The sequence below is a fragment of the Canis aureus genome, chromosome 30 (genome assembly GCF_053574225.1).
Source record: "Canis aureus isolate CA01 chromosome 30, VMU_Caureus_v.1.0, whole genome shotgun sequence".
Classification (NCBI taxonomy): Eukaryota; Metazoa; Chordata; class Mammalia; order Carnivora; family Canidae; genus Canis; species Canis aureus.
In genome coordinates this window covers 16,079,675-16,569,170 of record NC_135640.1, presented here as the reverse complement: position 1 = coordinate 16,569,170, position 489,496 = coordinate 16,079,675, and the positions used below count along the sequence as shown (strand labels likewise).

Sequence of the window (489,496 nt, the reverse complement as noted above, 5' to 3'; positions counted from 1 at the left end):
CCGGGATCGAATCCCACATCAGGCTCCCGGTGCATGGAGCCTGCTTCTCCCTCTGCCTGTGTCTCTGCCTCTCTCTCTCTCTCTCTCTCTCTCTGTGACTATCATAAATAAATAAAAATTAAAAAAAAATAATATATTTATAATGAATAATTGTGCTATGATCTTTGTTATTATTTCAAAAAGAAAATGGACAACCAACTAAAATTTGGTTTGGATATTGCCATGTATGCACTAGGACAGTACAGAGTTAGTCAACTGCCAATGTGAGGGTTTATTTCTGGACTCTCAATTCTGTTTCTATTGATGTATATGATTATGTTATGCAGTACCACACTTTCTTGATTACTGTAGCTTTGTAGTCATTTTTCAAACCAGGAAGTGTGAGCTCTCCAAATTTGTTCTTCTTTTTCAAGATCATTCTGGCTATTGTTGGTTTTGTAAATTTACATATCTGAATTTTAGGATAAGATTGCCAATTTCTGCAAAAATGATAGGTGGGATTTGAATGATAGTGAATTTATAGATTAGTTTGGGGAATATTGTGATCTTAACAAGATTAATTCATTTAGTCCACTGAACATGGGCTGTGTTTTCATGTATTGTGGTCTTTAATATCTTTTAACACTGGCACCCTAGGATGATAGCTTGAGCTGGACTCTCTTTGACTGTCTCTTTCCCTGATCTGGTAAGCTGTCTGCTTCTTTTGGTGTCACACCCAGCTGTTAGGCTCCACTAATTGCCTGATCCTTGCTCTATTGTTTTTGACAATGCCCTGGGGCCTTAATAGCTCCATTGTCTGATCTAATTAAATTTGGGTCCTTTTGCAAGAGTGGTTTTTGAGGCCAGTCTTTGAGATTTGTTCTGTTCCCAGGCGGGCTTCATAGCAGTCTCTTTCCCTGGTTCTGTCTGGTAAACAGCTGGCCTATGGCTTAGCTTCTTGTTCTCATGGAGCTACCAGCCTCCAATCAATTGCTTACCACCAAGATTCTCATTAGGCTTGAACTTTCTCAACTCTGTTCTAAATGAAAGGAGACTTTCAGAAGCCTCTGTCCTTATGGCTTGCCACTTCATTGCTGGGGCGGAGATAGTGGCCTGCTTCTCTCAGTTAACACCCTGCTTTAGAAGCAGGGTGGTAAGTGGAGAGGATAGCCCCTGGTGTTGTCAGGTCACCATTTCTGGTGGGAAACCTCTACTCTATGAGTGAGCTGGGGTTAGGGCAACCAAAGCCAACCATTCCAAATCTGACACACTGAGGGTAGACTGTCCGCCCTTACAGTGGAAGCAGTGAGGGAGAAGACAGCCCTTGACTTTTGGCACTTGCCTGAAATTTTGCCTCTGAAACACAGAGCATTGCAGGAGATGAGAAATGTAGGTGACTTGGCCCTTCCAAGGAGATACACTTTTAACTAGGAGCTGGGGAGAGGATCTTCCTCTTCTCAGCCACACCAAACTTGAGTGGAGTTTCTGAGACATTAGACTGTGGCAGAGGAAAAGGAGAAGGTCAAGGCTCAAATGCCATAGACTCTCATCGTTCTTACCAAGATTTAACAGACATTTTCTTGCATACATATCTTCTTCATTTGCTCACTGCCTTTGGGAAAATTTTTGGAGTGTTTAAAAAAAAAACACACAAAATTCATCAGTTATGTTATTTTGCTGGGGAGTTGGTTTGTAGAGCTCTTTGTGCTTCCATTTTCAAAGGGAATTGTCTTATTTCTACCTATCTTATTTCTAATCACAAAATTATTCAAAACTGCATTCCTCCAGAGTCACCTGCTTAAGCAACATTCTGCTACAGCATTATTTCTATCCATAAGATGGCACATTTCTGTCACATGCTGTTTGGAAAGAACCTTTTCTTCATTCTCATTAACCATAATTTACCCAAATCTATTCTCTTTTCTCCAAGAATTTTTTTATCTTGACAGGACAATATTCAGATTCATAACTTTTCTTGCCCATCAAATGTTCCACAGTCAAGTCCACCAGACCAACCTCAATGCAACAATCTGCCAACACTTACATTTACATTACAACTTAAAATAATTTAAATGGCTCTTTGAAATTTAGCTCAGTAAATGTATTCTTAATTGTTCTTTCTTTTTTTTAACTTAATTTTTTTTAATAGTTGCAGGTTTACAGAACTGAGCAGAAAGTACAAATTTTCCCCTTACTAACATACTACCACTCCCTCACTCAGTTTCCTTTATTATTAGTATGCATTAGTGTGGTATATTTTTATAACTGATGAACTAATATTGATATATTATTAATTACAGTTTATAGTTTGCATTGGTGTTCACTCTTTTTATTACACCTTCTATGGATTTTGATAAATGTATAATGACATGTACCCAATATAATAGTAACATACAGAATAGTTTCACTGTCTTAAAAATTCACTATGCTCCACCTATTCACCCCTCTCATCCACCTTTGCTTCTATCCCATCTCCTCCCCAGCCCCTAGAAACCACTGATTACTTTCTGTCTTCATAGTTTTGCCTTTTCCAGAATGTTGTAAATTGAAATTATCCAATATATAGCCTTTTTGGATTGGCTTCTTTCACTTAGCCATATGCATTTAAGTTTCTGTTATGTTTTTTGCAACTTGATAGCTCATTTCTTTTTATCACTGAATGATATTCTGTTATATGTATGTATCACCAGTTGTTTATCCATTCACCTACCGAAGAGCATCTTGAGTGCCTCCAAAGTCTTAACAATTATGAATAAAGCTACTATAAACATCAATGCATAGGTTTTGTGTGCGTGTAAGTTCTCTCTTTTGTTTTTGGTATGTGTTTTCAGAGGTAGAGCTCATCTTCTGATAATTCAAATTTCCCACCATTCCTGTGCTCTAAAAGTGCTTAACCATCAATGCCAATCCCATCAGTTTCATTGGATGTATCAATTGGACAGGCTGAGTCTTGCTGTAGTATCATACAACTTAAACTCTCAGTGACTAAAACCCACAGAAGTTTATTTCATATTCTTGATACATGTCTGACTTGAGTTGGCACAAGGCTTTGTTTGTGGTGATGCTTACTCTGGGGCCCAAGGTGGTGGAGTCTCCACTATCTGGAAAGGTCACTGGTTGCCATGGCAGAGGGTAAAGAACACGGTGAACTGAGCACTGACACCTCACGTTATATGAAACAAAGCTTTGGTCAGCTTAACTTTAGCGGTGTAGGAAATATAGTTGCATCCTGAACCTAGAAGAAGAATCAGAAATATTGATGAGCATTCAACAATATCAACTTTTATTTTTTAATTTGTGTGAGCATAGCACAATAATCTTCTGATCACAAAAAAAAAAAAAAATCTTCTGATCACTAAATTTAATTCGATTTTATTTTAATATTTACTTTCCAGGACGCCTGGGTGGCTCAGCAGTTGAGCGTCTGCTTTCAGCCCAGGACATGATCCCGGGATCTAGAATTGAGTCTCACATCAGGCTCCCTGCATGGAGCCTGCTTCTCCCTCTGCCTGTGTCACACACACACTCTCTCTCTCTCTCTCTCTCTCTCTCTCATGAATAAGTAAATAAAATCTTAAAGAAAAAAAAGAAAAATGTTTACTTTCCCTCTCCAGACTATAGGCAATAGGCTAGAAGCTAAAATTAACTAGCCTTAAGGGCTCAAATAATATTTATTAATCCAAAGAAAAGCACTCACTTTATAACACAAAATTCTATAGGCTAACTGTAAGGAAGGCAGCAGGAGCCTGAGCATGACTGATAGAGTTGGCACTGCCCACATGCTAGGACTCAACATGAATGAGGATGAGTTCTGTTCACCTAGGCTTAGTGTAGCAATAGAGAGCTGTTCACTTGTGGTATCACATAACTGTCTACTCATATACATTGATATATCTTATTATTTCAGTTTATATGATTTTTTAATTTATTTTTTTAAGTAGGCTCCATGCCCAGTGTGGAGCCCAATGCAAGGTGTGAACTCACAACTCTAATAGCCACGTAGGTGCCCCTTTTTAAAAATTTTTAATTTTACTTTTCAATTTGTTTGTATGATGAGAGCTTTTTTCTCTTTCCAAAATGGAATATTTCTTTTGAACCTAAACACATCTGGAAGTAAATTTCAACTCAAAAAAAGTTTTGGTTTAGGTCATTGCAAGTTCATGTGATTGCTCTTGAATCCCTAAGTGAAATAGATACCTTTTTTGTTTGCTTTCAGGATTTGCTGACAATTTTGGACTTACCAGCACCCACTTTATGAAAATCCTTTAGTTATGAAAGCTCCTGGAACTGGGTACTCCTTTACCTGTCCATCCCCAGAAGTTTCTCTTCTTCCTTACAGAAACTCCTTATGATTAAGTTAAGGATTTAGAAATGAGAAGATTATTGCAGATTATCCAGACGGGTATGGAATACAATCATAAGAGTTCTTACGGGTGAGAAGCAGAGGAGACATTTGACACAAACAGAAGAAAAGAAGGCAGTATGAACCATGGAGTCAGAAACGCGTGACGTAGCCACAAACCAAGGCATGCCAGCAGCCGCCGGGAGCTGGAAGAAGCGAGGAACAGATTGTTCACTAGAACCTCTGAAGGGATTGTGGCCCCACTAACACTTTAATTTTGGCTCAGTGAGTGAAGCTGATTTCGAACTTCCAGTCTCCAGAACAGTGAGGGAATAAGTTACAGTTGTTTGGAGTCACCACGTCTGTGGGGATCTTTCACAGCAGCCCTGGGAAATTTAGATATCACCCACCCCTGCATAAGAAATGAATGAAATACAAAGGAATCCAGTTTCATGTTCCGCAAATATCTTCCCAGGTTCCAGCAAACATGCACAAACTACATTAGAGATCTTTGTCTTTTTTATGTGTGTGTGTGTGAAAATTTGTTAAGTATCAAGTGTTTACTGTCCTGTGGAGAGTAATAAAGCAAAGATAAGATTCTCGTGCTTGAGGTATTTATATTCTAAATCACACACACACACACACACATACACACACACACACACACCTGGAGCAGAGTACAGAGCCCTGTGTTTTCTCAAAGTCCACCTTGAGGTACACACTTTGAAATATGTCAGAATTCAGAGCACATAAACATGAAAGTGTAGTTTGAATCCTCCCCCTTTGGAGATATAATTGCAGTCGTGGAAAGGAAAATAACAAGGAGTCACAGATAATAGGACCCCAAAGATCTCAAAGAAATAGGTTAATCTCACTGTGGATCCTAGCATGTCATAAAACATCAATGTGCACTAGCTTCTCTTTCCCTTCCTTGGTTAAAAATGTCCCTTTATTGTCAAGGTCTAAAAAAAGGCAAGACATAACAAATGAATCCGCAGTGATGTTTGAAAAATATGCCCTGACACATTTGGAACATACCCACTGTTCAAAATCTGCCGGCTAAGAGAAGCTGATTAGAACCCCTGATGGCCCGTGGGGAGCCCTGTCCAGGTGCCTGGTACCTGCTGCTGCCAGCTCAGCCTTGGGCCAGCATGGAGCCAGAGTATCCAGGGGCCTCTCATCTTTATGTAAACACCAGACCAGGAGGCAGCCACTGCTGTTGATATAAACGTGAAGGGAAGGTTGTGCTGGCTAGGGAATAGGATGAGGCCCCTCTCTTCTTCCTTGGCATTAGACTTCAGTTGAGCCTCCACAGTGATGAAAGCATCATCTTTTTTCTTTATGAAGTGCCTTGACTTTGGTAGTTTTTTGTATATCTCTTCATTTGAAGTCAGAAAAGATTCTCTCTACACATTCTCCCTTGAAGCTAGCAACCAAGAGAGGCTTAATATGATCATCTCTGTTGGTACGTGAATTTAAAATTGAAAGGACAATTCTAAAATTGGCCAGGAGCCTTGTATTCCATCCCCACATGGTGGATTTTAAATGTATTTATCATCCACATTTCCTTCCTGAGGGTGAAAAAAAAACTTGCCAGAATTCATTTAGCATGTATCATTTTTTATACTACAATATATTCTGAAATAAATCATTAATGTGATTATAAATAATAAAGCATAGGAAAAGTTTTCTAGGAATGAAATAAGTCAAAATGGAACAATTGGTGCTGTAAGCCGTAGACAAAGCAGCCATGATCCATGATATAGAGAAATTCTTGTTAGGGGAAAAATGGTTCATACATAAATTTATTCATTTAACAAAACATTTATTAGTGCCCATTCTAACATCATTGTGTAAGCTCTAGAAACACAATGAGGAATAAGATTGATCTTGTGTCTGCTCTTAAGGAATTTAAAGTCTAATTATTTCAAAAACTAACAGGAGAGACAAACTGCAGTCACCACTTGGATCCCTAATAGGGAACAGAAGGAACACATCTAACTCTTACTTGACTGGTCCTAAGGCTTTGCAGAGGAAATAGTATTTTCCATGGAACTTAGAGGATGGAAATACCATGAGCAGTGGCTTGGACATAGGAGATAACTTGAAATGTTTTAAAATACTTAAATAGGATCACAGCAGCTGGGAGATGAAGCTCTGAAGGGGCAATGAGACCCCACAGGGACCCTGTAAATAAAGACAGTGGAGGTTATTAAAGTATGTTAACCAGGTTACTGACGTGATCCAATTTACCCGTAAGTAAAAGCCCTGTGTCTACAATGTACAAGATAAGATGGCTGCCAGAGCTATTTCAGGGAGAAGTGATGGTGCCCTAGGTGAGGAAACAGATACGTGGATGATCAAGAGATACTTGAGAGAGATATTTGTCAACCTCGGTGATTGAATAGGCATGAGGTGAAACAGGAGAAGGCTAAATCAAGGACAATTCCCAGTTTTCCAGACTTCATCAAGCAGCAGGTGAAGTTAATGGGCTCAGTTTCAGACGAATGTTTTGGAGATTTCTAGGCTATATTCAAGGAAAGATGTTTAGCAGAGAGTTGGATAAACGAATTATTTCAGGAGAGAGATTCTGGCCAAAGGTATGGATTTTGGAGTTGTTAGCATGCAGCAGGTAACTGAAATACTGGTGCCAATGAGTGCCAAGGAACCTTATAGGTTAAGAAGTGATGAACACCTGGGGCAGAACCTGAGAAATATGTTTTAAGGGATGAGAAGATGAAATCCTACAAAAGAAACTATTAGGTAGGAGAAGAACTGGGAAAGTATCATGGAGGCCAAATAAAAACTCTTTAATTTTTTTTTTATTATTTATTTATGATAGTCACACAGAGAGAGAGAGAGAGGCAGAGACACAAGCAGGCTCCATGCACCGGGAGCCCAACGTGGGATTCGATCCCGGGTCTCCAGGATCGCGCCCTGGGCCAAAGGCAGGCACCAAACCGCTGCGCCACCCAGGGATCCCTAAAAACTCTTTAAAGAAGCATACCACGGTCACACATGCTGAATGTTGCTTTGATCAGTACACAGTGTATTTAATACTAGCAGAGTCCCTGTTTCCTATGGTGAAATTATTTTTAGTCATCATTATGTAAGATCATAATCATCTTTATTTTCTTGATTTGTGCTTTAAGTTTAAAATGGGCACAATTTTAGAAGAAAAAATTTTAACTTTAAAGGTACTCAAACTGAGAAACAAAAGTAAAAGTAAAATTAAAATAATAAATGAATAAATAAAATTAAAAGCTAAAAAAAAAAACCTTCAGGTAACTATTTCATATATGGATTAAAATTTGTATTTATCAAGCAAGTAACACTTCAAAGCTCACACACTATTTTGATGTTTTCAATTTTATTTATTTATTTAAAGATTTTATTTTTTTAAAAGTAATCTCTATACCCAATGTGGGCCTCAAAGTCATAAGACTGAGATCCAGAGTTGCTTATTGTACCAACTGAGCCAGCCAAGTGCCCTCCAATTTTAAATACAAATAAACTCCTAACATGTGGTAACATAAAATGACAGAATTAAAATAACTCAATTTCTTTTTCTCTGTCTTTACAATTCCTGTGTTGTCATGGCTTATTTTGAAGCTACTGATTAAACATGGGAATATGTATACCGTATGGCTAGAGACACAAACCATGCCCGAAGCAAGCCTGGACGATTCTGGATCATTATGGATTTACTCTTGAAATAAATATATGTAGCCGAGTCCATATGTGTCTGAGGTGAACTGTATAACTGCTTCAGACTCCTGAATATGATATTTGTTAAAGGATAATTAATCAAAGTGTGCTTATTTTAATTTTGCACATATACACATTTATAGTCTACATGTACTATATTATAATATCCATGTATGATAATAATATATATTATTAAAATGAACCAGCAACCACAGCAGTTGCATAGAACTTAGATCAACAAAAGAGTTTTGGGAAGGAGTATCCTACAAAACATTGTTTGGAATTGCTGGTGCATTGTGATAATCAAAAATGACAAACTTTTAAGTTTTTACTATTTCTGCTTATTGCCTATACCCAAGATGATCTCTATTCTCACTGCCCAATTACTGGCCTAGATGATAAGAAAAATGAGACCTGAAAATTACACGTGTTCAGTCATTAGATGGTCATTGATGACCTTGGCCAACAGTGTCAGAGGTGTGGTAGGGGTGAGCCATTTTACGTTGGACTGAGAAACCACTAAGCAGAGAAGCAGTTTGGACAGTGACCTACTTTACTGGTTATCATCATACTTAAATAAGACCAGTCAGTATGTGGTACTACGTCAGGCCTTGCCTCTCTGGGTTCTTCCCCTCTACTAGGATTTCTCTTGCCCTGAAACCAACAGGGACATTTTAATTCTCTTAGGTGAAAGGAAGCAAGGGAGGTTTCTGCAAGAGCAGTTTGGTCAGTTCAATCTTAAAGATCAGTTGAGCAAAGCAGGAGTTATTGTTGCCCTAATACGTCCCACTTGTACAAGAAAGGCTCTGTTGAGTTTTCAAAATGAATGATTCAAATGCATCTAAATATTTACATTTGTTTGAGAAAGATTGAGATTTCAGAATGTAATTGGATATGTGCCTTTCCCCCAATACATTAGCCTTTCTTTTCCTGTGCTTTGTTAGGTGTTCAGTGACACGAAACCAGGTGGCACTTGACACTCTAAATAACTAGAAGCAGGTCATTGTCGCTTCCAAAGTCAACCATGTGTCTGAGGTCAGGAAGGAAAACTGGGTTGTTCCTAATACTTCAGATTTAAGGTTTTCCCCTGCCCACCGCCACCCCCCACCAGCTTCTTTGCACTTTTTCTTGTAGTTGTTAAGTTTAAAATGAGACTTTTCCATGTTTTGAATTCACAAACAATGAGCACTTAGACTTGTTGATAATGGAACTGCTTGAGGCTGATGTCCTGTATGTAAAACTGGGCTCTGTATTCTGAATATTTGTTTTCAGTCTGTGCCAGTGGATCTCCCCAGCCTATTGGGATTGATACACTCTGTCTCTAACAAAAGCCATTTAAATATTTGCAGTACAGTTCTCCTCAGTGAGTTCAACTGAACGAGTAGTTGAATAAATAGTAAGAGGATCAATTTCTGTGAAGGAACAGTAACATTCAAAAATATCTTTTTAAGTATGGTAACCTTTATGATTTTTGAATATTAGAAAATCTTAACCATGTGTAGCTGGTGAGTGAATGCCCTTTTGATAATTGAATATTTTTCTGGGATACAAAGCTTTAGATTTAACAGATGTCCAGTCAACAGTGAAAGCTACACTCAGTTGTGTAAACACTGACCTTTTCTTATCCAATTTTCCCCCTGAGTTTGTTGATACATGTCTCAGCACTCTTCTTTACAATGGCCTATCCAAATCTTGAACAAATTTTTGTTATTTACTAGCAACTCAGCCAGAGCTGGCCACAGTCAGACTAGGATGAGAATAATAGGATCTTGTTATTTGTTGATGATAAATTGCTATTTGGTGATGTTTTTCAAGGGAGGATATTCATGCTAAAATGAAATTTGGGAAATGTAATGATGTAATGGAAGATCTTGTTGCAGTCCTGTCTTGGTCATTAAAGCTACCATGTGACCTTAGAGAAATCAGTGAACATCTCTGGGCCTCAGTTTCTTTGTGATTATAATGAAATCATTGAATTAGATCATTGGTGTTCAACCATATTACTAAAAGCCCCAAAGTCTTTCAGGAGATGTTAAGCACCATATGGTTTGTTTTCTCTGTGTTTTTTTTTTTTTGCCACACGTTTCTATAAAAACTGGCATAAAACTTTGCCATAATTTTACTTTAACACACACACACACACACACACATGTAAATATATATAACTGATAGTTTGAATTTTGTCACTGTTTATGATGGAGTTGATGTTTTGACTTTCTTGCCCCAACTTTATTCCCACTATCAAATTCATGTCTTTCTGACATGGCTTCTCCTATCCAAGGACAAACTCCCAAGAATTCCCTCTCTATGATATCTTTATTGATTTACCAACTCAGGTAAATTGTTTGATTCCCCTGAACATCAATGAAATAAACATTTTGTGTCTTCTTTTTTATGGTGTCACTCCTTCTCTGTGCTAACTCTAGACTTAGCAAATAGATTGCAGATTTCATGTGAGCTTGACTGTGGCAAATTCTTAGTTGCCTCTCTAGTATCCCTTCCCCTTAGACACAACTGAATGGATCATGTGGTTCTTATCAGAAGCTGGAGATTCATGATTGGTCTAAAACAATTATGGAAACCCTGTTCTCCTTTCTCAGGTTCTCTACTGCTGTACTTGAGCTTATGACCTAGTTCTGATCAGTGAGATATAAGCTAGTAGAAGTCCACAGGGGAGGGCAGCCCTGGTGGCTCAGCAGTTTAGTGCCGCCTTTGGCCTAGGGCGTGATCTTGGAGACCCAGGATCGAGTCCCATGTCAGGCTCCCTGCATGGAGTCTGCTTCTCTCTCTGCCTCTCTCTCTCTCTCTGTGTCTCTCATGAATGAATAGATAAAATCTTAAAAAAAAAAAAAAAAAAAGTCCACAGGGGAGATAAGGGAAAGAAAGTTTTTGTTCTCTAGAGGAGAAATACTCTTTTTTACTGTCTCATTCTTCATGCCTTGACCACAGATAAGATGCCCGGAATAGCAACGGCCATATGACAACTATGAGACAATCAAGATGAGGGAAAGACCAAGGAAACTTCAGAGACATAGGGCCCTGACCTTGTTAAATGACAAAACCAGACATCAATGTACTCTGGAGTTTTGTTTTTTGAGAAAAATTTAATTAATGGTGAGAATTTTAAATTCATTCATTCATTCAACAAATATTTATGATAATATTAACATATCCCAAACATGGTGCATGAAACAAATGTGTCACAAAATGTGCTACAAATGTGTAAATAAAATATAAAAGTGCCCCCTCAGAGTTTATGTTCTAGGAGGGGAGGGGAGACAAAAGGCTAGCAATAGCTATAATAAATACGCTTGTGTCTTTCTGGTTTGAACATGGCCTCACATTTTTCCATATATACAAGTTGGAAAGTGCTATGTGTCATGGAGGAAAGAAAGAGCAGGATATGTGGACTAGGAAGTCCACATTGAGGGATCAGATGGGGTTTCAAATAGGGTAGTGGGAACTTAAGAAAGTGATATTTGAGCACAGACTTGCAGGAAGTGAGAGATTTAATCATATGGTTTGGGGGAATAACAATTCAGACATTGAGTATAATCAGTACGAAGACTGGAAGGCAAGAGCAAGCCTAATCTGACCAAAAAGCTGCAAGAGACCAGTGTGGCTGGTGTGAAGTGAGCAAGGTAGACGGTTGCACCTGTGCGTGTGTGTACACGGTGGATCTTATGGAATCATGTGATTATGGTAAAGACTTTGCCTTTTTGTTTGAGTGGAACAAGTAGCTATCAGAGGGTTTGAGCAGAATTATAACACCGCCTGGCTTACATTTAACAAGATTACCTGATCTGCTCTGGTGAAAATAAATAAATAAATCATCAAGGGTGGGAGTAGGGAAAAGGGATAGGAGGTTATTACAGCAATCCAGAAGACAGATGGGTTTTGCTTGGATTAGGAAAGTAGCAACAGAAGTGCAAGTGGAAGAAATTTTCTTCTTCTAAATATATTTTAAAATCAGGAACAAGATTTCCAAATGAATTTAAGTGAAAGTGATCAAGTTCTGTCGTTTTAGGATAATACATACACATTAACAGTAAAATAAACATCACTAAATACAAAATTCTAGTTTTTAATCCAAGTCAATTGACTGGAACTTTAACAACCAGTTATGGGAAAGATTTCATCTAACATGAAACTGTAACATAGCAGAAAACATCTTATCACTAAACAGTGTTTATTCATTTTTAAGATTTTTATCCCATTCTTCTCATTTAATCCTATCAAAAGTACCTCATCAATAGGTAGAGGAACTTCACATACCTAAGACTTCATTTATTAAGGAATAATTCATAAATTCAATGGCATGAAACAAACCCCCTGAGCCCTTTTGCTATTTTCCTGAAACTAATTTGACTGAACCTAAGTCAGCTCTCAATGGCAATCGCAATTTTTTTAGACAAAATGTGGAAAGAAGTAGAAGAACTCAAATTCATAATTTCAGGCGGAAAATACCCACCAAAAAGTAGGTGGTAGTTGTTCAGATTTGACCTAGAAACTTTGCAGAGCAACTTTGAAGATTTCTTAGCATCCAATCATCGGTCATTCTGGATCTTCAAGGTAATAATGTTAAAGTGTGTGTGTGTGGGGGGGTGTGTGGGTGTGTCCAAGTTTAATGTTGACAAATCAACTTGAGTGAGCTGTCTACAAAGTGTAAGTACCGGTGAGACATGGGTGCTTGTTGAAAAGACAATGCATATATCTAGACAGCCTTCTAGTTGTCCATTGTATTGTGTAAACTTTGGCTTTAAGAGGAAGGACAGTGATGTAATAGCACTTTTCTTATGCATATAGGATGTATTTATTGGCAACTCTCAGGCTATAATGAATTTAATAAAAACTGTAGGAGAAGCAAAGACATTTGCAAGCTCTTGAGTTAAATCTCTGAGAAGAAGGACTCATTATTAGATCTGTAGGAAGAAAAAGTTTTTTCTTGACTGTCTCAAGAGTCCCTGACTGGGTCTGAAAATTAAGCTGACAGAGACAGCTTAACAAGAAAAGCATGCGGATTTTATTAAATGTGTATATGTATATGGGAATCTTCATAGAAGAATGAAAAGCTGAAGGAGCGACTGGAGCAGAAAACTTTTATATATTTTAGATAAAGAAACACTAAATTTGTGAACAGAGAGGGGCTTGTGCTAGGAGTAGTAAATGGCAAAGAAGTAACTAGGAAGAAAAAGGTTAGATTAACAAGTTTGTACAGATTTCTTGGCCCCAATTCCCTTTTTCTGGTGATAAAAATGTCTTCCCTCTCCTGGTACAGGGACATTACCTTTCACATGGGAGTTTTATGACCTATTTTAGGCAAGAAGGGTGACAGGGGCATGTCAGAGTGATCTTCTTCCTTCTGCCATTTTCTCAAACTCCTTCAGCTTAAGATATTCGATAGAGCAATGTGCCATATTTGGGCATAGTGTGTCCTGAACCCTATCAGATCTTTCTCAGAATATGTGTAAATTATAAATTAAATACTTCTGGCTTTTCCCTAGTGTTCTCAATACAGAGTTTCTTTCTGAAACCCTTGGTTTTTATTTTTGTTTATTATGTATGTGAAATATTTTTATGTTTCCAAACATCCAACACATATTTAAAGACTACCTACTGAGTGCCAAGTCCTACATATGTGATGGTGACTAAGATGAACATGATCTCTCTTTTCAAGAAATCTGTATTCTATTTGAATGCTTGTGGAATTGATGGAAATGCCTACACAGGATGTAGTGAGCTAGACTATCAGAATTTTAGATCTGGAAGAAATCCTTACAACTTATACATGATGCAGGCGAGTCACAAAATGGTTAAAACACTTGGCATCCATCACACAGTAGCAGAACCAAGAAGATTCAGGTTTTTCAAACTTCTGTGCTCCACATGCCACCATAGACTTATAGTTGGTTGGGAACAGCAGATCATAGGGGAAGATAGGAGACATCTTTTAAATTAATTAGTTAATTTTCCAGCAGGAGAAGTACAATTTTAAGGATTAAGTCCAAGACATATATAAACATTTAAATGGATCTTGGAACTGACCCACCTTATGTTGAAGACCTGTTTTAATGGTGCAATCTAGCATAAATAATGTGGATCCCATCTGGACATATTTCTGTATTGTAAAGCTTGTGGTCTGTCCTTACTCTAAGACACAAGGTAAAAATCCACATTATGGCTGCTTTTGTGGTGCTGAACTGGCTCCCATTGTGGGAAAATACAAGTCTTCATTCTCGTCTACTGCTTAAGGACTAAATCATGGAATATGTGTTCCTCAGTCTTACTGAGAGGCTACTTAGCACAGGGAGAGATAGTAGAATATAGTGGCAAGATTACAGACTGGTTTTCTGAGTTTAAAGTTTGGCTTTCCATTTACTAGTTATATGGACTTGAATAAGTGTCTTAACCTCTCTGAGCCTTTGTTTTTTGTTTTGTTTTAAAATATTTATTTATTTATTTGAGAGAGAGAGAGAGAAAGCAGGGGAGGGGCAGAGAGAGAATCTCAAGCAGACTCCCTGCTGAGCACCAAGCAAGACTCAGGGCTCAATCTCATGATCCTGAGATCAACACCTGAGCTGAAACCAAAGGTCAGACCCTCGACAGACTGTGCCACCCAGATGCCTCTGAGCCTTAGTTTTATCGCATAAAAAATAGGGATCATAATACAGCTGTTCTAAAGACTGAGTTAATAAGATGAAATCACTTAGAATAGTATCTGGGACATAGGAAGATCTAAATAATTGCTATTTTTGGTGTAACCACCAGCATTTGTACAATATGGATTGGGGCTACCAAAGATACCAGGGAGGCAACGTCATATTGTGTGTGTCCGTGTGTGTACGTGTGTATGTGTGTGTGCACATGGCAGATCCAGTGCTTGAGACAAAGCAAACCCCTCCAAAATAAAGACTCCCAAAAATATCTGTTTTTTTCTCAATTTAAATTGCTCACTGTGCCATCAGAGAAATATTAAAAAGCAATGTTTACTGTATGCTCTTGGCCTACTTTTGCAAGTTAGTGGGCCTTACGTAATTCTTCAGCTTTATTAAAAATCCAAAACCAAATCCAAACCAACACATCCCCAAGAGCCCAAAGTTACAAAGTGTTTCAAGCATTGTATGTGGTGCTATTAAATCTAGAATTTCTGTTCTTCTTCCCTGCACAGCAAGAGATCTCAAAGTTGGGTACTGTGTAAAATCTCATGCTGGCTCCTCCGGTCTCTGGCATTCTCACATGGGAAGTGAACACCCAGGTCCCACGTCACCCCATTCAATTAGTCATTACCACCTACTTATGCGCTCTTGCTCTCTGATGAAATTGTTTGTGGTTGCTGTAGTGGAGTTTGGGTTTATGAAGAAGGCCTTGGTGAAGTGTCAACTGGGTTTCTAGTCCTACCTCTTCTTTTCCAGGACTGGATTCAATATCTGAAGAAGCTTCTCTGATAAAGTGTTCTATGTGCTGTTTGACTAAGCTGAGTATGGACTCATTCTTGCAAACTCTGTATTGTCTGTTTTATTTAAGTAATTTCAGGTCCTTGTGGGACAATAGCTAGAACTAAATGCTAAGTGAATTTCATCAACATGTGTCTAGTAAATGAAACACAACTGAATCCTTAGATTTACTAGATTAGATCCACTGGGGAGCTTTTGTATTTTGTTCTTTGTGGATTTCATTAAAAATGATCCAAATTACAGAGAAACTGGGACATATAATTTTGCCACTCACAGGGTATGCATGAAGGGTATTAGCTCATTAACAGCTAAGTTTACTAAACTATCAAATAATGGTCTCATGATAACTTCAAAAGTATACATTTGTGAAATAGGAACCATCTCGGGGATCCTGGGATTGAGCCCGGAGTTGGGCTCCATGCTCACTGCAGAATCTGCTTGAGGATTTCTCTCCCTCTGCCCCTCCCCTTACTTGCTCTCTCTCTCAAATAAATATATAAATCTTAAAAAATAAAAAATAAAAAAAAAGCATTACCTTGAAGTGTGTCACTGAGCCAAAAAAGCCCCCAGGTATGATGTACTTAAATGAATAGTATCTCTGGGTACCGTTGGTTTTTCTTTCCACATTTGCCCCCACCTTCCTTGGGACCCATCGCTGGACCAAGCATGGACAGACACACTAGTTTTGTAAATAGCTGCATTTTATTATGTGAGGCTACTGAAACTCAGAGATTTTCTGTTTCTGAATTTCTTTTTCTTGTATCTAAATGAACTTGAGGGAAGACTAATTCCTATATGCCAGAATCACACGCTTCATCTATGAAAAGCATGAGATATTTTTCCAGATGGGAGTTTCTACCAGCGTGTGTTAACCGGACCTTTGCAAAATCAAGAAGACGTGCTAGAGCCCAAGCCTCCACTAATGGCTGGAATAGGAGGTTTTCTTAGACATTTCTCAAGTGCATCCAGTAGAGCCACTCATGACATGAGTCAGTTTGAAGAAAGTTGAAAACACATGGCAGGCTGTACTGGTTAGATTTGATAATCCCCGTTAGTTTCAGAGAATTGTTACTTGTCAGGGAATTCTTGGCATCATGACATGATGTAGCATATACTATAAAATAATATACTAATAGGCAAATAGCTAGAAAACATTTCAGCAAAGGTAACACATTCTTGGCAGAAATGACTACATTTGGCATTACCCTCAAAGGTACAAGAGGAAGATTGAAAGCATATTTTCAAATTAATATTTTTTCTTTTTTTTTTTTAAAGACTTTTATTTATTTATTCATGAGACACAGAGAGAGAGAGAGAGAGAGAGAGAGAGAGAGGCAGAGACACAGGCAGAGGGAGAAGCAGGCGCCATGCAGGGAGCCTGATGCAGGACTTGATTCTGGGACTCTAGGATCACGCCCTGGGCTGAAGGCAGGTGCTAAACCTCTGAGCCACCCAGGGATCCCTAAATTAGTATTTTTTCTAAGATCGACTTATTCTTACACTATGAGTTAGAAGCTATAAATCCTATTCATCCAATACTCTCTTACAATTTTAGTACATTTTTAAAGGTTACTTTTTCTATTTGCTATTTAGAATTAAAACTACCGTATCTGCTCCCTCAAAAGGATGAGAATCTTACTTAATTTTCATTTTCTTCTTCACTAACTCTAGCATCTCTCATATTCAATTGAACTGAAATGTTTACTCTAAGTGTTTATATTATGCTTTGGGTTTTGTATTGCACATCAACAGTTATTTAGGTATTACTAGGGATGTACTACTACTCTTTATATGAGTATACATATGTGGGACTACAGCCTGCCCTTTTGGGGGATTTGTTGCTTATTTGTTGCTCTGTGTCCTCAACTAATTTTTTCAGAGATTGCTTAGCTTGGTAAACACTCTGAGGTTTTGATTTTCGGAATATTTATTTATATTATTTTTTACTTTAATTCTAGCTTGGCTGAGTATAGGATTATAGTTTTGAAATAATTCTCTTTAACTTGGAAGATAGTAATATCTGTCTTCTAGTATTGAATTATGCTCATGAGAAGTTATGCTTATGTCGGGCCAATTTTTCAGTTTTGTTTTGTTTTCTTAGATTGCCTATGATTCTCTTTTTTTTCTTTAGAAAGCCTTAGGATTTTATTAATCCTCACAATTCTGAAATTTCACAATGATACATGTGGCTTTGGCTTTTTTTAAAAATCTAACTAAGCACTTTTGTTTGAAGGTCCATCCTTTCTTCAGACCTGAGGATTTTTTGCTTTGTATTGATTTGGTCATATTCTCTACATTTTCTCTCTCTTTTTTTTTTCTTATTCTGCAATTTCTATAATGTAGATTTGGGGATTTCTAGATGTACTCTTCATATTACAGAACTCTACACTTACATTTTCCCTCTTTTTATCCACATATTCTGCTCCATGCAAGAATGTCTCAGCTCAGTTCTTCATCCCAGTCTTTCACTATGGAGTACATATCACCACTACTGATGCTTTGATGCTTACGTCTTGAGATTTTCATTTCATTTCATTTCATTTCATTTCATTTCATTTCATTTCATTTCATTTTCGTTTTCATTCTAAGAGCTCTAGGAAATATATTTCATAGATGCAATGTTCTTTCAAACATTTCTAAGTATTTTAATATTTATTCTAAGTCTTTCTGTTAGCTTAATAACTATTTCCTGGGGGTGTATTCTTTTTGTTGTTGTTGCTTAGCTTCTATATTATTGATTTTCTTAAAATGTTTAGTGTTTCTTGGCTGCCTATAGCTTTGAATCTGAGACTCAGCCCTCATGTGCCCTTAGTATTTCTATAACCTTTCTCAGTGTATGGGGAGGAAGCATTTAGAATGGAAGCTTGTCTTTCAAATGTGAGTTTCCATCACTCCTGGAAGTCAGTAACTACCTGAGCACTGTAAAACTCCTCCAACCCCAATACCCTTCTGTAACCAGTTGTTAAAGCCAATATAGCACAAAAGAAGGAGAAAGGAAGACACTGACTAGCCTGCTGCTCCAAATTAAGTCTCTCGGATTAAGTCTCCTTTTAAATGCTCAGTGTTTTCCCTTAATTCTTATAAAGGCTTAGAGACTTTGAAACCTCTTACCTCCATAGCAGTCTTCTCCTACATACGTTAGAAGCCTGTGGTTTCCTCCAGTTCTGTTTTGCTGGAGTTCTGCTTATGTATGCTTTCTAAATCTCAGAAATTCCGAAAGAATCTATGGTTCTTTGATTCTATTTTTAATGCTTTAAAAAATATTTTCTATACTTTTACATTGTTATTTTGTGTATTTTGGAGTGAAGGGGGGTGGATAATAAAGGTGTGCTAAGTCTATTCTATATAAAAAAATCATTCTTACGAGAAGAACTTACAGAAGTAAAATTATTTTCCTCAAGTTCAAAGGAACTAGTTCAATTGAAGAGTTTATTTGCTCTTCAGTACAGGGCTTTACAAATATGGGCTTGGTAAATTATATACCACACGCAATCTTGGATCAAAAATATTTTCTTAGGTCTTATTGTGAGGCAATAAGGTGAAGAGAAGGTTCCTTCAATTATTTTTTTGACCTCATACCCTGCTATTTGGGGATATTTTTTCCTAGCAATGTTCTCATTACAATAAAGTTTCACCACAATAAATGTGAAATCTCCTTACAGTTTATTGTAATTGGTGGAGATATTAATTTTTAATGGAGTTCTCATGAGGACAAGGAGACATCCTTTGGGATCATGTGGTGGTTTTATCCTTAGAGAAGATGAAGTCATTTTGAATATAGAGCATCCTTTAACTTGCTTAATGGGATCATTGACCAATAACTTTCTATCAGTGACCTGACTTGACTTCAGAGCTGAGTTGTCTAAAATATATGCAAGACTGTGACATTTAATTACAACACAGTTTTCAGAAATAGTATCATTACATGTTAGACACTAGATCATGTACTTTTGGCAGTGGATATGGGCTAATTTCAACAACGCAAACTTCTTATTTTAAATTGCAGTTACAGATAGCACAGAAACTCGCTATGCTACCCTAATGTGTCTATAATCCTAGGACGATGCATGAGAAGGGATTGCAGATGGTTGATAAAATAATGCCGGATATTAACTCTAGGGTAGTCGCCCTTCTTTCTCTTTTTATTTACTTCTTTCTTGCAGCAGATCGTGAATATCCATATTGTCTTTCAGTATGTTTCTGCATTAGTATATCATATTTCCTAAAGTCTGGGAGATCACTAGAAAATTACTACAAATAAAAAAGGTTTCAGGAGTCCAGATAGGCTTTAGTTTGATTAGGTGCTCCCACCATCTCTTCTAGTAACCAAACTGACTTAATTCTTCCTTATTTGTGAGGACATGGGGCTATAGTAGAAGAATGCGCATACTTGCTGATTTAGCAATTGATTTGAGACTACTGGATTCAAAATGTTAATGATAGAGATCAATCTAAAAAGAATATTTTTGTTTTCCTATAGCAAAATTAACTTTGACTTTCACATTCAGTTCAACTAGAACACGTTGGCCTTTTTTTATATGCATGTTAGCTCTTTAATTTAGTTAAGTCACTCCTTAATATACAGGGTAATAATGATTCTTATTCTATTTAAGCAATGAGATGGAAAAGTTCAGGAGGTTCACCCAAGTCATACAATCAGTCATGGGTAGGTCCAAGGCTAAAATTCAGGAATTCTGGCAGAAATGCAAAGAGAATTTTCTAATGACTCAAAAATCTAGTTAACAAGGCTATAAATCAAAGAAGAAATGGCCGATGGTTCAGAAAGCTGGAAGCTGGATGAAAATTACAAATATTCTCCAGAGTATCATTGGGGCTGAGATCCCCAAGCACAACTAAAGGGAAATTCCTGATCCCATTCACAAGTAATCTGAAGCCAGTGGTAAACTGAGTCCAAACATAACTAGATTATAGATTAGATTGACCCAGCACACTGAAGTTACACTTTCACAGAAGGAAGAGTATGATTTTTCTGTGGGAAAATAATGTTTTACTTTAGTCTTTACTGTTCTTTTATGCACTGTGTTCAGAATACAATTAAAAAAAAAAAAAAGATGAGATGAGCAGTGAAAGGAGGCACAATCCATGTTAAAGAGAGGACACAGTCAATAGTACTAAAATGTTTTGGGTATTGAAATTACCAGACAGGAACTTTAGGGAAACCATGATCAGTATGGGTAAAGGACGGATGAATGGGAGAACAGATAGGAATTTTATTTGATATGTGAACATTTTTACAAAGGCAAATGGAAATGCTAGAAGTGAAATATACAGAAAATTAAGAATTCATTCAGTGGGTTTATTGACAACTGGACTGGGCACCAAAAAGAACTGGTGAATTTAGAAATGAATTAGTAGAAATTGTCCAAAATGAAGTGGATAGAAAAGAAACCCAACAATAGAAGTAATGAGATAGAGTACCTGAGATCTGTAGTTTAATGATTTAACATAGGTGCAACTGGTGTTCCAGGAGAGGAGAAAAAGAATGAGGCAAGAAGAAATATTTGAGGGAATAATGGGAATTTTCCAAAGTTAGTGAAGGACATGAAAGAAGTACAAAAAATCATAAGTGAAGTGTGTACAAAGAAATCTCCAACTAAGTCCTGTTTTTAAATATTTTTAAAATAGAAAAATAAAAAAGACAACAACAAACGGGGATAATGATAAGAATAATGGCTGCCTTTTTATTACAAACAGTGCAAAGCTAGAAGAGAAATTAATCACATTTAATGCTAAAATATAAAAGCTATTCACCTGTAATTCATACCTTGTAAAGATAGCCTTCAAAAATGAAGATGAAATTAAGACAGTTTCAGAGAGAAAAAAGGTTGAATTCATCTGCACCAGATCTGTGTCACGACACATGTTTAAAGACGTTTGTGGAATGAAGAGAAATTATGCCATGTGAAAACTAGCATATGCAGGAAAGAAGTAAGAGCCCCAGAAAGAGAAATACGTGGATAAATATTGGAATGGCTGTCACTATTTCTATTCCACATTTTATCCAAAGTCCTACTTACTTCAATAAAGCCAGTAAAGAAAGAGAGACATAAAAATTAAAAAGGAACAGGTGAAACTGTCATATTTCACAGATGACATAATTGTATGTGTATAAACTCCATAGAACCCACACATACATAATAACTACTGAAACTAATAATTGAATTTAGCAAAGTCTCAGACATAGTTTCAATATTCAAAAATCAATTGTATTATATTATTATATTGTATCATTAAAAGTTATAAAATGAAATTTTAAAATACTATTTAAATACCTCAAAAGCCTTAAATACATAGAAATAAATCTAACAAGAGATGAGAAAATTTCAAAACATTACTAAAAAAAATTTTAATGAACCTAAATAAATATCATATTCATTAATTGGAAGGCTCAGTAGTGTTAAGCTGTCCATCTTCCCCCAAATAGTTTATGAATATGATACATTTTCAATAAAAATATCAACAGGACTTTTTGAAGATATTACAAGTTATTCTAAAAAGGCAAAGGACCTGAAGTAGCAAAACACTATTGATAAAGAAGAGCAAAGATAATGCGTTTATACAACTTTTTTCAGGACTTAGTACAATGTCACAGTAATTGAGTCAGTGTGGTATTGGAATAATAACAGAAAAATGGATTGATAAAACAGAATTTAAAAATCCCCAAATAGGCACATATACAAATATGTGATATGTACACATTATGGGACATGCATACACACATATATGATATATATGCACATAAATACTTGGTATCTGACCAAAGTGGCAAATCAAATCAATGATGAGGAAGAGAAAATTCTTAAGCATGATACAGAAACAACTGGATATCCATTTTTAAAAATTTTATTGACTCGGCCTCATTCAATACACAAAAATGTTATGTGGAGGTGTTTCATAAATGAGGGGTGGCATATTATGCCACCCCAAAATATGTCATCTTGGCATAGAATTATTTTGAGTTAAAGACACTTGAAAAACAGCAGGTGCAAGAAGAACACTCTAACCTCACTTTTTCTTTCTAAAAGTAAGAGGTGAAATTTCTATGTGAAAGATGCTCTTCTACACCAGGAAGAAAGAAATATTCTTATAACCAGAGACAAGGGCTTGAGGCCAAGAGAAATATGTACAAACAGACCTTGTTAAAATAACTCTTATCTTCCTTTATTCTCCATATACATTTACTTTTCTACAATTGTCTCTCTTTGTTCAACCCTGTATATAAACACTTAGGCCTAACCACTTCTCTAGGTCTTCATTTTCCTATGGGGCTGCTTTTCTCCTGTAAATGTATCTTAAGCCAATTTAATTCTCAGAATTAGCCAGAGATCCTAAGAGGGTAGAGGTAAAGTTTTGCTTCTCCTACAAGAACTTAAACATAAAAACTATAATAAAAAATCTTCTAGGGCAGCCTCGGTGGCTCAGCGGTTTAGTGTCACCGTCAGTCCAGGGCATGATCCTGGAGACCCACGTCAAGTTCCCTGCATGGAGCCTGCTTCTCCCTCCGCCTGTGTCTCTGCGTCTCTCTCTCTGTGTCTCTTGTGAATAAATACAAATGTTTAAAAGATCTTCTAGAAGAAAACAAGTAATAATATCTTTGCCTTCCTGGGACGTGCAGAGATTTAATAGAGTTTAAAAGATACCACCTATAAGAGAATATTTGGGTTTCATCAAAATCAAAAATTTCTGCTTATAAAACAAAAGTAAGCAAGCGACAGACTGGGAAAAATGTTCTTATCATTTCTATTTTGTGAAATAGAATTTAATATCCAGAATATGTAAAAAGCTTTTACAAGTCAACAATAAAAAGTGAAACAGCCTAATAAAAAATGGAAAGAGAACTGAACATATACTTCATGAAAGAAATTGTAAGAATGAGCCATCTCATGTAGGAATGAGGCCAATGAGCACACGAAAAGATACGCAACATCAAGTCATCAGGAAGGTGCAACTTAAACATAATGAGACAGCATTTCATACTCATGGGAATGGCTAAAACACTGACATCACCAAATATTAGCAAGAATGTAGAGCAACTTGAATAGTCACACAATGTTGTTAGTAGCATAAAGTGTTACAACTGCTTTGGAGAATAGCTTGCCATTCTCAGTAAGGTGTATTACTTCAAGGACAGGCAAAAATGACCTATGACGATAGAAACCAGTCAACTGGGAGGTGTGCCTGGAAAGGGGCAGGAGGAAAATTTCTGGAGTAACTGAAATGTTTTGTATCTTGTTTTTGGTGGTGTCACCTTGGCATATACACCAATTATCAAAACTCACAGAAATGAACACTTAAAGTACACTCATTTTTAGTTTCAAAATTATGTAATTATGTAATTCATAAAAGTGTAAAAGACAAAAGGGAAAAAAGCAACAGCAATTTCAGGCATCGTGACTTCCTAGTAACTGTCATTTTTTTAAACACTTGGTTTTCAAATAAATGTTTTAAAGCAAGACTATGATGACCAGGGCAGGATTTGCTAAGAGTATTTGCTAAGGTGGAAGGAAAAGGTTAGGTCGGCACCACCTGTTTCTGGCACTCTTCTGACGAGACAGCAGATTGCCTACTGGCTTATTCCAGCTTTTCTGAACACTGGGAGAGTCACAATAATACCAGGAAGCCTTATGCTTGCAAGATGGACACCATATGTTTTCACTATCCTCTCAGAGCCTCTCTCCTCTATCTCTTTCCTCTGCCCTTTTAGCATCAAGATCTGATGACCTCAAGAAATTTAATATAAGAAGACACCATGAATGAAATGTAAATATTCTTTTAATCAAACACAAAGGGAAGGCTTATATGTGTTTATTCTCTTCAGTTATCCAATAGCTGTTACTTATCAAATTATCACCCAAACTTTCAAGCTGTGTCTTAAAATGAATATACATGCTTCAACCGGATAGTTGCGAAAACTTATTAAGAAACCCTGCACAGGTTATTTAAAGATACCACTTACCCAGGATAGGAATTTAACTGAAATATATTAAATGGCAGAGAAATAGCAACATGTGGCAGAATTTTCAGAAAAAGAAATTAGTACCTGAAGATAGGTAAAGATACTACATTTTTAAGGTGGGATTGTGATGGGGTATTGAGCTGGGTCTCTGTTTTTTTTTTATTTTTTTTTTATTTTTTTTTAAATGACCAGATTAGGATTTAATCACAAAAAGAGTTTATTCATAACTGCGAGTTGAAAGACTGTAGCTGTTAAATATAAAGTAAACATTTCTGCCTCTCCTTTGTTCCACTTGTGTGAGTGCAGACACATTTATCCGTAAAACTTTGTGCTTCTGGCCACAGGCATCTGTTTACAGTTTCTTGTCCTGGAGATATTTGAAGTGCCTGGGGGAGGAGGGGGAAAAAGTTGTGTGTTATGGGTGCTATTGGTAAGAATGGACAGAAGGAGTGCAAAATTTGCAGACTGGTTCTGCGAGCTTAGGCATATTTTAGGATTTAATTCTACATGGAAGCCCAGAGAAACATAATCCTGTTGGCTCTATTATGATCCTAAATTTTTCACACTGCCCCTTATTTGTGGAGCTAATGTCTTCCCAGACACTGAAAATAACGACTTGCCTCTTGAGCCACATATTGTAGTAATAAAACAATGCAATTTACTTCGGAGGAAAAGATTTTGTACGTGGTCTTAATGCTATGTTTAATGCCTACAGTTTGAGAATCTCTATGGAAGAGTGAGAACAGTCTGCACAGGTTTGTCAATCTACTGTCATCTTTAGTGAGGGAAACCTGCCTCCCCCAAGGCCTTAGGAAGTAGCTTCTCTCTCCTATTTGATCCACAGAAATCACTTCCTTTCTCATTATTGTATCACTTTATCTGATCTCTTCTATCTCCCTCCTCCTCCCTCCCTCCCTCTCCAACCCCTGCATGTTTCTCAGCTTACTCTTACTTCCAACCTTTTGATGTGTAGGATTATAACTTTTATAATGATCAGTTCTGGATCAAAGTGTTACAAAATATGCTGCACCCAAAGATAATTGGTAGGAAGGAGTAATGCCACAGGAAAATGAATATTATTCCGAAAAGAAATATAGGCCATTGAGAAAGATTTCCAGGTCTCCGTTGCAAATAAGATGTGATCGTGATTCGGATGGAAGAGAGCAAACAACCTATGTGGTGATCAAAACAGCTCAGGTTTTTCCTTGCTTCTCCAGCTCCGTGTGTGCGACCTGCCTCTCCCAGCTGAGGCTGTGGGGACAGCTGGAATGTGAAAGCAACACGTGTCACATAGCTTGCATTCACACGCACTGCGTTCCCATATTTCTGACCTCTGGTAAAGCCGTCTTCGGTGCCGCCTTCTCAGGAGCTTGGAGTTTGTCAGGGGTCACGATTCCGATGACTCTGGTCTTGGGCCAGTTTCCCCCTCCCCAGGCACTGCAAACTTTCACACAGTTCACTGTGGCCTTTATTATACATGGGAAGTGCTTCTTATTAAAACATCAAGAGTAGAATAACTGGTTTTGCACTTGCAAAGCCGGAGAGAGTTTATTTATACTTTGTCACTCAGTAGGATTATCATCATTATTATTCAGCTGTTTGTGTACATCAAGTGTGCATGTGTGTGCATTTTACTGATTGATGGATTGATATTTTCTTAGCTTTTATTACTCCATTTTATTAGTAAGACGACCTCATACATTTCTATCGTTCAAAGTTACTTTGATCTCTATATTTTTGATTTATGAAAAAACTCTCCAAGTTGTCTTCAATGTCTTTCATCAATGTTTTACAGTTTTCAGACTACAGGTCTTTCATCTCTTTGGTTAAGGTTATTCCTCGGTATTTTATTCTCTCCAGTCCAATTGTAAGTGGGATTGTTTTCTTAATTTCTCTTTCCACTAAGTCGTTGCTGAGAGTTTTTATCACAAGTGGATGTTGTACTTCCTCAAATGCTTTTTCTGCATTAATTGAGATAGTCATATGGAATCTATCCTTTCTTTTGGTTATTGTTTTTTTTTAGTTTTTATTTAAATTCCAGTTAGTTGACATACAGCGTAATCGTTTCAGGTGTAGCATACCTGCGTCTTAAAACTCATTGATGCTTTCTGCTCACTTATCTGGTTGCCAAGGAAATTGGAAGGCCACTCCGGGCTCCTTCATTCACTTGCTATCACAGTCTGCACATTATTCAAGTGCTTACTTTGCTCCTGAGTTAGTTTTATGTTCCATAAAGCCTGATCCTTCTTTGGACTGAAATTTGAAGTTCGTCCTTTTTTTGTCACTTGCCTACTAAACTCCTGGGGCTGGGTAAGAATAGACCTGAAGCTTCTGCTAGCATAACATACAGAATCAGGCTTGTTCTCAGAGTATTTGAAACCTTACCAGGTGCTCACTTGTTTAACTCAGCCCTGTGTTTCCTGCAAATGCTATCTGACTGGGGATGTTTTAACTGCCTCCAAGGGCGCCTCTTGAGTCTAATAAGCCTTGCTTGCTTTGGCCTGGACTATAATAATCCAAAGGTATTTCGGGTACTACTCCGATGGTAATTCTGACCCACTTACTCCATAGCAACTTCTGTTGCCGTGACATGCTGCAAATATTTGAGAAACATTTTATAATGCCAGTATATGCTATCTTTGGCCATATACAATTTTTTATTGTCTATAAGCTTTTCTTCTTACATGAGAACATTTGGGGTGAATGCAGGAACATAGGCTTAAATGCAGGTTCACAGGCTAAAAAGACCTTATGAACTTGGGAACATAGTTGATGAAAATTTATATTACATGGGTCAGGATGTATTTTCTTTTTTTTTTAAATATTTTATTTATATATTCATGACACACACACACACACACACACACACACACACAGAGGCAGAGACAAAGGAAGAAGAAGAAGCAGGCTCCACATAGGGAGCCCAATGTGGGACTTGATCCCAGGTCTCCAGGATCACGACCTGAGCCAAAGGCAAGTCGCTGAGCCACCCAGGCATCCCCAGGATGTATTTTCTTGACCCTAAGTTATGTGAGGCAAAACACTAAACTAACATGAATTTAAAAGGACACAATGTAAGTAAGACTTCTGTAACTTCCTATCAGAACCGTCTTCTAAATATCACAATGGTTGCTCTGAAGCAGTGGTTCTAAACTTAGAATGAAAAGGGGTGCCTGTGTCACTGAGTCGATTAAGTGCCTTTGGTTCAGGTCATGATCCCAGGATCCTGGGATTGAGCCCCACATCGGGCTCCCCTCTGTGGGGAACCTGCTTCTCCCTCTGACCCCTGCTCATGCTCTTTCACTAGCTTTCTCTCTCTCAAATAAATAAATACAAATATTTAAAATAAATAAATAAACTTAGGAGGAGTGGCAGGGAAAGAGGATTTTGTCCCCCAGGGACACTCAACTACATCTTGAATCATTTCTGGCTATCATTTTGGGGAAAGGGGATGTTAATGGTATCTAGTGGACAAAGGCTGGGGATATTGCTAAACATCTTACAATGTGCAGCACAGAATCCACTTCACCCTCGGTAAAGCATTATTCAGCCCCAAATGCTGATAGTGCTGAAGTAAAGCAACCATGCTCTCGAGACCACATCTCAGAGGCATGATATCCTTTTATGTCTTTTGGCCAAAATAACTAGATTAAATTTCATTCAATTATGAAAGAAAGGGAACTTAGCCTGCAAGTCCACCACCTTATGGTAGCCATGTCTATTTTGGGACAAGCCTTTGACCCCTTACTCTGCTGCATATTTTCACAATATTGCAGTTGTAGAATTCCTTCCACTTTTGACTTTGGTATGATTGGACTTTTGAAACATATATTCTATATTTTAGAAAACAAATTAAATAGGTAGGAAAGACATAAGATTCAAGTGTGGGCGTGGTGAAGTCGAAAGACAGTGGAGTGTACCTTCTAGGGCCTCTCTAGGCTTCAGGGATTTGTGACTCACATTCTATAACCTAATATCATATTGAATAATTATTTTAGAAGCTACAAAACACCCAACTCAGCAGTATTTGCCAATGAGCACAGTGGTAGGGAGAAACACTTTGCATAAATAAGTTTGGTTGAGTTGATAGAATTTAAAGGCTAGTAGGATGATTCTATATTGAATTCAAGTTCTGGAATTTATAGCACAACGTCATTTTACTGTATTTGGTACCAAAAATTGCCCATATCGCTCACAGGAAAAAAATGTACAAATAATAGTTCTAACTGAGGAGCATAAGAAAAGTTATTTAAAAAATTTGCAAGACGAGAAAAATCTTTAATAAAATATGATACTATAAATTGTATTAAAATTCCTGTCAAAGCATCTTGCAGAGTAGACCTTTACATAGATAATGGAAAGAATTAGCTAAAAGTAATCTCATAAAGAAGTGTATTTTTGATTTAGTTGCAAGCATTTTGCTTAGTTATCAATGGTGGATTTAAACTATATCTGGAACATTTTTTTTTTCCTGCTAAATGTAAATGAACTCTGCATTCTTTGCTTTCACTACGTGATGAAACAAACATACACACGTGTAACCTATTCTCTTTGTCAGAAGCAGAATTTAGGATGTTACTAATTATGAAAGCAAAAGGAACAAAGTTATCTCAAAACAGATTTGAAAGTGTGAGATGTAACAAAATTAATAGCTCACAGAAGGAAAATACCCCTAGAAGGATACATCCAGAGTTTTTGCAAAGTTCACCTTACCTTTTTATGATATTGCCCAATTTAATTATCTTTCTTGTTCTTAAGATTTACTCCTGACTGACTTTTGGTTATTTATAAATCAATTTACACCCAAAAGATGAAAATACGTTACCATCAAGACTTCCAAAAAAATATGGCACAGAAAACGAAGGCCATCTTCAAAAAAAAAAAAAAAAAAAAAAAAAAACTGTAAAAAAAATTTAGAGTCCTAGCAGCTATATTAGAATAACTATGCACCTCCCAAATGGATACTTTTAAAAGCAACAACACACACTTGGATGTGTGAATTCTGATTTTTTTTTTTTTTTAAGTTGTGCTAGTTTGTGCCTTACAATTTTGCTAGTGATACATTTCTGTCTTGGGAATGTTTATAGAGCAAAGGCTGCCTGTTACCCCACCAGTGAGCATGCTTGCACGCACACACACACACACACACGTGTGGAATTTAGAAAGGATACTTTCTCTGTTGTAACTAGGCCAACATAATATTGTGATGCCTTGGAAACATCTTTAAGTATTGACTCCGAAGAGGGGATGGCACTGATTCAGACTCTATGAAAGTGACGGAACCTGATGATCCAGTTTGTTTAAGATATCAATCATTCTTTATTCAATTGAGCAGAACTTTGCATCTGAAAATAGTATGTAAGTCTCACAACTCTAGAATGATGAAAAACAGAATGGACTCGGAAGATTTTGTATTTAGAGTACAGATTTGTCTCTATTTTGGCAGTAGTGATCTAAATATTTTCTAATAACCTAGTTTAAAAACAACTTTCCTCCTTGCCTTGGTAATTGAGAATTTATAGAGCATACATATTATGGCCTAAATCAAGTTTTTCTTTCTAGCAAGCAAGTCATTGTTTTTCAATACATAATCTTCCTTTTGGGCCCTTGTGACCTTTCTTCATTCGAGCATCTATATCCCTTTCTTTTCTTTTTTAGTTCCCACCTTGTAAGTCGTCTGTTGGGTCACTCCTCCTCCGTCCGGGTCAGTCCCAGGTCATCTCGATATTTGGTAGCATACCTGAATCAATTCCAGCCCTTCTGTTGGAAACAAATTTTTTCCACTTCCAAGCTGCTTGTACTGTATAAACCATGCGTGATACCGGCTGACATAAAATTATACTGGTAAAATAGATTCTATCTTGATGCAGTTATAAACCACTTCAGGCCATCTCTTCCATGTATAACACCTATTAATTCTGTCACTGGAGCTCCCAACTTGTGTTTACTCTACCGTTTCTCTCTTTTCTTTCTATCCATGCCTATTCCATCTGTTTGACACGATGCAAAAATCTTTCTGTTTGCCATTATTTCCTGTGAACAATAGCACATGTCATTTCACCTTGCCAGCACAAAGTTTTGCTGCTACTTCAGCGCATTTCCATTCAAATTTTTTGGCAAGCTACGAAGAACCATGATGTTCATCCTACTGAAAATACAAAAGACTAAGGTATAAAGGTGACTCTGCATCTCATCTTTATTAACTATTGGAGTCTGGTGTTTGAAAGGAGCAAATGTAGATGTAGATGGAGGTCTTTTCTTAGCTTAAACTGAGAACAGCTTTTTGGATTCAGCAATCCAGGCATATATTTGTATGTCTGATTTGCATTTGGAGAAGGGAGGATAGAGAGAGGAGGAAGTTTTGTGTCTGAAGCCCTGGGAAGGCTTTGGAAATGAGAACAAAGGAAATATATAGGATAATGTGGCATCTTATTCCTGGATGGGGTGGTCATGAGTAGTTTGAGTCCTGAATTCAGGAATTAAAAATATTTTCCCCATTTCTGCCTCTCAGGGTAGACTGAAGAAAAGCCAGGGCCCCGATGGCACTACAGTGTAGCACAGCACTGAGGACACCAGACAGGCAAATACACTGATGCCCCATAGACTGTGGCAAAAAGCCAGGAGAGTCTGAACCAGCACAACCTGCTAGTTTTCAACACTCAAAACACAAAATGGCCAGAATTTCTTGGTAGGTACTCTTTGGAGCCTAAGATTCCTAATAAGCAGGGAGCAGAGAGAAGCCCATAACATGGTGTCTTCATTTTAGTTGCAGACTGAGGCCTGAAGATGTTTGAGTTTTCATAAATAAAGAGGAAGAGAATGTTGGGTAGTATTACATGGGGAGAAAAGAAACAAAGTAGAAATCTGTCAATAAGCAAATATTTAAGAGAACTTACTTTTTAAAAATCTCCTTTCTTCATTTCCTGTGATGTCTGATTTGAAATCAGAATCATTAGATACAACTGCTAGTTTCAATTTGGAATTAGATTTGAATTTTGAGATCCAGTACTTTCCTATAGTCCCAAAAGTTTTCACTTTTTCCTCTGTGACTTTTATAAATTTACTTCATTTTGGGGGGATACCTGGTCGCTCAGTGGTTGAGCATCTATCTTTGGCTCAGGTCATGATCCTAGGGTCCTGGGATTGAGTCCCACATCAGGCTCCCTGCATGGAGCCTGCTTCTTCCTCTGCCTGTGTCTCTGCCTCTCTCTCTGTGTCTCCCATGAATAAATAAATAAATAAATCTTAAAAATATTACTTCATTTTTCTGGGTCAAATATGATATGCTGTATGGAAATTAAAGACACGATTTGGGCTATTTCTATGCATATAATTGTTGACCAAGGCATTGATACTCCTTTTGACTATAGCATGGACACTTCAATCTACCTTACCTTTGGAGAGTTTTCGGTCTTATGGCTTGAGTTCCAGCAGGAAACCTTATGTTAACCTACTTATCAAGCAATTTTGCTAAATCTTAATGGAAGTATTCCAAGAACAAGACTATCAAACTTCTATCTTCTATAAGTGATGAGGTCACCCAAAGATCACTTACAATCTTCCTTCCTCTAGCATGTGCCTCTCTTAAGTGTAACTGGTTTTAAGCCACATGCTCTTAGAGGTTTTTGGCTTTTATCCGAACACCTGAGATAGAAGTCAGAACTCTAGGATCTATCTCCTTGAGCATGTATTCCGGTACCTTTTTTAAGTGAGGCCCTCCAGGTGTGAAGAACAGTAAGCCATAGGTGGCAGAGTTATGGTGGCTTCTACAACTGCTTCATTCTACTAGGTCTAGTTCTAAGTACCTCAGGGATGAAGGTTTGTGTGTTTCACAGCAAACAGTTTCAGATTACCAAGATCATCCAGATGATTGAGATGTACAAATTAAACATGGTACCCAGGGGCAAACAAGACAAAACAAAACAACACCCAACAGCTAAACACGTACCAGGAGTTAACTTTTTTTTTTTTTTTAGATTTTATTTATTTATTCATGAGAGACACACAGAGAGAGAGAGAGAGAGAGAGGCAGAGACATAGGCAGAGAGAGAAGCAGGCTCCACACAGGGAGCCTGATGTGGGACTCAATCCTAGGATTCCAGGACCATGCCCTGGGCCAAAGGCAGGCACTAAACCGCTGAGCCACCCAGGGATCCCCAGGAGTTAACTTTTAAACAGTGAACCATCGCCCGCCCCCCCCCCCAAGCTGTTTTAGCAAAGCATTAAAAAAAAAAAAATCACTGGGAAGTTTTTCAACTTTGTGGAGAAAAATCCTGTTTCACCTTTTTCTTGTGTTGTGAACATGACCAGCTAAATAATTAATTCATTTTAGAACTTTTCCAGTGGTGCTTGGACTTTGTATAAATGCTACATTTGCTAAATTCCCACAAAAGCCCCATAAAACTGATGAAATATTTTGTTTCAATAAATGTTTCCAAATACTAGTCCAAGACATTCTCTTCAAAGTTATAGATGGCATCTTTGCATGCTTAGTTTGATTTACAACAATTTAAAGTGTTTGATTTTTAAAATTTGACTGGAATAGAAATTCACAGGAACAATAAATTTGTCTTTTCTCTCAGAATTGCTATAAAATTATATGAAAATATAGGAACTCTCTTGGCATAATGAAATAGTTAAAATGGCTTTAAGAACTAACTTCCAGGATGCCTGGGTGGCTCATTGGTTGAGTGTCTGCCTTTGGTTCAGCTCGTGATCCTGGGGTCCTGGGATTGAGTCCTCCATCCGGCTTCCCACAAGGAGCCTGCCTCTCCCTCTGCCTGTGTCTCTGCCTCTCGCTCTGTGTCTCTCATGAATAAATAGATAAATCTTTAAAATAAAATAAAAACTAACTTCCAAGCCAATGTTTATATTATGTAAAACTAGGTAAAGACAATATTAACAAATTACAGTGGGAAAAATAATAAAAGAATAAAAAACTTTTGCTGAAAGTTTGAATTGGGCTTTTTAGACATAAGAAGAAGAAACTAGCCCAAAGTAATTTGATTTAAGTGAGAGAAGGAGGTCTCGCTGGAATCCAGATAAAACTGAATCTTGAAGTGACAGGACTGGTTAGCCCCTTCTCTCCAAATAGTTTCTTCCTCTTTCAGGTTGTCTCTCTTTCAAGGACCATGGTTTTTTTCTGGGCTTTGCTTCTTAATTTGCTTTTATTCAAGTTTTCCCAGCTGGCTTCTTCTGCCATTTTTTTCACTGGGCTTCAGATGACTGCCCAGCCTTTGATCTTGCATGGCCCCAGGCTCAATTGCAAATAGTTAATTGGTCAATTGGCCACAACCCTCTGAGTCTCCTAGAATTAATTCCTAAGTGGGAGAATCTGCCAGGCCAGGCCAGGTGCATTAGACAATTTGTGTCTCCAAGACCACCTGATATAATTAAGAGAATGATGTGTTTTCTACCTCTCCACTTTTTCTATACAGTGTTGACACAGCTTCTATCATGTGTGTGAAGATGGAAAGGGAGGGAAAATTGAAATTTTATTCATGGGAGACACCAACCAAATGATGGCTATCATCCTCCAGGATCCTAAATGAGATTAACTTCTAAAAGCGTGCATTCATTCATCCATTCATCCATTCATTCATGCATCCATTCATCCCAGCATTCAGTTACCTATCAAATATTTATTGCATGTCTAATATGCCTTGGACATTGTGTGAGGTGGGGAATTACCTCTCATCTCTAGGCCATTTGGAATTTGTTCTATACGATTTAGAACTTAAGAGCTATAAGGAAGTGTATAATTGTTTCCTGATTGTTAGTCTTGTACCTATAACTGGGCTTTTTGTTTCTCATGGGCATGGGCTATCATAATTTGTATTCTAACACAAGCTGAGTGTACATCTTTTTTTCAATACTTTATTTATTATTTGAGAGAGAGCGAGAATGAGCACAAGCAGGGGGAGGGGGAAAGGGAGAAGTGGGCAACCTGCCAAGCAGGGAGCCCAATGCAGGGCTCCATCCCAGGGACCCTGAGACCAGGACTTGAGCCGAAGGTGGATGCTTAACAGATTGAGCCACCCAGGTGCGCCAAGCTGGGTGTACATCGAATAAATAGGTAGCACTCTTGTACTGGCTCTTTATCATCTTTGCCACCTTGCTTTCAAAATTAAAACCTTGGGAAAAATAGGGTTTAAATATTGCTGAAAATAAAGTCTGACTACAGTTCCTTAAAGTAATAAGTCTCTTTACTTTCTCTTTTTTCTCTTCACTTTCTAGAATAATTGTCTAAAAAAAAATTGCCTTTCCCTTGTTTGGAAGCCTGAAATGAAGAATACTACTTTAGTAGAGATAATATACTATTCTATCTTGACTTTGACTCTAAAAATTACATTAAGTTTTCTTGGGATCCCTGGGTGGCGCAGCGGTTTGGAGCTTGCCCTGGGCCCAGGGCGCGACCCTGGAGACCGGGATCGAATCCCACATCGGGCTCCCGGTGCATGGAGCCTGCTTCTCCCTCTGCCTGTGTCTCTGCCTCTCTCTCTCTGTGTGACTATCATAAATAAATAAATAAATAATTTTTTTAAAAAAGTTTTCTTTAACTTTGGAAGAATTTATTCTGGTCTTAGGAAAAATATCATAATTTTTTGCACCATTCTATAGAAAATGATATTTGGGGAGTTTTTTGCACATAATATTCATCTAAAGCCACTACAATTCTTCATGGATATTTTTTTCTCTTCATCATGAGGAGACACCTCTGTGGATCTTATGCTGGGTATAAAGGAGGTATGGAGTGACATAGGTAGGGGGCCACCTACAGGGTGTAAAGTTCTGAGGCTGATTGTTAAATTTATAAATCACAAGTATATCCATGTTATGGTTCCATCCATGGCTGAAGTTGTTTATTCATCAAATACATATTGAGCATCTACTGTGTCCTAAGCACACTTCTGGGGTTAGAGTAGTGATTGAGATAGAGAAAAGTTCTTTTCCTTATGGAACTTATCTTCTAGAAGATGAAATTCCCAAGCTTTTCAGAATTATGATGTATTTTAATGGCTAGTCCAAAAAAACAAGACTTAGTTTTTTTAAAAACTGCATAGTTATTCTCACATGGATGTTTAACATCTGATCTGTTTTTTAAAAATTATGTCCATGATTTTTTTAATGTACAGTTCACATCAATGGGCAGCTAATATTTTATTTATGAAGTACTATGTGCTCCTTTAAGAAATGCAGCTTTAGCATGGTCCAAAGAAAATATGCATCCAATTATATTGTTAGAATTTTCTTCAAAGCTATCCGTGCTGGTTTTTAATATATGTTCACACACTTAACTAAAACTTGGGAGATGGGGATGGGGGTTCAGGAAGTTAAGTTTCTTTAAAATTAGAAACCTTATTTCCTTTAGGTATACATTTATTTACTTATTTATTTATTTATTTATTTATTTATTTATTTATTTATTTGATCTTGGATTTAGGCTTAATTCTGAAACAAATGGAATGTACTCAGAATCTATAGATGGAAAAAGTTTCAGGGCTGCTGGTACCAAATGTTCTCTGTTATCTAGATTTCTAAAAAACTTTACCAGGACACCTGGGTGGCTCAGTGGTTGAGCATCTGCCTTCTGCTCAGGGCAGGATCCCGGGATCCTGGGATGGAGTCCCGCATCAGGCTCCCCGCAGGGACCCTGCTTCTCCCTCTGCCTGTGTCTCTACCGCTCTCTGTGTGTCTCTCATGAATAAATAAATAAAATCTTAAAAAAATAATAATAATAAAATAAAAAATAAAAAACTTTACCTTTGCATCATTGGGTGATGCTAAGTTTCCTGTTCAATTCACTGTATCCAGTGACCTTTTGTGGCCTCTGTTCTTGCAAAGCTTTTGAGATGGGAACACAGAGCATGTTGTGTTCCATGGCATGTCAGTCACTCTCTTTGACTTTACTTGTGTTCTCAAGTCAATATGTTCCAGATTAATGAGGCATTTGTTCTTAATCAAGAAACGATTTAAGAATACACTTTTAATTTTAACGACTTGTTTATGATTAATTGTTTCTACATGTCCTTCTCATACTTGAGGACACTTCAAACCTGTTGCCTTTTTTGGACAGTTCCCAAATGTCTGAACAGTGGTAGTTGCTATGACCCAGTGATCTCAAGGGACTGAACAACAGGGTTACTGGTTTCCTCCAGAAAATCATTCAAATATATCTCTTAACTAAAAATTATTTTGAAAAATAATAATTTTAAAGGAGTTGTTAAGCAAACTGTGTGGTTATACATCATTTGTTTTTAATGTTTTCTTTAAACATCTATATCTGATGAAGTCCTGTTTTATGAGGAACCATGTTAGAAATAATTTGTGAAGTAAACTCATTTTCCCAACTAATCTATATTATGCCATTAGCTGATTTAAAGTGTACTATACTGATTTATGTCTTATCTTTTATTTCAATAACTAACAAGTGTGTGTGCACATGCTTTATTTGATGCTACAAAAACCAAGTGTTCATGTCCTTTTAATAATAACAACTAACATCTATTGAGTATTTATTATCTGCCAGATTTTGTTCCCAGTGTGTTGAATCCATTAACACATTTACTATTCTCTACTGCCAATTTTGGAATCCTGTTTTATTCCTGTGTTACAGATCAAGAGATTGAGGTCCCAAGATGATAGTAATTTGCCCAAGGTCACATAGAAGTTACATGGTAGTTTAGAGATTAGAACCTAGGAGTCTGGCCTCTAAGACTCAAGTTCCTAAACATAAGGCTATACCACTCTATAGACAAAAATGCTCCTGGTATTGCCAATCCCTTCTTCGGAAACTTATTATTGTGGCCATTGTGCCAGCTACTTCGTCCTTTGGTCCTTCTCTTACAGGTGCTGAAAACGAGACAGATGAATTACACCCTTTCAAAATTTATATATTTGTTTCTTTACTATATTTATGCCTCTTTTAAACAGTTATACTGACATTTATAGAGATTATAGAAAAATCAGATGAGAAATGGAAACTTGGATTGGCAGGATTCCTCTGTATCCCTATGATGCCTTTGAGCATGAGAAAGAATAGTACTAGTTGTTTTGTGATAATACAAATCATGTTTTGCTTGCTTAAGTAACTTTCTTTTGGGTTGCACGATGAGCTCATTCCATTTCAAAGAGTTGTAGGAGAAATATGGCTCACTTAGCTTTTAAAATGAGGATTCAATATAATTATGTCCCACCTTGTTCCACTCAGGATTCTATATTTTAGAATTATTTAAGATTCATTGTCGTTCCCAATGTAAAGCCTAATGGGAATGATGGGTTGAAACTTTCCTACTACTGAAGACAATATCATAGAAACAGAAAATTAGTCAGATTCATTGTTAAGAAATGAATAAGCATGGCTTGAATTTTTCTTTTATAAGAAACTTTCTACATGTTCCTGACAAGTCCAATGATCTCTTTGAGGCTCAGCTTTCCATTTGGTAAGTTCAGATGGTGGGAATTTTATTTATCAGGACTCTTTGGCTTCCATGTTACAGAATCCAACTAAAACCGATTTGAGCAAAAGGGAGAATTTAGAAGACCCAACAGTAGAAATCCTGCTGGACTTGAGGTAGAACTGGAAATGGAGACCTGAGCACCATTAGGACTCTGTGTACTTCTTGCCTCTTTGACTTTTTGGGGTATGAGCTTGCTTTCTTTCTTTCTTTCTTTCTTTCTTTCTTTCTTTCTTTCTTTTCTTTCTTTCTTTTTCTTTCTTTCTTTCTTTTTCTTTCTTTCTTTCTTTCTTTCTTTCTTTCTTTCTTTCTTTCTTCTTTCTTTCTTATTTCTTTCTTTCTTATTTCTTCTTTCTTATTTTCTCCCTTATTTTGTTCCACATGACTGGAAATATAGTTACCAATAGTTGACCTAGTTTTACATAGCATACTTCTGGTACCCAAAGAATGATAGTTCTGGATAAAATATTCTCAGGGATGGATTCCAATATTTTCCATTTGTGTCAGGTGCCTGACTAAAACTTAAAAGCTTTGGCTAAGACTATGAGGTCTATGACAGGGAGTATGATAAAGTCATTTCAAGTCTAATTTTTACTCCAGGGCCAATAAACTGTTGCCCTATAACAGCGTCTATGATATACTCACGAACAGGATGAGGAAAACAGGCATTTCCCAAATGAGGGAGCTGGACATATAACCCATGTGTGTCTGCTGTAGTTAACACGTGCTTATATATAATAATAGGCCTTTTCTCCCTTTGATCACAAATAAATGATACGAGAAGTCTACTTTGATGGAATAAAATATTTATCCCCACACCCATTGTACATATATAGATTCTTATATAAAGCATCTTTGTCTATGATTTCCCTGTAAATGAGTATGTGTGTATTTATTAACTGGTTAAAACTGAACTTTGAGATTCATGGATAGTAATTGTTTAATTGATTAAAACTGAGTTTGGGGGTTCAGGGAGAACTTGGAATACAAGATAGAGATTGTAGAGAGAATGTTAAATTCTGGATTATTGCAAGCATAACAAAATAATACATAAGACTTGGGACCAGGAAAAATAATAGTATTGAAGAAAAAAATGGAAGATTAGTTGAATATGGTAATTAGCAGGTCAGAAGTGAGATTAAAGAGAATCTTTTATGAAAGCTGGAAACCAGTCTGAATTTGGAGTTTGAGTCTTAGAAGAACCAGGCTCTGATGGATATTTTCTGTTTGACAGACATACTAGGAAGGAACCAGACTTGGGTGATGAAAAAGACACACTGTATAATTTATACATACGATGCAACATGCAGAAAGCTGCTTTTTCAAGTAAGTATCTGTCCAGGTGTGATGTGGACATGGTAGTTTCATACTTTCCCCAGTGAGGCCTTGTAGTACTCAAGACTGTGGGTAGTGCTTTGCCTGGGAGGAAGTCTCACATGAAAGTTTAATTCCCACAAGTTCCTGGTTGCAGGAGGAGTGATGGGGAAGGTGGACACCATGCACTTGACACTTCATTGTATCCTGTTCTCAATATGCTTAAAATTTTGTGAAGGAGACCAATCATAGTTCACAAAGGATCAGACAGCAAGGCTGTGTGTGTATACTACTATTTCTGTTTAGTGCATTTTTCTCTCATGGGTCTTGTGTCACCTGGCATCTGTCCAAGGTTGTTTTATTTTTTTGCTCTTTCTTGCCATAGAGGTCATGTGTTGTAATTTGGACTCTGGTCTGCAGTTCATGTTACTGCATGCACTGTAAATTCAGTCAGCAAGCCTTTACTGAACAGAAAGTACTTGAAGCACTGTGTGGAGAACCCTGAACAAAGTATTTTAATTCGGAAGGCTCACTGACTAACAGAATAGTTCTAATCATTATGGGCTCCAGATCGTTCTGTCTGTTAGCACTGGTTTGGGTAGCAGGCGGTTGTGGACCAAAGGCTGGGAGAATTTCAGACAAAGCTTGAGGGAAGTTTAAACCTACATGGGTCTGAGATCCCAGGCAGGCAACACAGATGAAAGCCATGGGAAAAGCGATGAAGCCAGAGGAATCAGGAAACAAACACAAAACAGTTATAAATAGCAAGGGACAGAAGTTAGGTAAGGAAATGAGTTTAAGGACCAGGAAATTAAAACAAAACAAAACAAAACAAAAAAACCCAAAAAACACATACACAAACAAAGAAACAGTAAGAACTTGCTAGTCTCAGGGCACCTGGGTGGCTCAGTGGTTGAGCATCTACCTTTGGCTCAGATCATGATCCCGGGGTCCTGGGATAGGGTTCTGCATTGGGCTCCCTGCAGGGAGCCTGCTTCTCCCTGTGCCTGTGTCTCTGCCTCTCTCTCTCTCTCTCTCTCTCTCTCTGTCTCTCATGAATATAAAATAAAATAAATAAAATAAAATAAAATAAAATAAAATAAAATAAAATAAAATAAAATAGAACTTGCTAGTCTCGGGGCTGGCCATTCAGGTGGAATCTGGAACCAATGTCAGCCTGACTCTCTGGAGATTCAGAAGATACGAGCAACTGGCCCATAGACTGAAGGGCAGAAAACAGATTCCATCTTTGACTTCCTTTCCAACCTTGTGGGCCTCATTCAGTTTTAAATGAAGACCATGTTTTATCCAGAATAGTTTAGATGAGCTTTGTTTGGAACTCTTCTGAACTTTGACTGCAGATGATACTGTCCTACCCCTTAGGACATTTTTCTTTCTGAAATAGCAGATGTTTCTGCATAGGTTATACTGTCGCTCACAGATGGAGAATAATTGACATAATGGATGTCAGACACTAAGCCATGTGCTTGCCACGTAGTAAACACTCAATAAATGTTAGTGATGATGATCATATGATCATGTGATTGCCATTTCTTTTCTTACTGCTTACCCTCGTAAATGGTGCCACACACAGTGTAAGTCATGTGGGAGTCAGTTGCCTGTGGTTCACACAGGCCTCATAATTATTTTGAAAATGCATCTGAAATTTCAATTCATCCCAACAAGAGATTCCAGGCACATTGTATCATATCTCTCTTCTTTGACCTAAGCGTACACTATAAATGGTTCTAGTTTCTTTAGCTAGTTTTAGATACAAAAACAAACAACAACAACAAAAAAAAACCCTGTTTCTTCGTCTCAAACCTTTTGAAAAGCGAAGAGCGTCATGTGGCTCTAGAGTAATCACTATCAATGTTAAGATTGGAAAGTGAACATTCCCGTTACTGCAGAGACAATGGGAGGTTTCAATCCCCAGATTTCATTTGGTACTGTCCTCAGATGTTTTTTGTTTTTTTTCCCCAAACATTTATCCTAGCACCAAAACAAAGTTCACTTGTCTGAATTCCTGGTATTTCTTTCAGTTTCCCTTTTTTTTAAAAAATGGATACTGTGTTAGAAACTGGACAATCTTCAACAACAGTTGCTATTTTTAGGAACATGGTATCTGTCCTCATCAATCTCTGCTGTTTCACACCTTATTTGCTTCAGAACACTCAGATAAATGCCATCTGGCCTGAGTGCTTTATTGAACTTTGCTTTCTTCGATTGCAGCATCTCTTCATTGGAAACTCTAATCTCAGCCTTTCTTGTGAAAAGCGTTCTCAGAAATTAGAATTTCCCCATCATTTCCTAGTTTCAAATATTGCCAAAGAACCAAACAAAAACCCTCTCTGGGCTTGTGTTCCCCTAACCTTATTCTTCCCTTCTGACTACCTACGACATCATCCGGTGGTTTAAATGCCAGTGAGTCTATTATCTAGCCAAGCTAGATTTCTACTTTAGAAGATTGCCTTTCATTCACAAATGTTTTACCTTTTTCTTCTTTTAGAAGTGATTCTGTTCAGTCTTCTGCTTGTCTTTTTTGACTATCTTCTCTGATGTATTCAGGTCTCTTTTCTCCTTGGTGTCAGCTTTTGATGGACAACCAGTTAATTTCCTGGACTGATATTTTGGGCAAGAAGACCTAGCAGACATTTGAGCTCCCTTTGACCCCAGATTCTATAGTTTTGTAACTTTTCAATTCACAAACTTTCATAACTTCTGCCCACATAGTCTTTGTTAAATGGGAATAACACCCCTGGTAAATTTTGTATCATGGTGCCAGATCATCTGAGTTTGGATTTTGTCCCTGATACTTTTTAGTGGTATGCTGCTGGCTGAATTGTTTAACTTAAGTTTTCTTATTTATAAAATGGGAATAATAAAACTATCCAGTCTTCACGGTTGTTATGATAATTAATGTATCGTGTACATTAGGAGTTAATAAACATAACATGCCTAGAAGGTGCCTGACACATTATAAATGTGTAACAACTGTTAGTAGTCTGTTATTCCCCTTGATTCAGTGGATGTTAGATTAGCCACAATATCAAATACCACCTGTCACAAAGCTGACACCTTAAGTGGAGGATAGAACAATGTCATAGTGAGAAAGGAAAGTCATTTTATACGAATGTGAAAAGGAAATAAGATATACCTCACAATATTAGTGAACACAGGACATGATCAAGAAAATTTGGCAGAAGTTTTTAAACTTAGAAGACATGAAAACAAAAGTAATGCATGGGAAGGCATAATTTACAGTATTAATAGGTAGTAAGTTTTTCTAAGACAGCTTACTTATCTCATATAACATCTTGATTTCATTACTAAAATCACGAGTGAGAAGATAGGCTTAAATTATTATTTGGGTGATATGAGGACAGTTCTCCTTTGCCCCATGCTGACCATGTATTCCTGGACAAGTCATTTGACTTAGTATTTCTTTCTGATAAGGCAAATATATCATTTTGGCATCAAATCAGGACTTTTGCCCTTTGGAGGCCCTAGTAGCTCATAGAAAGGAACTACCTGTGTCTATTTTTAACCTACTCTTTGTAGGCATGGAATCTTGGTTACATGGAGTCTAGTGTCCTTGGTCTTGAGGGATGGTCTTAGTCCAGCATGATTAGCATGATAGAACAGGGTTTTGAGAATCTGTGACTGTTCACATGGATGTATTTGAGTTCTAAAACTCATTCTCTGGAAAGTTCCATAATCCATGGACTCTGATTTATAAATTATATACATCAGTCAAATAGATAAATTGAATGTATATAATATAAAAATATATAATATGAAAATATTAAAAAATCAAGGCTGTCAGTCCGGGCTACTGGCCTGGGCTAATCCCACAAATGGTTTAAATGTTTGAATAAGCTAAGGCTGCTAGTCTTGCTCCAAAACTGATCAAGTGAACTCTCTTCCCTGTGGTTGCGACTATGAGACCAATAGCTCATGGGATGATCTCCTTAATGGTTTCTGTATAGAGCTTCCCTGAGTGATAATCAAAGGACTCCTAATTTGCTTAAAGGGTGAAACACACTGTATCTATTTGTAATTAAAAAGTAACTTGAATGGTTGTTCATGAAAGTTGTCTCTATAAAGAACATCATTTCCCTGCCTTGACTTTGTTTTTTCTACTTTAGTTAATAATAAGAAGGTGACCACACATGTTTAATGCTTGGCTGGGTAGGCGATCTTGAAACCTTTGGCAATACCAACTTTTAAGCTCCTATACCAGGATTGGGAAGATGTTTGTTCCCCCAACCCCTTTGTGAGCATATAACCAATATTAATATTTTAACAAAACATTATTTTGGGGGCTGCCTTAATGTCTGAACATCATGGTAGTAGACTTTCTTTTTTTTAATATTTTATTTATTTATTCATGAGAGACACAGAGAGAAAGAGAGAGAGGCAGAGACACAGGCAGAGGGAGAAGCAGGCTCTATGCACGAAGCCCAACATGGGACTCCATCCCAGGACCCCGGGATCACACCTCGAGACAAAGGCAGACACTCAACCACTGAGCCACCCAGGCGTCCTAGTAGACTTTCTTTTTGCAATGCTTAGAAACAATACTACTTGGTATGTCATGCTATAAGGAAAGCAGAACTGTCTCAATATAGTGGATCATCCAGGCATCTCAGGGTTACTGGATGGGTAAACACAGAGTTACTCAAGGCCTCCATCTTCCTGCTCTGCTCGCTTTCAGGATGTTCTTCTCATCTGCATGGTTGAATGTGTGAAATATTATCTCCAGGCAACCATGTGTCTAGCTAGAGCTTTATTACTATAGAGGAGAATGCTGCTCTGGGGAAAATCTGGCACCAAAACATGTACTTTTTTTTTCCTCTAGTGAAAACTGGCAACTGCAACTTCCATTATTTTAGAAGTGCAGATTGGCTTTGCTAGTGAAACCACTGAGATGTCCTAGCTGATGCTCTAATAAGATTAAAATTTGGTTTTGTGAGGAACTGTTTGTACCAATTGGGAACCAAACTGTCTGAGGTAGGGAAAATGAGAAAAAAGAAGTTTTGTGTACAGGTGCCAAGAAGAGGGTAAAGAGGGGAATGAAGAAGCTGGGGAGACTTTGCATCCTCCCAGCTGGCCTCAGTGCCTGCCATTATGGAAAGAGAGATTAAGAGGGGTTCCTGGCTACCTCAGTCAGTGGAGTGTGTGACTCTCGATCTCAGGGTCGTGATTTCAAGTCCTAAATTGGGTATGGAGACTACTTAAAAAAAAAAGATTTAGAAAGAGGCGTTAGGAGCAGAAGCAGAAGAAGCTATTTCAATGAAAAACTACAGAAGCAGGTAGTGATAGAATGACAAAGATAAAAATAGTGATATCTACACCATTTGTTCAGTGCTTACCAACTTCTGGCACTATGCTAAGCACCTAATATATTAATATATATATAAAGTATTCTGTTTAATACTCAAAAAATTATGTGAGGAAAGAATTATTATTCGTACCATATTAAGAAGGAAAAAGTAGTTCTGAAAGTTCTGAAAGTTTTCATATCTTGCTGAAGGACACAGACATAATAGGCAGCAGGGACAGGTTTGGAATCCAGATGTGATTTTAGAACCAAATTCCAGAGCACCAGGTTAGTGTTCCAGTCCAGCTATAGCAAAGTATGGCTCAGAAGCTGAGGGAGAGTTCACTCTTATGATTTTCAACACCTTCCCCCACTCCCATCCCTTCCTCTCATTCCTTTCATTCCCTAAATCCTCTACCTACCCATCCACCCCCCAAAAAAAGTCTCTTGCACAGCAGCCTTGGAGTTCTTCTACAGAAAATGGAAGTATAGCAGAAGGATCTTCTTAGGGAGGGGCCCAAAGCAGGGACCTGGTGAGAAGGAGCTTGGAAGAAGGGGCCCCAGGACAAAGAACATTAACTGACTTGTTTCTGAGCATACATAGGCTCCCCACAGGACTTTTTGGAAATAGAGGAGAACTTGCAAGGGAACTTAAGCTCCTAGATAATTTGAGTGTTAAGGTTGCAGCTTCCTCATTGGTCCTCCTGTGCTAATGAGGCTCAGAACCATCTAGTTATAAGAGTACTGCCAAAGACTCTCCATTCCCCAAACTTTTCCCAAATGCTTCTTGGTCTGCCAAAATGGAGGTATTGGATGAGATGATCCCTGAAATTCTTTTTGGCTCTAACAAACTATGAATTCAATTAACTTCCAGCTGGAACCCAAATTGGGAGAGGAGGAGCAAATGCTTTTTTACTGATTATGATTCAATGAAGAAGAACCCAAGGCCAGTGAGAAGAAAAAATGGAAAGTGATGTAGCTAAGGGCTAAGGAATCATCTAGAAAGTTAGGATTTTTGAAACACAACATGACTAGAATGTTTTGTTTCTATTTCTTTAACAAGAAAATTCTAGTATAACCAAGGAAATCATGGTTGTAATCCTTCCTCCTGGGGCCATCTGCCCTGGTGTGGAGTCTCTAATGTCACCACTGGTTCAGGCTACTGGGCCTCCCACTTCTGGAGATGAATATGAAATAAATATTATGGGAAGTTATTATTCCCTTTCCTCAATGATGAGTACCTTAAGAGTCCTCCTAGATTAAATAGATGGAGGAATTAATTTATATAATCATCTCTGTTTGTCCATCTCCATATGTATCCTTCCATTCCATTTATTCGATAACTATTCAGTGAGCACCCTCCATATGTCAAACACTGTGCTGGATGTTGGGAAAAGTGGGTCCAGAAAAAAAGACACAGTTGCTGCCATTGGGAATCTAAAACAATTCAGTGTAAGTCACAGTCAGAGAGGGAGTTTCAGCCAAAGTGTTCATTGCTACAAATGAGTGGCGAACCAAGTTGTGCAGTTGTGCACATTATAAGAGAGAAGCACTTTATAAAATGAATGGGACTGGGAAAGGCATTTAAAGAAGGATCAGCCTGAGTTGGGTCTTGAAGTATGAGCATGAATTACCTGTAGGAATAAGAAGAAAGGCATTCGTGGAAGCAGATACATAAGAAGATATGGGAAGAGTTTTATATGGCACATTTAAGCAATAGCAAGCAGTTTAGTATGACAGTTTTACATGACTTTGCACACATGATATTAATATGGAAGAAGAAAAAGATGGGATTATTTCATGAAAGGCTGGAGTAACATGCTGGCTGGCCAAGGTGTTTGATTTTATCATGAGGATAATAGAAAGTTGCCAAAGCAGTTCAGATGGGAGAGTAACTTATTCCTCAAAAGAATGAAAAATAAGGTATCCTTAAACTGAGAGCCCATTTGTGCTCCCACTGCTGACAGTGACTTCTAGAAGTGATTCCCATTTAACACCATCTTACTGGCAGTTGTCCTCATCCTTAAGTTCTCATCGTCACAGTCATCACTTGAGAGTATTTCAAAACCTTAATGGCCTAGCTCTACCCTAGTCCAATTAAATCAAAATTTCTAGGGCTGTGACCTAGGCATCAAGGATATATTAAAGCTCCCAGGTGATATCAAAGCACAGCCAAAGTTGAAAACTGCTGTGCTAGTAGTATTCCAGAAACCTGTCAGGACTGTTTGAGTTCACTCTGTTGTATACTCTGTTGAGTTTCAGCTCACTTTTGCCATCCATTAAGGATCTACTGAATTCTGTTCCTGTCAAGTTTTCATTCTATATTTCTGAAGAAGGGCTTTCCAGGGAATTAAATGGGACTTTTCTCCCTCAATTTGATCATAATTTATTGTCAGAGGCAGAAAAATTAACCAAACATTATAATGTGGTCAGATAGTTACTCTGATGTTACTCCTTGCACAGGTGGCTGTGGAAGGGACACTAATGTCCAGAAAGGGAAAGGGAGGTGAGGTGTGAAGGAAGAGCAGTACTGAGGTGGAGTAGAAGTTTTCAGGGATCAAGGACGAGAGGATTATTCCAGGAAGAGAGATCAGAATGTGTAAGGCAAGGAGGCATTAAAAAAAAAAAAAAAAAAACATGGCAAAGACCCAGGGTTCTCATGGCACTTGTTCATACTTACTGTGTGTACACTTCTCATATTGTTGTGTGTGGTTGATTTTATATGGATCTAGTCTTTCTATCCTATGAGGACATTCAGGGTAGGTATGCCCAGAACAGTCTTATTATATCATATAATAGCCTCTTAAAACCTGAAGGGGTTTCCAGAAAAAGAAAAAAAGCTAATCAAGAATTTAATCAGACAGCAGGTTGAAAACAGCTAACTCAAATACAATGAGGCAACTTAAAAATAAAAAAGAAGAAACAGATATTCATGGGAATCTATTCATAAGATGAACTGAAACCAGAAGTTATTCTCATGAACGTAATACCAGACTAAGTGTCTCAGTAGTGTCCAAATGCTCTTCACCTCCTAATCTGACTTAATACCTGATTTTTCCCTGTACACTCTCCTAAATGAAGTGACTTCCTTTGGTCAACATCCTAATCAATAGGATCACGTCTCTCAAATTTTATCCCTCACTTTGAAGTCACACTTTGACTCATAAGGAATTTCCACCCTTCCTTACAGCTGTTGAGAGGAGAGTCCTAACAAGAGGAAGTTGCCTCGTTATGCTCTCCCCACTTCCTTCCTGTGGCTGTGTCATTCCTGAGTCTGGGTCATCCAGCTGCATCCAGGAGTCTCAAAGGATGCCGTGGAAGTGAGTCGAGGTCATGACCTCTTCAAAGCCATAGCTTTTAGTTTTGATTTGTATTTAAATTAATCAGAAAGTCTAAGAACTGACATTATCAAAGCTGACATCTCAGGGAAAAGTATTTATGATGAATGTATTTATTGTATAACTTTATTTCAAAGTTCTCACCATTTTGTGTTGTTTTCTCACTAAGTTTTACAAAAATTATTTTTTTAAAGATTTATTTATTTATTTATTTATTTATTTATTTATTTATTTATTTATGATAGACATAATGAGAGAGAGAGGCAGAGACACTGGAGGAGGGAGAAGCAGGCTCCATGCCGGGAGCCCAATGCGGGACTTGATCCTCGGACTCCAGGATCGCGCCCTGGGCCAAAGGCAGGCGCCAAACCGCCAAGCCACCCAGGGATCCCCTACAAAAATTATTAAGGGAGAAAAAAGCAGGTGGTATTACCTTCATTTGGACTGGTAAATTGTGACAAAGTTGCTTTCTTAAAAATTGTTTGGAACAAATGTTGGTAGGACTTTTTTTTTTTTTTTTTTTTAAGCAAGTAGAAGTATTCCCAATAGGTATGTGTTGAAAAAAAAAAAAAAAGGACACATATATTGTTTATTTTATTAGAAAAGGACACTTGGGGGTTGCATGCAATAAAAGCTTCATTTGATGGTGGTTCAGGGAGTTGTTCTAAGTAAGAGGATTGGATTGAGTTAATATTTAGTTAATATTCTTACTTCTTAAATTTGCACTATCATTTCAAGAAAACTAGTCTTGCCTTTATTAAATACGTACATAGAGCTCTATAGCCATCCTCTTGGCTTTATGTTTGAGCTTTATCATTTTGAATATCTTAAATATATTCCATTTCTTATTTCTGTGAGGTTCATTGGGTTCATTCATCTATTTCTTTATTCTCTCCACAGCCCCCGCCCTGTTTAGCAAATATCTCTTAATTCCACAGTTCTTTAAATTGCTCTGATTTAAGCCACATTTTGTGGTTCTTGAACTCCTGTTTGAGCAAAACAAATAAATAAACATAAATGGTGCAGAATTAGTTGCAGAAAATTCCTTAGGATAAGGCTGTAAACACAGCTATTTAAAAATGTCTTAGGTTTATCTTTTCCAGATATGCCAATCTCAGGGCAGAGGTAGGTAAGGAAGGAGCTTTTGTGACTGCTCTCTCCGAGTTTCAAAACATAAGAAAATATATTCTGATGTTCAATTCCAAGGCAAGTGATAAAGATCAAACACTCATTTCATTACAGTATTTTCATTTTTATTGAACAGATTCACTTTGGATCTTGCTTGCATTTGGAATGTTTACTTTTTAATAAGTGATCTGTTTAAATGTGGATCAGAGAACAAGAGTTTCTGTTTTACAGTTCAACTTTTGACCTTGGGGGATGAATGGGTGGAGGCTAAGACGAAAAGTCCACTGTGTTTCTACTGAACTTTTTACCCTTAAAAAAAAAAAGAGAGAGAGAGAGCAAGTTTAAAGTTCACGCAGTGCACAAGAGGTCTCCACTGGGGATTTCTGGTATTATTAACTTCCTGACCTCAGATAATTAAAAAGAAAGAGCAGAGCCACCTCAGACTATGACTCAACTTTGAACTTTTAACCTTCCAAGTAAAGTATTTAAATTGTAAATGGTAGACCCTGGAAGCTTTCTTATTGCTATTAACTTCCTTCATCTCTGGTCACAAAGTTATAATTTAGGCCAAAAGCATAGCCCGAACTTTCCTTTTTATTTATTTAACCTCTTTTAGCAGAAAGAATTGAGAACTCTATTTACCTAGAAATGACAGGTATTCGGGAGAAATGAGTGAAGCCTGAAGGGTCATCGAGTCTTGGAGTGAGAAGCAACCCAAGACAATCTTTCTGGCCTGCTCATTTGTGAAGGAGAATACTGAGAACTAGGGAGGTGAGTGATTTCCTTAAGGTCCAATGAGTAATAGGAGAACAAAAGAGCATCCCTGATTCATTAGCTGTACTTGTTTCAGTAGTGGAGGGATTCAAACATGACTGGGGGTAAGGAATATTTCTGGATGTAACATAGGGGTTGAGATTTTTACATTAAAATTAATAAAAGGGAAAAAAAATCACTGGATAGGGAGTCAAGAGGCCTGGGTCCTAGTGACCCCTTTAACCCATTGATGGTACAATCTTAGGAAATTGTTTAACTTTTCCAAGCCATAATTTGCGTGGTTGTAAAATGGAACATAGTTGAGAGGAGGTGATAAGCATCTAAGACTGTTCTAACATTTTTGATTCAAGAATACTTGCTACCATGCATGTTTAAACACTGTATACATATACAATTTTCAGCAACAGCTGGGTTTTCTCAACACGGAGGATAGGGCTAGATGGCATGATTTTAGGGTAATTGGCTATATCACAATGGGCTTGACACTGCTGATGAGGCTCTCCTTTCTGTAAGAAAAGACAAAAATCCCAAAGGAAAAGGGGGAATATCATGTAAAGAAGCATAAGAGACAGGGAAGAAAAAAGCAGAAGACCTGGGACAAAAAAAGGACAGGGAGGGGTGGGGGGAAGGCATTAGACACCAGGGTGACAAAGAGCCAGTAGTCCCTTCAGTTGGATAGGACCCAGCCAATGCTTTGTGATACTGAGAAAGTCAATGAGTACCATGTGAATCTGCCGAAGCCACATGCTGTTAATACCCAAGCTTAGAGAGGCAGCTCTCACTGGCACTTGTACAACACGCAGCATGCTGAAGAGACAGTCTTCGGCGGGCCCACTCTTCCCTCCTGCTGTTTGCTAACACCTTTATTGCCTCCAGTTAGTTACTCACACCACTCTCATTCCCATCTGTCAAGGAGAGTTCCCTTCCAACATTCTGTCCTCTTTTCTTATACAAGAGACCCTCCCAGTGTGGCTGCCCAGCACGGGAGCTGGTACTGAGCTGGATGTCGCAAATCTGGAGTGGGGTGAGCAATGATTTTCTTGTTTCCTGGTCCCAAAAAGCAAGGGAGATGGGACTATCTGATCCTGCGTGAGACCCTCCTGCAGAGCCAGCTGGAGGGGAGGGAGAGCATGGTGGTTGTCCAGCTGGAGGCTGTCTGCTTGGCCTGGAAGCAGAGGGTCCAGGGTCACTGCCTGGTCAAAGTGCTAACAGCTGTATTTGACTCCCATCTCATCACAGATGTTTACCCACCCAACTCCGCTCTCAGCTGCTTTAAACGAATTTACTTCTCCTTTATAACATCCTCTGTTCCTTCTAGCCTCTACCCGCCCCAGGCCAGCCAGGGCAGGTAATTAATATTTGAGCAAGGGACTGTACTGATGTATGTCTGAATAAGTGATTAAAGGTGCAGACCTATGGGCTACAAATAGCTATTAATCCCAGTTTTGGGTGGGTAAAATTACCCAGTTTTTCCTCTGTTCAGTAAGCCCTATTTATTCACTAAATTTCTCCCGCATTTTCTAGTCTTGAATGCATTCCTTCCTGTGTAGATGTCCAGAGTACAGTCATATGAACCTCAAAATCCCCAGAGGAAGGAGGTCACAGGTCACCATACAAAGCATGACTGTCATCATGAAATAAGTAATATTGCCTCATTGACACGTACCTTCATCAACATCTAGAAAGGAAATAAATAAAGGACTAGGTCTTGTCTGCCAGCTACCCCTGCAATGGAAAATATCACAATGAAAATAAGATATATTGTGCTTGTGAAACTTAAAAAAAAAAAAGGTTTATGCCATTATTCTCAGTGATGGGCTATTGCAAATTCTAGGTAGCTGGATTCAGGCAGTGATAATAATTCTATTTTTAAAAATTAATTCTTTCTTTCTTTCTTTCTTTCTTTCTTTCTTTCTTTCTTTCTTTCTTTCTTTCTTCTTTTCTTACCTTAAGGTGATGGGAGAAGAACAGAAAGTTAAGCACAACCCAGAGAGCCAATGATAAATAATTCGGTATGTGAATTATCTGCAGTGAAGACTCTCCTAAGCCAGGCCAAATCAACTCCCCTACAGGTAGGAGAGTCTGAATGCTTCCAAGGGTAGCCAAGCCCCTCACCGCAATTCCCAGCTGTCCTGGCCCCACCGTAGGTATGTGCAAGTGCAGTGTGCGATAAGTAGCTTTTGCTGATTCTAACTACACCCCCACAATCCCAACTCAGCTGAGAAGCTAAGACCTTGCCTCTGGAAGCAGCCAAAGGCTGATGGATTCTCTGCAGTTTTCTATTGTCCCTGGCAATACTGCCTCTTTTGGCGTAAATATTTGAATTGGCGATGAAACTGAAAAAAAGATTGGAAAATCACACCAGCAGAAAGGCGCTCTTGTTTGCTTCCTCCATGCATTTAGATAAAATAGATCCCTGTATATTTCTCTGATATTATTTCTTTGGTTTGATGTACCCAGCTGGCCAGAATAAGTCATCTTTTGGTGATTAAATTTAGTAGAGTATCCATACAAGTGCCAGGAGCTCCAGAACCCTTAATGGAATTTTGGCAGGCAAGACAGCAATAATTGTACAGCAGGTACAATGAAAGTGGGAAGCTGGGAATACAAGGAGCCACAATCTTCTCCCTTCTTTTTGCCAGCAGCTCCGAAAGTGAACTAGTATCTAAATTAGGTGTTATTTTAGATTACACTATGTCATACCTAATGGAAGTAACACCTCAAGCAGACAGATGCCAGGTGGAAATTGGTTGGTATCTAGGGATGGCAATTATTGGCTCATTTCTTTATTCAATTCATCAGTCTAATAACATGTATCATGGCCATCAAAAAGATATGTCAGTTGCTGGACACTGGATTCTTCCAGTGATCTCTGAAATATAAAAGAGCAAGTTAAGGATTATAGCTGCTCCATGCCTATTTATCTAGGACTGTAAGGCAGGGGGCATGCCCCCACGTGAGCTCCCACATTTTGTGGAGTATAAAAAAACTAGACTTGAGTCTTCTTGTAGAGGGCCAGAGAGACCAATCCACTTATTCCTGAGAGGAAAATTAAGAGGCTCCCTCTAACTTTACGATAGCCATATGAATAGGCCTCCCTTCTATATCCTACCACCTTGAATTGAAGGAGATACAGTTGGGCCAAAATTTTACTAATTGTTGTACTGAATGTCTACTAAATGTAAGACATTATATTGGATAAAGGCTAAATTAAACATGGGCCATGCTTGATCTCAAAGGAGAAAAACCTTTTCACACATAATTGTACTTAAGGATGATTCTGATAAAGGCTATATAAGAAAACTTACCAGTCTGTGGTAAGTTGCTTATGAGAATACCAGAGAGAAAAGTTATTCCTTGGATATAAAAAAATATATATAAATGCAATTAAAAATAATAATAATATAGTATTTTTAAAATCAGAGTCATTGCTTTATAAATACTGGTAACCAATTAGGGCAAGAATGTTAAGATGAATTAAGCTCATGTAGTAAATAATTCTTTAGATTCTTGAAAATGGTAGTGTTTGAATTTTTTTTTTTTTTTTTTAATGAAAGATTCCAGGAAGCCAGAGACTTCTGGGTAATGTTTAAATCATTGGGAATTGATCTGACATTTAATGGCAAAATGTTGACTCTCTAATGCCGTAACAAGGTCAATGGGTCAAGGGACCTCCATTACCTAACCTTAGCTGTTCTCTTTACATGACATATCAGAGTATTGATCAGGGCTGTTATGCAGGATTGGGCATAGAGTTCTATATCCTTATTATAATGCTCTTAAAAACTGGGTCTAGCCAATATATTATATTCTGCTATGATCTGCATTTTTTGTGTGGCCCCAGTGAACGGGACTTGCTCTGTTTCCTGTTTATCCTCCTACTTTGATTGGTCTGTACTCCTTGGACAAAACTTAAGTCTTCTCTGAATGTTCTGCGTCCAGGGTTCATTCACTGATGGTCTTAACATTCTCAAAGATTCCACATTATATTTTGCCTTCAAACTTCATTGATCTTCCAAACTCAATGATGTTACCAAAATGGTAGTCAGTTTTGATGTTCTTAGAGCTATGACATTGGATGACTGAAGTCGCATTCATACTGGCTAGTCATTATATTTCGATTATAGAAATGTTGGGCACTGACTGGTTTCATAGGCTCAAACTAACTCCTTAGATTTGAACAATGAAGGAATAATTTGATTTAATTTAGTACACTGTAGAACTATAATACTTAGCTTTTCCAAACAGGTTTTATATATTCTCTCATTTTATTCTCATACCACTTATGTATATAATAATTCATGATAGGACCCTAACATTCCATCAAGAAAATACATTTCCATCACAGATGACTAACGTAAGCCATAGGAATCATTTGTTCTACAAAGGATTCAGGACAATTGATCCTTAAACCTTTATTGTATCCTCATGATTCTTAAAACCATAAAAAGATTTAGAGGGTATGGTGGAGATTGCAAGTTGTCCACCAAATTCTGTGTTCCACTGCTTCCAAGGTAAGACAGAGTTGTAACTGAGACAAAGCTACCCAGGCATGAACTATATTTTCCCACCCCCCTGGCAGCTAGTTGTGGCCATAAGACTAAGGTCTCTCCAGTGAAGTATGAGCAAAAGTGATGGATGTCATTCAAGCCCTGCCTTGAAAATTTGTGTGCTCACTCCTATAGCTCATTCTTCTTTCTCAGAGCTGAAATAGTGATGACAAGACAAACCTTAGAAGTCGTGTGTTAACTGTGGAAGGACCACCTTCATTTTGGGTTGATTCCTAAATGACTCAGTGGAGCAGAACCCGTCTTCACTGGCCCTCTCTCCCATCTCCTGCACAGATTATTACTTGAGAGACAAATCCACTTCTATTTTATTTCAGCCATTATATTTTCAGGATACTTAGATTAGGTTAGCCTGCCTAATTGATATGGATGGTTACTTGCTTTTACTAGGAAAAACTTCAAGAGTGTTCAAGCCTGGGTTGGTGATGAGACTGAAAATTACCAAGCCCTGACTTTATTCCTTCTCTCAGTCAGATATTTGTTTGGGGGGGGTGGGGGGTTGGAGGTTAGGAGAATAGGAGAGAAAAATAAAACAGAGGTAGGTCAAGGCTGGAGGAGGCAGTTGTGGAGGTAAAGTTCTACTACAGAGATGTCTACACCTGCTCAGAAATGAGAATGGAATAAAAACATTAAGAAAATAGAACCAGAAAAATCCCCCTTCCCATTTTTTCTTTTTTAATTAAATAAGCCTTTACTGAGTATGCAGAACTCATTGGATATCAACAGCTACTGAATTCTCAGTTCTTTGTGTTTGATTTGCTAATCATTACAGTGAATTAAACACTAAGAATTCAGCAAGGGTTCTAAAAGAAGCACTGCTGAACAGTCATCATGGACACATATTGCAGAAAGTAACCTCTGTGTTTTCTTCTTAAGTCTTTTCCAATCAAATTGTGTCTTTTCTCTTTAACACTTGTCACTTAGATCTTTATCTTAGTAGGTCATCTCAAAAGTCTTGCATGCTAGAATCCAGAGAAATAGATAAGCATCGCCAACATTTATCGATGATACAACTACTTAATATCCTCCAGAGGTGTTCCCACACACACATTCACATGAAAATAGAACCCGATAGAAACTTTAAAGGGATCTCAAAGGAGAAGCCATGGTGGTAATGTGTGCAATAACCCACAGTCATCACTGCCCTAATAGTATCTGATCTGAACCTGGCAGAGCTTCAGAAAAAGCCATGTGTTCAGGCTAAAACAAGAATGAGAAAAAAGGAGAACGTTGCTTTCTTCTAATGTGGTAAATAGGGCATGAAGTTTTTATAGTTTGCTGGTAGAACCAGTTTTACAAGTTTTCTACTTACCCATAGGGCTTAGCCTTAAGGGAGAAAAAAATACTTTTATTCAGGAAATATCTTAAGACTTTTGGTAGAGGGTTTAAAGTTGGTATACAAAATAAAGATCTGTATTAACGTTGTTGTGTCTACATTTATTGGGACGAAGCTTGAAATTGAAACTATTACAGATTAAAATTTTTTCATGGGTGCCATACTTTCCACTTCTGTTTTTGGCATGAGGAAGTGCTAAAAGAAAGCTTCCTACTTTTGCATCCTCCTTATGTGACCCCTTATTACTAAGTTTTGGTAGATTCCTCATATTCGTTTAAACTGCTCTCCCAGATTGTTTATTCTAAATGTGAGGAAATGATCATTTAATGGGTCCAGTTCTTCATTCTTCTCAGTTTGGAGAAGAAATGGCTTTAAGAAAGAAATCCCCACAAGGAATCAACATGTGTGCCCCTTTGAGTGGGCATGTGTGAGAGAGAGCCAGGCCTATGGCTAGTGGCAGAGAATGTGACACAGGGAAAGGAGACAAAGAAAGCTTAAGGCAATAAAATGAAATCTTAAGGCAATACAATGTTGAACATGTTATATTTGCACATTTCAAATTTCCTTTCCTTTCAAGTTTCAGTATCTGTTGATAGACTTAAGGTGCTTTCTCAGTATGGCTGCTTCTGCAGATGGTACTGGGGGAGAGCAGAGCAAGGAATAGATGAGGAGAAAAGGAAAACGTGTGTGTTTGTATGTCAAGTTCATCTCATTCATTCTTCTCTCCTAGTTCAGTTAGTGGAAAGTATTCCTATACTGATTCTTTCATTTAACAACTTGTCTGCTTTGACGAAGACAGATCAACTTCAGCATTTGGTGACCCCGAGGGAAATATTCTATATCTAGTGGTGAAACTGATTGATTTTATTAAAGCCACTGTGAAATCTCTGCTTCCTCAGGAAGAAAATTATATTTTTCTTCACTGGAGATTGAATAAGAGAAAATAATCTGAATAAATATTATATGTCATATTCAATTTACAAAGTTATAAATAGAGAAGGTGCAGAGATTGCCTTCAGACTTCAAGTTTGGAACTGAAAGATATGTATGTATGCACATAGCTTACATATTCTTAGTGGAGAATACTTACAAAATTAGAGAGGCTTAATAACTGAGTGTTTTATCCACTCACAAATTAGTTTTTATTAAACAACCTTTTCTGAATAAGGAGCAAAGTGCTTTTGTTCCTTTTTTCATTTGAGGAGTTAAAATTTAATCTTGAAAGTTTGGCTATGCAGCTGATAGCTGGCTTAACAAAATATCCCTCACTTCCTCTTCCACAAGGACCTCTTGGATACTTAAATTCAATCCTGCACAGCAGTTTTGAAATTCTAAAACAATTACAAAATTTTCTTGTCTTTAATGATTCTTGGAGACTGTGAGAACTCAGGTATGCCAGAAAGGCATTTGAAAGGAACAAGAAGTACAAGTATTGGCTTTGTTCCATTCAAATTAGGGTAGCTGCATTACTGCTGATTTTTTTTTTTTTTCCAGTAAAAGCTTTCTCTACATTTTTCTTATTCTCTAAACTTTACTATTCTGGATTACAAAAAAAAAAAAAAAATGTGACAACCTTATCAATGAGCAACCCATATTTTTGTTAAGTAAATGGAGGAAACTAGAACTGATGTCATGTTATCGAAAAGAAGCTGTTGCTGAAATAAGTGATGTGAACAAGAAGGGGAAATCCAACCTGTTGCTACCATCACTAAGGCCAGGGTTGTACTCAAAACTAAAGGTTGCCCAGCTGAAAATGAAAACTCTTTACATACTTCATTTTACTTAACTCTTTTTAAACTCTTTTTTATTCTCTCTTTGGAAGGAGAATGTGTTTTGTTTTGTTTTGTTTTTCTAAGCAAGGAGCATCAGGGGTTATCTTTTCTTGGACAAGCTAAAAGCTGTCACCTTGTCAGAGGAGACAGATGAGGTTGGAGAGGACGCCACCTCCTGAACCAGAGGTGCAGAGCTGTGATTCTAGTTCAAGACAAGAACAACAGGTACTTGGGGGAGCAGTCAAGCAAGTTGCCATATCTCTTACTCAACCAGAAATTAAAGCATTGATTTAAAAATTATACATATGGCTTTTTGACCCATGCCAAGGACCCTTTTCTCATTTTACTGTCATTAGTAGTTAGTTTGCTTGTTATGTGACATCATTTTTAAGAGTCATGAAACTATGCAAAGAATGAAAAGTCCATAATATGGTCCTGTGGGAATACCACTGCTTGAAAAGCAAAAATATGTGTTAAACATGTGTCAGCTGGGATTAGAAGGAGTAAACTATTCAAAGCAGAGGGCATGTGATTGGAAGTTTTTTTATATGTCTTTTCCCTCCAACTTCTTACTTTGAAAACTTAAAAACGTACAGAAAATTGCAAGTATAGTACAGTAAACATGCATTGGTCTTTTATGTTGATCTGAGCTAATAGGGTAGCCACTTTCCATATATGGCTATTGGCTACTTCAAAATTTGGCCAGCCCAAATTGCGGTGTGTTGTTCCACATGCCTTTTCAAAAATAAATACTTCCTAATGTTTTTTGAAAAGTAAATAGATATTTGGGCCCTAAACCAAGCAAACAAAAACCACACACACGCACACACACACACAATTTATATTACATGTACACACATGCACATATATGTAATATAAATCCATACTAATATTACAATAACACGTATATGTGTATCTCTGTGTGCATATGTTTAACTATGGATCTAGACTTCATTTTCAATAAATCACTGAAAAAAAAGTGACTGGAGAGGTGAGATGAGGGTTCCACCTTTGGTGAGAGAGGTGAGAGAGGCATCCACCTTTTGAAAAGTGCTTGATGTTTCTCCTAAGAAGTGAATAGGCTCAATAAGTTTATTTATTCTCACATGAAATAGAATATATGAGAAATAATAGAGTCTCTCTTTTTTTTGTAAAATAAAATAAAAATATAAGTTAAAAACAGAAATCCTAAACATTAAGATGTTTCTTCTTGGGCTTATGATTTTACAAGACAGCTTAAATCCAACACTTGCAGGGCACCTGGGTGGCTCAGTGGTTGAGGGTCTGCCTTTGGCTCAGGTCGTGATCCCGGGGTCCTGGGATCGAGTCCCACTGCCTCTGCCTCTGCCTATGTTTTTATCTCTCTCTGTATCTATCATGAATAGATAAATAAAATCTTAAAAAAAAAAAAAAAAACTAACACTTGCCTGGTTGAAATCATCTTCATTTCTCTACCTACTCCAGTGCAAGCTAAAACACAGGATTGTTAACATGTATTTGAGATCAATTCTAAATTTAATAATCAATATCCAAAGATTCATCACTGGCGAATCAGTGAAGCCATTAAAGAAAGGTTTAAAAACCAGCAGTCAGTGACTTTGAACCTCTTTTAATCTGTTCCCATATAAAATGGAACCAGACTGTTTAATAAGTAAATAGAACATATCCAAATGATGGATGGTGTTCCCTTCTGAGTAGTCTCTTCCTTTGTAAGATGATTCTCTCAAGAAAGTGGTCTTTCTTTCTTCTTTCTTTTTTAAATTTGTTTTGTTCCCTTAAGTAGGGTTCGCGCCCAGTTCAAAGCCCAATGCAGGGCTTGAATTCATGACCCTGAGATCAAGACCTGGACTGAAATCAAGAGTCAGCTACTTGACTGGCTGAGTCACCCAGGTGCCCCTGTAAGTCCTTTTTTTCAAAAAGCATATTTCTCTTATTATCCATCAAAGTGCTATACCATGCTCCTTGTTAAGTAGATTTGAATCTTACAAACTGACAGATGCGTTGAAAACCAAGTAGGATGATAAGATTGATAAAACTTCTTGTGTTAGCTCAGGCTGCCACAATAAAATAGCACAGGCTGGGTAGCTTAAACTACAGAGGCTTATTTCTCACTGATCTGAAAGCTGGGAAATCTAAGATCAAAGTGCTGGCAACACAGGTTTCATCCCAGGGTCCTGGGATCGAGTTCCACATTGGGCTCCCTGTAGGGAGCATGCTTCTTCTTCTGCCTGTGCCTCTGCCTTTTTCTGAGTGTCTCTCATGAATAAATAAATAAAATCTTAAAAAAAAAAAAAAAACAAAAACAAAAAACAAGTTTCATTCGAAGGCCTCTTCTTCAGCTTGTAGGAGACCACCTGGTTACCATGTTCACATGGTCCCTTGGTATGTAAACAGAGAAAGAGGACTCTCCCTCTTTTGACTCTCCCACGAGTCCTAGTGAATCAAGTCCCCTCTCTTATGACCCCAGTTAACTTTAATTTCCTCCTACAGGACTTATCTCCAAATACAGTTATATTGGGGGTTAGGATTTCAATATATTGATTTTTTTAGTTCAGTCCATAACACAATCTGAATTTTACTCCCCCAAAGGCAGTAATTATTTTTTCAGAAAGGCTATTTTTATGCATGTGTGTGCTTATGGCTTAAACAGTCCAGAATATACTTCTAAATGAAAGCTTAAAAATTTTTTTATGGCATGCTGGCATTGTTTGAAGAAATAGGTAAGCTACTTCTTTCTTGTTTTTTTTTTGTTTTGTTTTGTTTTGTTTGTTTGTTTGTTTTAGTCAACAAAATAATATATTTCCTTTGCAGAAAACTGGGAAAATGAAGAAAAGAATTAATAAAATGGAAACAATTGTATGCTATTAAAATTCCCTGAGAGTCACATTTTTCCTAATACCTTTTCATTTCTTTTTTAAAGATTTATTTGTTTATTTTTTAGGATTTATTTATTTGAAAGAGAGAGAGAGAAAGAGAAAGAGAGAGAGAACGCCAGCTGGAGGAGGGGAAGAGTGCAAGGGAAAGAGAGAATTCTCAAGCAGATTCCTGAGTGCAGAGCCTGATATTGGACTTGATCCCAAGGCCCTGAGATCATAACCTGAGCTGAAATAAAGAGTCACCCAACTGACTGAGCCACCCAGCCACCTTTTCAAAAAAAATATATATATACAAACTTGGAATCGGGGCACCTGGGTGGCTTAGTGGTTGAGTGTTGGATTCTTAATCTCAGCTTGGGTCTTGATCTCAGGGTCATGAGTTCAAGCCTTGTGTTGGGCTCCACACTGGGCATGGAGCCTACTTAAAAAAAAAAAAAATTAAAAACAAACAAAAACAAACCAAAAAACACCTTGGAATCATATAGCTGAGAAATATCATGTACCCTGATATTTTCCATCTAAAATTATATCATGAACATATCCAAATTAAATAATTTATGAAAAACTTCTCTTTGAGAGATTTTTGTTGTTTCATTTCTCATTGTTGTACATAAGAGTTCATTAAGCCTTGCTTTTATTTGTTCATCCTTGTACATAAATATTTGTTGCAAGTCTGTTTATTTCTTCAGGATAATTTTCAAAGAGAGAAATTACTAGGTCAGAAGATATTAATAATTGTTAGACACTTGATTCATTTTGCTGAATAGCTCTCCAGCAAAAAGGAATCACATGAAACTCTCACATGATATTTGAGAGGGACAAGTTCATTTGCCAACACTAGCCATTACACTTAAAAACATCTTTCTCAATTTGTAAAGGAATCTGCATCTGGTTTTATTTTGCAAGTGAGAATTGACTATTTTTTTTGTATCTGCATATTTATTCTTTTCTTCTATTTGTGAATTCCCTATTCCCATTCTTTACCCACTTTTCCTTTGAGAAAGTCTGTTTTTTTTCACTAATTTGTTTTTCTTTTGTTAATTTATTATTTTTCAACTCTTTGTTATGTATGTAAAACTGTAATTTGTTTTTGTTTTTGTTTTGTTTTGTTTTGTTTTGCCAGGTTTTCTTTTGACTCTTGATTTTATGTATTTTATAGAAATATATCTGTGAAAATATATAGAAATATATATATCTGTGTAGTAAATCTTTCTATACATCTTATTCTGCCTGGAAGTGGTTCTTGAATTTAACATGCATCAGAATGTCCCAGTGTGTTCATTAAAACACAGATTCCTGGGCCCTATGGGTCAGGGTATATTATTCATTAATTTTCTGGGGTAACCCTAGCAACTGTTTTTGCAAGTAACCCAGCTGATTCTAAATGAAGTGGTTAATAACCCCCACTGTGAAGCAGTGCTTTGCAGGTTCTTGCTTTGGATTAATACTTAGTTTCTTTAATCATGTTACATAAATAGCTGGGCATATTTTCTTCTATTTTCCCATGTTTTCATTTTTCTATATTGATCCATTTGATTCAGCTGGAATGTATATTACTATAAGTTTTACCACAAAATATTGAACCATTTTCATAGCACAATTTATTTAATAATAACCCAACATTTCCCCAATAATTTGCATTCCAAGTTTATACTATTTACTATAATTTTATAAATATTTGAATTTTTGTTGAGCTTTTTCCCTATATTGATTTGTCTATCCACTCCAGCACACTATTTTAATTATTCTATCCTTTAAGTATTTCTGAACAATGTCCTCTCCCCATTACTCTTATTTAAAAATATTTTGGCAATTCTCACCTGTATAATTAAAAAAATTAGCTTGTCAAATTAAAATAATTAGAACATTTTTGCTGGAGTTGTATTTAATCTATAAAATAATTTGAGAAAAAAAATTACATTTGTTTAACACTGTGGCTTCACTACAACATATATTTCTATCTATTTATAGCTTCTTTTATGATAGCTATGCTCTGAATATTTGTGTGTCCCCCTACCCCTCCAAAGTCATAGGTTGAAATCCTAACCCCCAAAGGTGATAGTATTAGGAAATGAGTCTTTGAGAGATGCTTAGGTCATGAGTGAGATTAGTGCCTTGTGAAGAAGCTCTAGACAGATCCCTAGCCCTTTTCATCATATGAGTACACATAGCCAGCTCTGAATCAGGAAGGGGGCCCACACCAGAAGGAATGGCATACTATACAATACTCAGATACATATCAAATGGGTAAAGATAGGTCTCATAACTTTAATGCAGTACAATTTTGGTATTCTAGTGATGATGAGAAGTATCAGTAACTAAAAATGTTTCAATAGTAGTTTAATGATCTGTTCTTTTCCTTTGTAAAATTCATATTTAGACCCTGGAGTTATCAATTATCCTGATGTGCATGACTCAAAAAGAACATTTCTGTTCTCACATAAAATGGTATTTTCTGGATACTACAATATAGAATTTTTTTTTTAATTTTAGCTGTTTTGGGAAGTTCTCATAATAGAGAGTTGGATTATATCCCAATATTCTAGTTTTTAAAAATTGTCATGATTGGCACTACCCAAATTGAAAATTGGTCATTGATTTCCCTCTATCCATTTGTGGAAAAAAGAGTTCACTTGAAAAATCAGAAATAAATAAATAAATACAATAAGATTTTTTTCTTGAAAGCTCAGAACTTTATTACATTGTTAAAGTTGTTCTAAGCAAGATAAAATTTAGCTTAAAACTGCAAAAGAAAGGAATTTGCGATGCTGAACAGAAGTGGATCCCTTCCTGGTGGGCTGCACAACAGATACTTCCTGCTTTGTTCTTGTTTCCTCATGGTAGTCTGATCTGTAGCCTTCCCATGGGCACCTTCGTCTAAGTGGTTTCCTGCCCTTCACCTGGGGCCAAAGAGAGAGGAAGAAAGGCTCATTCTCATACTGAGATCACTTAGGAAGTAATCCTGGGGTGGAAGAGATGTCATACTTGACTGCCAGGCAATGACAACAATGGAAGAAGGGAAGGGAAATCATGCCAAAATGAAGTATTCAAGACTTTTCCAACTTATCTTTAGGACAAGGATTTACTAAGATGTATTTCTTATTTTTAAGGATATTATAAAAACAAGAGTGGTACAAACCTCATTGCAGACGTCCCAGGGAATATTAATCTTAGGAACATGGATGAAAGAATGGTTAACTCTGAAATGATAGATGGGTAACTCTGAAAGGGTAGATAAAGCTTCTGAATATTATTGAGTTCGGTGTACTTCAGGGAAAGATGGCCATTAGGTTGGCCCATGGAGCTTTAGAGAGGTTCAAGTTGTATATATGAGCCAGAGAGACTCTAACAAGGAACATGAGAATGTGAGAAACAGTGAGATAGTCCTGGAAATTGTGTGTAGGGTCTCCTGAAATAATATGGTATGTTGAAAAGCTATGGGCAAGAGCATTTTAAGAAAATATGCTGAGCGAAAACTAAAGGTTTTCTCAACAGCATCTGTATTAGTTTCCTATGGCCAGCAAAACAAAGTGCCGTAAACTGAGTGACTTCAAACAACAAAAATGTATTATCTCAGGGGTCTGGAGGCTAGAAGTCTGAAAACAAGGTGTGGACAGGGCCATGCTCCTTCTGTGAACTGTAGTGGAATCCTTCCTTGCAGCTTCCTAGTTCCTGGTGGTTCACTGGCAATCTTTGGTGTTCCTTGGTATAATTTTAATCTCTGCCTTACTTATCACATGGTATTCTCTTTACTTATGTGTATGTGATATGTGTATGTATATAAGTTTTGCATTTATACCTATATGTAGATACAGATTTAGTAAACCAATATTGTTTTCTATTAATATACACTCCTGAGCTATTATAATCAGTATTAAAACACTGATATTGACACAAGTTTATTAGAGTCTCTATAGATTTACATATATATGTATATATGGAAATATAAAATTTTTCCCATGTTTTATGCCATTTCCTTTTAATATTACACAGTTACTAAGGCAGGCAATATTGTCATAAGATGAAGGTCTGAAATGAAGAAGGTATTTGCAGTTTATAGTTTACCTGTTTTTCCTTCAGAGTTTAAAAAATCATCTTATTTGCCCTTTTATGATTAAGTAAAGCTGTTTTATTAAAATCCTATTTCTCCCCCCAAACTTTCTAGCATAATAAAGACCTCTGAGAAGTTTACAATTTTCTCTGCCAAATATAATGCCTGTATTTAAATATTTGTAAGTATATACCGTCTACATACCCCCTCAAACACACATGGAATGTGTTTTACTATTTATTAAGGAATATTTCGATTAATTAAATAGATATTCAAATTGTGCATCACTTTAAGGTTGTTTGATTTAGAATAGTACTTGGTTTCAGTGATAACATGCATCATGAAAACACTTAAAAATGTGATCTTATTTCCTTCTCGTAATCTCTCCTCAGGAAAGTAAACAGGAACTTTAAAGACGTACCCAGTATGTCTCAGGGGCTACTTTACTGGCTCAGTTCAACTCTCAACTGTGCTGGCATTTTTCCTTTTAAGGACAGTGAAGTCATATCCATGAAGGCCATGGTGTCATGCACGGGGAAGCCACCGCCAGGAGGAAGAAAGCCATTCCCTGACCAGGTTCAATATTGCCCCCATCAGGAGCATCTCTGCAATGGAAGGTTGCACTTACCATCCAGCAGTTTAAAGAGCAGGGGTGCAGTCAGCCCAGAGACAGAACTTCTGTTTTCACAAACAAATGAACAAAACAACAGAAAGGATAGAAAAATCATTATTCTTTATCTAAACTGCAAACCCAAACAAATCCTCTCTGATTTGGCTTGCAGATTCTAGCTTGACTTTCACATTCTTCCTTGATGTCCTTTTCACACGTCCATGAGGCACTTTCTATAACAGTGTGAGCCAGCTGCAGGGACTTTTCTACCTGTCTCATGGCTCCTAGAGAACCTTACCTTTTCATTTTGCTTTAAGCTGGGCAGGCTATGGTTTCTTAGGTTTAGCTTTGGGAAGGTGCCCCCTACTGGGCTTTGGTTTTGGAGGGGAGAACTTGAGGACCCAGGAAGGGGAGCTGCAGAAAGTTGCCTGTGAATGTAATCTGGACTTTGGAACCTCCTGGATGACACAGTGGCTTATCATCTTGTTATCAACCTGGAAATCTAGTCAAGTGATACATTTCCAAACCCCTGACTGTCTCATGACTGACTTGTAGGTATTAGGCAAAGTTTCGTTTGGAAGGACTGCCATAAAGTTGTTGACTGGACCTTGTCTCAGGAAAAGTTTAGTGTGTCCTGGCAACCTGGGAGGTCAGGGGTATTATGTAGAATAGTAACGTTCCTAAAATTGACTCATGAACCTGCCTGTGAGTAACCGAATTGTCCCTGGTCTAACAGAGAGAGGATGTCAAATGGCCCAATATACACTTCCTAAGAGTCAGTGACAGCAGGGATAGGAAGGGGTCAGTCATGTAAGAGAAAGTCTGGACAAAGGCCAAGTCAATACCAAAGAAACCATCGGTCTTTCTGCACTTTTCATACTTGCTCAAATGTTCTACTCAGCAGATACTGGAGCAAAATGCAGATAAATGTTCTGTGTAGTTTATTCTAAAATCACTGACTGTCACTGTCACAGGGCACAAAGCTCTCTATGAGAATACTTCTGTTTCATTAATCATGCTTCCTTTGGAAAATATAACTAAATGTAAGTGATGTCATTTCTATTGCTGCTCTGAAAAATGGGCTTTGACTATTTAATTGTATATGATAGATGTTAATATTTTGGTGTTGGATGTAAGAGAGGTCATTATAGTATGCAATGTGGTAAAATATTTGTTTTATGTTAAGAGAGAAATACTCAATCATTTTTATTTACATTCTTTTGCTACTTGGGTCAGGCTGCCCTAAGTAGTTCTATTTTCTAAAGAATAAGACTATGGAATGATTTCATCATGGATTCCAGTTACAGAGTGAAACAAATATAGCCTTAGGACTTTTGCTATGCATACTATCCTTAATATTCTAGAAGACCAAAAAGAGCTATTATAAATAATTTTGAATAAAACTCTGATTTTTTTCTTTTATTTGTAAAGATCTCCATGAGTTTGAAATAAACAACAAAAACCTTTTGCTCTGATAAGATACAAATAACAAAAATAAATCTACTAGTGACATCATTTTAAATGCAACTTTAAAATGAGATATATATTTTTTAAAAGACTAATTTTTTTCTTACAATTAGAGAAAGATAAGTTATCAATTTGCCTTTAGGAATTTATTTTTGGTATGTGTGCATTTAATCCAATTAAAGGGAGATAAAATACATCAAAAATAATGATAGAAAGCTAAATTAAGTCTTAAATATAGGTAAGTAGAGAGATTTTTCTCCCTTTATTCTTTTTTTTTTTTTCTTTTAAGAGGCAAAAAGGGTAGAGAGCTAACAGGCTTTCAGATATGAAATGAATAAGTCACAGGAATGAAAGGCACAGCATAAGGAATATAGTCAATGGTACTATAATAGTGTTGCATGCTGACAGATGGTAGCCACATTTGTGATGAGCATGGCATAATGTGTATAGTTGTTGAATCACTGTGTTGTACACCTGAAACTAATGTCACATTGCATGTCAACTACTCTTCCATAAATTAAAACAAGAACAAAAAACAAATCCAAAGAGGGTAGAAATTAGAGTGGCCAGCAGGGGGCTTCTTTTAGGTTTCTTCTTTCCTTTAAATTAAGAGCTAAGCTGAAAATACATTTTACTCTTTAATTTTATAAATAAGGTATAAAGTCTAAACAAAAAAAATTTTTCTTCTCTTTAGTTTACTCCTCTCTTTTATTTCCTTTCCCACCACCAAGATCTGTAACATGTGATCCCTGCTGCCTGGCCACTGCTGCCTCTGACCCCACCAATTAACATTCAATCTTTGAAAACTGCACAGGGGAGGATTTGGATGATGGACTTCCCACCAGACATAAATTAAAATTAAATTAGGAGCAAAGAAGCATATTCTGGTTTGATGGCTTAAACGATAGTTATAGAAACCTGGTATCAGCCTGAACTATTTGGGAAGAACTTTCTGAAATGATGGGCTTATATAATAGTATAAAAGGTAATAAATGTCTATGTAACATGACATTTTAATAGTATTGTGTTGTCCCATGGATTTGAGAGTGTGTGAAAGACCTCCAGAACTAATAGGCAAATTCTGAATATAGCTGCAAATCATCTTCCCATTTTTTTTGATTTGTGTGAAAAGTTACCTGCTTTTTTACCTCCTTTTTTGGTCCTATTTCATAAATGTAGGCTCAATGAGTTTAACAATAGTGCAAAACAATTCACCAGATAGTGAATTGGAACGTAAAATTGTGTCACTTGTGCTATTCAGGTGAAATCTCAAGAGGAATTGAAACTAACCTCATGTAATTTTTCAAATAAGAATATTTTTTAAAAGATTTTATTTATTTATTTGGGGCGGGAGGGCAGAAGCAGACTCCCTGCTAAGTGGGAAGCCAATGCAGAACTCATCTCCAGGACCCTGAGATCATAGCCTGTGCAGAAGTCAGATGTTTAACCAACTGAGCCACCCAGGTGCCCAAGGACTGAGTTCTAACGGAGGAGGTAAGCAAGATAGTTATAATAACTTTGAAGTCAGTAATTCCTGGTTCATATGAAATTATGTTAGGATTTTATTTTAACTCAAAGAAAATGAAACTTTGACTGTAAAGATAACATAGAACGGAATGATTTAGTCATGTTTCTCAAACTGGGATACAAAGCAGTGGGACATGGGTTACTGAAACCACAGGAACAGCCTGCAGCTTCACATTATGCCAATTTACATGCGATTTGGAATGAAAGAAGGTGAGTGATTTAGCTGGCAAAACAATTTCAAATACTTTTATGCTACCTTAATAGGGCCATGTTATGAAAGAGAACATAAAATTCAAATGATTCATGTAAGATAAAATATAAATCTTCAAGAAATTTTAAACATGCAAAGGTCCACATTAGTATGACCCCCCCACTCCCAACCCCTACCTTAGATATATTAATTAACTAAATGTTTTGGAAGTCAAACTACCAGATTTCCCTTTTTTTCCCCCAGATTTCTCATCTTGGCATAGTCATTGATTGATGTCAGTTAACTTTTCATGCATCAGTACAATTGGTCCCAGCTATTAACACAATTGAAGAATTCTTAGAAAATTAGAATTATAAAGTTGAATATTGCCTTAAACCATTCATGTAGGTAAAGGTATAAACACCATTCTCAGTGTGTTTGTTCAAAGTCCTGGGATCTACTTGAGAGGAAAAGAGGGAGGGTTTGGAATCAGAGGTATTACACCTGTTATTAAAACATAACTGTGATTTATATGTGCTTGCATAGCTTTGTCTTCCACCGTACTTAGTTCTCAGGGTTATCCTTCAAAAAACGAAGAAATATATTTTTATTACTGGATGATTTAACCAGTGCCCAAGATTATGACTTATAACCTTGAATTTTAAGACTGTCCATGAGCATAATAAAGCCTAACTTTAAGAATTCCTTCTCTGGTCCTAAAAGAAGATATCAATAAGAAAAAAATTCTGTTACCTAGTTATGGTTTATAGAACAATTCCTGAGAATTATATCACAATACAACTTACTTGATCCAAATTACTCCTTGTATTCATCAGTACAACTATCTATAGGAAAAGATGCTCTTTGATATTATAAGGAGACTCTGATGAGCATTGAAGGAAATGTACAAAAATAAAGCCCCTTTTCTTTAAAAAATAGTAGATTGCTCTCCCCTTCTTTTTATTTTTTTTTCTTTGCTCTTTTTCTTTTTCTTCTGTGAATGGGAATAAAGAGTGAAAGTTAATGTATGTAATCATGCATTCACTGAACATGGCTATCTCTTTAATTTTTCTTACCTTGTTATTATATTGTTTTGGAAAACTTTGACAGAAAATATTAAGAGGTAACTGAATGAAAGATCAATTAGTTGCATGGCACCAACTTTGCATTAAAATACAGGTAATCTTTTTTTTCAGGTGTAGGCTATTCGTATCCAATTACACAGAGCCTTATTATCAATGAAGACATAGCTGGTTTTCTTCCTTCCATATTCCCTCTTCACCTTGGTATATTTCCCAGTAGTCTGTCCTGGAGGCCTCTTAAAAAGAAAAACAACTCTACACTGAACAAATTACATGCTGAAAAAGAGCCATAGGGATTATGATAAATTGATTGTATTAGTGGCTCCAATTTTCTATGGAAAATTATTTAATGACTTTTGGAAGCAACCTCCCACCCTGATCCTAACTTGGCTGGGTAACTTATTTTGGCCAATGGACTTATAGCTGACTTGATGAAAGCAGAGGCTTGAAACACACTTCTGCATTTCTGCCTCCATTTGTGGACCCCTGACACTGCCATTGGAATATGCCCTGGCTATCCTGCAGAAGTGATGTAAGAGGAATCAAACAAAGGAGAGCCATGTCATCAAGATCAGCTAAACACACTGACTGGTCAGGTGATAATAGATGCATGAGTGGGGCTAGCTGATATCAGCCAACCCACTAGTTTAAAGAAAGGAATAGGTGTTTTTTGTCTTCAGCCATTAAGTTTAGAGCAGTTTGTATGCAGCATCAGCAGATTCATACAGGATGTTTTGTTTCAGACTTCTATTTTAGATGTGAGAAAACTGAGGCTAGGGTTTATATTTTCTACAACTTTATAGAGCTACTAAACCCCCTATGTGTTAGAGTTGATGTGAACTCTATTCCCACATTATGTAAAAGCCCAAATACCTAATTATTGATAAACTATTCAATCCTTATCAGATAACTTCATATAATAGCATAGTAAACAATGTTGCCTAGAATTGTTTTGTTCAGTATTATATGTATGGTTAAAGATTTTGTCAAGACTAAGTTATTGAATTGCAAAAATTGTGATTTATGTGGAGTTATTCTCTTATGCAATGGAAAAGCTTGTTAGTGTGCTGAATTTGTAGTTGCATTTGATGCTTGAGATGAAAAAGAAAAACTTTGGAATAATAGCTATCTAATAAATACAATGTTACAATATGCACAAAATGTACAACAAATTACCCAAAACTTAATGGCTTTAAGCAATACATATTTAGTATTTTAGTTTCTGTGGGTCAGAAATCAGGAAAAACTTAACTAGGTCTTCTGCTCAGCATATCCCATAAGCTACTATTATGGTATCATCTGGAGACTGTGGTCTAATCTTGAGGCTCAACTGAGGAAGGATCAACTTCCAAGTATATTCATATGGTTGATAGCAGAGTTTAATTGCTTGCAAGGTCTTGGGAAGATGGCTTCATTTCCTCACTGACTGTTGGCCAGAGGTCAGCCTCAATTCCTCGACACATGGGCCTCTTCAACATGGGAGCTTAGTTTGTCAAAGAAGAGATAATCTGCAACTTAATCACTTAGGTGACATCTGACCACCTTTGCTATATTCTATTCATTAGAGCAGATGACTAGGTCCAGCCCATACTCAAAGAATTCACACAAGAGCATAAATTATATAAGAGGCAGGGATCATTGGGGAACTTCTTAGAAGTCTGCCTGGCACAGCTGGAGTAGTTCAATTGTCTTAATGTTGTCTCCCTTTCATATATACATCTTTAACCTTAATTTTTCTTACCTACAACATTTAATTACATATACAATAACATATGTAACAAATGAGATCATTGTAACATACACAAAAAAATTACATAAACTTTGCATAAAATGGTTAAGCATTTAGTTCTAGAGTACTCTAGTAGCATTAGTGAAAATGTAGGGTATTCAATAGTGTGTTGGGGCTCTGACTTCAGGTTTCATTTTACCTGTGAGCTGTTCTTCTCTAGTAAAAGAAAAAGTAGATTATATCTTTTGTTCTGCTCCAGTGTGGGTTGAATAAAATACAGATAACAATGCTGAAAAATAGAGAGATGCTAAACCAGCATGATTCGCACTTGCAGCTGCTATTTCACACAATATTGGAGAGATAATTTCTTAAATTCTGAATTTCGCATAGCTTTGCAAAAGCTAGAACTACAGAAAGAGTTAATATAGAGTTTTTTTTAATATGATATTTAGGTGTGAACAGTTTCAGATATTGAGAATTATCTGTAATTAACTGTATAGGTTCTGATAATATTAGGAGCTGGTCATCCCAACAAAAACTGTCACAGAAGAATGGAGCAAACTCTACATTATGAAAGAATAGAATCTAGACCAGGCCAGGTCAGAAATATTTCTCTTCACCTTACCTGATCAAGGTTTTTTTCATCAACCTCCTAATATAAGGTGGAGGCAGACATTACTAATCCTCATCAATATCTATCAATATCCAGTTATTTCCCTCTAAGCTCATGGAAGGGTAGGATTTATAGAAATTTTTCCATTTGCAAGATCATGTGACTCTCTGGCTGAAGGATCATTAATCTGAAGTGATATGTGTCATATTCTAAGTCAAAGTATAGAAGAGTGGGTCTGAAATCTTCATGTACCCTTTTCCTTCTGCTGCAGCAACCAGTGATTTTCAAATGGTGGAGTCTCTGTCAACTTGAGTCCTTGACTGACTATATAAAGGAAAGCCCTGGCATAGTGCAGTGATGGACATACACTATGTCTAAACGGGTAACTTTTTTTTTTCCATGTTAAAACCCTTTATCTTAATTTTCTATTGCTGTTGTAGCAGATTACTCATATTAAGGGGCTTAAAGCAATGCAATTTATTATCTTATACTTCTAGAGGTCAGAAGTCCTACAAATCAATGTTTTGTTAAGGTTGCATCCTTACTAGCTGATTTTGGGAAGGATCCATATCCTTCCCTTTTCCAGGATCTAGAGGATACTACACTCTTTGCTTTGTGGTCCCTTCCTCCATCTTCAAAGCTGTCAGCATAGCATCTTCAATCTCTGTCTCTGTCTCTTTTTTATTTTTCTCTTCCTTTGTTCTCTGCTTCCAGCCTCACATTTCCTTCTTTGACTCTGACCCTCCTACCTTCATTTTTTTAAAGATTTTATTTATTTATTCATGAGAGACAGAGAGAGAGACAGAGACAGAGACATAGGCCGAGGGAGAAGCAGGCTCCATACAGGGAGCCTGATGTGGGACTTGACCCTGGGACTCCAGGACCATGCGCTGAGCCAAAGGCAGGTTCTCAACCACTGAGCCACCCAGGCGTCCCTTTCCTACTTTCATATTATAAGAACTCTTATGATTACACTGGCGCATCCAGATAGTCCTGTGTCATTTTCCCATCACAAAATTCTTAATCTGCCAAGTCTATTTTGCATGTAAGGCAACATATGCATGGGTTCTGGGGATTAGGATATAGATATCATTGGAAACATTTAGCCTACCATATCTTTGAATTGAGGGGTTTATGTGTTACTGCAGCATAGCTTAGCATATGTTGAGTAATACAGAAGCCAGTGGAAGTTAATAACAGAACTTCGTGCATTAACTTTAGTATGAATATGCTTAAATTAGCTATTTAGTGGATTCAATTCGTCTCAATTTTTCTTTATCTTATGAGGTTACAAATTATAGAACTTGCTTGTAAAGATAAGTACAAAATACACAACACTGATAATTATGTATCATTTTCAGGTTTCTGGCTGAAACCTTTCAGGTTTCTGGCTGACACTCAGGTTTCTAGAGTTAGTAGAAAAGATAACCACCAAATAACAACGAAACAAACTTTATTCCTACATGTTATTTACTATATAACTATAACCAAAACTCCATCCTTCACCATCTTGCTTTTTAAAGATTCAAGTGTAGCATCACCTGTCTATGAATCTTTTCCTAATATATGTGGCTCAGAAGAGTAACCTATTCTTTCTCTCATGCTCCTGCTGTAACGAATAGATACCCCAAACACATAGTCTCTACCACTTTTTAAAACTTCTGTTTGTCTCTTCTCTCTACTAGATTGTAAATTTCACAATTTCATTGACTATGCTTTATTCATCATTATATTTTAAAGAATCAAAAAATTAAAAAAGAATAAATATTAAGTAATTATAATATTACTTGAATGAATGAATAAATTAATAGTGAAGCAATGGTAGGAGCTTAGGAGAAGCCTGAATTAGTTTACTAAGTTAAGAATTGTAGATTTTTCCTGATGAGTAACAGAGAGGCAAGCCAGGGAGGAGGATAAATTGAGGAGTGAAAGAATGACTTTTAAGGCATCATAATTGTTCAAGATAAAAGTTATGGGAAAATGTTGGAAATCGGGAGAAAGAGACATATTCAAGACATATTTATAACTTGCAATGACAAATCTTTGGAGTTGTTTGGTAATAGACATAATGTAAATTTCTGGCAGAGGAGAATATTTAGATAAATATTCCGTATGAAACATCTTGAGTTTGAAGTTTCTATGGAGCTCCTGTCAAGAAGTTGTAAATATTTTATAGTAGGTAGTTAAGAGAATGGTTAGTACTGGAGAGAAACATTGGGGAACATAGATGAAATCAAACTGTAAAGATGGTTGAGATCATCAAGGAAAGTACAAGGACTGAAAAGAGAAAGTAGTCAACCAAAGAACTATAAAGAACATCAAAGTATAGGTGGTTAAAGGAGAAAACAGAGCAAGAAGAGCAGACTGAGAAAGAAACATCAGAAAGAGAAGAAAACTTATAGGTTTTGTGTTACTGAAACTATGTGAGTTTCAGGAAAGTGGTCGTCATTAAATAAAAATTTAAAAAAAGAACATAATATTTTGAACAGCATCTAGGTAAAATTAATAACTAAGAAGTTAGTGGTGGTCTTTGTTGCCACATTTTCTTTTTTTATAGTTGTAAAGGTGAAGCCAAATTAAAATGTTTGAATAGAGTCTTTTTCAGAGAAGGATTCTGCATGCAGACTGTTCTTTAAAGAATACAATGATCTGGACTATAAAGATAGGATAGTTATTAAAAAGATGAGACAGGGCCAAATGTGGACCAGTTGAGTACGTGACAGACTTGACCATAATTTATGGCCTGAAAGAAAAAGCCAGTATAGAACAACAGATTAAAATACAAGATAAATATAGGATTATTGATGGATTAAGTTTTATGAGTCAATGAGGCAGGATAAGTGGAGTGAGAACACTCTGGACTTCTCTGTATGCCTAAAGAAGTGGAGAAGAGATTATACAGTCAACATTGGTTATGAAGCTGTCATAAAATGGTGACTTTGAAATACTGTTTTGGGCATTTATTTGGACATATGGGTCATTTTTTAATGACATTTCTTGAGGATGTACTATATGACTAACATTGAGATAGAGGTTTTCACATTTATACCATCATTTAATCTGAGGATAGATCTTTGATCCAAGAGAGTTTAAGAGAAAATTTGGAAAGCAAATGAGGGGATCAACTTTTGGAGGAAAAGTTCTTAGAATTTCTTCATATTGAACCATCCAGAGTTCCTTTTTGGCCTGCGCATAGACTGGCCTATCTTCCAGGTTGATAATTTTCCCCAAGAGGTCATATTCATCTTCATATGAAATTTAGTTTGAATATAAAATCAGAAAGTTTTAATTTGTATGGAGGATCATGTAAGAACGATAGGAATGCTGATGAATTTTCTCATTCTACTCTTTTGAAAGGAATTAAATACAAATTAATTAAATGATATATTTAATAGATGAGAATTCTATTTCCTCAATAGTGTTTGGGCTAAAATAAATTCTCATTCCAATGTTCTATGTAAGATAAATAATTTATTTTAGTTTACTGAGTCTTATCCTGCTGTATTTATTTATGTAATGGTTAATCTATAATCTTGTTTTGATATCAACCAGAATGCTCTGTTTCTATCAGCCTTTTGCCTTTTCTTCATTTCTTCTCTGTTCCTTTGTCCCTGTGTCCCTTTCAGCTGACATCCTCATTTATTTGCTATCTTTAAATCTGCTGGCCCTGAACTAAAGGCACTGTAGTTGTGGGGGATGTGGAGGTGGCAAGGTTTCCCTTTCTTCACTTTGGTAAATGGTTAAAGTTGAGGACTCATATACCTAACTTAAACAGGGAAAAGAGGGAGAAAATACTTCTATGGGAGGAACAAATTAATTTCTTTAGGAAACATAAATGGATTCTTAGAGAAAGAAATGGGAGATAAAAGTTTGTTGTAATAATGTTTGTTTATATAGGTGTGAGTGGTCTTTTTCTGTCTTCTTCATGGCCACAAAACTCCCTTAGGGAAGGGATTTATAACAGCTTAATTCTTTTGAGAGGCTCTGTCTATAAGCAGATAAGGGGAATTCAGGGAAAGATTCTTCACATTGCCATATTTTGGATCCCTTAATTTGTAACGTCTGAAATTTTTCTATAAGTTTCACAAATAAAAAGCTGTGTTGTTTGTCCCATATCCCACTGAACCAATCTCCCAGTCCTAAGTATAGTGCACTCTAGTTTAACGGTTTTGTTTCATTTCTGGAGGCAGTGGTGCAAGTGGTGATGGGATACTGCCAAAGCTGAGCCCTTATAAGGGGCAAACAGGCATTTGATGAATTATATTTCTCCGAAAACAAAAGAAAAATAAAGATTAATATGGAATACACTATAAAACAAGGTTGTTGGTTTTTTTTGTTTGTTTGTTTCTGTTTTTGTTTGCTTTTTCAGTCCACTTGAAGTGTCTTTCGATGGTGAAGTGAGGATGGTCATAGCAGTGTCATAGTCATGGCTATTTCCTAGAGCAAAATATGGGATATATAGGTGTTCCAATGAAGTTTCCGAGTGATCCACACTGTTACATGATAAATACTTTGTATTAAATCATCTAGCTTATTTCGAACTTATACAAATAACCATATTGCCAGAGTTTCTGTTTTCTGGAGTGATCAAGTAATGAGAAAAAAGATAAATGCTTTATTTTTATTTACAGAGGTATAATCTATTAAATGGCTGTGTATTTTCTCTTAAGAGAAAAAAGAAAGGGTTCCTTATGTGAAGTAAACAGAACATTAAAGGACCTGCAATAGTCCAAGAAAAAGTCTTAAAAGAAATTACAATAATTCCTCACCAATTCATGCAGTCCCACATAATTAATTCTTATTCTGCTTGATCTTGGGTTAGCGGTTTTATAAACTCATCAGCTTCTCCATTAGTCGTAGAAATCTTTACTCCATCCAGTGAATCATCTTAAAGCTATTTAGGCAATGTCATCAGAAGCTTATACTCAGACTACCTGTCATAGTCCTTTCCATAAGTCTCTGAGACAGTCTTTTTTGTTGAAGATGAAGTACTTTGACTGGAGCTGATTGTAAGAGCTTTCAGAAAAGCATCAGAGTAAAATAAGAACTATCTGTGAATGACAAAAGACTTAAAATGGCTGTGGTTAAAGATCTAATGAGAGTTCATTATGCAGTTGAAAAGGAAACTTAGTTGTCTGTCACATACAACATTTTACGATAATAACCTGAACCATGACTGATAAAATTATATCAAGACATATGATGGATAACAAAGACATTGTCAAATTTCTAGGAGCTTTACATATAATTTCTGAAATGCCTATATTAATAATGCGTACACATACAAATATAACCTAGGAAAGTTAAGAATCTCTACTTATTTGACAGTGCCTCTTATGCAATTTAGCATATCAAATTTAAACCTAATTAGTTTGACATCTTTCTTTCTACAAGGTGAGGAACAAATCCTTTGAGATTTTTTAGGGTCCCTCTGGGAAATCTCAAATTCATTTCAAGGTCAAAAAGACTTCATTTAAAATTTGATTTGGGGAAGTTGTCAAAAAGTCAAAAAGTTTGAACACTTGATTAAACAGGATCACTGTTCACTATGAAATGGTACTTAGTTATCTATTTAACCAAAGTGATAATAAAATATTTTAAAAGTGAATATAGGTAGTGACATAATTTTTAAAAATAGCTCTTTTAACATTGAGAGAGGTCAAAATGATTTGGTTGAAGACAACATGATAAAGATGATATAAAGCCCAGGAAATTATTCAACAAAACACAGAATCTTTGTTTCCTAGGTAGATTACTCAAAAGGTAAAGAAAAATCTTTTGCAATCTCTTCTTATGAGCAGACCAATAGTCCAAGAAAACTTTGTCCTTTTAACAGAAAAAAAAGAAGCCCAAACTCTAGTTTTGCACCGGCACACTGTTAATATTAAAGCTCATTTAAAAATGTTATAATAAATCCATTCAATCTTAGCCAGCTTGACTATATGAGATATTCTCTCCTGTTTTCTTTTCTCTCCTATTTCTTTTCTGCCAACCCTTTATAACTTTCTATATCCATTCAGGTTTTTGTCTTTCATTTTTCTCTTTCTCATTCTGGAACAAGCTTTTAAAAACCTCTAAATAATGATTTTAGGAGAATATTATCCTCTTTATTCCTAAATAAAAACATTCTACTTTCTTTGAATACTTTGTGTAGAGTCTTTTTATCCCCTTCAATCTTATTATTCCTAGTAGTTTCAGCTACACATAATCATTAAAATTTTTATATCTATGTAACTTTAATTTACAGGAAAAAAAGAGGAAGTAGACAATATGAACTGTCTAAATCAGCCTCCTGTAGTAGACTGAAAAATTTATGAACACATCATTTCATAATTTCATTACAGTAAAATTTTTTTAATGTAGCAAAAAGAACATGTTTATTAACAAACCCAAATATCTCTATTATCTCTGTAAAAAATAAGAAGGCAAAAGTAGATAAATTTAAACTTATGGTTAGTAATTAATCTTTTAAGTAAATTAATTAAATTAATTAATTAAAACTAATATTTTATCTTTTTTAGAAATGTAGATATTCAATAAATATAAATAAACTTAGTATAACTTTAAGGTTTCAATTTACCAAAAAGATTTTAGAAACTACTTCTAGGCAGCTATATTATAAAATGTAATTATTGTTGAAATAAAGTCAGAGAACACTGACTTAGTTTGATTAAAATCAAATTGATTAAGTTTTGTTTTCTTAAACATTTAATAAATATAACATAAGCTTACTTGATTAGTAAACTGGATAGAATAAGAGTTGTATTTCTGCAGATATATAGTGCTGACGATTCTGAAGGCAAGCAGTTTTTATTAAGTCAGTATTACCAAACTTAGTCTTATTTAAAATTTTTTCCAAACAATGTGACCTTGAAAAACATTTGGGATTAGTTTCCATATTTTTGAGAGTTTTATGAATGTTTAATTTATAAGCACTTTTTTTTTTTTAAATAGGCATAGAGGGGGTGGGAGAAGAAATCTTTTGTGTTGAGATTCTGCAATTTTTATAGGCCAAGATTGAGACCAAGCTGAGGAGAAGAGTCAGAGGAGCCTGACTGAAAAGGCTGAGGCCTAAGGTATTGCTATCCAAATTTTCCTTTCTCTTAAGTATTGGATAGTCCTTTTGTCAAGGTCCTAGCTTTTCACACTATCTATTGGTATCTTGAGATGAATGGGGAAGGCTTTCTGGTTGGTAAGAAAAATGAGTGGGCTTTGTTACTCCTAGAGTTATATATATTTCTGTTTCTGTAAAGACTCGATTTATATGGTAAAGTTATTGATTTTAATTCCTCATTTTTATTGCTTTCTTGCAAGCAATTTTCAAAGAATTGGTTGACAGTCTCAACAGTAACACAAAAGGGCTAACCTGCCCATCTAACATTATTTTGATTATTACTATATATATTTTTTTACATCAAGAAGATTTCCAACTAAGATAGAAATGAAAAGATTTCTACATTTTGGAGCTTCTGGGTTTAGAGTTGTGTGTCTTTGGAATGTTTGTATATGTTATCTAACAAAGGCTTTAGAATATATTTTCTTTTAAGTGCATAGTTCCACTTTCACCCAATTAACATTTGGAGGGAAGACTTGTAAAATAGTTGCTATCAAACCTTGAATATTGCTTATAACTAGGCCAACTGCTGATTTTACGGAAGGGTCTGGAAGAGAGTATTTATCTTGGTGAGATTTTTTGTCTGGCTTGTTGCATAACTATAGTAAAACTGTAGGTGGGAGGGTTATGGTGGGTTTGGATTTAAATTTTTGTTCTAAATATGATTAGTGCTCTTTAATTTTGTCAAGGGATTATTTTTTGGGCAGCCAGGGACTTTTGTCTTTCTTTCAATTTTATCTTTGCCTAGGTACCAGTAGGACATTTTTGTAAGATAAGCATTCTCTGCCCTTTAAAAATCCTTTTAAATATAAAAGTTTTGGGCCTCCTGAGTGGCTGTCAGTTAAGCGGCTGCCTTCAGCTCAGGTCTTTATCTCAGGGTCAAGCCCTGGATTGGCATCAGGCTTCCCACTGAGCAGGAGCCTCTCTACCAGTTTGTGCTCACGTGTGCTCTCTATCTCTCTCAAATAAATAAAAAAAAAAAAAATCTTTTAAAAAAAAAGTTTTTCTAAATTAAAGGATATGTTATCTGGCCATTGATGACTTAGAGTCTCCAAAGATATAACTGTTCCAAAATGTACCACAGACCAATAAGACATAAACTTAACTATGGACACAGGACACATCCCCCAAAATGATGCAGAAAGTGTACTCCCCATGATCCATAGTCACTCCCAAAGATAACCAAAGAGCAAGAAAGAGATTTTGATGAACTTGAGAGCTGTCAATGGTCTGTAGGACACCAACTGTAAATGGGATGCCCAGGCTACCCACATTTCTGTCCAGCCAACAGCAATTCTTAGGGCTTCCCCATGTCTCTGAGCATAGACTCAACATGCAGAATGTCATAGAGAGAATGCTGTCATGAGAGAATGCTCTCAAGAATCAAAGCCAAGCTACCAGGACACAAAATGAGACCCGGAGAACACAATAGCTATATCTGGGAGGAAAAGGATCAAAAAAAAAAAAAAAAAAAAGAAAAAAAAAAGAAAAGGATCTATAAGAGTACTCAAATCAAAAGTCAAAATACCCAAAAAACTAGATGCTTCATGAGTTTTCTCTTGCTAATCTAAATCCTGGAAAGAAAAGACAAGGAGAAGCTCTTATTGCCCTCGCCGAACTGGACTTTCAGCAGAGTTCCAGGAGTCTGACTATTAAGGAAATCTACCTTTTCTGACTAATTCAGAGATCCCAAGTTCTCAGCAGCAGCCTCCAGAGTGACTGATAAATCCAATTATCCCATCCTCATCACCAAACTGTCAGAGAGGAAAAACTTTTCCTCTATCTGCTTAGATTAAGGGACTGTGTGCCTGTAAATTAACCTGACAAAAGACAGATTAGCAAAAAATAATAATAATAATAATGTTTATTTGTATTGACATGAGGGTGCACACAAAAAGTGGCTCACTAAACGGCTAAAGTTAGTGGTCTATATGTCTAAAATAAAAGGTGAAGGAGGAGAGAGAAAAGGATTCTGGGATGAATAGATGAGGTTTTTTAGAAAAAATAAATGGTTCTTAGAAGAACAAACAGGAGATAAGAAAGCTTGTGATTGTGTTTGCTCATGAAGGTACAAGTGGTTTTTTTCCATCATTTCATGGTCATAAAGTACCCCTGGAGAAAGGACTTATGATAGTTAAATTATTTTGGGAGGCTCTGCCTTTGGGCAGATAAGAAGAGTTCAGAACAAGGTTCTTCACAGTGCTATATTCTGGATTTCTACCACAATCCCATTATAGCAACTACCCACCGTAACTTCCACGATTGTCCTGTTCTGTAATGCAAGACGTAATTCCCTAAAGTCTCATACTAATGACAGTGAGGACTAATGTATTAAATATAGCATATCTGTGTATATTTTAAATCTCTGGATAGTTGAGATAACTAGATTTTTCAGTTATAAATATGTATTTTAAAACCATTACGTGCTGTAGGAAACACATAAAAGATATCAGAAATCCTGACTTACTTTCCAATTCCTCACAAAGTTGTTCAGTCTGGATTTTCTTATTAAAATGTGTTTTTTTTTCTTTCTTATGTACAATGAGGATAATAATACCATTCTCATAGAATTGGTAAAAGATAATGAGGATTGCCTGGGTGGCTCAGTCGGTTAAGCATCTGCCTTCAGCTCAGGTCATGATCTCAGGGTCCTGGAATCGAGCTCCACATTAGGCTCTCTGCTCAGCAGAGAGCCAATTTCGCCTCTCCCTCTGCCTGCCGCTCCCCCTGCTTGTGCTCTCTCTCTCTCTCCTCTTTCTCTCTCTCTCTGTCAAATAAATAAATAAAATCTTTTTTAAAAAAGATAATGAGATAAAGAAGGATGAAACAACTTGGCATAGTGCTTGGTAGGCAGTAGGCATCCAATACATTTTCAGTTGAATCTAGATCTAGTTGAAACCAACTTCTCATCATGGCAACAAAATAATCTTTTATGCTTTGTCTTTGTTTCCATTTGTGCCCTGTCTTACTTTTAGCATAGGTTTAATTATAGCAGAGATAAAATAGTGTCTTCAGATTTTTTAGTTAACATTATTTGATATATATTTACGCTGCATCAGTGCCATGTTATCCCTTTTAAGGTCATTATGCTATGTTGTCACTAAAACTCAGTCAAGTGGAATAACACAGCCATTTGCAAGTGCTAGTTATTTGTTTGGCAAGGTGGAAGCTTATACTTTTATATTATGAATTAATGACTAAGTTAATCTCTCTTTTTTAATTAAGAAAAGTCAACTAAGCATAAATGTTGTTTAAACAGAGAATGGTACTGAAAGAAGCATATAGATAATATATGTAACACAAATTACTTAACCTGGTATCTTTCCATGAAGAATAAAAGAGGGAATCAAGGTGATTGTCTGAAATGTATAGGCATGAAGTCCAACAAAACAGCGTTTACATCAACAACGTTTATCTGTGAGTTTTTGCAGGAATTATCGGCTTAATTGCTTCAATATTCCACTCAGCTCCCTAACATTTTACTTAAACCCTCATTGTTCATTTACTAAAAAAACTGTTTGCCCTTTTCTATTTTATGCATATAAACAATAAGAAGATAAATAACAAAGAGCAACTACTAAGCTCTTTATAGGAGGTGCTGAGAATAAAGGTAAAATGCAAAAATAAAAGTTCAAATTGCTCACAATATTTTGGGGGGAATTCTTTTTATTGTTCTTGGTCAATATTTCTTAGGCTTGAAACAAACCTTAGGGAATCAGCATCCTAAGTTGTTTCTATAGGGCATAAATTCATCTGCTGTCCCTTCACATAAGTTATTTATTTTTAGAGAAAAGTCAATTTTGAAGTTGAGACTTTATCAGGCCAAAAGGCAGTTTCAATCCAGTGATGAAAGTGCTGGGTCTCATTCGAACTCTCCATCAGTTTGAATTTAGGTATCTATGAACCTTTAGAATCTCTGCTTTTTTCCTCACCTTCCAGCTGCTCTTATGGTCAAAGAGGAAAGGAGTATAATGTTTATTGTCTAAATGCCAAACATTAATAGAATCCCTTCATGGGTATAGATATTAAAGAAAAAGAATAAAAAGGAGATATTTCAATTCTCTCAAAGAATAAAGTAGCTTGTGCTCCATTCATTTGGTATTCAGCTACATTTGGTACATACTCTTTTCTTCTTTCTTTCACTGTTTGTGTTCTAACATCTAACTGCATTTATCAGATTGTCTTGGGAGACTGCCTGTGAGGACAGGGATCTGCAATCAGTTTCAAAGATCACAGCATCTTGTTATAGAAAACATTCACACTGTTATGAGAAGAAGTAGTTTATACTAAAAATATACAAATGTCACTTGAAATCTAAGCTTTTAAATAAGAAGGAGGATATTTGGTCATATTCCTGCTCCCTAGAAACTTGAAGACATTTTTCTTAGCAAGTAACCAAACAACTACACAGTGCAATGAAACCTTGCTAACTTACCTCTCATTGATTAAAAAAAAAAAATGTTTCTAGTTTCTAGTCATTGATTTTGTAATACAAACTTGTAAGAGTTTAGAGAGTATTAAGGATTAAGTGCAACAATATCCTTAGAGGACTTTTGCAAAATTTCTAAGAATATGAAATAGTACATAATATTTTAAAGGCTTTATACTCTGACCTGTTCATTACTTGGAATGGATGTCACTTCCACTCCAGTCTTCATCAGTTCATATCAAGAAGGATATCATTATACATTCTCTCTTCTGCCAAGAATGTTCTTTTCCCAGAGACTCATATGACTTCATTCTTTACTTTCCTTTAAGTCTTCACCCAAATATCACCTAGACAAATAGCATCCCTGCTGTCTCTAGGGCACATTCTAGCTCTCACCTTTTCTTATTATATTTTTTTTCTCCTTAGCTCTTATCACCTATTTGACATACTGTGTATTTGTCTATTGCCTCTCACCTTCCACTAAAATGCAAACTTATGAAAGCAAGGACTTTACTGGTCTTGTTCATTCTTTTTCTCAGCACCTATAGTAATTCCTGGCACATAGAAGGGGCACAATAAATATTTGTGGAATGAAGGAACAAATAGAATTTGCTTGACTCTGATGTAAAAAAAAAAAATGACCAAGGAAAAGACACCAATTGATAAATAACTGATAGAATATTAACACAGAGAAAAGACCCTCACTATTTGTGCCTGATGTTCTCAAATCTATTTGTTGTTGTTTTTTTTTTTTTTTTTTTTTCCTCCTGGGCTTGAAAGGTAGGCATCCAGCCACAAGCCTGCATGCTGACTAATGAGAAAGAGATACAGATCTAGCCCAGCAATATTCATACATTCCATATGCATTCATTTTTCTCTAGTGACATTTTAATATATTTTGGTGAAGATATTCCCAAGATAATGAAGATATGTCGAGTGAGCATTGAAAGTGATGAGTCTTTTTTTCCATTATCAAAGACAAATACAGGTGTGTAATATATGCGGAGCATTGAAAGTAGGGAAAGAAAATGAGAGAATCCCAAGTAATGAAAAGAAATTAAAGCTCTCCAGTAATGAAAAGGAAGGCCAAACTGAAAACATAAATCTCTAGACTCAGCAAGGATTTATGCTGATGTGGAGTGAGTGGACCAATGGCTTTCATGATGTGATTCATTTTGAAAAAATGTCATTTCTAGTGCCAAGTAGAGTTCATGGTTTAGTGAAAATTTCATCTTCAGTCTAATCATACGAGCCAAATTCTGGCTCCATTTATTCTGATATGAGAAATGAACTAATTCCTGAGCTTATTTGTGAGATTCTAGGAATAATATCAAGGAGGGGTGGTCACAGCTGAGGTGAGATCTTTGTATATTTGTATTAGGCCTTATGCTATACACTGGTACTTCTGTGTAATATGACATTAATGACATAAAAAACACTTAATTCAAGACTTTTACTCTTTTTCCAAGTGTCTAAGAAAAATATTAACTCATAACGCAGTACTGAAGGCTAGACCATAGGGTATATGATCATCCATTATTTTGAGCAGAGACTCAGAATAGCAAGGCAGGGGAGAATGTAGACAGGTCATTTTCAAGCAGGACAAAATCTGAATCAATTCAGAGAGATTTTTGCCTGCTTTGGGGTTGGGTTTTAAAGAATTTCCACCATTGATCAAAATTTTTAGAAATTGATCATTTGCAGTAAATTGAATTAGGACATATTCTCTAATACTGGTATAATAGCAAAATTAGGGCAAGTAGTTTACACAGTTTGTACCTCAGGGTATTGATGATTAAAATGAATCTAGCTATTTTATTGGGAGGATGGGAAATCTCTCTGGTTGGCAAATTAGGTAGTAGTAGTTAATACAAATAGTCACCTAGTGTAGGTTATCCTATATATTGCTATATATTGGGTGTCATGTACTGTGCAGTAAAATTTGACTTCAGTATTTTTCCAAAAATTAAGGATTGGCTATTTAATTCAGTTACTAATAAACTGATTTCTAATTCTTCTGGATGGAATAAGTAAATATTCATAGAAGTAGAGAAGAAAAAAATGCAAGCCAAAGAGAAGATAGGATTGCATAAAGTTGGTGGTGGTTGTTGTTGTTTTTTAAATATTGCCAAATACTATTTTTTTTTTTAAAGATTTTATTTATTTATTTATGATAGACACAGAGAGAGAGAGAGAGAGGCAGAGACACAGGCAGAGGGAGAAGCAGGCTCCATGCAGGGACCCTGATGTGGGACTTAATCCCGGGTCTCCAGGATCACACCCGGGCTGAAGGCGGCACCAAACCGCTGGGCCACTGGGGCTGCCCATGTTGGTTGTTGTTGAGGTGAGAGTTAGATCAGCAATGGGATTGCTTAGTACTGTTCCAAATAACAACAGCCACTTAAATGGTCTTCTCTTGAAAAATTGTCTATTCTATCATCTGTGGGAAAGGACTAAAAACCACAAAGATGACTCAGCAGGTTTTTCAAAACTCAGTAGATAAATTTGTCATGCTCAGGAACAAAATATTTTAACAACATTGTTATAAATCACAATGTCCTCTATACATATATCTGCCAATAAGTTTTTCAATTATTATTGTAGATTTACCCAAGCTTTGTTTGTTTACAAAAATGGTACACCTTGATTTAGGAAGATGTCACTTGTTTCAAGCTTTAGCCTGTATTTCCATTTGCTCTAGTTTGAATTCTCCCAAAGTGGTCAAATTCCAAAAGCAAATATAGAGCATGAAACTATAAATCAGGATCTAAAATACAATGTATATTTGAAAAGCATATTCTTCTATTGTGTCAAATGAGTATAACTTTTGCCAACATAAATAGAATCTTTTCCAATATGATATTTAATCAATATAATATTCTTTCCTCTTTAAAGCTAAAAATAATTTAGCCATATTGTTATTGGAATGAAATATGCAGAATAGAAAACAAAATATAATTAAGTCTCAATAAACTTCCAACATGGCTTTCTCTAACAGTTGCATATGAAAAAAAAAAAAAGCAATATAAAGGCTTGTTTTCCTGAAACACCATCTGTTATTTTTGTTTGAATTAAGCTCAATGCTCAAAAGGTTGTGGATACTGTGCAGTAATTAGCACCATTATGGGAAATGTTGTTACTTCTATGTATTGGACTTCCCCAATTATACAAATATAGAATTCCAAAATGATCTCTTTTATCAGAGGTGTGACTAAATATCTTGCTTGCTCTGTAATATCAGCAAAGTAATATTGGATTATCAATTTGTGTGCTCTGAAATGCAAATAAAATAGAAGCTTGTTTTGCATATTTTCCATCTAATTGTTGCTTTCTTTATGTCATAACTATATAGAGACTTCCAAGAAAGTGGTCATGAAAATGCTATCAAATATCTAGAAGTTATATTGATTTCTCTACCTTAGGGAAATTAGTTTTCTTATACCTAATAAGAAAATTAAATTCCTTTCCCCAGGGGGAGGCCAACAAATTTCAAGTACCTTTATATATTGCATAAATATCAGTAAATGTTTTGTACATCATCTCCCCCCTGTTTGTGGGAACAGTCGTCCAGAAGTATTTAATGCATGGCATGAGGTTATAGATATCTACATGAAGGTTGTATCTGTCCTTTGGCTTACAATTAAAATGACAAATTTAAGATTCCTATTTCTCAAACATTGCTCTTGTAATATTTTTTAAAAATTAATCTTGAATCAAACCAGGATAGAAAACTAAATGGTGTTTAAACACAAGCCAAAGGTACTCAAATTAGGGCTTTTACCCTATGAATTCTGAGAAAGTAAACATAATTGAAAAGTCATAAGTCTCTACAGAGTCCAGCAGTAGTGTGTCCACGTACTTCATCCAGATCTGTGCTATGTAGCTGCTTGCTCTGATCAGTGTCAGGGATTGCTATTTTGTCAGGGTTAAGTCATTTAATGATAATCATGATAACTAATGTAAGTATACACTTGGTATGTATTGAATGCTTTATATAAATTAACTCATTCAATTATGGTAACAGACTCCTTAAGATAAAGTACCATTGTTATCTCCATCTTGAAGGTGAGGAAAAGGAAATAACATATTCTGTGTTCCCAGGAAATAAGTGGCAGATCAGAACCAAGGCAACCTGGCCTCAGCCTCAAGGTAAGTCTGTGCTCCTAATACCTACCCAGAGAAGGCAGTCAGCAGCTAAGGTTTACCTTACAACCATCTTAATGGGCAAACATCATGAGGGAAGGCCAGTGTGTAAGTCTCTACAATAATAATAGTAAGCTTGTAGATGGTGCTTGCTCTATGCCAAGTACTTTACTTATATCAATTTCATCTTCAAACACCCCTCAAGAGTAAGGAACTCTTTTAATTTTTACTATATAGTTGTGGAAAGTAAGACACAAAGAGAGATTGAGGAGCTTGCCTATCGTTGCACTATAGTGGCAGAGGTAAGCTTTGAATTCAGACAGTCTGATTCTACAGTTTATATTCTTTGCTCTTATGGGATATTGTATCATGTCTTGGACATTTAAGACCTTCAATAAATAATGGGCAAAATTCAATGTATGGAAGCCAGATTTTGAAGAAAGAGGAGGAAACATATTAAGTATCTTTTAAAAATTAAAATTTAAGGGCCACCTGGATGGTTCAGTTGCTTAAGCATCTGCCTTTGACTCAAGTCAGTCATGATCTCAGGGTCCTGAGATCAAGCCCCACATTGCATCATCGGGGTCCTTATTCAGCAGAGAGTATGCTTCTCCTTCTCTCTCTGATCCTCAGCCCCCTACCTCCTCTCACCCCCCACCCCCCACACCAAGCTCCTGTGCTCTCACTCTCTCTCAAATAAATAAATAAAATCCTTAAAAATAAATAAAATAAAATTTAAATTTAAACGGAAGAAATATATCTTAAAAATCAATGACAGTAATACATGGGCACTCTACAGTTTAATCTACCTTTACCCTTGTTTTAGTACTTGTTATAGGTTGAATTGTGTCTCTTATAAATCCGTTCACTGGAAGCCTAACCCTGAGTACCTCAGAATGTGACCTTATTTGGAGATAGGGTCTTCACAGAGGTAATCAGGTTAAGGTGAGCTTTTTAGTGTGGGCGGTAATCCAATATGACTGTTGTACTTTTAAGAAGAGGAAATTTGGACACAGACACACACTAAGGGAAGACGATACAAAGAGCCCTAGAGAGAAGATAGCCATTTACAGTAGAAAGGAAGAAGTGTGGAACACAGCTTTCCATCGAGACCCACAGAAGGAATCAACCTTACTGACAATATTGTTTCAGACCCCTACTCCCCAGAACTGTGAGGCAATACATTTCCATTGCTTAAGCCATCCAGCTTGTGGTACTTTGTTATAGAAGCCTTAGCAAACTGGTGCAGTACTCTGGTGCAGATCAAAATTAGCAGAAAATCATTTCAAACAGATGAGCCAAAGGAAGAATTTCAGGAAGGCTACTAGGACATCTAGTGGACTCCAGGAAAGTCTGACAACCAGCCTTCAGCGTACAGAGCTCGGGCAGTATTTCTGAGTCCCATTCTCTCTGACTCACAGGCCACATCATCCCTAATTTTTCTTTTTCACTTGTCCACATACATGACTGCACCAAAGCCTACAAAGGTACAGGTTACAGGTACAGGTACAGGTACAAATTAACAAATATTTATTAATAAATCTAAATCTCAGTTCTGAACTCATAGGAGACAGACTCTGATAGGCCTGATATTAAGTGTCATTAATTAAGACATTAATTAATTGTCTATCACTACCTCAATCCACTACAGTCAGGTTGGCAGGGCTCTGTAGGGTAAACATGATTTTTGGGAGCAGGGCCACATTATGATTCTTATGGGGTCTTAGTTATTTTTGTCTTTATGGGCCCTATCATCCCTAAAAAAATTATTAAAATTTGTGTTTTATTACCATATTGACATAAAGATTACTATATATTAAAACATTTTCCTTGACACAAAACTTGTTTTTCTTTTCTTTTTGATTTTAAAGAATGAAGACATTTTGATGGCCCTCTAAAAGTGTTGTGGGCTCTAAGCACTGGCCCACTGTGCCTAATACTGCTTTCTTGATGAAGGAGACTTCTTAGACACCTAGGAAATCTATATGGATAGCTGCACATTCCTGTTTAGCTAGGCTTTTCCCATCACTTTTTCAATGGGGTACTTTTAACTTGTGTTGTTGATGGTGATAGAATCAATATTAATGCTGGTGAGGATATTTTCCTTCTATGTTCCTCTATGTAAATGCCTTTCAGATTTATAACTGAAAGTTTTTAACTTCCAACTCCTGAATCCCATATGATCTCAACAGTGTAAAATAATCTTGATGCTTATGAATGGAAAAGACTTGGGGTAAATTATTTAAGCTCTTGGACACAGCTGAGTATTTTCAAATCCCTTCTCCAATACACAGGGTTATATTTTATTAGCTATATTCATGATAACAATTCACTGAAGCATATGCCATTAGTCCATCTTTCATAAGTAAAATAAATCAAGAAGTCCATTTATTCACTAGGAAATACATATATCTTGCCTTTAAGATGACATTTAATTATGGGTCAAATTGAACAACTGTAGAGGTGTATTTTCTGTGCTAGAGGCATGAAGGGGCTTCTAAAACTTATTCAACTTCTCTAACTATTATGTGTCACTTTCAAGTCCTTTCATCTGTGCTAGCAATAATGATAGAAATGAAATAACAAAGACAGGATGATAAGTGTGCAATTATTTTCTGAGTTTCAAATCTAATGAGTTGGCCATGTGACTTGGTTGAGTATAAGCACTACACGTGAGTGACTATTTCCAGTGGGACTACCATCATATGACTTGAAATATCCAGTGAAGCACATCTTTTGGGAAAACAGTCACAGCTCTTACAGAGTTGTAGATTACAGGAGTAACAATAGTTTCACAGAAATTTGGTGGCTTATTTTGAGAAATCAAAATCAGTTTCTGCAAAATGCCACTAGAACTATACATTGGACCCATTGCATATGCTAGTAGGCATTGGTTACTCAGTGCCATTTTAGGCTGTATGCACAAATGTACATTGCATTCACCTTGAGAACTGCCATCTTTGAGGTCAAAGGATCACCCTCTACAATAATAAAGCAAGTATGAAAAGGTAGAGCAGAATTATCATTGGCGTGGGGGCTTATTCAATCTGGAAACATGATGAATTATGATGGTTAATTTTATATGTTAACTTGACTGGGTCACAGGTTGCCCAGATATGTGTTCAAATATTATTTTGGGTGTGTCTGTGAGGTTGTTTTTGAATGAGAGTAACATTTGAATTGACAGACTAAGTAGATTGCCGTCCTTAATGTGGATGGATTTCGTCCAATCAGTTGAAAGACAGAATCAAACAAAAAGGCTAACAGTCTCTCCCACCTGACTGTTTTGTGCTGAGACATCAGTCTTTTTTTGGCGTTCAACTTTAACTAAAACACTGGCCCTTCTTGGGTGGTGAGCCTGCCAGGTTTCATAGGGGAACTGAACCACCAACTATACCATCAGCTGTCCTGGGTCATCAGCTTGCCAACTGCGGATCTTGGGACTTCTCAACTTCTGTAATCACAAAAGCCACTTCTATATAATAAATCTCTTTATACATAGATAAGATATATGTCTCTCCATCGATTCTATCATCTATCTATCATCTATCTATCTATCTATCTATCTATCTATCTATCTATCATCTATCTATCATCTATCTCTACTATCGGTTGGGTTTCTCTGAAGACCCCTAGTATAAATGAGTACTTATTAAGGAAAGCTCAGTCTAAATTCCTGCCTTGTAACCTACCCAATATCTACTCTTCATAATTTGGCCAAAGTGAAACTAGCACATTGTAGACTATGAAAAGGATTTATCATAAGGGGAAGAAAGAAATAGTAGTCAGGACTCCCATGATCAGAAATCATTTCAGAGCAGAAGCTTTTGCGTCAGCCTAGTCACCCCCTTCCAAACTCAACTAGATCAAAGCTTTCAAGCTAGTGAGCTGTAGCACACCCGCATTGTTAACGGGGTACCACGAAAAGTTAAAACCTCAAGGGCAGCTGAGAGCAAGTGGAGAAAGCGGGCGGGGGATGGGGCACCTGCTCCGGAGACGTCCGCCGGAAGCAGCTGCTGCGCGCGCGCGTGCACCGGAAGTGAGCCTTCTGCGGCCAGGCGGGCGCCATCGCGGCGCCATCGCGGCGTGAGGTACCGGTTAACCGAGGCAAATAAAGCTGGTCAGCGGACTGAGTGAGTGGGGGGCCGAGCGTGCCCCCGCGTTTCAGGCGTCATGGCACTCCGTGTACAAAGACAGCGCCTGGATCTTCCTGGGAGTGCTTCGTCGTGAACCGACCGCAGGAGATCTCCTCTGTGCGAGGTGGCTAACGCGAATCTCACACGGGACCAGAAGGCAAGTTTGAAGTTCAGTTTTATCTGCCAGGAACACCAGCAGAGGACACTTCGGCCGTTGACAGTTTTAATGGACTCCAGTCCGCCACGAATCCCATGAAGAGCCCCCCTCTGGCCTCTGAGGGCCTGGGTGACACGACCAGAGAGCTCTGGGAGGAGGGCTGTGGGGCGCAGACCCCCTCACCGGGTCCATCTGAAATCTCCGGTGACGAAACACTCTCAGAACAGCACAAACTAGAAACACGGAAGCGGAAGAAGACCCCAGGAAGCTGCTGTACGAGTCACAGACGCGTGGGACTGACTGGACGGCCACCGTCGCTACCAGCCAGCGGCCGGAGGCCAGGTCAAAGTGGAGCAGAACGTCGCAGGTTCCTTCTGAAACATACCAAGGTGAAGTTAGGGCCTAGTGCAGATCGGAAGCTCCAGTCCGGACGCTCTGAGGCCGGGGACAGGCTGGCAGCCGTGCAGCCGTGTGCGGAGTGGGGCTGAGGAAGGAGAAGCCAGGCTGTGAGCCCAGCCCCTTGTCGGGGGCTGGAGGAGGAAGGGGGAAGAGAGCCCGGATAGGGAGAGATGGAAACTCAGGCATTTTAAGGCATTGGAGGCATAGCCGCAAACATTCTCCAGTTCTAGTGACCGCAGCCAGACGAAGGCTGTGGCCTGCACAGATCCTCATATTTTGAAATGAAATGTGATATTTGGAATACTGTGGGCTGGAAATTGTTATTAATTTGGTAATTGCTGTAAATAAAGTAACTGAGGCAGAATTTCCTTAAATTTTGAACGCCCTCCACCTTTTTTCCCCCCTGCAACCATTTAGAATTTTACAACAGTTGTGAAAATGCCTTACTGAATTTGTGTGGCTTCTTTTGTAAGCTCCTCGAGATTTTGATGCCCAAGATTTTTAAGAGTGGTGATCTATAGTTCACCATGCATATAACTCCCATGGTATCCTGTCTAAATACTACCATTTCTACAGAATAGGATTTGCAAAAGATTAGAAGCACCGAACCAGATAACCCCTATAGTCTGTTATAGTTCCGAGCTTCTCAGGCTACCATGAGAGGGGGACTTACTGCCATTGTGGTTTTTCTAGTGAGCAGTAAAAAAATGTTTAAAATATTTAGGGTCCTACTCCTTTATGATTTTGTTTTTAATAGTAATAAAAGTTGGTTTTTTTCTTCACTATAACTCTAGCTAATGATAAAGGGCAAAGGATATTCTTATGGAAAGGAGTATCAGTTGAGGTACATAACTAATCATGGAGGATTGAAAATAAGGTATCCCTGTGAGCACATTCTGGCTGTTCTCTACTTTGTATGTATATATACATGTATATACATATACATACCATCTATACATATATATAAAATTCAAGAAAGCATGATATTTTATTCTCTCTTATAGGAAGTTGTTTTATCTGCTAGAGAGCTGGGATATGTCAAGCGATATAGCATAATTGGAAATGCAGAATGTTTCCCGGAATCGGTTAGTATTTGATGTTTGATTGATGAGCATTTCATTCCCATTTGCAATTTCATATTCTGCATATGGACAGAACTGCGTGTGTGAACTTGCAGAGGTTGCTACTTAGGATGGAAACCTTAGGCTAACCTTTTGGAAATTGCCTGTTTTAAGTAAGAAAAAAAATCCCAAGATTCTAATATCTTGAATGATTTTGAGTATTGTGACTTTGGGCCAATCGTTCTTTATACAGGCATACCTAACTGCTCTTCATAGACACTATGTATTTTACAAATTGAAGGTTTGTGGCAACCTTGCCTCGAACAAGTCTTCAGTACCATTTTTACAATAGCATTTGCTCACTTTGTGTCTCTGTATCAAATTTGGAAATTCTCACAGTATTTTAAACTTTTTCATTATTATTATATTTGTTATGATCTGGACAGTGATTTCAACTCACTGATAGCTCAGATGACATTTTTAACAATGTATTTGTTGTTAACATTTTTAGCAATAAAGTACTTTTAACTAAAATTCATACTTCTTTTAGACATTGTGTTGTATGTTTAATAGACCATACTATAGGGTAAACTAACTTTTATATGCACTGGGCAACCAAAGAATTCAACTTGCTTTATTCCAATATTTGCTTTCTTTCAGTGGCTTGGAACCCCACCCACAATATCTCTGAATTACGTCTTAGAAGAAATATATTTGGCTTAAACATTTTTTTGAAAAAATTATTAATAATTTTTCATTACTATATGCAGAAGTTACCAGTACTATAAGCAATGATAGCATTGCTAATCCACATTTAGTCATCAATAGAAATTTCTATAGTAGGCATTTACTATGGATTTTAAAGATATTTCCTTTTTATTTTAATTTTTACTAAAAACAAAAAATTATTTTAATCGTTACCAGATTTGAACTGTTTTCATATTTCCACATTTACTTCTAGTCTTTGCCCACATATAGGGGTATTTTACATAGTTGAAGGTCCTTCATTTATTCATTTGTTCTTTCATTCATTCAAGAAATATTTAAGTTTCTGCTAAATGCCAGGGGCTATAATATAGTTGTGGATACAAAAATGAATGTGACATAGTGCCTGGCCAGAGGAGGTCATAATACAGAGAAAAAAAATGTGTGTGGAAGCAGTAAAATTAGAAGTACGTGAAGAATGTGCTAGAATTGTAAAAGGGGACACAGGTGAGTGAGTGGGGCAAATGAGGTGAGAAAAGACATTGTGGTCAGGGATTCCAATATGTGCAGAACCCAGGGAAGTTATAAGTAGTTCAGTGTAAGTAGGAGCATAGGATATTGCCCTAACAACAGTGAGAAGCAAGGGTGTCGGAAAAAGGTTACAAGAAAGTTCCTGCATGCTATACAAGCTATTTGGGCTTCTCTTACTTTGAAGAAATAAATTATTTTAAAGAGAAAGTAACATGATGAGAAAGATTTCTGAAAGACAAAACAACCCCATGGTGGGAAGGTAAGAGGATGAAGTAGGTCTGGGAGGACCTGAAAGCAGAAAGAGGAGTAGGAAGGCAATTGCTGTGGTTTAAGGAATAAATCATGAGGGCCTGAACTGAGAGGCAATATGGTACAGGAGAGAGAGGAACTCAAGACTTCCACAGATATTAGGAGAGAATTGTGAGAAGGAAGACACCCCCCCCCAATTTTTTATTAGAGAATATAAGAAGAGGAGCAGGGATCCCTGGGTGGTGCAGCGGTTTGGCGCCTGCCTTTGGCCCAGGGCGCGATCCTGGAGACCCGGGATCGAATCCTACGTCGGGCTCCCGGTGCATGGAGCCTGCTTCTCCCTCTGCCTGTGTCTCTGCCTCTCTCTCTCTCTCTCTGTGAGTGTGACTATCATAAACAAATAAAAATTTATAAAAAAAAAAAAGAAGAGGAGCAAAGTATATATGATATGTGAGCAAAGTATCTGCAATAGGGAGGAAGTGGAGGAATGCAAGGTGGTGACAGAAAGTGATGTGCATTGTGCTAATTGTTGAAGTCAGCCAAAATCACTAGTTGATAGTGGCACAGAATTAGGGATGCCTGGGTGGCTCAATCAGTTAAGCATCTGACTTTGGCTCAGGTCCTGTTCTCAGTGTCCTGGGATCTAGCCCTGTGTCAGGCTCCTCAGCAGGGTGTCTGCTTGCTCCTCCTTGCTCTTGTGCACTCTCTCCCTCTCTCCCAAATAAATAAGTAAAATCTCAAAAGAAAGTATGAAAGATGATGTAACACCAGGTAGCACTGAGAGGTAAGCAATATAAACAGCAACTTCAAATACTGTTTTTTGGTTGTTACAGGCTTCTATAATGGTATAGTACACCTTACCATAACTTTAGTAGCTCCATAATACATCATATAGTAAACAGAATAATTTAACAAAGATGTGAAAGTATTTTTCCCTAAAAGAGCAGTGTATTGAGTACATTTGTGCATATGGTTTTTTGGTGGTGTTATGCTATTTTTATAGGATAAAGTCTCTGTACCTGCATCATTGGGTCAAAGAATATGAATGGTTTGGGCCTTTTGGTTTTTCTAAGTCATTTATCATCATTTATATGATATTAGGGAGTGGGTTCAGAAATAAGAATTTGGCAGGTAAAATAAAATGACAATTCTGAACTGAAATTCATAACCTTGGTAAATATGCCTAGATATACTACATCATTTGGTTTGAGGCTAATCATTTTTCTCAAATATTATTCATTTGAAATAAAGGTGGTTCTAGAGTTAGACTCCCAGCAAAAGTCATTTTTTGACTTTATGATATCCCTACTTGGGTGATATACTTGTTTATCTTCTTAAAGTCCTAATAGAAGGAAGTGAAATATTGGTTTTATTAAATGTTGGAAAAACTAATTTTATTCTTAATTCTGTAGTTGAGAGTAAAATTGACTATCATTCGAATCTTCATTTGTGGGGTCTTTGGTAGCTATCTAGGCTACTAGATCACCTCATGTGGGAGCTGCCTCTGATTAGAAGAGCAATCAGAGGTTTTGTATTTGTACGGAGGAGTCCATTTACTGTTTAAAACATGTAATATTAAATAACCATAGATTCTAAATGGAAGATAATCCAGAAGTTATTTGTTATCAAAGATGATCACTTCATAGGAATACATAAATTGGGGCAAATCTATTGCATAAAATTCAATAATTTGTGCTGAAGTAATTAAGTTACCTTAACAGGCTTATTGTTGATTTTACTGTCTTTTTGCATCCAGTGTTTTTGCTTTTCATTTGTAAAAGATGAAGAAGGCACATGATATGAGCTTGGCTCATGTGCCCGAATATAGCTCCACAGGGAAGACTTGATAGAGCTGAAGCTATTGCTTTTTAGAGACCTTTTATTTTGAGCAACTGCCTTAACAGCCTTCATCTTGTTATATGAGCTATATCTCTTCAATAGGAAGAGAAAGATATGACTGAGCAATACTTTTTGGTTTAAACTTAAAATTGCAAAATCAAAAACAGAGATGGATACCCTGAAGTTATATTTTTATAATATATGACAGATACACAATTTTCTTACCCTGTTTTAAAGCATTCCCTTAATCCTTGGAGGTTTTGGTTTTGTCTCATTCACACAAATTCTTTGCCATAAACTATTGCATTTTGGTTTAGTAGTTTGCGTCCTTATCCAGAAGGCATCTCAAAGGGCTCATCTACAAAAATAGATTCTAGGGCCACTCATTCTGAAGGACAATTCAGTACTTCCTTCCCCACCCCTTGGTGCCCCTATAGGCACATGAAAAACAGTTCATCAGCTGTTAATGTAATATAAGGAATGAATTATGCTTGTTCATCTAATTGCGCTTAACCAAAGGACTAGGATGCAGTCAACCACAGCTTTATTTGTGAGATGTGGAAATAATGGGTTTTAGTTTGTATACCTAAGTCAGCTAGGAACCTCGCTGATGCAGTGTCAGTCAACATGTCTCAGGCATTCTTCATGCCTGTGAGTTTAGAAATTTATATGTTCTCTAAAAGTACCAGTAATATACTAGAATATCACATAACATTCTAAGCCACATTTACATAATTGCAGTGGATATGATTAATAACAATTACATTAATGTTTGTTTGACCCCTATGGCTGATTGACTCAATTTACTAGTCAAGAAATAATTCAAATTGCCTTTTTATTTCAGTTAAGGAACTAGTCAGAAAATTCACTTTGATTTGTTGGGAGGTAGAGGTTCTCTCTTAAGTGACTCCTTGGCCTTCTAAACTAAAGGCTGAATTGAACTGCGATATATATTTTTGTGATACTTTGCCTCATTTGATTCTTTTACTCTTTAATTGAAGTCCGTTTTTGACTACAGATACATAGAAGATAAAACTATATTGAGCTTGAGTGTGGTCTGCTGAATCGGAAAGGACTTCTGATTTTTCCCTTATAAACATAATATTTTGAAAGAATAGCATGCAATAGGTATTATAATAGAAGCTAATACAAGGGACATCTGGACTGCCACTGTGAATACATATTAATGATTCCCTGTCATCCAACATGAGGGCTAAGCAATATTTCGGGGATGCGAGCCTTTTTCTGGGGGCTTACTCATTCCAGTGAGATGGACTTAGAAGAGAGTAGGCCTAGAGAATTCTCCTCTGACAGGGCTTGTCTTAGGATCTGCTTGAAGCCAAGTTTGTTGGTAGGGAAAGCTTGAGTAACAGAATAAGTGTCAGAGTACTATTTCATTTTTAAACTCTGACAAGTTTAATATGTTTAAATAAGCTTGGACATAGATTGAACTTGTATAAGGAGCTGTGTTGGAAGAATAAAAGCACAGGGCAGAAACAGATTTAGATGTGATATTTTTTATATTTTAAATAGTTCTTAGGATTAGTATTCTATTTCATTTGATTTACTATGTAATAACTAATGCTAAGAATAAAGGTCTTATACTTTTGAAGTCCTTAACTGAATGTTTTTATAGGAATGGACATCATTTTTGTCCTTAGCAGTTTTAGTTAGTAAGTAATAATTAGACACTATGGTAATTGTTTGAAATACTGTGCAAGTGCCAATGACAAGCTTTCTCTTAAAATGCTAGGAATTTATTGTGTAAAGGGTTCCCACATTCTTTATTGTAGTTTTCTTTCCCATAGTATTTTTGAGACATTTCTGGCATGTTACTTCAGCTTCTTGTTTAATTTCTGCCAAACAGGATTTTTCAGTATTTGTGTCACGTGATAGGAAAAAACATCATTGTTAACATTAAAATGTTACTGAGATTTTAAAGGTGGAGAACATCATCTTTTCCTATTTTTCTTTACACTACAGTGTTTGCAATGTAGTGTTCCCAAAATAATAAGCAACTTTTGGGAAATTAGTGAATAGCCAACTAATTTCTCATATAAAACCAACAGGGAAAGGTAGTGCCATCAGATTAAGCTATTAAACTATATTTCCATACTCTGTATCTATAAACTATAAGCTACTAAGCCCTATCAGTACAACACTAACTATCCATTATTTCAATCAACCAGAATTTATCCATTTTTATTCATACCAATCTTGCTTTCAGGATAAAGAGGGATTTTCTTCCTTTTTCTGTTGGTTATGAATGGAAGTCATCAATTTTTTTTTTCTGACTTTCATCTTAATGGTTTGAAATAAAGAGTCAGATGCATGGCTTTTCAGTTTCTTTTACTACTTTATTTTATTACTCGGTTATTTTAAGGTCAAAAGATTTTCATTTCCAAAATACATAATAGAAATAATAAAGCACTAAAATTCAGACTTAGATAATATGGACATTTTTCTTAAAACTGTCAACATGATTTACAAATTATTTAAAAGGCAGTAAAATTTGAACTTACATAGCATAAACTTTCCCTTAAACTGTCAGATACATGATTTTAATGTTATTTTATTAATATATCACTAGTAATTATTTTTCTTATCAACAGAGAAAGTGAAGTAAAATCTAGTTAGCGAAGAAATCATAAGAATTGAAACACTGGATATTACTGTGTTAATTTGGTTTCATTTATCTGAAGTCTATATTTCTGCTGTGTTATCTGAGATCAACGCTATAAATTCAAATAACTGAAGGAAAGGTGAGGGTTTTGTGGTTGAATCAGGCTCCAAACATCATTTTTGTATAAGTTATCTGGAGAATTGACAAAAGTGGTTTCATTTAAAGGCTATCTGTAGGAGATAATTGCTTCAATTTTCCATTTAGCCAGAATGATCCTGGCCATAATGTCCTCTTCTGTTAAATTTCTCTCAAAACAGGATTCCAGAATCCCTACAAAATCTGTAATAGTGCTCCTCATTTGGGTAATTTAGCATCCTCACAGACATCCTGTCCTAATTCATTTGTAAAACAATACCTCTACGTATCTAAAATAGTTTTTCATAAGAAGAATGTTCCATAGGAAAAATAGTTCCAAGGGAAAAACAATTGTCCTGTCCCTTGGAGAAAATGCTATTAAATAGTGTGTTATGAGAACAGATAACGTTTTCTTTGGCTCTGTGATTTTTTTCAATGCAAATTTTGGTTAGAGAAATGACTTCAAAATAATCAGTCCATAGTGGTTCTTTTGAGGACTGTTAAGTGAAAAGTCACAAAATGAAGCCCTTCTCCATGTTTGCAAAACTATTTTCATTCCCCAGGAGACTTGCAGCATTTAGTATTTCTAGAAAGGTATAGCAGAAGTAGTGCTAGAATTGTGATTTTTGCCATCTAATGTTCCCTAATGACAATAGATTCTCTGGAAAACAATTGAAAATTAAAAACGATAATAGTATGTTCTATATATCATCAGTATATTCTCTAATATTTATTGTTAGGTATACATAAAGTATAGCCAATTGTGATAACTACTACTTTATTAACGCCTGTTGTCAAAGCTTTGAAAGCAAAGCTTGTAAGATTAGGGACATTTTAAGGAATGTGTTCCTTAAAATGATAGGATTATTTAAAAAATATACTCCACCTGGTGGGAGAGTATTTACATGGTATGGGTATGAGTATTTGGTCAAAGTGCTTGAAACATTAGGTCACACCAAAAATGGTTTTGAAATGTTTACTTGTTCAAAATGCATTTCTTGCCAGTACACTACTTGTTGATCATTTTATATCCTATGCCTAGAGTGTTTAAAACACTGTATCACAGGCTTCTGATTCCATGTTGGGCAACTTTTAAATCCATGTGTCAGTAGTGAATGAGCTGGTTAGTAGCGCAGATGACTTCTGGGATCTCCCCTTCCCTTTATTGACAGTTCCTTTGTAAAGCAAATGCCAACCCTGCAAGCTAGTAATGAAGACTGGAACTCCCTTATTCATTAGACATGCAGCAGTAAAATGGGTAGGATAGCTATGGAAATGTATTTGCAATGTTTTCTTTGCTCGATACTCATACAAATACCGCTATCCCTATTAACTCAAATTTGTAATATATTATAAAAATATTAAATATATTATAAAATACGTATAGTCTTTAGTAGGTTCCTATGACCTTGAATTGGTGTTTGTTTCAGACAGTAATTGCCATATTAGAAATTGCCACCGACACCTGGGTGTCTTAGTCAGTTAAGAGGCTGCCTTTGGCTCAGGCCATAATCACAGGGTCTTGGAATAGAGCCCTGCATGAGGCTCCCTGCTCCACGGGGAGCCTGCTTTTCCTTCTCCCTCTAATGTTCCCCCCAGTTGTGCTCTCTGGCTCTGGCTCTATCAAATAAATAAAATAGGCTTGGCCAGTAAAGAGGACCCTGAGGAATAATCCAGGGTGCCAGCCGTGCACTCCTCTGCTTCCTCCCGTAGCCATGCCTTGCAACGTGGAGGAAATCAAGGACTTTTTGCTCATGGCCTGGCGAAAGGATGCCAAATCCATTAAGATCAAGAAGAATAAGGATAATGTGAAGTTTAAAGTTCAATGCAGGGACTCCTGGGTGGCTCAGCGGTTGAGCGTCTGCCTTCAGCTCAGGGTGTAATCTTGGAGTCCTGGGATTGAGTCCCACATCGGGCTTCCTGCATGGAGCCTGCTTCTGTCTCTGCCTGTGTCTCTGCCTCTCCGTCTGTGTCTTTCATGAATAAATAAATAAAATATTAAAAAAAATAAAGTTCAATGCAGCAGATACCTTTATACCGGGGTCATCACAGACAAAGAGAAGGCAGAGAAACTCAAGCACTCCCTGCCTCCAGGGTTGGCAGTGAAGGAGCTGAAATGAACCTGGCCTACTGACTTGAACTGTATTAAACGTTTTTTTTTAATTATTTAAAAATAATAATAAAAATAAAAATAAATTGCCATCCTCATCTTTTGCAACTGTTTTAAATGTCAAAGCTACCATCCAAGTACTTTTAATATTTTGAGCTTTCTTTTTTTTAACTTCACTATTCAGTTGAATATCATTATTCACCCTTTGAGGACTCATCATGTTGGGGATATCCAGCCACTTGCCTAAAATGAATGCTTCACTGAACAGTTTTATCCTATTAGGAATATGGGAAAACAAGCAGCCACTTATCTCTTTTGGCTTAAACCAAAAGAACCTAAACGAAAGAAAGAAACACAAACTAATCTGGTGATACTTTTAAAAGTGCACTAAGGACATGAATGCTTGTGGGTCGTTGTCATTATCATCATCATCATCATCATCATCATCATCTGTAATACTTACTATGTGCTCAGCAGTGTTCTGAAAGCCTACCCATATAACCTAAAAAGAAGCCTTTAAGGCAGTTACTATTATTATCCTTTTGGGAGCTAAAGGAGGCAAGGAGAACAAGGAGGTAAGACTGGTTAGGAAACTTCCCCTAATCACCCAAGTAGAAGGTGCTAGAGCTAGAATTTGACCCCAGGTAGTCAGGTTTCAGAATCAACCCTCAGTCGTTATGGCTTAGCTTCATGTTATGATGTCTTATTATGTCCACGTTTTTTATTTTGTATAACTTTAGGTGGGAAGACACTCATTTGAACTTCCCTATTTTTAAATCCTCCATTGGGGTTTTGAAAATATTTTTTTTTAGTAATAAAAAGTTATAGTTGTTACAAAATTCCCAGAGCACCTAAATTTTGAGTTGTTCTAAGGCTTCATTTATTTCTGGCTCAACTTTTTCTGAATCATCATTCACAAATGAACAAGGCTGATCTTATAATATTGCCATGTTCAGCTCTCCAAAAATAACCATTGTGGCACATGACCTATCATTCCTATGGATTCTATTGAATGATGAGCTCAGCTACTTGTACAAATCGTTTTATTTTCCTTCTCTTTTAATACTGTCAATCAGCAAATCAGGAGGCAGTACTTCTTTTAATGGTGGTGCTCAAATATGAGGATTTTACACTTTAAATGTGCTTTCATGTCTTAGCCCACTGTCTGTCATAAACAAAGCCAATAAAAATGTGCCATGTTATAACTATTTTCTAAATCCAAATTATTTTCCAAATCAGTGAATGCCATGTTATCATTGTCATTTCCTTAAGATATTTTAAACAACTGAGTTAAGGGAGCTTGGGTGGATAGAATTTAGCAAGTGGTGAAAAGAAAAAAAAAAATATGACCTCTTGGTTGTTAGATAAAATGCAGTTGGATTTTGACCTGTGTGTGATGGCCTTGTCCACAGTTAATGACTAAATTGATCTATTCTTTGTGGATTTGTTTTTTTCTTGTCAGCTTTAAAGATCAATTTTTGCCTTATTGCTCAGGTTGTCACGGAGTTTGTTTGTTTTTGTCACTGAAAGATAAAGAATTCCCTACAAATCAGGGATATGTCTCAGGTAAAGATAGACAATAAGGAAGTCAGATTTTTGAGTTGAAGAAATCACTGATGTTGAGGAATATAATTTTTTTGTATTTTGTTTAACCAGATTGGCTACTTTTGTTTATCATATTTTGTAGATAATGAATGAGTTGCACATTACTTGTTAAATGTCTCTTCATATATGGTAATGATCTAGATTCTATACCAAATCAGGCAAAGAACAGGATAGCATTTGGTTTATAATCTAGGACAGAAAAAGCAAGCATAGTTTTTAAATGTAATGGATATTTAAATAATGGATATATTTATATGTGGAAAAGGAAAGATAAATGCATTTTGTGGTATCCAAGATTGGTTTAGAGAAGAGGATTTAGAGAAGGTCACTTTGCCTTATTGTTAGTCAAGAGATAATTCATCGATGGGGTATATTTTCAAGAGGAGTTGGAAACAGAGGGAAATGGATGTTAGTAGGCTTTATTTGGGATAATAAAGACATTCTAGGAATGGACTTTAACATGAAAAGATACAGATGTGGAATGATAGCACTGGAGGCAAGATAAAATAGATGTAAGTAAATAGAAGGTAGAACTAAGAATTGAAGACTCTCCTTAATTCTCTGAAAGGAGGTGGTGTTTTTATGAAGCCAGAGTGGTATAAAACCCTGTTCACACCTGGAAAAAAAAATGTACAGAATGTGTAACATTTAAATTAAAGTTTAAATGAAAGTTTCATTCTATAACAAATTAGTCATTAAGTATATTCTAGAACACTTTCTTAACTGGTGTCTGAAGTACCTGGAAAACAATCATTAAAACTTCATTTATATTTGGTGATAGGCAGATCATTCCCTAGAACATTGTCTAAATGCTGCTGAGAGATGTAATTTGACTAGCAAATTAATGGTTTCTGGTGATCTTAATGTTAACATAACATTTGGAGGCATTGCTCATCAGGGGTGCAATATCGTGTTTTACAAGATGCATGAGACAAAGGCATTTAATGAGTTTTGGCTGCACTGCACATATTGTGCACAACTCTGTTCAAACTGTTACAGGCTTCCTGCCAAGATATGTAGGAGAAATTGCCTAAAAGATTAGTAGAAGAAATAGTCCCATCCCCTGCTGTGTACCCTTGTGGTTGGTTTGTCAACAGTTGGAGAAAATTTTGGTATGGACGGTAAACAATTAATGTCAGTTCACTGAAATGCTGGACCCCTGCATAAGATTTTTGAAAAGAGAAATGGTGACTCTAGTGTAGTATTTTCTTCTTTGTGATAAGTGGTGGTTTTAATAGGTAATGGCTATTCCTGATATTCATTATTCATGTCTCTTCACATTTTTAATAAAAATTTTCTGTGATAAATTCCATTTGATATACTTCTAGAAAATGAATGGCTAGTAATATTGCAAGTTTAATATTTCTTTTTTGTATACATAGCAAAAATTTAAAATTATTCATATCCTTATTAAATTTTAAACATAAATAAATAACAATTAAAGTTGTTGCCCATTAATAGTCTACAAATGAAAAGTGGCAAAGGCTGTTTGTTATCCTACATGGTCTGCTGGTTAGAGAACACACATACATAAACATTATCCCTGTGTTGTAGAATAAATGTGCAATCGAAGAATAAATTATCTATAAAATTGGAAACATACACAATTGGAATAGTTTTATTTAAAAAAATTGGGGGGGGGGGAACCTCTGAGTAACTAGTGGTTAGGCATCTGCCTTCGCCCCAGGGCGTGATCCCTGATCCGGGGATTGAGTCCCACGTCAGGCTCCCTGGGAGGAGCCTGCTTCTCCCTCTGTCTGTGTCTCTGCCTCTCTCTGTGTTATGTCTCTCATGAATAAATAAATAAAATCTTAAAAAAATTTTCTTTGGAGGGGACGCCTGGGTGGCTTAGTGGTTGAGCATCTGCCTTTGACTCAGGGTGTGATCCCAAAGTCCTGGAATCGAGTCCCGCATTGGACTGTCTGCAGGGAGCCTGCTTCCCCTCCCTCTTCCTATGTCTCTGCCTTTCTCTCTGTGTCTCTCATGAATAAATAAATAAATTCTTAAAAAAAATTTTTTTTTGCAAAATATTTAGTGTATTCTCTTTGCTGGCTATCAACATTTTTTCTTGTATGTTATCTTAAAAATATCCATTCCTTATCAGCTTATAAATGTTTTACATGGTAACAAAGCTTAACTTTTTTGTTACACCATTACAAAACATATTGGTCAACATTTATTGAGTATTTTCTGTGTGCCAGGAACGGTTCAAAGTGCTTTATATGTATTAACTCATATTAACTCATGGTAATCCTAAGAGGTGTTTACTGTTACCAGCATCATTTTATAGAATAGTGAGGTACTGACTACTCAGGAAGTTTGTCCAACCTCACAGCTGGAAAGTGGTGAAGTGAGGACTCAGTCCAGGCAGTCTGATCTGACTGAGTCAGTCCTGTTGATCATTATGCGTATTACCTTTTTCAGATTACCTGGAAATGAATGTTTGTGGTGGGTAGAATTGAACTGTAGAGTGGTTTTAAATTAGAGGCTCTTTTTAGGACTGCATATGTTCTGCTTTTAAAAATATGATAGCCAAACTAAGGTTTGAAATGATTCAAATGGAATAGTACTGCATTCACTACTATTATTGTTATTTTTATCATATTACCTATTTTAAGTATATGGTTCAGTAACATTCGTACATTCATACTGTTGTGCAGTTATCGTCACTTAGCATCTGCAGAACTTTTTCGTCATCCCAGAATGAAACTCTACCCATTAAATAATACCTTCCCACTATCCCCTTTTCTCAGCCCTTGGCAAACACTATTCTACTTCCTGTCTCTGTATCTCACTTTTCCCTTCTATAAAGTGATGATGATAACAGTAATTACCTCTCTCTTAGGATTATTGTGAGTTAATAATAGGCTTAGCATAGCGTGATCTCTCTTCAGAGCTATGTCAGACTGCAAGGGGGGCACTTGGATGGTAGAGTTCTTCTGAGATGAACCCACCATCATTTGAATTGCCTGCTATTTCACCATTATTTTCTGCCTAAAGAGAACTACTTTCATGGTATGGGTGTGGGGTGGGGAGGTGGGGGCTGTGGGTGGGAAAGAGGCAAGATGGGAAGGAAGGAAGTTTGAAGAACCTATTAATAGGAATGAAATGGAACATCAATTTCTATTAGGAATTCCAGTGAGAGGTGTGTGTGTGTGTGTGTGCGTGCGTGTGTGTGTTTGCATGTGCATTGTGTTTGTATGTTGGTGGAGCTTGAGGAGTTAGGGATAGATATATCAGAATCAACTGTGAGTTGTTTTCAAATTATTCTTTGCTGTTTCACATCCCAATTCTTCAGGAATCAAGCTAGAGTCTCTGGGGTTGGAAGTCTGTGTCATTTGTGGAAGCCCTTTTGTTGGTGTTCGTATCCTCCCAGAGCCCATCCAAATACTATTTTACACACTACCACACAGGCACTCACACATCACTTAAGAACTCCATCTGAAAAGGAGAAAAAAAAGGAAAGGTTAATCCGCAGCTGGCTTATCCTTGGGTATTTTGCAACACATTTGGGAAGATGGAGGCAAGCATAACTGGAAATTTTAAGTATATTTGAGTCAACAATTTTGGATAGTAATGCCATTAACCAGAGACAGTGGTAGTAGCTATGAAACACAAAATGAGAGAAAAGTCAAAAAGATGGCAGATGCACAGAATTGGTCTAGGAAGAATCCATGGGCCCAGGACTGAGTCCATGAGCATAACCTGTGGATTTATCAATAAATATGTAGCTGGATACCATGGAAATAAGCAGAAAATCAATTTAACACATGTTTTAAGATGAACATTGAAATACTTTGTTTTTAGGGATATGATCATTTTACTTTTAAAATTGTCAAAATAGATTCCTATGGTTCACTTGAGATGTATGCCTAATTCACTTATTCTTTTTGATGTCTTAAAATTAAACATATCTCGGGTACAGTTCAAGTAGAATCACCAACTTGTCTTGGTTTCCACAACACTTTCCCATTTCAGCACTGAAAGTCTTATGTTTCTGAAATTCCTTCAGTCTCAGGCACTTGGTGATGATTGGTCACCCTAAGTTTCAGACACATTATTTATAACCATATCTCTATCATTTTATGATGTACATAGTAATTATATTTTCCTTCTGTTTTTTTTCTGTTTTCATTACCTCTATAAGAATAATGAATAGTATACAATAAAGTCAACTTTTCTTTGAATTACGAAACTGTAGTTTGGAAGCAGACATTTTTGCTTTCAAAGGAAGAAGGAGGTAAAATGTTATTGAAAGCAATTGCACTTAATGTTTAAAGTGATACTTCCTAAATTGGATACCTGGCTGGTAACCAGATGTTTTAGGAATGCATCTTAATTAATTATAATGTCTGGCTTCAAAATGCACATGCATATGTTTGGAAAATTTATCTGTTGGGCATACGTATCTTTCTTAAGATAATTCACTCCGATGGAAAGGAAGAGAGCACAGGTGGTAGGATTCTTGTTCTCAGATATTCTCTTGTTCTCAGATAATCATTTAAAACTGTTCATTTTTTCCTGATATAAGCATTCTCCACTATAAATTTCCCCACAAGCATTGCTTTAGTACCTTCCTGTACCTTTTTATACATTGTGTTTTTATTTTCATTAAGTACACGTGTTCTCATTTTCCTTTCAACTTGCTCATTGACTCATAGGCTACTTAGAAGTATGTGGTTTAATTTCCACATATTTGGGAGTTTTATAAATCTCTTTCTGTTGATAACTAATTTTTTTATGAACAGAGAAGACACTTTGTATGGTATCAGTTATTTTCATTTGGTTGTGGTTTGTTTGTGGCACAGATTAAGGGCCATCTTGCTGAATGTTCAATGTCCACTTGAAAAAAATGTTTAGTCTGCTGTTGTTAAGTTAAATCAATTGATCTTGAGGTCTTCTAGATCCTTAGTGATTTTTCTGTCTACTTATTCTATCAGTTACTGAGAGAACTCTGTTGAAATCCTCAGCAAGCTGGAGATTTATGCCAGATAATATTCCTTCTTCTGAAGTCTACTTTGATATTAATATAGCCACTTCAGCTTTAGTTGGATTTGTGTTTGCATAATGTGTTTTCCCCATCTTTTTTCTTGTAACCTCTTTGTGTCTTTATTTATATGTAAAATGGGTTTCTTAAACAGCATCTATTTGGATTCTGCTTCATCAATTTGACCTTCTCTGTATTTTAATTAGTATGTTTTGATCATTTACCTTTAACGTAACTATTTTATGTAGTTTAATTGAAAAAAGGCCCAACTTGCTAGTTGTTTTCTATCTGTTCCACTTGTTTTTCTATTCCACTTCTTTTTCTGCCAGCTTTTGAATTATTTACTATGATTCCATTTTTAACTTATTGGCTTATTATTTATACCTTTTACTATTTTTAGTGTTTCCTTTGAGTTTACAATATGCATCTTTGATTAATCACAATATACCTTTAAGTAACATTGTAACACTTCATGTATAATGTCAGAAACTTATAAAGGTATGCCTCCAATTCATCCCTCTCAATTTTTTGCTATTGTTGCCACAAATTTTTCAGGCCTTAGGAAAATACAGCCCTTAGGACAAAGCTAGTCATACACATTTATTTATGTATAATTTATGACTACTCTCAATGCTACAAGGGTATAGCTGAGTAATTGCAACAGAGACCTTATGGCCTACAAAGCTGAAGATATTTACTACCTGGTCTTTTAAAGAAAAAGTTTTGACAGCTACTGTTTAGACTGTTATTCTTTTTTTTTTTTTTTTAGTGTGATTTAGAAAAGAGTATGTTTTATATTTGCCTTTACCTTATCCATATTCAAACCATCTTCATTTTTTTCCAGGAGATCCAAGTTTTTGTTTTGTGTCATATTCCTTCTTGCTGAAGAACTTCTTCTTTAATATTGTAGTTCAGGTCTGTTGGAAATGAATTCTCTCAGTTTTATTTAATCTGAAAAAAATCCTCTATTTTAAATTTATTTTTGATGAACGTATTTTTTTGGCTTCACAGTTATTTTTTTTCCCTGTCACTCTATAGTCTGGCTTGCATAGTTTTTGTCAAAATTTTTGCTCCAACTCTCACTTTTATCTCTTTGTATATTATTTTTATTTCCTCTTCTCTGGCTGTGTTCAGTATTTTTTCTTTGTCCTTAATGTTCAACCATTTGAATTTGCTGTGCCTAGGGGTGGGTTTTTTTTACCCTCTGCCCCTCTTTCTCTCTGTTTTTCTGGGATTCCAGTTTTGCTTATACTAGATTACTTGATATTTTCCCACTGCTTTTCAATGCTTTCTTATTCTATTCTTTTTGTATTTCACTTTTTCTAGTTCTGTTCTTTTTCTATTTCACTCTTCCTTATGTTTGTGTTTTAGCTGGGCTATTTCTGTTGACCTATCTTCAGAATCATTGGTTCTTTTCTTGACTATGTCAAATCTAATGAGTCTCTCAAAGTCATGGCTATTACCATTGACTTTTATTTCTAGTATTTCTTTCAGCTCTCATATGATTTCCATTTTTTGCTGAAATTCCCAAACTGTTTTTTACCTTTTGCACTAGATATTCTGACATATTAATCATAGTTTTTAAAAAATGCCCTGTCAGATAGTACCAACAGTGCTTCTGTTTGGTTAGTTTCTAGTGCCCTACTTTTAAGTTTACTGATATTTTCTCTTTCAGTGTCTAATCTGCTAAGCCTGTCCTATAGAATAGTTTTTCCTCCTTGAGATTTCCTATTTTTTTCTCATTATGTGTATGTTTTGCTTGAAATCTTTCAATATATATATTTTAATTTTATTTTTTAATGTGTTTTTAATCTCTGCTTTACAGTCTGAAAATTCTCTTTTTTGGGGGAGGAACTATGCCTATTTACTGATTTTTGTTGTATTTTCTTCTTTACATATCTAGTAATTTCTCATCGGATTTTTGAGTATCTGGATTTTATGGTCTGTTAATAGAATGTTGAATTTTGTTCAAGTAGATAGTTAATTTTCTAGAGTATATGGTTAATTTCAAACCTTATTAGGAAAATTCTATGGTGGAATTTTTTTTGCTACTTTTCATGTATGGTTTTTCTTAATTCTGATGAATACCGAACTTAAGTTCGAAAAGGGTAATGTAGTAAATGTTAATCTATTATAAGGTTTGACTTTAGAAAGTTCTCTGTAAAACACCTATTTAGAAGAACAATGAAATCTTCATTCATTTGTTCATCTATCAATGATTATTCCTGTGAGGAATAGGAAGATATTAACAAGAGGCAGATTCATGGATTTTAGAGAAGGAAATGTACAAAGGATTGTATGAATTCTGAGGAAAGAGTACAGACTTCTGGTTTCTGGAGGTGCTAGGAGATCAGATTCGTGAAGGAAATGTCATTTTAATTGGATCTTGAAGGAAGAAAGGATTTACATTATGAGCTTTGATGGAGGAAAGACATTTCAGGCATAGCTAAAGCAGGAAACTGGTAAAAATCGGCATGTCAAAAGTATTAGATGGGGATATAATAGTACTTAACATGGTTACTATATATGTAAAATGAGATAATGCATGTAAAATGCCTACCAAAATATTTGGCATATGGCATATACTAAAATAGTTTATTTTGCACATATTTGGGAGGAAATATTTGAAATTTTTTAAACTGGAGATAATAAGTTTGTGTATATTCATCAAACATTCAAGTTTCACTCTCTTTTTAAGAGATATTTAAAACTTGTTATTTTTGCCTCTAAAATTATTAAATTTTTATTGTCATATTTTTAAGGTTAATCATTATTGTGGACTCTCTATAAAGATAGACATTTTTATCCTCATTCTTATTATTCAGTAATACATGTCATAGCAGGAGACAGAGAAACATGCTTTGAAGTTGACTTTGAAAGGCTTAGATCAATAATATCTGAACAATCATACAAAAATAATATTTTACTTCTTGAGTTATTTATGATTTACATTTGAAACTTATAATTGATCTTTGTCATGTTTGGTGACCTTGACTTTTTGACATCAATGCCACATATTCAATCACTATTATATAGATTCATGTTCTTGTCATATATCTAGTAATTGATCTGTTCTTTATTATGTTAAACCTATTTGGATTTAGAAGGATGGGCTTCTTCCTAATTAACCTTAGCTGTTATGATAAGATTATATTGCAGATTGACACTGGCAGTTTATTTTATGACATTGTTTATTTGGTGTTCAGGAAAGCACTTAATCATTTAGCTAATAAACTGTCAAATAGATCGTTTTGGATGCCAGAATTTGGCTTTGACAGTTTTTTAAAAAGCATATTTTGACACAAAATTAGAGAAATAATCATGAAAATTATTAAGTACCTAGGAGCCAAATCCCATTTAAATAGCATATTGACTTTTAATAGAAAATTACATAGATTTCTTGGACCTTAATATTATATAATAATAACAATAAAAATAGCAATAAATCAGTGAAGAAGATGAATTACTGTAGTGAAAGAAATATTGTTCATAGGAATCAAAATATCATAGGAGACATCCAGGTGTTCAAGAATATAAGGAAAAAAGACTTCTGTTGATATAAGCTTCTAATATGGAAGCTAACATTTTTTTGTTCCCTTTTATGGTAAATTTCAGAACTCTGTAGTTTGTTGAGCTGCTTCTACTTTTGTAGGTAATGAGAAAACAGATAAATTAAATACAACTCTAGATTTCAGGATGCTTTTAATTAGAGAAGATGTATTTGTATGAGCTAATACGATGAAAAAAATTATCTTATCAACCACCTTTATAAATAAGGAAATTTTATGTTATTTTAGCAATTCATAGATATGATGGGATTTTATGATAGAGTACAGGTCTCAATCACAGGTTTTTAAATCTTTTCTTTCTTTTTTTGTAAGATTTTGTTTATTTGAGGAGAGAGAGAGCACACAGGGAGAGGGAGAAGCAGACTCCCTGCTGAGCAGAGAGCAAGCACCACATGGTGCTTAATCCCAAGACCCCAAGACCATGACCTGAGCCAAAGGTAGACACTTAACTGGACTGAGCACCTAGGAGCTCCTAGATATTTTCTTTCTTTCTACACTAAACAATAAAATATGGTTTTGTCTCATTTTCTCCTTCTGTGAAATGGACATTATTGTCATGCCTTATGCATTTTATCATAATCATTGTGAAGATTAACTGAAAAATATTTGCAAAGCATACATTAAAAACATATTAAAGACTCAATATCTGAGGCTATTACCAGCAGCATTATTTTAAGTTTTGTGTTATCTGGCAAAGACTGTTTTTAATGCTGTAGGAGTTTAGACAAAAGCATAATTAATGGGGAATAGATAAGGAGATTCTCAGCCATGCAGTGGAAGACCACAAAGTACAGTGCAGTGGTTAAACTAGGGCTTCTAGCGCAAGACAAGTTGTGTATAAATCCTCTGTCGCTTAATAACAGTAGGACCATGTACGATTTAGTTATAATTTTAAAAGCTTCAGCTTCCTCCAGTTTATAATAATAAACCTGTATGTAAATGTGTCAGGTGCACACACTTGTTATATTGCAAATATACAGTATGTATCAGTTTTTATTTTTTTACTAACCAATTTGACAAAAGCTAGCAATTGATAATGAAGTCAGTAGAGCCAGAGGAAAAATATATTTAAATCAGCTTGTACTGTATATACAAAACTGAAGTCTCAAATTTTAGTAACATCAAGGTTAGATTTTGCCAAGGCTATAACTGAAATATTAGGAATTCTTAGTAACAACTAAAAGTATTCAATTTGACATTCCTATTTTCTTTTAACTTTTTCTTTTATATAAAAAAATCTCTAAAAAGTTACCAGTGTGACTAGTATTAAAATAATGTCAATAAGTAACATACAGTGTTATGTTACAAAAATTACACTAGTTTTTTCTCTAATTGTTAAAAAATTGGAAATATGTGGTGCCCATTGTGTTACTCTAACAGAAGCAATGGGAACTCAATTTTATCATTTCATATTATATTGCTCCTTGCCAGCAAAGTGAATTGTATATCACTAGAAATAGAATTAAAAAAAAAGAAATAGAATTTTAACCTCTCATAGTACAAAGGAAAAATTTATGTTTATAGATATTGACCATGATATTTTAATGTATGTATATATATGCGTGTGTGTATGTGTATATAAGATTTCTAATGCTTTTAGCAATTAAAACTGTAAATTATAAAATATCAATATTAATTTAACTCTAAGGAAAAATTAGAAATGAGTAAAGGAACAAAGTATAAAAGGTTTACTTTTTCCCCTTTGTCCCCTGAAGAATAAAATCTAATAGATACAACTTTGAACAGTGATAGTATATTAAATATCTAATGCTACATAACAAATTACCACTTAGCAGCTTAAAACACTGAGCATTTATTATTTTACAGATTTTGAGTTAGAATCTGGGAGAACTTTAGCTGAGTGGTTCTGCCTTAAAGTCTCTCATGTAGTTGCCATCAAACCGTTGGTTAGGGCTGCAGTCTCATCTGAAGGCTTGAGTAGGGGAAAAGTCTTCTTCTGATCTCATTCACATGGTTGTTGGCAGATCTCAATTCTTCATAGAATGTTACATTGAGGTTCTCATTGCCTTTGTGGCTGTTAGTCAGAGACCTGTCTCAGTTCCCTATCATATTCTCTGCTGCTCTATAGGGCAGGTCACAGCATAAAAACTGACTTTCCCTAGGGCAAGGGACCAGAGAGACACAGGGCCCAAGGAGAAGCCACAGGGTTTTATAACCTAATCTTGGAAATGACATACAGTCACTTCTGCTGTATCCTATTAGTTATACATACCAACTCTACTGTGAAGTGGGAAGGGACTTCACAGGAGTGTAAATAGCAGGAGCCAGGAATCATTGGCAGCCATTTCAAAGACTAGCTACCAAAAAAAAAAAAAAAAAAAAAAGACTAGCTACCACAGAGGAAAGTGGTTCTCCTTACTGACAAAGAAAGAGAAAGAAAAAGTTGCTACCCTACCTTATTTCTGAGGCTCTTGGGGCTGTGTTCTCTGCTTTGGATGGTGACTTCTGTGACACGAGCCTACAATTCATTAAAATTCTTATTTTACTGGTTACTTAGTACAAAAGACAGAGAAGAGAAGGTACTGGTCTGAGCAGACATTTGCTTATTTTTTTCTCATGGCTTTCTCCATGGAGCATTTAATCTGTTTGGCCAGCCCTTCAAGGTTCTGAATCTCTCTATACTGCAAATTGGAAGGAGGCCTTACTGATGATATTTACATAAGGCATTAGAATTCCTTTTGTGCCATTTCACCTGTAGAGTGCACCTTTACAGGACTATTCATCTGCATCCAAGGCTGGACTTTAAAACAGTTCTTTCGCAATTTAGGGCCCTTTAGCTCTCTTCTGTGAACAAAAGAGAAATTGGCTAAAACTGGGATCATTTCCATTAGACTGTTTAAGGAAGGTCACAGCTGAGTTATCTCTGTGACCAGTTGACATGTATAATAAGATTTGAAGACTTGGTGAAAATTATAAGTTTAACATATCAATCAGTAGCTTCTCAAAATGTTCACACTTTGCTGGCTGGAGGAATTTTGTTTCATTTAAATTGTGTATATTTTTCACTCAGAACAGATGAACGAAAGAGTATTTAGGCTTTCCTTCTGATTCGACCAGATTTTTTTTCTTTTTTTTTTTCTTTCTTTTCTTTTCTTTTTTTCTTTCTTTCTTTCTCTCTCTCTCTCTTTTTTTTTTTTTTTTTTTTTGTCATCCAGCCCCCAGTGCTTGCTGTGTAATTTGATCCTGGGTAACTGATGAATGGCAAGCAAGCGACAACCCCAAGGTCTCTTTCCAGAAACTGCCTTATTATCTCTTTCCATATGTATTTAGCCTGAATTTTGGAGTTGAATTTAAGTGCTTATGCAAATATATCAAGGGAATGATGATTGCTTTTTCTATTACCTTAAGCTATACTTGAGAAGAGTGGTGGGAGAGAGCATAGCTTGCCTGTAAAGGATGGGGCTACTCTTTCAGTTTATTTAACCACATGTGGTGAATTTTGTTATTGTTCCTATGTGTTCCCTCCCCAAGAGGTATACTTCCATTCCTTTTGCCATGTGACTGCCAATACCTTCCAATAGGCAGAATATATTTTCCAAGTCATTGTTAAGTTAGGCCATGTGACTTTATTTATGCAATAGCAGAAATAGCCCTCCATCATCAGCCTGGGTTCCAGAATGAGAAAAATACGGAGCAGAACTGAACAGTTGCAGCAACTTTCAGACCTATGAGTGAGAAATCCATGTTTATTGTTGCAAACTATTTTTAGATTTTAGCGTTGTTTGTTCCCATAACCAAAGCTGATTAATACACCATATATACTGTGAAATGATCATGTACTATAATGGACCATGTGGATATGTCATGGCTGCCAACCATAGAACAGCCTGTCTCCTATAAAGAAAGGACTGCTGGCACTATCCATCATTTCACACATTTGAAAGTAATAAGGAACAGCATTTTCAACTGTGAAGAATATTTATAAATGTACATGTTTTCTATCTCTATATAAAAGAGGATTCAACAGACTAGTTGGTGGTAAGCAGCTTAAGTTAAAAAAGAGAAGTGTGGTATATGTTAATTTACTATAAGGGTTTGACATTATAAAGTTTTCAGCAAAGTACCTATTTAGAAGAACTAAGGGATCTTCATTTTTTCATCTGTCTATTATTATTCCCATGAGAGCTAGGAAGATATTAACAGAAAGAGGAAGATTCATAGATTTTAGAGCAGGAAATACAAAGAGTTGGAGTTTAGAGCAGGAGTACAAAGAGTTGTGGGAATTCTGAGGAAAGAAAACAGACTTCTGGTTTCAGGAGGTGTTGGGAAGTCAGATTCATGGAGGAAATGATATTTTAATTGGACCTTGAAGGGAGGAAGGAAGCAAGGATGAAAGGACTGACTTCAATTATGAAGTTTGATGGAGGAAAAGATATTTAAGATTGGATCCATAAGCATAATGTCAGGGATGAAAATGGGATGTTTATGAGAAATAATTAGCATTTTAATTTTTTTTTTATAATTTTTTTTTTAAATTTATGATAGTCATACAGAGAGAGAGAGAGAGGCAGAGACATAGGCAGAGGGAGAAGCAGGCTCCATGCACCGGGAGCCCGACGTGGGATTCGATCCCAGGTCTCCAGGATCGCGCCCTGGGCCAAAGGCAGGCGCCAAACCGCTGCGCCACCCAGGGATCCCAGCATTTTAATTTTAATGCAGCATAAAGCACAGGGAGGAAAATAGGCCCAGGTGAGAGTATGAAAACTCTTGAATATCAAACACTTGAGTTGAGGATTTGATTTCTAGGAAATAGGTAAGCATTGAAGATTCTCAAGTAGGGGGTTTAATGACTCTTGTTATTTCACTGAAAGATATATATGGCAGCAATAAATAGTGTATTTGACTCTATCCATTTTTCCTCTGTCTTTCCCCTTTTCTAAGCAACAATATGAAAATTGTTATTTCAGAGCCTTATCAAGTTGAATGCTTCTTGGAGACTTCTGATGGCTTGCAAAGTAATCTTACCGAATTCAGCTATCATCACTTACCTATCTGTTTAGAAACATTGTCATTTCTTACTTCCTGTTTATCAATTCTAAATCTACCACCTGGTTGCAAGCCTCTCTGTCATATGATGTCAAGATTTATAGTTGACTTGCAGCATGAAGACATGAAATCCTGCAATGAATAAAAGAGTAGGTGATGACAGGAAGGACTTAATGGATAATCTGAACTTCTAGTAGCCATGAAAGATAATTTTGTTTTCCTCTGAGAAGGCAGCCCAGCCATTTTACATTTGAAGCTAATTGCCTGTTGGGTCATACACATAAGTGATAGAACTACTGTTTAATCTCAGGTATTTTTTACCCTGGAGTAATTTAAAAACCTTTACTATTTCCTGATATTGAAGGGAACAGGAATTTAACACACACATAACAGGACATACCATATATCTTAGAAAGACTAAAATTTTAGTAATTTGTTCTAACATCTCGGATACTCTAAGTTTTGTAGGTTGATTCCAAAGGCAAAATTTAGCATCTTGCTTGCTTAAATAATTTGAGATAAAGCTTAGAATGGATAGTATATTCTAGTCTTATGGGAAAAATTGCTAACTATGTAATTTTCTTCATTCTTGGTTATCATTATTTTCTTTTCCTGTAGTTAAGTCTAGTAAAAATGGGAAAACAAAGCAAATATGGGAAAACAAAAAGTATCTCTGAGTCTGTTTCAGAGTTAGTGAGGGAAAAATAGAAAAGTCTGTATCCTACTTTCCAAAAGAATCTGGAATCAGTAGTAGTGGTGGTAGTAAGAAGATCCCAGGTTGGAGGTAGGTAATGGCTTCTCAACAGAATAAGTTCAAAGGACAAATATCAAGGACATGTGAAGAAAAAGCAGGAGTCTTCTGGGAATTGAACTAAGAAGAGGGGATTAGATTATCACATAGGTTGGAGAAAAGGCTTCCAGGTTTGTTTTTTTTTCCCCCTTCAAATTTTATTAAAGTATAATTTACATATAAGATGTATCCATTTTAAGTATATAAGGACAGTGAGCTTTAAGAAATCTGTAACTCCTATACCACCAAAATTAAGCCTCAGAACACTTCTATTACCCCCAACACCAAGGTAACCATATATCCTTTCCTGTCAATTCCTTCTACTATGGGTCCAGGCAACCAATTGACTTTTAATTCACTGATGGCTTGCAACGTAATCTTACTGAATTCAGTAAGATTAACAGCTTTTAGACTTTGGTAGAAATGAGATTATAATATATGCAATCTTTTGTGTTTGTCTTTTGCTCACCATAATATTTTTAAGATTCATCTGTTACTGTGGCATCAATAGTTGTTTTTGTTTCTTAATTTTACTGTGGGCTTATATTCCATTGTATTGATATACCATATTGTTTATCTACCTCTGATTAGATATTTTGGTTGTCTCCAATTTTAGGAAACTCTGAGAATAAAGCTGCCTATCAACATTCAGGAACAAGTCTTGGTGGATATATTTTTTCATTTCTGCTAAATAAATACCTAAGAGTGGAATTTCTAGGTCACATGATAGGTATATCTTTAACTTTTCCTCTTTTTTTTTTTTTTTTAGATTTTATTTATTTATTCATGAGAGACACACAGAGGCAGAGGGAGAAACAGGCTTCCTGCAGAGAGCCTGTTACAAGACTTGATCCCAGGACCCTGAGATCATACTCTGAGCCAAAGGCAGACACTCAACTACTGAGCCACCAGGCGTTTCTATCTTTAACTTTTTAAGTTTTTTTTTTTAATTTTTTTTTATGTATTTATGATAGTCACACACACACAGAGAGAGAGAGAGAGAGGCAGAGACACAGGCAGAGGGAGAAGCAGGCTCCATGCACCGGGAGCCCGACGTGGGATTTGATCCCGGGTCTCCAAGATCGCGCCCTGGGCCAAGGCAGGCGCCAAACCGCTGCGCCACCCAGGGATCCCCTATCTTTAACTTTAAAGAAACTCTCAAACCATTTTCTAAAGAAGTTACACATTATGTTCCTACTAGCAGTGTGGAAGAATTCTAGTTGCTGCACAGCCTCTTCATTACTTGGTATTGTCTTTTTAATTTAGCCATTCTAGTTAGTCTATGTAGACTGACTTAACATTGAGCATCTTTTCATGGGAGTATTGGCCATTTGTATATTTTCTTTTGTAAAGTGTCCTTTCATACCTTTTGGGCATTAAAATTGTGGGTTTATGTATGTATTTTTAGTTTTAGTTTTAGTTTAAGAGCTCATTGTTTTACACATAAGTCCTTTGTCAGATACATGTATCACCTAATCTATAACTTGTCCTTTCATTTCTTTCTTTTTTTTTTTTAAAGATTTTTTATTTATTTATTCATAGAGACAGAGAGAGAGAGGCAGACACAGGCAGAGGGAGAAACAGGCATCATACAAAGGGAGAGCCTGATGTGGGACTCGATCCAGGGTCTCCAGGATCACGCCCTGGGCTGCAGGCGGTGCTAAACCGCTGCGCCACCGGGGCTGCCCTTCATTTCTTAACAGCTTTTATTGAAGAGCAGTTTTTATTTTTATGAAGTCAGTATATCCCTATATGTCAACATCTTATTGTAGTAGCTCATGTTTGTGTCCTATGATGAAATCTTTGTCTTCTCCAAGTTTTCAAAGATTTCTGTCTTTTTTTTTCCCTAGAAATTTCCTAGTTAGACTAATAAGCTATTTTGAGTTATTTGTGATGGTCAAGTTTCATTGTTCCCATATGGACATTTAGTTGTTTTCAGCATCATTTGTTGAAAAGAATTTCTTTTCCCCATTTATTACTTGTCATTTATATTGAAAATCAAGATCATGTACGTATGACTCTGTATCTGAGTTTTATATTCTATTCCATTGATTTTTATATTTCTTTTTATCCTGGTACACTCTCTTGATTACTATAGATTTAATCTTCTAATTTCCATCTTTGTTTGCCAAAATTAGCCATTCTAATTTCTTTCCATTTCCATAAAAATTTTCAGGTTATCTTGTCAATACCTACAAATTAGCCTTCTGGGATTTTGACTGCTATTTGTCAAGACTGTAGATCAGTTTGTGCAGAACTGACAATTTAACAATCTTGAGTATTCTATTTAACTCACAGAGTTTATATCTCCCTTTATTTGTTTTGTTTTTAATTCTCTGTTTTGTAGTTTTCAGTGTAAAGGTCGTATATATCTTTTGGCAGATTTTTCCTAAGTGCTTAATTTTTTTGATACTATACTGGTATAAATTTTTTAAATAATTTTTAAAATTTTTAAAATTTTCCAACCATTCATTTATATGAATTTATATATTATATATATAACATATATAACACATATATAACATATATGTTACAAATATAACATATGTTGGCCTTGCATCCTGAATTCTTGTTAAATTCATTTATTAGCTTTTTAGGTTATTCCTCAGAACTTTCTGCATAGAGATTATAGACATTGTTAATCTTCCCTTGTTTCAGTCTCATGGGGAAAACATTTAGTTTTTTCTAGTCAGTATGATGTTTGTTATAGGTTTTTCAAAGAGTCCATTTACTGGGTTCAATAAATTCCTTGCTGTTCCTAGTTTGCAGAGGCTTTTTTAAAAAAATCATGTATGAGTATTAGATTTTTTCAGATACTTTTTCTGCATCTATTCAGATGACTGCTTGCCTTTTCTCTTATTTTAATCAACCTTACATTCTTAGATAGATTATCTTTGGTTATTCTGTAGTGGCTTGATTTGATTTGCTTATATTTTTTCCAGGATTTTTCTGGGACTGGAATTTTCTTTGTGGGAAGATTTTATAAATTCTGTTTCTATAAATGACATAAGTGTACTCAATTTATTATTTCTTTTTAAGTCATTTTGGTAGTTTTTTTTCAAATAATTTTCTCACTTATGTTGTCAAATTTATTGGAGTAAGATTTTTTGTAATATTCCCTTACAATTCCCTTTTAACATCAGTAGCTTCTGCAGTGATATTCTTTTAATTGTAAAAAAATTGGTAATTTATATCTTTTCTCTATTTTTCTTATTATTGGCCTAGATGGATCAATTTTATTGATCTTTTCAAGATCCAGCATTTGTTTTTATTGATTTCCTCAATCATTGGTTCATTTTCCATGTTACTGATCTTCACTCTTTGTTTTATTTTTTCCTCTTTCCATGGCTTTACTCTACTAGCTTCTTAAGGCAGAAGCTTTGGTCATGGATATTAGAGCTTTCTTTTCTTTTTCTTTTTTTTTTTTTTTTTTAGATTTTTTTTTTTAAGATTTTTAAATTTATTCATGAGACACACAGAGAGAGAGAGAGAGAGGCAGAGACACAGGCAGAGGGAAAAGCAGGCTCCATGCAGGGAGCCTAATGTGGGACTCGATCCTGGGACTCAAAGATCACGCTCTGGCCAAAGGCAGGCGCTAAACTGCTGAGCCACTCAGGCGTCCCTCTTCTTTTCTTATAAAAGCATTTATAGCTATAGATTTCCCTCTAAGCACTGCCTTAGCTGCAACTGACGCTTTGATAAGTTGTACTTTCTTTTCTTAGTTCAAATATCTTCTAAATTAACTTTTCTTTAACCTAATTAACTTGTGAATTTTTCTTTAACCTTTAACTTTTCTTTAACCTTTCTTTAACCTTTTCTTTCATTCTAATATAGCTTATTTAGAAGTATTTTATTTATTTTCTCATATCAGGGGACTTTCTAAATATTATTTTATTGATGTCTTATTTAAATTCATTGCAGTCAGAGAACATATTTTGATTTATTTTAATATTTTAAAATTTCAACAATGTGAATGTACATTGAATTGTACACTTGAAAATTTTTATATGGCAAATTTCATGTTATGTATATTTACTACAAAAATTAGCTACAATTACTGAGTATAATAGTTTTTGAAATTGTGTATTAAGGAAATTATTGAGATTTGCTTTGTATCTCAGGTCCACTTGGTCTGTGATAAGTTTTCTAGTGTCAATGTATGTGCTGCTGTTGCTGGCTAAAATGTTTAATAACCCCTTAGTTAGGTCTAGTTTATGGAGAATGTATTATTCATCTTCTATATCTTTACTAATTTTCTGCATGAATTACTGAGAGAGGAATGAAATCTAAGTGCAGCCTTTTCTGTTTCTCCTTTCACCTCTTACTAAATTTTGCCTAGTGTTTTTGAGTTCTGTTCATAGGTGCATGTCCACTTGTTTTGTTCATCATTGACTCCTTTCCCATCATGAAAGGTTCTCTTTTTTTCCTAATGATATTTCTTGTTCTGAAGTCTACTTTGTCTGATATAATATAGCTACTACAACTCTCTTAGTGATTGTTTCTTTCTCTCCCTCCTTTTGTTTGAACCTATCTATGCTTTTACATTTCAAATGTGATTCTTATTAGGTCTTTTTTGGTGTGTTTTCTTTAGTCCCATCTGCCCATTTACCTTTATTGTAACTATTAATGTGATTGGGTTAATTTGTGATCTTGCTCTATGTTTTCCATTTGTTTTAGGGTTTTTTTTTCCGGGGTGGGGGTTTGGTTGCTGTTTTCTTTCTTATTTTCCTGTTATCTTTTGAGCTGAGTATTTTCGATATCACTTTATCTCCACTCAACTTATTCCCTACATCTCTATGTTCTTTTAGTGATTGCTTTATGTTTAAGGTTTATCCACGCATATTCTTTTTTTTTTTTTTTAATGACCTCATACTTGGCAGCTTTCTCTAGACAGTAGGTCAGATCCATAACCAACAAATCTAGGGGTGGGGACACAGAAAGCCATGCTAGTGAACTTCTCATTCAACTCAGGAATGATCTCGTCCACAACCTTGGCAGCTCTGGTAGATATAGATTTAGGGATGATGTTCTGGGTACCCCTAAATGGTCATGCCAGTTTCCCAGGCTGGCCATCCACAGCTGAGTGTCAGCAATGGTATAGACTGTCATCCCTCCACAATGTCAAAGTCATCCTGGATGACTTTTGTTCAGGAAGCAAAGCAGTTGGTGGTGCAGGGGGCATTGATGACAATCTTGAGGAAGTTGTCATAATTCTCATGGTTCTGATACGGAAACTGTGTTGAGGATGGGAGCATCACAAATATGGAGGCATAGTTAGAAGAGGTAGAGATAATGACCCTTCATGTTCTAGACTTCAAGTGAGCCCCAGGCCTAAAAGACTCCACAACATATTCAGTACCAGCACTATTCCATATAATGTTGGTGGCATCTTGCTTCTGAAAGATGGAGATTACCTTCCCAATGTTGACAAACCTCTTGTTCTCAGCCTTGATTGTGCCACTAAAGTTGCCTTGTGTGAAATCATACCGGATCATGTTAGATCATGTAGTTAATACACTAAAAGAGACAGTGATGGTGATAATTTCCTATTTGTTGAAGTTAAAAGAAGCCCTGGTGTCCAGGCACTTAATATGGACAAATTTGTTTACTCTGACCTTAACCATCGTGTCTCAGGAATATGACTTGACACTGTACAACAGCATGTGGCTGTTTGTGGAATAGGGAGAAGCAAAGAGCAAATTATCTTTTAAATAACTTTAAAAATGAGGACAATTTTCTTATATATTTACTCATACCATTTATGGTGCTGTTCATTCCAAATGGAGACTTGAAGCTACATGAGGTATAATTTTCCTGTTCCCAAAGGTTTTCCTTAACATTCCTTATAGTGCAGATCTGCTGATGGAAAATTTTTTAGACCACATGTTTATCTAGAATCCTATTTTGCCTTTGGAAAGTATTTATGCTGTGGCCCCAGGGTTTTAGCCAGTAGAGAGTGCTGTGCTTCTCTAGGGTTTGGGATGAGAATAGACACTGAGGTACATTAGCAGACCTCCAAGCTCTCAGTGAAGCTGGAGTCCTGATCATGGCACTAAATCAGCTGAGAATTGTTTCAGTTCAAGGCTTGACAAGAAAAGAGAACAGCTGTTCTCCACAGTCTACTAGATAAATAAAAATATTACTAGGAAGTGATAATAGTTTACTTAAAATAAGTCAGCAGGAATTTGTAGTGTCATTCAAATATTGAATTTTTTTCTAGAAAGAAGTTTACTAGTGTGAGTCATTGCTTGATTTTCATTCCTGGAGGAGAATTGGTCTACATCTGCTTTTCATGTAGGTCTTTCTGTCCTCTCCAAAGCAGTGCTTGAAGTTCAGGATTTTCCTTTTGAAAATGTCCATTTCTTTTTTAATGTTGTCTCAGAAGTAGGTAATCATAGCCATTATATTAATGATTTTGACCTGAGTACCAGAGTAGTTTGTCACTTATCTGAAGATTAGATTCTATTATTAATTTCATTTTAGATATATGAATGTAATGCTTTATTTATAGAGAATCTTATAATTTGTTATGAAAGAGAAAGGAGTTTCCCACCTATAAAAGCCCATGAAGTGTTCCACATGCAGAACCACCCAAACTTTATAATGACAGGTTGATGGCCAGAGCTTATGTTATATAGCAGTACAGTTGGTGAGTTATCTCTTGCCAATATATTTTTTCATTACATATGGGAACTCATGAGTGACGATGCCACTTTTCCTTATTCTGTAATAGAAGTTGTGCCTATTATATTTTGAAGCTAATCACCATCAGGGAGGCAGTTGGACAGACCCTGATAGACCCAGCTCTGTTACATACCGGTTGTATGACTTTTGGCAAGATATTGAATTGCTTAAACTTCAGCTCCCTTTTCTGACAATGGGATAACCATAGTATTTAGCTCATAGGGTTATTGTAAGTTTAATGAGATAACACATGTAAACCACTGAGTACAGTTAATGCTGCATTAAGGTAATAAATGTCAAGGATTATTTTAATTAGTGTTAATTTTCAGTGAAGGAAATACATGAAATTAAATAGAATTGCATTATTTCCATTGTATGAATACTTCGGGAAGCACGGGGAGAATGCAAGAGAGATCAACAGTTAAATGGACAAATGCTAATGGTTTTCTAATTTAATGGAACAACCTGGTAACTCTAACAAAAACAGAATGCATATGGTTTTTGAGAACATTTCGTCTATAAACCAGTACTAATGGTAAATGCAATAGGAAGGCTACTGGGCTTTATATCAGTAGATTTTGCCTTATCACAGCTCTGTCCCTTCCTGTACCTGATTTTTGCATATAAACCTATTATTTTCCTCTTTGGTCTTATATGGTAGATAAACCTCTTGTAAAACCCCTTGACAAAAGTGAGAAAATTTCTCATGCCTTGTCTGGAAGGACACTGATAGCCATGAATAGATGAGGCTAGACTCCAGAAATAAGTAACTGGATGCCACCTATTATGGACTGAATTGTGCCTTCCCAGAATTCATATATTAAAGTCCATCTCCATCCCTAGTACCACAGAATGTGACTATATTTGGAGATAAGGTCTTTAAAGAAGTAATTAAGTTTAAATGAGGTCATCAGGGTGGACTCTAATCCAATATGACTGATATGTCCTCATAAGAAATGAAGATTAGGGCACAGACACACACAGGGAAGACCATGTGAAGACACTAAAAGATGTGTATTTATAAGTCAAAGAGCAAGGCCTTCAAAAGATACCAACCCTGCTGATACATTGATCTTGGACTTCTAGCCTCTAGAACTGTGAGGATAATTTCTTGTTGTTTAAACCAACCAGTCTGTTGTACTTTGTAATAATAACCCTAGCAAATGAATATACCACCTGTTTGCTCTAAGTCTGCTTATTAGTGTGATTCTTCAAGGGCTTGGGAACTCTATGTGGTAGTGTCACAAACTTATGAGAAACTCATTTCATCCTTCCCTTAAATAAAAATAATTAGATGTCTGCAAACTGGAAGATGACCTAACTGAACTCACATTTTATAGGCTCTAAATTTTCCTTTGAGTTCAGAGGTCTGACAATATGTCACAGATTAAAGTCCATCAAGATCTGGCAATGTGGCTACCTTGTGGCTCTTCTCCAAATCTTGTAAACTAAGTTTCCTTTATATAGAAAGGTCCTTCTGAAGGAGGTGAACAAAGTAAAAACTGAGACACTTCTGTTTTTCAGAGACTGATATATGAATATTAGATGCTGCTGTCTAGCCAACAAAGAAAGTGAGTGTGCCCTCAAGACAAATGTACTAGTGAAGACTTCATGTTCTGAATGTTAAATTGCCAATTGGTTCTTCTGTTGTCAAAGCAACAGGTTCATTGCAAAATGTGGGTTGATTGTAATAGCATTTTAAGTTAACACCCAGTATTTGTTTGCAGTTGCTGCCATGAAAAATTACCACAGATTTTGCAACTTAAAACAACACTCATTCATTATCTCTTAGCCCACAAAGTCGGAATCTGGGTACAGCATGGCTCAGCTCAGCGAGGGTCGCAGCTCATCATCTTACAAAGGCTGAAATCAAGATATTGGCTGGCCTGGGAAAAGAATCTGCTTTCAAGCTCTCCGTGGTGTTTAGAATGCAGATTCTTGTAGTTGTAGGACTGAGGTCCCTGTTTCCTTGACACAGCCTCCTTCATTTTTAAGCTAACAATAGCAGTTCAAATTCTATTTTTGACTCTCCAACTTCCCCTTCTATTTATCAGATAAAGATCTCTAATTTTAAGAGTTCATGTGATTAGGTTAAGTCCAGCTGGAAAAATCTCCCCATTTTAAAGTTAGCTGATTAGTAACCTTAATACAACTTTAAAATATATATAACCTATCATGTTACATATATAATCTAATATATCACTGGGAATAATGAACAAGTGTTACAGAGGCCAAAATTCTATCACACATCCTTAAGCAATACTCTCTTAGTTTACCTAAATGAAATTTTATTTCATTTTGGAATAGTTATAAACACATGGATAATATTTAAATAATGACATCTGACTTCCAGGGATGTACTTGTCATTTGCATTTGCATTTTTTTACAATAGAATCATTTTTAGGCCCAATTCAATTTTTTTTGGTATTGATGGACAACTTCATGGTTATTTCTGGGCTATTTGCATAACAAATTTATTAATTTGGGCTTGATCATGAAATGCCACTCTTGAAGAATTCCAGATATGAACACAGGTAAAGATAATACAATAATCCTAATTAGAAAAACCTTTATGTCAGTGGTTCTCAGACTTTAGGATGAATCAGAATCAGCTGGAGAGCTTATTAAAACATGGATTCCTGGGCTGCACTCCTGAGTTTCTGATTTAGTATCTATGAGATGGAGCTATTTTTAACAAATTCCTAGTGATGTTATTACTACCAATCCAGGGTCTACCCTTTGGAAACCACTTCTTTAGCTTGTTTTATTTTTATGTATCTTACTTATGAAAATCACAAATTTGATGCCTCATGTCTTTGCGGATACCTGTAATATGCCTGTTACTGTAATTATTTACACTTACTCCATCAAATAATGTGCAAACAGTAGAAAGTTGAGAAAATATGTAATGTAGAAGGGAACCTGATCATGAACAATAATTAGGGCATTTTCCTTATATACACCATGTGATGATGAGTTTGTTTTTAATCCCCTATTTATTTTCTTGCTTTATCTAAACATGACCCTATAAATATCAAGCATAAAACAGTGAGAGGGTCTGATAACAAGGGACAGCCAAAGAAGAAAGTGAATTTTTAGCATTCAAATGTTTCCATGGGAAGTGTGTCCAGGAAAATTTTTGAAACCTGATTTAAATTTCATTCCTCATCTACTGAACCAAATACTAAAGGAAATATTTGCTAAAATGTTTAAAGTACTTTTGTCAGTGATGTGGTTGTCCACATTGGGTAGGATCATATTTGTCCTAAAAAGGTTTTATGGTGGAGGGTTTACCATAAGATGTTTTATGGTGAAGTTGGGGAATCTTCAGCAAATTAGGAGACTGCTTTTTGCAGATGACAGTTATTCTTTCACATCAAAAAATTCCAATGAATGGTAATTATCACTAATTCTGATGAAGATAATTTCAATAAAGTGGTTACCATAAAAGTGGTTCTCTTAAAATATAGTATACTGCCATATAAGAGTAAATGTCGAAACTTGAATCTGTAAATGGAGACATTTCAAAACTATACACTATCCAATTTTGTGAAGGAAAGGAATGTGGGAAGGCTATGTGATACACTAGACACAGGCTTTGGAGGATAGAGAGCACAGAAGCAACGGAAGTCTCGGGGGAGAAGGGAAGGATTCTGATAAAATGAGAGAAAAAGATGATAAAGTCAGTGAAAAGGTTTAATTTCTTTTTTCCCAATGATGTTACAGTGGATTTCTAATTCTCTTCTCTGACCTGTTTCTTTAATAGCGCTTCAGCCAATCTGCTTTAGCCTAGTTAGGAAAAGCAGGGATATATATTACTCAAAACCTCCAATATTCTACATGGAGTTCTTTGAAATACAGGATATCTAACTCTCAAATAATTCTCCCCCTACTTCCTCCTGAGCATGGCTGTTCAGAAGGAAGCAGCACCAAAGGCCATGAGAAAAGGCAAATGGGTTTTTACACATTGAGATTAAGGAATTTCTAGTGTCTACATGCACTTTTAATACTTAATTTTTTATATATGTATTTTTAGTTTTAATAAACTGAAAATGATTTATAATATGAGTTTGTGACAGGAGTAGACGTGGTAACAATGTCAGAAGTTAATATGCAGCCAAGCTATGGGCTGAGGCTCTAGTTACCTGAGACAATTCATGACAGACTAGGTAGGTAGATCTGTATCTTATGTAGGGTAGGTCATTTTTATATAACGGTGACAATGGATTAGAAGCGGATGAGCAAAACCTTGGGTTTACCTCAGATCCTAATGATTTGTAGTTTCTGGAATAACAACCACAAGAATGTTCCCTTACATCAGCAAATCTGTTGTTTTTATTTTTGTCAAGGATACTTCTTTCAGAACTTAGAAGCTTGAAGCAACTCCAAAAGTCAAAGAGAGTCTTGCCATACAGGAAGCCAGAGACAGATCCCTGCTAAGTGCTCCTGTTTATTTTCTTCAAGTTGAAAATTGCTACCTTGGATCTTGGAACCAGATAGCACTCATATGCCATATTTTACAATTAAGTGGCTGATCTTTCAATGGGAGCGAATTTACATGCAGAAACATCTTTCGAAGTGTAGCAAGAGCATGAATCTGTTAGATGAAATAGAAGGGTGCAGAGTAGGTATTAAAGTCCTGCCTGATTTATCTGGGATTTGTTTATTTGCTGTATATGATGTGGCACAGTTCCTAGTTATGTAAGAGGCCCATTCCAGTTTGAAGGTTGTTATGTTTAGGGAGAAGGGAGGACTCTTCTTAAACCGACTTAGCTTCTAAGAGATGTGGTAAGAGAAAGGGAAGAGTGAAAGGAAGAAACAAATATGCTATGGACTTGTGAAATATTCTGGAGAAGTACAGCAATGTTCTAATTCACCAGCTTCATGAAATGCAAAAACTAGTACTAACAAGGCAGAAATACTAGTTGAATATATGTGATATGCCAGATACGAGGCTAGATGTTTACATCTGATTCTAGTATCAAGCAGTTTGGGGAACCCGAAGCTCAGAGTGGCAGAAAGATTGTGAAAGGATTTTAAGTCTCTGGCTTCAAAACCCACTCTACATACTGAGGTCTGCTGAAATCTGATTGGAATGGCAACCAATGACCTGGATGACTTTTGCAGAAGTCATAGTGTTTTCATATGTAAAACAATAGATCATCTCTAAGGTTTATTCAAAAAGCTCTAAAAACATGTGTTCCCAGGAAATTAAAAGGATTTCACAAGGGCATTGGCAAACTTTCCCCCCACCATTTTCAGGCTTAGAAGTAATTTTCCCTAATTTTGTAAAAATAGTCATATCCATTTAACTTCAGTTTATGTGAAGTCCTTGGGTCTAATAAATGAGACATATTAAAAAGGTATTATTATTATTTTTAGAAAATAGCATAAAAATAACAGAAAGATTGGCAGCAATAATAACTTTCTTGATTCTACTCATCCCAGATTGACTTGTTTATTTTCACTTCCCAAGAGGTGTAGGAAGCATTGACCATGGTCCTAATGAAAGTCCTGTCACAGGTGCCAGTAATTTAGACCTACACTGAGGTCTCCATTCCAGTTTTAAATCTGTAACTGATCTGGTCCCTGCCCATCTCTCCAGTTCATCTCTTGCTTCTCAGATTGAGCCACACTGGCCCTCTTGCTTTGAACACTCCAGGCTCCACTGCCCCAGCACCTCCCTATTCTGTTTGTTTGTAATGCTGTTTCCATAGGTACTTTCATGGCTTATTCCTTCATTTTATCCAGATCTAAAAACAAAACAAAAACAAAACCAGATCTCATCATAGTGGAGTTGTTTGACCACACCAGCTAAAAGAATGCCCTCTATCCACCCCCACTGGTTCTCTCTATCCTTTTGCTCTGCTCTGTTTTTCTTCATAGCACTTATTTTCATACTGTATTACACAATTTTTTCCTCTTCCCTCCACTCCAAGGAACCCAAGACTATATGCTTCAAGAGGGCAAGAAACATACTTATCTTGTTTTATCAGTGCACTCCACATCCCAGAACAATCCTGACCAAGTCAGTGCCCAACAAATGTCATATTTGCTGAATGAATCAATTGAACAGTTGTAAGTAATTTCTGTTTAATAGTGTGTGATCTGAATAAAGCTTCTCCTGTGAATTAAAACCCAAGCAAAAGGCTAATCAGCTTAATTTTTCCCCTCTGTCTTTGCCTTAAGTAGCAGGCAGAAAAATTCCTGGGATAGAGCAACACAGAGAAACTGGCATCAATTTAATTTAAGAGGAGCCATTTTAAGTAGCAGAGTCATTTTGACCCAGTGTTAATGAGGGAAAACTGACATCGCAGCTGGGGCTCCTCTCCTGGTTGTGCTGCTGCTGCCCTGCAAATGTGGTGGGAACACGTTCCACTGCACCCTGGCTGCCACTGTGACAGCAGGTGGTGCCACTTGTTTGGGCATCTCCTGCGGGAAGGTCAGCCACACAGTACCATTATAAAATATGTAGGAGCCTTTTCTTCTATAACAGGTCTTTGGGAGGAGGAATGTGTGAGGATCTCAGAGTCAAGAATTAGGATAAGACCTGCTTCCTAGGATGTCAGTATATGAAGTCACCAAATTTATGAGTGATAAAAAGATTTAAGAGGAGAAAGGCAACAGAAAAGCTGGATAACATGCTCCTTCCCATTGCTTCCTTGTTTGTTCCTGCATGTTCACATACTTCAAGAGAGAGGGCTCCTGGGATGCTTCAGGGAACCTTAGATGCACTCCTAACATACAGGTTTACTATCAAACTTTAAGTGTGCTGTGAAAAAAAGTGTTCATTTATATTAATGACATTATAAAAAGATTTTATTTATTCATTTGAAAGAGAGGGAGCAAGCACAAGCAGGGGGAGCAGCAGGCAGAGGGAGGGTGAGAAGCAGGCTCCCCACTGAGCGGGGAGTGCATTATAGGGCCCAATTCAGGACCCTGAGATGATGACCTGAGCCAAAGGCAGATGCTTAACTGACTGAGCCACCCAGAAGCCCCTATATTAATGAAATTTTATTTCAAAATAGAGTATTTAGCATATGTTATTGAGTGCTTAATATATGAGAATCTGTGTACTAGGAACTAAGGCCACAAATCTTCATAAAGCATGATTCCTCTCAACAAGGTAAGGTCATGTAAATGATGTTGTAAATACCATGTAAGAGATAGGAACAGAATGGGGTGATCTCCCCAAGGAAAGTGTGTCAATACTGGGGGAATTGGGAAAGGCCTTAGTTAGAAGGTGATACTTGAATTTGAAAGATGAGCATGATTTTTTTCAGTCAGAAATGTCAGGGAAAGGGCATGCTATACAGAGGGCAGCATGTATCAAAACAATGAATTAGATTTGTATAATGGCAAGAATTTTAGTTTGGCTGGAGCATAGTGTGTGTGTGTATCCACTTGAGTGGGTTTATCTGTCAAGGTTTGTTCAAGAAAACTTCAGCACTCTTTATATTGCAAGTTTGAAATGTTTAATTTAGGGACTTAGAAGCTCATACTCATTGAAAGACTTTGGGGAGATAAAGACTACCCTAGTATTGGAACAATTTTCAAGAGCCCACTCAGAAGGTGCTTTAATCTTATGACCACCCAAGCATCTGCTTGCAACATGAGAAATAATGCTCTTTTTTCTTTACTTTCCAATTCTTGTATGGTGCCTATCAATAGTAAATTCTAACTCAGAACCACATGGGAGAAGGGTATTCCCAGCATCATCTTTGTTCTTAGCTTCTTTAGACCTTAATAAAAGTGATGATGAATTGATGGGAGAGAAGCTAGTTCAGTGAGAGACAGGTAAGATTGGCAGGAGCCTTACTAGAAGACTTTCATGATATAATATGTGCTTTTACTGTATCTTAGAATCATAGGGGAAATTGGTGAATGTCTTAACAGGGAATGAAATGATTAACTGCATTTTAGAAAAAAAAATCTATTACTTTTTTTACCAGAAAACTAAATTTATATTTAAAGAGAAAAAAGGGCAGCCTGGGTGGCTCAGCAGTTTAGTGCCACTTTCAGCCCAGGGCCTGATCCTGGGATGGAGCCCGGGATGCATGGAGCCTGCTTCTCCCTCTGCCTGTGTCTCTGCCTCTCTCTCTCTGTGTGTATTCTCATGAATAAATAAATAAAATCTAAAAAAGAAATAAAGAGAAAAAAATAAATGAAAGAGAAAAGCATATAACATTTTGGTAATTCTGTGAAATTTGGATTAAAGGAAATAGAGATAGGCAGAGAAGCCAGTTGTAAAGGAAATAGAGATAGGCAGAGAAGCCAGTTGCTTCTTAAGCTCTTACTTTTCCTTAAGAGCCAAGTTTTGGTTCTGGGAACCTATACATCACCGGTATGCTTACAAAAAGAGAAGCATCCTGATAGTTTCTGCTTTCATACTTTCTCAATCCTATTCACCTAACTAGAAACAGAAGTTTATCTCTGCAAAGATCACCCATGACTTCAGTTGCAGAGAATGCTAGGTGTCTACTAAAAATTTGTGTTGCCCTTGCATAGTGTGGAAGTTACTGTGAAGTAGCTGCTCAGCCATGGATTGTCCTTCCCAGCTCCTTCGCATTTACTTAGGACAATATAACTAAATTCTGTTCAATGGAATATGAGTAAAAGTGAAGTATACCACTTCCAGAATGGGTGCATAAAACCCTTCCACACCATCCAATGAACTCTTTTTTTCATCTGCTAGTTGAATGAAACCCTGCCCAGTGACCTTGGAAGCCATGTTATAAAAAAAGGTAGAATCTCCATGAATTTAGGTCCTAGAAGCACCTTTACCGTCATACCACAATGCTGCCACCACCACCACCAACTGAACCATATGAGAAGAACAATATTACTGTTTCATTAAACCACTGAAATTTTGGAGCTTTTCTGTTACCGTAATTGATAAGACTTTTCTCTATGCTACTCTATAGCAATAAGTACCATCCCTATAGTACTTGATGCTGGTATCCATTTAAATGAGAATGTGTTTGGGGTACTTACAAATGCAGACATGAAACTCAGGATGATCTGAATATACAGAATTTTGGCATCATTAGTACATAGGTAGGAGTTGCACTCATGGGCATGGGTAGGATATTTCAGGGAAAATGAGTAGAGTGAGAAAGAAAAGGCCAGGTGGGAATCTTGAGGAGAAAAGCAGGAAGGGTACAGGCAGAGAAAAATGGCAGCAAAAAGTGTGGTAAACTAGTGTTTTCTAGAATTTATGAGAATTCAAAGGAAAGGACAGTATGTCAAAACCTGAGTATAAACATTTCACTAGAGTACAGAGACCAAAGTAAAACTGCTGTGCCCTGAAGAGTGAAAAAAGGTAGTGAAGGTGGAAACAGAAATTGTAGCTGATTCTAGAATTGTAGCAGTAAAGGAGAGAGACATATGCTTTCAAGGTCAGCAAAATGAGCACATACTTTTTTTAATATGTGTTATTACATACTCTTAGTTTTTATTTTAAAAAATTTTTATAAAGAATTTATTTATTCATGAAAGACACACACACACACAGAGTGAGGCAGAGACACAGGCAGAGGGAGAAGCAGGCTCCAGGCAGGGAGCCCGACGTGGGACTTGATGCCGGGACTCCAGGATCAGGCTCTGGGCCAAAGGCAGGCGCCAAACCGCTGGGCCACCCTGGGCTGCTGTATTTTTAAAATTTTAATTTCAGTAAACATAGTGTTATATTAATTTCAAAGTGTATGATATAGTCATTCAACAATTCTATACATTACTCAGTGCTCAGCATGGTAAGTGTACTCATAGTCCCCTTCACCTGTATCACCCACACCCCTACCCACCTTTCCTCTGGTAACCATCAGTTCTCTCTAGTTAAGAGTCTGTTTCTTGGTTTCTCTCTCTCTCTCTCTTTTTACCCTTTGCTTGTTTCCTAAATTCCACATTTGAGTGAAATCCTATGGCATTTGTCTTTCTCTGACTGGCTTATTTCAGTTAGCATTATAATCTCTAGCTCTATTCCTATTGTTGCAAAGGGCAAGATTTCATTCTTTTTATGACTGAGTAATATTCCATTGTGTATCTATATCTGTATCTATCCTTCATCCACATATTCTTTTTTTTTTTAAGATTTTATTTATTTATTCATGAGAGATACAGAGAGAGGCAGAGACACAGGCAGAGGGAGAAGCAGGCTCCATGCAGGGAGCCGATGCGGGACTCAATCCTGGGTCTCCAGGATCACACCTGGGCTGAAGGTGGTGCTAAACCACTGAGCCACCCAGGGTGCCCCACATATTCTTTATTCATCAACTGAGGGAAACTTGGGCTTCCATATTTTTGTTATTATCAATAATGCTGCAATAAACATAGAGGTGTATATACTTTTTGAATTAGCATTTTCATATTCTTTCGGTAAATAATAGTGCAGTTATCAGAACATATGGTAGTTCTATTTTTAATTTTTTGAGAAACCACCATACTGTTTTCCAGTGGCCTTACAAAGTTTGCATTCCCACCAACAGTGCACAGGGATTCCCTTTTCCTACATCCTCACTAACACTTGTTTCTTGTGTTTTTTATTTTAGCCATTCTGACAGGTGTGAGGTGGTATCTCATTGTGGTTTTGATTTGCATTTCCCCAATGAAGAGTGATGTTGAACATCTTTTCATATGTCTCTTGGCCATCTGGATGTCTTCTTTGGAGAAATATCTGTTCGTGTCTTCTGCCCATTTTTTAACTGGATTATTTGTTTTTTTGGTGTTGAGTTGAATATTTATATATTTTGGATACTAATCCTTTATTGAATATATCACTTGCAAATATCTTCTCCCATTCAGTAGGTTGTCTTTTAGTTTTATTGATTATTTCTTTTGCTGTACAGAAGCCTTTTATTTTGATGTAGTCTGAATATTTTTCTTTTGTTTCCCTTGTCTCAGGAGACATCTCTAGAAAATGTTGCTATGGCCAATGTCAGAGAAATTACTGCCGGCTCTCTTTTCTAGAATTTTCATATCTCACATTTAGGTCTTTATTCAATTTTGAGTTTATTTTTTCATATGGTGTGAGAAAGTGGCCCAGTTTCATTCTTTTTTATGTGGCTGTCCAAGTTACTCAACACCATTTGTTGAAGAGGCCGTTTTTCCCCCCATTGCATATACTTGCCTCTTTTGCTGAAGATTAATTGACCATATAATCTTGGGTTTTCTATTCTGTTCTATTGATATCTGTCCATTTTTGTGTTAGTACCATACTGTTTTGATTACTACAGCTTTATAATATAATTTAAAATCTGGAATTGTTTTACCTCAGCTTTGTTCTTCTCTTTCAAAAATGCTTTGAGTTTTTGGGGTCTTTTGTGGTTCCATCCAAATTTTGGGAATGTTTGTTCCAGTTCTGTGAAAAATGCTGTTGGTATTTTGATAGGAATTGCATTAAATCTGTAGGTTATTTTGGGTTGTATGGGCATTTTAACAATATTGGTTCTTCTAATATATAAGCATGAAATATCTTTCCATTTATTTGTGTTTTCCTCAATTTCTCTTATCAACATTTTATAATTTTCAGAGTGTAAGTCTTTTATCTCTCTGGCTATGTTTCTTCTTTGGTATTTTATTATTTTTGGCCTAATTATAAATGGGATTGTTTTCCCAATTTCTCTTTCTTGAGCAGATGCATTTTAAATATGAGGATGAGTTAAACAAGTTTGTAAGTTGAAAAGGAAGGGCCAGCGAGAGGGGATTTATTGAAGATAAAAAGGGAGATAGATGTTTAAAAGGCCTTGGAGTATATAATAGTAAATCCATAAAGATAGAGGCTTTGTTTGTCTTGTTTAACACTGTATCCCCAGGCTTAGACTCTCCTGGCACTAGAAGGCAGTCAAAAAACATTTATTGAAGAAATGCATGAGGAGAGGAAGAAGGGAAGGGGGGAGATGAAATCAAGAATACAAATAAAGGTGTTATCTTTGGAAGAAAGGCAAAGCATCCTTTGGGACAGAAGGGAAGGAGGGAAATCTGGGAAACATGCAGATAATATAGGAGGTGGAGTTTGTGACTGATGGTTGCTATTTTCTCTGTGAGGTAGGAGGCTATGCCATCTGTTAAAACATGAGTGGGTGAGTCCATTTGAGTGATTTAAAGAAGAATGGTAAAGGTTTGTAATAGCTACTGGCTTGGATAAATACGGCTATTTACTTGAGTTGAAAATGCTGGACAATCCTAACAACATGCAAATTGTGAGAATTAATCAACTCATTTGAGATTGTTTAAGGGTATATTTATAGAATATAAACCACTGGACAACTGGATACATTTAATCTTTGATAAGATTTGACTTTAAGCTTAAAACCTGAATATAAATTTGTTTGCAGATTATTCATACCAAAGTTGTAAATTGCACAATCTCAGACGCTATGGTAGTCTTTTTTTTTCCTTTTCTTTTTTAAATATTTTGTTTATTTATTCATGAGAGACAGAGAGAGAGGTATGGTAGTCTTTATGAACGTTTAGGTTCTGTCTTAATATTGTATTAGTAGCTGTATTATTGTGCAATAAAACCATCGTTTGGGTAAAATTATGGAAAAAATAAATTATCCTTAATTCTCTGATTGAACAAAACAAGTCTTAAACAATGCCTTTTATGAAGTAAGCATAAGTAAATAAATTCTATGTGAATACTTAAATTTTATAGACTGACATTGGCTCTGAATATGTAGATTTCTTAATGTTGAACATCATAAAGACTTCTATGGCAATAAAGAGCTGTTAGTATTTTAATATCAAGGCATGTATTTTTTATTAATTACCCTTATATATATATACTACATCTATATAACCTTGAACATTTGTCACTCATTCATTTCAGGAATTTTTAGTAAACACTGGCAGAGCATTGGAGACAAAGTGAAGACCAGAATAACATAGTTTTCTTGAACTCATGGAGATCAGTATGTGAATATTTTCATTAGCCTCACCATGAGCTCTTCTCAAATTTTCCCCATGAACCACAGACTCCTACCCTTTCATAATTTTATTGAGTCCATGTTGAACTGGGCTTACTAGTTATTTTCTCATATCACATTTTGCCATGATCATATGAGAAAAGTAGAGATGTAAGTCCCAATTTTATTTGGTTGGAATATTCTACTAATGTCAAGATGAATGATTACATTTTGCATGAAAAACTGTGAGAGAAGTGGACAATGGAACCTATGTTTGATCGGCCAGAAGTAACATTTTAAAATATGAAGGGAACATAATTGACTATTTAAGTACAGTAATCTGCAGTGCATATCCGCTTTTGGGATGTTGTCCATTAGACTGGGGCAATTCAGAGGTAAGACAATTAATGTCATTATCTGTGGAAGTTCCTTTACTCTCATTGTATTATGATTTATATTGTGGTAGGTTCTCTTTTTGAGGACAGAAAGTCCTCCAGGGAGATAAAATATGAATCTTATCGTTAAGCAATATTTTTTCCTTCCCTAATATGGAATGGCTCTGGAATGTTATGCTTCAGATGGGAGTTGAAGGTTTGAATGTGTAACTTTACATTTTTTTAGACAGGAGTTGAGATTAGGAAATCTGTATTTTACAATTAGTGCAGGATGATCAATATTTCCTACTATAAACAGCCATGTTTACCAATATAATTTAATTTTACAATGATTACTTTTTGTCATTGAACTGTGAATATAAATAAAATACACATGATAGTTCAAAAGATTCTTTTATATCTACAATAAAGTAAAGAAATCCTTTTTTGGTGAGTGCTACAAATTACTATTTTTAAATAATAATGTGGCTAAAAAATACATGAGATCTACAATCTTTACAGAATTTTAAGTGCTATAGAGTGCTGTTCATATTGTATTATTAATGATAAGTAAAACTTTTCCATCCTGTGTGACTAAAACTCTAAACCCATTGAAGATCAATTTCCCATTTTCCCCTGCCATCAGCACCTGGCAGCCACCATTCTACTTCCTTTTCTGTGAATTTGACTATTTTAGATAATCATATATAGGTGACTCCATTACATATACATGGAAGCATGTATTATTTGCCTTTCTGTGACTGACTTCTTTCACTTAGCATAATGTCCTTAAGATTTATCCATGTTGTTTCATGTGACAAGATTTCGTTCTATTTTTGTGGCTGATTAGTATTACATTTTATATGTGTACCACATTTAAAAACTTAATATGTCAATGTATAGTTAGGTTATGTTTACCTCTTGACTATACTGAATACTGTTGCAATAAACAGAGTGGTGCAAATATCTCTTCAGATTCCTGATTTCAGTTATTTTGGATAAGTATTCAGAGGTGAGATTATTGAATCATATGGTAGTTCTATTCTTAAGTTTTTGAGGAGCCCCCATGCTATTTTTCATTGCAGCTTACCATTTTACATATTCCCACCAATAATGTACAAGGGTCCAAATTTCTCCATGTCTTCACCAACCCTGGTTAGTATGTGTGTATGTGTTTGTGCACGTGCGCACACACACGTGTGTGTTTATAATGGCCATCCAAATAGGTATAAAGTGATACCTTATTATGGTTTTCATTTTCATTTCCCTGATGATTGGTGAGGTTAAGCATCTTTTCATATACCTATTGGCCATTTATATAGCTTCTTTGGAGAAATGCCTATTCAAGTTCTCTGCTCAGATTATTTTATTGATTGACCAATTGCTGTTGAATTGTAGGGATTCTTCATGTACTTTGGATATTAATTCCTTATCAGACATATGGTCTGAAAATACATTCTTCCATTCTAAAGGTTATCTTTACTTTCTTGTTTCCTTTGCTGTGCGGAAGCTTTTTAGCTTGATATACTCCTATTTATTTTTGTTTTTGTTTTCTGTGCTTGAGTGTCATATTCATAAAATCATTGTCACTGAAAATCTCCACCTTTTTTCAAAGTTTTATTGTTTCACTATAGGTTTATGTTTAAGTTTTGAATCCATTCTGAGTTGATTTTTGTGTATAATGTAAGGTAAAATTCCATTGGTCTGTGTGTCTATTTTTTGCTGGTACAACTATTTTAATTACTATTGCTTTGTAGTGTAGTTTGAAATCAGAAGGGTGATGCCTCCAGCTTTCTTCTTTCTCAGGATTGCTTTAGGTATTCAAGGTCTTCTGTGATTTCATTAAAATTTTGGGATTTCTTTTTTTATTTCTATGGAAAATGCCATTGGAATTTTGATAAGGATTGCATTGAATCTATAGATGATTTTGGATAGTATGGGCATTCTAGCATTGTCTTTCAATCCATGAACACGAGATATCTTTCTATTTATTTGTATCTTTCAACAAAGTCTTGTAGCTTTCATTGCAGAGATCATTCATTTCTTTGGTTAAATTTGTTCCTACGTATTTACCTGTTTTGATGCTATCATGAATGGGATAGTTTTCTTTATTTCTTTTCAGATCTTTTATTGTTGGTGTATAGAAATGCCACTGATTTCTGCATAGTTGATTTTAATGACTTTTTTTTAAGACTTCATTATTTATTCATGAGAGACACACAGAAAGAGGCAGAGACATAGAGGAGAAGCAGCTCCCTGCAGGGACCCCGATGTGAGACTCAGTCCCAAGACCCCAGGATCACGACCTGAGCCAAAGGCAGATGCTCAACCACCGAGCCACCAGGTGCCCCAACTTCAATGGATTTCTTGATTAGTTCCAACCGTTTTTTTGCTTGTGTCTTTAGGATTTTCTCTATATAAGATGACATCTGCAAATAACAACAGTTTTACCCCTTCATTTCTTATTTGGGTATCTTTTATTTTTTTGTCTTGCCTAATTGTTATAGCTAGGACTTCCAGTATGATGTTGAGTATGAGTGGTGAGAGTGGACACCCTTCTATATTCAATTTTTCAGGTATTTTTTTTTAATAGTTGTCATTTAACCTGTATACAAGAGTTCAAAGTGATTTACATGCCACCATTGCAATATTACAGTATTCTCTATTTGTCCATGTATTTATACTTCCCAGAACTTTTTATACTTTTGTATTGCTGTTTAATGAATGCCCTTTTATTTCAATTTGGAAGACTCTCTTTAGTATTTCTCATAAGGCAGGTCTAATGGTGATAAACTTTCTCAGGTTTTATTTGTCTGAGAATGTCTTTATCTCTCCTTTACTTCTTAAGGATAGCTTTGCAATGTATAATATTCTTGATGGGTAGTTTTTTCTTTGAGATCTTTGTAGATTTCATGTAATTTTCCCCCTAGCTAACAAAATTTATGCTGGGAAATTCACTTATAGTCTTCTTTTGGTTCTGGTTGCAATTCTATTGTGCGTATGTGTTGGGTGGGAGGTTTCTGACACAACACCAAGTAATTCTCCAGACACCAGGAAGGTATCCAAGAATTCAACTCAGCTTTGACACTATCTACCTGAAGAGAACATCAGATACTACAAGTTAAAGGTCAGTCCTACTACACATCAACCTCAAATGCCAGTTACAAGTCCAGGTTATTATTTGTACTTTTGACCAACCAGCTATATATATGGGGGTTCCAATGAACCCCTTCTTGGGTTTCAAACACCAGTTGTAATCCAGGTTGTTACCTGTATTTCTGACTGTATTTCTGACTGACTGGCTATAAATTGCATGTTCCCCAATCTCCTCCTCAGGTTCAATTAGTTTGCTAGAGCAGCTCACAGAACTCAGAGAAACATTTAACTTATTAGATCACTGGATTATTATAGAAGGATAAAACTCAGGATCAACCAGATGGAAGAGATGAATAAAACAAGGTATGGGGAAAGGGACATAGAGTTTCTGTGCCCTCTTTAGGTGTGACACTCCTTAAATCTCCACACGTTTAACAATCTGGAAACTCTCCGAATTCCATTTTTGGGGGTTTTTGTGAAGGCTTCATAATAAAGCATGATTGATTAACATTGGCCATTGCTGATTGAGTCAACCTCTAGTTCCAGTTCCTCTCTTCTCCCTGGAGATTGGGGAGTAGGACTGAAAGTTCCAACCCTCTAATCACATGATCGACTCCACTGGCAACCAGCCCATCTTTAGGGATCCAAATTTGCATCATTAACACAACAAAAGATGCCTCTAGAATTTTCATCACTTAGGAAATTTCAAAAATTTTATGAACTCTGTGCCAGAAATGGGAATAAATATATTTCTTATTAATTACAATATCACAAGTCATATAGGGGTTCTCTTGTATATGATGAGTCTCTTTTTATTTGCTTTTTTGGAAATTCTTTCTTAGTCTTTGACTATTGACAGTTTGTTTAAAAAATATACCTTTGGTTGGATTTCTTTGGATTCCTTCTAATTGGAATTTCTTGGGCTGTTTGAATCTAGATGTCCTTTTCCTTCCTAGATTTAGGGTGTTTTGACCATTATTTGTTTAAATAGCTTTCTGCCATTTCTGTCTGCCTTCTTATTTTGGGACTCCCAAAATGGGTATATTAGTCTACTGGATTTCATAGATTTTATTTTTCATTCTTTTTTCCCCTTGTTCCTTTGATTGGATAATTTCAAATGACATATCTTCAAGTTTGCTTATCCTTTCATCTGATTGAGGAAATCTGATGTTGAACTCCTCTAGTAAACTTTTCAGTACAGTTATTCAGTTCTTCACCTCTACGTTTTCTGTTTTGTTCTTTTAATATTTTTTATCTTTGTTGATGCTCTTCACTCATTGTTTTCTTGAGCTCACTGACCATCTTTATGATGGTATTTTGAATTCTTATTCAGTTAATTCATATAACTCTGTTTCTAAAGGTTTGTTTTCTGGAGATTGCTTTTGTTCTTTTGATTGGGCCATGTTTCCTTTCTTCTTCATGTGTTTTGTAACTTTTTACTGAGATTTTTGCATTTGAAAAAGCAGCCACCTCTCCCAGGCTTTACAAGCTGGCTTTGGACTATGTAAGACATTCATCAGTCAGCCCAGCTAGAAATTCTGAGGACCTCTGAAACCTTTTTGGCAGATAGTACAATTTCTTTGGGCTCATGTGTGTAGTTTCTCCATTGCTGGTTTCTGTTTCAGGGGCTTATAATCTTTTGCTTCCTTTAACATCTGTCTGTGGAACTGCAGTTCTCTAGTTCTACAGAAGCAAGCTGCCCAGCTCTCATTTGTTCTCAATGGCTGGTAGGCATCCAGAGTATACCAGCTCCCTGGTAGCAACTCAGTTAGATGCCAGCCCCCCCACCCCCTGGCAGCCCACTGAAAATCCAGAACCCTGGACACTCTACTCTTTTCCTGCCCTCATGAGGGAGTAGCATCAAATTGTACACCTTTTCTTGATGATGCTGAACTATACTAACCATAGCAAGCCTCCTATCTCTTTCCTATCTTCTGAGCAATCCCCAGACATCCAAACTATATGTTCTATCAGTACTCCAAATGAAGTAAGACAGAAACCACTCCCTTGAGAAATCTTTTAAAGAACTGGAATGCTAGACACATGCTCCCCTCCTCTCCCTTCCTTCTAAGAATTTTCAGATTATGCTGCTTTTGTCGGTTGTGCTGAACTATGCTGGCTGCAACAAGCCACCAGGTGCTTTTCTATGTTTTCAGAAATCCCCAGGGATGCAAAGTATACTGGTTTTGTCAGTTCCCCAAGTGAGGTGAGACAGAAACCAGCTCACCAGGTAGCTCTCCAAAAAGATCATTGGACGGGTGCTCTACTTTTCACTTTCCCCTTAAGGGAGTGGTCACAGGCTCAGGTGTTCTCTCCTAGTATTGAGTTGTGCTGGCTTGGGAGAAAGGGTGATGTAGATAAAGTGAAATTACTCTTCTTACCCATTTCAGTGAGCTGTTCACAGACTTATTCTCACCTGGGGCCTTGTGACTTCGTGACTGGATTCTGGAATTCTCATAAATGTATATTGGTCTACATATCATTGTTAAATCAGTGTTTTGTGAGTAAAGAAGGGCTGGGTCATCTTGCTAATATCAGTCCTATTACATATTATTTTGAAATGTTTCAGTATGTTAAATGTGTCAGTACATTAACAATTAACTTTATTCAAATGGCTTGTGTCATCAAGAAAATATCCATCAGTGATACTTTCACTTGAAAGCATGTGGGTAGCCATTGGCATCAAAAGGTCAAGAACCTTCTCCTGGAAAAAAAATACACTTTATTACTGATTATCAGTTTCTAGCTGTGCAGTCTCTCACTTGATATTGAAATATAGTTCATAAATAGGATATTAGGAGGTGGTAAACACTCTGTGCTTTTCACTTAGAAGCTTTAATCCCACTAGTTTGGATTGACTATTCATTGTTCTGAAGCATCTCTTCCCAAAAAGAAGATGGTTGGAGATTGAGATAATGGAAGACATATTCTGGAGAGAGAAATTATACCTAAAGATGGTGTAGATAGGGACGCCTGGATGGCTCAGTGGTTGAGTGTCTGCCTTTGGCTTAGTTCATGATCCCAGGGTCCTGGGATCAAGTCCTGCATCAGGCTCCCTGCAGGGAGCCTGCTTCTCCATCTGCGTGTGTCTCTGCCTCTCTCTCTGTGTGTCTCTCATAAATAAATAAATAAAATCTTTCAAAAAACAAGGATGGTGTAGATCATATTTTGCGACATATTTCCAAACTCTCTTTAATGTGCAACATGGGATTTTTGTCATAATTTTAGTGGAAAAATTTTATTTAATATTCAGATTGTATAGGAGAGAATTTTAAAGGTAGTTTGTTTTTTCTTCTTTCGCCTTTTCTCTGCTTCCCCTGGTATTCTCTGTATTTTTTTCCTTCATACATATTAGTCTACTTGTTGCCATCTCTTCCTTTTGAATGTTTTTATGCTTTTTATATTGTCCCTTGTAGACTGTCATGCATGCTCACTAATTCTACTCATTAATTCTAGTTTATCTCACTTCTTCAATGACCAGTATGTGTTCTTTTTCTCCTTTATTTGACCCTCCCTTTCTTCTCTTTGGGATACTTAATGCTTACAAGGAATGTCTTGAATGCTAAGTCTATAATCCAGACACTGACTTTTAAACAGAATCCAAAGGTTGCATTTGAGGCTGGCTCAACTATGTATCAGCCATATGCCACTGAAATAATCTATTGTTTATCACTGTTTTATTGTGTTCTTATACAGTTTTATACTGCTTGTGTGTGATCTGGCACTGTTAGCTTATCCACTTCAAAATTAATCAAGCCAGCTGGAGGAGTGTAATTTAGAGGAGTAGCACATGGGTTTGTAAATGCTGACATCTTGAATGTGCTCTGAGGGTGTCTCTTATGTTTTTTTTCTATCCTAGTTTCACCCAAATAAAACTTGAAAATGAAAACACATATCCACACTCACTCATTTATATATGCACAAAAGTCGTTGTATTGTTCAGGTTTCACCGAAATATCAAGAAAATGAAAACAATAGCATATGCATTTCCTTTAAATCATAGCAAGTATGTGGCACTCACAAATCTTTAAGTATGGTGTGGTATGTAAATAATGTCTTGATGGTTATTTCCAATATACTTTTCCATATTTTTTCACTTTATTATCAAATATTTTATTTATTTAGTTTTCTCTCTTCCTTCCTTCCTCCCTTGTTTCATTTTTCCCTTTCTTCCCTTCTTTTCTTCCTTCTATCTTCTTTTCTACAAATACAGATGGAGCATTACCTAAGAGCCAGAGATTTCACTGATGAATAGGATTGTCATAGAGATGTTTTATAGGAGGGGCACAGAATATAAACAAACAGATAATGAAAAAGATATGATTTTCAATAGTGGTAAGTTTTATAAAGAAAAATAATAATTATATAATAGAGAGAAGTGGATGAGGGTGGGGTGACTATTTTCCTATAGAAAGTCAAATAAGACATCTTTGAGCTGACACCCAAATGACAAAGAATAGCCAATCACACAAGGACCTGGGCTCACTGTTGTAGACCAATAGAGAGAAAATATGAGCTTTTCAGAGTTTAAGGAATATAAAGCAGGCCAGAAACAGTGAATGAGGAAGACAGTGGAAAGATATTAGTTCAGAGAGATAAGCAGGATTCTGTTCATGTCAGCTTATGAAGGTTATGGGGAATGAGTTAGATTTTATTCCAGTTATAATGAGAAACTGTCAGAGAGTTTTAAGTAAGGAAATGATATGGCTTGATTTATGTTTTTCAAAGATCACTCTGGCTTCCATATAGCAAGTAAGGAAGGTAAAGAATGGAAACAAGAACTGGGAAACTCAAGCATAAATATATTAAAATGTTTGTTCTAGAATACAAAGAGAGCCATAGAACTAGAACCTTTGTCTCCTGACTCAAAGTATGATCTTTTTTGTTTGTTTGTTTAATTAAATTGAAAGTATACCTGTGAGTCATTACCTTTATTTATTTTTCTATCATTTTGTCCAGGCACAATCTTTCCTATCTTCTCAGATTATTCTGGGAATTATTCAATTATCTTTTAATTTATTCTTCTCATGACTTTACTTCTCTAGGTTATAGAAGTATACTTTACTATTTTTATTAAGATATGACCTTTAGTAAGGATATGCTTAGTGCATGTGCTGTATGTTTAATTAAATGTAAAAATATGGTTCTAGTATAAAACTGAACAGATTAATACCTTCCTTGTTGAAAGAAGACACTGGGAAATAGAACATAGTGGAAGAAAACCAATTCTTAGTGCTTATAAATGCTTTTCATAAATGGTTTCTATTGGCTCTATTTAATTTTCCAGGGGAAAAATGATTACTTTTGTAAAATAACTTTTGTCTAGAGAAATTCAGTGTATGTATGAGATAATTCATGCAGTTTAAAAAGGTAGAAGTCTTAGATGAAAAGTGGATACTATGTAGCCATCTTCATGTGAAGTTGATTAAAACAATAAAACTGTTGCAAATCTCATCATTTATTGTTTTTTCCACTAATTTGTTTATTCATTAATTTATTCATTCAGCAAATCTTTATGCAGAAATTTCTGTGTTAAGGGATGGATGCTCTCACATATCTTTGACTTCTGAAGTGCTAATCTTTCTCGATTCATCCATTTCTTACTCCTTGGATAATATGCTTCCTACACTTCTTTATGTGTTCTAGCAATTTAGTTATAGTGTCCTTGCATATTTCTGCCAGATTGAGCATTTCAATCATGTTTCTTCCCTGTTAATCCCTTCCTATGCTTCCTTGGCTCCTTATTTTTTTTTTTTTTCCCTTGGCTCCTTATATACACATTCTTCTTCCTTAGTTGCAGCCACTTGATCTCTCTTGCACATTCTAACTTAGCCCATTCTCTGGAACTTGACTTGTCCTGTTTGCTGGTATTTAAGGAATTTTTCTAATGACCAAGTCTTTACTTGAAATCTTGCTTTTTCCCCAAGTAAGAAAATTTTATTAGGCTGGAAAGCCTAGCCCTGAACCACAATTCTGTATCTGGACCAGTCTTCTCTGTCTAGTCTCTGCACATTGCTTACTTTGGACACTTCTGTGTCTGTTTTCTTTACCTCATAAGATATGACTTTAGGTGATGGGACATTGCCTCCTGCCTACATTAAACAAGAGAGATTCTAAGGTCTTTTCAGACATGGATCTCTTATTCAAAGGAACTCACTACAATCTATTTTCCTAGTCCCCCCCCCCGTACGTACACTGATATCTCTAAGGTCACAAATAGCTTTCTGTTTGGTGTATCCAGTGGGCATTCATTAGAGGTTACCATCTGTTTTGATCCTTGGTACATTTGTCTTCTCTAACCCAGTTTTTGTTGTTGTTGTTGTTGTTTTTTAATTTTTATTTATTTATGATAGTCACAGAGAGAGAGAGAGAGAGAGAGGGGCAGAGACACAGGCAGAAGGAGAAGCAGGCTCCATGCACCGGGAGCCCGACGTGGGATTCGATTCCGGGTCTCCAGGATCGCGCCCTGGGCCAAAGACAGGCACTAAACCGCTGCGCCACACAGGGATCCCTGTTGTTGTTCTTTTTTGCTGGTTCTCACATTGCTTCTCTGCTTCCTTCATGGTTTCTTTCACATGACTCATTCTTTAAATGTCGATTTTCCTCACTATTCTGTCCTTGGATCATTTGTCATTTTAAATACTCAGTAGGCAATCTTCTCCACTCTTATTTCAATAGCCATATGCCCCAGCTTTAATCCTTATTCTCTGGATTCATATATCCAATTTTCTGTCAACCAGTCATCATCCTCCATCCTAATATTTTGAAAACTGAATGTGTCATCTTCTCTTAAAATTGTCCCCCTTCCTACACTTTCTGTTTAATCATCTTTCTTTCCCACAGTTACGTATCTATCCAGCTATAAGTTCTAATAATTTTAGTGCCTATGCACTTCTTGACATTTTCTTCTTCCCCTTTTATCTTCACTATCTTAATTCTGGCTAGACAATCACAAAAGTGTCCTAATTGGTCTCTCTACCTCTAGTTTTGTCATCTTCAAGCCCATCCTTTATAGAACTGCCAGAGAGACCTATTTAAGATGTCAATAACACTAACTCGTGCTGCTACAGAACCTTTTTACAACTTCCCATTATCTACAGACTAAATTCAAACTCCTTTAACAATATATAAAATCATCCATGATCTTACCTACTCAGCTTCATCTCTTACCATCCACTGGCTAGAACTCTGGTTTATAACACTGAACTGCTTGTAGTTTTTTGCAAGTTTTGCAAATTTTGTATCTTTGATCCTGTGGTCCCATTTATCTGGAGCTTCAAACTTTCTCTTCTCTGGATGATCATCCCCTCTTACTTCCTCCCATGGCTAGTCATTTATTGTTCATCTTCTTCAGCTTAATATCATTTCTCTATTTCTTCTAGCATGCCTACTCTAACGCTGGTATTCCTGTCCAAACTTCCTCCACCATGGTGAGTTAGATGTCCTTCAGTTATACTCCAAGGTATATATGTGTGTATATATGTATGAATGTATGTGTGTCTATGTATCATAACTTCTTTTGCATTTCCAATGGTACTTGGACTACTACTAATCACAAATTCAATTCAGTAAATATTTGTGGGTTGTTTGACTTTCTAGTAAGTTTATTTCAGTAAGGAAGCAAGATGAATGCTGTTAGTCTCTTGGTACTTATTTTTCTCATTCTTAAGCATTTTACTAAATATTTTTGGGATAGTTATAGTGGGAGGTTTATTTTCTATGTGGAAGAGGCAGTTTAAAAATTTTAAGTAAAACTGAAATATTCCAAATAATATAAATCTTGTTTCTTTTTTAAGCCCATCTTCCACCTGCAGAGTGGAATTAAACCCATACAGGATAGCTTAAGAGCACATTCTCAGCTATTATACTGCCTTACAAAATTGCCTTGGCACTACAAGTTCAATTAAAGAAAGTTCATAGTGGTTACGTATAAATAAATTTCATTCTTATTCTCATATTTCTATTTCAAATGCATATTTTCTTTTCAATATTATTTAATGTTTCCAAAAAGCAATTTTGACTATTTACTACATTCTTAAAAAAAATCCATATCCTCTGTAAGAATGTTTATATCCTTTGATCTTACTTCTAATATTAAATACTTAATAAGTAATTAAAAAGTTTGAAGAAACTAACAGTGGGTATATATAGAAATATATAATAAGACAATAGAAATATAATAAGACAATACTATAAAAAATGATATCCTAACAAATTGGACAATCTAGAAGAAATGGATATACTCCTAGAAACATACAATCTTTCAAAATGGAATCAGCAAAAAATAGAAAATCTAAACAGACCAATTACTAGTAATAAAATTGAAGAAATAAAAATAAACAAACAAAAACTCCCAACCAACAAAAGTCTAGGACCAGATGGACTTAGATATGAATTATACCATGCATTTAAGAAAGAGATAATGCCTGTTCTTCTCAAACTTTTGCACAAAATAGAAGAAGAGGAAAAACTTCCAGAATTATTCTATAAGGCCATCATTGCCCTAATATCAAAATCAGGAAGATAATACCAAAAAAGAAAGTACAGGCCAGTATCTCTGATGAACATAGATGCAAAAATCACCAACAAAATTTTATCAAACCACATTCAACAATACATTAAAAGATATATGATTGAATGGGAATTATTCTGGGGATGCAAGGATGGTTCAATATTCAAAAATCAATCAACATGGTATACCACATCAACAAAACAAAGGATAAAAGTCATATGATCATTTCAAGAGATGCAGAAAATCATTTAACAAAATTCAATACCCATTCATGATAAAAACTTTCAGCAAACTGTATTTAGAGGGACTGAACATAATGAAGGCCATATATGCAAAGCTCACAGCTAACATCATACTCAATGGTGAAAAACTGAGAGCTTTTCCTCTAAGATCAGAAAGACAAGTATGTCCACTTGTGCCACTTTTAATCAACATAGTACTGGATGTCTTAGATACAACAATCAGACAAGAAAAAGAAATAAAAGGCATCCAAATTGGTAAGGAAGAAGTTAAACTGTCACTGTTCATAGATGACATACTATATATAGAAAACCCTAAAGGCTCCACCAAAAAACTATTAGAAGTAATAAATGAATTCAGTAATACACAGAAATCAGATGCATTTCTATACACTAATAACAAAGTAGCAGAAAGAGAAATTAAGAAAACAATTAAAAAGAATAAAATACCAAGGAATAAACTTAACCAGGGAAGTGAAAGACCTATACTCTGAAAACTATAAGACACTGATTAAAGAAATTGAAGATGACACAAACAAATAGATATTCCATGCTCATGGTTTGGAAAATTAATATTGTTAAAATGTCCATACTACTCAAAGCAATCTATAGATTCAATGCAATCCTTATCAAAATATCAATAACATTTTTCTTTTTTTTTTTCCAATAACATTTTTCACGGGACTGGAACAAATAATAATTAGATTTATATGAAACCACAAAAGTTCTTGAGTAGCCAGGGCAATCTTGAGAAAGAAGAACAAAGCTGGAGGTATCATAGTCCTAATTTTAAGATATACTACAGAGCTATAATAACCAAACCAGAATGGTACTGACACAAAAATAGACACATAGATCAATGGGAAAGAATTGGGAGCTAGAAATATACTCATGCAAATACAGTTAATTAATCTATGACAGAGGGGGCAAGAATATACAGTGGGGGAAAGGATAGACTCTTTAATAAATGATGCTAGGAAAACTGGACAGCTACTTGAAAAAAAAAGAAATTGGACCATTTTTTTACATCAAACACAAAAATAAACTCAAAATGGATTACAGACCTGTGAAACATAAAACTATAAAACTCCTACAGATAACATAGGCAGTAATTTCTTTGATGTCAGCCATAGCAACATTTTTCTAGATATGTCTTATTAGGGAAACAAATCAGTAATAAACTATTGGGACTTCACCAAAATAAAAGGCTTTTGCACAGCAAAGGAAACCATTAATAAAATGAAAAGGAGTCCCTACTGAATGGGAGAAGATATTTGCAAATGATATATCTGATAAGAGGTTAACATCCAAAGTATATAAAGAACTTATACCAAAGTCAACACCAAAAAAACCAAATAATCTAATTAAAAATGGGCAGAGGATCTGCATAGACATTTTTTCCAAAGAGGACATATAGATGGCTGACAGACACATGAAAAGATGCTCAACATCACTCATCATCAGGGAAATATGAATCAAAAGTATGAAATATCACTTTACCTGTCCAAATGGCTAGAATCAAAAAGACAAGAAATGACAAGTGTTGGTGAGGATGTGGAAGAAAAGAAACCCTTGTGCATGTCAGTGAGAATGCAAATTGGGATAGTCACTGCTCAAACATGGAAGTTCCTCAAAAAATTAAAAATAGAAGCATCATATGATCCAGTAATTTTACTACTGGATATTTAGCCAAAGAAAATACAAACATTAATTTGAAAAGACATATGCACCCCTATGTTTATTACAATCTTATTTCCAATAGACAAGACAAGGAAGTAACCTAAGTCTCTATTGATAGATGAATGGATAAAGAAGATGTGTATATATACCACAACATTAGAAATGTATTGTATAATATTATTATATACAATATACAATGTATGATAATATAACATATGCTATAACAATATATAATTATATATAATATAATATTACTCAGCCATATAAAAAAGGGTCAGATCTCGCCATTCATGACAACATGGATGGACCTAGAGGATAATATGCTAAGTGAAATAATTCAGACTTAGAAAGACAAATAACATATGAGTTCATTTATATGTAGAATCAAAACACAAAACAAATTAATAAACAAAAAGCAGAAACAGACACTTAAATATAGAGACCAAACTGATGGTTGCCAAAGGTGAGGGAGGGGTAATGGGGAAAAATGGGTAAAGGGGAATGGGAGATGCATGGTTACAGTTATGGAATGAATAAGTCATAGAGATGAAAAGTACAGCGTGGAGAATATAGTCAGTGGTTTTGTAATAGCATTGCATGGTGACAGATGGTAGCTACACTTGTGGTGAGCCTAGCACTACATATAAACTTGTCAAATCACTATATTGCACACCTGAAACTAATGTAACATTGTTTATCAACTATATTTCAATAAAAGAGTTTGAAAAATAATATTTAATTATCTAGTTAAGTTAATTGCTGTTCAATGAATACACTGTATTAAAAACCATTTTTGGAGATTGTTTTATGATATGAGAAATGCTTAGGCTTTTGTATTTAAAAGATTGCAATATTGTATATTTAGAGACATCCTAATTTGTTAAATTAGCCACGAATATATACATAGATATATAGCCACGAATATATACATGTACCTGTACATACTATGTATATACGTATGCATATCTCCATATATCCATACACAAATACATGGTAAGAAGAAAAAAATATATTAACAATTGTTATCTCTGATGGTGATTTATGGGTGAATTTCATTTTTCTTCTTTATATACATATATGTTTTTATATACTTTTGTATTTCTCATTGAATATAAAGTAGAATGCTTATGTTTTTTTTATTTTTTAAGTAGAAAAAAATCCTAAGTCATATTATTTGAAAAAAAATTATTAGCAAATTCTTTTCTGAGTAAATTTTGCATTCCTCCAATTAGACCACACAGTTTATTGTCAAACAGCATCAGGCTACTCTACATTCTTAAGTTCTGGAACACTGATAGTTCCTTATTATTTCCAGTCAATGTTGTTTTTATTTATTTTTATTTTTTATTAATATATATATTTTATTGAAGTTTGATTTGCCAACATATAGATAACACCCAGTGCTCATCCCGTCAAGTGCCCCCCCTCAGTGTCAATATTGTTTTTAAAACTAAACCCAAGGGGGTGCTTCTGTGTTATTTTCTTCTTCAAACTGTGCAGACTGCAGGTGGTAGAATCAGTGTTATCTACTTTGAAGGCCCCGTCTTACCTGGAATTCCTAACTGCCATGATGCTAAAGATGACCAAGAGTAACTTAAATGATGAATGCCTATGTAGGCCTATATTTCTTTGTTCTCTCTGAGTGTGATGGTATTAGCCACTTAATGTCTTAATAGGCTAGGGGTGCCTGGCCAGCTCAGTTGGAAGAGCATGGGACTCTTGATCTCAGGGATTTGAGTCTGAGCCCCACATGGGTTGTAGAGATTACTTAAATAAATAAATTTTAATAACAACTTAATAGGCTAATAATTATTTTAAATTTGAGTTAAATTTGGATATTTGGATAAAATATCTATGAAGAACAAATATATTGTATTTAAGAGTTTAGAATACTATTTTCATGGTTCTGAACCCTAGAAAACAAGTTCTATACAGCTTTATAAATGTATACTCTTTAAGAACAATATAAAAATGAATATCTCACTCCTTGCTTCTTCTGTATGGTATGTATATAAGCAAATATATAGTTTTTTAAAAAGTTTGTTCTATATGATATTACTTAAATAAATTTACCCTCTGCCTCTGTGCATCTCCAGGATCCTAAATTCACAAACTCAATGCTACTTTAATATTGTTTTTAAAAAATTCTAGAGCACTATAAAAAGAGAATATGAAAGCAAAAAATAAAAATAGAATAATATAAAGAAAAGGGGAAGGAAATTAAAACAGGTTGGAGAAAAAATAAGGTGTGGGTGTGGTATGTGTAAGAGTAATTTCTAAGAATCTAAAATTACATGATTCAGTGTAATATATGGGTGATTGGAAATGTCACATATTTTGCATTAACCAGAAAAATTTCAATATGGATATAGAATCAGTTTTTCTTTCTTTTGTTTTTGTAAAGATTTTATTTATTTATTTGACAGAGTGAAAGAAAGCACAAGCAGGAGGAGGGGCAGGCAGAAGGAGAGGGAAAAGCAGGCTCCCCGCTGAGCAGAGAGCCAGGTGCTGGGCTCCTGGCTCCATCCCAGGGCCCTGAGATCATGACCTGAGGCAAAGGCTGATGCTTAATTGACTGAGCCACCCAGGTGCCTGTGAATCAGTTTTCCTTTCTTCCTTTTCCTCCCAGTAGATGCATCTATCTGTAGAGTTTATATTGGAAGAGAAAGAAAAAAAAGAGAAAAACTTATCCACATTCTAATACTCTTTGTTTCTAAGTATTCTAATGATGTCTCTTATAATTAAGAAAAAAAATCAAGAGATATTCTAACCATTTCATAGCTCAGTTATAGAAATTAGTTTTCTTCCTAAATAACTAGACAGGACACATTCAAGAAACGCATAATGTGTCAAATCTCTTCATGACAACCTCAGGTTAACTGCATGTTTTGAGCTTTTTGGAAACTTGTCAAAATAAATATATTGCTACGTATCACATTATCACTTGGAAAAATCAACCTTTAAAGAGTTGCCTCTTTCAAGTGAATTTTCAGATAAAAACAAGTGATTAAAGTAGAAAGGGATAGGAGAGGGAAATGTTGAACCTGTTTGTACTCTATTTCTTCAAATTTCTTTCATTCAGTATATTTACTTGAGTGTTTATTAGTTATTAACACTTTTTATTCTATATTTTGTTTGGCTATATTCAATTCTAAAGTGGATTTTACTTCACTAACTTCAAATATTTGAAGTAGGATGTGCTACATGGGTTTAAGAGGATTTAAAAGGATTTAAGTTTGATAGCTGGATAAAGTACTTATTAACTTACCAAATACAGCTCACCCAGTATACAATGAAAACAGTATACAATAAAATATTTCAATCAATGAAAGTGACTTACATTAGAAGCAGTTGGAGAAAGAGCACACATGGGATTATTGTATAAAAATTATATTATCAAAAAAAACAATTATATTATCAAATCAAACATTTTTCCTATGGAATATCTGTTGAGACACAGGGATACTTTTGCTATGTTTCCACATAGCAAAATTATTTTTCCCATGGGAATTTTAAGCAGATTTTAACTGGAACAAAGAAGAAAGGTAGCAGAAACTTCCAGAAACTTGGAACAAATAAGAGTACCTTTTGTTTGCAAAATGAGTTCACACTCATGTTCTCAACAGTACTATGATATAGGCAATAAGAAAGTTAAATCAGAGATGTTAATTAGGGGGAGCAGCATGGGGTAACTCAGTGGTTTTTAAATTGTATTCTAGGTCAGTGCTTCTCAAGTATATTATGCACATATACCACCTGGGGATCTCCTCACATGGTAGATTCTATTCAGGTAGCCTGGTGTGGGGCATGAGATCCTGCACTGCTGCTGTGCTCCCAGGTGATGACCACTTTGAGGAGGGGCTTGGAAGTTCTAGGACTGACTTGTTACTGCTCTGAGGGTGGGAAGGAAGAAGTCCAGTGGAAGTCCTTTAGGCCCTGGCATCACTCTGATCATATATTGAAGTTGCACGTTGGATTTTATTTGAAGAACATTTTTGTTGCTAATTTTTTTCCTTGCCCATTGGTTTCAAAGTACTGAGAAAAAAAACCCTAAGTTTCCATCATAATTCCAGCAGTATGTATCTTTAGTCTTACAGGATGTGTTTAGTCTTCTGTAAAGTAAATGAAATCAAAGACATGAATCTCCAGGATAACTGTCAATCCTGTAGATTTGATATTGTTTTTACTGATATTGTTTTAACTGCTGGTAAGTGGTAGAATCAGAGGTTGGACCCAGATCTTCCAGGTTCAGCATTCTTCTCAACATACAACATGTTTATTCAAATATTTCTAGAGGTCGGAAAACAAATATGGCCTTTTTTGTTCATGGTGAGTAATGGATGAATCATTGGCTTTGCCAGAGGTTTCCATTAAAAAAATTAGAGAGCAGTAGCACATGTTAGAAATGAGAGTATGATGAGAGAGGAGAAAGAGCTCCTTGCTCCTTCTTTATAGGTGCTTCTTGAGTATCCTGGAAAATTCAGGGCCAGTGAATCATAGAATTTTGAACTAAAAGGGATTTGGAAGATTTTCTAATTTGAACATATTGTTGTAGTCATAGAAGTTAAGTAACTTGTCCCAGGGTCACTCAGATAGTTGTAAAGTTTGGACGAGGCTTCGGATCTTCCAATTGGTACATGAATATTTCTGCTTTTTTTTTTTTTTTTTTTTTTTTTTAGTCTGATAACAAACATCTTACCAGTACTGGTAATGTGAAGCCATTGTGAAAGGTTTCATACATTTGTTTCTTCCATCACCCCTTCCCAGCTCCAACTCTCTGCTAGTCCTATATTTGATGAAGATGGTATAAATAGAAGCAAATTAGCAGAGAGTGTCACCAACAGAAGCCAAAGAATACACATTGGGGAACTGAACATTGACCAGATTACAGAAGTTCTATTTCTTCTTCACACCAGAAGTGTGGTAGAAATCACCATCATCATGTGTGCTTTGGATTTTCTTGGGGTTAGTGTATTCTGATGCTAGAACCCCTCATAAGGATACTGAGTAGGGGGTAGAATTTTATTTAAGGTAATGTGAAGCCATAATTAAAATAAGATGGCATTGAAGGAGCCTTCATGAATGCAATCAATTTTTTTCCATCATCAAGATAAAAAGCTCTGCACAGCAAAGGAAACAATCAACAAAACTAAAAGACAACCTACAGAATGGGAGAAGATATTTGCAAACAACATATCAGATAAAAGGCTAGTATCCAGAGCTAGAAAGAACTTATCAAACTCGACACCCAAGAAGCAAACAATCCAGTCATGAAATGGGCAGAAGACATGAACAGACATTTCTCCAAAGAAGACTTACACATGTCCAACAAGCACACACACAAAAAATGCTCCACATTGCTTGTCATCAGGGAAATACAAATCAAAACTATAATGAGATACCACCTCACATCAGTGAGAATGCCTAAAATTAAGGCAAAGATGTGGAGAAAGGGAAACCTCTTGCATTGTTGGTGGGAATGAAAATTGGTACAGACACTCTGGAAAAGAGTGTGGAGGGTCCACAAGAAGTTAGAAATAGAGCTACCCTACGGCCCAGCAACTGCACTACTGAGGATTTACACCAAAGATACAGATATAGTGAAATGCTGGGACACCTGCACCCCAACGTTCATAGCAGCAATGTCCACAATAGCCAAACTGCAGAAAGAGCCATAATGTCCTTCAGCAGATGAATGGATAAAGAAGATAGGGGATCCCTGGGTGGCTCAGCAGTTTAGCGCCTGCCTTCAGCCCAGGGCATGATCCTGGAGTCCCGGGATCAAGTCCCACATCAGGCTCCCTGAGTGGAGCCTGCTTCTCCCTCTGCCTGTGTCTCTGCCTCTCTCTCTCTCTCTGTGTGTTTCTCATGAATAAATAATTAAATCTTTATATATATATATATATGTATATGTATATCTTTGCTTTGATGTGGATGGAGCTGGAGCTTTGATGTGATGTGCTTTATTATGCTGAGTGAAATAAGTCGGAAAAAGACAATCATCATATGGTTTCACTCATATATGGAATATAAGAAATAGTGAAAAGAAAAAAAAAGAAATAGTGAAAAGAACTATAAGGGAAAGGAAGGAAACTGAGTGGGGAAAAATTAGAGAGGAAGACAAACCATGAGACACTTCTAATTCTGGGAAACAAACAAAAGGTTGCAGAGGAGAGGAGGGTGGGGGGATGGGGTAACTGGGTGATGGGCACTAAGGAGGGCACTTGATGGAATGAGCACTGGGTGTTATACTATATGTTGGCAAATTGGATTTAAATAAAATATTTTTAAAATTTTTTTCCAAATCCAGTAACAAAAATAATTATTAATAATACTATTTTAGCAAAGTATTGAGTACTTATTGAGAACATAGTACATGGTAGTCAGTCCTGTTTTATACATCTTAAATCTTTTATTTCTCAAGTGCATGGAATTTCAGATCTGTGTGTTGGTAGAATGATAGTGAAAGGAGATGAAAAAGCCCACAAATAAGCTTATACCAGATTGATTTTTTATTGAATTTGTAGTTGTTTGACTTAATACTTCATACCATCTGGTTCCTTGGGCATCCTATGGACACAACTTGGCCAGGTCATTTTAGATCTCTCACTTTTTATTTGATCTTTTAATGCAGAGCCTGCAAATGATTCTGAGGCCTACTTTTTCTCCTTCAGACACATAGGACTTTTTAAAATATGTCAATATTTTCTGTTTGTGCTCTTTTTTTCCAACTCACTTCAAGAACAATGAGTATAAAGTAGGAAATCTTATTTTTGGCTTCCTAATTCTCAATTCAGTACTTTTGACATTAATGGTTGAAATGGTCCCGATTTTGTTATTGTCATTCCATTTTTTAAGTTTTTTTAAAAATTTTAATTCTAGTATAGTTAACATAGAGCATTATATTAGTTTCAGGTTTACAGAAATAATGTACAATTAATAGTGACTCACCAATTCTGTACATTACTCAGTATGAAGACTTCACAGATAGTTAAAAATAGAGGCACCTGGATGGCTCAGGCCATTAAGTCTGGACTTGTTGTTTCAGCTCAGCTCATGGTCTCAGGGTCATGGGATTAAACCCTGCATCTGGCTCCATGCTCAGCATAGAGTCTGTTTGTCCTTCTCCCTCTGTTCCTCCCCTTCTCTCATTCTCTCTCTCAAATAAATAAAATCTTTAAATAAGAAGTTAAAAATAGAACTGCTTTATGATCCATTAATCATGCTACTGGGTATTTACCCTCCAACATACAAAATCATTAATTCAAAGGGATGCATGCACCCCTATGTTTATTGCAACATTATTTACAATAGACAAATTATGAAAGCAGCTTTTGTGTCCATTGACAGATGAATAGATAAAGAAGATATGATATATATTGTCATTTAATTTTAATTTTTTTATAGGAGCATCAAATGTTACTTCAAGGTATCAAAATAATTGCCTTTTCAGATATACTCTTAAAAGATCCACCCTCCCTTTTTTTAAATTTGAGTATAGTTGACCCACAATATTACATTAGGTTCAGGTGTACAAATGAGTGATATGACAAGTTTACACATTATGCTATGTTCACTACAAGTATTGCTCCCATCTGTTCCAATACATCACTGTTATGATATTATTGACTCTATTTCTTATACTCTGCTTTTTATTTCCATAACTTACTCATTCCTTAACTGGAGGCCTATATCTCCCTCTCCCCTTCACCTATTTTGCCAAACTCCCCCTCTTTGGGAACCATCAATTTGTTCTCTGTATTTATAGCTCTGATTCTGCTTTGTGTTGGATTGTTTATTTTTTAAAGATTCCATTTATAAGTGGAATCATACGATATATGTCTTTCTCAGTCCGACTTATTACACTTTGCATAATACCCTTTAGGTCTATCTATGTTGTCTCACATGGTATGATTTCATCCTTTTTAATGGTTGTGTAATATTCCATCGTGTGTGTGTGTATGCCACATTTTCTTTATCCATTCATCTACTGGACACTCAGGTTACTTTCTTGTTTGGGCTATTATAAATAATGCTGCAATAAACATAGGGGTACATATATCTTTTTGAGATAGTGTTTTTGTTTTCCTTGGGTAAATATGCAACAGGATGCAGTTATTGGGTCATATGGTAATTCTATTTTTAATTTTTTGAGGACCCTCCATACTGTTTTCTACAGTGACTGTACCAGTTTGCATTCCCTGCAACAGTGCACAAGGATTTCCTTTTCCCACATTCTCACCAACACTTGCTGTTTCTCGTGTTTTTAATTTTAATCGTGCTGACAGGTATGAGGTGATATCTCATTGTGGTTTTGATTTGCATTTCTAGGATAATGAGTGATGTTGAACATCTTTTCATGTGTCTATTGGCCATATGTATGCCTTCTTTGGAAAAATGTCTGTTCAGGTCCTCCACCCATTTTGTAATTGGATTGTTTTGCTTTGTTTTGCTATTAAGTTGTATGAGTTCTTTATATATTTTGAATCTTAACCCTTTATCAGATGCATAATTTGAAAATATCTTCTCCCATTTAGTAGGTCTTTCTTCTTTCTTTCTTTCTTTCTTTCTTTCTTTCTTTCTTTCTTTCTTTTCTTTTCTTTCTTTCTTTTTTCTCTTTCTTTCTTTCTTCTTTCTTTCTTTCTTCTCTTTCTTTCTTTCTTTCTTTCTTTCTTTCTTTCTTTCTTCTTTCTCTCTCTCTTTCTTCCTTTCTTTTCTTTTCTTTTCTTTTCTTTTCTTTTCTTTTCTTTTTTTTCTTTTCTTTTCTTTCTCTTCTTTTTTGTAAATAGGCTCCATGCCCAATGTAGTTCAAACTCACAACCCTGAGATCAAGAGCATATGCTCTACCACCTGAGCCAGCCAGGCACCCTCTGTAGGTTGTCCTTTTGTTTTCTTGATCGTTTCTTTTGTTGTGCAAAAGCTTTTTATTTTGGTATAGTCCCGATAGTTTATTTTTGCTTTTGTTTCCTTTGCCTTAGAAGACATATCTAGAAAAAATGTTGCCATGGTCAATGTCAAAGAAATTACTGCTTGTGTTATCCTCTAGGATTTTTAAGGTTACACATCTCACATTTAGGTCTTTAATCCACTTTGAGTGTATTTTTGTGTATGGTGTTAGAAAGTAATCCAGTTTCATTATTTTACATTTAGCTGTCCAGTTTTCCCAGCACCACTGACTGAAAAGACTATCTTTTCCTTATTGTATATTCTTGCCTCCTTTGTCATTGATTGACTATATAAATGTGGGTTTTTTTCTGGTGTCTCTACTCTGTTCTTAATAAATAGAATTAAATTATCTTTCTAATCCATTATTGATCTATCAGCTACAAATGTTAAACCCAAAATATCTACTGTTTATGTCTTCTGGAGGAAAAAGTTCCATGAAGTTGATGAGCGTTGTGTAAAGTACATTACTAACCTGTCAATATGTCTATGTGCTCTCTATGTTTAGTATCCTGGAAGTTAGAGAATGCCAGTCTTCCTTCCATCAAAGTCATTCTATGTAGAGATTACTTGTGCCAGTGACTAAGGATTCAGTACTGAATACAACAGATGATCTTACCCTCATGGAGATGACATTTGAGCAGGAGGATAAACATTATGATTGAATGGACATAGATCACATTCTTAGTCCTCTCACTACTTTATCTTCCTCTTGATAATAAGATAATTTATCTTCTTCATGAAAAATTTCCCAGAGACCCCAGAAATATTATTAGTAAGATTCATTTGGAATATATACATTTGTAATTTTGTATTGTCATCTACTTTTTTAGGTGTGAATGCCTTTTCTTCTTAGCTAGACGTGATACTGTTTCTACTCACTAAACCTCTGACATCAAATGTGTGGATTTTTTCTTCTATTTGGCGATCAATTCTCCAATTTTCTGTATGTTACCTGAATATTCTACAATTCAACCCAATTCTGTCATTGACTACTCAGATTTGGCACTTACCTCACAGGTTAAAGGTTAAGTCCCCCAAGACTATTCCATTTCAAATGCCAGTGGCAAGTCTCAGATTTCCATCTGTACTTCTGAGCATCTAGTTAAAAATTCAACCCTTTCACAGTTTGATAATTTGCTAGAAGAGCTCACAAAATGCAGGGGAAAATACTATTATTAGTTTATTATAAGATAGAACTCAGTAACAGCCAAATGGGAGAGAAGGCAAAGTATAGGAGAAAAGGCACAAAACCTCCATGCCCTCTCCATGTATGTCACCCTCCTAGCACTTTTATGTGTTCAACCAACCTGGAAGTTCTTGAACCCCATTGTTTACAGGTTTTTAGAGGTTCTGTTATGTAGGTTTGGTTGACTAAATCAGTCTTCAAAGGCGATGAACCAAATCTCCACGTCCAAGGGTGGGGCTGAAAGCTTCAACTCTCTAATCACATGGTTGGAATCTCTGGCAACCAGTCCCTATCCTAAAGCTGTGTAAGGGCTCCAAGAGGAGCACCTGGGTGCCTTTGGCTCAGGTTATGATCCTGGAATCCTGGATCAAGTCCCACATCGGGTTCCCCACAGGGAGCCTACTTCTTCCTCTGCCTATGTCTCTGCCTCTCTCTCTCTCTCTCTCTCCTGAATAGATAAATAAAATCTTTTTTTTTTTTTAAAAAGGCATACCAAGAGTCACCTTCTTAGCATTAACTCTGGTTTGCTTGAAAGATTTTTATGATTTACAAAAGATACTCCTAATATCCCTATCACTAAGGAAATTACAAAGGTTTTAGAAAATCTGTATCAGGAACTGTGGACAAAGATCAAATATAAATATTTCTTATCACACTAGATTTTTATCTGTGTATTTGAAATCCTCTGTGTTTTCCTCTCTGATTATGGCCCACTTTCTTCTTTGCTTCCTTAGGGAGCCACTCGTGTTTACCTTCCCATGCACCTGCAACACATTAACTACATATATCCTTAAGCAACATGTAATCATACTCTCCTGTACGTTTTAAGAGCTTATATAACTAACCTCATAACTAACCTCATCAATGTGTTCTTTGTTAACTTGCCTTTTTTCCTTTAACATTTATGTTCATGAAAATCCTCCACATTGATAAGTGTAGCTGTATTTTATTCCTTTTCTCTGTTTTATAGTATTTTATTGTTTGAACATACCACAATTTATTCATTCCTTTATTTGTGGCTATTTTGTGTTTTTTTTTCTACTTTTCTACTTTTCTAAGTCTTTATACCCCATATTTATTATGGATGAAAAGTAAACAGTAAATACCCTATATGATTTTTATTCCAAAGTATAAGTTTTTATTATATCAACTTCTTATATGGAAACCAGTTCATTTCATTAAGTTAACTGTGTTTTTCAGTTTCAATATATTTTTCACAATGAGGTGTTATAATTCCAAACTCAGCAACTATCCCCTGTATTTTCCAATAGTCAAATTCCAAGCTGAGATCACAAACAGAAAGGATGAGAGCTAGTGTTGAGGTAACTTTTTCAGAGCATTATAGTAAATTAAAAAATAATTTGATTAGGAATTTAATGACAGTACCTAACTTGGGGTGAAACATGATTACTGAATGCGCTTTCTCAGCACACAAACGCTATTTTTTTAATCTGTCTACATTACCTCCTAGGTAGGATTTAACTCATATTTTTATTTGAGTTATTTACAAATGAATCAACTTTCATGGCTTGTTTTCTATAAGGAGAACTTCCAGAACTGCTTTAAATACAGCAATTGACTTGTGGTGTGATTACTCAGTGCTCCAGAAGACAGGCTCCCCATGGATATTGAAGGGCAAAGAAGACTGTTGCTGTATATGGGTATGTGTGTTTTGCTTTTCTGGCATTGCTTGATTTAACCTACTGGGCAATCTACCCAATTGGCTTAGATCTGTTAGAGTCTCAATATTGAGTACAGACTGTATGGAAAATACAAAAATGCCAATAAAAAAAGCTTCATCAATGACTAGTTTCCTCCCTTGCGTATATTTTTAAGTTGTGCTGCAAATCAAATAGACAAATGTAGAAATTCAAATGCTTGTGTGATTTTTGTTGTTTGGCATTTATCTCAGTAAATGAGGAGATGATGTCATATCACAAGAGAGGTGTGATGATAAGTGTGAGGACAAGTCATCCCTTAACAAGGGAAGATTAATGTGCTGTTCTAAAATGGAACTATTATATGTGCTGTTTACTCAAAAGGAGTATGAAAAGTGAACAAATGGAGCTGTCAGACAAAGTGCTGATGACATACAAAGTATTGAAATAAACAGCTGATGATGCATGAGCATTGAAAAACACATTGATACCCCTGTTGGCTCCATTGCTCATTTATTTCCATGTGATTGTCCTCTTCTGAATGTGTTATAGCTTTTGTTCTGTTAATAGTCTTCCAAATTGGGTCTTCAGAGTGACAAGGAGTCAAGGACTTGGGCAATTTTCCATTGACTAGAAATTATTAGCGATAAGAAATTAAAAGGATTCAAAAAAGAAATCAATTTTCATGGTTTACAAGGAACTGTTTTTGACTGAAAGTTAATTAAATCAGTGATCATGATTATGGAAGTGACTGGCTAGCTACTCAGAAATCTGTTTCTTTTTCTATACACACTTGATGAACACATTGTTTAGCATTCTTTGCAGTTGAGTTAGGGCCATGTGCCTAGTTTAAATAAAAATAATGTGAATGTAAGTGTTGAAAGTCAACTTTAGACTTAGTGCCTAAAACCTCCTATGAGAACCTTCATTTGCTTGCTCTGTGTGTCTGAAAGTGAAAAACTCCCAAATGGTAAAAAACACATAATGGAGGGAACTCAGATCTGTGAGTCAACACTTGAAGAGATAGCCATGAAAGCTGCCCAAAGCATCAGAATTTTCTATGCCCGAGAAATAAGATTTTATATTGTTAACACTGACATATGGATGTTTGTTCAAGCAGCTAGCATTTCCACCATAATATAGTAAATAAACAAGTTTCATTCAAATTAATATTTTTGTTTTAGACTATTTATATGAGCTACTAGTTTTTAGATATCTTTAGGTAATATAACTTTAATTGGATCTTCTTACAACTGAATGGAAATGATGCATTTTCAGAGGAACAGACAATGGATTTCACTTACAGAAAGGAGACTTTATCACTCACTTGAGATTTGATTTCTGTTTCTCAGAAATCTTATAATTTCTTGTGATGCCTGGGTGGCTCAGCAGTTAAGCATCTGCCTTCGGCTCAGGGTGTGATCCTGGAGTCGTGGGATCGAGTCCCACATCGGGCTCCCTGCATGGAGCCTGCTTCTCCCTCTGCCTGTGTCTCTGCCTCTCTCTGTGTCTCTCATGAATAAATAAATAAAATCTTTAAAAATAAATAAATAAATTTAAATTTTAAAAAAGTCTCTTAAAGGAGCTTTATTCTGATTAAATTATTAGCATACTAAAAATTGAGCATTGCTAAAATTCTTAGGAAAATAATACATTTTAAACTTCTAGTACTTTACGCATATATGACTTTAAAAATTCTATAGAAACTAACTTAAAAATACTTTAAGAATTCAAGTTTACATAATAAAGGTGAATCTTTTCTAAATGAGACTAGATCAATAATTTTGGCTTAATAAATAGAGGTATGCCTTCTTTGATTTATCAGTGTTAAGTAAAGTAAAACATAAGCATGTATTTTATTCTATTTAGGTTTGTATTTTCTATGCTTTTCCTTTTACTGATCACAAAATCCATATTACTATTACATAAGGTTTAAGATTATGAAAAAAGTAAATTTGCATTCACTTAATTTTTCTGACAATTTATTTTGACAGTAATTATGTTTTATAATATGACACTTGAAGACATTTTTTAATATCTGTAGCTAACTTAAATTTTGGATTGATACCAAATTGAGAGCATAATCATTGAAGGCCTAGAAAATGTCTAAGTAACATAGTTATTGGTTACTAAGCATATTTTAAGTTATATACTTTATTCTCATTTGTATATGTTATGGAGAAGCTGTATTTTTGGTGCCTGTTAATGGTTGTGTTCATTTTTGCCATTTTAAGAAAGTATCTAAGATAATTGTGTGATGTTAGAAAGTTGTATGTCCATGTGCTTTACTCATCTGCTAAAATGCTTACATATGACAGAGTTATTAATGAGCCAACCTCCATCCCAATTTTCTCTGTGATTATTTGTTAAACAGTTTAATTAATATGAGTGATTGAAACTACACTGGGAGCAATGATAACAGAGAAATGTAACTATGCATACTTTATAGAAAGAGTGTTTTTGTTTTAAAGTAACAGTTTTCAGGCTTTTTTTTCTTTTTTCTGTTTCCTGAACCCATTTCACTGAGACTCACTGAAGATCCCAGGAGCTTTAGCTTATGTGAGTTATAAATATCAATATTTACCATGTTAGCAATTAAAACAGAAATTTTAAAAATATATTTTTAAAGATTTTATTTATTTATTCATGAGAGACACAGAGAGAGGCAGAGACACAGGCAGAGGGAGAAGCAGGCTTCATGCAGGGAGCCTGGTGTGGGACTCAATTCCACGACTCCAGGATCACACCCTGAGCCGAAGGCAGATGCTTAACCACTGAGCAACACAGACATCCCAAAACAGAAATTTTAAAAATATTTATTTATCTATTTTAAGATCACAAAGATGAATGCATAATATAAAAACATAAATACTATCTACTATGAAATAAGTTATTACCTCACAAACTTTCTGAGATCTGTCCAAGGTAAAACATTAGTTTACTTCACAATATGAAAAAACATAAAGAAGACTGAAATTTGTAAAGTGGTTTTTTTTTTGGTCTTGGCTTAGGATATATAATACTTGCATCTGAATAGCTATGAACTATGTTACAGTTTTAGCAAATCTTACTCAGTGAGTTTGCTTCCTTGGCTTAGTGATTGTCTTCACCTACGATATGAAAGGTATTCTTTACCTCTGTGTAGTCCATATAAATCAGCAGAGATTCTGTATTTTATTAAAATAGTTTTCTGTTCTTTTCATTGACTTATTTCTCTATTATGTAAAATGAAAAAGAGGAGGAACAAAGGCTCCTCACTTGTGAAAGAGCTAAGGTTTCTACATGCATCTGACTTTCCATGTTTATTTTTAAATGTTTTGTTGTCACAGTACTTAAATAGGTAACTAAGTGAGTGCCCCAGATTTCCTCTTAACTATTTTGATTTTTGCCTCACAAATTCAGATCTTAAATGTAGAAAAAAATACAATAAAAATTTCAGCATATCTTTTACTCCCAAACTATCTTTGGGATTTCCCAGAGATTTGTTCTTTTGCTGATAAAAGATGCTAGAACTAATTAGTTCTTTTTGCTACCCTGTTATAAGAGTTGTGTGGGAAAAGCTGTCAAATTAGAAGAGACATTCAGTCTTCCCGAGGTTAAGTTTACAAAGGTAAAATGTTAATATAAATATTTCAGAAATTATAATGCTTTCTTTGAAGTCTCTAGGAATTTGTCAGTGTTTTGGTTTCCAAAATATATGAAGCACTGATCAAATTTCTTATGAAATAGTCTATCAGATTTTTTTAAACTCAAAAAACATTTTTTTTCATTTAAAAAGGTATCTAGAACACATAAAACAAGGCAACGTTTATTCTAGTCTATCAGATTTTCTATAATTATCAGAGTCCTAGGCTGCTTTATGTATAATGTGAAGCAACAACACTATTACAGCATTATTTGTCACATTGCAGTTTTTACTTAAAATGTTTACTTTACCACAGCCTTACTTCTTTTCATTTGAATATGTTGAAAAAGACTGTTGTCCAAGGGTTTCTCATGCCGTGTGTGCCTTTCTGGGAATGCAAAGATTTCATGGCCCTGAGTGCTCTTTCACTTCCACCAATTCTCAGGGCCATGTTCTCATGATTAACTTTGAGGGATGAAGTAATGTTTCTTTCTGAGACAAAAATTAGGACTTGCTTACTGCTTTCTATAGACGCAATGGATTTTCCGAAACTCAGTGTTCCTCAGACTGTAACGTAAGCTCTCTATGTGCACAGAATCCATCTGGGCTCTCTCTGTCACCCCAGTGGGATCTGTGGACTAGGGAAACTAAGGCAATTTTGAGTTTATGTGCTTGCTGTGATATGAGTAGTAAAGTCCTTTGCTTTTGACCAAGGAATCTTGTGTCTTCTGCCAGCATCCACAAGACAGTAGCAGGATATCTCAGTAGCTTATAAGTAGAGCAAAATCAAATCCCACACTCAATAAAAGCTAGCATCATCTAGGCCAGTGATCCTCAATTGAAGATGAACATCACACTTAGCAAAGACATTTTACACATATTTAGGCCCTACTCCAGACTTACTGAATCTCCTTACTTGACATTCTTGCTATATTCTCTGTATATTATACGTATATTATCTCTTGGATATGTTGTATGCTATATCACTGTTATATTTGTATAAACTAGGTATAACATTTAATGACATATTTGAAAACTCAGTTGTTATTTTTAAGGACTTATTTTTTGAAATGGCTTTATCATGTTTGTTTTTCATGTCACAGAAATAGTCATAGTGCTGTCAGTTGCATTATTCATATTAGAAACCTCATCACATTTTCACACTTGAAAATTGTGAGTAATAAATTAACCCAAGTCATTAATTCTCTGTCATCTACAGATCTTGCATGGAGGCTCAGCTGTAAATGATAGGGAAGAGTTTTGTGTCTTCAATAAAGGAGAGTTTCAGAGCCTCAAGGAAAAAGACTGTACTTCAAACTATTGCTATCAGAGCTGATCTTATATCGCTTAGAGCAACGTTCAGTAAACTATGGCCTGCTGGCCAAAAGTATCCATTTTCTGTTTCTATAAATAAAATTTTATTGAAATTCAGTCATACACAGTTATTTATGTTTTGTCTCTCGCTGATTTTTTGCTACCATGATGGAATTGAATACTTATAATAGAGAACACCTGGCTTGAAAAACCTTAAAACATTTACTATCTGAGATTTTACAGAAAAAGTTTGTTCTCAGACTATACCAGTGGATGGGGCTGGCTGGATTTTCATGACTGCTTTTTGTTGAAAGTAGTTGGCTTAATGAAACTAGTGATGTGGGATCCCTGGGTGGCGCAGCGGTTTGGCGCCTGCCTTTGGCCCAGGGCGCGATCCTGGAGACCCGGGATCGAATCCCACATCGGGCTCCCTGCATGGAGCCCGCTTCTCTCTGCCTGTGTCTCTGCCTCTCTCTCTCTCTCTCTCTGTGACTATCATGAATAAATAAATAAAAAATCTTTAAAAAAAAAAAAAAAGAAAAGAAACTAGTGATGTAAGATCAAGCAGATCAAAAATTAATTAAATAGCTCTAAATGAAATGATGGGATTATTATTGTAGTAAATTTTTCTAATATTGTTGTTTTATTTATCTATTTTCTGGATAGATGAGGAAGTCCTATCTTTTTAAAAGCTATTTGTGGCTCACAATAATTTAGTAAAATACTGCTTTTGTAAATTAAAATGAAAAATTTTAAATAATATTCTCACTGACTTCCTGGAATTCCAAAGCTCTTAGTCTTTATTTTTGATAGTGATATAGTTATGTGTACAGGTTCAATAAAAATCTGTCCCCTGTTTTACATAATTATAATTGGACAAATCAATTACACAACTAATGCCTTGCTTAAAATGTCATTTAAAATATGTTTTATTTATTTATTTATTTATTGATTTATTGTTTTATTTATTTATTGAGAGAGAGCACAAGTTGAGGGGAGGAGCAGAGGGAGAGGGGAAAGCAGACTCCCCACTGAATAGGGACATCCCCCCCACCCCCAATGTGGGGCTAGATCACAGGAGCCTGAGATCATGACCTGAGTTAAGGCAGCTGCTTAAACAACTGAGCCACCCAGGCACTGCTTGAAATGTCATTTTTGAAAATAATACACATTTAATCAAATATTACAAGTCACCTTTAAAGAACTAGAGTTAATTCTATATGTATAAGAGCCAATGACGATGAAGTCTTCTTAGGAATATTGACTTAACAGGGTTCCAGCCCTATAGGTGGTAAGATAGTCACTTCCTCGCAGGGTGTGGGCCTGAAAAGTTTCAGGATACTTAGAATAGAGGAATTCACTTAAATTTATAAGGTATTACACATGAATTTGGAGTAGATACTTTCTTGGATTCGGTCCTTTAGTCTTAGAAGAACAAATGAGATGTTTATAAATGTCAAATCACAGATTTCTTATGGAAACTCTCAGTGGTTGCTTGATATTATACGGCACTAGGTTGGTAAAACAAGCTCAAAGAGGTTTATTAAGACTCTTGCTGCATCTGTGTAAATAATCAGGCCAAAAATAATGGGACCAAATTATTTTTTGGGATCAAAGATAATCCTTCTCTTAGATAATTATGATCTTAAAGCGGAGAGTGATTAGAGACTATATTAATGTCTTTTGCTGCTATAAAAAAAGAAATACAAATTTAGTGGTTTAAAGCAAACAAATTTATTATCCTGTAGTTCTGAGGACAGAAGTCAGAAATGGGTCTCAATGGGCTCAGATGACAATGTTAATAGGCTTGCATTTTTGCTGAAGGGGATAATCTGTTTCCTTGTTTTCTCTATGGGCTGCCTGGGCTCCTTGGCTCATAGCCTCCTTCCTCCTTCCATATCTTATTCTAATTTTTTTTAAAGATTTTATTTATTTATTTGAGGGACAGACAGCAAGTAAGCAGAGAGAGGAATGGAGGGGAAGGGAGAGAGAGAGGGAAAGATTCTCAAACAGACTTCACACTGGGCAGGGAGCCTGACATGGGGCTCCATCTTAGGATCCTGAGATCAAAACCTAAGCCAAAACCAAGATTCAGATGCACAACACCTGAGCCACCCAGTCACCCCTCTTTTGTTCTTACAATTTATTTGTTTAAAATAATCAGGTTGTTTGCCTATAGAGTTTTCCAGAGCATGTATTAGGCTGATTGCTACCCCTTGGTACAGTTTAATACATTCCTTGGTCTTCTGCATATCATGTAAATTAGTACTTGTTGGTCAGTGTCTTGTTCCATTAGAGCTTGAAGAATTATGAAATTCTAATTTATTATTTATTTATTATTTATTAGCTAGACTATTTCTATACAGAGAAATGTCCTCTGATCTTTTATTTGATTATTTAGTGGTATAGTTCATGTAGGAGAGACAGATAAATACTTAATCCTTTTTCTTTATTTACTGGTATCCAAAACATATCAATAGATGCCAAAAATCTATCTGTTAAAATTTAATACTTAATTTAATTAATGAATTAAAAGTAAGTACTTAAAAATACAACAAAAATACCTTTAAAATATTAGAAATAGAAGTATGCTTCTAAGCTCAAAGAAAATGCATCTTAGAGAGCCAATAAAATACTTGAGGGTGCAAACATAGATGAATTTCCGTATTGCACATAATAGACAACTTTCTCCAAGTAAAAAGAAGAAAAGAAAGAGAAAAAAAAAAGAGCAAGCAAGCAAACAAGAATGTTCACAATTATTATTGTTTTGAAATTCCTATTCAATGCAGTAAGATGCAAAACTGAGAACATATCATCATTTACATAATGGTATAAATATAACTCTTCAAGATTAATTTTTAAAAAATATATTGTGAATAAGTTTAAGTGAAAAGTGTATAAAATCAATGACTGTTTTACTTATCAGCAATGAAATATATATGAAATATGTAGATTGAAACATATCTACATGAAAATAGATTCTGTTTACAGTGGCATGAAAAGCATTACATATCTACTAATAGTTTCAACAAAATACATAAAGAAAATTACAGGATTTACCAGGAAATATAAAAATAAGACTTAAATTGTTTTACATTGCAAAGATACAAACACTATATACGTTTAATATAATAGATATAAAAAGTTCATTTGCTTTTTTAAAAATAAATTTATTTATTTTTTAAGATTTTAATTTTGTTTATTCATGAGAGACACAGAGAGAGGCAGAGACACAGGCAGAGGGAGAAACAGTCTCCTCACAGGGAGCCTGATGTGGGGCCCTGAGCTGAAGGCAGATGCACAACCACCGAGCTACCCAGGATTCCCTCATTAGGCTTTTCTTAACAGGCTAAACCATTACAAAGTTATCTGGAAGAAATAACTTTAAAAGATGTAAGAAAGCAGCATAGAATTATGTACTACATATTGAAATTAATTATAATGGGGCATATGTTGTAATTGAAAGGTACTCCCATGAGAGTAGGTGGATAGATCAATAAGAACGCTAAATGGGGGATCCCTGGGTGGCTCAGCGGTTTAGCACCTGCCTTTGGCCCGGGGCGTGATCATGGAGTCCCGGGATCGAGTACTGCGTCTGGCTCCCGGCGTGGGGCCTGCTTCTCCCTCTGCCTGCGTCTCTGCCTCTCTCTCTGTGTGTCTCTTATAAATAAATAAAATCTTTAAAAAAACAAATAAAAAAATAAAAATGCAAAACCAGAATTTTACATATATAAAATTTAATATTTGATGAAGATGACATTGTACCTCAGGTTGAGAGGAGAGAGATTTTGAAAGAAATAGGGAGAAATTAACTAAATTTGGGGGGTGGAATACATTGTAAATCCTTTGCTCTTATTACAGGTCAAAGTAAGTTCAGATGGTTTAAATAATTAAACATAAAATGAAAACAAGAAAAGTTGGTAAAGGAATGGGAAAAAGATCCACAGATTTAATCATAAAAGATGTAGTACTTTTGAACATTAAACAACTTTATAATCATATATTTGCTACATATTAACAAAGAGTTATAGACTTAACTTATAAAATACTGATAAAAATTAATTAGAAAAATCCATTAGGAATTACAATGGACAAATGACAAAGTTTATGAACATTTTTCAAAGAAAGAAATACAAATTGTTAACTAGAATACTTAAAAACTTATCCAGTTAAGAACTATAAATTCAGAAAAAAAGGTTACCAAATTAAGAAAACTTTTAAAAATAATAACACTCCATGTTGCAAATAATATGATGAAATACTCATTCCTCAGTTTGTGAGTATATAAATTGGTACAGATTTTTTGGGGACATAATTTGACAATATTTATCAAGAGCCTTAGAAATGTTGACATACATCCTTTGACTCAGAAATTTCACTTCTGGGAATCTAAAGATTAATGAAGAAGAGCAAAAAAGAGAAACCAAATTTCCAGATTGACGAGTAATTACACAAAATATTACTGTGTTACATATAATTTTATCTTCTATCAGCTTGCAAGAATTGTATGCATCTCTTCCCAACTCTGCATTCAGTGATATCATATTGATAGCTTGAAATTTGCTACAAAGGGCGTCTTTACTTCCTGTAAATTAGAAAGTGCTAATAATAAGGGCTTTTTTCCCTCCCTCAGGGATCTAGTTGTTAACTACCAGCATGTTACTGATTACAACTGGCCTAGCCCTTTAGTATAATAGTCTAATTTTCTTGTTTTACTAATTGGTATACAATAGCCTGTCCAAATTTGCACAATGAATTAGTGGTAAATTAGCATCTTGTTGGGGTGCCTGAGTGGCTCAGTGGGTTAAGTGTCTAACTCTTGGTTTCAGCTCAGGTCATGATCTCAGGGTTGTGAGATCGGCTCCATGCTCAGTGTGGAGTCCACTTGAGATTCTCTCTCCTTCACCTTCTGTTCCTCCTCTCATTCATGGTCTCTCTCTCACTCTCTGTCTCTAAAATAAATAAATAAGTAAGTAAGTAAGTAAGTAAATAAATAAATAAATAAATAAATAAATAAATAAAATCTTTGGGGGAAAAAAGGATTAGCATCTTTTCCTCCAAATATTTAGGACAAGAACTTTTCAACTTTAACACATTGTCAAGGGAAAGTTCTAGATGAAGCTATAGGTGAAATGATGCCTATCTGATCAATTCTGTCAATAGTTACTGTCATATAAAGCAAAAATTGATCACAGATGTCTATTTATGCTTGGAAATCTTGCTTCAGATTGGTGCTGGCACAAAGCACTCATATTACTTGATGTATCTTCTATAGGTCTCCAGAAAAATGCTCTATAAGACAATCTGGCACATTACACTTGCAAGGGTTTTAACAGTAAATCACAGTTAGATTTGCAGAATATCTTTGTGATCAAAATAGAGTTCTATTTTCTTAGAATCTCTACTATTGTAGTTCTCAATCCACAGACACACTATAAAGGAGACCCAGACTTTCCATCCATCCACTCATCCCACAAAAAATTTGTTGAGGATCTATGTTGTACCTGCCTCAGGGCTTGTGTGATCCCTGTCAAAACTCCAAACATTAGCCCTTTTGCTCACTGATTTTCCCTAATGAATTCTCACGGTTGCTGACCATATTTTAAGGAGCCCCAGTTCCTCCTGAGCACTGCTGCATCTTAGTTCAAAAAAGAAAAAAAGAAAAAAAACTCCCTTCCTATCATGATTGTGATCCCCTGCAATCTCTCTAAATGCTACCAGGGATTTTTTTTTCTTTCGAATTCTTCTGTTATTCTGTCATAATCTTAGTCAACAGGAAAATTGAGTTTTTGGGCTTTACTTCAGGATTTCATGATTTGGAGACTTATCTTCTATTGTGTTTCCCTATTTAAAAAACTGAAATGTGCATTAAAATTAATTTTGTTAATTTTGTTGTTGTTAAAACTCACTTTCCCAAGCCTTCCCTCTGGTTCTGATCCAGTAGACCTGGCATGGGATATGTATTTCATAAATCCAAACTCTATAGGTGATTCTGATGAAAGTGATCAGAGACTCATTCCCCTAGAAACTCTACTTTATAGCGAATTTTCAGTGGATGGTTCCAAAATGGATCAGCAGAGAGCTCATATAAACACAGAGGTGTTACACAGAGGTGTAAGTCACCATTAGGTGACCAGATATTCATAAGCCCTTGTATCTCATTTTATACCCAGGCTCAGTCTAGATAAGATTAAGTGCATGCAAAAATGGAAGTTTGACAGTTTGATTGGTAATGTGAAATTTGAGATGTGCATGGTTTTCTAATTCCTAACTTAAATTAGAAACCAAAGGAAGACTTGAGAAAAATAAGTCTTTACAACTTTCAAAAATAACCTTTTACATTTTACTTGTTGTCTTTCATGTCAAGTTTAGTGTCATCTAGTGTTTTCATTATTTTCATTATTTTTAGTTACAATTTAAAGAATATAAATAGATATTTTTATCCATAGTGATTTAATATACTTTTACTATACTTTAACTTCATGATATCAGAATTTTTTTTCACTCTGACTCTAGTGAGTATTCGAAGTCTTTAAGCCCCTAGGATGACATTACTGATGATAGCAATACCAATAAATATTCAATTTTTCATGGCAATCCCTGGCCTACTTGGTAGACATATGTACAAAAAGAAATAATAAGGAAATAAGCCGTGGATTTTCATCAGTTATTCAAAACCTGTCAAACAATTGGTAAAGTTGAATATTATTTATTTGAAAACATGTGCATGTTAATGAAGAACCTGTTAATTCAAATATGGGAACATATAGATCCACAAAATGAAGTCATCTGGTAGGTGTAGCTCTCCTATTTATACAGCTTTTTTTTTTTTTTTTTTTACCTACTTCTATTCATCCTTCAGGTTTTAGTTTAGGTCATACATACTTCCTTCTTTCCATTCTTTACTTATCCCTTTTGGAGCACTTTTCATATGCAATTGTAACTGCCTCTTCCCCATCAGTGCTCCCTTAGATGGAACCATACCTTATTTCCTACTGTATCTGTATGCCTCTGACAGGCCCTGGTAATAATCGTTCTATAAATAATCATTGGACACCAATTAGTCAGCACTTTTCAGCATTTTTAACAGATAGTAAGCCTCCTGAGGATAGATATTCCATTCCTAGTACTTAGCTCCTCATAAAAGGCACTCCATAAATATTCTGGAACAAATGAAAAAGAATATAAGGAAAGCTAACTGTGACATCCCCCAGGGGGTGCTAAAGCCCCAAATCTTGTTCACTTAGGACTTCTGCCTCAGTATAATTGCTCCTTAGTTTCAGTTTTAATCCAGCATTTATTGAGTGTTGTGTGTTCCCTTAGAATTTCAAAGAAAACCAGGACTCAGTTCTTGTTCATAAGGCATGTAGAAGCTGGTGTGGCAACTACTGCAGTCGACAAGTTACATCAAGATTATCTACTAAAGGCAAAATAACTGGCCTTTTAGATCACAAAAATTTAAGGGATATTGCAGCACCCAAGATATTTAATTCTAGGCTATGCCAACTACTACTGCAGATCACCCTAGATCATTTGCAGCCATGCCTTAAGGTTCCCTGCTTGTTAGGAATTCCACTGAAGGTTGAGACAATTCCTCATTCAAGAATATCTAGGATTGATGAAAAATTCAAAAGCTCTCTAAAAGCAACTTTCTATTTCTCCCTAGAAGCAGGTTCAGGGTTGGCCAGACCTAATTAGCATAGAAACCTCACCCTTCTTGGTCTTTTAAGACAAATTATATATTTATTTTGGTCAGTAGATGCATTTGAATTAATGGTCACACACATTTGGCCATATGCCCAGAAATTTGGGCACCACCAGAGGTGCCTGTGGGGATAATAACCTCTTCCTGGCCATGGCTTCTAATTGCAAATGGCTATAATACCATAATCTGAACTGAGGTCAGAGGACTGCTGGGTGAAGTTTTCCATAGTGCAATCGCATTTTTGTTTTTCCTGGCAACGATCAAAGGCTTCCAGTTGTGCCTAATTAGAGTATGATTTTTGAGTGACCAAGGCTTTAAGTTTATTACCAACAAAACACATATCACCTGTGCCCTACACTGAGTTGGAACCTATAATTCTTCTAGCCAAGAAACTAGTTTGCAAACTTATTTTAAGTACTTAGAAACTTTACAACAGAATTTTTATTTTTTTTAATGTTAAATTGGGAATTAGAGTAGTAATTTTTAATAGGAATTGCTTGGCTAACTCCCTGTGTCTCCCTGAAAATTTATATCCTAATATTAGCTTTTGGCTAATGTATATTCAGTGAACAAGATATAACTGCTGTTTTAGTAAGGACCCCTGTTGAAGGGTAGAAATGGCCATGGAAGTGTCCCAATTCTTATCCACCCTTTAGGTACCATATGCAAACTGAAATATAACCTAAAGACATCAAATGATAAAGGATTAGGAAAGAGGGAGAAGTTAATGCATAATATTATCTGTGTGTCACAGTTGGCTTTTTCATCATGCAAAGAACCAACACAGGTGTTTCTAAATAATGGCTAGTTTGAAAAAGAATGTGTTCCTTTAACAGCAAGAACCATATTTTTGTGTTATGCTGGCTCACCACACATTTAAAATTGACATACATTGGAGTACTTCAAATTTATATCTTCATTTCAGCCATTCATTTAGTAGGTCAAATCATCATTATATTTCACCAGTATGGTAGATTTTAATTCATTTAACATTTTAATCTTTCATCAGTTTTTCATTTAAGAGGATTTCACAGCATATATGGGATTTGTATAAATTTGTGTGCAGTAAATTTATTCTTTTAACAGTTTTATTCTTTCATCAGAAATTCATTTAAATGGATTCCACTATATATCACTTCCACTTTCAGTGCAGCTTTAGGTCAGGCTGTAATTGATGCAAAAGCAATGAGGTATTAAAAGAGATAGGAAATATCTGAAATTGGAAAGAGTTCAAGAAGTAGGCCATTGTAAGGGCATTACACTCTTCAGATAAGGTAGGGAGGAGAGAATAATATGGCATTTTGATCTGAAGCCTTGCATGCTTTATAATTTCAATTCTCAACAAAGTCAAAAAGATCTATTTTATCTAAGCTTGTGTCTTTAAAACAAAATTAACTGCTTCAGTGCCCTAAAACAGCCCCCATATGGCCATGTGAGTGTGCACGCTTGTCTTTACCATCCATTTGAATTAATGGCACAGCTTCTTCCAGTGAACATTCTATCCCCTCCCTCCCCCCTGCCGACATTCATTAAATGACATCCAAGTGATAAACATTAATATAATAAATACAGTAGCTATGGAAATAACCCAGGGAAGAGGTGCATTCTATCATGTTTTCATATAGAAGTAGATGAAAATCACCAGTAGTGCATTATAGCTGGTGGAAGAAAACTGCAGTATGAGAGATGCCTCTACCAAAGAGCAGAGGTGCTGGTGCTTGCATTGTGTGCATCAGAAAAGTAAATGGTGACCTTGAAAAAGTCCTCCTCGCTCTTCAGGTCTCTGCAAAGGTGACTGCTTTTATGACATCTATTGTTAGGAGGGCACTGTTGTCTTTGGTGAGTGAAAGATGCTAGAGAAATGATAGGTGGAAATCAATATTTATATTTGTTAATATCTCTTTGGGAAGACAGTTCATCAGGAACGAGTGTCTCACCATAAGCAAAAAATGGTCATTTTGTGAGATGATGGATATGATAAATTAACCCTGTTGTAATAATCATTTCATGAATAAATGTGTATGTGTATCAAATACACAATCTACATATATCAAAACATCGTGTTATATGCCTTATCTTATATAATGTTATATACCAGTTAAATTTCAATGAAGCTGTGGGAAAAAAGAAAAGAAAAAGAAGGAAGGAAAGGGAAAAGGAAAAAAGGAAGGAAGGAGAGAGAGATTTACTTTGTGATGTTGTATTTAATATACTTCTTTATGAGACTGACAGCTGCTTCATCTTCCTCTGGTTTTATTGGCACTATAGGGTTCCTTTCACATCAAATGACTAATAACTGTTTATGAAATTGAACTGACTAGAATTGTACTGAATTGAAGGAAGAAAATTTTAAATGCTGGAAAGATGATCTAAGCCCATCATACTGTATACCCACCCCCACCCCACCCCACCGCCCCCCGCAAGGTCACAGTATAATCTGATGTTAGAAATATGAAATCAATTTACTTATCACTCTGTTCACAGAGCATGTCTCTTTCTACATCTGGCTAGGGAACAGAATGTGGCTGAGTGAAAAAAAAGTTGGAATCAGACTGAACATCTAAATGAGCATTTCTAACAAAAATGGTGATTGGTCATGAAACATTGCAGGAAGGCTGTAGGAGGAGAATCATACCTTATTTTCACTCTAATATTATGCTGATCTCTCTTGTGGCTCCTCTAATCAAGTTATGGGATGCCTAGTTCTGGGACAACCATCTGGCTGTTTTTATATGGGAGTTTACATGTGAGTTGGGGGCAGTCACTGGATTTCTCTATAGGTTCCGGGAAGCTCTCTTGGTTCTAAAACCCACAGGACTTCCTAGAATTGATTGAAATATAGAAAGTCTAGTATATCTTTATCTATGTTTAAAAACAACAACAACAACAACAACTTCACTTTTCTACAATGGTCTAAGGGAAAAAGTGAAGACAAGGGATAAATCCCCACCCCTCCCCACCCCCCCCACCCCGCCCCCGGCCGGGCTTCAAGCATTTCAGTGTACTTACTGCCTGCTGTCAGGGCTAGTCTAGAGGGTTTCTGGTCCATTTGGGTGAGGTCTCTGGTCCTCTAAAAGATACAATATGTGCCAGGAAGTTTATTATAGTAATGTGAAAGCGTCTTATTGAAGGCTAATTTTATTTGGATCTAACTTATCAACCTTGCTGTCAAACTACAACTGAGAAGGTGAATTTCACTGTGTGGACTATTTTATAACCTTTCAAATGATAATTGCCTGAATTTTTATGCAGGCATGTATTGATAGAGACTGACAGATGTTGAAAAGAACAGAGCCACAAGCCACACTATAAAACTGAGGATAAAAATCATCTTTTTAGTAGTTCCTCTTCTATTGCTGCTATTTTTGTAATGCATCAAAACTCTTTTAAATGCAAAACATGAGGCTGGGCCCTCATTAATCTAACTGATCTTGCATATGTGTTTCCTTTACCTTTGGCTGCTTTTCTGACCAGCAACCTCCTGCCAGCAATTTCAGATCAGTGTGCTTATCTAGATGATTTTCTAGTTATTACTGTTTTATAAAAAACATATTAGTAAGATCTTGACTTACTACCTCAGTAATTTGGTTCAGGAAGAGCTAAGAAACTCTGCAAATCAGTAGTCATCGATCAATATCACAAACACTGAGTCCCACCACATATTAGAGTATTTGAACATCATAAGTGCATAAATAAAGAATTGTCTCTGAATTTTTCTTTTAAATCCATGTCTACATGGTGTTATCTTTTTCCATCCTTTTACTTTTAACTTACCTGTGTTGTTTTTGAAGTTAATTTCTTGTAGACAGCATGTAGTTAGGTCATGTTTTTTTATCTACATCTAATTGCTGTATTTGGATCATTTATATTGAAGGCAATTATTGATATGACCAGGCTTAATTCTACTATAGTTTTTCTGTTTATTCTCACACCTCTCTCTTTTCTCACCCTCCTATGAGTTACTTGGCCATTTTTAGGATACTATTTTAATTTTTTGTGGTTTTGAGTATATTTTTTCTATAGTTTTCTTAGTAGTTGTTCTAGATATTATAATATACCTATATAACTTAGCACAAATATACTAGTCTTGGCATTTTACTACTTCCAGTGAAGTATAGAAACCTTATTTCATTTAGGTCTCTTTATCTTTCAACTTCAAGAATACAATTATCTTATTTTCTCTACATATTTTGAATAGATGGTCATAATTTTTGCCTCAATAATCAAATGTGATTTTTTAAAAATCATGAAGAAAAGAATGGTCTGCTTAAATTATTTTCACTCATTGCCTTGTTTGTCTTTCCTTTCTGGAGTTTCAAGTCTTACCTTGCTGTCACTTTCTGTTTGGAGTACTTTTCTTTATTCTTTGAGGATAAGTCTGCTGATGACAAATTCTCTTAATTTTCTTATCTGAAAATATTTTATTTTTTCTTCTACCCCTGAAGAATATATTTGGAGTTGACAGTTCTTTAAGTATTTGAAAAATGTCATATCACTGTTTTCTGGTTTTCATAGTTTTATTTTATTTTATTTTATTTTTTAAATTTTTATTTATTTATGATAATCAGAGAGAGAGAGAGGCAGAGACACAGGCAGAGGGAGAAGCAGGCTCCATGCACCGGGAGCCTGACGTGGGATTCGATCCCGGGTCTCCAGGATTGCGCCCTGGGCTAAAGGCAGGCGCCAAACCGCTGCGCCACCCAGGGATCCCCTGGTTTTCATAGTTTTAGATGAGGATAATATCATATGTTGTTCCTACAAAGGTAATATATATATTTTTTTTTTTTGGCTGCTTTCCCTCTGACTGCTTTCAAAATTTTGTCTTTGTTTTAAATTTTTTAATTTTATTATTTCTTGATGTGGATTTCTTTAAGTTTATTCAGTTTGAGGTTTGCTCAACTTTTTGAATCTGTGGATGCGTGTCTTTTACTAAGTTTAGGAACTTTTTAGCTATTATTTCTTCAATATGTTTTTAGCCCCATTCTCTTTCTCTTCTTCTTCTGACACTCTGATGAAATGAGCATTGGATCTTTTATTAGTGTATGTATGTATGCATGTGTCTGTGTATGTTTTCTTTTGGTTATTCAGATTGAGTAATTTGTTATTCTAGCTTTAAGTTTACTGATTCTTTCATCTGCCATATTCATTCCTCTCCACCGAATCTTTTAATTTCAGTTACTGTATTTTTTAGCTCTATGATGTTCATTTGGTCTTTTTTATTTTTGATGAAATTTTATTTTTTTCAAGGATATTTAGAATTGCTTGTTGAAGCAATTTTATGATGCTTATGGTAAAATTCTGGTCAAATAGTTTCTATATAGTCTATTTATCTTAGCATTGGCATCTGTTGTCTTTTCTCATTCAAGTTGTGATATTCCCATCTCTTGTTATGCAAATGATTTTCAAATGTATCCTGGAAATTTTGATTATTATTTTGGGATACTCTGGATCCTCTTTAAGTTTTCTGCTTTATCAAACAGTCACCCTCTTCCTGTTTTCTATGTCTTCTATAGTTCTCTATATCTTATGCCTTATGTTCTGGTTTAGCATGCAGGTCCTGACCTACATTTTATGGGCTACAGTTGCACTGACAATTTACTTTTGTGAGCCTTTATAATGTATTTTGTCTCTTTGTCTGCCTGGTCCTGGTTAGTCTCTGATGAATTTTTTAGTGCCAGCCACAAGGCCAAGTACTTAGAGTCTTTAGGTTTTTAATGGAAGGGAGGCTCCTGCTCATGGAGATAGTTCCATGAGCTTCCTATTGTTGGCAGGGTTCCCACTCAATCAAGGCTGCCTTGTGTCTCTGAGTTTGGAGTTGGGGATAATCTTGCCATGGGGATAGAGAACAATAATCTAGGTGGATTGTTTCAATCTGGGAAAGGAATTAGTTATCTGGACCATATTCTGCCATTTAGTTAGTAACCAGAAGATGTTGGGTATAGTTCTCCTTCTGCTGGTACCAATGGGGACAGGGGAAGGCAAAAGATGCCAGGCTCCTATGCTGCCTTTCAGTTTTGAAATTTCTAGCCAGCTCACCTTCCTCCTTTCAACTTTCAGAGCTGACTATTGAGTTATTTTCAGTTTTTCGCTGTACTTGGTAGGAGAACAGAGAAAGATAAGTCTGCACCATTTTATTTCCCTTCTATATTTTAAAGTGTTCTTAAGTATATATTTTGATAAGTAAGAAGTCATCTTCTGTTTTAATTATAAATTCCTGTGCTTTTATGTACTTAGTAACTTTGAGTTAAATATTGAGAATGAGCTTATTAGAGGGGCACGTAGGTGGCTCAGGGATTGAGCATCTGCCTTCGGTTAGGTCATGATCCCAGGGTCCTGGGATTGACTCCTGCATAGGGCCCCATGCAGGGAGCCTGCTTCTCCCTCTGCCTATGTCTCTGCCTCTCTTTCTGTGTCTCTTATGAATAAATAAATAAATAATCTTTTTAAAAATAATGAACTTATTAGAAAAAAGAATAAGAATAAAACTTATAAAAACTTTGTTATTTTCTTTTGGTTGGTGGGATTAAGGGTGATTTTTATTCTCTACTTTATATTCTGTGTGTTACAACTTTAATTTTTTAAAATAAGTGAACAATATTACTTACCTTATTAGGAAAAATGTTATTTTTCAAAGAAAGTAAAAGAATCATAAGAGAATATATATTAACCATGGCTAGACTATGAAACACTGAGGAATAGGAGAAATAACAGCATCAATGTTTTTTATTTTTAGGAACTGGGCTTACGGTTTTCTGTGCATTAATACTAACTTGATAATGTCTTCAAAACTCTCATTAGCCAGCCAAAAAAGGGGGAAAAAGAGAAAAAGCCTCAAAATCACAACAAAGGTAGCCTTAGTAGGTAATGGAGAAAAGATGGTCAGTTTAATGAATGGTGCTGAATGAATTGTATATCCATCCATAGGGGGGAAAAACAGATATATATATCTCCTAACTCATATCTTTCAATTATACACAAAAGTCAACTATAGATGAAGTACAGATCTGCATATTAAAGATAAAATAATAAGTTATTTGGAAGAAGTATAGAAGAATATATTCAAGATCTTAAAGTAGGGAAATATTTCTTAATAGGATTTTATTTTAAAAATAAAATCAAAACTAATTTTAGACAGTTTGTAATCACTTTAGTTTTTTATGCAATTTCTGCTTCCAAGGGCCACAGTAGAGAGCAATAATTAAGAGGTGAAAAAAAAAAAATAAGAGGTGAGAATTGGTGATAGATGTTCCTTATCTTCTAAACCACTACTCTGGAGTAAGGTAATTGATGGTTTAGAAATCATTATCTCATGCTTCTCCTTGACTTTGAATTGCCTCAAAATGAAGACTATTTTGCTTGATGTGAGTATATCCATTCTAGCTTTATTTTGGTTACATTTACCCACTCTTTTATTTTCAATCTGTTTGTGCCTTTGGACCTAAAGTGTATCTGTTGTAGAGAGCAGATAGTTGGATCTTTTTTTTTATTCCATCTCCCAAAATACCTTTTAATTGGAGTGCTTAATCCATCTATATTTAATGTAATTGCCCATAAGGTAACATTTACATCCACATTCTGGTGTTGGTTTCCTATATCTTATGCTTTTTTGCTCTTCTGTTCCTCCATTACTGACTTTTTTGTGTTAAATAGATATTTTCTGGTATGCTATTTTAATTCTCTTTTCATTTCTTTTTATTGTCTTTTTTGAATGGTTGCCCTAGGGATTACAGTGAACAATTACTTTATATCAATCTAGTAGATGCCATATTAATTTCAATTGTATAAAAACTATATAACTGTGTTTTTACACCTTCCTTTGTGCTATTATTGTCATATAACTTACATTTTTATCCATTATAAGCCCATCGACACAGTTTTATATTATTGCTTTATGCAGTTGCCTTTAAATCAGATAAAAGAGTCAAAACAAAAAATACATACTTTTTATATATTTATATAAGGCATATACTTATATACTTATATAGTTATATTTTTATATAGTTACCTTAATCAATGCTCTTTCTACTTTATTTTTATATCAACACCACCAAGAACCCTTTTATCCTGTCAGTAAAATACATATTCGGTAAAGACTAACCCAGAGGTCAAGTTTAGAATTTTCAGAGATGGGAGAATGGAAGTCTTAAAGGCTGGCCTCTTTCTGGCAAAGTCTAGCTCAGTAGCAAGGACAATGTAGTATTTGACAGCTCTCACATTTCCTTTGGCTCCTATTGTATCATTTAAACCTGATTGTATTTGAACCAGAATTTTGGCCCATGGTCTGTAACATGAGGATGTTAAATGTGTGTCATGAGGAAAGTATCTGATGTGGTGCTGTACATCATAAAATGCTTTTAAAGATTAGAGCCAAGGGAACCAAAGAAACCAAAATCTATAATTATTGGCATTTGTGGGAATTGTTTTAAGAACATTTAGCCATTTTAATCCAATTTTCTTTCTTTATGGTCTTTCTAATGAAAAGGGTAATATACACAGAGGGCTTCAATCTGCAGCCCTCCTTTTATATGAATGAGCCTTTTTTATGAGGTTTTATGAGCTTCTTTTTCTTTATTTCTTCATGTAGATTCAAGTTACTGTTAAGTATTCTTTCATTTCTGCCTGAAGGATTCCCTTTAGTATTTCTTATAGCAGGAGTGATGAATTGTCTTAGTATTTATTTATCTAAGAATATCTTATTTTTGAAATATAGTTTTGTTGGACATAGAATTCTTGGTTGACAGTCCTTTTCTTTTGCACTTTGAATATGTCATCTCACTGCCTTCTGACCTCAGTGGTTTCTGATAAGAAGTCAGCTGTGAATCTTAGTGAAGCTCTCTTTTATAGGAGTCATTTCTCTGTTGTCGCTTTCAAGAATCTCTGTCTTGGGGTGCCTGGGTGGTATAGTCAGTTAAGCATCTGACTCTTGGTTTTTGGCTCAAGTTCTAATCTCAGGGTGGTGAGATTCAGCCCTTCATTGGGCTCTATGCTAAGCATGGAGTCTACTTGAGATTCTCTCTCCATTTCCCTATCCCCCTCCAACTCATGCTCTCTTTTTCCTTCTGTAAAATAAATAAGTATATCTTAAAAAAAAAGAAAAGACTCTGTCTCTCAACAGTTTGATTATGATATATGTAAATATGGATGTCTAACATTGTCAATGGTACTTGTACTAATTTTACTGATTTTACTATGGAAATAATGTCTGTTACTAACTAAGTTCCAAGTCTTTTCTTTTAGTTTCCCAAAGGGTGGGGATCTCTGGGTGGCTCAGTGGTTTAGTGCCTGCCTTCAGCCCCGGGCATGATCCTGGAGTCCTGGGATTGAGATCAGTCTCCGGTCTCCCTGTATGGAGCCTGCTTCTCCCTCTGCTTGTGTCTCTGCCTCTCTCTCTCTCTCTCTCTCTCTCTGTCTCTCTCTCTGTCTCTCATGAATGAATAAATAAAATCTTTAAAAAAAGAAAAAGTTTCCCAAAGGGTAACCTTACAGTCCCTTAAGCCTAAGTACTATCATATATACATCTGTATCCTAACCTCATGATATTTAAATAGTATCTGTCTGATCTGACCATATCTGTTGTCTCAGACTTTTTACCTGCCATATGGGTTAGTCTCCTCGTAGGATTAAGATTTTTTTATTTTTATTTTTTTCAATTTCAATAAGCTGTTCTCTAACCTCTTCTTTACCATTATTCTAAGAGTCAGTTGTCCTCGTGTGAATAAAACCGTTGCTGTCATACACAGCATTATAGATGACTTGACTTTCCTTCCTCTCATTGGCCACCTTTTTTCACACTCTTCCTTACTTGCAAGAAGATGGTAACTTTAAGAACTAAAGGAGCTATTAAAGTGAGAATGCTTATTAGGATATAATTACTTTGTGGAAAAGTTGAAAATGTATCACAGTGGTAAAGAGACATGAATTAGGGAGGAGAACAGGCCATTTGTTTTTGGCCTTCATTGACTGAATTCCTTTCCTCTCTTCTTACCAATGGCAAATTTCAGGAGGTCATATTCTGCTGAACTATCTTTCAAAATAACTGTGCTAAGTGACACATCCCACTTTAAAATGAATTCTTCCATTTGGAAAGGGGTTGATTGTAGCAAGATAGCTGCATTAGGCTTTGACAAAACTGAGTCTCACAAATGGAAAAATAAATAGACTTTAATAAATTTCACACTAAGCTCTTCATCTTAGGCATTGATTTACAGAGTGTATAATTCATTTTCACTTTCCTTAAGGAAACTGGAGAATTTCAGACCACTGGAATCCCCATATATCAAGAAGTTGCCAGTACAAGAAAGGACAAACAATAATCATACAAATGAATGAAGGAGTGTGACATGGTAATTCTCAAATTTTACTGTTTTATTTTTATTTTTTTTTTAGTTTTGTTTTAACCGTAATAGGGGCTATTTCCAGGAATATTAATTGGCCAAACCATTGACAAACTTAATAAAAATGGGATAATAAGCAGTACCAAGCAGAGGCTACTACACTAACACAAAAGCATAAATACAGTGATCTTATGTGCTTTTATTAAATTCAGTATTCTTTGGTAGATAGATGTGATTACTGAAGGAAAAGCCTGATATGGCTGGGCACCAATACTTGTTCTCAGACCTGGAAGACTTTTTTTTATAGTCCTACCACAGTAGGTCATCAAATATTATTGCATTACTTCTTGTGGTTAGTGAAATGCTTTAGTTCCAGAAGTAAATAAAACCTGGTCCATAAGCTTGATATTAAACCAGAGTGGTTTTAGGTACTATTATTATTGGCTAAAATAGCTATCCATGATTGCAATTTGTCATTATAGAAACTAAAGATCTGCCATTTATAAAAGTGTCATGGCATTTGTCATAAGATTAAGCTAACACAAGATGTGCTCCTTGAATATATTATAGTCTTTCATCAGATTAATTTTTGGGGTTATCACACTGATAAAGATGTGAATAACCTGAGGAGAACACTGAAAAGACCATTGAAGGTGATTAAAGGGATGAAAACATCTTTTGTATAAAGATGAAAGGAATAGGGAATATTTAGTTTAGAGGTGAGAAACCCAAGGGAAGTCTTGATCACTACTTTAAAATTTATTAAAGATTTTTATGAAGAAAACACCTAATAGTTATTCTTTCTGTCCATGGAGGACAAAATGAGAAAACATATTCAACACTTTATTTTTTACTGTTATTATTTTACTTTCTGATTAACTACTTAGCTAGATATTAATGTAATTTTTTTCTCATCAGCTAAATCATCCCTTGGCAGTAATTTGGACCCTAAGGTTGTACATTAATTTTTTCAGAGCCTGGGGCACCATTTAGTATTCTTGAGCAATAGCACTATGTACTAAATAATATAGAATAACTTGATGATGGCACATTGATCATTTAGTTATAGATCAAAAAACAACTTTAGGAGATCAACGGGCCCAGGCTCCTGAAGGGAATAATGCATCATATAAAACATAGGTTTTATTCACTTCTCAAAGCTCTCCAGGGATGGACACTTCACACCTTGTCTCATTAATGAGAGAGAAGCACATACATATACTAACAGACACATAAATTCATTTCATACATTTACTGAACATATGAAAGTGTATGTTAGGTGCTGATAGTGAGAAAATGGGGATTGGAGGAAGAAGAAAAATATGTACAAGAAGAATACATGATTCTTTTGAAAAATGGACACATTAATGAATAGTGAGTAGAGAGGAAATGGTTTATGAAGTTAGTAAGTCTAATTCTAGTTATTTTCACATGATCCAAATTACTGAAGGAGCTTTAAGAAACTTTAATTCATAATTAGTTAAAAGTCAAAGTTATATATTGTGCCTACATATCTCCTCAAGGTGGTCAAAGGGGCAGATTAAAGCTCAAATAGTAAAAACTAGTGTTATCAATATTAGTAGGAAAGCTTTAAGGAAACTGGTAGACCCTCCCTCTGAAGGGAGGTGAACCACTGTATTTCGTTTTATAAACCGTTAATATTTCTGTTTTTCCAAAGGATAAGTGTGATATTAATTTATGGTGTAAGAAGGAAATGAGTCCTGGTGGATTTTCATATCTTTAGTCATATATTAATTTTTAAAAATTTAAATATTATTTAGAATCTTTTGCACTATGACTTGAAAATCACTGTTCTGTGCTATCATTATTTTCTTCTATTTATGAATGAATGTAGGTGGTATCTATAATTCCAACTTTCTGTTTTGGGAATTACACCTCCAGGCTGATATGCCATCTCAGGATGTCAGAGAACTAGTTCCTGGCTTGCTGCACTCAATTTCTTTCTGACAGCTAAGAAATTTGATTTTTATAATGAGGTGTAAATCATAGAAAGGGGTTGTCTATAAGAGACTTCAGTAGAGATAAGAGCAGGAGTATAAGAGTTTATGTCAATGGTGCTGTAGGTTAAAAGAAAGCATCAGAATTAAGGGCACCATCAGTGATTAAGGGGACTTTGGCTTACATGCGTATTGAATACATGTGTATTGAATATACAGTGAAAGTAAAAAAAGTAAACATTAGCAGTAATGTATTTCATGTTTGGATCAACTTTTCCTATGATGGTAGCCAAGTGGTCTGTCTAATGAGGAGACATGGCACAATGCACATGATAATCTTTGACATTCTGCTATAACTTCTCACAAGGCAAAGAGAAAGTAATAGGGGAATAGTCTCCTTTCTTAATGACCCACACTTGAGCATAATTATAATGTGACATCACTAAAGACTCTATACATGTAGAATGAAAGGAAAATTTAGAATTGTAGCATGAAGAGTAATCTTTATTGAGTTGAAAAATATGCTTGTGTCCAAAGTGATGGAGAAGAAAAAGGTTTTATTTCAAGATTTAAATATGATATTGGTACTTCTGGTATTTTTGTCAACTTCTTATTTTATTATTATCCTTGCATACCTTTTTTGTATTTAATATCAAAGGTAGTGGTTAGAAAGGAAATTAATGAGATGTACACCCCATCAGTGTTCTCATCTTGTCTTCTTCCCTAGCCCCAGTGAACTGTTTTAAGATAATACTAGTTTAGCATTTACATGGGCTCATTGTAGACCTGAACACTCTTATCTTTAACTTACCAATCAATAATTGTAGCATTTATTCATAAAAATAAATGTGATATTATCATGGATACATAATGTTGTAGCTATGTAATCCCAGAAAGCTAGATAAGATATTGATTCAAAATACATATTTAGGTATTCGTATGAAGCACTCACATGAGAATGATAAATTTCAGTTAAATATCTGGATATTTTACTTATATAACATGGAACATTCAGATAGTTAAGAAATATCCACCTATCTGTTTAGATGTCTCTATATTCCATGCAGCTATTTGGCAATATTTATTGATGTAAAATTGCTCATGTAATAATTATATGGATTTATGCAATTCTTTATCATCTGAGATAAGTTTGGATAGCAAGAGGGACATAGCTCTTAGGAAATTATATGCATTTTCTCTTTCCATTATATGTCATATATGTTTCCAATTTTTCATCATCATAGTCAGGTTTTAAGGTTAATGTTCTATCAGGCAAGATTAAGGCTAGATATGGGAAGTGGGAGTGGATCATGGGTATAAAAGTATCTTCTGGGCTTGTATCAATTACTTGGACAAATTTCAAGCTCGTTGACTGGGATGCTTTATCTATAGATTTATTTGACTCTTAAATAACAGTTTGAGAAATTTCTAATGTTGCTGACGAGGCTTACAATGATGATTCACAAGAAAAACCTGTTTATTTCTCTATATTTGCTTGTTGCACATCATTCCTTCTGTTGGATTAGTGAGCAGAAGGAATTGTAAAACCACAGGGGAACGGTTTAAATGGGATAATGCAGACATTAGAGAATGATTAACAGTAATTTCACAAAGGTGGAAGGTAAGCTGCTCATTTTTATGGAATGGAACAAATGTGTTCGGAATGATTAACAAAATAAGACATGAAAAAAATAGAAAAATGTAGCCACTCAATTCTATTTGGGTAACAAACCATATGAGATATAAATGCAAATTCTCCCCCAAATTCACATACTTAACATTATTTAATGTTAAACTTCAGCTAGACTGTGGCAGACAACCAGCATAGAACATAAAAACCACAGTGCTTAAATGCCAGCCATCCTACTCAGTTTAAAGGCAGTTTATGTAATGTGTACTTTTCTTGAAAGTTTTTTTTAACCTACATAAGCCAGCATAAATCAATGCTTAACAATAGCATTTCAATAAAGCCTAAACTGTCTTCCATAACTAATAGGTCAGACAAGTCACTTAAATTCTGAAAGCTTGTACCCTAAAGAACAATAATTTGTTTATTCATTCATTCCACATATGTTTAACTTGTATTCTATACAGAGCACTATTTTGTGCAACGGAATCTATATCAAGTATTTTCCTACAGAAGCTGAGCAAGGACATGCCTGTTTAAAATAAGTTTGTTACTATCCAGAGGCACTTCTTTCTCCATCATTTAGGCTAGGTTGGGACCAGCTTTAATTTCCTGAGAGCTGCTACTTCAACTTTCTGAAACAATTTCCCATATAGTCCAACTACTTTTTCCTCTTTGCTTCCTTGCCTCTGTTTACGAGTAGATGAACCCTAAGAACTTCTTTGAAAGCACTGTCTCTAGACATCCCAAGCACAGCATCCTACATGGTTAGCCTTGCTCCATCTTTACTCCATTCTGATCCATGGTTCTGAAGAATGAGGGTGCTCTGGAGCTTTGGTATTATGTGAGAGGTTCATTCCTTGGAAGGTTCAGTATTGTTCTTGAACTTTAAGTCCTTGCTTAAAAAAAAGAATGTGGCCCATGGTCCACTAATATGAGCGTCACTTGAGAGCGTTTTAGAAAAGCAGGATATCAGGTTCACATCAGATGTAATGAATCAGAATCTGCATTCATATGCACTTTGAGGTTTGAGAAGCACCATAATAAACTATGGAAAGATAAATGAATTGGAGGAGCCCTCATTTATCATCTTAATTTGACTGCAAATTGATTAAGGCATAGTTGGTCAGAGTATGGTTTAATGAAGTTTTATATTCCATACCATGCAGGCAATTTAAGATAAGAATTATACCTCTCAACAGTATTTCCCAAATGCCCAGAACAGTGTTGACATGCCCTAGATAGATATATGTTGAATGAGTTTATATGTCCTGCCCAGCATCAAGTATAGAGTACTATCTATGCATATATGCTTGTTGACCACATGTGGATTTGCAGAGAGAATTTGATATTTTGACCTCCATTTTCCAATGCCTAAAAACCCATTATCTTCAATATGATGAATTCTTATATAAATGAATCCCATTCAGTCAATTTGTAATATCTATTGAGTTCTACAACTATTCCCTTTGCCAGGAATTTGGAATTAAAGAATTAAAAGATTTTCCTTGCCCTCAGGGTGTTTATAGTCTAGTTCATTGACAGTTCAAAGAAATATACACTATGCGTATATTTAGATAGACATAAAAAGTGCAATGGAAGTGTAGGAAAATAATATTTATGGAGTACACAAAGAATGGCTTCACAGAAAGTGATGTTAGAATTAGGACTTGATGGGTGCATAATTTTTAAAGTCAGAAAAGTTTGACAACATTCTAGGTGAAGGAATCAAGGTGTAAGAAAGCTTATAATTATCTCATTCCTCTTTATGTGGAAAGGAAAAGGAAGGGACATGATACTGCATAGAAAGGGAAGGGCCTGACTAAGCAAAACCCCTGCATGACTTTACTAGTGAGTCTGTATATCATGGAACGGACAATGTGGGAGCCATTGAAGAATTTTCAACAGACTGTGATGTGGTCAGATGTATATTTTTGAAGGTATCAGGACTGAAGAGGAAGGATTGCAACCAGAGTTAAAGAGACCAGTTAGGAGACTATTGCAATAGTCTGCTTTGGAAATGATAAGAACTCTGACTCTGACAGCAACAATGGGAATAGAGACAAGGGAAAGAGAACAAGTACCAGGTGATGTTATGCTGCAAACACTAGTTTAAACCCAAACACCCAGAAATGAGAAGTAAGGAGAGCAGAAGTTAACAAATGAATTACCCTCCTCCTGACCCCCAGGGTTCTGAAGAAATGAGACACAGGATAGGTCTTTTTGGGTAAAGGGGGTGTGGGTAGAAAGTTTACTTGCTTTCATATTTCCTTCACATAAAGGGTTCCTCTGACTGCTATTCATCCAATTTATTTCTATGAACATTGCCACCAGGTTCTGTTGGGCATACTCGTCATCACGCAGTCATAAAAATCCTCACTTTTCTGAGAGTAGGATCTAAAGGCACAGATAGCCCTGCCATGCATGACCAGCTTGTAAACCAAATGCCTTAGGATGATTCTAAAAGGATCTGCAGCCAGATTTACAAATCTGCAAACTGTAGAAAATAAAAATAAACAGTTGAGAAAAGTAAGATAGAAAACTGGAGGTGCTTCCATCAAGTTCTCATCTCAACAATACCTCAGTCTGCACGACTCACTCGCATATTTTTCAGCTGAACCTGCTCTTTTTTGAACAATCTAAATAATTGTTCACATTTTCCACGTCGGAGAGACACATTCTAATTATGATTAGAGGAAAAAAAATGCATCTGGTTGAATATAATCCAAAGCATACAGCTGAAGTACAGACATTAGATATAGATGACAGATACTCTAAGGTATAATAAAAGATTGACTCTGGCTATATTTATCATTGTCTTTTCTTGCATTAAAAATAGTCTTTCATTTTTAATGAAAGATTAAAATTTTACTAAACATTGACACTTTGGATAGCAACAATGCTAACAAATGGAAATTTTATCTGGCCTGAATTCAGCCTATAAAAACTTCTTACTTGTTTAAGTATAACAATTACTTTATCTGGGTCAGTTTATTTAGTTATTTTATATTTTAAACATATTAAAAATATGTGACCACATAATATTATTTGGCTTTGAAAACTAAGCCTGTGGCTCTGTTCCTTCTGTATAGCAATTCTCCGAACTTGGTCTACAGACAGGCAGGCATAGTATAAAAAGAGGATTAAAAACTGTTTTCTGTATCCTCAACTTTATCAGGGATGGCACAAATCTCCATCATTCATAGAGCTCAGGGAGTTCTAAAGCATTAACAATTTATCTGGCTTATATGTTATAAAAGCTAGAAAGTATATATTTTTAAACCAATCACCAAATCCAACCATAATGCAAAAAAGTTACTTGGCAGGTTTGACTGGTACAATTCATGCTGAATGGGAAGAAAAAAAAATAGGGCATGCTCTTGGAAAAGCTGGTATCCAATAAATTTAACAATAAAAACCTCATCCAAAGGGGTTAAAAAAAGGTACTTGGGGAAACACACTGCTATACAAGAAAGGTATTATCATTGATGTGTAATTTTTTTTTAATTTGTCTGGATGAACAACATAAGGCATTGGCTTTTGCAGGAAAAAGTTGTTAACAGTTGCTGTAGTATACATAAATATATATAAAACTTTGATTACAATGTCTTTGGAGTTCTTTCACCATCCCTTATCATTGGTGCAGAAGAATTGCTCTTAAGAGTTGAGTTCAAGCAGGGCTCGTGGGGCTGGCCCCAGTCCAGAAGCAAGGTTTTTGTTCAAGAACCTGCAATTCACCCCACCTTTTCTCTCCTCTTCCCTCTTGGTAGCTCTCAGTGTGTATCTAGTGAAGGGAACCTGTTTTTCTTTATGTCTTACACAAAGTAAAAGGTTTGTTACAGGAAAGGAAAAGCTGTTTCCAACAACATCCACATAATAAACTAGTTAGCAGAAAGCATATCCTAAAACCAAATTAATACTTGACAGATCTACTATATTTTCTTCAGGGATCATTATGTATATTCTGTAACAATTGAGTGTAATTCATGTTTTTTTTTTTTTAAGATTTATTTACTTATTTGAGACAGAGAGAGAGAGAGAACATGTGTGCGTGTGTGCCAGCAGGGGAAAAGCAGAGGGAAAGGAGAGAGAATCCCAGGCAGACTCCAGGATCCCTGGGTGGCTCAGCGGTTTAGCGCCTGCCTTCCAAGCAGACTCCAGGTGCTGCTCATGGAACCTGATGTGGGGCTGGAGCCCACCACCCATAAGATTATGACCTGAGGGTCGCCTGGGTGGCTCAGCAGTTGAGCATCTGCCTTTGGCTCAGGGCATGATACTGGGGTTCCGGGATCGAGTCCCACATCTGGCTTCCCACAGGGAGCCTGCTTTTCCCTCTATGTTTCTGCCTCTGTCTCTGTGGCTTTCATGAATACATAAATAAAATCTTTAAAAAAAAATAAAAAAAGATTATGACCTGAGCTGAAATCAAGAGTCAGAGGCTTAACTAAGTCCACCTCAAGTATAATTCATGTTTTATCAATTATTAGTAAATTAATATTTATTTTTAAAGAAGCGTCTACCAAAAGCCTGGTTAAAACAAGTTTTCAACATAAACACAAAAAGGCAATATACAAGATGAAAATAAATCATCATAAAATACAGAAAATGTGATAACAGAAAAACAATTAGGTAAGATGATTTCTATCTTTTCTTCCCTTTCTTTCTCTGTGGTTTTTGAAATCCTTAAAGTATAAAAAGATGCAAAAAGAAAAAAAAAAGAAAAAGGACCGCCAAATGAATATAAAAATAGTCAAAGGTAGTTGGATTTTAGATGAAACAGCCATTGAGGATACCAACTAGTAGTATCAATGATTTTAGGTGACTAGACTTTAGATATCATCCTGGATTCATTCTTTCTTTCCTTTCTTTTCTTTTCTTTTCTTTTCTTTTCTTTTCTTTTCTTTTCTTTTCTTTTCTTTTCTTCTTTTCTTTTTTTTTTTTTTTTCATCCTGGATTCTAAGAGCATGGTCAGGGATTCTTTTGCCTTAGACTCACTTGCCAACTTATTTGATAGGCAGATGCCTGAGCTCTGCAATAGACTTCTGAATCAGAGTCTTTGGAAGTTGGGCATTTAAATCAGTGTTGTAAACAAGCCCCTGTGAACTTCTTGTGTAAATCATAGTTTGAAAACTCCTACATGATTGAAGTCAACTGGCCTTGTGTGCTTGACAGTGACAGTGTCTAAGGCTAACGGTCTTCTTTTCTTTGCATTGTAAATATGCAAAAATGTCATATTGCTTTACATAGTACCAGATGGTTGTTTATCTATTCTCAAATTATCTGTCCCTGAAGACTCTTCATGAACTAGGAAGGTACAACTCCGTTCTCACCAAAACTTATCAGTTTCCTAAATTTGTCCCCATTTTTTAATGTTTTTCCTTAAATCAACTATCAGGTATCATCTCTATAAAAAATCAACACAAAATATTTTGACAAAATTAAGTTTTTTAACTTACTAGAGCGACACCTGGATGGCTCAGTGGTTGGGCGTCTGCCTTTGGCTCAGGGCGGGATTCCGGAGTCCTGGGATTGAGTCCCACATCAGGCTCCCTGCGTGGAGCCTGCTTCTGCCTCTGCTTGTGTCTCTGCCTGTCTATCTCTCTCTGTGTCTCTCATGAATAAAAAATAAAATCTTTAAAAAAAAACTTACTAGAGTAAGGGAGAACACTACCTAATTGAATCTTAGTAGTATCTGAAGAAGGCAAATATCATTTATAGAATGTTTATAGGGTTTGGAGTATCATTTAAGTAGGTGTTGGAGTAGGTGATTCAAGTTGGGGAACTGATTGGACCTGGGCAACATTTGTGACATAACAGTTTAGTCTTGGTGGACTTAAGAGGACAGGGTCTTAAAGTGAATCTTGATCAAGTGAGCTGAAGTTTGATAAGTGAGTGGTTCACCCAGATGAGCAACCTATTGTCCTTATAGGAGAGCAAAACAATTGCCCAGACAAGTTGGTTTGTAGGAATTTTCCTAAAGCAAACAGCTAAGTTATTTATTGATTTATTACCCTACCTTCTTGGACAAGAATTTCCTGCAACAGATAGTTGAATCATGTTAACACAGATAACTTTAGTTTTCACTAACAATTGCTATCTGTAGATAGAGGTGGTCTTGTTTCTCAAACCAACAACTATATAAAAGATCTTTTCTGAGATCTTGTTATTCTAAATTCTTAGTGAACTTCATTCAACAAATATTAATTGAATATTCAGGAAAAAATGGAAAGTGCAAGGTACAGGTCCTGTTATTTCCCTTCCTCCTTCCACACAGATACTGCCCATTATAAACATTAATAATCAATCACAGTACTCCTTCTCATTCATCGTGAACTTGACCTCATGATCTTTTTCAAAGTAGCATTTAAGGCAATCATTTTCAATTCATCAGAGCAGTCACTCAAATTGCAACCTAAGGGACTGTGTTAAGCATTTGGGGAAGATGAAGGTGAATCAGGCATGCATTGTGTTCTCAAGGAGTTTGGACTAAAGAAATGGTTGGGTTCCCTAAGAACATCACTATGTGTTTGGTTAGAGGGAAAGTATACATGAATGTGCATGGTATAAAGTCAGTCCAGATAGAGAGCGGCTGGCCATTATAAGTGATCCTTAAGGTGAAAATACAAGTGTGTGCCAGTTACATGATAAAGAATGGGGAAAAGCTGGTAATGAAAGAATCACAACTGGTCTTCAAGATTATTAACCTGGAACTAGACAAGAGAATATATGAATGCAGAGAACAGGAATGAGGCTGTGGCAAGAATTTTGAAATAACATAACTTAAGAACACTTTTGATAAGTTATAGGTAAACAGAAAGGAAGGGTTGGGTAGGAAGAGCATGTTTTAGAGATAGCACTGTCAAGTGTTGACTGCAGTGGTTAATTGTAGGGAGGGAATCAGAAGAGAAAAATGACTTCTAAAAATACAAATTTTACATTTTGAGCAACAACAAAAATTTAGTTGTTAAATTTCTAACAATGAAAAGAAACAGTTTTGATCAAGATTCAATATTTATAAGAGGAAGTTTGAGAGAGATTTTAACATTGTACTGAATATCTCTTATTTCTGTGTGCTTTATTGCTCTTCCTTTGAGAAATTATTTTGTACTCTTTTCCATGTAATATTCATGGAATACAGAAGTACTGACCCTGTCTTTGACCACAGGGTTGTCACATCTCCCACTAAACCAACTATTGGCATTTTATTGGGAATTTGGCCCTTAAGGTGAAACACTCAGGAACAAAAGATGGTAGAAACACTAAAGAAAATTTTTGTGTGTTAATACCTCTGAATTCCCTAAGATAACCTAGTTCTTTTCCGTTTGGAGAGCTGGTTGTTTAATCCTTCTTGAGTCTATGAGCTATTCAAAGAGAGCTGAAGCCAACATAATTCCTTGTTCCTGTGTTAGGCAATACTAAGATCCAGCAAATATGACTTAGCTTCTTGCTCCAGTATATACTTGTTCCTGGAAGATAAGATTTTGAATCAACTAAAAGCAGGACCAACAGATTGCTCATCAAAACTCATTTCAAGGCCTTAGCTTCTGTGCTCACTTAACCTAAAACTATCATATCATAAATTCTGCCCAGATAGTCCCCTGACTCACTGACTTGCTTTACAATCACTATATGCAGACCCTACAACCCTATAAATATTGACTTTCTTTACTAGTAGGTCTAGTAAACTTATCTTTGCAGGGTCAACAGGTTTTTCTGGTAGTCATTTGAGGAACCAAAAGTCAATAGTAGTAAACAACCAATAAATTATTTTTTTTTAAATTTCTGGATAAATCAGATAAAAATAAATTATGTTAACTGGAAGTTAAAATTGCTAATTATTTCATGCATTATCATACATGCTCATAGAATTTCATTTTGTGTACAACTTATCCCATAAAATTAGATTGTCAATTTCTGGAAGGCAAAAAATAGTGCATTGAGATCTAATGTTAAATCATCTAAAATATAAAGAAATAGACCAACTTACTACCACCTTGTGTCATCCCCTGTCTGTCAGGTACTAACATATTGCATTAGTAAAAGTACATCCCCAATATCTGCTGTTTGACAATAGCTGTACCTACTGTGCTAAATTCATAAGGTCTCTAACTTTTACATAAAACATTGTAGTAGACATTGTTGGAGTGTCAACCATTTCCTCTTGGATTCTCTTTGCATTTCAGTGGAAGGCAGCCTGTGATTCCTGAATCACACCATTAGCATCTTTGTCCCAGGGCTGCCCTAGGGAATTTGTTTTAGAGGCAGCCCTTAACTTAAGGCAGCCCTTAATAATTGATGAACATAGGGGGGTAATTGGCCAGAGTAGTTCTGAGTTTCTCAGGGGGTTAAATTTTAGTCATCCAATGTGGTTACTGTCTTAATAACATCCTCTTTATGGGTTGCTTTCCCTTTACCACTTCTCCACTCTCCAATCGTATGGGGAGAGTTATACACAAAAATGACATTCCTCAAACATGCACAATAACTGCTATGACTTAGTTACAATTTTTTGTTTTCAGGTAATGGACATTGATTTTGCCTAAAGTATCTAAATTCTAAATAAGAGGGACTTATTGACGGTTGTTGGTGTTTACTCCTCTGATGACCAGTAGAGAGATCTATTGATTGAGCACACCTAAGATTGCACAGAATACTTGCTTCAGGGTCTGCTTCAGAAGACAACTAAAACACGGAGATCTTAGGAAAATGGTGTTATCTTTATCCTTTCATGGCAAAACAGTTCCTAGAATTGTACCAGGGATAACTTCTGGTGAAGAGTTGGCTTGATTGTACACTTTCAGGCAAGAATGATGTCTGATTTGTCTTTACCTGTTGAGTGTCCCACACAGTGTCTATCACAGAGTAGGTAATCAGTAAACAACTGCTGAGTGAATCTCTGTAATCTAAGTAGCCTGGCCACATGGCCTGATAATTCCAGGAACATGGCAATTACAGCAGACTAGAATTGTATCATACTGAGGAATGAAAGAGGCATTTGTTCAAAGAGTGTTTTAGCCAATCCATACCTCATAGCCAGGATGGACACTTAGGCAATGTGCATGGGGATGTTTGGACCAATTGTCCAGACCTGTCTGTTCTGATTAGTATGGGCCCATGCTCTCCTACGTGTTAAGTATTTTCATATTACCCATGCTCCTAACCATTTTTGTCGACCACTTTATTTCAAATGTGCTTAAATCTTGCTCTTGAAATCTGAAGAGAATGCTCTCAATATTTTCGTATGTGTTTTGTTTTATATCTCTTCTCACTAGTTCCTTAGCATTTCAAAGAGAGACAGTGTCTTGGCCAGAGTCATTGCTTATTTCTAAAGCAATGTACCTGATCATGCATCCATGCATGTATTTGTTTTTCTCCTTAGGAATTATATTTCTTATCACTGATTGCACTGGCCTAGTGCCAGTCTACATTGTGCTGTGTTAGACAGCATAAATATTAGTTTTGGTTGATACCATAGAACATTACTTAATGATAACCTGGACAGTTATAAGTCAGTGCTTAAAACCAATCATCAGAAAATAATGGTTTAGTGTCTAATTAAGTAAAACACTGTAAAAATGGCCAAGGAGATATACAAGAATTTCCACAATGATCTTTGCCTTCTAAATATATAAGATTCCAATCCAGGTCTGGTACACAGTATTTATACAGCCCCCAGGCAATTAATTTAATACTGTGTCTTATTTACTTATATGTAAAATAAGGATAGTAACTACTATGCAGGTTTGATGTAAAATTTTAAACACGTAAATGCTCCTTAACACATAATACACACTCAAAAATGGCAACTGTGAGAATCATCAGTCTAATTGCAAAGTTGAGATGTAAAGCACATGTAACAGTATAAAATATCACATGATAGATATCAAAAGGCAGGCCACGTTTTTCACATGCACAGAATCTATGGTACTTTTTTTTTTTTTTTTTTTTTTTGAATCTATGGTACTTTGAATTCAGGGGAAGCAGCCATTCTGGGCTGGAGAAATCTGGGGAAGTCTTTTGGAACAAATAAAATTAGACTTGAGTCTTGAAGAAGATGTAGATTGAAAAAAGATGCTCCCTGTCTTAAGATGAGGCAGTGCGAGGTGTGTGAGAGTGCCTGGGCTAGGTGCCCTAATCACACTATATTAGGCTTTGGGGTTCATGGGCGAGGGACAGGGGCAAAATGAGCCTATGACTCCTCTCTTTGATCATGAAGAGAGTACATTAAAAAAGCCAAAATTTGGCTATACTCATAGTGTAATGAAGGTAAAAAACAAGATTGTAATAGGCTAAATTTTGCAAGGAAACAGGCAGGGTAGAGGAAGAGGTTGAGAATTGCTGATGAGGTTAAGGCTTATTCAAAGATGAGATGAATACACTCAGTATCTATTTTTTGAGAATTAGCATATCACTTTTTATTTTCTCAAGGATAAGCATATATAGAGTAGTCAAAATGAATGTTAAAAATAACTTGCTTTTTAATTTTTAATTTTTTTTAATTCTTATTTTATGATACCATACCTATTTCACAAATGAAGAGTCATTTTCCAACGTTTTTACCCATTTCATTCAGGACTTTACTTTTTTCCTGACTTGATTGTATTTATTAGTAAGAATGGTATTATAAATTATAACTTCATGGAATAGAGAAAAAATTTCATATTTAATTTTTCATTTGACCATATTTTCCAGAAAATATATTCATACAGAGTCTACTTAAACTTTTGGTAATGAGAGTCATGTAAAAAAACAAATATGTTCTAGACCTATTCTTAAAATCATCATGTGCTATGTAGAGATGAAGGTGTTAACTTCAGTCCTTAGGTCCATTTTTATGTTACCGATGCGTCTGCTGAATTATAGGTGCAGAAGCCATTATCTCTCAGGAGCACCTTGAAAAAGAGATGTCTAATCTCAATAATGTGACTTTCTGCATTAAATAAATCCAGCATGTTCAGTAGTTCTTCGTTCTTAAGGGGGAGAAAAAAAAAGTCTTATCCCTCCCTCCATTCACCTCTTCTAATCTTAAAAAGAAAAGAATATCAAAGAAATTTGAATTTTTACTAACCAGAATTGATTTTGTTTCATTCTACTTGATATTCTTTATCACATGGGGTGTGTGTGTGTGTGTGTGTGTGTGTGTGTGTGTCTTATGTAATGTATGAATAAACTCAGGAGAATCCTTTTGCTGGCCGAATGTTTACCATAGAAACTATTTTCCCTCATATTGATTTTATTCTCTATTTCTTATACTAAAGTATATACTTATAAAAAAAATCAATTAGCCTAATAAGCCTAGCTTAATGAACACGCCTCTGAGGTAATACTTGGGCAATGCATAAGAAAGTATTTGGGATTTTGAATGATCACTTGTGCTTTGCAGATGAGCTACATTAGAGGAGCATCCTGTGGAGGCTTTCTTTTTTTTTTCTTTCTGTTTACTTATGTTTACCAGTTTGTTAAAGATATGATAAAGGATACACATGAACAGCTAGTTAGAGAGATACATCAGGTGAGGTCTGGGAGGGTTCTGAGTGCAATAGCTTCTGTCCCCATGGAGTTGGGGTTTGTTGGCCTCCCAGTGTGGATGTGTTCACCAACCTGGGAGCTCCCTGAACCCTGCACTTTAGAGATTTTATGGAGGCTTCCTCACATACATCATCAATTATTAACTCTGTTTCCTGCCCCTCTCCACTCTCTAGAGGTTGGGCAATGAGGCTGCAAATTCCAAGCTTCTAATCATGCAGAGGCTTTATTTTCTTAAAAAAAAAAAAAAATCTAGGGGCACCTGGGTGGCTCAGTCGGTTGAGCATGGAACTGAGTCCCACATTGGGCTCCCTGCTCAGTAGGGAGTCTCCCTCTCCCTCTCCCTCTGCTCTTCCCCTCCCCCACTTGTGCTGTCTCTCTCTCAAATAAATAAATAACATCCTTAAAAAATAATCTCTATACACTTTCAACTAGTTCTACACTAATAATGTATGGCTTGGCAATTACAGGAAAGTTTCTGACCAAAATCTATTCAATTTTGGCATCAAGGCTGTGTGTCTTCTCCCTTATAATTGCATGAGATACGGTTGATGGATTATATTGAATGATCATTTGAGCAAGAGAAAGAAAGATAGAATGCTTTTTTCTACCAATTTAACTTTAGATAACTTTTTTCTCTCTTTATACAAACCAGTATATCCACCTCTCCCTATCTCCATGCCCACAACCTCTTCAATGAAACAGAAACAAATATTGATAGAAAAAGAAGAAAGCTAAAATTACATTCACATTAGTACCCTCAATCAGTCTCTTGGTTTACTGAGTGACAATAAGCTTTTATTTTTATTTTACTTATTTATATTTTTACTGTTATGGAGAAGAATGCAATTCACAAACCTAGACACAGAGCAGTAGTGCGAAAAGTTAAACATTAGCGGTAATAGACTATTTTTAGATGCAAGTTTTATGTGAATGGCATATACCTTATTTCATATTTTAATTTATACATGAAATTATTTAGCTTGAGAAATACAGAGACAAGGTTTCCTAGAGTCAGAATTTTAGAGCTGGAAGTAATTATCAATATTACTTAGCCTAACTCTGAATCAAAACAGAGGACTACAGAGATAACTAGCACTCTCTTCTAATTAAGGGTAGAGATAAGACTAAAGTCCATATCTTCAGTAAACTATAAAATGATCTTCCTTTCCCTTTAATCACTATCAAAATAATATCCCCTTATAATACTTTCCTTGTAAATACAGCATTACAAAATCTTAAATATTTAACATTGGAGGACTTTGACCAGTTGGCATGATCACTCTTGCATGTGTTTACCAGCTGAATGTCAGCTCCACTTGGTTACTATGAATGAAGATTTCTTCATGTTTCCTGATGTGCCGTTCTTCTATTAATATAGCTAAGAATCGTCCTTCTTTTAGTTACAGTGCCACGTTATTATGCCAGATTTCAAGTGGGGTCAGCTCTGACCTCAAATGCCTCTCTGGCTTAGACAAGCCAGTCTAGCTTTCTCTAGATATTTTCTTTTTTCTTACCTAATGGACGTGAGCTGCACCTGGCACTATATTATTACTTCATTCTATTTAGACCCACAGGCTATTTCAGCTTATAAAGGTCATGTCTTATTTTAGCTAGTTTCAGCTAATTCATAATCATCAAAAAATGATTTAGAGAGTGGATTCACGAAGACTTATCTTTACCATGGCCAAACTTCCAGTTGATTTAGTCAAATTGGTAAAAATTAGTCGAGACAGTTGTTTGGCTTTTTTGAATTAAACAGCAGATTAATTTATTTTGTTACCTTTCAGGAGTTGTGCTGGATTGTTAGTGAAAAACATGAATATTGTATAAGGGTCTAACATAGGTGGAATGCCACCAGAATTTTGACTGCTCGGATCAAAAATATCCACTAGTAGAACTCCTCCTTGGGAATGACCCCTAGCAGTTTCACAGTCACCTGCTGATAATTTGATTTAAATCACATTTCCTCAATCTGTTGGTGAGTACCATATGCCATTTAGGATAGGATGAAGAGATGTATCTTCGTAAGACATATTGTGTCTATTTCCTTCTCCAACCTAGCAAGTTTGTCAATGTAATTGAAAAAGATTATTTTTATAGCTTTTAGAACTTGGTGTTTGAAAGCTTTTCTTAATTGGGTTCAGTAATTTTTAACAGAAGCCACACGGCCGACAGAAAACTGTAGTGACTTGAGCATGATAGAAAGTAACGTTCTTTTAAATAATTAATAGCTGCTGAAAGGTCCCATGCATTATGGAGAAAGGAGGGAGAAGACTCGATTTAATCAGAAGATTCAGGAAGGAGGGTTGATGAGAGAGATTAATCAAACTAGAGCATGGTCATATAAGGGACAGGATCAGATGATTCGCTCACAAAAATGAGTAAGAGCAGAGGAAGCAGAGAGTGCGGGGAGGGTGACATGATGGAGAAAGTCACATATGTGGCGGTAGTCAAATGTCAAACCTCATTAAAGAAGTTGTCCACAACGTCTCTAATGAGCTGGAAACAATGTGTGACAAACCTGGTTAGAAGCTTTTTTGCACAAATTCAAACTCAGGCCAGGTTGCTCAATGGGTCTTCAGAGAAATTACAAACACTGGAGTGAATCCTAGCCAAGGAGAGCTGTGTTAGCAGACTTTCCCCAACCACATAACTTTGGCAATTGAGACAAAGATAAAGATCCCTTACCTCCTAGAGGTAGGACTGAACTGGCTTCACCTATACATTGCCACTTATAATGGCCACAGAAGACATTAGGGTTAGAGAAACTAAAATAAGTGCAGCAACAAACAACGCAACACGGTTTTTCTAAAATGTCAGGATCGAGCAAGGCCAGGGGCCAGATATCAGTGAGCAGGAGAAGGATTTGATGGAAATCTGTGTTCCTCTGCCAAAGGAGTTAACTGCACTGAGCCACCTAAGCCATCTGTATATGCAGAATGACCTTGGCAGAAGTGGAACACATTATTTATTTCCATGGAAGGTTTTTTTTTTTTCTTTTTTCTAAGTCAGGCTACATGGTCTAGAGCAGAGGTGTCCTCACTTTTCCTGCCAAGAACTCCTGGGCATCTGACGAAATGTTGTGAACTTATTTGGAGTTTTTGATCCAAGTCTGTCTTCCATGTATGGTATAAAAATAATGGATTAAAAAAGTCATCAGACCTCAACTCATGTTTTTTTCTTTTCTTCCTCCAATCATCAATACAAGGACTGATCTGCAATCATCTTTCCATTATGTCAGTCTCTTTAAGTAAACCTTTAAAAGAACTGCTAGCTTTAATTTGCAACAAAATAAAATGTTCTGATTCTCTCACTTTGTCCATCCTGTACCTTACTATTCTTTGGTTTCACGCACTACACTCTCCTCCCTTCTGCAGCCAGACATAAAAACTCTTGGCCATCTCGCTTCCCCTATTTTGTTCCTCCTTTAAGATTTGCTGTTGTGCCTTAGAGCAGCACACACACTGCTTTCCCTTACACCAGGTCACTTCTTTCTGCCCAAACTTCAATTTTTAGAACTTTATTGCAACTGTCTTTGGTTGTCTATATGTTTAAAAATCCACATGCATTTATATTGTTCTTTGCTCCACCAGCAGTTCGTGAGTTCCTTAAGGGCAGAAGCAAGATACCCTTCTTTTTTTGTCATTATCTTCGTGCAAGGCTTATCAATGTTAATTGATTATTGGTCCTGTTTAGATACCAGGAATACAATGCTCCTTTGCTCTCCACTCAAGCTTGGGCAGACTGTATTGCTTTGTTCTCAGATTCATCTTTTTTATTTTTTTGTCTTCAGGTTTCTATCTCAGGTCTTAAAACGTCTCCCTTGAAATAATAACAAGAGTGATCTCTCAGGGCCCACTGTCGATGAATTCAATGTGCCAGGTCATGCTTTGGAAGGCTGAGAGAGTGTCAGGCAACAAACTCACAACTCTGTTCCATCCAGTTGTTACCTGCTTCTGTGTTTATGTACATAATGTTAGGTTCTTATTCACATATCCATCAGTAGCCAGTGTGCCTGTTACTTTGTTTATACTTATAGTGAGTGATACCAGAGTATCACTCTTCTGTTGATTAATTTATATTGCCTAATTCCTAGCATGTTGCTACGTTCCCAGTCTCTCTTAATTACTTATTGATGACAATTAAGCCACCAAGCACATTTTCTTTAGCAAATATTTCCAGAGGGGGAAAAAAACCCCACATTATAAATGATGTCATTTTCTACCTAAGCCTCTTTTGAGTCCCAGCCATGATCATGTTACTTGTTACAACAGCCAGATCTACTGGCCAAAAAGCTCTGAGTGCAGTGCACTGAGATTATGTAGACATTTAAATGAGAAGAATTTAGGCCCTAAAATGTATTTGCAGGCATGTGAAATATCCACTTCTTTTCAGAATGTCTCAGACTGACCCCATACAACCTTCTTGTGGAATCCTACCCTCAAGGACTAGTATTAGTTCTGGAATCATCCTACTATCACCTTTATCTCTCAGGGTGTAAGTGTAACTCTGAGATCATTATACTAATTTAAAATATTTGGAAATCAGCAAATAGACTTGAGGATGTTTTGACTAAGTTCCTATTCTAGGAGGCTGTAAATTTTCCATTGTGCTGAAAATGTCAAATTTATCCCCTCAACATCTTTTTCAACTCTTTTCTAATCAAATCTCAATAGCAAAAATAACCAATAATTAAAAGAATTGAGATGGCCTGATGAGGATACTGCTCGAAGTTTTATTACAATTCTGGCTAGGCAATTTTATATATATATATATATATATATATAAGATTCCTGTGGCATGTGAGTTAGAGAGCACTTAAAGAGAGCTTGGTGAGATGTGCCTAGGGAAGAAAGTTTGGATAAAATAATGAAGAAAGATGAAATGTTGATTTAGGTCATTACTTGTATCTTTAATTTGAACATTATGTAAAGCTGCCTCTGTCAGATTCAAGAGAAGCCTATTAGCAGTGCCTCATAGACCGACCTTTGGGGTTAACCTCACTGCAGGTTGTGTTTAGAGAATTGACCTTCTAACAGGTTATTGTAAGTGATGCTTTTTCAGGGAAGTTTGAGGACCACTATATATGCTAAAACAGTAAATAGAAATATCTGTTGAGTGCTGTGTGCTGTATCAGATGCTGAAATATAGGAGTAAAGAAACCAGACACACATACTTCAAGAATTCCCAAAGGCAAATTATAACACCAAAGAAAGTGAACACAGTTATGTGCACCTATAGAACTTATTCAAACTGTAAAACTTGAGGACTGAGTTTTAAAGTGGGTTACTTTCAGCTGCTTTAAGTGGAATGGATTTTCTTGTCAATTAAATTAATCTAAATAATTTATTTAAAGTGTTCAAACTGTTATAGTCAGAAAGTCTTGAAAACTTGTTTGCCTAAGCCAATTTAAGATGTTTTGGCAGAACTGGTGGGCAAAGTTGTATCTTTGGGTCCCCAGATTCTCCTCTTTCTTTGTCTCTAGCATCTTTCTGATGTTTCTTCAGGGGTCCCCTGACCTCACAGCCCTTCCTTTGCTCTCCTGTCAAAATTGCTCAAATGATATGGATATAATGAGAATGCTAAGCTGATAGTCAAGAGAAATGGGTTTGCACTGTGGCTCTGGTACTAAATAAATTATAGGCTTTGAGCAAGTTCCTTGAACTCTCTTTGAGTTTCCCTATCCCCAAAAAATAAAGGGTTGGGTTTTAGGAGCTCTGATATTCCTTCCAGTTCTCTTTCTATGATTCTTTGAGTTCTCAGTGCTTTGCATTTTGAGACTACTAACTGAAGCATCCATTTGACAGAAGGACAGATTGCATAAGGAGGAGTCATGGATGAATTACTTAAGAATTGTTAAGTGTTAACCTACACATAGTCCAGCCAACACGTATTGCTTTTGAAGAGATATTATTCTGTTATCAGGAAGATTTACAAAGCATTTTAAATATGTATGGCAAGCCCTCACAGAAAAACCAAAGTGTGAGGACATTCAGAATCTTGAAATAGGAGTTGCAACATTTCTTAAGCACACTCTTTCCCACATGTCTTCCTATCACACTTCTCCTAGGAATCTTACAGGGAACATCTCTCCTGTTCTTCTTACAGTTCCTAAAACTATTCCCCAGCTCGATAGAAATAACACCTACCTGCAGCCTTAGGGTGCTAGCCTTATCTTCTCTCCCTTTATTATTTAGATCATTCTATAGTATCTTATTTTCTTAAATCCCTTTTAAGAGATTTAAGGGATACTCTAAGAGAGTACAAATGTAGCATGTTGCAGGGATAAATCTTTTTATGGAAGTAATCACTAAGGCTTGTTGCTTACCTGGTTTCCCTTACTCTTGTGCCTACAATCTTAATTGTCATAGATTTTCTTTAAACTGGAGATTTTATAAGACAACAAGATGATGAGTTAAGAATAAGTCTATCTACAACTCAAGGTACAATAAATTCCAGCACAATTATTCACAGTAAACTAAATGATAGTTATTTCTAATATTTCTAATATTAATTTCCAGGCTTGCCTTGTGAGTCATGCCCTATTTAGCGAATTAGGACTAAGAAACAAATTCTGCTCAGGATTGGTTTCAATTGTTAAATTTTTCTACTGCTCAAATTCTACCAAACTTCTTGGGTAACATGAGATTCTGCCCTGGGAAGTTACTTCCTTATTTTAGGTTCCTTTTGCTGTCAACAGGCCATTCTTGGCCTCTGCTTTTGTAATTGCTCAGAGTGTACTTTTAGTAAAAACTTTGTATCGTTCCTATTTCTAAAGGCATTCACTCCTAACCACAAGCTCTGCCAAATGCCTGCTATTAATTACTTACTACCAGGGGTTCAATTTTCCTTGACTGAAACATGGCCCTGAAGCTCTCCCTCTCCATCTGAGCTCTCTATTTTCTTGCTCAAATGCCTTTATGTTTTTCATTCTTCAAGCTTTGACTGAGCACCTACTTATGCTAGACACCTCTAGGCACTGAGATTACCAACACAAATAAAATACAACCTCTGTGTTCTGGAAGCTGACCATTGACAGTGTAGACAGACACCTATGATATTATTTGATAAGTGCCATGATATATTCCTAGGTACCATGGCAACCTAAAAGAAAGATATCAATTACATGCTAGCAAAGTGGGAATAGGGAAGGCTTCACACACAAAAAAGAGACCTCTAAGTCAAGTTTGGAAAAGGAAGTTGCGAGTAGGTAATAAATGATGCTGGAGAGGCCAGAGCACTTTGGTAGGAGAAGCAGCATACGCAAAAACATGAAAAAAGCTAGAGTTGGTGTATTTATGAAATTAAAAGGTATTTTCTATGGCTGGGCATAAAGTATGCAGGACAGATGGTGATACTCAGATGACAGAAGCTACTGGGGCTAAGTCATGAGATGAGGGCTCTTGGACTTCATGGTAAGGTCTGTGGCTTTGTCCTGAAGATATTAACCTTGATTGTATTTCAGGCCTATTTCAGAATCCGTAGGAAACGGGGGAACTTGTCCCAAGAAAAATAAACATGCACACAGAAAAACTCAAATTCATACAGATTTCAGAAACCGTTCAAGTCTCCAGATTAAAATCCAGTACTTTAGATGAAGAAGCATGGACTTAAGTGGGAGAGAGTTATGCCCAGATCTCTCACAAAGGAAGGAGTCTTCTGGTGCTATAGAGAGTGGTACGCACAGGATACCCTGGGTGCAGACCCTCAATAAAGAGATGGCTACAGAGAGTCTGGTGAACAATTATAGAGGCAGACACTAAACATTAGTCATTGACCCTGAACGGAAATAACCATGGCTTCAGATGTGAGGCCTATTGTGGCTGTAGCATTGTTAGAAAGTATTAATTAATTGGATGTAGTAGAGAGTAAAGTGGCCCAGAAAAGAAGTGTGGAATTAACTGACCTGAAGCTCCACAAGAAGTTAGTTCAGCGTAGCCCAGACTGAAGCCTTAGGCAGGTCAGAAGCCCAGAGTTTCATAGTCAGAATTTTGCCCTTTTGCATTTTACTTAGATTTCTGCCCTTGCTGAATTTTAAGGAATGGGTTCCTTCCTTCTTTCCATTCTTCCCTTCTTTCCTTATCTGTTTTAATTAGTCTTGGATGAGTCCAAGTGTCCTCAGGTCCTTCTAATGTGTGCTGAGGATTGTATAGCATTGCTCTAAACTCTCCCTATTCAATATCAATATTCTTCCCATTCAAAATTCAGTGTTCAGTTTGGTTGGACTTGGGGCACTGATAAAAGACAACTAAAAAATTGAGATTCTTGGCCAGTTCTTAAATGGCCAAGTATTATCTTAAATGGCAGGTATTATGCTGTCTACTGAGAGGAGATGCCAGGTAAGTGCATGCCAAGGTCTTCTACTGCAGGTTTTATGTTCTTTCTATTACACCTCTAAAGGCCTGAGAGTCTATAGATTAGCTCAGAATATGCCCTACCAGCACAGAAATGAGGTAATTCAGTGAAAAAAGTATTTCTATTTTATTGCTCAGTTTTTCACAAATTGATGATTTTTATTTTGTGTTTAAGAGGCCATGCTGATCTATTTGCTATGACAGTAATAAGCCAACAAACCCTCCAGAGATGGCTCCTTACTCTGATCCAAGTGCTCCTTGCTGTTGCAACATTCAACTTTTTCACAACCTGAGCTTTCATACATTTTACCGGAATGCCCCAAATCCATCTTTGATCTGAAAGATACAGATTGCTGCCATTTTCTAACTAAGGAATATCACCAACCCCTTTCAGGCAGGGCTGCCCCAGGAAAATGAGTTCCCTTTGGGCTGCACTGCCATTTTGGTCTGTGTTGTGTGGGTGTGTAGGGGTGGGGATGGGGGCTAGCCAGTTATCTCAACATACTCTATTGTTGCAATTTTCTTTATTATCTCATAAAAGTGTTTCCAAAAGGCAAGATAGAAATTTTGTAAAATGGAACTCTTACAATGTCCAAGCCTATTACTTAACTTTTGTATCTTTGAATTTTAGTCATATATTTTGGAATTATCTTTGTTAAAGGTAAGTCTGCATAGTAGGCAACTTCATTACAAATAGCTATGGAAGTATGTACTTAAAATGAATTATCTTATCTTATATTTGTAGTTTTGTGACCTGAGGTCACTGCTCTGATTCAAACAGCTTTATTTAGTATCATAGACAAACATGTGTCCTGCAGGGAAGTGTTCAAGGTTGTAGGATTGATAAATGTACAGTTCACAGTGCAGATTCAAGGGAAACATTGGTTAGTACCTGTGGGAGTTTCAGGACAGGATTAGTGACAGAGATAATAATTGAGGCAACCGTTAAACTATCAGGTGTCCATTAGCAAAGAGAAGTACATTCTAGAGGAGCATAGACCAGAACAATACATCACACAAGATCACAGTTTTTCCTGATGGTGTGAGCAGTGTGTGCAAGAAGAAATAGAGACAGAGTGCCATAAGAGGTAAGTTAAGGAGACGTGAAGGAAACAAAAGACATTGCTAAGCCATCTGTAGCAGATGCTGTCCAAACGTCACCCATATCCCTTGTACCACAACCAGTTCACTGTGTTCTAGTGCTGACTTCAAGCCATGCCTAGGGATTTTACTGGATATGTAGAAGGCCAATCTGGCCATTCTTGGCAGGCCAGAAGTGCCAAGGAAAGTGAGCCCCCCCCCCCAAGAGCATACAGACCAGAGTTGATATGTATATACCCTAGCAAACGTCCCCCCATCATGGGATAACTCTGAGACATGGGTTTTGCAGCATTTCCTCAAGTATTCTATCAGGATTAAGCTTCGGTCACCCTGCCTTCCTGTCTCTGTATCAGTACCTCATTCCCTTATTGGTACCCCTTGTCCTCTCAAATAAACTATCAGCACAGAAACTTTTACGTCAAGGTCTGTACCTGGGAAAATTTAAGCTAACACAACATGATATGGAGTGCTAGGAAGGAGTTGAGATGTTTTAGATAAATGTAATTTTGTAGAGATCTCATTGATAGAAAGGAGATAAATAAAGTGGAGGTGGGAGAGAGTAGAGGCAGCAAGACCAGTGAGGAAAGACTTGCTGAAGTCTAATGAAAAATGGTAAAGACAAACTAAGGCACCAGGAGTTTAGAAGGTGGAAATAGATTCAGAGGTACTGCAGAGATTTTATGGCAGTAGATGGGAAGGCAGTAGAATTGAGGTCTTAAGGGAAGCCTGAGAAGGTATGGTCAAAGGAATAATAGAAGACCAGGAGAAGGGGTTATCCATTCCAAGAGAGAAGGAGCTGTGCTAACAGCTGCAGAAATGGCATCACAATCAGTGCCTCTATTGGATTGGGAAACTTTGAATCATAATAACCTTCTGCAAATCACTTTTCATCCAGAATGATGGACCCAGAACTCTGATTGTAGCAGATTAAAAATACATGATATGACCAAGTGATTATAAACCGGTCTTCAGAAGAAGTTGGCCATGAGAGGAAGGAGCAAGAAAGTGATGTTTAATGGAAGGAGGCTTAAGGTCACAAAGGCTATTTTTAAATGCAAGGATGGCTTGAGCTGGTGTATAGACCACAGTGATAGAACAAGCACAGGCAAAAAGGCTGAAAATATATCGTCAGTAGTATAAGGTCTTTGTTCTAGAAGGGGGGGGGGGTGAAAGTATGAACACAGCAAGGAGTTGAAGCTCATACTGTCGAGTTTTATAAAGATAAATTGTTCATATGCCACGTACATGAGAGGATGAAGGAAGTCAGGAAGCTAGTGTAAGAGAAATGTCATATTCTTTTGAAAAGAAAGAATTCATGAGGAAAGTCAGAGTGTTTTTACAGATGCAACCCTGGGTCTTCATCTGTATGCTACAGAAACCTAAGGGGAATGTAACCAAAGATTGGGGGTGGGGAAAGATGGGAGCCAATTTGGGAAATAAGACTGTAAAGTTTATGATGCTAATGATCTTAAAACATTTTTGGAAGCAATGGAAAGAAGAATGCAAAGAAAATGAGTTTATTTTCTAAAATGCTTTTGTTTTGCAAGTTCCGTTTGCTAATGTCATCTAAATTGTGTTGCCTAAATTTTCTATATTTTGAAAAAATGAAGGCTATATTATGTATGTAGATTACTACTCATCAGTCCAGCAGCAAAAAAGTCAATGAATTCTTTAAGCTTTAATGAAGCAGGTCATTATTTTACACCAACTTACTTCTCTAAATTCCACTGATCACTCTAACATCCTCCCCTCCTGCAAAAACAAACAAAGCCCAGAGCTCTCAGTATTAATCTTTTAAAAAGCTCTGCTTGACCTCTGTCTGCTATGTATAGGCTTAGTAGACTCTAGTTTTTCAGATCTTCTTTTTGGTGTATAATTTCCTAAAGTTCAAGAGACAGCTGTCTGGGGCCTGAGACCTAAGATGATGAACATGCAGATATCAAGGAAATGGTTTTCTTAGAGCAACAGCTCCATTTAGATCTGAGCATTTCCTCATTCTTTTCTGACAGCAGAGCGTCGTAAGTTATAATATGCACTGAATTCAGACGTGTTCTTTGTTAGTGAGGGGGATGGTTAGGGTTAACTTCATCAGCCTGCTTAAATTTAAGTAAGACAAGGGCAGCCCCGGGGTCAGTGGTTTAGCGCAGTCCTCAGCCCAGGGTGTGATCCTGGAGACCTGGGATCGAGTCCCACGTCGGGCTCCCTGCATGGGGTCTGCTTCTCCCTCTGCCTGTGCCTCTGCCTTTCTCTCTCTCAATCTATGTCTCTCATGAATAAATAAATAAAATCTTTAAAAACAAATTTAAGTAAGACAAGATCTAATTAAGTAATTTCCAGATCCAGTAGTTTGACATTTCAACTGTGTATCCTGTAGACAGAGCACACAGATATTTATAAATTACACCAATAGAAACTATTAAAACGTTTTTCCTTTTTTTTCCCCAGCATTCATAGAAGGCTTGTTTTTATTTCTGGGCAATGATGCTTTCTATTTTAGCCATTGTTTCCTCATCAGTCTTCTGCAGTTGGGGTTTCTCATAAGAGTACACTACTTTTCTGCATATTAAAACAGGAAGCACAGTTGACTGATTGACTGACTTCCTTCATTTAGTATGTGCTTGGTTAACATTTGGATTTCACAACACTAGTTGAATCTCTATGATCCCAGTGAAACTGAAGATGAAGCACTTAACCACGTAAACTATGTTAACAGTTAATCCAAGTAATTTTAACGTTGGACACTTTCACACCCTGACTTGTTGGTGAAGGCAAATCTACATAGTAGAATATTGGTGATGAGCCAGTGTCAAATTGGGTCACTTAGGATGTGAAGTGGACAGTTCAATTTCTAGCAGAGAGTATTTGTAATCATGCTGTATGATTTATATTAGTGTTGTCAAATGGCTAAACTAGCAATTTTCAATGATTTTCAACTTGCAGTGCACTAATGTTATTTGATTTTATGATATCCCCTGTCACTTCTCTATCCTATACAGCACTTTCGCATTTTAATAAGTAGCTTTATACTTATAAGTAAGTTTAGCTAAGCAACTACATGACGCTTTACTTGCAGATTTTCTTTTTCTTTGAGTTACTGAAAAACCCTCTAATTTGCCTTAAAGGCAGTTTTAGAAATCATTGCATTAGAAATAGAGAACTGTGAGGAGTCCTAGGGACCATCTGGTCCTCCTCCTTATTTTAGAGAAAAGGAAACAGGCCAAAAGAGGTGAAACGAACTGCCTCAAATCAAACATCTAGTTACTGGTTGTACTGATTACAAAATGGTCGTAAATATTCTTGCACCTTGTGTCCACCTCCATTGCAAAGAGACTTTGCAGCTTCTTCCATTAGAAGGAGGCATCTGCTTCTCCACACCTTGAACCGGAGCTTGCATTTAGACTTCCTTTGGCTGACAGAATGCAGAAGAATGCTGTGCCAGTTCTGCTACAATAGATAACTAACATATAATTTATTTTATTTTCCTTTTGTTTAACTCCCTGAGTATTCTAAAAAATCAGCAGTCCTCAAAAAAAATTTTTTTTCTCAATTCTCGCTTCTTGCTACTTGGCACATTTTCAAATATTCGCTTTCTTTGCTTGTATATTGTATAATTTCTTTTACATCTTCTACCTCATGAAGCTTTTTAAGTGTGTTCTTTTTGGTTTGAGTTTTTAGGAACATCTTTGGCTGAGGTGAAATTTTTGACTATGCTTTGGGCATTACTTTGTGGCACAAAATTTTAATCCACTTAACAGCTTTCAGCACATGTATTTTTTTGGCAGGCAGGTGATGCTGTCAGCTATGTCCATACCAGCTGGCAAATTGCAGCAGGCAAGTAACTCTTGAAATGAATGAAAAAATATCTTTAACCAACGGGGAGGTCAACTAGCTGTGCCTGATAGATTTCAGTTCTTTGTTACCTGAAGCTATGCACATTAACATAAGACATTATCATAAATGCGTGGCCTGAATAGAATCATATTATCTGAAATCCTCTATTTTGGATGGTTTGCTCATTCTTATCTGGGGGCAGTATGATGTAATGAAATGAGCACTGAACTTTATGATTAGAATCCTGGGTTCATATTCCAGATCATCTACACATTAGCCTTGTCACTTTGAGAAAGTTACTTAATTGCTCTTAAATCCAGTTTCTTTGGTTTTAGTTTCCAACTTACTTAGGGTTTGTTTGTTTGAGAATAAGGTGAAGCATGCAAAGCATTTTGTAATCTGCTAACTACAAACTCTCTAGTCCTCTAAGTACTACACATTTTTCACTTGCTTATTGGACACTCACTCTCAGTCGGAAACTCCACATCTAAAGTCCATCTCAACGTGCACTATGCAAGCTTTTATTTTCTCCTGACTTCTGAAATTCTATTCATTAGTACTCACATTTTGCCATTATCCAGGTTTCAAATTTCCAAGTATGTTTTTGATGCTTCTCTCTTATTTATTCCTTGTAAGGCATTTATTTATTTATTTATTTATTTATTTATTTATTTATTTAGCAAATGGTTATTTCTCACCTGTTCTTCTTTTTGCTCCTGCACACCTTCCTTCATCCAGGCTCATCCCTGTGTTTCAAACCAGACCTTGCACCATCTTATCTCTCTGTTTCAAACTACTTCTCTGGATTTGGCATCCATCTTAGACCTCTCAGCCTACACCTTGACCTGATTTGATTCCTTCTCTCTTAGTCTTTTCTCCAGCTCCAGTGTGTCTTGTCTCTGGGAAGAACCCCTTGTTCTAGTCTGTGCTCATTAGGACCTGTTCCCTGTCCCCAACATCCAGTTGTGCCACTAAGCCATTTTGTTTCCACTCCTGTCACCCTGATGGAAGAAGAGACTCAAACTCTAGGTGACACTGAGGGTGTTACCTCATTGTAATAAACATTTCCTCGTTTATAAAATGAGAGGGATACTGACTACCTCACTAGGCCACTGTGAAATGAAGTAACAACACATATGACTGAGACAGGAGGAAGCCCTCACAATCTAAGAGTTCTTCCCAAAGACCTGGATATGGTTGCATAGTGATAGACACTGTGCTCCTCATCTGACAAATCAAAATCAAAGCAGCTTAGAATCAAATTAGGGGGATGAGAATGAAATGTCTAATACAATTTGTGTATATAGATGAAATATGAAATGCAGTGCAGGTGGATGAGTACAAAGTGGAAAGGTAAGAAGTGTGAAATGGGAGGGGGGTAAGAGATTTTATTTATTTATTCATGAGAGACACAGAGAGAGAGGCAGAGATATAGGCAGAGGGAGAAGCAGGCTCCATGCAGGGACCCCGATGCAGGACTTGATCCCAGACTGGGATCACACCCTGAGCTGAGCTGAAGGCAGATGCTCAACCACTGAGCCATCCAGGTGCCCCTTGAAATAGGGTTACTCAAGGAAGACAAGCAGGCAGTGGCTTGTAAAGAAACAAATAGCTGTGAATTGGTGAAAAGACAGCAGGAACGTGTTGTTGTGGATGTGGATAGTGTCATAGGAAAATGCTGGAGGACAACACAGTGTGACATTGTGGTGCTAGCCTGATAAAATGAGAAGATGGGTTTTAGGTTAAAGGTCGTGTTTAGAGTGATAGAGTTGTACCAATCATAGCAGACTTAAATTCCTCTCCTAGTAACAGAAATATATGTGACTAATGTTTCCAGGAATATCCAAATTTTATTTCCAATGTAAGCTATGCATTTTGTTGTGTCATTCTTAAAGGATCAAGTTAGAAACTTAGTGAATTTGTAAATTCTTTGATTTATGTTAAACAAGTGGTCTCTAACGCCACTTTCAAATGCATTATTTTATATGTGAAATAATATTTGTGGAGGGAAAATTTGGCTGTGTTTAAGTAACCATCCTTCTAAGGGAGGTTTCCTGTGTTTTATTTATGAACATTAATTGCCTCCCCTTTCTGTGTGAATTGGGCTAGAAAATCACAAATGCAAAAGTCTTGGGGTTTATCTAATCCAAGGCCTGTGTATTTTACAAATGAGGAACAGAGAAATGGAGGTTAAATGTCTTTCACAAGGTCATAGCTAGACAGTAGCCAAGATGAAATTTAAACTTCTGTCTAGATTTTCAATCTAATGCTTTAAAAAAATATACTGAAGGACCTAGGATAGCCAAGGTAATATTAAAGACAAAGAGTACTACTAGAGTGTATCCAATAACAAACAGCAAGATTTGCACAACAGCTATTGTAATTAAGAAAGTGTAAATATTGGCACAAAAGACCAATGGAATGTGATACAGATTCCAAAAGCATATCTCCACTGAAATGGTGCCTTAATAAGATATGGTGTGGATGCCACTGTACTTCAATAGAGAATCAGTGGTCTTCTCGATATATAGTGCTAGATCAATTGGATATATCAATGAAAAACAAAAAAACTCCTTGACTTCTACCTTACACCAAGCACAGAAATTAATTTGAGATAGATCACAAACATTAGATATGAAGGCTTAATCAATCAGACTTCTAAAATAAAACATGGAGAGTATGTTTTTGACTTTGAAATAGGTAAAGATTTCTTAACTGAGACACAAAAGTCACTTACCAAAAAATTATAATAATAAATAAATTTAATTATCTAATTAATACATAACTAAAAGCTTCTGTTTATTAGGTGATAGCATTAAGAGGATGAAAAGTCAAGCAACAGACTTGTAAGAGATTTTTGTAATATTACATCTGTATATTATTTCTCAAAATTCTCATTAGCAGACCATAGGGAATGCTTAAAAACAAGTAAGAAAAAAGTAGGTAACTTAAGAATGGGTTAAAGATTTGAACAGATAATCAGTGTCAAAATGGCTAATGTGAAAAGTAGGTCACCATTGTTAAAACCACGAGTGAAACACATATGTCAGAACAGCTAAAATTAAGAAAACTAACAATACCAGGTTTTGTTGGTGATATATGAAATGACTGAAATTCTTCATTGCTGATAGGATTGTAAATGGTGCCATCACTTTAGAAAATTATTTGCTAGTATCTACCAAAGCTAACCATATACCTAACTTATGATCCAATTTTCCACTCTTATGTATCAGAGGAATGATTGCAGATAACCACCAAAAGACCTCTATATGGATGTTCAGAGGAGCTTCATTCATAACAATTGAAATGGAAGAAAAAAAAACCACCCGTTGCCCATCAATAGTACATGGGTAAATAAATTATGGAATATTTACGTAATGGAATACCACAGCATAATGAAGAACAAATTACAGCACAGATGAATGTCCCAAACATAATAGTGAATAAAAAGTCAGATGTACATTAAAGTAAAAGATAAGTGGAATTAACATATGATGACAGAAGTTAGAATCATAGTTACCTGGAGAGAGAGTAAAGAGGGTACTCCTGGGCTGGCCGGGGGAGGTGGATACAAAATGGCCTTCTGAACACTGGTGGCTTGATCTGATCTGGGTAGTTGTTGCGTTCGTGTACATATATGCACAAGTTTATTGAGCTGTATTATATACTATATGTATGCTATATCTCAATTCTTCAAAATTGGCAATGATGTTATTCCCTGAAACAAATAATTCACTATTAAGAAATCCTGGAGAACAGCAGACATTGACAGCCCTTTCATGGCATGTATTTCCCTTGATACTAAATTTGTACTGTGCCTAAAGCAAAGAGATATTGCATTAAACAGCCACATGTACTTCCTAGTGTCATCATATCTTATAAAGGAAAAGTATTTCAATTTGGGTTGGACAAAAGCAGGCTTCCAGAGTCATCAGTGCCATGTAGCTAATATGGAGTGCTCTCTGAGGCTAGTGATCAGGGCTTCTCTTGAAATTTCTTGGGCAGAAGATAACAGTTGCATTTGTTTTTACCTATCCATATCTTTTGTATCAAATAAAAACTTTGAAAACTACGAATTTAAAAAATGACAATTTTATTTGGAGTCATAAAGCGTTCTTTTAAATTGAATACATTTTTTCATTTAGTTGATTTTTGTCTGATATTTTAAAACTCTAATTTATTCCAGTTTGCTTACAAAGTTTTAAAATCATCTTTCATTCACGGCAGTTTTCTACAGAAATTTGAAAAAAAAAAAAAGATGAAGAATCTTAAGATTATCCAATTCTAGGCCACATGTTTTATGGATGAAACTGAGGCACAGACATATCATATATGTACTCTTCCTCCACTGGAATACCTTTTTATTAAATATTTCTCTTCTCTACCATATCTGCAAATCCTTCCTTTCTAAAACAAATCTTTTGAACGTCCTAAAAGCTTATTCCTTGCCTAATTCTACTTTGATTGCAAGAAACATTAAAAATCTTTACCAAATAAATGTTGAAGTTTCAGCATCACAGAATCAACACCCTTCTGTAAACCTTTATCTAATAAATACGGCTTTCCCTAGCTTTCCTTGGAAATCAGTCCCTGAAAAGGCAAGATACTTCTTATGTATAACAAAAATGTGTACACTTAGAGTTCTCACTCTCCTATTCTCTCTCTTCTCTCTCCTTCTCTCCCTTTCTTCCTCCTCTTTCGTTGATACTAGATGATTAAAAAGGAGGAAGCAATGTTATCTGAGTTGATTAGCTAATAGATATGATAGATAATTTCTATGCATTATTTCCAAAATGGTAGGTATTTGCATGTCCCACTATTCTAATTATGCCTCTTCAAAATGTATTGCTTTATGTTTGTATTTATGAAAATTCAGAAATAGATTAGATAAGTGATTCTTTATTAAGCTAAGACACTTCTTTGCAATGAAAATGACTATATGATTTATAATTATTTCAATTTCATTTAAGGAAGTGCTCCCTGGGGATATGGTGGGGTCTCAATTGTCTGTAAGATAATTTCATGCAGCAGTCCACAAGATTTGAATATAAACATTAGATGTATCTCTCTTTAGCTTGAAGGGTTTTTCCTCTCCCCCTACTCTAATTTAACCATTTTCCCCATTCTGAAATATCCATCATGAGAATCATGAACTAGAGAGACTTTAGATTTCTCAAGATCAGAACTTCCCAGCTGGCAATGTGGTGACATGCTGATATGCCAGGAATGGTTATGGATGTGTTGAGATATTATCTCCTTGGAAGTTGAAGTGACTGGTGGAGCCTTGAAGAAACTTCCATTTGCTTTTTTGTGTGTGCTGTTATGTGAAAAATGTTCAGAAAAACTAATTCTATCTTTTGTTTTATAGAAGAAAAATTGAAAGCCCTTTGAGTTTTGAAAGCTTTGTTATAGAGTTCCTTAATTCTAAGGCTAGGTGCAGAATCCAAATCTTGTGGCTTTTGCCCTGATGCACTTTGGCCACGACACACTTCCTTCCTTCTTCTTGAGTGAGACAGTAAAATTTAGTGGCTGCTCTTGGTAAGCACTTTTATTGGAAGAAGTGACCAAACTAATTCCTAACAGTTTGCTGAACTCCTCCTGGAATTCACTTTATATACATCGGTATCAATTTATATAAGACTTTAGGAGAGATTCTATTACCACTTTTTCATAGAAGTGGAAATTGGCATTCAGAGAAGTGAAGTGACTTGTCAATGATTTCATAGTTAGTTACTGAATTCAAATGCAGATCTGTCTGGCTCCAAAGCTTAGGCTCTTTGCACACCATCATGATAACTGGAATGGAAAGTATTGGTCATCGCTACAACATACAGAAATCCTGCCTGCAGAGGAGATAGATAAAGGATAGTTAATTTTCAGTATATGAGAAGAGGAAATTGGGGCATTTGCTATGCCTACCTGGACCTATTCTCCACTTTGAATTGGCGATGGCTTTTGGAGAGTGGGTGTCCTGGTGCAATTTGTTAGAGACCCTCCACAAAAAGAGTCTTAGGATATTTTATTGTTTTTATTGCTTCTACCAGACACATGAGTCAGGAAGTTTTCAAGTTGAAGTACAGAGAGACAAATTTTTACAAAGATTTGAAAAGTTAGATACTGTAGTATTATCTCTAGACTCTGCTGATGACCGCCTCCTTCCTAGTGGTAAGAGTGCATGTAACAAAAGAATTATAAGGAATGATCTCTGACCCTCAGTTGTACCACAAGTAAGTAGTTTGAAAAGATAAGTTCTCTTGGGCAGCCCAGGTGCCTCAGCGGTTTAGTGCCACTTTCAGCCCAGGGTGTGATCCTGGAGACCTGGGATCGAGTCCCACGTCAGGCTCCCTGCATGGAGCCTGCTTCTCCCTCTGCCTGTGTCTCTGCCTCTCTCTCTCTCTCTGTGTCTCTCATGAATAAATAAATAAAATCTTTGAAAAAAAAAAAGAAAAGATAAGTTCTCTAATCATTACACATATACCTGGGATATGTGGGAAATAACTGGTATCTTAAAACAAGCAAATGAGAATTAGAAGAAAGAACAATGAAGTATCATGGCACATAGATTTGGCCTTTTGGAAACTACTAAAAGAGTTCAGGCTTTCCTTGAATGGATAATCCCAGATTTGAGGGGAAAAATATACAAAATGAGTCTAGGACATCCTAGAAATTCAAGCAACCCAAAGAACAAGCTCTTCTTTGCTAGAACACATTTATTGAAAGCCTTCAATGCGTAAATAGGACAAAATGGGGCTTCGAGAGGAAAATGGAGGTATTAATTGAATCACACTATATATATAATAATCTATAAATTCATAATGTGAGGAGAAAGACAGGAATAAGGAGGTGGAAGAAGGGGAGAAAAATAACTTATTGGATACCATTGAAAAATAACTAGAGCACTAATTCCTTACTCTGAAACTGTCATGTGTCCTGCCTTTTCCTCTATATACTGTCTTTTTGGTTAGTCATAGCAGTAGCTGATGAGAGAAATTGCTACTTTACATAATTTTCCAGCTGACTAATGTGGGTTGACTTATACAATTAAAAAGATTATTTTGTACCTCCTGAAGTTATTTAAGTTTAGATAATCAATGGGTGAAATTATATCTTAGTATTGGCAAATGTGGGAAATATTGAATGCCTCCTGATATAATAATATACAGCACCTAACACCACCTATGAAATGTTCTTGCAAAAGGTGGATCCAGATTCTAACTAATTTCCATTTGTAGGAAAAAGCTGATTTTCATATGTAGGAAATACCAGAGATGGAAGAATAAGTCGAATGATACACAAAGAAGCAAACAGAACATTCAGAATGAGATACATTTCATAGGAACTAATTTCTGCAATAAGTTAGTGGCACAGAAGGAGGAAAGACCGACAAACAGGAAGAAAGTAAGAGAAAGAGAAGTTCTAGACTAAAGAGACTTAAGAGACATGAAAACCAAATGTAACATGTGATCCTTTTTTATGATCCTTTTTTATTTGGATCTTGATTCAAATGGAGCAAATGAAAGAAAAGACCCTTTTTTTTCTTAAGATTAATTATGGAAAAAGCTTTGGCTATCTTGGCACATAGTGGACCACTTAGCGGCTTAAAACAATTTATTTTCTCACAATTTTGCAGTCAGGTCAGGTCTTCCAGGAATGCCTCTCTACCCCATCGACATAACTAGGGTGGCTCATCTGGGACTTGAGGATTTATTTCCAGGATGGCCTCACTCACAGGGTGGCTAGCACATCGGTACTGGCCGTCTGCTTGGAAAGCAGCCAGAGATGTTGCTAGAACACTTGATGTCCCTTCATGTAGATTTCTTTATGTGCTGCTTGGGCTTTCTCACAATAGGACAGCTGGGATCCAAGAAGGAGGAAAGGAAGCTAGCAGTCCTCTTAAAGGCTGAGCTTAGATCTAAAACACTGATATTTCTTCTATCTTCCATTTATCAGTGTAGTCACAGCTTCAGCCCACATTCAAGGAAATGGAGAAATAGACTCTATCCCTCTGTGGGGGGGATGACATGGGAGGTATTTGAAGTTATCAAGGAATAATTTTAAAGTGTAGCAATGGCACTCTGATTATCTAAGAAAATGTCAAAAAATTTTAGAGATACAAAGTGGAGCATGTAGGAGTGAAATGACATGATGTCTGGGGTTTGAAATACTTGCACAGGAAAGAAAAATGATAAGGATAAAATGGGATAGATTTAGCAACTGTTGTAATATCTCGATAATTTTTGAATATAGGTGATGGGAATATGGAGGGATTAGTGAACTCTGCTTTCAAGTACATATGAAAAGCTCATAATAAATTTTTGAAAATATTCAGCCTTGAAATAATATTATAGTTCCTAGAAGAGACTCAAAGTTCTAGTCTCATCTGGTTTGATTTTGATTAAATTTTAATATTACATTTTCTCAGAATACACTGTAAATAATACTCACCCAAAGTACTAACTTAGGAAAGCATGCAGAAATGGAGAAACTTGCAGGAGTACTGGAAGAATAAGAGAAGGTAGTCAAACATGGAAGGCTGCTCGATGATGGTGCTGATGACGTACTTTTTTCATTTAAAGGCAACTGTGTGAGGACTTAATGCTTTGAGGTTTTGCATCTGTCTTCAAAACATGAAGGGAAAGAAGGGGAACTGTAGAAAGTTACCACCACTGACCTCACTGAACCCTTGCATCCATACTAGCTGTTGGAAATGCACAAACCAACCCTTATATGAGAAGAGTAACCCTTCTTGAGTAAGCATCCTCAGATATATAGTCTGTTACTTGGGATTGAAAGCATTCCTAGCTCACAACACACTAAAAGCAGAAGGTGCCAAAGTAATTCTCCGGGCTTTCCTAATTAAAGAACAAGGGGCAACTGTAGATGCCTTTCTTGAGGGTATTAGAAATAAATGTTACTTACTGGAAAAATAAGTCCAGGACCAGCTGAAGAGGAAACATATTTGCAAGATCAGAATTGAACTTTCCAGCAATTCCATCTCTGGTTATGCACGCAAAAGAATTGAAAGCAGGGGCACAAATAGAGATTTGTACAGGCTTGTTGATGGCAGCATTATTTACAGTAGCCAAAAGGTAGAAGCAACCCAAGTGTCTATCATCATATGAATGGATAAACAGAATGTGGTATATACGTACAATGAATATTAAAAGTCTTAAACAAGAAGGAAATTCTAACAAATACTACAACATGGTTGAGCCTCAAAGACATGACACTAAGAGTAATAAGTGAGTCACCAAAGGACAAACATTGTATGATTTTACTTATATGAGGTACCTAGTAGAAGAATGAAATTCATAGAGGCTGAAAGTAAAAGGGTAAATGTCAGGGGCTGGTGGGAAGGGAGGAGTGGGGAGTTAGTGTTTAATAGGCCCAGAGTTTCAGTTTTACAAGATGAAAGAGTTCTGGAGATGGATGGCAGTGATGGTTAATGACAATGTGAATATACTTAATGCCACAAAATTACATTTTAAAATCGTTACAGTGGTAAATTTTGTTATGTATATTTTACCACTTTAAAAAGTACTCATTTCAGTATCATGTCATATAAAAAATCCAACTTTTTTTTTCAATTAATGGAAGGAAATAGAGGGATGGAGATGGGGAGGCACACATGGGACCTGGCTTTGACCTACTACCTTTGAAAGGAAGGTGTTACTTTTATATTGAAGGATGGTCCTTTTTTCAAGGTTTGCTTCATATTTTCAATTTAGTTAGCTAGGTCTATGATTGTTTTTACTGTAAGTTTCCTTCATATTTTAGCAATATTATTGCCACCTTCGAAATCTGTTTATACAAATCATGGTATGTCTTGTGCTCTCATTTGATTAGTCAGGCTTCTTCATTAATTTAAAAAATTGTTTGTTCAGTAAAGACCATCTTATTTGATCATGGTCTCTGAATCCCCTGGATTATGGCAGGGATTTTACTCTGTAATAATCTCTCATGAGAACTGCCCACACAGCTGTGAAGGCAAGAAGGACCTACAAGGGGTGATCACGTTCTCTCAGGCACAGCGACAAGGGACTGAAGCCCACCTCAAAAATGAATCTTTTCTGCTTTTCACTGGTGAGTTTCCTTACATGCATCATTGATATTATCATTTTAATTTTATTGTATCAATTAAAAGTAATGGAATTAGGGTAAACCCTAAATTTCCTATGTGGTGATTAAAGAATATATTTAGGGTCTTATAAAAAAGTCCACATCAGAAAGAGGAAAAGATGTTTTTATTAAAGCACTTCAGCCAATTCTATGCAGAGGCAAGTAATTTAACAGCAACAACAACAACAAAATACGTTCATGTAAAACAATTACTGGTTATTTAACATTTTGATGTTGAATTTCTAAGAATGATATGTAGACACTATTTCTGAGGAACTATTTTCTTCTATTTATTATAAATATCAGAAAACATTTTGCAAAATATGCTGCATTTGAGTTACTTACTTTGCTTCAACACATCCTAGGAATCAAAATTTCTTCTTCATTGTTTGAGTAATGAATTCTGTTTAATGTTGGCTTTGTTAAACTACCATGGAGGCAGCTTTCTGAGTTACACAGTGCTGTAAATGCGAGGTACAATACATTATTCCAGTCCTGCAGATGTGCTCATTCATGGGTACAAGCACTTCTCAAATTCTTTTTTACATTATTACCTTTTTTTTTTTTTTTTTTTTTTTTTTTTTTTTAGTATAGCCTGAAGTGGATCAGTGAAAGTTAGCAGGTAGTCATAGATCTGGAAATACTTTATAACTCTAACCTGCAATTGTGACCATCTGCCAATGCTAAAAATGGATTTCAAAAATAATTTTATTCATTTCTATCTGTGTTTACAGCAGGACATTATGCCTATTCACTGGTTTTTCAAGATGTGGCTGGGAGATCCCTGTCATTTGTAGAAATAAAATGGTTTACTTTGATGTTTGTTTTCTTTCCAAATTGCAAATAAGATTAACATAAGTGCTAGAGATGGTGCTGACATAGGTTGTAATACCTAAACAGGAGGCATTTTAAGCCAAGATAAGGGATTTAATCTTAGAGCATCTTGAAAAATAAAATGCAATTGTGAGTTGTGGCAGGCTGAATCATCGAGTTCTGATTGCCTATATAGTCCCAATTTACAAAATAATTGCCGGTGCTCAACTTTGCTTTGTGCCATATAAATCTGACTGGAGAAATCCCATTTCAGGTGATTTAAGTGGTATTGTGCATTCTTTTCTAGTCTATCTAAAAGAGCTCTATGTAGTTTATATGAATATACTTCCCATGGAAATAGGCAGTGTAGCAGTAGAGATGACTGCATTCTGAAATCACTCTGAATGGTTCTATAATCAGTATGCTAATGTTTCTATAACATAGCGTGGCTCAGCATAGTGTGGCATCCGTTTGTAATCCTGCTATTGAAGACATATAACCATCTAATGAGCATCATTGTCTTTCCCTGTAATGTAGGAAAAGGAGCATGTACTGAAAAAGGCTTCCTTCAAAGCCATGCCTCACGGACTCAATCTGACTGCAACTCTTTTCCATGTTTTATTTTATTTTTAAGACTTTATTTATTTATTTGATAGAGGGAGAGGGAACGCAAGCAGAGAACGGGACGTGGGGCTTGATCCCAGGGCCCCTGGGATCATGACCTGAGCCCAAAGGCAGATGCTTAACCAACTGAGCCACCCAGGCGCCCCTCTTTCCCATGTTTTAAAGCTGTCCTTAAAAATTTGCTTGTTTGGAAACATATTTGATTAGATTGAACCATCATAAAGACTGAAATATTTTGTTCAAGCATTCCAAAGTTTGTTGAAATCAATTGCTTTAAGAATAAAATGTCCACAAGGTACTTGGAAAAAAATCAAAACTATTTTAGGTGCTTTTTATTTCTTCCTGTGGGGTAAATAAATAAAATTGTTTAGCGTATGGGCTCTCAACCAGGGTGTTGCAACACCCTACTGTGCTGTTATGAGCTGTGAAAAAGGGGTGGGGTTACAGATTTTGCCAGGAATTTGTGCATAATTCAAAACATATTTTATCTGTGCCTGTAGGAATGTGAACATATGGGACATGCATTTAAAATAAAGAGATGAAAAATCATTGATTTAGTGGAAAGAACCATTTCAGAATTAAAAAGTAGAGATATATATTTATATATTTATCTTTAATTCTGTAGGAAAGAGATGGTTTTAAATATTAAGCATCACATAAAGTTTACCACTAAAGAAAGCCAGAGAAAGAGTTAAACATTCTCTTATTGAAGTGTAGGGGGAAATTGTAAATCTTTTAGTAAATGGGATTTTTAAGAGAAATATAAAGCAAACTTAATGAACTACCCATTGTGAACCAAGGATACTATAAATAATCCATTAAAGGTGATTGCTATTATTTGGGATCTATAAACTTGAAATGGGGTCTATCTTTCAAAAGGGAGGCAGGAATATCCTTTTATGTATGCCACTCTGACTTTAGAATGTTTCTTACAGTTTTACATTGTGATAAGCCTTTTAGAAGACTTGCTCATTAGAAGCAGGGTGATTTTCTTGTTGAGCTCATCATATGGTTATTGAATTTAACAGGACTTTGTAACCCAGTAAGGTTACAAATCAATTATCCGTGCACCATTTCTTCAGTGATTTGCAAGGCTGCCTCTATTTTATTTGGACTCGATTCTATCCCATCGCTTTATCTCTACCCCTTTCCTTATACCTGATCTTTAATATATACCTATTAGGGTAATTCTAACGCTAAGTAGACACCTTATTCAGCAAAATACCCTTTCCTTGTCCCTTTTTAAAATTTGGACTTTTTAAAGTTTTTGTGCTTCTAGGTAAATTTCAAATTCTATGAAATCTTTGATGGGATTTTGGTTAAAATAGACTTAGTCTCACATCAGCTTTAGGGGAAATTGACTTAATTATGGAGTTGAGTCCTCCCCTCTACAAACACGTGTAGCTTTTCATTGATCCTGATTTTCTTTTATTGAAGATTAAGATATTTTATAATTTGCTCTTTAAAATTCGTGCACATCTTTTACTAAATTTGTTGCTAAGGGCCTAAGAATTTTGGTTCCTGTTATGATTACTTTTTCCTAATCTGTTTCTGCTGGTTTATAGATACATTTATGGACTTCCTGATATTGATACTGCAAGTATATAATTTTGCTGAATTGTAAAAATTCTGGTAGTCTATGTTTTTTTTTCTTAGATTTCCATACAGATAATCTGTAAATTTTCCTCTTCTTTAGTAATTGTATCATTTTCAACTTTTCTTTCACTTCTGTCACATTGACAAGAATGCTATACCAGCAGGCATCCTAGACTTGTTTCTCACATTCATGTAGTTATTCCTAATTGAGTCATCCCGAGGCTTTTGATAAATAATCCCAATGAGGTCAAGGAACTCCTGTCTCTTCCCCATTCACTAGATTTTATCACAGATGAATAATAAATTTTTTGAGTGCCTTAAAACATTTATTGAAATAATAAGTTTTCTGTTTAATATTTTAAAAAGACATCCAAATGTTGAAACATCCTTATATTCTCATATTAAATACAGATTGACCATGGTATATTTTTATGCAGACTACTAAATTTAATTAAATTTAAATGTGTACATCACATTTAGAATTTCTTAAAACTATTTTACAAGTGAAATTGGTCTATAGTTTTCTTAAATTGACAAGAAAATTCTGTCATTTTATTTTTCTAGAATTCTTATTAATCTTACGTGGCAACATCTTAATATACCCTCCACACTTTACCTGAATGTTCTATGTGTTTTCTATTTACCCTTGTATGCTCCACCATGGATAGACTCTGCAGTATTTTCTAATTTTTTTCAAAGGTCTAGAGTTAATCCTAATTTTTTAGTTTTTAAATATAAATTTCTTTGATTATATTACTCATTTCAGGATACTGTAATTGTTTATTTTTTGTTGCTCTCTGATATTCTTGTTTCATTTCTGCCAGTTTGGTTTCATCATAGATTATTTATAAATGGATATTACTTTTTTCATTTTACTCTGTGAAGATCACATTCTTTCTTAAAAATTTCTCCATCATTTTTATTTTAATTTTATCTGGAATGAAATGGTTTTATTTTCAGATTGTCAATTCAGCTAGTGCTATTTCTCAGCATTTAATCCCTTCATGTGTTTTGGTTAATGTTGGATGATAAAACTCTTTCTCTTTTCTCTGTTTCTCTGTCGCTCCCTCTCCCTAGTCCTCCGTTCCCCTCAACCTACACCTTCCTCCCTCTCTTTTTCTTTCCTCTCTGCCCTGTTCACCTTTCTACATCTAGTTGTGAGGCAAGACCTCAAGTCCCTCTGAGGCTCTGGTTCAGAACCAAGAATTACATTGCTGGTCCAGGGATCTTATCCTGAGGTGATAGTTGGTGTATGGCTGATCCAGTCACTGAACCAGTTGGCTGCTTGCTTGTTTCAGATCCCATCTTGCTGGCTGTGTTGATAAATTTCACTTTTCTGGCCTACACCTTCCTAGAAGCAAGGGCCCCGGCAGCTATTGGAAGGAGCTTTTTTTCAACCTCCTTTCTAACTATGAGTGCTGCTAGATTTTAGCATGAAGTTCCTTTATGTGGATGATATCCCCTACACTTCACCCCACAAAGCCCTAGTCAATACTACCTGTTTGTGGATGGACACTGAAGAGGTCCAAAGTTTTATATTCACTCACCACTTTGTGTTTCAGTTAGATTTTGTGTCCCTACATGATTAGGTATTTTAGAGCATACATGATTTAAGTCTTTTTAATTTTCTCAACAATTTGCCATGTGTTTTGAGCAGAGGTTGTTTACAACACAAAACTACAGAACATTTTAGTTTAATGTTCTAAAGGTAGATGATGTGGGGTGCCTGGGTGGCTCAGTGGTTGAACATCTGTTTTTGGTTCAAGTTTTTGGTTCAAGTTGTGAGGTCCGGGTATCAAGTCCCACATTGGACTCCCCACAGGGAGCCTGCTTCTCCCTCTGCCTATGTCTCTGCTTCTCTCTCTGTGTGTCTCATGAATAAATAAATAAAATCTTTAAAAATAAATAAAGGTAGATGATGCAAATGCAACTCAATCTTAGTTTATGTTGTAATAAAATTCATTTTTAAAGATGAGAACATTTTCAATGCAACACTATAGTTCTACTCATTGTTTCACATAAGAAAACTCTTTCATAATTCAACAGACCTTTATATTAATGACACCACTCTTGGCGTTACTCATAACTATAGAAATTTCCCATATACTAAGTGTATGCCTCTCTCCCTTTATACTGTATCTAGATGACATCACAACTATATCAATTTTGTCTCACAAGGTGAAAATGTAACTAGTTAATTCAGTTAGTAAGTTTGCTTCTCAAATACAAAGAAAACTTATTATGTGGTTCACAGTTGTTTTATTTATATATATTTATTTATTTAAGATTTTATTTATTTATTCATGAGAGACACACAGAGGAAGGCAGAGACATAGGCAGAGGTAGAAGCAGACTCCCTGTGGGGAGCCTGATATGGGACTTGATCCAGGACCCCAGGATCATGACCTGAGCCAAAGGAAGAAGCTCAACCACTGAGCCACCCAAGTGCCCCTGGTTTACAATGATTTTAAATGCAAAATCGTACATTTTAAAATTTACTCTTCTGTAAAAGAATGAAAACAAATACATAATATTATTTATTAATATAAATAACATAAATATTAATATCTTTATTGTACTTGTGAAATACTTTTTTGCTGTTTCAGAGCACACCCTGTAAATTCATTTTATCCTGGCAGTTACTCTGTAACATGAACAAAACTGCTGCTTTACCATTGAAGAAGCTAAAGTACACATTGTGTTTCTTCTACAAGGACACAGGACTAATTAGAGGGATATGTGTATCTAACACCTGTGACCTGACACCCACCGCAGTTTATTGCTGTGCACATTGGCATCTATTTAGTTGTACCTTGAAGTTGATGTCTTCATCACCCTTTTTGAAAAACTGCCTCATTTTGCATAATTGTTCCCCAACAGTTGAGTTTTGTTTAAATTCCTGGCTCTGTAGAGAGTGCTGAGAATGCCTTTCTTTGCTGCCTTGTTCACTGTTGAAAACTGGCATACCATTAACTCTTCATCTCTATGCCCAGGACAATTTAGATGGGGTACTTTGTAAAAGGGGGTAGATAGGTTAGAAGACTTTTTAAGGAGAGGTGCCTGGATGGCTCTGTATTATAGGTGACCAACTCTTGATTTTGGCTCAGGTCATGATCTCTAGGTCTTGAGATGGAGGCCTGAGTCATACCTCATGCTCAGAGATGAGCCTGCTTGAAATTCTCTCCCTCTGCTCCTCCCTCTGCTCATGTGCTCTCTCTCTCTCTAAAATAAATAAATAAATCTTTTTTAAAAAGCACTTTTCAATGAAAATATCATTTTATTATTTCTTGCCTCATAAATCTCTTTTATTACAGGAAGGCTCTATGGACAGCTTATATGAGCCAGTCCCAGAGCAACAAACTAACCAAGAAAGCACCTCTGTCGGGATTGGTTCTCTTATCTCACCTATTGGAGAGAGTGGAAAAGCACACAACAATCTCTTCATGGTGAGTGAAGCCTTGAGTTGAGCGGATTGCTTCTCTATTATATATTTAGAATCACTTGTCTCATGATACCTGGTTTTTTTTTTAAGATTTTATTTATTAGTGAGAGAGAGAGAGAGGGAGAGAGAGAGAGAGAGAGAGAGAGAGACAGACAGGCAGAGGGAGAAGCAGGCTCCATGGAGGGAGCCCGATGTGGGACTTGATCCCGGGTCTCCAGATCAAGCCCTGGGCTGAAGGCGGCACTTAACCACTGAGCCACCCGGGCTGCCCATGATACCTGTTAATATGGCAAAAATCACTATTCTCAGAAAGCTCTTCATTTACTTTTAGCTTCTGAGCTTTTTATTGTTGTCTCTTTCATGACTTTAGCTTATTAATATGAACTACCATTTATAGAGTATGTATTAGGTGATTACATAAGTTAACCCAGTTAATCCTCAAAGCAAACTTAGGACAGAGAAATAACTACATTATTTTTTGAGATTAGGAAACTGAAGGAGAGAAAGCAAAATAACTTGCTACAGGCTATAAACCATGAAGTGTTAAAGCTGTCAATTAAAGATATATGAGTCTGCCTCAGTAGTGCATTGGTAAACCAGGTCTTTGGGATGGATGGAGGGAACCCTAGATTTGTTCCATTTGCTGATTGCCATGGTGTAAATGCTCCTCCCTTGGTCATTTTAAGCTACCAGTGGTTTAATAACAGGCTTACAATACCTGAATATTTATTTGTTCATTATCTTCAGTGCCAACTGCAATACACCCCTGGTGACTTTAAAATCTGTGCTAACCACTTTACTAAGCTGCTCCTAAAATTTAAGGACACACACTGTGAACTTACAAAACATGAATATTACTAGAATGCAAATGCAGATAGTATTTTTGAATTATCTTTATAATTACTAGAGGCAGAGAGTTCTCGGTGCTCTGCAAAATTGGCCCTGTCCCTGTTTAACAGTGCTGGCTGTTCTCATAGTTGATTGTGCTGTATTTAAATTAATCCCATCCTGGGACGCCTGGGTGGCTCAGCGGTTAAGTGCATCTGCCTTTGGCTTAGGGCATGATCCTGGAGTCCCGCGATCGAGTCCCACATCGGGCTGCCTGCATGGAGCCTGCTTCTCCCTCTGCTTTTCTGTGTGTGTGTGTCTCATGAATAAATAAATAAAAGCTTAAAAAAATAAAAATGATAATAAATTAATCCCATCCTAACAAACTTATTTTCCTTATATTGTGGCTTAGTGCAATACAAAACATCCTGTCTGCTACAAATAAAGAACTTCCCTATGCTTAGAGATTTAGATGCCATCTTCTACCCTTACAATTATACTTTTCCCCAATAACAACACAAAGATTACTATCCGCTTCCTTTTTTGTAAGGCACTGTATTAGGTAATGTTATATATGGCATTATTTGTGTTGATCCTCACAATAACTTTAGAAATGTTTAGAAATGTTGAGAAAGGTTACATAACTTCCCCTGTTAAAAAGAAGATGACCCAGGACTCAAATCCAGAAAAGTACCTTCAAGTTTTATATCTGCCTTCATACCTACCAATTTTATCCCTTGGGGACATTCTTTGAAAACAACTTTTTTATATAGCTTATGGATGTAAGCAATGTAGCATTTGTTAGCAAACAAGTTCAATAATAAGTCTCAGTCGGTAAAAAATAATCCAAAAACATTTTATTGTAGTGGAAACTCTTCCCTCAATCTATACCTTTTCAATATCCATGAAGATGTTGATCTTGACAGATATGCATAAGAGGAAGCAGGAATACATTTTACATAGTAATCTGAGAGAGTAAGACTTATGTGGAGACTCTCAATTAACATTGCAAAATATTTGTAAGCATTTTTACTCTATAATTAAAAAGAAAAAATGAATAGGCTGAAGAGCCTGAAGATATTTTCTTAAAAGTATTAGTTTAATAAATATGCATGAAAAATAAACAAGTTCATGGCCAAGCAGTCTACTAGAATTTTTATCAAACTTCCTTACATTCCAAAGTGGATGAGAATAATGAAAACATGATTGAAATTTCTATAACTCTCTCTCCACATATATATATATACAATATATATACATGTATATGTGTACATGGATATCATGTATATAGATATATATGTCTCCATATTTAATTTTAAAATCCGTGCATATATACAACATAAATTTGAAAGGCAACCAGTTCAAGCACTGATTCTACTATTAATTGTTAAATTGTACTAGTCCTTTCAAATTACCACTGACATTTTATTCCTAATAATAATGATTTCATAACTTGGTTAAAACAAAATCAGTCTTTTAATAAAATGACATTTAGTGGTTTAGAACTTTCCCTCTGAACCTCTGAAGAATGGATTATTTTTTCCTCCTAGTATTCTCACTGTCTCCCCCTCCTCCCTAATTCAAGAAAAAAAAAGTTTTGGACTAGTCTTGGCAATATCAGAAACAGTTATTATTTTTGGATTCATTTTCTAGAAATACTACAAAAACATTCCTAAGGTTCATGGAGTTATATCTCAAGCTTCCAGTCCTCAACCCAAATGTATCTGCAACCTTCTGGAAGAGGAAAGTTGCTCTCATACTGACTTTTTAGAACCAATTAGATAATATATCTAGTTGTTACAATAGAAAATAATAGCCCCTACTAAAAATAATATCATTTGTCACATGAGTTGAAAAGAAAAATAAGGGGCACCTAGTTAGCTCAGTCAGTTAAGCTTCCAACTCTTGATGTCAGCTCAGGTCATGATCTCAGTAATTAGATATCAAATCTTGCATTGGGCTCTGCATTAGTGTGAAGCCTGCTTGAGGTTCTCTCTCTCCCTCTGCTCCTCCTGACCTTACTCTCTCCCTTTCAAAAACAAAAGAAAAGAAAGAAAGGAAGGAAGGAGGGAAGGAAGGAAGGAAGGAAGGAAGGAAGGAAGGAAGGAAGGAAGGAAGGAAGAGAAAGGAATAAAAAGAAAAGAAAAACAAGACAAATTCCGGGCTTCTTGGCTTCCCTTAAACAAGTTGTATTTATTCATATTTATTAGGAGTTTTGTGATGTAGAAAATACTGTTTCAAGCAATATGTGGAGTTATATAGATGAATATAAGATAATCCAGACTCCCAGAGGAGATGATCTACTGTAGATCATCTTCACATTAAAGGGCTGAATAGGTATTAAAGGGAAAATAGTTTATTTGGAGATTTTTAAATTAAAAAAAATTAATTGAAGTACAGTTTAGAAGTACTATTAGTTTCAGGTGTACAACATAGTGATTTGACAATATATGCATTATGATATGCTCACCATGATAAGTATAGTTACTATCTATCACCACACAAAGTTACTACAATATTATTGACTATATTCCCTATGTTCTACTTTTCATCTTTGCAACTTATTTTATAACTGGAAATGTATACCTCTTAATCCTCTTCACCTATTTTGTCTATCCTCTACCCCCTTCCCCTTTGGGAACCACTAGTTTATTCTTAATGTTTATGAGTCTCTCTTTTTGATGTCATTTGTTTGTTTTTTAGATTCCACATATAAGTAAAATCATATGGTATTTTGTTTTTCTGACTTATTTCACTTAGCATAATACCTTCTAGGTGCATTATTGTTGTCACAAATGGCAAGATTTTGTTCTTTTTAGGACTGGGTAATATTCCATTGTGTGTATGTACCACATCCTCTTTATCCATTTACCTATTGATGGTCACTTAGTTATTTGCATATCCTGTCTATTATAAACAATGCTACAATAAACATAGGTATGCATGTATCTTTTTGAATTAGTGTTTTCATCCTCTTTGGGTAAATACACCCAGAAGGGGAATTAATTAGATCTCATGGTATTTGTATTTTTAGTTTTGGGGGGAACCTATATACTGTTCTCCACAGTGGCTGTAACAATTTACATTCCTAATAGTGCATGAGGGATCTCTTTTCTCCACATCCTTGCCAACAATTGTTATTTCTTGTCCTTTTGAAACTACCCATTCTGACTGGTATGAGATGATATCTTATTGTGGTTTTGACTTGAATTTCACTGATGATTAATGATGTTGAACATCTTTTCATGTGTCTGTTGGCCATCTGCATGTCTTCTTTGGAAAAACGTCTATTTAGTAGCTTGGGATTTTAAATGAGGAACATCTGAAACATCCAGCTTCCATTTTAATTGCAGTTCCAGGAGGGGTTGGTAATGGATATCTGGTCCAAAGATAAATAAATTTAAAATACAAGACTTTATTAAGTTTCATGAAGAAGAATAATAAGTGATCCACTTGTAAAAAAAGAGTGCTTTGGAGAGCTACTACCAAAAATAAAAAAATGGGTAAAGATTTTATGTAATAAATAACCATACAACTAAGTAAATATGCTGAAACTGTACTAATATACTAGCTTAACTAAGGATTGACTACTTTGTTATTATATTAGTTAAAATGTAGGTCATTATGGCTTGATTCTGTACCACTTTTAGTACTTCTTTATTATGTCTGAAGCTAATAAAATATCTTGATTTAGAAATAGAGTGAGAACATAAAATGCTTGTATCTCTGCCAACTGGGGGTTAACTGGTTCAGTCCTGAATTATCTGGTTTGCCATCTGTATTGACTGAAGTAAGCAAATGATTGTCAATTTTTGCTTCCATTTTGTAACTCATAAATTCGTAAGAAATTTGAGCTTTCTCAAAAATGAGCTTTAATGTGGGGTAGGGGCAATGTCCCTATTATTTATACTCATTCAATAAATACTTCAATTTATACTTCAATTGAATTTATTAATAAATTCAATGTACAAATACTCATTCAATAAATACTTGTAAGCTAAATGAATAGATTGGTGAAGTTCCATTAATCAAGCTAAAGAAAGCCTCAATAATGGAGTATGTAGCATGTAGTGTCAAAAAGCATGAGCTTTGGAGTTGGATAAATAACAGTTCTCATTCTGACTCTGCCACTTCTCTATAGAATGAGAACAATCCTCTCTATGGGGTTGGCTGAGTTCTGTTGCAGGAAGACAGTATCTTCTTGATCCTCCTCCTCTCCACATGCAGGAATGATTTAGCACAGAAGTTAAAGAACCATGAGAAGGGTTCATATGCCACACTAGAGCTGAGATTGCAAACCACAGCCTGAGGGGGCCTGTATTTTATGGCCCATGAGCTAAGAGCAGCTTTTGCATTTGAAAAGATTTGTTTAAAAACAAAAGCAAAAATAAGACTGCTCTATAGAAATTGTCTGTGGCCCAGAGCCTATTATACTTCTATCTGGCTTTCCTTAGAAAAAGCTTACTGACCCCTGGAGCTGTGTGGTTACAAACACAGGTGGCAATTGAATGCCTGTAAAGGAGCTATTCCAAGTAAGGATGGCAGTAGGGGTAAAATAGAAGCTGTATTTTAAATACTTCCTATGAAAAAATATAAAACAGCTTACTAACAATTTTTACATTAATTGCTTGTTGAAATAATATTTTAGATACATTAGGTTAAAGGGAATTTCACTCATCTGTTAACCTGGCTACTAGTTTGTGGCCTCTGGGTCACATCTCACCTTTCAAATGTCACACGGATGCTTATATTGTGCCAGACTTAAATTATATCTGTTCTCTGGGCTTTAGGAAGCTTGTAGAATGTGGTTTTTAGCCTTTTTGCCTCTGATAGATGAAGGCACACCAGAAGGAAGGTGGGGAGATGTTAAGTGTTAATCTATTATGTCCACTATCCTTCCTTCTGAATCTTTTCATACTTATTATAATTGGCATTACCATGCTCAAAAAACAAAAACAAATGCAAAAAAAACAAAAAACAAAAGCAGTGCCCTTTCACCTCTGGAACTCCTCTGCAATGGACAGAGAGGAAGGCTAGCTTTCTGAAGGTGGCTCTCTTTTGTCTCTGTAGAAAATAATTTGTATCATCCCTACCCCAGGTTTACAGTATTATTGTAACATTTAAAGTGAGTTACAACTCTTCTGTAATATTTGGGTCTTATAAAGTGGTGATAAATTAAGACTTTTTAATTTTTCCAATTAATATGGAGAAGAATGATCCAAAAAAGAAAAACTATCTAATACTATTACATTAAAAACTAAATCACAGGGGTGCCTGGATGGCTTAGTCAGTTAAGCATCTGACTCTTGATTTTGGCTCATGAATGATCTCAGAGTTGTGAGATCAGGCCCATAATGGAGTCGGATTAAGATTCTCTCTCCCTCTCCCTCTCCCTCTGCCTCTCCTGATCTCCCACCTCCCCCCCACAGCTCATGTGCACACATGCTCTCTTTTTTTCAAATAAATAAAAAAAATCTTAAAAAGAAAGAGTTGCTGTAAAAAGACTTTGCTACAACTTTTGACAGTTGTTCTCAACAGCAGTGGGACTTCAGGAACACCTGAAGACACATATATCTAGACTCTACTCTGGACTTACCATATCAGTAAGAAGGGATTAGAGTAGCCCCTTCCAATAGAAATATAATGCAATCCACAGATACAGTTTTAGGTTTTCTAGTAGTCACAATAAAAAACTTGAAAAAGAAACAATGTAATTAATATAAAATGTTAATAAGACATTTTACACTCTTGTTTTTAAGCTAAGACTTTTGTCATATGTATTTTATACATCTTAAGTCCGATGCTGAAGTGTCAATGGTTGAAGTGAAATCTAGTACTAGTGAAATCATAAAGATTGTGTGTTTTGTCCCCAGCTTCAGTTTCTAAATTCAAATTAAATTAAGTTAAATTAAAATGTAGTTCCTCGGTCAAACCAACCATTCATCAATTGCTCAATAGCCCCATGAGGCTAGTAATGGCTCTGTGTTGGACAGTGCAGGATGAGAGGCTTGGAACTGCTGGTGGTATTGAGGCATTAAATAACCAGATAATATCATATCCTACTTCACTTAAGGAAGTATAGATATTAAAGTGTAAAAATACTTGATGGTAAACATTTAATTATATACTTTTAGAAGGAGATGAGACAATAGGGAACAGGTGTGTTACCCAATGAGGAAGCTGAGATTAGTGACTTGTATGGAGAGACAGATGGAATCAAGACTGCAGTTCTGGCTTCCCAAATACTAATCTTGTCCTTTGGCCCCTCTGCCAGAAGTGTGCATATGTGTGTGTGTGTGTGTGTGTGTGTGTGGTATGAATGTGTATATATGCAAGGGTTAGAGAAGGCAGGAGATGGGCAAGTGGCAAAGTGCTTTTGGGAGATAAGAAGTGAAGAGGAGCAGAAGATAGAAGGATAAAGAATCTGACCTTATAATATATATGCTAAATATAATCTGATGATATACAGAACAAAGCAGAAAGAACCTGAGATGGGTAATGTAGTTAATAGACTCGAGTTTTACTCCTGCTCTCCAGGTGGCTGAGAAATATGTGTCCTTGAGAATGTTATTGAACTTCTCTGACCCTAAATTTCCTAAGCAATAGAATGTGGCTAAAAATGTCTGCCTCTTAGTTTGTAGTGAGGATCAAATGTTATAACACACGTTAAGCACCTGGCATAATGCATGTTAATGTTCATTTCCCTTCCTTCTGCAACCCATCACACCAGGGCAGAGTGATCCTTTAATTTAATACCCTTGATTAAATGACTTTAAGTCAAACTCTCACTTGAGCTCAGATGTCGTTTTAAAATAACTGCTCAAAAATAATTTGTAATCAACACTTCTTACCTAAAAGCATTGATTTTTACTGGGCTGGACAAGAAGAAGCAACAGGATTTATTGTTGATGTGCATTAGAACACCCAAGATTTTAATCTCCACAAATTGCCTCAAATCATGAACACTCAGGTTGAGTGCAATGTTTGACAATTTAGACCTAGATTTCTCATCATGTGTATAGACAGCAATGAGTAAGAAAATCTATCATGGTGGCTCTTGTTTGCCTAATACTTATTTCAGGGTTGTTTTGTTTTTGTTTTTGTTTTTTAGGGGGTCCATTTTAACTTAGATATTATTAAAATGCAAGATTAATTTTTTCTGTACTCACTCATCAACATACTATACTGATAAAAAGCACTGTAGAAATCAATTAAATTGTTTCCAGCCACCAGATGTTAATGAGAAAGTAATATAGCAGATTCAAAAATAGCTTTAAAGACAAACAATACAATACATGTCTAACAGTTGGTTAGAGCTCAGCGCTAATGAGGCCAAGGTCAGGGGTTTAATCCCCATATGGCCAGTTATTTTTACTGTGTTCCATAGCCACTGGCAGCATCCATGACCCCAGCTTACTGTCTTGGCTATGTGTGCCATTGATCATAAAGGAATCTGGATTGGGGGATGAGGAGGCACCAGCACAAAACCATTACCACTATGGGAAGAGCAACTCAAGGGAAGAGCAATCTTGCTGACCAATAGTTCATCTGCCCGTGAAGATTTTCCTTCACTATAATCAGTCTTCAGGCCACCAGTGCAATTCTCAACCTTCAACGTGTGATAATTCAGGGGTCAATGGTAAGAGCATTATGAAAGGAACTGAGTTCCTGCCTTGGCTTTGTTCCTGAATACTGTTGAATAAGTCCTTATACTATCTGAATCTCAGTTTCCACCTCTATAAGATAATAGGATTAGACTAGATGATCTCTAAGGTCCCTTCCTGTTCTAAAATGTTTCCTTGAATACATTTTAAATTATTTTGGAAGTGGAGGAGTGCCTGGGTGTCTCAGTTAGTTAAACATCTGCCTTAGGCTCAGGTCATGATCCCAGGGTCCTGGGATGCAGCCTGAGTCAGGCTCCCTGATCAGCGGGGGAGTCTGCTTCTCTCTCTGCACCATGCAACCCCCAACTCCCACTTGTTCTCATGGTATCTCTCAAATAAATAAAATCTTTTAAAATTTTTGAAAATAATCTCTTCTGGAAGGGGAGTGTTGTTTAACATAAAACACTATTACTTTCCTTTTGGAACTGTCGAAGGCAGACTTCTAAGATGTCCTCTAATGAACCTGGCTATATTAGTCAGTGTTCTCTAGAGAAACAGAACTTAATAGGTTGTTGATATATAAAGAGAGAAATGAAGGAAGTGGCTCATGTGATTATGTAGGCTGGCAAGTCAGAAATTTTCAGGGCAGGCTGGCAGGCTGGAGACCCAGGATAGAGTTGATGTTATAACTAGGGTCCAGAAGAAGTCTAGAAGCAGAATTACTTCTTCCCTATGGGAGACTACAGTCTTTTTGTCTTAAGATCTTCAACTGATTGGATGAGACCCATTTATATTATGGAGGGTAGTGTGCTAAAATCTATTGATTTAAATGTTGATCTCATCTAAAAAATACTTTCCTAGTGGCCTCTAGGCTGGTGTTTAACCAAATATCTGGGTATTGTGGTCTAGCCAAGTTGATACAAAATTAATCGTCCTATCTGCCTTCTGATATTTAAGTCCTTATGTAATCCCCACCCCTCTGTGTGATTTGATTCCTACAGAATTTGGCAAAGGTAACAAGAAGTCACTTCCATGATTAGGTTACAAAAGACCCTGACTTCTGTCTTGCTAACAGACTGGGTCCATAACCTTCTTGGCTTGAACATTATCATGAAGCAAGATCCATCTAGAAAGGCCCAAGTGGTAAGGAACCTAGAGCCAGTCAGCCTACAGCCAGCAAGAAAATGAGGCTTTCATTTCAATAGCCCTCAAAAAATTGGATGCTGCCAATAATCACTAAGTGACCCTAGAAGAGGATCTTTCCCCAGCTAAGCTTTGGATAAGACCTCAGTTCTTTGGTCCAACAACTTGACTGCAACCCTGTGAGAGACCATGAAACAAAGGACCCATCTAAGTCATGCCCATATTCATGACCCACAGGAACTATGAGATATTAAGTGCTTATTGTTTTAAGCCATTACATTTTGGAGTAATTTATTACAGGACAATATTTTATTTATTTATTTATTTATTTATTTATTTATTTATTTATTTATTCATTCATTCACTTACTTAAGATAGAGAGAGCAAGAGTGGAAGGGAGGGGCAGAGGGAGAGGTAGCCCAATGTGGGGCTCAATCCTAGAACCCTGAGATCATGACCTGAGCAGAAGGCAAATGCTTAACCAACTGAGCCACCCAGGCATCCTCACAGCAATATTTAACTAATATAGGAACCAAAATTAATTTGATAAGTAACTAATCAGAATTATTTGTAGATAATCAAATCAGTGTTAGCTAATTCAAGCAGAAAGGAATGTATTACAGGTTAAAGAGAGCTCAGAATTATTGGGACATTGAAGATAAATACATAGCTGAGCTTGCAGGAATTACTCTGAGAAGCACACTACAAAACTTGCCACCCAGGAGAGCTGCTGCTTCTGTCAGATTACAGGAAGTAGCCAAATCAAGAAGACACTATCACTGTGATAAGCTCTACACTGTCTCTGCTGAGATTTGTCACATTAAAAATGGATGCCCATGACTTGTATTTTGCCCCTATTAGTCAATTTTGTCTTGTGCCTTAGGTTGATAGATGTAGTGGACAGGACCAAAACCCCACATCTTATTCTCATAACAAGAGAAGTTTCTTTCTTTCTTTTTTCCTTCATTCCTTCCTTCTTTCTCCCCTTCCTGCTTCCCTCTCTCCTCTCTTTCTTCCCTCCTCTTGCCTTCTCTTTCTCCCTTCTTCCTCTTCTTCCTCTTCTGCTGCACATTGATTTTAGGTTTAGTGAATGAGAGATGTCATCTACAGCAAGAAATACATATGCCCAAAATATCTAGAGAGGAACATAAATAGCTACATAATTAAATACTATATTGTAAGCACCAAGCCCTACTTGTATAAGAATTCTCAGAAGGAATTTCAAAAGAAAAAATAATATAGTTGCCAGTAGCACAAGATTGGGGGATCAGATAAGCCTTATAAAATTTCAAAGCCTCCTAGTTCATTAAAATCTTCAAGCCTGATTTCTTCTGTAAAATGAAGAAACTGTTACTCTTATTCATCATTTGAGAGTAAAAGGCAACAATATAATTACATTATTAGCACAGTGGTTGGCACAAAATAAATGATCAATAATAGGTGTTATCTCTAAGAACATAACTGTGGTTTGTGGCTTAACGGTGCCACTTCCACAGAGATGAGATTTAAGATTTAAAGGAAGAACTAGAGTTAAAAGTGGTGAAAGGAGGTGGTTAAGACATTATCATTGCACACTGTTCTAGCATCTTTCACAAAAGTGCTTAAAAAGCACTTAGAGCCAAGTGTCTTATAAATGGATAAATGGACACATTGAAACGTGACATGTCATTAGAATAGGTGAGTAATGGAGAAATCAAGGTAGGTGACTCTCAGGTTGGTATTCTAACCACTCAACTGCATTTCTTACTTGCCTCCAAACTATTAAAATTGGGAGTTTTTTGTTCTGTCTCCATATTAGCATTAGCATTGACAGAGCTATTAATAACATAGACACTAAAGGAAGAAAATGAGATTAACAATGGCATCCCATCAGCTAGGTCTTCATCAAACTATGAACAAGAGGAGTCAGTGTCAAAACAGTGTATGTAATCCTTTTCTTGATTTCTGGATTGTAAAATGACTCCTAACAAGCTGACATATAAAACATAGATTACCTTCATTAAAAAGACTGTACTTTTTTTTTTTTTTTTTTTTTTTACCCATTATGTCCATACATACAGTTATTCCTCTGCCACCAATTCATGTGTGAACACTTTCTGGTGGTTTTAATTAGTATCCTCTCATAAACAGAGACTTATGTTAAAATAAAATGAAATCAATAGATTAAGGTTAATTATGCCTTCTTCTCTTTTTTATTTCCTAAGCTTATGATACAATTACTAATTGAATCTAATGAAAGCCATGGTTATCTCTTTAATCATGTTTTAAAGAAAAAGCTGTAAAGCAAAAAAGCCCATTCTCACTTTAATTTTCTCTTAAAAGCTTTTGTCATCCCTGCTGATTCTGGATTGAAATATTGTAGATTAGGAACCATGGCTTTGGAAGAGATTTTAAAGTTCGCATTCACCAGCCTTATTCTGTGGATGCAGAGACTGAAGTTCTGCGAGAGTTTTTGGATCTTGCCCAATGTAGGAGCAGACCTGGGGAAGCAAGCCAGGTTCTGGATGCCAGTTCAATGTTTTCTCATTGTAAGGATGGAATTTCATATTTTTACCCATCACATTTCCTAACAGACTTCTCACAAGTTTGTTTGGCTTGCTCTTGTTCCATTTGTGGCTTGAGAACTAAGTAAGATAATGATATAAGTGGCAGCACACAGGTGACTTAATAAACGTTATTCCCCTTTCTAAAACCTGTGTAAATATAACTTCATAAATCACGACACATTTGAAGATACTTAAGAAAAGCTCTCTTTTTTAAGAAATCTGGAATGGAATCTTTTTGTAAAGGAAGAATCTTTTATAATGCAAATAACCATCCCCTAGGAAACTTGTTTTGTCATCCTGGATATTTATAGTGCTGTGAGAGGAGTTTGTTAGTTCAGGATTGATAGAAAGCTCACTTAGCACACCAGTAGACAAATGGCAAAATTTTCTGTGATTTACCAGCTCTGTCTCTGGCAGATTAGATACAGTACCTGTGCATTCTCCAGGCACTACAAGCTATGTGATCTGCCCTGAGATGATGGGCCATGTGGGGATGCCGTACACCACCTGCTTCTCTTGAGGAAATCAAAATTCATTAGCTATATAGGGTTGTTACTCTTTGACAGGAGCTGGACAGCCTGGCAGGAAAGTCTACTTTTCCCATCCGGATGAGCTGACATTGCTTCTTCTTCATTGCATTCTCATGGGGGGATGAAATCTGTTTTCCCTGAGAACCGTAACATTATTATAGTAATATACTGGGGACCGCCAATGTACAGACTGTCATCTCAATTCAGTGGTTCCGGAAGTGCTCACTTTTAATTAAATGTGCCGTCATAAATTACTGGGCATTCTTTGATGATGATGGCAGCATCCACAAAATGATTAGTGCCTTTAAAACACATCAGTGTGCTGTCTATGCCCTTGTCTTCAAATAATACTAAATTATTCTTGTTAATGCTTTGATAAGGGTGTACTTTCTGAGTTCTTTGTTTAGTACTGGAAGATAGTATTATATTTTCTCTGCTTTTTCATGGCCACTCTCTCCCTGGCCAATAGTGCTCATTTGTGAGATCTCTGACCTAAATGAGAGGTAGATTCTGGATCTGTGCAGTCAAGTATAGAAGTAGCATTGTGTAATGGTTAAGACAGGCATAAAATACCAGTTTTACCACATATTAATTATGTGACCTTAGGCAAGAATCTCAACTGCTCTATGCCTCAGTTTACCCATCTGTAAATGGAGTGTCCTCATTTATAGTATCTTCCATTATAATAGTATCCACCTCATAGGAGTGCTGTAAAGATTAGGTGAACTACTCTATATAAAGCATTAAGAATTGTGCTTGGTAGTACATGAGTGTTCTGCCATTATTATTCTGCAAATATGTTAAATCAAGGAATAGAAAAGCAATGTGATTTAAAGCCATATCATTCTTAGCAACCTGCTTTAGCAATTGGGTTCAGACTAGCTACATTCACGAATATTCCTCTTTGCTGTGTGATCTCTTTGAGAACTTAGGAGACCTTTCCATCATGAGATTTTTCTACACACATTTGCAGGAAGACGTAGAGGCGAGGTAGAAGTCCTTGGGCGGTAGGACTCCTTTACAGGGGTGATAGTTTGTTATCCAGTCACACAAACTTCCTCTCTGAGAACAGAGCTTGTGTGTGTGTGTGTGGTGTGTGTGTGTGTGTGTGTGTGTGTTACACTCTCTCTGGTGGCTTTAGGTGTACTGCAAAACTACTCTATTTTAATAACTTTGAAGCATCATAATCATCTTTGCCAGATGTCTATGAGACTTTTTTTTTAAAAGGAACTTCCATTAAATTAACTTTTTTTGAACATCTGCAGGAACTTTACTGAAGCATAGGAACCTAAGAAATGTCCAGAAATAGGCTCATTCAGTTTGGATGTGGCATTCTTGGAATTGCTGTATTTTAATATTAGTAAAACCATTTCAGTTATGCAAGTGAATCATCCTCCTTCTCTCAAGAGAATCAGTTGGACAAAATAGAAATTGGTTTAACTTATTTTAATGAGAAGTTATATGTATGCATACACATATATGTGTGTGTATTTGTATTTATGCTCAACTCTTGCTTCAATATTAAAATTCGATGTAACTAATAATGAATAATTAATTTAATGAAAAATAACATCATAAGTATCTTCAAAGTGTTTGGCATTGTGTAAGGATTTTACGAAGGCTGGCTCATTTAATCTTCAAAGTTAGGAAAATCATGGACTCCAACAGGATCCTGAAATTAGCAGTCGTTGATGGTTGAATATCTGAGAGAAGGACCACTTGTAATTCTTCTTTGCATCTAAAACAGTGTCTGAAACATAGCACATGCTCAATAAATATTTATTGAGCTCTGAATGTATGAATGAGTGAATTATATAATTCTAAAAGAATATATTAGAATGAAAAAGTGACTAACATTTAATCAAAGTAGAGCACTATATGCACGACCCTAGACAAGTCAATTTACCATTTGGGATCTCAGTTTATTCATCTGCAAATCAAAGGTCAGATCTCTGTAGTCTTAAAAGTTCACTGTGGGATTTACACCATCACTTACTGCCAATCAATTTTCTCTGGTGCAGAAACACCTTTCACATTTCCATTAGTTAGGCAACAACAATCCCTGACCTATTCACTTCATTTTTCCTTTTTGACTTTGTGATTTGAAAGTAAGATTTAAAAACCAATAATGCAAGAAACAGACACATATTAGACTCAACCCCAAAGGACAGCCAACCGTAACCACTGCATGAGAATAGAAATATGGCATTTGGTATCCAAAATCTCTTCTAAGTGTCCTCTTCTCTTTTTTCATTTTCAATTGTTTTTTTAAATTTGACCTTATATGACCTTGTTGCAGTTATGTGAAAATGCTTTACTCCTACAGCCTACTCTCATAGCCTTGAATAATAACACATGTTGGACATATTCTTTAGTTTCTGCCGGCCCATTTGTAATAATTTGCCTACATTTCATTTTTTATTTTCCTAACAATTGCCAGGGGTAAAAATTAAATTAAGCCACAAACTCCCTAGTGAATGAAAGGTAAGACTAATGATTAGTGCTTGATTTAGGGGATAATGAAACGAAGGCTAACAGGAGCAAGTTTTGCCTAGTATTTATGGCAAGTGTCAAATTAATGGACTAGATAGAATCATTTCATCGACTCGCTGAAATGGTATCTTCTTTTTGGAGTTCAGAGTAACACACACACACACACACACATACACACACAGATGTAGTTCTAAAAATAAAGCTGCATCTAGTCTTTCTTTGACTTGCTCCTCTAGGAATACAGGGTCTGAACTCAATACATAACAGTCTGCTTATGTAAGCAGAAGTCAGAATGGAAAGCAGCTGCCTTGAGTCTGGTACAAGGAGTACTAAAAATTGCTTAACCAGTTCAGTAGTAATCTACCACTAGGCAACATCCAGGGAACAGACGTATTTTAATTAAGTAGCTGTTGCCCTGTTTGAGTAATCTCTTCCCCCCACATAATCACACTTCAGTCTCACATTTAATGTGCTTGACTCTCTCTGCCATCTTAGAGGAAGCAGGTTGCCAAAGGAAAGCTACATTACTTCTTATATCTTAATAGGGATTAAAAGAAGTTTTAACCCAAAATCTTGTTCTTTTTCTTTTTCAAGCTGTATTTATTTAAATAATCTCCACATGCAACATGGGGCTTGAACTCACAACTCAAAGATCAGTACTTTTCCTACGGAGCCAGCCAGGCACCCTTCAAAATCTTTTTCGAAAGTATCCATCATAAGAGAACTCTGTAACACAACATTCCCAAACCAAAGTGATTCATTACAAGTAAAAATGGCTAACCTGGATTCCAGTAAAGCAGAACAAATTAGATAGTCCCTAGAAAATGTTGTGACAAAATATACCCTAAAAATAACCAATCTTTGTCCCTGGTCTTGATCCGGATGTCTCTATGCCTCAGCCCAGAGCTAACTGTATCTCTTTTACCATAATCAGCAGTCACATGTATTTGACCAGTTTTGTCGGAGCCCAACGCCTACTTAGCCAAGGCTTCACCTAAGTGAGGCAGAAGACTGTGTTTGAATAATACACCCCCCCATCCCAGACTCAAACACTTAAAGCTCCATTGCACACAAGTTTTGTGAGTCCTCTGGAATTAATCTCTTTGGTAGCATTTTTCGTACAGCACAAAATAAACTTTACCATGTAAAACAGAAACCAAGATCATGGATTACTGATATAAGTTAATTCAAAAGTACTGTGGCTTGTATGATTAAAAATACAGACATTATCTAATGTTTCCTATCTTTCATATTGCAAGTTGACCTTTTATACTCTAGACCAGACACCTCTTTCTCTATACTCAAAATAGGGAGAATCTATTTAGAAGACTATGAGATTTGCAATCTGAAGAAATTTATCTAATCCTATAGACTTTATCTAATCCTATTAGACTCAAAACAGTAAATTCTGACTATTGAGACATATTTGGCCCAGATTTTATAGATTATGTGAACATGGAACTTGTTCCTTCCCAGCTAAATTCCAAATATGTGTGATAGGAAAATATAACTACAAAGATGGATGGCCATCCTCTTTCCTGATGACCCTCACAAAGCTGGTATGGTTGCTGATGGTGGTGAAAGGAACACAGTTGGCTTCTAGGCTGAGGTGTGGAGACATCCAGACCAATACTGAAGGAATTTCACAAAAAGACCATGGATAGAGTTGGGTTATTTTTAGGACACATGATGATAAAGCATAGAGAATTGAAGGAGTGGTATGTGCTGATATGTCACCTCACCTCAGAGTTTGCTTCATGATTCTCAAGTATTTACCCCCACTCCCACCTGTTTAGACATTGTCCTGTGGGGGACCCATAGGTATCTTAACTTGGCAAAAACTGTTCCTCAAGTTCAGGGATGGGGATCCCTGGGTGGCGCAGCAGTTTAGCGCCTGTCTTTGGCCCAGGGCGCGATCCTGGAGACCCAGGATGGAATCCCACATCGGGCTCCCGGTGCATGGAGCCTGCTCCTCCCTCTGCCTGTGTCTCTGCCTCTCTCTCTCTCTCTCTCTGTGACTATCATAAATAAATAAAAATTAAAAAAAAAAGTTCAGGGATGGAGTGTGTCAGCATCTGGAATTTTCAGTGACACTCTACTCACCAGCTTGAAATACGTAATTTAAATTGTCCTTGAGAGTTCAATCTTGACAAAAACATAACAAGGGTTAGAGAAAGGGTCCCTTCAGTTACTTTGTAGGAGAAAGGTTATCCTGGATTTGGCAGTGCTCAGACTAATACTATCAACCAATTTTCCTTTTTCTGATTTTCATTTATATTCTTCCCCACCTTTGCATTTCTATTTTTCCCCCATCTGGAATATTGGTTCCAATAGTCTTTACTACACAAATTCCTACCGCACCAGTCAAAGCTCTCTACAACATGGTCTGTTGCCTATGATATAGTAGATAATCAAAAAGTACCCCGAGCATCAAAAATGTAAATGGTTTTGAATGAAGGGGAAGACGAGTGATAACAGGAAAATCTTAAGGGTTCTTAAAGGTGCCAGGGAGCAGTTTAAGCTCTTTCAATGATGGTGAAAGATGTGGCGACATATTCTTCCCCGAAAAGTATTAGGGATTTTACACAACATTCAGTTACTCTGAAGAGAAAGGCCAGATGAATCACAGGTGTATTTCAACATACTCGAGGCATTGTGATAGTTTAAACTTTCTCAAAGGAAAGTACTGTGTGATGTAATTAGCATACTCTGGTGTGTATCTCCCCCCTTGGCGTTGGTGGGTTGATAGGGAATGAAAACTTGAAGTTATGAGGATTTAATTGCATGTTTTTATTTCAAAGACTTGCTCTATTAACTGACCAGGGCTTTGAATAAGATATAAGCCCTAGTTAATAAAGAAAGCACTCTACATCTCTCAAAGTTACAAAGAATAAAGAAAAAAAAATTGAACTGAGATTCTATGACATAGAGCCAAAATACAAGGGGGAAACACCAGTCAGTTTATTAGGAAGGGGGAAATGATACATTTGGATTACACTCAAAGATGTACCATACGTGAATTTTCCTTCTGATTTCTTAGAGTAGTATCATTTTATTTTCTTCTGTATTTTATTTTTCAGGAAGTTTCTAATTTTGAGGATGCACAACCAAAAAGAAAGTAAGTCAAGTTTACTTTGAAAACTTTACATTCTGTTAGTTCTGTAAGGTCAAATGGAATATTTTAGTGGTTTTCCTGTCAAAGTGCTGTTTAAAAAATTGTCATGTACAAATCTAGATATGTTTTACTCTGCTACCATTTATCCATTTATGCTGATGCATAGGAAACCTGTGTTGTGACATTTCTGTACACAGGGATGTGAAAATTAAATTTCCAGAAGAAGAAACATGTGTTTCAATGAGGTTCAGATTAAAGTGGGAGCCTACTCAAAGACATGCTTCTATCAGTGACCTATTAATCTTCTGAAGGGTTCTTCTAATCCAAATAAAAATGTGTTTGTAAAGAGATTTCGGTTATTTAGGTCAGGCTTGGCTTTACATATAGCTCATCAAGCTGCCAGAGGATGTGGCACACACATGTTGCATAAGGTAATGGGATTTTAACTAACAAGCTGGAAATACACAGGGGCCGGAGGTTGGTTTATGAGGAAATTTCCAGATTGGTTACTGATGATACAGAATAGCTTTCTTGCACTCTGGAATGGTCTGAGACCAAATTGTTAATACATGAAGTTCTCTTTGGTTGTAGCCTTTCTGGACAGCCTTCCTTTCCTGCTCCCAAGGCGTTCTGTGCTTTCATATCCTTTCCTACACTTCCTGTTCGAAGATTTTATTTTTTTATTATTTATTCATGAGAGAGAGAGAGAGAGAGAGAGAGAGAGGCAGAGACACAGGCAGAGGGAGAAGCAGGCTCCATGCAGGGAGTCTGATGTGGGACTCAATCCCAGGACTCCAGGATCACGCCCTGGGCCAAAGGCAGGCGCTAAACCGCTGAGCCACCCAGGGATCCCCTACCTTTCCTGTTCAAAGCTTTCTCCCAGTAAGTATATAAAATACATCCATAGTACTTAATTGGATGAGGAACAGCTTAGAGCACCTGGCAGGCAAGGGTAGTTTAAGCCACAGTTTACTCTTTACAATAGTGTCATTTTAAGCCTGACCTGGAGTAAAGAAGAGGTTTTTTGACAGGGCTCCTCTCAATCTTAAAAACTGCCCTATGTCACGGTTCATTCTATCCACAGATAAGGAACTCATCAATTCCAAATAAAACAGTTAAATGAAATTAGAGCTATTGGCTTATGATTGATGCTTCTCTAGATCAGAGGATGCCAAAACATTGAGTGGAAGGAATGAGAGGGAAAAGTACCAGATACTGACTGAATCAGGATTTTTCAAACTCAGTTACCATGTTCCTCAGATTCCAAACCATTAAAATAAAATTGAAGAATCTCAGCTTCCTTGATTCTTTTGTCCACCACTCCCCTGAAGGGAATAACATCTCGTGCTGTTCTGCACCTACCTTACCTTACAATACTATAAATAGTTTTGGAACACTAACTCTTTGCCAAGAGGTATCCTAAGCACTTGCATTAACAAGGAAAAAAGCAAACGCAAATAAAATGGTAAAGACAAAAATTATATATGCAGATTTTTTTTCTTACAACCCTGAGCTTAAGAAAAGGTGAACTTGGCATTAATTTAATGAGTACCAAGAATATTAAACAGTGGAAAACACTCAAGTTACAAACAAAGTTAATTATATGTACAGGACACACATGTGTTCACCTAGTGCATAAAATAATTATGATAGAGTCAGCATAGTCCTATCTTCCATCTCTGTTTTGGACATTTTATTATAGAAATTTTCAATTATATATAAAGGAGGAGATAATAGTGAACTCATATCACCAAGCTTGAACAGGTATCAACCTATAGTCTATCTCATTTCATTTCTACCCACTTGACTCCCCAGCCCTCCAACTCCCACTATTTTTTTAAGAGTAGATCCCAGATACATAATTTCATGCTCTGATATATATTGTTAAAAAGCAAGCACTGTATTTTTTTTTAAAAAAAGCATAAGCACATTACCACCACTACACTAGAACAACATTAAGAAAAGTTGTGTAATATGACCAAATATATAGTCACTGTTAAAATTTTTCTAATAGCCTCAAGTGCTTTTTATTTATAGTTAATTTGAATCATGATCCAAACAGGATCATTGTAATGCATTCAGTTCACATTTCTTAATTCATAGGTCCTTCTCCATTAATTTGCTGAAGAAACTGGATTGTTTGTTCTGAGGAATTTTGCTGATTGCATCATTTGTGGTATTTTTCTTAAAACAACAACAACAACAACAAAAAAAAAAAAAAAACCCCATGTTCTTCTATCCTCTATGCTTCCTGTAAATTTTGTAGTCAGATCTCGAGGCTAGATAATGTTTAAGTTTGATATATGTGTATATATTTTAAAAGTAGGTCATCAGTGACTATATGCTTCCTGTTGCATTACTTTGGAAGCCTGTATATCTGGTTGTCTTCTATGCTTATGACTGTGAACTTGCTTAGTGGGTTCAGATGGCATCAGGCTGATCCATTCAGCACAAAGTTGCCCTTCAGCCTTGCAATGAAAAGTTTTTAACGTCATTTGTTGATTATCGCCAAGATCTATTGTTTCATTAGGGATTGTATGTGATTATATTCAATCATTCTTTCTGTATTTATTGAACAGAATTATTCCAAAAAGAGCTTTTCCACATTAACTATTTATTGATTATCTTGAGATACATTCATGTAAAAATGGCTCACTTTGTGTGTGGGGGTGGTTTATAAATGTTGCGTGGAAATTTCTCTATATTGCTTGGAAATTTCCAGGCCAAGATTATCCTTGCCATATAGGGTCAGGAAAATTCAGGGCTATATATAGACCTTCGTTATAGGTAGAATTTATGTCTGCTCTGAAACATATTACAAGCATGTTTAGGTAATCTAGTTTCTGTTTAATTAAAAATATTATTTACTAGATGTAGACTTAAATATCTGTTCCTTTTATTCCTCTAGGTCAATCCGGAGATCTATGTCTGAAAACAAAAGATTTGGTTAGTAATTCATAAGATTACTCATGCAGATAATATGTTCTGTTTCTCTGAAACTTCTTTTCTTCTGCCATTTCCATACAGCAACAATAAGTGATTAATGAAAGTCAAATTGAATTGTTTTTGAATTCTATAGAAGAAATTTTTTTAAAAGGAAGGTGGTTCCATTCTAACTGTAAATGGCTAAGACAAAGAAATCATTGATTTATTCAGAATAATTTCCTTTTACATTAAAAATATAATTCTCTTTGATGGTTTATTGGCTGATTATCTTCCGGCTTCCCAACTTTAGCTTGGCTGACCATGGTCAAGGTGACCTCTTCGGTATCTTTTCAGATACATGAAACCAGCAGTGAATAAAAAAGAAATAAAAAATGGTTGTATTACAAAAGATTCTTCTACAGCATTTCAAGCACCAGATCTTTTCTTTAGTTTCTGTGATTACAGTACTTGTAGTTATAATAAAGGCAATTGGCTTGATTTGCATTTAATTCTGAAGTAAATATCTATTAATTTTAGAAATTAATGGATGTCTCTCCTCTTATAGAATATAGTGTCACTATAAAATAGTCACAGTGGTAAACATCTGGATTATTCAGACAATAATTTATTTTTTTAAAGATTTTGTTTATTTATTTGAAAGAGCATGCATGAACAAATGGGGGGGAGGGGCAGAGGGAGAGGAAGAAGCAGACTCCCCACTGAGCAGGGAGCCCAATGCAGGGCTTGATCCCATGATCCCAAAATCAACACCTCAGTGGAAGGCTGACACTTAACCAACTGAACCACCCAGGGACAGAGGCAGTAATTTATTTTTAATGCAGTTTGTCAAACTTGTGCGTGCCTTTTCTCTCCAGCAGAATCTAGGAGTTGGATGCTCAAACTCCTTTCGTCATCTTTTCAAAAACCAGTCTCCTGAGTAGGATCTGAAAGCTCATTCAGACCAAAGTGATGATCACAATGGATGCATCTTCCAAGAGTGTCTTCATTTTAATTAGGTCTGATATTCTTCAGGTGGCAGCAGCCACAGGGACTATGTACTATCTCACTAGTCAAGGCCTTGTGGGCAGCTAGTTGTTAAATATTTTGAATATCAGCCCTGATTTAAATAATGCATAATCTTAAATAAAAGAAAGACAAAGATATATTTTCCATATACACTTATTCACATAGCCTGCTCTGCAATTTGTGCACACAAGGCTATAGATGTTTCCATCTTAATATAATTCTTGATGCTTGACTGCCTTCCTGTAGTCAAATATGAGAGTAAATAATGACTTTAAAAACAACATAGGTGGGCAGCCCGGGTGGCTCAGTGGTTTAGCGCTGCCTTCTGTCCAGGGCGTGATCCTGGAGACCGGGGATCGAGTCCCACATCGGGCTCCCTGCATGAAGCCTGCTTCTGCCTCTGCCTGTGTCTCTGCCTCTGTGTGTGTGTGTGTGTGTGTGTGTGTGTCCCTCATGAGTAAATAAATAAAATATTGAAAAAAAAAAAAAACCAACACAGGCATGCTGACCTTGTTTCCATGTGATGCTTTGGGTGCGTAATCTCAATTTTGCTTTATCAATATGATGATACAACATGTGTAATGATCCTCTTTGGTAAGGAGGTTAGAAGGGATTCTAATTTCTTCATTTTATTTTTTTTAATTTGTTTTAATTTTTTTTTTTTAATTTCTTCATTTTAGTGTAGTTCTGTTCTTCACCACATGTCCAGGTTCTGCTCTAGGTGGTGTGAGGACAAGGGCAAGCAAGTCATCGTTCTTCCACTCAAGATTTGAGAGTTTCTTGAAACTATCACAACTCATTTTTCTCTCCATACATGTGATCATTTAGTTACAAATGATGAGGAATGTGGAGGGTGGAGGCACTGAACTAAGCCTAAAATCATAAAGGTTAACTCAGGAAAAATACTTCCAAGAATAATGTAATCATAAACTATCAACAGGTATTTCAATTGCAGCATCCTACCACAAATGCTTGGGTGCTTATATAGTTCATGGAAATAAATGGGAGCCCACAGGACGCTTGGGGTTTTGCGTCAGGGACTACTACACTCTCCAGGATGGACCACAGAGCTCTCTGATTATCACTTACCAAGTTAGAACTCTGTGCTGATCTTGTTTTGATTTTATATTTCTTACACTTACTGGACATATTTCTGCTAACCAATCCTCTACTATATTTTAGAAAGGAAAACAGTGAATGACACAATCTGGCATGAACCCGGCAAGGCTGAGAATGATTCCCACATCAGAAGACACTGTCAGCTAAAAGGTAATTGCTAAATTTAGTTCAGCTGACTTAGCATTTTCCCAAAGTAGTTTAAAGGGCAGGTAAGACAACTTTATCTCTTTCTCTTTTAAAATAAGCAGGGCATCGTGGTCTACTTAAAAAGGAAAAAAAAAAAAAAACAAAAACAGGGACACCTGGGTGGCTCAGCAGGTAAGCCTTTGCCTTCGGCTAAGGTCCTGATCCTGGAGTCCTGAGATCGAATCCCACATCGGGCTCCCTGCATGGAGCCTGCTTCTCCCTCTGCCTGTGTCTCTGCCTCTGTCTGTGTGTGTCTCTTGTGAATAAGTAAAATCTGAAGAAAAAAAACTAGAATAGGAAGTATATATTATTAATAGGATATATACCCATGTATTGGTGTGTACAGATACACATAGATGTATAGAAAGGAAGTGGAATCTAGGTTGACTGTTATTCAGTTACCCCAAAGCCCCCTCCAGCGACCCTCAGTTTGTTTCCTATGCTTAAGGGTCTCTTATGGTTTGTCTCACTTTCTGATTTCATCTTGTTTCATTTTTTCCTCCATGATCTTCTGTTTTGTTTCTTAACTTCCACCTATGAGTGAGATCTATGATAATTCTCTCTCTGATTGACTTATTTCACTTAGCATAATATCCTCAAGTTCTATCCACATCGTTGCAAATGGCAAGATTTCATTTTTTGATGGCCGAGTCATATTCTATTATATATATCTACCACATCTTCTTTATCCATTCATCTGTTGATGGACCCATGGGCTCTTCCCATAGTTTGGCTACTGTGGACATTGCTGCTATGAGCATTGGGGTGCAGGTGCCCCTTTGGATCACTACATTTGTATCCTTGGGGTAAATACCCAGTAGTGCCATTGCTGGGTTGTAGAGTAGCTCTATTTTCAACTTTTTGAGAACTTATATACTGTTTTCCAGAGTGGCTGTACCAGCTTGCATTCTTGTCCGTGGCGTACAAGGGTTCCCCTTTCTCTGCATCCTTGCCAAGTGGTGTGCCAAGTGATGTGGAGCATTTTTTTTTTTCATTTGTCTGTTGGCTGTTTGTATGTCTTCTTTGGATAAATGTATGCTCATGTCTTTTGTCCATTTCTTGATTGGACTATTTGTTCCTTGGGTGTTGAGTTTAATAAGTTCTTTATAAATCTTGGATTCTAGCCTTTTATCTGATATGTCACATGTTAACTGTTTCCTTTGCTGTCCAAAAGCTTTTTATCTTGATGAAGTCCCAATAGTTCATTTTTGCCTTTGTTTCCCTTGCCTTTGGAGATGTGTCTAGCAAGAAGTTGCTGTCGCCGAGGTCAAAGAGGCTGCTGCCTGTGTTCTCCTCTAGGATTTTGATGGATTCCTGTCTCACATTTAGGACTTTCATCCATTTTGAGTCTGTTTTTGTGTATGGTTTAAGGAAATGGTCCAATTTCATCTTCTGCATGTGGCTGTCCAATTTTCCCTACACCACTTATTGAAGAGACTATCTTTTTTCCATCGGATATTCTATCCTGCTTTGTAGAAGATTAGTTGACCATAGAGTTGAGGGTCCATTTCTGGGTTCTCTATTCTGTTCCATTGCTCTATGTGTCTGTTTTTGTGCCAGTACCATACTGTCTTGATGATCACAGCTTTGTAATAGAGCTTGAAGTCCAGGATTGTGATGCCAACCATTTTGGTTTTCTTTTTCCATGTTCTTTTGGCTATTCAGGGTCTTTTCTGGTTCCATACAAATTTTAGGATTATTTGTTCCAACTTTGTGAAATAAGTTGATGGTATTTTGATAGGATTGCATTGAATATATAGATTGCTCTAGGTAGCATAGACTTTTTAACAATATTCTTCTAATCCGTGAGCATGGAACATTTTTCCATTTCTTTGTGTTTTCTTCAGTTTCTTTCACGAGTGTGTCTATAGTTTTCTGACTACAGATATTTTGCCTCGGTAATTAGGTTTATTCCTACTTATCTTATGGTTTGGGGTGCAATTGTAAATGGGATTGACTCCTTAATATCTTTTTCTTCTGTCTCATTGTTAGTGTATAGAAATGCAACTGATTTCTGTGCGTTGATTTTATATTCTACCATTTTGCTGAGTTCCTCTATTAGTTCTAGCAATTTTGGAGTCTTTTGGGTTTTCCAAATGGAGTACCATGTCATCTACAAAGAGTGAGAGTTTGACTTCTTCTTTGCCAATTCAGATGCCTTTTATTTCTTTTTGTTGTCTGATTACTGAGGGTGGGACTTCTACTACTATGTTGAACAGTGATGAGAGTGGACATACTTGTCGTGTTCCTGATCTTAGGGGAAAAGATCTCAATTTTTCCCCATTGAGAACACATTTATTGTGGACATTTTGTACATGGTTTTTATGATATTGAAGTATATTCACTCTATCCCTACACTGTGAAGCGTTTTAATCAAGAAGGGATGCTGTACTTTGTCAAATGCTTTTTACCAATAATACATTATATGTTAATTTTATTTAAATAAAAATTTTAAAAAATCATCAGAAACAAACTGAGGGTCGCTAGAGGGGATGAAAGCAGGGGGACGGGGTAACTGGGTGATGGAGGGTATGTGATGTAGTGAACATTGAATATTATATAAGACTGATTAATCACTGACCTCTACCTCTGAAACCAATAATACACTACATGTTAATTAATTTAATTTAAATAAAGTTAAAATAATAAATAGAATCTGTGGTCTCACGGCATGTGCATTTACAAATAAATGGACTACCTTAGCCAAAAGTTAAAAAAAAAAAATTAGGTTGACTATTGAAGCAAAGAATCAATTGCAAATAATATTTGACAGTCTTTAATGTCTAAGAGAATTTTAAAATGTATTAAAAATCAGCACAGAAAAATCCTCTAAAATAACATCAATATATTAGTAGTTGTTCAAACATTTAAGTTTTTCTTAAAAATATAAAAGAATAACCTTGATTATTAATACAAAATTATATCATTTAATAATCTAAAAATTTCCAGGAAGTGAAAATTAGTAGCCAGGTATAGAAAAATTAATTAATAATAAATGACTTCAAAGTTAAAATCAGGGATCCCTGGGTGGTGCAGCGGTTTAGCGCCTGTCTTTGGCCCAGGGCCCGATCCTGGAGACCCGGGATCGAGTCCCACGTCAGGCTCCCGGTGCATGGAGCCTGCTTCTCCCTCTGCCTGTGTCTCTGCCTCTCTCTCTCTCTCCTCTGTGACTATCATAAATAAATAAAAATTTTAAAAAAATGTTAAAATCAGTTAACTTTGGGAATGAATAAAACACAAAGTCTTAAGAATTCACAAAGATGAATAGCAGCATAAAAAGTTGATCTACTTGGTATGCTTCCTTTAATGTTATTGGAACAAGAAATAATTGATTGTGTTAGTTATTGATTATTTAAGAGTTTATAATTTTTAAAAATATTTTTAATATCTTGAGACAGGGAATTATAATGCATTTTTATCATTAGTTTAGTGATTTGATTATAGACTGTTCAAATTTTACCTTTTGTTTAAGAGTGCTTTTAATTAAATAAGTAATTTACAAAGTAATTACTTATGAAAATAATTTATTTTGAAATATTTCGGTTTTCAAGATTATGTAACATTTCAGTGAATAAATTTAACTGAATTCTTAAACATAATTTTCTCTATTATAAGTAAATAGGTAAAGCATATTGAGATTTAGATATTTTCTTTTAATTACAACATAGGAAATGTTTTAATAATATCATGTTTTGACTGGACTCTCTACCTCACAGATGCCAGCTATCCTCATTCACACTCTGTAGATTAGTCAAACATTCATCTACATCATCTGCCCTCTATCCCTTTAATAAACACATTTGATTTTTAGCTTATCATATATTGATCTATGGATGAAGAAGTTATAATTGTACTATAGATTATTTTAACTTACAAATTTTGTCATAAGTTTCCTTAAGAATTCAGTTTGCTAAAACCAATTTCTCTGATTTTTTTTTAACTGTATAGCCAAAAAATCTTGGCTTACAGTGAGGTGTTTCTGATTAGTGATGTGTTCTTTGTCAGAGAAGAAAAAAGAAAGCCTTTAAAGAAACCTTCTCAGCTTTGGGTATTTGTGATTCTTGAGCTACCGCATATTTGTGTGTGTATTTGTGTGTGTGCGTGTATCTAAAATTTCAGCTGGCATTCCAGCAGTAGCAGCTGAGTCACAGCACATTTCCTAGGGATTAATGCTGTGCGAGGAAGAGTTGATGGCCTGAGACCAAGGCTGTCGGTGTCATTGTAAATTGAAGGGAGAAATTCGTGGCGAAGGGAGGACCACATGTTGTGGACTTGAATTTTATGGGTGGAGTAGCTTCATTTGGAAAGCTCAGAGTATTTCTAGGCAATTAGTGCCCTACCCATCAACCCATAATATTTCTTTCTCATTTTAAACACTACTTTTCAACCGTTAATTGCATAATTACTTAAGAGAGGTTTACTGTGTCTGAGGATAGGCAGTCTGTCAAGTTTAGGGAGAGGAAGACCTGAAGGTGCCTCATCAATATCACCAGAGCCCATTATTTTATTGAACACGAATGATGAAATTTTAAAGACAGCCTCAATAAAACAGAAGGAATGTATAGGTAATTAAATGGTAGGAGTGGTATTAACTCCCAAAGAATCTATTACAAACTCAAAAACCAAAAATAAATAAATAAATAAATAAATAGCCATTTTTCTCCATTTCTGTTTCAAAATAGTATTTCTACATGACACATATTAATAGCATTTCAGGCCTAAAGAGTACTGAGACCCCATGGAAGGAGCATCCACAGGTTGTGTTCATCAAGGATTTATGCCTGGTGTTTTAATCCATAAAGATATTCTCATAGCTCGATGATATGACTATGTTATGTCAGTTAAGACAAAATTTATCAGAATAAGTTGAATGCCAGGAGCATAATATTTTTAGTTTATCTAGTCCATTTCCCATTTCCTTCTTCTAAGAAGAGTTTTATCAAAACCTCCATCTGTGCTGTTAAAAGAGACTACATCTGTAAAATAAAAATTCGGGATAAATTAAGTGCTCAGGACTTTATGACTGAAGCTCTGATATAGTTTAGGTAGCAAGGGAAATTAGCCTGTAACTCATATTAATTGTATTTTTAGCACCATAAACAGGCAAATATTCATAATATTCATTACAGTAAATTAAAGCCAATTTTAAGATTTCAAAATTTATTTTGGTCTTAATTTTTTGTCATTTGCTTTTCCTTTTTTAAGATTTTATTTATTTATTTGAGAGAGAGAGAGAGGCAGAGCATAAGCAGGGGGAGCAGCAGCCGCTGAGGGAGAGGGAGAAGCAGGCTACTCACTGATCAGGGGCCCTGGGATCATGACCTGAGCCCAACCAAGGCCGAGGCTTAATTGACTGAGCCACCCAGGTGCCCCTATTTTGGCCTTCCTTTTATGAAGAAAACAAATTAAGCCTAAAAACAACAAACTTTGAAATATGTGAACAGGAGTTTACCTAAGATCAAGTTTTATTTATGTAAAGATAATATCAGGAACAAAGTTTTTATATTTTATCAGAAAGTTCAAGAATAAAAGCAAAGCAAAAATTTCAAAAAATTATCAAAAGTAAACAAAACCTGCTTAGAGATTTTTCGAACAGTGTGACCATGCCAGACTATTCCATAAAACAGAAAATACACACACACAAACACACACATAAAATTGACCTGTTAGTAAAGGAAGTAAGGGGCTGGATAAGGCCAATAAACATGGTTAGTATTGAAGGGAATATTAATTTTACCCATACTGCTGTCAAATTATTTTAAAAATAAATACTCCTTACATAGATTTTGATGAGATTCATTATCAAAAATCCCACTGGAGGAGAGAAGCTGTGAGGGCTTCCCAGTTTAGCATTTGAATTGCCATTGGTGTGAAATCTTCTTTGCTGAATTCTAGTCGCTATTACTTGGCAAGCCTTTTCAGAGTAAGCATATAAATATTTTGGTTTGGTTTTTCCAGACATTATGAATTCTCTTTCTTTTTTGGCTTGATACCCTCACTTTCAGGATGCCAAATATATAAAGTCACAAATATATTTACAAATGTTTAATTTTCAGGGACCACAGTCTAATTTAAAGATTGTTTCCCAAGACCATGTAATTTAACTCTAGTTAGACTGAGTTGCATGAAGAGTAACCAGGAGAAGCCCTATTTCACACCTGAATATCTGCTTATCATGTGGAAATAAACTCCCTGAGCAAAGGCTGCCTTTGAGTGGGCCTCTTAGTTCCAAGGAGGGCTTTCTGAATTGAATGATAACACTCAGCCTCCTAGTGTTTTGTACAAATGAATCTCCCTTTAGTTCTGTCGGAGTTCTTCCTAGGATTATAGTTACCTGAGTATGGTCAGAAGTTATCTTCATTAGAATAACCTAAAAGCTGATTAGAAATATTGCTCTTGTACCTAATCTGAGGGGCAGTTGGAATCTGAATGTTTATGTGGAATGGTGCATTCCTATGTACACTGTCATTTGTGACTCACTTATGCAGTGCAGTGCATGCACATTCTGATCACCTTGTTGCTGCAAACAAACCACCCTCAAATTTAATGGAATCAAATATTTTGTCAGGCTCGTGGATTTTGTGGGCCAGGAATTCATTCAGGGCAGTGCTTCATGATATCTGAGGCTTCTTCTGGAAAGCCTTTATTGACTGGGGAGGACTTAAATATCTGGTGGCTTGAATCATCTAGAGACCTTTTCATGTAGATATTTGGCACCTGTTCTGGGATAACTTGCAGGCTGGGCTCAGTGGAGACTTTCAACTGGAGACCAGTATGTGCCCTCTCCAAGTGATGTGAGCTCCCTCCTATGCCAAGGGCTGGGTTGCAAGAGAAAGAAACACGAGAGGGAGCTTCGCATATCGTGGGGGGAAGTGTCTGGAGAGCAAGCATCCCAAATGATCAAGACAGAAACTGTAAGGCTTCTTCTGACCTAGTGTTGGGGGTCACAAAGCATCATTTCCACTTCATTGTCCTGTGACAAGTGAGTTACTAAGATCAGCTCAGTTCAATAAGAGGAGAATTGAACTCTATTTCTGGATGGAGGCGTGCCAAGTTCACATTTCAGAACATGTGGTGTGAGAGAGATTTCTGTGGCCATCTATGGAAAGCACAACTGCATATTGCCTAATTCAACTATTGCAACTCTGTTGCTACTTAGGACCTAATTGCTTCTGTTTTTACAAATAATCTCTCATCGGACAATATTTAGAAGATTACAAATAAGTAAAAATGTATAAGACCACAAAATAATCAGCTACTCTCCATAAAATACCATTTTTTTGATGTCTCTTCCTTAGTCCAAGACTCTGGAAGGTCCTCCATTTTCTACAGCAGAGGCCACATACTGGTAGCTCTGTAACCTAATTTATTCTGAGAAAAAGCTTCCTTGGACTATAAGATACTTTAAAAATCAGGAAATTTTACATTAATATCAATATATTCATAGTTTCCTGAAAACGATGAGGGAAACCAACAATCCTGGGCTCAAAGTCTGAGGTGATTTTGGTTGGGAAAAGCTGAGAGCAATGACTGCCCTTTTAGCAATGGTGACCCATCACTCACCACAAATCTTCTATTACCTCCCTGACAAAATCACCTCATTTAGTTAAGTTGCTTATTTGACTGCATTTAGTTAAGTTGCTTTTATCCTGCAGATATATTTATATTTGCAACACTAGTCTAGTAGGTTATGTCCAAATTCCTCTACCTTGTACTCATGTGCCCTTAAAATTTCACTTTATTCACCCTTCCAGCCCTACGTCCCCCAACGCTATCTTCAGAATTGTCATTTGACCAATATCAATCTCTACACTTCATTAAATGTATTCCACTTATTCCACACAGTAGGCTAGTGTTTGTCACATTGCCGCTGTATTTTTATTTTTCCTTTTCTTCTCCCTTACCAAACTATATCCACTCTTCTAGCTTCCTCTGCAGTCATACCTCTCCCAGGAGCAGCCTGAGTCATAGTGCTCTCTCCCCATAGTAGCATTCGAATCACTCATTTTATAATTTGCATTGCTATTTAAGTGATGTAAAGCATGGTGCATATGCTCAGCTGCTTCCAGATTCTAGAGCACAGGTGACCACTTTACTGTTCTTTTCCTCTACCCAAAGGGTGTTCTCCAAATTTCATGGTAAAGGAATCAAAAAAGGGAAGAAATGAGGAATGAAGGAACAGAGATGAGAATCTTTCTCCTAAATACAAAAACTTAAACAAACAAAAATGGTTGTACAAACTGCTTCTTGCATCCTGACCCTGTAATGCAAGATCTAGTTGCAAAGAGTCAGATCACAAAACTAGCTTATTTTAAAATTTAAGTATTTTCCGGAATCTTGTGTGATTACTCTGATTTTAAATATTGTTAATGATATAAATAACTCTAAGACTGAGCTGTGAATTTAAAATATCTTTTCACTATTGCTAAAATAGAGATTTGCAGGAAACCTCCCCTCTGTATTTCACTGTGCATGGAGAGTAGGCCTTGCCCACAACCCCTCACACCTCACCCCCTGTAGAATCTGAGACTGACGAATAGCAGGAAACTAAAGTAGTGACTACAAGTAAAGCCTTCAGGCTTGGTGGCCCAGTGATATCTGCAGGCTCAGTAGCCTCATCTGTAAACTAAAGGGCTTAGATTAAGTGAACCTTAAAATTCTGTCTTCTTTTAGCACATGTACATTTCAGATTTACATAAATGGAAACCCTTTTCCAGTGACTGCAAGGGAAATGCTACTACTTTTTGAAAGATTTCATGTAGCTGCAAGCAAATGGATGCCATATTCCAAGCCTTTTACTAAAGCACGCCTAGAACAATTTCAACCTAAATAATCCATGTTGAGAAGACATAAGCCAATGAAGCTCAAAATGTCCAGGGGGGAGAGCTTAGTTTTACAGAATCAGGTGAGGTGATAACATCATGGAATCATAGCGTTTGGGAGTTAGGCATGGCTTTTGTAGCTAGTATGCTACTCTTTCATTACTGAGAGGGGAAACTGAGTCCCAGAGAGGTTCCATGCCTTGCTCAGATACTCAGCTGGCCAGTGGCATTCTTCATTTTTATTTCATTAAATTTATATTTTATTTTGATCTGTTTCTTGTGAGAATAACATATCTTTAAGAAAGTAAAGATTTGTTATCTAGGCAATACAGTACTTTTTAATAGATTAATGAAAATAATGAGTATTAAATGGCACTTTAACTCTTAAATCCTGTAATTTCTGATAATCTACATATGACGTTAATCTCTTTTCATAGATCTAAATGAAGATGATTTTCTTTTGAGTAATAACATACATACTTTTCAAGGAAAAAAAAACACAAGGCATTTCCTGTCAGGTAATGTGAATACTCAACATTTGGCGTAGTGTTTTGTGAAAATCATCTTTTTATTGAGCTCTGTAATATTCTAGATGTAGTGTACAATACTTAGTCTTGTAGCTATTTTGCATTTAGATATTGTAGGTTGTTTTGTAATTGATATGCTTACATCTCTGTGAATTGGAATATAAGTGAAAAAATCAAATGATGACTTGAATTAATAAACCATTTTGATTATGTAAAACATTATGTTCTACAGCCTTTTGATAAGTAACTCTGAGCCTGTTAAATTAATGTCCTGGGATTTTCTCTGACAAGACCTATGTTAAGTGCTTAGAACTATCTGACAACCTTCAATGAGGGGCACGCCCCTCGTGTTTTTACATTTGATATAAAAACATATACTATTATAAATTGCATTAATTAGCCCAGGAGTTCAGGTAATTAAGAATGTCTGAACCTTGGGCCTCCCTAATAATAATAACATAACATTAATTAACAGCCAAATAGTTGCTATTCACCCTGTAATGAAAAATAGTATATGAGTCAATAGGGCCAACTCAAGCATCATACTAATTTTTGATATTTTTCTGACAGCCATGGGATTCTCTTTAATCATTCTGATAGTTTTATTAGAAAATTTAGAACTGGCCTTCCTTGGGGCAGTAGCCTGATCAACAGGAAGACAGAACACAGCATCTGAACCATGAGGGGCTATTTGGTGAGAAAAGGCAGGTCACATTCCTAAATCCAGCCTGATTTCTGAGGCTGTCAGAGGCCTTCCAATGGATTAGACAGTGGACCATAACTTGTGATCAGCCACAGTTTCTGCTGGCTGTTCTGAGGCCGCCAGAGCAATAGTAGTGCACTCCTGAGGGAGCTGAGCACATGGTGTGAGTGCCTTCAACCAGTGAGTTCTCCTGCAGTGCATGGTGGAGAGCTCTGGAAAGAGCTCTAAATCTTAGTTTGGCCCTTAGTACCTCCATGATTTGGGGTAATTTACATAATCTCTCTCTCTACCTCAGTTTTCAAGATCTGAAAAATTGGTCTATAAGAACCTTTATCTCATGGCTGGCATGAGAGATTAAGTGAGATACTTTATTAAAGCACTTAGTTTCATGGCTGGCATTCAGGAGATGCTTTAAAAAAATTCAACTGCCACTGTCCCTGAGGCTCCTCTCTTCTCTTCTCCCTCCCATTCCTCCTCCTTTTACTCTTTGCAAGGGCTTGATGACACTTTCACGAGCACAGCTGGCCAATTATTTCTGAAATATGCAGTCTCATTCTCCTAAATTTAGATGAGGCCTCAGATATAGCATGTAAGTGAAACATTGTCTGATAGCCAGGGGAAAAAATGACGGCCGATTTACAGTAAGAGCTCCCCAGACATGTGCTATGCCAAAAGAAGTCCTTCTTTAGGTTTTAAGGAGAAAAATAGAACCATATCTGAGATGTTAAACTTCTTAGAAGAAAAGGGTTAAAGGTAAATCTTTACTATGCCAATCTTTCTGGCATTTTCATTGGCTAAGAAATGATCCTTCTAGAATAGTAACCATTCACTTGTACTATGTAGTTTATCATTGAAGATCAGTTTGGGGAATTCATAAACAGTGACAGACAAGCAGGAGATATCGAATCTAGAAATCTTCATTTGGGAGTGCAGGTTGGTCTTATCTATCTTTAATGTCTCTCTTATACACGATGGGCATTCAATTGAACTTAACTACTTAGGAAACACTTTTTCTGTATGACAGAATTGTGTAATGAAATATTATTAAGAAGTGTCATGCAAATTATTAATCTGTTAACTCCTTGTGACTGAGGAAAAGTAAAAGGACTTTACCCTTTGAAAGATGAGGCAGAGAGGGAACCACTGTCTGGTGTGAAGGGGCAGACTGGCTTATGGGTGGTATCTGTAAGAATGGACTTTGGCATAGAGTGCACCTCTCATCATGGGAGCAAATGACTTAACAGAGCCATGTTTCTCCAGTTGTGGTGTGGGAACTGTATGTATGACAATGAGGGGACTAGGGGGCACCAGGGTGGCTAAGTCAGTTAAGCACCCGACTCTTGATTTTGGCTCAGGCATGACCTCAGGGTCATGAGATGGAGCCGCCCATGGACTCCTTGCTGCTTAGGATTCTCTCTCTCCCTCTCCCTATTTATGAGTGAACTGATGATGCTAAGTACAAAAACTATGAGACTATGGCATCCAGACAGTTGATGGGCACTGTCTACAGATATGGTGCTCCATGTAATTCTGTTTTACAAGCCCAAACTTGACTCATATCTGGTCTGGTCTGGGAAGACAGTAGCCTCACAGAAAAGTTAGTTTTTATTTCATATTGTGAGAATGATTGATATTCATTGTAGAACTTTTTAAAATCATGTAAAAGTAGAAAGGATTAAAATGATGAATAATATCTCAACAGGGTAAATATTTTCATATGGCTGGCTATTCTACTGAATATCATTAACATGGGATAAAGTTCATAGGAAGTAAAATATATTCATAATTATAAGTATCACAGGACTGTGTCTGCAAAATATATTTTGGGTGATAAAAACATTCATAATACAAAATGTAAACATTAACTGAATTACCAATCAGGAAATTCTCAACTAGATATGTTTCCTTCATGTTTTCAAAATAAGAGGAAAGATCTCAGGCATAGAAAAAAATGCAAGGAACCACATAGCAGGGGGTAGGGGTGGGAAGTGTTTATGGGATTCTCTCTCCAATACCGGCTTAGTGCCATGAATATTTCTGACTACTTGTCCTGGAAGAAACCTGCTGGAGAACCCACCTTGCAGGACAATTGCCGATGGGGGAGAGCTTGAAGCAAAGCCAACTGCCTGGTACTGTGATCATTATACCGACCATAAAGAACATCTTGGGGTAACTTGACTCCAGCATTTATTTTTGTATCCTTGTTCTTATTTGTTCTTTTCTGGCAGCATTCAGTTGATGGCTCAGACCTTTTGTAGCATATTGAAAAGGGTATAAAATATGCAGTAATACAGACTTTGGGCTAATATATTTTCAAAAATGTTTCATGCCTCATTTCTCACGTAAATTCTTAGGTTGCTTTCAGCCTTCAGAGCGTCATTCATATTCATGATAGAAAAGAGGGATAACATTTATTACTTTCAGTGCTGGTGATATTAAGCACTGTCAAGCACCCCCACCCAGGACTGCGCCAAAACCTTCTCTTCCTTCAGTGGAAAAAGTGTTGCTGAGTGAATTAATTTTTTAAAATATGTGTGTGTGTGTGTGTGTGTGTGTGTGTGTGTGTAAGCGTGGGTTAGGTTCCCTTCTAAGGGTTAGATGGCCTTACCCCCATTTCAACCAATTTCTTTTTTGATGTCCTTTTCTGTGGAGACTGCAAAGCTTACATATTTGAATTCTCAGCCTCCCCTGTAGTTAGGGTGGTTGTGGGATCCAGTTCCGACCAGTGAATTGTAGTGAGAAATGCCTGAAGAGGGTTTTCTTTTTGGTGGGGCAAGGGGGAGGAGGGTTAGCAAGGCCTTGCAAGGAGCAAGTTTTGTCCTTTGTTCTCTCCCTGCTGGAAGCTGGGACATGGTATCTGCTGAATTAGCAGCTGTCCTTCCATCATAGGACAAAAAGCACATCTTAAGAATGCTGGAGCAGGCAAAGGCATGGAGCCTGATTCATCAGAGACATTCTTGGGTCACCGCATCAGCACTGGACTGCCTATATTTGGACTTCTTGCTGTGAGGAATCATAAGCCCCACATGTTTAAGCCACTATGGTAGGGTTTTCTGTTCCTCAAAGCTGAACGTTTTCCTCAGAGATACACTTTATTCGTGTAACTGCCACGTTTGCCAGTGTCGAGCCCGAATTGCTCTAAGATATTAAACCACATCTTGCCCACAGAGTTAGTGTCTCAATCTAGCCCTGACTGTGCAATCTAGACTAGTCTCCTCCAGCGTAAGCAGTATCTAGAGTTGAGAGTCAGTCATTTAGTCCTTAATGTGAAAATTGGATTAATAACAAAAAAGAACTTCTTGGCTACATACAGCCCATTGGCAACATACAGACTTAACACTGTATCTAATGCAGCTCACCTTTGTTGGGAAAAACATTCACATCAGATCAAAGTGGGACTGCTTTTTGGTGAGCTGCACTAAGGTCTCCTGACACTAGGTGATGGGGGAGAGTCCTGCAGGGTTATGTTGTGATCTGTTAATGATGGGAGAGGGGGGTCCCCTCATTAGGTTTCATTAGACAGTTTGAGGTGGTTCTAAACAGAGGTGTGAACAAACTGTAAGGCAGGAAAAAAGAAAAAAAAACAGGCCAAGATGACAGATTGTTTAAATAGTACTTGCAAGTGTCAACTGAGAAGTAGTTAGTTTTTATGATGGAATATAAAAATGAACAAATTATAGTGTGCATCATTCTTATCTTCAAGTACTTTCTTATCCATTTATATAACTTTGCTACTGTATTAGTTATCTGTTTTCAAATTCCCTCTTCCTACTATCCGGCAGGGGTTTCTGCTCTTTGCTGGTGGCTGTTTGGAGGAATCAGTACCTCATCTTGTTGGCCTTTCCATATGGCTGCTTGAGTGTATCATAGTGTGGCATTTGGCTTCCCCCAGAACGAGCGATCCAAGGCATAGAGTAAGAAGGAAACCATGATGCCTTTTAAGACAGTCTCAGAAGTCATATGCCATCATTTCTACCTTATTCTATTTGTTATATAATGAGTTATTACATCTAGCTCATTCTAAGGAGAGCTTAGTATGACCCACCTTTTGAAGAGAGCAGTATAAAACAATTTATGAACATATTTTAAAATGACCAAAACTACCTAATAATATTATGACATTATAGATGGAGGAGTTTTCCTATATCTCAAGAGTACTATTATAACTCATTTTACAGATAGGAAGAGTGTAGAGCTCTATTTGTTAGCTAGAAGAAAAATATAGCCTCTCTTTTTAATAGAAGATTTTACAGAGTGGCTTTAGTTGGTGTTAAGGAACACTGAATGTTGGTATGAAATCCACACCTTTGTTTCTGGTGAAATGAAATTAAAATCAGAATAGATTTTCTTAATTAGTATCCGAAGTCATTATCTATTATCTATCTATCTATCTATCTATCTATCTATCATCTATCATCTATCATCATCTATCTATCTATCCATCCATCCTTCCCCTTTTAAATCAAGGAAAAGAGGGTAAGCAGTCCCCATCTCAACTTTTAGTTTATACACAGAAAAATAAATGCCTGGTTCTAGCAAATAAATTTTATGAATGAACTATAGTCTTTTTTTTCTTAAAGATTTTATTTATTTATTCATGAGAGACTCAGAGAGAGGCAGGGATGTAGGCAGAGGGAGAAGCAGACTCCCAGTAGGGAGCCCAATGTGGGTCTCGATCCCAGGACCTAGGATCATGCCCCAAGCCAAAGGAAGACGCTCAGGTGCTGAGCCACCCAGGTGTATAAAATGAACTATATTCTTTAGCCAACCTCTTACTTTAAAAATATACATATGAGGGATCCCTGGGTGGCGCAGCGGTTTGGCGCCTGCCTTTGGCCCAGGGCGCGATCCTGGAGACCCGGGATCGAATCCCACGTCGGGCTCCCGGTGCATGGAGCCTGCTTCTCCCTCTGCCTGTGTCTCTGCCTCTCTCTCTCTCTGTGACTATCATAAATAAATTAAAAAATATATATATATACATATGAGTATTTTTCCATTTTGATCATTTTAAAGGTTGAAAGGAATTATTTGAGTATTCCTTATCATTTTTCTCATTTCTAAAAGAATTATGCAATTCAAAAAATGGCTTGTAAACACATTCTGGTAACTTACATTGTGCCAAGAAACAGTTACTGGTGGACATCTTTAAAATATAACACACACGTGAAAACATGGGCCTACTCCTTTACACATTTGCGTGCTATACCCAATGGCAAAATAAAATCTTGCTGCTCAGTTCTAGCTTCAGTCATTTCAACTTTTCTGTTGATTTCTACTTCTTGCCTCCTGGTGCTTGACTAGAATTTGTGGGACTTCTGCTTAGCTTTGGACTTTATAGTAACCAAACTTGCTTCACCTTTATATGAGTTACAACTTTTCACTTTAGACCTGTTAGAGTCTCAGTTTCCTTATATGTGAAATGATGATGAGAAAAATTTCCTAAGATTGTTATAAATATTAAATGAAACAGCATATGTATATTACTCCCAGAAGATGTTCAATGAACATTTGTGTCCTCTTCCGAAACTCTTTTCAATCTCATTGTACTATTTCAGAAGAAAATTTGAAACTCCCTTCTATTCTGTTGTTAACTCCATCCAATGCCCTTTGCTTAATACCAAGGTACATGGATTTTTCAAGTAGATGTCAACAGTGAGGAGCTTACATTGACAAGTACTAAATATAATACAAAAATATCTTGTGCTATGATTCCAGATATTACCTAACTCCAAATGTATATTTGGTTTGAGTTTAAAGTCTATCAGTTTCAAAAAGGATGCCTATTATGTACCTAATAGTGAAGGGTATAAAGGGAATAAGGTATAGACTCCTTTATAAATCACTTTCTTGATCCTAATTTTCTTTCTACCAATTTCAAGTTTTGGATCTTGTGTTGGGACTGGAGTAAGTAAGGGATGGGGAGTGAATCCACTACATATATAATGTATATATACTATATGTACATACATGCACACACATATTCATCTTTATATATATGTATTTGATGAAATAGTAATCACTGTACTTTGATAACTTGATGATTTTTATAGTTGAGAAAATGGATCCTTTCTCTATTATTTTGGCACCCATGTGCAGTTTTATTTACTTTTTCTTTTTTAAAGAATGTTAAATCAATCTTCTTTTCTTTTTCTAATACTATAGAGGGTAACCTTTAAGTGCTAGAGTCCACCTCACTATCAAAGACATGTAAAACCTACTGCCAATGAAGGGGTAGGAAACTTCTCCCTGAATATGACTATTTAACTAGTTTTTCTGTTTCCGAATAATTTTAATCCAATGAGCATTATTTTCTATAGTCTTTATTATATTTGCCACATGGAAGTGTTTTTAGAGAATATAGAAGACTCATCCTTATTGAGAAATTTTCTGACTTAAGCAAAAAGCAGTACCTTTAAAGAAGAGTGAGTTTTTAATGTAAAAATGTTCCCCCAAATTTAGCAATTTCTCCTGAGATAAGGAAAGCTGTATAGTGTTAAAAATTGTATCCATCCTCATGTGCCAACTCTGTCTTACAATATTAAAATCCTCAGATCACATTAACTATCTTCCTTTCCTTGTTGGGCCATTTCTAAACAGAAGTTCAGGGAAAGGACATATTTTAAAAGGTACAAAAATAAATAAATAAAAGGTACAGAAAACTTCAAGAACACTCATGTACATCAGCTCATCTTGTAGTTTATAGACCTAAATCAACTGTAAGTTCTCTTTACAACTATTTTTTTCAGACTTGCTTTTGGGAACACTACTAGCTAAATTATACAGATTTATGTGATTATTCTTTCCTAAAATGTAATATAACTTTTCAGATTCTTTGGCAAATAACTACCTCCAATAAATCATGTTTCTTTATGTAGGTATGAATTGATCATTTCACATATCTCCTCTCGCAGCACTCTCTTCCCAAAGATAATTAACATGTTAACATCTAAATTTCTATAATAGTTTTCTTCTCAACAGTAGCTTTTTGCCTAAGGGATGATAGCTATCTAGGTAGGAAGAGGTGATGAAAAGGTACTATTTAAATATTACTTCTATTTCCTGAAACACTACTGTACTCTGCCTTGCTGGTCCCATGCTTTCTAAGTTTTTAATAACTAGTTAAATATCAAAGAGCTATAGGAATAAAAACAACAACTGAATCCTGATGAAACAAAAAGGACTTCCCAGATGAAAATAAAGCTATGCATTTGTGAGGACTAAGAAGTAACTTAGAAACAGAATCAAGCAAACTATCAAGAGACCTAGAGCTATCACTCTGCTCTTAGGTTACTAAATTCACATTTCTGTGCCTTAGTTTCCTCTTTTTGAAGGTAAAGTATTGGACTAGATGAATACAAAGACTTATTTAAGCTCTAATAATCTACGATCAATAGTTGCTCATTCTCACTTTCTCCTTGATATTCTTCTGAGGTCCAAGAGTTGGACGTAAAGTAATTAAAGGAGATACTTATCTAGTTTAATGTTCTTAAACTTGTTAGAGGAACAATGAATTCTTGTGATCCAGCTCATTTTATAGAAGCACAGAGAAGTAAGGTGGCTCGCTGAAGTTCACATGGCTAGTCACAAAGCAGAACACTGAAAAGGAGCCATGTATCTATAGCCCAGAGCTGGTTCTATCAAACAGGTCATTTTTTGTTTATTTATTGTGTAGATTAACTATAAGTCCTAGATACAAGGATTGTATTTTTTTCTCAGTAATTTTCTATACCCGTAAGTCATTGTCTGTTAGGAATTTAGCAGATGCTTAATAAAAATATTAATTTGTATATGAGCACTTAAATTTCCTACCACACACATTTTTGGATTAGCCAGAGGATGTACCCAAAAATAAAAATATTCATAGGAACAATTCTAGAAATTTCTTCCAAATTTCAGAGCAGAGGATATTGCGCGGCAAGTAAACTCAGATTCGTGTAATCCAGGCCGCTCCGAGCTGGTTTTGCAGCATCTCCATACCAAAAGTCTGACCCTAAATTATGGGTAATGAGCAACGAGCAGTCTTGGCAACTCATACAAAAGTGGGGAAAGATTACTATGGAGTTGTAACTTCCTTGTGCCAGGGAAAATAGAGCTGATGTGGCACATTATTCCAAGACCAGAACTGTGAGCACCAAAATCTGCTTGAGAGGAGGCAGAAGGAGCCAGAAACCTGTATTAGAACTTGAATAGGTGATTTGTATTTATACAGTGAGATAAGACTGTTACATAAAAGGCTTTGTTAGACATGCTAAATTACACTGTTCAAATGCCTCTTAATCCTCTAGGCAAGTGCATTTCCCTTCCCCACATTACCTTATGCAATCTTTCTCTCCTGCGAATAACCATCACATTTTATTTGTACTTCTCACATGACACACATTAACCTTTTCCTTCAGATGTATTTTTTTAGAGATTTTATCTATTTATTTTGAGAGAGAGAGAGAGCAGGAAGAGGGAGGGGCAGAGGGAGAAATAGGCTCCCCACTGAGCCGAATGACTGGCTGGATCCCAGGATCCTGAAATCAAGACCCCTGCCAAAGGCAGATGCTTAACCGCTTAACCGACTGAGCCACCCAGGTGCCCCTCTCTAGATGTATTTTTTTTTTTTTTTTACTAACTGTTCAATTCACATATATTTATTAAGGATATTAGAGACCAAGCTTGAGATGTGCAAAAATAACTCTGGAATCCCAAAAAACTCATTCTTTTAGTGGTCTTTTAGTGGAACAAACAAGCACAGGAACAGACTACTGTTTTGTTTTTTAAATCATTTATACTAAGCAATGAGCATCACAAAGCACACACACACACACAAAAAAAAAAAACACACAAAATATCTTACTCTCCTTTGTGTCTCTCACAGATTAGGTACTCAGTAAATGTGTGTTGATTGAATAAATATTTTGTCTTCTAGGAGAATATATTCTATTTCATTAATTCATTCATTCAAGTGCCTATTCATTCAGGGCCTTTTGAAAAATTATGCCTAACCTTGTTTTAAGTATTGGCCCAGTGTTAATTTTAATTTCTATTACTGAAAAAAATAATATGTTTTAAAATCACAATTATATAAGAATACTTAAGGTCAACATGGCAATTTTTCCACCAATTATTTTTCAATCAATATTTCATTTGTATAAATGAATTATTTTCAAATTGTCTTTTTAGTTAGTTGTAGTTCCAAGAAAGTAGTAAAATCATTCTCTTAAATGAGACTTGTTTGTTTTCACATGATTGCAATGACTGATTCTAGTTCATAATTCTTTTGGTTTTATTACTGTCCATTGAGTTATTAAATGCAAATTGATCATCATGACCTTATAGATTATCTTTTTAGTGTGTTTTAAGTCATAAGTAAAGAGTACTCCCTTTTATATAGAAGAGAATGGATACACAGCTTTGGGGTTTTAATAATCTCAGCACTTAAAGCTAATTATTTTTGTTTTTACCATGGAAATAACTTTCCTCATTTTTATCTAGTCCTTAGGTATCTTTCTTTTCAAGTGACTAGGAAGAGATTCATAGTAGAAAAACAGGATATTTATGTGTTGCTCGGCAGAAATAGATTTAATTACAAAAACCTATATTCTAAACATATTTTTTAAATTATAGAATTTTTCCTAATTATGGGAGTAATATATCTTCATTGTAGAAAACTTGGAAAATGCAGAGTATTTAAAGAGGAGGAAAAAGCCACTTAGAGTGGTGTTTGTACTTTTTATACAAAGTTACATACTGATTTTTCACTTAATATAGTGTATTGAGAGCATTAAAAACAAAATGTATTTGTAAAGCCCTAAAATTGGTAGATCTTTAGTAACTAAGTGAAGGGTCAGAGGACTCAGAACCTCAAAAAATTGTCAATGCAAAATACATGAAACTGAGATTTAATTTCAGGGAGTTCATTACAGCCTTTCTTTAAAATAAAACAAGATATTAATTTTAAAAGATTTCTATTTCCCCTGTTGAGGAAATTATGTGAAATAGACATCAGTGATCAGGCTTTTTCATTTGAATACTTGTTAAAGAGGTCACGAGAGAGGAACAGTTTTCTAAGTCAGAAGAACAAGAAAAGAACAAAGTCTATCATGTTACTTTCCAACTAGCTTTTCATTAGAAGGATAAAGGGAACACAATTCAGACAGTTAGGTGACCTGGATTTAGTTAGTATCTATAAGCCTAAATTATCCTGTGTGAACAGAAGAGATACTACTGAAAAAAAATTTAAGTTCCCTTGTAGTGAAACAAATATAAGAAAGAAGATATGTGTGTGTGTGTGTGTTTATGAGGTGTTTAATATACATATATATTCATGTATTTACCTCTGCACATAAATATATAACATATAAATAAGAAAAATAAAAGAATATATTTATATGTAAAAGAGAATTGGAATATAATTCTTAGAGTGTCTACTTGATACTTATCCTCTATTTGAGAACCATATTTAACTTATTAAACAAAACTGTGGATTTAGTTGCTCTTAATTTAGCTGTCAATCTTAGATAACTAGTAATTATGCTGGCTTCTAAAAATCTTGTGAGAAAGGACATTGGATTAAAAGTCGGAATACTTGATTCTCATCCTAGCTCTATTATTAATGAATTATCTTTCTCTGGATAAGCCACTTAGCTTCTCTGGTTTTTCTCATTTTTTAAATAGGCTGGTAGACTAGATGTCCAATAAGTTCCATCCCAGCTCATAATATATGGTTGTAAGATTAATCCAGTTCAATAATTCATTGATGCTATTTTCTAAAAATTATTCTATCATCCTAATAGTCAAGCAAAGTGTCAGAAAGTGAGGTGTATTTAATCTAACACTTCTAATAAAATTTTTACATTATTTAAGGAATGTGAGTAAAATGACCTAAAGGATATGCACATTTATATATGAAAGATAGAGTATATACATAGTAAAATACATTTATGAAAAATATTTTAACTTATATTCACATATAATTGCCATTTTGTTAGAGGAAAATTATAAGTAAACTAAATGCAATACTTTTATCTCCTCTCATTCTCAATCCCTAATTCTGTTTTTTGCATCATTACTTTTTTTTTTTTTAATTTAAATTCAATTTGCCAACATATAGTATAACACCCTGTGCTCATCCTATCAAGTTCCCCCTCAGTGCCGGTAACCTGGTTACCCCATCCCCCCACCCACCTTCCCTTTCACAACCCTTTGTTTGTTTCCCAGAATTAGGAGTATCTCATAGTTTGTCACCCTCGCTAATTTTCCCTACTCAGTTTCCCTCCTTTCCCTTATAGTCCCTTTCACTATTTCTTATATTCTACATATGAGTGAAACCATATGATGATTGTCCTTCTCTGATTGACTTACTTCACTCAGCATAATACCCTCCAGTTCCATCCACGTTGAAGCAAAGCAGTGCAATTGCTGGGTCATAGGGCAGGTCTATTTTTAACTTCTTGAGGAACCTCCACACTGTTTTCCAGAATTGCTGCACCAGTTCACATTCCCAGAAACAGTGCAAGAGGATTCCCCTTCCTCCACATCCTCTCCAACATTTGTTGTTTCCTGTCTTGTTAATTTTATTCTCACAGGTGTGAGGTCGTATTTTATTGTGGTTTTGATTTGTATTTCCCTGATGGCAAGTGATGTGGAACAGTTTCTTCAGCATCATTACCTTTTAAAGAAATAGATTTTACCAAATCAAATCCTCATCCATTCTTTCATTCACTTCATATTATTACTTCAACTAATTCATACAGAGTACCAACTATCAACAATGTTATAGTACTAAGAATACTGCATGGCACCTATATGGAAGGTTATGGGGTTTCTGCCTTCCAATGCTGACAAAAAAACATAAATCTGAAATTGTGGGGAAAGCCATGAAGGTAAAAGGATAGGGACCTAATTTGGACTTGGGAGTCAGGAAAGATCTTTCTGAAAAAATGAAATTTAGGGTGAAACTCCAGGGGTGAGTAGGAATTAACCAGGTCAGAAAAATGAGAATAAGCTCCCCAGGCAGAGAGAGCAGCATACATAAGAATACTGAGAAAAAAAGAGCACTGGAATTTAGGAATCTAAACGTCTTTACCTTGTGAGTATGAAGGGAGCCTGGACATGTGGACATAGGTCTTATAGACCCAGTCAAATATTTTGGATTTGATTTCAAGAACACTGAGGGGACACCTGAGTAGCTCAGAGGTTAAGGGTCTGCCTTCAGCTCAGGGCATGATCCCAGATCTGGGGATCAAGTCCTGCATCGGGCTCCGTTGCAGGGAGCCTGCTTCTTCCTCTGCTTGTGTCTCTGCCTCTGTCTGTCTCTCTCTCTGTCTCTCATGAATAAATAAATAAAATCTTAAAAAAAAAAAACACTGGGAAGTTTTGCAGTAATTTAAACAAGGTAGTAATATCATCAGATTTACATCTTCGCAGAGAACTCCAAGATTATATTATGAATCAACTGAAGAAAGGCAAAAGTTAAAAGGAAACCAGTTACAGACTTGGCAGTAGTTTCAATGAGAGATTAAACTAGGGTGAAAAAGATTCAAGACTCACTTAAATGACCTATTCAAGAATAGACCAAACTCAGTAATGGAATAGACCCAAATTTAGTAACAGAAAAAAACATAAGTAAACAAAGGAGAGGTAAGTGGCAAAAGTGATAATCTGATTTATGGAATGTGCATGAGGGTGGATGAAGATGGTACTCACTGAGTAGACAACCAGATGAGAATCATGTCTGGGGGTGTAGAGGTCAGTCTTAATAGTGCTTATAGTCATTTTAGAGAGACAGTTGTATATGTGAGTCTGAAGCTCTGAAGAAACCCCTGGAGAAATAAATTGGGAACCATCAGCATATAAGTAGCATTAAGAGGTGTGTGTGTGTGTGTGTGTGTGTGTGTGTGTGTAGGTGAGAAAAAAAATGATGGTAATATTAGATGAGGGCCCAGAGCTAGTTGTAAAGGAATTTAAGCATTTAATTTTGAGAGAAAAGGATTTGTTAGCACATGAGTTAGTGAAAGACCAACCAGAAAAGGTGAAAGGAAAACTAGAAGCCAAGAAAAGAAAGTGTTTCCTGCAGGTCATTATGGTCAATATTGCCGCATACAAGCAATAATGGAGCTTGAGAATGGTTCACTGGGAAACAAAAGCAATCTAATTGGGATGGTAGAGGCAAAAACTGATTGACAAGTACATGGAAGGGAGTTGAAAGGATGAGAAATTAGAAGAATTAAAAAAAAAAAGCATACACGGTTAACTTTTCTGAGAAGCATATCGGGGAGCAGAAAGAGTGGTAAATAAAATATGGTGAATTAAAGATGGATAAGATCAGAGCATATTTGGTTGCTTTTGAGAAAATCCCTTGAAAAGAAAGATGATCAAAATTCAGTAAAGAGGGGAAGATGAATAAAAATGGAAACCAAATGTGTCACTATCCTGATTAAGACAAATACATGTTCCTCAGCCTGTTCCAGAAAAGCCTCTGGAGGACCCTTTGTCAGGTCTCTGGCTCATCCTAAGACACTCTCCCCTCCGTTCCCTTCCTTTGGTATATGCTACCAGGAGGTTCATAGAAGAATTCTTCCAGGAGGTTCAGTTTTAGAATCTTTGTACAATGGGCAGCCCGGGTGGCTCAGCAGTTTAGCGCAGTCTTCAGCCCAGGGCGTCATCCTGGAGACCAGGGATGGAATCCCATGTCAGGCTCCCTGCAGGGAGCCTGCTTCTCTCTCTGCCTGTCTCTGCCTCTTTGTGTGTCTCTCATGAATAAATAAATAAAATCTTTAAAAAAAAAAAAAAGAATCTTTGCACAAATCGCATCCCTGCATGAATTCCCCCCTGCTATACCTGAGCTGCCCTTCTTTGTCATGCAAATCTTAGTTCTGGAAAAGTCCCACCTGACCATCCACTGAATTCAAAACTGTCTCCACATCTTCACATCTTGTTCCTTCTTATAATTCAGGCCTCAGTTTCAGTATCCTTAGTGAGACCGCCACACCCTCCCCATCACCCAACATAAATTTGTAACCCTCCCCATCCACAGTCATGTTTTTAACTGTTAGCATAACATATGTCACATTTTCTTGTTTATATATGTGTTTATATGTTTATGGTAGGTCACTTCCCTCTAAAATGTAGAGTATATGAAAACAGGGGTCTCATTTTACTTGCTCAATGCCATATACCCAGGATGTGTGATACTGCTTGGCATACAGTGGTGTGCTAAATAAAAGTTTGTGGATTGGTTGAATGGTAAATTCAATTTACAAGTCTTCTTAGAAGATATCTGGAAATTAAAAGGCTCAATACTATAAGTTTTAATCAAATCCAGCACAAACACACAGGTAACAGATTAGGGGACTATAGTGACTAACATAATTTTGAAAATATTCTAAAAGATTTCTTTTTAACAGATAATCTTAATGATTCTATGTCTCTTATCATAATATTTACTCTAACTTTCATCCCTCAGGTATGTACCACCTGATAGCAAGAGACGGTTTTTTTGAAAGTACTTTGCCATTAGAGAGTATTCAGTCCAGTGTAAGAAAATTTACTACAGATAATCCTTTTGGTGGATAAAATATATATATGAACTCGAGTATATTTACATTTAGCAAACATTATCTAGCCATGTACTATCCTAGACATATGGGATTCAAAAATGAATAAAATGATCTGTGTTAACTCAAAGATCCGTGAGTGATTAAAGATACAAAAGTTAATGAGATTGTGCTTTAAAAAGACTATGATACAGTCTGAATGAAATAAAAAGAGGTCAGTTTGTTTTAACACCTCTGCTCTATGAGATCTCACATGCATGAATTTAGACTCTATACAAATGCTTCCATTCCTCCAAGGGGCAAATCATTAATATGAAACTCATTTACCTCAGTATATAACACCTATCCCTATATCAAGTGAAAGTCATTTTCACAAGGGGAGGGAGAAAGCCATTTTTGATGCCAGTGTTTCAGAGGAGCAATTAAGCATTGGCTGTATTAGGAGGAGGTTGCCATATGAAAAGAAGTACAACAAAGAAAATCATCATGCTCAATGGTCGTGCAATGTCACCTTATTATTTCTGGAAGGGCCTAAAGATTAGAAAATGACTCTTCTTGAGTTACAGGGCCTATAAAACTGAGTAACTTAGAAAATACTGAAAAGGAATTCAGGAGAAAATAATACCAAAATAAATAGCAATAGAAATTGTGTTGAGCTGAGCATGACCTTTGGAAAGAGAGGGAATATTTTGCATATCTAAGAAAAATCTCATCATAGGCCTCCCTGAAAGATTAAAATGATTTCAATATTTTCCCACTTATTTAATGCAAACAGGTATGGCTTGCTCTGACAAAACATCACATTTCCTACTTAGGTGCTATTATGCAGAGACAGAATATCAAGTTTATACTGGTTGCTCAAAGTCATTCTTAAAGACCAAGAGTAAGTGCTGAAAATAATGATTGGAAATGTTTGTGTGCCAGAGATCCTTTTCTTGCAAACATTTCTTTGGGCTTAGTCTCTCTTAAAGGATTGGAAAGCACTATTATCAATATATCTCATTCAAATATTAATGAGGAAGCAGGTCATTCACCTTTTGGAAACTGCAGTATCTATTTAGATGTCATTTATCAGCTGTTCAGTGGAAAGAATGAGGCAAAAGCAGAGGCAAAAATATTTCTGAGTCCAGAGATTTCTGTATGAAAAACAAGTGTTCCTCTATGTATTACTTCATATCTAGTTAACAGCACAGAATACCATCATTTGACCAATTAGTATTAAATTTAGCACATAAAGTATTAGTTTCCAAAATATTTTGAAATTGTTAAGAGTAAGCTATCCTAAATACAGTAAATAAAATCAACATAAATACAAACTAGTTTGTGATGTTAAACTAGTGGGAAGTGTTTCTGTATCTTTCAAAGAAATTTTGAGTCATTACGCAGTATTAATTCTTCTATCTATATTTTTTGCTATAACAAAACCAGTGACACTTACAAACTGAAGCATAATACAGAATGCCCTGGCTGTTTTGTTTTGTTTTTGCTCAGTGTCTATCTCCTAAAAAGTAGGAGGCTGTTTAAAGAAAAGTATATTATTTGAAAACATTTCATACTTAAAATGTAATTCTGTTTTATCAGAAATTTCCAAACAGAAAAATGAAGAAAATCTGAGTTTTGCTTTCTTGTGTGTGCACGCCCTCAATCTGTTCCAACACTCAAAAGGAGCAACTTTAAACCTCTCATTCCTTCTTTGTTATCCTGCAAAGACCTTGTTCCTTTCCACTATTTCACACTGAGCACGAGCAACTCATTTATAGATAGCTCCAGATTCAATCCATGTGGCTGGATTTTGAAGTTAAAAAAAAAAACGGAAAAAGTAAAAAACGCCCTGCTTTAGTATGACTGGCCAGTTGTAATATATTTTACAAGTTTGAAACCAAAAAAATGGTCTGCTTTCAAGTTATTGCTTAAAATTGTCTCAGGCTACAGGTTTTAAGGTCACGTTATTAATTTTCCCACATTTATGATCTCGACACATTTTATATTTGATCTTTTGTGAAGAATAATTTGTCTTTACCTTGAGCTGTGTTTGTGCTAGGCTGTAAAATCAGGTGACCCAGTCAAATCAGTGGGAACGTTAAAGAGACTACAGAAACTGGTTCAGACCAAGAAAGACAGGGTGTCCAGTCTGAATGAGATGAAACCTACATTCATAAATCTCCATAAGTAAGAAGTCAAAATGCTGCAAAAAGTTCTTTGAGAAGGGAACTGGGTTAGCATATATTAAATGAAGGCCATTTTGATAAGGCCTTAAAATGATCATTAAATGTTGAGGGTTTTTAAATTACCAATTTATTTATTTGTGAAACAGATATTCTTACCCTATTACTGAATTTTGCTTTATATGCCCCATTTCTCCTTCCCTTCAAGACCAGACTCAGGGATACAGTGAGAGAAAGAGATAAGAAGGGTCAGCACTATCCACTATCCTCATTCTTTGGCCACAGAAAACAGTATTTATCAATTCTGATGTGAGTACAGCAAAATGGCATATCATGACATGCAACTTGGATGTTCATTTATTTACGCACGATTACATACTATTAATCATAATCTTTTACTTACACCAGTTAAATGTTTTAACTAAAAGAGATTCAATGATATGGTACAATTTACTATGGGTAACATATATTTCTATTTTCTGGAACTGTTTTGTATATTACCAGAAATTTCATCAGACCCTTCACCATATGTAAATATAGGTCTTACTAATCAATTATATACTATAAATATATACCTTCTTTTTGTTGTATTCTCATCTGTTTTTCCATTTCCAAAATATTTCACCATGAGAAACACTGTGTACATAAATCTCTTTATAGATTTGTATTAAAAATACTAATATATCAATAGGATTTCAGCCCATGTCCACTGAGATTTCATTATTTTTATGTAAAGGGAATATTTCATTTACTTCCTTATGATGTGCTCCACACATATTACCTCAAAAAATTTTTTTAAGAATTTAATAATATAAAAAACAGAATTTAATAATATAAGCACACCATATTATGTTGATACAATGTGTGGAATTTTTTTTAATTTGTAATTTTTCTCGAATATCTTTCAGTATATTATTTTCACGTGGCTTTCAAGCATTGTAGTTAAACTGAATTTAATCATTATATACAGTTTCAAAATGTTCTGGGTAAATGTCTTTATAAAACAAGTCATTGGGCTCCTGAATGGCTTAGTCAGTTAAGTGTCTGCCTCCTGTTCAGGTCATGATCCCGGGGTCCTGGGATCAAGCCCCCCATCAGGCTCCCTGCTCAGCAGGGAGTTGGCTTCTCTGCCCCCCCCCCCACCGTTTGTCATTTCTCTCACTCTCATGCTCGTGTCTCTTTCTCAAATAAATAAATAAATAAATAAATAAATAAAATCTTTAAAAAAAAAACCTTAAAAAAAAAGCAAGTCATTTACTATACAAAGGATTACTCTTCAAAGAATTGCAATTATAAACTATTTTGTGAAATTAAATGACTTCCTGGCTTATTCTATGGTGTTCATTTATTTCTACTATATAAAAGGAAATATAATACTCATAATTTCTACATGTGCAAAATTATTAGACAGATCTACTTCTTATTTTTCTTTGTCATTCAGAAGATGAAGATGAAACACTGGTTTCCTGTATGAAATTAGCCAAATCCCAAGGAAAGAAAATTAATAACGTTAGCACAAGGGGAGAAACGGAGACTGGACTGAATTCTATTTCTGCATCACTGGCTAGATCCAGTACTTCACCTGGATGCAATTTGGCAGAAATGTTATCCCACAATGAAGGTGAAGTTCAGAAGTGGACCAGCTGGCAGCCTTTTCCAGAAAACCCTCTCTGGACATGTGTTGATTTCCAAATTGCCCAAATTGGAACTTGGAACAACTGTTCCCACTGTACTCACCAACCACAACTTAAGTCTTCATGGACAGATATGGATCTCCCACATTCTTGGGTAAGTTTGTGAACTAAAGAAATGTGTCATCTCACCTGGATGTTTGTACCAGCAGGAAATAAACAGATAACAAAAGTGCTAATCAGTCAAATTCATCAGTGTCAGGAAAGTTACTAGAACTAGAGTTGTCTTTCCAAAAAGCAATGAAGCTCTCATGACTTTTCCTATCATCTTACTAATGTGTATGTTCCTTGTGTTCAAATAAATTTGCTACACAGCGTTGTTTAGAGATTCTTTTTTAGTTGAAGGAAGACTTTGGATGTTGATTCAGATCAAGATGTGGATTGAATTGTCTAACTCATTGCAGTAATGAAGTTTCACTGACAAATAATAGCTAATTTAAATAAGCATTTTCTGTGTGCCTGCCATTCCTCTAAGCACTTTCCTATTTTATTTAAATCTCACAACAACCCTGTAAGATAGGGAATGTTATTCTAATACTAAGTCCCCCACTTTACAATCGAGAAAAATGAGGCACAAAATAGTTAACAACAGGTCTAACAAAAAAGCTAACAAAATGTCACAGAGCTAACAAAAAGTGGAGACAAGATCTAGAATCTAGACAGTCTAATGCTAAGGATACTGCTTTTAGCTGACATAGTATTTCCTGTACACTAAACTAGGCCCTAACGCTATATGGTATGAAAGAAAAAGTATGGACTCTGGAATTACATAAATCTGGGTTTGGATCCAAGCTCTGCTCCTTGTTTGAGTTGGGCAAATTATTTAAAACCTTTTCATCTTAATTTTCTCAATTTTAAGATGGAAATAGTAATACTAAATTTATGAGACAATCGAGAAACCAAAATTAAATAATACAAACATCCTAAGACCTAAGAGCAACTTTTTTTCCACCTTGACTGTAAGTTTCTTAAGGCAAGTATTTTATACCTTTATTCATGACAGTTCTTGGTCATTTGTGCTTATAGTCAATTCATGGAACAACTTTGTGTTTCCAGGAACCTGACTCTATGCCATTTTGTTTTAAGAGTCGGTCTCTCATCAGACAGAGGCCATATTTTGGGGTGCATTTAGGGCCCTCTGAAGAGGCTTGTGGCCCTTTACACCTTTCAAAACTTGTGTATTAAGTTAGGTCTTTGCAGGCTAGAGCTAAAGTAATCTGTGTTCAAAGTACCGCATTAAATATTACAAGTGTTTAGGAGCACACTTGGAATGGATAAATGTGGATAAAGTGTCCAACATCAGTTACTTTTAGGAGCATCTCTCCTATTTCCTTGTCTTCATCTTCTCTTTTGGGGCCACTGGGCTTTGCAGCCTTCTGCCTGGAGTATTTTCTTAGAGAGCTACTGGTAATATAATCAGGAATTTCTGAAGACTTCCCTTGACAGCTTCAGAATTGGGATCAAGAATGATGACTGCTTGGCAAGTAGCAAAGCCGGTGTAAGAATCTAAATTCACATATTTTGAGCTTCTTTCAGCAGTAAAATCTGGAGCCCTTAACAGCGGTTCTGTATTTTAGTAGCCTAGCCTCCATTTAACTTTTCGCCTTTGTCTACAACTTCCTTGTGCTTTTCCTGTGCTGGACTGACAATGGAATGATTTGCTTCTTCCTGATGACTTGTTTTGTACTTTCCCGCCTCTCTGTCTTTGTGTTTATGTATTGGCCTCTTCCTACCATATTGTTCTCACCTACGTTCTAACCAGGACACTAGCCCATAAAGCTCAGACCACTTTGTCCTTTAGAAAGATTTCCTGGGTCATGCCAGATAGAATTAATCACTCCTTCCTTTGAACTTCGAGAAAACATAAGGGCATTATTCTTTCATTATAGATTTATCAAACTTATATTGGCATCCCTGTATACCACTTTGCAATATTAGGCTCTGGGGATACAAAGCCAAACAATACGTACACTGCCCCTGTCTTCACGGAGCTTACCATATTCCACCTATAGTGGAATTAGTTGAGCATTTGTTTATTTGCTATCAGTAATTTATCTTTGTATCCTCCATTGTCCCTAGGATATCATGGGTCTTCAATTAATATTTGAGTGGCATTTGCTAACTAATGAGTGGAGTTTTAGAAACCAGGGCACTTTGTTTCCATACATCTACATAAGATATTTGTTCTTGTTCTTCTGTTCTTATATTAATCTGGTTATACTTAAAAGTTATTGTGTATGTGTGTCTGTGAATGTGTGTCTAGATTTAAGTATATATACATAGTAACAGTTTTCTTTCTTTTTTTTGGTGGTGGTGGTTTTGTCTATTTTAGTACATAACTCAATGATTAAGTAAATGAATTTTATCTGCAGAAGGTCAAACGTATCTACAGAATATTCAGAATTTCAGATGATAATGTTCAGTATTTGTGACAGGAAAACCTCGCTGGATTTGGAGAGAGGGTTCAAGAACATGCTAGAGTTAAATTGGTTTGGTAAACTTAATGAGACCACTTACACTCAGGGATTTGAGACACAGAATGAAAGAAGTTGGATGAGTGCAAATCATTATTTTTATATTCTACACATATATTCTATAATAATACCAAGTGAAAAATACCCAGTTTCATTTTAGCATAGCTGGTATTTTTTTTCTGTAGTAATTGCAGGGTTATTATTTAGGTTATACTTTCACTTTCCTTCTATAGAAGGTACAGAGGCAAATTGTGTTGAGGGAAAAGTTGTGCTTCTGAAATGAGTGTTACTTACCATCAATGACAGGTAGTCAGAGGTGACATTTTTGCAATTTTAAAGGGTAAAAGTGTGACCAGATTTTTTTTTTTCATGTACCAACATATGTAGATATGCTGGCGCTGAGCCAAAACCTCACATTTCAGAGAAAATGAAACCAATCCACAAAGACACTAGTTTCTCCTTGACTTCAGCTATTTCAGCAACAGTAGATTCCGAGAGTCTTTGATCCTGTTAGCAAAGCAGAGTTTTCAGGTTACCTGAAACTGACTTGTCTTCCAGAAAGTTCTTATCCACCCTAGTCTGACTCCCTGGTAATCCCACTACAGGCTCATACCTCAAAGCTGGTTCTGATAGAACTGGGTTTAACACCAGTTTTGACATCACCAGAACAGTGAATTTAGGCAAACCCCTCACCCTCCTTTAACCTACTAGTTCCGATTCGGACATTGCTTTCAGACCTGCTTGTCTCCTCTCTTGTGAGTGACTCTGTGTACTGAAAACACTCATTTGTAAGAAAAGGTTATTGACATCTACCATGCAGGGCTGTTGGGAAGGTGAAAGGAAATGGTGACAGGACTCAGGTGATAGTAGGTAAAATTCATACCCAAACCAAAGAATCCAGAGACTTGTGCTAGGCTTGGGAAGAAGCAACATTTTATTCAGTCAAGATACCATAAACAAACTGAAACCAGACAGGGAAATGTATTCTTTGTGAAGGGCTTTTCACAGAAGTCAACAGGAGGAGGACGAGACACACACAGATATTAGTCATTTGCAAGGTCTATGGGATTTGGACTGTGGGGAAAGATAAGTGATTAAGGAATTGATATAAACTGAGAAAGATAAAAGACCAGATTTATGAATGTGTATACTCCACAAGAGAAGTGTGAAAGAAAACTCCTTGAGATGCAGGGTTTTTTTTTTTTTTTTTTCATATCTGAGGTGAGTGGCATAGAGAGGGGATTTCAGATGCATTTTTAAAAAAGGTAATAGTGGAGATAACCAAAAATAATATTTGAAGCCAAGTGTTTACAATCAGTTTACAAGAAGAGTGATTAAAGGGTACTTACAAAGAAGCTCTGCATGCTAAGAGTTTGAAACATCTTAACAAAAGAGGAAAGTGAGTCAGAAGAGACTTGGTTGAGAAGAAGGGCAAGAAAGAATGAAATGTATATGTTGTAAAGAAGATGAGAACTTCCTTTAATATGATGTTATGGTAATAGCAAACATACTTTTCAAAACCTAGGACTATTTTTCAGATTTATAAGAAGGATAAACAACTTTTTTTGTGTGACATTAACAAATCAAAGTAATCTTGACATGAAAAGGGGGAGTAAATATCCATTTCTCCCTTCATATGTCCAAAGTATTTTATAAAAATAGTGTGATACATTTAAAAAGTGATAATAGCAAAAGCTCTTTCAGGAATAAGGAAAGTAAAAGACCTGAAATAACAGAACTCAAGTACAGGATAATTCTAATATAGTGTGGATGGAAAGGTAATAATGAAAATGAGATAAAAATCAAAGAAAAAAAAGGTGAAGTTTAAATACAGAATCTCAAGGTGAGAAAATAAATAGAGCTCTACTTAAAGCATCTTAAAGTACATAAGAAGAGGATGAGAAGAGTGGAGAGCTAAGGTCTTGTTGGAGTAGTATTGGAACCTGTCACAACTGCACCAGAAGAGAAAGTGTGGACAGTGGAAAATTTTGTTTCAGTGAGAGGAACAGGATGTGTGCTAAAGCTCACCAAAAAAATAAAGGAACAAAATATTTTACAATTAACCTTTCAATTCAAATGGGGAATAGTGGTTATGCTAATTATTGACATGGGAAAATGCTCTGGGGACCCATAGACCCACTGCTAAGTGGTATGAGAGTTTTTATACTGACCAAGAAAATTACTGATCTGTGGGGGAAGAGTGACCAAAGCAGGATAAGCTATTTGTGGGCCTCTTTTACTTTCTCTGTTCTCCACCTTGGCAATCTCTCCCAGTCTCTCTGACCCTGGTCTACTTCCTTCAATCAACATGACATGTCATTACCAGATTAATTTACTTGACTAATCTACCTGATTAATGATTCCAAAGCTCAACTCTAATGTTACTGCTCCCCTCACAAACCTTTAAATATCTCCCCAACACCAACGGGGTCAAACGCAAACTCATTCACCTAATCTGCCCTCTTAACTAGATGGTGACAAGTCTCTTTCATACACACAGTCTTCTGTTGGCAAGGTGATACCAAACACTGATTTTTCTTCATCTTCATAGCTCTGTTTAAACTGTTTCATCATTTAGTCTTTCCTTTATTCTCTACCTATTTGTATGGAAGCTTAAAAATGTAGATGGATAAGTAAGAGTCCATGATGTACACTTTGAAGAAAAAAAGGAATAAAGATTGAGAGGACAAGTAAAAAGAGAGTAAGAAAATACATAGTTTAGGAAAAAAAGGACACGTGAATTTCATAGATTCCATTATTTTCTTTGTACGTAAGTGATGTTAGACTCCTACCAAAAAGCCTCCCTGGTCCCACTGAATAAGACATACTAAGAAGACTGCTTACATATCAACCCAGAGGGAGGCAGGCTATGAACCATCCATACATAATTTCTCATAGTTTCATGCCCTTGTGTTCAACCATGACAGCAAAAAACATTTATTAGAACAGCTTTAACTTTTATCTGCTGACATTGGAATTATGGTAGTATGGAAAGAGAACACGATTCAAGGAATAGATTTGGACAACTTGTGAAAAAGAAGGCAGAGTAAATGATAATCTGGACTGAGAAAATCAAAAAGAAAACTAGAAAAATGTGATACAAAAATACCAAAAGATATCTATACTTACTATATTCTGTACTGAAATTGATGAACTTGAGAATTGAGATTCTAAAAATAATTCTAAAAACCTAAATGAACAAGAATAAATAATGAATTATGAATATTTTACATGACAAACATTTAACTATAGTATAATGTTTGATGGAAGGAAAATTAACATTTTCTCAAGAAAAGAGTTTGACAAATAAGAGATGCTGCAACAGCTGATTGATGTCTTCATTCCTTCATTCATCCACTCATTCACTTGTTAGCAAATTCATGTTAAGTGCCTCCTGAGCCACTTAATCTGGATGTATGAGCTTAGAACTGTGTACCTGGGGGGATGGCCAATCTCTATTTCATATATATAATAAGAGTTTATGGGTTAAGAGGACAAGTTGAAAATGAAGGGAACAAGTAATCACAGTCCTTGGTATAAAAATTCACTAGGATGACAAACACATTACAGTACTTGTATATAAAATAATTCTGGAAGAGATCTTGCAAGACATACAAACAAATATTATGTTTTAAAAAAGAGCTTAGGGGCACCTGGGTAGCTCAGTGGTTGAACATCAACTTTTGGTTCAGGGCGTGAACCTGGGGTCCTGGGATTGAGTCCTGTAACAGGCTCCCTGAAGGACCTGCTTCTCCTCTGCCTGTGTCTCTCATGAATAAATAAATGGAATCTTAAAAAATAATTAATTTAAAAAAATTTTAAAAAGAGCTCATAGAAGAAACAAATCACAGAATATTATAAAAGTACAAGGTATTAGATTTATGGAAATTTTTTAGGGTTGAGTTTGAGGAAAGTTGTAAATGTGCATAAAATTCTTAAATATCGTTTCTAATAAAATTGTGTAGAATAAAAATAAACATAAAGTGAAAAACTAAAATTTCTCTACAAGAGTGAAGTATTATTCTCCAAGTTCACAATAACTGGAGATATTATTAAATTAGACTTTTGAGACAGAACAATGAAGAATGAAAACCAGTCTAATCATATGGGTTGGTGTGTAGTTTTTCCCAGTTGCACAAATCTCACGCGTATCTGTGAGAATACCAAACCTGTGATCTAGTTCTAAAACTGTGAGAGAAACCAAGAATCCTTCTTCATGTGTTGCCCTAGGATTTTGCCCCACTTTTCTCTTGGTTTTGTTTTGTTTTGTTATTCTGTGCTTGTTTACTGAAATGCATCAAATTAGGGAGAAAGTTGAATTGGTACTTCCCACAATAAAATATTTCTAGAGTCATCATGAAATATTTGTCATTTAGAATAGTTCTCTGATGATGAAACAGGATCCGTGATAATCAGTTATAACTACATTTTAGTTTCCACAAGAAAGTTGAAATTTTTTCATTAAATCCTCAAATGGGAAGACAAAGAACATCAGTATGAAGGGGATGCATTGACCATGAGAGATATAAATCTCCTTCCTAATTAGAACCTAACTCTTGCATGATTCAAAAGAATAAAGAAATCACTAAAGCTGGACATCCACTTTTGGGAGTAGAGAAACCTGAATATTAGAACACTGTATATAATGAGCCTTAGAAAACACTCCAGGGGGATCTCTGGGTGGCGCAGCAGTTTGGCGCCTGCTTTTGGCCCAGGGCGCAATCCTGGAGACCCGGGATCGAATCCCACGTCGGGCTCCCGGTGCATGGAGCCTGCTTCTCTCTCTGCCTGTGTCTCTGCCTCTCTCTCTCTCTGTGTGACTGTCATAAGTAAATAAAAATTAAAAAAAAAAAAAAGAAAAAAAGAAAACACTCCAGGTATTGGTAGATGTTCTTTTGTGGCAGAGAAACAAGCTCAAAATTCAAGTTTTTTGCTAAGCAAGCTAAAGGCAAGAGTCATATTTTGAGGGTGTGGTGTGGGATGGTAGAGGCCTTATTACACATCAAAGGAGCACAGGTTGAAGCCAGGAGAGTCACATGGGAGTTCAACCCTGTCACTTACTAGAATCACCGTGGGTCAGATTGCTTAATATCCATAGTTTTCTGTTCCTTCCTCTTTAGAATGAGGGAGAGCTATCTATTATTTAAAGGTCTTATTTTATTTTTATTTTTACATTCAATGTCTGGAGCAATGAAGACATACTGAGAATGATGAATTCTATGTACAGAAAGGTTAGGGCATAAAGATTTTCTCTCAGCGGTTTAAAAGCAGTTCTTGTTTCACTCTTGAGATGACCATTGGTGACCTTATTTCTATCATTTTTTTTTTTTTTTGCTTTTGCATAAGCTATTTTAGGTTTAGGTTTGTTTTGTTTTCTTCTCTTTTCCCTTACTGTACTTCCTCTGTCCCAGCGACTTCCTCTCTCTCTCCCTCATGTCCTGAACCAGCAACTGTGTATGTGAATATATACTTCTCTTGGGATACAGCCAGGTTCCCCAGGCCATGAAAACTTCTTCATGAATGACAATGTCTACAGTTTCATTCTCAGAAGCTAAGAAGGCTCTGCCATTCACAAAGAACTGCTTCTAAAAATCCTTTTTAATGTCATTTCAGAGGACTGAATTCTAGTTTGAAAAATGGGTGGGTGAAATTTAAGGAAGATTGTAGAGAGGAGAGCAGAAGAACAGGGGCTCTGAAGGATAAAGAGTGGTGGGTTGGAATCCTCTTTTGCCACCATCAGCCACCACATACACTCACACACACATGCACTAGGTTTCACCTTGAGTGGTTCATGCCTTTGAGATCTTGTTCTGACCAGGCAGGCACATTAATCTAATGATGATCATGGCTTCCATTGACTTAGCACTTGACTATATTTCAGGTGCTTTTATATATGCAATCTTTGTGTCATGATTCATTAAGGTGGTGTTCTTATCCCCATTTTTTTTTCTTATCCCCATTTTTATGATAAAAATCTGAAGCTCAAAGAGGTTAAATAATTTGTGCAATGCAATAGTAGGTGACAGAGCTGGATTTTAAGCTCACATCTATAATAGTCAAAAGTTTTCCTGCTAAGATTATGGCTTTATAACATTTGACACTCTGCTAGTGACTTATCTATGCTTTTCTCATTTGTGAAAATGAAGATATTAGTTCCTAACTTACAGTGTAAAATGAAATGATCCATGTGAAAGTGTCAATTCAAGGTAGGGGCTTAATAGCTTAATAAATAGAGTCCCTGCCTTCAAGGTACAATATAACTTTTCTCATATTTTATTTTATTCTAGCTCTATGAATTAGGTAAAATATTACTGCCATTTTACACATGGAGAAATTGAGGCACAGGAAAGATTAAGTGGATCACCTGAGGTCCCACAGCAGATGGTGGCAGATAGAGAATATCAACCTCCTAACCCTTAGTCCAGACTTTTCCTAATAGTAAGTTGTCTCTAAGTTTTGTTTTTTGTTTTTCAGGAGAAAGATAAACAGCACAGGGTAGAAATTCCATGTGTGTTGGAGACAAATAAGCCTAGTATTAAAGTGCAGCCTCAATGCTTACTGTATGACTAGGCCAATTGATTTCTTGGAGTTTCAGTTTCTTATCTATTAAATAGTCATAATGAAGATTTCTTTGTGGCATTCTTGTGAGAATTGGATGAGTGTTTAACTGTACCCGATACCAGTTGGAACTTAATGAAGAAGAGCTACTATTTTTAGTGGCAAATAATACTATTTAATTATAATGTACAATTCTGTGTTTATAATTATTTATCCTTTACTCAATGAACACAGCATAATGTCTATGATATCAGGTATTGCCCTGGGCTGTGGGGCCACAAAGATGGCTAAGATACATGCTTGGCATTAGAGTCTTACTTATTTTCTGTGATATCGTATCATATGAGATAATGTATCAAATGTACATTGCTAGTTTACATTTATTTTTAAGATTTTTTTTTTACAAAGTTTGCCCAATTTTTTTCCCTGGAAATAAGAAAGCCAGAATTGCCTAGTTCAAATGTATACAGTAAGGCTAGGGTGAAACTCCTCTTTTAACTTCCTGGGGCTGTCCTAGCAGTCACATCATGCAGGCAAAAAGAAGGTGTGTGCACACCTGGGTGACTTAGTCAGTCAAGCCTGTGACTTTGGCTTAGGTCATGTTATTAGGGTCCTGGGACTGAGCCCCACATCAGGCTGCTCACTCAACAGGGAGTCTGCTTGTCCCTCTGCCCCTCCCCACTCTCCTACTCTCTCTCTTTCTCAAATAAATAAAATCTTAAAGAAGAAAGAGGAGGGGCGGGGGGAGAAGGTGGGCCTGGGGATGTACGTGCTGTGCTTACCATTGCCCTTTTCTGACTTCTCAAATTATCACCATATTAACAGTATTTTACTTACACAAAATTATTTTAGCTTTTACAGGCTCCTTTCATATATTTATCATAGCCATATCACATATGCATTTCATGATATTTTATTTCAGTGTCAAAATATAACTCTCAGGCATAACTCACCTTTTTAAGAAGAGAATGAAAAATGAAGGAAAGAAATTCATGCTCCCTCTCCTTCCTAGGAGGTTGTAAAGCAACTGGTTGAATTCACTCTAAAAACCCATATGAATATTCAGTGTGAGATCTTTATGCATCTCATGGTTCCTAGCTATTAAATTCAACCATACTGATAAATAGTTGGATTAGAAATATGGCCTTATTGCAGCTCACCTTAAGCCCAACCTGAACTGAAGCCTACTTCTCATTCATGGAAAGGGATTTTTAGCCAGGTCACAAAATGGATTAAGTTCAAGAAGTCATTTATTCATTCCCTGAACAATTTGTTTTAGAATAAGGACGCCTGGGTGGCTCAGTGGTTGAGTGTTTGCCTTTGGCTCAGGTCATGATCCCGGGGTCCTGGGGTGGAGTCCCACATCAGGCCTCTGCAGGGAGCTTGCTTCTCCCTCTGCCTATGTCTCTGCCTCTCTCTGTGTGTCTCATGAATAAATAAATAAAATCTTTTTAAAATTTTTGTTTTGGAATATTTACATTGTTTTTGGAATATTTACATTAAGGAGGATAAAATGTTGGGCAGAAACAGGCACTGTGAACCTCATAGTCCAATGAGAGACAAAAATAGAAATAATCACACAAATAAACATGAAATGAAAACTTTGATAAGGGCCATGAGAGCTCATGGCTCGGTGAAGGCGATGATGTCGGATAGCTGGAGAGAACAAGGAGATGTGGTACAAGGTAAGTCTGAGGAAGGAGTCACACCATTATGGCTTAATTGGTTATCTAAGTTTTGTCTTCTGTGCCTGAAAAGCAGTAGAAATCTATACAAGAAGTGTTTTAAGCCACTGGTTTGGTTTTTGTTGTTGTTGTTGTTTGTTTGCTCCTTATTTGTTGAAGGTGTGAGATATGTGATGAAGCTTATATTTTGGAAAGATCACTCTCCATAGTAATGAGACTAGACTAGGGGTACAAGATGACAGTGACTTGAACTGTGGTGGTAGAAAGATGAATGAAAAGCCCCTGGGCTCATAGACTTAGGTCCTCAGTGCACACCTTTCTCCAAATGATAGAAATGTCAGTTTTGAAAGTCATTTTTTTTGTGATGCAAACCGAAAAGCCCCATTCACTTTAGGACATATGGACACAGATGACAGCAGAGAAGTGACACAATGACATGACTGCACATTCCAAATCTGTCCTTCAATTTTTAAAACTCAGAAGCTCAGAACCACCATAGTGACTTAATGGAATCATTACCAATGGATAAGGAAATGTCATCCATTTGCTTCCCTTGATTCCACTTGGACATAGGCCATTGTTTCTACAAAGAATGGCTTGGAGCCATGCAAGGTTTCAAGGGAAATTGGCCTTTCAGGGGGGCATCCGAATAGATAATGCATATTGCCACCATAAAATCTCTAATGAATATTAAGGGTGGCTTTCATTTGTGGTGATTGAAAGGAACTCATAAATTCTCTCTCTAGGATGCGGGAATTTTTTCCTCCCTGTGGAGAGATTTAATGGATTTGCGGCATTCTGAATGATTTGGCAAGAAATCAGAGGTACCTGAGCAGTCACCCACAAAGGGCACTTAGCTTCTTGCATGTGATAGTCACCACCACAAAATATTTTCTGTAAGAACCCAGAATGATTGATGCAACCCACCGTAAGTCATGACAAGGTGTCAACTGAAAAACTGGAAAAAGAAGTGGTTAAAGACACCGCAGCTTTAAAAACAAATTTGACTTTTAGAGAAGGGTTATTTCCTTTTAGAAAAAAGCTGGACCTGCCACCTGCAAGAAATTTAGATTAGTTGTTTGTGGCAAGGGCCATCATATTTTGAGGCCACTGAGAGCCCCTACTGCGCTCTGTATGGAGTAGATTAAACTGTTCCCACACAATGATAAATATATCACAAAGAGCCATAACAGGAATACAGTAAGTTGTAGCACTTAATGGTACAACTTCCAGTTAAAACAATATTCTTAGGGTTTCTTTGGCCAGTTCCCATTTTATGTGTGCTATTTTTCGATAAGTTAATTTTTTACATTTGCAGAATCAATATCTCTCAAAGCTTTATAGGATTGAAGAAGAGAATTAGAGGCATGAGTTCCAGAGAGTTTTGCTAGCTGTGTGGCCCTGGGCTAACAGAACACTCTCTGAAAGGTGCAAAAATAATCTATAAAAAAAAAAAAAAAACAGGTGAGGATTAAGATTAAAAATATCATCAGCTTTAAATTTTCCATACATGTGGAAGGAAAATGGGGAAAATACCCAAAGCAGCAATTATCCAAAAGACATTTAGATTTTACTATGGAATGTGGCAGATAATCTCTTTTTAAAGAAAGTAACTTTTTAACGCTTTTTAATGCTAGACTTTCAATACTTGAAGTAAAAAGAGTTCTGGGTAATTTGTTGGAGTAGTGTATTTCTTTCTGAAATGAATCAATGATCTTATTTTTCATACCATGAATTTAGATACTCTGAAGGAAGTTAACCCAAATGCCTGTATCCTACTTATATGAAGAAATTGTTATTATGATTTAAGACACCAATTCTTTTTGGATGCTGGCTAGCAAAGCTTGGCTCAATGGGGAAATGTTTCTAAGTGTAGACTTAATTCTCAATTAGGCTTCCTTTCGGTGGGAAACTTTTTCATTTGTAAAGATTCTGGGTTGGAGGACAAGCCAGATGGTATAGACTATAATTTCCTTAGCTGTAAAATAAATGGATAAGACTAGGTAACTACTAAGATCTCTTTCAGGAATAAATATTTATGAATCAACTTTTTGAAGGAATAAATAGCAGTTGAGGGTTATATTAAGCCATCATCCTGAGGATGGGATATAATTCCCATGAAAATATTCCTAAACTTAGAGCCTTATATTTTATTTTATTTTTTAGAGCCTTATATTTTAAAAGGTAAAATGATAAAAAAAAAATTTTTTTAAAACCTGTTACCCAATCTTAAATAATTAGGCAGTGTGCAGTATCATTGTTATTGCTCACTTACTAGAACTCAATGCTATTTGAATCTGAAAAGTTGATATAGTGTCATTTATGAGAGAAATTTAGGGAGCTCATTCTAGATGAGAATGAGAGGCCTTGGAAAATTGAAGGTTTGCAGGACAGAAATGACGTTGGAAGAAAGAAGCACAGCTATCTGATGATTCCAAATAAAATAGGTTTCACAATTTTTCTAGAATATTACATTATAAAACTATATTTCTTGATGTGTGGGTCCATGAACCAAGGGCGTCAGAATCACCTAAGACATTTGTTACTAAGTTCTACCTATGCAAGACATACAGAATTCAAATTTCTAGGATGGACATTCTTTAATAGGCTCCATAAGTGATATTTTTGTGCTCACCAAAGTTTGGGAATCAACTCTGAGTAGAAGAAAACAATTCACGATTCCCTGATTTTCCAATTTAATCTTCATCTACCCAAAAAAATCTTTTAGAGAGATAGATAGATGATAGACAGACAGATAGACAGATAGATAAATATAGATAGATAGCTCACTTAATTTAATTTAGCAAGACAACAACCCTGTAAAGTAGATAATTCAATTTCCAAAAGAGGCAGTAGGGCACTGAGTATTGAGGAGGTTGTCTAAGCTCTGTTCCAGGGCCAAGCTGGGAGTTCAATCAAAGTCTTCTGAATCACATTCCTATAAGATAGTTATATCACCTTAGGGACCTCATGCTCTGAACTCAGCAAAGGAATGCACTAGTCAGCCCTTGGGAACTCTCAGAACTCAAGTCATATGATCAGCCTGCTGGAAAGTGTACAGAGCCTCTAACGGGTGCACCCGATAAATCCCCAGAGTATTTCAGTGCTTTCCAAACTGACTTGGTTAAAACTCCCATCAGAGAGTATTTGGGGCTTTTGAAAAATCATAAGAGCAGAAAAATCCCCAGATAAAGGATAGCAAACCACTAGGCCATTTACCAACCATATAACTTCGAGAGTTTATAAAATGCTTTTGAATATAAATAACTCTCTGATTATGATAAAATCTTCTTCAGTAATTGTGCAAATGGAATCTGATTTTCTTAATTAGATCATAGTTCTGTTCTTTCAAGATTAACATCCAAGATGGATTAAAAACCACGTGCCCAACTCATTTTTGCAACTTTCTTCAAATTATGGGCACCTCTTTTTTTTTCTATGCTGCCATTTTCCAGCTGTCTTTTCTGCCAAGTCCTCCTTAGTATGGATGCTTTAAGTGGGTTGCCATCCTGTGGTTCTAGTAGTCATGGAACTCTCTCCCAACACTCTGTATGACCTAAGGCCCCTAACAACATTCAATCCTATCACTGAGGAGCAAAGGTCATCTCCTGTCAGAAGATAAGGAAAATGTCCAGTATTACTAATTATGCAACCCACTTACTCTAGAATTTCCAATATCATTTGATCATCATCTCTAAGTCCTAAGATGTCTGAACCAAGCTGATGGGTTTGGAAAGGATCACAGGGTGGTGTGTGCATATATATGAGTATGTTTCTTTGCATCAAACATTAAAATAACTAAAAAAGAAAGACATAAAAAGGTTTAATTTGATACACCATGGCCGACCTTCTTCTGTCTTTATCTTTATTCTAAACCAGTAAATTGTAAGTGGCAATATATGGTGGTAGTTATATACGATGCAACAGGGTTTTTTTTTATTTTTTTTAATGTTCCTTTAAATGTCAGAATAGGTTGTGGGAAATGAAAATCATTGGTGTTAAATGGTAACAAAACTGATGATTTTGAAATATTTATGTTAAAAGGCTTTCTGAAATTGAGTACTTAGCTTCTGTAATGTGCTTTTCCTGACAGTCTGCAACCCTTGGATATCCTTATTCACCACAATTAGTAAATTTGATGTCTGTATTTATTGTGCATTAATTCCGTTCTGATGAAAGTAAAGTCTCCCTTGACTAAAATACAATTGAATTTAAATTCAACCAAAGGAACCACAGTGCAACTGTGGTTACTGCCAACAAGTTGTCAACCAAAGCAACAGTCTGGCCTTTGTATCTGAGAAAATTGTTAAAAAGGTGAGGTTACATCTTTATCAGTTACAAAAACAAGACTTATAATTAAAAAGTCAGTCTGCATATATGAAATTGGAAGTGAATAAATTAACTGTTCTTTCCATTGTCTAGACACATGCCTCACTCCCCACCCCACTGACAAGGAGACAGAGTACAATGGGGTTGCATTTTGAAGTTAAATGTATCAGCCAATCACCAATATTTATTAAACACCTAGTACCCATAGAATGTTCTTGCATTTTTAATGTGGCTAGTCTTGTACTTAGAAGTTCTGTAGCATAGTATAAGGGGAACACATTAGACTTTAATAGAGGAACCCTGAGGTTAAATTTGGAATCCATGGCATACACAGTCATGTTACTGTCTGATCTCTCATTTCTTCTTCCGCATGGTGGGGAAAATATAGTCCTTCTCCCAGACTTACTGCTAAGATGTTAAAAGATGTTTTATATGAAAGTGCTCAGCTGTCTGTCTGGTATATATATATATATATATATATATATATATATATATATATATATATATCAACCAAAACCCCAATAATCAATGTTAAAAGGAAACGCATATTTTGGAAAGCTGCGTCTCAACACCAGTGTGGCAATAATAGATTCAGGTGTAAATGAAGCATTTTGTGGAGCTCTTTGACTTCCTTTTGAACTTTAATACTGTTTCTAAACTTCTCAGTATGGCGCTCCTGTAAATGTTAACATTATCAATAGAGGATGGAAAGCTGAAGATACTTTCCATACATCTTGAAGACTTCTGTATGATACACGCAAAGCAAAATGTTTTTTCTTAAGCTTTACATGTTTCATTGTGCATCCCTTCTTTTTTTCTCCCCTTCACCTCTGCTCAATTTCAATAACCTCCAGTTACATTTCTACCCCTTCAAAGCCTGCATACTATCTGGTAAGTTTGTGCCTGCTACAACTTCTCCCCTCAGTTTGATTTTGAGTTTATTCTCTTCTGCCCTCAATTTCCTTCTCTAACTGCTCCTGAAAAATACTCCATTGGAGTCTTACGAGGAAGTAGTACTGTAGCAAGGCTTTGGGAAATAATTACAAAATAGAAAGTAGGGAAAGGAAAGAGACCCAGAGAGACAGAGGACAAAGGTGAGGAGGTGTCCCATTCTCTGGTTATAAAACCAAGGTTTATATGCACAGTTGACTGATAAAAAATTGAATGGAGCTGCTTTTGGATTGAAATTTTCTCCCTTAATTCGCTTTAAATTTTATTCTGCATAGGATTTGGCTCTGAAGTATAGAGGAGTCGACAGGCCTGAGTTCAAATCTTTACTCCTTGTTAGCTTTTTTACTTTAGGTGAGTTAGTTGTTTTGTGTTTCAGTTTCCTCTTTGTAAAAGAGGAGATGATAATACTTTATACAGTTGTTAAGAAGATTAAATGAAATGCAGTGATCCATAGCTGGGTATCAGTAAATGTTTGTTCATTTTTCTCTAAGAAATTGCTCTTCTTGCCTATTCTGCACTTTAATAACAAACTAGACTAGATGTGTGAGGCATCTAGGTTCCTCTTTTAGATGATTTATGTATTTCATCCTCTACTGAAACTGACACAAATATCAATTACAGACAGGACACCTCTTGATACCCATGTCCACAGCCCCCTCCCCCAAATATTCTAGATCTATTCTTTCTTTGGAGAGCATGTGTTTTGCAGGATGAGAAACTATTACACAATATTGTTTAAGGCTTCCAACCTGGGATGCCTGGGTGGCTCAGTGTTTGAGTGTCTGCCCTTGGCTCAGGGCCTGACGCTTGGGTCCCTGGATGCAGTCCCGCATCGGGCTCCCCACAGGGAGCCTGCTTCTCCCTCTGCCTATGTCTCTGCCTCTCTCTCTATCATGGATAAATAAATAAAATCTTTTAAAAAGAATAAGGCTTCCATCCTCTCTAAAAAGCCATTCTGTAGGAATCACCAAATACAGAACCCTTTGTTTGTGTACCCAAAGCTTATCACTGGGCACATGATGTCAGCACAGCACTACATTTGCAACACAATGAAGGGGTTCAAGCTCTAGATCAGTGCTACCCTGAGCTATTTCTGCTTCCTTCAATTGAGCCTTGCCATCTCTCTGAGCCTTAAGTTTCCCAAAGGATTATTAGAACTTTACATATCAGTGTTCAAGACATCTGAATACTAAATTATGTACATAAGTTTTCCATGTTTATTTAGGAAAAGTCTCAATTTAACAATCTCATAATTTTAAAACTTATTATACTATATACTTCATGTTTAAAACAGGGGAAGTCATGTTTTTTTTTTTTTTTTTTTGGCAAAGGGGAAGTCATGTTAAATGGCTTCTTCAATATAATACAATTTAAAATATATACTTCACATGTTTGGTTATGTCATAAAATTAAAATATACATTTTTAAGTAAGCTCCAAGTCCAATGTGGGGCTTGAACTCAACAACCTCAAGATCAAGAGTCTTATGCCCCACCAACTAAGCCAGCCAGGTGCCCCAAAATTAATATTTCTGTAATATCAGTTATGATATTCAGTAAGTGAAAGTTATTGAGACATGTTTTATATTCATTAAATTATTTACTCATATATGCAAGTACAACACTTTGTGTCTCAGGAGGTTATGATGAAATGGCAGAAATGTGAATCAGAATGCCTTAACAGTGTCTTCTTGCTCTCTAGTGAATTCTATCACTTTAGTAAAGATATATCACTTGTAAACTGTGTGTGTGTGCATTTATGTTGCTTGAAATACTGAAAACATACTTAAGTCTCTTGTATTTATAACAGGATCTATTTAAACCATTTAAGATTAGAAACAGCTAAAGGGTATATATAAGCCTTAGAAGTGTCAGATGTTTGGATGCCACCTACTTCAATTAAAAAGTCATTTGCTTGCATCAAAGTTGCCAATTATCATCACAATTCATGATATTTCTAGGAAATATACTTAACAGAAATAACAGCTGTACTCCAGCATCCCTAGTATTGATCTTAGTGACAGTATGTTTCTTAACAAGTTTTTTACTTGTCTAGGAATAGACATTTCAAAATATGGATATAAATCAGTTTCTCCAATTAAGATAAAAATCAAAGAAAACCATTCTGGGAACTCAAATGGCTTGCTACTGGAAAATTAATTTTGTTCATTTCATGGTTATGAGATTTTCAACTGAATTATATTTTTTGTCAATATCAAAATATCAATATCAAAATCATTTGAAGTGTCTGTATCATGGTATTAGTACGGCATTTTTCATTGTGACCTTCCCATCACTAACTAAAGGAGTCTGGAAAGATTGAATTTTAAAGTATGCCCTTTCTTTAGTCAGGTAACAATACACAGACAGGATAGCTCTACTTTTTGAGCCATACTAAGAGAGGGAGAAGAGTGATCTTTTCTCCATCCTTTTTGTTTATTTCACAGACAAGGAGATCCTAACTAATTACAGTGATCAAAAAGCTTTGGAAATTTTGCAAATTTACTCCATTCCTCATCTCCAGTCTAAGCACCACATTTTAGCCAGAGCCTTCTGTCTAACATACACACCTGGTCATGTCAATCTCTTGTTTTGGCAATAGTTCTTCAGTAATTCCCCTACCATACAAATATATACTCCCACTGTATTCAAATCTATATTCTTTAATATAGTGCATTCGTTTCCTAGGGCTGCCATAATAAAGTAGCACAAACTGGATGGCTGTCTCACTGCTCTGGGGGTTAGAAGCCCCAAATCAAAGTGTTGGCAGGGCCATACTGTCCCTAAAGTTTTTAGAAAATGATGCTTCCTTGTCTCTTCCAACTTCTCATAGCCCCGGGTGTTCCCTGGCTTGTGGTAGGATAATTCCAATTTCTGCTTTCATCTTCACATGGCCATCCTCTCTCTGTGTGTTTCCACTTAGTCTTCTCTCTGTGCATGTATGTGTCCAATTTCCCTCTTCTTTTAATGACAACAATCATCTTGGATTAAGATCTCACCTTACTCCAGTTTTCAAATGCATAACCTCATTTCCAAATAAGGTCACATTTCGAGGTACCGGGGATTAGGACTACAACATAGCTTTTGAGGGGGAAGATACAATTCAACCCATGCCCTCCAAACCATTCACAGCCTGGCTTTAAACCATCAGGCAGCTCCATCTTCCGTCGTTCTCTTTGTTTACCATACACACTTGCTGTAAGAAATTACTCCCACTTCAGACCACAACAAATACTCTCATGACTCTAGTACTCTTCTCATTGCTAGAACATTCTTTTGCCTTGTCTCCCCAGCAAATTCCTAGTTGACTCATTACTACCTCAAGCATTGCTTTCTTGGTGAATTATTTCCCGACTTCTTCAGGCAAATTGGCAATTTTCTCTCCACTTTTTCTCCACCCATTGCAACCTGGATTGATACAGACTGTGTTACATTGGATTCTCATCGTGTCTTGGTAGGCCTGTCTTCCCACTAAAATGCAAAGTCTTGAAAGGCAGTGCCCATGCCTTTCCATCTCATTCCTGGCAGAATGCCAAGTCCACAGGTGACATTAATAAACTTATTAAACAAATAAGATAGGAGGCGCTGTCCTCCACATTTTGGAGTACAAGAATGATGAGAGAAGCCCAGAAACAACATCTTATGCCTGAGGGAGGTTCAAATCCCATTCTGTCTTCTTTCTGTCTACCCAACAGAGGGATCACACCAAGTCCTCCTCACAGTGCAAGAATCAGTCATAGGAAATGCCTTGACGTGGGTTAAGGTTTTCCAAGCTGGTGGCCAGCCACAGTGACTTAAAGACCAGCAACAGATGTCCACAGTTTCCAGATTGATGCCTTTTCGAGGTGGTTCTGTGTAGTTTCTGTTCACCTACTGATTGCCAAAAGTAGAGCTGACCTTTGCTGGCTGATAGAAGTTGGCTTTGCATGAACCATATGACATATACTGACTGCACTGAGAACTAGAAACAAAATCCATGTTTTTCCCCTAAATATTTATCATGTAAAGAATGTTTCTTTTCTCTTTTAAAGGAGAAGTGTTAGTTTTCAAAAGAACTATCTCCACAGGATGAGTTGGTAAGTTTAAGTTCTAATATTCAGAGAATTATAGGGCAGATTTTACTGGAGATAGGACCAATATGATTTCTTTCAATAGCTTGTAAGGAGATATTTCATTTCAATGAATGTTTTGCAGGAAAGCTCACAGGCTTACTTACAAGGCTAGAATCAGAGGCTGAGTTGGTACAAGGGGAAATTCAAATAATCAGTTTCCCATATGCATAAAATCAGGATAAGTACTTCATAGGAAAGCTGTTAGGGTAAAATAATTTATGTTAAAAGGTGCTCAAGCCTTGGAAAAGAATGTTATATGAATCAATAATAGATCATTATCATCATTAGGAGGTATGTTGACATACCTTATGCATTTCTTCACAAAGGAGAAAGTATTTTATGAAGAGGTTTGTAGTCTGTATGTATCAAAATTTTTGCAAGATGTTTTTCTGATAACGTCCAATTAAACATTTATTCTGCCTGCCATTAATCCCTCTTGGTTTTTAGGGGTATGAATTCTGACATTTTTATCCTGATACTTGTCAATCCAAGGAGATGGCCCCTAAAGTGTGTAAACCTATATAGAGTTTAGTCTTGTCATCCATTCAACAGACACTTCTAAGCCTCTTTCTTCCAGGCTGTATGCTAGTGCCAGCAGTAGGCCTGGCCTCCGCCTTCTAGGTAACCAAAGCAAATAAACAAATAAATGATATGTCCAAGCACAGTAAGAAGACCAAAATGACCAGGTCAGAGAAAAGAGGAGACCAATACAGATATGCAAAGGCCAGAGATGTTCAGGGGAACACTCCCATATTCTGGGCATAGGAAAGAGTATGGAGTTTGTTTTAAGTACATTTGCAAATCCACAGTTAAATTATCCCCAACTGTAAGTGAAAGCAGAACTGAATTCCCCTGTAGAAATTTCCCCTAGTTGGTGGCAAAGGATAAATAGCATATTCAAATATCATTATAACATGTGACAATGAAAGAACATCAGGTTAAACTAGCAAGGACATCATGCACGGGCTTTGGAAATCAGAGGCTAAACATGTTACCAGGAAGTTGGGTCACACTGTGACCACAGCCCAGAATGAGGGCTGGGGGGCTTGAATCCTTAGAGATTTCATGTGTTTCTACCTTGGTATTTGAAGGAGAAAGAATGAAACTAGGTTTGTTAAGACCTTCTTTGTGTCAGGAATTTTATACATGTTTTCTGATTTAAACTTAACAACTTTCAAGAGGAAATATTTTCCCCTTTCACCAAAGAGAAAATTGAAACTTTGAGAAGTCAAATGTAAGGCCCCAGTTATATAGCTTGTCTGAAATTCAGATCTATGTCAGTTCTCCAAAGAACACATGTTTTCATCACATCACAGGGCCTCCAAGGATGGGTGGCATGAGGAAAAGCAGACCTCAAGGCAGGCTTGCCCAACAGAGGACTAGTCACCAGAATGCATAATTGCTGTAAGGGCCACTTTGGGTGGTTAGAATTCTGTGCCTTTGAAAATAAACAGAGAATCCAATATTCTATCCAAATAACTATTGGTTTTCAGTTAATTATTTATTTTTCTTAGCAATAGGGCACAGATGTTAACTTGGCTATCTGGTTCACTGTACTACACAGATCAACAAAGAAAACCAGACTTCTTTCATTTCTCAAAAGAATAGCTGAAACGTTATGGAAATTTTTCTTGATAGAAAGGAAAATACAATTGAGTTATGGGTAACACACTTGTAGAGTCCTGAAATGATCACTTAATTTTTCCCTTCCCAGAAATGACAAATACAGATGCTTTAAAATTAGAATGCTGGGTGGGGGGCAGGGGGAGGGATTCTAAAGAGTTGTGCCTCACTCCACATACTTTATGTGGAAACCTTACTTTGTGTGTGTTGGGTCAGGGAGGACAATGTCTATCTATTTACAATGTACCTGATCTCCTAAGAGGCTCTTCCATTATCCTTTTTTTAAGAAGGAAAGAAGGAATTCCAACAAGTGAACATATACATGTATATATTCATCCATATCACATATATACACACACATAAATGTATACATATATATGCACATAAATATGCATATGTATGTGATGTGTGTATATCTATATATATGACACTATGAAATTTGATTTTGCTGTGGTAAACATTTTTACTTTAGCAACATTTTAAAAGCAATACCACAATCATATTTTATTTACTTCTTTTGTAATTAAACTAATATGCAAGTAAAGTATGTCTAATTGCATATCATAGTTAAACTAATTATACTGTAACCAATGAGGGGATGAAGATCACATAAAGGATTTTGATTATTTAAATAGATAGGGTATTCAGTTACTGTCTCCTATAGCTTTATAGTTCTAGTGTAGTTTCAAATGGTAAGGTCTGAAAAACTGGTCACTCTTGAATTTGCTGCAAATTTTTCTGATGAGTGAAGGTACAAAGGAAATAGAAACGATTTTGTTCTTTCCGTTTAAGAATAGCTTTTCTGAGGAAAGGAACTCACATATATCTCTGCAGCAATATTTTATTAATTGCATTTTTCTTCAGTAGGTAAAGACAAGAAACCATGGTCTATTGATCAGAACAGTCTACCTTCCTCTTGTGCTTCTGAGGAAAGAAGTATGAATTAAGCAGAGGATTTTAATAGTACATAGGAAGTACTTTTTACATGTGCTCAGATAAAAATTAATTAAAATATACTTTTGTGCAAAGTTAGTTCAATTTGTTTGGTCAGTATTGTACTATGGACAGAATTGCCTTTCAGCCTAATGAGGTATGATTCAGGTGATACTGAATTATACTCTTAGTTGAAAAATTACTTTGAAGATTTTTAATGAAATGTAAGTTTTTTTATTTTTATATTGTCTATAAAGAATTAAAAGGCAAACTATTTCACAAGATACAGTATTTCTGTGATCATGAAAAGAATCTGAAAATGTCTAGAGAGCCAAATACTTAAATGGGAGAATAGACTTGCCTGGAAAAGCTTCATGTTTGTGGCCTGGCTTCTTTCTACCATGTCATGCCAGTAGCCAAATCCTATGTCAATCTTAAAAACTATAAGGTAGAAGTAGTAGTGGCAGGGATCTGTTTTTTGTTATTAGATGTTTGTTCCATATAATTAGTAGCTTAGCAAATAAGATAAAGAGACGCAAATGTTTTAAAGGACAGAAATGAGAATCAAAGATGATAAAAATGTGAAGAAACACAGTTGACAAAACTAGACTTTGCTTAAATAGGTTGTATTATCTGTATACATTTACTAAAAAGATGAAAACCCACATCAACACTTGGTAAAAAGATGCGAGGAAGGATGCCTGGGTGGCTCAGTCTGCCTTTGGCTCAGGTCCTGATCCTGGGATCCTGGGATCGAGTCCTGCATTGGGCTCCCCACAGGGAGCCTGTTTCTCCCTCTGCCTATGTCTCTGCCTCTGTCTCTGTGTCCCTCATGAATGAATAAATAAAATATTTTCAAAAAATAAAAAGATGAGAGGAGAGATGCCAGCTAGTGTCAGGGACAATGGAATGTGGAGGAAGGATTGGAGCAAGTGGCAGTCTCAGGACCTGAAGAAAAGCATGCTGCAGTGCAGTGAGTCAGTGTGCACCAAAGATTCTCTGAGAGCTTCAGCATTTGAAAACTTCAGGAAAGCTACTTCCTCTCCCCCACAGCCCTCCCAGGACAGGATTACTCTACCTGTGAACCTGAATGATCTCAGAGAATAGAACTCCAGAAACTGCCCTTGCGGGTTTTCTGCAGCAAAGGCTTCTTTGTTGCCTGATCACCTAATAAAGCCACCCATTCACAGGGTTTCTAGTGAGGATTTTCATACCATGCTCTTTGGGATGTACCAACAGCCAAAGATAGCTAGACATTTGAAGAAAGCCTCAAAGATGAAAGAGATCAAAGCAAATGAAGTAAGAAATCAGAGAAAAACAAAGACAATGAAACGGACAGAAGGAAAAGAAAATTAATGATAATTAACCTCAGAAAGAGAACATAGTCCATGTATAAATTTAGTTCTTAGTGTCTAGATCATGCCAGACATGTTTTTACTAATTTTATAATAATATCTTACTTAATCATCATAGTATTCCCTTTGAGGTATGCACTATTATCATGTCCATTTTATAAAAAGGCCAAGTAACTTGCCAAGAGCATCTTACTAAATAGCAGAGCCAGGATTTGAACTCAGGTAGTCTACAAGTGCATCTTCTTACCTAGTATATTTTACCCCCTTACCAAGAATTAATAACAGAATGTTTTTCAAGACTTTATTTCTTTCTTTCAAGATTTTATTTATTTATTTGACAGAGAGAAAGCACAAACAGAGGGAGAGGGAGAAGCAGGCTCCCTACTGAGCAGGGAGCCTGAAGTGGGGCTCAATTCCAGGACCCTGGGATCAGGACCTGAGCTGAAGGCAGATGGCCAACCAACTGAGCCAACCAGGCACCCAAATCCCACTTTCTTTAGTTAGTTTTAATAATATACTATTATTAAAATATACCTCTGAAATAAAACCTCAAAATAAGACCTCAAAAATAACCTATATCTATCAATGCTGCATCCCCTCCCCTGAGTGAATCATTATACTAAATGCTGTGTTCTTTACTCTTTCCTTTTTCAAACTGTGTATATGTGCTTTTTGTTTTTGTTTTTGGGGTCTTTGTTTGTTTTTTAAGAGCATCATGCTACATGTAATTCTTTTTGGAATGTTTCTTTTCACTTAATAGTTTTATTAATTATTATTTTTAAGATTTCCCATATTTTTAATGACAGTTGATTTCATTTTTACTGCTTTATTAAAAATAAAACTACAGAATGTTGTGAAAAAGGAATCAGAACTTTTGCAAAATAAAATATTATAATTAAAAATGATTATTAGTTCCTTAGTAGAAAAAGTAATGGAATTTCCTAGAAAGTAAAAAACAAACAAACAAACAAAAAACAACAACAACACGAAAATGAAAAAGAAATAGAAAACAGAGAAGTATAAAACAATGAGAGTATCCATCCAGGATGTCTAAAATGGACTGATTAGATTTCCAGAAAGAACAGAAAAAAAGAGATGAAGAATTTATTAAAGAAACACAGACCAGAAAGTTGCATGTTTCCTTTTTGAAAAAGCTACTGAATAAATGTACAGAGAATGTAAAAATAAGCCATATCAAGGCACATAATATGAGATTTTAGGACATATGAAGGATAAATGTGAAATGTAGAGGAAGACAAAGAGTTTCTATACAATAAACCAAGAATCACAATGGCATTACACTTCTCAATAACAACTGTAGAATTTAAAGAATAAGAGAGAGACCTTATTAATTCTAAGGAAAAAAATGAGGCTAGAATTCTATTTCCAGTCAAAATAGCATTCACATGTGAAGGATCTAGAACACTTCCACTTAGGAAGTGTATCTCTGCAGATGAGACATAGACATTAAAGATGTGAGACTCAGGCTACAGAGTATCCAAATCAAGAGAGGATTGAGAAGTTCCATTTCAGCTTCAGCCTTGTATACTTAGAGAATAACCAGACCACCTTGGAACAGAGGAAAGAATAAACCCGAAATATTTAAGCATTGAAGTTACAAGTATGATCTATATTTAAACATCAAAAACTCATCAGCCTAATTTAGAATCGAGTCCCAAATCAGGCTTCCTGCATGGAGCCTGCTTCTCCCTCTGCCTGTGTCTCTGTCTCTCTCTCTCTCTGTGTCTCCATGAATAAATAAATAAAATCTTTAAAAAAATAATACTTTATCAAAAGCCATCATCAGGGCACTACGGAACCTAGGGAATTTGACAAAATCTGGACAAGTCGAATTTGCGCTCCTACTCTGATTTTTATAAGCATGAGATTATTATTAAAGATAGCATTGAGGGGCTCTTAACTCTTCTTAGAGTCACAACAGGTAGCTTGGGTTAAAGAGGGAAATGAAGTGGTATCAGATGCCCCTGTGGTTCTGAGTCTTAAAGAGGGTTCTAGATGTTTTGCATCTAGATGTTTTGCATCTAGAACCCTCTTTAAGGTTTCAAATTCTTTTACACACATAATGTTTAAACACTGTCTCCAACTAGTAGCTAAGCATTACTCTTCTTTCAGCCTTTACCATTTAGAACCTAATCCCCAAATAAATCACTTCTCTTTTACAGCAGGTCTTTAAATACACCAAGGTATAACTATGATAGAGAATGATGATTATGAGCTGAGGCTTTGTATTGAATGTATTGAGTGAATTCTATCACTTCCTACCTGTGCAAACTAGAACACTTTACCTAACTTCACCTTATTATTGAGGATGGTAACATTAGAGCAGCTCATGGAGATTTTCTAAGGATTACATGGGAATTATGGGTAAAGGACTAAGCATAATGCTAAGTGTATAATAAGCACTCAAAATTGATACTCATTAGTATTACCAACTTTGAGAATAAGATTACTTCATTAATATTGTAATTCTGAATCATAAATAAATAAAACTTTATTTTATTACTTGTGGCAACCACCTAGAAAGTATATATTTATAATTTATTGAATAATCTGAATAATTTGCACTTATTTTGAATTTAGTTCCCCTAATTATTTTTGTCACTTTGGAACTGGTACACCTAATTTTTGTTTACTAAGTATTCTCTTATATTGTTTTCCAACATCTCACCAGGCAAAGATATGATCTAAGACATTCTTTGTCTCTTTCAAGGCAGTTTCTTACTGTATGATTCTTTAGGTTCCCCATTTATCTTAGACCACTCGTCCTTTTTATTTATCTCAATTCTCTATTTATTCTACAATTAAGATAATGAGATAATTTTCTTGATTATCTTTTGGGAAATTTAAAATATGAAATAGTATCACAGGCCACAAGACTCTCTCTCAAGAGGCTTCCTAAGGTATCTAGGGCCTGACCAGCAGCCCTTCTCTCTCAGAAGGATAGTTTTGAGGATATCAAGAGTGGATCCTTTCTTGGGACATACTCCAATTAAGCACCATGGCAATTCATTAATTTATAGTAAGAAATACAAGTGTAGATTTTCAGGTACTTGATGTCCACTTGAACAATGCATTTGCCTCTTGTAGACAGACCTACCCAAGGAACCAAATCATCATTAGAACGTTACTCACTGAGCTTAAAATCAAAATAAAGAGAAGCAGTTAGACAAATATATTGTTTACTGAAATTCAACTAAACTTGCTTGATGCATCCATCTCCATATGATGGATTATCTTGTAAGAGAATTAAGATACTCGAAGTTCACTGAAGCTCTACCAAATATTTGCATCTGTTACACTCCTTTCTCTATGTGAAGCAAAATGAGTAAGATTTCTTCTCACCTTCCTAATTGGTTTGGTCTTCACCCTATCACTGTTAATAAATGTATGAGAACTCTGTTACAAAACTCAGGTAAAGCATCATATCACAAGGAGAAATTAATAGGTGAAAAATTAATTTCTAATAAAGACTTGATATGAGTTCCTGGAAGAATATAATCCTTGTGATATGTATGCTTAATTTCAGGCCTCATTGGGAAAAACAAACCTCTATACCTCCCATCATCTTAACAGCTCCTGTTAGTAGGACCAGAACTTTCTCTTTTCCCAGTTACCTCCTCAACAACTTTTCTTCATTCCGTAAAGCAGATCCCTGGGCAAAGCAGAAAAGTCACTGTAAGGATTTTTAATTAATAAGACATTAGGAGAGATTTCAAGAGCTTAGGGAAGGGGGTGGGTCCCTTACAGAAAAGGGTTAGTAAATAGGGACTCCAGAGATGGAATGGATAAATGACCTCAGAGAGTGAAGAAATGGAAGAGATTTACAGAGAATCACCATTCCTCTCCCCATCCCCACCACCTTCATCCCCACTGTAGGTCTGGGGGATATCCATACCACCATTTCTCTGTAAACACCCAAGTCTAAACAAGGAGGAGGTGTTTTATCCATTATATTGCAAGAATAAGCTAAATATCTGGGGAGTACAACACTCAATATGTTTTATATGGCCAAAATGACTTTGAAACTACCAACAGAATTATTGAGGAAAGAACTGCAAGAACTTCATCAGATCGATATTTGTATTTGCTTCAAGAAATCCTGAGTAGAGTTAGGATTTGTAGGATAGTCTCCACTTCCAGCAACCATAAACAGACAAGAACACAGCAGCCCCACTGGGTTTCTTTCTATAAATTTCCCTTCTCTATTCTATAGAGAGAAACCTGCTTGAGGAGCCAGAAAGAAAAACCAAACTATCAAGTTTAACTTGTTTTTATGATTGACTCTTTCTTTTCTTTATCACAAGTGACAAAATTCTGTAGATGCAGATGAAATGCAATCCATTTTTTCTATAAGATAATCTATCTTACATTAAATGTTAATTTCAGAGTTGTACTTCACAATGACAATCTTATGTCTCTTATTTTTCAAGTTCTCAGAAGATATTTCTCTGTTGTCCTTCTCCAACAATGCATTTGAGGTATAGTCAGGAGTATTTTAAGTCATAGTTACTAAAACAGCTTTTGGTCATAGTCACCCCAATAATACACAGAAGCATTAGATTTGCTGTGACAAAGTCCAGGTATTTGAGGTGTACCCATTAAGGTGGTGTGGGGATTATGGTCCCATTTTAAAAGATTGGATTTAAAAACACCCCCTTCTATTGAACAAATGTAAGTGTCTGAAGTATATACTACGATTAATCAAAAAAATTGTAGTATCAGTCCTCAACCTGAGGACTTTGCCAGGAAGCAAAGAAAAATGGAGGTCCTCAGGCAATAAAGAAATCAGAATCTTTCACCTATACTTTTCTGATTTGAAATTGATAATTCATGTATTAGCAGTCCACTAATAAATATTTGTTGAATCGTTAAAACAACTCTTTAATGCTTACTTCATTTTCTCCTAAAATATACCCCAAAAGCTATTTGATTGCAGTTTCTTTAAAAATTTGACTCACTCTCTGTGACGCAGAAATAGTGACCTAAATATAAGCCACAAAGTCCCAAGTTTCACCCTGCCCAGGTTCTAAGACCATTAAGGTAATTTGTGAAAACAAAGCACACAGACTGTTGTTTTGCAATTTCCCTGCTTCAGAACATGTCTTAAGCAACATGTGGGTTAGTGGTTTAATCATGATAGGGAGTTAGGTGTGTTCAATACTAACTCTTTATCCCATTCTTGTCCTACCTTTGACTTTTGAATTTGCTGGGTCATTTTGATTACTCATTAAATATCCTAGTGGCCCTAAGATTCCATAACACAGTAGATAATTGATTAAAAAAACAGAAGCAAAAGAAAAAACACTTGCTGCTACCTTACCACCTAAGATTTTTTTGAAGACCAAGTCATTTAACATAGATTGTGATAGGACTTCACATGTCTTTTAATATCTCCAGAAAATATTTTTCCTGGGTAGTAGAGAAGGTTAGAAAATTGCTTTTCCCATCTGTAGTTCTGAAGGAAAAGATTCCAATTTTACTGCAATTTTAAAATATTTCTTAGTGTTAATGATGGTAGAGTGCCTAGAGATCATAAATTGAGATTTTATGCAAATTGCTAGAGTGTAACACTTCTTAAAACTGCAGATGGTCTAGTCCACATGTGTCACCATGAATGTGAATGTTCTCTATTCTTTTATATCATTGTAGAAACATAATTTATAGCAAACACCACCCCCAACCTATTTGAAATTTCATACTTCTTTAAGATCAACAAACATTTCTTGTCATTAAACATTATTTAAATGCTAAGTCATATAATAAGTATGCTTTTTATTGATATTTCCTTTTATTCTCACCAGAACTCTATTACTATAGTAAGTGCAGGTACTATCATTCTTATGTTGTTGATCAAACTCCGGAATTGAATTAAATTTCTATTCACAGGTAAAGAAAGGGAGGCACTGAGGGTGTAAATGTTTCAGAAGAAATATATTTTTTCATGACTTTCAATTCCTGAAAAAATGAAACAAAAATATACTTAGGTCACTGCCTAAACCTAAGTCAGGCCTCTAGGGAATTACCCAACCTCAGAGCCCTCAGTGTTATTTTGAAAATACCAGTCTGATAATTCCTAAAAATATAATTGCTCTTAATATCTAGGAGAAGCAGCATATTAACCAGAATCTTAAGAGTATGTCTTTAATTCTATTATAGGACATAAACAATTTTTAAGTTGGTCAAGAGGCATGATATACTGTCAAACAGCACATAGCATGTAATTTAATATTCATTAAATGATTAGTGAAATTTGAACACTTAGAACTGGGCCTCAGGAAGGGGCAGCTCACAGGTATGAGGGAAGACTGAGAAATAAAGTCAGCTTGGTTTTTATCTAGAGAAGTTGCTCATTAAGAATATGGTGCCACTGCTTTTCAACCCAGGGATTTGATAAATGGAAATCTAGGTTGATTTTCTAACAAGCCTGTTTTAATAGAACTGGACTTTCAGACATTCCGCATGTCTTCCTTTGGTAAATCCCTAATTAACAAGAAAGCTTGAACTTTTTGCTTTTACTTTCTGGGTATCTCAGTTTTGACATTATAATAAAAATGCTAAACCCTTTAGTTTGATGAGAAAAGTCTCTCTCTAAGCCATATTAGCTCTATTCCAGGCCTATTAAATAGAGACTGGATGCTTCCTTTGAAGGTACCATTGATCCATTGGATCATCGCTAGACTAGCAATTATCAGTAGACAGCATTGCAGTCTGTAGCAGAAAAGACATCTAGTTAAGGCAGGGTTCTGTTTCATTGATTTTCATATTAATCAGGTCTTGACAACATAGTAATGTTTTAAAAAGTAACAATATGCGCAATCATTGAATCCTGAAGTCATATTCCTATTTATATGAATTTCATTCATACTGTTTTTTAAGTACATTGCATACATGCTTTAAGTAAGATTAATATTGTATAAAGTCTAGTTTATTGGGGTGCCTGGGTGACTTAGTCAGTTAAGGCTTCAGCTCAGGTCATGATCCCAGAGTCCTGGGATTAAGCCCCACATCGGGCTCCCTGCTTATCAGGGGCCTGCTTCTCCCTCTCCCCCTGCTTGTGCTCTCTCTGTCAAATAAATAAATAAAATCTTTTTTTAAAAAAGTAAGATTAGTATTGTATAAAGTCTAGTTTATTTCATCTCATAAAGTTTACTTAGAAGTATGAAACTGACTACCCTGAGTATTCTCTTCATTTTTTTAATATTAAAATACCCACATCTCAAGTTTTATTTCATTTATTGGCTCAGATATTTTCCTCCCTCTATCAGTGTGTTATACTAAAAAAAAAAATCCTTATTTTGAATCCTTATGGCACTAATGATAACTACAGGCATGTCCAAGTGTGAGATTTAGGAATCTACCTCATAGAAGATAGCAGATACAGAACAGGAGTTACCAAAGAATTACCATTTAAAAAAAAAAAAAAAAAGAAAAGAAAAAAAAAAAAAAAACTTTACCCATGTAGATGTGAAGCCATATCCCGACCAAAGGAGGAAGTGGCAGGTCACTGGGCTCAAACTTATCTGCTGTACATCACAGACAGACACAGTGCTGACAGCCTTCAGTTGTTTCTGTAACAGAAAGTGCACTTGCTTGGAGCAGTCTGAGTTCAAAATGCTGAAGAGAAAACCATCCAATGTTTCAGAGAAGGAAAAACATCAAAAACCAAAGGTAAGGTAATTTTATACACAAACAAAACCAAATCATTTAATAGGATAAACACATACACACACGCACTGTTCTTCTCTTGTCAGTCATAAATCAATTCAACTCTAGGGCCGAATGCCTCATGGCAAGTCTGAAAAATGTTGAATTGCAAACGTAGGTGTTAAATAATATCTAGACAATTATTTTCTCTGTAATTTTACCATATAGTGTATATTTGATCATTTACATTTGTAACTGAAGTTTGAGCTCAGATCCAACTTCACGGAAATCAATTTGGTGGTCTCTATTTTAAAGATTGATATTATGAAACATTCTTGAACGTTTTTAATGACGATAAAGTTGTCAATGTCTATTTGACTGAATGCATTTTATCCGTCATGTGTTCAGCTCTCATAATACGTTTAATTATGAGGAAATTGTAAAATAGAGATGTTTATACTAAATATTTGCTTTTTTCATTTTTTGTATTAAAATATGATAGCTTGTTGAAAAGATTATTTTTCCTAACTCTCGCTTGAACTAACACTTCACTAGAGAGAGGATTGGATTATATTTTAGGAAGTATCAAAACCCCGTATATTGATAGATTTGCCAAATTGGTTCTATTTAGAATGTTAGGCTATTTTTGTCTTAACAATAATTGCCACTTTTTTAAAAAGTACAGCATGAGATAACAAAATTCAGATTCTACTGTAGAACTCTAAATTAGTTTCATTAATAAAGTGAAAGAAACTATGAAATACTGGGTTCAAAGCTTTTCTCCAATACTTGTACATTTCTTGAGTTCCCTAGATAAATAATATTTTTGATCTACTTGTGAATAAACTATAGCTGAGGTCAGGCGTCTTTTCAGAGGACTGACTTATTATCTATTATTGGTCTTTATTTGCTTGGTACCCATTTGGAGAGAAAGAATTTGGGAATTGATTGTGAACTCCTGAATTGATGTGGCATTGAACAATGGTCAATATTTTATAAGTCTTTGCAAGTTACTATACAACCTGTTTGAAGGAAACTAAAAAATAAATGATTTCTGATCTTTAAAAACTTAGGCAGCCATCTTAGTTAAAAATACAGCTGGATAATGTATCATGATTTCTGTCTTTTCCCCTAATATAATAAAAATTCATAGCAACGTTTCCCAAACAGAAAAAAAATTCTAAAAGCATCATTTTTATGTTTAAGATTAATTTTATATAGAATTTACTCAATTAAAATGTAACTAATGTTGAGTTGACAATACTAGGTTTTAGGGAGATCGTAAAGGTTTTTAAAACTAAACGAGAATTCTCTAGCAATAAAAAGAATAGTTCAGCCACACTGTTATCATCAAAGAGACGAAGGCAGTATTTAAAACAAAGAAGAGAAATCCCCTTGTGGCTCAGTAGTTGAGCACCTGCCTTTGGCCCAGGGCATGATCCTGTAATCACAGGATTGAGTCCCACATCGGCATCTTGCATGGAGCCTGCTTCTCCTTCTGCCTATGTCTCTGCCTCTCTCTATCTGTGTCTCTCATGAATAAATAAGTAAAACTTAAAAAAAAAAATGAGGGACCTATTACTGAATTATCTAGTTTATGTTAACTCTTGTGTGTTATAGTTTAGGTGACCTAGTACCCAATTCAAATGGTGAATGCATAGTATACCTAATATCACCTCAGTTAAAAAATATGGAACTATTCATTTGGAAAGGAAACCAATGGAGAAGGACTTTGTTATCAGTATTTTTAAGTAGGTCCTATAATTGTGAGAAAGTTCAAAACATTCATGGATATAAAATATAACAATAGATATTATGAGTCTACATACAAAATGATTATTCTCTTAAAGTCACAAGACTTATCAATAGCATGTCTGTGACTCAAAAAAAATAATGAAAACACATGTTAAAATACAGTTTTACCATCTTTAATTGTATCATGAACATGTCATCTTTTTCACTCTTTATACCTATTTCTCCATTTTTGGTATGGGATCTTTCCTTCAGATAGCTCATAAATAGGACTCATATTTTTACTCATATTTGTTATATGGGATTCATAGTGTAAGTTAAGGGAGTAAGACCAAAAATGTATAAGAGAAACTAGGAAAGCCTTGGAAAGTTACTACAAAAGAAACCCATTATGTATACCGGAATGTTAATAAGTTCCAACAAGTTTAATTTGTGTCTCAGGACTCTCTGTGGTGTATATAAGAAAATTCCAAATTAATAAAGAAATTTGATGAATAGTGGCTAAGGAGTCTACATTTAGATTAATCATTGAAAAATAGCTTTACTTGACATACACGCAAGGTTCTGTACTTTGCTTTTTGAAGTTTGTCTCTGCCTCCTCATCACTAGTACCCACTACTGATAGTGATTTTTTAAAATTTTAGGCATATCTAGGATTCAGATTTGAAAAGATATGACCTCATTACATTCTATAAATGCTTAAATTATAGGACATAATTTTCTGTGACTTTTTCTAACTGAAATGTTTTATTTTATTTTCTCTATTAATTGTGAGCTTTTTGTTTTTTGGTTTTTAATTTTTTTATTTTTTTTAATTGTGAGCTTTTTGTACACTAATTTATTCAATATTTCTAACAACTCTGTGAATCGCTCTTACTTAGCTACATAGATGGGAAGGCATAGAGGTTAATTAACTTGAGCAAAGATACACAGTCAGATGAAAAATAAAACTGTGTGATGTGACATACATATGTCAATTTCCAGTACTCCTGGTCTTCATTATTAATGCTGTCATTACTAGCATAGGGACTATAGTGTAGATATTACTCCTACTTCTGTCTTAATTACCAAATACATTTTTTTTAAGATTTTATTTATTCATTCATGTGAGGCAGAGACACAGGCAGAGGGAGAAGCAGGCTCCATGCAGGGAGCCTGATGTTGGACTGGATCCTGGGTCTCCAGGATCATGCCCTGGGCTGAAGGCGGCGCTAAACCGCTGAGCCACCGAGGCTGCCCTACCAAATACATTTTATGGAAACCAGGGAGAGCATATGTTTAAGAGCCTCCTTAGGTTGGAAAGGAATTTAGAAGTCCTCTATTCTTGTCTCTGATTAGGTACAAGAATTCCACCAACAAAATCCCTCCAGGTGTCCACTTCAGTGTAAATACTCAGAACTATAAAACAAAAACAGCTTTTAAAATGTTCAAATTGTCAAAAAAATCATGACCTAATATTGAGATTATTAAGTATAACCATATATCTCCCTCCTGCATCTAGCATACCACCTTCAATGTAGTAGGCCCCTGATAAATATTTATAAAGTGAATGGAGTTCCTTGTGTCTACTCTATGTATCCTGGTTCAAGTATGGACACTCATTAGCACAGTGTACTTTCATTTTTCTTGGCACTAAATCTGTTAGTGTGTACATCCAAAAGTTTGTATGTATGTATATAAATGCAACTGTAATTCATTTTTAAGTTTTATTTTAAGGACTGCAATATAACAAATGTTATATAAGAATCTCTAGAGATGCCCACCATTACATAACCATAGACCTTTGTTCCAGCTCAGGGAATATGGTAGACTTCAAAAATAAAAAAAGGAATAGATAAATGAAACTTTGGAACTGTAATTAGAACAACTTGGCCTTTATTCGGCTGGGATTAATGATCTGTGTTAATAAATTTTAACAGGATTTTTTTTTTTTTTTAAAGTAAAGGAGATTCAAACACCACTGTTATTTTAAAGGGAAACACTGGAATAATGGCAGTTCTGTTCTGGAAATAGCATTTTTTTTCTTTTATTTTTTAAATCTAAAATACATACTAAATGAGACACCATTAGTGTCACAGATGCTAATTTTCACTAGCAATGACTGAAGTGGCATTCTTTCCCATTTGCATTTGATCCTCGCAATGATGAGAGGTGATGAGTTGATTATGAGCTGTTTTCACTGCACTGCCCGCTGTGCAAATTTATGCTCCTAGACAAGGATGACACATAGTTGTGGCATTAAAGAGCTTTCTTCATTGCTTTTCCTATCAAGACTGCTGAGATACATTTTAACTCTTACCTAACCAGGTGTAAGAAAAGGGAAGAGATGTTTACATACATAGGTGCTTACTTAAGGCCAGACACTAACAAGTTACAAGACACTAACACTCAGGGTTTATGACCTTCTCCCTGCAATTTATTTGAAAGAAAACAGTCCTATAGATGTGAAATATTTTGCTCAAGGTATCATAGCTAGTAAAAAAAAAAAAAAAAAAAAAAGGAAAGAAGAAGAAGAAAATTTTTTTTGATTCAAGATTATAAAGGAGGGATGCCTGGGTGGCTTAGTGGTTGAGCGGCTGCCTTCAGCTCAGGGCGTGATCCCAGGATCCAGGACCGAGTCCCACAACAAGCTCCTTGTGAGGAGCCTGCTTCTCCCTCTGCCTGTGTCTCTGCTTCTCTCTCTGTGTGTCTCTCATGAATAAATAAATAAGATTTTATTTATTTATTTAAATAAAATCTTAAAAAAAAGATTATAGGGGATAGCTTTCCTTCTTCTTAAACTTGTGGATTTCCCCCCATTACTTCTTTTTGTTTCTTCATCTGGTGTGTGATTTCAGACTTTAATTTAGATGAATTCAGTCAAATGTTCTGGCTTTTCAAACCAAGTGGCCCCAAATAAGATATGTGATACACAATGTAGGTAATATTTTAAATTCACAGTTTCCACTTAAAAAATGATGGCTGTCAATAATGGTTGTTATTCCCCTCCACACCCAAAAAAGAAATCTCCCCAAAAGTTCTCTTATTAATGTATTTAGCATTTATGCCACATTTATTTTCTGAGAAATAGTTAAAATAAATTATGATCCAAAACTAAAACAAAACAAGTCAGGAGGAAACAGAGCATAGATCGTGTTAAAAGGTATTGTAGGGCCCAAAGTCAAGTTGAACATGATTCTAAGTGCTTGCTGCTCTGTGTAGTCATACGGACCAGCAGTTCTGACATTTTAGGAGCTGTTACAAGTGCTGACTTCCTGGCCTTAAATCAGAATATATATTGTAACAAGATACCTGGAAGTTTTGTAAGCACTTTAAAGTTTGGAAATGGTGTTCACATCCCAGCCTAGGTTGCACATTTGAACCATGGAATAACTTTAAGGGAATATAAGGGAAGGGAAAAGAAATGGGTAGGAAATATCAGAAAGGGAGACAGAACATAAAGACTCCTAACTCTGGGAAACGAACTAGGGGTGGTGGAAAGGGAGGAGGGCAGGGGGTGGGGGTGAATGGGTGACGGGCACTGAGGGGGGCACTTGACGGGATGAGCACTGGGTGTTATTCTGTATGTTGGTAAATTGAACACCAATAAAAAATTTATTATAAAAAAAAAGAAATACTAATGATTGGATTCCATCTTCAAATATTTTGATTACTTAATACAGAATGTGCCTGAGCATCAAGAATTTTTAGTTACCCAATCTAGAAATTTTTTTATTAACCTTTTCAAAAGACTTAGAAGGTCATTCATTCATTCATTCATTCTTCAATACAATAAATTTATCTATTGAGTGCTTACTGTAGACAGTATAGACCATATGCTGGGAATACAGTGGTGAATAAAACAAAGATCCCTGTCCTCAAAGAATTGACTTAGTGGGGATAACATACAAAAAGCAAGCTAAGTATGTTAAATATACAGAGTGCTAGGTAATGATAAGTGCTGAATGGGACATTTGAAAAAGGACCTGAAGGAACTGAAGAAGCTGGCCATGAGTTTGCCTGATGAAATTATATTCCAGGAAGAAGGGAGGGCAAGCCCCAAATCCTTGAGACCAGAGTGCCCCTAGTGTGTTTGAGAAAACAGAGGAACAGAATGCACAGGGAAAGAGTGTTCGTTCACAAAGAGTAGGATCACAGAGTGCTTCCAGGTCATTATAAGGATTTGGGCTAGTATTGAAAAAAATTCGAGAAAAAAAGAATCTGGGTTACATTTTAGTGGATTTATTCAGTCTTTTGTTTTTCAAATACACTGAAAGGACTTAGAAAATAGAGAAGAGATCAGTTAGGGGGCTCTTACAGAAACTAAGAAAAGAGATAGCGGTGGCTTCAACAAAGGGAGCAACAGGGTGGATATTGAGAAGATGGTAATTTGGGATCTATTTGTACATATTGCATCCAGTTGAATATGTACAGGAAACTTAGCCATACCACATGTTGTGAAAAGATGGTGAACAGAAAGGCTGCCACTGCCCTGTACTGTTCTTGCTTCTAATTGGTGCCCACATTCCCACAAGAAATGCCTATATTTCTCTGTCACAGCCACCAGAAATTCACCCCAAAATTGACATGCCACTTCCCCAAATTTTCTGCTCATTCTCCAAACTACATTTTTCTTTTGAATTTAATTTTCATTTTCAGAGCACCTCAAATCAGGAGAGATGAACTAATAATTTGCTCATTTCATTATGCTTAATTGTTTGAAAGAGTTAAATAATTTTAGCCTTGAAAATTTTCTCCAAAGCACTAATTCATTCTAGCTTTCCCATTTTATAGAATATGAATATATAATCAAGTTGTATTGCAAGCAAATAGAAAAAAAAAAAAAAAAGGTGGTGCCAAATAGGTGGGCTAAACTTGAAAAGAACAGTGTCCATACAGTATATAGAAAATTCAGGGGACAAATGACAGGGAGAATGACACAAGTGTAGCCTCCCTTTCTTTGGAAATTTGGATATTATATCCTACAGGAAGAGTATCAAGTCACTACTTTGACTACCAATGCACTGGATTTGTTAAAAATCAATTTAATGAGACACATCTCTTTAATCTTTCCTTGCCTTACTTGGAGACAAATGGCTTCATTATCCCTGAAGATTGTGGGTTTTTTTCTAATGAAATTAACTCCATACTCTACACATCTAAGTTTCCAAATTTAGCATTACCAAACTGATCCATTTCTCTTCCTTTCTACTGTTAAGGATTTAGGTGAACTTTTAGAAACAAGACATTCATAATTAGCTTCTTAGCAGAGAACAAAAATGTCCTACATTAAGATTTGATTAATAAAAATAGAAGAGATTTTTAAGCTGTCTCTAGAGGTAGACAAAGTGATTCTTTTATACATAGAGAGAGCCATTTGTCAGCACAGCTGGCTGTGTCTACTTTCTCCCCTGTGATGAGCTTTAGAAGTTTTCACCTCACCTGCAGTAGTTTGCTAGGGCTTCCATAACAAAATACAACAGGCTGGGTGGCCTAAAAAACAGAAATGTATTGTCTCACAACTCTGGATGTTGGAAGTCCAAGATCAGGGCTCCTGTGGGTTTTGTTTCCTCTGAGGGTCATGAGGGGAGAATCTGTTCCAGGCCTCTCTCATTGGCTTACAGATGGCCACTCATCGCTCCTCTTCACTTAGTCATCCCTCTGTCCATGTACACCCCTAGTGTCTCCCTTTATGTGTCCAAATCTCATCTTCTAAGGACATCTCATTTTCTAAGGACAACAGTAGAATTGGGTTAGGACCTACCCTAACAGCCCCATTTTAACATAATTACCTCTTTAAAGTCCCTATCTCCAAATATAGTCATTCTGAGGTGCCAGGGATTAGGTCTCGAGCATACAAATTTGGGGAAAATAAAAATTCAGTTCATGATACAGTCCATGAAGTTCTACTAATTGAAAGTGAGGATTTGATTATCAGCTGTTTCCTTACTTCCAATTACTTTAGATCCCTCTTCACTTCCAGTTGACCAGTATCCTCATTCTGCCTGCCCCACTCACCTCACTACAGTGGCTCCCTTTTACCCACACTGTCCAGTCTTTTTCCTTGTTCTTTCCTTCCATCCAAACTTACCTGCTACATCCCACTAGGACTCTATTAAGAATCATTTGAAAATGAAAGTAAAACATCTGTTCTACCCCCTTGGATAGTGGCTTTCTGGCTATACATTAACATCATCTACTGAGCTGGACTGTTAAACCCACAACAAAGCCTCCACCACTTAGCCCAAAGTAGTATTTTTGAGGTCATTCTGGCAGAGCAATGGAAACCATGAGCTGAAGTCATATAGACTTGGTTTTGAGGTCCTGTTTTGATATTTCCTAACTAGGACACCTTGAACCTTTTATTAAAAACTCCTCTTGAGTCTTGGTATGCTTATCTGAAGAAGGAGTATATTAAAGCATGTCATGTAGGGTTGAATGTGAGGATTTAGTTGAATTACCATATGGAAATTTTCTAGCACATAGTACATATGCCATTAATAATCTCACCCTCCTTTCTGTTTTCACAGTGCCTGTTCCACACCTCTGTTGTTTCTTATAACACAGTTTATTCCAATATGCCCTCCCTACCAGAGTTACCATCAAGAACAGGGGATGTACCTTATGCATATTTACATCCCTGAAGTTTTTGTTGGGGAACAAGGGGGACTAAACTCAGTCTGTCTGATTTTCAGACTTCATGTGGTTCCTATTAAACTTTGGCTATTGCCAAAAACATTCATAATGTAGAACACAGTCGTGATTTCTCAATGTGTGTACAATGAGTGTGGAATGACTAATGGATAATATTAGTCATCTAAAGAAGTACCCTACTCCAGGACATAGTTTACAAATGGGTAGCTGACAAAGATCTGGGCAACACCCACATAAAGCAATGTAACCATTTTTAGAATCAGAATATAATGAAACAAAACAATAATCAGACATTGTAATTTAATATGATTGAAGTTAAAAAAAAAAATAGCAAAGGGGCTTTCTTTGCCGGAAGCCTAGAAAGGAGTAGGAGAGTAGAAATGTGCCTATCGGTACATCAGCTGAAGCAAATAATCCCATTTGGCTCAGCAGACTTGCTCACTTAGGTAAGATAAGTAATTCAGGCTTTGTAACTTCATGTCTGTAGCCCTTGATATCACCTACTCAGTGTGGCTTTACTACACTAACGAAACAAACTTCCAACAACAATCTCATGTCTCATATAACGTTTCCTCCAAGGGAGAAAACTCTTTAATAAGTCAACAAGAAAATGCATTCTTCCTGACAGTTGAATTTCTCATACCTAACCAATACTTGGCATTGCCATTTTTGGTATCTTATTAGTTTCATTTATGAGTCAGTCCCTCAGAGATTGTTTATTTCAGAAATCTTGAAAAATAAAGTTTCTGTACCTGATGAAGTGAGGGCCTGACAATGGACACGGAGACATGACCAAGGAACTGGCTTCCTAGAAAGGATGAGCCAGAATTACCATCTGGCCCCACCTTTTCTCTACATATATACAATGAAGACAATTAAATATAAATAATGAAGTTTCCTTTCTATAGGTTTCATAATTTAAATAATTTAAATTCTTAAAATAAGATTTAAGGCCAGTTTACCTTATAGTAAATCCTATTTTATTATACATATAGTGATATGTCTAGGCATTAATCCGGATATTTGGTAAATTTTTTTTCTGAATATTTCATATGGTTACAGCAATGTGCAACCTTAAATTTTTAATTAAGTAAAAGTAACAAAATGAGTAATTAAATATATAAATTTTATAATGCTTATGGGAATATGGTCTTTATATTGCTAGTTATTATATAGCCATCATCTTCTAAGTTAGGCCATCTACGTTTCAAGCTACTTTAAGATTACGAATATCTCACTATAATTATTTATGAATTTTAAAGCAGCCATTACCTATAAAACAAATAATTATAGTGTATTTGTAATTTTAAAAAAGAAAATTCCTTCCAAGATAAATGTTCTACAGTTGTCAGACATTAGTTTATGAATTAGCATCAACTGAGTTCATTTCTACTACTGCTGTTACATTTCAACATCACTATTAACCCCTCAATCTAATGAAGTATTTATATAGACAAATCCAAATTTGCTGAAAGGAGAATGTAACTGTTAATAAGGAAGTTATAGAACCCTAACGTCTCTTCCAAATATCCTAACATGAACTTACTACTATTTTTTTCCACCCATTCTTTCCTTGTTTGGGATTACATACTGTATATTTGCCCCACATAAACATGTCTGTTCTTACTAAGGAAAAAACGTTTAAACTCCTAACCATAGTGGCAGCGGGTGCTGCCTGAGATGGGAATGTTTATAAGCTTTATGATATTAACTGCAGCACTCAACCTCAGGTGGCATAAAGCATGCAAAAAAGAACTTTCTGTCAGTTTTATTATTTCTAAAAAGGTTCCCCTTGAAGCAGAAGAGTGACCTTGCTCTGCTGAGCTGACATATGCCACTGGATTAATGGTCGAGCTCTGCTGGAGGGAAGCTCACGGAAACATTACAACTCCAGAAGCTGGGCTGGCGGTGACCATTAATCAGGGGGACCAAAATCATGCATCAAACATACTCATTTAAAAGTAGTAAAAATGACTTAAAAAAAACTTTTTGAGAATTAGCTTATTGTTTGTCATTACTTGTGTTCAAGGAGATCACTGCATGACTAAAATATCCCTTGAGGAGACCTTTAGAAAGGTTATTATGTACCCGGAGGCCATGTGAATGCAGAGGACATTTAATGGAAGTAACTGAGTTTTTGTTCCAGAGAATTTGATGGGGAAGTTTATTCAATGGATTCTATTTCCCAACTTAATTTTCACTCCTTTATTTTAACAATGATTTCAAAACAATGAATATTTGTTTTGTGAGGATTTTATTTTTTAAAATGGAATAACTGGATTTAGTGGTATAAACATTTGATGGGTAAATATGTTAGGAAATTATTCAGGAACCTAAAGTTTAGTCAACATTCAACTATTAAGTCTGTTAAAAATTATCTTAACAGACTTAAAAGTACATGCTTCCATCATGTGTCAGCTACTTAAACATTTCCAAGACTTGTCCTATCTCCAGTTGTTGAAAAAGAAAAAAAGGGTTAATGATGCTACATATAGTACATATATAGTACATATGGTATAATTTCATTAAAAGATAGAATAGAGGAACAAGGCATTTGTTAAGAAAACCAGAATTTTGATACTTAAGATTATGGTCAATATAGGAAAGCTTGTTATGATTAGTACTTGAAAGTTATTCTTCTCTGGGGAACCTGGGTGGCTCAGTTGGTTAACCATCCAGCTCTTGATCTCAGCTCAGGTCTTGATCTCAAGGTTGTGAGTTCAAGCCCCTCATTGGGCACGGAGTCTACTTTAAGAAAAAAAAAAAGTAAAAAAAAAAAAATTCTTCTCCTAAATAACTGTTGCCTTCTTCTACCATCCTAGTCACTATTATCTTCTTCTGTTAGCCATACCATACACAGAAGGAATATTTATACAGATATATATATATTCTATAAGGGTTATTTATAGTTTATTTGCAAAATTACTTGTTTTTGAAGTTTAGTTATAGGATGAAATAGTTGATAATTATGCATCAATGGTTAAAATATTTAATACTTGGTTATAGGTAGGAAAAACTTAATATGCATATAATAGAAAGCTAATATCTAAATTTATGGAAGGATAATGCATATTTTTATAACTTGAAATTTGAATCATTTATCTTTTTTTTTTTTAATTTTATTTATTTACTCATGAGAGACACAGAGAGAGAGAGAGGTAGAGACAAAGGTAGAGGGAGAAGCAGGCTCCATACAGGGGGCCCCATGTGGAACTCGATTCCGGTCTCCAGGATCAGGCCCTGGGCTGAAGGCGGTGCTAAACCGCTGAGCCACCCTGGCTGCCCTGAATCATTTATCTTTGATACCATCTTCTCTCTCTCTCTCTCTCTCTCTCTCTCTCTCAAGGTACTTAGAAAACAAAATTAGTAATGAGAAATTTGCTCAGGCAAGTTACTTTAAACTTAGAGTAGGAATGGTAAATACATCAAATATGTTACCTGTAATTCCTTATTCTCCTCACCATCTTCCCTAAAACACACACTATCTTCTGTAACCATTGTTGACACAGTTAATCATGACCTCTTTACCCTAAAATTGGCTTCAGAACCCTTCTCCGTATAGCTCCTTATTAAGTTTTTAACAAACTATCTGTGCTGGAGATGGAATAAATCCTAGTGAAATATTCTTGTATCGGATACACAACACTAATAGTGACCAAAATTATGTTCACTAGAAACAACTTGTCTCTTCCTTGAAGAGCTCAGTAAGTAATAGACACATTTGTGTCCTCTACTGTTCCATTTAATATACAGTATGTGTATTTTTTTTGTTGTCTTCATCTTTTTGTTACTTTATCAAAGTTTTAGCAATCACCATCTTTGGGCTTGGAGATTTCTAAGGGTCCCTCAGTTAACAACTGTATAATCTCTTAGGGTAAATAATTTTTTAGGCAAATTCAAACTGTATTGATTTCAGCTGATTTAAAAATTTCTCATCATTTTAACACATCTTTCTTTAGACTGACTATAAATAATTAAGGTACAGGCATATGTATACAAAATGTCTTTCATGTACTATGTAGTCAGTGAAAATAAGTATTCATAAATGGATGAATATAGATTTCCAGGTTAACATCTATTATGCATTATTAAGTTCATTTATTTTATGAATAAGTATAATCTGATCTTAGTAACTGCTTCTATATTTGTATGCCATTCATTTGAATATGGTTCTATTTAGCTCTTAGGGATTGAAGTTATTAGGTTGATGGCACCAACAGAGTGCAAATTCCTCCAGGATAGATTCTTGCTTATTCATATAGACAGCCTGACCCCCAGCATAAAGTTTAGCCATAGAGCCACTTAATATATTTATGATGAATTGCATAGTGCAACATCTTATAGTCTCTAATTAGACATCAGCAAATCATCTTCCTTGGCTATAACATGATTGAGTTATCATTTGCTTTTGTGTCAGCTGTGAAATTATGGCTTTTGGACATGTAACTTGAAGAGGGATGTGGGATTTGTCATCTGCTGTGGTTTTCCCAAGCCTCACAACTGTAGCATTTTTCTGCATAGGAATTTACAGTGCTTAACAGGAGCAATCAGTGTGTGCTAATCTAGGGAAGCAATGGCCTGTGATGTCATATGGAAGGTGGGGCTGAATCCTGCCCTTGAAGAATGGACTAGATCTGAATAGGCGGGGAAAAAAGAGGAAGGACATTCCTTGGAAAAAAACAAAAACCAAGAAAATAACATGAGCCACAGGTTAGAAGCATAAGTGAATGTGTCCACACTGACCAGCCAGAACTGCCAGTTCTGTTACATCAGACTGTACTATTACCTGATAGCATGGAGAATCATGAAAGTGCAGCATGCTGAGTTTGAGCTTTATTTTATTGACTAAGGAAGAGGTACTTAAACTCTCGGAGCCTTAGTTTTCCTCATCTGTAAACTGGAGAAATCAAGACCTATCTCAGAGGGTGATTGTGTCTTTTTAATGAGATAATCATAGATAAATCACTTGGGCATGGAACAGATCCTCAGTAACCATCATAACAATGTGGAGCAAGCTTAATATTTTGGGAGGAATGCAATGATAAGAACTGGTATTTTTTGGGAAATTAGTTCTATGTGTGATGTTAGATGACTGGAAAGGCAAGAGTTTCGGTACTAAGGAGCTGCCTGTTAGTGCATTGGCTCAGGAATGTGGCCATAAGCACATTTTTGACTAGCAGTGATGAACACAAATGGCTACAACGGAGATTTCAGGAAAGAATTGAGCAGATGTGGAGGCTGAAAGAATGTGTGTGTGGTATATTGCATTTTGCATTATGTGTCCAAACTCCCCAGAGTGAGCAAACGTTTCCAAGAGTGCAGGTGGATGGCTCAGAAGGCAGAATCAAAGCAGGTCCTCAGAGGCAACTGGATATAAGCAGAGAGAGACTTTGGTTGGCACATCTGCCTTCCAGCATGAAAGCAGGCAGAGAAGCCACTGCGGGCTACAGCAGCTATGAACATGAGTTCCCTGGGGAAATTCTTGAAAGTTTCATGGAAGCAGTGGTATAATGAAACAATTCCAGGAGGATCAAGAGAGACCATTTAGTAGTTAGAGAAAGAGAACGAAGGAATAGACCGTGTGCTATAACAATAGTCTGGGAGTGAGCAAGCCAAGCAGAAGTTTTACAACAGGGAAGAGAAGAAGCTGAGCAGTTCAAGGTAGTCTGATCATGGTCACATTTTTAACAGTTTTTAATATCCTTTTTATTCTATAGGGTTTTGTAAGAACTGATGATATCAAGTGACTGAACATTTGCCATGTCAGGCTTTTTACCTGAAAAAAAGATATTTAAGACATATCAGTATTATTTATTTAAAAAACTCTTTTCAACTAAAATAGAATATTCTAATTTCTGTTCAATTCTTAAAACTTCAGAATGACTTACAATCTATGGATGTAATGTAAATCATAACATACAGTAATAAATCATGCAGAGGTGCAATTGAAAATTTTAAATATCTGAGTCTTTTTTACTCACAAAACTTGTTTTGTTACATTAAATAGGTTGATATGAATAACCACTTTTATAGATTATGGATCATTTTACATTGATTCTTTTTTTGGTGGGGGTTCTAGTTTCTTTTCTTTGAGGCAGTTTCAATTTGCAAAAAAATATTTCTAGTGGCACATCAGCTTCTGAAAGTTAAAGCTTTCACGTGGAAATTCTGACACAACTTCAAAACACTATAGTGGAATCAGAATTCCACTTCCTTTAGATATTTTGCAGTTGACAGAAAAGATGCTGAACCAGAGAGATCAAGTAAACTAACTTTTGTTCTAAGAGTCCAGATCTACGTTAACAATACTTAGAGCACAAATATATGTTGGAGTATTGGGTGGCCTTTACTCAGGGTTAAAATGTTGCTGTTGAAAGTTATGTTTCTCTGCTCCGGTTGTGTTTTACTCTTCAACCCCCTGACACCACACAACCATCTTCCATTGACTTCACATGATAGTGTCATTATTTAACACTGAAGCAATCCTAATAGGGTTATTTTAAATGAGTTAAATTTGTTTCCAACTCTTCAAAAGATCTCAGCACCTGAGTTAGGTTAGGATAATTAAATCCTCGAATGCCTTTGGATAAAGGTTGACAGGCTTATTGACATTTAGCATACAATTATTATTGAATATTCATACAAGTGCTTTCCGAAACAATTCTGATCTTCAGGAGCATATTACTAACCATCGCTCTATGTGCAATATTTAGAAGATGTGAGAACTCATTGGCAGAGTGTGTGTCATTTTTAATTTGCCAGTATATTTCAAAATACTGCGGATGTCTGACTCAGATATGCAAATTTTTTCTTTGAAATAGACTGTGAAACTTTTCCACCAGTGCCTTACCAGTCATGCTGGAGATAAGACTTTACTTGAAGACCCCAAAACTTGATGGCTAGTTAAGAAATGAGAGTAAAGTTCAAGTTGTCTTGGATTTGGTCAAAAGGTTGATTTATAGTTCCAAAAAGAGACCCCTAATTATATTTCATGTCGATAAATTTAGGCTGCTGTTCTAAGAATCCTATTTAGCTCTATCCATTCTATCAAGATAACTTTCCAAATTTCCATCCTGTTTAGATAACAAGTTTCTTTGAAAATAGAAGACAAGATCAAAACTTTGGAATGGGATGGCACTGAGATTTGAGAGTACATCAGGGTGGAGAATTGAAAAAAAAATGAACTTATTTTTGCAAGTTCTGGCTCCTGCAAATTTCTTCACTGAGAAGGACTAGAGAATTTCTAAGAACACAGTCAGCTTTATATCATGAAATGACATTCTGTAATAATTAGAATTGTTATACAAAACTAGAGAAAAAATGCAACTAACAAAAAAATGAATCCTCTCAAGCTCTTTTATATTATTCATTGAGTTGTGTAGGGACACACACAGATGTGTTCAAACACCCCAAATGAGACTATTCAGCCCTTTTTTTGTGGAAGCCAAGTAGACTAAGTGGAAGAAAGTAATCTGTACCATGTAATTAGAGAGAGTCTACAAAAGGCAATCTAGTAATGTGCATCTATATCAGAAAGTTGGTTTGTTCTAAAATAAACTTGGAAAACAGAACCATATTTTCTCAAGTATGTCTGTACTTTCAAGCAACTATGACCCAAGCAATATCAATGATTTTTTTTTAAATTGGTTCCTTATAAAGTTGTGTGACATTAACTTTTTTTAAAGACTATTTAGACTTTTAGATTCACAGCAAAATTAAGAGGAAAGTATTTTTCCAGTGTACCTCCCTGCCCCTACACATGATTAACTCTTGTTTTTTTAGCTATTATATAGGTACATTTCCCTTTCTTTTTCTTTTAGCCAAACATTTTACTATGGGAAACTTCAGTATATGCAAAAACAGAGTAGTACAGTCTACCACTCAGTTAATTATTAAATAATGGCCAGTCATGTTTCTTCTTTATGCTCACATGCTTGTTGCCCCTCACTAGGTTATCCTGAATTACAAGTAAAAAATAATATTTCCTCACGTTCATCAAATAGCTAGTTATTTTAAAAATTTCCTCAGTCTTGTCCTCGCTGCCTTTTTTATTTTGGTTTCTTTTATCTATATCTAAACAAGATCCATGGGTTATATTTGGTTAGACAACTCTGAGAGGTTATTAATCTATACTTTTCTTCTTTCTATTGATTCATTGAAGAAACCAGGTTATTTGTCCTGTAGATTTCCTCAGTGTCTAGATTTTTCTGATTGACTGTATTCTTTTGGTGTCATTTAAAATGCTTTGTCCCTGATTTCCTACAATCTGGTAGTTAGAGAAGTTTGGTGTGATTGCTTGCTTGCTTGCTTGCTTGCTTGCTTGATTTATTATTTATTTATTTATTTATTTATTTATTTATTTATTTATTTATTTATTTTTCTGAGACTACATCCCTGGGTACTGTTAGGCGCTAATATTATGAAGCACATATTCTAGTTTTCTCTTTTTATAATTCTAGTAGCCATCAAGGATCATCGCTGAGATCCTTCTATTGCCATCAGGGGTTTCCGAGACAGTCCCTTGGTCATTTCATCATTCCTAATTGATTAGCTAGAACATACACACATAGAGAGAGATAAATTCTTCCTCGTTAACTATTTATTCTGAAATATATTTCATAAAAGGAGAGCAGGTTAAATGTCTAGGTCTTTTCCTTTATTTGCTAGTGTTCATAATATAACTCTAATGTTTCCAAAAGCGATCACTGATTTTTTTTTCCTTTTGGTATCATTACGGATTCATGAACTTTGCTGTTTTAGATGTATTCACTTATTGATAAAAAAAATTATCCCATCTTTGGATATAATCTAATCCAGTGAGAAGATTTTTAATATGGCTCCTGTCTGTCTTCGTTTTGACATGGCCCTAGTCATCTCTGAAAGACTACTTATTCTATGCCGTGACCCATATGAGAATTTTGACTGAGTATCTTGACTCCATCGTCATTAACATCATTACTTATTTTCATTGTCCCTCAACATATGTATCTATATATACCAATATTGCCAAAAAAAAAAAAAACAATATGACTGAAAACAGGTTAAATTTTATTTTGTCATTATTTTTTGTCCTTTGGACAAATTATTGTTCTTAAAATCACTTAAAGTAATTCCTCTTTCTAAGCCACTAATTCAATATAGAATTCGGTTCATTTGCTTTATTTTTATTTAGAATTCTTAGAGATTGTGTTTATTTTTACCTAATTCTGTTAAAAATAAAAGTTACATAGTTTTAAAGTCAAATCCACAAAATAAGGTATATTCAAAGAAGTCTGTTTTCTCTTTTTCACATTATTCATTTTTCCCTATCTTTCTAAGAAAGTATGTATTTGCCTGTATTAAAATACAAATATCTATTTCCACCCTTAGATAAACAGCAGCCTACTGTATACATTTTTTTCTACATACATTTGCCTTTTTTCCCTTACACTACATCCTGGAGATAATTCCATAAAAGTATAAAGAGACACATTTCAACTTTTTATAGTTACACATAGTCTCACCATTTGATTTACCATATATTATTCAATCAGTTCCCTCTCGATGAACATTAGAGTTTATAGCTTTTTTTATAATATAAAAGTTTTATAAGGAATGTGATGTGTAAAGCAGTTTATAGCCAAGTGTACCTCTGGTATAGATGTCTAGGAATGGAACTGCTGGGTCAAAGGACAAATATATATATATATATATATATATATATATATATATATATATATATATAATTTTGCTAGTTTTGCCAAATTACCCTCCACAAATGTGCCATTTTGCAAATATATATCTAACTGCACAAAGAAAGACTGTATAGAGAGTGGAATTAAAGACTAAATATGATATAATGTCAATAGATACAAAAATTATCTAAAATACTAATCTCAATTTTATTTTAAGTTACTCTTCCCATTGACAGCTATTCATTATATCATAGCTCTGTCTTGATGGGAGCTTCTGTCACAAGATAATATTTGCTAAATCTAATCCATTATGATTATGCAATGCAAAATTATTGAGATTCAAACACATTCCCATTTTTAAAGGACTATTACTAGAAAGCCAGCTTGTTTCCATATGATCTACCTTTTCATTGAAAAAGTGATAGGAGTAAAATTTATAAATGTGTTTGTTGTGCATACCTCAGAGTAGACATTAGCCCTCTTTATCATAAGCCATAACCTATACGTTATGAAACCATCTCAGAAAGTCACTAACTTTTAGACTAGAGAATAATGAAATTTTAAAACATTGTTTCAAATACTTAGATTTGCTTCTTAATGGTGTCTTATCTTGGATTGATATTGCACTTCTTTGGTTTAATGCTATTGAGTGATTAGCAATGAGATGACTGACAAAACCCAAAGTAATAGTCTAAAGACTTCTTAAACCACTACTCCTAAATCTGCTTCTCTTTATTGATATAATGAGGGGAGAATTAATTTTAAAAGGTGGTGACTATTGATTACTTAATGGCAGAAGATAATGTTGAGAAATGCTGAAGTGAGCCTATTCTGTGCCCTCCTGGGCAACAGGACCCATTATCCAGTGGTGGAAATCATGTTGTAACCCTCATCAATATTTAATAAGCAGGATGCAGGCTGGATGCAGGCTGCAAAATTGCCCTAGGCATAGGTTCCAATAGGCCATCAGAATGTTTCAAGTATATAAAAGAGTAACAGATTTCCCTGTGTTCAGATTGTTTATAAGCAGGACAACAATACATTCAATTCCCTTTTGTGATCTCTGGGCAATGATAGCCTCATGGAAATGCCTACTAGGCAAGTTGAAGTGATTAATGCTCTGGGAAGTCATTCTAGGTTAGTAAGCCCTGCATGAGAAGACTTTGTATTTTCCAGTGTGGTTCTCAGTTTCAGCCCTTCTATTTCTCTCTTCTTGCCACAAGCTGAAGGGCTTGTTCAGCAGGGGTGGCGAGTCAGCAAAAGGCGTTAATTGTGTCTAACACAGCCATCATCCTTGGGGCGATATTACGTATCACACTGTCTATCAAGCTAACCCCTTGTCACACGTCAGGATCTTTTTATTTCAGCTCATTTAAAAGGGAAACAAGGAGTTTTAAAGATAGCTGGTGGGGAAACATGAGTGTAAGAGTGCTTGTAAGAACAATGAACCTTCAAAGCTGACTTAAACTAAACTGTGCTGGGACTTCTGAAAGGACAATACACTTTTTTTTTTTTTAATACACGGTTTTATGAATTATTGACTCCCGTTGTTAACTTTTCAAATTATCGGGTTATTTTTCAGTACCATCAGCTTATTCTGAAAATATTATCAGCTTGGAATGAAATTAAGTTCTTGAGATAGAATATATTCTTAGGATTTATAGGTACTTAAAGGACCTAACATCAGATATTCACCTTTCCAAACAATGTATGAAATTAAATGATAGTGAAGAAATGTCCATTTTTTGACTCCATGACTCTAAAGATTGTTGAAATGTATTTCAGAGAGTCATTTACTTTGTAACATATCAGAATTATTTATAATTACCTGCCTAGAATGAGTTACATATGAATAAAAATTTAGCTTTGTAGGCAAAAAGTATCCAAGGGAACAAGTCTTCTATTAACATATTGAGCTTTTTCTCAAAACCAGTGAATGAAATTGACCCTGAGGTCTCATTGTAATTCCAAGCTAAATGTGGACAAATTCAGTTTTACTTCCAACCTTAGACTGTGCATGCCTAAATGCTACTTTCAATTCATTAATAGCTCTATGGTATGCCTTCTCTTTCTGACGCCAACTAGAGTCTCAAATTATCAAGTTATCAATGATAAACACATTTGTAGTCACTTTTAGTTTTTTGACAAATGTGATCTTTATGAGGTATATCAATAGATTTACTCAGATGTTTGTTTTTATTTGTTTTGTTGTTGTTATTCATTTGTTAGTTGGTTGGTTAGTAATACATGTCATTCCTTCTTGGAAATTAGTTTGTGGGTAGCTCACTTCAAGAAGGCTTAGGTTAGAATTCATAGATTGTTCAGATGCCATTCCCAAGGGCAGAGGTAGCACTATAAATTGAAAATAATTTAATAGATTTTCTTCAAGGTGCTTAACAATATAATATAAAACTTATGAAGACATTTTGTCCACTGTATTATAATGTTAATCATAGTTATATCTTCAATGCCTTTAGATATTCCAGAGAGAAGAGCTTTTTTAATCTTCTATTTGTAATATATTGACACTTATTAAACCATAATCTAATATATTTAGCAATTTTATCAGTGAAAGTCACAAATCCTAAGTGTCCTCTCCTTTCTCTTTCCTATTTTATAGCGCAGCAGCAGTTTTGGGAATTTTGATCGTTTTCGGAATAATTCCATTTCAAAACCAGATGATTCAACTGAGGTTAGTATTTTATTACAATTTTATGAATGTAATGCAAACTCATTATGAAAAATTATGAAGCCAATATCACTTTTGCTAAGTACAGTAAGAAAAATAAGTATATTTAAAAATCACAGTCTTGCCTATATTTTTGTGATAATTGAACAAACAACTACTTAGTAATCAGTACCATACTGGGTATTAGGGATAAAAAGTTGTCTAAGAAACCTAACATGTTCAGAAAAGCAGAATATAAACTGAAGAAGAGAGTTACAATTTAAAGTAATACAAATAATCTCAAATTTTCTGAGCATTTCCACCATAAAACAATCCATGTTAAATTTTATGTCAGTTGTAATTGCTTTGATTAATTTAATGATTAAATGACTTGATTGTAAATTTGTTAAAGAGGGCATATGGTTGTTCAATTGCACTCTACTATATGCATTGAAATGTCTCATAGGTGACCATTACATACACATTTGCAAACCATGAACACTTTAAAAGTAGCTTAAGGAAAGGTTCCCATACAATAAAGACTATATAATTATAATAGCAATAGTAATAATAATAATAATATCTACATTTAATTGAACACTAACTATGTTATAAGCACAACACTAAACACTTTACCTACCTATAATGTAGGAACTATTAGTATTGTTTTATCAATGAAGTAATACATTTTGTTGAGTAAAGTTACTTCTAAATTACATAGTTAATAAGTGACAAAGGCAGAACTCACCATCTTGTCTGACTCCAAGTTTGCATTTCTGTTGCACTATCTCACAAACTACAGGCCAATTATGATAAATGATTATTGAAAGGGATATATATTGAGAAAATTCAAAATACATGTTTATCATTGAACCTGATTTAGCAACTCCACATGTGATACATTTGAGATCAATAGGTTTTTGGATCATATGTATTTTTTAATTATTCATTCTTATTATTGTATGTTTATTTTTTGTGTTTTTTTGTAAAGATTTTTTCCCATTATCATATTTAATTTCTCAACATACTTCTCAGATTCCTATGTCTGTGTATCTATAATACTTTTAAATATTGGCATTTCAGTAATAGACATTCTAAACAAAAGAAATGAAAATAGAATAACATCTAGTATTACTTTATAAATATATCTGTTAGTACACACATATATGTATGTGTGTAAAATATATCCCCTTTATACATATGTATATTATTTATATCTCCCTCTATCTGTCTATATATTTATATACACATGCTTATGAATAAACCTATAATAGCTATATAGTCTATCCACATTTTTTGTTTTAAATAAGATAACATATGTATATAAATAGTGAGAAACCCTATATAATTTCATTTTCAATTAACATCTTATATAAAACTTTGACTTTCCATAATCACATATAGATATATTCTACTGTTACTTAGTTTATAATGCTAGGGTTAACCTGTAAGAGTAGCTCAGGCTAATTCAGGTTTATTGATTAGTAATGGTGGCTTAGTAATTTGTGATAGAATTAATAAATCTGAAAAAGTAGTTCATATGTTTTTTCAGCAATACAGCATCTATTCATTCAACAAGTATTTCTTGAGCACCTACCCTATGACAGAGTTCCCATTAGTTACTCAGAAATTACTATTGCAATAATTGGTGAAAATCCCCACTTAATGAAGCCTAAAGTATAGAGGGAAAAACAGATCTTAGAAAAACAGCAACTGTAAATAAATATCTAATAAAGTTGTGATTCAGGCGATAAAAGAGACCAGCATAGAAAAATTTGAAAGTTTAAAATATGCTGAAGTAGTTTCTTTGAAACCTCTACAAAAATTGATAGAAAAACCTAAAATTAAAAATGTTTGTGATACTTGTTTGAAGCTTAGGCAATGGTAATTTAACACAGATAGTAATACAATATACTTTCTTGGCTTATTTATTTATTTTTAGTTTGTAATTTGACAGTCAAGATAGAGTTTATTTAGAGAGAAGAGAGACAAGAAAGGCTAACTTAAAACTTTAAAGAATCTCCAAGTTATATTTTATTCAGGGTTTTGAATTAAGCAAAGAATCCTTGCCTTTTATAACCTTGAATGTAGAATTTTTTTTTAAATGTAGAAATTAATGAAGTTCAATGAGGACTTAAATCTGCTGTCCATTCATATTTATCATAGGTAATTTGGCATAAGATATGAAGCAAAACATAATATTGATTAATAATTTTATTAACTATGTTGTTAAACCTTTATATTAAAATATTCAAGGAGATTCTGGGTGGCTCAGTCAATTGAGTCCGACTCTTGACTTTGGCTCAGGTTATGATCTCAGTGTGGTGAGATCAAGCCCTGTGCTGGGCCTGCTTGAGACTCTCTCTTCTCCCTCTTTTTCTGTCCACCCCCTGCACACACCTTCTTTCTCTAGTATAAATAAGTAAATCTTAAAAATAAATAAATAAAAATTAAATATTCAAGTTCACTAAAGAGAAGTTTCCCTTTATTTTTTATTTAAAATTCAGGAAATATCTGTCTGCCCACCCATCAAGAACAGTGGGCAATGCTAAAATAGATGCACCTAAAGAGTACTTTCTTGAAATCTAAGATATTAAGGATATATAACCCAATTATGTCCTTTAAGAAAAAAATCACTCCAAAGTTCTACATGAGAAGTTTTGCTTATTCTAAAAATATCAAGTGTCAGTTATGTTCCTGGAAGTGTTCTAGACTTTCAGAATAAATAAAAAAAATATAAAATCTCTAGTCTCATGGAGCATACCTTACAGTGAGAGATGCAGGCAATAATCAATCAAACAAACAAATATATTATCAGGTAATCTTAATTTAAATACCTAGAAGAATTAGTTACATGTGAATTACGTGAAGATTTCTATACTAATGGCTAGACCAAGTTCACATTTACTATTGCTTGAGAATATGGAAAATATGCATGAGGCACTTCCCTGCAAGAAGAAAAAACTGCACTTTCTCAGTGGATTTACTTAACTCCAAAAAAAATTTTTAAATGACCATTTTGGGACACCTGGGGGGCCCAGTTGGTTGAGTGTCTGCCTTTGGCTCAGGTCATGATCCCAGGGTCCTGGGATCGAGCTCCATGTCAGGCTCATGTTCAGTGGGAGCCTGCTTCTCCCTCTGCCTGCTGCTCCCCACCTGTGTTGTCACTCTCTCTCAAGTAAATAAATAAAATATTTTAAAAAATGACCATTTCATTTTCTATAAGAATAAGAGGATTAGTTTAGTGCCCATTCAGCATGAATACATGCTGTCACCTTTCTAAAGCCCCCAATAAAATATCTCCCATTTATGTAGATTTAATCACTCATTATGCCAATCATTCAATTCCATCTTGCCCATCACAAAAGTGGGAAAAATTAAAGTGGCTCTACTGTGGAGCTATTTAAAGAATGGCTAAAATTCTTTGAAACAAATTTTACATGTGAAGCTCAGGTCCTTTGACATCACAAGTTTTATTTTCTGAGTTTGTCACATACGTAACCAGGCTTGGGCAACTTTAAAAATATGTATTATATCCCAACTGAAGTTTTGGAGGCTGCTGTACACAATATATATGGGTCCAAAAATTTGGAATCTTCTCTTTAATAATGTTTTCAGATCAATGATTTTTATAATTATTCTGTCTTTTGTAAATAATTCTAACTAGGTATATGAAGGAGAACCCATAAATGAAAGTGGAGAACAAAGTAAAACTTCAAATAATGGAGGGGGTTTAGGGAAAAAAATGAGAGCTATTTCCTGGACAATGAAGAAAAAAGTGAGTAAAAAGTACATCAAAGCCCTCTCTGAAGAAAAGGTAAGCGTACTCTGTTAATTTTTTTTGTATTTTTCTATTAATTTTTTTCTTAAAATAGTCAACAGACTCTTCTTCTAGACATAAAATTACTTGGTGCTTTAAAAAGTACTTCAACATTTACTTTCTCCCTCAGTAATTGTGCCCAGAAGTTAGGTAGGAAAACAAAACAAAATATTATTATTCCTATATTAATAGAGGAAATGGGGGCTCAGAAAGACCACACATGTAATATATGAAGAACAGTATGTCATATAACAAACATCAGTACATCATTTCTTTTTATTGCCAAATAATATTCCATTATATACATAGACTACACTTTATTTTCCCTTTCATCAGTTGATACATACTGAGTTGTTTTCACTTTCTGGCTATTGTAAATAATGCTGCTATGAATATTTATGAGTTTTTATGTGAAAATATTCTTTTGTTTCTCTTGGGTATATGGTAATTATCTGATATTTTGAGAAATTGGCAACCTGCTTCCCAAAGCAGTTGCATCATTTTACATTCCCACTAGCAATGTGTGAGGGTTCCAATATCTCCACGTTTGTCAACACTTGTTACTGTCTTTTTGATGCTAGTCTTCCTACTGGGTGTGAAATGGGATTTCAATGTGGCTTTGATTTGCACTTCCCTGATGACTAATTATGTTGAGATCTTGTCGTGTTCTTATGAGCCATTTGTATATCTTCTTTAAAAAAATGTTTACTCAAATCCTTTCCCCATTTTTTACTTTGGTGATTTGGGGGGTTTTCATTGTTGATTTTTAAGCTTTTTAAAAATATACCCTTAATGTAATCAGATATGTGATTTGCAATATGATATATTTTCTCCTCTGGATTGTATTTTCACTTTTTGATGCTATCATTTGCAGCACAAATATTTATAATTTGATATAACACAATTTATCTTTTTTTTTGTCATTTGAACTTTTACCACTGCATTTAAAAAACTGTTGCTTAAAAAAAAAAGAAAAAAAGAAAACTGTTGCTTAACCTAAGATTACAAAGATTTTCTCCCATATTTTTTTCTAAGTGCTTGCACTTGTAGCTCATAAATTTTGGTGTATGATTATTAACAATTTTTCTTTCAAGTGGTAGGAGTCTGTCTTCATTCTTTCAAATTAGATATCCAGTTGTCACAACATTAATTTGTTAAAAGGACAATTATTGTATTTTTTTGGCACCCCTGTTGAAAATCAATTGATAATAAATACATGGTCATAATTATATGGATCACAAGTACTTGGGTTTATTTCTGACTCCCAATTCTATTACACTGAACAACAACTTGCCTACACTGCCATGATAACCACCTAATTGGTCGTCTTTCTTCCACTCCTGCCTCCATTAAAGCCATTCTCCACATGAAATCCAGAGAGATTTAAAGGGGAATTTAGAACACATCATGTCCCTTGGTTAAAATTTTACAATGCTTTCACAATGCATTCCCATATTATAATAGATTTATTCCAATCCTCTAAGAAGCAGACCATAAGAAAGCAATGGATACACCAAAGATTATCAGGGAAATGCCTGTGAAGGATAAAGAAACAAGAATTGATAGGGAAGCTTTCAGACAACAGTGCAAGTTTGATACCTATGAAAGGAGAGGAAGAAAGCTTTAGCCAGGTTGGTAGATAGTCTTTGAACCAGTTTTTCATTACAGGAGCCCTATATCCCACCAGAAAGTTACCCCCACTGGTTCAGTCATTGGCAGAGAGCATGGCTTCCATGCAGGCACAGTGCTGGATTCAGTAGCTAGGACTGTTACTAAAGGGTCTCGCAGCAAAAGATCTGAGTGACACATTTCCATGACCATCACACATGGTCTATAAAGCTTTTCCTAATCTGGCTCCAGTCTGCTTCTCTGAGCTCATTTCCTAATACTGTCCTTGCTCTCACTCAGCTGCAGCTGCATTGGCCTGGTCTTTCCATTCACAACCCAAGCTAATTCTGAGTTTAGTTATTTTGTTCCTGCTATTCCTTTTACTTGGAAAACTGCCTCTAAATGTTTACATAAGTTACATCTTAACATTCAGGTCAATAATTCAGAGCATTATTATGGTATAGAGGAGGTTTTTGGAGGCTACTCCATCTAAATCAGCTAACCTTCCCCTAACCCTAATCCTAGTAGCTCATCCTCTCACATCACTCAGTTTTATTTCCTTCACTTATTCCCTGAAATTTTCTTTTGCGTTTTGTTTGTACACACCTCCTCAAACACTAACCACACATACATATACAAACACCAGAGCCTAACACACTAAAATGTATCTTATGAGAGGTGGGGACTCTGTGATCTTGTTTACTATGTATCCCCAGTTCCCAAAACAGTGCCAGGTACTTACAAGGTGTTCTATAAACTTGTGTTGAATGACTGAACAAATGAATAAAGGAATGGATAAAAGCAGAGAATCAAACTGAGTATATATATGTATTATGAAGTTTTATCAATGTTTAGAAATGCTCATAAATGAGGAATATTGAATTACATTTTCATGAATATTAAGAAATTTATAGGTTTTGTTCAAACCATCTAAATATGGAAGACATTTGAGATGTTTTCAAGCAGATGTAATTTGTTTTGAAATTCTCTGTCTTTCCTAATTTTATGCAGGATTTGCTTTTCACTTGACTAGGTGTGCAAGCTCAGTATGAGATTTGTAAAGCTTCTTAGATAAGCTTTGCTTTAGAATTGCAAAATGTGCATGTTTTATTCATATCTAGTGATCTGGTAGGGTGCAAATAACTGACATGAAACAACTATGCAGAATTTAAACTTGTAATATCAGATCTCAAAGGATTAGTAACGGTGGTAAATAGATGATAAGGAGAACATGAAGAAATAAAAGTGCTTTAATAGATAAAGCATAGATGTTAATAAATCTAACATTTCTGATTAAATAGTCTGGATATGACATTCATCCTAATTTACAAAATGAACTATTATAATTTCAGTTGAATTCCATAATGTGAATGTTTCATCTAAAGAACTTTTCCAAATATAACATGTTTTGCTAGAAATTCAACTAAAGATTAATGATTCTCATATTTTATGCTGATGTATTCCTAAGTATTTTATTGCTAAAATATGTCTTGTTTGTTAAATCAATGCACAATATCCATGGAAATCTGTTCTCTGCACTTAACCTCTGATATATTTTTCTGAAGGATGAGGAAGATGGAGAGGATGCCGTCCCATATCGGAACAGTGACCCAATGATTGGATTTCACACAGAGAAGATCTCTCTTAAAGCCAGTGACTCCATGGATAGTCTCTACAGTGGGCAGAGTTCATCAAGTAAGCCTATAGAATACGGGACAAGATACTAACTGGGAGGGCTGAATTAACTAAAAGCAGTAGATTTTAACTACAGAGAGCAAACTGATGGTTACCAGAGGGGAGGTAGATGGAGAGATGAGTGACGTAGTGATGGGGACTAAAGAGTGCACTTACTGTGATGGGCACTGTGTAACGCAATGTATTGAAATGTTAAATCGCTATACTGCACACCTGAAACTGATATGACACTGTATGTTAATAATACTGGAATTAAAATAAAAAAACAATAAAAAAGAAATAAATTCAAATGAAAACCAACAACAACAGATTTGCTTCTGTGGGGCTTATCAAATTAACAAAAATGTTTTAGCTACTTGATAAGAGAAATAGTGAAAATGTAGGATTGCTGAATCCACAGAGTTGCTGCTATTGTTTAAAATGATACACAATACATCCGATAGAATTATGTATTATTTTGAAACTTTTAAAACTGTAGTCAGCAGGGGTCTTGGGGATATGCCTTAAAATGATCATGTTAGGTGACTAAATCTATATCCCTAAAATAAAAACATATGCTTAGGAGAACTAGCATTATCTTGGGTCAAAAGTTTTTAAATGACTTGGTGTATTCAGGTAAATGAAATCCTGTTCTCTCTCTTCTTCCATCCCACCCTTTCTCCTTCCTTTGCCTTTCTTTAATCCTCCTTTTTCCTCGTTCCTCCTTCTCTTCTTCCTTCTTTCTCTCCTCCCTCCTTCCTTTCTTCTTTCTTTTTTCCCTCTCACTTCTTTCCTTCCTTTTCATTCCATTTTGCCTGTAGTACTCTGAAAATATCAAGACATATGCATCAATCATGACATTTACTTTTTAGGTGTCCACCCAGCATTAGTGAGTAAAGAATGAAATACTATGTAAATACCAAATAGAAGGAATATCACCAATTAGGTGACAGAAAGGAAGCAGCATGTGTCAAACAGGATTTTCTAAAATCATTGTTTCTAAGAAGGAAGTCATTCAGGTTTCAGTCACATATCCTGCTATGATATTTGGATGAAACTACTGATACGGCAGGGTGCCTTATAACTTTTTTATGTGTACACTGTTATACATCCCTCTGATATTTTCAGGGCTTTTACATGTTTTCTTTTTTTTGCAAAGTTTATTTTTCATTTCCTTTTAAATCAACTGTTTCCGTTATTTGAAGATAGATCGCAAAGACCAGATGTTTCAGATATCCTGAATTTTATTCCTATTTTCCTATTGGCTGAAGAACAGTTATTTTGTGGGGAAAAAAACTAATGTAGAAACATTTGAAGGATATATTTTTGCATGTGTGAAATTCAGATTTCATTAGTATTCACTTCTGCTGGAAGTTTTAAAATTCTAAATTGTAATGCTGAATGTGGATAGAATTTTACTAACTGGAATGTACCATGAAAAGCCAGGGCCAGGGGTGGCCACGGAAGGGAAGGTGTAAGGAGATGGTGGCCCATTTAGCTGTTGTCATGTACAACTTAATTTATGAGATTACATGCAGCTCACCCTTTCTCATACCGGTTCGTACTCAATATGGAACATCTCTAAGGTTCTTTCCCTTTTTCCATAATTATTTGAATAAATGGTAGAGAAACCAGGGCTGTTTTTGCCATAAACAGAGCACTGAAAGGCCAGATGGAAGGAGAAATGTGAGTGGTGGAGAAACTGAGAGTTACTTCCGCTCAGAGCTGTTCTTGCCTCTATCTTGCAGGCAGCAAAAATGGAATTGCTTTTCCTTTTTTTTCTCTTGAGGTTCAAACTTAGAAGGGAAAAGGACCAGAGAACAAGGATTTGGAGCAGTTTTAAAAGCCCAGTTTAGAAAGTTTAGAACCACTTGGGAGTACAGACCCTGGAACATGCTTCCTCTTTCCTTCACATTCACACAACAAGCAAAAGTGCTACCTTTCATGCATAGAGATGTTGCTTCACAATGGATTTGGATATATAATAGGATATTTGGGACAACATTCTAGCTACATTGTGATAAGTGTAGGGAACCCTATAGTCTCATGCTTTGACCACTTGTGATCAGTAGCACATAGAGATCAAACTGCTGCTGTATGATTCTGTTTTTGTTTACAGGTACAAAATTAATTGTCTGGCCTGTACATGGAGTTAAGTCTATATCGTCTACCTTTTTAGCAAGTGTTTAATCCTCAAAACACTGTGCTACTGGATCAGATCACAGAGACTGAAGTGACAGGGTATTTGGGTTCGTGGTTGAGGAAGGGTCAGATTGGCTGGAGAAAGTTCAGAAGTGGCTCAGAGGACAGAGGTCACTGATGGAGAGTGACTGGGGGGCAGAAAGAATAGGGATCCATCACTTAGAACCCTCTCAAAAGTCTTGCCTCCAGTGCTTGAGTATTATCCCTGCTTAGCTCTATGCAAACGATGGTTCAGAATGTGAGGAGCCTTCAGTGAGAACTGTTTAACCTCTGCTTTGCCTTCATTAGGCGGAATAACAAGCTGTTCAGATGGTACAAGTAACCGGGATAGCTTTCGACTTGATGATGATGGCCCCTACTCTGGACCATTCTGTGGCCGTGCCAGAGTACATACCGATTTTACACCAAGCCCCTACGACACCGACTCCCTCAAAATCAAGGTGTGTGCACATCCTATCTGCATCCTGTATGGCTTGTCTAGTGCTCGTTGTATGATCTGTGTCAGGAAGTGCAAGCACTGGGAAGTGGGGTGGGGGTGGTGGTGAGTATGTTCTTCCCAGCCTTAGAACTGACAACTGGGTTATGGTGGCAAGAATTTGAACAAAACATGAGAGGTGGGAGAGGGGAATCAGTCTGCTGAGGCTACAGCATAAGCTGCTATTATGTAGGTAATGCAGAGTCTGAACCTATCAGGGGAGAAAAAATTGTCTACATTTTTTTCTGTAAGCCTAAAGCCTAAAGCCTCACAGGTTACTGGAGGTGCCTGGCTCTGTCTGATTCTTTGCTGGAGTAAAAGGAGAGAGAGAAAAGATGGTGATAGCAGGCAAGAGCCCCTCAAAGCACCTCCCTTGGGAACCAGACTTGGCCGGGCAATTTCAATACTTAAGTTGGTGGCCACGAATAACCAGACATCTTTCTCCCAATGATATTCCCTCCCCAATTCCCTCTTTTTTACTCTTATTCTCTATATTCATTTTCTATTGCTGTGTAACAAATTTCCACAAACTCAGGGACTTTAAACAAAACAAACATACTACCTCACAGTTCTATGGGTCAAACATTTTGGTCATGGCTCAACTGCATTCACTGCTCAAGGTCTCACTGGGCTACAATCAAGATGACAGCTGGGGCTGTGATCTCACCTGGGGCTCAGGGTCCTATTCCAAGCTCATGGCTATTGGCAGAATTCAGTTGCTTGCGGTTGTAAGACTGAAGTTCCTGCTTTCTTGCTGGATATTGCCTGGGAGCCACTCTTAGACACTGAAGGTTGCAGGCCATGATCCTCTGTACAACATGGCAGTTTGCTCCTTCATAGCCTGCAGGGAGAAACGCTCACTCATATTTCTAATCTCTTTATTTTTAAAAGCTCCTACCTGATAAGTCAGAAACACTCAGATAATCTCCCACTTAATTACAAAATTAACTAATTTGGGACATTAATTACATTTGCACATGTCGCTTGTGGCATATAATACAACATAATCATGGGTGTGAAATCCATCACTTTCATAGTCCTACTCATACTAAAGGGAAGGTGCTGTTGCAATTGTGCTAAACTATTTTATACATGTTAAATTATTCCTCTGAGTAACACAGGCTGATATAGCTAAAAGGACAGAAATTATGACTTTTCTATACTATCAACACCAAGCTAATGTTAACCAATAATTATATAAGTTATGAAGTATTGGTACTATTATTTAACACTCAAGACACTCTGCTCTTCTCTTTATCCCTTCTATTGTAACAAATCAGAGTAAGGTCAGAGAATGAGGAAAACATTATTCTTGATAGTTAGCTCCTTAGTCATTTCTACGAATTGATTTGAAGTCTAAGTTCAGGTCTTGAGGAAGGAATGTTTGTAGCCTAGTAACCATTGTTGGAGGTAGAGTGTAGAAGGGAATAAATTGAACACATTTTGACTCGGGATAGCTTTTCGCCTTCCCTATAATACCATGCCAGTGCACCACCATTTATACTGCCTAAGATGATATTTGTAGAGCTCTTGTAGGACACAATAAGAATCCCACAGTTACCACTGAGGATTGAATGTTATGGTTTATATCGAGGATCTTATCCACAATGAAATTGGTCTTTGCTTGGTGACCTGTGGGCTTTCCTGGAATGTATACTTTTTATAAGTTTAGAGGATAATAGGAAGGATGCAGCAGAGAGCTCCCATGCTTAGAAACTTCCCCTAGAGCTTCTGGGGATTTTCTAGGTCTGCTTAGCTGATCCCATCTAGCCCAGGATTTGATTCCCCATAGTTAAAGGCAGGAAGAATTAGATGAAAAGCTTATAGGGTCAGACCAGCAGACGATCACAACTCAGAAAAACAAATCTTTTAATCACATTGAATCCTACTATTAAAAATACAATTTGTGTTTTAGATGGAAGAATACATATTCATAGAACAGGCAAAAAAATATTTTTAGTAGCAAACTAAATGTTTTGTTTGTTTGAGGGTAGACCCCTCAAATGACAACAGCAACAAAAAATCAGAATCTATAATTTCCTCTCTGGGGTAGAAACTTTTAAGTCTCAAAGGAGGAAATATGACTTTTAAATGTAGGCACTGTATTTACATAGAAATCAATTTTCTTTACAAAGATGTACCCTTGTTGGTTTTCTACTCTTGCCAGTAACTGCCAGCCAGTAGCCAATTAGAGTCTCAGATGTGAATAAAGAAAAAGACCAATTGGTTTGTCCATCCTAATGTGCTTCATTCATACTTCTACCCAAACTTCGTTGTGAAGCTCAATCTAAGTATTTCTTCTCTAATAATATTAATAATAATAATTCAGTAGCATAATTTATCCTTAGTATACACATACTTTTGTTACATATTTAGATTATACAAAGTTCTTAACAGTTTCATTATTTTAGATGAATGCAATACTTTAGATGTCTTTGTTTTTGTTTTTACGTAGATAAATTTTTCAGATGAACTAGAAGCATGGACAGAGATAGACTTCTTTTTCTTTCCCTTCCCTATTTGGGATTCTGTCCAGGAATGATGGCTTGAACTTTGCCATATATTGATTGCTTTGACAAAATGAATGAAAAAAGCATCATTCTTGGGTTCAGACAACTGCCATGAGTTCTGGAAAGTTATTTAATGTTTGTATTTCTTTTCTATAATATTTAGAGTAATAATGATACCTTGTATATGTACCTAAGAAGTGTGTTATAGGCATAAAATGACTTACTATAGGCAAAAGTATTTTGTAAATTCCATTGTGCCCTATACATTCATAAATTGATATAACAAAGACATACAGACGTCATCAAATGCATGTAAGAGCTTTTCTTCAAGCCTGCTGAAATTTTCCTCATTATTACTAGTGAATAGTTCCCTTGGACTTTTAAAAGAAATTTTCTCTTAGATTTATTTCTGTTATCAGTAACCTCCCTTGTCATATTCCCCCATTATTCTAATTTTCTAGGATTCCATTCTTTTTACTAATTGTCGCAACACCAAAGTTCTCTGAAAACTCATTTGGTATGTTTCTTTGTTTTTTAGAAAGGAGACATCATAGACATTATCTGCAAAACACCAATGGGGATGTGGACAGGAATGTTGAACAATAAGGTGGGAAACTTCAAATTTATTTATGTGGATGTCATCTCAGAAGAGGAAGCAGCCCCCAAGAAAATAAAGGCCCACCGAAAGAGTGGAAAGGAAAAACCCAAGACTCTGCAGGAGTTCTTAGAGAGGATTCACCTTCAGGTTAGCAAACCTGTGACCTATTTGATTTTGGTGGCATCTAGATGGAATAACTGAGGAAAATGGATTAATGTTTGTATAGTGTTTAAAAATATAGGAATTATGGGGAACCCTGGGTGGCTCAGCAGTTCAGCGCCTGCCTTTGACCCAGGGCATGATCCTGGAGCCCCGGGATTGAGTCCTGCATCAGGCTCCCTGCATGGAGCCTGCTTCTCCCTCTGCCTGTGTCTCTGCCCCCATCTTTCTCTCTCTCTCTCTATCTCTCATGAATAAATAAATAAAATCTTTAAAAAAAAATAGGACTTACAGCAAAGGAAAGTCTGTTTTCCAAGAAGACTTCTTATTTTCTTTTATTACTTTTATTATGCAAGGACAAGTCTTGATATAACATCCCTTGGACTAAACTCTAATGGTACTTAGCAGTGACAGTAGAGATTAATGTTGAGAAAATGCAGTGAAAAATGAAAAATACCTAGGAGAATAAAAGGCCCAAAGAAAACAAGTAAGTGAGAATGACAGAATATGAAGAGTAAAGGTAAAAATCCAGAGAACTGAAAGGAAAAATGGAAAGAAAATTACATTTTCTATAGGGCAGAGATCAAAAGCAAGTCAAGAGAAGATAACTAAACATAATCGTTTCAAAAGCAATTTCTTAGGAAATAGTGATCATTAAGCCCCCATGATGAGTGTGCTAAGGAAACTGTGTTGTTTATATTTATAATCCAATTATTTTCTTGTTACATTAGCAAAGTTTTTATGAAATATCTACCTTGTTAAATGGTGTGTACATACAATTTACCTAGCCTCACTCAATTAACTGTTTTGTAATCCATTTCTAATATTAATGCAGCAGTACTTTGATAGTTTTCAAAATTCATCAAGGGTTGCCTTGTCAAAGCCAATTAAACTCTCCTTAATTGTTTCCTCTGAATGATCTAGTTATACTCTTGTCTGTAGACACACTACCCAGGCCTTCCTATATTTCTACTGGCGCTGCCCAAATAGGGTACTGCTTGGATTAAGTATAAGTTTAAGCCCTGCTTCTTCTTTTTGTTTGTTCTGTGACCTATGAGAAAACCAAGGTCTAAGGAAGTGAAATAACCATGTCAGGAACCCACAACCAGATGGTTATGTCAGATGGGAATTTTGGTTTCTCTGCTCTAATTCAGTGCTCCTTTAAGAGACATTATTTTTAAAAGAAGTAGTTCTCTCTCTCTCTCTCTCCTTTTTTTTTTTTTTTTTTTGTAAAAAGGAGCTAGTAATTCTTCCTGATTACTTAAAACTTTTATGTTTCCTCTTATTCAGTTTTAGTAACCAAACTAAGGATATTGAAATTATGATCAAGTAAAATGGAAGAAAGTTTTGAGGAAGCTGTAAAGCATTCAACTTCACTTTGCATTTTTATTCTGTTGGAGAGAACAGAGGTTACATAAATAACATACAGACTCAGAAATCAGAAGCCTATGAATTTTAAATTAATATATATTGATGCAAATGATGGACAAACTATACATGCTGAGAAAACAATACTTTTTCCAACCACAGTGCTTTTATGCTTAATAAAAACTTTTAATAGAAAGTCTAGAATTCCTTAGTTTTATATAATGACTTTCGCTAAATGCTAAGTCTATTTTTTGTTCTTGTTTCAAATTTACTTTTTAAACTACCCCAAGAAGTTAGTGAGGGTAAATATTTTTGTAAGCAAGCAAAAGAGAAAAGATGTAGATTCAGAAATACTACTATAATTACTCTTTTAGAAGCATTTTATTGATAGACGCAAGGACACGCTATCTTTGTCAATTGAGCTATTTGAGAAGTGAAAAAGTGCCAAATGGGATGAATGATCCAGCTATTTAATTGATCCATGATTTAGCACTGCATGGCTTAAGGTAATTATTTCTTCTTTACATTTGCCCTTCCAAAAGGTGAGAATTCTACAACATATTCTTTTAAATGCCCTAGAGTTCATATGTGGAAAACTAGTACAAAGTAAAATAAAGTTAAGCAAAAGTTCTATCAGTGCTTTTCGTTTCCATATGCACTCTACAGTTTCTTTAAATCTAAAGAGAACTAAAAATAAAATACTTGAATCTGACTAGCTTGTATTATATATATTTTTTCTTCCCCATAGGAATATACCTCAACACTTTTGCTCAATGGTTATGAGACCCTAGAAGATTTAAAGGATATAAAAGAGAGTCATCTCATTGAATTAAACATTAAAAACCCAGAAGACAGGATGAGATTACTATCAGCTGCTGAAAATCTCCTTGATGAAGAAAGTAAGTGTGCATACCTACTTTTCTCCCTAGCTGAAAATCACAGTTCAGTATAGATAGTAAAATTATTAAAAACAAAGCTCTGGTTTTATTTATGGAGAATCATATAAAGTATTCCTTCCCATAAAATACATTTTTTCTTATATATTTGGAAACAATAACCCCAGTCAAGTCTATAATTAGGAAGAGGACTTTTTTTTTCCTTTATTGGACTCAGAAAATGAAGGGACTTTTCTGGGCATCTCATTTAGATTCTGCAGAGCTATTAATTTACACACAAGTGGATGTCTGCATTCTCAGAGACTGAGGAGTTAGAGACAAATATTTAGTGACAGCATGAGCCATTAGTGAGATATGTCATATGCAACTTCTGTAGAACAGCGCAGAGCATGGCTCTAAGCTAATGAGCCTTCGCACCACACAGGAAAATTCATTTCATTACCATATAGTCACATCTTGTATGTGTTTATAGTATTCTTTCAAAATGTTATAATAGCTTGCAAAAATATTCAGCACTCACTTTTATTATCTGAGATGATTCTCTGTATTTGTAAGTGTAAACTGAAGATGGAGTAATGCAAGCACATTCACTTACCAACTGGGTTTGTAAAGACTGGATAGCTTTTGTTTTTACAGTTGCGCTCAATCTGAATGTTCTTCTTACTAAATCTGGTCAGGCTTCTAAAACCCTGAGCTCAGGACGTACCAAACTCCACAAGTATTTTGTTAGGAAGAAAGAGGGACGTAGTGACTTTTAAAGATGAAAAAGAATTTAGATCATCTAATCCAACTTTCTCTTTCAAAAATAATATTACTCATAATAATTACTATTTTTGAACATGCTCTCAGTGAAACTTTGATCCAAGATCTTTACATTGTCTTCATTAACGTGCTCCACAGTTTTGTGAGTTAGACAGTACTGTTCTGTGTTGTTGTTGTTTTTTTTCTTAAGATCTTATTTATTTATTCATGACAGACAGAGAGAGAGAGGCAGAGACACAGGCAGAGGGAGAGGGAGAGGGAGAGAAGCAGGCTTCATGCAGGGAGCCCCACGCCGGACTCAATCCTGGGTCTCCAGGATCATACCCCAGGCCGAAGGCACCAAACCGCTGAGTCCCGGGGCTGCCCTGTCCTGTGTTTATAATGAGAAATTGAGAGATAAGTAACTTGTCCAAGCTCACACACACAGTAAATTGTGAAGAGCCAGCACCAGTGTTTGTGATGTTACTATACTTTCTACAAATAACAGCCCAGATGGAGAGCAAGGAAGAAAGTTGTGTTTAGGACCCAGGCCTCCTGACTGTCTCTTAATAGCTTTTCCTATATCTTGTCTCATATGCTACGAAATGGGCACAGTTGCTCAGCACGTGTCTATACACTGGCCTTTTATCTGGTAAGAATAAATTTACTTTTCTGGAAACTGCATCTCACTTCATTCTTACTTGCTGTCCTGAGTTTGCATAGATCTTCATCCTTTTCTTTTTTAAAAGATTTTATTTACTCATAAGAGACTGAGAGAGGCAGAGGGAGGATCAGGCTCCATGCAGGGAGCCTAACATGGGACTCGATCCCAGTCTCCAGGATCAGGCCCTTGGCTGAAGGTGGCGCTAAACCGCTGAGCCACATGGGCTGCCCTTTTCAAAGAGTTTTCACATTTAAGACTAATTTGACACCTGCAGAATTTATTTCATCTTAGGCCCAGGTGATTATATGCATCCTTTGAAGTTGTGGAGGCTGGGAGGGAGGGCTGACATCACAGAGGTAGACAAAGGTCAACCTTAAGAAAATTGGGTATAAACCCAATTTATACCCAATAAGACAAGCCAAAACAAAACTGATCAGTGTAAAATGATGTAGTGTATCTTTGGGGTGAATGACAGTTTCTTTCACATCTTGTCATTTCAAAGCATGGCTCCTCACTAAATAATGTGAAGCTAAGAAATAGATTCTGTAGATTTCTTGTAATTGATAATGTCCAATATCATTGTCAATACCCTCCAAATAATTTGATGTTGAAGTATAGGGAGGGAAAAGGGTATTTTTTGAGCAGTTGTAAATACATTGCTTTTCTTCTATAATCCCATCTGTATAGGTAATTTGTCCATTTCACAGATGAGAAGACATTTCAGAGATGAATTTCAAAGAGGCCAAAAACAGCTAGATAAGTAACAGAGCTGGAGTTTTAATCAAAGGCAGCTTGCTATAAAAATCCACGTTCTTTCTTCCACACATGCAAACTGGTAAATATAGAAAGAACAATGAATATCTGAAAATTGAAGTTTCCTACTATGCCAATTTTCTCAGGAGCTTCAGTTCAGCTTTCCATCTCAGAAAGTAGAAGTTAGTATGTGAGAACAGAAATCTTGCAACATTACTGCCTGAAAAGTGTAAGGCAATATTGGCTGCATTGCACCAGGATTGGTGAATAGGGAAGGGTAAGAGAGCCTGAGTGAAAAAGGTTTCTAGCCATAAAACAGTGCTCAGTCTGGACCCACAGTGGGACAATCCATCCAGTGCAGAAGACTTGGGCTGTGCATGGTGTCCACCTAATTTCTCCATTCCACCTCCCTTGTCCCCCATCTGCTTTCTATGTTAATGAAAGAATAATAATGTACAGATAACATCATATGAGAGCAAGCTGTAATTTGAAAAACCATCTGGCCCAAATGTTTCCTTTGCAAGATGGAGAAACTAAAACTAGAGTAGCTAAGTCGCTTTCTCAAAGTCACATATCTAGAACCTGGTCTCCTTCATCTATTAGAAACACATTCTACTATACCCTGGCAACAAAACACAGTAGCTCCAAAGCATGATGTGACTTCCAACATTTGATATAAAAAAGCACAAGTTATTTCCCTTATAAGGCTTTAGAAAATGGTATTTGAAGGTCACTAGAAGTTGATCACTTAATAATAGCCAGTAATGCACAAACATACACACACTGAGCCAAATTCCGAGGGATGAAAAATAGAAAAAAGTGCCGATGCAACCAGTGTTTGTTGTCAACACACAACCCTGAGATATTTCTTATTTTAATCTTACGGTCTAAAGTAGTACTAGAATATACATGTCAAAAAGATGCATATTGCATGTTAGGCTATTTTGACTGAAAGCTATTTATCTTATATGAAACTGCTTTGCTCAAGAAATAAAGAAGAATGACTTCTATTTGTTGATAAGATGGTGGGTTCTGATGATTCGGCACCATGCTGCTGCATGCATGCTTATTTTTATCTATTCTCTATTCTGTGAATCATATCTCCTACAACCATGCTAGAGATTAAACGCACAACCTTCATGTACCTTGAATGATAAAGACCTTGAATATATGGTTATGTAAAACTAAGATATTATTAAAAACAAATGCATGTCACAGTCATAGGTTAAAAAGTTAGCTGTGTGTGTAAGAATGGAACACGCAAATTGGCCAGGATTTTATGTATGTATTTTATCTTGATCATTGAATAGTAAGTTTGGGGAATGTCAATAAATCCCTAGTTTAAAGTTTCAATGCTTCTTAGATTGGAAACTGGAAAGTTTTGCTTTACTAACCTTTCAATATAAAAATTGCGGAGAGTGGACACCTATTTTGAAGATAAGAGTTAAATCTTCGAAATGATGTAGGAAAAACTACAAGCCCCATGTGAGCCTTTAATACATTTAGAGGGACCAAGAGGATGGGGGAGTGGGACAGCGACAAAAACAGAAATCTAATACTCAGAACAAGCAATTTTCCTTTTCTCTTAGGCCAAAATAGATAGCATTGTACCCACTCTGACCTTGAAAATGTAAACTGGATTAAACTTTTTAGGTCACTGCTTGACAGGAGGTAAAGGTGTTTCTCCTACAAGCTGATAGAAGGGCTGGTGAGTGGTGTTAGCACTGATTACAGGATTACCTCTGGAGTAGGATAACGACTTTGGGGTTCTGCAATCGTGCCAAGGCCAATACCGAGATATTCTGAATTTGTTCCCATGTTGCATTAGAACTGAGCAGAATTAGGTCACCGGCTCCCTCAGCTGGGAGTCTAGATGAAGTTAGAAGAAGAAAAATTGGGGTGAGCCTCGGCTTTTGAAGGAGCAAAAGAGCAGAATCTGTTTATTTGGTACATGTTAGGATTTCTCTATTTATCTGAGTTTTAAAACAGCTCGTTTGCTTTGAATAAATATTCTCAGTAAGAATAGAGAATATGAGTATGTGTTTCTGTGTGTGTGTGTTGTTCATAAACACAATCTTCAGGACCTCTTTGCCTTGCTAATAAAATGCCTCTTGCAAATAATAAAAGAGTTAACTTCTATCTATAGTAAATATTTTCTCTTTATTCTGAACTTGTTCCTCTTTTCCCGCATTTGGAGGCACTTTGATGTGTCTTAAAAGTGTGTCTGTGAGAATGTGTACTGTTGTCCTCAGGAAAAATGGGTGATGGAAATATCTTGTTCTCCCTACAGCACAGGAATAATTAAATTTTAAATTGGAGGAAAAAACCCCACAACTTAGTAACTGAATAAGCAGACAGTACTAGAAGCTGTGTATCATATATTTTAGGTACCTGCAACCTTTGTTTGCAGTGTGCAATGAAGAGGACAGGGGGAAGGGTGGCTTGTGTGCCGGGCTGTTGGCACCAGCTGTGGTCACAGCTGCTCCACATTGCACAACTATCCCCAGTTGCGCCTTCCTGCCTGCCTACCTGCACAAAACGATGCAGGGCAAGAGGCAAGTCCCAGCTAGGAGCCTGGAACATGAGCTGCCAGCAGGGGAGATTTGTAGTGATGCCAAGCAGCAGTCCAGCAGTTGGCCTGACAGCGTGCCAGGGTAGCCTGGTGCCCTAGCCCCTGACATGCATGCCTGGTGTTTCCAACCCACTTGCCATATGATTTGAATCTAGATTCAAGAAAGGTACAGGTTTTAAGAAATATATGCCAACCCTACACATATACACAGTACAGAAGGCACACAGGCATTTTACGTTTATGTATTTATAAATATGCATTTAATATATATTTCTAGTTATAGATGTTTAGCTTTATGCAATTTAAGTTCTTCAGATTTCTTTTTGGTTTTATACCCCCCTCAGATTTAATTTATGATTGATGCTATATTCCATCTAATACAAAAAAACAACAAAATGAAATGTAAACATTTTTACTATTCTATCAAGGAACAGTTCCCAGAGTAGAGGATCCTTTGAATTTTCACCTCAGTCACCTCAGGCACTTGTAATATACTTGTTTTTATATTGCACTATGATTGTATACTAGGCATGACTTTGTAACGATCACCCTGGCCAAACAAGACTGAATCCTCTATTACCATGTGCCCTCCCCAATGCCCTTAGTTCTGTGCATTGCATTGAGTAGATGGTTTACAAATGCTTATAGAATGAAAACAAAACAAAACAAAAAAGACCCAATAACAACAAAACAACAAATGCTTGTAGAATGAATTAACATTGAATGAGGGAATGAAGAGATTTGCAAATCATATGGAAACTTTGTTCTGATTGTAAAACTTTAAGTTCCTGGCAATCCCACCTCAACACATAAAAGTTTTTGTAGTAGGCAGATGGGCGTTGGCATGTGTTGGTATGTTGGTATGTTATGTATATGCTCACTTTATGTGCATGTATATGTGCAAGAGTGTAAATGAGTACATTTTTAGAGGACAGTATGTAAAAACTTCAAAGTTTGAAATATGCATACTTTTGTATCTACAAATTCCAGTTTTAGGAATTTGTTTGATGAACTTCAACATACAAATGCAAGAAAATGCTATTTAAACTACTACTTTTAGTTAAGTGTGAACTTCCATCAATAATCAATTTGTTAAATTAATTAGTATATGCAAACAATAAGGTACTACAAAGATATTAGGAGAATGTAATGTGTCCTGACATAAAAATATATTCAAAGCATATTAAATGGGAAAAGCAATAATATGCAGGGTAACCCTATTTTTGTCAAATAATAAATTTTAAAAATAATGAAATTAGGTTATTTTTCACTATCCCAAGTAATTTAATCTATAAGAAAAATGAAACTAATTTCCCAAGTCTCATAAGCAATATATAATGATGGTTTTTAATTTTATTTAAAATAGTCTTATCAAAATGGGACCAATATGACAACTCAACCAAAAGTAAATATTTCCTGGGACCAAAGCCTTCCATAGGGGTGTCTGGTTGGGCAGAGTGGTATCTGTGCTGTGCTGAGCAATTAGATATTAGGTGAATGTTCCTCTGCCCTTACTAGAGCAGCAGCACGGTGTAAAGGGAGGTTGCTGTGAAGGTGAATACAAAGAGTCATTCCTTGGCCTACATCTCATCAGAAGGTAGATTCTGCTATTATGATGCAAAGAGAGATGTGCAAAAAGAAGAGGGAGAGTCATTTCAACTCCTATTCTCTCATGGCCTCAGGAAAACAAAAGCAACTGGTGTTATTCCATGAAGGGATTCTTGTTTTCCATTTGTTGTTTTTCCAAGTAGTAGGTCAGTATTCAAATGACATGACTACCTAAAAGCTACTATTATAAATTTATCACGTTCAAGTAATTTAAGGATATGTTTAAGATGAAATCAGAAATAACTAAGAGTTGTGCCATATTGTCTACTAAATGTTCTTCCTTGGACAACACTGCCTCTGGACAAATAAATACAGTCATAGATACCTGGAGAATGCCTGTTTTGTTCTAAGTGACTCAAATGGTGCTCCAACATGAAGCTGAGCTATCCTCAGAGAGGATGGCATAACTTTGATTTTTCCTCTTTGGAGATGGCACCAGTAGGAAAAAAAAAAAAAAAAAAAGAGGATGATAATTCAAAGAGCCAAGAGGTATCTTCATTTGAATTTCAACAGAATTTCTTATTTGGTCTTTAGTTTCCACTTCTTTCAATTAATCTAAACATCACATTTTTTTATTTAAAAAATTATTTATTGAGCACTTTCATTGGCCAGGCACGTTCCTATGCCCTCTAGATTGCATTATTTCATAGTACCCAAAAGAAACAGAAGCCCAAAGAAACAGAAGCTTCATATTTAAGGCACACAAGACAGTGAAGTCAAAATCTGGAATATTTGGGTAAAGAAACCTATGTGAATATAGGACAGATTTCTCTCTTTAGAATATGAGAACTTTTTCTCAGAATTAGGATTTAGTTTGTGTGTTACTTGCCTGGTTAGCTCAGATGATTGGACCATAGGCCAAAACTGATGAAGGTTATAGTTTCAATTTCTAGGTAGGTCAGTTAGTTTTACTCTATTTCATGGCCACGTGAAGGAACTAAATGACTTAGAAAGAAAATATGAACATATTAACATGAATTCATCCTCTCTGCTGGAAAAAAAGTATCCATAGTATAAGACTTAGGTTTGTGCCAATCCCAAAGTCATTAGTGTCAGGATGGGAAAAAAAAAAAAAGAAAGAAAAAAAAAAAAGAAAGAAAGAAAACAAGAAAAGGAAAGTCCTGACCCTCCAAACACAAAAACTGAATGCTGTATAGCTTTCATTTCCATAATATAACATAATAACCTGCCTTTTCTTTTTATAGTTACAGTTGAGGGGCTCCAGCTGATCACCTGCCTGAAATTATTGCAAGCCTGGTGGGAAGCATTTGAGGAGGCATAGTCATGTTTTCATTTCACTAGGAAATCATTTAGCAAATTACTCCTGTTCTGTCAATTACTGTGCTGCATAACTTTCATACTGAGAAACTATTTCTTTTTTCCATAAAAATTGCAGATAAAATTTCCTATAGTAAATAATCTGTATTTAAAACAAACCAATTCCTAGAATTTAGAGAAGGTGATATAGTATTTTTCAAGCAAAAATAAAAACAAATACATTTTACAAATATTCAAAAATGACATAGTCTCTGTAAAAGTCAGATTTTTCATTTATTGTTTGTTTACTTTGTTATCCTTTGAGGGGAATGGATAGAGTCTTCAGAAGATGAAATAACAAGCTAAGTATTTATTTTTTGAAAGGAAAAGAGCTAATTTTGGAAATCAGAGTTCTTGAAGCCTAAGTTTTATATCTCGAAGAGAGTCCCACAATCAGTAATCAACCTAAATAGAACATGGTATTGGGAACAGTTTTTATTATGCCAAGTCCTGTTTAAAATGTCGATCTGAAAGGAAATAACTCAGTTCTTTTAATTTTGTGTTGAGGTGATAGGCCCAAATATAATCTGGGGAAATATGGCCTGGGATCACACTCCAAATACGGTGAATCACTGCTGATGTAGCAGGAAGCATTATAAAAGGACTAATTTCTCTGGCCTTTTCCAGAAACACTTGGATAATGAAACACAGAGCTGGTTCTTTCACTTCAGTGGCAAGAAGACAGAAAAGCAGAGGCAGGAGGGAAAGCTTTCTTTCAGAAAATGAGGTCCCATTTCAGTGTTGTCTTTTCATAACGGAAGGCTTTAGAAACAAAACTGAATGACTGATATTCACAAACACTAATGAATATTAAGAAGATTCACCCTAAACTTAAAGGTTGCCAAGACTAATAAAGAGAAAATGCTTCATGGTGGCTAAAATTTTTAAATTGTCACATTCAATGCATATTAAAATGAAAGTTCCTGATACCTAGAACTAGTTACAATATCACCGGACTTCAATATCTGATACTTGGGTCCACAGCTAAAAGAAGTTGTGGCAAACATGGAGAAGATTCAAAAGAATGGCATAAACATGGGTTTGAAGTCACAAATTAAAGCTTTGAGGAAAAGGTTAAAAGAACTGTTATGATTCACTTTGAGGATGAGTAAACTAAAATGATCTTTATCATTTTTTCCCAACCTTTCTCAACCTGTGTTCCTCATCTAAACCACAGAATACAAAAAAAGTAATGTGACTCTTTTCTCAATTCTCCTATGGATGCTACGTAAAAGAGTACTATTCTAGATAATTTTGAAGAGAACTGAATTCATTACCTACGAGAATGCCTTAGGGCACCAGGGCTCAATTCTCTCTCATAAAGGATGTTGATAATTGAATACACAGTAGAACATAATGTTGGCAAGATATCTGGAGCCTAGAAAACACATTTAAAAAGTAGGATATCTGTAGACAAGTTAAAGGGTGAATTTCCTACAGATAATTTACTTAGCATTTTACTTTTATAAAGTCTATTGAGGAAAATTACAGCTTCCCCCTTCCAGGATTTTGGAGTTAGGATTACTCTCTTCTCACTAGAGTAGGATGAAGTACATAGTCTCCGAAGGCAGAGGTCTTGTCCCACCCTGAAATGTATACATTTTGTTCTTCCAAAGTAGAATTATTCAAATGTGTAAAGTGGAGAAGCCCTGAGGTTAGAAGGGGAAAGAACTAGGTAGGTATGCTGATATAGTTGACGGGTGGTGGCCTAATATCTTCTCCCTGAGGAACTCGTCTCATGATTACCGGTGTCAGGGAAGGCAAGGAAAGAAACTGTACATTGACCAAGAGAACTCTGATGCTAAAGGCTTCTTGAGAAGAATAAAACTTTATAGTGCTGCTTACGTTCTTCAAAAATATCTTTTGTTACATCTCTAGTATTAATTTTTTAAAAGAAAATATCTGTTGAATCTAGAATACGGCTTTAATAACACAGTTACCAGTCCGAATATAAACAATTGTTCTTCAGAACTACAAAAATGTAGGGGCACCTGGGTAGCTCAGTCAATTAAGTGTCTACCTTGATCCCAGGGTCTTGGGATGGAGCCCTGCATCAGGCTACTTGTTCAGTGGGGAGGCTGCTTCTCCCTCTCTCTTTGTCCCTCCCCCTGCTTGTGTTTTTTTTCTCTCTCTCTCTCTCTCTCTCTCTCTCTTTCTCTCTCTCACTTTCTCTCTCATTCAAATAAATAAATAAAATCTTAAAAAAAAACCTACAAATATGTAGAAGACTAACTAAATAAGGCAGAGAGTCAATGAAAATGGTGGTGTTTTACTATCTGAAAGCAAGCTGATTTCGGGGGGAATCCCTGGGTGGCTCAGCGGTTTAGCGCCTGCCTTCAGCCCAGGACATGATCCTGGAGTCCTGGGATGGAGTCCCACATCAGACTCCCTGCATGGAGCCTGCTTCTCCCTCTGCCTGTGTCTCTGCCTCTTTCTCTCCCTCTGTGTCTCTCATGAGTAAATAAATTTTTAAAAAAATCTTAAAAAAAAAAAAAAAAAGCAACCTGATTTCCATGTTGATTTTTCTGGTGAATGCAAACATGGTATAAAATTCCAAATACTTTAAGTTTTATTAAATTCCAAGTAATTGAAGTCCTACTATATGTTGTTGCCCAAAGCAATATTTTATTCACTACTCTACAGTATCATGATTCTAGAATTGTCCACAAAGATCACTATTGAGTTGGGTTGTGCATTTAAAGTACAAATGACTTTTTCTAATGTTACTTTAAGGAGTATTTGGACAAGGCATCAGTCAAACTGTGGAAACAATCTGCTTTCTCTGGCAACTTATCATTAATGTAAAATGAGAGTCCATATTGATCTTAGCTTATGTAAGCAGTTCACATGAATTCCATGAAACTGCAAGTGAGCAAAAAAAGGGCAAATTTTGTCTTCTAGGAAACTGGAGCTTGAATATTTGAGTGCAAATATCTCTTTTATAATAAACAAATATATGGTTTACTCATGACAGTTTCAAATGTAATGAAGTCAAGGTTGGTACGTTTAAAATAGCTCAGAGATTAATGAGTACGTGAGTAAAACTTCTCTTGGCTTCTCCTAACTGCTGCCCTCTTTTCCTTTTACAGCTATTCAAGAGCAAGAAAATGAATCCATGCCTCTATCCTTAAACCCAGACATCTCCTTAAATAAGTCACAGTTAGACAACTGCCCAAGGGACTCTGGTTGTTATATCTCATCAGAAAATTCAGATAATGGCAAGGAAGATCTAGAGTCTGAAAATCTCTCTGATATGGTACAGAAGATTACTATTACAGAGCCAAGTGACTGAACACACATTCTCAACTTTATATGTACAACAGATGCATTCCATTTTAATTCTACTTGAGCTAAAAGATCAAATAGGAGAAAAAGAGAAGTATTTGCCGATACAACCTAAAGTTAAAATGATTTAATCTGAATGATTTTACATAAAAGTTAATTCTCTAACATTCCCAATTATTGTAAATAGTATATATATTTATTATTTTAAATGCTACATGTTAATATTTCATTTGCCTGTATTAGAAAAAGGTACAGTGTAAGTCTTTGGCATGTGTAACATAAGCTTTATTCAGTTTTGCTTTCTAAGTGTGAAATGATGAATTCTGCAGGAAAAAAACCTCCTTTTTTCATACCTATCAGTTTCGCATTTGTGTCTGTTATTCAACAAATAGTAATAGCACATATGTCTATTTAACCAACTATCCAAGCAGCATTCACACACATTTTTATACTTAATGGGAAAGTGTGAGTTAATATCAGAAACATTTTATCCTGATCCACAGTGGAGCTTTAGTAATTGTTTTTTGTTAGTTTCTTCACTGTTACCTGGTATAAAAGTATAGATAACAAGAAATTTTCGATTCTCATTTAGTAAGATGAATTTTAGTAATTGTACAGATGTTTCATCTTTAATTGTAAATATTTTTAATTGTGAAATACCCTAATTTTAATAATAAAAAGAATTATGTGCATTTGTTATTTCCCAAACTAGTGGTACTTATAAGTATTTTTATACTAGAACTCTAGACAAAATATCTCTTACCAGACACAGTTTTATAGTCAGCCTTCATATATATTTCATACGACTCCCAAATAAATTACTTCACCTCAGTCTGTCCCCTGAACCCCAGATTTGTGTTATCCAACTTCCTGTATACTTCCATGTATTAGCTCAGGTTGCCATTATAAAATATAATAGACTGGGTGGCTTAAACAATGGAAATTTATTTTCTTAGAATTCTGAAGGCCAAAAGTCCAAGATCAGGGTGCAGCACGGTTGGATTCTAATGAGAGTTCTTCCTGGCTCACAGATAGCTGCCTTCTCACATGTCAGAGATAGCAAGCTTTCTGGTGTTTTTTCTTAGAAGGGCACTTACCCAATCATGAAGGCCCCACTCTCACAACCCCATCTAAACCTAATTATCTCCCCCCAAAAACATCTACAAATACCATCCATTGGGGGTTAGTGCTTCAACATACAAATTTGTGGGGAAAGAGTCCAATTCAGCCCATAGCACTCTAGAAGCTTCAAATCAACATACCCAAATATTTGATTTCTCTCTACAAATCTGTCTCTCCTTCTTTATTTCAAATAAAGCTCTCTCTCTTTAGTGACACCAAAACCCAACAGTTACCCAAAACAGGAAATCATTTCCTACTTAATTTCACATATACACTTCTCATACAGATTCAATAGTAATCAAGTCCTACCTCTAGAAGTGCTTTGCCATTCATGGCTTTCTATCCATTCCTGTGGTTGCTGTCTTGCTTTGGAACCTCATGAGCTGATGTATGAAATAGTACAATAGCTTTCCAACTGACCCCTATTCTACCAGTGTTCTATCTTTTAATCCATCCTCCACACAGCCTCCAGAAAGATCTAACATGTAAATCAAATCATGTAATTCTAGCTTGAAATTTTTTTATAGCTCCTCACTATCTTTAGTAGAATCTTTAAACTTTCTTTGAGAATATATAAGGTTCTTATCAACCATTTTTTATCTACCCATGAGTCACATCTTTCCTCTTCCACTTCTCTCTCTACACTGTCCGGCCATAACAATCTACTTGCAATTCCACAAATTCACTATTTCCTTTGTGACTTTTCTTATGCTATTTATTTTCCTGGAGTGGCTCCTGCTATTTTCTACATCCAGTAGTCTCTCTCTGTTTTCTTTCTTAAGACTCATCACAAAGGTCACTTACTCTGTGAAACCTTCCATGATTTCCTTTGGTGTTCTACTCTGGGTTCCATAGCAACCTGATCTCTGTTGGTTACAGCACTTACCATATAATACATTATTTGAAAAGCACTTGCCTTTCCACAAGACCATGATCTTGTCACAACAGATTATTTTGTTTAGCCTTTTAATTTCTGGTGCCTGTTATTATTATACCAGGTACAGAGTGGGCATTTAGGAAACACTTACTGGAGTGCATTGAATATAATAATTATTCCCATATAACACATTTGATATTTATATTTAAATCAATGTACTTAGTCTATAGGTAAATACCTTCTAAAATATTCGATCTAAAAGTTTCTATAATAAATAAAACACCATACCTTAGGAAGAATCAAGAAATACAAAGTGTTATTTCAATGCTGGGAGACAGTATTACACTGTTAATCTCTAGTGTATTTTTCCAGATCCATGAGATTTAATCCCTACAGCACCCAGGTCAGGAGTAAATCATATACCTACTCCTATTCTTCCCTCTCCACAGAAGAAATAGTGTTTCAATTTCAAATTTCCAACATGCTGTTTCCTTCATGGCCCCACTCCTGACTATGGCTACCACTCTAAAGAGATTATTCTAGGACCTCCTTGGACCCAGCACAGCCACTAACCATAATTTTTGAACTTTAATCAACCTGCTGCCTCAGGGAGTTCTAGAGAGTACAGCTTCTTTATGAAGATACCAAGAAAGTGTAGGTTAGGAAGCACATAAGGAACTGCTTGATTGTAAAATGGTGGAAATCGCTGGTGAAGTTTACTCGGCCACAACATGTATTCTTTCAAAATTAAGATCTGGTACCCAGTCAAGGGTTTAGGGAAATGCTTTTAAGTAGAAGTGCTGCAAAGGCCTTGAGGAGGTTGAAGAGGAGGAAGAAAAACCAGATTCCTACAAAGAGAGAAGGAGAGACAAGTGGAAACACAGAGGTTCAAGTTACCAGAAGGATGACCTCATCACATAATGCAGCACTGAAAAGGACACCTGTAGCAGAAGTATATATCACATTAAGAGTCCTACTGTCCTCACTTTACCTACTGGATCCCTGCTGCTCATTTTCCTTGGGTTTTTCTCTCAACCATGGAAGCTGGATAAAGAGGAATAAAAAGGCAAAACATAGTTCACCCATGGTTGTAAGGTAATTGAAAAACTTAGACCTTCTGCTGCTTTTGGCTAGGAGACAGACATGAGTCTGAGCCTTCAAGAGTGGATGGGAAGGTGGTTAGAAAGTTGACATTTTAATGGTTACCAGACAATCACATTGGCTTTGTGTTTCCTTATTTTTTTTTTTTTTTTTTTAGGATTTTACTTATTTATTCATGAGAGATACAGAGAGAGAGGCAGAGACATAGGCAGAGGAAGAATCAGGCTCCCTGTGAGGAGCTTGATATGGGACTCAATCCCAGGACCCCAGGGTCATGACCTGAACCAAAGGCAGATGCTCAACCACTGAGCCACCCACAGGTGCCCCTGGCTTTATGTTTCTAGGTTGAAATATGGTGAGAGTCCTGGTCTCATATTTATTCACTCAGCAATTTTGATACATGGAACATATATGCTGCCCAAGACTATGCCAATAAAGGTCATATTCAATCTTATAATCAATTTCAATCATTTCAAAATCATCATTTCAATCATATAATCTGCATTAGAATCTTGCCATAGCCTCTCACTGGAATAAGCTGAATCTTTCAGTACAGAAAGGTAAAACTGTTCTGGGATGCCATGATTCTTCTGATCCCAGGAATACTATATATTCACAAATTCAAGTGTGTGGTCTAAGTGTGAATGGTCAGAGAAATTTTAGTCCAGATAAATGGATAATATCTTCACAATACTTTGACAAGAACAAAAACGAGATCATTTAAATTCTTCCCCCTCAATTCTATTGTTAATATAAGCCACCAATATATCTTCATCTTGAAATTTTTTATCAGAAGCTTTTCTTTATCAATTCCATTTCCAAGATAATTCGTTAAGAAATAAAATAACTCTTAAAACTTCTAAAATGCTAGTCAGCTAAAAAATTATCAGACTTTAAACAACATCCAATTCACTGGGGTTAGTCAAGCGCCTTGCAACTTCCTGAGTGAGGCCAAATTGATGACATGATGACATTTAATGTTGAGAAACTTCCGTTACAAGCCTAAGTTCTGAGAAAAATAGTATGAAGAAATTCTAGATACTCTCTGTCACACCACACATGCACAATCTTCCATCCCCCCACATCAAAAAAAAAAAACTGTATAAGTAATCAGAATGCATGCTTCAAGTACTCCTTCATAAAGTGGTAAGTCATGTTAGAATTATGTAAAGGTTGAGTGAAAAATGAATAGGAGCTAAATATAGGTAAAAGAACAACAGTTTCTAAATTTGACCAGGTTTCCTGGCTACAGAAATAAGATACAAGTAACCCTTACTTTAGGCTACCTCCTATTCTACTACTGAATTCATCTGATCACACCCAGTGTTGAACCAGAGGTCCTGGTTTGAGGCCTATATGACTTTGGGTAAGTCACTGATCCTCTGAACCTAGGTTTTTGGGGTTTGTTTTTCCCTCTATGAAATATAAATAAGTATAATACTAGCATTTCATGTTTCTGTGTTGGTTAAATAAGATAATGTATGCAAAACACTCAGCATGGTGCATGCAGTGTGCATAAAAACTGATATCTGAACATAAAAAGAAAGCAGTGCACATGCTACCATAATACAGACATGGCCTTCTAGTGATTCGAAATTCTTCAGACACAAATTGTCTGGGGTCTAGGACAACCACGTTGTCCAGCAGCGGTGAGAATCAGCTGATTTAATGGAACATCACAAAAAAAAAAAAATTAAAAAAAGGAACGTCACAGAAAAACGACCATTTTGTCATGACATAATATTTCTTTGTCGAGTTCTGACAATTTAGGAAGAAGCTATGTTGTATTTAGCTTTGATTTTTCCCTCTTGGTACATAACAGGAATAATCGTTTTTTAAGACTGAATGACAATATATAAATAGTTCCCTATATTAATGAATTAAATAAAGTAAATAAAAGATTTAGGGTTATTACTCCTAATACTGCACCTTGGGCTTCCCAGGTCTTTATAATCTGGAGTCACAGTTGATGGTGCCATAGCCCACAAAGAAGCCCTTAGAAAGACACCCTAAATGTAGATTTTTATATATTTACAAAGCTTGTGGTCATCGAAGCAGATGATCTGCCATGAGAAAATCACAACGCATAGGAAAACAGGAGCCTTTTATTCCTCTCCCTTTCTTTCTTCATCATGAAAACTTCTCACATTTGAATTACCAACAGTCTGAGTATTAGTGTGTCTGCATGATGTATATTATGAATTAAGAAGCCATGATGGAAAAATCTTTAAAATGGCATTAGTGTGTTCAGAGATCTCTTTTAACCTTCTGGGGTCCCTGGTGGGTCTGAAGTGCAGAGCACTGTTCCCTCACAGGGAAGAGTGGAATCCTGATGCAGAAGGCTAACGGGATCATTTTCCTCTCCGAGTTTTTGGGAACCACGCCAAGTCAATGGGCAGGAATCATTCCATTTGCAGAGTAAAATGGGGTGAAAAGCACTTCTGGCACACTTTGTCCATATAAATTATACTTGTTTGCAATTCATCAACTCCTTCTCTACTTTATATCCATATGTAATGTAAATGATCATCTTTCTCTGAAGCTCCATAATGATGCGCAGCTCCAAAATGTGATATAATCAGCTAAAAGAGAGCAGATGGAAGTTTTTTCCCCCAATATGCATATTCATAAAAAAATAGAGAACTCAACAAAAGGAGATACATAAGTACTTGTACCCAGAGGGCTGCTGCATGGACTTAGGTACAAAAGTAAGTCAGTTTTCTGCAACTATTTCATTCTTGAAACCTTTACTCATTCATTCTTGCCACAATCATTGAAAATGCTCTGGGGGAAAAAAAATCTGTCCTTCCATATAGCAACAAATATATTTCCCTTCAGATTTTTTTTACTACACCTTAGAACCCATGATTCAGGAAATAGTGGTTAAATATTTTACTAGAGAAATATAATTACAAGGCAAACCATGTAAAAAAGCAAGACTTCACTGTCCCTTTAGCAACACAGACTACAGGCATTAAAATTCACACCATTATACTAAAAAAAAAAAAAAAAAAAAAAGCAAAAAGCTGTATAAAGGGAATAATGACCTGTCTAGATAGCATTTAGCTATTTTTTTCTTTAAATATCTGATTCTTCAAAGGGTAAGGTGATTCATGTGTGTGTACTGGGCAAACAGCATTGCTACTAGAAATTTTGTTAATGGAAACAGCAGCAGGAGATACTGTGAAAGAAGGTAACCATAAAAGAAAATGTAAGACAGGAATAAAAACAACATCAACAAAGGAATATAAGAAAATCTTTCATGGCTATGAATTTTGGTCACGTAATTAAAGAAATGGTATTTATACCAAAATTGGATGTTTCTGACCCTGCTTGTCTCCCTCGAGAATCATTCTCCACATATGAAGCCCTGATACACATTTAGAGAGGCTCACCTATATGGACTACATCCTTGATGTGTGCCCTCAGGTTCCTATTGGGCTCAATGAATGGGAAGACCCATCAGAAGACTGGAGGGAGAGAGAGAAGAATGTGGTCAGGGTATTTATTTGCTCCATGAGATCACCTTGTGTTGCCTGTCTTCCTTAATCAAGGTCACTAGTCACCTAAAAATGTCATTCTATACATGACTCTTCTTCCTTCAGATTCTGCTAATTGTTCCTTTCTCTTATCTCCAAAGGTTTAGATTTAACAACAGCTCTGTGGCTGTTAGCTTACTACTTACACAGCCTTTAGTGGTTCCCTTACCCTCCACTCTGCCCATATCTTTGCAATTAGTCCCTTTATAAATTAGTCTTCCTTGAATCATCCTAATTTGATTGTGCCATCTACTTCCTGTTGGTAGCCAGACTTGTGCACTGATCCACCATTGCTCATGACTTTCAGTTACTTAGGTCATGTTCTTGAGTCTAATGAGCACTGCTCTATGACTCCAGCATAACTATATTTACATAGTCTCAGGTCATTTCTATTTATTTCTTATCTCTTAGCCTCTATCCTTACAAAATTTTGGGTAAAGCATTTCCACTAACATTACCAAAACTCATGCCCTTTACCTCTTTCAATTCCTTATCCATCTGTTTCATGGGGCCTACCCACATATTTCTCCTTTTTCTAAGCAGCTAAGAATCCCTGCAATAGGGGTGACTGGCAGCATATAAATGCAAATTTTCATGGTACAGTTGGAGCCAACCTAACTTCATGGAACACATGTTCTATCCTTTATTAATAACCACACTCACAGTCTACTTTGCTATGAAACATAGGGCCATTTTTATTGGGACAATATACCCTCTATCAACATTAATATCCATCCATCAACTATGTGATAGAACAGAATAAAGCAAGTGCATAATTTAGCTGCTTGCTACTTAATCAGAAATACCTGACATTAGTAGCATTTTTTTTTAAATAAATGTGATGGCACATAGATATTGGAATTTTACTAGCAACTTTTCCTTGCTAAAATTCTTTAATTCTATTTCACCTACAATATCACTCACTAATATGGGTATATCATACACAAAGCCTTAGGCCTCTTAATCTCAAAAGAAGTTATTGTAAAATATGGATGCCCAGATAATTTGCAAGATTAATGAAAATATGTTTTAGAATATTAAACATTTAAGATGTTAGCATTTAGTAGGCTTTCTGACAGAAGTTAAAAGACTATTAGAATGACTGATGAATTGCTACAGTACATTAGCCTTCAGAACAGGGAATGTGCTAGAGGACATTTATGTAACTTCTTAGTGTTCCTGTTGTTTTTTTTTTTTTTCTTCTTTTTTTTTCTCTTTCCAACTAAGCTGTCCTTTTGTGACCTTGGATCAATTGTAAATGACCAGGCAGGGGACTTTGCAAAATTTTGAGAAACTTGAAAATTACGTGGAAGGCCACTGACAGAGGTACAAAGAAAGCAGTTGTATCAGCCAAGGATTTATACCTAACAGCTGGCACATAGTAGGAGAGGAATAAAAATGTGTCAAAGAGATGAAACATCTTTCATGGTTTAAATGTTTTACCACAACACAGTGGAAAAAAATGAAACAGAAAATTCTTCCCTGTTTAGTGACAAGGTAATTGACAGTTTAGTTGTTTATAACCAGGGAATGTAAACACACTTACATTTACATTTACACACTTAACATTTGTTAGGATGTCCACTTGTTAGGAGCTGTGTTTCAAAATGAAGCTCCACCTACTGATAATCTTTTTGGAGTCTTTTGTTTTTGATTGCTGCAGAGCTATCAGAACCTATTTGGTCATTTATTTCCTCCTCTTGTTATCCTTAAAGATGAAATATACCAGAAAGGACTGTCATAGAGGTGTTTATATCCCCTCTGGGTAAAGAGTGAAATACCATTGGAAAGGTAGGACCACAAGAAATATCAAAATAAATTCTTAAGGTAGGAGCAATAAGCTGCTTAATGGCCTTGCTTTGGGAGAGACAATTAACATTACTTTAATTTATGTGAAGTATTATCATGAAGTTATGAGCTCCCTCTCTGAGCCCTACTTGCCAAAGCCTGCTTCTTTAGGTAGCATTTCCTTTATAGCATTACTTAGTTTATAGTTCTCCAGCACTCACTAATTATATGGCACCCTCATTCCTGTGTCAGTGAGCATAGAGAAAAATATACTGTTATACATCATCTAGAATTCTACTACTTTGTCAATAATACAAAAGTGGGCAGCGCAGAAATGTTGTAAGCTGAATAATTGCCCCTGAAAGACATAAGATAGTCATTCAATGGAACCACATAAATGTTATCTTATTTGGGAAAAAGGTCTTTGCGAATGTGATTGAGTTAGGATCTTGAGATAGGGAGATTCTCCTGAATTATCTTGGTGGGCCCTAAATATAATTACAAGTGTCCTTATAACAGAGAGAAAGAGATTTCTTTCACAATGAAGAGAAGGCAGTATGAAGACAGAGCAAAGAGATCTGAAGATGCTGGCTTTGATGATTTGAGTGATGTGGCCATAAACCAAAGAATGCTGACAGCTTCCAGAAACTAGAAGAAGCAAAGAATGGATTCTCTTCTACAGCCTCTAGAGGAAGTGTGGTCCTGTAGACATGCTTTGAATTTTGTTCCAGTGATAACTGATTCTGAGCTTCTGACTCCCAGAAGTAGGAGAAAATAAAATTCTGTTGTTTGAACCCACCAAGTTTATGATAATTTGTAATAGCAGCCACAGGAAACTCACACAGTAAGTAAACCAATCCCAGCCTTAAATGAAAGGATAGTGACCCCTATTCATGGCCATTATTTGCAGACCATGGGAAAAAAAATTATATTATTTACAACCAGTTTAATACAAAAAATTTAACGTGAAACGTCTGTATATTGTTCTTTACTTATACATGTGTTATGTGAATATATTCAAGCAACGTTTTTTTTAAACAGGAAGAAATCCCTTTCAATAAAATAATGAGTTTATAAATACAACAGTTAAATACAAAATATTTTTATCCTTCAGACGTTTTAAAATTTCACTTAATAAGAATATGCTTTTTTTATCCCCTTCTGTAACATAGCTGTTATAAGCTAAAGGATAATGTAAGTTTAAAACATTCTTATAAAATAAAAACACTCTTATTTTGGCCTTATTAAGAGTCTTCTTTGAGACTTGGAAATATTTGTTTTGCTGACAGAAAAATGATATTTTTATCATGACTTATTTATTCCTTTATTCGTTCATCAAATATTTATTGAACATGTTCTAGGTGCCTGGAAACTATAGTAGGCTCTGGGAATAGCAAGTTGAATGGCAATAGCACCTGTTCTCAAGGAGGTAAGAGTTCAGTGTGCTCCTTTGACAAATGCGTAAATAAATAAATTCCTATGAAATGTGAAATGCTAAAGTAGGATCTAAGCAAGAGATCTGGAAGTGGGATTTAAAAATAAATCATTCATCTTAGAACCAGATGATTCTAGCAGCAGCTAGCTCTTTCTGCCCATGGCTCCTATCCCCATGCTTTAATAAAACCACCTTTTTGCACCAAAAAAAAAAAAAAGAAAGAAAGAAAGAAACAGATGATTCTATGAGCTTGAGAAGAGTTCAATTGTGTCTTGATATTTACAACAGAAAAAAAAAAGTTGAACAATACATTGGAAAAGTTTCTTATTTCTTATTTGGGACACTTATAGCCAAAATTGTATTCGAGGTTATAGTAGACAAGACTCAAAACCTTCAGATTCTTGATAACAGAATTAGCAAATTATAGTGGTTTTCTCCTGGTTTCAAAAACAACTACTTGTACAATAAAGGTTGCTTAATTAAAACTTATCCAACTGAAACGCCCATTTATCTGAAACAAATGTTTGTGCTATAGACATCAACCAACTCTTCCCATGAGTAGCTAACAATAAGCAACAGAATGATGCTCAATGAATATCAATTAAAACAAATTGCTCCCAATAAACTCTTTCCTAAAAAAATACATTCCTGCATGGGCATTTATTCATATGCATGCACATATGCATACACACACATACACACATGCACACACACAGCTTTGCTATTGTAACTTTTCTTCTTTAAAGTTAATTAGCATAACCTTATCTTAAAGATTGAAGCTTCATTTTGTCATTGAGCCCAGTGTTAGTCTCCGATAAGGCATGAGTTTCAAGTGGGATAAGCTACATGATGGGGGATGTCCAGAGAGCTTAGAATAATGGCCTAGTACAAAATAAAAATGCAGACCCCCATGTTCAAATTTATTAAGACTCTTAAGACAGCGATAGCGGAGCATTAACACAAATATGGAGCCCTCTGAGAGCAGAGCCCTGTGCAATAACACAGGCTGAATGCCCATAAAACCGGCCCTGGTTTCATGTATCTCTTATCAATTGTCCCTACTTGGATTGTCCCCAGGACCACACTATAGATTATGAAAATGAAAATAACCTGCCTAAAAGTCACATTATGGTCATATACTCTTTGCAGAGGCCTATATAAACTATAAAGGCATTGTTGGGAACCCATTAAAATTCTATTATGATCAAAATTTCTCATGCTTACTTGATTTTGCTTCTTTCTGCTTTATACAGATTTACATAACCTATGAAGCAGAAAAAAAAAATGTTATGTGTTCGCCAAACTATGTCTATTAGCCTCCTGGGTATGATATCAACCCTCTTGCATTTGGTTAAGTCCATGTGACCAGTTCTGGCCAAAGTTAGGACCGGGCCCATAAGATCTCCTTTGGGGTTCATGTTCTCACTTCACTAGGTTTTCCTTATTGTTTCCTAAGCTTTCCTATCCCTTTATCTCTATAGCAGGAAACAATGAACACTGAACTATGGAGCCCACTATAGAAAAAGGCTGAATCCCTGAGTCATTTTTGGAGGAGAGCCATTTAGGAATGCTGCATGACCCAGATTAGAGTGCCACACAAAATTAAATTTTATTGTCTTAAGCCATTTTTATTACCCTAATACTCTACGTTTGATAGTATGATAGTCTGAGGCAGGGAGCATAGGACTCAGAGCAGTATCTAGCTCATTGAGCGATTCTGATACACCTTTTGAGAGACATAACTAAAGTCATCTTTTCAGTGAACTATAAAATCAATGTGCTAGTCAATAGCTATGATATTCTCTCATGGAGTTGTTTACATTCTCATAATGTGAATCTATAATTTTCTTTCTTTTTTTGGAATTTTTAATTTTCAAAGCACCTTTACCTATGTATTTTTAGAGGATTCTGGCACATTGTAAAGACATCAAAATTTATAGCAGTGAATTATTAGGGATACAATAACCAATAGCAACAATGACATTTTGCCAAAAATCCCTTCACATCTCACAAATTGTCACCTGTCAGCTTATAGGGTTTACAGATCTCAAAAATTCATATTACCCAAAAGAGTATTTGATAGAAACCCCGGAATCTGGGCTGAGTCTAAGCATCAGGGAACACTGTTCTTAGGAAACTCAGCCGGGTGTTATAGGGAGGGACAAAGGGAGGTGGCCAGAGTGCTTAGAATAATGGCAAGTGTTCTTTTCCCTTTGGCTGCAGAATGTTAGCATTTATGGGAAAAAGTCGATCAAGTACTTACTGGATCTGCTTAATCAAGCATAATTGTCACCATGTGACTGGCAGTTATTGGAAGCTCCTGTGTAAGACAGTGCCAGAAACATTATGCAAAGAACTACCTATATTTTAGATAGTAAAAGACAAAACTTCTCCTCAATACAGGAAATCAACATGATGCGATTTAAAAGCATGAATTTTTGGAATGGGAATCTGACTTCGTTTTCAGCATTTACTTGCTTCAAGTTCTTAAGCATTTAAGCTCTAGTTTATTGCAGCGTAAAAGAAATGTTAATGCCTACATTGCATAGCTGTAGCTTAAATAAGCTTAAACAAGTAAGGCACCTAGCATGACTTCTGCAACATCTTATCTCTGTCAGGTCCATTGTTTGTATTAGTGGTACTATTTTTCATAATAATATTTTAAGGGGTAGCTTGGTGGCTCTGTTGGTTAAGCATCTGAATATTGATCAAGCCCCAGGTCCAGCTCCATGCTCAGCAGGGGGTCTGCTTGAGATTTTCTTTTTCCCCTCTGCCCCTCCCCCTGCTTGTATATGCTCTCTCTCTCTCTTCCTCTCTCTCTCTCTCTCTCACACACACACACACACACAATGTGATTTAAAGATTTCTTTAAAAAGAATAATAATAATACTTTAAGAATTAAGAATGAAGAAGCACTCTCAGGCATTTTCAAATTTATACCATAAAGAACCTTACCAAAAAAAAAAAAAAAAAAAGAACCTTACCAAATATCCTTCCTGCCCTCTCTCAAACTTAGAAATTATTTTTCCCCTAGGGGCACTCAGGTGGCTTGGTTGGGCATCTGCCTTTGGCTTGGGTCCTGATCCCAGGGTCCTGGATCAAGCCCCACATCAGGCACCCTGCTCAGTGGAGAGTCCATTTCTCCCTTTCCCTTTGGGCCTTCCCCTGCTAGGCTCTTGCTCACTCTCTCTGTATTTCTCAAATGAATAAATAAAAAAATATTTTTAAAAAATTTTCCCCAATTTTTTTCAAGACACACAGTGTAAATCATTTATAATCACCCACTTTTCCACACAGCCAGACATATACTCATATTTCAAACAACTCTTTCAATTGCCCAAACACTCATAAGTTGTAGGAAATAATAATTCATTAAATATTTATGAAATATTGAACTATCATATTCACACCAAGGGAGTTTAATGAGAGAAATTACATTATTATCCTGAATCTTAAAAAGGACTCTAGGGACTCTAAGTTATATAGATTTTCCTAGTGTGTCCTTTTTATAAATGTTTTATTTACTATTCTTTAAGAAGTCTAGCATAGTTTTCCTCTGAACAAAGCCCCAAAATTCTTCAAAATCTAGGCAAAATATATAAATTTAAGGATTCTTTACAAGTGCATTCCTGAGATATGAATCAGACATCGCATAAATTTCTATTAACAAAATTATTTTTTCAATAATTAGAAAGTTGGGATCCCTGGGTGGCGCAGCGGTTTAGCGCCTGCCTTTGGCCCAGGGCGCAATCCTGGAGACCCGGGATCGAATCCCACGTCGGGCTCCTGGTGCATGGAGCCTGCTTCTCCCTCTGCCTGTGTCTCTGCCTCTCTCTCTCTCTCTCTCTGTGACTATCATAAATTAAAAAAAAATAATAATAATAATTAGAAAGTTGTCTCAAATTTTAATGTGTACTGCACGTTGATAAAGAAAAATATCAGTTACCCAATAAATCATTATTTTAGATTAATTAAAGGCATTTTAAATTTTGAAATACCCAATGCCTACAAAAGATCCCAGACTAAACACTATGGTATCTAAGAGACCTAAACATATCTTTTGACATAGAGGAAACAGAATAACAAAATTTAGACTAGTTAAATTCTTTAATTAAAAAAAATAGCTATTTCTGCATGAAGGTTGTTTCATGAATTAGGAATTTAAATAAGTAGACTAATATTTGTTGATTTTATTGTGAACTTACAATGGCAATGTGTGTCTTGCCCTGCCTATAGGATTCCAGCAAATATTAATTGAATATTTTTTAGATAAGTAAAACTCCATTAGACACTTAGAATACAGGATCATAAGATACATGGTGTTTTCTCTCAACAAGTTTGCAATCTAGCTAAAGAGGTAGGACAAATACCATAGCAACACATTCCTGTAAGAAAAGTAATAGCTGTAGAGTTCAAAGAGGAAAGACATCCTTAAATGTTGTAATGAGATATTTGCCCTCTTGAGACATTCTGGCCCTCAATTTATAGTTTTTGGGGGCGGATATGGAGCCAGACAGATAGCTACTATATAACCATACACTATGTAAGCTATTTTTGAAGTAGCAACTACTTATTTGTATACAATATGATAATATGATTTATGAGTGGTATTGTCAATTAAAAACCAAATAACCACTAATCACTCCAAAGTGAATTTCAGTTTCCCACAATAGAACAAATTGTTCATTTCTACATTCCTTTTTCATTGAGTCTTATGGAAAATTATTTACATTTCAGTGATGAAAAGGAAATCTTTACGCTATATAATTTTTCCATAAGTATTTTCTATATACACACAAAAAAATCACATCAAATAACATATTAAATGTTTAGTTCTGGGTCTAAATGTTAAATGGTAGATGCTAGGGATACTTAGAACTGATATTTAGAACTCTCAGACCTACAAGGACTTATCATTTGTCTGTCAGTGATACAAAACTACAAAGGAGGTATATACTAAAGGCTGAGTCTACAGGACATAGGTGTTTCAGTGGTTATATTCCCCAAACCAAAAGGAGCCATTTCCATCCTAACCCTGAATCCATGAATGTGAGGATGATGCTGAAATGGTCTTTTATTTCAAATTCCCCAAATTTGCATTATCTGCAATAATACAAGACAGGGAGTGGTGACATCCAGGGAGGAAGGATATAGTAGTCATTTGAGTGTCATAAATAACTATTTTTATGAAATTATATACTGAATACTTGGATGCTAATGGTTAACTCCTTAAGCAGACAGACTCTTGTCTTCATGGAATCATAGATGTCAGACATGGAAGGGAACTGAAGAGAGTCTATTCCAATGCCACCATATTGTAGAAGAGATTGGAGGCCTAGAGGAATAGAGATCTATCCATGGTCACACCTATTCACTAATAAGAAGAGTTCAGATTTGCAATGAGATCTCCTGGAATTAAGCCCATGTCTCTGTCCTTCATACCAACCTGCTTCACCATGGGTGGAACACAGGGCACTAAGCAAAGTTGAATATTTAACACAATATGCTGACTAAAAGCTATGTCTTATCAAGAAAAAGTAATTTCTCTTACCCATACAAATCCTCTGAAATCTATGGTATACATACATATGTTACACAATAATATATTATCCCTAACTAGGAAAAAAGTAGAACCACTAATCTAGATATCTTTGACCCAACATAACAACAAAATAGAAAATATCAGCAATATAATGTATGCCTTGTAGAATTCTGATAAGAATCCATGAGAATGCTAACCCAGAATAAGAGAATTATAAACCAAAGGAGGTTTTACAAATCTTTCCCACAGCTGCATGTAAAATACAAAATCTATGCTAGTCAACTCTGAGAAAAGTCATACCTCCTATAAGAGTCTTGAACAACATCAGAACCTTATGAAATACATTTTGATTACCAAAGTGAAAATGAATCACAATTACTGGCAAAGAGTTGTGCTATAGTTTTACTCAAACCAATAACAATCGTTTGAAAAGAGGTGAAACATCAAGAAGAAAAATATAGTCTATGCTCTGCATTTTGATTAGGCTCCTGGATCTCCACATTTAAGACTTATACTTGTCCCAGGACTCATCATCATCTGATGATAATTACAAAGGTATGGTAATAGAGGGCCTTAAATCAAGCATGCATGGTAGATGTGCTGTCACTGCAAGAACCATCTCATTGCAAGCTGGCAGGGAAGTTGGTTGCACTTGCCTTTGACTGGCAGAGAAGGCCTCCTGGCTGGCACAGAAACCAGCTCTGCCTTAAATCTTCCTGAGATATGCCCTATTAGAGTAATTTGGCTAATTTATTTTTATTTTTTTTATTTTTTTTTTTAATTTGGCTAATTTAAAATGCCCATCTTTGGAGAAATCTTTCATAACATTTGCTCCATTTGCAGGCTGCTGAGGAAGATTTCTAGGGCTACAGTGTTGCCTGGCTGCTTACAAAGCCCCTGCTCATCAACAGTCCCGTCCAAAGAGTCCACTCAGACGAGGGGGCCATTCAAGATCTGCCAGCCATCCATTCTTGACGAAAGTTATATGTGAGCAAAGTTTCTTTATAAAAGAAAAAAAAAAAAAAATATATATATATATATATATATATTTATTTATTTATTTATTTATTTGAGAGAGTATGAGTAAGGGGGAGGGCCAAACGGAGAGAGAAACAGACTCCCCCCTGAGCAGGGAGCCCCACTTGGGGCTGGATCCAGGACTCTGAGATTATGAGCTGAGCCAAAGGCAGCTACTTAACCAGCTGAGCCACCCAGATGCCCTGTGAGCAAATTTTCTTGAATGGTATGAAACCTCCTATAAAGTAAACAATATAGATCGGGGATTCCTAGGCCACCTTTGAAAATTCTAGTTATCTGAAGAAGTAGTGTGAAATTGGGAGACTCTCAAAGGAAAATTTGCCAGAAATCTCTAATTTTAAAAATAAAATTATGTCAAAGTCAGTTGGGAAGAATAAACAGAGGGAGAAAAAAGAATCAAAGTACAAATTCTCTCACAATTCAGAAAGAAACCATAGTTGAGGCACTGTGTATTGTTTCATGGAAAGTGGTTTTTAATAAGATCATAATAAATTTGGTGCTGTTTTTCAATATTATTTCATAGTCATTTCACCTTTGAAATCACAAAGCATATTTTCTTAATCTTTAAAGCACTAATCTGCTAATAGAAAATGAACAAATCTTCAACTCTTGCCTGAAATGAGAGATTATCCTTCACACTAGGTCTACCCAAATAAAATTCTACCAAAGTACATCAATGAACTCAACAAAACAAGCTGAAAGCACTGGTCGGAAAAAGAAATCAGTCTCTTAGGAGGCAAATCATTTTTGTTTTGTTCTTCCTGTTCTAGCCCAGTTCAGCATCAATTGGCCTCCAGTTCCTCCTTTTTCTGTGTCTCTGAGTCCCTTCTCTAATCCTGGTCTCATCATGCTCCATGGGTCTCACCAATCCTTCTATATCCATTAACTCATTCTTGCTTCACCTCTTTACTTCTTTCCCTGAACACTACTCGGTTGGTTTCAAGCCTACCTTTCTTCATGTGGGTTATTGCTTCAAAGTCTCCTCAACACCCAAAACTAGCAGCTATAAACTTTTACAAACACAAATATTTCAAGTAGAACAATCAATCCAGGGGCTCCCAAAACATAGATAAGATATCTTTGGGATCTGATATCATGCCAGATGTATATTTCCTCAAAGCTCATTTCTAAAGGATCTAAAATATGCCTTGCTGAGTGCTCTCTATTATATGTCCTGGGATGAGCTCATCTATTTAAAAGTACACCCCAGCTCAGCAAAGCTATCCTTCAAATTTATTTGTAAGTCAATCCCTTGGAATTGTAAATGTCTTTTCTAATGGAAACTATCTTACACAGAATGGTTGAAGTTATCAACCAATTCCAAATACCTATCTAGTCCACAAAGTACATGAAGAATAGTACTGATGAAAAAATATTGGAGGCCCACTTGGTTAGAGCTGGAAGGCAGCATGGAGATGATATAACACAACTCTTTTGTATCATAGGTGAGAAAACTGAGATTAAAAGGCTAACTTTTTCATCCTCATATAGCATCCTCTTCTTTATTATAAAACCTAGGTATTATATAAATTAATCCACACGACAATCTTGAAATATTGGTATTATTATCCATATGAGAGAAATGAGGCTGAAAGAGCCAAGTAATTTTGCTAAGGGGATGCAGCTAGCACCAGTAAAGCAATAGAGCTGGGATTTCATCTGAGTTTTCTCAGATTTTACATATGTTCCAGCCACTGTCCCTCACAAAGCCACAGCCATACAGTTTAATTGAGAATCTGTGTAGAGGTACTATTTATCTATGTAGGATCCCATTTCTTTCCCATACAATGGAAGAAAAGTCACCTTTCTTATCCCCAAATACAAGCCACTAGGTATGGCCCTATGGTCTAGAATAGAGACCAAAGGAAAATTTTGTGAATATGAGTAAATTAAAATGATCCCTGGGACAAAGCAACTTTTTTGACTCCATATTGTATTCCAACTATAGCCTATATTATCTCACCTTTTGTTCCTAGCCCAGTTTCTTCAGTCTAAACTGGTTTTCTCTTTTTTACCTCCCATTTATGTCACAACATGCTGCAATTAAGATTCTGTCTCACCATTCCATTGCAATTGCTCTAACAAAGATCACAATGACCTCTTAGTAGATCAGTTAAATCAGTAGTTTTCAAACCATTTTCTCAGCTATGTAGCAATATTCACTAACTTCTGACTATTCTCTTCCTAAAACTCCTTTCTTTTTTGTTTTTTATAAGTTCCATCCACTTTTTTGTGTTTTGTAAGTTCCATCCATCTCTGAACCAGTCTTTATCTGACTCATTCATAGTCCCTTGTTCTCTTCCTGATCTTAAAGTAAATGCTTGTGTTTTCTAGAACCTGACCATTGAACCTTTCTCTAATAACCAGTGTGTTTCAACTTTGCCTGAATATTAGAAACTAGACATAAGGATTTTTTTTAAATTCTCATAGAAAATATTTCTGAATAGCAAAGTAAAGACATCCATATATCCACTCCTCCATAAAAGCAATGAGAATACTAGAAAAAAATGGCCAAAATAAACTTTTTCAGAACTCTGGAAATTAATCAAAATTTGCAAAAATAATGGAAACATTTATTCAAGAAAAATAGCTGAATCTTGGTAAAAACAAAGTTTTGTGGCATTTTGACTTGTTCTATACCCAACTCCAACCATCCAATTTCTGTGGTAACCTTCAAACCAAAAGCTACATAATTACATTAACTGTGAAAACCAGCAACCTGGGGGCCACTGGAAGGAACAGAATTGATTTGGTTACCCCCAAAATTCCATCCCTGGAGAATTGTTACTATTTCCTGTCTTGTATTTCCATTCCCAGGATTTATTTTTATTTAAACTAAGTGACTACTGAATCAAACTTGACTCAGCTCACTCAGTGTAAATAGCCATGTCCCTAAGGTATTTGCCAAAAGAAAATCAATACCAATTGTTTAGTAATACAGCTGCCTAAGGTGGCAATACCAACTGGGTTAAGTAAGAAATTTGCTAAAGTATTGTAAAGGAAAAGCCAGGGAATGAAATTTTTATGTGGGATGTTGAAAATATCCAGGATATTCTTGGAAATCTAAAAGGCCATGAAAGACACTGAGAAGGCTCTAATCTTCCACCTGGTGATGATTTTGAGTCTCTGCACAAGCAAGAAGTGGTTAAGTTACTGTTTTAAACTGCCTACTGGAGTATTAAACTATTCCTCCCAAACACACACAAACCGCTCAACAAAGTGAGAGAAACTTCTTGGTTCAATGCATTCAAGGAAATCTATGTCCAATCATTAGCTCACCAGTAAACTAATTGAAAAAAGATGCTAAGCTGTATACAAAAGAAGAAGAAGAAGAAGAAGAAGAAGAAGAAGAAGAAGAAGAAGAAGCAGCAGCATTCAGGCTCTACAGAATTCATTCAGGAAATTCAATAAACAAACAAGCATCTATAACAACAAAATAACAACGCCAAACACGGACACCAAAATTCCAAGGAATCTGATAAGAGGTGGAGGCAGCTGATTTCCAGAGTTGGAAAGATCTACTTTTCAAGAGGAACAAAAACAAAACAAAATTTCAAGGAAACAAGTAGTTATAGATGATATATAAAGGAAAAAAATTAGTCAAAAGAGGACCTCAGATAGTGGACTTACTGGACAAAGATATTTAAAAAGCTATTATAAATATGTTCAAGAAACTAAATAAAACCATGTACAAAGACTAAAGGGAAATTTAAGAACTACATCTTACCAAATAGAGAATATCAATAAAGAGAAAAAATTGTTTAAAAAAGAAGAATATCAATAAAGAGAAAAAATTGTTTAAAAAAGAAGAACCAGGGGCATCTGGGTGGCTCAGTCAGTTGAACATACAACTTTTGTTGAACATTAACTCTTGGTTGAGCATCTGACTCTTGGCTTTGGCTCAGGTCAGGATCTCAGGCAGGCTCCATGCTCAGCAGGGAGTCTGCTTGAGGTGCTCTTCCTTTCCCTCTGCCCCTCCCCTCATGTGCTCTCTCTCTCTTTCTCTGTCTCTTTCTAAAATTAAAAAAGAGGGATCCCTGGATGGCGCAGCGGTTTGGCGCCTGCCTTTGGCCCAGGGCGCGATCCTGGAGACCCTGGATCAAATCCCACATCGGGCTCCCGGTGCATGGAGCCTGCTTCTCCCTCTGCCTGTGTCTCTGCTTCTCTCTCTCTCTCTCTCTGTGACTATCATAAATAAAAATTTAAAAAAAAAAACTAAAAAAAAAAAAAAAAAAGAATGTAAAAAAAAATAAATTAAATAAAATTAAATTAAATTAAATTAAATTAAATTAAATTAAAAAAGAAGAAAGAAAAAGAAGAAGAAGAAGAACCAAATAAAAATTCTGAAGATGAAAGATATAAAAACCGAAAGGAAAAAACGAAAAGAGTTTAACAGCAGATTTGAAATGGCAGAATTTAAGATAGATCAACTTAGATTATTTAGGCTGGAAAACAGAAAGAAAGTTAATGAAGAAAAATTAACAGAGCCTCAGAAACCTGTGTAATACCAACAAGCACACAAATATAAACATCATGGATGTTCCAGAAGAAGAAAAGAGAGGAAATAGGCAAAAAGACTATTTGAAGGAACAATGGTCAGAAACTTTCCACTTTGATTTAAAGAAATAGTAATATGCACACACTAGAAGGTACATAAAGTCCATGTAAGAAAACTCAGAGATTCATACCTAGATAAATTAGAATAAATTTGTGAAAAGACAAGGAAAAGAGATAATCATGAGAATAGCAAAAATAAAAGTATCTCATAACATACAAAGTTTCCTCAAAGATGAACAGGTGGTTTCTCATCAAAAACCTTGGATTCCAAAAGGCAGTATGAAGACATGTTCAGGATACTGAAAGAAAAAACAACCAATACACTTAATACACTCAAAAATTCTATATTCAGCAAAACTATCCTGCAAAAAAAAAAAAAAAAAAGAGAGAGAGAGAGAGAGAAATGAAGACATTCTCAGTAATCATAAACTGAAAGAATATATTGCTAGCCGACTTGCTCTGTAAGTAATACAAATGGAACTTTTTTAGGCTATAGGAGGCACTAAACAATAACTAAAATGTTGAAGAAGAAATAAAGATCACAGGCAAAGATAACTGCATATATTAATATAAAAACAATATAAATGTATTTTGTTTGAAACTTTACTATCTGACCTAAAAGACAATTACATAAAACAATAATTATAAATCTGTTGGCTGTCTTATAATTTGTAAAAATGTAACTTGTATAATAGCACAGATAACAGAGCTATAGTGGAATAAGTTTTTATATACTATTTGAATTAAATACCTATTAGCAAGAGAGTTTTAAAAATTTAAGACATTGTAATCCTCAAAGTAATTATTAAGAAAACCTTCAAAATAATAAAAGAAACAAAAGAATTATAATGGCCTAACTTAAAACATCTGTATATCACAAAACAAGGAAGCAATGTAGAAATAAATAAACACAAAGACAATAACATTCATAAATCCTACCTTACCAGTAATTAAGTTAAATGTACTGGTTTAAATATTCCAATTAAAATACAGAATTTTCCAGAACCCTCAATGAAGTTTAGAAGAAATATATCTCAACATTATAAAGGCTTTATATGAAAAACCCATAGCAAGCACTATACTCAAGGGTGAAAAACTGAGAGCTTTCTCCTAAAGCAAGAATCAAACTCTCACCACTTCTATTCAATATAGTACTAGAAGTCCTAGCCACAGTAATTAAACAATGAAAAGAAATGAAAGGAAGGCATTCAAATCAGTAATGAAAAAGTAAAACTTTCAATATCTGCAGATGACAAGATAATCTATACAGAAAATCTGAAAGAGTCCATCAAAAAGTACTAGAACTAATAAATTAATTCAGTAAAGTTACAGGATACAAAATCAAGGCACAGAAATCTGTTGCATTTCTATATAGTAATAGAAGCAGCAGAAAGAGAAATTAAGAAAATAATCTCATTGACAATTAAACCAAAAATAATAAAATACCTAGGAATAAACTTAATGAAGGAACTGAAAGACCCATACTCTGAAAACTATAAAACACTGATATAAGAAAATGAAGATAACACAAAGAAATGGAAAAACATTTCATGCTCCAAGATTGGAAGAACAAATATTGTTAAAATGTCTATACTACCCAAAGCAATCTACACATTTAATGCAATCCCTATCAAAATACCAACAGCATCTTTCACAAAACTAGAACAAACAATCTTAAAATTTGCATAGAACCACAAAAGACCCCAAATAGCCTAAGAAATCTTGAAAATAAAAACAAAGCTGAAGGTATCACAATTCCAGACTTCAAGTTATATTACAAAGCTGTAGTATTCAAAACAGCATGGTACTAGCACAAGAGTCCATCAAACAAAAAATCCTGCATAGCAAGGAAACAAGCACTTCCCCAGTTCAAAGACACAGGTTTGAAAGTAAAAGGATGTGAAAAGAAAAACAAACAAAAAAACAAAAAAACTGAACTGGCTTTTTAAATCTCAGACCAAATAGATTTTAAATTAAAAAATATTATTAGGGGGAAAAAAGACATATTTAAACAAGAAGGCAAAAGATCATTCATTAAATAGAAGATTTCAATAACACTTAAGACAAGTAGGCCTAATAGAAATCTATACAATACATACATTAGAAGAATACACATTTTCTCAAGGGCAGATAGAACATTCTCCACTATACAGCTATGTGATAAGTCGTATTAACTTTGAAATCTGCAATGATAGAAAGTATGCTCTCTGATCATAATAGAATGAATTTAGAAACCAGTAGAAATTTGAGAGATTCAAAAATACGTGGAAATTAAGTAACAGACTTCTACATAACAAATAAGTGAAAGATAAAATCACAAGGGAAATTAGTAAATACTCTGAGATGAGTGAAAATGAAAATACAACATGCTAGGTTTTAGAGTTTGCAGCAAAAATCACATTTAGAGTGAAATTTATAGGGTAAATGCCTATATTGAAAAAGAATGATTTCAAGTCAACAATTTAGCCTTCTTAAGAAAGTAAGAAACTAAGAGTAGACTAAACTCAAAGCAAGCAGAAAGAAGGAAACCATAAAGATTAGAGCAGAAATAAATAAAAGAGAATAGAAATTAACAACAATAACAAAATCAACAAACCCAAAAGCAGTTCTTTGGAGAAAAAAAAATCAACAGCAAAATTGATAAATCTGATTTTGCTAAACTAACAAAGTTAAAAAGAATCAATTTACTAAAATCAAGAACGAGAGAGGGTATGACTACTGACTACACAGAAATAAAAAGAATTATAAAAGAATATTATGAACAATTGTATGCCAATGAACTAGATAACTTAGATGAAATAGGAAAATCCCTACAAAGGAACATATTATTAAAACTGACTCAAGAAGAAACAGAAAATCTAAATAGAACTACAGTGTGATAAAAGATTGAATTAATATTCAAAACTTTCCCACAAAAAAAAGCCCACAGCCTCACCAGTGAATTCTATCATACATTTAAAGAAAAATTAACATCAAGATTTCAAAAATCTCTCAAAAAAGAAGAGTGGAATACTTCTGAACTCATTCTATAAAGCTAGTATTATTCTGATATAAAAGCTTAAAAAATACTATAAGAAAAAGAAAACTACATATCAATATTCTTTGTAAATATAGAGGTAGTAACCCTCAACAAAACACTAGCAAAACAAATATAGCAACATATAAAAAGGATTATACATCATGCCCAAGTGGGATTTATCACAAGAATGCAGGGATTAAAGAAAAAAGCCATCTATGTATTCATTAGTAGAATGAAGAAAAAGAAAAAAAAAAAAACCTTTTCATCTCTATAATTTCAACAGATGCAGAAAAAGTATTTTACAAAACCCAACACTCTTTCATGACAAAAACATTTATTAAACTGGAAACAGGAAAAGGAACTTCCTTAATCTAATAAAGAATATATAGAAAAATATCAGAGCTAGCATAATACTTTTTTTTTAAGGTTTTATTTATCTATTCATGAGAGACACAGAGAGAAAGAGGCAGAGACACAGGCAGAGGGAGAAGCAGACTCCATGCAGGGAGCCCGATGTGGGACTCGATCCTGGGTCTCCAGGATCAGGCCCTGGACTGAAGGTGGCGCTAAACCGCTGAGCCACCCCAACTGCCCCCATTATACTTAATGATATAGTTTTTGAATGTTGGTAAGTTCTGGAGCCAATAGCCAAGAAAGAATTCTTGAGATGTCTTTGGTGCAAAAACATGCTTTTATTAAAGCACAGGGACAGACCCGTGGGCAGAAAGAGTTGTGGCACTGGGGTTGTGAGAGGTGGCTGATTATCTACTTGGGAGTTGTAGGTAAAGACAAAAGGAGGCTTTCTTTTCTTTTCTTTCTTTCTTTTTTCTTTTTTTTTTTTTTTTTTTTTTAAGATTTTTTTTATTTCTGAGAGACACAGAGAGAGAGAGAGAGGCAGAGGGAGAAGCAGGCTCCTCAAAGGGAGCCTGATGCAGGACTCGATCTCCGGTCTCCAGAATCACGCCTCCAGAAGGCGGCGCTAAACCGCTGAGCCACCTGGGCTGCCCCAAAGGGAGGTTTTCAAAAGAATTTCCCTGTGCTTAAAAGAACCTTGGAGGCCTTGCCATTGTCAAGTTAAGGTTGTTTTTCACTCTAGTAAATCATTAACATTAAGAGAATTGGGAGTTTCCAGGAAGAATGTTATACTCTACCTATCAAAAGCCCTTGTCAATGGGTTGCAGATTATAAGGAAATTTTATTTTATTTACATTCCCTTCTACCTTTGTTTCCCACATCACTATGAATAGGCAGGTGATGTTAGGGCTGCAGGAAATTGAGTCTGTGAATCTCTGCAAGTTAGGCTATTGATGAGAATGCTTTTTTCTTGTAAATCACCAAGACCTTTGTAACTGAAGGAGACTCCAGTCTCCTGGGACTTGATCTCTATTAATTAACTATTTGTTTTTCCTTTCCCTTAGCTTTAGGACAACCAGGAGTGCCTGAGGAATGTCACACATATCCTACCTGTGAGTGAGGGAGAGGAGTTTAAGGGATGTCAGCTTGTGTTTTGCCCTCAGCTTGCTTTCTGCTCCCTCATCAGGTAATAGTATAAGAGTGAATGCTTTCTCCTTATGATTAGAAACAACATAAGGATATTTGCTCATTATTTCTATTCAACATTTACTAGGGGTTTGAGCCAGGGAAATTAGGTAAGAAAAGGAAGCTAAAGGTACCCAGTCAGGAAAAAATAAGCACAATTATACCAATTTTCAATGGTATGATCTTGTATATAGAAAAGACTTAAAAAATCTATATTTTAATAATAGAACCAATAAAGGAGTTCGGTAAAGTAGAATATATAATCAATATTTAAAAGTCAATTGCATTCCTATACAATAGCAGTGAACAATCCAAAAAGGAAATCAAGAAAACTATTCCATTTGTAAAATGTGTGAAAAATAAAATACTTAGGAATTAATTTTAAAAAAGAAAAACTGCAAGACATGTATACTGAAAACCACAAAACATAACGGAAAGAAACTGAAGACCTAAATAAATGGAAATGATAAGGGAGAGCTTGGTTCTTGTCTCATGGAGTAGAAGAATGAATCTCGTGGACACAGGAGACTGAGTAAAGCAATAGAAGTTTATTAAGCAAAGATACAGAGAAAAGCTCTCATAAGTAAGAGGGGTCCTGACAGGGTTGCCACTGAGGGTTTTTTGGCTGGCCTTTTATTGGGAACCTAATGAGGGAACCCAGGGCTTTTGGATGCTGTCTCAAGTGATTGACATATGGCTGTTTTGGAGTCTGGTGAATCTCTGGGATTATTTGGTAACTATCAAAAGGGTGATACTTTGGAGCTAGGGAGCCTAATTTATTTTCTTCTCTGTTTTTACTGTCTTATCTCTGTTTTCTTGGGATGGGTATGTGCCTGACTCAGGACCATTTGGTGTCCTTGGGATTTATGGGAGCCCACAAACTTATGGGACCCTGACTCTGGGCCTTTCCCTTATCTTTCCCTGCCTAGCTCCATCTGTCCCTAACTCATTCTTACATCAGAAAGATATCAATGTTCATGGATTAGAAGACAACACAGTTAAGATGGCAAAACTCCCCCAACTGATTTACACATTCAATGGAACCATATCAATATTTCTAATGCCAGTTTGTGGAAACTGACCCACTGATCCTAAAACTCCTACAGAAAGATGAAGAACACAGAATAGCCAAAACAACCTTGGAAAAGAACAAATTTCAAATATTCCTGATGTTGGGAACAAAGGCATACGGAAATGTAGATAAAATTAAATTTCCTTATAATTGGTAGTCCAGAGACAAATACTTGAGATAGGCAGAGTATTAACATTCTTCCAGCACTCCCAACTGTCTTAGTGTTTAATACTTTGCTACAGGAAAAAAACCTTAGGGTGACAATGGGTAGGCCTCCAGGATCCCATGAGTCCTCTTTAGTATATGAAAGTCCTTTGGAAACTTCCTTTATCTCAACCCCCCACCCCCCCAAGATATGTGTTGGCAATCATCCCCCACACCTATGACTTACTGATATACATTTGAAGGGTCTCATGACTAAAGTTTTCTTAGTAATAAATGACCTTTTCTTAACAAAAGCCAACCCCCTCAAGACCCTGGAAACCTTGCTTTCAAAATTCCTTAGACATGATGAGATGAGCACTGCGTGTTATACTATATGTTGGCAAATTGAATTTAGATAATTAAAAAAAAATTCTTAGAGACTTAACCCCCTCCCAACTTGAAAGTATATAATCAGTCATTCCTCACACTTACAGTATAGCTCTTTCTGCTCACAGGTCCTGTCCTCATGCTTTAATAAAACTGCCTGGCATAAGGTTATCTAAAATAGAATTGAGAACCCAAAAATAAATCTTTACATTTATGGCCACTTGGTTTTTAGCAAGCATGCCAAGATAATACAGAGAGGAGAAAATAGTATTTTCAACAAATGGTGCGGGTAAAGAAGGATACAAGGCAGGCAGGGACAAGGAGGCCATGCTCTAAGAAGAAACTACCCTTAAAAGGATTTTATAGCACCCGGGAATGAGCCCTCTACCATTTCCCACAGGAACAACTACCTGATAACTAAATGAGTGCATGGACAAAAACCTGACTGGGTGACAGATGCATGGAGGGTTAATCAGATCAAACCACTTGCCAACAATTTCATAAAAACTCCTAGACTTGGAAACTTCTGGGACAACCCTCTCGGGTTCTCTCCCTCTTCCAGAGCTTTGTGCTATTACTCAATAGATTTTGCTTTGCTGCCCACCTCTTTGCCCGGTCTACCTCTTCATTCTTTGAAGTAGTGAATCAATAAAGGAAAAGAAATCCTGGAACACTGGGACAATTAGATTATCTGCCTGCAAAGAATAAACCTGGACATCTACCACACATAGAACAGAAAAATTAATTCAGAGTAAATCATAGATGAAAATGCAAAACGTAAATCATAACATTTTTAGGAGAAAACACAAGGGTAAATCTTCCTGACTTTGGATTGGTGATAGTTTTTTAGATGATACACAAAACACAAGTAACAAAAGAAAAATGGATTTTTTTTTAAGAATACTATCAAGAAAATGTAAAGACAATCCACAGATTGAGGAAAAATATTTGCACATCATGTATCTGATAATGGATTTGTATCCATGAAATATAAAGAATTCTTAAAACTCAAATAACCCAATTAAAAAACAGGCAAAGAATTTCAACAAACATTTCTCAAAGGAAATATACAGATGGCCAATAAATACATGAGAATGTGCTCAGTATCATTAGTGATGAAGGAAATGCAAATCAAAATCACACTGAGATATTAGTTCATACTGACTGGGATGACTAGAATTAAAAAGATGATAATAAATGTTAAGAATGTGGAGAAATTGGAACTCATGTATGGCAGTAAGAATGCACAATGGTACAAGTCCTTCAGAAAACATTTTGGCAGTTCTTCAAATAGAGGTCTCACGGAGTTAAATGTAGAATTACTATGTGACTCAACAATTCCACTCCCAGGTATGTACCCAAGATAACTAAAAAAAATATTTTCACTCACCTTAGTGATCTGACCTACTCTAAAATTTCAGTCCAGCCCTTCCTTTAATGAATTGCTTTCAGTGTCTGACAAGAGTTTCCAACTCATTCTATTCAAGGTTAAATTCACCATCTTCTTCCCAAAACTGTATTCTCTACCAGCACTCCATCATCCACACAGATTCCAATTAGAAATCCAAAAATGAAAAAAAGAAAGAAAGAAAGTCCAAAATGACCATTGACTCTTTCCTCGCCCATCAATAGTATTAATGTGGAGAACAAAGGTAAAAGAAATGATTTACAGACCATTGACAAATACTTGGGCAGACAGAGTATGACATTCTTCCAGGAACTCCCAATCTTAATGCTAATATGCTATGCTAGAGGAAAAAACAACCTTAGCTTGATAATTGCGAGGCCTCCAGGATCCTGTGAGTCTTCTTTAACATATGAAAGTCCTTTGGAAACCTTCCTTGTCTTTACTTCCCACAGCTCCCAAGTATATAATCTGCCACTCCTCTCTACCCCTCACTGCCCCCCCCCCTTGCAGGCCTTTCTGCCCAAGGGTCCTGTCTCTGTGCTCTAATAAGACCACCTCTTTGCACCAAAGATCACTCAAGATTTCAAACCCCAACATTTCCACATCATTATTAGTGCCATTAGTGCCAAAATCATTATCAGAATTCCAGCTAATCTCAGTAACTCCATACTGATGAAGTATGGACTTGATCCAGTCCACTCCTCCAGTCCATTCCCCACTGTATCCTATAATGCAAATCTGATTATACCATTTCCCAGATGAAACTCCTTCCCTGCATCTTAAATATTGTATCCAAAAGAAATTCAACCATTCACACTGATTTTTAATTATCTGTTTCTACCTAATTCTTCCACTTTATCATTCATCACTCCACCACGCCTACCTCATTATCTGTTACACCCTCTTCTGGTGATAGGAGATTGCTTTTAATTTTTCCAATGTGTTTGCTCTCATACCTTTTGAACTGGTCCACACCCACCCCCACCCCCCATATCTCAGACCACTCTTCCTCAGTCTTCAAGATTTAGCTCAGACATTAACCTTTTCTGAAGGAATAACCTAGATATCCTCATTGTGAATCAAATTCCCTGATACATGCTCCCAGATAATTCTGGGAATTCTCCTACAAAGCTTATCACTCTCATGAAATGGTCTGTTTATACACGATTAATCTGATTGCTCTCCAGGGCAAAAATTGTATCCTCAGCACTGAGTAGAGAATCAACATATAGTAAATAAGTAATAACCTAAAATATACAATGGAGAAATGGTTAGCTTGTTTGCTTTTTAGGGAGGATTGTATAACAATTTGGAATAGATTTGGAATAGATCTACTATTTATTATCAACTTATTAAAATTATAAAATAAAATGCATGGCTGTATAAATATACATATGTGTGTATATGGGCATATATATACATTAAAAACATATATATTGTGGTGTCTCCCAATTGGATGGGGGCCCTCAAATGTGGGACAACCCCATCAGTTGGAAGCCAGTAACAAAGTAGTAAGAGAATTCACCTCAGACAGAAAAAAAGGTTTATTGAATACACCACAAGGGAGCAACAGTCAGGATAGCAAAAGAAAGACAGTATACAAGAGGCAAGGGTGGGGGGGAGGGGGGCGGGGAGAGGCTGGGGCAGTGAATGTATTCAAAGGGGGAAGGTGAGGAGGTATGTGGATAAATAGAATTTTTCCTTTTTTGGTAAATATTTTAGAAAGTAGCCCACAGGTCAGCCAGGATTTATGGATATTTTGATGTGGGTCACCTAATGGGTCTGGTTGTAATCACCCATGGGGATTGGAGTCACTGTGTCAGTTCTTTTGCCTTGATCAAATTTCCATTGCTCAAACCTGTTGCCTAAAAGTGGCCTCTACATATATTGTATATAGTATGTATGTACATACAAGAAAACCTACACAGACATGGAAAAAATATTAATAATGATTCTCTAGGACATGGGATTAGAGATATTTTATTTTCTTTTAAACATTGTTCGATATTTTCTACGTGAACATGTATTATTTTTACAATAAAAATACTTTTTAAAAGATTAACTTTTTTTTGAAATTCTTTTTTTTATATAATAAATTTATTTTTTATTGGTGTTCAATTTGCCAACATACAGAATAACATCCAGTGCTCATCCCGTCAAGTGCCCCCCTCAGTGCCCGTCACCCATTCACCCCCACCTCCCGCCCTCCTCCCCTTCCACCACCCCTAGTTCGTTTCCCAGAGTTAGGAGTCTTTATGTTCTGTCTTCCTTTCTGATATTTCCCACACACTTCTTCTCCCTTCCCTTATATTCCCTTTGACTATTATTTATATTCCCCAAATGAATGAGACCATGTAATGTTTGTCCTTCTCCGATTGACTTCCTTCACTCAGCATAATACCCTCCAGTTCCATCCACATTGAAGCAAATGGTGAGTATTTGTCATTTCTAATGGCTGAGTAATATTCCATTGTATACATAAACCACATCTTCTTTATCCATTCATAAAAGATTAACTTGTCTATTTTTTTCTCATTGATTCTATCTGCCAAACAGTTTATAAGCCATACAGAGCAGAATTCATTCTCTAACCTTTTTTCTCTATTCTCTTGTCCTGAATTAGGCACAAAACCCACTGACTGGCTGGGCACTGTCAGGGAGCTGCAGACATTGACAGAGGTTTTAGAGGTAGTAATAGCTCACAGGGTTTCCTCTCCCCCCTCCCTTCACTTTGAAGTCTCTTAAGATGATACTAAAATAAAATTGATTTGTGATGAAATTAAACATGGACTGAGTGAGTACTTTGAATTTTTCATGTTTTGAATCATTATGATCACCATTTACAAACTGCAATTAACTACTTTCCAATAACTTAGTGAGGGAAACCAAAAGGGGGAAAAAAGAAAAAGTTAAGTGAGATCTTTATGTCATAATCTCACACTAAATATGAAAAATTCACATTTAATCAGACTAAAAACACAATGTTAAAACTCAAATGTATGGGTAGCCCTGGTGGCTCAATGGTTTAGTGCCACCTTCAGCCCAGGGTGTGATCCTTGAGACCTGGGATTGAGTCCCACGTCGGGCTCCCTGCATGGAGCCTGCTTCTCCCTCTGCCTGTGTGTCTGCCTCTGTGTGTGTGTGTCTCTCTCATAAATAAATAAATAAAATCTTAAAAAAAAAAAAACTCAAATGTGTATTTGAGAATAAACATTGCACTCTCTTTACTCAAAACACTATTTACTCAAAAAAATTATAACGACTTCTTCAGTGCAGCAAAGGCTGATTGGGGAAAATATCCCACATAAAGTACATAAAATTATACTATGGATAGCAGAATAAGGTCCAAGTCCTATTTTAAAGTAGGATGCGTTCTTATTGTGTAGACTATTTTCCTAATTACATTATTAATCTGATTGAAACATGGGTATTTGGTCTGAATGTTATAAACAGTGTTTATTTTCATTGAAAAGTCATCTTCACAAAATTTAGAAAGCATCATAAAACTTTTCTTTTATAAAACCATGATTTCCAAATAATTTTTGATGAGGGATGAAACAAGAGCAACAAAGCAAAAGAGTGCCTCACCACACACCTCTTTGTTTTAATTATATTAAGCCATTGCCTAGTTGTCTTTAAACCTCTATCTTAAAATTTCCTAGTTCAGAAATTCAGGTATCTCTCAAGAGTCTGGAGCAAATCTAGCTTGAGCAGGGACATAACATGTACATGCAGATAACAGATTTCGAGAATCAAGGAAAATCTTAAAGGGGAAAATAAGAAACAAAGGAACAATCTGGAGCTTGAGAAAAGAGGAACTCGGAACAAAAAGAAAAGGACAATGGGCCTTGCCTTCTGACATTTATGAGTTTTTTGTATGAGTGTAGACTCTAGTTTATTTGCATGAGTATAAAGTTACTTACATGAGTATAAACTTCAGGTCTTTTAAAGTATCCTGTGGTCTCCCTTCCTCATTTCTACCTGCCTTCTCTCATCCTACCTCCTAAGTGTTCCCAACTTCATCCCAAATTAGGACATGTATCCTCTATGCTCTCGCTATCACCACCTCCCATCAGGTACTTGAACTTAAATGTAAACTGAAGGATGATGTTTTAAAATCCAAGGATATCTGTGGTAGGACGACTAGAACAATAGTCCTCTATATTTGATCTCTTTCCACATGTCTAACCCTAAATGTATTTTGTGCTTTTTGCATATGAGAAGTCAGGCAACTTCTAGAATTCTGAATAATAAATGCATTCATATGAAGAGGATTGGTTCCCTTCAAACTAACCTGAGTCTACACATACATATTTATTGGGTATTATAACATGATATCAAGGCCACATATTTGAAAGTAAAGTCTAAAACAAAGCATTTCCCTTTTTCCCTCCTTCTACTCCCTTCCTCTCCTTCCCTCCAATAATCAAACTGCATGGTGTATAATCTCACCTGTGAGTGAGAAAATTTTCCTAAGAAGGCTCTTTTTAAAATATAGTTAACTCATAATTCACTCATAAGTTGTCTGGACCTGTTCTTTAGGATAGATATGAGACAAGAATGTTTCATTAGGGAATGAAGCATAAGAATAAAATCTGTCCAAGGTCTCGAGGTTATATAGTCTGCAGAGCCAAGAATCTATAGTGAAAGAAAGCTATGTGAAGAGTCATTGGCCTGGGGTTCCAATCCCAACTCCATTGTTTGCCACAAATGACAAGGGACAGCTATCTGAGTCATTCTTTTTTTTTTTTTTTTTCAACAAGTCTAAAATTACCTGTTCAATACTTCATTATGATGGCCGGAAGCTAAATGAGATAATTTACTTGAGAGTTCTCTGAAAATTGCTGGATACTATACAAATAAGGAGTATCAATAGTGTTCTTACAGAAGTATAAAAATTTAGAGATCAGTTTGGTTCATTGTTATTGGACAGAATGGGATTTATTTTAAGATGGTCAGTTTCTTTTGAAACTTTAGTTGATGTATTATATATATTCAGAAAAGTGCATAGAACACTGTACAACCTGAGGAATTAGCAAAAAGTGAACACATTCATGAAATCCCCATTCAGGTCATGACAAAGAACACCGACACCACCTGAAGTCTCTGTACTCATTCCAATTATCCACTCCTTTTCTCCTCCCCCAAGGTAATCAATGTCCTGTATGTCTAATGCCATAGAATAATTTTGCCCCTTTTTATGCTTTCTCTAAATGGAATCATACAGTATATATTCTTTTCTATTTGATTTTCTTTGTTCACTGTAACTTTTGTGAGATTGATCTCTGTTGTATGTAGTAGCTGTTAGCAACTTTCATTGCTGTATAGTAGTTACATGCTGTATATACTAATATATGAGTATTTACAACATATTTATACAACTTTCTGATGATGAACATTAAATTGTTTCCAGTTTGGGATGACTGAAAATAATACTGATATGAGCATTCTCTTAAATGTCTTTGGTGTACTTGTAAATATATTTCTATTGGATATACATATCTGGAAGTGAATTATGCAGATTATTAGTTTTAATGGGCAATGCCAGTTTCCCCAAAAGTTTACCAGTTTTTATTCCAGCCATCTGGTAAAGGGGTTATGGTTACCTTGCATCTGGCCAGTACTTAATAATACAAATCTTTTTCATTTTAGCCATTCTGGTGAATGTATAGTGGCAATTCATTTTTATTTGCATCTTCCTGAGTTACATCAATTTTTTTCTGTCTTGCCAGCAGAAGAATTCTAGTTTTCTGGTGGAATTGTATCTTATAATCATAAAAAATTCAACCCATTTTTATGGGGATAACTTATCTCTCTCTTTGGTTGAGGGATTTTAGCAGGTATGGTTTAGGCCTGACTATGTACAACTGTTGTCACATTCAGTAGATTTTCCACTAGAAAACTGTCTCTACAAGTTTTTAGAAAAGTAGATTTGGAAAAAAGAGAGAGAGAGAGAGAGAGAGAGAAACAAGAAAATATGTCAAGAATCTATAATAATAAGAAAAAAAGACATAGAGGCTCTCCCTCAAGAGGGACTACATTCTTGAGTTTAGCTTCCTTGCTTCTTCAAATCCCTTTTCCAATGACACAAGAAATGAAACAATAAAAATAAATCTATAACAGCACTTGAAAGCTAGGTGGAATGCAAACCAGAACAGTGAAGAATTCCTGGAATATATTATAAAGCAAATGGGAAAAGACTGACAATGAAACCTAATAGAGATGGGGAACTATAAATCCATACAATGAAAGAGGAACTCCGACTGTTTTAAGCACCGAAGTAGTGCTGGGGAGATGGCGCTGGCCATAGGGAGCTGTTCAGGTAATTAATTTAAAAATTATAAAATAGCTCTGCCAGGAATCCTCTCCACCCCAAATTACTGAATCTCACAATGTCCCCCAAATACAGGGACGTAAAATGAGAATATAGAATGCCCAGACTGAACTTCTGAACTGAAAAAGTTGAGCAAATACATTGGAGAACAAGCTACACTCATTTATAAAATTGCCTAGCTATGCAATCCCTCAATCAAATATAGGAAAACCAGCAGAAAGAGTAATCCTTTTGAGCCCATTTTTTTTTTAAAAGTAAAGCCTTTTGAGGACCTTAGACTTGTAGAGAAAAAGAATTAAAGGATTACAGCTCCTTATTTCCTCCTTTGGTGGTAGAATCTGTCCCTATGCCTAGGGTGACAACATAATTGCTTGTCCAAACCAGACACTTCTGAGCATGACTGGGGCACTGTTAAGAATTTTGCCTAGATAAAAGTTTTAAATCAAAGCTGTCTAAAGTGATCATAAATATGTAGTCATGCCTATCTCTGCCACTCCTCCACAGAAATGAACAGAAACAGTAGAGTCATATTCCCTCAAGTTTGATGACTGGGTCAACTATGCTTATTTGCTGCTCAACCAGTTATCATGTGATTCTGATCCAAAAAAAAAAAAAAAAGGATAAAAGAAAATAAAAAATAAAGGACTAATTTTTGTGATAGATTTAAACACAGATTTGGGCATTATAATACATTAAATAATTAGCGTTAATTTGGTTGGGTATGAGGTTTACTTGAGAACAATCAGACTTTAAGACTTCCTCTTCCATGCTACTTGGCCAAATTTCTGTGTTGCTTAAACCTGTGTAGAGTAAATTTTATTGAGGTATAATAGAGAGCTTCCTAGGATTGGGAGATACCAATACCAGGCATTTGAAATAAGGTAATCCATACTAAAAACAGAGAACCTAAATAAAAGCTTATACATTTATACTGAAATCCCCAATTCTTTATCTCTCCTAGCTCTGAGGATGCTGGCAGTCAGGCTTATCCCATCCAAACAGGATTTGGAAAATCTGAAGAAGAAAAAAGATCCAAACCTATTGACTTGAGATCCCCAATGAGATAGCCTATTAAGAGCACCTTATGATTAAACCTACAATCAACAAATCACAAACACACGTACATACACATATACATATATAAACATGCCAATCCATTTTTTACTGCCCAAGTTTTGTATATAAACATACATCGAAAAATCACCACACATCTGAGAAGAGTCTCTAACATGAAAGATCAGCATAAACAAGAACACTGGAAAACAATTTGAAGGAAACAATTTACACAAGGAGAAAGGAAAAAAGATGGTTAATATTTTCATAGGAAAAAGAGGAGCTATTTCATCCATGAAATAAGGAGTGTCAACTCTAGAGAATAAATATCAGAGAACAAGAAAGAGACCTTTAAGTCTTTAAATATTAAAGTAGAAATTAAAATTTAATAAAAATGTTAAAGGTTGATTATTTTTCAAATGAGCTATAAAATAAAAAAGATAAGAAACTTATAAGACCAGAATAGGAGGTATAATATCCACCAAATAAGAGATACCAAAAGCCTAATAGAGAAAAAGAAAAGAACTAAACTTAAAAAAAATTTTTTCAATGCATTTTCTGAAGTGAAAGATCTAAGATTCCACTTAACGGGACCCACTGAATGGCCAACACAATAGATGAATATATACACATTACATATCACCATGAAGTTTTAGAATATTAAGAAAAAGAAAATTCTACAAGAATTGTGGAAGGAAAAAGATGGCATAAAAAAATTGGAATAAAAATGCTTTATAACCTTCTCCACAGAAGCACTAGATACAAGAAACAAAAGAACAATGCCTTTAAAACTGTGAGAAAATTATTTCCAACTTAGATCTGTAAATCTAACCAAATTATCAACAAAATGAAATAAAATAAAAATATTTTTAAACATACAAGTTATCTAACAATTTATCTCTAATTTACCCTTTCTCAATTAATCACTGGAAGAGATGTTCCACGAGAATGAGAACATAAACCAAAAAAGAGTATCAGGGATCAACTCAAGTAAGAGTGAAAAGAATTCCAGGAAAAAAAATTGTAAAACTGACATGTAGAAAACCAGTACCATTTGGAGCTGGTCAAAAATGGTAAAAGAGAAAATACTGTCAAGTAGGGAAACCGGCATATCCTATATATATATGCATATCTTATGCATATAAAATGATAAAACAAGTATAATATGAATTTTAGGAAGTTTAAAAAAAACTTTAAAAAGTAATCTCATATGTAATAGACATCACAAATATCCCATTTTCCTTCCTTTCTTGAGAATTCCACATCCCAATATTCTTGCAATTAGACAAGGACATATGACTTGTCTGGGTCAACAAAATGTGAGTATGAGTGTCATATAACCATTTCAACCCAAAGTAGGGAAAATGCCCCAATTTTCAACTCCATTCTCTTTCTTTTGCCTTAGAGATCGTTATTGAGTGGGTACAGTCACAAGATCAGAGTATTCTGGACTACTGGGTCAATGCATTAAGGGAAAACTGCCCAGGGGAGTCACTTGATCCTGGAGTGGACTTTGTATAAGCAAAAGCCACTGAGGTTCTGGCATTGTTCATTACTGTGATGTAGATTAGCCTATCTGGCTGGCTAACATAATATTTTACATAGTTCTATTGTAAAGAACATTTATGTGTTCACAGTAATAAAACAGTAACTATTGTTTTATCCAAAATTATGATATAACTATGTGACAGGCATAGAAAATGTGTTGTATGAGAATGTTGTGTGGGGTGAGGGAGCTAGGCAAGTACATTGGTGTGGTAGAGATATTGGGTGTCAAAAAGAACAAAATCCTCTTCTTCCACAATGGAAGGTCAATAAACAGTGCCTAAATTCAAAGAAATAGTAATAGAAGTATGTTTGGTTTCAGCTTTGGACCTTACTTCCTATTTTGCCACAATGGAACAACCCTCTTGACAAACACACAAAAGGCAGATCAGTTGAGAACATATATTGAGTTTTCCTTTCACAAGTATGACTACAAAAGTTCAGGTCTTTAACAATGGTCAAACACCTTATAGGTAATTATATTTTGACTGGCTTTCCTGATTCATAGTGGTGGAGGAGGTGAAGTAATAGGAGAACATCCCAGCAGCAAGAGATGTGTTTCCTTACCAAACCCCCGAGCCACAATTAATTTATGGAAGGGTACTCATCTGACTTGAACTGTGAAAAATAAACTCCCGTCCTTAATCTAGAGTTGAGGCTGAAAGACCCTCAGCTTAGTATGGTCTGTTGTTATTGTTTTGAAATAAGACAGTATGATCCTAGGAGCTGGGAAGTGTCTATCTTCCCCCATGGTGCTGACTGAATAACAAAAGCCAGTGTGCAACATGAGAAGAAATAGATGTACAAGGAGATAATGTCCTCAGCCCTTATAAGATCTCAGTTCCTAGCCCTGAGAGCACCTCTTATATGCGTAAAGTAACTCAATTTCTTTTCATATTTGGAGCCAGAGAGTTCTGACTATTAAAGCTAATGCTTACCAACTTGGACCTTAAAAGACAGCTTAATTCCCTTCTTTGCACCTAAATACACATTCCTTAGGTAGTTAGAGGGGAAGAGCTCATGTAGAGTCTCTCCTTTGCCTAGACACTTATTTTTCTAACAGCTGTGTATGCCTTAGAATTGGCCTCTGGTCCTTCTTTTAAGGGCACAGAAAATTTTGTCTAGGGAACAGTGTGGAACTAACTTAAAGGATTAGAATCTTGAAGTGAATGATTTCACTATCACTCTCACTACAGGCCACATACAACACAAAGTCTTGTAGGTTATGAAAAAAAAAAAAAAACCTACCCCCTCTAACACTGATATCTTTTAGTAGAGGAGATGAGCATTAATTATCTATTTTCCCACTGCTAGAAACTGCTAGAGTCCTTTTGCTGATAGTGTCAGCTTGAGTTTATAGCAACCCACTCTTCTGGAAGACAGAAGAGTCAAATGCATTATACTACTGAGAGGACATAAGCTAATGAAGAAAAATGATTAATCGATATTTGTGAGCAACACATTGAAGCAAAAAGAGAGTCTGCATTAGCTCCAGAGTATAAACCATTTTGTAGAGAGAACACTTCTGAATCCACTTCTTCATTCTTGATTTAGCAAATGTGAGCTTTTCTTCTTTCTCAGCTAACAGCCAAAATAATTAACACGGAGTTTACATGAACTGGGAAAGTGCTGTGTTGAGGGAAAAAAAAGAGAAATTGTACAAACCCTGTAGCCAAGCAGTTTGCTGCAAGAAATAGAACTGTGAACATCAGTTTGATTGGAAATGCTACCGTGTAGAGCAAAGGTGATGGAAACTCAGAAGTCAGATCAACATTTCCCATATTCACACCCTATGCAAGGTTCTCAGACTATCTTGTCAGAGGAAATAAAGAGAATAGGGCCAGCTTTATGTTAAAAATCTCAGATGAGAGAAATTTGTGGTTTATATCAACATTAAGGAGTATATCAAAATGAAAAACATTTAAAGTGTTTCATTTGATACTGTCCATTCTAAATTCATGCCAAAGCTAAATATTTTAAGCCTGGTATATTGAAAAAGACCTGTAAGATCATGTAGTCCCTCATTTTTGCTTTAAAGGGCAGAGGAAGAGGACACTCAAAAGGTTAAGTACAGGTCCAATTTAAGCAGCTAGTGAAGAATAGAAGAGAATACCAAAGCTAGTTCTCCTGACTGCTAATTAGTGCTCCTTCCACCACACTGTGCTTCAGGTAAACTCTGTAAGAGCCCCAGTATGATAATGGGAATAATGTCACACATTAGAGGACTGGTGGACTCTGAGGAATATCACACTTCCTTCTTGTCAAAAGGCAATTTTTCTTTTCCAAAGAGGGAATGACAGCCTCCTTTTTGAAAGCTATTCAAAGGTACAAATGTGTGAACTTTGAGCAAACTGCTAAGGCAGGTGTATTGCCTAAGTGCAAAAAGAAATGACACAGATAAAATCAGGTGATTTCATGTACAAATTTTATACATTAGAGTCTAAATATTTTGATGATCCTTAAAGAAAAGAAAAAAAAAATCAGGCTTCTAGTCACCACAATTGAACTGCAGCTCCATTACTGAATCAATACTCCTGCTAGCAAATATCCCTTATGAAGTAGTCTTGCTATACAAATTAGAACAGTTTTGGGAGGGGGGGAGTGGTAATGCTGGGAAACTTGGGAAAAATAATGACTTCAAAAGAGAATTTATTTAATAGACAGAACTAGGGCTGGGTGAGTGGGGGTGTGGCTGAAAGGAGTATGAATGACTTACATTTTGATGAATTTTTTAATAAAAGCAGGATATAGACATTTTGGTTTCAAGTCAGAGGATAGAATGATCAAATGGATCTTTTCTCCAAATAAATACTGTTATGCTACATTTTCATGGTCAGTAGTGCTCCATTTGTAGGTGTCCCTCGTTTCAAAAACCAATTTAGCTTATCTGTTTTCTCGTCCTTACATATATCTCAAAAGCTGTAACAGATTCAGGGAAATAGATGACCCAGTCACAAATGCTCACTTTCTCCAGGGACCTGCCTTTAAATTGACCTTGAGCTCCACAAACCAAAAAGAGCATCTGTGTACCTCAGGACAGTATTAAATCTGGGGGGGGGGGAATTAAGTGAAAATGAAGGCAGGGTAGACAGAGTTGGCCAAAGCAAATAAATACTCAGTAGAACAGCCAAACCAATAGATAAGAATGCAGAGCCCTCATTAAATTGCTGACTCGTTAGGGGGTGTAAGTGGTTACAGGAAATGTCTGTTTAGATTAATGCCACACAGTCTTTGGTCTTTTACAAGAAATTTTTAAATGTGAACTTGTCCAACATTTTATATGGCTTTTTATTTCCATCCTTTTAATATGGAAGATTTTTTGGTGTTGGGAGAAGAAAGAAGAGCCTGGGGTTCAGTCAAGTAATATATGTGTCAAGGAAAATTTGATTCTTTACTAATGAATTTTGACATACTTTTCTAAGTCCTTAGCCTCTGCACAGGCCAAGGTGGGGAAACAGAACTGTGTGGTGAAAATGCACAGAACTGTGTGGTGCTATTAGCAGGATTATGGGCTAATCGATGAATAAACTGAAACCAAGTTCTGTATAACTTGTGACATAAATGAAAACCGTCACTATTGTGGGAGGGAAGGAAATTCCCCCAGTTAATCCTCAATGGCCTATGTAGGGTGTGCCAGTTTTTAAATCTCCAACTGCCACCTATTGATGAGGGCTATTTTAGGAAGTATGAAAAGGTTACAAAGAAAAAAAAAAAGGTAAAGAAATCAAAGTTAATGTTTGATTTTGTTATGACAATCTGAAATAAACACAAAACCAGAATTTTTGAAAGATACAGCAGGATATAAAAATTATAGCTTAGATATTGATCTAGTACTTTCTAGATGTTATGGATAGTGATGGCTACCAATTCTTTGATATTTCCCCAATGGAGACATGGAATCTATATAACTCTTCCTGAATCTGGGTTGGTTTTGTGATGACTTACACCAGTTGAATATGGCAAAAGTATCTGTGTTAGTTTTGGACTCAGCCCCTAAAACGCCATCAGCTACTACTTCCTCTTTCTTAGAACACTCTCTCTGGGAGCCCTAAGCCTTTATAAAGAAATGTTATTCTGAGAAAACCTATTGAACAAATAACATGAAGGAGCTCTGGTCTACTGTTCTACTCTTACAGTCATCCTTACCACATGCCAGACATGTGAGTGAAGCCACTTGGAACTTCACCTTCTCTCTTACCTTAGTAGGTAATCTACTAGCTAGAAATCACCAAGTGACTTCAGGTGATAAAGCAGAAGAATAAGGTAGAAAAACTCTCCTTTGAGATCTACCCATGTTCCTGACCCACAAAACTGCGAGATATAAAATTGTAGTTTTTCAAGCCCACTAAGAACTAGGGTGGGTATGAGAAAATGTAATGTACATTTCTTTACATTTATTAACCTATTTAATCCTCATAATAGTCTAATCATGTAGGTAATACTATTTTCCCCATTTTAGAAATAAGCCTGAAGAAACTGAAGATTAATGAGATTAAGTAACTTGTCCACAGTCACATTGCTAGTAAAAGGGCAGAGCAAGAATTCAAGTCCGGGCAGTCTGATGCCAGAATCTATACTTTCAGACATGATATTTTCTCCATCTATCCTGAAAAATTAAATACAGTTACCAATCAATAAATATTCACAAAATACTTTGAAATATTGTCAAACACTCTGATAAGTGTAATGTAGCAGGGGAAGCATGACTAGTGATATTGGTGTAGCAATCCAAGCTAACCAAAGAGACACATTCTTTGGTGCTCAATTCAAAATAAAGTGCCTTCTGTAATCTCTCCCACCTCCTCGTCAGTCATTTATTTCTATCTCATTCCCCCAATTTCTTTCTAGCACTTAACTCTATCTGAAGTCACTTATTCATTTACCTGTTTATTGCCTTTCTCTCCCTTTGGAACTTTAGCTTGGTGGAGCTGGTGTGGTATGGCTTAAACACCCTGTATCCACAGTTTTATTTTATTCAGAAAGAGTTACTAATTAAATATTGAGTAAATTCTTTTATCCTCTTTAGGGTAGGCTCTTAGCTCTAAATTACTACAGGTTAAATATGGAAATGTTGAGATAAAGGGCCCGGAAGATTCTCTAGTTGTGTGCATTTATACTGGGAGATAGATGATAATTTTTATCATATTATTGAAAGAATACTCAATTCAGAAAGTAAAAAAAGCTGTTTGTTTAAAAAAAAAAAAGATTGTTTCTCATCTCTGTGTCATCCATCACAAAATACATTTTTCTTAAGGATACAGTATGTGGGCTTGCACACCCACAGAGAAAAAATGGAAACAAAAGTTTCATAAAACAGTATTTCCTCTAATTTCATGCAGTGCATGATGACATTTTTCCATTTTACTTATGGCATTTCATATTTGAAATGATGGCCTGATTTCATAGCTCACTAGTGAAAAACACTGTAATAGTGACATTGAACCACTTTTTTTTTTTTTTTTTTTAGCTAATTCTAGCTCTCCTTATGGATGAAGTGTTAGAATCAGGAGTATGCATGGCGTCTTGGCAGACAGGTGGAGACCTACCTGAGGGCAGATGTCAGCCTATGAACTTCTCAATCATACTATGTAGCAGCTAGTTGTCCACCTCCTCTGGGTAAGGTGCACTGTCAGAAAATGAATTTCCATAAAATAAGACTTTCTGAGTATGGATATGCATATCCATTTTGCATGCCCGCAGGCTTCAGGGGCGGGGCAGAGTGGATAGGGTGAGGAGTGTGACAGTTTGATCTCTCACAAAGGAAGTTCTTTGAGAGCATATCCTGTGGTGAATCTACAAATTGCCTACAGAACTTCACACAGCATCCTGTGGGTACACTGAATAGGGAGGCAGCTAGTACAAGCAAAAGATCACTGCACTGTGAATCAAAAGAAGTGGGTTGGAGTCCTAGTTCTACCACTTGGGCAAGTTACACAAACTCTTTGAGCTTCAACTCCTTATTTTTTAAAATGGCAAAAATAAAGGGACTCTGTTCACCTAAAAGGGTTATGGTGAAGAACAAATAAAACAATGACTAGATAGACCTAGGGATTTTTAATTATTTTCTCTTAAAACTAGTTCCTCATAATTGAGAATAATTCCAATAATTCACATTCATTGACTAAATGTCTTTTTCAGACTAATAATTATATGACTTCTTTATTCTATATTTCAAGCATTTCATGCACTGACTGCTGCCTCTCTTCCTCACAGCTCACCCACCCCATCTTCTCAAGAGAAGGACTTTAATTTCTTCCAAATCTTACTAACAAGTAGCAGCACCTTGGGATGGTGGGAAGTAGAGCTGATTAATGAGATGGAATAAAGTTAGTGGAGAAGAGAATTAATGCCACAGAGGCAGCTTGGGTGTGGTAGAAAATTCTGGACTTTGGAGTCAGAAAACCCATTATTTAAACTCTAAACCTTAATTCACTACCTATGTGTTGCAGGCTGAACTGTGTCCCTTCCCTCAAATTCATTTTTTGAAGTGACGGTACTTGGAGGTAGGGTCCTTAAAGAGGTAAGTAAGTTAAAATGAAGACATTAGGGTGAACACTAATCCAGTATTACTGATGTCTATATAAGAAGAGGAGTTCAGAACACAAACACATAGAGAAGATAGACTGTGAAGACCCAGAAAGAACAAAACCACCTACGAACCAAGGAAAAGAAGCCTCAGAATAAACCAAACTTGCCGACACCTCAGCCTGGGACTTCTAGCCTCCAGAACTGTGAGAAAATAAATTTGTGTTGCCTGAGCAATACTGTCTGGGTACTTTGTTATGACAGTCCAAGCAGACTAATATACTATGTAATTTTAGGTAGGCCATAAGAATAAAATTTGAGAAAACGTTCTTATGAATTATTATGGGCAGTTCTTGAGTCTTTATTCTATCAAGAGAGATGAAAGAGGACTTTGTTACTAGCAAAATCTGACAAACAATTATGGATTTGGGGAAATATGAGTTGTATCCCTGCACTAAGAAAATCAGCAGTATCTTCATACCACTTGCTTAAAATCCCCTTTGTTTGCAAATCCTTGTTTGTTCTGTTTGGTAAGTATCTTTGAATAAGAGAGAATCTGGTGATTGCAAAATAATGGCAAAAATGAAACTTTTGATTTCACTTGATTTCACAAGTAGGCTCACAATCTTGACCCTGGGGAAAGCAACAAAGAATTATAATAGTCCCTCTTCTTACTGGACACTAGCCTGATAGTCTCAATGATACTCAACTGTAAGCAAGATCTCTCTGACATGCCCTCCATTGCCAAGTGGATAGAGCCAGCTTGGGGGAAGAGCATCACTTTAGCAATGAAAACTCTATCCATCCAATGAAAGACTGGAAATCATCCAGGTGATTTCTGCATGAAAATTGAGTATTGCATTTGACATGGAATAAAGGCATGTGAAACTTTTTGTATTGCTATCTTAAAATTTCCTTCTATGTTTTAAAGATAAGGATAGTCCCAGGTCTTTTCTTCATAACTTATAACAGGAGTGTATATAAGTGTTGAGATGCATATGTCCTTACATTTATGCACACAAAAAAATTGTGTTTATCTATGGGTTTGGAGATTTTTTAAAGATAATCTTTACCTTTCTTTTCAGTAATTTTCAAATATTCTAAATTATATTAAATTTATAACCCAAAAGAGAAACTTAAACTGGTATGCAATCATACTTTGGAATGATATTACTTGTAATTTAGTAAGTAATGCAGGGAATCATTGTGAATAAACATATGAATAAATAAATGAGTTATCACTGATAACTTGAGAATAAAAGCTAATTTTAAAAAATGACTCTCCTCTCTCTTTTGTCTGATGAATAAATTCAGCCATTCAGAAACCACTGGGAGGGCTCTCCTTCTAGGGCACCTTTCTCTGCACTGAGTAGGCCAGGGCATTGCCACCTATTGTTGTCCTGTTATGGATCTTTTAGGGATCATTCTGATAGTATGATTGCACACAAACCTTAGAGGTCATGTAACAGCTTCCCCAAGAGTTTGCAACCATCTATGTCTTTAAATCTTCTCTTGCTATGGCAGGAGTTGCCATTCAACTCTTTAAAAGAGAAGCTTTACTGGGAAATATATCTTATGATGCCAGGGATTTCTTTTCTCACTCTAGATTGTGAAAATGTGATAAGAGGAGGCAGGTGGTACAATGATAAATGATCAGTAGTTCCCTTTTAGGAAACATACAAGTTAGAACCACATATACAAGGTCTTGTAATGCCCTCTTGAGCTTATATCTCTTAGGCATCAAAGCCAAATCACAAGACACAACAACCACAAAAATACACACATCCCCTTGATTGACAAAGACAAATCAGGTATGTATAAGATCATATACCATTTGCATACACATTGCACAATTGCATCAACCATGGCTTTTATAGCATTGACTTTAAAAAAAAAACCCAAACAACAAAAACCATGACCTTTGGAATCAGGCACATATCTGGAATCAAATATTGGCTCCACTACTTGCTACTGTGTGATCCCGTGCAAGTTGTTCAATCCATTCAAGAACTATTTATTTATTGATTTTCATGAGCCAAGCACTGTGCTAGGTGCAGAATGTGTTAACTATGACTATAATAGTCATGGTCTCTGCTATTATGGAGCTTAGTCTAGTGAAGAGACAGGCATTAAAAAAACAATCACATTTGCAAATGTGATTCCCATTCTGTAGGGTGCTTTTTAGTTTTGTTGAAAGTTTCCTTTGCTGTGCAAAAGATTTTTATCCTGATGAAGTCCCAATAGTTCATTGTTGCTTTTGTTTCCCTTGCCTTTAGAGACATATCTAGCAAGGAATTGCCTTGGCCTGAGGTCAAATAATTGCTGCCTGTGTTTTCCTCTAGGATTTTGATGGATTCCTATCTCACCCATGACTTAGCAAATAATGGGCTAGTATCCAAAATCTATAAAGAACTTATCAAACTCAACACCCAAAAAACAATAGTCTAGTCAAGAAATGGGAAGAAGATATGAACAGACACCTCTCCAAAGATGATACACAAATGGCTAATAGACATACCAAAAAATACTCAACATCACTCTGCATCAGGGAAATATGAATCAAAACCACAATGAGGGACGGCGGTGGCTCATCAGTTAAGTGTCAGGGATCAAGTCCCACATCAGGCTCCCTGGAAGGAGCCTGCTTCTCCCTCTGCCTGTGTCTCTGCCTCTCTCTCTGTGTGTCTCTCATGAATAAATAAATAAAATGTATAAAAAGAAAGAAAGAAAGAAGAAGAAAGAAAGAGAAAGAAAGAAAGAAGAAAGAAAGAAAGAAAGAAAGAAAGAAAGAAAGAAAGAAAGAAGAAAGAAAGAAAGAAAAAGAAAGAAAGAAAGAAAGAAAGAAAGAAAGAAAGAAAGAAAGAAAGAAAGAAAGGAAGGAAACAGAGAGGGAGGCAAACCGTAAGAGACTATAGAGAACAAAGTGAGGGTTGCTGGAGGGGAGGTAGGTGGAGGGATGGGGTAATTGGGTGATGAGCATTAAGGAGGACACTTAATAAAATGATAAAATGAACTCTGGGTGCTTTATGCAATTGATAAATCATAAATTCTATCCCTAAAAATAATAATATAGTATATGTTAACTAAATTAAATTTAAATTAAAAAAATTTAAAAGTCACAGAAATGAATGTAATAAAACCCAGTTAAGTGACATATATCCACCAATGCTTTTTAAACCATTCTAGTGGCTAGATTGTCTTGTGTAGACCAAGGTGTAGTGGGTGGAGATTTGTGGGTAGAACCTAGACCAGAAAGAACTGCATTTTTTAAAAGGGGAATATAAGCGTTATTGCCTCAGGGAATTGGTGGTGGGAATTCTAGTGCACCCATATTGTTTGGATCTCACTTGGTGGTGAAGTCAAGGTAAGAAGGGACAATCAGAGGTTTCATGAAAAATTCCCACAGAATTTTGCAGACCAGGACTTTAGAATACAATGTTATGGAACTATGGTATGTTGTTCCTTTTTTGGCCTCCAATCTTAAGAAGCGCCTCTAAAACGTTTTGCTTCATTTTGGGGTGCCTGGGTGGCTCAGTTGGTTAAGTGTCTGACTCTCAATTTTGGCTCAGGTCATTATCTCATGAGTGGTGGGACTGAGCCCCAGGTAGGGCTCCTCACTAAATGGGAAGTCTGATTGAAGACTTCTTTCCTTCTGCCCCTCCCCCCACTCACATGGGTGCACTCCCTCTCCCCAAAATAAATAATAAAAAAATAAATAAACAATTTTTTAAAAAAAGTTTTGCTTTGTTTTAATACATGTCAAGTGATTCTGGGCTTACAATGTAAAACTATGATGGGTCTAGGCCTACATCAGCAAGGGTCTGAGAAAAAAATCTATCCAGGTAGATGAAAAGACAGTAGATATGACATAGATAGATATAGATACATAGAACACTCCTATGGGAGCAGAGAAAAAGAACTTATTTTAGAGAGATGAGTTGAGGAAGCATTGAGAAGCAATGTTTTAGCAGAGGCCTAATGAAGAGTAGGAGTAGCCAAGCAAGTTCTGAGGGAATGCTTCAGGCAGCCTGGGTGAAAACAGCTCATTGAAGGTGAGACAAGTATGCATGTTCTAGAAAAGAAAGACTGTCATAAGCCTGGAGTGGTGTGAGCAAGGATAAGGTGGCAAAAGATGAGGCTGGAGAGGCAGGTAGAATCAGAATAGCCAGGTTAGGTGGGTCAGCTTCCACAGAACTTTACAGAGCAGGATTTTATAGGCAGAAGCAATGTGAATCAATATGCATTTTAAAAAGGTAATTCTGGCTTCTATGTAGATTGGATGAGAGCCAGACTAGAAAAGAGAACTGTTACTCAAGAGGCCAAGTGAACGTTGATAGTGCCTTGAACTAGCAGGTTGACCCTGGATATGGAGCTATGTAGACTGTCCAAGTTGTATCCTGGGGGTAAAATCAATAGGGCTGGTGATATAAGTGGGAGATGAAGGGATGGCTGACTTACCAGGAAAATGAAGGGATAAAAAAAAGTGTCCACCATGCATACAGATTCACGGTGAGCATTAAGTAAGATAATGCATATCAAGTGCACACAGGAAGCATTCAATGTATGTAAGCTGTTATCACAAAGATAGATATAATAGTAAGAAGTTTAAAATGATTTGCAGTCACTTTAAATTGCCCAGAAAATGAGTATCTTTAAACTGGTTGGGAGCTAAAGAATATTGAGGGGTGATAAGTGGCTAATTTTGAACATCTTCCTTTAGATGCATATTTCTTTGAAGGTACTGTTATTTTTTACTTGTTTGGAATGACTGCCTCAAAACTTTACCACATTCTTTTTGTATGTGTCTGTGTTTTTTAAGATTTATTTATTTGAAAGAGAGAGCACAAGTGAGGGGAGGTGGAAGGGGTGGAGGTAGAGAGAACCTCCAGCAGATTCCCCACTGAGCACAAAGCTGCACAGGGCTAGTAGGGCTGGATCTCATGATCCTTAGATCATGACCTGAGTCGAAATCAAGCGTCAGATGCTTAACCGATTGAGCCACCCAGGAGCTCTAAAACTTTACCACATTCTGAAAACAACCTCAAGCAGAGGTAGAATTGCTTAGGTTCTGAAGGCAGGAGGGAATTAGATGACAGCGTAAAGAATGATAAAAACTTTCATTAAAGACTTACCTCCTCATAAGTAACCCAAAGCATCCATAAAGAGGGTGTGTCCCTCGTGATTTGAACAGATACACTCAATTGAAAGATTTTAGTAACCTAACTTTTTCCTTCTGTATCTTGAGATCATAATTCTGAGAGTTTTCTTACATGACAAATACTTGACCTTGTGTAAAGATGTCACTTTCTCAACATGACTGCAGGAATGACAGGAGAGATGGAGGGTCAGAGAAGTCAATGAGTACTATTTGCATCTTGAGAAAAGGAAAATGCAAATTGCAGAAGTGCTATGCAGGAGACAGAAAAATAGATCATTCCTGGTCACTCTTCCAAACTGATAGACCACTCCATCTCATCACCGGAGACCTCTGTTGTTTTCCCAAGCAAAACAAACAACAAAGGGTAATTTTTTTCCCTTAAGGTTTCTACAGGTGTCTTTCTACTTGTCAGTCGTGTTGTTTCTAAGGTTTTAGTAATGAGCAAAGGAGGCGGCATAGGTCCTTCGGGAGAGTCCACACTCGGGTCACAACAGTGTGAAAAAATTTCACAAGGCTTCTGACAGGCAGAACTGCAAATATACCATTAGCCCTGACCACAGAGGACTCAGGAGGACTTTCTAAAAAAAACCAAACACACTCATTGAGTCACCCAGATCTGTCTTCCTGATTTTTCACTGATTTATTTTCAAAGTTTCTGCAACAATTAATTGGTCATTATTTACCAATAATGGGATAATAATAATAATAATGGGGTGAATCAATGCTGTTATCCCTAGCGTAATTCATTTTTTTTTTTTTAATGATAGTCACAGAGAGAGAGAGAGAGAAGCAGGCTCCATGCACTGGGAGCCCGACGTGGGATTCGATCCCGGGTCTCCAGGATCGCGCCCTGGGCCAAAGGCAGGCACCAAACCGCTGCACCACCCAGGGATCCCCCTAGCGTAATTCAATAGGACAATACTATCTCAATAAGTTTTCAGTCTACTTACTGTGTTTCCTGGTCTGCAAGGATGTCTTATTACCATGACAGCTTTTAATGCAAGTTTGCTATCAATACATTTTTTTAAAAGTCTTTGTACCAGTGGGTTTACTACTAACTAGTAAAATGGTCCCCTGCCAATCCACAACCTAAGAGAGTTAGACCTTTATTAACTTTAATGATATTGGCTGTCAGTCACAAGAGTGCAAGACTGTTAGAACAGTCCACCACTTCCCACCAGTTCTCCCCCCATGGAGCTGCAGAGAGCACTTAGAGTCTCATGCCATGTTCTACCATTAAAGAGGGGCTGAGAGGTCTAACGCAGATCCTGTCATTGAGTGGATAAAGGCCTCCCCAAAACTACTGCTTAACTTGTACATACAACTGAAAGTTCCCTATCATAATATATTATAAGCCTCTGCCTCATCTGAAACAAATCCTTTTTCATTTCTGTGTGCTTTGTGCCAGTCACAGAGTGTGCTTTCAAAAATCTGATGGATTGAACTGAATTCAGTCTAAATCAGGAATACTATGCCCATTTGGCTTTCTCCTTTTCCCCAGGTCAATAAAATGGCAGCTAACCTGGTTGTTATTTTTCAGGTGTTCTCAGTTGAAAGTGGCAAAAAGCCAGGTCGGTGTGATGAGAACTGATAGTGTATTTCTCCTGTTCCCAGGCTTCTGGGTCTTTGCCACAGGAGAGAGTGGCAGTGAGCCAGAAATGGAAGCCAGAATTGCACGGGGAGCACAAGTCTCTGCCCTATACTAAAGTGTCCATAATTATAACTTACTCAAAGCTAGAATGCTAGTACTAAGGAAATGAATTAGGTACATTCACAATTCTGGAATATTCTGACAGAATCATCACAATTTCAGAAGTTAAACAGAAATGAGAGAAAAGTTAAAACACCTGGAGTTTCTGTTATTGCATTTTATAACCTATTGCTAGGAAATCTCTGCAATTAACTTTTTAAATTAGATTCATAGATACTTTTAATGATAAAAATGATAACTTAATATAAGCCATGACTTTTCCTTTGATCACTAGTTTGCAACATCTGTGCTGACAAAGTTAAGTGAAAGACTACAGAGGAGAGAGTCTAGGTGGCCTTTCATATAGAAATGGAGCCACATGGCAAGAGCTCAGTTACAGAAGACTAATGCCTGTGTCCTGGTTCCAGGGTAAGGAACAGCTCTCATGGTGGCAGCAAGATAATCATTAGGCTTCTGAAAAAGAAAGAGATGTGATTTTTGAGGTCCGAAATTTACAGTAAAAGATTTGTAGCAGTGATTAATTTTCTTATTATAAACATAAACAGAAATCACATACACACACACACAAACTGGGAATATTAGTATACAAGTAACATACTTATATATGCCCTCATTGGCATATTTTATATTATCAGTACTAAATGGCTCAGATAGAATCAAAAAATTAAATTTGGATTGATGACCTATGACAACAGTTCCACTGAATGCCCAGAGACAATTTATGTGACACTACTCTCTCTAGATCCTCCCTTGACTCACTTTATTCTTTCCTTCTTGACTTCTATGACCATGTTCATTCCTTTGCATTTGAGTCCTGCCATTGATACATTGTAGGCATTGTAGGCTAAACTCAATGATGAAACAGAGTTAAAATAGGTAAACTTTGGGACAGCCTGGGTGGCTCAGCAGTTTAGTGCTGCCTTCAGCCTGGAGACCTGGGATCCAGTCCCACGTCGGGCTCCCTGCATGGAGCCTGCTTCTCCCTCTGCCTGTGTCTCTGCCTCTCTCTCTCTCTCTCTCTCTCTCTCTCTCTGTGTCTCTAATGAATTAGTAAATAAAATCTTATAAATATATAAATAAATAAAAGGTAAACTTTCCTGCAAAGTTGTGAACTTGAACTACCAGTAAATCAGGGGTCAAAGGAATTACACACCAGCCCAAGTTCTTCAAATAGGTATTCCTGTGATTATTCACATTTGCTAATTCATTAGACAGCTTCTTAAGTGATCTGAACCTTGATTTTCCATCTGTGAAGTGGAACCAAGAATCCATTTTCTGTCCACCCTATAAAGCCATGGGATTAAATGAGAACATATACATGAAAGCTCTTTACAAACTGTAAAGTACCATAAAATATCCCTGAATTTATCTTTATGGTCAGGAATTATGAACTCATACCTACAATAAAAATGAAATCACAGCACAAAGTGATTATTTGGGAATGTAAGATGAAAGCTAAAAACCATCTGTAGGAACTAAATCAAAATTATGATAACATCAGCAATAAGAGTGTTTAATGTGAGCCTATTTACAACACTGCTGAAGTCTGATAGAGGCAGTGGCATTTGAATTGTGTGTAATTGTCAATATATTGTTGATTTAATACCCAAAGTTTGTTTGCCTAGCAAATATCACAAATGCTAAGCTAATTTTGAAAAACTGTAATACCACCTTCTTGTGACCCCCAGTTTCTGCCCTATGCTTCAAGTTTCATTTTCTGTTCATTACGTATTGCCCTCAAGGTTATAAGGAAAGGAATAAAAAGGATGAGTCAATAATGAATATTCTTGCCAGAAAAATAAACACTGAATTGGGACTGTTGTTAATAAGAGTATTACATGCAGAAACAAATAATTTTTCTTCCCTACTTGGCATTTAAAAGTCCTCAGCACTCAGGTTTTTAGTTTTCTTTGTTAAAGCACATCGAGAACCTGGAAAAACAAATCAGAGAACATCAACCAAATTAAAAAGTTTAATTAATACAGAAGGATTGAGAGAATGGGGCAGTCTTAGATATGAGAAAAAACAAAACAACTCACATGGTAAGAGGTCAAGGGAAGATAGATAGTAAATTTAGAACCATTTTACATAGCAAGCAAAGGATAAAATGAGATTAAAGTTCTTAGTGGTAGAACCTATTGTTACAAAGAAAATATACAAGGACATGTCAATTATCTAGTTTCGTTTGAATGTGGGAAAAAAAATCCATTTTTAAGAATTAGCTTGAGGATTCTAATTGTAAGCATTCACAACGCCGATTTGTTTGATATACCCAAGTCACTTTCATTCTTTCTTTTTCCATGAATGGCAGAAATAAAGATGCAAATAACCTGGACACCATCCCTCAGTGCTAATAAAATGCTAGAGTGTAAACAGGACAAAATAAAGATAGACATTACAGAATAAATAATTTGTATTTTATTGCTAATTTATTCAAAATCTCATGGAAATGTGACCCCTATGGTATTGTAAGCAGTAACACCCAAAACCATGACTGCTGGGAGACTATTTAAAGATGTTCCATCAGGAATATCATGACTTCCATGTTTTTGCACAGTGGGCAATTTATTTTCATTTTGGATTCCAGGCAGGAAGTGTTTACTCCTGCCAAAGAGAATGTAAAATTTCCCCCACTCCTGTTGCCACTGAGGTTGCTGCTACCACAGAGAAAACAGAGTTAGTTGCCAAAGAGAGAACATAGATCCAAATGGAAGACTGAGACTTGAGAGAAGAGTCACAGCATCATATGGCCACAGAGAATATTTGGTGAGATACTGGACAAAACTGGGTCTTCTAAAAAAAAAAAAAAAAATTGGTTGAGAAAGTTTCCGTACATTATGTACTCATTAAATACATATTCATAAAATAAAAGGTAATGATAAAAAAGTAAGTAACAGACATTGCACTGTAGATCACACAGGACGAGAGATAATACAACTTACACAGAAAAAGAATCCCGATCTGGGCAGATGAATGTCTTCAGATGACATATGATTATTCCTAGTCCCTCAAAGAGAAAACTTGATAAGATGTGGCAGATATTTCTCATTTTAAAAAAATGCTTCTAATATATAAAAATAGAAAAGACAATTTCCTAAACATCATAAGGAGCATTTATTAGAAACCAACAGAAAAAGGGGGCCTGGCTGGCTCAGACAGTAGAGCACGAGACTGTTAATCTCAGGGTTTGAGTTCAAGCCCCATGTTGGGTGTAGAGATTACTTTAAAAAAAAAAAAAGTATATAAAAGAAACCAAGAGAAAATATTAGAAAGGTGACATACTAAAAGGATCTGCAATGAAGCCAAGAGCAATACAAATAAATATAACAGAGGGTTACTAATAGTTTGGAGAGCTTAGCTCATGCAACATGTTTCAGAAAAGAGCTTGTTGGGGTACCTGGGTGGCTCTGTCAGTTGAGCATCTGGCTCTTTATTTTGGCTAGAGTCATTATTTTGGGGTCTTGGGATGCAGCCCCTGTTGGGTTCCTCTTGGTGGGGATTCTGTTTAAGGATTCTCTCTCTCCCTCTCCTTCTCCCCCTTCCCCACTGCTCATTAGCTCTCCATCTAAAATAAATAAATAAATCTTTTTTAAAAAAGAATTTGTTAACTGATTAAATTTTGTAAAAGAAGAAAAAAACTTATTTGCAGATGATGTAATTTTATGTCTAGGAAATCCAAAATAAATAAATAAATAAATAAATAAATAAATAAATATTTATATTTATTTAAATAAATATTTATGAATAAATAAATAAATATTTATTTATTTATTTATTAGTATTAGTATTAATAGAAATAGGATGTCATGTCTGAGAAAGTAAAGGTTGGAGCCTATAAGTTCTTATGTTTGATTACATGGTGGTAGCAAAGTATAGAAATTATTGAAGTCCAACATTTTAACTTGAATTTTGTTCTATTTCCCTTTATCTCTAATACAAAGACATTACTGCAGGCCACCAACTTCTCTGGTCTGGGTTACTGTAACAACTACATTCTTTCCTCTCCAATCAATGATCCTCACAGCTATTGGAGTGATTTTTTTTTAAGTTGAGATATAACTGTCATATACCATTATATTAGATTCAGGTATACAACATAATGATTAGTATTTATATATTTAAAAATGATCACTACCACAAGTTTAGTTTAAACATCCATCACCACAAAGAGTTAAATATTTTTTCTTGCAATGAGATCTTTTAAGATCTACTATCTTAGCAACTTTCAAATTCACAATATATTATTATTAACTATTCAAATTTACGATATATTATTATTAACTATAGCCACCAAGCTGTACATTATATCCCCAGGACTTATTTATTTTATAACTTTTTACCACCTTCACACATTTCACCCACCCCAACAGCCACAAATCTGTTTTCAGTACCTGTAAGTTTGGATTTGTGGGGTTTTTAGATTCCACATGAGACTATCTAGTATTTGTCTTTCTCTGACTTATTTCACTTAGCATAATACCATCTAGATCCATCCATGTTGTCATAAGTGGCAAGATTTCATTCTTTTTTATGGATGAATAATATTCCATTGTATATGTATGTCACATTTTCTTTATCCATCACCCATAAATTGACATTTAAGTTGCTCTGTGTCTTGGCTATTGCAAATAATGCTGTAGTAGATATGGGGGTGCATATAAACCTTTGAATTAGCTGCTTTCATTTCCTTCAGATAAATACCCACAGAACAGTACCTAAAGAACACAGAGAAAGAAACATGCTTTCCCAGATAAGAAGACTTAACTCCATCCAGTTATAAAGGATTTATAGTATTAGGTAAATGCAATGATATTCTAAACAGAAGCTTGACTGTTTTTTTTTTCTTTTTAAAATCTGACAAGTGGATACAAAAACTAAGAAATTTTTGAAAAAATAATGAGATGTGGCTCACCAGATAACTGTAAATCTTATATAGGAATGCCTGGGTGGCTCAGTGGTTGAACATCTGCCTTCAGCTCAGGGGATGATCCTGGATCCAGGATCAAGTCTCACATCGAGCTCCCTGCGAAGAGCCTGCTTATCCCTCTGCCTACGTCTCTGCCTCTCTCTGTCTCTCATGAATAAATAGATAAAATCTTAAAAATAAATTAATAAATAAATCTTATACAGGTATAAGAATAGAGAAATTGGTCACTGGACTAGCATAGAGTTCAGAAACAATGCCAGCATATATTAGAATCCATATCGGACAAATTCAGGATTTCACATCAATAAGGAAAGGAAGTTTTATTCAATAACTGGTATTGAGACAATTAGTTGTCATATGAAAAAGAATAATTGAATACTGATATTATGCTTATACTGCAATAAATGTCCAATCATCTAAGACATGAATGTGAAAGCAACAAACCTGTAGTCAAATTAGAAAGATATACAGAAGAAAATTTTTACAATGGAGGCAATACAATTCAAAATAAGTCAGATACCATTCTTCATGTATCAGCTTTGCAAAATTAAAAAAAAATTAAGTTGATTTAAAAATGGAGAAACAAAAACTCTCCTATATTCATTAAAAATATGCATACTCTATGACCCAGCAATCATACTTCTAAGAATCTACTCTTTGAAAGTAACGAAAAGAATAGCCAGTCAAAATTTTGTTTACAATAGCAAAATGCTGAAAACAACTTTAAAAATCCATAAGAGGGTAATTAAACAATCATAATACATCTATACAATGGAATACTGTGCAGTCATTAAAAATAATGAGGTGGATAACCTGGAAATATGTACTGAATATATCGTTAAGTGCTAAAAGCAATCTTTCAAATATTATGCATACTATGGTTCTATTGACAGGATTAATTGGTTACTAAGGAGAGCATAGAAATTGGCTGACTCTGCAACCTTCCACCCCTATGTATCAAGCCCCTGACATTACAGTAGGGTTTGCCTCCAGGAATGAACTGTGTTTGGATCAAAGAGACATGATGCAACCCAAATAGGTGGTGACACCATTGAAGATTAGGCAGATGTTAGGACCAGAAGACCAGTTGCTGGGACATTATTCCCATCTCTTCACTTTAGTTGAAGACAGGTGAAGTTATAAGTCCTCGGAAGATGATTCCCCTCTTCCTCGAGGCTGGCTACTAACAGTTGGGATTCTCAACTATCTAGATGAGTTTTGATGAAAACCAACATCATGAGGGAAAAAAATGAAGAAGGAATTGATAGAAGTAAAAATAACTACTTATGCAATCAGAAAAGATATCTAAAACGAAATTTAATTGTCCTTAAAGTGATGCACACATGTATTTTATCTAGGAAGCAGAGATAGGAAATTATGAAAAAGAAGTAATATATATTTGTTTAAATTAAACAACAAACTTGACATGCAGACTGAATAGCCATAGCCACAGTGCAAATCAGTGAGTTGGAAGAGAAAATGGAAGAATTTTCTCAGAACACATCACAAATTCATAAAGTTTAAAAATAGAAAAGAATCATCATTTAGAGACAGAGGGGAAATTCCCAAGAGGGCAGCATTCATCTGGTATGGTTTCCATAAGACAAGGCTAGAGAAAATAAAAAGGAAACCATTGAATAAAAATCTGAAAGGATATGGTCACAAAATAATTTACAGTGATTACAGTGAAGTAGAGTTGAAGGGCGATGGAAGAAGGTAAAGGAATTTTTTAAATAATTATAAGTGCTGAGTGATTTAAAAATTTTGTGTTGTAAAAAAAGCTGTAAGTATAGAAAGTGTGGGCTCAGTTGTTAGAAAAATATTTTTATTATAATATTTTAAAGAATATCTATAATTATTTTTTTAGATAGCTACCCAGATCAGATAGACTTTTGCTAGCTCTGAAAATCACTATTCTATTGTCCAAAGAAAGCAAAAACCAAGGAAGCAGAATGCCTTACAAAATTTGTTTTGTTTTGTTTTGTAAAATTCTATCTTTTTTTAAAAGATTTTATTTATTTATTCATGGATGACACAGAGAGAGGCAGAGACACAGACAGAGGGAGAAATAGGCTCTGTGCAGGGAGCCTGATGTGAGACTCGATCCCAGGACCCCAGGATCATGCCCTGAGCCAAAGGCAGATGTTCAACCACTGAGCAACCTGCGTCCCTGTAAAATTCTATCTTAATGAGACTTACTCTTATATACTATCAGCTAAATAAATTCATCACCATAATTCTACCTCTACTGATTTTAGTAAACAGGTGACAATTTTAACACAAAGAATTTGCTTTCCTCTGCTATAATCATTCTCATGCCTTCTATTTAGTTTGGTGATAGTCTCAACTAGATATAATGTAAGAGGCCAAGTCATCATAACAAGAAGTGGAATCTTACAAAATTATCTGGATGATTCTGAGAGACCTTCTACTTATCATCTTGAGCATTTATTCTACATGATTGATTTGTTAATATTCTATAACAATTTCCTAGTTCTTTTCAATTCCTATAGCTGTAGTCTTATCTTAAATGAAGAATGAGAATCCCATCATCTTTTTAGATAACTACAAGTCACATCCAGACAAAGAAATAGTGAAGAGGGCTTCCCCTTCAATCCAATGAGAGGATGAAGACTTTTATGGTGTATTTGTTGAAAGTGGCACAGGGTAGGCTCCATAGAATTTCACCTATCACTTTCACCACAATCATCAGTCTTTGCTTCAAAATTGTAATTTGGGATCCACAAATCAAATGTAAACATTCTCACTTCATGCCAAAGTATAAGAATACCACTGTTGCCCATATCTATTTACTGAGTGGAAAAAAGAAAACCTACTTGAGAATGGCAGCCAAGATGGAATTGGTGCCAGGATGTAGGGGCCAGAGCAGATGGAGGCAACAGAATCACCAAAAGCAGTGTTGACAAGGGAAGTGAGTGAGCACAAAAGACAATGTCCTTTAAAATTTGTGTCTAGTGATAGACTAAAATTCAGTCTATCCATCACGTAAATATTAGAAGAGGCCTGGCTCACAGCTGAAAAGTTACAAGTTCAAATGAATTGTAATGTTTGCAATTTTTGAAATTCTTTTATGAAATGGCAAATAATGAGAACCAATAATCATGAAAATGCTGGCCATGGAAGAATCCAAGGTAAGGAATGAATATTTCAAATTTTTTCAAAAACAGTTTCTTAGCACTGGCAGTTCCTTAGCAGCTTCGAGAAAGAAATGCCCATGCTAACGTATGCAGGAGGAACAACTCTCCCTAAACTTTCCACACAGTTGCTTCAGGTCTCTGCTCTCCTCTTGCCATGAAGACTTGATCCCCCAAGTGACATTCATTTACCAATACCACAAAAACTAAAAAAAAAAAAAAAAAAAAAAAAAAGGGTAAATAATGTCAATCCTAAAGTGATGTGAACTATGACAGGAATTTGTGTGTGTGTGTGTTTTCTTAAAACAACTCAAAGCCTCATTTCCTTCATTGTCAGGTTTTAAAGACTTAGTCCATTTAGGGAGAAATCCATCTGCCCTGCTGTTCCACTGCAGGCAATGGAACACTGTAAAGCTCTATTATCTTGAAAGCACTTCTTTGGTAATTCCCAAGACCTCATTTCTCAATCCAGCAGTGTTGTTGAACAACTACATGTGTTCTTCAGAATCAGAATTACTGTTCACAGGAAATGTGGCTCCCCCTGTCTCTTTTAAGTCTTTTTCTGTGTACTTTGAGACAGAATATTTGAAACACAGCCCATGTAAAATGTCACATATCTCAGAGAAATCCTTTAATTATCTGAAGGTAGTTGTAAAAAAGAGACAGTCTTGATCTTCTTAAACATCTTTGTGCCATTTCTCATCCAGATGTTGGATGTTGTCCTTACTACCCATTAGAAGTGCAGAGATTTTTTTCTCCTGCTATCATGTCAAAGATGGATTTTATATTAACTATTTGCACTCTACTATGAATGGCTTTAATTGTTACAATTATTCCTGGAAATTTGCATTTTAATCTTTGTTACTAAAGATTAAAAAAACATTTTGTTCCTCATGAAGTTTAGGTATCTTACAAAACTTGGCAATTATGAATTTTCATCATATTCCATGATTTTTTCTCTTGATCTTTTATCATTCTCTTTTACAAGAACCTAATATTTCAGTAATAAAAATCCATTTACTGGAGGAGGGGCAAGATGGCAGAAGAGTAGGGTCCCCAAGTCACCTGTCCCCACCAAAGTACCTAGAAAACCTTCAAATCATACTGAAAATCTATGAATTCGGCCTGAGATTTAAAGAGAGACCAGCTGGAATGCTACAGTGAGAGGAGTTTGCGCTTGTATCAAGGTAGGAAGACGGGGAAAAAGAAATAAAGACACAAAGGCCTCCAAGGGGGAGGGGCCCGCGAGGAGCCGGGCTGAGGCCGGGGCGAGTGTCCCCAGGATAGGAGAGCCCCGTCCCGGAGGAGCAGGAGCTGCACCGACCTTCCCGGGGGAAAGGGGCTCGCGGGGAGGTGGAGCAGGACCCAGGAGGTTGGGGATGCCCTCGGGCTCCGGGGACACTAACAGGCACCTGCGCCCCGGGAGAGTGCGCCGAGCTCCCTAAGGGCTGCAGCGCGCACGGGGGACCCGGGGCAGCTCGGGGGGCTCGGGGGCGGCTCCGCGGAGGGGGCTGCGGGGCGGGAGGGCGAATCCAACAGCGCAGGCCCCGGAGCACAGGGCGCCGGGACACAGCCCAGGATCCGGCCTCCCCCGGGACAGGCAGAGGCCGGGAGGGCCCAGGACAGCGAGGACGCTCCTGCCCCAGCTGAGCAGATCAGCGGCCCCGCCTGGAGCCTCCAGGCCCTGCAGACGGAGAGCTCCGGAGCTACTGCGGGGCTGAATCCAGGGCTGCAGAGCTGGCCCCGCCACTGCGGTGGTTCCTCCTGGGGCCTCACGGGGTAAACAACCCCCACTGAGCCCTGCACCAGGCAGGGGCAGAGCAGCTCCCCCAAGTGCTCACACCTGAGAATCAGCACAACAGGTGAGTCCCCCAGAAGACCAGCTAGACGGACAAGTTCCAGGGGAAGTCAAGGGACTTAAAGGATACAGAACCAGAAGATACTCCCCCGTGTTTTTTTTGTTTGTTTGTTTTTTGTTTTTTGTTTTGTTTTGTTTTTTGTTTTTTGTTTTGCTTTTTGATTTGTTTCCTTCCCCTATCCCTTTTTTTCCTTTCTTTCTTTTTCTTTCTCCTTTTCTTCTTTTTTTCTTCCTTTTTTCTTTTTTCTTTTTCCTCGTTTCTTTCCTTCTTTCTCTCCTCTCTTTTTCTCCTTTTCCCAATACAACTTGCTTTTGGTCACTCTGCACTGAGCAAAATGACTAGAAGGAAAACCTCACCCCAAAAGAAAGAATCAGAAACAGTCCTCTCTCCCACAGAGTTACAAAATCTGGATTACAATTCAATGTCAGAAAGCCAATTCAGAAGCACTATAATACAGCTACTGGTGGCTCTAGAAAAAAGCATAAAGGACTCAAGAGACTTCATGACTTCAGAATTTAGAGCTAATCAGGCAGAAATTAAAAATCAATTGAATGAGATGCAATCCAAGCTAGAAGTCCTAACGACGAGGGTTAACAAGGTGGAAGAACGAGTGAGTGACATAGAAGACAAGTTGATGGCAAAGAGGGAAACTGAGGAAAAAAGAGACAATTAAAAGACAATGAAGATAGATTAAGGGAAATAAACGACAGCCTGAGGAAGAAAAACCTACGTTTCATTGGGGTTCCCGAGGGTGCCAAAAGGGCCAGAGGGCCAGAATATGTATTTGAACAAATCCGAGCTGAAAACTTTCCTAATCTGGGAAGGGAAACAGGCATTCAGATCCAGGAAATAGAGAGATCCCCCCCTAAAATCAATAAAAACCGTTCAACACCTCGACATTTAATAGTTAAACTTGCAAATTCCAAAGATAAAGAGAAGATCCTTAAAGCAGCAAGAGACAAGAAATCCCTGACTTTTATGGGGAGGAGTATTAGGGTAACAGCAGACCTCTCCACAGAGACCTGGCAGGCCAGAAAGGGCTGGCAGGATATATTCAGGGTCCTAAATGAGAAGAACATGCAACCAAGAATACTTTATCCAGCAAGGCTCTCATTCAAAATGGAAGGAGAGATAAAGAGCTTCCAAGACAGGCAGGAACTGAAAGAATATGTGACCTCCAAACAAGCTCTGCAAGAAATTTTAAGGGGGACTCTTAAAATTCCCCTTTAAGAAGAAGTTCAGTGGAACATTCCACAAAAACAAGGACTGAATAGATACCATGATGACACCAAACTCATATCGCTCAATAGTAACTCTGAATGTGAACAGGCTTAATGACCCCATCAAAAGGCGCAGGGTTTCAGACTGGATAAAAAGCAGGACCCATCTATTTGCTGTCTACAAGAGACTCATTTTAGACAGAAGGACACCTACAGCCTGAAAATAAAAGGTTGGAGAACCATTTACCATTCGAATGGTCCTCAAAAGAAAGCAGGGGTAGCCATCCTTATATCAGATAAACTAAAATTTACCCCGAAGACTGTAGTGAGAGATGAAAAGGGACACTATCTCATACTTAAAGGATCTATCCAACAAGAGGACTTAACAATCCTCAATATATATGCCCCGAATGTGGGAGCTGCCAAATATATAAATCAATTAATAACGAAAGTGAAGAAATACTTAGATAATAATACACTTATACTTGGTGACTTCAATCTAGCTCTTTCTACCCCCAATAGGTCTTCTAAGCACAACATCTCCAAAGAAACGAGAGCTTTAAATGATACACTGGACCAGATGGATTTCACAGATATCTATAGAACTTTACATCCAAACTCAACTGAATACACATTCTTCTCAAGTGCACATGGAACTTTCTCCAGAATAGACCACATACTGGGTCACAAATCGGGTCTGAACCGATAACAAAAGATTGGGATCGTCCCCTGCATATTCTCAGATATAATGCCTTGAAATTAGAACTAAATCACAACAAGAAGTTTGGAAGGACCTCAAACACGTGGAGGTTAAGGACCAACCTGCTAAAAGATGAAAGGGTCAACCAGGAAATTAAGGAAGAATTAAAAAGATTCATGGAAACTAATAAGAATGAAGATACAACCGTTCAAAATCTTTGGGATGCAGCAAAAGCATTCCTAAGGGGGAAATACATCACAATACAAGCATCCATCTAAAAACTGGAAAGAACTCAAATACAAAAGCTAACCTTACACATAAAGGAGCTAGAGAAAAAACAGCAAATAGATCCTACACCCAAGAGAAGAAGGGAGTTAATAAAGATTCGAGCAGAACTCAACGAAATCGAGACCAGAAGCACTGTGGAACAGATCAACAGAACCAGGAGTTGGTTCTTTGAAAGAATTAATAAGATAGATAAACCATTAGCCAGCCTTATTAAAAAGAAGAGAGAGAAGACTCAAATTAATAAAATCATGAATGAGAAAGGAGAGATCACTACCAACACCAAGGAAATACAAACGATTTTAAAAACATATCATGAACAGCTATACGCCAATAAATTAGGCAATCTAGAAGAAATGGACGCATTCCTGGAAAGGCACAAACTACCAAAACTGGAACAGGAAGAAATAGAAAACCTGAACAGGCCAATAACCAGGGAGGAAATTGAAGCAGTCATCAAAAACCTCCCAAGACACAAAAGTCCAGGGCCAGATGGCTTCCCAGGGGAATTCTATCGAACGTTTAAGAAGAAACCATACCTATTCTCCTAAAGCTGTTTGGAAAGATAGAAAGAGATGGAGTACTTCCAAATTCGTTCTATGAGGCCAGCATCACCTTAATTCCAAAACCAGACAAAGACCCCACCAAAAAGGAGAATTACAGACCAATATCCCTGATGAACATGGATGCAAAAATTCTCACCAAGATACTGGCCAATAGGACCCAACAGTACATTAAGAAAATTATTCACCATGACCAAGTAGGATTTATCCCTGGGACACAAGGCTGGTTCAACACCCGTAAAACAATCAATGTGATTCATCATATCAGCAAGAGAAAAACCAAGAACCATATGATCCTCTCAATAGATGCAGAGAAAGCATTTGACAAAATACAGCATCCATTCCTGATCAAAACTCTTCAGAGTGTAGGGATAGAGGGAACATTCCTCAACATCTTAAAAGCCATCTACGAAAAGCCCACAGCAAATATCATTCTCAATGGGGAAGCACTGGGAGCCTTTCCCCTAAGATCAGGAACAAGACAGGGATTTCCACTCTCACCACTCCTATTCAACATAGTATTGGAAGTCCTAGCCTCAGCAATCAGACAACAAAAAGACATTAAAGGCATTCAAATTGGCAAAGAAGAAGTCAAACTCTCCCTCTTCGCCGATGACATGATGCTCTACATAGAAAATCCAAAAGCCTCCACCCCAAGATTGCTAGGACTCATACAGCAATTTGGTAGCGTGGCAGGATACACAATCAATGCCCAGAAATCAGTGGCATTTCTATACACTAACAATGAGACTGAAGAAAGAGAAATTAAGGAGTCAATCCCATTTACAATTGCACCCAAAAGCATAAGATACCTAGGAATAAACCTAACCAAAGAGGTAAAGGATCTATACCCTAAAAACTATAGAACACTTCTGAAAGAAATTGAGGAAGACACAAAGAGATGGAAAAATATTGCATGCTCATGGATTGGCAGAATTAATATTGTGAAAATGTCAATGTTACCCAGGGCAATATACACGTTTAATGCAATCCCTATCAAAATACCATGGACTTTCTTCAGAGAGTTAGAACAAATTATTTTAAGATTTGTGTGGAATCAGAAAAGACCCCGAATAGCCAGGAGAATTTTAAAAAAGAAAACCATATCTGGGGGCATCACAATGCCAGATTTCAGGTTGTACTACAAAGCTGTGGTCATCAAGACAGTGTGGTACTGGCACAAAAACAGACACATAGATCAATGGAACAGAATAGAGAATCCAGAAGTGGACCCTCAACGTTATGGTCAACTAATATTCGATAAAGGAGGAAAGACTATCCATTGGAAGAAAGAAAGTCTCTTCAATAGATGGTGCTGGGAAAATTGGACATCCACATGCAGAAGAATGAAACTAGACCACTCTCTTTCACCATACACAAAGATAAACTCAAAATAGATGAAAGATCTAAATGTGAGACAAGATTCCATAAAAATCCTAGAGGAGAACACAGGCAACACCCTTTTTGAACTCGGCCACAGTAACTTCTTACAAGATACATCCACGAAGGCAAAAGAAACAAAAGCAAAAATGAACTATTGGGACTTCATCAAGATAAGAAGCTTTTGCACAGCAAAGGATACAGTCAACAAAACTCAAAGACAACCTACAGAATGGGAGAAGATATTTTCAAATGACGTATCAGATAAAGGGCTAGTTTCCAAGATCTATAAAGAACTTCTTAAACTCAACACCAAAGAAACAAACAATCCAATCATGGAATGGGCAAAAGACATGAAGAGAAATCTCACAGAGGAAGACATAGACATGGCCAACATGCACATGAGAAAATGCTCTGCATCACTTGCCATCAGGGAAATACAAATCAAAACCACAATGAGATACCACCTCACACCAGTGAGAATGGGGCAAATTAACAAGGCAGGAAACCACAAATGTTGGAGAGGATGCGGAGAAAAGGGAACTCTCTTACACTGTTGGTGGGAATGTGAACTGGTGCAGCCACTCTGGAAAACTGTGTGGAGGTTCCTCAAAGAGTTAAAAATAGACCTGCCCTACGACCCAGCAATTGCACTGTTGGGGATTTACCCCAAAGGTACAGATGCAATGAAATGCCGGGACACCTGCACCCCGATGTTTATAGCAGCAATGGCCACAATAGCCAAACTGGGGAAGGAGCCTGTGTGTCCATTGAAAGATGAGTGGGTAAAGAAGATGTGGTTTATGTATACAATGGAATATTACTCAGCCATTAGAAAAGACAAATATCCACCATTTGCTTCAACGTGGATGGAACTGGAGGGTATTATGCTGAGTGAAGTAAGTCTATCGGAGAAGGACAAGCATTATATGTTCTTATTCATTTGGGGAATATAAATAATAGTGAAAGGGAATATAAGGGAAGGGAGAAGAAATGTGTGGGAAATATCAGAAAGGGAGACAGAACATAAAGACTCCTAACTTTGGGAAACGAACTAGGGGTGGTGAAAGGTGAGGAGGGTGGGGCATGGGAGTGAGTGGGTGATGGGCACTGGGGGTTATTCTGTATGTTGGTAAATTGAACACCAATAAAAAATAAATTAAAAACAAAAAACAAAAGAAACAAACAAACAAAAAAACAAAATCCATTTACCTTGTATTTTCTTCCCTCCCTCAGGTTTATCTAAACCCCCAGATGCTTAGAGAGCCCCACATCCACATGGCCTAAAAGCTCTACTTCCTTAAACTCTTCATTTTACACATTACTCAAGCTGGAATTTCTGAGTGTGGAAAAGGGTCAGGAAGATTTGAGAATGAGAATAGTAAAATGAACAGAAGGAAGAAGAACACCAGTGTCCTCAAACTTAAAAAGTGAAATGAAATGTACCCATATATTTCTCCTCCTTTTCTTCCTTCCCACCATCTCCAAAGAGCCAGAGACAACCTGGAACAGGAGGCAGCAAAACTCAATGCAGGGAAAGAGAAAAAAAAAAAAAAAATCAAGTGACCAAGCACTCACCTATTCCACACTGTAGCTTCTAGGCAGTACCTAGCCAGAACTGAGAGAGGTTAGTTAGCTATAAATGAAGTAAGAATTTATATTAAAACTCTGGATTGAATCTATTACTAAAACAAGGCTGATTTTGAGTCTGAAAGTGATCAGAGTTCTTTTATAATCAGAAAAAAATAGAAAAGTTATAAGTCCAAGGTATCAAATTGGTAAAAAATAGAGCCACTTAACTGAGTAGTTTTAAAGGGACAGTAGAAGACACAGAAATAGTGTCTTTGGCATGCACCCCGAGGGAGAGATGCCCATACCATACTTTGACATAAGCTGGATTTGTTTTCATGTAGGTGGAACAATATTTGAAGCAGAATTGTCTATGAAGTAAGATGACTATGGCACTTAATTTTCTTTAGTTACTGGTCCTGGAGAGAGCAAATGCAATCCAGAGACAAACATATCAAGTATGCTGAATAACAAGGAGTCAAAAAGTGCTCAGTACAATAATTTAGGGATACTAATTTAATGTTAAAGCTTGATGAAACAGCAAAATACAAAACAAACAAAAACAATATCAGCAGCCTTTGTTGTAAAAATCTTATCTCCAGTTTGAGGTGGAGACATCTTTGGACCCTTGAGGAAAAGTCCCTGGGGAACTGTTGTAGTTGTAGATGAGAGAGAAAGCGTTTTAAAGAGTCTGAGAGTGAGCACCTTTCCTCTTTATGGAATTAAAAAAGAGGAGAATATCTGTAGAATTATTTGTGAAAATGACAATAAGGCAGGTATCAGAAGTATGGGGTGCTACTTAGTTTCTTTCTTCAAACCAATGGGCACTTAGGTAGACTTTGCCTCATAAAACAAAATTAGCAGAGTTCAGACTCTGTGGAGATTTTAAAGCTTGCCAGCAAGTTCTTTGACACTGTTCTCATTGAAAGTGTAAAGTGTAAGTCTCGTCTTGGAAATACACTGACTTTGGTGACTCTTCTAAATAATGGACTCAACAGTGGCAATGCATGAATTTTGAATCTATGTCATAAAAAGAGATAAAATTTCCCCTTGGCTCTCTCTTGGAAATTGACCTTGGAGCTCTGAACCACCGTGTACAAATTCCAACTTCCCTGAAGCCACTGTGCTAGAGAGGTAAACAAAGAAAGAACAGAGAGAGACAGAAATGGTATAAGGAGCCTCAGCTTTTGGCATCTTCCCACTGGTGCAATAGGTGAATGCCCAAGCTGTCAGATGATTCTGGCCCATCAGTATGTGACTGCAACCATGAATGCTGCCCTGAGTAAGAACCACCCAGCTGAGCCCAGTCAACCCTAGAACCATACAAAATTGTATTAAAATGCAAATGCTTTTAACCCACAAATTGTTTTGAGATGGGTTGTTACACAGTAATAAATAATTGGCACACTGCTATTGAGCAGTACTTTACAAACAAGGCTTAACAGTCACCTGGTACACAGAAAAATATTATAGACATTTAATTTATATGCATTTGTTATTGAATCATCTTAATACTTAATAGTGTATTAATAGTATATTAATACTTGATATACTTAAGTATAATTTATACTTTACTAAAAATTAATTTAGCAGTACATGCAGATGATTTATAAACATACAAACATATACTCAGAGATGCTTCTCAAAATATTTTATTGAAAAAAAATTTACTGAGAAGTGCATTCCATAAAAATATTTAGAGACCACTGTTGTAGAAGACCAAATCTTCTGCTAGGAACCTGAAGATTGGGTTCAGGTCTCTATTCAGTCCTGTTAGTTTTGTAACCTTGAGCATCTCTATATCTCTGTATCTTGAGCATAGCCCAATCTGCAAGTGAGAATCAATGATAACTACATCACATTTAAAAACCAAATTTCAAAACTGAAAAGAAATAGAAAATTGTCTTACTGAATTACATTTTCTCAAATTTTATTGTTTTAGGAAAAAGCTTGTGATGTATCAGGAACCACAGTAGATTTCATAATCATAAACTTTCTTTTGTTACAGGCAAACTCTAATTTTATTCTGTAAGGCTAACTAAAATACAAAGTCTTAGAGATACATTAACCTTTTTTCTGATATTATCATCTGGACTCAGCTAAAAGTGTTGTCATAATCCTCAGGTTTGAAGTCTGATTTTGGTTTTCTGGGTTTTTTTAAATGGCCTTTAAAAAAAAACAGATTTAGATTTACAGAAAAATTAAGAAAATAGTACACAGAGTTCCCGGACCCAGCTTCTCCTTTTATTACTATCTTACTTTAGTATGGTACATTTATTACAATTAATGGATCAATACCTAATATCCCTTTTCAGTTCCAGGATTCTATCCAGAATGCCACATTACATTTAGCTGTTATGTCTCTTTAGGCTCCTGTTGTCTGTTACAGTTTCTTAGACTTTGTTTTTGCTTGATCATCTAGACAGCTTTGAGGAGTACTGGTCAGTACTTTTGTAGTATCTCCCCTGACTGGAATTTGTTTGATATTTTTCTTATGGTTATACTGTGGTTATGTATTTTGGAGGAAGAATATCATGGAATTAAAGTGATATTTTCATCAAGGGTACAAGCATATCATGAGTACATACTATCAACAAAATTTGTAACTGTTGCTCTTGATCTTAACTACCTGAGTTAGTATTTATTAGCCTTCTTTCCTATAAAGTTACTCTCCTCACCCCTTTCCATATTCTCCTATTTAAAGAAATTACTATGTGCAGCCCACTCTTAAGGAGTGGGGAGTTATATTCCTTTCCCTAAGGGCAACGTATCTACATAAATTACTTGAAGTTCTTGTACATAGATTTGTTCCTTCTCCTACCATTATCTATTTATTCAATCATTTGTTATATTTATATTATTAATACAGTATGGACTCATGAATATTTATTTTATACTTTGGTTTATAATCCAATACTACTTTATTTTCTTGCTTAAACTGTTCCAGTTTGGGCCATGAGGAGCTCTTTTGGTTGGCTTCTATTTCCCTTTGACACATTTCCATCAATACAGATTTTGTTTATTTGTGAGCATTTCTTTATTTTCTGGCACTACAAGATGATCCAGACTCATCTTGTGTATTTTCCACTTCAGTTCTAGAATCGATAATTCTCCAGGGAGTTCTAGTTATCATGCTTTGTGCTATCAAGAAAATATGAAATACATGTTACCTTATGCACCCTAAAAATATCATTAACCTACATAGAATCAAATGCATTGAGATTTTTATAATTTATCATAATTATGTGAAAAGGGTAAAATGGGGAGGATCTGATAATAAAGGCAGTGTATACATGAAGAGACAGTAATCGTAGAAGCAAACTAGTGAGATTAGAAGAGTTTACTTACACAAACATACTGATATTTTACCCATAATGATCATAGAAATGGTAAAGGTCAGAAAAATCCACACTTCAATCCTCACACACAGATTCTGAGTTGAAACACCAAATATACTATTGAAGAAGTATGAAGGAATAAAGCTGAGGGAGTAAATCTTTATTGTGTATATTGGAATTCTACACTGTTAGCTACTAAGATTCTACCAATTCGTAGCAAATATCTAGAGACAGGAGGAAAGATAGACAAGCAAGACATACGACCACCTGGAGCTTATCAGCATTATCTGCATCCACCTCAGACTATCAAGAAAGAGGAAAAAAAAAAAAAACAACAGTAGAAATTTATGTCTGAAAACACATTAGTGGTGATATTATTAGTATTATTGTATTACATTGCTAGGGCTGCCATAACAAAATGCCACAGACTAGGTTGCTACAATAACAGAAATTTAATTTCCAACTTAATTTCCAATTTAATTTCCAACTGTTCGGAAGGGTAAAAGACCAAGATCAAGGTGATGGCAGGTTTGGTTTCTTCTGAGACCTCTCACCTTGGTTTGCAGATGGCCACCTTCTTGCTATGTCCTTCACATGGTCTTTTTTCCATGCTCATGCATCCCTGGTGTCTCTGAGTGTCCTGATTTCCTCTTCTCATAAGGAAATCAGTCAGAATGGATTAGGACACACCTTAATGGCCTCCTTTTAATTTAATCATCTCTCTAAAAGCTTGCCTCCAAATACAGTCACATCCTGAGGTACCTTGGGTTAGTGTTCCAACACTGGAGTTTTGACGAAAAACAATTCAGCCCATAATATAGTACAAACTCATTATTTTGCAGATGAGAACACCAAGATTCAGTGAAGTAAATAGATTCACCTGCAATTATAAAAATTTGGGATTCAAAGGCAATTCCTTCTCCCAGGCCACAGGTTTTTCTCCACCATACTGACTCTAGAAGAAGCTATTCTAGGATTAAAATGACAGTGCGGGACATGGAAAATTCCTTACAGTAATACTGTCATAAGTTTTATAAAACTGAGCTAGAATATACAATTCAATCCAAGAGAAGTTAACTCACAGATAATCCAAGGCACAGTCCAGTCTCATTTCGTTTTAATATTTTTAATTATGAAGTAACTCCAAAATAAAATAATACAAAATCTTTCAAACAAATTTTATTTTAAAGATTTTTTTATTTATTCATTTATGAAAGACAGAGAGAGAGGCAGGCAGAGACACAGGCAGAGGGAGAAGCAGGCTCCACGCCAGGAGCCTGATGTGGGACTCGATCTCGAGTCTCCAGGGTCACTCCCTGGGCCAAAGGCAGGCGCTAAACCACTGAGCGACCCTGGGATCCCCCAAATTTTATTTTAAATAAAAATCATGGCTACAGTAAAATTCCTACTCCCCCTCCATTTGTCATCTACTCTCCTGACCTTGGTGTATTATTCTCATGAATATTTTTGTAATTGCATTACATGTGTATATGTACATTAATAATATATACGATTGTGTGTTTTAAATTTTATATAAATAGTATCACACTATATCTTATTTTTTACTCATATTTGTGAAAAATGTACGTGTTGATATAGATTGATATATTCATTTATTTTAATCTAGAAATTATAGTACATTGCATAAATAGAACACATGTAAAGTTTATTTATATCTCTATTAGGTGACATATTTTTCCACTTCTTTATAACTAGTCTAGACTTGAATTTTTTTTCTTGTGAATGTTTGGGGAAATGTTTCTAGATTGTAGACATAGATATAAAATGACAAGTTGGGGACTCTGCTCATCTTCAACTTTTCTAGAAATACCAAATTGTTCTCCCAAGTATATCAGAATGTGCACCTACCAGCAACCCCTCAGAACTCCTAGGAACTGATATCTTGCCAAGATTTGTGTTACCTGACCAATTAATTTTGCTTATCTAATGGGTATGAAATAATATTTCACTATGATTTAATTTGCACTTCAATAATTCCTATTTAGCTTAAACAGCTTTTCAGCTTACTGTCCATTGGTTAATAATTGCCCATTCGTATCCTTTGCCTATTTGTTCCAAATTGTTTATACATTTTTAAAAAAATATTTTATTCATTTATTTGAGAGAGAGAGCACAGGCAGAGGCTGAGGGGCAGAAGGAAAGGAAGAATCAGATTCCCTGCTAAGCAGAGAGCCTGATGTGGGGCTCAATCCCAGAACACTAGGATCCTGACCTGAGTCAAAGGCACAATGCTTAACCGAGCCACCCAGGCACCCCTATATTTTTTTCTTTTATTAAGATTTAGAAGTTCTTTATAGAGTTTGGATACTAATTCTTTGTTGATTATATAGTTACAAATATTATCACCCTTTTTCTCACTTCTATTTTAACTTTTTTGTGAACCCATTACTAATTTTTTTACTTGTTCCTGAGGTATAAACTAATATTGATGTGTGTAAGTTTTAAGTATACATAAATCTTTACATATTTATGTACCTATGTACCCACCACACTAATCAAGGTGTAGAACAATTCTAGCACCCCAGCAGGCTTCCTGGTGTCACCTCCCTGTCAATACTTTCTGAAAAAGTAACCAGTATTTTGACATCAGCCATAACACATCAATTTTGCTTGCTCTTATGTCATAGGATTATAAAGATACAATATCGACTCCTGCAACTCATTTCTTTTGCCAGCATTTTATTTGTGAGATTCATCCCTGTTGTGAGTAGCTATAGTTTATTCTTTACTACAATTCATTCATTCTCATGCTGGTGGCCATTTGGGTTGTGTCTAGTGATGGGAATACTAAAATCATCACTAGAAGTGCTGTAAATATTATTGAATGTGTGGATTTGCTTGGTGAGCAGAAAGTTTTACAAAGTAGTTAGCACAATTTACAGTCCCATCAGCAGTGTATGAATGTCCCAAATGCTACACACTGATGTCAACACTTGGTATGTCACTCCTTTTCATTTAGGTCACTTTGGTAGGAGAATAAAAGTATCTCATTCTGGTTTTAATGTTTGCATTTCCTTAATGATGTTGAGCATCTTTGAATATATTTACTTGTTATTCCTTTATAGTTTCCGTGTTTTTCTTGTTTACAAAAGTATTTTTGGGCGGCCCCGGTGGCTCAGCCTGTTTAGCACTGCCTTCAGCCCAGGGCGTGATCCTGGAGACCCGGGATCCAGTCCCACATCAGCTCCCTGCATGGAGCCTACTTCTCCCTCTGCCTGTGTCTCTGACACTCTCTCTCTCTGTGTTTCATGAGTAAATAAATAAAATCTTAAAAAAAAAAAGTATTTTCTACTTCAGTAGCATAAGATATGTTCTTTTAAAATGTTAGTTTTCTTTTTATACTTAGTATATAGCCTACTTCCAATATACTTTTATATTGGTGAGAGATAAGTGTCTGGTTTTACATATTTCCAAAGGTATAGCTATTTAAACCAGTACCATTTACTGAATAATCCATCCTTGGTCTACTGATTTGGTAATACCTTCTTTGTCTTGATTACAACAGCTTTTAGAATAACATGTTATAATTAAAACAATGTCAGAGATAGACACCCCTGCCCCCCCAAAAAAAGATGAAGAAGAAAAGAAAGAAAAAATAAAGAACAAATCATCATTACACACGGAAACAGACCAGCATGGATCTGAGAACTGAGATCTGACTTTTGATGATCTTTATTATTCATGTTTCTATTTCATTTCACTAATTTCCTTATCTTCATTATATCCTTCCCTCTGGTTTCTATTTTTATTCTTTAACTTCTTTAGTTGAATGCCTCAATCATTATTCATCTCTCTGACTACTCTTCAAATGAATTTAAGGCTATAAATTCCCTCCACTGTTTGAGGGCATCTGGTAAGTTTTGTTATAAAATGTGCTCATTGTTATCCAGTGCTAAATATTTTCTCATTTACATCTTTATTTTTACTTTGACCCATGAAATAGTTAGAAACTTATTGTACTAATTTCCTAATGTATAAGCAATTTTGTTATAATTTTGTATTATAGATATTAATTTTAATTTATTTATTTATTTCTATTTATCTCCCTGATCAGGGAATGTTATTTGTGTAATATTGATTCATTTGTGTTTTTGAGACTTTTTTCAGTTTGAGTATATAATTAATTTTGGTACATGACACATGTTCCTGAAAAGAACATGCATTTTATAAATATTGGGTATAGCGTCTACAAAAGTCCATGGGTTTAGAAGGTTAATTGAAATATTCACATCTTTGGGGCACCTGGGTGGTGCAGTGGTTGAGCATCTGCCTTTGGCTCAGGTCATGATCCTGGAGTCCTGGGATCAAGTACCACATCGGGCTCCCTGCAGGGAGCCTGCTTCTCCCTCTGCCTGTGTCTCTGCTTCTTTCTGTGTGTCTCTCATGAATAAATAGATAAAATCTTTTTAAAAAATGAAATGTTCATTGGCTTAATATATTTATTAACTCATATTCACTAAGAATACAGCCTCAAAATACAGTCTTATTAATATTTCATTGGCTTAATCTATTTATTAACTGAAGGGGGTTTAAAAATTCCTCATTATATTTGAAACAAAAGTGGACACAAAATACCTCTATTTTGAGGCTGTATTCTTAGTGCATATGAGTTTAAATTTGTTGTATCCTTTGGGTGAATTGTTTCTTTCACCTACCTGTTGTTAGAAACAAATGAAGCATTTTTCCCCCTAAAAGTTCTATTTGGTTCTTGGGAAAAAAAAAAAAAAAAAGCATTCCCTTCTTAATGCTTTAGTTTCTTCTTTTATGTCTTAAAAAAAATTTCAATCTTTTCAGCTGTTCTATTATACAAAGTTCTGGAGGTTCTATTCTTCCTGTTCGTTATCTCTTCTTTTTTGTCATTTTTGTGTGGATTCCTGTATGATGTGGATTATGTAGTCTAATTCCACTATGATTTTACAAAGGCTTCTTCTGCAAGATATTCAAGAGTATCCCAGCTAGGGACCATCTTCTATGCTAATCTCTCAGTTTGCAGTTTCAATTTAATCTGACTTGCAAGAGGAAGAACTAGGAGTTTCGATTTCCCAGAAAAGACCACTGTTGTGTTTTACTTTTCCTGGGTTCCAGTTACAGAAAGCCTCCTTATTGCTGGAGATGGATTTTTTTTCTCCTTAGTATATTATTTCTCTCAATAGCATAGCCCTTCAGGGATGTTGGCTTTTGTATTGATCTTGGCTCCAAAGGCTGTCAAATCCCAGGCCTCAAATTCAGCCCCTACATGAGACTTAAAATACAACTCCAGGGCTGAGACCTCCATAAACAGCGTGGTGAATTAATGCACTTAGCACTCCTGGGACCAGCTGCCTCTTCATTTTTGGCACTTTGGCATTTCCCTTTCTTCTTCTGAACTCATTGGTGCATTTAAAATTTATTACATTTTATCCATGTTTGCACCAGGAGGATCATCACACCTTTGTTTGCTTTCATCGGGCATCCCACTGGAAGCATCCTGTATAACTTAAACATCCTGTATAACTTGTATATGGAAATTTAACAGCTATTAATTCCCTGTTTCCACATTGGACTTCAGACTATTAATACTTTGAGAAGACACTTCAGATGGAGGCAAAGAACAAAAACTTGGGGAAATCATAAAAAAAAATATTTTGCAAATGATGTAAAATAGGAAAAGTGTTCAAAATGTGTTCTGTCCAATATTGCCTTCACACTTAAAGTAGTACAAATATTGGACTCATTATTTCAATACATTTACATATATATTAATTATGCACATGGGATAGAAACATATAATTACACATTACTGGTTCTGTTTGCCCTATTTAATTGCTTTCAAGTATAACATATATAACATGATATGTGTTCTGTGATTTCATTTTACCATGTTTCTAGAACACACCAATTTTTTAAATAAAATGAAATATTATAGGAAATACACATGCAAAAATAAGTGAAAATAAAAAAATAAGTGAAAATAGAAGCAGCTGGGTGGCTCAGTTGCTTAACTGTCTGACTCTTCATTTCGGCTCAGGTCATAATCTCAAGGTTATGAGATGGAGCTCTGAGTTGGATTCCATGCTGGGTGTGGAGCCACTTAAGATTCTCTATTTCCTTCTCCCTCTGCCCCCCTTCTCTTAAAAAAAAGGAGTGAAAATCAATCTCATTTTTTCATTACATTAATTACAATATCTCAAAAGATTAATATGATTTTATTCTCCTGCAGTGTATAATTAGGGAAGATATGAAAGGAGGAGAGTAATTTTTCTGGGATGGTGGAGAGTAATTTTTCTGGGATGGTAGACTTTCTATCTTGCTTCCAGGCAGACAAAGAAATATAAGGCCCAAATGAGATCCCAGTCACTCTTAGATTTGAGACCTAGTCATTTCTGTCATTCTTAAATCTCTTTGAGTATGCTGCAACAATTTACTAGACTGTTTAAATCACCATGTGTTAGCCCATGTTGCATTTTGCAAGAAAAAGAATATTTTTTTCAAAATTACTGAATAGTTTGTTTTATAATGTGCTTTGAGCCTCACATAAGGAAGATGGTATGATTCTTGATTCCTTTTTCTATTACAAGTACTAAGATTTCCAGTAATCCATAGGTAAACTCCAACCCAGTTCTTCCATGTATCTGACAAACAATGGTAGGGAGTTAGCTAACTGGCCTATAAAATTCATCCCCCTGACCTTATTAACACTGTACTCCCACTTCAAAATATGCTCGGTTGTGACTTCTGGAACAACTCATGGTACACTAAGGAAATCTGTGTGAACTAGATCATTCTCAGATGGCCAGGGAAAGCAAGAAGGCTCAAAATCACATTTAGTCCAAACAAATCATTCTTTGCACTAATCAGACACCAAGACAACTATAGGCCCCACGTCAACACAGGCAAGGGTGACATTTAGATGAGGCATTGCAGTGGATAATAGTTTGTACTGCCTTTAAAAAACCATTTGACAAATATCAGCATAATCCCACATGCATTATCAGATCATCTCAAGCTCTTTTCAGATGTGTTCTCAAGACCAGATCATATTTCAAAAAAACTGATTTCAGGTTAGATGCTAGAAAATTAGCAATCTTTATAAATGGAAATTTATCATTACTATCTAATGCTTTTATAATAAAATTTGCCTAAAATGCTTAACACATTTTACAAATGTTTTTATTCATTTTTCCCAGGCTTCTACAAATTCAATAAACAGTATGATTGTGTCTCCTTCAAAGAGAAGTAATGTAAATTCATGAATGAAGCAAAGAGATTAGAAACACACAAATTTCCCAATTATTTCAAATCAAATGACAATCATTCTTATTCAATGATTCTGAAATTATTTCATAGCACAGCCCACATGACTTAAATCCTCTGTACCTATTTATATTGGCACATATACACAAAAAACAAATGACAAAGGGAAGGGAATAGTTATAATTCTAAAAGATTTCTCTCTCTCTCCTCTCTCTCCCTCCCTCTCTCTCTCTCTCTCTCTCTCTCACACACACACACACACACACACACACACACACAACCACTCCTCCGTCTCCCCCAAAGATTAACTGGAACTGATAAGTGATAGGAGACCTAGTATAGAAGTCATGAGAAAAAGAAGAGGAAATTTTTTTTTTAAGAGGAAACTTTTTTTTTTTAAATATTTTATTTACTTGAGAGAGTGAGAGCAAGTATGTGCGGACAGGAGAGGGAGGGCAGAGGAAGAGAGAGACACAGGTTCCAGGCTAAGCTGGAAGCCCAACCCAGGGCTGGATCCCAGGACCCAGAGATCATGACCTGAGCTAAAGGCAGCCACTTACCCGGCTGAGCCACCCAGGCACTCCAGGAACAGGAAACTATTAGGGAGAACAAAAAGCTATTGGGAAATTTTAGGAAAGTACTTAGTTCTACTAAGAATGAGTGTTTCCAGGGCCGCCTGGGCAGCCCAGTCAGTTAAGTGGCTGGCTTTTGGTTTTGGTTCAAGTCATGATCTCAGGGTTCTGGTATAGAGAGCCCTATGTTGTCTTGGGCTCCAGGCTCCTCCTTTCAGAGCCTACTTGAGGATTCTCTCTCCCTCTTCCCTGCCCTTCCCTCTCCCTTTTCTCCTCTCTCCCACTCACCCACTCACTCCTCCCCATTCAATGTGCTCTTGCTCTTTCAATAAATGAATAAATCTTAAAAAAAAATAGTGTTTCTGAACACATAAAAAATGCATATTTGTGGCTGTGTGTGTATTTACAAGAAAGGATTAATATATACTATTTTTAATTTAGCTTAATTTGTATATCATGATCATCTTTCAATGTCAAGAAATAGTTCTTTTACAATTTCATTTTTAATTGTTCATTTGTATTCTATTAGATTGATGTGGCATAAATATAATTAATCCATTAATCCTCCTTGCTGGATATTTCAATTTCAAAGTAGTCTAGTGGTCTCTTTTACATTTTTGGTCTTCTAAGTTTCGTTTCTTCTCCCCAACAGCACCCTAATTATTAGTGAAGTAACTCTTTTCCATTGTTTTAAGCCTGGGGGAGATCTTAGAGACTGCTTTCTATCATAGGAGCCAAAGGAAATAAATGATCTCTTCTGGTTCAACAGCCAGGTGTTGACAAGTAACCTAAATTTGGCCAGCTGGAGGCCTTCTCCTGGGATTTTGAGTGTTTTGAGTAGTATAGAAAGAAAATGTTAGAGATTGCTCATCCCAACAGGGGATGTGCTAAAGTTGTGAGGGCACCTGAACCAGATCTACTAGCTTCAGGTCAGTGTTCTTTCCTCTTCCTTCCTGATGACTTGATGCTTTCCATTATTCTGGAGACTCCCAGGAAGCCTCATAATAAATAAATGTCCATGAAAGTCTGATTCTGTAGCATTAACTAAGAATTTCAATACTATAAAAATCTTTAAGAAAAACCTTAGGGATATATTTTTCACTTATCCATTATTATTTCTTTAACTCATATAGGTTCTAATCCAAAAGTATACAAAACTTTAATTAAAAAAAATTAATTCTCCAGAAATATAGCATAGAGGTCAGGAATGCTAGACAACTTCCTACTGTACAACCCAGTGCAACCCAGTGAGGCCTCTGGGCCTTAGTTTATTCACTTATGAGATTAATCATAGCACAAATTAGAGCTATGGTGAGGACAAAATGAGAATATATACTAAGCTTAGCACATACTAAACTATCAATAAATGTTAGATTTTTATTGGAAAGAATGTACAAATTATGCTCTCACTGGCAATGTATGGGTGTACTCATTCATTCCTCTGCTTTCACTTGGCTCTCCCTTGGTCCCCTTTATCCATTCCTGTATATCTGCTCTATAATTTAAATTTTGGCAGGGGAATTTTGCATAATTATGTGCTTCATCTTGACCCTCCCTTTAACTCAGTATAGATTATACAAAAGACAGACCAAACTTAGGAATCCCTCAATAGATATCATCAGATTGTTTTAGAAAATTTTAAGAAAAAGAATATAATTGAAACATCGCCATATTGTCAGTTATTATTTAACTTTTAGTTAAATTTTTAAAAAACTATCAAACTTACCATTACGTAGTTTACTATATTTTGACTTAATTGCATATGTAGAGGTGTGATATCATAATCTTTTCAGTGCTAATGGCTTCTAAAGATCTTCATCTAGCACTCATCCTGAAAGATGGTGCATGATAAACTTAGAGAAGGAAGGTAAAAGTCAGGCACTAAAAAATAATGTTGGATAAAGCATTTTAAGGAAAATAAAAAGCAGCACCATGATTAACAATACAAGATTTTAAGAATTTCTTCACATAGCATGGAAGAAGAAAGGAAATTTAAACGTAAAAACGGAAGAGAATTTACTTACATGTAAAATAGGATCAATGTAAGAAATGCCTCCAGAATCTCAACTGCATTGTGTAACAGAGACACCTGCTGGTTAATATATATTTCACCGTACAAATTCTCAAATAACATCAGTTCTTTCTATATCCTGTTCCCCCAGATAGTCTCTAAACTACTGAAAATTCACAGCATGAACATGATGATAGATTCCTATAAAAAGATAATTAAATCAATGGAGTGTATTTTTCACTTTGAATCTAGGGAAAAATCTGTGCAACAACTGTGCTAATGCCATTCTAATATAATTACATTAAGCCTGCTTTGTGTAATGTAATAATGCTGCTAAAAGTTAAAGTATACCATACAACTCTCCTTTAACAGAAAAAAATAACTAGCATTTGGTTTTTGAAAGTACATAATAATAGTATGGTTAATGATAAAAATAAAAATGATAAAAGAAGTATATCTAAGATACCAAGTTAGGATTTTGTCTTAGAAAAAGAATGTAAGCCATGGTTATGTAGAATATTAAAATCTTACCTTCTAATATATTAAATCAGTAAAAGAAACTGCTTTATTTTCTCTCACTGCTATAAAATTCCCAAGATAAATGTGTCTATATCAACTATAGTGATACCTAAAAAGTGTTGGACATAAACATTAATCAGCTGATTGTGACTGATAAAATGGGACTCCTATTCCTAAGAGAACTTTAACTCAGTTAAAATATATTTTTTTAATTCAGAATAATTAAGATCATATGTGTAAATATACTTTTGGCAAACAAAATATAATTTGCATTTTCCTTAGCTCCTTCAAATTTCTTGCTTTGTAAACAAAGATATAAAAATTATTTGAAAACCAAGAATTATATTCAGAGTCTAAAACTGCACATAGCATAAATTAACTCAGTTAAATATTGTTTATAGCTAAATTCACAATGTAAGTAAATATTAAAAGTGCTAATTTATAATCAATTGGTTCATTAATTGACATTTATTAATCCTCTGTGTTCAAGAGATTGTAAGAGATGTAGAACTGTAAGATAGTCTATTTTCAAGGACCTCACATTGTAACTGGATAGACTACTTTATTTCACATGAACTGCTGTGTGAAAAAGTCAGTATTTAATTATGAGCTAAATCAAGTGATGATGACCCAAAGTCATGTAAAAGATCCCCGCAAAATGTTAGAATAGTTAGAGGCTAGGGATCCCTGGGTGGTGCAGCGGTTTGGCGCCTGCCTTTGGCCCAGGGCGCGATCCTGGAGACCTGGGATCAAATCCCACATCGGGCTCCCGGTGCATGGAGCCTGCTTCTCCCTCTGCCTGTGTCTCTGCCTCTCTCTCTCTCTCTCTCTGTGACTATCATAAATAAATAAAAATTAAAAAAAAAGTTAGAGGCTAGTAGGGAAACGTTTATGGTGGAAATGAACACTGAACAGTTACTGAATTTGAGTAGGTGGAAGTCTTAGTGAAAGTTGTTGCCACCCAACAAAGAGAACAACATGAGTAATGGGAAGGGAGAAAATCCTGGTAAGAATGTGTGGGCAGAGTGGGTCTCCCTAAAGCAGAGAATGGAATTGCAGAATGGTAAGAAATACTTGACTTGAAAGTATGGGGCCAGTATAGGGAGATTTTTGAAAGCTTGGCAGAAAGTTTAGATCTGATGCAACAGGACACAGAAAGATGAGATTTGATAAATTCAAAGAGAATGACTTGATAAATTTACTGTTTAGGGAAGATTAGTTTGGCAGGAATCTTCACCATAAGTGGTCTAAAATAGATTGGCTCCACTTGAGTTACTTTGCTAATAATATTTGGATTCAAACTTCAGCTACAGGAGAGCAGTTCATATATAACTTCATACATTCTATATGATGATTAAATTATTTACTTGGTATCTATGCCAATAATAAATGAGGAAGAAAGTTAAGCAATAAATTTGATTCATATTGATGACCAGCCTAGTAAATGAGATTCCCATGCTCACTCTCTTCTACTTCTCTTGCTCTACACCCTGATTGAAAGATAAATACTGCTTAGGAGAAAGCAATAATTATCATTGTCCTTTTATTATCTAATTCTTTTTAGGAAAAAAGCAGATTTGTCCTGAATTATATAAGACTCTAGTAAGTATATACCAGTAATTGCAATAGGGAATATATGCAACTATTAATGAATGCCTAATATTTAACAATATTATCTTGCTTCATTCTCACAATGGCTCTGCAAAGAAGGGATTCTGATCTTCATTTTTGCAGCTGGGTTGTCTGAGGCTCACAGAGTCTGGAAGAGCTTCCCCTAGATTGTGTACTGGGATGTGAAGTCAGGTCTGCCTCGCTCCAAAGATCACTCTCTCAGTATCATTCTACTCAGTCTTTCTGGCGAGGACACTGCTTGAAGCATTGAAATGATTCCTGTCCCTGCCTCATCCTCATAAAGCTAAACATCAAAATTAAAGGCCATTTCAAACCACATCCAAATTGTGGCATGCCAAAATGTTAGTGACTACTACCACAGTAATCATGGAAAGTATGAGTTTTGATAGCAAGGTCTGGCTAAGAACTTAAGTGTCAGACTTTCATTTCATTATTTCAAATTTAATTTGAAGTATCCTAGAGTCCTAATGAAGCTTGACATTGAGTAACAGGTAACATGATAATCTAGTTTTGTTTGTTTCAGATACTTAGTTTTGGGGTATCATTCAGGCATACCTACATTCTAGCTTGTTTTTTAAAAAGTTCTTAAACCATTGACATTGAGATTTTCTTGACTGCTCCTCTCATTCAGCATGGTTTCACTATTATTGATTAGTATAACTTTATTTAGAGAGCAAATAATTTCTGATTTATAGTTTTTAAATAAAACAGAAAGAAGGTTAAGGGGTGCTAGCTATCTAGGTACACAGTTCTTTCCAATTTCGGTAATAATGTACAATAAAAAGAGAGGAAGTGCATCTGGGTCAATTGGTTTTAATGACAGAAGCTAAAGTGTTTGGTCACTTTCACTGACCCTAACTCCCAAGTATAAATTACCATTCAAAGGTCATCATTCAATTCAAAATATGACATTTTTGGCTCAAGAGTTTTAAGATTGCAACATAAGAAATCTGGACACATAATTCTGGAAGAATTGTATATTAGGTACATTACAGCATCTTCTCACTAGGAAAATAAGTAGGGGAGTTTCCATAAAACATTGTTTTTATTGCATGCTAGTTTCCTGAAAATTTGAGGAAAATGTCTATCATATAGTTGGAATCAGATGGTATGTAATTTGTTCAAATTGACTGCTTTCACTTAGTAATAGGCATTTAAAGTTCCTTCACATCTTTTCATGGTTTGATAGCTCCTTTCTTTTTAACACTGAATAATATTCCATTGTCTGGCTGTACCACAATTTATTTATACATTCACCTACTGAAGGACATCTTGGCTGCTTCCAAGTTTTATTAATTATGAATAAAGCTGCTATAAACATTCATGTGCAGGTGTGGATGTAAGTTTTCAACTCCTATAGGTAACTATCAAGGAACCTGATTGCTGGATTATATGATAAGATTATGTTCAGTTTTGCTAGAAACTGTGAAACTGTCTTCCAAAGTAACTGTATAATTTTTCATTCCCGCTAGCAATGAATGAGAGTTCCTTGTTGCTCCACATCCTCACCAACTTTTGGTGGTGTCAATGTTCTGGATTTTGGCCATTCTAGTAAGTTAGAGTGGTATCACATGGTTGTTTAATGTGCATTGCCCTGATGACACATGACATACATCATCTTTTCATATAATTATTTGGCATCTGTGTATCTTCTTTGTTGAGGTGTCTGTTAAGTCTTTGGCTCATTTTTTAATCTGTTTTTTTTTTGTTTTTTTTTTTATTATTGAGTTTTAAGAGCCCTTGGCGTATTTTGGATAACAATCCTTTATCAGATGTGTCTTTTGCAAATATTTTCTCCTAGTCTTTGGCTTGTCTTTTCATTCTCTTGATACTGTCTTTTGCAGAACAGAAGTTTTTATTTTTAATGAAGTCCAGCTTATCAATTATTTCTTTCATAGATTGTGCGCCTTCAGTGTTGTATATAAAAGGTCATATCCATACCCAAGGTTCATCTAGGTTTTCTCATATGTCATCTCCTAGTTTTACAGTTTAGTGTTTTACATTTAGATCACTAATCCATTTGTAGTTAATTTTTGTGAAAGATGTAAGTTTGTATCTCTATTCATTTTTTTGCATGTGGATTTCCAATTATTTCAGCACCATTTGCTGAAAAGACTACTTGGCTCCATTGTATTGACTCTGTCCCTTTGACAAAGATCAATTGACTATATTTATTTGTGTCAGTTTCTGAGCTCTTTACTCTGTTCCATTGATCTATTTATCCTTTCACAATATTACACTGTCTTCATTAGTGCAGCTTTATAGTAATCTTAAAATTGGATAGCTTCAGTTCTCCAACTTTGTTTTTTTTCTGTCAATATTATGTTAACTATTCCTGGTCTTTTGTCTCTCCATATAAACTTTAGAATCAGTTTGTTAATATCCACAAAATAACTTCCTGGGATTTTGATTGCAATTGTATTGAATCTACAGGTCAATTGGTATCTCTAGATAATATTGATCTTCCTATTCATGATTATAAAATATCTCTCTATTTAGTTCTTTGATTTCATTCAATTGGAGTTTGTAGTTTTCTTAATATAGACCTTGTACATATTTTGTTAGATTTAGACCTAAGTATTTGCTAATGTAAATTGTATTGTTTTTATTCCAAATTCTACTTGTTCATTGTTGATACATAGGAAAGTAATTGATTTTTGCATATTAACCTTAAATCCTGCAAATATGCTATAATCCCTTATTAGTTCCAGAAACTTTTTATTGTTGTTGTTAATTCTTTTAGGTTTTCTGCATAAATTATCATATCATCTATGAAGAAGACAGTTTTATTTCTTCCTTCCCAATCTCTATACTGTTTACTTCCTTTTCTAATTGCATTGGCTAGGACTTTCAATACAATGTTGAAAATGATGGGACACCTGGGTGGCTCAGTGGTTGAGCATCTGCCTTTGGCTCAGGGCATAGTCCTGCAGTCCCAGGATCAAGTCCCACATCAGGCTCCCCACGAGGAGCCTGCTTCTCCCTCTGCTTGTGTCTCTGCCTCTCTCTGTGTGTCTCTCATGAATAAATTTTAAAAAAAAGAAAAGAAAATGAGTGATGAAAAGGGACATCCCTGCCTTGTATCTGATCTTGGTGTTAGCCTGAGATTTTTTGTAGATATTCTGTATCAAATTGAGGAAGTTCTCTTCTATTGCTAGTTTACTGTGTTTTTTCTTTCTTTTTCATGAATAGGTATTAGAAAGCTTTTTGTCAAATGCTTTTTCTGCCTCTATTGATATGATCATGTGTTTTTTTCCTGTAAACTGTTGATGTGATGGATTTAATTAACTGATTTTCAAATGTTAAACCAGCCTTGCACACCTGGGACAAATGCCACTTGGTCATGGTGTATACTTCTTTCTATTCATTGTTGGATCTGATTTGCTACTATTGTGCTGAGGATTTTTGCATCTATGCTCCTGAGAGACATTAGTATTTAGTTTTCTTTTCTTGTAATATCTTTAGGTTTTGCATTAGGGTAATGTTGACCTCATAGAATGATTTAAGAGTATTCCCTCTGTTTGCATACTCTGAAAGACACTATAGGGAAAACTGACATAATTTCTTCCTTAAATGTTTGGCAGAATGTACCAGTGAAACCATCTGGGCCTGTTGTTTTCTGGTTTTGAAGGTTATTGACTATCTATCCAATTCCTTTAATAGATATAGATCTAGTCAGATTGTCTATTTTTCTTGTGTGAGTTTTGGTAAATGTGTCTTTCAAGAAATTTACCCATTTCATGTAGGCTATAAGATTTGTGGACATAAAACTATTTATAGTAGTCTTCTTGATCTTTTTAATGTCTATTGGGTTGGTAGTAGTGTCTCCTCTTTCGTTTCTGATATTAGCAACCCCTTCTCTCTCTCTCTCTCTCTCTCTCTCTCTTGCCTCCTGCTACCCCCTACTCTTTTCTAATCAGCCTGGCTATAGGCTTATTTATTTTATTGTCTTTTTGAAAAACTAGCTTTGGGGTTTATTTCTTTTCACTATTGATTTCTGTTGTAATTTGTACTTTATTTTTTTCTGTATATTTTTTATTTTGTTTTCTGCTTTCCTATGGTGGAAACTTAGATATTTTTTTAAATATCTTTCTTTTCTAATATATGCATTCAATCCTATAAATCTCCCTTTAAGCATTGCTCTCACTGCATCTCACAAATTTTGTAAGATATATTTACATTTTCATTTAGTTCCAAATAATTTTATATTTCTCTGGAGATTTCATCTTTTTTTATATAAAGATTTTATTTATTCATGAGACACAGAGAGAAAGGCCGAGACATAGGCAGAGGGAGAAGGAGGCTCCCTGCAGTGAGGGTCAGCCTGATGCAGAACTTGATCCCAGGACCCCAGGATCATGACCTGAGCCAAAGGCAGATGCTCAACCACTGAGCCACCCAGATGCCCCGAGATTTCATCTTTGATCCATGTGTTATGTAGAAGTGCATTGTTTAATCTTTATGTATTTTGGGATTTTCCAGTTATCTTTCCATTGTTGATTTCTAGTTTAACTCCATTCCATTCACTGTGGTCTGAGAACAGATATTGTATGGTTTCTACTCTTTTAAATTTGTTAGTGTGTTTTATGGCCCAGAATGGGTCTACCTTGGTGAATGTTTCACGTATGCTTGCAAAGAATGTGTAAGCTGCTGTGGTTTGAAGCAATTTCTAGATGTCAATTATATTTAGTTGTTGATGGTACTGTTATGTTCAAGTATGTCCTTACCGATTTTTTTTGCTTGCTGGATCTGGCTATTTCTGAGAGAGGCAGTTTTTGCTTCATGGATTTTGACACTGTATTGTTAGGCACATAAATGTTAAGGATTGCTATGTCTTCTTCAATAATTGATACCCATATAATGCTTTTGTTTACCCCTAACTTTCCTTGCTTTAAAGTTTTCTCTTTATGAAATTAATATAGCTACTTGTGTTTTCTTTTGATTAATGTTAGCAAGATGTATTTTTTCTCCATCCACTTACTCTTATTCTATATATGTCTTTATATTTAAATTAGGTTTCTAGTAGAAAACATATAATTGTGTCTTCCTTTTTGATCTGACAATTTTTGTCTTTTAATTAGTGCACTGAGGCCACTGATGCTCAACATGATTATTGATATACAGACATACCTCATTTTATTGTGCCTTACTCTATTGCGCTTTGCAGATATTGGATTGTTTTTACAAATTAAAGGTTTGTGCTAACTGCATAGAGCATGATTATCAGTGTCATTTTTCCAACAGTCTTTGCTCACTTTGTGTCTCTGTGTCACATTTTGGTAATTTTTGCAATATTTCAAACTTTTTCATTATTGTTATGTTTGTTATGGTGATCTGTGATAAGTGATTACAACTCACTGAAAGCTCAGAAGATGGTTAATAATTTTTAGCAATTTAAAAATTTTAAATTAAACTATATATTTTGGGTTTTTTTTAGATGTAATGTTATTGGACCCTTAAAAGACTACATATAGTGCAAACACAACTTGTATATAAGCTAACAAATTAAAAATTCATTTAATTCAGTTTATTGCAATACTCACTTTATTGCAGTAGTCTGAAATCAAATCTGCAATATTCGAGGTATGCCTGTAGTTGGATTAATATCTGCCATATTTGTTACTGTTTTCTATGTACTGTTCTTTTTTTATTTTTATTTTTGTTTTCTATTCTTTCCACACTTTACATGGTTTTATTTTTCCCCTTTTATGTTTTTTTTTAAAGATTTTATTTATTTATTCATGAGAGACACACACACACACACACACACACACACACAGAGGCAGAGACATAGGCAGAAGGAGAAGCAGGCTCCACACAAGGAGCCCCAGGTGGGACTTGATCCCAGGATGCCAGGATCATGCCTTGAGCCAAAGGCAGATGTTCAACCGCTGAGCCACCCAGGCATCCTCCCTTTTATGGTTTTAATTGAGCATTTTATATGATTCCATTTTCTCTTCTGCCTCTGCTTAACAGTTATACTTCTTTCTTTACTTCTTTTAGTGGTTTCCCTACAGTTTGCAGTATGCATTTGTAACTAATCCAAATTCACTTTCAAATAACTATCAAAGTACAGGTATTGTGAGTACTTTATAATAAAAAATAATCATGATTCTTCCCTCTTATCTCTTGTATCATTGCTATATTCATTTTACTTATATATAAATGTGCATAAGTTTATATTTTTGATATATATAAGCATATATAACCAAAAAATTGTTACCATTATTGTTTTGAACAAACTGTTATTTGTTAGATCAACTAAGAATAAGAAAAGTATTTTTTTTTATTTTATCTTCGCTTATTCCCTTCCTGATGCTCTTTCTTTATGTAGACCCTAATTTCTTATCTATAATATTTTCTTTCTCTCTAAAGAACTTTATTCAACATTTCTTGCAAGGTGGGTCTATTGGCAACAAATTCTTTCACTTTTGTCTGAGGAAATCTTTATTTCTCTTTCATTTTTGAAAGGTAATTTTGCAGGGTATAGAATTTTAGGTTGATATTTTCCTCTCCACATTTTAAATACTTCACTCCACTCTCTTCTTGCTTGCCTGTTTTCTGAGGATAAGTCAGATATAATTCTTATCTTGTACCTATCTTATCTATAGGTAAGACTTTTTTCCCTTAAGTTTCTTTCAGATTATATATATATATATATATATATATATATATATATATATATATCTTCTGTAGTTTGAAAATGATTGCCCAGGTGAAAATTTTTTGGGGGGTGGGGGTGGAATTTATCCTGTTTGGGGTTCTCTGAGTTTCCTGGATCTGTCCTATGATGAGGCTTCAGGCTTTTAGTGAGTCTGTGCCTCTAGACTGTGAATGCCACTAGTGTTTCTCAGGGTTCACCCCCTCCTCCTCCACTCTCCGGTTAAAGAGTATGACTAGAGTGGGCTGGGGTTGAATATTTCCCTTCTCCTACATGGAAGGCTAGTACTGACTGGGTATTTCTCTTTCTCCAGGTCAACTGGGTTCTGGTTATCTAGCTTCTTCTAAGGGGAGACTTTATTTCAAAGAGCAGAGAGCTCTGGTATACTCAAAATGGTTCCTTTTCCTCTCCCCCTGCTAGAAGCAGAAAGAGATTTTTTATTTTTCTCTGACATTTATTATCCACCTAGAGCTCCCAGAAATTCACCAATTATAGATCAAGTTTTCCTACCCCAGCACTGGTTCTCACAGCAGTTTCCACTCCTGAGTGTCTGTTATGGTAAGCCACAACTCCCTATAGCCACTTGTTTGTGTCTCTAATCTTGGAGGCAGTAGTTTGCCCTATGTCCTCACCTAGCTTATGGATCCTAAAAGAGTTGCTAATTTTTCAGTTCAATCTGTTCACCTTTTTATTTGTCATTAGGACATAGTGGAGCCTCCTGAGAACCTTGCATACAGAATTGAAAGCTGGACATTTTTTTCTGATATTTTTATGAAGAATAATGGAAAGAAAAATGGCTAACATACTCCTGAAGAAGAGGAATAAAGTGAAGGTATTTTCCCTGATAAATAGCATGATATACTATAAGTGTATAATAATAAAAATAGTATTAGATCAATTGACTGGCAAAAATAGAATACACAACTCAGAAAACAGATGTATGAATATTAAACTTGATATATAACAGAGATGGCCACGCAAAACATAGAAATCATGGACCCTTCAATAAATAAATATTCACTAATAGTTATATATTTGGGAAAAAATGGCATAGAATCTACCAAAAACCACACACAATTCAATTCTAGGTTGATTAAGGACCTAATATCAAAGCTAACAGAAGATAACCCAGGAGGATACATTAATGACCTCAGAATATATTAGGTGTTTTGAAAAAAGATACAAACAGTACTAACCATAAAAGATTGATAATATTGGTCATTTTATTTACTTAAAATTTATGTAATTAAATAACACTAAAAATATATTAGAAAGACTATTATTTGCAACACATATAATCTGCAAAATATTAGTATCCAAAATATGTAAAGAACTTCTAAAAATTAGAAAGAAAAAACATAAGAAAAGAATAAGTTAAATAAACAAGAATTTTCAGAAGACAAAAAAGAAATGGGGAATAAATTTGAAAATATAGTCAATTCATTGACAATCAGGAAAATGCAAATAAATATCACAAATTGATATTATTCTACTGTCATCAGATGAGAAAATATGAACCACTATGATAATGCCAAGTATTAATAGGCAAGAATGTGTCTCAATTAAAACTCTATACGGCATGGGTAAGAGTATAAATTTGGCAAAACCACTCTGACAAGAAATTTGGCATTATTTTATAAAGTTCAAAATTTGTATATCCTATCTTTTCCTATTTCTAAACCATGGAGAAATGTTTTTATAATTACATCAGGAAAACTGGACAAGAATTTCCACAGCCGCGTTCTTCACAATGACAATAACTGAAAACAAGTGACATATCCATAAATAGGAGAATGGATAAATAAGCTTCAGATTTTTCCCATGGTGAACTATCTATGCGCCAATGAAAATTAAGGATATGTAACTACATAAAACAGCTTACATAGTAAATATGGAGACAAAAAACTCACAGAATTCTATAAAGGCTAGTAGATACCTTTTTATTGTGTTAATTTAAGTAATTTGAAACTACATGTCTTAGAATACTATCTGCTATTTTTAGTTAAGTTTGGTTGCCTAAAAAAAGTTTATCTGAGCCTTTAGAAGGTGAAATTTTTAACTCCCAGAAGATTAGAATCATTCACGTGTATTTGCAGCTCCACACACATTGTCACTGATCTTGGCAAAGGACAGCAGCCAGGCCTGCCTGCAGCTCCCCTAAATCCCTCCAAATTTTCTCTTCAGCTTCTCTGATTCTGGCCAGGTAAAACTCAGAATGCCATTCTTCAGGTACCTTTATCACAAGATTGGAGGCCTCGAGAGAGAAATGTGTTTCTAGTTTGTCCTTGGCCTCTCCCACTTTATGTCCAGCTCCACATAGGGACTCAGGTCAGGCTGACTTGGAGCTGAGAGAGGCCAAAAAAGATCTACATAGAGTGCCTAACTGGTTCTGTAATTGCCTAACTTCTGATCTGTATGATGAAGCCTTCTTTTTTTTTTTAAGATTTTATTTATTTATTCATGAGAGACATGGAGAGGCAGAGGAGAAGCAGGTTCCCTGTGGGGAGCCTGATGTGTGACTCCATCTGAGGACCTGGGATCACAGACTGAGCCAAAGGCAGATGCTCAAACACTGAGCCACCCAGGCGCCCCAAGCCCTTATTCTTTATCACTCACATGGGTTCTGCTTACCTGAGCAAACCCAAATTGATACAAACAGCATGATGTCAGTGTGTGGCCAAATGTTCTTAGGAAACTCAAAACTAAAACTAAAAAATGCATTGCTTTGGTAAGCATCATGTTGATAAAAAATAATTTTAAAGACAGAAAATAGCAAATACAAAATTTGGAAGGAAGAATAGGGAGGAAAGGGGAGAAGGGAGGGAAGCAGGAATAGGAAAGGATAGGAAAGAAGAAACCCATTGGTAGATTTGGAGGTATTCAGAATGGCATGGATGAAGTTCTCCAGGTGAGAAGGGAAATTCAGTGGTGTTCACTTTATTATTTTGGTTCACACTGACACATAGATTATATATAATTTTGTGTCTATCAAATATTATGTAAGAAAAATAAAAAATAAAGCGCTGAGATAAGAAAGGCAGGAGAACAAAAGTTAAGAAACATTTGACAGGAAAAGAATGTAGTGTTTAGTGCAGAAGTTGCACCAGTTTTCTGAACCACTCTAGAAAAAAACCCATTCTCAGAGAGAGAGCAGAGGCTAGAATATGAGCAGGCCTGGGTGTAACCTTCAGGGTAACTAGAATAATTTTGGTAGTCTGGGTGTACACCAGAATGGCTTGTCTGTCCAATGGACTAAAGCTGTAACCAGTAAGGACTGCATTTGGGACAAAGTTGCAGCAGGTTGCTAACAACTGCTCTCTCTCACAGCCAGAGAAGCAATAGAGTAATACTCCCAATAACACCATTCCACACCGTGCACATGAAAAGAAAAATGCTTCCACACACTTGCAGAGAATTCCTTCCCAATTTTCTTACTCCACAACTGAAACTAATTATCATTATTTGGAGATGCTCATTACTCAGCCAATCAGAAACAAATCAAGTGAAAATCAACTCAATGATTTAATGTATCAAAAATGATTAGGTTAAGGATTTTTAATTGACAATGTAATTCTAATAAGGCCTGCATGGCAATACCAACAAAAGCTACAGAACACCTTGGAATAAACTATACAGGGAATGTATAAGAACTATTTAAGGAAAACTAAAACTGTATCATTGGACATAGAAGTCTTCAATAAATGTGTCAATATATCTTGTCCCTAGATAGGAAATCTCATTGTTGTAAAGATGTCATTTCTCCTCAAACTAATACATAAAAGTAAAGTTTTAATCAGAATACTAGTAATATTTTTTTTAGAGTAAAGGGAACTAAGTTGATTCTTAAGTCTATGTAGACAAGAAGGTCAATGAAGAGACAAGAAATTGTCAAAATGAAGAATAATAACAATATATTTGTCCATCCGAATATAAATATGTATGATAATGTCTCAGTTATTAAAACAATATGTTACTCACCCTGATAATCAGATTAATGAAACACAATAGTCAACCAAAAGACCCATGTGCAAATGGAAATTTTATATATGGTAAACGAAGCATTTCAAACTGGTGGAGAAAGAACAGCATATTCAGTAAATATTATTTTAACAATTGCCTTTATAGCTAGGAATAAAGTTGGAAATCAATCTTGCAACATACATTATAATAAAGTTATGTTAACTTTAAGATTTGAATGTTAAAAAAATAAATATATAAGTAATAAAATGTGGGAACATTATTTAAATCTTAATTTGGGAAGTTCTTTCAATGGATGTTATCAACTTTAAAAGCCATAAAAGACATTTTTTAAAATATTTTGTTTATTTATTCATGAAAGACACAGAGTGAGGCAGAGACATAGGCAGAGGGAGAAGCAGGCTCCCTGTGGGGAGCTTAAGCCTCTCTCACAGGACTCAATCCCAGGACCCTGAGATCACCACCTGAGCCAAAGACAGTCGCTCAACCACTGAGCCAACCAGGTGCCCCAAAAGTCATAAAATAAATTAGCTAACTCTATAAAAAATATATATAATTTAACATGACAAAAGATGCCATAAACAAAAATAAAAAAAAATGACATACTGGGGAAAACTACTATAACATATAATTGTGAGTTTTGATGTGAATATTAATAGTATCTACAAAATAATAGATAAGGGATACCTGGGTGGCTTAGGGGTTAAAGCATCTGCCTTTGGCTCAGGTCATGATCCTGGAGACCCAGGATGGTGTCCCATATCCGGTTCCCTGCGTAGAGCCTGCTTCTCCCTCTGCCTGTGTCTCTGCCTCTCTCTCTCTCTTTCTCTCTCTCTCTGTCTCTCATGAATAAATAAATAAAATCTTTTTAAAAAAAATAATAGATAAAATGAGTAATAAGTTCAGATATAAACAAATTAAGTAAAATAAATTATAAACATCAACAAAGACTTTCAACAACACCAGTAAACATATAATTGTGTCAGTAAAGCAATTGCATTGTAAACCTCCTTATGGTATGAGCAAATATGATAAAATGCAGTAGTGGCCAGAAGGCAGAGAGGAGCAGGGGCACATACACATTTAATACAAAAGAATAGCTTGGTACACAGTTATTTAGAGGGCAAAATAGCAATATCCATCAAAGTTCTAAATCTGTATAAATCTTAAATTCTAATTAGTAACATATAAAAATAATTACAGAAAAAGGAAATACAGACACATAAAGGATTTCATTGCAGAATTATAATAGTAAAAAGCTAGAAATAACACAAGTATCCAACACTACTGAAGTATCTGTTTAAATAAATTACAGTGAATTAGTGTAGTGGAAAATTAAATAAATCTTAGAGTAAACAATTATGTATAACAATGTGGAAAAATATCTACTCTGTGTGTGTGTGCATGTCCGTATGTGTAGTTAGGGAAGATATACAAATTACAAACTATATAACATAAGCACATTTTTTAATAAAAATTTATAGCTATTTTTGTATATCTATGCAGAAAACAAATGCAAGAAAAGACACCATATGGGAAAGTTGGGTTGTTCGAAGGGGAAAAGTTTTCGTTCTAATTTTATATACTATTGCATTGTTGAAATTTTTTACAAAAAGCTATATAGAGAGAATGTTTTCAGCTGGCCTAAAATTTAGGGAAAAAATTCACATTAAAAAAAGAGAAATCTAGGGCACAGTATATTTCACCTAATCCTCTGAGCTCATTGTCTTCATGAATAAAACAACTCATTGGCAACATGTGTAATTCTTAAAGTAGAAGGCACTGAAATAGGCTTAAGCCTCTCTCCTAGAATAGGGCAAAAGAAAATTTTTAGGAAATGGACAGCGAATTTTGCTAAAATGTATTTTAAAAAGTCCTACAGTTAGCCTAAAAGAATCCCAAGTAGACTGCATTACAAGTATTCTTTTCTTTATAGAAATTTTAGCCCATTATCAATTACATTTCTTATTCATTACAGTTAAAAAAAAAAAAAAGACTGAATGCTTCCCTTTAACACATGGAAGTTGAAGAATATATACAGACAAAAAATAATATTTTTTTAAAAGCCTCCTCTCCACTAAGGTAAATCTATCTTTGAAGCAGTTATTGCATTTAAAATTATAGGACTATTTTAGTAACTAGTTGTTACATGTCTGGGCTCCTCCAACTAGGCTATGAGCTCCCTGAGCTCAGGAATTCTTTCATTCTGGTTCCTTACTGTGTGCACAGTGCCTAGGATATGGTATATATAAAACAAATATTTATGGAGGAAGGAAGGAAAGAAGGAGGGAGAAAGGGAGGAAAGGAAATCTGTCACATTTTAGAAGACAAAGGTACTCCAGGGCCATCTCTACTAAAGAGATACAATTAGTATGTGATCAGTGTTACAGAGCTGGCCCTGGAACTGTCTTCTACTAGCTCGCCCAGAATTCTTTCTGTCCTACCAGACAACAGATATTATCTGTTTAAGCTAGTGGATTTTGTTCCAATTTAAGTATCTTGGTGTACTTAGTACAGCAAATTTGGTAAAAATTAGGCAGACCTTACAACACTTATTACTAAAAATCTCAGGTTGTAACATCCCTTCCCTTCTCTTCTTTGTCTCCAGCCTGTCTGTAGTTAAGGCTTGAAGCTATTTAATTTTACAACTCTTTAGAGTCTCCTTTATGTGAGGCAAAAATTTAAGGTCAAAAGTATGTGCTATAGAAAACCAATTAAATACTTTGAAAATAAATAAATAAATAAATAAATAAATAAATAAATAAATAAATACTTTGAAAAGATCTCTTTTCTTAAGGCTTTCTTTGTTGAAAGAAAGAAAAAAAAGCAACCTGAAAAGCTGTCATATTCTAGACTCCATGTTCCATATTAACTCCCTACTAGACCCTTAAAATTTTTAAGTAAAACAATTTTTAACCATGAGGACAGTTTTCTTCATGTGCTCAAAAGCATATCTGAAATCTAAGGCTCTTTCTGTGACTACATAATATTTTTGATGGGCTGGGGAACAATGAAGATGGCAAAGAAGATTAGACACTCAAAGTGTCAAATCATAGGGTATAATTAAATTTAGGAACCCAGAGCTGAGTTTAGGCTTTGAATTTTAGAGCTGCTATCAAGAATAATGAAAGTATGTGTCATTTGCATTGAAAATAATATATAATTTACTCATATTTTGGAGACAAAAAATTGAAAATCATATAAAAATACAAGTCTATATCACTATAAATTTGTTTTTAGGTGGTGGAATCCTCTCATTATTTTACTAACTATTACTATGTGCCACAGAGTTACTCGAGTTATTAATTGGAGGTCACAAAGTAAATCACACCAAGACAAAATAACTGAAAAATAACTCAAAATATTAAATTGTTTCATCTTTATTCAAAAACTGTAATGGTACTAATTGTAAAATTGCCTATTATAGTGTTTAAAAACAACTATGGATTGAACTGCATTCCCCCTCAAATTCTTAGATTGAACCTCCATATGACTATATATATGGATAGTGTCTTTAGGAAGTGATTAAGATTAAATGAGGTTATACAGGTGGGGCCCTAATCTAAAAGGACTATGAATTTATAGGAGAAACCTCTCTTCCTTCTCTTTCTCTTAAAGCCACATGAGGACAAACTGAAGACAATCTTTTGCAACCGAGGAAGAGAACTTTCACCAGAAACTGAATTGGCTGGCACCTTGATACTTTGATCTTGAACTTCACAGTATCCAGAAATATGAGAAGTAAATTTATTTTGTTTAAGCCATACAATTTATGGTATTTTGTTACTATGACAACCCATATTGAATAAGACAGAAGATAGGTCCTTTATTAATGTTTTTAATAAACAGATCTAATTTCAAATTCTGCCTTAGCTAACTCTCAAAATCTGTTTCCTGTTTGTAAAAAGTTATCAAGAGCTCCTCAAATCTATTTTTAAGAAATAAAGGTTGTATTGCATAGAAAGTAGTTATTATAGAAGTAAATAAATAACTATTATTATTTTGTTTGATTCATCATTTAAATAATCTGTTTAGCAAATCATAGACTGTTATAACTTTAAGACAGCTTAAATAATACATATTTAAATACATATTCACTATTAATAATTGGTTATCCAGGGGCGCCTGGGTGGCTCAGTCGGTTAGGTCAAATGCCTGCCTTTGGCTCAGGTCATGGTCCAGGCTCCTGGGATGGAGCCCTACATTGGTCTTCCTGCTCTGCGGGGAAGTCTGCTTCTCCTTCTGCCCCCACCCCCATTTGCGCTCATTCTCTCTCCCAAATAAATAAATAAAATCTTAAAAGTCTAGCCATTTGTTTTGACCTTCAAGTTCAAGGTAGTGTGATCTTTGAATGACCAGCTTCATTGCAGAAGATACTAACAGTCATTAAGAAGATAAAAGCCTATAAATTGTTTTGTCAGGTTGCTGAATATGCCATTTATGCAGCATTTGGCAAAAACATTTTAAAAATATAATCATATCATTTGTATAAATTCACATATTATTATTAAAGTAAAAATTGCCTTCAATATATATAGCATTTGACACAATTTGGGAATTAATAATAGTTCATGGAATGAATGGATAAATTCAGTTATTTTAGCAACATTACAAATATATATGATGGGACACCTGGGTGGCTCAGCGGTTGAGCGTCTGCCTTCAGTCAGGTGATGATCCCAGGGTCCTGGGATCGAGTCTCTCATCAGGCTTCCCGCAGGGAGTCTGCTTCTCCCTCTGCTTATGTCTCTGCCTCTCTCTGTCTCTCATGAAAAAATAAATAAAATCTAATATATATACATATATATACATGATAACATGTTACAATACACATTCATTCAATCACTCATTGTAAAGCATCTAATCTGCATGTATGGCATGTTCTGAAAATATTAAAATGAACTAGATATAGTCATAGTCTTTAAGCAGCTGGAACCCCAGACTTAGTGAAGGGTTTCAACCATATCCTTTCACCTTTCATGTCCTCCTTGTATTTGTTTTATTTATTCATTCAGTTCATATATTTTAAGCAGCCACTGTGCATTTTGCATTCACTGTTCTAAGAACTGGAACAAGATAACAAAACCTCTCATGAAGCCTCCATTCATGGTCTGTATTGTACTTGCCTCTTTCCTTCTTTATCTTCCTCTGTCTTGGGCACACTTATCACCAGCAAAGCATACAGTCAAAAAAATGCAATTAGACATAGGAATAGCATATGTCCACACCCCAAACCCAAACCCAGGGTAGATATTGTTAATTAAGTATGGCTTTCATTCCCTAAGAGTCTGAATATGATTTCAAAATCCTTTTCATCACAGTATTCACACTGGCAATGACAAATCAATTCAAGTTAACAAACAAACTAAATGATCTATTTAAAACCCCTGAATAGGGACGCCTGGGTGGCTCAGAGGTTGAGCTTCTGCTTTGGCTCTGGTCTTGATCCCAGGTCAGGGGATCGAGTACCACACTGGGCTCCCTGCAGGTAGCCTACTTCTCCCTCTGCCTGTGTCTCTGCCTCTCTGTCTTTCATGAATAAATAAATACATAAAATCTTTAAAATAAAATAAAACCTCTCATAATTTGTGCAAAATGTAGGCACAAAATATAACCTCCACTTCAGCAAACAGGAAAAAAATGCATGCATCCTAAATTCAAGTTTGTAAAGACATTAGAGTAGTGAGAAAGCAAAGAGGTCTAGAAGAACTATTTCCAGAGATGGAATAGCTGTGAGGCAAGATGAGGTCTGCAGCAGCTTTCTTCATTGGGAGCATTTCAAACCTGTGCACATATGAAAGATCAAGCTTGACTAAATAAAAATCCTTGCTACAGAAAGAGAAACCAGCAGAGATTTAGGTGTTCACTGGCAAGAAAATCTAAAGAAGCCCCAAATATGAGTGCTGGTGTGATGCAAAAATTCCTGCTTTTTTGCAAACCCCCTCTAGAGAGAGGGGATCTGCAAAAATACAGGAAAGGTCTCTACTTGAAATATATGAAACCTGAAAAGTACTAGATTTATCTTAAACTACAATTAAGCATCATACTTAATTCCTATGTGAACTGAGATAATTTGCCTTCAGTCTACATGTGAAACAGAAAAGGGTAAATGCTATGTGAGGGTTATAACATCAATCTCTTTTTATGGTTCTTTGGCATGCAAAAGTAAACATGAGACATTGGAAGAAGCAGGAGAATGTAACTGAAAATAAAGAGAAAAAAAAAAAAGATGACCACCCCCCCTTCCATGAATGTCATTGGAGTAAACAGACAAGAGTTTTAAAATAAATAATAAGAATAATTTTAAATAAAATAAATAATGTAAAGAATAAAAGATGGATATTTTCAACATATAATTAGAATCAATATAAACACCAAATGAAACATTCTAGAACTGAAGAAATACATATATAAATTTAAGAATTCATAGAACATGTTTAATGGCAGACTAGATACAGTAAAGACACTATTAGTGAATATAAAACAGAAAAATATTCAAACTGAAGGACACAGAGAAAAGACAGAATTGAGTATTAATGGATATAAGACCAAAAGTTAATATAGAACATGAGCGAATATATGTGTAACTGGAATCTCAGAAGAAAAGGAAAGGGACAGAGACAATATTTAAAGAGAATTTTTCCACACCTGATAAGAGGCATTAAACAAAGATCCAAGAATCTCAGCCAACTCCAAAAAGGATAAATACAAAAAAACAATTTATGGCAAAACAGGTAAAATGCTCAAAAACAAATAGAATTTTTTAAAATTTTAGTTTTCATTAATTATTCTGGATACCTATTCTCTGCTCATTTCTAGAACTGAAATCAACAGTGTAACAAGATACACATTTTTTTGAATTTTTTATTTATTTATTCATGAGAGAGACACAGAGAGAGAGAGGCAGAGACATAGGTGGAGAGAGAAGCAGGCTCCACACAGGGAGCCGGATGTGGGACTAGATTCCGGGACTCCAGGATCACGCCTTGAGCCAAAGGTAGATGCTCAATTACTAAGTCATACAGATGCCACCCTCCCCCCCCCAATTTTTAAATCAAGTAGAGAAAAAAAAGACACATTACCTTCAAAAAGCAAGAAAAAGACTTATGACTGACTTTCCAAAACAAACAATAGAAGATGATGGCAATGGAATGACACCTTTAAAGCAATGAAAAGAAAAAATGTATTTATTTATTTTTAAATATTTATTTATTTATTTATTTAATTTATTTATTTATGATAGACACACACACAGAGAGAGAGAGAGAGAGAGAGAGGCAGAGACACAGGCAGAGGGAGAAGCAGGCTCCATGTAGGGAGCCCGACATGGAACTCGATCCCAATACTTCAGGAACGCGCCCTGGGCCAAAGGCAGGCACCAAACCGCTGAGCCACCCCGAAAAGTAAAATTTAAACTGCCGACCAAAACCCTATATCCAATAAAAATATTTTTTCAAAAATGAAAATTAAAGATGTTTTCAGTCCCTTCTCAAGAAAATCTGAAAGAATGTGCTGTCAACAAACCAGCAGTAAAGAAAATATTCAAGGAACTTTTTCAAGTTGAAGGGAAATGATTGCAGATGAAAGTATGAAGGAAATAAAGAACACCAGAAAAGTTAAATACATGGTAAATCAAAAGAAAGCTTACGGTTTAAAAAATAGTGATAAATATGCCTTATGAAGTTTATAACATAGCATAGGTATGAAATATGACATATCAATAGTTCAAGGGTGGGAATGGTAAATGGAATAAAAAGTACTCTAAGATTTCTGCAGTCTTCAAGAACTGATAAAAGAACCAACTATAATAAATAAAAGATATTTGTTCAAATCACTACAATGATCACTAAAGAATAAAAGAAAAGGGTTTTAACTAATATATATATTAAATATATATTAGTTATATATATAAAGGATTTAAAAGTATTGATTGATATTAAGGAAAGAAGAAAAAGGTAAAAGAACAGAGGTGCCTAGGTGGCTCAGTTGGTTAGTGTCTGACTCTCGATCTCAGCTTAGGTCTTGATCTCAGGGTCATGAGTTCAAGCCCTGGATTGGGCTCCAGACTGGATGTGGAGCCTCCTTATAAAAACAGTAATAATAATTTAAAAATAAAAATTAAACAAATCTTTTTTAAAAGTTAGTGGACAAACATATATATAGATCTACATCCATAATTATATCTAATGTAAATGGACTAAACATTTCAGTTCAAAGACTAATATTGTCAAACTTCATTAAAACATTAGTTCAATTGTATATTATTTAAGACACTGTAAATATAAGGACACAAAAGAGTGAAGAGATAAAGAATGGGGGAAAAATGAACTAGCAAATACCTACCCAAAGAATGCTAGAGTTGCTATATTACTATTAGACAAAAGAGGACTGGAATCAGAGTAAGGCAAGCAAGCACAAGTGCATTAAATACTTGCATCAGAGAGTGAGTGCCTCCTGAAGAATGAAGCACCTAGGGCCCAAATTTAAGGAGGCACTTACTCTCAGGGTTGGAAAAGTGCAGTCAGTAGCAGAGCATTTCCTTACATTTTGCATTCCAGTTCTAGCCCTGTGACAAAGCAGACTTCCAAGCAAGAGGTATTATTAGATACAAAACGGTTATTTTATGATAATAAAGGATGATAACAATCTTAAATTTCTATGTGCCTAAAAAAGAGCTTTGAAATCTATAAAGCAATAATGGATACGTATTAAACACACACACATACACACACACGCAAAACAGTAAAACATATGATCATAAGTGGATGTTTTAACATACCACCCTCAGTAACAGAACATGCTTTTGTCACTTCATGGCGTTCTTTCTGTGTCTCTGTATATTTGAATGGCTGTTTTCTTTCATAATATTAGATTAAGAGACCACTCTACTCCAGGGTGACCTTATTTTATCTAATTATATGTGCTACAATCCTATATCCAAATAAGATCACATTCTAAGGTATGGCAGGGTATGGGACTGCAACATATCTTTTTTTGAGGGGGGCATATAATTAAACAGCTGAAAATGAAATGCTATTGTTTGTATTTACATTTATTTAATATGATTAAAGCTTCTTTTCATGTTTATTAGCATTTTCATTTTCTGTTAATTGCTTATTCATATTGTTTCTGATTTTTCAATTGGGTTGTAAATATTTATACTTTGAGGGGCTCTCTATAAAGTAAAGAAATTAATCTCTCTTGTACATCATGTGTATTTAATATTTCTTCAGTTTGTCATCTGTCTTGACTTCATATATACTTATGTATAATTTAAAATTCTATGTATCAAATTTCATTTTTTGCTTATTTTAGTTTTGCTTTATAGTTTCTAGTTTTCAAGTTTTAAATGTCTTTCCCACCCCCAAGTTAATGAATAAAGCCATCTATACTATTGAATTAAATCTTCCATCCATCTGGAATTTATTTTGATGTAAAGGTGTAATATTCTTTTCATGGTTAATGATTTTCAATAGCCAGTGGTCTCAACAATATTTACTGAATAATTTTTCTCCCTTTCCCCTCATTTTTAAAGAAATGAGGGGAAAGATTTTCTGCTTTGGTCTATTTCCTATTTCCTCGGTAGTATAAAGTTATTCAGATTTTTGTAGCTTTGTCTTTTGTTTAAGCATGTGGAAGGGCCATTCTCTCATTATTCCTAAACCTTCCAAATGAATTCTTTATCTTTGTCAAATTATATAATATCCTGCTGGCATTTTATTTGATATGTCATTTAATTGAAAAATATGAGAACTAGTATCTTTAAAATTTATAGTCCCCCAGCACACAAATTATGGTCTCTAAATACCTCATCTTAGTAAAAGAAAGTAGGGGTCTTTGGAGGTATGATTAATTATAAGCCCCCCCCCCAAAAAAATGAATAAGAGGATCCTGAGGTATCTTTTCAGAGTAAATAGCACAGAAAAAAGTAAAACCTACTAGAGTTATGTCAAAAGCACTCAAGAATGAATTTTGAAATGTTTGTCACTAGCCAAAGTTAGAATACTCTAAGTATTAAAAGGATAATAATTACAATAGATTGAAACATATAACACCACACAACTGTAACAACAACAAATTAATTGGTCATCATTGAATGATGCTAGTAAGGTAAATATTTTTAAAAGTAGAAAATAGAACAAATAAGAATTAGTCTTGCCTTTCTACATAAACTATATTATGGGTAATCAAATAGTAAGTGGAAGGTTTCTCTTTATAATTATATTCCAGTGAATAAATAAAAAAATAGAATATCATTGGTTTTTGAAACTTAATAAATTAACAAGCTTGGACATTACTCAACGAAAAGAGAGGCAACCACATATTATTTGCCTTTTAATGGAAAAACACATGATCAAAGACAAAGTAGCCTAAAATGGAGCAAACCTCCATATCCAACTAGTAAATTATACCAGATACACAAAAGAGACAAAAATGTTCATAAGATACATCCACAAAATTCAGATTGTAGGAAACTTTGAAGGATAAATGGCTTATTTTTTTAAAAAAACTGCAAGAGGTAGACTTTTGGATTCTAATTCAAAGGCTCAAAATAGAAAACAATATAATATTTATGAAGCAATTAGAAATGTGAGTACTGATCAGATTCTTAATAGTAGAGAATTATTTTTAATATTTAGTTTTGACAACATTACTGTGTGTTTAAAAGTTATTTTTACAGGTACTTATTGAGATATTTAAGGATAAAAGAATTTATCTCCTATCTGCTACAAAGTAATATGAGATTGGGGAGCAGGTGTAGATAGACTAATAATTATTGAATCTGGATGAGGGGCATGGTAACTAACCGTCTCTTGTATATGTTTAATTTTTCTTTAATAAACTTCTTGAGTTTTCCTATCCAAGAAGGTGTTGTCTTTTTATTTACTTCCATTATATAATTCTAGTCTTAGGAGAGATTTAAAGCAATTTTTTTTTTTATTCTTAAATGTACTTCCATGGATTTTGTTTGCTACTGTAAATGGAATCTTTCCTGCCATATTTTTTTCTAACTGGATATTGCTTGCATACAGAAAAGTTATTTTTGTATAATATTATTAAAGGAACCCTCTATTCAATTGTTATTATTTCTCAAACATTTTTAGTGTATTTTTAAAATTTATATAATTGCTACAGACTGTGTCTCCACTCCTCCCCACCCTTCAAATCTATGTTAAACCTCAATTGCCAATATAATAGTATTAGAAGGTGAGATCTTTGAGAGGCGATTAGATCACGAGGCTAGAGTCCTCATGAATGGGATTAGTACCCTTATGAAAAAGACCCCAGAAAGTTCCCTTGTCCCTTCCACCCTGTAAAGACACAGAGAGAAGAACGCAGTCTGTGAACCAGGAAGCACGGTTTCACCAGACACTTAATCTGCCAGTGTCTTGATTTTGGATTTCACAGGCTCTAGAACTATGAGAAACACATTTTTGTTGTTTATGAGTTACCCAATTTGTGTTATTTTGCTCTAGGAGCCTGAAATAAGATAATAATCATGTAATTAGGAAATGATGATAAATTTGCCTTTTTATTTTCCCCAAATTTATACTTCCTGTTTTATTTCCTTGCACAGGTTAATTCCAAAGCAACGTTATATAATAGTTGCAAATAAGTATTCTTATCTCACTCTCAATTTTACTGGTAATAATTCTAAGTCTGGTGCTGGTTTGTTGCTTAGGATACATTTTTGATCATGTAAGAAGTATTCATATGTTCATATGCCTTTAAATTTTTGTTAATATTATTGCTTTAATCAGAAATAGGTTTTTTAAAAAAATAATCTGTTTCTTATTGTAAACATATGTATTATATATTTCTACTTCATTCACATTCATTTCACATTCATTTGAAACTTAAAGGCAATAGCCAGAATGTAAACTATTTTCAAAATAAAGAGCAAACATACTCATCCTTCAAAAGTTTGGAGGTATAATAATGTTCTGTGAAAAAACAACAACACTAGTACCAGCTTCTTATTTTAAATCAAATTTATTTCCCTATACCTTTACATGAAAAATCTTCATGCAATAAATTTAAAGTCCCCAGAAAACAGGAATATATAGAACCATAACAGTCTAGCACAAAGGGAAAAATATATAAATACTCTGGTTCAATAAATAAGATTTGTCCTGTTATGGAATAATTTTAATATAGGAGTAATCTTTTATGTTTAAATATTATAGTGTTCCATAGAATCTAACAGTGTAACTCAAACTAAATTGCAATTTCAATACACTTATTCCTTTAATGAATGTGCAGAGAACTGGATCAATTTTCCATTCAATGAACAGTTTTTAAATAGATGAGGGAAAAGAAGTAAGTGTGAATTAAACAACAACAAGGACAATTTGTCCCCTGAATTAGATTGATATATAGTAAGATTTTTGTTATTTGGCAATGATTTTCCTAACAGAGCACATTTCTGAAATAATAATGAGAAATATTGGGATATATAATTAGACAATTTTTCACTCCAGCTACTATTGTTAAAGATTACTTATAATCACTAAATTGAAGGTGAAGTATAATTTATTAAGAGAATGAACACTAATTGAGATCATAATTTTCTTGACTTCTCTTGGCCTCTATTTTTCTCTCTATAAGTAAGAGGGTGGGTTCAGATGCCCTCTAAGATATTTTCTGGCCACCAACTTCATTTAGTTATCTATTTAAAAGTTTCCAATAAATAGTTACAACTGTATATTAAAAAAGGACAATCTGGCAGTTTTTAGTCTATCCCATTTATATTATGTATATAATAAAAATTGATCCTAAATCTGTCATCCAATATATTTTTTGGCTTATTGCTTCCTTTGTTCACATATTTTGCTATATGGATTTTCAAATTTTACTTTAAATTACATATATTGACACTTGTCTATGGAAAAATGAAAAAAGTACACATTTTAGTTTTGTCCCACCTATTCTTCCCAATAACCTATTCTTTTATCTATATGTTTTATTATTTTTTAGTCCTTCAGAAAATTGTCTTCATAACTTTGAATTACCTATTTAAGTTTCTATGTCTTAAATTTCCATTCTAAATATCCTTGAACTCCCTGCTAAGAAAAATGAAGAAGATAGTATATCCACATTTCTTTCCATATCCCTGCCCTCACCCTTATTTCCCAACTCTCGTGGTTACTGTCCTTTATAACATTAGTATAACCAACATTATTATGAATTAACATTAGTTAATTAGTTAAGCAGACAAGAAAGAAGCAGGGATATAACATCTACTACCCACTTTAGATGATTCAGGTGATGATATTTAAGACTTCTGAGCTGATGAGGTTTAGAAGAGCTTTTTGAACTTCGAGTTGATGCTGTAATAGGATGAGACTTTGTATGTAGATGGATGTACGTCTTTGGGAACCAGAGAGCAAACTGTGATAGGCTTACATTCACATTCTAATTCTTGGAATCTGTGAATATGTTATTTTACAGGCAAAATAGACTAAGGATTTTTTTTTCTTTAAGTTCCAAGGCTTGAGATGAGGGGAGTATCTTGGATTGTCCAGGTGGGTCCAATTTAATTACATGATGTCTTCTGAGCCTACTGTTGCCACAGAGGAAGAAAGTCTGTCAGCTAAATAACGTTGGTGGCCTCTAGAAACTGAGAATGACCTTCAGTTTACAGCTAGTAAGAAAATAGGAACTTTGATCCCACAATCACAAGGAAATAAATTCTGCCAGCAACTCCTATCTAGCAAGAAACAATTCTCCTCTAAAATCTCCAGAAAGGAATGCAGCCCCCTGTTGATTTGTCCAGTGAAACACATCAAAATTTCTGATCTACAAAAATATAAAATAATAAATTTGTGTTGATTTAAGACACTAAATGGTCATTTGTGTGGTCATTTGTTAAGGCAGTAATGAAAGAGTGGAAACTGCTTAGTTCCATTTTAGTTCCCCCCCCCCCATATTAAGAGCATTCCACTCTGAGATCATGTAATCTCTACCTATTTATTTCTTGACCATATCAGGATCCTAATAACACAGAGGAAGGAGTGGGTGGCAGGGATAACAGACAGCAATGACCAGCGCCTGCCACAAAAGACTAGTTCTCCTGATTTGCTTATGTCTCCAGTCCCACCTCTCAGACTTTCACCTCATCCTTTATGATCCAGCACTTCTAATCTATGAAATTATCTTTTGTTTCTATACTCTTTGTAATTCAGTTCCCTCTTCCTGGAACACCTTCAAACAATTGTTTCATATTATCCTATTAACTCATCTGCTGGCTCCCTTTCACTCTTCATTTCTTTCACATATTCTTTCACTAAGTCTTCTCGACTTCAACATAAAATTACAGTGTTTATTCAATTTTGTTTCTGCCCTCTGTCCATACACAATTATGGTTTTGTTAATCCTTAAACTAGTCAGTTATTTTACTAGCAAAATGAGCTTATTTGGGATTAATAGAGGAATTGCAATTCAGGACAAGCAAACTGCCGTGAAGCACAGGCAAGTCTGGGAAGCCAAATGAGAGGGGTTTGTTTGTATGGAGGACATGACAAAATTATGAAGGACTTTCCTGGAACAAAAGTCCCTTGGTGTAGAGTGAGAGTTTGAACTTCTCATTGGCTATTGCTATTGCTGGGCAAGGAGAAGAGTTTACTAGGTCCTGCTGGGGAGTAAATTAAGCTTCTTCCTGCTGAGGATGCAAGGTATGGCTCTTCCTCCTGGGGTCTGCAACTGACAACCCATGGTGGGCCCAGAGAGATCCCCCCTCAAGGCTTCCCAGCTCCATTTTAGATGAGGTTTCCTTTATTTGCACAGTATTTAACATTAAAAAAGTACATGCATGTGTTTATCCTCTATCTCTGCTTCTGGTTGTTACCAGTGGCTACCACTACAGTCAATAAATGTTTGTTTATAATGATCATTATACCAAATAATATTCATGACTTAAGCGTTTGAATTATATGTGTTCTTCATAAGGAAATTATACTGAATATACTCACTACATACATACACACACTTTTTACAGTTTACATTATGAAAGATTTTTTTAATGTACAAAAGTGGAGAGATTATAATGAATCCCCATTAACTATACTTCAACCTCAACAACCATCAATAGTTTCATATACATTTTATAATCAGAAAGCCAGTAGTAGTTTATAACCCCAGCAGGTTGACCAGTTGTCAACAGGGATTGTTTGATTTACAGCTAAGGTGAGGAAACGGATTTCAATTCTCCAGGATTATAGCTCTGGTGAACTTTGACAGCAGTGACAGATAAAATGCTCTGACAAGGAGCTATTAGGTACTACCAGTGACCAAGAAGCAAAAAAAAAAAAAAAAAAAAAAAAAAAAAGGGGGGGGGTAGGATTTCTTACACATTAGATTCTGAAAAAGCCATTAGATGCTACAGGACTTGTCCATGAAAGCAACTCCTGACAATTATGACTTAATTCAAGAGGAAGCTAAAATATTTTGTTTTCGTTTCTGTTTGCAATAGCTGACTTCAGTAATAATCGAGAAAACGCGTTCCTGCTCTCTTGGATAAATCACATTCACTGAAGACTGCTTTAACTCATTTATCCCAAAGCAAAAGCAGAGGGCTGAAGATCTTATTAGAAGTCACAGGGAGGGCAGCCCGGGTGGCTCAGTGGTTTAGTGCAGCCTTCAGCCAGAGCCTGACCCTGGTGACCCAGGATCGAGTCCCACGTCGGGCTCCCTGCATGGAGCCTGCTTCTCCCTCTGCCTGTGTCTCTGCCTCTCTCTTTCTATCTGTGTCTTTCATGAATAAATAAATAAAATCTTAAAAAAAAAAAAAAAAAAGAAGTCACAGGGATGTCCCCCTCGCCTTCCTCTGTGCTCACTGCCATAGGGGCTCTTGTGGGAAGGCCGGAGGGGTGAGCGGTGTTTAGAGGAGCTCTATCCGGAATCTAGATCCCAGGCAAAGAAAGCATTCCTGAAAAGGTAGGAGGAACGAAAGACGAAGGTTCGAACCTGGACCTGGTTAGGAACACTGGCTAGAAAAAGCAGTGACCTAACGGTCCCCGCTCTCCCTCTCGCGAATAGGAGCAGGCCAGAACTACACTTCCCAGAATGCAGAGCGATGGGGCGGCGCTAAAGAGATCGTGTCTTTTTACCTCAACTTGGCTCCAGGCGCTTCAGGTCTGATTATAAAGTCCAGGCTCCCTCCTTGGCTCTCCTCCACCTCAGCCTCATTGGCTCCGTAGTCCGGGCGTGGGAGGGCGGCTCCGACGACACTGGCAGCGGTTGAATGGAGGCGCTCAGCCCCGCGACCTGACGGTAAATGAAGTCCCTTCTCTGGTCAGAGATGTAGCTTCTCGAACAGCGTTGGAGCAAGAGAACTACGTTACCCAGCAGGCCTCGGGGCTGGGAGGCGGCGTGGGGGCGGCACCTCACGTCTGGTACAGTCATCCCAAGCCCCTCCGGCGGGACTGTGATGGCTGGAGAGATGACGATCTTAGGTCAGTGACCAGGGGTTCTCTGTGGCTGTTGTGGACACTGGAGCAGTTTGGGGAGGCCAGGTGGGCAGGGGTGGTTGTCACCTCCTGGGTCAAACTGGCGCAGTGAGAAGGACTCCGGAAGGGTGACTTAGAGGCGGCTTTTGGCTCTCGGGGCGCCGGATTGAGGGTCGCGTCCAGAAAGGGCCTGGGCCAGAGTAGGCCCTGTAGGGCCGGCGCGGGCGGCGACCCTCTGCTTGCATCCCAGGGACATCGGGCCTCGGGAAAGGTTCTTTTCAAAAGAATGTCGATTTTGAATCGTTGCTTGAATTGCGGCCTTTGAGAGGCTGCAAGAACGTGCATCCCCAGGACCCCTTTGTAGAGGAAGGGGGAGGAGCTGTGCCGGCGGCCGGAGCTGTAGACTCCTGGGATGCTGCGTTTTGGAAGAGCCAGGCCTCTTGGATGTATAGTCTGATGCTCTTTCTACCGATCGGGGTTAGTAATTAGCCCTCCCCGACCGAGAAAATAATGAAATGTTTCTGAAGTTTTCCACGTAGGAGCAAGAAGAAAGTGGGGTTGGCACATGATTTCTTTCTTTCTTTTTTTTTTTTTTTGAATTATGTGTTGATGAGGATGAGCTCACAATTAGTAAAACAGACTCCTACACATTGACGTTGGGGTCATATGTAACACCTGTGGTTACAGATTACAGACATATAGTCTCCTGAAACCAAAGAACAGATTAATTGTGAATTCGAAGGGATATCTTTCTTAGTCACTTAGGTTTACAATCTGCATAGCTTTTGTCCTTATTTGTATGTGTGTGTGTGTGTGTGTGTGTGTGTGTGTATGTGTGTGTGTTTAAAATCAGTATTTGTGGAGCATCTGCTATTTGCTAGGAGCCATTCCTGGTGCAAGGGATACAACAGTGAACAAAACCTGTCTTCAAGGGGCTTTATGTTGCCTTTAGGGTTACACATTTAGGTTCTCCTTCTCTAAATGTTAACTTCTGCAAGAAGTATTTCTTTAATTCATATTTAAACACAGAAAAAGTTAACTCTGTTCTGTTGTAAAGTGGCCGTTTCATAATTAAACCACTTTCAAAACCATTTTGCCAATTTATCCAGTGCATCCTTTTGAAAGGAAAAAGGAGATGAGGGAATAAAGAGTTTTAGCCCTCCAAACAGTTTTTGGTGTGGAAATACTAATAACGGAGTTTCTTTTTATTTTATTTATTTATTATTTTCTTTTTTTTTTTAAAGATTTTATTTATTTATTCATGAGACTCAGAGAGGCAGAGGCAGACAGAGGGAGAAGCAGGCTTCCCGGAGGGAGCCCGATGTGGGACTCGATCCCAGGTCTCCAGGATCATGACTGAGCCACCCAGGCGTCCCAGTGAAGTTTCTTTTTTTCTTTCTTTCTTTTTTTTTTTTTTTTTGTTTAAAGATTTTATTTATTTATTCATAGAGACTGAGAGAGAGAGAGGCAGAGAGAGAAGCAGGCTCCATGCAGGGAGCCCAATGCGGGACTCGATCCCGGGTCTCCAGGATCACACCCCAGGCCGCAGGCGGCGCCAAACCGCTGCGCCACCAGGCTGCCCTGAAGTTTCTTTTTCTTTTTTTTTTTTTTTAAGTTTTTTTTTTTTTTTTAAGTTTTATTTATTTATGATAGTCACACAGAGAGAGAGAGAGAGGCAGAGACACAGGCAGAGGGAGAAGCAGGCTCCATGCACCGGGAGCCCGACATGGGATTCGATCCGTGGTCTCCAGGATCGCGCCCTGGGCCAAAGGCAGGCGCCAAACCGCTGCGCCACCCAGGGATCCCGAAATTTATTTTTAATAGTGATAATTAAGGCTGTTTATAAAGCAATAAAATTTAAATATCAATTGATCAAGACATTGAATTATATCTATATTTATCTAGCCTTTGCTAGAGATGAATGACTTTTCCTGTTAGCATCAACACAATTATTATGTTTTTACTTTTTCTTCTCCCATAGGTAAAGTACACAGACATACAACTACAGGGGTTTTTGGTTTTGTTGTTCCTTTATTTTAATTGTATAGTCATTTTGCATTATGAAAAACTTGATGTCTGAGAGAAGTATTATCATTAGTACTATAAAAGAAAATATTTTGAGAGTGTGTTATTCTCGCCTCAAAGAGTTGAGACTAAAAACTAAATTTAAATTACAATAGCATATTTGTAATTTAGCATATTGTACTAGTTTAATAAGACTGTCTCTTAACTTGCCTCTATTTCAGGATCAGCTGTTTTGACTCTCCTGTTGGCTGGCTATTTGGCACAACAGTATTTACCATTGCCTACTCCTAAAGTGATTGGAATTGACCTTGGCACCACCTACTGTTCTGTTGGGGTGTTTTTTCCTGGCACAGGAAAAGTAAAGGTCATTCCAGATGAAAATGGGCACATCAGTATACCCAGTATGGTGTCCTTTACTGACAATGATGTATATGTGGGTTATGAAAGCTTAGAGTTGGCAGATTCAAATCCTCAGAACACAATATATGATGCCAAGAGATTCATAGGCAAGATTTTTACCCCAGAGGAGCTGGAGGCTGAAATTGGCAGATACCCATTTAAGGTAAGTGATTAAGCTAAAATCTATTTTAATTTTAGTTTAGCATACTGTTTCAATTAATGTTTTGGCTTCAAGTAACAAACCATTCTGTTTCAACTTACTTGGTCTGCATGGAAGTTACATGATAACAAGCAGTCCTACAGCAATTCCAGGATGAGTTAATTCATTGGCTCCACAGCTCTGTCACAGACTTGGAGTCTTACAATGTTCTTGAGCTGTTATCCTCAGAATATCTGCTTAGGTCTTTGTTTCACTGTAGCAAGAAAGCTAATGAAGCCCCATGTACTATGGGATGGACAGATGGATGGATGGATGGATGGACGGACGGACGGATGGATGGCTTGATAGATGAATAGATGCTCTGGGTGTGTTAGGATATACATATTTGTATACATAAAAAGAGATCATAGTAGGCATCCTTTTTATGATTTGTTTGAAATTCAACAATATGACATGGTTCCTTAGAATGACTATTCCATTATTCAATTGTCTAGTCTTGATAAGTGCACATTTTATTTTTTCCCTGGTTTTCCACTTATGTTGCAGCTTCAGTGAATATCCTTGTACATATCTTTGTGTACTTCTTGATAATTTCCTAAACTTGAATTCTAGAAGTAGAAGAACTTGTATTCTTTAAATACTTTGATTTATATTGCCAAACTGTTGATTGAAAAGGCTGTGTTCAATCTTCCCTGTGTTGTGTCATCCCTAGTTACTCTTTTTTTTAAGATTTATGTATTTGTTTTTACTTTTTACTTCTCAAGAATATTAAATTTTTATGTGGCAAAATCATCTCAAATTTAAAAAAAAAAAATAGTTATAGACTCTTATCATGCTTACTGTAGCCTTTCCCATTCCTATCCACTTCTATTTTTTCCTAATGCTTTTACATGACTATTTGTAGGTTTGTGTTTTGCTGGGGTTTTTTTCTTTTAAATATTTTATTTTTTGTCTAAAATGTTTTTTTTCATCATGATAAGTGTACACTTTAATCCTCATCAACCTTTTCGCCCACCCCCCTACTCATATCTTTTAAATATGTTTTTTCCATAGAGGGTTTTTCTTATAAATTATGAAGAGGAATTCTAAGTGAATAGCTTTTGAAACTGATAGCTGTATCAGTGCTCTTATTGAACAAAATTCTTAAATATTTTATGCATTTCCAAAGGAGAAAATAAATTTACCCTGTGCATTTCTTAGGTTTATTTCTTTGTTCTTTATTAACTTTTACTTAGGGTCCTTTATCAATTTATAAGTTTTCCTTAAATAATGATTAAATTATATAAAGCTCTATATTTCAGCAAAATTAAGAATTTGAGACAATTATTTATTGATGCAAGAGTTATTTTTCCCCCAAGTTTTATTGGAATATAATCAACATACAGCCCTATATAAGTTTATGATGTATGGATAATGATTTGACTTAAATATATTGTGAAATGATTAGCACAATACGTTAACATCTGTAATCTCATATAGATACAAAAAAGGAAAAATACTTTTTTCCTTGCTGTGAGAGCTCTTAGAATTTACTGTCTTAACAACTTTCAGATATATCCTACAGCAATATTAATTATAGTCATTATGCTGACATTACATTCCCAGTACTTATAACTGGAAGATTGTACCTTTTTACCACCTTCATCCATTTCCCCTACTCTCCCCCATCATCTTCTGCCTGTGGTAATCTATCTAATCTCTTTCTCTGAGTTTGGTTGTTTTAGATTCTACGTGTAAGAGATCATACAGCGTTTGTCTTTCCCTGTTTGACTTCCTGTGCCTAGTGTAATACCCTCAGAGTCCATCCATGTTGTCACAAAGGACAGGATTGTCTTCTTTTTTAAGGCTGAATAGCATTCCATTGTATATGAATATCCCAACTTAATCCATATATCTATTGATAGATACTTAGGTTGTATTCATGGCTCAGCTATTATGAACGTGAAGTGCAGGTGGTTCTTTGACATAAGAGTATATATCCAGAAGTGGACTTGCTGCATCATATAGTAGTTCGGTTTCCAATTTTTTAGGAACCTCTGTACTGTTTTTCAACCGAGAGTTATTTTGAGTTTTTTTGTTGTTGAGTTTCTTAAGTGTTCTGAGTTTTTTTTGTTGTTTCTGTTTCATGTGGAGTCTGATAGTATGGTGTCTTTGGACCTTATTTACATAGTATCTGTAGCTTGTTTTTCTGTTTCCCAGATAGGTTTGTTAATGGTCAAGTTTTTTTGATTGAAACCCAGTTTGTGGTCTAGAATGACTGGGGTAAAATTCTTACAATTTCTTAGGAGAATGATTCTCTTTTCTGTTGATATTAATGTAGTCTGTTGGTGAAAGTAGGATCATAGTTTTAGAATTAATCTAGTTTTTGAAATATATAACCACATTAGCAGGGATAATGAGTGAATACATGTTTTCATGGAAATAATAAGGTAAGTGATTTTTGGATAAAAACATAGCGAAGTACCAAAATTATTCTTGTTAATATGTACCAGAACAGTTTTTCAGTTATCTTTTATTTTTGGAAACAAGTTAATTTTTTAAAAAAAATGAAAAAAGGAAGAAGATCCTAAGTCAAATATCTGATCCAGCAACTTTTATTCCTTATATTTCATCTTTTTTTTCTTTCATTCATTTAACAAATATATATTGAGAATCTTCTGTGTTCCATTTATGTGCTTGGTGATGGATTTTATTATTCTGCTGTTCTTGTAGATTCACTTTATAGATTTTAAAGTATAGCTTTCAATAACTTCTAATCTTAGTAAATGATAGATTACAAATAAATTTTATGACCTTATAAAGTCTTTATTGAATAAGTTCAGTACATATGTATTTAAGTATATGTGTGTGTATATGTTTGATTTTACCTTTTTTTTTTTTTTCAAATCCTATTCACAGGTTTTAAACAAAAATGGAATGGTTGAGTTTTCTGTGACAAGTAATGAGACCATCACCGTTTCCCCAGAATATGTTGGCTCTAGACTACTGTTGAAGTTAAAGGAAATGGCAGAGGAATATCTTGGAATGCCAGTTGCCAATGCTGTTATTTCTGTACCAGCAGAATTTGATCTAAAACAGAGAAATTCAACAATTGAAGCTGCTAACCTTGCAGGTAATATCACCCTTGCTTGAGTGTACATTTCTCAGAATGTTCTCAGGTTGAAAATCTGTAGTAAGGTGTATCACTTTGCAAACCAACAAAGGAGGACATAAATAAACCCAAAGTGGGTAAATTAGATGGATTTTGATATAGGCTTATAAAAAAAATTAAGAAAATTCTATAGCATGTAAAATGGAACACACTATAACAACAGCCAGTCAGATAGGCATGTAACAAGGCTAACATGGGTGCATGTTAGCAAGGAGGAATTTTTTTTCTATAAACTTTCTTTAATGTTAAGATAAATGTAATATTTTCTTGAAAATCTGAGGTGGAAGACAACTCCTTTAAAACCATTCAATAAATATTGAGAGCCTTGGTAAATAAAACAGATAAATCTCTGTTCCCACAGAACTTATATCCTACTAGAGGGAAACAAAATCTGTATTAAAGATAAGATAAGTATATTGTGGGTTTCCCACTCTTAGCATTATTGATATCTTGAGCCAGATAATTTTGTGTTGTGGGAAACTGTCCTATGCATTATAGGATAGTTAGCAGCACCCCTAGCTTCTACTCATTAGGTGCTAGCAGCACTGTCCTCCAAGTAGTGACTGTCTTATGTCTTCAGACATTGCCAAATGTTCCCTGAGGAGCAGAATTGCCCCAGTTTGAAAACCTTGATATAATGTATATCAAAAATAACATGCTATGGAAGAAAAAATCCTGTTCCTACAGGATTGCCAGGGGTCTTCAGAAAGTGAGAGGTTTTAGAGTGGTCAGGCAGGCCTCATTGAGAAAGTGAAGTTTAAGCAGATCTGAAGGAGGTGACGTTGTTAGCCTACTAGATAAAGAGAGGAAGTATGTTGCAGGAGAGAGAATGAGAGAGAGATGGTCCCTGACATGTGGCATTTAGGTTAAAGCAGGAAGTTTACGCAAGGAAATCTGATCTTTGAACTTTCACTGTTTAACAGTACTTTCAAGATCAGACTTGCTATATATTTCAGATTTACATTTGAGGGTCTTAAATTTTAAGGACTTTTTATCTAGATTTTTTTTTTATAATCTCTTCTGTTATCCCCTTTTTTTCAGTCACTTTAAAAAGAAGAGCATAGTAAGCTTATTTTATTTCTACAACAATTTATTATAGCACATAATAATTAAAGTTTTATTGCTCATATATTCCCAGGTAAAATAATGAAAATTAGAAGGGGCTATGCTTTTTAAAATTAAACGTTAATACAGAAAATAATGGCGTATTCAACTGAATCTGGACTTTTATACTAATAATTTTTTGGAATAATTTTACAACCAATTTTTATCTTTCCCATTTCATTATTTTTGGTGTTATGTTTACAGTCATTGTTACTCAGCAGAGGTCATGTTCCATAAAATACACTAACATGATAATGAGGTTGAGTGGGGAGGAATTTTGGTAATGGTGTCCTCTGATGAATTGTTCTTCCCTCCAACCAATCTTACAGGACTGAAGATCTTGAGGGTAATAAATGAACCCACAGCGGCAGCTATGGCCTATGGCCTCCACAAGGCTGAGGTCTTTCACGTCTTGGTGATAGATTTGGGCGGAGGAACTCTAGATGTGTCATTGCTAAATAAACAAGGAGGAATGTTTCTAACCCGAGCAATGTCTGGTAAGAAAAATACAGGAAGACTAAAAGAGTTTTAGACAGTGCTTTCCTTGTTAGCACACCAAGTGTGTATTAAGTGTTTATTTAAAAAATTTTTTCAGGGTTGCCTAGGTGGCTCAGTTGGTTAAGTATTCAACTCTTGGTTTCAGCTCAGGTCATGATCTCAGGGTTGTGAGATCAAGCCCCATAGGAGATATTGTACTTGGTATGGAGTCTACTTCAGATTCTTTCCCTCTCTGCTCTTCCGCCTGCTCTCTCTAAAATAAATAATAAATAAAATCTTTAAATAAAATTTTTAAAAATCAGATGTTTTCAGTATACTTTGACTTCACTTTGGTAGTCTGTATATGTAACTTTATAACCACCATTTATGTATATAATAACAACAAAAAGTGAAGTCTAAATAAAATGACTGAGCATCCTATAATACAAATAAATACATTGCCAGTTGTAGCTCACTGAGCCAATAGGACTTCATGGCTGTGGTGAAGGGAACAGAAAGCAAGAAAAATTCTTTAAAATGAGGAGTGGTGCCAGCCTGGGTGGCTCAGTGGATTAACGCCGCCCTCAGCCCCGGCTGTGATCCTGGAGACCTGGGATCGAGTCCCACATCAAGCTCCCTGCATGGAGCCTGCTTCTCCTTCTGCCTGTGTCTCTGCCTCTCTCTGTGTGTGTGTTTCTCATGAATAAATAAAGTCTTTTAAAAATAAATAAATAAATTAAATAAATAAAATGAAGAGTGATCAGTTTACATTATTTGATAATGTGTTTTACAAAGTAGATATGTAAGAAAATCTAATAATAATATTCTCTAGGAAATTGTAGGATTTTGTATTCTAAATCTTTTTAAGATTTTTTTTTTAATTTAGTTTAAAGAATGGAGCCTATTTAAAAAGTGAAGCTGTGAGTTAATAGGTTGTCTAACTTCTGCATTTTTCTTTCTCCTAACTGGACTCTTTAGATTCAGTGCCAGAGATTTGTATTACATTAATCTTTTCCTTTTAAATTTCTCTCTCTTTTTTTTATTTTAGCTCTTAATCTAGCAAGCAAAAGGATTTAAAAAAGATAAAGTGCCTACTGGTACTTATTAATTATAAGGACTTCTGTTGAAAATAATGACTTTAAGTGGTTTTAAATTGCTACTAAAAGCTAATCTTTGTTGTCAACCTTTATCCTCTGAAAAATTATTTGATATCATTAAGAGATATTCCTTTTTTATTATTTAAAAATTTTAACCAAATGTGCAGTTTTTTAATATCAAATACATTTTTTAAAGATTTTATTTATTTGAGAGAAAGAGAGCATGAGAGAGAGAGTGAGTGAGCATGAGCAGTGGGGGAGGGGGAGAGGGAGAAGCAGGGTCCTTGCTGAGCAGGGAGCCTGATGCGGTACTGGATCATGGGATCATGACCTGAACCGAAGGCAGATGCTTAACCAACTAAGCCACTCAGGCACCCAAGTTAAAATTATTTTAATCCTGGGAAGCCTGGGTGGCTCAGCGGTTGAGTGGCTGCCTTCAGCTCAGGTCATGATCCTGGGATCCGGGATCGAGTGCTGCATCGGGCTCCCTCCATGGAGCCTGCTTCCCCTTCTGCCTGTGTCTCTGCCTCTCTCTTTCTCCATGTCTCTCATGAATAAATAAATAAAATCTTTTTTAAAAAATTATTGTAATCCAGTTATTTTTAATCAAGCTTTGAATGAATAAAATTTCAAGAGTTAGAGTACATTAAGCAAGAGATTTGTTATTCCTAGTATATAAGTTTCATACATACTACACAGACCTGTATATACACATACAAATGCATAAATATAACATATACCTTTTTATTTCTAACTTAGGAAATAACAAACTTGGAGGACAGGACTTTAATCAAAGACTGCTTCAGTACTTATATAAACAGATCTATCAAACATATGGCTTTCTACCCTCTAGGAAAGAGGAAATTCACAGATTAAGACAAGCTGTGGAAATGGTCAAATTGAATCTGACTCTTCATCAGTCTGCTCAGTTGTCAGTATTACTAACAGTGGAGGAAAAGGACAAGAATGAGCCTCAGAGTAGTGACACTGAACTGCCAAAGGACAGATTTTCTCCCTCTGATGACCACCGCATAAACAGTGTGTTTGGAGCTGGCCTTTCTGAAAAGAAAAGTGGAGAAAGTCAGGTGTTGTTTGAAACAGAAATATCACGAAAGCTCTTTGACGCGCTTAATGAAGATCTTTTCCAGAAGATACTTGTACCTATTCAGCAAGTGTTAAAAGAAGGCCACCTGGAAAAGACTGAGATCGATGAGGTGGTTTTGGTTGGGGGTTCTACTCGTATTCCTCGAATCCGCCAAGTCATTCAAGAGTTCTTTGGGAAGGATCCCAACACTTCTGTAGACCCTGACCTGGCAGTGGTGACAGGAGTGGCTATCCAAGCAGGGATTGATGGAGGCTCTTGGCCTCTCCAAGTCAGTGCTTTAGAAATTCCCAATAAGCATTTGCAAAAGACCAACTTCAACTGAATTCTGGAGGGTAAGATTATTTGTGATTGTCTGATGAGCCTCTTCCTCTTTATCAGACCACCTCCAATAAAAAAGAAAATCTCTAAAATATCTCACAAATTTACCTGAAAGGTAACATTTAGATACACAGAATTTTACATAACATTTTGGTTTAGGATTAAATAGGATAGATTGATCCTATTTGATTTTGGAGAGATCTCATTTCAACATATGCTTTTAAAATTATAGAATTGAGGTAAAACTGTTATAGGAGCTTGGGTGACTTTGTTTTCTGGATTCTGGAAGTAGATAACCATATGCACTTAAAATTACATTCTGTAAATATTGCCTCGTGCCCATATTATGATTCCCAGTTCTTACTAAATTATATTAGCAGGAGCTGGTAATGGATTTACTTGGTTATCATATGTAACTATTAGTTTGAACTATACTTGAGGGACAGTATTGGAGTCAGGTTTTTACATTGGCTGGGAGATAGCAGTATTAATATAAGCTGCATGTATAATGTTCAGTAACTACCATATTCTATAATAAATTTACTTTCACAAATTCAGTTATGTGTCCTATTTATGTAATCTGCATTCTCCAGATTTTTAAAACCTATTTATTGTATCAGCTTATTTTCTTTCTAAAATAGCTGTAGATTTATCCAAATGTTTCAGTGCCAGACAGTAAAAGTAACCAATTTATACTCCAGTTCCTTCAGTTGCAATGCATCATTCTCTGCTTGGATTTCCATGATTCTGCCTGGTTGGAAAATAGTAGGGAATTATTAATTTCACTTTATACGTCTTAATGTTACAATAAAGCCATCGTTACTAGCTCTTTTTTGTTATCCAAGACCTTTGCAGACATTGGTAAGTACCAGTAATTAGCTCTACTATTTATGTTTTTGTTTTCGTTTCTTTGTTTATTTTCAGTAAGCCCTGGAGACTGTAGCTGGCATTTGAACTATCAAGTCATATTTGATTCCATTTTTACTGAGATTTTTTTTTCCCCATGTTAGTTTTGAATGAGGAAAATATGCTCAGTTGTAAAATCCTTATTGTGGTTTCCCGCTATCATTTTACAGTAGTGACACTTGGACTGTTTTTTAGCCTTAAGGTTAGTGTGTGATGAGAGTAAAAAAATTGAACATTGGAAGTATCGTGGCAATCTAATGTGAAAGGCAATGTGGGAGGATTTAGACAAATCAGCATTTGTAGCAGTTTTGTTTTTGTCTGTTTCCTTTTAGAAATGCTACAGGGACCAAGAAAGAAAATGTAGCAAGCAGTTATATTTCTGTTATGCCCATATTTGAAGATTTTTTTTCTTAATACATGCATGCTTCATATCAATATTCAAAGATTACACTCTGGTCAACATTTTTGTTAATGTAAAAAGTATGTCTGCTTTATCCGTTGTTGAATTTAAAGGATGTTGAATTTCTAATCACTGAAAAAGAGATCTAAGCAAACTCATTTCAGCAACATCAAAACATTTCAGCTTCTCAGAGTAAAAAGCTGAATGTTAATATTTTTTTCAGATAAAAGAAAAATGTTAGCAATGAGATTGTGGTTAAAACACAATTTCAATCACATAGTTTTGTGTACAGAATGTCTAGTAAGTAGATAGAAAAATTAAAAAAAATGTTTGTTGACGTATTTTATTTTAGAACTAACAGAGAAATGCCAAAGATGAATCCTTCACTGCGTTATGAAAGTATTCAAGTGTTCTCATGGACTTGATAGGAATCTTCGATAGATCTCAGAATTTGAAAAGATCTTTTTGCGAAGGTCTTAAGAGAAAAGTGTTAAAAAATCTCCACATACAGTATCAGCTTTAACCTAAAACATTTTAACATTTTTTAAAAAAAATCTTGACTCTCAAATATAGGAGATAGTTGAGGACAATCTGTTAACGCTTTTTAGCAGAAACAACTTGCAAAACAAGGCAGCTAATCTCATATACTAAAATTGGATGTTTAAATAATTTGTGTCTGAAAAATAGAATGGCAGTGTTGGAATTTGGGGGCAATAGTTTAGCATATTCTCTAGTATAGTTACATCTTTAAAATATGAAGTAATGTCTGTCTTCAATCATATTTTAGGGGCCTATATATAAATGGTCTTGAAATCAATGTAGTTTATTTATTTAAAAAATAAAAATGTATCCTGAAAGGGATCATTTATGCCTAATAAGACACTTTTCATAAAACAAACTTAATACATTTTGGTTATACATGTAGCTAGTGTTTTTTGAAGTGCATTAACTTTTTAAATATTAACTGTTGTATGATTAGAATATGTGAATGAGTAATTTATTTTGTATCAGGAATGTTTTGGTACTGTGTTTTCACTCAAACCACTGACTTAACAGATGCTACTATGTATAACATGTACTGAAGATTATATAGTTATTGTGCATAACAGATTGTGCCTCTTATTTGTGTGTATACAAGTAATTCACATTTTAATGTAAATAAATACCACTTTGTGGTTTGTTTTTTAAACTGTGTACTTTATTTTCCATTCATGACTAGGCCGGAGTACATTTTTGAGGTTTAATAAGAGAAAAGGGGGACAGAGCTGATCTGATGCTCATGGCACATGAGCTCAGCAGCTGTTGCCTGCTTCCTTGCGTCCTGACTTTGGGGTTCCTTATCCTTTTCCATTCATTTTCCTGATTTAAAAGAGAAACAGTTCCTGCCTCATATGAACAAGATGCCCTGAATTCTGAATACCAGTTCATGACTTTTGACTATAATGGAGCAAAGACCTAGATTAATCTATAGTTAGTGAATAATACTGCAAAATAGACTACTGTAATCTTTGGTTGATTCAGTAATACTTCATAATTTTCTAATAAAGTTTGTCTTCTTTGGACAAAACTATATACACATATTTATTTAAAGAAATTCATTCGATTAATGTAATCTTTTCAAATGAGCCCTTAAATAAAGATAGTAGACTTGACTTTCCAGGAGTTTCTGTGATTCCTTCATTTTTTTCTAATTACCATTGCTGAGGAACTCAAATGAGGAAATATAGTGACACTTGCATATATAGTTTATTTAACCAACAAAAGCACAGTACCCCCATTGAAGTAGGCAGCCTACAGAGTAGCTTCCAACAACCCCTATTTTCTGGTATTCATCTCCTTTTGTGATCGTCCCTTGAACTTGGGCAAGATTTGATGGCTCCCTACCAATGATGGGAGGGTCATGTAAGTGAATAAGCATTCCAGTGGACAGCACCAATTTCCGGCTGTGAGAGCCTTCTCAACAGTGAGCCCTCTCACCTGAGTCAAGGTTTCAGATGATGCGGGCATGGTTGAAATATAAGTATAATCTCATGAGAGACCTTAGAACAGTCTAGCTAAGTGGATTCTGGACCCATGGAAATTAAGATAATATATTTTTGTTGTTTTTAAAACACTAAGTTTTAGATTAATTTGTTATGCAGCAATAGATAATTGAGTTCTGTTACCAGAACTGTTTTAAATGTTTTAGTGATAGGGCTGCCTGGGTTGCTCAGTGGCTTAAGCATCTCCCAGGGTCCTAGGATGGAGCCCGGTGTTGGGCACCCTGCTCAGTGGGCAGTCTGCTTCTGCCTCTCCCTCTGCCCTGCACCCCTACTCACTCTCAAATAAGTTAAATTAAAATCTTTAAAAAAATGTTCCGGTGATAACCAATTTAGTTTTGTTCTAGCAAACTTATAAGTTGGTATTATTATCCCCAATTTCAGATAGGGAAATTAAGGCACAGATGTGTCAAGAAATTTCCCCAGGATTATACAGCTAATAAGTGACAAGTCATGATTCAGATCCAATCCATGCTCAAACCCAATGCTGTGCTGCTTTATCCATCACATAATACAATCCCATAGTACCTATTTTAGCCAGTAGATACTGGCTAGTATCCATGATAGACTTCTTATTTAACAGATGATATTAAAGATGTTGATATTGCTACTTAATGGTTTACATCTCTGACTAACTCGCTGGTTTTGTGAGTACCTAGTGCAAAGAAAGTACTCAATATTACAAATGGATGTGGTGGAAAGATGAGCAAATACACAAAGAAGTTCAATGACTGGGGATCCCTGGATGGTTCAGCGGTTGGGCGACTGCCTTTGGCCCAGGGTGTGGTCCTGGAGACCCGGGATCGAGTCCCACATCAGGCTTGCTTGGAGCTTGCTTCTGTCTCTGCCTGTGTCTCTGCCTCTCTCTCTCTGTGTCTCTCATGAATAAATAAATAAAATCTTAAAAAAAAGAGAGAAGTTCAATGACTTGCCAGTTTATGTGGGGTTGTAAGGAAATGCCACAACAAAATAGGTTACTATTTTACCTAAGATTCTCAAGACCTTGATTCTATAGTTCTCAGGTTTCTTCAAGTTATTGAAATTTCTCCTGATGAATTATGAAAGAAAAGATATTTGCTTTGGTAAAGCATTTATTTAATTTGTAAAATAATTAATAGACATTAAAAAAAAAAAAAAGTAAAATAAGGGACGCCTGGGTGGCTCAGCGGTTGAGTGGCTGCCTTTAGCTCAGGGTGTGATCCCGGGATCCAGGATCGAGTCCCAAATCGGGCTCCCTGCATGGAGCCTGCTTTTCCTTCTGCCTATGTCTCTGCCTCTCTCTGTGTGTCCCTCATAAATAAATAAAATCTTAAAAAAAAAAAAGGAAAATAAAAAAGTTGACATTATTTGGATATTAAAACAGGAATAAATGTTATCTGTTTTATATCTCATTGAATTAACCATCATTTGGCTTACCTAAAAAGACCTCCTTGTAACTTTATTAACATATGTATATCACATAAACACACACACATTTCTCCTGTTAAGAATTCATCCATCCACCCTAAATCATCTAACATGGCCTATATAATATTGGAAATTGGAAGTTGGATCTCAGTTACTAGTTGTAATCACTACTCTTCTTGTCTCTCAGTTTGCTAAACTAAGTAATTTGGTTGAGGTAAGTTTTGGTTGAAAAAGACTGTGTCAAAAACCTGCTAAATGCTATCGCAATGTCTTTTCTATTCATTGTTACTTGTTTTATTTAGAGCAGCAACATCTACTGCTTTAAAAACTATTTTCCCAGCTTCCTTTGCAGTGAGGGCTGTCTAGTGGTACAATTCTGACCACTGAGATGCAAGCATAAGTCACTAGATAAAAACTCCACAAGCTTCTTTTTTTTTTTTTTTTTAAGTTTACGCATTTGTGCTATCAAATGTCTTGTTCTTCATCGTTCCTTTCTTCTTGAAATGCAGACATGATGCTGGAGATAAAGCAATGGGTTTTTGCAACTACCAACCAAGATGTGCTATGGATGATGGTTGAGCAAAAGACAGAAGCAGCTGGGTAGTGTGATGGAACCAACCTGGTTAACTTTGTCCTCTACCTTGAGACTTCTTTCTACTTAAGAAAAACAAACCCCATAGGGGTGGCTGGCTGCATTAATTGGTGAAGTACACAACTCTTGATCTCAAGCACTGAGTTTGAGCCCCATGTTAAGCACATAACTTACTTTTAAAAAGTAAAGAAAAGGGGCATCTGGGTGGCTCAGTGGCTGAGCATCTGCCTTTGGTCAGGTTGTAATCCTGGGGTCCTTAGACCGAGTCCCACATCAGGCTCCCCAAAGGGAGCCTGCTTCTCCCAATAACTGTGTCTCTGCCTCTCTCTGTGTGTCTCTCATGAATAAATAATAAAAATCTTTAAAATAAATAATTAATTAAACCTGTTAGTTGTTTATTTATACTTCATTTTCCTCCTTTTCTTCCTTCTGCTTTTAAACTTATGACTCTTACTAGATGGTTAAACATTTGGTCAAGGTGTCACTTACTGGACTCCTGCTTCTGGCCAAGATGGAATGAAAAGGAACTCATTTGACTTAATAATTAGGTAAACTTATAAAACAACTTCACTTTGCACATCATGTTCGACATTAATTCATATCCATTACCTCTGTAAAGTCATTGATATGCCAATACAGGGGAAACAGATGGCTATTCTGTAAAACCTGGAGATTGTTGCACAAAAGCTCAAAAAGAAAGCCAAAAGCAAATGTTCAGAGGGAATCAGTGGCAACAGAAGTGTTATCAATATGTATACCTAGCTCCTGTTTGTACTGCACTGTCACTCATTCCAAATCATTTCAGCCTTACTCTCTGATCACCATGTTACAGTTTCTACTACACATATACACAAAAACTGACAATCATTCATAAGTATATTAATGGTGAGCTACATTTTAAAAGCATGAATTCAAAACTTCATTCTTGGGACACCTGGGTGTCTTAGTGGTTGAGGCTCAGGTCGTGATCCTGGAGTCCTGGGATCGAGTCCCGCATCAGGCTCCTGACAGGGAGCCTGCTTCTCCCTCTGCCTGTGTCTCTGCCTCATTCTCTCTCTCTCTCTCTGTGTCTCTCATGAATAAATAAGTAAAATCTTTAAAAGAAAAAATTCAGCCTCTATCACTTTCCTTAGTGCACACACAAAAAATTAATGTGTGTGATTTTCCTTCTAAACATTGTGGAGCAAACATTTGTCAAATTTTTCAGATTTATTAAATAAATATCACAAATATTTCTTGCACAGTCCAGGTGACTCAGCGGTTTAGCACCACCTTCAGCCCAGGGCGTGATCCGGAGACCCAGGACCGAGTCCCACTTCGGGTTCCCTACATGGAGCCTGCTTCTCCCTCTGCCTGTGTCTCTGCCTCTCTCTCTCTCTCTCTCTCTCTCTCTCTCTGTCTCTCATGAATAAATAAATAAAATCTTAAAAAAATATATTTCTCAAGTTATGACCTACTTTTACATTTTACTCCTACGGTCTATTCATTTTAATTTTGTTCTTTGTGCCATGCTCAGGAGATAAAAGATTCCCATCCTTTCTTTGATCAGCTATATAATTAACTATGTACTCAGACTGGTAAATCTATAAGTAACAAGTGAGCAACTCTGATGACCTCGTCAGCAATCATCAAAAGAAGCCAGCCAGCTTTCTTCCAGTTCATACCCATTACCTTATTAATTCAAACGCAGCCACATGAATTACCTAGATAGTCTTCATCTCCTAAAGTGCATTTAGAAAAATGTAGCTTACAATGTAGGCATAAGTCCTGATTTCAGTATTTTACAGATGGCCCGCTTGCTTGGAAAATGACAGCTTGCAAGATGTGAATTAGGAAAACTAGAAGGAGCTAGATCTGTCCTGACTGCTGCCTTCTTAAGTGACATAATATAATAACCTGATAATAATATGGTACTGTATTATGTACCACTGGGGACTATTTCTTAATCTCCAGTTATCCCAAAGTTGCTGTGTACAGAATAGGCTTTCATAAACACTGGGTCAATTTTGCCCTTTTCATTTGCTTAACAATATGTTCATGATGTGAGTTTGTAAATACAAGACTACAATTGCAAGGAGCTGTGAGTGTGATATTTAAAAAATAGCTAACATGTTATTGAATGTTTTCTACATGCCAGGTACTCTCTTCAGTGTTATATGTTACGTGATTTAATTTTCAAAACCTTTAGGAAGTAGGTAAAATTGTTACTCCCAAGTAAGCCCAGAAGTAAGTCAACTTGCCCCAGTTTACACAACTGGAAAGTTGTAGGAGTGGGATTGAACATAAACATTCTGTCTCAAGATCCTGAATTCTTTTAACTACTTACCAAATTTTCTCATTTTATTTTTCTTGAATATTTTCCTAAAAGAAAGACCTTACAGATCAGTTATAACCATGTATTATTTGTGTGTATTAAAATACAGCATTATGTCTTCTTGATTCTGTTTGATATCAAAACTATGTTTAAAAGTATATGAAATTGCCATTATTAAATCATTTTGACCTATAAAAATGGCAATTTCATATGGTTCAAACTAATTATATATTTTGAAAAGCAGCCTGCCCCCAAACTTTAATTCCATTTACTATTCTTACAAAGCTACTGGTTTAAAATCCTTCTCGCCCATTTTTAACCACAGGATTCTTTCTGTAACTTGTTCTCCCATGAATGAGACTTCTTAGTAGAAACTGGGAAGACATTAATTTTCTCACCAGGCTGACCTGGATTCTACATTTTATTGGCCAAGACCCTCTTGAAATCCTATTTTTTACAAAATAGGATAGATAATAATACCTTCCTTATATTCGTCAGTGAAGACTGAAGTAGCAAATGATTCCAATGCCTTGCACATTACTTGGCATATGGTATGCTTTCAATAATAAATATTCTCATTATCCTAAAAGAATTCAACTTAATCCTGCTTTGGATTTTCCTTCCATCAGCTCAGGTAAATATTTCTACATATTAAAATTATCATCATTACATTCTTAGTATATTTTGAACTTTAAAATCTTCAGACAAATGAGACAATCATTAAATAAATGTGTTTTCTTACAAAATTCAAATGAACCATCTCTCTATGAGCCAGTCATATTGAGTACCCTGCACTTTGCTTCTAGTGTACATCAGTAATTGAATAAGATTAATTAATATAATTGAAATAAAAATGTAGTATTAATTTATTAAAACATGACAAAATTATCTCTGAGTAATTTTGGCTTAGTCTTTTTTAAATTTCATGTTTTTATTTAAATTCTAGTCCATTAACATATAGTGTAATGCTGGTTTCAGGAGTAGAATTTAATGATCCATCACGTACATGTAACGTTTTTCATGTTTATTTTTGCTTTCTTTTTCTTAAGTATAACATATGTAATACATATGTATGTATGTATAAAACTGCACATAGCTTAAGTTTACAGCTTGATGAAATTTCACAATCTGAACCAATACTCAGGCCCAGATCAAGAAACATAATATAACCATTATCCCAGAAGCCCATCTTGTGTACCCCTTCAATCTTTACCCCTCCCTCTTTACCATGAATAACCAGTATCCTGACTTCTAATAGTACTATAGACTAGTTTTTCCTTTTTAAAAAACCTATTGTATAAGCAGAATTATAGAATCACATAATAATATAATCTTCTGAGGTTGGCTTCTTTCACTCTATAATGTTGCCTATAGCTGTTGTTCATTCATTCTCATGCTGTATACAGTTCCACTGTGTGACTATACCATAATTTATCCAAGCTACTGTTGAATTCCTACTAGATATCTTAAATTACAGAGGGTCTCAAAAATAATTTAAAAAATAAATTATGGAGGGTCTCTGGTTGATTTACTATGGATGTAAGGAGGCTAAAATATCATCTTTTAATTTAATGAAATATCTAGATCCTTTTTTTATTAAAGCAGAACTAAAATGCAGCATTGTCTTAGTTTCAAGGGTACAGTATAATGACTCAATAATGCTCAACATTACTCAGTGTTCATCAAAATAAGTGTACTCTGAATCCCCTTCACCTATTTCAGCCATCCTCTACCCATCTTCCCTCTGGCAACACCAGTTCTCTGTATTTGAGTTTGGTTTTATAAAATTTATCTTCTCATCTTTGTTCACTTGCTTTATTTCTTAAATTCTACATATAAGTAAATCATATGGTCTTCCTACTTATGTGACTTCTTTCACTTAGCATTATACCCTCTACATCGATCCATGTTGCACGTGGCAAAGTCTCATTTTTTATTTTTATGGCTGGGTGATATT

At 35.8% G+C, this 489,496-nt stretch overlaps 4 protein-coding genes and 4 long non-coding RNA genes across 42 annotated transcripts; 4 read left to right on the top strand and 4 right to left on the bottom strand.

The window, feature by feature from the left end:
- Positions 1–24,659: 24,659 nt before the first annotated feature.
- Positions 24,660–36,359, bottom strand: LOC144301751 (uncharacterized). The gene is made up of 2 exons (XR_013368532.1): positions 36,224–36,359; positions 24,660–24,846 (listed from the first exon to the last, which is right to left on the bottom strand). It is a non-coding gene; the product is annotated as an uncharacterized LOC144301751 (long non-coding RNA).
- Positions 36,360–49,557: 13,198 nt separating this feature from the next.
- LOC144301594 (uncharacterized) lies at positions 49,558–51,932 on the top strand. Its single transcript, XR_013368357.1, has 3 exons — positions 49,558–49,791; positions 50,750–50,818; positions 51,748–51,932. It is a non-coding gene; the product is annotated as an uncharacterized LOC144301594 (long non-coding RNA).
- Positions 51,933–63,016: 11,084 nt separating this feature from the next.
- Positions 63,017–66,280, bottom strand: LOC144301749 (uncharacterized). The gene is made up of 3 exons (XR_013368531.1): positions 65,306–66,280; positions 65,026–65,075; positions 63,017–63,246 (listed from the first exon to the last, which is right to left on the bottom strand). It is a non-coding gene; the product is annotated as an uncharacterized LOC144301749 (long non-coding RNA).
- A 25,409-nt stretch (positions 66,281–91,689) lies between these two features.
- Positions 91,690–167,538, top strand: LOC144301747 (uncharacterized). 7 transcript variants are annotated; one of them, XM_077878811.1, is made up of 6 exons: positions 91,690–91,983; positions 92,998–93,078; positions 147,644–147,691; positions 155,803–155,899; positions 162,368–162,485; positions 167,327–167,538. In XM_077878811.1, exons 1-5 carry the CDS (start codon positions 91,690–91,692, stop codon positions 162,388–162,390), a joined length of 543 nt encoding a protein of 180 aa, XP_077734937.1. In that variant the 3' UTR covers positions 162,391–162,485; positions 167,327–167,538. The 7 variants fall into 7 exon arrangements, with proteins under 7 accessions (XP_077734937.1, XP_077734944.1, XP_077734939.1 ...); XM_077878818.1 differs by lacking the exons at positions 147,644–147,691; positions 155,803–155,899 and adding exons at positions 117,821–117,862; positions 117,974–118,118; XM_077878813.1 differs by lacking the exon at positions 147,644–147,691.
- On the top strand, positions 92,998–361,788 carry SAMSN1 (SAM domain, SH3 domain and nuclear localization signals 1). 6 transcript variants are annotated; one of them, XM_077878805.1, is made up of 15 exons: positions 92,998–93,079; positions 185,365–185,469; positions 230,327–230,458; positions 248,679–248,716; positions 251,622–251,659; positions 253,847–253,933; positions 263,229–263,309; positions 282,171–282,517; positions 334,783–334,854; positions 338,498–338,647; positions 341,824–341,953; positions 344,423–344,574; positions 347,658–347,864; positions 349,993–350,143; positions 360,885–361,788. In XM_077878805.1, exons 2-15 carry the CDS (start codon positions 185,452–185,454, stop codon positions 361,085–361,087), a joined length of 1,806 nt encoding a protein of 601 aa, XP_077734931.1. In that variant the 5' UTR covers positions 92,998–93,079; positions 185,365–185,451; the 3' UTR covers positions 361,088–361,788. The 6 variants fall into 6 exon arrangements, with proteins under 6 accessions (XP_077734931.1, XP_077734933.1, XP_077734930.1 ...); XM_077878807.1 differs by lacking the exon at positions 230,327–230,458; XM_077878804.1 differs by lacking the exons at positions 92,998–93,079; positions 185,365–185,469 and adding an exon at positions 223,826–223,943.
- Positions 114,966–470,595, bottom strand: LOC144301748 (uncharacterized). Of its 24 annotated transcripts, none has more exons than XR_013368515.1 (8): positions 362,512–362,991; positions 345,277–345,450; positions 313,914–314,073; positions 224,325–224,440; positions 222,780–222,802; positions 222,306–222,357; positions 178,136–178,196; positions 170,558–172,373 (listed from the first exon to the last, which is right to left on the bottom strand). XR_013368515.1 is itself a non-coding variant. In XM_077878820.1 (4 exons), the coding sequence occupies exons 1-4, from the start codon at positions 363,021–363,023 to the stop codon at positions 172,324–172,326; spliced, it is 288 nt and encodes a 95-aa protein (XP_077734946.1). In that variant the 5' UTR covers positions 363,024–363,035; the 3' UTR covers positions 170,549–172,323. The 24 variants fall into 24 exon arrangements, 4 of the variants coding, with proteins under 4 accessions (XP_077734946.1, XP_077734949.1, XP_077734945.1 ...); XR_013368514.1 differs by lacking the exon at positions 170,558–172,373 and adding an exon at positions 176,123–176,291; XR_013368516.1 differs by lacking the exon at positions 170,558–172,373 and adding an exon at positions 176,307–176,979.
- Positions 414,234–415,529, bottom strand: LOC144301593 (uncharacterized). The gene is made up of 3 exons (XR_013368356.1): positions 415,372–415,529; positions 414,917–414,974; positions 414,234–414,767 (listed from the first exon to the last, which is right to left on the bottom strand). It is a non-coding gene; the product is annotated as an uncharacterized LOC144301593 (long non-coding RNA).
- Positions 469,692–482,376, top strand: HSPA13 (heat shock protein family A (Hsp70) member 13). The gene is made up of 5 exons (XM_077878810.1): positions 469,692–470,051; positions 472,292–472,632; positions 475,528–475,741; positions 477,214–477,381; positions 479,218–482,376. The coding sequence occupies exons 1-5, from the start codon at positions 470,027–470,029 to the stop codon at positions 479,883–479,885; spliced, it is 1,416 nt and encodes a 471-aa protein (XP_077734936.1). The 5' UTR covers positions 469,692–470,026; the 3' UTR covers positions 479,886–482,376.
- Positions 482,377–489,496: the final 7,120 nt, after the last annotated feature.

Excerpts from the sequence above, each read along its gene's own strand:
- LOC144301747 (XM_077878811.1), top strand. The coding sequence starts at position 91,690 with ATGAAGAGCCCCCCTCTGGCCTCTGAGGGCCTGGGTGACACGACCAGA. Across the intron at positions 91,984-92,997 it reads TCCTTCTGAAACATACCAAG|GAAGTTGTTTTATCTGCTAG; the intron begins GTGAAGTTAGGG and ends TCTCTCTTATAG. Across the intron at positions 155,900-162,367 it reads AACAACATATCAGATAAAAG|GAGAACTTCCAGAACTGCTT; the intron begins GCTAGTATCCAG and ends GTTTTCTATAAG.
- SAMSN1 (XM_077878804.1), top strand. The coding sequence starts at position 223,920 with ATGAATCTTTTCTGCTTTTCACTG. Across the intron at positions 334,855-338,497 it reads AACCAGATGATTCAACTGAG|GTATATGAAGGAGAACCCAT; the intron begins GTTAGTATTTTA and ends AATTCTAACTAG. Across the intron at positions 350,144-360,884 it reads AAATCTCCTTGATGAAGAAA|CTATTCAAGAGCAAGAAAAT; the intron begins GTAAGTGTGCAT and ends TTCCTTTTACAG.
- LOC144301748 (XM_077878819.1), bottom strand. Across the intron at positions 178,197-313,913 it reads ATGGCTTCACATCTACATGG|AGGACCAGAGACCTCACCCA; the intron begins GTAAAGTTTTTT and ends TGTATCTTTTAG. Across the intron at positions 176,980-178,135 it reads ACTAGCCCTGACAGCAGGCA|CATCTTTCACTCACCAAAGA; the intron begins GTAAGTACACTG and ends TCATTTCTCTAG.
- HSPA13 (XM_077878810.1), top strand. The coding sequence starts at position 470,027 with ATGGCTGGAGAGATGACGATCTTAG. Across the intron at positions 472,633-475,527 it reads TTGGCAGATACCCATTTAAG|GTTTTAAACAAAAATGGAAT; the intron begins GTAAGTGATTAA and ends TCCTATTCACAG. Across the intron at positions 477,382-479,217 it reads TCTAACCCGAGCAATGTCTG|GAAATAACAAACTTGGAGGA; the intron begins GTAAGAAAAATA and ends TTTCTAACTTAG.